At 42.0% G+C, this 576,716-nt stretch overlaps 1 protein-coding gene and 1 long non-coding RNA gene across 2 annotated transcripts; one reads left to right on the forward strand and one right to left on the reverse strand.

The window, feature by feature from the left end:
• Positions 1 to 26,022: 26,022 nt before the first annotated feature.
• On the forward strand, positions 26,023 to 161,027 carry LOC126480955 (dnaJ homolog subfamily B member 12). Its single transcript, XM_050104386.1, has 9 exons — positions 26,023 to 26,257; positions 51,703 to 51,780; positions 83,369 to 83,447; positions 86,131 to 86,276; positions 89,576 to 89,713; positions 98,783 to 98,907; positions 112,655 to 112,770; positions 149,861 to 150,024; positions 159,883 to 161,027. Exons 1-9 carry the CDS (start codon positions 26,125 to 26,127, stop codon positions 159,996 to 159,998), a joined length of 1,095 nt encoding a protein of 364 aa, XP_049960343.1. The 5' UTR covers positions 26,023 to 26,124; the 3' UTR covers positions 159,999 to 161,027.
• On the reverse strand, positions 119,779 to 302,675 carry LOC126480965 (uncharacterized). The gene is made up of 3 exons (XR_007587491.1): positions 302,617 to 302,675; positions 125,556 to 125,626; positions 119,779 to 119,877 (listed from the first exon to the last, which is right to left on the reverse strand). It is a non-coding gene; the product is annotated as an uncharacterized LOC126480965 (long non-coding RNA).
• Between the last annotated feature and the right edge of the window lie 274,041 nt (positions 302,676 to 576,716).

Below are 576,716 nucleotides of genomic sequence, written 5' to 3' on the forward strand. Positions count from 1 at the left end.
AAATACGCCAACAGAAAACGATAGTCAGTTCAGATAACAAAATAAAGGCAATATGAGATATAGTGAAGGACGAGACTAATAGAACTAGAGATGAAGAGGAGCGTATAGCATTAAAATTAAATGACAAACGGGTAACAGATGCAGACAGTGTCGCTGAACTTTTCAATGAACATGTAATAACTGTTACTTATAAGATGGGATTGTCATGTTTAGTAGATGCTGCTGTGGAATATCTCAGACCAGTGAGTCCAATTAATTATAATAATATGAGTATGACCCTCAAAACACCGGTTGAAATGATGTCCACCATAAAATTTTTAATATAAAAAAATTGTAGTGGCTACATATCAACAAAGTTGATTGAACACTGTGTCTCTGAGTTTACTAAACACTTTAAGTTATTTGTGTAACCAGTCTTTTCTGTATGCAACATTTTCTGAATGGTTGAAATATGCTGAAGTTAAGCTGTTGTATAAGAAAGGAGATAACGAAATACCATCAACTGTCCAATTTCACTTCTGGCCACATTCTCAAATATGCAAGTCACAATTCGGATTTTTAAAGGGTTCTGATGTTGAGAAGGCTATGTATACATACGTGAGAGTCTACTTAATTCATTAGGCAATGAATTACAGGCTACTAGTATATTTTGTAACCTGTCAAAGGCATTTGACAATTAGAATGTTATGGTGTAGCAGAAAATGCTGCAAAATAGTTCAAATATTATATCTCTGAGATAAAATATCGTTGACAATGGGATAGAGACATGAATTAAGCTATCAGGCATCATTCAGCTGGGAATCAATAACCTGTGGTGTCCCCCATGGTTTCATCTGAGAGCCCTTACTTTTTCTTGTGTATGTCAATGACCTTTCATCAGTAACATTACCAGATGACAAGTTTGTTTTGTTTGCAGATGATACAAACATTGCAATAAACTAAGAACAGCCTTACAAAGCTCGTCTACTAAAATTTTCATGGGTATTAATAAAAGGTTCCTAGCTATTTCTCTAAATCTTGTGTAGCATCGCAAGTTGTTCTGAGCGAACATTTGTTTCAGGATAGCTTGCTGTTGTGCGTTCAATTAATGACACAAGAATTAGAAATTTCAGAGAAAATCTTCAGCAGTTAGACTGGGATGAGGTGTACAAGGAACCCAATGCTAATTTAAATATAACTTATTTCATGATGCACTTGTAAGAGAATTTGAAAACTGTTTCTCCAAGAAAGTAGTTAAATCTAATTATAAGGAACCATGCAAGAAACCTTGGCTTACTAAAGGAATACAAATATCTTGTAACCACAAAACAGAACTGTATCTAACAACAAGAAAGAGTAATGAGCCAGAAACAGCCAAATATTATAAAAAATACTGTGCTACATTAAGTGGGATTCGTAGCCACATACGTAATAGCTTTCTCAAGCAGGGTATTTTCCCAGATAGATTGAAGTGTGCCTTTGTTAAACCACTGCATAAAAAAGGGGATATGTCTGATGACAACAGCTATCACCCAATCTCTCTTCTGACTGCCTTATCCAAAATTCTTGAAAAAGTAATGTATTGTAGAGTACCTTCACACCTTTGTAAAAATAAAGTTTTAACAAAATGTCAGTTTGGTTTCCAGAAGGGTTTTTCAACGGAAAATGCTATATATACTTTCACTAATGAAATATTAAATGCTCTGAGTAACCAGAAGTCACCCGTTGGGATTTTTTGTGATCTATCAAAGGCTTTTGATTGTGTAAGTCATGGAATACTTCCAGTATGTGGTATGAATGGGACAGTTTTCCAATGGTTTAATCATACCCAACTGGAAGAGTGCAGAAAGTTGAAATAAACAGTTCACATAATATGCAAAAAACTGGTGATTTCTCAAACTGGGGAACAATCATGAATGGGGTGTCGCAAGGTTCAGTCTTGGGTCCTCTGCTGTTCTTAATATATATTAATGACTTGCATTCTATATTCACGAAGATGCAAAGCTGGTACTTTTTGCCGATGATACAAGTATAGCTATCACTCCCAACAGGCAAGAATTAACTGGTGAAATTGTATACAATGTTTTTCAGTTCTCTGCGAATGGGCTCTCATTAAACATTGACAAAACACAGTATATACAGTTCCACACAGTAAATGGAATGACACCATTAATAAATATAGACTTCGATCAGAAGTCGGTAGCTAAGGTAGAATATTTATAATTTCTAGGTGTATGCATTGATGAGGGGTTGAACTGGAAAAAACACACTGAGAATCTGCTGAAACGTTTGAGTTCAACTACTTATGCTATTAGGGTCATTGCAAATTTTGGCAATATACATCTGAGTAAACTAGCTTACCATGCCTATTTTCATTTTCTGCTTTCGTATGGCACCATATTCAGGTATAACTCATCATTGAGTAAAATAGTGTTCATTGCACAAAAGCGTGTTATCAGAATAATTGCTGGAGCTCATCCAAGATCATCCTGCAGGCACTTATTTAAAGAGCTAGAAATCTTCACTGTAGCCTCACAATATATATATTCACTTATGAAATTTGTTATTAACAATCTGAATGAATTCAAAAGTAATAGCAGTGTACATGGCTACAACGCTAGAAGAAAGGATGATCTTCACTACTCAAGGTTAAATGTAATTTTGTCTCAGAAGGGGGTAAATTATGCTGCCACAAAAGTCTTTGGTCACTTACCTAATATCATGAAAAGTCTGACAGATAGCCATATAGCATTTAAAAGGAAATTAAAAGAATTTCTTAATGTCAACTCCTTCTACTCATTAGATGAATTTTTGGATATAGTAAGTGGGTAATTAGCCCAACCCCACAAAAAATTAAAAATATTAAGTGTCATGAAATATTTTATGTAATGTAATATCTTGTATAGACACCTTTTATTAACCTGACACATTCCACATCATTAGGAAGTGTCTCATCTATGGGACAAGTAATAATCTAATCTATGTAACTTTGGGGGCTGAAATCTAGCGGCCTACCTGGGATACACACATGCATCTGTTACTGCCTGCTGTGGGAAAGCTGTTCTATGTCTCTTACTGAATGTGTACATTCACCACCTATAAGAATCTAAATGAAGGATAGTAGTTTTTGTGTTATCACTTTCAAAATTTGTATACTGCACTTTGTTATTAATAGAATGCTGATGTGAAAATCTCAGCAGTCATATTTTTCGAGATAGAAAAATCTACTTTAAAGTTAGAAAAACTACACTTAAGAAAGGAAGTTCACCTGGAACATTTATGATTTGTTTTTGGTTGTCAATTGAAATATTCACCTGAAGTATCAGGGTAAAGAATTATTTCACTGAAATTTAATTTTAAAAAATTCAAATACCCTACAATTTTCATAGTATGAAATCTAGAGTAACTTTAGAAAAAATTAATAAAATGAGTATTTATTTTATTATGTGTTATGTGAGCCTGTGAGTCAATGAGAGTGTATATGCGGGACATTCATCAAATTTCAATATTGTATTATATACTGTCTTAAGTAATGTGCAAGAGTTACACAAGCGTGTCGTGGGCAAGTGATCCTAGGGGATTTACCCACTTTGCTTATGACGTATGCCTAGGTGTGACTGCTATAGTAACAGAGCAGCCAGAAAGCCAGCTGCAGTAAAATCTGTATCTAAAGAATATTTTCAGAATTATTGTCTTTTCATTTTCATTTATTAAACATTACTATTGTATTTGCATGTCACATGGACGCAAATGCGTCTCTGTATAAGGGATGGTGCAGACCGATTTTGGGGCGAGTATGATCACGAGCGAGTATTCTGATTGGCAGTTAGTATGATCGGCCAATCATAATTGAGATGGTTCCCGATCGTTATCTGATAGATATACTGGGAGTGAGGCTGGAAGAAGGAAGTTGCTCGCTAGCCTTGACCGCGGACGTTCATTTTACTAGTGCCAGTAAAAATACTGTGTAAGATGAAGAATTACTTAGTGTTTGAGTTATTGGTGAGCTAAGTCAATAGCAGTTGTTGTTGAGGACTGCTTGACGAAATTTCAGAGGTTTTGACTAAATCTGTTGGACAGATATTCGTGAGTGAAATATTGGCCTTCATAGAATCCGTGTGGCATGTTTCATTATTCAACTACTGAGCAGTTTCTTTTTTAGAAATCCACAAGAAGGGCCGAATGTAATAATTCATATTAGTGGTGAAATTAATGATTGTGAAAACATTGATAATTTGGGTCGGGTTTGGACAGATTTCGGGCTGATTTGCATGTGAAACGCGTGTATAAATCGTGACCTGGAAGGAAATAGCCAATAGTTTAAATGTGGACTGAATAGTACCTTTTCTTTGGTTATCAAGGACAAAATAAACATTATTGTATGGAAATTTCGGAAATTATTTTCCAGAAGCCAATCCATTTTCTTACTGCCCCATCAAATTGGATGACAGTATTTCTACGGAACCTTCTTTCATAACTAGAGTTGTGTGGCCTCAGTAATTGTAGATATTAGGCTGTGTTTTTTATCAACGCTGCTTTTACATCATCTTGTAAGTATCCACGTTGCCGAGTGAAGGGACATTGACCAGACGCCGTTCTGAGGTAGGTGAATTTTAATGTTTAGCCTGCACAGTGATAATGACGAATAGACACGAGAAATTAAACCCCGACCTGCCGCACTTGGGAAAAATTACTGTATGCAATTTAGAACTTGTAAAAGGTTTCCTGCCAGTATAAGCCTAAAATACGACGACAAGCAGTTAGAAGAAGTTGATAACGTTAAATTTTTGGTATTACAGCTCGATAGTAATTTTAACTGGGGGGAGAAAACCACAGAACTGCTAAAGCGCCAAAACAAATCTCTATTTGCAATGTGAATGTTGCCAAACATAGGTGACATTAAAATAAAAAACTAGAGTACTAAGTTTACTTTCATTCCATAAAGTCATATGAAACTATTTTCTGGGTAACTCATGAAGCCCAAAAAGGTGAAATATGATTTATTTGTGGTGTGAACTTAAGAACGTCCTGCACAGAGCTGTTTAAGGAACTGCAGATACTAATTACTGCTTCCCAATATATTTATTGCTTAGTAAAATTTATCATTAATATATATATATATATATATATATATATATATATATATATATATATATATATATTTAAATCAACATCTCATTTCATGGAATCAATGCTATAAATAACTAGTACTTTTACAAAGTTTTAAAGTCATTTACTTCAATTCAGAAAGGTGTCTACTATTAAGCAATACACATTGTCAATAACAAGTGGAGGACACATTCAAAACTTAAGAGAACAAGTTAATGAGAAAGATGAAATAATTAAAGAAATACAACCAGATGTAGATACAAATTATTATGCAAATTAAATTATTCGATGATGTGTGTGAATATGATTATAATGTCATTACAATACAAAGAAGAAATTTACAGACAATTATATGGTATTATAGGTAGACATCCAAGTTGTGATGAAATGTTAAGACTTGATTTAAGGCCTAGCTCAATAAATTTATACCAAAGAATGAAAGCAAATTTAAGGATTGTTTGTCATCTAAACTATTTTAATATTATGGATGACTGAACGCAAGAACAATTGATTAATGATGTAAATTTTCTTCATCAGACTCAGCTTTTATGAAATTATTTAACCATTTTTTACCCAAGTATTATATGTGTTAACAAATCCTCACCATTTAACATATACTTTATTATCATCTTTTTAAAAAAAATTTCAAGTAGATACACATCATTATCCTTCGTTTTCGTAGTTGATACTCATAAAAACTTCGTTTAAGTTCTTTCTCGTTTAAATCTTCCTGTTTATATGTCATTGGATTAGAATGAATAACATCTTGGATTTCAAAAATTTCTGTCAACAAATTGGCTGTATATTTTTTTCAAAAAGTCGTTGAAGCCTTCTGATTCTAACTTCATTTCTTTTTTAAATTTATTTTTATCTTTAGCTACAACAACTGTTGTTTTATAATTCTTTTCATTAACTTCTATTGCTATAATTTTTACCACATAATGGTTTGCCTTATTATATTTGTCAAGTTATTTCGTAACTAATTCAACTGATTTATAATTTCCTTGAGTTGCAAATTCCTTCCACATCTTTTATTTAAGTGTTCTCTAAATTTTTCAACAACAATCACTTTTAAGTCTGTAAAAGTTGAATGATGATTAATGTATCTTTTCATCAATTCTTGAATGTCTTTATTATGAAACTCATTACCATTATCTGTTTCTAAATTATTAGGATCACTGCCTTCTCTATACGGTTTTTCAAAAGTATTAACAATTTTCTTAAGTTCTTTATCTTTAACTGCAATAATTCAAGAAAATTTTGAAAAAAAAAACAAAACATTTAATAAATATTGATATCCATTATTTATTTTAGAAATTTCTTTCAATTTTCAAGAGTCCATACTTAGATAAATTACAGTTTTTCTTTTCAAATTTTTTCTCTTAGGTTCGTGTAATTCATTAATAATTTCTTCACGAATATTTAGGCTTTCACCTACAATATTTCTGTAACGAATTTACTTTTCTTCATTTTACATACTGTGCAAAGACCTTCAACTCTGTCCTCCATTTCTAGTTGTTACTCTGTGAGGATCATGTATTTCAGTAAACTTTGTACACTTCAAAGAGTAGATATTGTTTTCTGTTTATGTATAATAAAAATTAATAAGACTTAAATTATTTCACTAAAAATAACATACTTTTCATCAATTGGACCAGTTTCAAATTCCTTCTTTAGACTTACAGTTAGAAAATTTGATTTTTGTACAATTATTGATTGATTATTATTATTTAGTTTATATAGTTTAGCAGATATAGTTACTGTGATATCAAAATCGTCAAATTCCAAATCTCTATTTGTATTCTTAGCATCAACATTTATTCTTTTAAGCCTGAAATCATATTCAAATTGTGTAATTTTTGTTTGACTTGAGTCATAAAAGTAAATTCAATTATTTACACTATTTACACTGCATACGCTATATCTTCTAGTCTATTACACCTATCTGAAGTAAATGTAAAGTCTGTATGCATGATTTTCATTTTTTCCTCAAGACTTGTTATAGTGTTAATATTATCATGCAGAATCTGTGATACTTTTTCATTAAAATGTTTTTCATTAACATAATTATTGAATTATGTTAGAATACTTCTATATAAAGGTTTTGTAATGTATTCTTTTTCTATGTATAGTTTAGGAATAGCATCATAATCACATGCTGAATCATTTGTATTTGTAATTCTTCTACCTTTAAAATCAATATATCCTTTAGTCACTTTAAAAAAGAAAGGTAATTCTTTATGGAATTGTTTAATTAAACTTTCTATTTTTTGATCAATTTTTGCTTCTTTTGAGTTTTAGCCTGTGCCTTATAACCAAAAATGACCATTTATAAAAATCAAAATATCATTGAACTTATTTTTCATATATAATAGTTTTAAAACAAACAGGCAGAAATGTCTACATATTACTGCATCAAAATTCTGAATTCGTGGTACATTGTAATTCAACTCACTTTAACCTAGATATTTAACAAATTCTTTTGGACAATTTCTGCCAAATAATTCAAATACAATTTTTTAATTATTATTCATATAATCCAGAAAGTACCAGGATGCTCAGATGTATCTACATTTGCTATGCCACTTCTAAGGTTTTTGGCTCAAACCACAAGAAAATATTTAATTTTTAATTCTTTAACTAATTCTTCTATGTCAAAATGTCATAATGGTTTATTATATAATCTAATTCTTTTTTGGATTTTTTACTGCTTTCCCTTTCTCTCCATTGCTAGATTCTGTCTTGTCTGTTCTTCTAATTCTGTATCAGCTTTTTTCTTGTGTATTACTTTAGTTGCTACTGCTGGAGAACCACTAGCAAGTGAACTAATCGTTGCTAGGCAGCTAATAGTAATCGAAGAAATCCACCTTCATGCTGTGTTAATCCTTTACCTTCTTTTCTTTTCGTTAGATATTCGGTAATCTTTTTCACAACAGGAATACCTAATGTAACAAATAAGTCTCCATGAGTTTTTTTATTGATTTGGTCATTATCCAGTAAAAGTTTATTTGACTTTGCTTTAGTTTTGCCACTTGGTAGCAAAGTATAATCAATTGAAAAGTTATTCATATATATATAATTTATAAAGATTAAAAATTTTTATACTTATTTTATACATAACTCCACAAAACCCTCATTCAATAGCTTTTCCTTAGTATGACATATTCTCATTCACAGTTAATTTCAAATTTTTTCATTTTCGCCATTCTCTGTCTTGCATATGTCTTTCCTTGAGGAAACAACAACAGGTGTTATAGTTTCGGTTCCAAAATTCTCAATTCCTATATTTCTCATAGAAGCTGAAATTGGTATTTGATTTTCTTTCCTAGCATCATCTTGATGATTGTCATTGTTAGACATAATTTTGTTGTTGTACTTCTGTTATATGTGTTATTGTCAATGCTCTTTATAATCTTATATATTGTAGCACATATTACCTTTATGTAAAACAATAATTTATATTAGAATAAAATATCAATTTTATAATCCCCAATCATTTCCATCAAAATCTAAAACCAATCATAATTTCCGTTTTTCATACATTGTTCCTCTAACTGCAGTAGCTGCAGTTTTCTCTTTTAAACTAGCACCTGAAATGCACATTCTTTCTTTCACAGCATATTGAACTTCTTTATTAGCTTGGTGTCTAGCTTCTAAATATTTATGATCACTGTAGGTAGTGTCATATTGTTTGCATGTTTCATCTAGTGGATTGCCTCTGGGTCAAGGGTGAGTTTCCGTCGCAGTGGCGGGAAAGCATCGTTATCCCCGTTTTGAAACCTGGTAAGAACCCTTTGGAGGTGGACAGCTACCGCCCCATTAGCCTCACCAACGTTCTTTGCAAGTTGCTCAAACGGATGATGAGCCGGCGGTTGAGTTGGGTACTCGACTCACAGGGCCTCATGGCTCCGCCTCAGGGTGGGTTCGGTAAAGGCCACTCTGCCGCCGACAATCTGGTGAGCCTGGAGTCCGCCATCTGTACGGCCTTTGCCCGCCGTCAGCATCTGGTCGCTGTCTTTTTCGACATGTGAAGGCATACAATACAACATGGCGCCATCACATCCTCTCTGCACTTCATGATTGGGGTCTTCGGGGTCTGCTGCCGATTTTTATACGCAATTTTCTGAAGCATCGTACCTTCCGCATGCAAGTCACGGCCTCTCATAGTTCCTCCCGAGTTCAGGAGAACGGGGTACCACAGGGATCTGTTTTAAGTGTCTGCTTATTTTTAATAGCAATTAACGGGCTCGCTGTGGCGGTGGGAACGTCTGTCTCAGCGTTCTTGTATGCTGACGACTTCTGCCTTTACTATAGCTCTCATGGCATTGCAGCTGCTGAACGTCAGCTGCAGGGCGCTATTCACAAGGCGCAGTCTTCGGCTGTAGCGCACGTCCATCTCCCAGAATGTCGGCCCTGGGCCGGTTGTACGATCGCGGTCCATGTCAGAGAGCTTCTCTCCAGGCTTGGGGTTTTCCCTGTTTCACCTCCTTTCTGGGCCCCTCTGCATACACCCCCATGGTGTGTGCCTCGCCCTTGCCTTCGGGTCGAATTGGCACAGGGCCCCAAGGACTCGTCCCTCCACAGGCCTTTCGCCGCCGCTTTTATTCCATCCTAGCCACGTATCAGGGCTCTGGTGTTGTATACACTGACAGTTCGATGGTTGCTGGTCGGGTTTGTTATGCTGTAACTCTAGGGGACCATTACGTAGAACCATCTTTGCCGGCTGGCTGCAGCGTTTTCACTGCTGAGCTGGTCGCCATTTTTCGTGCCCTAGAGTGTATCCACTCCTGCTCAGGTGAGCCCTTCGTTATCTGTATCGACTCCCTGAGCAGTCTACTACGAGCTATCGTCCACTGTTTCCCTCGCTCTCGTCTGGTGATGGCTATCCAGGAGTCCCTGCATACTCTTGCCCGTTGCGGCCGCTCTGTGGTCTTTGTGTGGGCCCCCGGTCATGTCGGTATCCCGGGCAATGAACATGTTGACTGCCTGGCCAAACAGGACACCAGTGAACCAACCCTGGACTTTGGCCGCCCGGAGAATGATTTGCGAGCAGTCCTACGCCACGTAGTTTTCGCGCTATGGGACGCTGAATGGCGCGGTCTGACCATCCCTGACAAACTTCGTGCCGTCAAGGAGGCGACGACTGTGTGGCGGTCATCCCTATGAGCCACTCACAGGGACTCAGTAGTCCTTTGCCGGCTCCGCATTGGCCACACCCGCTTGACACACAGCTTTATAATGTACTCGATTTTATTATGTTTTGGTTACTCTCAGAATATAATACACCTAACTGATATAATACATCTGCATAGTTAGATAAATCAGCCTCGTCTATAGTAATCTATTTTTCAGTTAAAAGATCCGTTATTCCATCCATTCCTTCTGAGTTTCAACACTTCTGCTGGTCACTAAACACCCCAGACATTGCAACGTACTGTTCAGAAGAGACCTCCACCTTCTTATACTCTTACGTGTTTATGGACAGACCTGCGGGATTCATATTCAGTTCCCTCCAGCGCTAATTGAGACATTAGTTGAGTCCATGCCATACCATGTTGCGATACTACTACGTGCTCAGGGGCGCCCTACACGTTATTAGGCAGGTGTACCAGTTTCTTTGGCTCTTCACTGTCTGTCTTCTTAACTTTCTGTATTTTGTCATGTAACTTATTCCACCTCCTTGACTGTTTCGTATTTATTCAACACGTACTGTATTGCTGCTTAGGCTAATGTATAATCATATTTTTAACTATTCTAAGATCTACTATCATAAGATTTACTATCATACTGTTTAATTGTTTTATGTCATCAGATTTTAGTAAATATTGATATTGGTGATAAATAATCATTTTTCCAACTTCTCCAATTTCTTCAGTAGTTTTCAAATCATTATCACCTAAATCTTCAGTTCCTAATTTAACTTGTTGGATAGCATCAATAACAGGTTAATCCTCTGTTTTATATCTTTCAAATTCTGTTCTTCTTTGTTTTTTTGCTAAAGCTTCAATCCTTTTAACTATTCACCATCTTTTCTTTCATGTAGGGTTTTTAACGACTTTTGGGTCATATTTTGTCAACATTTAATAACATACAAAAATATTTTATTTTATGTTTTAAAATTTATGTTCATGTTTAACATTATGTTTAACAGTTTAACATTTATATTTACATAGCTATAAAAGACTTTATTTTATCTGTATATTTTCCATCATTACTTTTTCTTGTCATACCTATTGTAAAACATCTAAGCTCTTCCTCACTCCAACTTCCACTATACATTTGATTAAAACCATCAAATTTTAAATCACTACCAACAAACTCAAGGAAAATATGGATTAATTTTGTATGACCTTGTGTAAAGATATTTATGAAATTAAGACTAACAGCTTTGGCATATTCGAACATGCTGAGCTAAATAAGAATACTCTATTCCTTTGTGTCTGTGTCTAGTAAAATTCCCTCTAACTACATCCTGATTTTCAAGAAAGAAATCTAATTCTGCAAGTGGATTATCTAGACTTTCATACTATGGTATAATATCGTCGTTCTTTTTGATAAAAGTAACAATATTCTCTTTATTTTTGTCTTGAACTTTTTTAGACATTTTCATAAATTCTTGATGCTTTTGTTGATCTAAACTTTTAGAATAAACATATAAATGATTGATTTCTTTTGTTTGTACAACCTGGAGCTAAAATATAATTCTCAATCATTAATGTTCTTTTCCACAACCACTTGGTCCTCTTATTTATCGACTTGGGTTAGGTAATAGTTAACCATATGTATTGTTTGATTTATTCATAAATGCTTAGTTTTGTTTCACAGTCCTTTTTCATTTAATTAGCCAGAATTATTGAATATTAAATGAGTAAATTATTTTGGTTTTGTTCATTCCTCAGCTTTCAAAAAAAAGATTAATTGTACCTGTGAGATATGGGTATAATCATGATACACTAGTTGTTATTTATACATTTTGTACTTCAAATATAATATCAAAAGATTTTAGACTGTGTTGTGGCAGAGAAACAACAGAAATTCGTGATGGTCAGTATAATTTGAAAATCTCAGAAAAAATTATTCATAAAATAAAACCTGATATACATATTAGATTAGAAGAACATGTAATTGAGTGTATTGTGACTGGTGTTAAGTTGTATATTGATACAAAAGGTAGCATTGGTAGTGTGTTAGGATTTAGTAACCAAATTATTCCAACTAATGAAAAGTTCCTAAAATTCCACCATTTGAGTTAGTTAACATTAATTTTAATTTAGTGGACGCACTGAATTAAAGCAAAGTGTGCACTTTGATCACAAAACTAATATTAATGCTTTATTTAAGCCTAATATGTAATTTGGTGCACCTACAATTTATGAACCACATCACCCTTCATACATTCCACTTAATGATAAAATTCATATCTCAGAAATAACTATAACTGATGAAAATGATAATTTGATTGACTTCAATGGTGGCAGTGTTACACTTACTTAAGAAAGGCATTAGACTTTAAATCTGATTAACTGAAATTTTATTCCTAGTAAATTAACAAGATTGAAAGCACATGTATTAAGCATTTCCTGTGAATGAGAGAAGCAAAAGTAACCTTCATAATCCTAACTAGTATATACTGATTAATATTCATATTGATGATTGTTAGGCTCATCTTAATAATGTTTGGTTGAACATGAGTTTTAATTTGTGCCTGCTAATGTAACAAATTATCCAACCTATGATGGTAAATCTAATAAAATATTAACAGTTTAACAAAATAATAATTGATAATTATGTAGCAAAACTATTTTACTTTGTGCCCACAAAGAAAGGAAATTATGTTGTATCTAGAATTGAACACCTTTTTATTTCATAATCACTTTTGTTGTATTTGACTTCATCTCTTGCTGATAAAATAAGCATGGAAGCCCATATACTTAACAACAATAAAATAAAGATCAAGAAAAATTAAGGTCACACTGGAAGCTTGATTTTTTAAAGATTATAATGAATTTGTGTAGGAGGGTTATCTAACTGTAAGTTTTAATTCTAGTTCAACAGCAAATGACTCTATTCTTAGATGGCCTGATAATAATAATGCAGCCGGCTGGTGTGGCCTAGTGGTTCTAGGCACTTCAGTCTGGAACTGCGTGACTGCTACAGTCGCAGGTTCGAATCCTGCCTCACGCATGGACGTGTGTGATGTCCTTAGGTTAGTTAGGTTTAAGTAGTTCTGAGTTCTGGTGGACTGATGACCTCAGATGTTAAGTCCCATAGTGCTCAGAGCCAATAACAATACAGGAGTTGAAATATAAGCTACACTTCCAAGTGAAGGAAAAAATGTAGGAGAAAATTCGTATGTGTGTTGTCAACTACGGAACTAATAATCAGCTTGAACAACAAGGAATTATTTTGAAAAATCCTAAAGTACCGATATCTTCCTATGAATTTCAGGGTGCAGAAGTAGCTGGATTAAGCACTAAGAAAAAATTTGTGCTAGGTGTCATTTATTACTATAATTCAATGAAATCTGATTTTCCATATTTTATGTTCAATGTGTTTCAAACTAATAAAAAAGTAACCAACTGATTGATCACTGTGTGATTATGTTATGTTACATACACTTATATTTGAGTAATGGAAGGAGTGAAATATTTCCTCAAGAAATATGAAATTTAGATCTGCTAAATAATTGTTTGAAAACTTATGATTCTGTTTGTGACTTCATAGCAAAGTATCCGATCTATCTACTTAACACGGCACATAGAAGAAAGTGTGGTAACTGCAAAAGAAACGAAAATGAAACTTTTTGTGCTACTTTCAGCGGTAAAATACTGAATGATGCACTAGCCTATATAATTATGTATGGAATGCAAGATCTCATATATGATGCATATAACTGAATATTAACTGAGAATTTTTAAATATGTATCTCATTATCTTTATTTATGTGTTTTGGGCTCAGCAGTATAGTAATATTTAGGTCTTGCCTGCCTGAAATCACTGACTCAACTGAATGAGACAGCATCTGCAAATATCTGATATAGGTATTAGTGCCTCCTATTATTATCAAGCTATGCCTACCTGTTTTTGTTCTGCCTTATCTCTGTCTTGCCCACACAGTTATTTCCACCACAGTCGCACAGTAGGAAGCAGTTGCTGAAACCTGTCATAGATGGTACTGCCTGTAGATGATGGTTTTTAACATTTTTTGGTTATTTGTTAACAGATTTTAGTGATTTACACTTCTAATTTCGCTCTTTAAGAGATTTACTGTCCTATCTAAATTATTAAACCGAATTTCGATATTTTTTACGAATTAGAATTGGATATGAGAAATATCACATATTTCAAAAGTTTCGAAAGTATTGACAACTGACACCACATTTTAAACTTTTTTGCTTATTTATTACTCGATCATTGAACTATCGTTTTCAATGAGCTTTGTGTAGATTGAGCAGCCCTTGCTGAATGCTGTAACAAATGGACTCAGCAGCCAATTCTGTTCTATTTGGGATCAACATCCATTGCAGCAGATCATCAAGAAAGTGACGTTCACAACTGCCAACATCTGTTCTTTCCTTTACAACTGGGGTATATTTACCAAGATGCACCAATAAGATGGGTGGACTATGGTTGCAGCCAAAGCTGCAGCACAACAGCGATGCAGGTGTCAGCAGAAAAAGCAACCAATCACATCAAGAAAACCCCTCTGTGTTTCTCCAACAGGCCTAGAGTCTTTTTAGTTTGAACTAAATTTATTTTTATTCACCAAAGCAGTTTATTTTGGCATGTTACTGCTCACTTTTTAAATACTAAGAATTTCATCAAAATGTATTAAGAATGATTCAAAACTCATGAAAATTCTATAAAACTATGATTTTCCATATTAAGGAATATAAGGACTAGGAAACTGTTGGCAAGTTTTATGCTCTAAAAAGCATTAGAGACAGTTAAATTTCCCCTCTGTTACCCTACATAAAATAAATATTCCAATATTCAATTATGCATAATACAGGACAGAAAAACTGTACTAATAAATTTCCAAAGCTGTCAAAATAGGGTCTTACATACCCTTATGTCATCATTAACGATCAGTCCAATATAAACAAAGTGGGAGCAAATTGTCTTGGCATTTGAGCAGAAAGTGAACTAGAAAGGTATAAAGTATGAATAAATCAGTTCCAAGCTGAGCATAAGCTGTTATATTTTAAAGATTCCAAAAATATGCAACAATGAGCACATCTAATAAGTTATTACTATGCATATTTCAATGCATGTATAAAATACGGATCTATATTGTAGAAAAATTCATCAGCAGTTCACATCACCTTCAGAATCCAAAAGAGAGGTGTTATAGTTATTACAGGGAGCAGAGCCAGACTGTCAAGTAAACCATCGTTTGAAACAGTAAAAATGCTAGCAAAAACATACATGCATTTTATGAAAATACTAAAGTATATTAAAAGGAAAAACATACTAAATGGGAACAAAACAGTCTAGCAAGTTTTAAAAGTATTTAAAATTATATTAGCTATAAGTTCTTTTGAAAGATCTGTTAGAGAATATTTGCAGGGTCACTACCTCTGTTTAGTGAAATTCAGTATTTATAGTTTGTAACATATTCATCTTAACATGCCTATTTTTGTTAGTGAACACTAGACAAATTCACATCTTATACTACACACTGCATGTTACCAGTGTGCTGAATAAATATGTGAACGAATAGGAAAAGTAATAGCAAACATTTCAAAATGTCGACGTTCATTTGCTTAACCCATAAGTCCCAAATTAATTTTTTTTAAATTGAATTTTTTATGCCTTAATTATAATGTAGATAGTATATGAACCACAATAAGTACAAAAATAGCTAAAGAATATTTATACATGCTGATATAATGGCCGTCCTCAAAATAGGACACTGGTATCTAACAGTATCGTATAGCATACTAAACTGTATTCTAGTCTCAACTATTTATTTCTTATGAAATGGTACAATCCACTTCACACACAGTGTTACACGGAATTTAACACAATATGTTTTAGGTTTCCCGTTGCATTTAGCTCTTACACATCTTCTTTGCTTGCTTCTTTTGTCAATCATATGACCAATTCCATCAAACCTGATGTCTGGTATCACTCTCAACTGACTTGATGGGTATTCCATTGGACGTCCAATATTCGGTCTTCCAGTGTCCAATTTCAGGTATGTAACTGTAACGGCACATCTGAAATCCAGTAAATCCTGTTCATTTTTCCCATGTACTAGTCTGTAGTAGAGTCAGGCATTTACGAGGGCCATTTCCAGCAAACGACCCAGTACCATTTTTTCCCTCTTATTACCGACGCATATTTTCCAACTAACCAGTTATGGTGGTCAACACCTTCCATGTACGCGTTATACGACTTCAAAACAGCAGGTTGTTGCACTTGTGTCTTCTTACTTGCTTGTCTACTGTACCGCATAGCTGCTCCCAAAGGTTCAGCTTGGTCAAAATTTGTATCAATTGTAACGCATCTGTTGTCGAGCCATTGAACAAAAAGACTTCACCATTGCAGTCGAACTGGTAGTCATAGTTTCCTCGAACTGCATTTTTCAGTTCGTTGCTGCTCAGTAGTGGACAGTCACTGACTCGATTCTCTCTGACAGTCCCAGTTGTTCGAAAACCCAAATTTCTCAGATGAATCAGAAGATCTCTACTAGTGAAGAAATTGTCAAAGTACACACAATGATTCTCAGGTTTTTCAATGCAGTCCAACATGTTTAGGACTACTCTTGATCCCAATAGTAGGTCATCCCTTGCAGTATCTTCTGGATCCTTTCCACAGTATAAATCAAATTTGAGACAGTAGCCACTTGCTCCACAAAGAGATCACAACGTATAGCCAAATCTAATAGGCTTGCCTCGGATAAACTGTCCATCTGGAACTGTATTATTTACTAATGGGTACGATATTCATAAATATACTTACATAATACACTGTAAAATTCAAAGTAACTACATATCCTGTAATTTATATATAAAAGAGGGGTCGTTACTTACCTCAGCAACGAAATCTGTAAAATTACCACGTTCTAAAAAGAAAATACATCAGCAGTAGCAGAGTTTCATATTGGAATGTGCAGCAACACAAATAACTGAAATGATAACACCAAGTCCCAGTGTCCTATTTCGAGTACACCAAATTTTATAACAATGGTAAACAATGAATATAACTCCAATTGAGCTAACAATGGAAGTAGATTAACAGACAAATTGTTGACTGTAAATAATCGCAAAAAGATCTTTTCCACATATTACAAATATTACTAAATTGTCAATAAAGTAAATACCAGTAGTAACGAAAAGTGTGCCTTAGTATTCAATAATCAATTAATGGTAGGATTTATTGCTTTTAATTTCCTCTAAGCATACATTTGTTATAAAAAGCATCAACAAATGATGTAGAACAGTAATAGATGCACATTAATAATTTATTGTGTATTTATAAATAAATATGTGCTCTGTCCTTAAAATAGGACACTGGTACTTAATGGGTTAAGAAAATGTATACTTACAAACACATCAAACAATATTTAAAATGCAACACATTGAAGCTTTTTCCTTTATCCATTGCTTTTTTCGTCTTTCTGACTATTAAATGATGAAAAAAGCCAACTACCTTTTTCTCTCCCAATAGAGCTGACTTTTTCAATGTTACAAAAGTTTTTTAATAACAGTTGTATCTCAATTTGTGTTTTTCTTTATGTATAATGTAGGCTTTATCCAAATATGTGAAACCTAAATTATTTTTTGTTTTAGATGTTTGGCCTCTTCTGTGGAAGAACACTAATAAGAAAACACCAAACGTTCACTGGATGATTGAAAAGTGTCACAATAACAAAGCAAACAATGAAATATGGATTAAGAAGGCACAAAAGCCAAAAATGCACTAGATTAGTGGCAATAATTGGTTAACTTCCAAGACTTCTTGACGTTGAACATGACATCCCATTCCATCCTGTTGAAGGTCTGCACGAATGACATTATTTGAAATGCAGTATGGAAGGTTCTGATGTTTCATTTCGTAAATTACAGTGAAAACTGACGTTTCCTTGTAAGTCTTCCCAGTTTCCACATCAGTTTCACCATCCATGGCACTACAAAGAGACCAGTGTGATCTTTTATGAGGGTGATGAAAGACAGGTTGAATACATAGGTACTTTCTCTGATTTAAGTATTTGATTGTGTTGGTCTTGCAGTACTTTTGCCTAAATTGGAACTTTCTGGGTCTAGTGTGTTACAGTGTTCTATTCTGGGTTGGTTTTGTGTGTGTGTATATATATATATATACATGGAAAAGGAAATGTTCCCTTTCTCGTGGGCCTTGCAGTACTTTTGGCTAAATTGGAACTTTCTGGGTCTAGTGTGTTGCAGTGTTCTATTCTGGGTTGGTTTTGTGTGTATATATATATATATATATATATATATATATATATATATATATACATGGAAAAGGAAATGTTTCCTTTCTCACCATTGTCCAGCCAAAATTGCTAACTACAGAAGCTTGCAATTTGGCGAGGGTGTTGAACTTGTATCGCAAGCATCGTTTGAGAAGGGATTTTTCGAAATTCCTCTGAAACAGTGGCTGATAACTGCAAGGCTAATAAGTTGCTATGGAATTAGCAGTGCACAAGAGAGTGGAATGGCCATCACGCACTCACCACTACCATTGACTAAATAGAGTATGGAATAAATATCATAATAAAGAAGTGCCAAAGTGGCCTGCCCACCGAAATCCAGGTAAATCACGTGATTATTCGTCATAGCAACGCTCGTTTAAGCCAAGAAAATAAGAAAATAAAATCACTGCATGTCTAAGAAGTTGCTATGGAATTAGCAGTGCACAAGGCCATCTGCTCGCCTCGTGGTCGCATGTTCTAGCACAAAGTACCATGAATCCATTTCGCGAAGTTACAATCTAGAAACTTAAATCCACACTTGGATCAGAAGAAAAAGTCTAAAGAAGAGATGCTGAAGGCGATACTGCAACTTTGAGCACAAGAATCTGATATCTCCCATAGCTGACCTCGCACTTGTAATGCACAAAGTCTCACGCCAAGTACGACATTACACACGAATTACCGAATTTAAGAAACAAAATTTATGAGAAACGAAAAGAAAATAGTGCTCTCTCACTAACGAATGCCTATTGCTCTGCCGCACGGGGTAGCCACGTGGTCTATGGCGACTTGTCACGGTCTGTGCAACTCCCCCCGTCAGATGTTCGAGTCCTCCATCGTGCATGGGTGTGTGTGTTGTTCACAGCGTAAGTTAGTTTAAGTTAGATTAAGTAGTGTGTAGGCTTAGTGACCGATGAGATTAGCAGTTTGGTCCCATAGGATCTTACCAGAAATTTCCAAATTTCCTAGTGCTCTAAGTGCATTATAACTAACTAAATTGGCATTCATTGGGTAAATCCACGTTTACCGACATCAGCAACGCGACCTCAGGCCTCCACCAGAGAGCAGGAGCAGAACAGAACTGACCAAGGCTCAACATCTCCAAAAGATACATGGGAGCGTTGGATCGCGAGAATTGGCGCGCTCCTGAGCCGGCCAATCAGAAGCCACGGGATTGCCTCGAAACACGATGCCGCTATGGCTAGCTGCCCAAACACCGAAAACATGGCTCCTGATTAGTCAGAAGACGGCCAGAGTTTCGTCAGGGAGGCTACTTCGCAGTGTTAAAAGTGAGTGAGAAGTTAAGCTTCAGAGTTGGTCACAGCTTGTGAGATCAGGATGGGGGATAACTTTGGCCACTGCATAGCATTCAAACTTGTCTCAGATGCTCCTTACAGCAACAATCAATGAAGGAAAAGGGGAAGCCATCATGGCCACTCTAGGGAGACTGCTAAATTGCTTTCACAAATAACGAAAAATTTCCTGTGCCAATCCTCTCTCACTGACTCACTGACCAGCGTATTATTACTATAGAAAATTTCTAGCCATATTGGCACTCCACTGCAATTGTAAAAGGATGAAAAGACTGCAAAACTAATAAAGTATGAAAGGCGTGCAGAGCGAGTGAAACTGAAATGCATATGTTTCAAACTTCTAAAGCCTTTTTAAAGCTAGATCTATGAAAATTGGTATTCGCCTTCTCAGTTAAAAGTAAAAATATGTGTTTCAGTGTTTTTGGAAATTCAACCACTGCCAGGGTGAAATAGGGAATGAAATGTTTCATGAAAATATTTTATTATGAAAGTATTTTTAAACCTAAAACTATGGAAATTTGTATTTGGCTTTTCAGTTAGAAACATAAAAAGTGTTTCGATGTTTTTCAAAATTCAACACTAAGGGGGTGAAATACAGGATGAAATTATTGTGAAAATATTTGATCTCAGTTAAAAATAATGAAACATGTGTTACGGCATGAAAGTTTATAGCAAATATCTCCATAATAACTGAAAAGGGAGACATTATTTATTGTTTTGGTCCACAACACTGTCTCCCAAAATATGGAAAGCAAAGAGAAGATAAGTAGAAGAGATTACTTTCACAGTGTTGAAGGTGGAGAAGAGCTCGTAGTTCTTAAAGGCCCGTCGACACACGACAATCTGTCTGCACAAATTTGTTCACACATGACATTGGCACAGACAGATCGTTGCATGTCAAGAGATTTCTGCAGAATTGAGATGTACACAAACCTGAAAGTTAGGACCGGAGGTGTGGCAAAATTGATCAAATCTGTAGGTCAAATCACATCTGTATAAGGAAGTGTGTGGACACAAATCGCCAGAGATCGGGGATGTGAAATGTGTTTGTGCCATGTATTTGATTAGCCAAAGTTTCTTGTCTATGTGTACACAGTGAATTCAAATGGCAAATATAAGGCAATACTCCAGAGAGTTCATTGCTGAATTTATCGAAATGGATAGGAGTCATACATGTTTGTGAAACAGGGAATAGAGCTGTAGAGATAAGAAAGTAGCTACTTGTAATTCTTTAATAGAGAAATTACGTGTACTTCACCCTATGCCAAACTAGGAAATGATAAAAAGAAATTAACTTGTTGTGGAGAGTTTGCCACAAAGATCCAAGCACAGGAAGTACCAAAATCTATTTGATCTGTTGCCAGTGTACTTTCTTGTCAGTACCACACTATGCCATGATCTTGTGTGAAAGTGTAGCAAAAAGAATTAGGCCCTATTTATTCTAAAGAAGAGTACAGTCAGAATATTGATATCAGCTGATGATGGAAGATCTCGAAACAGTGCCCTCAGGTACAGATAATTACATCTTTTTTTACTTCCTAACATAATACATGGTTCATAGCAAGAATGATTCAGAGGTGAACTGTAGAATTCAGTGCTCTAGTACTTTCCAGATAAACTATGACTACCTGCCTAGAGCTCAGAATGGTGTTTTACATTTGGGTGCAAAAGTCCTTGACAGGTTGCCGCTAGACATCAGACAGGTAATTGAAGATTCAGACTCGGAAAGAAACTACGCTATAAGTCATTGTCCATGTATATAACATTTATGAATACACTGTATTTCAAACTGTAAAAACATTGTCTGCAGCCCATCACAGTTAAGGTGCAGTACTTTACTCGTCTTCCTGAGACCATCCTCCAAGACAGCGTAAGTAGCTTTGCAATTACTGGGCATGATATCATTTGTTTTGAAACTGCAGTAGAAAATTCCAGATCCTTACAGCTCATTTTTAATGCCAGGAATCTTAACGTCACTGTCAACTGCTCATGCGGGGTAATTGCTGTCTGGATAGAGGTATTTTTGAGTATAAAGAATGATAATTAAACATTTCCAAATTCATTTGCAAATAATTACATGAGTCGTCGGGTTTACCCTGCAATTCATGAAGTAAATTTATGTGTAAAACCTGCCTTTGAATAAGCAGGCACTCTCTAGTCCATTTTGATCTGTCTTTCTCTTTCTTGCAGTTTGTTTGCAATTTCTTTTTTCCTTTCTTTTTTTTGCAACATAAGTTGCGAATACTGACTGTAACAGAATTTCTTCACTTTCCAAATAAATGAAATAAACTACAAGGCTACGAAAGTACACTCACTAGTCGCTAAGGTTTCTTATCTACACAGACAGATGATAGGTCAGGAGATGATAGGAACTTGCGTCGTACAAGCGCACCACATTTCAGTGATCTACTGCATGCACAGACATTTGTGCATATATCTGTGCAAACTAAACCTTTTTGCTTTGTGCAATGATTCATTTTACAAAACTGAATACTAACTATTCCTCCTGATACACCCTTTGTATCGATGATCTGCAACTCAACATGACAGATAAACAACACTGTTTTCTTTGCAGATGACAAAATTGTTTTTTGAATAATGTTGAGTGTAATATAAATCATGATTCTACAGGGTTGTTGATAAAATCAGCACTTAACATTCAGAGAACCAGTTAATTTTTAACTGAAACAGAACACAATGTATGTCGTTTCTCTCACTATAAGCAATAATGTATTGTTCCATAGTTGTCAATTAGCCAATGAATTAGGCTATTTTAAATTCTTAGGACTGAAGGTAGATGCAATGCTTTCTTGGAAATTTCATGTTCAATATCTTAAGCAGAAACTGATTGCTACTTTCTTCATTATAAGAGTAATCTTCATCGTCTCAGACACTGCAACACAAAGGCTTTTTTAATTTGGTTGTTTTCATACATTTATCTCCTATGGTGTTATATTTGGGGCAACTCTAGACACTTGCCAAGAATATTTTTATCCCAGAAAAAGGCCATCAGACTGACCTATGGTGTCGGTTTGGGAACTGTGTGTAGGCCTTTGTTCTAGTGTCTTGGATTTATAAGTCTGCCAACCCTTACATAAAGGCTATTCATTTCCGAAATTTATAGTTGATTATAGTGACTCATTGCCGGCCTAAGTGGCCGTGCGGTTCTAGGCGCTGCAGTCTGGAACCGCGAGACCGTTATGGTCACAGGTTCGAATCCTGCCTCTGGCATGGATGTGTGTGATGTCCTTAGGTTAGTTAGGTTTAACTAGTTCTAAGTTCTACGCGACTAATGACCTCAGAAGTTGAGTCCCATAGTGCTCAGAGCTATTTTTGAACTGACTCATTCAGAACACACTTCAATAATCATTCAGTGAACAATATACAGGCTGACGGTACGCATTTGGTTATCCTCTCTGTAAGACAGACTCACACTTGACTCAATGAAGTGGCTGGAATTTTAAAACATTCCAGCATGCATTTCAAATGGGGGCAACACAGAGTCAATGGAATGGAACAGGACATCAAGTTTCAGGTTTCTCATGAAGAAAAGTTTGAATCTGACGACGGTGCCTTTTTTAGGGGGGGGGGCTGAGGGGGGGATGCTGTCGTCATCTGCTAACATCGGAATTTAAACGATTTTCTCCACACTCATTCTGTTTATAATAGTAGATGTCGTAATTTGCGCCTTCCTGAGATTTATTTAATTATTTCGCTTTGATTTCACGACACATTGCGAATCCTCAATGACTCTGCTACAGGGTATCACGCGCAATCTGCGACTGGATTGAACATGCCTTACTGGGGAGCTCACAGTATGTTATACCGGGTAAAGGGTAATCAACATCTAGAAGTAACTTCAGGAATGCTCCAGAAAAGTGTGTTGGGACTTTTGCTGTTCATGTTGTATATTAATGACTCTGCAGTCAATAGTAATTGTAACTTCAAACTTTTCGCAAATAATGCAGCTATCTCTAATAAATATTCATTCAGATTCTGATAAGATTTCAAAGTGATGCAAAGATTAGCAACTTGCTTCAAATGTTTAGAAATGGAACATTGTGAGCTTCACAGGACGAAAGAACGTAGTATCCTATGTCTGTAACATCAATGAATCACTTTGGAATTGGTCAACTCATAAAAATACCTGGATGTAATCCTTTCTGGGGATATAAAAGAGAATGATAACATAGGTACAGTCGTAGGTGGGAGACTTCAGTTTGTTATTACAATACTAGGGAAATGCTATCCCTACAAAGAAGATTACGTACTAATCACTCATATGACCCATTCTAGAATATTTTTCAAGTGTGCATGATGCATACGACTAATGGGGGACATTGAATGTGTACAGAAAAGGACAGCATGAATGGTCAAAGGTTTGTTTGATCCTTCAGAGAGTGTCATGGAGAGGCTAAAAGAACTGACAAATCACAGTCCTGATGATAGATGTAAACTATTCTGAGACAGCCTACTTACAAAATTACAAGAGCCAGTTTTAATTATGGACTCCACAAATATACTACAAGCCCTTACTGATAGCTCTTACAGGGATTGTGAGGACAAGATTAGATCAAGCACAGTGTGCACAGAGGCCTTCAGACTCATTCTTCCCATTTTCCCATATTCCATGGAAAGGGAAAATCCCTAATAACTGGTAAAATGGGTTTATCCTCTACAATGCACTTTAATATGGTTTGCACAGTATGGGTGTAGGTGTAGACGACTTCAACAATTTTTACACTGTGAGTGTTCTTTCACAAGAGATGCCAGATATCTGTAAGTGAAAAATGATTTAGATTTTATAATACTTAATGAACAGAGCAGATGTCTACACTGTGTATAAACAAGAACATAAATGGATTAGGCAACGTCCTTAAATTACTCTTTTTAAAAGGTAAAGTGGGCTGTATTAAAGGAGAAAAATACGTTTGTCTCTTACATTATTTGCTGCTTAGGGAAAACAAACAAAATGGATAAGCTAAACAGATTCTATGCATTCATTTATAAATATGTTTGATGTATATATATATATATATATATATATATATATATATATATATATATATGCTAGGTAATAAATGATGATGTTTTGATATTTTGTTTCTGTGCTCAGGAGTTCACCGCTCAAGAACATCCATTACGATGTTTACTTAATTCTGATACTTTACTCCAATCGTTTGTGTCATGGATGGTATTTCACTTCTGCTGAGCAATAATGAACCAGGCGAACTGATTTAATGTTGACTTTCCATTTATGGGAAGACTCCATCATTTGACCGTGATGTCGCCTGACCTTCCATTACATTTTGTTGTCGTATAGTGGGAATCAGTCTTGAGCATTTTTCAGAAATGTGTGTGCTCTTCAGCAGATTTTATTTTCAGTAATCTTTCAGCAGAGCTGGAAAAACTGAGTGGTAAGTCCCAAATATGCAAAGTCAGGATGACATGTTGCTTTGTGGTACACTCCTCCTGTTCTGTACACCGAGCGAAGTAGCACAGTGGTTAGCACTCTGGAATCCCATTCGGCAGGACGACGGTTCAAACCCGCGTCTGGTCATCCTGCTTTAGGTGTTCCATGATACCGTATCCCTTAACAGCTTGAGGCAAATTCCGGGACACGTCCGATTTCCGTGCCTATCTTCCCTAATCCGAGGATGTGCTCTGTCTCTAATGACCTCACTGTCGACGGATAGTTAAACACTAATCTCCCCCTCTATCCTCTGTTTTGTACAGGAGCTCCTCGCAGTAATTCAGAATTTTTCTCTGATGTTTTATTTATTGGTATACTTTATCACCATTATTTAATCGTGATTTATTAATTCTTTTGTTTATAAAATTTCTAATAAGCTTTCTGTAAAATTTGAAGTGTAGTGACTCATTCCATGACCAGGTAGCTTCGTCTAGCATGATTTGACGGACATAACTATTAATTCGTAGGATAGCGTGTTAACTATTTGATTTCCTTAAAACTCATTCATTTATTTGAAAGCAGTTGAGAACTTGAAATTTTATGCGTCATGATCCTTCGACTCCTGTGTTTTTTTACGTGTCTGATAGTAATAAAATAGCTTTGCTATGGATTCAAGTTTTGTAGTTAAGAGATAGTGACAGAACATTATCTGAAACTTGTGTCGTGGAATTTTCGATGACATCGAAAAGTATTAGAATCAACGATATTATATGTTTTCCTAGAACTTAAACACCTCTGAGTGTGCTGGTAATGGGGGAGTAATTGTAAAGTCTGTATTTTGTTATTATTGTTGTTGAACTGTTTCAACCATGGATGGGAATAAGGATGAAGCAGAAAGGTGTATCGAGTATGCAGTTAAGTTTCTTGCGGAGGGCAGACTTGATAAAGCCGAAAAGTTTCTTCAGAAAGCTGAGAGGTTATACCCAACTCAAAAAGCCAAAGGTGAGACGTGTTATGTTTTATATGTTTGAAGTAGGCGAAGTTAATGATTCATAAGTGCCGTGCGTCCGTATGAATATACATTATTGGTGTTGATATGAACGCGCGGTGCGTTTTGTTTTTTGGATTAACCTATACTCTGGTGGTAAGCTTGACGTCTGCTTGCATCATTCCTACTTAGTTCTTAAAAGTAAGTTATGCAGAGAGATATAGCAGCTTTCCTAATTACTTCATTGTACTACACAAATTTATGTGGGTGTAGGCCTCTTGGACATAATTTTGGACGTCTTGTGTGTCGGTGTTTTTTCTTTTCCCAGATAGCCTAATTTGTAGCACTCGTGCTTTTTGGACGATTGTGACAGCTGTCAGAATTTGAGAGCTGGAGCGTTACATGTTCGTGTTAATATTTAAACCATAAACTTTCGTGCGTGAACTTTTGAGTGATTATTTCACGTTTGTCATCACTTGTATTTGTGAAAGTGCCAATGTAAGTCTTTGTTCGCAGTCCACTTTAAACTGAGACAAATCAGTTTGGGGTAGGGGCGAGGTAGGGAATATGGGCAGGTTCTGTATTTCCATAGTCTCTCTCCCCACCCATTTTTTATCTAAAGTGCTTGTGTTGCTTGATTTGGAGGTGGAAAAAGTTTAGTGAGGTGAAGATGTTGAAGCCTGCTCATTAGGCAGTATATGTTACAACTAATAGTCAATTCGTTCACTTTTTCGGAAATAATGTCTGTAAGTCAGCCAAAATAATTTTTGTTTTACTTTAGAGGGACTGAAGTGATTCCTGTGTAAAATATATTGTTGAAGTAAATACTATCGAAGCTTTCAAAATCTTCTCACAGCTCCATACAACATATTTCCTTTGTATCATTGTGGATCTAATAACTTTCTGTTGTACTGGATGCATCCAGAATTAATGGACTTCACTGTTATGTGGCTGCATTGTTCAATACAGTGATGAAAAGGGGTTGAAGTGTGGTATTGGAGCCCCCCCCCCATTCATAGATTGATCTGTAGGGTAGTATGGAGACAATTTGGTTAGAAATTGGTGAAGCTAACAATATGAAAGGCCAATAAAGGTTGTGGTAACAAATTTGCCTGTTATACTTTTATCAAAATTACTTGGTAATTGACACATTGCACCTGGGGGGCGGAGGCTAGGGGCATTGTTGCCATTGTGCATCCAGCTGTGCTTCACAAGGTGCTGCATGTACCCTAAAAACAGGCAACACAGTGAGCACGTGGTGCTCGAGGAAGATCTGTGATTGCATGGAGACTGTCCCCTACCATTTGACTCACTGAAATGACAGTGCAAAGTAATTTTAATCTGAGTGTAGTACACCCTAATGTTTATGTCTGTGCAATTTGGAAAAATGCTAGAAGGGTCCTATGCCTAACTTTTACCGGAAAAGCAGCATGAATAAATTTAGCGTTTTGCTGTTCTGGTCATAAGAACACTATGAAAGCCTTTCATGTGGTTTAATAAGACATTATTTTGCAATATAGCCTTAGTTACTCATGGGTTACAGTATGCTATGCAGTAAATGAGATACTGTGTTATTTATCTTTGTATGTAGACCATAGTACTACTAGGACTATATGCCAATGAAAATATGGAATAGTGCAGCTATAGCTAGCAGTAGAAGAATAGATGCTACAAAATGTTATTGGTTGAAGATTCCTAGTGCCATAGTTTACAACAATATACTTATATTGTAGAGAAAGCAATTATTTTTAGGCTTGCAAAAGGTGTATTTATGATTCCATCATCCTGGTTAATTGTCCATTGGCCATTGTTTGTCTATAATAACTAAATAAATAAATAAAAATTTAATGGGAACACTAGCCTCATGAAATCATTTTCACTTATGGTCTTACAGCCTGCAGTGGTAGTATGTAGCATGGCTCTGTATGGGAAAGCAATAGAAGACCACCTCTACTAGTGAGTTTTAAGTGCTTATTAGGAAATAGTCTTGTCTTCAGTTTACGCTGTTAAGTTTCATTACACTATGGTTGAGTGCCATTTCATCTGTTTCATTTTGCAACTTAATAATTTTGTTGTGAACTGAAAAAGAGTAAGTCATATTGTATATTTTTCCGTACAGGATGCTTTTGAACTACTGATATTCATTGTATGGACCTTGTCTAGGGCAAAGTTGATGACCATATAGTGCTGTGTTTTTTGTCACTGATATGAAATGTGCACCCCTAGACTTTCCTGACAGGTTGGCAGCCTGGGCAATTTTTCTGCAGTCCCAATTTTCATCTCCATATGAATTGCTGGAAAACAAAGAGAAAAGCAATGATTTGACTAGAAGATTTGCAACAAGAAATCTTTTTTCCATGCAGCTACTTTCCTGTCTACCTCGCAAATGGAGTTTCCCCTATGGAGTATCCCCTGATCTGTTCTACAAATGTACTTCACGTGTAATAAAAGCCTACTTACAGAATTACAAGAATTACAGTAAGGTGAAGAATTTAGGAAGCCTCTGCCTGTTGCTGCATAATGATTGCAGTATAATTTTAAACTAATCCCAGTGTCAGAGGCATCTAAGCAGTCATTCTTCTCATATGCCGTATACAAATGCAATCCAAAGAAACCCAAATAAAGTATATTATGTGAAGTATCCTTCCTCAATACACTCCATTGGCTTGTACAGTTCGGCGTAGAAAATACGAGGTTTGGAGCAAGAGTCATTGCATTTAGTTTTTTCTTGTTGATACCAAACCAGGTTGTAAATGAGGTCGACAGAACCATCCGATCCCACCTGTCGGCTTTGACCCGTGACGTAAGGCTGTTGTGGTGTGTGACGTCTCGGCGGCGCGGAATTTAGTTTGCGAGAGTGACGTGTTTGTAGGTGTCGTTTTGATGCGATCGGTGGTGCTCTCTGGTGGTGTTAGGTGATGTTTTCGGTTTAGTTTGCGAGTGTGGCGTCATGTGTGAATTTTGGTAAATTGTTTTTTTTATGTCTTTGGTAGGTATGGATATGACTGACAGGGTCAACAGTTTTCGGTTGTCAGCTATGATGGGGGACAGTGCGTTGTGTCTAATAAAATTTCTTCAACTATTCAGATTTTTGGATGAAGTCGCGAAGTGTTCAGTATGTCGTGAAGAAATGAGGCTTACTGAAAGTTCCGGCGTCTCGGACCAGGGATGGCTGTATGTGAAGATGCTGTAAGGATAACAGGTCAAGGGAAGTGTTCGATCCCAATGTGTGGCTGTGAATGTTGGTATTGGTGTCGGGAGATGTTTTTGAGCTATATAGGTCAAGGGAAGTGTTCGATCCCAATTTATGGGATCGGGAGCTGCTGTTGAGCTATATAGGTCAAGGGAAGAGTCAGATTCCAGATGATATTGTGTTTAATGGTATAAGGGGAGTTTTGTGATGTCGGTTTTTTTCGTCGTTTTGCGTGGTTTTGTACAGGGGCGGGTGTCTAAATTTGTTTATATTTAGTTTGTCCCCACTCAAGAAACCACTATTTCCCGCACTTGTCCCGTTAGTGTCATTAGGCTTTTTGTGGAGCATATGTGTGTTTGTTTTTCGATGTATTTTCGTCCTCATAATGTGTATGTAACGACTTTGTATGCCCCATATTGGAATCGTGGTTTATGGTCGTTTCCGCCATATTTGTGACGTCATGGGTCAAAGCAGATGGGCGGGATCGGGCGCTTCCGTATTTCCGGAAAATGTGACATATATAGATGAGTGTATGGTGGGAACTATATGTGTGGACACTGAAGATCATGCAAACATCTTACCTCTATATTTAGTATGGTAGTGTGCAGGACAATATGGGTTTATGGTTCAAAGTGATTGCAGCCCAGGGCACACACGGACGACGTGACAAGACTGGACGTAAAGGCCCTTGCAATGTTCACCCTGTGGTGTCAACAATGGGGAGGCATTGAATACCATCTGCATCACCATTTGGCGCACCATGTTTGAATTGGATCACCTGTTGTTGCATGGCATTGGCAATGTCCTCTCATGCTGCAAACTGCTTACCATGAAATGGTTCCTTTACCTTTTGTACGAGATCAGAGATACAAGGCACATCCTTAGTGTCGCAGTTACAACTGTACTTACTGCCTTATGTGGTTTTGTGCTGCCAAGCAGTATGATTGCACTACCCATAAGATCCGGACATTTCTCCTGAATGCCACAGTGTACCTGTCTCACCAGGAAGCCCTGCTCACTGTTCTAATATGTGGCACACAATGACATCCTTGACGTCATATGTGATAACCATCTGTTTCGCAAGGGGAAGGATATTGATGGTACTTGTGCTGCCATGTTGATCTGGCGTGTCACCACTCTGTGAACTGACGTTTGAGCTCTGGTTTGTATGCTCCACATATATGTATTAAATTAAAAGTAATGTATTATGGTTTTGGCTTAGAGCATATGTTATCCGTACAGCTTTTTGAACCTCCCCCATTACATGCAAATGTTGCATGATCGTGTAATGATCACAGTTGCCAGTTCTCGAGTACTCTGATGTGGATTATTGTGTTTAAATGGCCTTCATCAAATCATGAAAGTCTTCCTGAACATGGAGAGTCACTGTTGTCAAACTGATCCTCCTTAAAATGAGGAAACCATTTTCTTGCCGTGCTGTGTCCAGTGGCACTATCTCCATTCAGGGTGCAAATATTTCTGGCTTCCTCCGCTGCTGACACCCCTCAATTGAACTCAAACAGAAGAATATTGTTGGAAGTGTCCAGATTTCTCCACTTTGCACTCCATTTTCTAGTGCCGACAGCTCCACTCACAACCTGCAAATGACAGCATGTAAACTCAAATAGCAATAGTGAACTACAAATAAAAAGTGACAGTTGATAAATAAATCCATAGCAACCAGAATACCAACATCCCCCCTGCGGGTCCGGGGTAAGAATAGGCCCGAGGTATTCCTGCCTGTCGTAAGAGGCGACTAAAAGGAGTTTCAACCGTTTCGGCCTTCTATGTGATGGTCCCCCTTGGGGTTTGACCTTCATTTTTCAAAATTCTACAGAAGTACGAGCCTTTTGGGGAAGGACACCTTACATGGTGTACCACTGGTCCTAAGTGCACTAAGACCTTGGCACTCAGCATTGCACCGGCGTTGTCACCATACCCATTATTCCTCAAATTGGGCCTAAACGCCTGATGGGTTGTCCAAGTTACGCCCATAGTGCATCTCCATCTGCACCAGCGATCATGATGGACTTTCCATGGCACCAGAAATCCAGCACGGTAGCCAGCCCGTTGTGGTGGGGTCGTCATGTACCCTCTAGGTTGTAGCCCCCTGACAACACAGGGATCGTACTGCCGATACCTGAGCTGCACCCTCCCCACGTTGGCCAAGGAGTAGATGCCCGTCTCCTTGGGGCATCAGGACTCCCGGCAATGGTCATCCTGCCAGGTGGCCCTTGCTGCGGCTGGGTGGCGCCCGTGGGGAGAGCCCCTGGTCGGAGTGGGTGGTATCGGGGCGGACGTTTCGCACATGAAACGTCAACACGTATCAGGTCGCTCTGCGGCCGAGTCTTCCAAAAGAAAAGGTACCGTTTCTAGTTCTGGTTCTCCTGCCCTTTCCCCCTTGGCCACTCCATGGGAGGAGGGACAGGCCCGCCGGCTTGGGGCGAAGTACTTCCCCCGCTATTTGGTCTGTTCTCGAACAGATGGGGGGACGTTCGCCACCTCCAAGCCCATGTTCTTTGTTCAGCACATTGAGGACGTCTTCGGGGAAATCGAGGCTCTCAGCAAGATGCGATCAGGGTCCGTTCTTATCAAGACCACCTCTGCCACACAATCGGCGGCACTCCAGGCGTGCGACCGCCTAGGGGACATCCCAGTCTCCATTGTCCCACATCTGGCACTAAATAGGACGCAGGGGGTTATTTTTCATCGTGACCTCCTGCTACAATCTGATGAGGAGCTCAGGGCCAACCTGGAGCGCCGCGGCGTGCATTTCGTCCGGCGAGTCCAGCGCGGCCCCAAAGACCGTCGCATCGACACCGGGGCCTTTATCCTCGCCTTCGAGGGGGACGTTCTCCCGGAGAAGGTAAAGGTGATGTGCTACCGGTGCGACGTGCGACCTTACGTCCCGCCTCCTATGTGCTGTTTTAGGTGTTTGCGCTTTGGGCACATGTCGTCCCGGTGTGAGGCTGAGCCCCTTTGTGGCGACTGTGGACGTCCTCTTCGTGAGGAACATACTTGCACCCCACCACCTCGGTGCCCTAATTGTCCTGGCGTCCACTCGCCTAGGTCCCCAGACTGCCCCGCCTATCAGAAGGAGAAAAAGATACAAGAAATCAAAACTTTGGATCGGCTCTCTTATTCTGAGGCCAGGAAGAAGTATGACCGCCTTCATCCCGTGTCACTGGCCACTTCGTTTGCCTCAGTTGTGTCCACTCCTTCCGCTGTATCCTCACCTCTATCCTGTCCCCCCTCCGCCTCCTCTGCCCATCAGGGGGCTCTGCCTCCGCCTCCCAAATCCCTCCCTTCCAACTCCTCCTCCCCCGCGGCCCCCACCCCCCCCTGCCCCAGGGGCCACCCTTCCTCCTCCTCCTCCCCCCACGCCACCTGAGAAGCGATCCTCTTCTCAGGCGTCCATTGGGGAAACGTTCCGGACCCCAGCTTCCGAGGTGCGGCGTTCCAAAACGGACCCCGCGCGTGAGGACCTTCTTCGGGTCCAGCCCACCATCCCTGTGCCTCCTCGGCCTTCCAAGAAGGCCTCCAAGAAGAAGTCTCTATCCCCCTCTCCACCCCGGCGCGTTTCATCTGACGCTTCATCCGTGAGTCGCTGCTCCCGGCCGTCCTCAGTTTCGCCGGGACGCTCTGCTGCCAGGCGTTCCGCCGGCCTTTTGTCGGCAAACGATGCGGCCCCTCCTACACAATCAGGGACAGCGGCCACAGCTGGCGACGAGTCGATGGAACCGGATCCGCCTGCCGTCAGTTGTAGCGTTGTTGCCTCGCAACCTGGCCCTCCGCGGCCATCGAGGTGACCAGCTCTTCCCTGTCTCGTTCCCCCAACTTTTTGACTAGCAATGGCGTTGTTTCATTGGAACATAAGAGGTATTCGATCTAATCGGGAGGAATTACAACTGCTCCTCCGCCTGCACTGTCCGCTCGTCCTTGGTCTCCAGGAAACCAAGTTGCGCCCGACTGACCGTATTGCCTTTTCCCACTATACCTCGGAGCGGTATGACCTCGCCCCTGTGGACGGTGTCCCAGCTCATGGTGGGGTCATGTTGCTCGTTCGGGACGATGTCTATTACCATCCCATCCCATTGACCACCCCACTCCAAGCAATAGCTATCCGCATTACTCTTTCTGCTTTTACTTTTTCAGTTTGTACCGTCTACACTCCACCGTCATCTGCTGTTAGTCGGGCTGACATGATGCACCTGATCGATCAGCTTCCCCCGCCGTTCTTATTGTTTGGCGACTTCAATGCCCATCATCCCCTTTGGGGCTCTCCTGCATCCTGTCAAAGAGGCTCACTCTTGGCGGATGTCTTCAACCATCTCAATCTTGTCTGCCTCAATACCGGCGCCCCGACTTTCCTCTCGGACTCTACTCATACCTACTCCCACTTGGACCTCTCGATCTGTTCTACCACTCTAGCCCGTCGGTTCGAGTGGTATGTCCTTTCTGACACCTATTCGAGCGACCACTTCCCCTGTGTCGTTCGTCTCCTGCACCACACCCCATCCCCACGTCCTTCGCGCTGGAACATACTGAAAGCTGACTGGGGACTTTACTCCTCCCTGGCGACCTTTCCGGACCACGATTTTCCCAGTTGTGACAGTCAGGTCGAATACCTCACGGCTGTTATTATCCATGCTGCCGAACGTTCCATACCTCGTACTACTTCTTCTTCACGTCGCGTTTCCGTCCCCTGGTGGAACGAGGCTTGTCGGGACGCTATCCGTGCTCGACGACGTGCTTTACGCACCTTTCGCCGCCATCCTACGTTGGCGAATTGTATTGAATACAAACGACTCCGAGCGCAATGCCGTAGAGTCATCAAAGACAGCAAAAAAGCTTGCTGGGCCTCTTTCACGAGCTCCTTTACCAGTTTTACTCCCTCTTCCGTTGTTTGGGGTAGCCTGCGCCGGCTGTCGGGCATTAAGGCCCACTCCTCAGTACCTGGCCTGACCTCAGGTAATGAGGTCCTTGTTGATCCTGTGGCTGTCTCCAACGCCTTTGGCCGCTTTTTCGCGGAGGTTTCAAGCTCCGCCCATTACCATCCTGCCTTCCTTCCCAGGAAAGAGGCAGACGAGGCTCGGCGACCTTCCTTCCACTCGCTGAATCTGGAAACTTACAATGCCCCCTTTACTATGCGGGAACTCGAACGTGCGCTTGCACTGTCCCGGTCCTCTGCTCCGGGGCCGGATGCCATTCACGTTCAGATGCTGGCACACCTTTCTCCGGCGGGCAAAAGCTTCCTTCTTCGTACCTACAATCGCGTCTGGACCGAAGGTCAGGTCCCCATGCGTTGGCGTGACGCCGTTGTTGTTCCTATACCCAAACCTGGGAAGGATAGACACCTTCCTTCTAGTTACCGCCCCATTTCTCTTACAAGCTGTGTCTGTAAGGTGATGGAGCGCATGGTTAATGCTCGGTTAGTTTGGATTCTTGAATCTCGACGACTACTTACTAATGTCCAATGCGGCTTTCGTCGCCGCCGCTCCGCTGTTGACCACTTTGTGACCTTGTCGACATTCATCATGAACAACTTTTTGCGAAGGCGCCAAACGGTAGCCGTGTTCTTCGACTTGGAGAAGGCGTATGATACCTGTTGGAGAGGAGGTATCCTCCGCACTATGCACAAGTGGGGCCTACGCGGTCGTCTGCCCCTTTTTATTGATTCCTTTTTAACGGATCGAAAGTTTAGGGTACGTGTGGGTTCCGTATTGTCCGACGTCTTCCTCCAGGAGAACGGAGTGCCTCAGGGCTCCGTCTTGAGCGTAGCCCTTTTTGCCATCGCGATCAATCCGATTATGGATTGCATTCCACCTAATGTCTCAGGCTCTCTCTTTGTCGATGACTTCGCGATCTACTGCAGTGCCCAGAGAACATGCCTCCTGGAGCGCTGCCTCCAGCGTTGTCTAGACAGCCTCTACTCATGGAGCGTGGCAAATGGCTTCCGGTTCTCTGAAGAGAAGACGGTTTGTATCAACTTTTGGCGATATAAAGCGTTCCTTCCGCCATCCTTACATCTCGGTCCCGTTGTTCTCCCATTCGTGGACACAACTAAGTTTCTAGGGCTCACGTTGGACCGGAAACTGTGTTGGTCTCCACATGTCTCTTATTTGGCGGCCCGTTGTACACGTTCCCTTAATGTCCTCAGAGTTCTTAGCGGTTCATCTTGGGGAGCGGATCGCACTGTCCTGCTTCGCTTGTATCGGTCCATAGTCCGATCGAAGCTGGATTATGGGAGCTTCGTCTACTCGTCCGCTCGGCCATCCCTCTTACGCCGGCTCAACTCCATCCACCATCGGGGGATACGTCTTGCGACCGGAGCCTTCTACACTAGTCCTGTCGAGAGTCTTTACGCTGAAGCTGCCGAGTTACCATTGACCTACCGGCGCGACATACTGCTGTGTCGGTATGCCTGCCGGCTGTTGTCTATGCCCGAACACCCCTCTTACAAGTCCTTCTTCGCAGATTCTCTCGACCGTCAGTACGGGTTGTATGTGTCTGCCCTGCTGCCCCCCGGCGTCCGCTTCCGTCGCCTGCTTCGACAATTGGATTTTGCCCTCCCTACCACCTTCAGAGAGGGTGAGAGCCCGACACCACCTTGGCTCCAGGCTCCGGTTCGTATTTATCTCGACCTCAGCTCACTCCCGAAGGAGGGTACTCCGGCTGCAGTGTATTGCTCACGGTTTGTCGAACTTCGTGCTCGACTTGCTGGTCACACCTTTATTTACACCGATGGCTCCAAAACTGACGATGGTGTCGGCTGTGCCTTTGTCGTCGGGACCGCCACCTTTAAATACCGGCTCCTTGACCAATGTTCCAGCTTTACGGTCGAGCTTTTTGCTCTCCATCAGGCCATTCAGTATGCCCGCCGCCACCGCCATTCATCGTATGTACTCTGCACTGACTCACTCAGTGCTCTCCAGAGCCTTGGGGCTCCCTATCCGATCCATCCCTTGATTCAACGAATACAGCAGTCCCTCCATTCTTTCGCTGATAATGGCGGCTCTGTCAGCTTTCTGTGGGTCCCCGGACATGTAGGAGTGCCTGGGAATGAGGCTGCGGATGCTGCAGCCAAGGCTGCAGTCCTCCAGCCTCGGCCAGCCTCCCATTGTGTCCCGTCATCTGACGTTTGTGGGGATGTATGTAAGAGGCTTGTGTCCTTGTGGTGGGATGCTTGGTCATCCCTCCAAGGAAACAAGCTCCAGGCAGTAAAACCGCTCCCAACTGCTTGGACAACTTCCTCCCGACCATCTCGGCGCGAGGAGGTCCTTCTGACCAGGTTGCGGATTGGGCATTGCCGGTTTAGCCACCGCTACCTGCTCTCTGGTGACCCAGCCCCGCAGTGCCCTTGTGGTCAGGCATTAACGGTGCGCCATGTTTTATTGTCGTGTCCCCGTTTTAGTCAATTTCGTGTTGTCCTGTCCCTGCCATCTACCTTACCGGATGTTTTAGCTGATGACGCTCGAGCAGCTGCTCGTCTTCTGCGTTTTATAACTTTAACTGGCTTGACCAAAGACATTTAACCTTTTTACTTATTTCATCTGCATCTTTGTCAGGTCCTTTTGATGTGCCCCCATCCCCTTGAGTTTTAGCAGGTTCCTTGTGCTCTAACACCAGTGACTGGGCGCTAATGACCTCAGCAGTTGAGCGCCCTTAAACCCTACCCAAAAAAAAAAAAAAAAAAAAAAAAAGAATACCAACATGAAAAACAAAAACACTATGAACTTATGCACAAACCCATTGTCTTCACCTGTATGTGTTGTGCATTTTCTTTTGGGAAATCTCTCGGATTACCTGTTCTCAGTATTGGGACATTGTCACAGCTTGTCTCAGCTTTATTCTATATTACTTGAAAATTCTGCTATTGACTCCCTAATAATGAGGATAAAGGGACTAATAATCAAATTTGAGTCCTTTAGGAACCATATTGATCATCATTTATCCAGGCTCACTAGGAAGGCAAGGCAAGCAGTTAGATGTGGTGTTACAGTATTTGTTGAATTGAGTTGTTATAGTATTTGTTGCTTAGTAGCGACTATCACTGGTGAGTTTGCTGACCTTTAGTCTTAGTAATTCCAATAAGTTTTTGGGCCTGTCAAGTATCTTTGACAAATCTTTTGTGATATCAGGGACTATGGTCCAACTTTTATAAAGATATCATTAATACACTATCAAAAATTTTAATAAAAATGTCAGTTCTTTTAAAGTGTAATTCTGGTGTTTTGTACATTTTTCGTTGCTGGATTGGCCACTTAAAATGTTCCCATCTGGATTTGTTATGCTTAAAAATGTTGACCAGGCATGGCATATTGTGGTTACAACCTAACAATGAGACTATTTGGCAGAGGCCATACTTTTCTTACTGACATTCATAAATATCTAAGGTAAAATGTTACTGATTTGGCAGTGAAAAACTTCATTTTGGTGAGTGAAAATGCATGTAGTGTTCTTTAGGTCAGAAAACCCTGTTTAACATTTGTCCAGTGAACTTGTTCGTATTCTGGAGTTCAATTTCAGAAATCCTGAAAAATATCCATTTATGGCTGCTGTAACAACATTGGAATGAAAATGGTTTCCAGCCACAAATTTCTTTAGATATGCTAGTGTGGATGTGGGATAACACCGTACTTCGTGAAAAGGGGATATGTTCCAACAAATCATGATTAAAATACCGTTTTCAAGATGTGATTCTTAATGATTTCCTTTACCATTAAAGTTGCTATGACATGTTGGGAACCCATGTTTAGTCACAGTGACAGATTGGTAGACAAAATCAGTTGGATTATTTATAAAGTGGTGCAGAATGTAGCTCTAAGAAATCATTTATGAACTTACTTTTTTTGAATAAATAGAATACATATCTTGCAAGGTGGTATCTGAGTTAATTCTAAGTGTAACTTCTGTTGTACTCTTTTCTGATGTTACTGTGGAACAGCTGTTTCATAAATATCTTGTTTCAGATGGAGTGATAAATAAAGTTGCAATAGCATGGAGAGTTTTGGTTTACATGTCTAGATTTTGTTGTCATTGAGTATAGGGTTGCAGGTCACAGAATATTATGTAAATAAATTATGAAATTCATTGATATGAAAACACTGGAATAATTTCAAGCAGCTAAAATTATATTCCTAGGTTGACTTCATTATTCTTCTCAGCTGTTTGCATTGTCTGAAAATGCCCAGAACATCTTGATATAATTTTGAGGGAGCACTGCTCATAATACGACATACTAGTTTCTTGGATTTAACTTTTCTCTTTAGTCTTCAATTTTTGTCAGTGGTATAGACCGAACTCGGATGGAGTAAGTTCTCATGACCTCAGCAAGGGAAGTGTCCAGGCGTCTCAGAGTATACCAAAGCGATGTTGTTTGGACATGGAGGAGATACAAAGAGACAGGAACTATCGAGGACATGCCTCGCTGAGTTTGCCCAAGGGCTACTACTGCAGTGGATGGCTGCTACGTACAGATTATGTCTTGGAGGAACCCTGACAGCAACGCCACCGTATTGAGTAATTCATTTTGTGCAGCTACAGGACGTCGTGTTAAGACTCAACTGTGTGCAATAGGCTGCATGGTCTGCAACTTCACTTCCAACGTCCATACATCTTTACAACCACGACACCAAGCAGTGCAGTGCAGATGGGCCCAACAACATGCCAAATGGACCGCTCAGTATTGGCATCACATTCTCTTCACTGATGAGTGTTGAATATGCCTTCAACCAGGCAATCATCAGACGTGTTTGGAGGCAACCTAGTCAGGCTGAATTCCTTAGACACACCATCCAGCAAGTGCAGCAAGGTGGAGGTTCCCTGCCTGTTTTGGGGTGACATTATGTGGGGCCGACGTATGCCGCTGGTGGTCATGGAAGGCACTGTAACGGCTGTACGATACGTGAACACCATCCTCAGACTGATAGAGCAACCATATCAGCAGCATATTGGCAAGGCATTCGTCTTCATGGACGACAATTTTCGCCCCCATTGTGCATGTCTCGTGAATAACTTCCTTCAGGATAATGACATTGTTTGACTAGAATGGCAAGCTTGTTCTTCAGGCATGAACCCTATCAAACATGCCTGGGCTAGATTCAAAAAGGCTGTTTATGGGTGATGTGACCCACCAACCACTCTGAGGGATCTACACTGAATTGCCGTTGAGTGGGACAATCTTGACCAACAGTACCTTGATGAACTTGTGGATAGTATGCCACGACGAATGGAGACAGGCATCAATGAAAGAGGGTGAGCTACTGGGTATTGAAGGTACCGGTGTGTACAGGAATCTGGACCACTACCTCTGAAGGTCTCGCCGTATGGTGGTACAACATGCAATGTGTGGTTTTCATTAGCAATAGAAAGGGCAGAAATGATATTTATGTTGATCTCTATTGCAATTTTGTGTACGGGTTCCGGAACTCTCAGAACCGAGGTGATGCAGAACTTTTTTTGGTGTGTGTACAACACTTAGAACTGAACTACAAACGCCAACATATATCCAGAATAGAACTGAACTCTTTGCTCGAGAGTGCTGCTATTTATACACACACTGAATATTTCAGAATGCTTCTGTTTACATGAGCATGACATATTTCAGAATATACAGACATTACAAACATGAGATATTTCTAGAAGCTTTCAGAAACAACAGACACTAAATAACAAATAATTTTTGTTGGCCAGTTTGAACTAGTGACCTGCAGCAAACCAGCCAGTGATGCTAACCACTACACTGTGCTGCGTACATCAGAGCTCGTGGCAGGGTCCACCATTCCCCCTGAATGGCCCTGTGTTGGTTTATTTGGTATTCATCTGACATTGTAATTTGTGCGAGAAGGTGTGTAAAAGGTTCAAAGTAGCCACTTCGTGTGTTATGCTGCATGCTATATGTTAAATTTTCAAGAAATGTGCTTGTGAGAGTAAAGTAGTCTGCTGGAACTTGTGGATTTCAGTATGGTTGCAAAGTTTGTTTGCTAATAGGTATACTGGTAAAAAAAAAAAAGGCAAGAAAATTCCACAGGATAGAAACTAAAATCTGAGACACCCCAAGCACCTGTAGCTAACTGATGGATTGCACATAGAGAACATAACAGCACAGACCAGCACAACATGCTACAATCTCCTACTATGGTGATATTGATTTAAGAGTTTCCTCAGACTGTTGCAAGTGTTGGGGGTCAGGAAGAGGAAAAGTGTGCAGCAGTTAAGAGGGATAAGATGTGTGGTACAAGGAAGGAGTTAGAGGATAATGGGAGGTGTGAATAAGGGAAAACGGGTGGCCCGCAAAGGGCGTAATAATGTGAACTCAAAAGCTGCTGTTCATGAACCAGACATAAAGTAAAAGATTGGGTTTGAGAAGAGTGGTGTGGGAATTGATATAGGAGGAAAAGTTGAGGAAGGTAGTGTGAATAAACAATATGCCAGATGAACATTTCTCACATTCATAGTTATGAGGTGATGGTGCTGAGGCCTCAAATGGCTTGGATACTGAAGCATCTCTTAAAATAATTGGTGTTCTGCTCTGCAGAATGGTTTGTAGAGTTTGCCATAGTTTTGTAGTGGCTATTCTTGTATGTAGATAGCTGTTCGTTTCACACTTTCATTGCTGCCCAGCTGGTGTAGAATACATCTGCATAATATGTGGCCATGTGGTCCAACCATCTACAGGATAGAAATTGAATGGAAGTGGACTGTGATGGTTGGTGGTGGTGGTGGTGGTGGTCATCCTCAGAGAAATTGTCCGTGTGGTGTGTTACTTGGAGAGAGATTTCCTTAGTGATTGTCTAACATGTTGCATGAATTGAGCTTGGGGGGGGGGGGGGGGGGGCGAAGAAAACTACTATTATACAGTCTCAAATTTGGAAAACGACTTTTAAAACAAAGTTGGACATAAGAATAAGGAAGAGTTTTTCATTTTGCAAAGAAAGAAAGAAATAAAACTTGACATGAAATCTCCCATTTGCTTTTCATTGTACAAGGTGCATTCAAGTTCTAAGGCCTCTGATTTTTTTTCTAATTAACTACTCACCCGAAATCGATGAAACTGGCGTTACTTCTCGATGTAATCGCCCTGCAGACGTACACATTTTTCACAACGATGACGCCATGATTCCATGGCAGCGGCGAAGGCTTCTTTAGGAGTCTTTTTTGACCACCGGAAAATTGCTGAGGCAATAGCAGCATGGCTGGTGAACGTGCGGCCACGGAGAGTGTCTTTCATTGTTGGAAAAAGCCAAAAGTCACTAGGAGCCAGGCCAGGTGAGTAGGCAGCATGAGGAATCACTTCAAAGTTGTTATCACGAAGAAACTGTTGCGTAACGTTAGCTCGATGTGCGGGTGTGTTGTCTTGCTGAAACAGCACACGTGCAGCCCTTCCTGGACGTTTGTGTTGCAGTGCAGGAAGGAATTTGTTCTTCAAAACATTTTCGTAGGATGCATCTGTTACCGTAGTGCCCTTTGGAACGCAATGGGTAGGGATTACGCCGTCGCTGTCCCAGAACATGGACACCATCATTTTTTCAGCACTGGCAGTTACCCGAAATTTTTTTGGTGGCGGTGAATCTGTGTGCTTCCATTGAGCTGACTGGCGCTTTGTTTCTGGATTGAAAAATGGCATCCACGTCTCATCCATAGGTCACAACCGATGAAAAGAAAGTCCCATTCATGCTGTCGTTGCGCGTCAACATTGCTTGGCAACATGCCACACGGGCAGCCATGTGGTCGTCCGTCAGCATTCGTGGCACCCACCTGGATGACACTTTTCGCATTTTCAGGTCGTCATGCAGGATTGTGTGCACAGAACCCACAGAAATGCCAACTCTGGAGGCGATCTGTTCAACAGTCATTCGGCGATCCCCCAAAACAATTCTCTCCACTTTCTCGATCATGTCGCCAGACCGGCTTGTGCGAGCCCGAGGTTGTTTCGGTTTGTTGTCACACGATGTTCTGCCTTCATTAAACTGTCGCACCCACGAACGCACTTTCAACACATCCATAACTCCATCACCACATGTCTCCTTCAACTGTCGATGAATTTCAATTGGTTTCACACCACGCAAATTCAGAAAACGAATGATTGCACGCTGTTCAAGTAAGGAAAACGTCGCCATTTTAAGTATTTAAAACAGTTCTCATTCTCTCCGCTGGCGGTAAAATTACATCTGCCGTACGGTGTTGCCATCTCTGGGACGTATTGACAATGAACGCGGCCTCATTTTAAAACAATGCGAATGTTTCTATCTCTTTCCAGTCTGGAGAAAAAATATCGGAGGCCTTAGAACTTGAATGCACCTCGTAACTGAAGGTTGTTTGATCTGTCACGTTTCATTTCTTGTGAAATCAGTGTTTAGCTAATGCTAACTTTGATTTGCTGATGATGATAGAGCTGTTTTTACCTTTAAAGTATGTGTGCATGTACATGCTAATGGGTAAGTGAATGTTTAACTTACAGACGTCCTAAATAGTGTAGCAGTTACGTTACTTGAAACTTTTCACTTAGCAGTTCTAGCTTTTAGGTGAGGATGACAGCAACTTTAAACAGTTGGAGACAGATAATTATCACAGGAAAATTCTAGAGATTATGCTAAATGTATGGAATAGTGCCAGATATATCAGAAGTTGACGAGCAGCCAATCACAACCATAAGGAGAACATACACATCTACTTACATACTTCACAGACCACCTTTCCTACTCGCATTTAGAATAAGAGAAAATTGACTGTTTGTATGCCTCTGCACCGGTCCTGATTTCTCTTGTTTTATCTTCATAGTCCTTATGCGATATGTATGTTGATGGCAGTAGAATTGTTCTGCAGCTGCTTCAAATGTCAGATCTCTAAATTTTCTCACGAGTGTTTTGTGAAAGGAATGTCTTCTTCCCTCTAGGAATTCACAGACTGCAGTGGGGCACTGTATCAAATGATTTTTGGAAACCTAGGAATACAGAATCTATCTGTTGCCCTTCATCCGTAGTTCACAGTAGATCATGTGGGGAAAAAGGCAATCTGAGTTTCACACGATCAGTACTTTCTAAAGGCGTGCTGATTCGTGAACCTAAGCTTTTCGGTCTCTAGCAAATTTTTTATATTCGAACACAGTCTGTGTTCTAGAATTCTGTGGCAAATCAATGTTAAGAATATTGGTCTGTAATTTTGTGGGTCCATTCTTTTACCCTTCTTATGTACAGAAGTCACTTTTCCAGTTGCTTGGGACTTTGTACTGAGTGAGAGATTTGCGATAAATGCAAGCTGAGTAAGGGGCTGAAGTCTTGGAGTACTCTCAGGAAAACCAAATTGGAATTCTATCTGGAGCTGATGATTTATTTTTTTAAACTCTTTCTGGTGCTTATCTATACTAGGGATGCTTGTTATTATTTCCATCCTAAGGGAGTTTGTGCGATGGTCAAACTGCTATTAGATTAGATTGACTTTCATTCCAATTGATCCATAGTGAGGAGGTCCTCCAGGATGTGGAACATGTCAGAAAAACAATAATACATGACAAATATTTACAACTGGAACAAATAAGCTCATGTACCTTCCACAGTTCCCAAGTGGCTGATCGTCATTTTTTTTAATGAATACTATATGAAAGAATCATTTTACAAACACTAATGCACTGAATTTAAAACGAAAAGGTTTTTTTTATTTATGAGGTGATAAACATGCAATAGAACTGCTAGAATACTTATTTACACACATTACTGCACTGAAATTGTGCAGAAGTGTGTGTGTGTGTGTGTGTGTGTGTGTGTGTGTGTGTGTGTGTAAAAGTAAAAATCTGTTGGTTCTACTGAGAAATTCATCAATGGAGTAGAAGGAGTTGGCCACCAATAAATCCTTTAGGCTTCTCTTAAATGGAATTTCATTGGTTATTAAGCTTTTTATGGCTGCTGGCAAGTTATTGAAAATGTGTGTTCCTGAATAATGCACACCTTGTTGTACAAGACTAAGTGACTTTAAATCCTTGTGAAGATTATTCTTATTTCTAGTATTTATTCCATGAATTGAGCTGTTGGTTTGAAAAAGTGATATATTTTTAATGACAAATTTCATTAAGGAATAAATAAACTCCTGGAAATGGAAAAAAGAACACATTGACACCGGTGTGTCAGACCCACCATACTTGCTCCGGACACTGAGAGAGGGCTGTACAAGCAATGATCACACGCACGGCACAGCGGACACACCAGGAACCGCGGTGTTGGCCGTCAAATGGCGCTAGCTGCGCAGCATTTGTGCACCGCCGCCGTCAGTGTCAGCCAGTTTGCCGTGGCATACGGAGCTCCATCGCAGTCTTTAACACTGGTAGCATGCCGCGACAGCGTGGACGTGAACCGTATGTGCAGTTGACGGACTTTGAGCGAGGGCGTATAGTGGGCATGCGGGAGGCCGGGTGGACGTACCGCCGAATTGCTCAACACGTGGGGCGTGAGGTCTCCACAGTACATCGATGTTGTCGCCAGTGGTCGGCGGAAGGTGCACGTGCCCGTCAACCTGGGACCAGACCGCAGCGACGCACGGATGCACGCCAAGACCGTAGGATCCTACGCAGTGCCGTAGGGGACCGCACCGCCACTTCCCAGCAAATTAGGGACACTGTTGCTCCTGGGGTATCGGCGAGGACCATTCGCAACCGTCTCCATGAAGCTGGGTTACGGTCCCGCACACCGTTAGGCCGTCTTCCGCTCACGCCCCAACATCGTGCAGCCCGCCTCCAGTGGTGTCGCGACAGGCGTGAATGGAGGGACGAATGGAGACGTGTCGTCTTCAGCGATGAGAGTCGCTTCTGCCTTGGTGCCAATGATGGTCGTATGCGTGTTTGGCGCCGTGCAGGTGAGCGCCACAATCAGGACTGCATACGACCGAGGCACACAGGGCCAACACCCGGCATCATGGTGTGGGGAGCGATCTCCTACCCTGGCCGTACACCACTGGTGATCGTCGAGGGGACACTGAATAGTGCACGGTACATCCAAACCGTCATCGAACCCATCGTTCTACCATTCCTAGACCGGCAAGGGAACTTGCTGTTCCAACAGGACAATGCACATCCGCATGTATCCCGTGCCACCCAACGTGCTCTAGAAGGTGTAAGTCAACTACCCTGGCCAGCAAGATCTCCGGATCTGTCCCCCATTGAGCATGTTTGGGACTGGATGAAGCGTCGTCTCACGCGGTCTGCACGTCCAGCATGAACGCTGGTCCAACTGAGGCGCCAGGTGGAAATGGCATGGCAAGCCGTTCCACAGGACTACATCCAGCATCTCTACGATCGTCTCCATGGGAGAATAGCAGCCTGCATTGCTGCGAAAGGTGGATATACACTGTACTAGTGCCGACATTGTGCATGCCCTGTTGCCTGTGTCTATGTGCCTGTGGTTCTGTCAGTGTGATCATGTGATGTATCTGACCCCAGGAATGTGTCAATAAAGTTTCCCCTTCCTGGGACAATGAATTCACAGTGTTCTTATTTCAATTTCCAGGAGTGTATATTGGGAAGCAGAAGTTAGTATCGCTAGTTCCCTAAACAGGCTTCTGCAGGATGTTCTTGAGTTCACACCACATATAACTCTTACTGCATGTTTTTGTGCCTGGAAAACTTTAGCTTGGTATGATGAATTACCCCAAAAAATAATCCCATATGACATTATGGAATGAAAGTAAGTGTAATATGCCAGCTTTTTCATTTTTATATCTCATTTGTCTGACACAATTCGCATTGCAAATAGAAATTTGCTAAGACGCTTCAGCAGTTCTGTGGTGTGCTCCTCCCAGTTGAATTTATTATCAAGCTGTAATCCCAAGAACTTAACACTGTCCACTTCTTCTATCTGCTTGTCATTGTATTTTAGGCATATACTCATGGGACACTCCTTACGAGTTCTGAACTGAATGTAGTGTGTTTTTTCAAAGTTTAGTGACAAAGAATTGTATAGGAACCAGTGATTAATGTCAACAAATATTTTATTAGCCGATCTTTTTAAGACTACACTTGAGTTGCTATTTTTTGCAATGTTTGTATCATTGGCAAACAAAACGAACTTTGCCTCTGGTAATGTTACTGATGAAAGGTCATTCGTATACACAAGAAAAAGTAAGGGCCCTAAAATGGAACCTTGTGGGAACCCACATGTAATTAGTTCCCAGTTGGATGATGCCTGATAGCATAATACATGTCTCTTTCCTAATAAGACCCTTTGTTTCCTGCCAGAGATATAAGATTTGAACCATTTTGCAGCATTTCCTGTTACACTACAATTTTGTAATTTACTTGAATGGATATTGTGATTTACACACTCAAATGCCTTTGACAGATGACAAAATATACCAGTTGCTTGCAGTTTTTTCTCTAATGAATTAAGCACATTTTCACTGTAAGTGTAGATAGCCTTCTCAATATGAGAACCCTTTACAAATCCGAACTGCAACTTTGAAAGTATGTTATTTGAGATAAGATGGTTATAAAGCTGATTGTACATTACTTTTTCTAAAAATTTTGAGAATTCTGGCAAAAGTGAAATTGGACAGAAATTTGATGCTATTTCTTTATCTCCTTTCTTAAACAGTGGCTTATCTTCAGCATATTTCAGTCATTTAGGAAATATTCCACTGATTAACGAACTGGTTACACAGATAGCTTAATATGTTACTTAACTGAGAATTACATTCCTTAATTAACTTCGTTGATATTTCATCACACCTACTAGATGTTTTTGATTTTAAAGATTTCATGATGGACATTATTTCTGCTGGGGTAGTGAGGGTAAACTTCATATTATGGAAGTTACTTGAAATGTCTGGTCTGAGGTATTCCATAGCAGCAGCTACAGAACCTGAAAACCCCATCTTTTAAATAACAGTTATAAAATGTTTGTTGAAAAGTTCTGCAACACTATACACTTGTCACCAATGTATCATTTACTCTTAATGCTATTTGTCCCTCTTCATGTCTGGTTCTACCAGTCTCCTCCTTCACTATGTCCCATATTGTCTTTATTTTGTTATCTGATAGGACTATCTTTTCCTTGTAATATATTTGCTTTGATGTTCGTATTACAGTCTTTAATATTTTGCAGTATTTCTTGTAATGTGCTATAGCATCAACACCAGAACTGTTTCGGATTGACAGATACAGTTTTCTTTTTGTTTTACAAGATACCCCTATTCCTTGAGTAATCCATGGCTTCTTTGTAGACTTTACTCTAACCTTGGTTAATTTTGGGGGAAAACAGTGTTCAAATAAGGTAAGCACTTTATTAGCAAAAGTATTATATTTTTCATTCATGCCATGAGTACTGTAAACATCAGTCCAGTTAATGTCTCTGAGAAGTGTCCTAAAATAATCAATTTTTGGCTTATTGATTACCCTCTTGAGCTCAGAGTTAACAGATTTTATATACTGTTCAGTATTAACATTTAACAGAAGTAACTGCATGTCATGGTCTGAGAGGTCGTTGACTGTTGGTTTTGTAATATAATTTTGTTCATTGGACTTTTCTATGAAGATATTATCAATGGCTGTTTGTGAGCAATTGGCTACCCTAGTGGGGAACTTAACAGTGGGAATTAAGTTGAATGATAGTGTTACTAACTCAAATACGTTCTTATTGGGAGAGTCTTTAGGAAATCTACATTGAAATCACTAGCAACCCCTATTTCTTTGTTTTTGGTTGTTAAATGGACCAGTACAGCTTCAAGGTGGTTTATGAACAGATTAAAGTTACCTGCAGGTGCTTGAATACACTTAATATTATGAAGGATTTTTTGTGAAATTCTTATTCTGTTGCACATGCTTCCATATGATGTTCTAAGCAAAATTTATGAATGTATATGTTCTTAAATTTATGACAGTTCCTGATGAATGTGGCAACTCCTCCTTTCTCCATTTCTGCTCTACAAAAGTGAGATGCTGAACTAAACCCTGTAACACACAAAAGTTCTATACCAGTGGTCACATGATCGTCAGAGAGGCAGATTATGTCAGCTGGGTTTGAGGACTCTAATTAATCTATGCAGATAATTAATTCATTAATTTTATTTCTCAGCCCTCAAATATTTTGATGCAATAAAGATAGCTGACACTTAATATTGACCGAGTTAAAATTGGGTAGAGTTAAAATATCTGCTGGTTGTTGAAAATTCTTAACCAATAGCTGTTTATGCTGATGTAATAAGCTAGAATTATGTTTTTTGGTTTCTTTCTCAAACTGAAGGTTTGTCTCAGTCCTAAATTTTCTTAAAATTTGGTTTCTTCCTGTCCTTTCTACCCTAAAAAGGGTCTTTTCTGAACCCTATAACCACTGGTATTTTATCCCTGATGACAGTGCCTCCACCCTTCAACTTTCCTGTTGTTTTCCCAGCCAGTTTACCCTTTCCTTTCCTGTTGAGGTGAAGGCCATGCCTAGTATAATCCCACCTATTGAGAGAATCAACAGGAACCACACCAATGTGTGACCCTGCACCCGACATAAGCAGCCGTTCCAACTCCTGATTAACTCTCGTGACAGAAGAGTTCAAATGAGGTCGGTCATGGTGCCCAAGAACAAAGTCAACACTAGTATGCTTCGATGCCCATGCATTCTTTGCCGGATCACACTCTGTACTGTACCCAGGGTCTTTGTTAGTACTATTACCTGACCCACTCTCTGTAACCACAGTGCCTTGCCTAGTGAAATCTTTGCAAAGTGGTCCTAAATCCTCTGTCACCTGCTCCAGACCAGCACTAGGTTTAAAAAAAATTGGTGACCTAGTATTCTAATCCTAGTTCATCCTGCAAAAGTTGGCCAACATCTCTTCCATGGGAACTACCTGACAACAACACTTTCTTTCTCTTTTTACCATATGACTAGTCATTCTGCGTGAATCATTTCTAAAATTTGGTCTTACCTTTTTAAATTACCACACTAGACTGGTCGAATGACTGGATAGAAGACTTTGATCCACTTGGTGATTTTACGTAGGACCAGAATTTTCTCAGGTTCTGGGCAAGATCTTTTGTTGAGGTACGATGGTGGACGTTATGGTATGCGTCATACATTGATCTTTTTACACGTGCACGGATTTGTGCTACCTTTTGACTATTGTAATTTGTGTGTTCTTTTTTGAACAGTGTGTGCAACAGTCTCTGCTACCTCAGCGTTCTCCAGATTTTGTTATTAAACCATGGTGGATCTTTTCTTTCCGTACTCAGCACGTACTTCTCCAGAGTATGATTTACAAACACTTTAAACCTTCCCCATAAGTCCTCTACATTTGTTACATTGGAACAAAATGTCCCTTCATTGTCTGAGTGGAATGCTAGCAACTGCTTATCTGCTCTTTCTAGCAAAAATGTGCTCCTAATCTTCTTTATGGATTTATTAACTTTAGTAACCATTGTTGCTATGATAATGAACTCTAATCCTTGTCTCTGTACTGACACTGTCGATAAGGTCAGGTCTGTTGGTAGCTACAAGGTCTTTTATATTTCCATTGTTTGTAGGCTTTTGAACTGTATGCTCAAGAAAGTTTTCGGAAAACATGTTCGGTACTATTTCACAAGACTTGTCTATCCATACCTCCTACAATGACTACATAGACATCTCAGTCATACTCCATGGTTTAATTATTTCCAACTAAATTGCATGCTCAAGGTATTTCCACACTTACTGAGCATGAACTTTCTTTGAGTGATTCTTAAACTGTTACAGTGGAAGCAGATGGGCGGTGAAAATAGCCAGCAATGGTGAAAATATCCAACAATAAACTTGAGGCAAGTAAAACTGTCTTTTCTTGCTGCAACTGTAATTTATTTTTCCCAGATGAAATTCGCCTTCCTCTTACTCTTAACGCATCTCAGTGGGATCTAGAACGATACAGTTTTGTTATTTTTGGATTATCACACAGTTCATGCCACATTTTTTATGTAAATAAATACTTACTTACAGTTTGTTGGCATCTGCATTTCCTCTCATTTAGTTAGAGGTCGCACTAGCACTTTATTTCAGTATCCTGACCAGATGAGAGGAAACACAGATGCCAACAAACTTTAAGTAAGTACCTATTTACACAAAAAATGTGATGTGAACTGTTTGATAATCTAAAAATAACAAAACTGTAGCATCCTAGATCCCACTGAAGATATGTTAGATTGAGAAAACGGCAAACACATCTGGGAAAAACAAATTAGTTGCAGTAAGAAACAGTGGTTTTATTTACAAAACAAATAGTTCTGTGTTTGCTGCAGAGGATGGTCATGCAAACAAACTTGTTGATGCAAGTACTCTGGTACTGCGCAGCTGCTTCCTTTGTGTAGTGCACCTTTAACCCATAAAGGGGAGTCCTACAATTCTCATCAAATAGGAGCTATATGAAAGGAGTAAACATTCTGATACTTGAATGATAGTCGTTAAACTTTTTCTGCATTATTCATGAAATATAGTATGTCTGAATTGCATTTCTTAATGGATTAGTCTCACACATGTTAATGTTGTGGGTGTCTTATAGCCTTCCCTTATTTTTGCTAGGGGAAGATGGTTGTAGCGGTGAGAGTGATATGTTGTGAATGTCTGATCGGATGTAATGCATTTGTGTGCTATTGATGTCTAACTGTTGAAAATAAAGTGATTTTGAGTAGCTAATGAAGGACTCGTAGTTTTCTTGGAAAGAAAGTTTGAAGAAAGTGAAGTGTGTAAAATGTTCACACAATTTTTTAAACAGTGGAAAATCCAGAGTGGAATAATGACAATATTATGAAAGGGAAATGTTGAGTTGCAGGTACACACAATAAAAAGACTGCTAAATAAGTAAGCTTTCGACCAAAAAGCCTTCTTCCAAAGTAGACAGCGCACACCAACATGCACGGGTGGGAGCGCGCATGCGCTCTCTCTCTCTCTCTCTCTCTCTCTCTCTCTCTCTCTCTCTCTCTCTCTCTCTCTCCCTCCCTCTCTCCCCCCTCTCTCCCCCCCCCCCCCTCTGCAAACTTCTGGGTGCATTAGAAGATCTTTTACTCAGTTTTAATCTGGTGGGTATTTTGAAAGTGCGTTACTTACCTATTACTGTGGTGCCTAATGTTAAGCTAATGAAATCACTGGGCTATAAATTAATCTGTCCTGGAGTTCACAGCTGAGCAGAACTACACATTTGAGGAGTGTTATTTAATTTGTTCTCTATTTGAAAACAAAATTGTTGTGATGTTGTTAAAGTGAATCTTTCTAGTTGCATTGCACATTATCTTAGTTTCTTAATGCTGTTCTCTTTGTTGTTTCTGCACAGATTTATTACAGCAGATCAATGCGACACCATCAAATTCCCATGAACAAGAAGAAGCTCCCAGAAAACGCAAGAATACAGGTAATTATGAGCTTTCATTTCTTATTTTATAAATTATATGTTAACTGATTGATGGTGAATTCATCTTGTGGAGTAGGCCACATGAATCAAAAGGTGTTTTTGCCAATTTTGATTCATGTAAGGATCATTTTTAGGCCTGAAGGACTGCTACTGTGGAAAACAGTTTGCCGGTTGGTATTGTATTAATTGACAACCCGCTTTTTACAGTGGCTGCCCTTTGTAGCTGCCATTCGTGTTTGAAGATTATCCAGATGAGAATCAAATGTGGTAAAAAATTTAAAAAATGTAATCAAGACAGGGTGCTCTTTTAAAAGCACATCAGTGTCCTGGTGATCTCTCAACGTTGTCACAAATGAGATCATCTGATGAAATTAAGGTAGAGAAGCTGATACCTCAGTTGTATTAATTACTATTCATGTTATAGTTTGACTTCAAAATATGCCTTTAGGAGACAGTCGTCTTTAAAACTACACAAGGCAGTGTTTTACAGTGACTGAACATGTGCACCATGAACCTTTGAATTAACAACTTTTAAACACTTCACAGGATTTCAAGAAATGATATCTCAGATGATAGCATTGCACTATAGGTATCCATCCCTGACAGCTGTGTATGTGTATTTATTTTAACTCTTGATTTATTACATTTTTATATCTTTTCATTGTGCAAATGCCTGTCAGAAAATTGCAGTCTCCACAACAACGCAGCAAATGAATGCAGCATAAATATCATGTATCTTGTCATACTTGTGTATTTATTTAATGACTACATTACTATTTTTGCCAGATATTTCTTTAACTACTGAGGTTGTGGTAGACTGGAAAGATAAGGCACAGGAGATTTATTTTTGTACAAGGTTGGGAAGATAATTACAGTCTGTGAAGGTGCCAGGGAAACCTTCGGTATATTTCGAGAGGGACTGCTCGTCACTGGAGATGCGATGACCATGGGCAGCTAGGCTGTATGGATGGGACTTCTTGGTGTGGAACGGGTGGCAGCTGTCAAAGTGGAGGTATTTCATGTGGTTAGTAGGTTTGATACGGGCAGAGATACTGATGCAGCCATCTTTCAGGAGGAGGTCAACACTGTTGGATTGATTAGGGCCAGGTGAAGCAAATAGGGGAGAAGCTGTTGAGGTTCTGGAGGAATGTGAATAGGGTGTCCTCATCCTCGATTCAGATCTCAAAGATGTGATAAATGAATCTGGACCAGGTGAGGGGTTTAGGATTCTGGGTGTTCAGGAAGGATTCCTGTAGATGGCCCATGAATAGGTTTGCATAGAATGGAGCCGTGTGGGTGCTCATAGCCATACCCCGGCATTACCTACAAGGTAATGCCTTCAAAAGAGAAGTAATTGTGGGTGAGGATATACTTGGTCATGGTGACTAGGAAGGTGGTTGGTTTCTAATTCATCGGGCGATGGGAAAGGCAGTGATTAACGGCGGTAAGGCAATGGGCATTAGAGATGTTAGTGTAAAGGGAGGTGGCATCAATAGGGACGAGTAGTGCACCATTTGGTAAAGGGACAGGAACTGTGGATAGTCGGTGGAGGTAATGGTTGGTATTTTTATATATAATGGAAGGTTCTGGGTAATAGGCTGAAGGCACTGGTCTACGAGGGCAAAGATTCTCTCAGTAGGCACAAGTAACCAGCACAGCATCTGTAGTGTTGAGCTGTCCCTCTCAAAATATGCCGAGATTCTCACTAAGGCCTTAACAGATTGTTATTATCCTCACAAGCTCGTACAAAAACAAATCTCCCACACATTATCTTTCCAGTCTCCCACAACCACCCAAAGTCTCACCATCCGGTCACAGAGGTGCAGTCCTCTCGTAACTCAGTACCATCCAGGACTGGAGCAACTGTATTACATTCTCCGCCAGTGTTTCATGTACCTCATGTGCCCTGAGATGAGGAATGTCCTGCCTACTATCCTTACCACCCCTCTCACAACGGTATTCCGCCCTCCACCGAACCTACACAATGTCCTCGTCCATCCCTACACAACCCCTACTCCCAACCCCTACCCTCACGGTTAATATACCTGTAATAGACCTGGATGCAAGACCTGTCCCATACATCCTCCCACCACCACCTACTCCAGTTCAGTCACAAACATCACCTGTCCCATAAAAGGCAGGGCTGCCTGTGAGACAGCAGGGCTACCTGTCATGTAATCTTCAAGCTAAGCTGCAATCATTCTGCTGCATTCTATGTGGGTATGACAACCAACAAGCTGTTGGCCATCAACAAATTGTGGCCAAGAAACAAGTGGACCAACCTGTTGCTGAGCACACTGCCCAACACAACATACTCCATTTCAATGATTGCTTCTCAGCCTGTGCCGTATGGACCCTTCCCACCAACACCAGCTTTTCTACGTTGCACAGATGGGAACTCTCCCTGCAATATATCTTACGTTCCCGTATCCCTCCTGGCCTCAAACTGCGTTAGTCATTTTTCTCACTCATCCAGCCCCTTCCCTGTTCCCATTCCAGCATTACACAGCCCTCATTCCACCAATGCACACAGTCTTTTTACTTCTCTCCTTTTCCGCAACACTCTCCCCTCTCCCCTGCCCTCTGTGTACCTTCCAACTGCACATAGCTGCCCTACCCTCTCTCCACCTCATGGTTGTACTTCACTGTAACCCATCCCTACCACACTATCCCTCCCCCTCCCACCCCCAGCATCCTCCTTACCCCCACCCAGTTGCCACTCTGCTGCTGTTGCTCGCTGTGTGGCTTTAGTGCCAGAGGCTGTGTGTGTGTGTGTGTGTGTGTGTGTGTGTGTGTGTGTGTGTGTGTGTGTGTGTAAAGCTGGTATTGTGACAGTCTTTTTATTGTGCCTATCTGTGTCTCAGCATCTCCGCTACGTGGTAAGTAGCAACTTTTATTTTCACAATATTGTTACAAACCTTTATTTATATTTATTGTTCATGGTCTGATGTGAGTTAGACTGAATGTTTATAACATTTATTTATTTAAATATTGTTATACTATATTAGTTTAGTGCAGGAAGTGGTCAGGTTGAGTCAAATCTTGTGGTGAGGATGACCTTCAGTGAATGGAAAAGCAGGCGGCAGCAAATGCCACTGGAATCAGGTGGAGATAACTTTTTCTTTTCAAGTCGTCCATTCAGGTGAGCCTTATACATTAGTTCTTGAAGAATGCAGACCTGCTGGTGATATAGTGCACTTATTCAATCGTATGGGTGATTGATTCTGGGCAGCAAATGGATGCTACAATACTCTATAGACAGATACCTAGTTGGCATCCAAGTCAGTTGGTAAAGATTCTAACAAAAAATAACCAGAGTAAAAGAAAAGTACTCACAAAACCTATGTGAGTACAAGATGACACACTGTGTGTCTTTAATAAACCACAGTTCAGTGTACTGTAAACTGATCTCATGAACACTTGAATTAGTTAAGATTGTTGACAGAAGAAAGAAAATTGTTAATATGCTCAGAAGGTACATTTTAAACATTCAACTGTTTTTTATTCAGAGGATAAATTAAAGTGTTTTCCTTTTAGTGATGTAGTATTTTTTGATAACGATTGCAGTTACCTTCCAGTTTTGAACTGCTGGTTCTTCATTTAATGTCCAGAATAATGTTGCAGTTCCTCTTATCAAGGACTTCTTCTCCACTTCAGCTGTACCTGTGTTGGAGATCATAAAACTCTTATATATTTTAACTTCCTATCAATTAATAGACAGAGATCCATATTAAATCTGATTACATTGCTCCTTAAGATACAAAAATATAACACTTCATAAGATCTGAATTCGTACATAAATGACATTACGTGCACTGTAACAACATCCGTATTTAACAGTTCAGTTCCAATCTGATAGACAGGATCCGAAATCCTCTCAAAGTTATCGAAGGTGTGCCTTGCTTCTCCAAGCTGGGACATGTCTGCGTGGAGTCAGTATCCCATCAGCAGGTGCCAGAAAGCAAACTGCCATCACCCATCTTACCACCTTGAAGATGCCATCCACAAAGTCAAATGCACAAAAGTTTAATGTGGTGTCAGTGTTAGCCTTTACCTCTTATTCTCATCCTTTTTAGCAGACACACTCCCTTCAAACTATATTTGCAATGGCAGTAAGTCTATAAGCCTTCAATTTCTCAAACTATTAGTTTGTGCGCCTGATATGCAAAAACAGAAGGTCCTTATTTTTCCATTTAGTCTGAAAGAAATCCTGCACCATCATCTTTGACTTCAAAAATCTTTTGAAAACCAAAACATAGAGACCTAAAACATGCCACAGGATTAACTTCCAAGTGACTCTTTAGTTTTAAACCAGAAAGGTTTTGAATGTCTTCTAAAATTATTACTGCTTGCAGATAAGTCATCTTTCTAGCACATGCTATCCTTTAAAAATGTTACCATCCTTGAAGTTTTCATATTGCACATTGCTGATTATTGTTTCTTGGGCTGTGTCAAAGAGACATCAAACTATCATAAGCAATCTCGTCAATTAAAGAGTACCCATCTTGTGCATTTAGAGTAAAATGGACTGCTTCCAGGCTTGCTGTTAATACAAGAACCCACTTATAAGTTCTACATATAGCCAGTCAGCATTTAAATACTGACCATACATCCCAGATAGATATACTTATAGAATATCTTCTGTGGAAGATTATTAGTTTATATGTACATAATAATGTTTTCTTTCTTTTGAAATTAAACCTAGATAATGCCACCTAACACCAAATGTTGCAGATTGAGAGTTAGTATTTCTACATACTGGTACATATTGGCAAATAGGCATATGAGTGTTTTATACGATTGTGTAATCTAGGATATAGCTGTGAGGATTATTTGATAAGACTGGTAAATTTCTGTGAGGTGGTGGTGGGGAAAAGGGGGGGGGTACTTAAATGATATCGTTTATACGTATGATTCGTGTAGTCATACCGTGTCAGGCAGTTAACTGCTGATAACCATCTGGAGTAGTCATTGTAGCTACTAATGTGGAATATAGAAACAGTTTTGTGCTATTGTAAAGTTGTTTCATTTGAAGTGCTGGACTGCTGCACAGCTTAAAACTTGAGTGAATGGAGCTTGTGGGGACAGAGTAACAGCTCTGGAAACAATTTATTTTTCAATTTAACAGGGCAAAGTGGCTATAGAAATACTGAACACCAAAAACTCTGTGACAGACCAACAATCTACTTTCTGTATAATACAGCATGGCATTTGATGTTAAGAAGTGGTCCCTATCTTGCACACAGACAGCTCTTGAAGGACAGGCTGTTCCTGAAACAAACAGGCACTCGTATTTACATGAAACAGAGATGATACATGAAGGTAACAATGGCTTAAATTGTTTTATATAATTGAAACAAGAATTGTCTTCCTGTGAGCCGAACCGTGTTATTTGCTATCTAGTGTTGCTACATATGCAGCCAAAATACCAAATAAGTTACAGTTGTTGGTGATAGAGTTTATTGGTTTTAACTCCATGATGGATTTTACCACAGTTTACTCTAGAAGTTTCAATTAAGATTCAGTATAGTTCGGTTATATCTTGTTAACAAAGCATTCAATTTCTATTTGTTGTCTTCATTCTTTCATACGAATGTTTGCATCTTGTTGCCAAATGCGATAAAAGTTGGGGACTTTGTGCTCGTGTATTAGGTTGTTCCACTGTTTGAAAGGTATTGAATAGCATATTACCAACCCTTCTGGTGGATCATTATGGTCTTTAGTAATCAAGTGAAATATGTCTGGCACCATTAAAACAGCAAGGTAATAAATTTAAGCAAAAATCATAACTGCTGTTGTGTTCTAATTAGAAACATCCAAGTACATCCTGTTACACATATTTAGAACAATGGAAAAGAAAGAAAGATGTTAAAACAATACAAAAATTGGTAAGCGATGCATGGGGCTTAGACACCATTACCGTACAAGTAAACTTACAGACAGACTGTTTGGCTTAGTTAGTAGAAAATATTTGCCATGCTGTTATAGACCTAGACAAAGACATGTTTTTCTTTGCTAGGAAGGATACATGTTGTTGTCAATTTTAATTGTTTACAGTACAGAATCCTCCATTTAGCACTGGACCTCAGTGAGTATATAAGTAGTTGGAATATTTTGCTCCTTATGCTTTCGGACCTCAGTAAAAACACTGCAGAATGGCAAAGCACTTTTAAAGGAATGCTATTTATTTTTCAGTTGCAGAAATGATGAGCTAGTTTGAAAAACTTATTGTCATAATGGGCATACAATCAGCTGCTTGAGTTCAAATGTGCTTTCACCTTTTCATTGTTCCCAAACCTTAAACATCTAAGGTTTGGATCCAGTAATGTGGTCAGTGCCATGTTTTACACTATACACTGCTGTTTATCAACAGGGTCGCAAGACAGATTATCATGAAAACAATATGCCGCATGCAGTGCTTTAATCTTGTGAATCACCCTAATTATGAAAGTTTGTCCAAGACATCATTTCAGCTATCAGCAGTTGGAAAGGTGAAATGGAGAGAAAATGTGGTACCAACTTCCAATCAGTAGCATTCAGTGTTTTCACAGTGTTTTGGAAAGGTTCGCTGGGAACAGTGATACTCTTTCTATAGTCATAAATAAAAGAAAACATTATGAAAGTGTTGTTTTATCATGTTTCCACCTCCTGAATGAAATTGTGCTATGGCTGGCCCGCTGCAAACAATATGTTCTTCTTTGTCAAGCTTCTTGATTAAAAAGATCATGCAGATATCTCTTATTTTGTGTAGTTTAGAAACATAGAGTATACTGTAACTTGTTTGATCACTTCACAACAAGATATAGGGAACTAAGTGCAACATGTTAAATCCTGAACTCCAGTAATGCACTTGGCAACAGCTTTCATGTTAGCAGCACTCTCAGTTACAATATTTGCAACATTAGCATTTAGATACCATTCTTTTATAGTTTCAACAACTGATGCTGAATTTAGAGGTGTTTGAGCTTTCATGGAATGTGCAGGTTTCAGCGACAGTGGCACATATCACGTATGAAATGGCGTTTCACAGAAAAATGTGATTTAGTGTTCTGAGATGTCCACGTTATAGTCGTTAAAGGTCCATACTAAGCAGCAGGTTACCTTAACTTCAATATCCTTTCTATTGCACTCATATACATTTTCTGTCAATGGTCTCACTGGAACTTTGAAACTAGTATCCTTGACTGCTGATAATGACGGGTACTATGTAGTTGCTATTCTAACACTTTATCAGTTTTTGTCTGCATCAGTGTTGCTTAGAACAAGAATGACATACTTGGCAAAAAAGAATTGGAGTTTTTCAACAAGATACCTGTAGAAATTTGTGAATGAAAGGTGTCACAAAAAAATGAAAAGTGTCACAATGAATATGATCTATTATGATAATAGCTGAAATAACTGTTTAATTTGACATAATATTCAGCCTTGGTGCCTCTTGTTGGCCTTGAATATTTGTGCTAAGTGAGATAACAGTATTATGAATTTTCACTATGTGCATTTCACTAGTATTTTCTGGAAGTAGAGTAGTCCTAAGCCCATGACCTTTATCTACCTGATATTGATAATGTATGCAAAATTCACACAAATGATGGGTACCAAATGATAATTAAATAAAAACTGTAGCTCCATAATAAGAAAATGTGCTTTCACAGTACTGGTGTACTGAACTAGCTGTAGTGTCATGTGCTAGAAAGAAAATCATACAATTAGAGAACATAGATATCAGAATGATGAATTTGTTGAGATGGTATTTCTGAATGAATGTGAAATAAATTAAGGAATAGCATTATTTTCGTACTACGAGAACTCTTTTTGCAAATTAGAACAAACACAGAGGAGTGTCTGCTTTGTAGGTTGGTGATAGGCTTTAATACTACAAAAGAATGTTTGAACATAGTGTTTAGTCATGTTTGCAGATAATATTTTAAGGGAGGCCCTTTTTTCAATAAAAACAAAACTAGTAAAGATGCAGTAACCTATTTTTTATTTCACTCTTCACTCCTTAGACAATTTTTCTTTATGATTTCCTCTGTTATTTAAACATTTATCAACAGATTCTACTAATTTTGTTATGCCCACATTGAGGACATCAGCTGCAGATGAATACAACCAATATGCAGTTGCTTTTTTCACTTCTTCATTGGAGTTAAAACTGCTGACCAGTGAGAAACTCCCGTGAGGCAGCAGTACAGTTGGTGATCGCTCAGTGCAAGGTGCAGGTTGAAGGGTATGTGATCCATTTGTTCACATCCAAAGCATGTTACTAACCATTATGTTTAATCAGCAGAACATAAATTGTCGTGCAGCGACAAAACTCCAAATGACACAAGAAAACATTCTTATTCTGTATAGTGTGCCTAAGGTCATACAGAAAGCACCTGAATTTGTTCTCCCTTGTGGTATAGACTATATAGAAAATCAGTGCTGTGCCAAAACACAATTGCCATTATCTTGTGTGGTGAAATTACCTCATCACATTTCCTTTTGTTGGAGAATTTGTGTGTCACCATTCGATTGATGGCTGCTTTGTTTCTGTTGTTAGGCCAGACACCAAGGTCTCATCCCTTGTGACAGTATGGTCCAGAAGTTCACCTCATTCATTTCTGTTTCTGTTGGGTCAGAAATTTTCAGAGCACTGCCCATTCTCCCAATCTGCCTTGAGAAAGTAGCTTAGTTAGCCAAGAGAAAGTAGCTTAGTTAGCCAAGTCAGACACAGTTTGCTAAACTGCAAGTTTTGAAAAATGATTCTCTAAAGCACTGATACCGAAAATGTGGAAATCATGAATCATTCGTCTCCATTAATTTTTTTGCCTCAGTTGTGTGTACATATCAGTTTTTGATTACAGAAAGGTGTCTGTCATGTTTTAATCATGAACATAGTCTAGCATGTCCTTAATTACTTAAATGTTTATGTACTGTACTGTCACTTTTTGTTTTGAGGCTGTATGTCTCATGTCTGGCAGTAGCTGTCCTCACTCTCAAAAACTAAATCATACTTCTTATTTCACAGTTGCTGAGCAGTTCAAATGCTTCAAACATTTCTCTCACAGTACAAACAGTATAAAGTGATAAATCAACTGCAAATTGGGTCTGCTTTGAGTAAGGAAAGCTGGGAGCAAGTGCACAAAATGTACACAACTGCGCCAAGTTTGTTCCTGTTTACAAAATACCCATCACAGTTGAAACAGCAGTCAGAACAATGCAAAGTACAATGAATGTGTGTGTGCTAAAGAAAATAAAGATGATTTTGTCAGTTGGTTATCACTGGGTTTAGGGACTCTCAGGGTATAATCCTTGTAGATCACATGAAGAACAAAACTGGGAACTGCTACGCCTTATAGTTCAATCATTTGAAAAATGGGCTAACTGTAAAGGTGACATTTAACTGGGACACAACACTGTCTCACGCTAAAGCATTCACAATGCAGAAGTACATGGAATGTGCACTGTTTTTCAGACGTAGTGCCAGACACCATGTTGCTATATTTTACAGTATTGCAAGACTATTATGTGTACAGTATGAAAAAATTACCTACTGAACCAAATGTTTAAGCCCATATTGAACTGTTAAAGATTTTTGACAAATCATTTTTAAAAGTTAAGGCCACATTCTGCCTTCTACACACATCAAAAAAGTTTTGTGTCACCTGGATTCCGAGAATTCCAGAACCTGTACAGAAAATTGGAAGAGAGATCAACATAAACATCACTTCTGCCCTTTTTATTGCTCATGAAAACCACACATTGCATGTCGTACCACCATACAGCGAGACCTTCAGAGGTGGTGGTCCAGATTGCTGTACACACAAGTACCTCTAATGCCCTGTAGCACATCCTCTTGTATTGATGCATGCCTGTATTTGTCATGGTGTACTATCCACAAGTTCATCAAGGCACTGTTGGCCTAGATTGTCCCAGTCCTCAATGGCGATCAGATGTAGATCCCTCAGAATGGTTGGTGGATCACATCATCCATAAACAGCCCTTTTCAATCTGTTACAAGTGTGTTCGATAGGGTTCACGAAAAACATGCTGGCCACTGTAGTAGGGCGACGTCATTATCCTGAAGGAAGTCATTCACAAGATGTGCATGATGGGTGGCAAATTGTCGATGAAGACCAATGCCTTGCCAATATGATGCCGATACGATTGCACTATCGGTCGGAGGATGGCATTCACTTATCGTACAGCCATTACGGCACCTTCCATGACCACCAGCAGCGTACGATAGCCCCACATAAAGCCACCCCAAAACAGATGGGAACCTCCACCTTGCTGCACTAGGTGGACGGCGTGTCTAAGGCATTCAGCCTGACCGGGTTGCCTCCAGACAGGTCTCGGACGATTGTCTGGTTTAAGGATACGCAACACCCATCAGTGAAGAGAATTTGGTGCCAATCCTGAGTGGTCCATTTGGCATCTGTGCCCCCTGCATGGTGTTGTGGTTGCAAAGATGGACCTCACCATGGACGTCGGGAGTGAAGTTTAGCATCATGCAGCCTATTGCGCACAGTTTGAGTCATAACATGACGTCCTGCGGATGCACAAGAAGAATTATTCAACATGGTGGCGTTGCTGTCAGGGTTCCTCAGAACCATAATTCGTAGGTAGCTGTCACCCACTCCTGTCTCTCTGTATCTCCTCCATGTCCGAACAACATTGCTTTGGTTCACTCAGAGACACCTGGACTCTTCCCTTGTTGTGAGCCCTTCCTGGCAAAAAGTAACAATGCGGATGCGATTGAACCACGGTATTGACCATCTTGGCATGGTTGAACTACAGACAACACGAGCTGTGTACCACCTCCTTGGTGGAATGAGTGGAACTGATGGGTTGTCAGACCCCCTCTGTCTAATAGGTGCTGCTCATGCATGGTTGTTTACATCTTTGGGCGGGTTTAGTGACATCTCTGAACAGTCAAAGGAACTGTGTCTGTGATACAATATCGACAGTCAACGTCTATCTTCAGGATTTCTGGGAACAAGGGTGATGTAAAACTTTTTTTGATATGTGTACATATACCTTTCACAAAAGTACCATAGTACACAATTAAAGGTTTTATAAAACATCTTTTGTAAGTGATGATCTAAAATGTAAATTTTATCTTAGCCATGGGGAAAAGTGCCTTTTGTTCTCTAAAAGGGTTTACCTAATGTTTTCCAAACTTATCAAATAATTATATTAAACATTTGCAAAAGTAACTGCTCAGTTGCTCTTGAAATTTGGAAGAGACTGTGTGCAAAGACATTTTAAGGGGAATTACTACTATGTATTATTCCTAAGATTACTAACTTGAAATAGATGCCTTGGGAAAAATGTTGCTATTAGTGGGAAGGTACGTCAGACATGTCTACCCCATGACCTGTCATGATTATTTTGGCATAGCATGTTGAAGTTCCTCTGTGCAGATTGCACTGTACGTAATAAGATTAAGTCTGCTGGCTACTGTGTATAAATACCAGTTGTTAGAAAATCTTCACATTTTCGTGTGAAAACGCGCAGGTTCGAAGGTTAAGCCTTATTTGATGCAACAGTTATATCCAGTGATATTTATAAGAGGAAACCTCATAGTAAAATTGCCTAATTCTGTATAAAAATCTTAAATGTGTAAATGGTTTCATCACTGCATAAGTATAAAGACCAGGATCAAAGTTTATTACTTGGCATCTAAGAAAAGCATTATTAATCACATGGAATTTGAGATGAGAAAGAGCAACTTAAAAAGTGTTTACTGTTAGGTGTCCAGAGTTCAAATGAAAATGTCCAGAGTACAAATATATTTTCATTTGGACAAAAATGGAATTTCATTGTTGTGTTAAATACTCTGGAAAACAATCTAAACCGGACTCATAGAAAATTTTGAAGTTATGTATCAGGTCTTCACTCCATTGTATAAAAACTGTCAGATAATCTTTGCAAACTGTTCATTGAGGTATTGCCTTGGAGGAATATATTATCTCTAGAGGGTATAGAACAGCTTATTAGCTACTTAAAAAGATGACTGAAACTTGACTTTTTATCTGATGATCCAGTTGTGTGTTGCTCATAACCATCCAGAAGACATTTTTAGTGTGAAGAATATCCCTCATGTTCTACTTAAGGCATTATTGAGATACCCCCCAGGGGGTCCACAACTCTTTTGTGGATATGTGCGTGGCGAGCATGGGGCCCCGAGCTATTGCAGCCTTCTTTCTCTCGAGGGCTGCATTTCCTTCCCCTTCCCCTCCTTGCTCCTTTCCCCTCGCCCTCTCCTCTCCCTCTCTTGGTGTCCTTGCTTGTGTTGGCCCCCTCTATCCTCCTGGTTCTGTTTGTTTTACAATTCGGCTTTGTTGCATAATCATCTCCTCCTTTTGGCATTCCCTGGTCCCCCTCTGGGGTTTGACCTCCATTACAACATTTCTCCTCCGTAGTGTGAGCCATTTGGGGAAGAGCACCTTACCTAGTGTCTCCGACGTGCGCCCTCCTAGTACATTCCACCTTTTCTTTCACGCCATTGTCTGATGCTAGGGTGCATAGCCAGCACGATAGCCAGCCCATGTGGTGGGGTCGCTATGTACCCTTTTGGTTGAGCCCCCTGAACACGCAGGGATCACACTTCTGATACCTGAGCTGTGACCTCATGCATGCCTTGGAGTGGTTGCTCGTCATCCTGGAGCATCGGACTCCCGGCAATGGCCGCCATGCCAGACGGCCCTTGCTGCGGCTGGGTGGCGCCCGTGAGGAGAGCCCCTGATCGGAGTGGGTGGTATCAGGTCGGACGCTATGCAAATGAAACGCATACGGGTCTAGAACTCTGGCCATTCTTCTGCGGCCGTCTCTCTGCATGGAACTGATTCTTCAAGTGCTGCTTCTCTTGCCCCTTCGGCCTTCCCTTCCATGGGTACCCCCTGGGAAGAGGGTCAGGCCCGTCGGCTAGGGCGAAACCTTTCCCCCGTTATCTAGTTTGCACCAGGACTGATGGAGATACTTTCACCAATAACAAACCTTTATTCTTTGTGGAACACATTGAAGACAAGTTTGGCGAAGTGGACTCCCTGAGCAAGATGCGGTCGGGTTCGTTGCAGATCAAAACTGCTTCAGCTGCCCAATCTGCGACCCTTCGTGCCTGTACCCATCTTGGCAAAATTCCTGTGTCCATTACCCCCCCCCCCCCCACCAGTTTCTAAATATGGTTCAAGGTGTGATTTTTCACAGGGACCTCATCCTTCAAACTGATGAGGAACTTCGGGACAATCTTGGACGGCGGGGTGTTCACTTTGTTCGGCGTGTTCAGAAGGGTCCTAAAGACAATCGCATTGATACTGGTGCCTTTATCCTGGCCTTTGAAGCAGATACCCTCCCTGAGAAAGTTAAGATTATGGTTTATCGATGTGATGTGAATCCGTACATCCCACCTCCTATGAGGTGTTTTAAGTGCTTGCGTTTTGGACACGTCTTCCCACTGTTCACAGGCCCCTCTCTGTGGTGACTGTGGATGTCCACTCCATGAGAGGAGTCCCTGTGTTCCCCCTCCTGTGTGTGTAAATTGTCAGATTGCCCAGTATATAAGAAGGAAAAGAAGATACAGGAGTATAAGTCCCTCAATCGTTTAACCTACACAGAGGCCTGTAAGAAGTATACACGTCTTCACCCCTTCCTCCCCCTTCCTTACCCCCATCCCGGACCCCTCTCCTCCCCCCCTCCCCTGAGGTTCCCACACCTTCTCCTCTGGGCACTGCGCTCCCCCTCCCCAGCTGGAGAAGTGTCCCACTCCTTCGGCGTCTGCCGGTCAAGGGCGCCTCTCCCGGGATGCCCCTTCCCAGCACCTTCCAGGCCAAAGGTCTGCTGCCACGCGACGACTGCGAGAGCCGCAGTCTGTCGGCCCCCAGGTCGCCCAGTCTCTTTCTGTTCCTGATCTTGCTGCAGCTGGCTCCTTTATGCCACACAGCCCTCCTCGACCTCAGCCTGAAAAGAAGAAGAAACATAAGTCCCGGGACAAAGAGCCTCTGGTGTCACCGGAGGTCCCATCCCCGAATTCACAACCGGATTCTGACCTGTTGTTCATGGATGCCGCCCACTCCTTGTCGGTGACGGGTGGGGACCCGGTGGTATGACTGGCTTTAGCGTGTTCAGCCCCCATTTACATCATCGTTCTGTGGTTCTCCAATGGAATTGTAATGGATACTATCGTCACCTTCTGGAATTGAAATCCCTTCTTTCGTCTTACTCTGCAGCTTGTGTGGTTCTCCAGGAATCTCATTTTACTGATGCTCACTAACAGACCCTCCATGGGTTCCGTGTTTTCTGCCGAAATCGGGTCGGACCCCTGCGGGCTTCTGGTGGTGTTTGTACGTTGGTCCGTACAGATATTGCTAGCACGTGGAAGTGGTTGCTGTTAGGGTCCACCTAGACTCAGAGGTCACGGTTTGCAATCTTTATCTCCCTCCTGAGAGGACTCTTACACCTGCTGCCTTAACTGCCCTTCTTCAGCAACTTCCTCCTCCCTTCCTCCTCCTTGGGGATTTTAATGCTCATCATCCCTTGTGGGGCAGTGTCTTTCCATCTAGACGAGGTCTTCTCATAGACCAGTTTATTGCAGACGATGACTTATGCCTTCTTAATGATGGCTCCCCTACTCATTTCAGTGCCGGTCATGGTACCTTTTCTGCCATTGATCTCTCTCTTTCTTCTCCCTCTCTCCTCCCTTCATTACACTGGTCGCCACACAACGACCTTTGTGATAGTGACCATTTCCCGTTGATTATCTCGCTCCCTTCCCGCTCCCCGATGGACAGGTTACCTCGTTGGTCTTTCCAACGCGCCGATTGGCCTCTATACACTGCATAGGTTGTGTTTTCTCCCTCTTTGTCGGCTTGTATTGATGACGTCCTACGTGACGTGTCTGACGTGATTGTTCGCACTGCTAGCCTTGCTGTCCCGCACTCATCTGGACCATTTCGTCGCCGGCAAGTCCCATGGTGGAGTACGGCCATTGCCATTGCCATCCGTGATCGCTGTCGAGCTTTGCAACACTTTAAGAGGTACCCATCCGTAGCCAGCCTTACTACCTTTAAACGCCTCCGCGCTAAAGCCCGTTATTTAATCACACAGAGCAAGTGGATATGTTGGGAACAATTTGTTTCTTCCCTTGGTTCTACTGTCCCTCTGTCACGGGTATGGGCTACACTTGGCTCTCTCCAAGGTTGCCATTGGCAGTCCACCCTGCCAGGCCTTCACCTCCCAGATGGCCTTTGTATGGACCCATTAGTTCTTGCAGAACATCTTGCGACCCATTTTGCAGTGGCATCAGCATCAGCCTCCTATCCAGCTGCTTTCCTTCACCAGAAACAGAGGGCTGAAGCTTCCACCTTATGTTTTACCCCTTGTGAGTCAGAATCTTACAACAAACCTTTTACTTCATGGGAATTTCTTTCTGCTCTATCTTCTTCTCATGATACGGCCCCTGGCCCAGATTCCATTCATAACCAACTGCTTCAACATCTCAGTGCTCCACAACGGCAACATCTTCTTCGGGTGTTTAACCGTATCTGGCTCCAGAGTGACTTCCCTTCTCAGTGGATGGATAGCATTGTGGTTCCTGTCCTTAAGCCTGGTAAGAACCCCCTGTCTGTTGACAGCTATCGGCCAATTAGTTTGACCAATGTTGTTTGTAAGTTACTTGAACGGATGGTAGCCCGTCGGCTCAATTGGGTCCTCGAATCTCGTGATCTATTGTCCCCTTACCAGTGTGGCTTTCGAGAGGGACGGTCTCCAATCGATCATTTACTTTCTCTTGGAATCCGCAGTTTGGCAGGCTTTTTCCCAGCGCCGCCATTTGGTTGCAGTGTTTTTTGACCTTCGCAAGGCCTATGACACGGCTTGGCGCCATCAAATCTTAACTTACCCTTCATCAGTGGGGTCTTCGGGGCCCACTCCCGATTTTTATCCGCCAGTTCCTGTTCCATCGGTCATTCAGAGTTCGAGTTGGTACTGTTTTTAGTTCTCCACAGACCCAGGAGACGGGCATCCCACAGGGTTCTGTCTTGAGTGTCCTTCTTTTCCTCATTGTTATCGATGGACTTGTGGCCTCTGTCGGTCCTTTGGTCACCCCTGCCCTGTATGTGGATGATTTCTGCATTTGGGTTAGTTCCTCTTTGATGGCATCTGCAGAACGGCAGCTCCAGGGAGCTATACGGCATGCCTCTGCATGGACCCTCTCACACGGGTTTCAATTCTCTCCTTCAAAATCGCGAGTGGTCCACTTCTGTCGCCGTACTACGATCCACCCTGATCCAGAGCTCTATCTCGATGCACAACGATTGCCTGTGGTCTCACAGTTTCGTTTCCTGGGTCTTCTTTTCGACAACAAGCTCACTTGGCTGCCCCATATCAGACTTCTGAAGGTAGGATGTCTCCGTAAACTCAATGTCCTTCGCTTCCTTGCCCACTCCTCTTGGGGTGCAGGCCGTTCCCTCCTTCTCTGTCTTTATCGTGCTCTAGTTCTGTCTCGCTTGGACTATCGTTGTCAAGTTTATGGTTCAGCTGCTCCTTCCACACTGCACGTGCTGGATCCAGTCCACCATCGTGGTATCCGTTTGGCCACCGGTGCCTTCCCTACTAGCCCTGTTGATAGTCTCCTGGTTGAAGCTGGGATCCCCCCCCCCCCCTCCCCCCCTTTCTGTTCGGCGGTCCCAGCTTCTGGTGTCTTATGCACTCGCTATCCGTTCCTCTCCCACTCATCCTTCATATTCTATCCTGTTCCCAGACCATGGACGTCGCCCACCAGACTCCCGCCCTCGGGCGGGTTTACCGGTTGGGCTCCGCCTCACGTCTCTTTGCCATGATTTTCAGCTTCCTTCTTTGTCCTGTCTTCCTCGCTCCCTCCCTTCCACCCCCCTTGGTTAGTTCCTTGGCCTCGAATTTGGATGGATCTCTGCCGAGGTCTGAAAGATTCCGTTCCTTTTTCTGCCAAATTTTATGGGAGTTTCGGGATGCTGTTGTTTTTTACACTGATGGCTCTAAATCTGCTGATCATATGGGGTATGCTTTCACGTCCTCTGCTGGAACGGAAAATCATCTGCTGCCACCTACATGTGGGGTGTTTACTGCGGAATTGATGGCAATTTCCCAGGCCCCAGGCCCTTACCTTTATTAAACAGTCCCAACACAACCGCGTTTTGTTATGTATGGACTTGATGAGTGGCCTTCTTGCTATTGACCGGTGTTTTTCGCGCCGTCCCTAGGTCTCTGCCATCCATGACCATCTTGCTGATATTCACCGTGCTGCTTGTTCCACTGACTTCCTTTGGGTCCCTGGCCATGTGGGTATCCCGGGTAATGAGCTCGCTGATCGTTTGGCTGGGGTAGCAGTCACTTACCCCCCGTTTTCTGTAACCCCTCCTGCAGTGGATTTACGGCTTCACATCAAATCCCACTTCGCACAGTCATGGGCCAATTCTTGGGAGGCTACTCCCCTGTCTAATAAACTTCGTGCGATTAAGGTGACACCAGGCCTGTGGCGTTCTTCCTTTCGCCTCTCCCGAAAGGACTCGACCACACTGTGTCGTCTCCGCATTGGCCATACCAGGCTGACCCATGGTTTTCTTTTGCGTGATGAGCCACCCCCACTTTGTGGTTGTGGAGCCTTCCAGTCAGTAGCCCACATTTTGGTTGACTGCCCCCTTCTTTTGGCTCTGCGTGCTAAGTACAGACTCCCCCACACTTTACCTTTGATGTTGGTTGACGATTCCCGGATGGTCTCTCTGGTTCTCGGTTTCCTCCGGGAAAGTTGTTTTTATTCTCAGTTTTAAGGTTTTTAATCTCTCTCTGGTGTTGGGGCAGGGCGGTGAGTGTTTGGGTGTCTCCCACTGTAAGCCGTGTTTGGAGATTCCCGACTCACCTCCCTGACCGAGATCCTCTTTTCTTCCCCTTTTACTCTGTTTTTACCCCTTTTTTTTAGTCTTCTTTTCCCATACGTACTTCTACATTCTAGCGGTTGCACCTTTTAAGTCACAGGTGGTCTTGCCTATGCTGCTTCAGCATAGCGTTGGGTTCGTTCTCTTGCTGACTTCCCTCATTTTGTTTTTACCATTGACAACATGACTGCCCTTTTACGTTTTTAGCCTTTTCCATTTTATTGTTCCGACTTTCCTGAGATGTCATATTAGCGGAATGGACCACATTTGAAACAAGGGACTGATGACCTTGCTGTTTAGTCCATTAAACCCCAAACAACCAACCATTATTGAGATATGTTTAGCAACCCAGTTTGAGTCTTTAACACATCCTAATGTTTTATTTGTCAGTGATCAACTGCTAGTGAATCTGACCAAAGTGTATCTTTCATATTATTTACTATGACTAATATTTTTAAAATTCATCTGTCCACAGTGCTATAATCAATATAAACTCAATTATTAATGCTGCTTGATCTACAATATTTACTTTGAAACACAAAAATCTCAATAATGCCTACAGTTTTCAATTCAGACAAGTGTGACTTAATAGGTTGTTTGCACTTCACTAAAAATTGTTGTTATTAAAGTGACCACCTCTAACAGTGGGGATTAAGGAGTGTGGTCATTGTAATATTCCAGATGTATTTAACAATATATTCATACAGCAGTGGAAAGTTCTGGTTGGATAAAAATAATTCAGGAGTAAAGATCTCTCTCTCTCTCTCTCTCTCTCTCTCTCTCTCTCTCTCTCTCTCTCTCACTGCATGGAATGGGAATACAACAAAGGCACCAGTGGGTGAGTTTATGTGGCACATGATGACTGTGATGTGGAGTAGTAGTTTGAGATGGGGTGACAGAAAAGAGGAAGGGGAGACTGCAGGCAAGAGGGCAGTGTGAGTGGGATTAGGGTTCTGGGTCAACATTGAGGTCGGCTGGTGGCAGTGGATTTTGAGCCCAGGAGGATTATGCAAATGAAGGATATATTGTAATGACAACCCTCATCTGCATAGTCCGGAGAATCCAGTGTTGGGAAAGGATCCAGGCAGTAGGCAATGTGAAGCAGCCTTTGAAATAAGCCTGTTCTGCTCAGCAGCATGTGCTGCTACTGGATGGTCCTCATTTCTGGACACGATGATAAATAATTGATGCTCTTAATTTGTTGTAGTCCAGAAAGATACTGGCTGATGAGGACCACTGCCCAAACCTCACCTTCTGCCTCAACCCAACCCAACCTTCACCCTGCCCCAGGACTCTGACATCGCTCATCTTGCACCAGTCCTCTCCTCGCCAAAGTGTCCCCTTCCTTTATTGTGCCGCCTCCTCTCAATCTACTCCCTCCCCATCATTATTGTGTGCGGCAAGAACTCCCCACTGGTGCCTGTGTCACATTCTTATCCAGTGCACCAGCTGCCTCTCTCCCAGCCTTCAGATCTCCTTTTCCAACCCTCCTTTCTGCTCCTGGCCTCATTTCTTCCCATGACATAACACCACATCCTGGTAATGCTGCAGAACTACAGTTACAGTACAATGTATTCAGTTTGCACAGTATAGTTGTAGGGGTGCATGTGTGTTTTTGGTTGTACTCTTAACTTTTAAAAGGATTCAGCCAAAAGCTAGCAAAATTTTAATTTTTGTTTATGTGCCTTTGGAAGATACAGTATGTAATAGATTAATTTGGCAGTGGAGGTAAAGAAGTAATTGAGTATATATTTTCTGTACTTGTGTATGACTGGGCACATAATTTTGGAGGATATTGAAAATGGCTGAAACTCTTGAAATAATTCATATCAAATAAAACTATCATGGGATACACAAGTACATGATCACTAGAAACTGTAACGTGTTTTTTTTATTATCCGATTGTCAAAGAATTAATAAACACACATTGTAATAAAAAATGAAGTGGCTGTAATCAATGAATTATAGGGCAGAAAAAATACTGAAATATATTAAGCCAAAGAGGAAACTAAGCTCATTCAAGAATTAGTAAAATAAAATCAAAATATGCCGTGCACCTTTACTATAGCTGGAGTGGGAGGGAGTTAGTGTCTGTTCCGAAGTTTTCAGACTGACATCACTTTGACAAGGTCCTCCAACAACCCACCCAAGAAAGGCTTGACCCTTCATGCAATCAAGCATACATACAGTATAGTCCATCATGGAAGTTGAAACAAATTTTATCGTGGGAAAAATAAGTAACAGGCTCAATAATAGATTCAAAGATCAATAATCTACAAATGATTCTCAAAGTCAATAAAGGTAAAACTGTGAAGATTGAGGGAATTTGGTGTATAGTTATGTTAATAGCTGACCTAATAACGTCCTCAGTGAACAAACATACCTTAGAAACCAGAGGTTTTGTACAAAAGAATGCCTACATACCACGAAGTTTAAATAAAAACAAATAGTGAAGTCTCTTAGTCTAATTGTATTTGGTGTGGAAGGTAGTTGATTGGTTACTTAGTCTATAACGTGCAGCTGTATATATTGGACACTACTACTGCATAATACTTGATTACATATGTTGACATTAATTATATTCGTAAGTCTCACTAACTACATCAATGAAAACATATACCAACAGCTGCCTGTAGATAAAGACATTGTATTGAAAGCATAAGATTACTCTATTGTTTTTTCAGCTTACAATGTTCATTTTCTTTTATAATTTCTACATTCAGTTTATAAAAGTCACCAGAAATAGGCAAAACTGTTCTTGTCAGGGATCAAATTGGAACCGCTCACTCACTGGGGTGAGCTAGCTCCTTTTTATGACCCACCACTCGCTAATCACTTACCAAAATAAAAGAAAGGAAGGTATCTTGCTTTTTAATTTGAGGTTAACATCTGTGTATTTTTATCTTACTCTAACCTATTTTCAAAGAACAAAGAAATGGGATCAATAATTTTAAGTTTCTGCTCCTGTAGCCTGAGTTTTCCGAAAGTCCTAAATTTTGTCTTCAGAATTAGCTGTATCACAACAAAATTGTGAATATTCTACCATACATTGAAGAGCCAAAAAAAAAAAAAAAAAAAAGCTACACCTGCCTCATACTGTGTAGGGCGCCCCGCGATCACTTAGATGTGCCGCAACACTATGTGGGATGGACTTGACTAATGTCTGAAGTATCGCTGGAGGGAATTGATATCATGAATCCGGCAGGGCTGCCCATAAACCTGTAAGCAGAGGTGGAGATCTCTTCTGAACAGCATGTTGCAAGGCATCCCAGTTGTGGTCAATAATGTTCATGTCTGGTAGTTTGGTGGCCAGTGGAAGTGTTTAAACTCAGAAGAGTGTTCCTGGAGCCACTCTGTAGCAATTCTGGATGTGATGGGATGTTGCATTGTCCTGCTGGTATTGCCAAAATCCGTCGGAATGCACAATGGGCATGAATGGGTGCAGGTGATCAGACAGGATGCTTATGTACATGTCATCTGTTAGTTGTATCTAGACACATCAGGGGTTCCATATCACTCCAACTGCACACACCCCACACAATTACATGTCTCCACCAGCTAGAACAATCCCAGGGTCCATGGATTCATGAGCTTGCCTCCATACCCTTACAAGTCCATCCACTTGATACAATTTGAAATGAGACTCGTCCGACCAGGCAACATGTTTCCAGTCATCATCAGTCCAATGTTGGTGTTGACGGGCCCAGGTGAGGCAGCCATCAAGGGTATATGAGTGGGCCTCTGGCTCTGAAAGCCCATATAGATGTTTTGTTGAATGGTTTGCACGCTGACACTTGTCGATGGCCCAGCATTGAAATCTGCAACAATCTGCAGAAGGGTTGCACTTCAATCACGTTGAATGATTCTCTCCAGTTGTCGTTGGTCCCATACTTGCAGGATCTTTTTCCGACTGCAGAGATGTTGGAGATTTGACATTTTACTGGACTCCTGATATTCATGGTGCACTCATCCACACTTTGAAACTTCGTAGATGCCGTGTCCCATCACTCATGCACCGACTACAACTTCACATTCAGACTCACTTAAATCTTGATAACCTGCCATTGTAGCAGCAGTAACCGATCTAACAACTGCTCCAGACACTTGTTCTTCTATATAGGCATTGCCGACTGCGATGCCAAGTTCTGCCTGTTTACATATCTCTGTGTTTGAATATGCATGCCTATACCAGTGTATTTCGGTTGTGCATTTGGGATGTTAACAATACTTGGGCCAATTTTTCAGCTGACAACCTTATAAACATCTGCAAGTTGAGTCACTTGCAAGATTTTTAAATAATTTCACATAGTAGTGTGTGGTAAGCCTGTTTACTTCACAGTATTGTCTGAAGTTGTTTAAAAAATCTTGCAAGCAATTCACTTTGGGCTGTAAGGTTATCAGCTGAAATACTGGAACAAGAATTAGTAATCTCACTGATGGTCACCCAAAAGATGATGGAGTACTTGGTTCACTTGGAAAACTTCAAGAATTACAAAATTCTGAATATTTCTATCAAGTTGGAAAATAAAATAAACACCTTATTTTCTCACATTTCATGTTTTTTGAAAACAAAATATATAATAAAAACCAGAATGTAATTGAAATTAAATTTTCTGATGCCGGAAATTATCTACAATTGTTCATAATAAATGTGATAATATACACTACGTGATCAAAAGTATCCGGACACCTGGCTGAAAATGACTTAAAAGTTCGTGGCACTCTCCATCATTAATGCTGGAATTCAGTATGGTGTTGGCCCACACTTAACCTTGATGACAGTTTCCACTCTCATAGACATACATTCAATCTGGTACTGGAAGGTTTCTTGGGGAATGACAGCCCATTCTTCACGGAGTGCTGCACTGAGGAGAGGTATCAATGTCGGTTGGTGAGGCCTGACATGAAGTCACTGTTCAAAAACATCCCAAAGGTGTTATATAGGATTCAGATCAGGGCTCTGTGCAGGCCAGTCCATTACGGGGAAGTTGTTGTCATGTAACCACTCCATCACAGGCCATGCATTATTAGAGGTGCTCGATCATGTTGAAAGATACAATTGCCATCCCCGAATTGCACTCCAACCATGGGAAGCAAGAAGGTGCTTAAAACATCAATGTAGGCCTGTGCTGTGATAATGCCACACAAAACAACACAGGGTGCAAGCCCCCTCCATGAAAAACACGACCACACCATAACACTATCACCTCCGAATTTGGCTGTTGACACTACACACGATGGCAGATGACGTTCACCAGGCATTCGCCATACCCACACCCTGCCATCGGATCGCCACATTGTGTACCATGATTTGTCACTCCAAACTACGTTTTTCTGCTGTTAAATGGTCCAATGTTACACTTCTTCCATCAAGTGACGTGTCGTTTGACATTTACTGGCATGCTGTGTGGCTTATGAGCAGCTGCTCAACCATGAAATCCAAGTTTTTTCACCTCTCGCCTAAGTGTCATAGTACTTTGCAGTGGATCTTGATGCAGTTTGGAATTACTGTGTGATTGTCTGGATAGATGTCTCTTCATCTGTCTGTAGTCTGTCAGTCAACAGACGAGGTCGGCCTGTACACTTTTGTGCTGTACGTGTTCCTTAACGTTTCCACTTCACTATCACATCGGAAACAGTTGACCTAGGGATGTTTAGAAGTGTGGAAATCTTGCATACAGACACATGGCACAAGTGACACCCAATCACCTGACCATGTTCGAAGTTCGTGATTTCCGCGGAGCACCCCATTCTGCTCTCTCACAATGTCTAATGACTACTGAGGTTGCTGATATGGAGTACCTGCAGGAAGTGGCAGCACAATGCACGTAATGTGAAAAATGTATGTTTTTGGAGGTGTTCGGATACTTTTGATCACATAGTGTATTGTCTCCGGTGTGAATTTGCACTCAGCAGCAGTGTGCACTGATTCTAAATTTCCTGGTAGATTTTTTTATTGTATGCTGGACTTAAGGTTGGAGATGAGGTTCTGGTAGGAACAAAGCTGTATGACAGGTCATGAGCCGTACTCGTATAGTTTAGTTTGTAGAACACTTCCTGTGAAAGCAAATGTTCAACATATGAGTTGTGGCCAGGCACACAGTTTTACTCAGCCAGGAATTTTCAAAATTATATGGTTGACAATTGCTGGAGATCACAGCTCGTGGCTTTCGTCAAGCTGATTGATGGTATCACCAAACTCTGCCCAAATGGAAGATTTCCCGCTTGTTACGGTGGTATTGGTTGATGATTAGTATTTCTTTTAACTTCCTTGCATTTCAAAAAGTTCGTTGAAGGCCAATACTGTTTTTGAAAAATAAAACTGCTCTTTTGACCTTATCAGTAGTTTTCCATTTTGACTTTGTGTAAGTGTCTTTCAATTGTGCCTGCCTGCAACTTAACTTTTGAGTCTTCTCAGATATATAATGTGCCTTCAGTGAGTGCACAGAATCCAATATTATTTATAGTTGTCCACTCATAAGTGCGGTTGCAGAGGTCATTTCATTTTCTATCTTATCAAATAACTGGACATTAGAGTGTGATATTATTTCTAAACTTGTAAATTATAATTTGAGCAAACCATATTTACGAACTTTTTAAACTTTGTGTATCCATCATAATTTTGTTTAACAACTTTATAACATTAATAGATAACATGAACAGATTTGCTTGTGGATTGTTGCGAACAAAAATCGGTTGGGGGTGAGGGTCTCACAAAAGAAAATAAATCAGGATCTAGTTGGAACCAAGTGGCAACAATAGGCTGGATACAGATTGAGACTCACTCCGAACTCCAGGAAGAAGAAATTGGAAGCAGACCTTAGTGAGAGTGATTCACGAGAAACAGTTTCATGAATGGGTGCACAAGACTTGTCAGTTGATTGTAGTCTTGATCAACTTCGTGACCCACACGTTTCCAGATGTAGTGTTTGATGCTTAGACATCGGATGTCACTTCAGGTTTGATAAGCAGCCAGAAGAACAGGAAGTTGGCAATAACACGATTTTCCTATTTTTTGTTTAATTTGCTAAAATGATACGTATACCACTTAATTCTTCTATGCAAAATCTGTGTGGCTGACTTATGTCCTGCAGCATTGAAAAATGTTATGTGAAAACATTAAAATACCTATTATGGAAGTGCATTTTTTAAATACCTAACATGATAATGTATCTACTCATAGTGTGTGCTATACTCTATACATGCAGTAATATGTATGTAAAATTCATAATGTAATATACATATTGTTGTTATAATAATGAACAAAGCTCATGGGGAGCCGAATTAGACTGGAGAGCACTCAAGTCAAGACAGTATCAAGTTGAACTGCAAACTGAATCAGTGAATGAGCCAAGAGCACTGAGTGCATGGTCACTCCCACATCTATACTCTGCAAACCACGGTGAAGTGCATGGCAGAGGGTACATTCCATTGTACCAGTAATTAGGGTTTCTTCCGATTCCACTCGTATGGAGTGTGTGAGGAATGATTATTTGCATGCCTCTGTGCTTGCTGTAATTATTCTCATCTTACCCTCATGACCCTCTGTTAGTGGTACGTGAGGGGGGGGGGGGGTTTGTAGTAAGATGTAGGACCACATGTGAGGTGTGGCAATAAAGAAACTGGACTGGTTGTTGTGTGCATGTTTCTGGCCTCATCTATGACAAAGAGAAGAGTGGAGGAATAACCTTGGGACTCTCCCTGACACACACACAAAATTTCACACCGCTGTGGTTGTTAATCTGGCTGTGAGCCTTCTTAGAAACGGGTTGTGTATCTGAGCTCCATCAGAATTATGCTTTGTTCTAAAGTGGAACAATGTGTTAACATATAATTCATCACAAAAATTGGAAAATCTGCAACAGAAACTTACAATGTGTGGAAACAAGTTTGATGATTAGTGTCTTATCTCATACACAAGTTTTTGAGTGGATTAAGAGCTTAGAGGACAGAAGGGAAGACAATCCTAAATCAGACCATCCCTGCTCTGAGAATGTGGTGAGTCAGCAGAATTGTTTGAGAAGACCACCGCCTGAGCATTCAAGCAATTTCAGAACTTGCCTGCGTCAATAAGGAAACAGACAGATTTTGCACAATGATATGGGTATGACAAAAGTTTGTGCTAAAGTAGTGCCAATAGAATCCTCACAAACGAGCAAAAGCACAATCGAATGGACTACTGTGTTGACACTCTTGAAAATGATACTTAAACCTCAGCAAAGTAACTATGTGTGATGGAACATGGATATTCCAGTACGATCCAGAGAGCACATGAGCAAATCAGAATTCAGAACAATGATAATAGTGTTCCTTGATATCTGAGGGGTTAACTACATTGTGTTCTCGTATTATGACGTTCTTAGATAATACAAATCTCCTTCATCATAACCAACATGGATTCCGCAAACAGAGATCATGTGAAACTCAGCTCGCCCTATTTGCCCAAGAAATTCACAGTGCCGTAGACACTGGCGAGCAGATTGATGCCGTATTCCTGGACTTCAGGAAGGCATTTGATACGGTTCCGCACTTACGTCTAGTGAAAAAAATACGAGCTTACGGAATATCGGACCAGGTTTGTGATTGGATTCAGGATTTCCTAGAAGAAAGAACACAACATGTCATTCTTAACGGTTCAAAATCTGCAGATGTAGAGGTAATTTCGGGAGTACCGCAGGGAAGCGTGATAGGACCTTTATTGTTTACAATATACATAAATGACTTAGTTGACAACATCGGTAGCTCCGTGAGGCTATTTGCAGATGACACGGTTGTCTACAAGAAAGTAGCAACATCAGAAGACTCGTACGTACTCCAGGAGGACCTGCAGAGGATTAATGCATGGTGCGACAGCTGGCAGCTTTCCCTAAACGTAGATAAATGTAATATAATGCGCATACATAGGGGCAGAAATCCATTCCAGTACGATTATGCCATAGGTGGTAAATCATTGGAAGCGGTAACGACCGTAAAATACTTAGGAGTTACTATCCGGAGCGATCTGAAGTGGAATGATCACATAAAACAAATAGTGGGAAAAGAAGGCGCCAGGTTGAGATTCATAGGAAGAATTCTAAGAAAATGTGACTCATCGACGAAAGAAGTAGCTTACAAAACGCTTGTTCGTCCGATTCTTGAGTATTGCTCATCAGTGTGGGACCTTACCAGGTTGGATTAATAGAAGAGATAGACATGATCCAGTGAAAAGCAGCGCGATTCGTCATGGGGACATTTAGTCAGCACGAGAGCGTTACGGAGATGCTGAACAAGCTCCAGTGGCGGACACTTCAAGAAAGGCGTTACTCAATACGGAGAGGTTTATTATCGAAATTACGAGAGAGCACATTCCGGGAAGAGATGGGCAACATATTACTACCGCCCACATATATCTCGCGTAATGATCACAACGAAAAGATCCGAGAAATTAGAGCAAATACGGAGACTTACAAGCAGTCGTTCTTCCCACGCACAATTCGTGAATGGAACAGGGAAGGGGGGATCAGATAGTGGTACAATAAGTACCCTCCGCCACACACCGCAAGGTGGCTCGCGGAGTATAGATGTAGATGTAGATGGGGTGCCTGAAGATCAGACTGTCAGTCAAGCTAATTATGTAACTGTTCTGGAAACCCTCCGTGAACATGTGCAATGAAGCAGACCAGATATGTGGAAGAATTGCTCATGGATTCTTCATCAGGACAAAGTGCCAGCTTATAATGCAGTGTCCGTGAAAAGGTTTTTGGTGAAAAACAACATTCCAATGATGAAACATCCATTGTATTTGCCTGATCTGGCACCATGTGACTTCTTTCTCTTCCCAAAACTGAAGTCTGCACTCTAAGGAACCAGGTTGAATCCTTGGATACAGTGAAGGAAAAAGCGATGAGCCTCCTCAACAGCATAACACAAAAAAACTTGCAGCACTGCTTCCAACAATGGAAAATTCGCATGGAGCAATGCAGGGATTGGGGAGGGAACTGCATTGAAGGGGACAACATTTCAGTTGTGTAAGTTTTTTTTCAGTAAGATGTTAGAGTATGTGTCTGGTCTTTATTTCCACACCTGTACATATGCATCATCATAGTGTATTTTCCGCAACATGGTCTTTGCCTTACTGACTATTTCAGCATGCTGTGTGGGATACTGTTGCAGCAGCCTGCCTTTCAATCTTGTTTGCAGTCACTGATGTCACTCGAGACACATTTCTGACCTGAAGAGCTATCACTACATATTTCCAAGTCACCAGCCGTTCACTCAATAGAAGAAGGTAGCTCTTTAATTGGACCGAGTGTGGTAACACAGTGGTTAGCACAGTGGACTCTCATTTGGGAGGACGGCGGTTCAAACCCGTGTCCAGCTGTCCTGATTTAGATTTTCCACAGTTTCCCTAAATCGCTTAAGGCAAATGCCAGGCTGGTTCCTACCCAAGGACACGGCCGCTTTCCTTCTGCATCTGTCCCTAATCCAAGCTTGTGCTCTGTCTCAATGAATCAGTTCAGGAGCGGACTGCCTATATCTACTTTCTAATACTAAGTTCATCAGCAGTCATCTGTGTCTAAGGATAGTGTAATGCTTGTCTTTAAAAAAGAATAATGTTACACTATCCATATCTACATCTATACTCTGCAAACCACAGTGAAGTGCATGGCAGTGGGTACATCCCGTTGTAACAGTAATTAGGGTATCTTCCCATTCCATTCATGTATGGAGTGCAGGAGGGATGATTGAAAGAATGCCTCTGTGCTATTGTAATCTTACCCTCATGACCCCTATGTGAATGATGTTTAAGGGGTTGTTGTGCATTCCTAGAGTCATAATTTAAAGTTGGTTCTTGAAATTTTGTTAGTGGACTTTCTCGAGATAGTTTACACCTGTGTTAGAGAGTCTGCCTGTTAAGTTTCTTTCGTATCTCTGCGAGACACTTCCACAAATCTAACAAACCCCATGACCAGTCATGCTGACCTTATCTGTAATATTCCCTGTTAGTCCTTTTTGGTACGGGTCCCACACACTTAAGCAATATTCCACAACTGGTTGCATGAGTGATTTGTAACCAATCTTGTTTGTAGACTGATTGCACTTCCCCAGTGTTTTACCAATAAACCAAAGTCTGCCACCTGTTGTACCCATGACTGATCATATGTGATCATTCCATTTCTTGTCCTTACGAAGTGTTACACCCTGGTATTTATATGAGTTGGCTGATTCAAGAAGTGGTTTATTGATTTCATAGTCATAGGATGCTACATTCTTTTGTTTTGTGAAGTGCACAGTTTTACATTTTTGATCATTTAAGGAAAGTTGCCAGTCTTTGAACGACTGAAACCTTATTAAAATCTGATTTGAAAAAATATATATATGTGTGTGTGTGTGTGTGTGTGTGTGTGTGTGTGTGTGTGTGTGTGTGTGTGTGTGTGTGTGCGCGCGCGCGCACGAGTGTATACCTGTCCTTTTTTCCCCTTAAGGTAAGTCTTTCCGCTCCCGGGATTGGAATGACTCCTTACCCTCTCCCTTAAAACCCACATCCTTTCGTCTTTCCCTCTCCTTCCCTCTTTCCTGATGAAGCACCGTTGGTTGCGAAAGCTAGAATTTTGTGTGTATGTTTGCGTTTGTTTGTGTGTCTGTCGACCTGCCAGCACTTTCGTTTGGTAAGTCAAATCATCTTTGTTTTTAGATATTTTTCCCACGTGGAATGTTTCCCTCATATATATATAATCTTCTTTTTCACAGTACTGCATTATAGCAAAAAGCCGGGTACTGTTAATATTGTCTGCAATGTCATTAATATACAGCATGAACAATATGGGGCCTAACACACTTCCCTGGGGCACATCCAAAGTACTTTCAGAAGCCAGAGTGAGTCTCAATCCGTATCCAGCCTAGTGTCATCATTTGGCTCCCCAGTGGATCCTGATTTATTTTCTTTTGTGAGACCTTCACACCCAACCGATGAGTCTCCATCCAAGACAACATCCAGCGGTCTCTGTATCAAAAAGTCCAATCCAGTTACAAATTTCACTTGATAATCCATATGATTGTACTTTTGACAATAAGTAAAGTGATTTTCAGAAATCGAGAAATACTTCATCTGCTTGACTGTCTGGCACCAAGGATTTTGATATGTCATATGAGAAGTTATGTGCAGTTTACAATGTTTATTTTATTGCATATGAGGCTACATATTTATTGCATCAACATGTGTATGATATGTATTTGTTCACCTTAGCCGACAAGTTCTGATATGTTATACTAGTCTTTAAGATTTTAATTCTGTTGGCTCATTACACACTGATGAAGTAATAGCATACAATTGTGCTTTTGTGATTGTGTACATATTACACAAACATGAATGCTATTTTTTTAATTATCTGTTTCTCCAGTAAGTGGCAACTTAATAAATGTCTTTGTTTCCTCTTATCTGTAATATAACAGTGCAGCATGTCTGTTGTTTATGTGCTATTGGTATCGATATTTGTTGATACTTGTTTCATCATATTTTAAGTATTTTTGATTTGTGCTATCAATCAGTCATTATTTTGACAATGTGTGACAACCCACAGTCACATAATAACTTGATTCTGTTCACTATGCATGCCATAAATTAGCTGACACATTGTGCCCATATGCTGTAATTGATGTTCCACTTTCTGTTCATGGTATTTCATTCCCTCAATTACATGTTGCTCAGAGGTTATTTGTCGGAGATTAGGTTAGTCTTCTGCACTTATGTTCTTGCCATAAGGGCTCATCACCCTAAATGATACAACTATCGATTCCTGACAAGCACCACTCCATGAGTGCTTTGAACATACGCTACTACCCTATTTGTGTTGTATTATTTTTTATGTTTACAAACTTAAAATATACATTTGTTTGATTTATCAGATATTTCTATAAATTTCAAGGTTTATAAGATGAATTTACCGTTTTCATTGTTTGTGTACTTAGTTATTTAAGTTCATGTTCGTAACAAGTTCATTCGCTTATAGATGTGTGAGAATGTGAGAGACCTAGAACAAGTCCATTAATTAAATATGGTCATACTTCTTCATAAAAATGATTGAAATCTAGTGTTTGTTCTTGAGTGAAATAATTTTTCCTCCTAGCTTGTAAAATCAGTAAATTTTATATTAAGAGATAACACATACCACAAAGTGAAGGGTGGTAGTCATTCAGATTTTACTTTCATGAGACAGTGATGGATCAAAGTTGTTTCAGATTTAGGAAAATGCCTATGATGGAAGGTAAGATACCAGGGCAGCACAAGTTGCGATACAGGCTAAAATAATTTGTCACTGCTTGAGATTTTGAGGTTTAGCAGCAGTGTGTTGCTGAACATTGTTTTCTTGACAGGATGATGTTATGACTTAACAATGTTAATAAGCAATTCTTTACTAACTTGTACTTACATTAATTTTTGTTTAAACTAATAACATTTGCAATCAGAATTGGATACTGAAGCATTCTAAGAACAGTTTTACTGTAAGACTAAGTTCCTTCTAAATTTTGAAAGAGTTGAGAGTTTAGAGTTGTGATTGTATTTTTAACCTGAAAGCAATAATTTTGTTCTTGTAGTTTGCAAGCTTACAGAAATAGAAATAAATAAAGATTTTTATAGTATTTGAGAAAGAATATATGAAATCCCACCTATCTTTTGTAGTGAACACCTATTAATTTGCTATTATTTTTTACAGGTTCCAAGAAAGAGGAATCTAAACCAAGTCAACAAGAAGGAGGAGATTACAACAAAGAGCAAATGGAAGCTGTTAAAAGGTAACTAATTTGTAGTTAAGTTGTTCGAGCATATGATTCTGTAGTTCCTATCTGAAAGTGTAACTTGGGCATACACTCAAGCAGGCTTGATAAAAGTGGTTAGAGCTGGATGCAGAGTAAAACGAATTAAATACATTTGAAGCGAAGTGTTTAATTCTGCACTATTGGCTAGTTTCAACTATTCGCTGCATTTCAAGTGCACGTTTTCATCTTCTAGCAGGTATCGCATTATGCCAAAATAAAGAACCAAACATGAGATAACACAGTACTGGTACTCCAAGAAAATTTGCATCCCAAAAACCACATTTAATAGCTTAGTATCAGGTCGAGGCCTACTTAATTGAGAATTTGGACATACGAATGTGAACTTTAAATGTGTACATTTTAGTATGGTTCACGAAATTCCAATGTCTTGTTTCTTTTATGACATAATGTAAGATTTTCAACTGTTTTACACATATGTACATACAGGCCTCCTAAGTCATCGTAGCTATGCAAGCGCTGTGACGCTTGTTGGCGCTCTCCGGCAACTCCTGAAAGGAACAAGTTTCTAACAGGTCACGGTAAAATATTGCGAGTGGTGGTTTGAAAAGCATTATGTTCAAAGTAAATTGAACTATGAACTACGTGCGAGATGGTAAGATGAATTTCTTATATCACAGAGCGTTTGACTCTCATTTAAAAACCAGCTGATGAAAAGTCATTTAGAAGAATTTCGAGCCCAGAAGATCAGACATTTATGTCATTAGTAAAAATTTTACTGGCTCATTTGTGTGATATATCTTAAAGTGTAATACGCGCATAAAAGACCAACATTATATGTGAAAGCTTAGCTTCTCTTGCATTGTATTAACCTTAGACACCAATATTATATGTGAAAGCTTTCCTTTTCTTGTAGCAACACTATGTATATTAATTTAAACTGTTAACTGTTGCTGTTTGTGTGTTCGTGCTACTTAACAGTGATGTTGCCATTGGCTGACTACATCATGTGTCATAAGCTCTGAATATCCATTGTCATCGGCTGGCGAGACCACGTGACATGACCTATGAGTGGCTTACAAAAGCGCATCGCAATCTCTATTTCAGTGCTTCAGAAAGTAACATGAGGTGTTTAGTGGAATTCGAATTTGTACTTTTGTGATACGAAAATATTCAGTGTACATGTTGCTCCACATCGAGATCTTTCCAAAACACGTTTTCTTCCCCGAGTTTCATTTTCTAATGTGCCGAGAAATTCTATGCCCGCGTATAAAACCATAACCATTCAAAGCCTTGGTAAGTTATACAGTTCAGAGAGAAAATATACTGTCAGTTTAACAGAGAAAAAGTGCGTTTTCACCCAGGAGAAAGTCTATTTTTAACCGGGAAATCTGGGAATTTTTTTTTCTTGTCTGCATATACACCCTGATTTATGAATATAGAGAACAACAGCGGTCCTGTCACACTTCCCTGGGGCATTCCTGACTATACCCTTGTCCCTGATGAACACTCGCCATCAAGGACAACTTACTGGGTCTTCAAGCCACTCTCTTACCTGTGAACTTGTTCCATATGCTCGTACCTTCGTTAACAGCCTGCAATGGGGCAACTTTTCAAATGCTTTCTGGAAATGTAGAAATACGGAATCTGCCTGTTACCCTTCAACCATTGTGTGCAGTATATCATGTGAGAAAAAGGCAGACTCAGTTTTGCACCAGCTATGCCTTCTAAAACCTGTTGAATTGTGGACATAAACTTCTCAGTATCAAGAAATTTTATTGTATTTGAACTGAGACTATGTTAAAGGATGCTGCAGCAAACCTAAGTTACGGATATTGGTCCATAATTTTGTGGGTCCATTCTTTTACCCTTCTTAAATGTACTGGAGTTGCCTGTGCCTTTTTCCAGTTGCTTGGTACTTCATGCGGGGCGAGAGATTTATGATAAATGCAAGGTAGGTAAGAGGCCAGTGCTCTAGACTACTCTTGGTAAAATTGAACTGGGATTCCATCCAGACCTAATGATTTATTTGTTTTCAAATCCTTAAGTTGTTTCTCTACGCCAGGGATGCTTATTATCATGTCGCCCATATGGGTGTCTGTCCAATGGTCAAATGACAGTACAGGGTTTTTGAAGCAGCTTTTGATGTATCTCGAAAGATATGTTTGCAGTCAGTGTGTATCTTCAATTTGTATTTATGATGATATATGGTCTCTGATTGTGAAAACCGTTAAAATCTGACTTCTCAGTGAACAATAGAGAAGTGTTTTGAAGATTACCAAGGGAAAGGGGGTGGGGTGAGGCAGGGGAGAGGATGACAAATAAATTGATGGGAAAGGTGGCTAGGACGTGTAGCTAAGGGAATAAATATTAGATAGGGGCGTGCAAATTCTTTGCTGGATTCCATGGCTAACTAATGAAAGCTGGGTGGACAACATTAGAAAAAATGGAGGAACTGCTGGGGTGTATATTGCTGAATGCATGGTAAGTCTAGATGAGGTTTGTATCCAGGTGTGCATGCAAAATGAGATATTATTATGCTGAATTACGAAAAAAAAGTTCATGACATTTAACAGGTATGTGGTACAGTGACTGCAGCTCTTTCATATGTGGTTGTGTTTAATCGTGTTATATTGTTTTCATACATTGTTTTTGTCAGTCGAGCTGAATATATTGTATAGTCATTTTCCTTTTTTTATAGGGTTAAAAAATGTAAAGATTATTACGAAATTTTGGGTGTGTCGAAGGATGCTACTGACAGTGAAATTAAAAAGGCATATAAGAAGCTAGCCTTGTTGCTTCATCCAGATAAAAATAAATGTCCTGGTGCCAATGAAGCTTTTAAAGGTTAGTACTTTTGGTAAAAACTTCAGTGCATTTGTAACTACAATGATTGCATCCCATTTATTGTTGTGTTTAGATGTAACAAACTTTCTTAATGTGAAATGGAGACAGTCGCCTCTCCCGCCTCCCCCCTCTCCCCCCCCCCCCCCCGCCTCCCCCTCTCCCCCCCGCCTCCCCCTCTCCCCCCGCCTCCCCCTCTCCCCCCCGCCTCCCCCTCTCCCCCCCGCCTCCCCCTCTCCCCCCCCGCCTCCCCCTCTCCCCCCCCGCCTCCCCCTCTCCCCCCCCCGCCTCCCCCTCTCCCCCCCCCCCGCCTCCCCCTCTCCCCCCCCCCCGCCTCCCCCTCTCCCCCCCCCGCCTCCCCCCCTCCCCCCCCCCGCCTCCCCCTCTCCCCCCCGCCTCCCCCTCTCCCCCCCCCCGCCTCCCCCTCTCCCTCCCCCCGCCTCCCCCCCCCCCACACTGTATGCAGTCCGGCGATAGTGGCCAGAAACAGTGGAGATATGATTCGCTGTTCAAGTTAATAAGCCATCATACTGTGTATTGGTGACAAGTCTGTTTTTCTCCTACAACTGACACTATAAGACTTAATGGAAATAAGGTTTGATTCTGCAAAAATCAGATATTTATAAATTTCCTTTATAGTGTTAGAGGGTTCGGGGACTTTTGGATTTCATTTTTGTGTAGCAGCTACAGAAGCTAATGTGTAAAAGCAGTTCTACTTTACCATGTCTGCTGAGTAAAAACATGACTGTGGTAATTAACAAATTTGTTACCAAATAATGTGGTAACAGTGATCACCGCTGCATATTGGAGATATTGCCATTTGCCCATAGAAAAGTAATACAGTAGAAGCCTGATATACTGTAGTCCAGCTTGAAAAAAATTGCATTACAGTCTGCATGTAGCCTTTCTGCATTATAATTAACTGCTGCAACCTCCAAGCTCTCTAAACAATAACTGAAACTCATGGATGTGATTAAACTAAAACTTTGGTTTGTTTTATCAACACATCAGGATTGTTGCTGTACAGAATCTTTGATTCCATGGTTAACATAATGATGCAGTAATGAATTGGCTATGCAGTGGTGCTTGGCAATAATCGAAATGAGCACAACCATCATGTGGATCATAAATTATTCATTCATTTTGTAGATTTCGGTGTGCTTTTAAAGATGCTACAGAAACAGAAACGATGTTGTGTGTATAATAAACTAACAATTATTGACCGTGTGAAGAATGGTGAAACTAAAACTAGTTTATCATAGGAGTGTGGTGTGCCACTTTCCTGTCAGTTATTAAAGCTTCTTCTGAAACATTTCACTTTGATTTACATGAGAATAAAGATTTTATAGCTTCCGACAAATAGTTTCCAAGATAGAAATGTTGCTATGGAATTTGCCAAATGACCATTGAAGGAGAAGCAAGGTCTTGCGTAAGTGAATTTGCTTCACAGTTTCCTGCAATTCTACACAAGGTAAAGGTAAATGAAAATTTAAGTGATTTAAAAGTGTATAATTATGATGAAAGGGCTTTTTATTATTGATTGCTTTCAGCCAGAACTCTTGACACAAAAAATCAGGAAATAAATTGGGTAGTCATAAATTGAAATCTCTTTGTGTGGGTAAAAGCAAAAGTCAGAGATGTTTCAACCATGTAAACCAGACATTACAATCCACTTAAAGGCATTCAGTGAATGCTTGGATGACAAGTGACATTTTCACCAATTGGTTCTGTCAGTGAGAAAGCACCTACGGTCACTTAAACTGAGAGAAGCAGCTCTACTCATCATTGACCACTGTCCAGTTCATTCACCTGCTGATGTGTTGCAATCTGAAGATGGACAAATAAAAACTTTGTTTTTGTTAAAAAATGTGATGGCATTAATTCAGCTGCTGGATCAGGCATCATAAAAGCATTTAAGGCTCATTGTTGCTGCGAACTGCTCATTTGAGTAGTAAATCTGAAGAGAGTTACATATTCAGCAGGCCTGGCATGGCAGAGCATTGATCCAACTGCTATTAGGAATTGCTGGAACAAGTGTTCCATTGAAGAAACTGCAACACACGGATACTGTAGTGGTGTAGATTCCAACAGCAGTGGCATCCAGTGTACGTGTGATGCCCAATATTGGTCTTTGCAACTTGAACAGCTGCGTAGTCATTGACAATGAAGAGCCAATTTTGGAGACCACAGATGACAGTGACATTACCGGTGCTGTTTGAAATACGAGTAGCGAAGCAGTTGAGAATGAGGATGATGAAGCTGAAGACGAAAGTATAGTTGATGATCCCTGTACACTTGAAATATTGGATGAAGTGATCATGTGGATGGAGTGACAAAGTGAACAAAACCAAACTGAGTTGTTGTACCTGATGAGCATAAAACAATACAGTTTAATGAAACTGCATGAAATGGCCCGACAAAGAAAACTAACTGCCATCTGTAAAGCAATAAAAGAATGACGTATTGTAACTTCCAGGCAATGTTGTAAATTGTTGTACTGTATTTGATAGAATGTACGTTGTATATGACATGAAACTCATGTTATTGTTTGATCGATGTTTGACTGAAATTTGTCTAATTGCTTTACACTATTTGGTAAGTTTCTGTAGTGTTTTGCTTCTAATGATCCTTAAATTCAAGTACAGTTTAGTACAGGTGTAATTTGTCATTACACAACTCTCTCAGATACCATGGGTACACTATAACACGGGAGTAAAGAAAGCATGTTCCTCGACAGTCACATTATATCGAGCGTGTACTGTGCTATCTGTTACATTTGTTTGGAAACAAGGCATATAGATGGTCATTGTTATTTAAGCGAGAATGTAGATGAATGATAGTGAATACTTTATTTTTCTCTCCTTTTATGTACTGTGTTTTTTAATGTTGACATTAATGTTATGAAAATATTTTCAAATTTTTAAAAGTTGTCATGCTTTTAAAACTTCCATTTTATGCTTTTTACTGTAGCTTCATTACAACAGTTGTTCCCCATCCTTCCCTCATTCTGACCACTAAGTTTCATTGGAAAGAGAATGAACTTCTGTTAAAAGTTTGATTTGTGTTTTTTTCCAAAATAAGAACAATCTAAATTGCAGTGTTTAATTGACTGAAGAATGAATCTTATCATTGAGCCAGTGTTGAATTTTGAGCTTCCTTCTTCTTGGTAATTTTGTGAGTACAACTGTTTGGAAAGGCAAATAATTAATAAGTGTGCTCCTGTTGAAGAGTATTTGACATTGTGTAGATTCCAATTTCTGTAAACAGATATAGTAAGCTAATTCCAAAAATTGACTTTATAGCTGTGGGAAATGCTGTAGCAATTCTAACAGACCCAGAGAAACGAAAACAGTATGATTTATATGGGTCAGAAGAAGAGAGGTTGCAACAGTCCAACAGGCATAGTCATCGTGAATACAATTACACAAGAGGATTTGAAGGTACAGTAGAAAAGTCTGTGATTGTTTCGTGAGTCAGTATGCATGTAATAAATTCCTCAAACCCATGGGGTCATGTACCTGGCTTTCGCCATGACTTGCAGCTGAATTTGTTGTAGAATTTCTTTTGTTCATCAGTATGTTAATGAAGTAATGTTTTGAGGTTCAGTTCTATGGGCCACTTAAGCAGGTTTTAAAAAATCTAGAGGTGGTAAATATAATAATTATAGCTAATGTAATAAGTAATTTAAAGGTCAGTTTTCACTTGGATGACTGTGTGGTTTTTGTAAACAGTTGGGATGCCAGTAAGTAGGTAATTTGATACCATTTTCATTCATATTTGATAGTAATATTTTTACGGGTGGGGAGGGGGGCATTGGAGGGGGGGGGGGGGAGAGAGAGAGAGAGAGAGAGAGAGAGAGAGAGAGAGAGAGAGAGAGAGAGAGTTGGTAGTGTGTTCACTATTTACTCTTTTGAGTCATTCATTAGCTCTACCAATAAAGCAAATGTCATTCGTTATTTGCTAGTCAGATTTGTAAATGTGTTTGTTCTACTGAAAATACCTAATAGACTAAAACATTTTCATTACTGACAACACTCATCATACACACAGTTGAAAATATCTACACTGTCTATGTCAACTCTTTCCTTGTGCAGATACCACCTATAACAAAATTAAAATAGCCTTACGAGTCCTGAATATGGATTTCTACTGATTCTTACAGCTCTTGTACAGGGCAGATTCTTTTCCGCTGATTCTTCTACACCTTCTCCAGATCACATTTTGGCCAAAAAGTTCCTGTTCCTGTTTCAGTTTTAGTGTAGAAAATTCAGGCCGCCTACCTCAATAGGCTTGTGAAGCCCATCCCCTTCACTCTGAGAATAGATACCAGTTCATTAAATGAAAAGTGGCATTGAAGAAACATCAGCTTGGCCTGGAGACAGTAGCTACAATATCAGATTGTATCCACTTATGTAAAAGTTTTGAAGTTCACTTAATTCTGCTTTGTTGCCTTGTAAAGAAATTTAAATGGCTGTCAAGTGTGCAATTAACTGCCGTAAGACTATTATCATTACAAGTTCATTACTACCCGCGGCTATCCATGATATACTTCATTAGACCCTTCAGTAGTCTTCTTTAAAAGAAGTGCTAGCTGTACGAGGTGCATTCATGTTCTAAGGCCTCCGATATTTTTTCTCCGTACTGGAAAGAGATAGAAACATGCGCATTGTTTTAAAATGAGGCCGCGTTCATTGCCAATACGTCCCAGAGATGGCAGCACCGTACGGCAGATGGAATTTTACCGCCAGCGGCAAGAATGAGAACTGTTTTAAATACTTTAAATGGCGACGTTTTCCTTACTTGAACAGCGTGCAATCATTCGTTTTCTGAATTTGCGTGGTGTGAAACCAATTGAAATTCATCGACAGTTGAAGGAGACATGTGGTGATGGAGTGACGGATGTGTCGAAAGTGGGTTCGTGGGTGCGACAGTTTAATGAAGGCAGAACATCGTGTGACAACAAACCGAAACAACCTCGGGCTCGCACAAGCCGGTCTGGCGACATGATCGAGAAAGTGGAGAGAATTGTTTTGGGGGATCGCCGAATGACTGTTGAACAGATCGCCTCCAGAGTTGGCATTTCTGTGGGTTCTGTGCACACAATCCTGCATGACGACCTGAAAATGCGAAAAGTGTCATCCAGGTGGGTGCCACGAATGCTGACGGACGACCACATGGCTGCCCGTGTGGCATGTTGCCAAGCAATGTTGACGCGCAACGACAGCATGAATGGGACTTTCTTTTCATCGGTTGTGACCTATGGATGAGACGTGGATGCCATTTTTCAATCCAGAAACAAAGCGCCAGTCAGCTCAATGGAAGCACACAGATTCACCGCCACCAAAAAAATTTCGGGTAACTGCCAGTGCTGAAAAAATGATGGTGTCCATGTTCTGGGACAGCGACGGCGTAATCCCTACCCATTGCGTTCCAAAGGGCACTACGGTAACAGATGCATCCTACGAAAATGTTTTGAAGAACAAATTCCTTCCTGCACTGCAACACAAACGTCCAGGAAGGGCTGCACGTGTGCTGTTTCAGCAAGACAACACACCCGCACATCGAGCTAACGTTACGCAACAGTTTCTTCGTGATAACAACTTTGAAGTGATTCCTCATGCTGCCTACTCACCTGGCCTGGCTCCTAGTGACTTTTGGCTTTTTCCAACAATGAAAGACACTCTCCGTGGCCGCACATTCACCAGCTGTAGCCTCAGCGATTTTCCAGTGGTCAAAACATACTCCTAAAGAAGCCTTCGCCAATTTGTGTGTTGTAGTTCCTCCTGCTCATTAAGAAGCCTACCAAGTGACTCAATTCACTGAACTGCAGCAGGAAGTCCCACTTTATTATCCATTTCATAGTGATTGACTCCCAGCTTTGAGTTCATATTCTGGTCACATTGCACTGTGAACATCGATATGTTATACCTTGCTGAAATCGTGGAAATGTCTCGTTCTTTAGTATATAACTATTACATCTTAGTTGAAATGGGGGTGACATACGCACTAATATTTCAGAGAAACCGAGCTTTTTCTAGCTTTTTTTTGGCGAGTGTCAACTTTAAGGGTGCATAAAAATCGGACTGTAATTAGGAGAAAAATTTTCTTTGCTTAGTTTAGCTATAACCTTGTCCTGTTAAATACAGATTTTTGTAATTTTCTGATAACTCATTTCATCATTATAATGTGAGAGAAGGCACTGGTGTCCAGCGTGAACTCTTAATGGTTACATCACTAATGAATACTCCTCATGTTTGTTAGTTAAGAATTTGTAAAGCATTTGTGTTAGTAGCTGCAATATATCCAAGGCTGTGGTGGAGTGTAGTTGTCACACCAGCGTGCCACCATTGTGTGGCCATAAGCACTTTTTTTGTCACTGAAGAATGGCAACTTCGTAGTCACATTCCAGTACAGTTTTGGTGTGTTCAAATTTCTTCTTCTTCTTCTTCAAGTAGAGGGAAGTAATATGGGAAAGTGCAAATAAATGTTTAGTATGCAAGCAGCTGACAATAAATGAACATTTGTATAACACATGTGGACAGTAAATGGGGAAGTTGATTAGCTCAAATAACTTTTGTAGTAAAGAATGATGACTGAAATAAAACCCACCTTAACCACTTTTGGCTGAGGTCTCGCTGCTGCTATTGCAGTCATCTACTTAGATCAGCAACAATTCTATTGCTATGGCAAGATTGTGGGTGTAATTGTTTTCAAGTTTGTGTACATGACACTCTGAATTTATTGAGACACATTGGGGAACACTTTCCATAGTGGAGCGACGCAACTGTAACATAATATTTATTTTAAAATTTTTGTTCTCCTTTGCTACCTTGTTCTTGACAAATGCGTAAATAAGTTCAATGGTGTTCAATTTGAAGTGCACTACAGGCAACCAGTGAAGTTTAATTTCCTTGTCCATTATTGCAAAATACTTTCCAAAAGGTATTCTTGGACCCTGAAGTGCAGTTGCGCGTGTTCCAGTAGGCCAGTTTTAATAAATTTCTCATATGATGTGGCATTAGATGGAAGCTCTACATTATTGTTTTTCATCCATTCAATAATGGACTCCATTCTCCATTTCTTAAATGGATTTCATGGTACTGGGTTGATCTTGTGGCACAACATGACATGGACTCGACTAATGTCTGAAGTAGTGCTGAAGGGAATTGACACCATGAATCCCGCAGCGCTGACCCTAAATCCATAAGAGAACTAGGGGTTGGAGATCTCTTATGAAGAGCATGTTGCCAGTCATCCCATATATGCTCAATAATGTTCATATCTGGGAGTTTGGTGGCCAGCAGAAGACTGTTCCTGGAGCCACTTCGTAGCAATGCTGGACATGTGGGATGTTGCATTGTCCTGTTGCAACTGCCCAAGTCCATTGAAATGCTCAAAGGACACGAATGGAAGCAGGAGAGAAAGCTTACGTACGTGTCACCTGTCAGTCACATCTTGACTAATCAGGGGTCCCATATCGCTCCCAACCGCGCATGCCTCACATCATGACACAGCCTCCACCAGCTTGAACAGCTCCCTGCTGATATGCAGGATCCATTGATTCATGAGGTTGTCTCCATACCCATACACGTTCATCAACTTGATACAATTTTAAATGAGACTCGTCCGACCAGGCACCATGTTTCCAGTCAACAACAGTCCAATGTCTGTGATGACGGGTCCAGGCGAGGTGTAAAGCTTTGTGTCGTGCAGTCGTCAAGGTTACATGAGTGGTCCTTAGGGTCCGAAAGCCCAGTCAATGATGTTTCATTAAATGTTTTGCATGCTGACACATGTTGATGGTTCAGCATTGAAATCCACAACAATTTGCGGAAGGGGGGCACTTCTGTCACATTGAACGTTTTTCTTCAATTGTCATTAGTCCCATACTTGAAGGATCTTTTTCTGCCTGCATTGATGTAAGTGATTTGTGTTTTACTGGAATCCTGATATTTACAGTTCACTTATGAAATGGTCGTACGGGGATATATCCATTTCATCGCTACCTTGGAGATGCTGTGTCCCATCGCTCGTGCTCCAACTATAACACCATGTTCAAGCTCACTTAAATCTTGGTAACCTGCTATTGTAGCAGCAGTAACTGATCTAACAACTGCTCCAAATACTTGTTGTCTTATATAGGTGTTGCTGATTGCAGTGCTATATTTTGCCTGTTTACATATCTCTGATGTGAATACACATGCCTATACCAGTTTCTTTGGCACTTCAGTGCAAAAGAATTGCAGATCTGTCTGGTAATTTTTTGAGAATGCTCCTAAAACACTCTTTGTAGTTTGTGGCATTCATTCCAGAATGATAATCTGCACCTCTTTTGTGTCCAATAAAACATAAGCCAGCGTTTTGCATGAACACAATTTTGTTCCCGATGTGGCACATTATAACGCTTTTTTCAGAACCAGACGTTGTTTTGAATTCCTCCTTTCCAGTCACTCGAATCTTTAACACTTCCTCTTTGATAATCGTATTCATTTTCTGATGCATAAGGCATACTTTGTTCCTGCCAGCCAAACTTCCTGGAATGATTTGCACCACGCAACTCTCATCATTGTAATAAACAGTCCATCCCGTGTTGCCCAAGTGTCTTATTTCCCACAAGAACTTTGCTCTTTTTTTCCTACTATTCAGTTATTTTCCATCAGCACAGGTCTTGCGTTGACCTTTTGCATCTGAAGCCCAGTTTTCAAATAGTTGTTTCACTCATATCAAGAAAGTCTTCCACTTCATTCTTCAATGCTTCCAACATGGCTGCTACTGTTGGAAATTGCTTTCCCACATCGAAGTCTTGGATTTTTCTTCTTGTGACTCCCTGTGTATACCCATCCAGTATAAACTTCTGTCGGCTGCCAGAACACACACTCTCTCTCTCTCTCTCTCTCTCTCTCTCTCTCTCTTTTTCTTTTGTGATACAAGATATGAAGTTCTTCTATAATCTCTCAAAATTTGCTTCACTGAACTTTCACTAATATTGAGACATTCAGAAGTTCTCTTTGCTGGCTGTAATATGGAAATGCTCGCGCCCTGTTCTTATTTGTCCTCGAAGGAACTGTGTGTTCTGATCACCATAGACTTAACACAACTCTGTAAATGATGCATGATGGCACACACATACAAGGCAATTAGTTACGTTACGTGCACTGTCTCACATAGATAGACAACAACAGATGGGAGCACAGTTGTGTCCAATCTGATGTGAAGATGGAATGTAAACACTGCAACAGTGAACAGTGAACAATGAAGTGGGAATACTGTTCAGAGGTCGGGCAACATAGCACATGTGAGCATGTGGCACAAAGAAACACAAAAGCCAATAAACTAAAAATGTAGATTTACATGCATAAAAATATAACAGCTGTGAAGGGCAACAGAGCTTGCATTTAAACATTATTTTGTTAATATGTATCACCATCAGGAAAATTGCAAAAATATACACCCACCACTATTAGGACAAAAAGACTAATCGGAAAGTGATGACAATTCATCTGGAAGTTTAATGTGGTGCATAGAAAATTATTCTCCTAATTGTGGTCTGTCTTCTGTGGCTCCTGTAATTTGACACTTGCCAAGAAAGGTTGAAAAAGCACCCTTTCTCTTAAATATTACCATGTATGCTGCCCCCTTTTCAACTAAAATGTAATATTCATACACCAAATAAAAGTAGTCATTTCCACGATTCCAGCAGGGTTTAACACATGCGGTGTGACCAGAATATGAGCTCAAAGTAAGGTTCAGTAATTATGAAATGGATAATAAGTGCAGGAAATGCTTAATTCTCATTGGCTGCTGATCTAAAATGGCCAATCAGAAAAGCTTCTGCTTCCAGATACCCACATTAATCCCTAACTTGTCCAATAGGATTACACGAATTGAATATGAAAGAACTTTCAGTGTATGGAACCAAATTCATATGAAAATAAAACAGTTCAAATTATCCCCAGAACTAAAATGATAATTCATTTGACTGCTAACTTACATTATGACTGCTTTTATACAAAAGCACACACATTGCCCTATGTCACACTACTCAAGATTGCAAAAGATTTTTCCTGCACCTAGTTTTCCATAGTTTTCAATAAAATAAAATGTCCACACTTCATGTATTCCATCCACACACTTCATCACTCTTTCCAAAACACTTACAAAACAAAACGTAATTAAATAATAATTTTGAAATAATTACTTACATGGCTGCGAAGTATTATAGTCAAAACAAAGAAAATTTTAGATGAGTAATTTCTATGAACAAACATTTTAGTTATAGTTTTAGATGATTATAAGAAAATACATTACAGTCCTTTACATTGTTTTGCAGTACAATAAAAGCTGTTAATGTATATCTTCAAAAGTATTGTACATATGAGGGTAAGTCAATTATTATCCACAAAGTGGTTATATATTTTATTGTAATCAAATAGAAAACCTATAAGAACGTCATTTTTCGACATAGTCTCCTTGCGTTTCAATGCGCTTAGCCATCATTGTACAAGCTTCCTGATGCCCTCGTAATAGAAGGTTCTCAGTTGAGCTGTTGAGCCAGGAATGCAGCACTTCTTTCACTGCTTTATCAGAGGCAAATCGATGGCCCCTTAAGGCCTGTTTGAGTGGACCAAACAAGTGATAGTCATAAGGGGACTATATGGAGGATGATCCAGTACTTCAAATTTGAGTTTCTGGAGTGTTTCAGCAGTGTGGGTAACAGTATGCGGACAGGCATTGTCACACAACAACACAACACCTTTTGACAGCAATCCTCGCCATTTGCTGTTTATTGTTGTGCCCCTTTCCCGATAATGTTCCAGTACTGGGCCTTGTGCATCCCAAAAACCCTAAGCATCAGTTTTGCTGCAGACAGTTGGGCCTTGAACTTTTTCTTGCACGGCGAGTTTGGATGTTTCCATTCCATACTCCGCCGTTTACTCTCTGGCTCGTAGTGATGGATCCATGCTTCGTCACCAGTAATGATCCTATCTAAGAAGTTGTCCACTTCGTTACCATAGTGATCCAAATGTTTTTTGCAGATGTCCAAGCGTGTTTGTGTATGCAACTGTGGGAGTTGTTTTGGGACTCATTTTGCACTAACTTTATGAAACCCAAGTCTGTTGTAGATGATTTCGTAGGCAGAACCATGACTGATTTGTAGATGATGTGCCACTTTGTCAATAGTTAATCGCCTGTCTAAGAGAATCATTTCATGGGAACGCTCGATGGTTTTTTCATTTGTGGCGGTAAATGGTTGCCCGGCTCCTTCATCATGCGTAACACTTGTGTGACCATTTCACAATTTTTCAATCCATTCATAGACACTCTGTTGTGGGAAAACACTGTTCCCGCACCGCACCGAAAGTCTTCGATGAATTTTGACCCCTGATATGCCTTCCAACCACAGGAAAAGGATCACTGAACGTTGCTCTTCTTTGGTGCAAATAGACAGCAGAGCAGCCACTATTAACACCAAGGCAGCAATAACAAAACTAACCTAGCAGCTTGAAAATTGCAAAGATTTAACAACGAATAAAAAAGTATGCATCATCAATGTAAAATGACAGTGCTACTGAAATAACAGAAATATAACTAAATTGCAGAAAATAATTGACTTACCCTTGTAATAACAACAGATTTTAACAGCACAGTTTTAGTAGCAACACAAGACTGTATGTGAAGTATGAGATAAATCGGAAAAAATTAGCAATGTTTCCTGTCAGATTCATAGTGTGTGAATAGATGTTTTGGTCAGATACCAGGCTCCTTCACTGCCCGTGTGCATGCACGCTAGAGTGGATGGGGTGGGGGAGAGGGAGAGAGAGAGAGAGAGAGAGAGAGAGAGAGAGAGAGAGAGGGAGAGAGAGAGAGAGAGTTTGGGTACTCACTGCAAGGAATGATAACTTGGAATAGTCTGCTGAGTCACATTCTGTCAATAAAATAAATTAGAAACAGTATTTCATGCATATCTTCATCAGCCATGTATTGTGGTTAGCCACATGTAAGATAAATCAGAGCATCTAGAAATAGATAGCATAAGCAAAGAAAACTTGCAGTTCGTTAACTAAACAACCTCTAGCCTTTAGCTCATACTTTCCCATCACTTCTTCCTATGCCACATCATCTGTCTAGTGCCCATTCCACCAACCAACAGTGATAGAAAACAAGTAGTAAAGAAAACTGTCTAAAAGATGGAAATAAACGAGACAGGCACAGGTAGTTGTGAAAAAAAGCCAAAGTTGCATCAAAGACACAAGGGGTTGGGTTAGTAGATGTTTTTTGTTTTTAACTCTTGATACTTAGAAAGTTGATTATGTTATGTGTAAGCTTTTTCATGGATGCCAACATTAACTATGTTATATGCAGTACAGTTGTATTTTGGGTGTATGTTAAATACTCTTCCATAATAAAAAATGAGGCAGTGAAATAATTAACACAGTGATGAATCGACACTTGATTTAGGAAACTACCGTTGCAGAGTTATATGTTATGTTTTTTGTTTATTTTTTTAGCTGATATCACTGCAGATGAACTTTTCAACATGTTTTTTGGCACTGGATTCCCTAGTCAGAATGTGTACATGAGGAGAGGTGGGAGATGGCAACGTGCCACAGAAGCCCAGACTCAAAACAGAGAGGTAAGATAATCATAATGTGTTATGAGTTTGTGAAGGATGTGCTTTTGTGACAGTGTAACATGCATGTTGCACTATGAGCATTTTACAGTGAGAAAATCTCATGGTTTGTTAAATTCTGAATGTCTCTTATGAATCTTTTTCCTTCATCCAAACAATGCTTAGCCAATCAGCATAATCTCTGCCAGTAGCTGTAACTCAGAACAAATTCCAAACTTGCAAAATCAATGTTACTAGAAAAAGACACACTTGTAAAAAATCGGATCTTATTGAGTGAGCAACATACAATAATGGAGTTAGTTCTCTGGTTTCGCATTATTTTGCAGATTTTGGGTCTTCTTAACTTAGTGTTGTTACATATACCCATCAATTTATGCAGAGAGGGCATTACATGCTCATTTACAATTGTGTAATACCATAAAATCATTACAAACAGAACTTGATAATACATACAAACTGAAGGAAAATAAGCTTTAGCATTACAGCATTAGCGATCCGTACTAACAGAACCACAGTTATAGCTCTGCCACGCAAGTTGAAACCCTCTATTTCCTTTTGTGTGGCATAATGATGATGTGACCTCAGCAGTACTTAAGCACAGACTGCTTGCGTGTCTTGTATATTACTTCTTTGTTCTTCTTAACTTCATGTTGAGTTAAAAAAAGCGATAAGTGCTTTGTAGTCAAAGACAAACTGCCTTGTCATTATTAATCTCTGTTCTAGAGTACTTCTGTAATCTATACATCTAAGCAGTTTTACACTCGCTCTGCCTGCTTTCCAAGTGACCTGAGGGATTTGCAATTACTGTGTCCATATTTCAAAATAATTTCCATTTACATGCTTTAACACTTCTGCAATTTTGAATTTCCTGAATTTTAAATGCTATGTCCAGGAGAAACTGTGCCATATAAGTAGCAAAACATGAATTTTATGGGAGAGACCAAAAACTGTTTGTAATGTGTTGAAAGTTTCACAGCAGTGCAATATTTGAAGCACTGAAATGCCGTTCTAGATCCTATGAAAGCATTCAACAAAGAAAACGATTTGCCTGAAGACCTAATTATGTCCAGTAAGCAATACACTTTTGACAAACACTATGTAACTAACATAATCTGTCGCAAATACTGAGACCATATTTCAAGCACACATTATGTTATAATACTCCTGACACTGTTTCTGTGGGTGGTCGTGTTGTTGTCATCGTCGACCCCCCCCCTCCCCCTCCAAGGAAAAAGTTGCGTACTAATTATCACTCATTCATGACAACAATTTGAGACAAAGGTGACACTGCTGAGACAGCAACCCCCAAGAAAAGATTTATTGCTAAGGGATGCTGTCACAATAACCATGAATGTTCTTACAGAGAACAGCTATAATTATAACTATCCTGTTTGCATTTCTTAATACCTTCAAAGAATTTATCTAGGCTGCCTTTGGATCTTTTACCATTCTTCATTGACTATGCGCTTGTAAAGAATCGCATCCAGATGGTTCTGTATCTTTTTCGTGTTCATGACAGTTGACTAATTTTGAGAGTTCTTCCAGGGCTAATTCAGTCACAGAGCCACAAACTTTATTGTGCATAGTTTGTGAAAAAGAGTAGGGGACGGACTTAATAAATACGTGACCTCTTTTTTCTTTTTTTTTTTTTTTCACTTCTTTAGACATCATGCCGTATTGGAGGAAGTGCAATTTCGCATTGTTTAAGATTGCACTCAGTCTAGTTGTGGACAGTGTCAGATTCCAATCTGAGTGGCCTGTCTTCAGACACTTGTGCACAATCACGTATTAACCTCTGGTTCCATCTGAGTGGGCTTTCTTCAAACACTTCTGCACAATCAGTTACTAATCTTGGAAGAGAATTTGCTAATATTACATTCCAGTTCTCATATATGCAGCTGTCAGAATAGAAAATGACATGCACCTCTATTGTTGTGGAAAGGGTATCCATAGTACATGAGATAAAACTTGTTGTAACCAATTAACGTAGTCTCATTGAAGCAGCCACCCAATGAATTACTCCTTAGATTGCACATTTATGAACAGCCAATTTTGTTTTACTACTAACTGCCTTTGCTTGTAATTGTGAAGCCAATTTTGTGGCCTGTAATTCCATTTTGTGGCATGAGCATAGCTTCCACTGGTTATCTTTATCATCTTCTTTTTGCAGTCTTACCTTCTTTTTCAATTCTGTGTGCTGCTTCCAGAAACCTTCAATCCAGTTCCCAAACCTGTAAATGCAACAAAAGATGCATTGCTGTTTGTTAGGTGCAGTAAGCTACATCTACATCTACATCTACATTGATACTCCGCAAGCCACCCAACGGTGTGTGGCGGAGGGCACTTTACGTGCCACTGTCATTACCTCCCTTTCCTGTTCCAGTCGCGTATGGTTCGCGGGAAGAACGACTGTCTGAAAGCCTCCGTGCGCGCTCTAATCTCTCTAATTTTACATTCGTGATCTCCTCGGGAAGTATAAGTAGGGGGAAGCAATATATTCGATACCTCATCCAGAAACGCACCCTCTCGAAACCTGGCGAGCAAGCTACACCGCGATGCAGAGCGCCTCTCTTGCAGAGTCTGCCACTTGAGTTTATTAAACATCTCCGTAACGCTATCACGGTTACCAAATAACCCAGTGACGAAACGCGCCGCTCTTCTTTGGATCTTCTCTATCTCCTCCGTCAAACCGACCTGGTACGGATCCCACACTGATGAGCAATACTCAAGTATAGGTCGAACGAGTGTTTTGTAAGCCACCTCCTTTGTTGATGGACTACATTTTCTAAGCACTCTCCCAATGAATCTCAACCTGGTACCCGCCTTACCAACAATTAGTTTTATATGATCATTCCACTTCAAATCGTTCCGTACGCATACTCCCAGATATTTTACAGAAGTAACTGCTACCAGTGTTTGTTCCGCTATCATATAATCATACAATAAAGGATCCTTCTTTCTATGTATTCGGAATACATTACATTTGTCTATGTTAAGGGTCAGTTGCCACTCCCTGCACCAAGTGCCTATCCGCTGCAGATCTTCCTGCATTTCGCTTCAATTTTCTAATGCTGCAACTTCTCTGTATACTACAGCATCATCCGCGAAAAGCCGCATGGAACTTCCGACACTATCTACTAAGTCATTTATATATATTGTGAAAAGCAATGGTCCCATAACACTCCCCTGTGGCACGCCAGAGGTTACTTTAACGTCTGTAGACGTCTCTCCATTGATAACAACATGCTGTGTTCTGTTTGCTAAAAATTCTTCAATCCTGGTCTGATATTCCGTAGGCTCTTACTTTGTTTATCAGGCGACAGTGCGGAACTGTATCGAACGCCTTCCGGAAGTCAAGAAAAATAGCATTTACCTGGGAGCCTGTATCTAATATTTTCTGGGTCTCATGAACAAATAAGGCGAGTTGGGTCTCACACGATCGCTGTTTCCGGAATCCATGTTGATTCCTACATAGTAGATTCTGGGTTTCCAGAAATGACATGATACGCGAGCAAAAAACATGTTCTAAAATTCTACAAGAGATCGACGTAAGAGATATAGGTCTATAGTTTTGCGCATCTGCTCGACGACCCTTCTTGAAGACTGGGACTATCTGTGCTCTTTTCCAATCATTTGGAACCCTCCGTTCCTCTAGAGACTTGCGGTACACGGCTGTTAGAAGGGGGGCAAGTTCTTTCGCGTACTCTGTGTAGAATCGAATTGGTATTCCGTCAGGTCCAGTGGACTTTCCTCTATTGAGTGATTCCAGTTGCTTTTCTATTCCTTGGACACTTATTTCGATGTCAGCCATTTTTTCGTTTGTGCGAGGATTTAGAGAAGGAACTGCAGTGCGGTCTTCCTCTGTGAAACAGCTTTGGAAAAAGGTGTTTAGTATTTCAGCTTTACGCGTGTCATCCTCTGTTTCAATGCCATCATCATCCCGTAGTGTCTGGATATGCTGTTTCGAGCCACTTACTGATTTAACGTAAGACCAGAACTTCCTAGGATTTTCTGTCAAGTCGGTACATAGAATTTTACTTTCGAATTCAATGAACGCTTCACGCATAGCCCCCCTTACGCTAACTTTGACATCGTTTAGCTTCTGTTTGTCTGAGAGGTTTTGGCTGCGTTTAAACTTGGAGTGGAGCTCTCTTTGCTTTCGCAGTAGTTTCCTAACTTTGTTGTTGTACCACGGTGGGTTTTTCCCGTCCCTCACAGTTTTACTCGGCACGTACCTGTCTAAAACGCATTTTACGATTGCCTTGAACTTTTTCCATAAACACTCAACATTGTCAGTGTCGGAACAGAAATTTTCGTTTTGATCTGTTAGGTAGTCTGAAATCTGCCTTCTATTACTCTTGCTAAACAGATAAACCTTCCTCCCTTTTTTTATATTCCTATTAACTTCCATATTCAGGGATGCTGCAACGGCCTTATGATCACTGATTCCCTGTTCTGTACATACAGATTCGAAAAGTTCGGGTCTGTTTGTTATCAGTAGGTCCAAAATGTTATCTCCACGAGTCGGTTCTCTGTTTAATTGCTCGAGGTAATTTTCGGATAGTGCACTCAGTATAATGTCACTCGATGCTCTGTCCCTACCACCCGTCCTAAACATCTGAGTGTCCCAGTCTATATCTGGTAAATTGAAATCTCCACCTAAGACTATAACATGCTGAGAAAATTTATGTGAAATGTATTCCAAATTTTCTCTCAGTTGTTCTGCCACTAATGCTGCTGAGTCGGGAGGTCGGTAAAAGGAGCCAATTATTAACCTAGTTCGGTTGTTTAGTGTAACCTCCACCCATAATAATTCACAGGAACTATCCACTTCTACTTCACTACAGGATAAACTACTACTAACAGCGATGAACACTCCACCACCGGTTGCATGCAATCTATCCTTTCTAAACACCGTCTGTACCTTTGTAAAAATTTCGGCAGAATTTATCTCTGGCTTAAGCCAGCTTTCTGTACCTATAACGATTTCAGCTTCGGTGCTTTCTATCAGCGCTTGAAGTTCCGGTACTTTACCAACGCAGCTTCGACAGTTGACAATTACAATACCGATTGCTGCTTGGTCCCCGCATGTCCTGACTTTGCCCCGCACCCGTTGAGGCTGTTGCCCTTTCTGTACTTGCCCAAGGCCATCTAACCTAAAAAACCGCCCAGCCCACGCCACACAACCCCTGCTACCCGTGTAGCCGCTTGTTGCGTGTAGTGGACTCCTGACCTATCCAGCGGAACCCGAAACCCCACCACCCTATGGCGCAAGTCGAGGAATCTGCAGCCCACACGGTCGCAGAACCGTCTCAGCCTCTGATTCAGTCCCTCCACTCGGCTCTGTACCAAAGGTCCGCAGTCAGTCCTGTCGACGATGCTGCAGATGGTGAGCTCTGCTTTCATCCCGCTAGCGAGACTGGCAGTCTTCACCAAATCAGATAGCCGCCGGAAGCCAGAGAGGATTTCCTCCGATCCATAGCGACACACATCATTGGTGCCGACATGAGCGACCACCTGCAGATGGGTGCACCCTGTACCCTTCATGGCATCCGGAAGGACCCTTTCCACATCTGGAATGACTCCCCCGGGTATGCACACGGAGTGCACATAGGTTTTCTTCCCCTCTCTTGCTGCCATTTCCCTAAGGGGCCCCATTACGCGCCTGACGTTGGAGCTCCCAACTACCAGTAAGCCCACCCTCTGCGACTGCCCGGATCTTGCAGACTGAGGGGCAACCTCTGGAACAGGACAAGCAGCCATGTCAGGCCGAAGATCAGTATCAGCCTGAGACAGAGCCTGAAACCGGTTCGTCAGACAAACTGGAGAGGCTTTCCGTTCAGCCCTCCGGAATGTCTTTCGCCCCCTGCCACACCTTGAAACGACCTCCCACTCTACCACAGGTGAGGGATCAGCCTCAATGCGGGCAGTATCCCGGGCAACCACAGTCGTAGTCCGATCAGGGGATGTGTGGGACGAGCTGGCCGTCCCCGACAAACCCCCATCCCGACCCCCACAGTGATGCCCATTGGCAACAGCCTCAAGCTGTGTGACCGAAGCCAACACTGCCTGAAGCTGGGAGCGAAGGGATGCCAACTCAGCCTGCATCCGAACACAGCAGTTGCAGTCCCTATCCATGCTAAAAACTGTTTTGCTAAGAACGTCTGAACTAATCTACAGAGAGCGCAAACAAATCGACAACATTTAAACGGTTATTAAAATACAAGATTGCCTAGTAAATGCAGTAATGCTGCTACTTGCGCACTGCTGACACTGCTCGGCGGCGGAAGGAGACTAAGCGAAATTACACTATTCAGGTACTAAAACACGATGCTACACTCTCAAATACTATAATACGCTCGAAATTTATGAATTAAACAATGCAAGAACCAAAAACACGCAAAGAAATTAAGAATTAAACTATGTAACAAATGAGTGAGCTAGGAGTATACGACTTGCTGCTCAGCTGCTTATCCAACGGCGGCGGCTGAGATGAGATTCTCTGATAGTAAAGTTCTGCTCTGACTTATGGGTGAAACATTTTCAGCATTTCATTTTTCTTTGTAGAGCATGTAAAGGTGTAGTTTAGGTTGTCTAGTAGACGTAACAATTGGCTTCGAGGATGATTTCCTGGTGTAATGTCATGGCAGTTTTGGAAGGCTGTCCAAGACATCTTTCCTGCAGGTTTTCTCATGATTTTTATTCATTTGTCTTGATATTTCTGAATCAGCTGTCATCCCCTGTGGGCATAGTCCATATCAATTCAGGCACGCTAGGAAAAAATCTTACATTCATAGTCTCGGATGTTACTTAATTTAGCATATGTTAAAATGAAGGACTAAGTAAGAATACTTATTTTTTTGTTTTCTCTAAAAAAAATTTCTGCTCTGAGATACAGCCCTCAAAGACACTGCACATACCATTTGGAAGATGCGAATTACGGAAAAAAATTTTAAATGCTGTGTCTCTGGAACAGTGTGTGTGTGTGTGTGTGTGTGTGTGTGTGTGTGTGTGTGTGTGTGTGTATATATATATATATATATATATATATATATATATATATATAATGGAAGGAAACATTCCACGTGGGAAAAATTATATATAAAAACTAAGATCAGGTGACTTACCGAACAAAAGCGCTGGCAGGTCGATAGATACACAAACAAACACAAACATACACACAAAATTCAAGCTTTCGCAACAAACTGTTGCCTCATCAACACTGCTTGTGTCTGTATGTGTGGATGGATATGTGCGTGTGTGCTAGTGTATACCTGTCCTTTTTTCCCCCTAAGGTAAGTCTTTCCGCTCCCGGGATTGGAATGACTCCTTACCCTCTCCCTTAAAACCCACTTCCTTTCGTCTTCCCCTCTCCTTCCCTCTTTCCTGATGAGGCAACAGTTTGTTGCGAAAGCTTGAATTTTGTGTGTATGTTTGTGTTTGTTTGTGTATCTATCGACCTGCCAGCGCTTTTGTTCGGTAAGTCACCTCATCTTTGTTTATATATATATATATATATATATATAATGGAAGGAAACATTCCACGTGGGAAAAATTATATATAAAAACAAAGATGAGGTGACTTACCGAACAAAAGCGCTGGCAGGTCGATAGACACACAAACAAACACAAACATACACACAAAATTCAAGCTTTCGCAACAAACTGTTGCCTCATCAGGAAAGAGGGAAGGAGAGGGGAAGACGAAAGGAAGTGGGTTTTAAGGGAGAGGGTAAGGAGTCATTCCAATCCCGGGAGCGGAAAGACTTACCTTAGGGGGAAAAAAGGACAGGTATACACTCGCACACATGCACATATCCATCCACACATACAGACACAAGCAGACCTTGTGTCTTGTGCTTGTGTCTGTATGTGTGGATGGATATGTGCATGTGTGCGAGTGTATACCTGTCCTTTTTTCCCCCTAAGGTAAGTCTTTCCGCTCCCGGGATTGGAATGACTCCTTACCCTCTCCCTTAAAACCCACTTCCTTTCGTCTTCCCCTCTCCTTCCCTCTTTCCTGATGAGGCAACAGTTTGTTGCGAAAGCTTGAATTTTGTGTGTATGTTTGTGTTTGTTTGTGTGTCTATCGACCTGCCAGCGCTTTTGTTCGGTAAGTCACCTCATCTTTGTTTTTTAATATATATATGCCACTGGCCTTCAAAAGTGAAGAAGTTGTGGGTCAGGATGAAGCTGAAGATTCAACCAAACAGCCCTCGTCAAGGCCAGACATACCAGCAATTAAAGGGAACAGCCATGGGTACCAGGATGGCCCCCTCGTACGCCAAGCTATTCATGGGTCGCTTAGAGGAAGCCTTCTTGGTTACCCAGGCCTGCCAACCCAAAGTTTGGTACAGATTTATTGATGACATCTTCATGATCTGGACTCACAGTGAAGAACAACTCCAGAATTTCTTCTCCAACCTCAACTCATTTGGTTCCATCAGATTCACCTGGTCCTACTCCAAATCCCATGCCACTTTCCTTGACGTTGACCTCCACCTGTCCAATGGCCAGCTTCACACGTCCGTCCACATCAATCCCACCAACAAGCAACAGTACCTCCATTATGACAGCTGCCACCCATTCCACATCAAACGGTCCCTTCCCTACAGCCTAGGTCTTCGTGGCAAATGAATCTGCTCCAGTCCGGAATCCCTGAACCTTTACACCAACAACCGGACAACAGCTTTTGCATCCCGCAACTACTCTCCCGACCTGGTACAGAAGCAAATAACCAGAGCCAGTTCCTCATCCTCTCAAACCCAGAAACTCCCACAGAAGAACCACAAAAGTGCCCCACTTGTGACAGGATTCTTTCCGGGACTGGATCAGACTCTGAATGTGGCTCTCCAGCAGGGATACGACTTCCTCAAATCCTGCCCTAAAATGAGATCCATCCTTCATGAAATCCTCCCCACTCCACCAAGAGTGTCTTTCCGCCGTCCACCTAACCTTCGTAACCTCTTAGTTCATCCCTATGAAATCCCCAAACCTTCTTCCCTACCCTCTGGCTTCTATCCTTGTAACCGCCCCCCGTGTAAAGCCTGTCCCATGCACCCTCCCACCACTACCTACTCCAGTCCTGTAACCCGGAAGGTGTACACGATCAAAGGCAGAGCCATGTGTGATAGCACCCACGTGATTTACCAACTGACCTGCCTACACTGTGACACATTCTATGTGGGAATGACCAGCAACAAACTGTCCATTCGCATGAATGGACACAGGCAGACAGTGTTTGTTGGTAATGAGGATCACCCTGTGGCTAAACATGCCTTGGTGCACGTCCAGCACATCTTGGCACAGTGTTACACCGTCCGGGTTATCTGGATACTTCCCACTAACACCAACCTATCTGAACTCCGGAGATGGGAACTTGCTCTTCAATATATCCTCTCTTCCCGTTATCCACCAGGCCTCAATCTCCGCTAATTTCAAGTTGCCGCCACTCATACCTCGCCTGTCATTCAACAACATCTTTGCCTCTGCACTTCCGCCTCGACTGACATCTCTGCCCAAACTCTTTGCCTTTTAATATGTCTGCTTGTGTCTGTATATGTGTGGATGGATATGTGTGTGTGTGTGTGTGCGCGCGCGAGTGTATACCCATCCTTTTTTCCCCCTAAGGTAAGTCTTTCCGCTCCCGGGATTGGAATGACTCCTTACCCTCTCCTTTAAAACCCACATCCTTTCCTTCCCTCTTTCCTGATGAAGCCACCATGGGTTGCGAAAGCTTGAATTTTGTGTTTGTGTCTATCAGCATACCAACGCTTTCGTTTGGTAAGTTACACCATCTTTGTATATATATATATATATATATATATATATATATATATATATAATTGGAAAGATACTTGCTTTATGGTTACAAAGAAATCCTCCATTTTGACTTATCTGTCAAAGTTCTTTTACTATAGCATTCTGAACTTTTTTATACTTTATGGATTTTTTTTCTTCAAAAATGCTAATTCATAAAATTTTGGTTTTTTTCTGTTAATTAGTTCCAAAAGTATAGTTCTACATTCCCTGAAAAGGAGAGCTTCCACTTTTAGGTTGAACAGGTTTTATAAACAATTGAAATTTTTGCCATACACAAAACCTGTTTTATTACCACATAATCATATAACACGCTCATAAAAAATCAAAACCTAGCCTTACTTAACTTAATTTTAGTTTTGAAAGATGAGTAAGAGACTCAGTTTTCAAGTATTTTAAATGGTTCTAAAATGCATGTGAAGGGTCCAAACACTCAAAGGTTTCAATTTATACATCTGTACATTCTGTTTTGCATTTAAATTAGCCAGTCAATGAACTTAAAATGTGTTCCACTACTTCAGTATCTTCCTTTGATATAGAGTGATGCCTTCCTGTTAAACCAATAGGAACTGGAGCACTTAAAATCTTCAAAACATTGTGAACAGGAACTGAGCACTGATTGCATTGTTGCTGTCCTTCAGCTGGAAACCCATATCCAGCAGCTGGTCCATGTGGTAGCATAATGTTCACTAAAATTTTGTTTAACTCATAACTGGTGTCTATAACCTCTGCAATCCACCAGTCACAGTCATAAACACACGCCACAAACATCCCCCTTCTCAGGTTGTGAATCTGAATATTATCCTGCTGTTTCTGAGGTGTTGGCTGAACGAACGAAATGTCTTCTTTCTTGCTTTTTAAAGTGCGTGCAGTTTGAGCTCGCCCATCATTTTGAGTTCCAAAATGTGTCTTCTGAATTCCTTTCATAGGAGTAATTTGTTTCGACCATTCTTCTTTTTCCTGCTTGCAGGCCCCCGTGGGCCGGGGGGGTAAGAATAGGCCCGAGGTATTCCTGCCTGTCGTAAGAGGTGACTAAAAGGAGTCTCACACCTTTTTGCCTTTGTGATGGTCCCCTGCAGGCCTTGACCTGCATTTTTCTAAATTTTCCCGAAGAGCAAGCCAATTGGGGAAGGGGTGCCTTACATGGTGCATCGGGTCCATTGTGCATTGAGATCTTTAGCCCCCATTCTCATCGTGGCATTGCAGTCCTACGCATCCTCCATCTCTTGAGCGAGGAAACCTACCTGGGTGCATTTCCCTCCTCCCACTATGCAATGTCATTTTCTATGCTGACGAGGACCATGGAATTCTTTGCACCTCATATTCAGCGCGGTAGCCAGTCTGTTGTGGTGGGGCCGTCATGTACCCTGTTGGCTGTAGCCTGCTGACAACACAGGGATTGCTTTGCCTTTGCGTGCACCATTAACTCCCCACGTATGCCATGAAGTAGATGCCCATCTCCCTGGGGCATCGGGACTCCCGGCAATGGCCATCCTGCCAGGTGGCCCTTGCTGAGGCTGGGTGGTGCCCATGGGGAGGGTCCCTTATCGGAGTGGGTGGCATCAGGGCGGATGACACGCCATGAAACATAGTACGTCGTCTCTTGCTGGTAGCCCACTGCCAGCAGTCTCTAAACAGGCAAAGTCTAACTTCAATGCTAAGAAACGTGACCCCAAATTGTTCCCCTCCCTCGCCACACCATGGGAGGAATGCCAGGCTAAGGATGGCAGTGAAGCTTATTCACCCCGGTACCTCGTATGTACGAGAGTTTATGGGGAATCTTTCATGTCCATGAAGCCTCAGTTTTTTGTGGAGAATTTGGAGGACAAGTTTGGGAAAGTGGAGGGCTTGTTCAAAATGCGCTCTGGTTCAATCTTGATTAAAACAGCATACTGTGCCCAGTCAGGAGCATTTTCCCGGGAATGCGGTCCCCTGACCTCCGCGGCTATAAGGGATACTACAGGAACTGTAGCGACTGTAATCAAGTGTCATTTGGTGTTTGCGTTTATCCTGCTGCCCAAGAAACTTCTGATGATGAACTGGTCCCATGTGCATTGTTATCGGTTGCTTCTGGAATCCGTGAAATGACTTTATTGGTACAGAAAGGAAAAATGCCTGCTTTTCTGACACCAGATATTACATTTGATTTGGACATGATAGCTATATTTTCAAAGTTTTTTTCAGCAACCTAGGAAATTTGGATTCTGGCACCACTCCTGTATTCTTCCTTTTTCAATCATCTAGCACATTTCTCCAAGCAAGTTTTAAAGGTCTAAAAAAAAGGCCACATAAAGTGGCTGACACAGATGAGTAGAATTAGGTGGTTGAATCACAGATTTAATGACCTGTTCCTGGTGCACTTTAATCACATTATTTGACAGATGACTCGAGAGATTGTCACCTATAATCACTTTAGGTCCCTCTAATTGCCAGGCATAAGGCAAGACAATTTGAACAAACCATGATTCAAACATTGCTAGGTCAAACCAACCACTTTGATTCCTATTATAACCTGAACCAGTTATGCCCCCTTCGGTCCAAGCATAGTAGAGGTTTTTTGCCCTATAAATTATGTATGGCGGGAGGATTGAGCCGTCGGCAGCTGCTCCTATCATCACACTGATACTTGACGTAGAACTATCCAGTGTCCTTTCAGGATGTCTTGTGCCTCAGTTCACTATTACTTTCACTTGTCCAAGATTGTGACAAAAGTTTGTCTTGTCATAGTTTATAATGTTGGAGGGAGGGACACCACTCAAGGTCACTTCAAGGTTTTTAAAATAATCGGTCGCTGTTTCTCGGGTAACTCCTGCCTTTGCCTCTTAATATTTTCACTTACTCTTATCATTAGTTCTTTATTGCTTTTCAGAAAATATTACCCAACTCATGTCCAGTTCGAATGTCACTAAGTCTTTTTTCAATCCTCCTGCTCGATTGGGATATGCCTGTACAATGTACCTAATATCATTATTCCTCAAAGGAAACCCCAATTTTCACACAACACAATAATCTTTTCCTCACTATTGGTTAATGCTGGTTGGCCGCCTATTTTGTATTTGCACCTTTCCTTGAGTTTGTCATTTAATGTGGTATACAGGACTGCCTATTGCTCTGAAGCTTTCCCGATGCTCAATTTTCCTGATGTGTTTAGAAGAAATTCTGGTTTATAGTTAGATTTCTGTGTTGGTCCCAGAACCTTTTGGTATACTCACATGATCGGATTCACCCTACAAAAACGCATTTTTGTAATTAGGCCTGCTTAGTGACTAAGCAGTATTAGCAATGAACAAAAAAACGAAACTGTGTCAGTGAAGACATTCATATGCAAGCAATAGTATTGCAGCTTACCAGTTACACTTTAGAAATTGCACGCACCAGCAGAAGTTTTCGCACTGTTGTGTTGGCTACAAAAGAATTATACACCTACTGACAATGCGATTTGCTGGTTGCACGCACTCCAACATGCCATTGTTGTAATAGGTTAGTCAAGGATTCACAACAATGATCAGCTGCAATGTAATTGTTAAAATGCTGTGCTAAGTTATCCAAACGTGGAAGAACCTGTAAATGATCGGATTGACACCACCTGATCAGATTCATCTCATTTCACAGTACATAATTAAGTTTGTACAGAACCCTGAGACTGAGAGTCCTATTGTCCCTTGTCCAATTTTTTCTGTGTGTTCGATTTGCGTGTTATTTCTCAGCTTAATTTTATTTGAAAAGATTTAAAAATTAGTAATGGCAGGTGTGTCGATAGTCATTAATGCTAAAGGACAAAAGAATTGAAAATGAACAAAAATTCATTTACGGTATTGTTTCTTCAACAGTAATGTAATTTGAATGTCTTGTCTTAAGAACAATAATTTTGTAATTAATAGTTTTGTTGCATTTCTTGATTTATTAATATTTTGTGCATCTTTTTTTTCAGCAAGCAAATGGCTACACTGTATTCCTGCAGATGCTGCCAATACTCCTTCTCATTGTTCTTTCTATGATGAGTAGTTTTTTCATATCGGACCCTATTTACAGTCTACATGCAAATTCGTAAGTAATGAATTTTCAAGACATATTCAATATGTTAAATTCCAAAGGTTAGCACTGTATATCATTATGGAATGTTTTGTAAACACACACACACACACACACACACACACACACACACACACACAATTGCTGAAAATGGTTTTACTATAGTATGGGTAGCCAGGTAACTTGTGTGGAAGTTGAGAGAGAGAGAGAGAGAGGGGGGGGGGGAGGGGGGGGGCAAAAATAGAGCTATGAGGGCGGGGCACAGGTTGTGCTTGGGTAGCTCAGTTGGTAGTACATTTGCCTGTTAATGGCAGATCCCAGGTTAGAGTCCCACTCCAGTGCACAAATTTAATGTGCCAGAAAGGTTCATTGGCACAAATTCTGCTTCAGAGTGAACATTGATTTAGAAATGTTATTGTAATGCTGTAAATGACTTATCATGGATGTTTGCTTAAAACGGCAAGCAGTGATAAAATCCCTTATTGTGGGCAACCCATCTGAGTGGGTTGCAATAAAGCTGGTTTGGGAATCTTGAGGCTTTTCTATCCAAGATAGAAATATTGTCCATACAGTGCAATAGTTCCCAACAATACCTCCTCAGTGACACGGGTTTCGACAATTTCCAGAGAACAATGAATTATGTTCTTTGTTGTTCACAGGTAAAGTAAGTATTTTGTGAGTTGCTGAAAGTGTGCACTTTGTACAAGAGTTTTTGCACTACAGATATCTTGAGTTTTGACATTAAGCAATAAAAACTGGAAAACTTGATAACTGCCAGTATTGTAAGTTTGTTTGAGTTTGAAGTTTTTACTGTACTTTTTGACATTGACAAAATGTTGGTTGTTCATGTTTGCACTCGAAACAGACCTGTTTCTTGTGGTAAAATTGTTCTCTATAAATATTTCTTTTCATTTATATTTATTTTCACAATTCTTGATGTATTTTTTCTTCAGTTTGAAAAAAAGTTTGTGATGCTGGACACAAAACAATAGTGTGGCCACAAAGAACAAGAGTTTGTGTGTCCACAAAGTAAACAACAAACATAGATAGAGTACAATAAGCAGTAGAACACAATCTGAGGACAGGCACCTACTGCACTGTCCTTACACACAGGAGAGCTCTGGTGGATGATGCAGTAGGTACCGTGCCATGTGCACAAGTCGCTGGCAGTCCCTGGTGGTGAAACAAGGCCTAATGTTGGAGGCGTTGTGCTACTTTTCCGGTCAATGAAATGAAAGGATTCAACAACAAAGCCAAGGTTTTGTGGCCCATAATGAGGTGGAACTTAGTCACATAAAAGAATACATGAAACTTTTTGAGAATGTAGACGGTGGCAAGCTTTTCTTTTCCAAATTGGGAGTAATAGAGTTGAGCATTTTCTGATGCGTAAGCTATTGGATGTTTGGAACCATCCTTATAGCAATGTGCAAGAATGGCCCTGAGGCTATACTGAGAGGTATCTGTAGCCGAGACCATGTGGTGGCTAGGATGGAAGGTAGCCAAATAAGTGGAACAGAATTTACATTTAAAATGACAAATGTATGCTTGCAGGTCTGCATCCACCAGAAAGGAACATCCTTGTAGAGCAATCTGTGAAGAGGATGGGCTAATGTGGCTCCACCTGAAATGAATTTGTGGTGGTAGGAAATTTTACCTAAAAATGGAGTTTTTTGACACTGGAAGGGTGAGACAGTTTTGACAGTGGTGGCATGATTATGTAAAGGCTTTACACCATTTTTACTGTAAAACCTCAGACTCCAAATACACGATGGATGGTTGGAAAAAGTGTGACTTGACCAAGTTGCACTTCAACCCTGCAGTATGTAAGACCGTGAACGAGGAGCATAAGTTGCTTCAATGCATTTCCATTGATGAACCCGTCGTGATGATGTCAACAAAATAGTTGATACAGCCCAGAAATTGTGTCAGTGGCTAAACTGGACTTTGAAAAAACTTGGACTGTGGAAAAATCGGGACTTTGTACGGGTGCTGATGACCGCACAGTTGAGCGCCCCATAAACCAAATATCATCATCAGCCCAGGACGGACAGTGTCAGTTGTTCCAGAAAACGCTGAAATATTGCAGGGGTGCTAGCCAGACCAAATGGTGGGTGCTGATATTGGTATAACCTGAAATGTGTGTTAATCACAAGGAGCCTTTTTGAATCCTCACCCAATGGAACCATCCAATTTTTGAGACACTCTGGCCCCTACCAAGTTTGGCCAGTGACTCATCCTGACAGAGCAAAGGGTAGATGTCAATGATAGACTGAGTGTTAACAGAAATTTTAGTTGCTGCAGATGCAAAGCTTACCATTCTGTTCTTTAGCAGTCACGAGGGACAATAAACCACTCACTGGATGTAATAAGCTGTATCATCCCCAACTATGTCAGCTTGTCCAATTCTGATTTCACTTGATTGTGCAAAGACACTGGAATAAAGTGTGTAAAAAGTGCTGTTGCGCTGTAGGTTTAATTAGTGGCACAACTTAACCTATTGAAAAGAGATGAGAACTATGTACACAGACCTGATCGGAAATAAGGTGCACTGTATCTGCAGTGGGAAAACCAAAAGGACTAGAAGCATACAGACCAAATAAATAGTCGGCCTCAGCATCATCCACTACCAGAAAAGTCAAGAAATGAACCACAGATTTGTACACAGTGGATGCCGTAAATTGCCCCAAAACTGGGATATGCTGTTTGTTGGTACAAAAAACGTTGTGTAACTGGAGACGTGCTGGAGATCCCAAGTCCGCATAAGTTTGTGAGTTCAGCAATGCTACACCTACACCTGTGTAGTCTGAGCACATTGCCTATCACTTGCACTTCAATAAACAGTTTGTTATTATTTGTCAGCTCTGGAGACAGATTTAACATGCATGTGTCTGTCTGCAGGAGAGGGCTGGAAATGACACAGACACTGTATGTCTTTTTTTTCCTACAGTTGTTGCAAGTTGCCCAGCACTTGGGTCCCTATCATGTTTCACAAAACAGTATGAGCCAGATGGGAGAGCTGAGCACATGTCATGTCCAGTGCGGCATGGAGGCTGTGTTCGTAAGCTGCCATGTTGTCCTACCCTGAGAACTGATGCCTGACTACTAGCAAGAGGAGCCACTGTGGTGACGTCACACCAGGCCTCAAATTGATCACCAGCAGCACAAGATATCTCGAAAGATTGAGGAGTATTTGACACTTCAGCCAAAGATGGATTCTCACACTTCAATGCATGTTGATGCACCTCCTTATCATGAGCCAACTGAACGGTGTCATGGACCATAGTATCAGTGTAGGAATCATGATGAGCATCAGTGACAAACTGACATTTGCGACTGGGACCATGGCATTTGACTGCCAAAGCCCGGTAGGGCTTGTGGTGCTGTTTATAACAATGATTGAACATGACACATACTGCAGTGGGACACATTGCGTATGGTGATAATTGGACAACAATTCACACATTTCATCAAGCACAGGTTCCTGGAGTTTGGGTAACTGGTACAACAACTAGTAAATCTGAGGGGAAATCCAGTAAAGGATCAAAGCATAACCCATGTTAACATTAGTGACACCAAAATAGAGGAAGTATTGCCAAAGCCTTTCCTCATAAGTCTCTCAGGCTTTGACCACGATGTCATAAACGGGAAAAGGTGGCAAGTACACTGACAGCATAGAAGACTGCATAATCAGTGTGGCCAACAAATTTATAATAAAACTGTAAGAGCTTGCTGCTGCTTGTTGAGAGATTTGAGCACTGCCTCCATGGACATAACTAGTGGAACAGCCAAATAGATCAAGCACGTGGAAGTGAACAGTCATTGCCAGTTGTGTCTTAATGATAGAAACGAACAATAGTGCAGTCACAAAGGCCAAGAGTTTATTTACCCACATTCAAGTAAACAACAAACATAAACAGTGCAATAAGCAATAGAACACAATCTGAAGATGGGGAGCTGCCGCACTGTCCTTCTTTAGAAGAGAGCTGTGGTAGATGACACGGTGGATGCCATGCTTTGTGCACAAGTCATGGTTTCCCTCTAGTGGCTGGCCCAAGCAGATGGTGTTGGCGGAGTACTTGAGTGTAGTGCTCCAAACGCTTTGTGCCACACCCCATATCCAGGTATGATGTACAGGGTTATAGCCGTTGGTGTAAAGTGAGGTGTTGCTTGTTGGCTCAAAAACTTGGGTTTTCATCCTCAGTCCCTACGAGGACTATTATTGGTATGTAATTTGCACTACAGATCTAACAGACTATTCATGTCAGAAATAAAGCTACATTGTGATTTGAAATCTGTGTTAAACTGTATGCCCAATTCCTTTTTCCTCCTTTAGTTAAAATTATCCAAATGTTTTAGTTCACCTTCCACAAGACAAAAGTGTACAACCCATGACCCTGTCTATCTAATACAAAACTTTGGTTCCAAACCAACAATTGTGCTGGTTATATATGCGGTAATATACTGTTGCGAGAGGAGTATAATGCTAGTCATTTCAGGGTATGATGAAATGTAGTTTCAGGGTGTAATGGAGGGTTGTCGAAACCTTGGCGGGTATATATTTCAGCTTTCTCACTTAGGATGCTGTTTTATAAAGAGGAGAGTGCTTTTTGTGCTGATTAGTTGGGTTAGTTGGTGTGATTGGTGTATTAGGAGTTTGGGAATTATGTCATAGGTGAGCTATTTGTTGTCAGAGGTGAGCTATTTGTAAACAAGATTGTGGGTTAAGTAGTGTATGTCTGTGAAGGCATGCTCAATCCCCAACCTCCCACACTCCTAATACTCAAACCTCACCAGCCAACTGCAAAGGTTCTCCCATTCACTACAACATACAATCCCCTGTACGCACTTAATTTTTGTTTAAAGTTGTTGACTGATTCAGGGAATTGAGGCACAGATAGTTCAGAGAAGTGTGATTCAAATCCTTGTATGGCTATTCTGACTTAGGTTTTCTATGGTCTTCCTAAAAGATGTTTGCCAATTAGAGTGCCTTAATGAGGTCAAAACTAAATTCTGATTGTATTGTGGGAAATGGCAAAGCACCTCAGACTGCGCGGCTCCTAAAGTATGTAAATTTCATTAAAGCCCAATAGTTAGTCACAGAAATAAATTTTAATGTCTGTCTCACAAACCATATGTGAAATGTCACAAATAATTCGACATCCTGACTGCATTTTGGAGCCTTGCAAACTATTTAAGTATTGGCTTACAACCAAATTCTATCAGCAAAACAACAAAAAAATTATTATAAATCACAGGTTGACATTCTCAGACTACTACTTGTGAAACGTTAAGAGGTGAAACTGACATGGCTGACTCCCATCCAAAAATCCATCACCTGACAAGAATTGGGCCCCACTGAGTGATAAACTGTGGGAGATCAAGAGCTTGGCAAAGCTTGGCTTTAAATACCCTCACACTGCACTAAACTCCAGTGAACCACCAAAATTTGCAGAAATTGGCCACTATTTAAATTTATTATGATTTTAGCTATTGTTAACGTGATCAGAGGAGCCAGTCATTTTTTGACCTCACGAGTTGGTCTGAGTGGTTCTTAATGACTCAGTAAAATATTTATTTTACAGACACATGCTCATTACTTTAAATGAAAGAAATGTTACTAAACAAATATAACTAAATATTCTCTCCTTATATTTATTGCTGTTATGGACACTGGTCAATGGGTTCTCAAAAATTAAATATATTTTTCCGTATTTAAATGACGTGCATCTTAATTGATGACTGAATGAATAATTGCTCAATTAACTACAAAATACATTTTAAGTTTGAAAATACGATATGCTGGGGAGAAGATTACGCAGGGGTACATTTTTAATTCTGCCTTTGATGGGATAGGTGATGCTCATGACCGAACTGGGGTATGTGCTGGTGGGACGATGTATGGAACAGGTCTTGCATCTGTCTATTACAGTGATATGAGCCATGAGGCAAGGGTTGGGAGCAGGGGTTGTGTAGGGATGGCTGAGGATATTGTGTAGGTTTGATGGGTGGCAGAATACCAATGTGGGAGGGGTGGGAAGGATAGTGGGTAGGGCATTCTTCATTTTAGGGCACAATGAGAAGTAGTCTAAACCCTGGTGGAGAATGTAATTGAGTTGCTCCAGGCCTGGATGGTACTGAGTCACAAGTGAAATTCTCCTCTGTGGACGGATGTTGGGACTTTGGGAGGTGGTTGGTGACTGGGGAGATGAGGCATGGGAGATCTGTTTTTATACAAGGTCAGGAGGGTAATTACGGTCTTTGAAGGCCTCAGTGAGACCCTTGGTATATTTTGTGAGGGACCACTGCTCACTACAGATGAGGCAGTCATTGGTGGTAGGCTGTATGGAAGAGACTTCTTGGTATTGAGTGGGTGGCTTCCGTCGAAGTGGAGGTATTGCTGGTGGTTGGTAGGTGTGTTATGGACACAGCGGAGGTCAACATCGAGGAAGGTGGCTTGTTGGGTTGAGTAGGGCCAGGTGAAGCAATTGGGGGGGGAGGGGGGGGAGGCAGAACCACTCTAAAATTGCATCACTATAATAGCCCCACTAACACTTCAATGCTTGTTCATGATATTTTGACAGAATAAAGACTGATACGTTGCCTTAGTCACTGTATTCACTAGATGTGGCCCCTGTGTTCTGAAAAGAACCATGAAGGGACATAGTTTCACCACTAACGATAAGATAAAAATAGAATTGCTGAAGGGTCTGAACACCATAACAAAAAGTGAGTTCCAAAAGTGCTTCCAACATTGGAAAAAGCACTGGCACAAGTGTATTGTTTCTGATGGGGATTACTTTCAAGGGGACTAAGGTCATGTTCTTCAATAAATGAAGATTCTTTAAGAAAAACAAAAAATCCAGTCATTTTTTGATCACAACTTGTAAAATAGAACAAAAATAAAATTCTCAGTATAACTTCTTTGTAAAATTGTAGAACGGTTTTTTAATTATTTTAACTCCATTGTACATAGATTTACATTTATTTAATTCTTTTAACAATGTGCAAACAAATCATTTTTCACTTCCAATACCATATTTGTGGCCTGATTAATATTACGCATGGTGCTCTGATTCACATACTGTACTGGACACTCATCGCACTTCTTATCTTGCACACCAACTGAAATTTCCGAACTAGACTTAAGGAACACATAAATGCATTTAGGTACATACAATGCTCACAATAAACATCCCATAGCTACTCACATCAGCAACACAGGACATGCTTTTGACAACATAGATGATAACCTAATAATACTGTATAAACTAAACAAAGGTCACAGAATGAATCTCTTTGAAGAACTGGAAATTTTTATTCACAAAAGAAAACACGGGCAGAACATACTCATTGACTAAACTGAGACAGACAGAGTGAATTTTTTTGGAAGCTTCTAAAGTGTACTGGATGGTACACTATAAATTTTGTTAATCCATGCTGTAGTGATCTGACCTGTGTGTGTAATTGCCTATTAGCTTACATAGTATGTCCAGTTCAAATGACACACTAGAGCACTGAAAGTGTTTTTTGCTGGTCAATATAGTAAATATTTAAGTAATTTCAAATCTCATTGGAAAGTTGGTTTTTCCATCCTGCAATAAAAGCTCATATTATGTTCAAATTCACTGTAAAAATGTAGGACATTGCTTGCTGTCCCATGGTGTAAAAATGTCAAAAAGAAGTAGAAGAGAAATGTTTTGAGAAATTCTTAGAGAGATCCAGTATGACAAATTGCATAAACAACACATAGGCTTAATGGTTCATATATAAGATAGGCCTACATGGTGGGAAGACAGAAAAGGGGTAAAATGTTCACCAATTAGTGAACATTTTGGTTTTCAATAATAAAATATGGAACAAATGCTTAACAGGTGTATGATATTTCTTTGCAGAAGAGACACTGTTTCCAACAAATTCAAAAATTCTAATGTGAAAAATATAAAATCCATTACCTTGAATAGACTGGTTAATGCTGGGCATGTGCACAAATAGTTTGATCTGATGATAGTGATTAGAGCGAGATTTTTCTTGCTGGTTTTCCACAAGAAATAAAGAATCTGACAAGAGAAGGTAGATGATAAATTTTGCCTATATATGTAGCAATATTGACTTTTTGGAAGATGCTCATTTGATTATCAGATCTAAGAAAAAACTTAATTTGTTATGGAGACATGAATGGTGAAGTGTTTAAAACTAGTTTAGTGATGACAATGCCAAAACTGGAGTCCTCCAGCATTGTAGTTATGAACAATCCTTCATATTGTAGTGTCAGTATTGAATCCAGACAATTAATAGTTTCTACTCCAACAGGTGAGTGGCACTTAAAATTACAAATTTTGTTTTCCATTCCAGTGTGGAGCCTCATTTGACATGATTTTTTGTAGCTCTCACATGCTTCACTCTTGAATCTGACTGTACTAAGCATCAATGCTACATAGACTGCCATCTAGGGAAGCCTGTGTTAGCTTGGTATTGAACTGTTGTATGGAGAGAGATGTTGTAATTATTATATTCAAGTTAATAGAAGTGGAATGACTAGTTCTTCATGTACAGCCCTTGCAGGGGAAGAGATCATAGAGCTTTTAGAGGAATCTCTGAAGTGAAAATGAGACTGACCTTGATTTTGATGATGACAGTGATTAATTTGTAAACAACTTGAGTAAAAATCATTCTGTAAGTAGTGAAAATGTTCATGTTTCTTTTGATTCAGCAGAAGATTCACGCCCGAAACAAAGAGGTATACCACGATAAAAGTACAGAAAATGACACCACTTTCACAGTGTGACACACAGTGGGACTGGGGAAATGCTGCCACAAAAGAAAAGAAATGCTTCAATGGTGTGCTACAGAATATGGCATTATTAAAGTATAAAACCCACAGGACTATTTGTCAAGAGAATAATTACAATCACCTGCTTTCTTTTCAGGCAGTTACGGTCATAGACACTTTATGTGAACTTTCTGGGCACTTCGTGTTTCTAATCCAAATCCAGAGAGTGCTACACATGTCAGCACTCATATTTGGTCACATCTTCAGCAAAGTGAAAAATGTGTTGGATTACTTGTCTGACAAATTTCTCTAAAATTGTAGAGGATACGAGTGGTTAACTGCTGATGAATCTACAGCATTGTTCAAGGATCGTGGGTCGCTCAGAATGCACAATCCGCAAAAACCAACAAAATGAGGACAGAATTTATGTACTTTCAGATTCATTAAATGGTCATATTTGGGTTTTGATACCCTATTTTGTTGTTATAACAACAGAGTCAGTGACTCATTCAGACTTGAATTTATCTGAGAATAGTTCATCCATTGTAGAAATGCAACAGAACAGTCAGAGTATTATTTTTACACAGACCATTTTTATACAAACACACATTGAACAATTCAGGCCAATTCCAAGAACCTCCCAGCTGCAATTAGAAAGGATTTCTGCATCTAAAGCAGCATGAAATAAAATGCTTCTGCAATAACAAAATGACATTTCAGCCATTGCAGCATAAATGAATTGTTCTCTTGCTTTCCACAAAAGTAAATAGCCCAGTGTCATTTATAGAAAGGGGAAACAGGAAGGAAAGGGAAGAAATAATGAAATCAAATGTGAATATTGATTATACTTTGAAAATGGGCAGAGTTCATTGATCTCGCCATTCTATTTATGGTTACAATTATTGAAAATTCTCATGTGGTGGTGAAAACTGCACTTCATGTTATTGGAGGTTACACTTGTAAACTGCTATTTGGCTGTCTCACAAAGTTTTCTATGAAAGTGTTAAGAGACTTGGTTCGTGAAGAAAGAAGACGAGGATGTTGTTCAACTTCTGATGACAAGGAATACTTAAATGGAAGATTGCGAATTATCAAGAGACTTCTGGGGAACAAGAATAAAGGTTGCGCAGTGTGTTTGGGCTGAAAAAAAAAAAGAAAGGTGGTGGGTATGAAACTGTGTATTACTGTGAAACATGCACACGAAATACAGTTCTCCACCCTGAAGAGTTTTTCAGAAAATCATGTGATGAAAGGTTTTTTACTGTAATGCTTATGCTCTTATATTTGAAGCAAAGTACACTTTTTGTTTCAGTTTATTCACTAATTGTAGGACAGTGGCTCCATTGTTTCCCAAAGAGTGCGCTTGCTGCCCAGGCAGCGGTGTTTTATTTGAGCACACAGAGAAGCTCTGTGTGTGCATTATAGAGTGCAAAAGGTTAGAATCCTGGAGGAAGCAAGACATTATAATATTTTAGATAGAAAAGGAAGCCATTGTTGATCACTATACAATTAAGCTTGATTACCTTAAACAATTTCAAGTGCCTGTTGTACATAAATGCATTGTTGATGAAATAGCAAAAGCTTAAGGTATCATAATCATTAGGTTACTGCCATATCACTGCGACTTGAAGCTTACATAGTTTATTTGTAGTCAAATATAATATTGTATTGTATTGTTAGAGACAAGTGACTTCCAAGCTATCACGTGTACTCAAATTAACATCTAAAGCTCTGTTTTCTGTCGATACCAAACACTCTTGGGATGCAGAGTGGCATTTCGTATAAGAAAATGGCATTTGGATGGCTTCATGAATGCAGATGCTGATAAGCTCATCAGTGTAGCAGATGAAAGATCCAATTGTGAATGAGATCCCTAGAATTGTGTAATGGAAGGAGTTGATTATAAGATGAATGTCTGTTTTTACTGCCTTCATTGGTCTTTGATTATACAGTGAAATCTCCACATTATGTTGTCACAGTTTCTGGGTAATACCTTGTGAAGTATTCTATCGAGCAGTATTGTTTGTATTGGAGTTTTATCATATATTAATTCTTCGTATACCCACACTCGGATAGACTGGAGGATGCGAGCTGTTACAGTGTTTTTATTTCAGTATGAATGAGTCCTCCAGCTGTTTTTAAATACAGCTGAAGGATTCTTTCACATGCAAATAAAAGCAAGGTATATTACTTGATCATTTTTGCAAATTGCACTAAATGGCATTCGAAGTTGAATTGTTTGCCCATTGGTAGTTGTTTGTAAAAACAACATATATGTGGAATACAATGTGTGTGTTTTTTTTTCCAGCTGCTAGTATGTATTTAAGCTGCAGCAAAGTATTCTTCTGATGCAGAGCACAGTGGCTATTGAACAGGGCAGTGCAGTTACCAGTTAAATGGACCAGTAAGACGATGTACAGGGTGGTCCAAAAGTCCGGAAACACCCTGATAAAATCCAAATGGAGTAGCAAACAAGGAAACAGAGTCCCTACACACGAGGAACGGGAAGGGGGAAGCTTTGTAGGGTATGCTACCAACATGGCGGCCATCTTGAAAGCCGCCATCTTGGATTCAACTCCAAAATTTCAAATGGGAATGTGCTCATGTGACATACCAAACAGATAGAGAATTTCACCAGAAAAACAATGCCGTTGTTATTTTAAACATAGCTTTATTCATTCTCGGGTTATAGCCAATTACTTGCGGCAGCAGTGGGACGCTCGGCAGCGTGAGTATTACGTACTGAGAAGTCATAAAATGGAATCTGAAACGGTGCAAAGTGACTATCCCATGCCTGATATGTTACATGTGTTTAACTGTTCGGTATCATTCACTCGTGCTGACGTTTTAATCAACGGTTATCTGAGGTTATTGGATGAAGTGTTTCCCTTGTTGTTAACGGAGGACGGGACATTTCCAGAATTCTTTCATCATGTTGAGCCCCACCACATTATGGGCACAATGTGCAAGCGTACCTGGATGTGCAGTTCCCTCAAAAGTAGATTGGTCACAGGGAGTGGCTTTCACATTCACCAGATTTGACTCCGTTGGATTTTTATCTTTGGGGTCATGTCAAAGCAATGGTCTATTCTGTGAAAATACGGGATTTGCATCATCTAAAGCAGCACATTGTTGATGCGTGTGGTCAAATTCAGCCAGATGTGTTGGTCAAATTTCATCAGGACTGGGTTCGGAAGATAGCATTAACAAGCCAACATAATGGACAACATATCGAGCAATTCCTATGACTGTTGATGATCTCTCGGGAATGTGTAACTTCGGTGTAATGTCTCTTCGGCACATAACACACGTGCTGCAGAGCGTCCCACCGCTGCCACATGTAACTGGCTATAACCTAAGAATGAATAACGCTATGTCTAAAATAACAACGGCATTGTTTTTCTGGTGAAATTCTCTATCTGTTTGATATGTCACATGACCATATTCCCATTTGAAATTTTGGAGTTGAATCCAAGATGGCGGCTTTCAAGATGGCCACCATGTTGGTGGAATAGCCTATAAAGTTTCCCCCTTCCCGGTCCTTGAGTGTAGGGACTCTGCTTCCTTGTTTGCTACTCCATTTGAATTTTATGAGGGTGTTTCCGGACTTTTGGACCACCCTGTAGGTGTTGTGAGGCTGCATCAACAAACCCTTATCATACATGACTGAACTCGACAAGCCATTGTTTACATTCTATGGGATAAATAATTTAGTGATGTACCAACAAACATGAAGGGGAATAGAAAAGTGTTGACTTCTTTGTTAAACTGAAGGTGAACATAGTATAGTGAGATTTAATGCATTCATACTGTGATCAGCCAGCTTGAATTATCTTTCTTATCATAACCGGGTAACTGTCAAGTTATAGCGTGCATGAGAGTGCGTGTGCGCGCGCGCACCCACACACACACACACACACACACACACACACACACACACACACACACTCACACACAGTATTTGTCAATTATTATCTAGTTAGTAAGATGAACCACTTTTGTATCTTAGGAAAAACTGGCTGTCATGTACCTTTCAGATGAAATAAATTTCGTTTCCATTGTGCTGGGTCACTAGCTTTATCCATGACTTTAGCTGGATACCTGAAAACATACCATATAGTCACACACTAAGAAAAAATCTGAAATCAAAGTGTTAAAAAATTGTCTCACAGGCCAAATTGGCACTTGACATATGCAACTGTGTTACGTGTTCCAGCAATACCAAAACAAAATTTGATTGATTTCAATGGTTTCTTCATATTGAAGTGGAAACATTTTCCTTGCTCTAATGCTGTGTTCTTCCCAATCCTGATATTTGGCTGTTAAGATATGTTTAAATGGGATATTAAAAATTGCATATTGCTGACAATATAGCCTAGCAAAGCTGCCTGTCAGCATAGCCACCCATACAAATTACAGACACCTGCATGGCAACGTTACGAGCCACTGTTGCCCAACAATATTTGTGACAATATGTTTGCGGGCTAGAAGTTTTCCATGGGCCACACTATGGCCAAGGAGTGGACCAAAATGAGCGAGTCAGAGGTAGTGTGGCTCTCCTGCATTTGAATTCGACAAGGCAAAAGAATAAAAAGAGAAATCTGGCTTATTCTTTTTCAAGTAAGTGAACTGCTTCCGAAACTTCAACTCAGGAACTGTTGCTGAACACATACCATTTCAGGAATGCTGAAACATGATCTTGAAAATGTTATTTAAAAGCAATTCATCCAATAACTGGTAGGAACAATGCAAATATGGAGAACTATGTACCAATTAAAAGCAGACTGTTGATCACCTTCAGGCTGCCTGGTGATCCATACAGTAGCATTTAAAGTGTAGCCCTTCATCTCATAGATATGCCCTCTTTGTACCAGACATTCACAATGCATTGGTGGAAGAACTCAATTAATCGTTAAATTAATTTTAAATAACAATCACATGGTTACGTTAATATTTTATTGTGAATCACCCTTGTGATATAACTATGAATTTCAGAAAAGCATTACATTTACAATCATAGTTGTGGGACATATAAAGTAATGTATGTAAAAAGTATAAAAGTAAAAAAATAAAAATAAAACAGGAATTACTAGTAGGCGAGCTGCTGCCCATGAACTTGGAAACACACATGGTGGAGCTTCATAAGTGCTTAGAAGTCTTAAAACAACCTATGTAGAATAAAATCAGGTATCACTATTCCAGATCTTCTATGACAGTAGCACTGAGGTTGTCCATTTTCACATTTTGGTATTTATGTATTATTTTCTGTATTTTATAGCTCTGGATGTAGACTTAGGCTTCACGTTTATGGATTAAATGTTATCTTATTTGCTGACTTGCACATTCCTTTAAACATCAGACAAATAGCTTCTATCTCTGTAAGCATTCTGTCTGTCAAATTGAAGCGAAATAATGTTTCAGTGCTCAGATTTATGCGACTTTTGACTGCAGTGCAGTTGGTTGGAGAAGGAGGACACAAGGCTGAGTGTGAGAGGGAAGCATCTATAGACAAGGACAGAAATGAATATCGCATGGCAATGCAAAACGGAAAATGGAAAGATCAAATCTTCTAAGTCACACGTCACACATTTGTCAGGAGGATCAAAAAGCGATGTATCTCTTTTTGTAAAAAACTTATTTCTATCCAAAAAATGAGAAAATAGTCAAATACCACAGAATTATGCTTCTCTCCTCATCAGTGCATTGAGAAAAATTAGAAAGTCAGTAATATATTAATAATGTTCTAGGTGCCATACCAGGAATCTGAGTCATGCAGTTATCTTTAATGAAGTAGTGTGTGAGAGAGACTCCATAAATATGCTGTCAGATCATTATAAGGGGTCAAAGTGGTGCAAGTTTTAGCAGCTTGCTTTAAATATTGAGAAATATAAAATTGTGCACAAAATGAAAAAAATGTAGTATCCTGTGGCTGTAACATCACTGAGTCACAGTTGGAATCGGCCAATTCGTACAAATACCGGGCTATAACAGCTTGTAGGGGTATGAAATGAAATAATCACACAGTCTCAGTCATGGGTAAAGTAGGGGGTACACTTCAGTTTATTGATAAAATACTGTGGAAATGCAGTCAGTTAACAAAGTTGATTGTTTACAAATCACTTATTGTATCCATCATAGGATACTGCCCAAATGAGTGGGACCTGTATCAAATAGTACTAATTGGATATTGAATGTGTACGGAGAAAGGCAGCATGAATGTTTACATGTTTGTTTGATCCATGGGAGAGTCACAGTGATATAAATTATTCTGAGAAAGTGTACTTACAAAGTTTCAAGAAACGGCTTTGAATGATGACTCTAGGAATATACTTACGATACCATCGCTCCCGTAGGGATAGGAGGGATAAGATTAGATTCATTACAACGTGCATAGGGACACTTAAACCGTCATGCTTCCTGATCTTCACATGTCAGTGGAATGGGACAACCCTCTGCCATGCACTTCACGGTGGTTTGCAAAGTATAGATCTCTATGTAGACACTAACAGCCAATAATACAGTTTTTGCTCCAAGTGCCATTAACCCTGAGACATTACATTTCTTTGTGTTATCACAATTACAGAAATACAGCAGTAATATTTTAACTGGTAGAACTGTACTAAAAAAAATAGCCTACCTTGAAAATTTTTTCGAAAGGGGGACTAAAATAAAACTCAGTGTAAAAATCCTGTCAGTATTGGCTTCTGTTTATTATACAACTCTATTCTGGGAGCGCCCATTGGAAAGTTCACTGTGGAACTCCGTGCTGTTGAGGTAGAAATGGCTATATTATCAACAGCTCTTTCTGTTTTGCAACTGTTAAACAGGTTCGGTCTTTTAGACAAAGTAGAGCATAGCATATGTCAGCTGTGGTCTTCCCTCTTTTGAATACATTGACATTTTTCCATTCTTCTATTTCAAAGGAAGAATTTTTAATAGCTGCTTAGGATGGATGAGTTTGAGACCCTTTGATCAGTAGTACAGGGTGATTCAAAAAGAATACCACAACTTTAAAAATGTGTATTTAATGAAAGAAACATAATATAACCTTCTGTTATACATCATTACAAAGAGTATTTAAAAAGGTTTTTTTTTTCACTCAAAAACAAGTTCAGAGATGTTCAATATGGCCCCCTCCAGACACACGAGCAATATCAACCCGATACTCCAACTCGTTCCACACTCTCTGTAGCATATCAGGCGTAACAGTTTGGATAGCTGCTGTTATTTCCCGTTTCAAATCATCAATGGTGCTGGGAGAGGTGGCCGAAACACCATATCCTTAGCATACCCCCAATAAGAAAAAATCGCAGGGGGTAAGATCAGGGCTTCTTGGAGGCCAGTGATGAAGTGCTCTGTCACGGGCTGCCTGGCGGCCGATCCATCGCCTCGGGTAGTTGAGGTTCAGGTAGTTATGGACAGATAAGTGCCAATGTGGTGGCACTCCATCCTGCTGAAATATGAATTGTTGTGCTACTTGTTCGAGCTGAGGGAACAGCCAATTCTCTAACATCTCCAGATACTGTAGTCCAGTTGCAGTAGCACCTTCGAAGAAAAAGGGACCAAAAACTTTATTGGCTGAAATGGCACAGAAAACGTTCACCTTAGGCGAGTCACGTTCATACTGAGTTGTTTTCCGCAGATTCTCAGTGCCCCATATACAGACATTGTGACGGTTGACTTTCCCGTTAGTGTGGAAAGTTGCTTCATCACTAAACACAATCTTTGAAATGAAAGATTCATCTGTTTCCATTTGAGCAAGGATAAAATCACAGAAATCGATTCTTTTAATCTCATCAGCTGCAGACAGTGCTTGAACCAATTTCAGACGATAAGGTTTCATAACTAACCTTTTTCGTAGGACTCTCCATACAGTTGATTGTGGAATTTGCAGCTCTCTGCTAGCTCTGCGAGTCGATTTTCCTGGGCTGCGAACAAATGCTTGCTGGATGCGTGCTACATTTTCATCACTCGTTCTCGGCCGTCCAGAACTTTTCTCTTTGCACAAACACCCATTCTCTGTAAACTGTTTATACCAACGTTTAATACACCACCTATCAGGAGGTTTAACACCATACTTCGTTCGAAATGCACGCTGAACAACTGTCGTCGATTCACTTCTGCCGTACTCAATAACACAAAAAGCTTTCTGTTGACCGGTCGCCATCTTGGCATCAACTGACGCTGACGCCTAGTCAACAGCGCCTCAAGTGAACAAATGTACAACTAAATGAAACTTTATAGCTCCCTTAATTCGCCGACAGATAGTGCTTAGCTCTGCCTTTTGTCGTTGCAGAGTTTTAAATTCCTAAAGTTGTGGTATTCTTTTTGAATCACCCTGTATTTTGGGGGGGTCTTACAGTTGTGCATTGACAACAATATTTCAGCTGCATCTTTTAAGTCAAAGACGTCAGTTGTTGGCGTTGGATTTACAAGGAGTAGGTTTATTGCTTTAGCTTTCACAACATTTTTGAGACATGCATTTTGTCTGTGCACTTCCGTAACTTTTTTACTATTTTTGGAAACCAAATTATCTCATTCCATTCCAAAGATGTTTCATTGATACAAACAAAAGCTTGTGTGCGCTCTGCTTAACACCAAACTGTGCGTCAACTAAATGGAGTAGATCTTGACTCATGGCACTTAAAGTTCCAGAGGGAATTACGGCTTGGCACAAAGGACGTGTGTCATCTAGTAATGAGTGTTTGAAAAACACTGAAAACGTGTTTTTTTTTTTTTTTTTTTTTTTTTTTTTTTTTTTTTTTTTGGGGGGGGCGGGGGGGGGGGGGAAAGAAGAAGGCTCTGAGAACATTTGACATTTCCATACTTCAGTGGTTCTACACCTTGGTGAACTACACTGGCAGTATGCCGTCAACTGCCTGCAAAAGCCTTATCCATCAGAAATAATGGCTGGCCATACCACAGTATTCTCTTATATTGTAACCACACTGTAGCCATGTTGATGCCAACACTACTGTTGCCCCACATTGCCGTAAAATATGGCCTGTATAAAAGCACCTTTAATCTCCTTCAAGGTAGTAGAATATAGGTTAAGGATAAACAAAACTCAGTCCTATCTTACACTAGTTGTAACATACTGTTCTCTCATTACATTACATTTTTATTAGTGACGTTGTTTTTTGTTATATTTTGTGTTGTTATTTGTCCTTCCTTTTTTGTTTCTCCCAAAACACTGAACATCATAATCCATCTTTCACTGTGGGAGATATCTTTTAAATCCACAGATATTATTAAGGCATCCTGAATTTTCTTTTCCCTCCTCCTATTGCCAAGTGCAAAATATTGTCTACTGTTTTACTGTTACCTTTCCTGTAACTGAAGTTATTTTAACCCAGCGTATTTTTAATCTTATTCTTCTAAAAGTTATGCCTTTTATCAGTTTACAATGTTGAAATAACAGCCTGACCATTTGGTAGTTTTAACATATGCATGCTTATTTTTCTTTAATACTTTGCTTGTCTGGTAATCTGATGGGAAGTACCTCGTTTTGTAGATTTTGTTCATGCTAGATCAAGAAACAAAGCCATTTATATTTAAGAATCACACAAGCATAATGAAAAATTAGAAAATCAACCAACTTCATTGGTACTGATCCTTTGTGTGATTCCCAGATTGATAATGGCTGCACGGTATATGGATCTGCTGGTTATTGTATGTATAAAAGTACTGGATGCACTCCATCATGACAGAATTAGACAGGTCAGATACATTTTAAAGTCCTGTTACTAGAATCAAAATTGAACCCAGGAGGAGGAGGAGGAGCAGGAGGAGGAGGAGATCAGTAAATTTACCTAGTGGAGAACGTGATTATCAAAGATGCTATTCTCCTGCTTCAAAATCAGTAGCTATGCAGAATGTTGCTACAAGCCTTGACATAATTGGAATCAAAGAAAATAAGTACTACTGGCATACATAGCAGTTATGAAATATTATCTGGAGTGATGAACTGTGGTACATTGTGCCATGTACTTGCAAGATGTCATCTTATCGTTCAGTCACGAATAAATGGGGGGTACCGAACGAGGTGGTGCAGTGGTTAGCACACTGGACTCTCATTCTGGCGGAAGACGTTTCAAACCAGTGTCTGGCCATCCTGATTTAGGTTTTCCGGGATTTCCCTAAATCCCTTTGAAAGGGCATGGCCGACTTCCTTCCCCATCCTTCCCTAATCCGATGGGACCGATAACCTAGCTGTTTGGTCCTCTCCACCTAATCAATCAACCAACCAATGGGAATAAAAGCTGCTGTTTCTCGAAGCTACAACAGCTTGACTGTTATATACCTTCTCTGGTCTCAGTGATGTGACAAAGTGATTGTGACTCTACTTCATGTACGGCACCATTCACTTCCTTTTCCTTTAAATTGTGCGTCTCTTTATGATGCTTGCAGTAGACGTGTTAAAGCATGGCACATTTTGCTGCAGTGAATTTTAGGTTTTGACAGGAAGAAAGTTGTTCATTTAAATCAATAAATATACTGTTTTAATTAAAGTCATAAATGCAGTTCTTGTTGAAAAATGTGGTATGCTGCAGGATGACTTGCCCTTGTGCGTGTATGCAAAGACATCCTTTAGGTCACTTCATGGGTCTTTCTTTTCTTAATCAATTGAAATTTTTGGCAGCTTTTAACTGAAGCCCGGATGGAGCAAGGGGGACATGAAGAGCAGACTAGCACTGGCAAAAAGGGCATTCTTGCCCAAGAGAAATCTACTAATACCAAATATAAACCTTCATTTGAGGAAGAAATTTCTGAGAATGTGTGTTTGGAGCACAGCATTGTATGTAGTGAAACATGGATGATGGGAAAACCAGAACAGAAGAGAATCAAAGTATTTGAGATGTGGTGCTACAGAAGCATGTTGAAAATTAGGTGCACTCATAAAAGGAATGAGGAGGTTCTCTGCAGAATTGGCATGGAAAGGAACATGTGGAAAACACTCACAAGCAAAACGGATAAAATGGTAGGACATCTATTTAGACATCACGGAATAACTTCCATGGACTGGAGGGACCTGTGGAGGGTAAAATCTTTAGAGGAAGACAGAGATTGGAATACACACAGCACATAATTAAGTTGCAAGTCCTACTCTGACTGAGATGAAGAGTTTGGCACAGGAGAGGAATTCGTGGCAGACCGCCATCGAACCAGTCAAAAAACTGATGATAAAAAAATTGGTCAGATTTCGGTGATGACATCTTGCCACATAGCTCTTACATTTACGAGTAAAATCTTTACGTGTGACAGTTGCAGAAAGAAGCTGCCATGTTTGGACATACCCATTATCATGCTGTAAATGAAGTTGCCTGATTTTTTTGGTGTATCAACACAGACTGTCCAATTTGTCAACGAGGAATGGTCTACCACTTGCAGCAGTGTAACACGGTACAAGAACACCGGTTGTAAATAGATCCTGACAGAGACTGGAAACTAGTGTCACATATTGTCATGAGCATCGGTTTCAAACCCAACAGGAACTGCTACTGGCAATAAATTTAGGTCTTTCTCCACTAACTTATGAACAAAGATTGTGATGGGAACTGCATGAAATGGACACCTGAAGAGGTATCTCACAAGATGCCTTTCTCACAACGTCACATAAAGCGTCACATTTTCAACAGACCAGCCAGCATTGAAATTTGGCTGTAGCTGAATGTAACCATGCTTTGTGGTTGAATGAGTCAAGATTTTGCCTATTTTCAAATGATGAGTGCACCGACTACACAGTGACACGTTTAATCGCTATGCGTAGTGTGTATGGTTCAGGCTGTAGGTGGTTTTGTGACATTTTGGGGTCTTATTCATAACATGACTTGGGCCAGGGTGTTTATTTTAACATTTTTGGTGACAGTCGTAGCATTTCTTTTACATCAACGGGACAAGTATTGTATGACACCCCCCCCCCCCTCCCCCATCTTCCCAGATGAGAACAGTGGTGCTCATTGAGCTCCAAGCATATGTTGCTCGTTTGATGAACAATCTGGCACACTATTGTAGTTCGTCTGACCTACTAAAGTGCCCACTATTATTCCCATCGAAAACTGCATTTGGAAGAGCGGGCGTAATGCAGCAATCACCATTCCCTGAGTTCAATAGCTCTATGGGTCCTGATCAACAATGAGTGACTTTAGCTGAATATGGCAAATCAAGGCTGCATGTTGCCCATACTGCTACCCTGACCTGCGCGCACTCTGGATCTCTCAATACTATAGCAAAGGCAATTAGCAATAGTTTTTATTTGCTCTTGAAATTTAATAATACTTGAATAATTGTTGGGACTTCTTAATTATTTACAAATTAATTTTATTTATTATTTTGGATATACTGAAGATAAGTTTTCAGCGTATGCTGAGAGGTGTTAAATTAATTTATACATATTCATGAGAGTCATTGTGTTTTAAATACCTAAACTCTCATGTATCTGACCATACTGCACAAATTAAAATGTGAATCTCTTGAAATTTAAAAGTATGTTTTGTCACATTGTATATGTGGTGTTTTTGTTAGCAGTTACTAAAACACAAACACACACACACACACACACACACACACACACACACACACACACACTCCGAAGGCTTTGAGTTGCTCACTTGCTGGAAAGTCAGTTATAGTGTATTGGAACAACTTGGTGATGCATGTCTTAAGATCACAATGCTATGTGGAGAGAATCATAGGATTTCTCACTCTTTATAAAAAATAGTAGATATTTGGGGCATGTAATATGCTGCGATCATTATAGACTTCAGCACAGAGAAATCATTCTTAAATTTAAATGGTATTGAAGTTTTGCAAATTTGCACACATATTTGCAATGTGATATGAAAAAACTGTATTAAAAAAATTGAATGTATTGTGATCCCAGTTGAGTTACTTTCCTGTTTTAAGGACTTTTAGCTTTGACAGTTGTTGAATTTATGCTTGCAGTATTTTTCTTTTGTAAATAATTCATCATATTATTGACTAAGTAAAAAAAAATTACCAAACTGAGTATTGTTTTTGGAAGAGTCCTCAGAAATATTGAAATGTGGGAGAGTAAAAATGATCATCCTGTTTTCAAAGCAAAATGTAGCACACATGAATGACACGAAAAAAATGATGAATCAAAGACACATTTCATGTTTGTTTTTGGTCTGAGTTCCTGGATTAGCCTACCTAATGGAAGAATAAAATTATTATTAAAGGTCATTTGTTAAAGTGTGAAGTACCTTTAATGAGAAATTCTAAGTAGAAATCGTCTGCAATTAGAGAGATGGGTAAAAGGACAAAAGCCATCAGTTTTATATATGGTTTTTGAGTAAAGGAGGGATTGTATACTTTTGCCCACATGTAGTGTAATCACTTCCTTACCACTGTCTCATCAACATAGCATGTTAAAGTTCTTTTCTTTCTTTTATTATTATGGTGGAATCAGTTGCCTTAATAGTGGTGAAATGTTTTCCTTGGTGACTATAATCAAACTGACAAAATTTTCTCAAATTTTTAGTTGTATGAAATGCCCTTGAGCCATAAGTAGCTAAAATGTATTCTTCTCTTTTCAGATAGCTGTCTTGTGCTCCTCAGTCATTCTGCTTGTATTATAGTCATCAAGATGTTTGAGAAGTAAAGATTTCATAAGTACCCACTGATGGTCAGATTTGTTGCTAGTCACCCTGTTTATATTGATGAAATATTTTGAAAGTGAAAATTGGTTTATTTCAAGTAACCTCCCTTCTCCACTCACAAATGAAAAATCAGAGATTTGAGCAATCCTTTGAACTTACTTCTGTCTTGCAATGTGTTTCTCCAGAAATGTCTGGCTACATGACCAACAAGTGCTGTGTTGTAAAAGATGACTGGGTTCATTCATTCATTCATGCACCATTATCTGTAAGTCCCACCAAGAAGGAGAACTCACAGGGCTGTTATTTAAAGCTGCTAGTAGTTGTCCCGAGTCTCTTTTGTAGCAGTTAGAAACTGTCTTCCTACTTCAATCTAGAATGATATCACGAAACAGATGGACAAATGTTAAAATTGCCTGTTCTGTTTATTTTGATCCATCTTAACCTCTTCTTCCTTTCTGGTGTGAGCTCCTAATATGAAGATGAGTGTCTGTAAACTGCATGCTTTTATGAGCCATTAACAGGAAATGCTGTACTGTCATTTAAAAGATTGTTGCATTGTATTGTAAAAGATCATAATACAGAAAGTTAATGTAACTATGAAAACGGGTCATTCCTTGTCAAGTGACACAATCTGGAAGATACTACAAGGTCAGCCATCTTGAATTTTTATTAAATGTTCTTAGAACCTCCATGAACTTGTGCTCCAACTTGTATGGGTACTATCACCATCTTTACAAGGACCTGTTTCTCCAGAACTGCAGATGGGTGAACAACCTATGACATACTAGAACTAGGGTCTTGCGAATTTATATGCAGAATACAGAATAACAGAAATGAAACTTCTTGGTGGGTTAAAACTGTGTACCACACTGATGCTCGAATTTGGGATCTTTTGCCTTTTGCGGGCAAGTGCTCTTCTGACTGAGCTACCCAAGCACGACTTGCAACCCATCTTCACAGCTTTACTTCTGCCAGTACCTCATCTCTTCCAAACTTTGCAGAAGCTCTCTTGTGAAACTTGCAAGACTAGCACCCCTGGAAGGAAGGATATTGCAGAGACGTGGCTTAACCAGATGGAAATTTTCGCACTGCAGCAGAATGTGCATTGGTATGAAACTTGTTGGCAGATTAAAACTGTGTACTGGACTGAGAATCAAACTTGGGACCTTTGCATTTCAGATGCCATCAGTGGTGCTTGGTAGCTCAGTTGGTTGAGAACTTGCCCATAAAAGACAAAGGTCCCAAGTTAAATATAAATGGGGGTCAGAAAATTATGCTGAAAAATTTATCATAAGGAATTTAAAAAATAGTTATTGAATAAAAGGCACTGGAAACGTGATCATTTAAAAGTGCATTGTCTAGCCATGTATTAGAAAATTAATAAATTATGAACTTTCCTGCATCTGTATTTATCAGCCTTTGAAGTTACCAAAAATATCTTTTTGGCATCATATATCCTAAAATTGACCTCTGATTTTAAAGTAGTTAAGGTGCAAAGGTAACATTATAAAAGGGGCCACAGCTTGGTATCCGTACTGTTACTTTCGAAGCCTAACTACTGGTATCTAATGGGTTCACAGTCTAGTTCCTGAAATTTTTTTCTGGTATCTGTAACAGTTACTAATGGCAAATTCTATTGTCACCCATGTCAGTGTTGCTCTTGGAGATCAAAGTATCGTAATAACATGTTGCTCTAGAATTCAGCAAACATCTCTTTAGCGGGCCAGATGATGCTTGAGCAGCTCCATGAAGTCACATAAAATTTATTAGTGCATCTTTGACTTCATTAGAAACATGCTGAGAATTTCCGATCTGTAATATCCAGTTTGTAAGTTGCTTTGGCATGCTGGTCAAAGTTAGTTACAAAGTATACATAATCATTTGATATCCTATTAATCTGAAGTATTGTTTCTTGATGCACAAAACAGTGTTGATTTCTTGCATCAGAAACTGTAAATCCATTTTCAAAGAACTTTACATGACTGAACTTTTTCTTTTTCAATATCTTTTTTGATAAAAATAAATTCAATACCACATATATATTTTCCTTGCTATAATCAAATAAATCACTGTGTTGGAGCTAGGTTTTCTGTTGGGCCATAAAGACTAGCTTCCGCCACTAAAAGTTTAACAGTACTTCCAATTCTATCACAGAGTGATGTGTTGTGGTTCGTTGAAAAAAAAAAAAATGCAATAGCAGGTTATGAAATAGCTGATACTTTTTAATCCTTCATTGAGCCCTTGTAGTAAAAGACAAATGGGTGCAGTGTCTCTTGGTTATTTACTTGGTGAAATCCTGGAACTGCATCTTGAACAATTAGAATAGGTTTCAGCAAAGTCTACCAATATAATCAACTCGCACAGCTTGAGATCTTTAGTCACTTGCAAGTGCTTGCTATGAGGCTTAACAATATAGTGCAGGTTAGAGAGATCGAAAATTTGGTATTAGTTCTTCAGTAGATTCTTCCAGTGTTTAAAGTGTGTCCGCTTCAGTGTAAATCCATTGTTTAAATTGAATTGTATCTTCAGGGTCAATATTTAAAATTTAGATGCATCATCCAGAAAATTTTTCAGTCTCTCTTTGCCTGGAAATTATTACAGCAATGAAGCGTACAATCTTTTGATTCCAAACTACAATTTTTCTAAGCCACACCAAGTTATTATCTTCTTTCACTAGGCTGTCTGTCTACACTTGTTTTACAATCTGATGTATTGTACACGCAGAAAACGAGTGTAAACCTGCTACATCCGCAGGCGAACACACATTTGGACGTAGTTCACAAAACATAAGTAACAAACATTTCTTTGAAATTGCTCAGTAGCAAGTACTTTTGCTTCTGAACTTCTTAGTCGTCTATTCGGATGGAAACAATCTATTTTGCTTGGACAAATTCGACTAGATCTTGATTGTAAAAAAAAAAATTTATAACCTTTTTGCCATAGATTTTGTAGAAGCTTCTTTTGTAGAAGCTTCTTTCCATGTTTGCTTTTTGATAGGCCGTTATTCCTTTTTCCATTTTCAGCTCCTTTATTTCTTTCACCATTCTTTCTGAAACAGAAAATTCTTCCGTATTCTGTTTAATGGGTTACATTTGTGGAATTAAGATCAAAATGATTTTTTTCCCTTGATGATTGTATATTTTCAGCTTCTCATTTCTTTGACTACTTGACTGCAATCTGAGCAGTTCAGACATTTTGTTACTGTAGGCTTTCCCAGCGTAAACTGTTGTTGAAGGTTTCTCGAGTCTCCAGCCGGGTGGTAGCATTGATATAGCACGACGTTTCAGGAAGTCTCATTCTACCCATCTTCTGGCAAAGATGGGTAGTATGACACTTCCCGAAACGTTGCGATGTATCAACTCTACCACCCAGTTGGAGACCCAAGAAACCTTCAACAACAGTTCAGACATTGTTTAATTGGTGTATATTGCTCCAGATCACAAGGATCATGTCCACCAACTGTTGCAATTTACTTAATAGCTGTGTCTTCAAACTGATGCATCTTTTGCTTTGCATAGTCTCTCTCTCTCTCTCTCTCTCTCTCTCTCTCTCCTCTCTCTCTCTCTCTCTCTCTCTCTCTCTCTCCCCCCCCCCCCCCCCCCCCCTCTCTCTCCCTTTTGAACTATTACAGGGCTATTACAAATGATTGAAGCGATTTCATAAATTCACTGTAGCTCCATTCATTGACATATGGTCACGACACACTACAGATACGTAGAAAAACTCATAAAGTTTGGTTCGGCTGAAGCCGCACTTCAGGTTTCTGCCGCTAGGGCGCTCGAGAGCGCAGTGAGACAAAATGGCGACAGGAGCCGAGAAAGCGTATGTCGTGCTTGAAATGCACTCACATCAGTCAGTCATAACAGTGCAACGACACTTCAGGACGAAGTTCAACAAAGATCCACCAACTGCTAACTCCATTCGGCGATGGTATGCGCAGTTTAAAGCTTCTGGATGCCTCTGTAAGGGGAAATCAACGGGTCGGCCTGCAGTGAGCGAAGAAACGGTGGAACGCGTGCGGGCAAGTTTCACGCGTAGCCCGCGGAAGTCGACGAATAAAGCAAGCAGGGAGCTAAACGTACCACAGCCGACGGTTTGAAAAATCTTACGGAAAAGGCTAAAGCAGAAGCCTTACGGTTTACAATTGCTACAAGCCCTGACACCCGATGACAAAGTCAAACGCTTTGAATTTTCGGCGTGGTTGCAACAGCTCATGGAAGAGGATGCGTTCAGTGTGAAACTTGTTTTCAGTGATGAAGCAACATTTTTTCTTAATGGTGAAGTGAACAGACACAATGTGCGAATCTGGGCGGTAGAGAATCCTCACGCATTCGTGCAGCAAATTCGCAATTCACCAAAAGTTAATGTGTTTTGTGCAATCTCACGGTTTAAAGTTTACAGCCCCTTTTTCTTCTGTGAGTAAAACGTTACAGGACATGTGTATCTGGACATGCTGGAAAATTGGCTCATGCCACAACTGGAGACCGACAGCGCCGACTTCATCTTTCAACAGGATGATGCTCCACTGCACTTCCATCATGATGTTTGGCATTTCTTAAACAGGAGATTGGAAAACCGATGGATCGGTCGTGGTGGAGATCATGATCAGCAATTCATGTCATGGCCTCCACGCTCTCCCGACTTAACCCCATGCGATTTCTTTCTGTGGGGTTATGTGAAAGATTCAGTGTTTAAACCTCCTCTACCAAGAAACGTGCCAGAACTGTGAGCTCGCATCAACGATGCTTTCGAACTCATTGATGGGGACATGCTGCGCCGAGCGTGGGAGGAACTTGATTATCGGCTTGATGTCTGCCGAATCACTAAAGGGGCACATATCGAACATTTGTGAATGCCTAAAAAAACGTTTTGAGTTTTTGTATGTGTATGCAAAGCATTGTGAAAATATCTCAAATAATAAAGTTATTGTAGAGCTGTGAAATCGCTTCAATCATTTGTAATAACCCTGTAGTTGAAGTTTCAACAGTGACATTCCAACAGCTTAGAAGCTTGTATGCAGATCATCGTCTGCATCTAAGTGAGATGGAATTAAACTACGTAGAATTTCAAGGAAAAACATCTTTTCTGCACTAAACTTTGCCAGTTTGTGGGCTGAGTGTATATCAAACTTTGTCATGCATTTTAAGTGAACAGCCATTTCCAAATCAGTTACATGCAGATATTTTTGTATTTTACACTTCGTTTTGCCAAAAGGGCTACATCATAATCTTCATAAAAATTAATACCTGTAAAAGGACCTCATGTAAGCAAGAATCATCCAAGCATAAACTACTTTGATTGAGCAAAGAAAGATTCCTCTCTAGCTTTTAATCCTTTACTGACTTTTTACACAACTAAATGTTCAGACACTCTGTGACCAAATCGGTACTGAAACAGAGGATGACAGACTAAAGGCCGAAATACTTTCTTTTTCCAAAGCTGTTTTACAGAGGAAGACTGCACTGTAATTCCTTCTCTAGATTGTCGCACGGATAACAAATTGGTAGATATCGAAATAGATGACAGAGGGATAGAAAAACAATTAAAATTGCTCAAAAGAGGAAAGGCCGCTGGACCTGATGGAATACCAGTTCGATTTTACACAGAGTATGCGAAGGAACTTGCCCCCTTCTTGCTGCGGTGTACCATAGGTCTCTAGAAGAGCGTAGCGTTCCAAAGGATTGGAAAAGGGCACAGGTGATCCCCATTTTCAGGAAGGGATGTCAAACAGATGTGCAGAACTAAAGACCTGCATCTCTAATGTCGATCAGTTGTAGAATTTTGGAACATGCATTATGTTAGCGTATAATGACTTTTCTGGAGACTAGAAATCTACTCTGTACGAATCAGCATGGGTTTCGAAAAAGACGATTGTGTGAAACCCAGCTCACGCATTCGTCCACAAGACTCAGAGGGCCATAGACACAGATTCCCAGGTAGATGCCCTGTTTCTTGATTTCCGCAAGTCGTTTGATACAGTTCCCCACAGCCGTTTAATGGACTATCAGACTATCAGACCAATTGTTGTGATTGGATTGAAGAGTTCCTAGATAACAGAATGCAGCATGTCATTCTCAGTGGAGAGAAGTCTTCCGAAGTAAGAGTAATTTCAGGTGTGCCGCAGGGGAGTGTCATAGGACCGTTGCTATTCACAATATATATATAAATGACCTTGTGGATAACATCGGAAGTTCACTGAGGCTTTTTGCGGATGATGATGTAGTATATCGAGAGGTTGTAACAATGGAAAATTGTACTGAAATGCAGGAGGATCTGCAACGAATTGATGCATGGTGCACGGAATGGCAGTTGAATCTCAATGTAGACAAGCGTAATGTGCTGCGAATACATAGAAAGAAAGATCCTTTATCATTTAGCTACAAGGTAGCAGGTCAGCAGCTGGAAGCAGTTAATTCCCTAAATTGTCTGGGAGTAGGCATTAGGAGTGATTTAAAATGGAATGACCATATAAAATTAATCGTCATTAAAGCAGATGCCAGACTGAGATTCATTGGAAGAATCCTAAGGAACTGCAGTCCGAAAACAAAGGAAGTAGGTTAATACACTTGTTCGCCCACTGCTTGAATACTGCTCACCGGTGTGGGACCAGTACCAGATACGGTTTATAGAAGAGAGAGAGAGAGAGAGAGAGAGAAGATCCAACAGAGAGCAGTGCGCTTCGTTACAGGATCATTTAGTAATTGCGAAAGCATTACGGAGATGATAGATAAACTCCAGTGGAAGACTCTGCAAGAGAGACGCTCAGTAGCTCGGTACGGGCTTTTGTTGAAGTTTCGAGAACGTACCTTCACTGAGGAGTCAAGCAGTATACTGCTCCTTCCTACGTATATCTCGCGAAGAGACCATGAGGATAAAATCAGAGAGATTAGAGCCCACACAGAGGCATACCGACGATCTTTCTTTCCACGAACAATACAAGACTGGAATAGAAGGGAGAACTGATAGAGATACTCAGGGTACCCTCCGCCACACACCGTCAGGTGGCTTGCGGAGTATGGATGTAGATGTAGAAATAGCATAAAGAACTGCTAACACTTCTGAAGCTGCAAAGGTCTAATTGATCTTCTTTCACCTCTTTATCTTTAATTCACTGATGATAAACAGTGGTAAGTTTAAAGTTGCTATGATGCAGAACAGTAACATATCTTGGAATGCTGAACTCATTGTTTAGTATAATTCAGTATAACATGGAATCTATACAATAACAGTACTTCAAACACAGGTACAAAATGTTGAGACAGCAAAATTTGTTTCGAAATTTTGGCTTTCGAACAAAAACAGCAGTGAATGCAGTTTGCACAGTAGTTATGAGATGAAGTTATCAGTGATGCAGAGCTACTGAAATGCGTCATAACAGGTGATGAAACATGGGTTTACAGATATGTAATTCGAACTAAGTGGAAGCATCCTAGATTGCCAAGGTGGAAAAAAACTTAATAAGTGCACTCAAATGTGGAGGTTATGCTTACTGTTTTCTTAGATTATAATGTCAGAGTGCACCTTGAGTTCTTGCCACAAGATCAGTCAATCAATGACTAAAACTACTAAAAAGTTCAACACATTTTCCATAGTGCTGTAAAATAAATAAATAAATAAGTAAATAAAATCAAACTAAATGTGTGATGAAACAGGTAAAAAGCTTTTGTATCATGACAACACACCTGCTCACACTTTGTAGCTTTTATGTCAAATTTTGACCAACAAAAATACTGTAGATTTTTGATGTTCCCAAAAACCTTAAAGGGCCATTGTATTACAGGAACAAAAGGGATTACAAACATATTACTAAGAGCTAAAAGCTATTCCAGAGGTAGAGTTCCAGAAGTCTTTCAGGGATTGGAGAAAGAACTGCCATAAGTGGATAGTATCTAATGGGGACTATTTGAAGGTGATAACATGGATGTAGACAAATAAATAAGTGAACGCCCCATACATTGTGGCCAGTACCAGCAACACCACCCCAAATGCTACAGTTGTTCAGTGCTGTCATAATTAAGTCTTCCACTCCAATTAGTTTGTTTCCAGTCTTTCCTAGTAATTCCTAATATTCCCTCTCCCCCTTCACAGCTGAAGACCATGTCACACTGCCATAAATAAAGTCTGGCAATACTCACTGTTTATAAACCTTTTTGGATACAACAAAACATTCTATTGTACCAAAAGCAGTCCAGGCAATTTTAATTTTCTGTATTCTTTTTTCTGTCAATCCAGTGAGTGTCTTTAACTTATAAACAAACAAGATGGTTCCTGACTTAATTGTCAACACACACAGTGTTCTTTGTAATGTCAATTATACATTTTCTATGTTAAGAAGGTATGTAGTAGTGATCAACCTGATTGTCAGTTTGAACACCAGTGTTTTTTTAAATATAGTGTACTGTTGCCTCCATCTGACTTATGAACTGATTTATTCACCCAGTTACAGAGGGAGCTACAGTTTCATGTTACTTCAAACCATGGTGCAAATTGGCATTTTTCACATTAGCAAACATTACCAGAGGTGGAAGAAACAATATATGACACAAATCCTAGGACTGACTGGGGATTGAATCCGAGGGCTTTGTATCCATTGTCTGACACTTCCCCACTGAACCACAAACCCTTTTTTATCTTATTATTGACTTTAAGGCCTACTTCCATACATGCACTGTTATGTTTTGCGTTTGTTTTTTATGTTTTCCTGCACTAGAGACAAATTGTACAATGTGGTCAGCAAAGTGAAAGTGCAAAATTGTTAAGGCTTTCGTGGCCACTTGTTGACAAACTCCCTATTGACTTCTGTCTCGGGTTCTTCGGCCGACGTTCATCTAATGATTTTTCTGACGTTTCGCCAGCCACTCGTGCTGGTGAAACGTCAGAAAAATCATTAGATGAACGTCGGCCGAAGAACCCGAGACAGAAGCCAATAGGCAGTTTGTCAAAGTGAAAGTGGTTCATATTAATGCCATTGACATTTATTTCTTATATATCTTTTACACTTTAAATGCCTGAAAACTTCCATTTTGACTGTTGGCACTACATTGAGGTGACAGAAGTCAAGGTATACCTCCTGATATTGTGTTGGACCTCCTTTTGCCTGGCATAGCACAGCAACTCAAACTGGCATGGGCTCAACAAGTCATTGGGAGTCCACTGTCTGTACAGCTGTCTGTAATAGCAAAAGTGTTGCCGGTGCAAGATTTTGTGCACAAACTGGCCCTCTCAATTATGTCCCATAAACGTGTGATGTAATTCAGTTTGGGTGATCTGGGTGGCCATATCATTTGCTTCAATTGTCCAGAATGTTCTTCAGACCAGTTGTGAGCAATTGTGGCCCGGTGACATGGCGCATTTTCATCCATAACATTAAATCCATGAATGCTGCAAATGGTCTCCAAGGAGCCTAACATAACCATTTCCAGTCAATGATAGGTTTAGTTGGACCAGAGGACTCAGTCCATTCTATGTAAACACAACCCACAGTTATGGAGCCACGACCAGTTTGCACAGTGCCTTGTTGACAGCCTGGGTCCATAGCTTCATGGGGTCTGTGCCCCACTCAAACCCTACCATCAGCTCTTACCAACTGAAATCAGGGCACATCTGACCAGGCCATGGTTTTCCAGTCATCTAGAGTCCAACCAATATAGTCACAAGCCCAGGAGAGATGCTGCAGGCCGTGTTGTGCTTTTAGCAAAGGCACTTGCATTGGTCATAGCTGCTATAGCCCATGAATGCCAAATTTTGCTGCACTATCTTAATGGATAAGTTTGTTGTACGTCCCACATTGATTTCTGCAAATATTTCACGCAGTGTTGCTTGTCTGTTAGCGCTGATAATACTACACAAACACCGTTGCTCTCGCTCATTGTCTGTGGCGAGAGATAATGCTTGAAATTTGGTTTTCTTGGTACACTCTTGACACTGTGTATCTCGGGATATTGAATTCCCTAATGATTTCCAATGGAATTTCCCACGTATCTAGCTCCAACTCCCATTCTGTCTTCAAAGTCTGTTAATTCCCATTGTGCGCCCATAATCACATCGGAAACCTTTTCACATGAATCCCCAGAGTATAAATGCAACTCAACCAATCCACTACCCTTTTTATACTTTGTGCATATGATAACACTACTGCCATCTGTGTATATATGTGCATATCACTATCCCATGATTTTTGTCAACTCAGTGTAATTTTGGCAGTACAGAATCCGTTGTCCAATTCAAAATTTCTCACTATCGTGGTGAAGTCCAGTGGAAGCTGCAGCATTTAAATGTATTTTCTTAAGTATATTAACATAGGTTGGATCAGTGCCTTGTAACAAGCGCTGTTGAACTGGAGTTAAAGGTTTGCTCAAAATGCATGAATTCTAGACAAACCAGTAATACATACACATGGTTCTGCTCTATACATAATGGATACATACAGTATATATGCCACTGAGTGATCCAGAACATTATGACCATCTGCTTAACAGTGTTGGCCCATCTATGGAACACTGTGCAGTGTCTATTATGTGTCTGAGATGGATTTGACAAGCTCTTCACAGGTTTCTGGAGGTAGGCGGCTCCAGATGTCCACACACAGGTCATGCAGTTCCTATAAATTAGAGGCCAGTGGTATGCAGGTGCTGGCGAAATTGGTGGCCAAACTGTCAGTGTAATTTCACTATTGTACTCACCACATCACTGTAGCACAGTTATGGCTTTGTGACATGGATAGTTACTCTGCTAGAAGATAACCTCACTATTGGGAAAGACATCATGCACGAAACAATGCAGGTGGTCTGCAATAATGTTCATGTGTCTCACTGCTTTCATGACGACTTGAGCCACTATCGTAGGTCTCATGGAAACCCAGGTGAATGTCACCCATAGCCTGATACTACCCCCTGCTGACCTTTGTCAACCTGGCATAGCCAGAAATGTGATTCATCTTAGCAGATGACACATTAGGACACATTAGCTTCCCATGGATATTTCCGACTGACTCTATAACACCTGTAGGTCTGACCCGTGCGTTAATGGACCAGTTATCCGGCATCCTCAACTGGCCGCATATGTGAATTTCCTCGACAGGCCATGTTCATGAAGTTCATAAGTTTCCCTGTGATTTTCACGTAACAGCAAGTTACAGTTGCTACCAGTATGATGGAGTGGACCAATGACAGCCTTGAAAAAATTGAGTAGTTGTACCATGAAAGACCTTGTTTGTGGAAAATGACCCATGAACATTACACGAACAAGAGTATAAAAAAAAAATAGGGTGTACAAAGAAATTGTTAGACGATGTGGAGCAAAGTGCAATAAAAAAAACTAAGCTAAAAAATTTGAGACAAAAGTTTCAAAAAAGTCCTCGTACAAGTGGAGGCCTCTGAAAGAAATGGAAGAAGGAAGGGATGAATTGTATCAACAAATAAAAGTTCAGTATAAAATATATTTTTCTTGATTTCACATTTATAAAATGCTAATCATTTTTGATAGCTCAAGCAGTCACCTTTAGATTATTAAAAGTTTGTTACAATGAGTAACTCATAACATGTAGTACAAACATGTACTTTTAATGACGCTAATTGTGTGTTTGTACTACATTTGCCAAGTTAACCAAAATTTAATGCTGTGAAGATGACAGTATGAGCAATCAAAACAGGTCATGAGTTTGCGATTGTGTGATCAAGATAAATAAAATTTATACTGAAAATCAAGATTGTGTACTCCACAACCTTGACCACGTCAAGTTTACTATAACAATAAAAAGTTGCTTGTACTATGTCCATTGTTTTATGAGTATTAAGAGTTACTTTACTTTACAAAGTATTAAGAATGCCCTCTTCCTAAAGTATCAGAGCTTCATGATTCTCAGGGGATTGCTGATAACTCAGAAAGCCAACTTTTGTCTTGGTGAAATGCATTCACAAATTACTGTGTCTTTTTTTCTGTAGCATTAGGCCCACAATTTCCAAAAATAAAAACATAACATTTAAATAGAATTAGCTGTACCAGACGCTATGCCTGAACTAGTGTGTGCTAACAAGAGTGAATTGTACTCACCTAGAAGTGCATGAACCTTGCCATGGAGGTATTGAATAGAATTGGGGAGAAGAGGAGCTTGTGGCACAACTTGACTAGAAGAAGGGATCAGTTGGTAGGACATGTTCTGAGACATCGAGGGATCACCAATTTAGTATTGGAGGGCAGTGTGGAGGATAAAAATCGTAGAGGGAGACCAAGAGATGAATACACTAAGCAAATCCAGAAGGATGTAGGCTGCAGTAGGTACTGGGAGATGAAGAAGCTTGCACAGGATAGAGTAGCATGGAGAGCTGCATCAAACCAGTCTCAGGACTGAAGACGACGACGACAACAACAAAAGTGCATTGACATTATACGAACTGATTTTTAATTAGTCCTCGTAGTTGTCAGGTTCAGTATCTCAGAGACTCTGAATAATATCTTTATGGCTGGGCATGTTGCCTTGCAGCAGTCCATTTTTTCACCCATTTTGTGCGATTTTCCTTTTGAGAGATGTGAGTACATAGTGTATAAACTGCTCCCCAGTTTTCTTTCTCCTATCATCCATAACTACTTCTTGATGATACAGATGGGTTTTAAAGTCTGATAACATGCTGCAATCAAATAATGCCATAAAGACGCAACACTGTACAATATACATTCAGCTAGACGCAGTCAGAACTACTGAAATCCATCGCCTGTGGCATCTAGCATATTGAGCATGCACTCCTGTTCTGGATGTACAGATAAACAACAAAACTCCAATTAACCCCACACTTGGAAGGACCCAGCCTACGGTCAGATTGAAGAGATTTGATCTGGTGGGCAGAGCCTGCATGTTAGTGGATAATGAAAAGCCTGAGATCAACAGGCCAAATCTGTCTGCAGAACTGGTCCACCTCAAAAAGCCACTAGTGTGTGGCCAACTATTCCCATTGATTCACTGTGCAATCTCAATGATCCTGTGACTACTGCAGTTATAACCGGCAATGTCATTGGGTCAACATGAGATCATTTAGGGGTCATTTGCTGTGAAGTTCTATGTTTATGTGCTTCAAACCAAGTGTGCCTACATCAGCATTGTACTTTGTCATCAGAGCTGCCATAAGGCACCAGTTATACTGCTTTACAAAATGGGCAAACCTCTGATCTTCCTGTTCAGTGATAAGGCATGGATGTCAATCACATTGTCCTATACTTGGAGTTTCGGCATCCTTCAACTGTTGTCCACAGACGCTCAATATTGTAGCATGCTGACCAGTTTCGTTATTCCCAAGATGCTCCTTCCCAGATGCCAGGCTATAACAATCTGCCATTTGTAAAAGTGGTGTATGTCCATGGATTTCCCTGTTGTGACCCATATCAGTTACATACTGTAACTGATTATTGTAAAAGTTAAAAATTTGAATCGGTTTTAACCAGTTACAGTTGAAGTGGCATTTGAAGCAAATGTGCAAGTTGCTTTTTTCCATGTTTGTTCACATATGGGCTTGCACATTTCTGTATACAGATTTTCTTTGTAGGCCTCTCTTCCCTTGCCCAATGAAAATCAGATAAACATATTTTTACCATTTGTTTATTATTTTTGAGCTTGGTAATGTAGTTTTTCATGTTTACTTTTTCAGTTAAATATCTATGAATGACTTCACCAGTTCCTCTTGCATGCTTGGCACCATACGTCCGTACAAATAGTTACACCCCTTATTATGTACTTGCATCTACTGTTATCTGCTTTGCATTTCTTCGTGTTGTCACATTTTTGACTTCATATAATACATGCCTTACATGTATACTGAAAAACATAATTAATATAGTGTTTGGCAAATGCATCCTGAAGGCCTTATGAAAAACACCAGGCTCATTGGTGAATGTGTACTGGGAAAATATTTGTTAACGTTTAGTTTTTGTACTAATTTTAATACTGAATCAAAGATTTTATAACTGCAGTGAATTTTGTTTTGGGAGAGAGGATGGATTGGTAAGGGGGCAGGAGGTAATGTAGCATGTTTCTGGATTTACTATGGTACAAGTTCTATATCTCTTTAATTATATCTTTTATATTTGTGTGGTTTCTGTCCAGAAATTCTGAGAGAATAGTGGATGTCACTAGCTGATGTTTCAAGTGTTTTTTGAACTTGGGAATATATTGTCAAATCAAGAGACTGAATTAATAATAATAATGATAATGATACTACTAATAATAATAATGATACTACTAATAATAATAGGACTGTTTGAAATAGTGGACTGTTTCTAAAAAGTGGTCTCTGTGTTGGCATCTTCTTTAGATAGGAAAACAGGGAGTATACCACATGATAATGTGAATTAAATGCTCCTGGTGGAGTATTGTCTTGAGTTGAGTTGGAATGTGAAGGTCTTGGACCGTTGTTTTGCGTTCTCTCTATTGGTTCAAATGGCTCTGAGCACTATGGGACTTAACATCTGTGGTCATCAGTCCCCTAGAACTTAGAACTACTTAAACCTAACTAACCTAAGGACATCACACACATCCATGCCCGAGGCAGGATTCGAACCTGCGACCGTAGCAGTCGCGCGGTGTTCTCTATTGTTTATACTTCTAAATATAATGTGAAGTGCATAAACAGCAATGTTCACTAGGTGTCAATTTCTCATGTTTTCATTAATACATTACTTGACATGAATTGTTATAATTCTGGTAGCTGATAACTGTTTCTTTCAGAAAGTTTCCTGTCCAGAGGACAACATTGAATTTAAAGGTGCCCTATTTTGTGAAGGAAAATTTCCACACAGAATATCAGGGCAGCCTCCGAAGGCTAGAAATGTCAGTTGAAGAGGAATATATTAACAACCTGCGGCATGCATGTCACAGGGAAAAGAATTACAGTAAGTTACCTTTTGAGCTCTTTTGTAAGATCTTTTATTGTCAAACTTTACCTTCTTTTTTTTCTCTACTCCCATAGATTATACTTATGGTAGGCCTATTTATGAAAAAAAAAAAAAAAAAAAAAATAAAACCAGACCCATGTGAGTATTTTCATGTCGGTAGACTGACCCGCAACTTGAAGCTCTCTCCTTTGTTGAGATTAGAATGCTGTTTATTAACAATAGAAATGGATGTAGTCATAATTGAACTCTTCATCACATTGATTACCAATTCTTAAAATTTTTTTTAACTAAAAGATAATGAGAATAATTACTCAGATAGGGATGTGACCCGCTCGCTTTGTCTGTTTGAGACATTCAAGGGAATGCAGAGTTACATAATGTTTTTTGGTGTCTAGCTATATTTTCAGAAGGTTTTTTTTTTTTTTATTCTGCCCCCCACCCTTCCTGTTTCTACTTCTCTTGTGGGAATGGGTTTCTGTATTTTTGACTGCAGACTGTAATTTTTCTTGTAGAAGGATGGCCTGTATTACATACCTTATTCTACCACTTGTGTAGACTTGAATTTTTTTTCATACCTCAAGTTTGGTTATACTGTAGTAAGTTTATATGCATGTTATTATCTTGTCATTTCGCCCTTGAGACCATGTCTGCTACATAATGTGTCTCACATTTTTTTCTCAGGTTCTGCTTGTATGTCGCATTTGCTAGTGGTTTTACAACTTGAAATATGTTTATCTAGATCTGGAATTATTTTCTCCCCTAGTTTAATAGGCCCTGTCTATGAATTATCTTTGTAACAAAAAATTCGTAGCTACCTCTGTTGTTTACATTGCCATTTTGCATGCCTCTAAATGGTGTGTATGTAGACAGTTAGCTACAGTTTAAGGCGCCCTGTATGTCTCCTCTCCTCTCCTATCCTATCCTCTCCTCTCCTCTCCTGCAACCGTTTTTAGTGGTATAGCTGCAAACCAACTGTGGGATTGTAGATAGCGCTCTTTCACCATCTAACCAAACACTTTTCTGCTTGCCCCCATGGAAAAACGCATAGATTTTATATTGCTCTTCTGGCAATAAATAAATAAATAAAAAATGTGTAGTAAGTCAGGTACTTTACTGTGATGAATAAAGTAAGTAGAGGATAACATTCTCTGCAGTGATTGATTGTGTTCTGGGAACTGCTGTTGTAAAAATTACTGTTGCAAGAGTTACTTATTGGAGTTTGTTTGAAAGGTATTCTTAGTTAGTCTTGCATAAGTGGGTTGCAGCATTTTGTCATTATCATAGATAACTGAATTCTTGCTCTGCCACACCAACAGATCTTCATTAAGCCTAAACTTCAAGAGAAACTTGCATTAAAATACTTTCTGGTGATTGGTTGTAGAATCTTCTGTAGCCCCATGATGTTATAAGACTGATTTTGTATTATTGCCGCGTTACAATTGTTGTGAGTTAAAACTTGTACTTTGAAGTTCACACGTAACATCAGACCCCAATCTTCCTTAATAATTTAAAAGTAGGTGTTGAGACTGTACAGTGTCAGTCAGATATTCCTGTTTTATATTTCTCGTTTGTTGAAAAACATAACTTGTGTTGTCATCTTCTTTAAGACCTTAGATCCTGTACTGACTCGAACCTGGCTTTTTCTGTCTGCTCTTCATTGAATATTTCTACTCATAATTAGTGATTACACGTACCTTTCTTCCTGTCTTCCGTCGTCCAGATGGTTACTCAGCTAAATCTACCTAGCTGTCAGAAATTATTTTACCATATGTTTTGAATTACTTTTTATTTTAAATCTGTAACATCCAGGACAATAGCAAGCAATTCTGCTGCTACCTGCCACTAAGGTGGTCACCTCAAATGTGGAAGTTACATTCAAAAAGACTCATGGAACCACATTTTCAAAGTAACAGAAGTCACTAAAATAAGTCTTTGAGATAATTATTGAAGAAAATATTGTTTAAAGAATGTTAGTTAATTATTGGAGAATGAATTCCAATATTATTGGTGCAAGGACCTGTCTAGCAAATTTGTATTACAGAAGGAACTGAAAATTGTCTGCTCTTACTATTGAAGCAGAGTTTGTGTCGTCATAATTGCAGCAGGTTATCCCCATGTAGAAACTTGTAGTTGTGTCAAGATTTAGTATACACTATCAGACAAAGAAAAACACGCAGGATACATAGTTGGTTGTGAATGTAACTTCGTATACGAACATGCCATCGGTCGGTATGTAAATGATTAGACTTGCAGTTGTCTGTGACTGGTAGAATAGCCACCAGGTTGCATTAACGTTCTTTGTGTTAAGCGGTGTTTCCAGCCTGACAGGGTATATAAGGGAAGCGAACAGCATCAGATGTGGTGTGATCATTTACAAAGGGCACGGTGATGTTTGTACTCATATGGGACAGCATTGTCGACACCTTGCAGTTTTTGAAAGGGGATTCATTGTGAGTCTCCATTTGACCAACTGGTCGAATTGTGGAATATATACTTCTGTGAGACATTCGGGTGTGACGATGGCCCAATGTTGGACTGCATGGGAACAAGCATATTCATCGTCAAAGTTCCGGTTTACTACACTTTACCACAGCAGGGGAGGGATTAATTGTATTGTGCACCAGCCACACTGTAGCCACTTCACATTTGATCTGAGAACAAGTAATGCTCTCCCTGCAACATTCTTTGTTATCCCACACCACTGGTCAGAGACTAACAGCAGCCAGACTAGGGAATTACCATTCTGTGCGTAGGTTTCTGTTAACACAACACCACACCACACATGGCTGTATTTAAGGTGGTGCCATAACTGGGAAACGTGGATTACTGATGAATGGCATCCCATTGTGTTCAGAGATGAATAACGGCTCTGCACTACCCTGGATGAAAATAGCGGCAGTCTGGAGAGAGGTACTATTATTTCAGTGTTTTGGAGAGGCATATTGGTGTTACTTCTGGCATTTCGGTGTGGGTAGTAGTCGGGTCTGACTTCAGGTCATGACTGATAGTGATTGAGGAAATCTTACTGCACCAAAGTACGTCACAGACATTCTGTGCTACCTCTCATTGTTTTCAAAAGGACAATGGTTGTTCACACATGGCACGTGTGTCTTTGAACTGTCTTTGTGACATTGAGTTACTTCTGTAGTTACAGAGATCTCCAGACCTGTCCCCAGTAGAATGTATTGTATCAGATCAAATATCAACTCAATACCCCAGTGCCAGTCTCCAGGTTATCAAGGACCAGTTACAACAGTGTGGGCCAGTTTGCCTATGCAGAGGATCCAACAACTGCAACGTCATACTGGTAAATAGGCTCATACTACCAAGTTCTTTGTAAATTTTACTTGATTTTGTAATCTATGAAATAACATCACATACTCTCTTAGTGTGTGAAGTTCCATTTCATGTCGTCTTCTCCTGAGTGCTTCACTTTTCATGTCAGACAATGTATTTATTCTTGTCATGTGTGTAAACTGGAAAAAAGAAGAAATGTGTGTTGTACATTATTTTGTACAACTGAATCAAATTAAAACTTACACTGAGGTACAAGACAGAAAATTTTGTTAACACAAAGTATGCTTGCATTATGGCAGATTTGTTCTATGAGCCTGATTTTGTATACAGCCATGTCTAATTTGTAATGTAATACTTTTATTTGATTATTACATTGAGATGAAGACATGGGAGAGCATTGTCTAGTGATTTCCAGACTTTGCTGCAAACATAGTGCACGAAAAGGTAAGAGATCTTAACAAGAGGAATGAGGGTATTGTATACCACTATTGTGAAATTTGCTTTGGTTTTACATTTTATTGTGTCATATGGAAATATGGTGCAAAAAAGATACTCTGTGAGAAACTAGTTTATTGTGCATGCTATTTTTGGTGCTTGTGAGTGGGGTGCGTGTGGATTTGGGGGAGGGGGGGGGGGATCATTGGCAATATTTCTACTGCAACATCACACAAGGGCATCTACAGCTACTGTGGCTAACATGTCAAACAGTGGCCTTGCTGCTTTTCTTTTTGATTGCTTTTTTTCCGTAAGAGCCCAGCCCAGCTAAACAAGGCATACATAGGCATTGCCACAAGTTTTACTATTCTCACTGACATACCATCACCCATATAAAGGAAGATGGCATAAAACCCTTCATGATACAAATCATCCTGCAGTTAATAAACTTAGATTCAGTGATGGTGTGACTATTGTGATGTTGAAGACCAAAGGGCCAGTGATGAACTGCACTGAAAGTGTTTCATTGCAGAAATATTGTACTGCTACATTAAATTAAGAACTACAAAGTATTTTTGAGACCTGAGGGTAAGGAGTTAAATATGCAACAAATCTTTATTATTGAGACCTACTGAGCCTTTCTTCATATTGTCCACATTCACTCTGCTACTCCACTACATTGGTTCCCATTCACTCGTGCTTTGCTCCAAGTCATAGCTGTAACACGTCCTTGGATCCATACGCTTCCTGTATAAACAAAGATGTAGCATAGTGGTTCCACATCCATCATGCGCTCTTAAGGCCTATTTGCCCATTCCATTATACCCTTGTTTAATTGTTGCTCCACTTTCTCTGTGCAGCCTGTTCTCCTACTTTTCATTAATTTTTCTGTTTAGTTTACAGCAAAGTATATAGCACACAAATGCAGGTTATCCATGACTAGTACTTTGTTGTTGTTAATTACCTGCTCTCTCTCTCTCTCTCTCTCTCTCTCTCTCTCTCTCTCTCTCTCTCTCTCTCTCTCTCGTGTGTGTGTGTGTGGGGGGGGGGGGGGGGGGGCGGTGTTATATACAGGGTGACTCAGAGGGAATGTTGAAGGAATGTCACATAATTTTTTAGGTGATCCTAGATGTGAAAATAAACCAAAACAGTCCTACGAACATTAGTCTGATTTTTGATTGTTAAGGAACTGGAGCGAGTTGAAGACTACATGCATCCATAATTGGTTATGAAGACAGGGTGTGACGTTCCCCTGCTTTATTTCATGGTTGATTGTCCTCAGTGTCGACATACTGCGTTGTTACACTGGCTGAAAAATGGGGTTTGTAATTTTGACACTGACTACTGTAAATAATGTAGCTGACAGGTGAACAGTTGCATTTCACACTTCTTTACTTTCACTTTTCACAACCCCACAATAATACACAATTATGTGGAAAGTTCACGACTGTTTATCTTTCGATAATCCTCATCAGTAGGTTGAAGGCAAACATCCACATACAGCTACAATAATTTACTGTTGAATATTTATGAGCAGTAAAAAACATAACTACGTAATTCACAGTTCCTTTTGAATTATCAGGTATTATGGAACAGACACTGTCATTATTTTAACACAAGACCTAATTGTGTTACACTTATTTTGCAGTTAAGTTGACTCAACACAGGTTTCTTGTCTGAAACTGGGGCGTGGACTGACTGTCTCGGGCAAAAATTTGGGCCCTTATATATCCTCACACTAATAGGTTCTTAAACCGTGTCATTTGCCACAGTTTCTGTTTTTCCCATGGTTGAGTTTTGTTTGGAGTTTCCGCGCTTTCCTAGAGGGCGTTGCAGAGCCTCCGCGAGTGCGCTGCTAGCGCGTCCGGTGGGAGGAGGCGGTGTGTTACGTGCCGAGGGCGGACAAGGCAGTTAGAGATGTGTGTTTGGACCTGCATGTTGGTTCTGGAGTGGAACACTCGGTCCCTCTATGCTAAGTCTGTATGGGACCAAAAAACCCGGGGCGTGAGGGCATAAGTGGCTGTAATTCCTGTGGACAACGTTGGTTTCCGTTCATGGGATGTGGAAGCTATGAAGTCTGTCGGCGGCTGCCAATAACGTCCAGAAGGTGGTGTTGTCACTGAAAGTAAGATTTTTTTCGTCTAGTTTGTGCAACGGTCATCGTCTGGCCGGACCGATATCCCAATTTTGTGGGGGCTATTAATAACTATGTGGCAACATTTCTCTGCTTTGAGTTTGTGATCGGAAATTGCCTCTCGTGTGTGTTACTGCCCCCTTGCTGACTCACTTATGGTGCATGTCATTAAAAAAGAAAGAAAAAATTTTTGGCTGTGGATCTTCTGCAAGCCGTTGTTTTCCCATGGATGGTGTAGGTCACTGTTTGGATAAGCACGTCGTAAAATGTTTAAATAACCTTGTACTGTCTGGCAGAGAGAGAGAGTGAACTGTAGCCAATTAATTTTGTGGATGTCTGAATTGTGAGATTATGTTAATGTTCGCTAATATCTGTTGTGTTTTAGTACGTAGGCATATTTAACTTTAGTCACTGTTATTGTGTACATATTCTTGTGTTAAAGAGTTTGGTTCCCGTGGCATTTAAGTGCTCTATTTAATTATATTGAAGGTAGTGCTAGAGTTTCTATTTGGTAATCCTCCTAGCCACGACTGATGTCGGTTGCTCGGTCTGTCTGAAATGTTGGATCTATTTGGTAGAGACCGTTGCTGACTTGCTCTCCTCAGTCCCGAATTCCCGTATTGATACTACGGCGGTAGTTCTGCCGGAATCTCATTTGCAGAAGTTATCAATTCTTGTGAGCACAAATAAAGCTACTTTGCCTATGTAATTTTCGTCCGCTGGCCAGCAAGCTTTGGGTAATGATTAAAAATTGTCAGCTGGTCTTCGTCCAACTCAGTGGTTCATGTTAGGTGAGTTCCATTTCCAGTTTGGGTAAATGTTTCCTCCTCCTGGTGCAGTCATCCTCTTTCCCGAGCCACGCAGGGGTAAGAGTTGCCCGAGCGTCTGTTGCTGCTCAGGAGAATGAAGTAAGGGGTTAATTATCTACTCCACCGCTATGCCCAAGAAAGCCGAATTAAAGTAGTTCTGGATAACCTAAGTATTTTACACTACTAAGATTGTTCTATGTTTGGAGAAATTGCTGTTAAGTAAAATTTAGCCTTCTGTGTTGGTAGACCGGTGTATTCGACAATCCAACATTGTTATAGAACTGAAAGACTTGGTTTTGATGCATTTGCTGAGACGTGACTTAATTATTTGCTATTGATATAATTGCTGTAAATAAATTTTCTTTAATCTGTGGTTATAATTCTTAATGATTGATTGTCCTTAACAGTGTCACATTTAATGTATGTCTGACTGCCCCATGTATCACCTACTAACTTCATTCAGAGACTGAAAAGGTGATCCTTGCTCTAGTCTATGGGACTTTATTAACCGTTGATCTTTATCATTTATGGTCTTAAATATATGTCTGTTAAAAGGAGTAATTATAGATTCCTATTGTTTATTAAGTAAGTCTTAAGTTATATATCAAATATTACGAGTGCAAATACTCTCTCATTGTTACAATTGCTTGCTCTGTGATTTGCACTGAAGGGTGTGACAATAAATTCAAAATCTAAAGTGAAGTGTTGGGGCGAATTAATCCTTTCCCGTATCATTACTTTTAAAGATAACTGATTGTTTGCGACTTGTTATTGAAATTAGTTGGGAGAATAGTTTATTGATTGACCCTGTAGAAAAGTATATCAGTACTGACACTATACATTGTTTGATGTTTAATTTACAGAAATTGCGATTATAACTTAACTCATTCAGTCGACTGAATACATAGAAAACTTCCTTCTTTTTAACAGTTTCTTCTACTGCAAGAGTTAGGCCGAATTATTTATTTAAATCGTGAAATTAACAGATACCATTCCACAAACAAGACTTTTGACAAAACTGTTAATTACTTTGGAATTAATTAAGGGCTGGCTTTGCTAACATGTTTTTGAATAGAGCCAAACAGATCCTTTAAGAATACTATTAGTTGTTCCTTGCAAATGTTTATAATTAGTACAGAATTTATATTTGTTTATATGTTAACAATAGAATTTAAGTTATGAAACAATTACTAATTTCACCCTATAACAAAAGATACTAACAAGGAATAGTCTAAATAAATTAGAAAATCAATTACGTACATAAAACTAAGCACAAAATTAGATCTGGGGTTATATTCTTTAAAACTGAGGGCCAATCTTTCTCTTTTATGAAAATGCAGATTTTACTGACGTTTGTTAATGGTAAGTAGTCAGACATGAAAAAAAAAAAAAAAAAATTTAAGGAGGCAGATGACAAAACAAGAGGGGAAGTAAAAATATCCCAGCTTTCTTCATCACAAGATGTGATTATTGCTTACTGAAACACTGTGGTGGACAGTTTAATGGTGGAACAGATGACCGATCCGTCCTACAAGTGTCCAAAACGTTGGAGGGTGTGTTGTGTTGCACATCAAACATCATCTTGGCAGGCTTTAACGCAGGCAACAGTACCGGTGATGTGAGTAACAAGTTCTTCACGTGTATCCACCTTCATAGTGTACACATCCCCCTTTAACCAGCCCCATAAATAGAACGGGGTTATGTCAGGTAATTCAGCAAGATAGTTAATGGTTCAGACACAGCCCATCCACTGTTGAGAAAATGTGTTATTCAGATACTGGGACACTGTGGTGCAGTGAATCGGTGATCCAATCATGCTGCAGGTACACTTGTAGTCATTGGAGTGTCACATCTTCCAACAGTGCAGGTAGGTCTTCTATTAGGAAATGTGCATATGCTGCAGCTTGTTTCCCTAGTGTCATGTGGGTTCTTCATCATGAGAATTGCAGGCGTTCACGATACCATTGCATATAAATGTAGCCTCATCTGTAAATGAAGTTTATTGCATGACGTCTCTGTGTACAACCAACCATTCTCAAAGTTGTTGTTTGCTTATTGAGTCATCTGGATGCAGATGTTGCATGGCTGCACATGGAATGGGTACAAGCCCATAGAATGTAATGTACACCCACCCGCGTTTGTGAAATATCGAGCTGACGGCAAGTGTGCCATGTACTGGTGGAAGGACTCTGTTGTACCTTTGCAATTAATGTCTTCGCTTTCCTCAACTGACTGGACAGCCTCATGTTCTGATTTTATGGGTACACTGGGTAGTATTATGGATTCACATAAGGTTTGAAAAACCATGGGAAATTCCCTGGCACACGGGGTTCGTCGACAGGGAAACATCTCTGGTATTCTGTCACAGCCGCGTGGGCACTGCCATGATAGTGCCTGTACACAAACATGTCTGCATATTCTGCGTGAGTGAATGTATGCAGCATATTGGTATTAACAGAAAAAAGATTTTGCTCAATGAAACAACACTTAAGCATAACATGCACAATCTCACAACTGCTCACTGATCCAACCCATTATTACACAGTGGGTATGATTTCATTGTTGCATCTGTCCGATGTCACAGTGCTGTCATTTGTTGGAGAACCCCCACACCTCTTGCAGGATGGTTCAATCACCTGTCACACCATTATTAAGGCCAATACAGTACCTACGCAGTATTTCGGTAAGTAATATTCACACTGAATGAGATTTTCACTCTGCAGCAGAGTGTGCGCTGATATGAAACTTCCTGGCAGATTAAAACTGTGTGCCGGACCAAGACTCGAACTCGGGACCTTTGCCTTTCGGTGGCAAGGGCTCACAGAGCTACCCAAGCACGACTCACGGCCCGTCCTCATAGCTTTACTTCTGCCAGTACCTCGTCTCCTACCTTCCAAACTTTACAGAAGCTCTCCTGCGAACCTTGCAGAACTAGCACTCCTGAAAGAAAGGATATTGCGGAGACATGGCTTTGCCACAGCCTGGGGATTGTTTCCAGTTTTAATCTGCCAGGAAGTTTCAATATTCACACTTGTCTTCATATTTATGGACTTCTTCAGTTTATTTTCACATGTAGAATCACTCTGTAAACAGGTGTGCGTGTTTTCTTAACTAACAGTTTTTTGGTTTTCAGGAAACTTATTTAGGATTCTTAAGTTTCATTAATTGCATTTTTTCCAGGGGATACGATGATCTGGAAGGCACGGAATTTTGGGGACAGGGACTTATTTCATAGAGCTCAAAATATTCCTACGCCTCATTGTAACAAACTTCAGGAACTTCATGCATATCACTGATCGCGTTTTCCTTCAATTCCTCCGACTGTTTGCAGACTGCTGTGACTCAGAGAAGAAAATCACCAAAACAAGAGAACCTATTTTAATTTATAAAGGTTGTTTTTGTCGCTTGTATATTTGTGAATATATTGTACAGAAGAAAGTGTATAGTACATACAAAGATAGTTTGTTAGCCTGTGATTTAATCTATGTCACTGGTTAAGACTTTATTTCTTAAAGAATGTTCCCTCTATGGAATGGACTTGCAATTGCATCACAAAAAGCACCGTTCAGATAAAGAATGACTAGTCACTTTTCAAATTGAATATTGCTGAGTTTACTTACCCTTTTTGAGAACACAAAAATGAAGAGGCAATTTTTATATATTTGTATGTATTCTTTGTATATGTAATGCATTTTTCAGAAGTGGTTTGTTTTGTGTGTATTGTGAAATATCTTTAAGAGTTTCTGTTTCAATTTAGAAAAACGAAATTCCTGTTTAGGTGGTTAAAATTTTTTAAAGACTCAGAACCATAAAAGAAATTGTTGGCATTCCAGTTTCATGTCAGCATTAGTGTATGCTAATCAAACAGGCTGCAAAATAATAATCTGTGATGACAGTATCATGCAGAATAATTTGCAGTACTGGAAATACAATTCTGACATGTGATAAGCAAGGTTTAAAGTCGTCATACATGAGTTATGCCTATTTGAGAGATCTGGTGTAGAACTGTTATATGGTGTGATATAGTACTCTTCTAAATGAAGACCAGTGTTCCTTCCATTTTTGGATTTCTTAGCTTTCTCTGTTCTGCAAGGAAACTACTCTAAGTTCATTGTAAAGAATTTTATAAAATCATTGTTTTAGTTGATTTTCATTGCAAAAACATTGTATTGCGCATTCCAAAATTGTGACAAAAGACAACATACATGTGCATGACCAGCACAGAATTTGTGGTCTAGTGAAGCTTTTAGTATTTAGGCAGTATTTTATTGAGTGTCACAGGGCATGATTTACCATTAAATTAAATATTTATTGTTGATGATGAATTTTAGTTGCTTTTATTGATGCTTCATGATGATGTGCAAGTTCTCAAAAAGAATAGGATAGAAAAAGATTGTCGAATAAAAGCATAGCATCTGCTAGTTGCAGAAAGGGAAGGTAAGTTTTTCTAATTTTGTACTAGTTGAGTTAACTTTTGTTTTAGGAACTGTCTTGTTTTTCTCTTTCTTGAAACGCTAAACATATTTGTTTCCATTGCTTTCATTTTGTAATTACTTTTGTTATCTGTTAAGACGTTAATTTGCAGCATAATGGTGTACTGAAATTCTTTTTGACAGTAATGATAAGAAATTTGATGTGTTTGGCCTCGCTGTGCTGCCAGTGAAGTAAAGTCTACAGAACATACAAGACATGCTCGTAGCAAAGGAGAATGTACTTCTGCTTTTTGTGTGGTCAGCACAGATCATTACTCACATTGGCACCAACACTTCCTTTCAGATGTGATCTGAGATAATTATTTGTTCTTTCTGGAGACTGGCTGAAGTGAAGACATTCTGTGAGTTAATTAAATACTCCCGAAGAGGGGCAGCAGCCTTTCCAGTAGTTGCAGGAGCGACAGTCTGGATGATTGACTGTTCTGGCCTTGTAACACTAACCAAAACGGCCTTGCTGTGCTGGTACTGTGAACGGCTGAAAGCAAGGGGAAACTACAGCCGTAATTTTTCCCGAGGGCATGCAGCTTTACTGTTTGGTTAAATGATGATGGCGTCCTCTTGGGTAAAATATTCCAGAGGTAAAATAGTCCCCCTTTCGGATCTCCGGGTGGGGACTACTCGAGAGGACGTCATTATCAGGAGAAAGAAAACTGGCATTCTACGGATCGGAGCGTGGAATGTCAGATCCCTTAATCGGGCAGGTAGGTTAGAAAATTTAAAAAGGGAAATGGATAGGTTAAAGTTGGATATAGTGGGAATTAGTGAAGTTCGGTGGCAGGAGGAACAAGACTTTTGGTCCGGCGAATACAGGGTTATAAATACAAAATCAAATAGGGGTAATGCAGGAGTAGGTTTAATAATGAATTAAAAAATAGGAGTGCAGGTAAGCTACTACAAACAGCATAGTGAATGCATTATTGTGGCCAAGATAGACATGAAGCCCACGCCTACTACAGTAGTACAAGTTTATATGCCAACTAGCTCTGCAGATGAGGAAGAAATTGAAGAAATGTATGATGAAATAAAAGAACTTATTCAGATAGTGAAGGGAGACGAAAATTTAATAGTTATGGCTGACTGGAATTCGGTAGTAGGAAAAGGGAGAGAAGGAAACATAGTAGGTGAATATGGATTGGGGGGAAGAAATGAAAGAGCATGCCACGTGGTAGAATTTTGCACAGAGCATAACTTAATCATAGCTAACACTTGGTTCAAGAATCGTAAAAGAAGGCTGTATACATGGAAGAAGCCTGGAGATACTGACAGGTTTCAGATGGATTATATAATGGTAAGACAGAGATTAAGGAACCAGGTATAAATTGTAAGACATTTCCAGGGGCAGATGTGGACTCTGACCACAATCTATTGGTTATGAATTGTAGATTAAAACTGAAGAAACTGCAAAAAGGTGGGAATTTAAGGAGATGGGACCTGGATAAACTGACTAAACAAGAGGTTGTACAGAGTTTCAGGGAGAGCATAAGGGAACAATTGACAGGAATGGGGGAAAGAAATACAGTAGAAGAAGAATGGGTAGCTTTGAGGAATGAAGTAGTGAAGACAGCAGAGGATCAAGTAGGTAAAAAGACGAGGGCTAGTAGAAATCCTTGTGTAACAGAAGAAATATTGAATTTAATTGATGAAAGGAGAAAATATAAAAATGCGGTAAATGAAGCAGGCACAAGGGAATACAAACGTCTCAAAAATGAGATTGACAGGAAGTGCAAAATGGCTAAGCAGGGATGGCTAGAGGACAAATGTAAGGATGTAGAGGCTTATCTCACTAGAGGTAAGATAGATACTGCCTACAGGAAAATTAAAGAGACCTTTGGAGAAAAGAGAACCACTTGCATGAATATCAAGATCTCAGATGGAAACCCAGTTCTAAGCAAAGAAGGGAAAGCAGAAAGGTGGAAGGAGTATATAGAGGGTCTATACAAGGGCGATGTACTTGAGGACAATATTATGGAAATGGAAGAGGATGTAGATGAAGATGAAATGGGAGATATGATACTGCGTGAAGAGTTTGACAGAGCACTGAAAGACCTAAGTCGAAACAAGGCCCCAGGAGTAGACAACATTTCATTAGAACTGCTGACAGCCTTGGGAGAGCCATTCCTGACAAAACTCTACCACCTGGTGAGCAAGATGTACGAGACAGGCGAAATACCCACAGACTTCAAGAAGAATATAGTAATTCCAATCCCAAAGAAAGCAGGTGTTGACAGATGTGAAAATTAATGAACTATCAGTTTAATAAGTCACGGCTGCAAAATATTAACGCGAATTCTTTACAGACGAATGGTAAAACTAGTAGAAGCCGACCTCGGGGAAGATCAGTTTGGATTCCGTAGAAATATTGGAACACGTGAGGCAATACTGACCCTACGACATATCTTATAAAATAGATTAAGGAAAGGCAAACCTACGTTTCTAGCATTTGTAGACTTAGAGAAAGCTTTTGACAATGTTGACTGGAATACTCTCGTTCAAATTCTGAGGGTGGCAGGGGTAAAAACAGGGAAGGAAAGGCTATTTTCAATTTGTACAGAAACCAAATGGCAGTTATTAGAGTCGAGGGACATGAAAGGGAAGCAGTGGTTGGGAAGGGAGTGAGACAGGGTTGTAGCCTTTCCCCGATGTTATTCAATCTGTATATTGAGCAAGTAGTGAAGGAAACAAAAGAAAAATTCGGAGTAGGTATTAAAATCCATGGAGAAGAAATAAAAACTTTGAGGTTCGCCGATGACATTGTAATTCTGTCAGAGACAGCAAAGGACTTGGAAGAGCAGTTGAATGGAATGGATAGTGTCTTGAAAGGAGGATATAAGATGAACATCAACAAAAGCAAAACGAGGATAATGGAATGAAGCCGAATTAAGTCGGGTGATGCTGAGGGAATTAGATTAGGAAATGAGACACTGAAAGTAGTAAAGGAGTTTTGCTATTTGGGGAGCTAACTAACTGATGATGGTCGAAGGAGAAAGGATATCAAATGTAGACTGGTAATGGTAAGGAAAGCGTTTCTGAAGAAGAGAAATTTGTTAACATCGAGTATAGATTTAAGTGTCAGGAAGTCGTTTCTGAAAGTATATGTATGGAGTGTAGCCATGTATGGAAGTGAAACGTGGATGGATGATAACTAGTTTGGACAAGAAGAGAATAGAAGCTTTTGAAATGTGGTGCTACAGAAGAATGCTGAGGATTAGATGGGTAGATCACATAACTGTGGAGGAGGTACTGAATAGAATTGGGGAAAAGAGGAATTTGTGGCACAACTTGACTAGGAGAGGGGATCGGTTGGTAGGACGAGTTCTGAGGCATCAAGGGATCACCAATTTAGTATTTGAGGGCAACGTGGAGGGTAAAAATCGTAGAGGGAGACCAAGAGATGAATACACTAAGCAGATTCAGAGGGATGTAGGTTGCAGTAGGTACTGGGAGATGAAGAAGCTTGCACAGGATAGAGTAGCATGGAGACCTGCATCAAACCAGTCTCAGGACTGAAGACCACAACAACAACAACAATAATTAAATGCTTGAAACATGTACAATTTTATATTATGAGGCACAGAAGTCATTGTTGGAGAGTAGAAAACCTTGGTAACACAATACTGTGATACTACTCAGTTTCAGTGTAGCAGAAGTTTTTGCATGATAATAACAGTGATCATTGCATTTGTAAAGAATATTGGAATAGGGGCTAGACTTGTAAAAGAATGAAAATCCATAAGCGTGTGATCATTGCATCACCAAATCAGTCAGTTCCAACATGTTTAACAAACTGAAACATAAATATAAGCTTTGGAAATTATTAGCAGTTAGGGTCTTCACAGTACTAATGAATAAAAACATGTTTAAGCTTAAGTAGATTATTATTTCATGTTAAATTACAAAACACAGTAGATAGATGACCTTGGAACATGGCGGGCGGTCGGAACAAAAAGATGGTGAGAAGACGACTTGTCGTATTTCCTTTTTTACGATAACATAATATGATCGAAACTCAGAAATATAAATTCTGTTTTAAACTTAGTAGTTCTATCTCCCACATAGCGAAACTTACGGATCTGTTACAATGCCCCCTTCAATGGTGAAGAAAATGTCTCTCATAGATATGGAATCGCAATTGAATTTCACTGTCATGGCATTGAGGTGTAACATTTGATCATGGTACATCGCTTAAAGTTTGTACAAGAATGTGAGATGCCATGACTTGGTGTTAAAGTCTAGAATTACAGCTGCGCTCATTTGTGCGGAGTCGACAGGAAACCTGAGGAAATTGTGAAGGGTCCTTCAGTAAACACTTTACAGAGTTAGATATGTTATAGTTCATGAAAAATGAAATGTAAATGTCCTGACAGGGTTGTGGATACGTATCAGAATTGAAAAGTATAAATAGAAATACGAAAACACATCTGGTAAGGAGTACGAGCATATTCTCATGGAAAAAAGTTCAGTCACAACAGAAATCGACTCTGTACACATGTCGACTCCCTGTGATCCCTACATGATTGAGTGGAAGTCAAATGATAATGTAGAACTATTTTCTGTCTCTTCAGTTTACATAAAGTGCAGCACTAAATGAGGCTGCAGACAGGCTCTCTGATGGGTGAGAACAGTACACGGAATTGATTCCAGACTTTGAGTTTCCAATATATCCATTATTTGCACCATCATTGAGCCTCATATAGGTATGAAGCCACGTACTATAGTTTTCATGATCATTCTATCCAAATTGCATGCAAGTGGATCATCAGGAAGAGGGGAAGCCTTAGGATTTTTTAGTACGTAGGTATATGAGACACAGGTATTTTAGTAAAAATTCAAACAACACACAAATGTGTCAGCAGTATGAACATGTACATGTGGAAAACTGTCGAAGAAATATGGAAAAGACATGAAATTGGTAAAATTCGAGGAAAACTTGGTATAATATGAAATACGTAAAATGGCAAAAACATAGGAAAATTATAGAAATTGAATAAGTATACATGAAAATGGAGACAAAAAGCCATGAAATGAATACTAACTGAAATCAATAAAATTGCATCTTCTAGAGGAGAGTTGACAGATTCTGCATACACTCACCTTAATAGTGGAAAGAGGAGGCATTCTAGAGATGTGTTGTCAAGGTGAAACGGCCATATTATCCCACACATGGGCAATACAATCTTAACATCGGACCATGACTTCTGCATGCAAGATGAAAGTTAGCAGGGGCGGTGATAAACTCTGATAAGACTGTTACATTTCCTCTGGCTACTGATCGTGGTGGTTATTTGCTCATACGATGTTGCTGTCGCTTCATATGCATTTTCACCTGCCAATGATGGTTTTCTAGGACTGCTGTGAACATATCGTAATTTCCGAAGTGTAATCGGGTGTGAATTTCATGAACAGCAGCTGTCATACACCTCCAGAAACCTACATAGCGTTTGTGTTACAAAGAATCAAGTTTTACTTTGGTGTGCAAGGTAGTTGTTTCATCACCTCACAGTTTGTCACCATAGTTTATTGGAGATGCATGTCATGTGCTGGAAATATAATTCTTACATTGGAGTATCAACAGCGTTGGGTTACATACAACTAATAGGTCGGAAACTGCACACTTTGCATGTTTAAGTGCAGTGCCTTAAAAGTGCATGTGTTTATGTTCTAAGATCTTTCCTTTCCCATGTCTCATAAGTCTGTATCCGTGGAGATAAACTTCTTCCAATAGTATGACGCCTGTTGGGGAAGCATTCTCGTAGATTAATGCTGCTTTATGGGCACATCATCATGCCACACAGCACATTAAATGCATGTCTGCCAACTGTCATGATGAATAATGTTCCATCTTTGACTGCGCGTTGTGCACTGTACACAGTAACACACCCCATCTTGGACACATCGCAAATTGTGTGTGCAATGGACAACTGACACCACGGATATTGGTGTGTGTGTGTGTGTGTGTGTGTGTGTGTGTCTTTTGTCTTTTTGGTGTTTATCACCTGTTGCCTGTTCCAGTTGGCAGGATCATTGCGAGAGTGAGGAAGAAATGCATGCGCCATTGTAATACAAGCATTGAGACTGGCAGTCATTGCTTTGAACAGTTACTATGTGCTGTGTTGTTGTTAAATGGTGTACACTGTGTATATCCAAAACACAATAAATATGTACTTCTGACCATTAGTTCCCTATCTCAAAATAATCGGTTGTGGACTCAGTTTTGATTTGACCCAAAAGGTTTGAGACGCCTTGTAGGCCTGTATACAGTGTGTTTGTTTTAATTTGAGACACCAAAATGTCTCTAAAACTGCACTTAGTACAAAAAGAAGTTCTAGAAGAAAAGTTAATATTATTAAAGAAGGCATCTGTTTGTGCTGCAACTGATCACCTCCTACGTGGGTGGGGTCAACTCTGTATTTTTAAATGGTAACCTCACATTTTTATTGTGAATTCGGATTTTATGCAAGAAAATACATGTGGTTTACTCAAACCACTTTCTCCATTTGTAGTAGATGGTGCTGTAATCGACAAATGTCAAGTGTGCGTGCATTTGCCATTAAGAACTGACTCATTTGATTCTACATTTCATTTATGGTGTAAATGTAAACCTAAAGGTTGTTCTAAAGGTTGATATTTATGTTCGAAATTTATTTTATTGTTGAAAATTTAATTGTACAGTACAGTATAGTCAGTCATTTCAATGACAGTTACATGCTATGTTTCACTTGAACCAGGAACAATGATGTGGATATGATAGTTTATTGTTCCCATTGGAATGCTTGGTTTCAATGAGTCCCCTTGCTTCTTAATACTGCTTAATACTGAGGTGCTCGATTTCAGTGAGCATGTGGGTGTTTACACAATATGTGTGTATCAGTGTAAGGTGCACCTGTTGCTGTCACTTCTGGACATTATCTTATTACAATGGTTGTGGTTTTTACTCTGTAAATAGCCACATAGTGCTCAGTCTGAGAGTTTCGGTGACTGGATGGAAACACACTGAAATGAAGTCACCCTAATGGCAGGGTTGAGGGCAGCCACCGAAATCGAGCATTCCAATGGTTTGGGGACGCGCCACAAACAACACCATAGGGAATGGAAAACTAAGTTACCATACAAGTAGTTTATTTGCTGAAGATGTGAGTGTGTAGCCACATATTTTGTACTGTACGTAAGTATCAACTGTTAGAACACAAAAGGTTACGTTTGCATTGTATGTGGAGTGTAAAATCAAATGTGCTGGAGCCTAATTGCAAAAACACATTTGATACTTGTTTATTACAATGCCATCTACCACGAATTTAAAACAGTAGTTCAAGTAAATTGTGTGAGTAATTTTGCACGGAATCCGACAGTAAAAGTGGGGGAATCCCCATTTAGAAATATGAAGTTGATGCCAAACATGCGGGAGGGGTGGTTAGGAGTTGGTCAGTTGTACCACAGGCGCATTTCCCCTTTACTAACGTTAACTCTCCACTTAGAACTTTTTTCCGTATGATGCACCGTTTTCGAGCTATTTAGCTGTCTCAAGTTAAAATCCTTGCAGGACACGATGGCCGATGCGCCGTGACCAATTTTTGTCCAAAGCGCTGGGCGAGCTCATTACTTTGCTTGGAACTGGAGACCGACGCTTGTCTGCCACTTTTCAGCCGGTCGGTGATGACAGACTCGAGGCGCACGCCACACAATCTTTCTCACTTTTATTTTACAGAAACTATTTGGTAAAAAAATTTCATTTTGTTTCACTTGTAGCTTTATATGTCATGTTCAATATGACGTGCCCATCATTTCGTTAATGGTCATAGTTGTGATATTTAAGGAAATAAGATGCTCGAAATTCGAAAAAGTTTTCAGTGAAAAATAGGGGTCGCTATGATTTTGCTTTTGGTGTACACCAAAATCACATAATATATTGCAGCATATTAAATTTAGCTAACATATCGAATTTTTCTGTAGACTTGGGTGGAGGTCTGTATCTGTCACCAGTCTCAAGAAAACTGATCTGACGTAGCACACTCAATTGCGATCACGCCGTGCCAGCGATGAAGCCAGAGTGAAATTCCACATTCCTCATATTTCATAAACGGTTTGAAGTATCGAAATGAGTCTTTAGCAAATAATAGGACACAGAGAGGAGAGTATTTTGCTGTATGGTTACTATGCAAAACATTATCTACCGTGTTGCTCCGCTAACTACAGACTTTTCCGATGAAAGAATGTAATTTTTAAGGGTCGTCGATAGCTGGTGAAACAAAAAATGCTATGGGTTTTTTAACAATACAAGTGAAGACCTTTATTTTTGTACCAAGGACGCGCTTTTTCGTAAGATACTGACATTACTTTTCCTCACTTAATAAACCATTGTGTCAGAATTCTCTAGCAGTTGCATCTGCACAACGTGTTAGTGAGATGAGACTGTAAACTCTGCTGTGTTTTGGCAAAAGAAGCAGATTTTTATATGGCAACTCAAAATTCGCATTCGTGACACTTCTCTGAAAGTTACGAATGGTTAACAAGCCAGGCGAAAATTATTCGCTACATTTTTAGCGAAATTCTTTTTAGATACTAACCAAAGCGGAGGTGACTGATCTTTTTGAATGATAAATATGCACTTTTGGGCGTGGAGGGCCCGTCTTATTATTTGCAAAGAAAAAAAAAGTGTGAGTAGTCTTCAGTTTAGAACGGCACTTCTCCAGCTTCGTGCATTGCACGTGTTCGCAGCCCTACAACTACCACTCTTCCCAGCGCGCTCGTTGAATAACGTGCGTGAATGTTCTACAACACAACTTGGGAATGGCTTATTTTGCATCTGTCTGCGTTCCTAACTAACGAGTTGTGCAACTTAGTAAAGACGGAGGAACAGCCCGTTGGAGAATTTTATCTGCTTCCAGATGAAAAACTGTGTAAACAAAGAATGATTTTGTGAGCAAACAATGTAAAAAGATGAAACTCCGACAAAGAATTCAACGAATGCAGAATATAGCATTGGGGGAAATATTTTTTAATAAAATCCATTGATGCTATGATGAATCAAGACGAATGTGTAAACTTCTCAAAAAAATTTCAAATTTTCACCGTATGTTGGCTCAAAAAACCTTCTGATCGATATAATAGAAACAGAAATGTTAACTGGAAAAGAAAAAGGCAAAGAAGTATTTGCACCAGGATTTAATTAATTTGAATCAATTTACCGTTCAGCTTTAAAAAGCTTTAGTCTCTGGTACTAGCATATAGTACGACTATGTATATAGCACAAGAGCAAATATCCATTGTTGCAGAAGGAATTTAAAAACATTGTATTTCTTGCACAGGCAACTATACATAGTATGTTTGCAAGTTGGACAGCCACAAAACTTATTCGTCTTTGACATAAAGCAAAACCCCTAAGGTAGTTTATAACAGGATACTCTGAATAAATTAAAAGCAACCAAAGCAAAGCTCAATTTTCTGGCCCAGATGGGCCAACTTGTAGTGGCCAAATGCCTTGTAATCCTCTGATGAAGGCATATCAAGATGCAGTATGGAGGGGCATGAGGTCAGAACGCTGCTTTCTCATCCACTGGCTGGTTTCTTGACCTCGGATTCGCTGCTTCTCACTCAAGTATCTCCTCAGTTTGGCATTGTGAGTCAGAGAACACTGTTCCAGTCCTCCCACCACAGAAAAAAATCCTTGATTGCACTGAGAATCGAACCTTAGGTCATTTGCATAGTAGCCAGACATTCTCACCATTGAGCTATGTCTTCAGACATGAATAAGGTAAATGGGGCAGTGAAATGAAAACCGAATACCAGCTACAACTGGACCATTGAATGGTTCCATTCAAAAGTAATCACTACACACGTTAAAGACATTTATCCTACAGGGAGATGAGACGATTAATGCCTGTTTCGAAGAACGCGTTCGACCGCTGATGGATCCATAAAAACGCCCACTAGTGCAGTTGCTTGTCCGACTCAGACAGACATCCATGCATGTCTTTCTTGAGGTTGCCAAAGCTGTGGAAATCACACGGTCAAAGATATCCTGTACAGAGGGTGTTACATTATTTCCCAATCGATTAGATATATCATAGCCTTCGTCCGACTGGCAGTGTGGAGGTGAGCATTGCCAAGCAACACGATGATTCAGTCTGACGGTCCAAGGGCAAGTGCCAAACTCAACAATGGAAACATCTCTCATCTCCCCCATTGAAGAAATCCAAAGTTCTTCACCCAAGTTCCTGTAAGGTCATGATGACCTATGACCGCAGGTCCCTGCTTGCTGCTCATTGAATTCGTTGAGTTTGGAACCACAATCAGTGCACAGTTCTGAGAAGATACTTTGCAGAAACTGTGAGGCGCCGTAAAGTCAAAATGCCCAGGAATGCTTTCGCATGGACTCATCCTGTTGCACAACAATGCCCACCCCACACTGCCAATTGGACGAAGGCTACGTTCCATCAGTTTGTTTGGGAAACACTGCAACATCCTGCATACAGCCCGGATCTTTCATCGTGTGATTTTCACTCCTTGGGCGACCCAAAGAAAGACACGCGCGTGTGTCGGTTTCAGTAATACGAGTAAGTGCAAGAGTGGTTGCAGTTGTGGATCCATTAGCAGCCAACCACGTTCTATGGTTCTGTGAAACAGGAATTGATCATCTCATCTCCCAGTGTTGGATGAAGTTTTAACTCATGTGGTGATTACTTTTGAATGGAACCATTCCATGGTCCCCTTGTAGGGGGTGTTTGGTTTTCATTTGACTGCCCCTCATAGATGCAGCATAAATGAGATGATTTACTGCACATTCTTTTTCCAGTTCAGAAAACACGGAAAAAAGGACCAAACGAAGTGGGTCATTACAGTAAAATGCAACACAATCCACCTCCCATTTTCTTACAGTCATTAACTAGCGGGTAACACATCCTACAGAGAAACAGGCTCCTTTTAGACTTATTAAATGTTGATAAAAAAAAAATAGCTTATGAACTGACAACTGTCCTGGCGCCTTCACAACTTTTGATATTTGACATTTTTGATTCTATTCGGTTAATGACATAAATGTTTGCAGGTTTGCCTCATTTGAGGCAGTATAAAATAAGAGAGGAAAATTCCTTTCTGTAGTCACTACCAGATGTTATTGCAATATTCAGCCGTTGAGTTTGTTTGTTGTCTAGAAAACCACCCGTGACATTTAATGAGTCACTCAACGAAAATCAGGAACAGCACATTTCTGCAATAGCAGTAACACTTGAAATTTAAAGTTTTCAACCTTCACATACCCTATACCATTTGCAGGTAATCTGAATAGGCATTCTTCATCTAAATTCAGTTTATAGCTCATTCTGATCTTTGAATAACCAAAATGCTGTCTTGGAAATACATCTCGGTCAGATACCACAAAACCACAGATATTATCTTTGACTTTCCACAAGTATCACAAGTTAAAAGACTTTTTCAAACACGCGGTGTCTGCATTAAACATACACACATCAAACCAAATTTTGTATCAGTCTGGTTCACAGAACTGAAGGTAGACGTTGACTGTGGATATTGTATCATAGACACAGACCCTTGGACTGTTCAGAGATGACACTAAACCCACCCAAAGATGTAAACAACCATGCATGAGCAGCGCTTATTAGACGGAGGGGTCCGACAGCCGATCAGTTCCAGACATTCCACCAAGAAGGAAGTACACGGCTCGTGTTGTCTGTAGTTCATCCATGCCTAGACAGTCAATTCCACCGTTCGATTGCGTCCGCATTATTACTTTGTGCCAGGAAGGGCCCTCAGCAAGGGAAGTATCCAGGGGAACTGCCGATAACATGCCTCGGTCAGGCCGCCCAAGGGCTACTACTGCAGTGGATGACCCCTACCTATGGATTACGGCTCAGAGGAACCCTTACAGCAACGCTAGGCCAAGGACTACTACTGCAGTGAATACGGATGAACCCTGACAGCAACGCCACCATGTTGAATAATGCTTTTCGTGCAGCCAAAGGAAGTCGTGTTACGACTCAAACTGCGCACAATAGGCTACATGATGCGCAACTTCACTCCCGACGTCCATGACGAAGCCCGTCTTTGCAACCACGACACCATGCAGCGTGGTATAGGTGGGCCCAACAACATGCCGATTGGACCACTCAGGATTGGCATCACGTTCTCTTCACCGACGAGTGTCGCATGTGCCTTCAACCAGACAATCTTCGGAGACGTGTTTGGAGGCAACACGGTCAGGCTGAACGCCTTAGACACTCTGTCCAGCGAGTGCAGCAAGGTGGAGGTTCCCTGCTGTTTTGGGGTGGCATTATGTGGGGCCGTCGTACGCCGCGGTGGTCATGGAAGGCGCCGTAACGGCTGTACGATACGTGAATGTCATCCTCAGACCGATGGTGCAACCGCATTGGCAGCATATTGGCGAGGCATTCGTCTTCTTGGATGACAATTCGCGCCCCCATCGTGCACATGTTGTGAATGACTTCATCCGGGATAACGACAGTGCTCGACTAGAGTGGCCAGCATATTCTCCAGATGTGAGCCCTATCAAACATGCCTCGGATAGATTGAAAAGGGCTGTTTATGGACGACGTGACCCTCAACCACTCTGAGGGATCTACGCCGAATCGCCATTGAGCAATGGGACAATCGTGACCTATAGTGCCTTGATGTACTTGTGGATAGTATGCCACGACGAATACAGGCATGTATCAACGGAAGAGGGTGTGCTACTGGGTATTAGAGGTACCGGTGTGTACAGCAATCTGGACCACAATCTATAAAGGTCTCGCTGTATGGTGATATAACATGCAATTCGCGGTTGTCATCAGCAATAAAAAGGGCGGTAATAATGTTTATTTTGATTTCTATTCCAATTTTCTGTAGAGGTTCCGGAAATCTCGGAACCGAGGTGATGCAAAACCTTTTTTGATACGTGTAGAAGAGAATAGGCAGATTTAGACAGCTGATTCTTGTCAATTCCATCACATGATTGATCAATCTATAGTCTGGGGGTTGTAATGCCGCGATATGTTGCGGTATATGCCACCTTTTCTCCCATTGAAAATGCATTTCGGCAAATCATGATCGTTTTGTACAAGCACCGAAAGAGAAATAATATAATAAAGTAACTTTGCATTATTGTACGAATGTACTCTACATACTTGTACCAATCGTTTCCATCTTGTAGAAATGAATTTCTTCGCTCACTGCGTAAATATCCACTCACTAATCGAGCGTAAATGTACCTAGTTGTCACAGCGACGCATGTGCTCTCGATGTATGTCGCCTTTGAACTGACGTAATCCGACAGGTATCTAAGGTAGGGACGTATCCTTTTACGGCGAGATTCACCAATCCTTTCCCTACCCAACCCACCCGTCCAAATTCCCAGAATCGAAAATTCATTTTTCTGGGTAGTGACCCCACTGTGCGATGTCGTCCGTAAAACGTTACACCTACGGACGTGCAACTACAGTTTCGTCACAAAATTAAGCCTGAGAGACCGCGACGGAAGGCATTCGCGGAGAGAATTCTGGCAAAAATGGATGAAAACGAGGCATTCCTCGATTTCATCTGTTTCTGCATGAGGCTACACTCTGTTCCACACTTAACAGCATGGCAAACATGCACAGCTGCCGTTGCCGCGTAAGGTGAACTGAACCCCCCCCCCTCCCCCCACCCCCACCCATGTAGATGATGGTGCGGATTGTTGAAGACAGGGATATAGTCTCAGTCTTCTTCGCTGGGCCTACAGTTAGTGCAAAAATGTATGTAGATATGTCGGAGCTATATGTGTGCCACAACTCCCTCGTGAGGTGATATTTCAGCAAGACGGTGCACCATGCCATTTTGCGAATACTGCGAGGGATTTCTTCTCTGATGAGTTCCCAGATCGCTAGATTGAAAGAGGTAGTCCACCGATAGCTTGGCATCCTAGAAGCCCAGGCATTACGTCGCTTGATTTTTTTTGTTTTGTTTTGTTTTTTGTTTTGTGGGGATGAAGAGTCAAGCATACCAGACATGAGTTCGTGATCTTCCAGATCTGCACCACCGCATTCGAGCAGTTATTCCAAATGTTACGCCTGCAATGCTGCAGAACACTTGGAGAGAAATGGAATACAGATTTGATGTCTGTTGCGCCACTAATGGCGCGCATATGGAGGCTTATTAGATGTGTAAAAAACTTTGTGAATTACCGTACTTGTGAAAATATACCATCAATAAATAGCACAAAAAGTTCTGAGTTTATTACATTTTGTATTATTGTATGTTTAACCCGGACACCCTTTGTATGTTGGGGTTGGGCTGTTCGGGGGAGGAGACCAAACAGCGAGGTTATCCGTCTCAGCGGATTAGGGAAGGACGGGGAAGGAATTCGGCTGTGCGCTTTCATAGGAACCATCCCGGCATTTGTCTGGAGCGATTTAGGGAAATCATGGAAAACCTAAATCAAGATGGCCGGACGCGGGATTGAACCGTCGTCCTCCCGAGTTTGTATGTAGCCGGTTGATTATAATTCTCGCAACAGTCACAAATGAAATAATCTTTCTTGTACACAATCAGAAAGTGTGCATAATCTCATGATAATTATTTTCACAAACATGTCGTCTGGCTTTGTTTTCACCAGATTACACTGGTTTGCCGCAAAATATTGATCAGGTGCGAGGTAGGACTGGCGCCCTGAGGGTTCAGCGCAAACGTAATTATGCATACGGGGAGTTCATCCATTCCAGGAATTGAGAATCTCGATCATTTCTGGCTGTTCTCGACATTGATACTGGCAAGATATCGGTTCAAGGGATTCCAAGATTTTCGATAATGTTTTAATTTCAGTAATCTAAATGTGACATAAACATGCAAGTGGCAGGTGGCCATTATTAAAATTATCGTTAGTTCCGGGTCGCGATGTTAAAATTCAAACATCAGGCAAGGAACGATTTTATAGCTCATATTACGCGTTTCGTAATTTATCCATAATCAGATATCTAGGAGCGATTACTGCACGCAGATATGGCGTTTCAAGTATATTGAGGCACAGAACCCTAAAAACTAACAAAACACTTTGTATTTTCATTGAACACAAATATTATTGTAATATAATGTTAAATTAATTATTCACAATAGCATGCGTTGTATAGGCGACAAAGTTCTCGGTGATACTCCGCAACATCTGTATCGTACAGTCTTGTATGAACCAGCACTGCAAAGCTCCGCATCAATCGAGAAAAGACGGTGCCACATATTTATGTGAATATATTGAAATATTGTCAACGTAAAAACACTGAAATATAAATATTTACCTGATGTCACTCACAGGCGGAAAAGACAGCCGCATTACCGGCAGTATCTGTAGTACGACACGCAATACAATACCTAAGAAGGTATTTGCATACAGCGCATCCGTTTTGAGTCATGAGATTTATAATTAAATACAACAGATTAACTGACTATGTATATTTCACCACGAAAATTATCCCACACCTGAATTAAATCACAAGGCAAGCCAAAGTATCTCCGTATGCGTGAGCAAAATTCTATAAAACTTGTCCAGGGAACAAAAAGGATCCAGTGTTAGTATAAAGACTCTTATTACATTTTGTTTACCATTTTTCCTTCTTTTTTGGGTGTACATTCTTCTATGCGGGAAAGGACGGTAAGGGCGTACTGTCTCCCAGTAGGGTATTGTTGACCCGCGTACGTCGTTATCACGCTACCGCTAAGGTAATGTTTTGGCCAGGAGGGAAATCGCTAACAATGCAAACGAACAAAATATTCGGTTTCTTGAAACACTGTGCGTTTTCGTGTATGGCTTGGCGCCCTCCCCTTGACTCCCTCCATATTTTCAGCATCTTTTCGGCCAGAAGACTATGCACCGATGGGAAGGCGAGTGGCTAGAAATGATGGACAACAGGCGGAGTCGGTTGAACCAACCGTTGAGTCGTGGCGTTCTTCCTTACGGTCGCAGAGAAGGGGTGAAGATACACTAATCTGTCTCTGTGTTGTCCTTTGACTCATGGACGTCAACACTGCCGAGAAGAGCCAGATGTCTGTGCTGCGTGTAGCGTGCACGTGTCAGTACGTCACATTTTAACGAAGTGTATTTTATATTCTGCCGAGACAGCACCAGTATAGGCAAGTGAGAACTTCCAGAATGAGATCTTCACCATGCAGTGAAGTGTGCGCTTTCTGGCAGATTAAAACTGTGTGCTGGACCTGTACCTTTAGCAGGTAAATGAGAACTTGCTCTCTGTTTCAGCTCAAGGCGAGACGAATAAGGTACACATCTTAAATATGATTTGTCTTGAATCTAACGTACAATTTTAGGTTGAAAACTTCCGTTTCGTGATCAACCATCTACAAATATTAATGCAGTTCTAAATGTCATAAGAATTGACGAAGTCCAAAGTGTTGGTGCGCGCGCACGCTCGCCTTTACTTGTGCCTGTGTGCGTGTGTGTGTGCGTGTGTGTGTGTGTGTGTGTGTTTTTTAGGGAAATATTTTACTTTCTTATTAATAAAAACTTCTACATTTGTATAGTTATTTTAAACGGTTCTGTCTCAGTCACATCATCGTCATGGAGTTCTCCTTTAGTCATAGTCTCAAGGAGTTTGGCCCTGCAGACGAGAGGTAATGTGAGGTCGAATCTCGGCGGTGGTCTGATAAATGAACGTTAGTGATTCAGCGGAAGTAGCAGTGTCCGGAAAAGGCAGTTGTCCAGGCTGGAGGCCAGGTCTATTACACAGTTTCAGTTTAGCACTGATGTTCAGTTCGTTACACGGTATGACAACAGAAAAAGATCGTTTCAGTGACGATATTGGCATGCAATACCCTCTACCGAATCGCTTTTTTGCAAAGTTAGCCGAAAAGAAAGACCTGAAACCGATAAAATTGAGCAAAGTTCTAAGTCCCGACGGAGTGTCACCCAAATTCTATAGATGATGTGCAGCTGAGCAGTTCTTTTAACCATAGTATACCGGAGATCCCTCAATCCAAAAACTGTCTCCAGTAAATGGAAAAAAGAACAGGTCACATTCATCTACAAGAAGAGTAGCAGAAGTAATAAGTTAGCTGGTATTTGTTGCTCATCTGATTCATGGTTCGGCTGGCGATAGAAGCACAGCACTGCTGATTGTACCTGTGTGGGTGAAAGTAGAACTGCAGTTACACTGATACACACGTCCGTCTCTTGCAGAATCTTGACAAGGTGTCTCGATAAGAATTGCCTTCTCCATGCCAACCGATTTGATTCGATCAAACGAAACTCAACCTGCACTTCCCTCAGATGACTTCCTGAAAACTGTGGCTCACGGCAAAGAGGTAGATGTAGTTTTCTTGACTTCCAAAAGTATTTGACTCGATGTCACACCAACGCTTTTTAACTAAAGTGCTATTGTATGGAGTATCAAACAAAATTTGTGAAAGGACTGATGATTTCTAGTGAGGAACGATAGAGCATGTCATCTCGGATGGAGAGTCATTGAAAGACGTCAAAGTAACTTCGAGAGTTCTCCAGGAACGTGAGATGGGATTTTTGCTTTTTATGTTGTATATTAATCATCTGGCAGAAAAAAGGTGATATGTTAGTAACATTAAATACATTTTTGTGTACAAAAATTAATGAATTTAAAATTTGACTACGCCTTCATGAATGTTACCTACCTTTACTAGGGATATGGAAAGCCACACATCGGTCGAATACTGAGGCAGAAGAGCCACATCTTCCGAGCCGGTGGATGCCTACCTAACCGTGTTCTTCGTTACCAACCTGCTGGGAGACGCCCAAGGGGACGACCGAGGACGCGATGGAAGAATCGGGTACTGGCAATACTCAAGCAAGCGGAGCCGACAGCGGTAGAAGATGAGGCTGGGGACAGACAGCGATGGGCGCGGTCATCTGCAATAAATGTCTCCTATGATGAGATTGCGACTGACTGATTTTTTTTTCTTTTTGTAATGTTTGCCTTTGCAAATTTTATAGTGTACAGTTTGTTGTATTCTTTTTATATTGTGGTTTGAATACTCTCTTTTAGCCTGCTGTAGGCCTTAAAGGCCCGTAAATGCAATAAATGATGATGATGATGATTGATCGATCCCTTGTAACATTACGGGTGGGGAGATTCAAAGAAGAATTAAAATGCTAAAGAGATGATAGCATGTCTAAAACATAAATATGAGAGTGAATTTCTGCAGTAATGGATAACTTGTATATTTATACGAATAGTTCATATCGTAAGTAGCTATAAGAATTTTGGAGGGTTCATTTGTTTATGTGGGTGTATCTACATATGCACATAGGTCAAAATACGACATCTGGAAGTTGGAGTTGCTCATGTGGATTATGTTTATTAAAGCATGATTTGTATATTCATTGTCACGTTCATTAATGAGGATAAATTAGGGACATGAATTTTTTAAAGTTAAATGGTACAGTGAAGTGTGTGGAAGACTATATGATTCTGCAGATGTTAGAATTTTATATGTATATAATTTATTTGTTACCGTAATAATCCTTTACTGAGAGCAAAGCCCAGTGGACATGGCGATGATGCAGGAAAGAGATCACATAGTCTAGTGAGAAGTCATGGGTCTGCTCGTCTGAGCAATAAGGTAGTTGGGATTTATTGCGTATATGATTCACGGTTTGGTTGGCGATAGAAGCACAGCACTGCTTGTTGTATCTGTGTGGGTGAAAATGGAACTGCAATTGCACTGCTGCAAGAAACTGGCCATCTCCACTTGAAGGAACCAATGGACGACACAGTATCCCAGTGACGACAGTGCTTCATCATAAGAGCGCAGTACACATACAGGGAGAAAGGTGGGCCTAACTGAAATTCATGACTGCAATCTCACAAGTAAGTTAGTGACACGTTAGTGCATGAAGTCGCTGAAGCAAGCCGTATTTCAACAGTACATATTAACAAAGTTATTAACAGTTTTGTGTAAAATTGTTTATAATAACAGTAACAAATGCTACAGGCTCGCTATATGTGGGTACGACACACAGTTGGATAGGTTTTGACGTCTGGTATAAAATCGCCATATTTATCTTATTATTGAGGAGGTATACTATTTATTGTAAATAATGTATTAATATCTACGAACATGATATGAAACAAAGAGTTCTCTACAGATACATTATAGATTAGCATCAGCATGAATGATTCGTCCTGTTATACCAATTTGTTTATGTTTCCTTAATAAGAATTTTATTAAGTTGATGTTTGCAAGATTACTGTTTGAGTAGTATAACACAGCAGCAGAAGGATGTGTAAAGAGATGAGACTAATTAACTTTTGTCATGTCGTTTATGACGTATAAAATATAAATCAAAGTTGTTCGCTCTGCGATGTTTAGCGTGTAATAATGTAATATCCGCCTGTAAATTGTCTAAATGTGTATATAATGTATGTTCTAAAGATGTAAAGATCGTAAAATGTGCACTCGTTAGAATGGTGGTCTAGCTCCAACATACTCATTTGACTACAGTCGTTGGCTATGTAACAGAGATTTTAAATCCGAATATGTTTCGTGCTCTTGTTATGTTCGTGTCTTGCTGAGTAAAGTTTTTTGGTATGGTTTGCGCGGCTGGCGAGCCGCTTGGATTTGTGTTGTGCTCCTGTTTGGGGCTTAGGAATTTTTCTATTAGTGACTGAACTTTTGCCGTGGTGAACAAGTTGGTGTATATCTGTATGCATGCGACGACATGCTTACGAATCTGTTCCAAAACGCCACGCATAACAACGGGGTTTTACGGTACTCTTACCTCGAGTTCTGTTGGGTGATAAAAAGTGTTAGCATCAAGTGTTTAGGATACCCTCGGGCTAGGACCATTTGTTTACCGAACTGAAGGATCGTCTTACTGCCATTATCCTATAATGCAGGGTCAAAGTACGAATAATACACGATGCCTCCTGCTTGGGCACATGGAGAAAATCAGTTGGTTCTTTTTGCATTTGATGTGATCTGCGGTGGGCTTGATGGGACTTATAGAGACACCATTAGTTCATCGGTGCTCCTCGGAAAACCCAAAAAAGGTGTTTTTACTTTATTCTTGGAGCCACCAGCGGACCAAAACACAGTCGAGGATTCCAAGATAGCTGTGCACAGCTTCCTAAGATTCAGGAAATTTTCTTGATATCTATATGCCTTTATCAGATATAGAGGGTGAAAGTTACCCTAAACGTACACTTACAATATGCACTAAAAATTAAGTAAATTGATTGATGACGGGTACAATCCTGATAAACCTCTGATTTAATTAAACTGACAGGTATACTCATGAATGAAGCAGGATTTTTTCAAAACATGTTTTCGCCGTCAGTGGCAGACGAAACCCGAGTCGCGGATTCCAAGACGACTACGCACGGCAAATGGCTGAAATTTTTACGATATATACCGAAGATACCGATCTCGAACAACTTTGAAAATTTTCTACATATCTTTATCCGTTTCCAAGATACAGAGGCTCAAAATTAGACTACTTGTACAGTGCGATCCATGTAAACCTGATCTACTTCAATGAGTCATAGAATTTGAACCAGTAATGGAACACATTTGCAATTTCGGGAGATGATAATAAATGATTCGGAGATTACATACATACATACGAACTCCTCACAACAAATGTTGGAAATGTACTTCACCAGCAACGATGCGCAGCTATACTCGTTTCGCGTCGTTCCGTGAAGCGAATCCTCGCCGGTGTTGCTTATTTCGTGTGTAATGGCCTCCCAGAGTGTCTCCGTTATCAGCAGAAGTGTTCTGCAAGGTTCGCAGGAGAGCTTCTGTGAAGTTTGGAAGGTAGGAGACGAGGGAGGTACTGGCGGAATTAAAGCTGTGAGGAGGGATCGTGAGTCGTGCTTGGGTAGTTCAGTTGGTGCAGCACTTGCCCGCGAAAGGCAAAGGTCCCGAGTTCGAGTCTCGGTCCGGCACACAGTTTTAATCTGCCGGGAAGTTTCATATCAGCGCGCACTACCCTACAGAGTGAAAATTCCATTCTGGAATGAGATATTTGTTTGACAGACAGACCAATTGAAGGAAAATGTTTGTTCCTTAGATAACTAATAACAATTTTCACATACATTAATTTGATCTTTGTTGATCCATTATGGACTGTGGGACTACGGCTGGCATGTACACTACTGGCCATTAAAATTGGACAAATATATTATACTAGAACTGACATGTCATTGTATTTTTACGCAATTTGGGTGCATAGATCCTGAGAAATCAGTACCCAGAACAACCACCTCTGGCCGTAATAACGGCCTTGATACGCCTGGACATTGAGTCAAACAGAGCTTGGATGGCGTGTACAGGTACAGCTGCCTACGCAGCTTCAACACGATACCACAGTTCATCAAGAGTAGTGACTGGCGTATTGCCACGAGCCAGTTGCTCGGCCACCATTGACCAGACGTTTTCAATTGGTGAGAGATCTGGAGAATGTGCTGGCCAGGACAGCAGTCGAACATTTTTTGTATCCAGAAAGGCCCGTTCAGGACCTGCAACATGCGGTCGTGCATTATCCTGCTGAAATGTAGGATTTCGCAGGGATCGAATGAAGGGTAGAGCCACGGGTCGTAACACATCTAAAATGTAACGCCCACTGTTCAAAGTGCCGGCAATGCGAACAAGAGGTGACCGAGACGTGTAACCAATGACACCCCATACCATCACGCCGAGTGATACGACAGTATGGTGATGACGAATACACGCTTCCAATGTGCGTTCACCGCGATGTCGCCAAACACGGATGCGACCATCATGATTCTGTAAACAGAACCTGGATTCATCCGAAAAAACGACGTTTAGCCATTCGTGCACCAAGGTTCGTCGTTGAGTACACCATCCTAGGCGCTCCTGTCTGTGATGCAGTGTCAAGGGTAACCGCAGCCATGGTCTCCGAGCTGATATTCCATACTGTTGCAAACGTCGTCGAACTGTTGGTGCAGAAGGTTGTTGTCTTGCAAACGTCCCCATCTGTTGACTCAGCGATCGAGACGTGGCTGCACGATCCGTTACAGCCATGCGGATAGGTTGCCTGTCATCCCGACTGCTAGTGATACGAGGCCGTTGGGGTCCAGCATGGCGTTCCGCATTGCCCTCCTGAACCCACCGATTCCATATTCTGCTAACAGTCATTGGATCTCGACCAACGCGAGCACCAATGTCGCGAAACGATAAACTGCAATCGCGATAGGCTACAATCCGACCTTTATCAAAGTCGGAAACGTGATGGTACGCATTTCTCCGCCTTACACGAGGCATCACAACAACGTTTCACCAGGCAACGCCGGTCAACTGCTGTTTGTGTATGAGAAATCGGTTGGAAACTTTCCTCATGTCTGCACGTTGTAGGTGTCACCACCGGCGCCAACCTTGTGTGAATGCTCTGAAAAGCTGATCATTTGCATATCACAGCATCTTCTTCCTGTTGGTTAAATTTCTCGTTTGTAGCACGTCACCTTCGTGGTGTAGCAATTTTAATGGCCAGTAGTGTATTTCTTGATGTAATAATTTACCAACAGCCGTATGTATTGTAGAAATTTAGTCTGTGTCGCCTGGCCACCAAGAGCTGTTGCATAGCGATTTTGATTCACGGATCCAGTTATATGGCTGCTTCCGTGTATAGCGATTTTACGACTATGATGTGTGGGGCGTGAAGATGGCATCAATGTAATGCCGAAACTAATAGCACATAAGAAGTTCATAAAACAAGTTTCTACAATACATTCGGCTGTTGGTAAATGATTGCATCAAGAAATGTATTAATTTGATCTCTTTGTTTTAATTCTGTCACAAATTACGCAACTGTCTGGAAAGTATGTAATTTTAGTAAAGAGAATTTCGCAATTTCTAGAGTCTTCTTATGTTGTACAGTCTTCTTTCACGATAATCAGTGTTTAATTTTTCAAGAGCGATTTTCTTTAAAGTAAAACACACATCAACCATTCTACACGTAGCCACAGATAAATGAAAAGAGAGAAAAAAAAGGAAATAAAGTAGGTGCTGCGTTTGCTGATTTCAATTTGCTTTCTAGAACGACAGTACATCAGACACAAAGTAGCAAACTGAGCAACAGGTATGTTACTTTCCACTTTGCATCCTTGTGCGCAAGGTGTACGAAGTCAGAATTTTCGGATGTTGTACTAAATAAGCAGATTCATTTACAGTGAACACTGAACATAACATTAAACAGTTACTCTTTTCCGTGTCAAGCAGTATTTTATTTTGTGGATATTTCAACTTTCATAACGTAATTCAGGATCGAGTGCCAGTTAAATAATTCTCACTGGGGTCTTTTGTAATTTCTTTTGGCATTTACTCAGATTAATTTATATTATTTCAAATTCAGCATTTCATTAAGATTTAAGTTTTGTTTCACCACATTGCTCACATGCACAACTCAGCGCCAACCAGTTGTCAGTATAGCACAGCAGTTGGATACGATATCTGAAGCACACGTTACACGAGGAGAAAGTTTTTGAAAAAAGAGTATTCAATATTTCATATATAGATAAACTGCATAGAAAGCTTACACAGTGAGAAGAGAGAGGAGCACTATGGGAGTGAATGAATGAGATAGTAGCAGTAATAGGGCAGTAGAGGGACAGTGACAGTGAGAGGAACAGAAGTAGTAGTAGGGCATAACGAAGGCGACTGTGGCTGTGAGACAGGAGACAGTGACAGTTGCCACAAAGAGATAATGACAAGGGTTGGGCGGAATGAGTGAGTGAGAATGGAAATTGGGAGGGGATGGGCAATTGGGAGTGGATGGGCGTGAGAGACTTGCAGCGATGGACTAATTGGTGTGAGAGAGTTACAGATAGAGCAGCTTGTGGGACTGAGTGGTTGGTTGCATGTTAAAAAGAGCGCGAATATCTTCGCATGCCAATATTTTTCTAAAAATTTTTAAAAGTGCTGAGGAGCGTCTAATGAGTCATCTGGTGCCCCACTTTTCGGAGTCTTTTAATAAGGGGAGCATATTCGCCTTTTTAGTGCTCTGATAGGAGCGTTTTTCCGCTGATATACTCTTGGATGAACTTATTGAGCTTTAGGAATGTAAGTTGGTTAGAGTGATTTGCGTGCACTGTACAACGCCTTTAACTGTTCTGCTATTGCTTTATTGCGTTTAAATTTCAGTCTTTGTAAGGCGATTTGAAGCAACTTTGTGATTGATCTGGATATACTGATGATGAACTTTAATCTCGTGGTTACGCTACATCGTTATCATGAAGGATTATTCCTTTATTTATTATTCTATCTATTTACTTATGCTGCTTTACAAAATTTTCAATGACTCTCTGCTAAGTGTGCCTTATAGGTAACCGATGCTGCTGTAAGGGCTTAAAGCAGCAGTGCATGGCCAAATCCTTAACGTGCAGAAGAGTCAAATTTAAGGTCGTGTAATCACTTTCTGGTGGTTAAGTAGCAACAAATTGAACCCAACTGGTGAATAATTTGATAATAATTATCAGTTACGAAATGCAGAGTGTGAAGTGTCACCAGCCTGCCAAAAACTAAAAATTAAAGAGTGAAATTATAATAAAATTGTTTTTTTATCTACAAATGGCAATTCCAATTCACAATGCAAAATTCTTCTTGAACAAAGGTGCAAATGAAAAGTTCAGTCTCACACTCGCGGCTTAACATATGAATTATTCCTAGCGTTTGGCACACTATACCCTAAATTCTTCAGAATCTGACTTCCTGAATGTCTCTCTACAAAATAGACAGTCTGCATCACCCTTTTCAGGAACTTTTCCCAACAGGTTCTTCCTAGAAATGTCATCTTAATTTCTTTTCATTTTTGAGAACAATCTTCATTTTCTACAGTGAATAGTCGTCTGTTTTGTTGATCTATTTGGCATATTGCTGGTAACTGGATGATGCTACTGCCCTTTGCTTTCAGCAGTAGCTCTCTGAGTTGATGGCTTCTTCTGTAGTTTCCATTCACTTTGTCTCTTGTTTGTGGAATACTTTATCTGATGGTCTTTTTGTTGTGTCTATCTGCGACTCAGCATCTTCGCTGTATTGTGAGTGCAGCTATCGTTTTCGTGATACTGTCATATTCCAGCCTGAATTTCCCATTGTTTGATTTTTACTTAGTTTTTATAGAACAAACTAGGGCAGTTGCTGAAAGTGCTTTCCGCCCTATGTTTGATGTCTTCTCTTCTTGCACTTGGGAATGGAGGGGTGTATTACGGCTTGACATAGTCTACATGTGTTAAGGATCTTACTGCTTACTATAGCGCTCTCCTCTTGTCCCCCTCCTCACAATCGCCCTTCTTCGAGTCATATCCCTTTTCAATTCCAGGAGGATGTAGATCATCACCTTCATTATCACAAGGGCCTCACCGCTCTCAGCAACTTGTTCTGCTTCATGTTCAGCTGCCATGAAATCAGCTTCAATGAAAACACATCTGCTTGGTGGATAAAAGTCGGCACATTTGAATCCACAGACCGCTATTACATCACTTCCAACTCTACGGTAAGCCTGTCAGAACATCTCAACAATATCATAGGTATCCATACTTCCTGTTCTTAGGTCTTGTCTAATCTCTTCACTAGAGGAACCCAAAAAACTTACATCGAGAGCCTGTTGCTTTTTGGTAGCATGAGGTGCAAGCAAAGGATGGTCTCATTATTATCTTTTGTTTTCGGTATGGTGTCTATGTTCCTGACATGAACATAATGCCCGTCTAGTATGAGGAATCTGAGGACGCAGCTGTAGCTTTTGTACATTCCATGAAGTGACTAAGCCATTCAGCGAGTGGATACGACTGTACCGAGACTGAAGAATGTCTCTTTCCAGCAGCCCCAGGAGATGCCCTCTTCATCATTCCGTCTGTTCAGTCGGTGCGTGGGGAAACCATCATTAGAAGCACGAAGTCATGCATGCGATGATCATCACCAGACGTCTCCTCCCTGCAGGAGTGAGAGCCCCTATCTGTTTTCTTCTCTTCATGTCAATTACACGTGGAATTTTTATTTGCACTACACTAAGGCCAGGCTCGTCAGTACTGAAAATCTCGTCAGAAGCACAACAACGTTAAGTGCATTCTCCATTCAGAAGTAAAAGAAGTTCGCCAGACCATATGATAAAACCGATACCTAGAGCATGTGACGTTCCTTCAAGCTTTCTTATTGAAAGTTGCTTCTTGAGTATGTTTGTGAAGCAAACGGACCAAACTCTTCCATTCATATCTGCACTGAATGGACCACAGATACCATTTCTTACGCCAACTGGTAAGCCATTCACCACATTACGTAATTACGAGTGAGTCTATAAAACTTCTTTCCCACGTACAGGCAGTATTCAACAAGGTCATTTTCAGTTTCTTGGGGAAGAGCAAGTTTTCTAACTAATTTTCCATTTGTTACACGGTTTTGATCTACAACCTTTCTAGCCACAGTTCCAAACAATTTAGCTTTTGTCACATTGAAACATCTTTCTGCTTCATTTAGGGGCTTTAGTTTTATGTCTGACAGCCATTCTTGCTTTAACCACATCGTTGGGTCACAATTTCTGTCTCTGCTTCCTGGTGTACTGACACCTACGAAACAAACGTGTGACTTTTCAGGTTTTCCCGGCGGATCTGTTTCTAATGGGAGGTTAACCAGAGAAACTTATTTCCAGAAGAGTAACTGTAAAGTGGAACTCAGTTTTTGATATTACCACCAGGCGCCATTTTCAGAACTATCCACTTACACTTTCCAAAACAGTTTCAAGTAAGTAAAATTATCATTTGTATGCTTAACTCTAGTACTAAATTATGAAGTACAAACAGTATGTTGATTTGTAAATAAAGGTAGCAGAAAAAATATCTGAATCTTTGTTTGTAGGATCTTTTGGAGGTTGGTGTACAAGTGTGTCTGTTCTCAGCACTACCTACTGATGTCTCCTGTCTCTAGTGAACAAACAGAACATTATAGTTCTGATAGTAAAGCTGCCATCAAATGGCATAAGTCGACTGAAAATAGTATTTTACTGCATATTGCAGCCATGTTTCATATAGCCACCATCTGCCATCTTAATTGTAAACTCAGGATTTTCTAAGATGATAAAATTTCTAAAATGAAGTACTATGAGCTGGAACCTTGGTAAAATATCAAAGCGGTGCAAAGAGTGACAGCTTACTTTAAATGTTCATAAATATAAAATGTACTTCACAAAACAGAAAAAGCCTTGTATCCTAAGACTACAACATTAATTAATTACAACTGAAATCAGTCAGCTCATACATACATACATAAATACTTGTTCCATAGATCATGAATATGACATTTCATAAGGATGTGGAACGTGTCACTTTAACATGATTTCGTTACACAAAATGGCTAATTAAATTTTTACAGTTACTAATTCATAACTAAAAATTCATCTATTGAGTAGAAGGAGATGTCATTCAGAAAATCTTTTAATTTGTTTTCAAATTTTAGTTGACTATCTGTCAGACTTTTAATGCTATTTGGCAAATGATCGAAGATTTTTATGGCAGTATAATTCTCCCGTTTCTGTGCCAAAGTCCGATTTAACCCAGAATAGTGAAGATCATCCTTTCTTCTAGTGTTGCAGCTATGCAATCCGCTGTTATTTTTGAATTGGTGTGGGTTATTAATAACAAATTTCATAAGTGAATATATGTATTGGGAACGTACTGTGAATATCACGAGTTCTTTAATAAATGTCTGCAAGGTGATCTTGGGTGGGCTCCAGTTATTATTCTGATTACACGCTTTTATGCAATTAATGCTTTTTCTCTTAATGATGAATTACCTGAAAATATTGTAACGATCTTTAAAAAACGAAATAATAAACTTTACAATTATGCTGAATGAATGTCTGATCTGTGGTATGAGTACTGAATTCGAATTTTCGTGTTGCATGTTGTAAGTCTTTTGTCTTTTAGTCTTTTGTCTTTTAGTTACATATTATTCATATGTGCACTCTTTTCTTAGCTATGGCATTCTTTTTTGGGTAACAAATGCGCAAAATATGAACACAAATTTCAAACTCCAGAAAGAGCCATAAGAATAATAACAAAAAATACTAGTCTAGCTCATTGTAAAGATTGTTCAAAACACTGGGGATTTTAACTGATCCATGTGAATACATTTACCAGTCACTTGTACACATCAAAAATAACTTTGGTAATTACTGCACAAACAGCTCTGTCCATGACCATGCAACAAGAGATAGACTCAACTTACATTTAAGAAGAAAAGATAAACATAAAACTCAAAACAGCATTTTCTACTAAGGAATAAAACTGTACAATAAATTACCAAAAGAGATTAAGGAAATTGTAAAAATACACTTATTTAAAAAGGCAGCTTAAAGTACCCATTATGCAATACATTTTATACATTGAAGGATTACTTAGCTAAAACAGAGTAGGGGTTTGATAAAAAATGTTATACAAATAAATAAATAATAATAATAATAATGATTATAAAACATCAAACATTCCACATAACACCTTCACTTCGTGCTTTTTTCCTTTCTAGAAATACTTACCCCCAAGCTACGCATAGCACAATACTAACACCTCTTCCTATCTCTGAGCTCAACATCTCACTAGTTATGGAGGGATGCTGACTCAGTTTTTCAGGATAGCAAATGGGAAGTTTCAGTACAGAAAATGGCCCAGAGATCACCAATGTGTGTGTGTGTGTGTGTGTGTGTGTGTGTGTGTGTGTGTGTGTGTGTGTTTGTGTGTGTGCACATCCATGTGTGTGTGTGTAGTGAGTGAAGTGTTATGAAACAATTCGTGTATAGTGTATGCAGTGACTGATAGTGAGATATGAGTGAACAGTGTGGCATTACAATATATAATAATTTATTTGTAAAAAAAGTATTGTATACCAGGAGTAAATCTATTGATTGTCTCTGACTAGAAGTCTGTAAATATATGTGTATACCAATTAGCTTATTTTAAATTGTTCTAAATTTGTAAATACTTTGACATGTCCCATATCCTAGTAAAAAGAGATCTACAGATCTACTACTACTACTACTACTAAGTGCAAGTGGTGTGCTTACCCTGTGTTATTGTTAGCAAAACTTTACACGAATTGATTGGGCAATGCAACTCCAAATACCGCTAAAGAAATACAGCCCCTTAGGCACTGAATCATCAGGCCCTGTTCAGAACTTATAACCTTGGTCCCTGTGCACATAACAAATAAATTAAATTGTGTTACCTCTAAAGCAGTAACGGTGGAATGCGATTTATTCTGGTCTCTCGCAAAAAAAAAAAAAAAATATAAATATGCTAGGTACAGGCTAAACGATGTGCAATGCTGGCAATCATACTTTGAAATGCACATGAAATTGTTTTGGCTGATAAATGAAAACATTTATGAAAATCAAACTTCTTTAAAAGATATATGACCTGGGCAGGGTGGTGGTACTGATTACGGGAATTACCAACCCTGAGTTTTTTTTAGCAAAATTATATTGCAAGTTAAGTTTGGCTTTTCAAAAACATCTGACAATTGAAGTTACATTACTCACAAATGATTCATAAACAATGAGATTTAAACAGCAATTATTATCTAAACTCATTAAACCAGTACAAATGCAAATCATCAAATTGCATACAGCTCTGTTATCAAATCTTAGAATAATTACAAAAGTGAAATATCTCGTACATTCTGGGATTACTCAGCAATCATAAATTATCAGCCAACTGATATATACTAATGTGCTGACAAAAACAAAAATCACAATTATTTAACATCTTTACCTTGCTTGCATGAAGACTTCTGCTTCCAAGTTCAATGATATTGACATACCTATAGTCTGGGAGACGAGTCTTTGGTATTGACAGCTCGGTAGCGTCTTTTCGTTGCCTAGCGACCGCAGGCAGGCAGCCAATGACGGCCTGACTGAGCGGGTAGCAAGGGCCACGTTGCCGCTCTGAAACCCGGTCGCGCGCGCTTATGAAACTTGCCAGTGTCTCGCGTGCAGGCGGTGCGGTCGTTCGTCGTTTGTCTGAAGTTGAATTCGCAGTTTATTTCGTTTTTGTTGTTTTTAGTGTTTCTTTGTTTATGTTTCGTTGTAGACAATGTCTAGTGCGGCGGGTAATGCCAGCCCAACACAAGAATTGAAACGGAGGAAGAAAAGTGTGCTACACACCCAGGCCCGTGAATTCGTGTGCTCTGTGAGGGATTACTTTGAGAAAGAAAAGGACAAAGGTGGGCCCTTAATTCCTGTTGTTCAGGTTGTGAACAGAACTGCAGCAGCATTGAAAATAAGTAAGAACACTGTTGTAAGGATAGGGAAAGAACAGTATAGTGTAGATTGTGACGAGAGTGGCACAACAAAGCTGCACACACCAGGAAAGAAGCGACCGAGAAATAAGCAGGTGACAGCTTTGGACGATTTTCAGAAAGACGCTATACGCCGTCATATATACAGCTATTATAAGAGAAGGGAACAGCCCACTCTATCTAAATTACAGGTGTCGCTTCAGAAAGACGATCTTTTTAAAGGGAGCAAATTTTCACTGCGTACAGTGTTGAAAGACATAGGCTTCAGCTATTCACTGTTTAACGGACGCAAAATATTAATGGAAAGGACAGATGTAGTTGCATGGCGGTGCAGATTTCTGCGCAGGATCATGGGTGTGGAATTCGAAAGTATAGTGTGGTTAGATGAAACTTGGGTCAATGCCAGCCATTCTTTACGTAGAGGCTGGAATGATGGAACGCCCGAGGGGACAATGGCAGTGCCTGTTGGCAAGGGAGGGCGTATTATTGTCTTACATGCAGGAACATCGAAAGGTTTTGTGCCAAACTGCTTGAAAATGTTTCGGTCAAAAAAGACGGGAGATTACCATGAAGAAATGAACAGTGTAGTATTTCAAGAATGGTTCGAGACATCGCTTATGACGAATCTGACAAGTCCATCAGTGATTTTTATGGACAATGCGCCTTATCATTCCGTTGTTCACGATAAGGCACCAACCTTGGCAACAAAAAAAGACGATATCATTCAGTGGTTGAAACGGCGAAAAGTAGATTTCAGAGAAGATTTAAGGAAGGCGGAACTGCTCGAAATTGTGGCACAAAAGAAACCCCAATTTCCAACATATGTAATTGACGAGATTGCTAAAAGGCACGGGCATGAAATCGTTCGGCTTCCTCCACACCACTGTCACTTCAATGCAATTGAAGGAGTGTGGGCGCAGATAAAAAATTACATTGCTGCAAACAATAAAAAATTCACGATCTCTGAAGTGGAAACTCTCCTTCCAGCAGCTATCAATAAAGTGACAAGCGAGGCGTGGGCTGAAATTGTAAACAGCACTGGAAGTGCCATCAGAGAGGCGGCCAAATCCGAAGGGGTTGTGGAAGAATGCATCGAAAATTTAATTATACATCTGGGAGAGAGCAGTGATAGTTCGAGTAGTGCTGAGGAAGACAACGTCAAATCAGATTCTGACAGTGATGTGAGTGGTGTTTTTCCATTACAGTAACTACAACGTATTCAGGAATGTAAGGAGGGAGTTTGCTGTCGATCTACAACCAGATCATCATATTGTGAGTACTTTCTTCAGATTATAACTCTTAATACACTGTCCAATTATTCTGTAGCTTGTAGTAGAACAAATTAATAATGCTAATACTTAACAATGGAAACCAAAACTGCTAATGTTCAACAACTTGCGAAAATAGTTTTCATTTCAGTTGTGAAGTTTAACAAATAACTTTATTATGTTTCAGCATCTTAGATACTTGTACTAAATAGCTCTTATCAGTTTTCGAGTTAATATATTTCAAGCATCAACTTCAAATAAATTCACGCGTACCAGTACGACTTGTATTTTGTCTCGCTTTTATTTCTGCTGCTAGAGAATGCGTGTAGCAGACAGGGCGCCGCGTGCTGTGAGCCACGTTCGGCAACAGCGCCGTCTGCCCGCCGGAACTGTCAGTACCAATCACTCGTCCGTCTCACGGACTATAAATTAATATAACACTTGGTGGCTTCACACTGCATACCACAAAAACTGTCTACTCCATTGTCTATCTCTCACAGACAGCTGCCTACAACTGTGCGCCCAGCGCTCTCTTACTCCAACACTACAATCTCAGACCAGAAGCAGTACCTTTGGCTTTGCAGTCACGCACAGTCAACGATCCGCATTATCGAGCCTTTTAAAGACATTAATCGTTTATACTATACTAGTTTTATTTTAATTTATTAATAATCTTATCTTATTCTGACGCCCTATACAAGTGTGCCCCAGTAGACTCCTTTCAATATGATACCATATGAAAGCAATGAATGAAAATAGCTATAGTAGGCTAATTTAATGATACATCTATCACAAAATTTTGCAATAATCCTAATAGCAAAAGCAGCTGAACCTAACCGTTTCAGCAGATCAGCTGTGTGTTTCTTCCAATTCAATTTCTTATCAATGCACACACCCAGGAGTTCTGAATATTCTGCCTTAGCAACAGACTTCTGTTTGTAGTCTGTACAGGATTGTACATACTGTGTTTTCTCAAAATTTAGTGAGAGTCCATTTTCAGAGAACCACTTTATAATTTCCTGAAAGACATTATTTACAATTTTCTCGGCTGATTCTTGTTTGTTGGGTGTGATTGCTATACTCGTATTATCAGCAAAAAGAACCAGCTTTATTCATGAATATAGAGTGGCAAGTCTTTAATATATATTAAGAACAATAAGGCATCCAAGACTGAATGAACCCTGTGAGACATCATTCTTGAGTTAGAGGACTCTGCTGATTTTTGCAGGCTATCTTTAAATTTCAACCTTCTGCATTCTTCCAGTTAAATATGAATTAAGGCATCTGATTTCATGATTCGCACAATCAAAAGCCTTTGAGAGATTATAAAATATCCCAATGGGTGATGGTCAGTTATTCAGTGCATTTAACATTTGATCAGTGGAAGCATATATAGCATTTTCTGCTGAAAAGCCTTTCTGAAAACCAAATTGACATTTTGTTATACTTCATTTTTAAAAATATGTGATGCTACTCTTGAATACATTACTTTTTTGAAGAATTTTGGATGAAGCTATCATAAATGCGATTAGGCGGTAATTGTTAGCATCAGACCTATTCCCTGTTTCATGCAATCGTTTAACAATAGCATATTTCAGTCTATCTGGAAAAATGCCCTGTTTCAGTGAGCTACTACATATGTGGCTGAGAATCGTACTTATTTGTTGGGAACAACCTTTTAGCACTTTGTTGGAAATGCCATCAATACCAAGTGCACTTTACTTTTGTGTGAGTTTATATTTTCCTAATTGCAGTAGAAGAGATGGGTTGAATTTCAAATTTATCAAATTGCATAGGTGTTGCCTCTTCCATACATGTCTTGCATTTCCCAATGAGTAGCTGGATCCTATTTTCTCTATAACTCATAAAAAATGATTATTAAAAATGTTTTCTACTTCTGACTTTTTGTTAACAAACTTTTCATTGCGTTTGATAGAAATACAGTCTTCCTGTGTTCTCAGTTGCCCTGTTTCCCTTTTAACAATATTCCAAATTGTTTTAATTTTATTATCTGATGTGCTAATCTCAGACATAATGCACATACTCCTAGAGTTTTTAATAACTTTTCTTAATACAGTCCCGTAGTTTGTATAATTTTTCACTGTTTCTTCATCATTACTCCTCCCAGCTATAAGATACAAATCCATTTTCTGTTTACTAGATATTTTTATCCCTTTAGTCAGCCATGGCTTTTTAGATGATTTCTTACATTCATATTTAACTGTTTTCTTGGGGAAACTGTTTTCAAATATACTCACAAAGGTACCATGAAATAGGTTAAATTTTAAATTAGCATCATTTTCCCTGTACACCTCATCCCAGTCTAACTGTTGCAAGCTTTCCTTAAAATTTTCAATTGTTAAATCATTATTGAATGCACTATTTTGGAGGACTGTTATGCATTACTGTATGGAGCTATGTCATATACTGTAACTAGCTGTGCATCATGACAGACAGACTGTTCTTACGAATACCTGGTAAGAATTTATAGGGATATGAAATGGACTGATCACAGTGGCACGTCGTAGGTAAAGCAAGTGACAGACTGCGGTTCATTGGTAGGATTATGGGAAATTATAGGCAATCTACAAAGGGGATTACTTAAAAATACTCGTACGATCCATTGCAGAACGCTTCTGAAGTGTACAGAACCAATACCAGACAGAAAAACTGACTGGGGATATTAATGTATACAAAGAAGGGCAGCACAAATTTTAACCAGTTTGTCTAAGTGAAGCTGAAAGACATGAACTGACAGACGCTTGAAGGTAGACCTCAACTATCCCGTGAAAGCCTATTTAGAAAATTTCAAGATTTAATATTAAATATTAGGAATCTAGGCGTATACTACAAGCCCCTATGTAACGCTTCCATATTGCCGAGACAAGACTAGTTATACCGCGCACTGTGGCGTTTAAGCAAACATTTCTGGTTTGCAGAGTACAGATGTAAAAGCGACTCGGCAGAATTTGAAAGCACATTCTATAGCTAGAAAATGAAGTGTATCCGGATGGTTGAAATGGATAGGCACAGTCTTAGATCACACTATTTTATAGTGTCACAAATGTTCAATAGGTATACGTTTATTTCGGTACGTTCATTTCGTCTTAACGACATTGCTAAACTTAAATATTTGTATAGGAGTTACGTGACCAAGAGGGAATAATAAATGCAAAGAAATGTGTTAATATTTCTTCCAAATGTAGTGTTTACACACAAGTTGAAATTCACAGACGTGAGCTACACTGTTGATGAGTTGTCTAATAATATTATTTCCAGAGAAGTCTTGAAGCTGGTGAAGAGATACTCTCTGCAACGTAAGTGCTACGTATGAACACCTCTAAAAGTGACCACCAAAGTTGTAGCTGCGTTCATCTTAACAACAAATTGGCCAATGCAAAGCTCTATGTCAACTTTAATGGTCAAGTCCTCGACCACCAAGACTTCCCAGAATATCTAGGAGTAGCTCTTGACAGGACCGTGTCATACAAGAAACACATAGGAAACGCCGCAGCAGTAACATCGCGCAATAACATCATACTACACTACGATTTTCTTCCTTAGGACTCGTCTACTCTGTTGCTGAACACTGTGCTCGAGTGTAACTTGGTAGGTCACATGTGAGAAAAATCGATGTTCAGCTAAACAAAGCAACGAAGACAATAACAGGCTGCATCAGACCCAGCCCTATTCACTGGTTATCAACTCCAAGCCACATTGCAAAAAAATGGTTCAAATGGCTCTGAGCAGTATGGGACTCAACTGCTGAGGTCATTAGTCCCCTAGAACTTAGAACTAGTTAAACCTAACTAACCTAAGGACATCACAAACATCCATGCCCGAGGCAGGATTCGAACCTGCGACCGTAGCGGTCTTGCGGTTCCAGACTGCAGCGCCTTTAAAAGCCACATTGCACATCCAGATCTTCGAAGAGACATGAAAAATTAATTGAAATTCTTCAGCTCCCTTTCCACTCTCATGTGTCTGTACTTAAAATGAGCCGATTAAAATCTACGCAGTCACCTGTCATATTCGCAGAATCGCTACGAGCAGTGGATTTCAAAATGAGCAGAAAGTGTTCAGAAACGTGGAAAAGTGTTGCACATGAGACATATCAGTCCCTCAAAAGACTGGCACAAGACCAGCCGGCATGGAATGACATGCTTGGAAAACAAGTAACAGGATTCATACAGACCATACCATCTGTGCAGAAACCTTCCACGGATGGGGAAAGGATACATCTCCCTAATGTGACTGTGCCAGTGAACATCAGACCACAAACACATTGCAACAAGCAGTAGCAGATGAGCTTACCCTGGATTTCTTTAAAGTAAGAGAGGCAGCCCTTGAATGGATTGAAAATTTAGATATTAATTTGTAGATTTAGCCGCTTGGTTCTATTCATTTTTTAAAATGATACAATTCATCGATCTAAATTTCAGTTCAGTTTGTACTGCGATCTATTAAATAAATAATAATTTCCAAGAGATTCTACTCCTTCTAACATTTTGTCTTTGCATCCGTTACTAAACTTGGCGGTATAGTATAACGTGCGAATGCGGAGCTTGACAGTTCAGAAATACGAGCAGTGCGATGTGGGAATGGACGGGAGCATTCCAGTCAGACGGGTCGGTGATCCCGATGCTAATGAAGCCAGTTAAGTGGATTACATTGTTCCACGAGCCTATCTGCTGCGATATGGTGTCCAAATGCAGTGCCGACGCGTTAAATCTTCTGCAGAATTAGCTTATCGACAGCAATATAAACCCGTACAATAGAGCCGGGTGTCGAATTTTACGACCCTAACAACACCCGTTTGGAACGCATTTTCACTGTTGGTGTGTGGCGGAGGGCCGTACGGCGCTTTCCGACTGTTGCACGTGGAAGATAGGCGGCTCTCCGCGGTAGCGAGGGAGAGAGAATTTTAGCTGTCGCCATCAGCCAGAGAGGAGAACCGACCGAGCGACAGGCAGTCCAAATGTCGCCCGATATTTGCAGTGCTTTAGGCAGTGATCCAACCGTTATCCGTTCTATCCCTTCTGCAGGCGGTGTGACGTGTGTGTGGAGCTTCTGACTGCAGGAAGCACGCACCGTCGAGTTGCGGATAGCAATCCATGGAAGTGCGCGAGAGTGGCTCCACTGAGAGAACACTGTGCTCCAAGATGGAGTGACCACCTGTATATACCCACCCAGTTTTATTTGTTTATTTATTCATTCAATGAGAACTACTGACACTATCACTCGAACTCTTATATAAAATTCCTTATTCGATATTTACGCAGTTCTCACCTGTAATACGTTGTTTACTGATCTTAATATTAATAAATACTGTAGCAACTTTGCATGATATACTGTCAAATAGCATTGCTTGATGAAAGATGCTCCACACAAAAAAAGAACTCGTATAGTATGGTACACAACATAACTCAATGACATGCACAATGAGGTGAACGGAAATGACACTTTTATTCAATGAAAATAATTACAGTCATTTCACCGCGATTATGATGCCCTCCTGGACACCAAAAAAGGTTGTGCGACAATCACAGATAGCAATGTGCGCTCTCCAACGTGCTCCCATGCTGGCCACAACATTTGTACGCAGTTATTGTGGTAGGCGTTATATTCCCCGTCCAGGGTGATTGAGAACTGCTGGAGTGTTGATGCATGTGTGCGAAGTGCCGGGGTGGAGAAGAGTTTGTACCTCTTTAATTCTGACGAATTTTGCATGAGAACGAGACATGCACTCGACCACCTCCTTACCTACCACATAATTAATTATGCGCACAACGGTAACGAAGGGAAATGATGGTGGACCCTGCTAGCTGGTAAAATAAGGAGTGCACACTCACAATAATTTAATAAAAAGTTGTAATCTACTCAGAGAAAAAAAAAGATAACTTTATCATAATAAACAACAGGAAATGGGATTCTGAATATACCTACGAAATGATATGCGGCTTAAATATTACAATGAAATTTATTATACATCGGAACATAATGGCAGATGATTATCGACACAAACAGTAGGTTAAAGGATAGGGTATTCTGAACTATTATGCGAATGAGTTGGCTCGAGAACAAGGGCTCCTACTCTCTGTGATGCAATAGCTTGACGATAATGACTGGAGGTCCTAATCAATCAAATATTACTCTCTCGACTATATCGCGATTAGTAGTGAGACCTCACATGGGATCACGTGGAGAAACAAGAAAGGTGGACTTGTGGCAAAGCGAGTGCACCTGCTGATGAGGACTTCAGTATAAAATTGATAGGTCCTACAATGCCGGAGCCGCAAAATACTTTACCAGTCCTGAAATTTGTAGCAGGTCGTCGGTAGGCAGCAACTCTGTTTCGACCCCTGGCCTCGAAGGCTGTCCGAGAATTATAAGTTCTGCCGAAAAAAATTCGACTAAGTCGCAAGACCGTCGGACTCTGACGAAGATTAGATCCAGAATCCCCTGCGCCCGCGCAACATTGCTCAACTCCCTACTCTCCTCGGAAAACCGCGAATCAGCATTCAGTGCTGATTCCAAAATTCCCCCAGACTGTCTCAGAACATCATTCGCGCCAATAGAGACCGTTCCCTCCAATTTCGAGCAGGGCTTTATGACGTCAACTAGCCTCAGTTTAAGTTGACCAATCATGCCTCTGCTATTCAGCTGAGGGCACTGAACTTGCCGTTTGACCAGTTACGAAAACAACATGCCTAGACCACTGGCCATCCAGCGCCAGACAGTCGCACCCAGCAGGGCACGGTCCACAAGTATTCTCAGAACTAAGAGGACAATGCAGTCAGTCGGTGCCAGGAGTCTTCACTCTGGACGCACTGGAACGGTAAACAAATAAACTGCAGCAACAGACAGATGTCTCGCAGGTCGTTTCGTCCTGTATACAATAGGCGAAACTCGACCGACGTCAGTCGTTCCGCCAGGCGCTTAAGCCCATTGCACGAACCCCTCAGAATTTGGGGAAGTGTAGCCCCCAACCGGAAATGCAGTGTGCTGCGTCCTCCGATGCTCGCCTCGCACAGACCACACAGGGAAGTAACCCAACATGCATAGGAATTAAGTGAAAAGTATTTTTGAGCTCTCAGTACAAATACTCTCATTACAATAACCTTATTCGGACTGTTACCACCGTACAGTGACATAGAACATTAATAAAATTGATGAAAATGAGAGGCGACGTGCAAAAGAGGGCATGGAATCTCTCAGAGGATCTGCCAAAATACGTCTCTCCAACACATCTCCTATGTTCTCGATGGGATTTAAGTCGGGGAAACGGGCGAAACAGCCCAAACGCTGAATATCCTTTCACTTTAAGAGCTACTCCACCTGGGCTGTTCGATGCGGTCACACGTTGTCATCCATAAAAACGAAGTCAGCCCCGAATGCTTTCTTTCTTGTCTTAGTCAACTTGTGGTGGTACGCTGGTCATAATTCTAGACTCAGGAACCTTGTAGGATTTTGTTGTTGATGACAGGTGCGATCAGGCTGTCAATTTGTGCCATTACGAGGCTCGAATACTCTCTGTAGCCAGCCAGACGGTAAGCCATCCATGTGGGCTAGCTCTCAAGCGAGAACTGTGTTAAGCATAGGTTGTAATTTTCTAAAATTCCTTCCCATTTTTAAATTGTTTTTATACCACTTTAGCTTCCCAAAATTATCTAAGGAACTTGGTATTTGTAAAGATATAAACACTTATGGTAAAATGGTCTTTGTTGGAGGGGAGTGGATGTAATAACCCCATAAGCCATCCTCCCCCACCCTCTCCCAGCTGGATAACCACCCTCTGGTAGGAATGGCAGGAACCGATACCGGTATTTTAGGTCTAAACAACCGGTACTTTCTGTATTTGTTTGGTCTCAGTTATAACAAGCATTTTTAATTTTTTAATAGTAACCAGTTAAAAAACAGAAACATCTATTAGCTATAGCAGCAGTGCTAAAATTTATGGTTTTTAAATAAATGTTTTTTAAAATCGAGTAATTTTTGTACTTAAAATTTCCATTGGTTTGAAATATTGTGTTGTAATACAAAATGGGGTCCGCCCCTGGTAGCCGAGTGGTCAGATTTTCTCCGCTCAGGGTCTCGGTGTTGTGTCGTCCTAATCATCATCGTTTCATCCCCATCGACGCGCAAATCGCCGAAGTGGCGTCAAATCGAAAGACTTGCACCAGGCGAACGACCTACCCGACGGGAGGCCCTAGTCGGCATTTACATTTAGGGCTTCCTGTCGGGTTGACCGTTCGCCGGGTGCAAGTCTTTCAGTTTGACGCCACTTCGGCGACTTGCGCGTTGTGGATGAAAATGATGATGATTAGGACAACACAACACCCTGTCCCTGAGCGGAGAAAATCTCCGACCCAGCCGGGAATGTCTCATTTTGTTCGTTTTCGTCCGTTGTATCTGCTCGTGGCGGACGTTGCAAGACACCTGTTTCAGTTCGTCGTTGATCCATTAACTCAGTTTTTTATCTCAGAGGGCAGCTAACCCTCTGACCGAACACGCGGAGTTACTGTGCCGACATAACAGACGCTTTTTTTCACGGGGGAGCACGTTGCCACGGAGCCAGCGAAGAGGTATGCCACTCAGCTACCAGGGGCGGACACAGGAGGCCCTAGTCACAAGACATTTTTATTTATTAGAAAATGGTGAAAACGATTAGTACTATTTTAATAACAATGTCGACAATAACGGGAAACAAACACGCGGCAAAAGAATTGGTACAGCGTTGGTGAGACACTGATGTACCAGTTACCGTGTGGCGTGCCCTGTTAGGTGGTTCTCGTGTCTGGTCTGTATGGTTGTCTGTATGGTTGTTTCTCACCATGGTCGTCGGACATCAGTTGTATTAGAAAATGGTACCATCCCTAGTTCGGAAGTATGTTACGAAGTGCGGTGTCGATGAAGTACAATACTCGATTTGCCTTAGAAGGTTACAAATGAGGTTACAAAAACAAACATGCGACATTATAAGATGAAAAATTTAAAACTTAACAATTCATTGATATGAAACTTCCTGGCAGATTAGAACTGTGTGCCCGACCGAGACTCGAACTCGGGACCTTAGCCTTTCGCGGGCAAGTGCTCTACCATCTGAGCTAACAAAGCACGACTCACGCCCGGTACTCACAGCTTTGCTTCTGCCAGTACCTCGTCTCCTACCTTCCAAACTTTACAGAAGCTCTCCTGCTCCGCTGCAGAGTGAAAATCTCATTCTGAATTCATTGATAGTATACAAAAAAAATTAAAAAAATAGAAAGTAGCTGATCTGCTGCCTGTGTCTACATAATATGCCTTTATCCGCTTGTAGCCCTTGAAAATTGATTTATTAACGCAAAAAATAAAGTTCTCGAACCTCTGTTTTTCCCCTTTAGCAGCGACCAGTCGTAATGTCCAAATAGTGGCATGATCCTAGATAACATGATTTTTGAACAGAGTTTCCAAAAATTTGTAAGAATAGGACACTAATAGTGATTTTTATAGTATTCAATCACTTACTACTTCACGAGGAAAAGCAGCAAACTATGGACCCACTAAGTTTTCTTTTATTTGCCTACTTATTTTAATGTTTTGATTCTGCGTATCTTGAAACCAGGGGTGTCAAAATTTTTCAAATCTTTGGTCTGTTTGTGCGTTAATTAAGGGAAATAATAGGGATAAAAAGCCGAAAATCGGTCATTTCAGAAACCGGTTATTTTGAGCGGTTTTAACAGTCAGGTTAAAGTGGAGATGTAAATACCGATATAGCCTCCTCCAGTGCGCACGATGACCAACCTAGTATGCTAGTGGTATGCGCATGCCTGGAAGTTGAAACGTCACAGTACAGAATCCTGGTCGGCCCACTGATATTTTCAGTCTGCCTTTAACCTAACCTCCACGTCTCAACGGTGTATAGATTCATCACGAACGACAAGTGATTCGCATTCCACGTTAAACTAAGGGGCCACTTTTCTCGGTAGTATTGCTGGGGTATATTAGGGACACGTAAGTCACCGAAATGGTGTCCATTTAAGTGGGGACGTTGATGGAAAACACACATAATTTCAAAAATGCGCCAAATCCACAGTTTTGGAGATACGGCAATGAAATTTTGTACCATGCTTTACATGAAAGTACCACATTTACATACAAAATCCTTTGATTATATATATTCAACTTTTTTAATGAAATTTGACGTTTTATTTTCAAAAAATAATGTATGTTCCTTTTTCTCAGAAAGTATTCAAGAGATTTCTACAAAAATTTCTCTGTTTCATCTCTTTATATGTTGTAAGGTTTTCGGAATAGGTCAAATAGGAGAATTTTCATATTTTTTTAGTTATACGAGGGTTATTCCAAAAGTAAGGTCCGATTGATTGCCAAATTGAAACCACAGTGAACATCAGAAATGTTTTACTTGTAACAATTAGCTACACCTTTCAGCTACTTCTCTACGTAGTCGCCGTTCTGACTTAGACTTTTGTCATAGCGTTGTACCAACTTTTCAATAGCCTCATCATAGAAGGCAGCCGCCAGTGCTTTCCGCCAATTCTCCACGCTGGCCTACACCTCGTTGTCTGTGTCAAAATGTTGTCTTCAAAGACAGCGGTTCATGTGACCAGAGATGCGGCTGAGAATTGTCGTGAAGACGAAACAGCACGACAGTTATGTAATGTTGGCTGCATAGCTTCAGGCGAAATTTCTCACCAGGCCCTCGTACTTGGCGGCAGACACTGTTTTCTAGACATCTTTACGCACTCACTGCGAGCTCAGAAATGAGAAGAGCGACGTGATGCTAACTGGGGTTATACTAGAGACACTACCCAACACATCTGTGCAAAGCTTTATCGGATTTTCATAGTCGTTTCCATTTCGCGACCGATCGGACCTTACTTTTGGAATAACCCTCGTAATTCCACAAGTACAATTTTAAATTCATGCAAAATTCCAAGCACTTTGCCCCATATCTCAGCTTGCAGTCACAATTTCAAAATTTTCTCTAGAGACAACGTTTATTAGGTTTACAGAAATGTGTGTACAAAATTTCATAATTCTAGCATTCATAGAATCTGAGTAAAAGGTACATAAACTTTAAAAAACAAACTTTTCAGGAAACGCAATTTAAATCTCAGCCTAACTTTTTTTCTTAAGTCACTTCTTCAGAAGGCACCACATTTGTACTCTGGGTCGTCTTTCCCTTCAAGGCTTCTCTTCTGGTTTCTTGTTGTCTGTCTTCTTCCCTTTACCAGGTCTCCAACTGACTTTTCAGCTGCAGAGACGCGCTGTAAATCTGTTTTTCTCAGGATGAGTAAAATTTTCTATCTTCAAGCCCATTCTTTCTAACACCTTCACCCTCCCGACGTTCCCATCATTAAATACAATAACTGCTGCTGACAACTGTAGCAGATGCGTCGTTTCCATATGAGTGAATTTAGAGACTCATTTGGATTTTGGGTTTTGCCATGAACACACTTTTTGAGAAGTGCAGGATCGGCCAAAGAAGATCTATAAAACCAAAGAGTATGTATCACGGCTTTTTAGATGTATCCCGCACACGTTTGGTTGAAAGTAATGCACAGAATCATTGATCACTGAGCTGGTATTGAAGTGCTGCTTCAATACGAGGACGTGGCAGGGAGGCCGCGTCACACTTTTAATTAATTTTCAGGCACTTCGGGTGCGATTTCTACATTGAAACTTTGGGAACTTATTGTCCATGAGTTGTACTAACAAATAAAAAAAAATCGATAATTGACATTTTTGGTCAATTTCATCAACGTCTCCCCTTAAAAGGCTTGCATCAGGTCGTTGAATCACACGACGTTGTTATTACCGTATGTGTCACATGAACTGGGTAGATTAACTTGACGGACTCAGATCGCAATAGATCCCGGGAGCCACGTTGTGTGCGGTACTACTCACAGCCGTTGACGCATTACAACGTCCGCACCGTAATGAGGTTGTTACGGATGGGTTGCTTCGTCACATGGGTACCAACGTATCGCACACAGGGAGGGACTATGGCCAAATTCGTTAACTGTATTGTTGCGTTCGCCTAACGAGGCAGATCAGTGCCCTTGACGTTTACTGTAGGTTGGTTGGTTGGTTGGTTGGTTGATTTGGGGGAGGGACCTAACAGTGAGGTCATCGGTCCGATCGGATTAGGGAAGGAAGTCGGCCGTGCCCTTTCAAAGGAACCATCCCGGCATTTGCGTGAAACGATTTAGGGAAATCACGGAAAACCTAAATCAGGATGGCCGGAGGCGGGTTTGAATTGTCGTCCTTCCGAATGCGAGTTCAGTACGCCACACTCTAGGCTAATGCTATACGAGGGCGTGATTTCAACTTTGTGGTAAAATTCTATCGATTCTCCACTCTTTTTGTCAATCTAAGGTTTATTACAAGCACTCTATCTGTATGTAACCGACTGCTTCGCACTAGAGGCTCGTTGTTCTTCATAACCTAAAGTTTCATGTAATAAAAATTGGTGTTCATGTAGCACAAGATAACTGGTACTTTTTGGTACGTACAGCAGCTCCGTGAACCGGATTCACCTGTCATCGAGGATATACAGTTAATTTTATTTTGTAACTATGGCGCTTTTATATAAATTTGTAAGGTAAATAGCTGTATCATGTTCGCCCATTTTGTTAATTTCAGAGCTGCTAACCTGAAGATGGTTACTTTTGACTGAAACCGGTTACCGACATTATGCTGTTGAGTACGATCACTGTCGTTCCATTATGACTTCAAAAATTACAGCGTAAAATGACTTGAAAATATCGATCCTTTCGAACCGGTCTCTTACTTATATTACCCGTATTTACTTTATCAACTTTCGTCGTGTGGTTGAAGTTTTGGCTTTCCTGTTTACAAGTTACCCCAGACAGTACTATCGTTTGATGGAAGTCAGAACCACCTCTTATTTTCAATAAAATAATAAGTTTTGCGATTGTTAGCTTCCAAGAATTTACTCCACGAAGCGAGAGTACTACTCAGCTCACTTTTTGACAATTTCTTTAACGGCACTCTATAGCATCTGAGAGATCTACACCTACGTACACATATACACGACTACCCTACAATTCACACTTAAGTGTTTAGTAGAGGGTTCATCGAACCCCTTTCACACTATTCCACTGCCATTCCACCATTTATCAGCGCGCGAGGAAGCGAACTCTTAAACCTAACCGTGCGACCTTTGATTTCTCTTATTTTATTACAATGATAATTTCTCTCTATGCAGATGGGTGTCAACAAAATATTTCCGCTTTCGGAAGCGATTTACATTTCGTGAAAAGACCTCGACGCAACGAAAAACACCTTTTATTGCCCAGGAGACCTCATCCGTGGAGATTCAGCCGACGGGTTGCAAGTCTTATTCAGGGAACGGCAAATTGGCCGACTTGCGCGTCGGTGATGACGAAAGGATGATGGGGACAACACAACGCCCAGCCCACAAGAAAATCTCCAACCCGATCAGGAATAGAACCTGGGACCACTTTTTTTATCCCGTTTTGTTCCATATTGTTCGTTGAATTTATTCGGGGCGGACTTCAGGTGACACCCGTTTAGGCTCTTCGTTGATCTGTTCAGTCAACTTTTTTTATTTTATTTTTTACCGAACACGCTGAGCCACCATGCCGGCTCACTCAGCTAAGCAGGTTGGTTGGTCGGTTTTGGGGAAGGAGACCAGACAGCATGGTCATCGGTCTCATCGGATTAGGGAAGGATTGGGAAGGAAGTCGGCCGTGCCCTTTCAGAGGAACCATCCCGGCATTTGCCTGAAGGGATTTAGGGAAATCACGGAAAACCTAAATCAGGATGGCCGGACGCGGGATTGAACCGTCGTCCTCCCGAATGCGAGTCCAGTGTCTAACCACTGCGCCACCCCGTTCGGTAGCTAAGCAGGAAGGATCGGGTACTGCACCGCAATATTCAATCAGGAGACGGAGTGGCATAGTGTAGGTAGTCTCTTTAGTAGGCCAGTTGCATCTTCCACGTGTTCTGCCAATAAAACGCATTCTTCGGTTTGCCTTCCCCTACAGGCGATGTATGACGTCGAAACCTAGACAGAGGTAACGCGTTTAATCAAAAAGACGACATTTTAACTAATATTAATCGGCAACTTTCAAAATACTTCGCCTTAGAAAAACCCAATTAAGATCTGTAATGAATCGTTTAACATGTTTACCAATCACATTTCGTTCAATTTTTATTTTGGCGTTTTTGAAGTGATATTTATATTGTATGTTTTTAGCCTTTCTATGACCATGCCAACACGGTTCAGTCACGTATTATCAGCAAGTGCTGTATGCGACTATACCGGTAATCTATGAGGGTCCCTAATTCTGTTTCAATGCACTGGATTTTGCTTCAAATTTGCCATCAGTATCATTTGAAATTGTATAAACGGCAATCTGATTCAAAAGGGTCTTTGTAATTCTGGTGCTTGGCTTGGTTGTGTACCGTCACCCGGAAAAATTTTGTTAAGTGTGTGTCCCATGTGAAGAAAGAAAACCTGCATGTTAATCTAAGAACGCCGATTATCCACACTTGTCAATAAATCTGAAACTATAGCAAGTGAAAGAAAGCTGAAATTTGGTTAATAATGCACATGGAAAAATAAATGTAATTATGTATTATCTACTTATTGTAATAGTCCAAAGAGGGTGAATTCTATAAAATCTGTGACAATGAACTATGTCTCTGATGCTAAAATGTCTTACTTTTGCTTTTGTTCTGGAAGCGAAAAGCTAGAGACGTATTTTCTTTTCGCAATGCATGTATTAAACGTAATTGTGTGTTCCTCTATTTCGTCTCTCTTCATGTGAGATAGTTAAGAAGATAACAATATAAGAAATCTGATATGGAGACTCTTTTGGCCATCTGCCTTTCGTTTGTCGTTATGGTGCACAGGCAGCCATTACGTAGAAGTTGCAAACATTGATTATTTACGAGCCTCATCCGACAATATAAGTATAGGAAATAAGTGTAAACAGTTTTCCTTAAAGCAGGATGATTACAATTTGCCGGACAATATTGAGATATCAGATTACATTAAAAGGTGAAATTAATTTTTACTAAGTTACGTAAAAGCATTTAATCGTTAAAACCAGGTCAGAAAAGGATATTAATATCATCATTGCTACAATATAGCTAGGTAGGTGGCTGTGTCGCCTCTCTCCGTCATATTGTTTTACACCGCGCAATATTTATTTTTGTTCTTGACGATTTACGTATATGGTATATGCTGGGAGCACAACTGTATTGAGAACCAAACTTTCGCAAAGCACTTATTAGTCTGTTTTGCCTACATAGTGCATATCATTGCTGTCAGAGTGTAAAATTAGCCGTTCATACGAATGTTCGAAGACCCATACGAAGAGTTACCGACACACTTAAATAACGGAGAGAGGGATATATAGCTGACGCCATAGGAGTAATGTCACAGGCCATTATAATGAAAGAAGCTGACTTAGCTGAAGGCAGGCAGATTTGTCAGCTAGTTTCGGTAATTGCTAGTAATGTGACAGGAGAAACGGCTATTGGTTTGGGCTAACAGTTTCATCTGACACACTGTGTGTATTCGTCTCTGAGTAAGAGTGTGGTAGCAACGCTCATGAGGCTCGTACTGAAGTGGAGAAGGGAGAACGTACTTCCACCCGAATCTTCTTGGGAAGTAGTATCAAACTAAAGTGTTTTTCATAAAACTTGATGCTAGCACGAAACTCTATAGCAGTTAAATGGAGACGCCATATTGGATTTACGTAGTTCGTTGTTTTCGTAGTATAACTTGTATGTTATGGTAGTATACCGTTACAAGGCAATGGCGCATTGAAAATTTGTCACAAACGCGTCACTCTTGGTATGATCTGTTGTAATTAAATGACAGTTAATGACTTATCGATGGTTAAAGCTTTCACGACACCGTAAGATGAAAGACAATCTCAGAAGTTGAGTGAACTGATTGTAGCATAGTGTGCTAGAAAAAAACAAGGAAGCAACGTTCGCATTATCCTATATTCAAATTTTTTTTCACCTTCGCATTTATAAAATACAGGGTGTCCACAAATTATATTTGCAACTCAAGACTTTAACAACGTTAAGTCTAAACTAGATATTAACAAATAGATTTCAGCATGTGATAAATCATAAAGACATTTTTCCTCCCAGGTGGCGCAATTTTGACGCAAAATTGAACTTGACGCAATGCATTTGAACATTTCACCGTGAAAATCTTGAATCGCACGTGGAGTGAAATGGAATTCCGTCTAGTATTATCCTTGCTGCTAAGGGTGCACATACTGTTGTGTGTGAATGAGGAAATAAAACATTATGAGTTATCTTATCACGTATCGAAAACTATTTGTTAACATGTAGTATAGTTTTAAAAGCATTAAAGTCTTAAGTTATAAAGATAAATTATGGACACCCTGTATTCTGTGACTTTCTTACTAATCTGATAATATTATTTTCAGCAGTATTCGATGTTATTTACAAATAAGAGCACACTCTCTCAGGAGTTAGTTTGTTCGATTTTCTGTCTTAAGGTAACGGAGAATTAAATTGCTACGAACAAATTCCAGAATGAATTTTCACTGCAGCGGAGTGGTCGCTGATTTGAAACTTTCTGGCAGATTAAAACTGTGTGTGGGACCGCTGCCTTTCTCGGGCACGTGTTTTATAGACTGAGCCATCCAAGTATCCAAGCATGATTCAAAACCCATCTCCCTTCCTTAGTGCTCTACTTTCGCCAATACGTCATCTCCTACCTTCCAAACTAGACAGAAGTTCTCCTGCGTATCTAGAGTCTAGTACTCCTGGAAGAAAGGACACATGGCTTAGCCACAGCCTGTGGGGGATTGTTTCCAAAATGCATTTTTACTCTGCAGGTTCGAGACCTGGTCCAGCACACAGTTCTAATCTGCCAGGAAGTTTCATGTGTCCTTATCATTACCAACCATACAACATATAAATGTAAGGAATATAATCCACAGCTACGCTGTTCGGGAGTCAAGCTACCATCGTATGGCAGTCTGCCTTCAACCCTCCATACACACGTAGACAGCCAGATGATGGGAGTATAACTCCCGAAATCTGTTGCTTTGAATTACATTCCTCACATTTGTGTGTTGTACGCTAAATAACAGTAGGGTAATGATTATCTTCACAACCGCTCCTCGCTCCTCTAATCCATGAGATGGATAATATTAGAGTTTCATTTGTATTCTTGCATGTCGTAAATATTTGGGTGCTTTTTCCGAAAAGCTGCGATTTCCGAGAATGTTTGTATTCTTGCTTGTCACGAAAATTTATCTGCATATTTCTGAATATGTCGCAATTTCCGATACTGAGGTTAAGACAGGAACTAAAAGCACAGCTTAAATTGCTGCGAGTGAAACGAGCAGCCAAGAGATATACATTCCTGCTGGTTAAAAATATTTTGCTGTTTATTTCCCTATATGTTGCGACTTTCGAGGGTGTCGTTAGTGAGAACTCACAGCTTAAATTCCTGCGAGTGAAAGGAGTAGCAATGACAGTTGTATTCTTGCTTATCGCAAATAATATCAAGGGAAGTAGCTAGTTTCATCTGAATCTCGATGCGACCAAACTCGACACGCATGTTTTTATTTTGTGCTACAGGTTAATAATAGTAAACAAATGGTTCAAATGGCTCTGAGCACTATGGGACTTAACATCTGAGGTCATAAGTCCCCTAGAACTTAGAACTACTTAAACCTAACTAACCTAAGGGCATTGCACACATCCATGCCCGAGGAAAGATTCGAACCTGTGACCGTAGCGGTCGCGCGGTTCCTGACTGAAGCGCCTAGAACCGCTCGGCCACATCGGCCGGCAATAGTAAACAATACAAGACTTTCTGTTGTACTGAAATCATTCAAATCACCTTCGAAACCGTATGAAGCTGCGAGCCTGAAACTGCAGACAAAACAGCTCTAAAAAATAAGTGTATCCACGGAGTCTTGGATTTGAGAATGTACTGATGGGGGCTCGAAGTATATGCCAAAACGCAAACATAGATTTCAACGGGTTACGTATGTGTATCAGAGAGGGAATTACTATCCACCGTCACACGTAACAACTAAATACCTTGTCTGTTATAATTGCCTGAGAATCGCTTGTCTAGTAATAGCAGTAATGGTGGTTGTTCTTGTTTTATTCGTCCGTGCATCGCTCTTACAAAGATGTTCCTCATGTCTTGACATCACAGTTTGAGAACAACAAAAATAGCATAATTCATTTATACAGGCGTTTACATACTTCCAAGTCTAATTTAACAAGGAAGGACGTGAAGTGATTTAAGGAAAACACATAAAACCTAAATCAGGATGGCTGGCTGAAGTCTGGGAACTTCACATACTCCTGAATACAAGGCCAGCACTGTTTTAAAACCGCGCGGGATTAGCCGAGAGGTCTCAGGCGCTGCAGTCATAGACAGTGCTGCTAGTCCCGGCGGATGTTCGAATCCTGTGTGTGTGTTTGTCCTTAGGATAATTTAGGTTAAGTAGTGTGTAAGCTTAGGGACTGATGACCTTAGCAGTTAAGTCCCACAAGATTTCACACACATTTGAACTGTTTTAAAAAAACAGTGCTACCTCATTAGATTTATTTCTAGTGTCCAATACTATTTTGCAAAGAACTTATTCAGCAATGAAGAAAGGTAGTGCTACACTGTTCATTCATTTCTTCCTATCAGACACTGCAACATTACTCATACTATACACATGTTATTTCATAACGTAACACTATAAAGCCATCAGCTAACATCAGGACCATTGCTACAATGTTTGATTTCTGTTCTGTGTACTGTAGCTTCCCGTTTACTACCTTAAGAAACTGAGTCAACATCCACCTATAATGAGTGAAATGAACTCAGAAAAAGAATTAGGTGTTACTAGTATTCCATACATTAAATAAATTTGGGAGCATAGCTTTCAAATGAAGAAAAGTAAGAATAAAAGGAAACATAATCTACAGTGCTAAACTTTTCACGAAACCTCTACGCTGTGTTATGTAAGTAATCTCTCACTGTACAAAATGTGTTGCTTAACAGGTACTTTTTAACTACCATTCTAAATAAGTTCATTTTATTATCTTTAATGCCATTGGGTAATTTGTTGTACAGTTTAATTTCTTGGTAGGGAATTCTGGTTCGACTTTATTGGTAAATGTGAGGTCGGTCTAGATCTTGTTCCATGGTCATGGGCTGTGCTGTTTGTGCAGTGATAATCATTATTATTTTTGCTATACATAACTAAATTTTCAGTAGAAAAAAAAAGACTGGGTTGCAAAGATAGCAGAAGCTTTATTGGTGCGTTTCACCATTTTGAAGCATATTCAGAATTTGTTTAGGTAACGTATTTAAGTAGCCAAAACTTTCGGTTTTTCCTTCTGAAAATATATCACAGTTGCCGCACCATGGCCACGGAGTGGGAGGATTTGTATGACAGGCAAACCTACTCAGAGTAATTAAAATCCCCCAATGTTTTGAACAGATGTTTAGAATGAGCTCGATTATTATTTTTGGTTGTTCTGTAGCATGAAAACTGTGTTCAAGCTTTGTGTATTTGTTCCCCAGAAAAGAATTCCATAGCTAAGAACTGATTGTAAATGTGAATGCTGATGAAATTCTGTTGCAGATATCTGTTTGTACAAATCTTTAACATAATGCAGCGCTTCAGCAACCGTGAACTGTTCAGACAATAAGAAATTCAGTCTTCAGTTGCAAGATAATTTTTTTTTTAGTTTACCTAGGTTTCGATGCCAATAATGATATCTTCTCCAGAACCTATAAATTAACCCATACAGACATATATTAAACATTGAAATACATCATCAATCTAATTATTTCATAATAATGAAAATCGTGATACTTACAAATATTAAATTGTTTTGAGGGCCAAACGTGGGCCAGTCACAGAATAAAACTAATACAGAATAAAGACGCATAATCATAAGATTATCTCTGTCAATACTAAAAACAATATCAAAAAGACAAATGGAGCTATGCCGGGCCAGGAATAAGGGTCACACGTAAGGCTGGTATTACAGTATCAAATTTCTTTGTCCAATATCTTTGTCAAAGAAATTTGATGATGTAATATGGAACTTTGTCAAATGTCGTCAAATATTTGATCAAATCTAGGACCTCACTGTAGATTTGATCAAAGAAGTCACTTGTCTTCTGTTCACTGCAATGTGACATGTTACCAGGTGGAGCGCTAGCATCTCTGCAGCGTTCTGTCATCTGTAGTGTTTTTATAAACATAGCCGGTAAATACATTTGGTGTGTGCCAAAACTACAAAATTAATAGAGATGTATGAAGCTGATGAGGCGCTTTACAACGTGAGGCACCCTGAATACAAAAATAGATTAAGAAGATTGGAGACATGACCTGACCTAACCTAACCTAACTCTCTCCTGTAGCAAGGAATTGGAGTGTTACAGTGAGCCTGTCTTCTGCAGATATAGCAGTTCTTAAGTGAGTATTGTGCTTTGTGATATGAGGATACACTTCACTGAGCACATACAGAAATGTATGCTCATCCATTCTTAAGTAATTGATGTACGACTTGACGTCCTCCATCATAAGCACCTGAAACAAGTTTAGTTGAATGCTTTTATGTTGTCGTCGTAAAACCCACGGCTTCACCCAGGTACATTTACTTTTTTCCCCCCGCTTCTCTTCCACATGTGCACACAGTGCAATTGTGGTACATGTGGTACATGCAAATGCTTCGGTTAATAACAAATTGTTGTTGTCAGCCATCTTGAACTTTGACGAAAAATATGAAGACAGTGTAATACCCCTTTTTAGCGCCACATCGAAGATCTTTGTCAAATATATTTGACGAATATTTGATCACATCTTTGATCATATCTTTGACAAAGAAATTTGATACTGTAATACCAGCCTAAGCAACAAGGAAACTAGGCATCGCGAGCAGTTCCGTGGCGAGGTTCGGCCAGCGGCCAAGAGTATGAGCGAGCGCTAGAGACAGGCTGTCTCAAAATTACTTAGCGCAACGTAAATTGTAAACAAAATGTGACAGGAAACAGTCCTGCAAATGGACAAACGCCTACCTACGGTACAGTACATTAAACAATTTTCCTAAGATCTAGCTACTAAGTCAGGGCAAGAAAATTTACATTTAAATATTGTAATAAGAGGGCGAAGCCCCACTACAGTAACTAATAAATCTGTATGAGAGACACAGGCGGGCGAAACATGAAATATCTTGAACATAAAACAGGCAAATTAAGAAACACCTTTGCAACTGGTGTCATTACCAGTATAATACAAAATATATGGAGAGACAACGTACAAACGCACTATAATAAAGGGACAAAGCAGATAGGACACAGCATCGGCCATTCGAAGCGGACCGTGGGTCAACTCCACTGGAGTAAATGTTGAAATCCTTCGAAATAATTTCTATTTTTTAGTTGCAGCTCATCATTAAGTAAATTTTCTCTACCAATAATAAGATGCTTAAAAATTTGTAGTTCAAGGGTGTCTAACTTACATCCTTTGACTTCATTATGCAAAAGTTCTGCATCTTTTAGAGGCTTGGGAGCATGGGCCACTTGGACAAGATGTTCAGCAAATGTAGATCCTCGTGTTCCACCACCGCTTTTAGTCGGCAGATGCTCTTTAAACCTAACAGACAGGGCCCTTCCTGTCTGGCCAATGTAATAACAGGGACATTCAGCACAAGTGATCTAATATACACCTGACAGGGATGATTTGCCGGCCGATGTGGCCGAGCGGTTCTAGGCGCTTCAGTCTGGAACCGCGCGACCGCTACGGCCGCAGGTTCGAATCCTGCCTCGGGCATGGATGTGTGTGATGTCCTTAGGTTAGTTAGGTTTAACTAGTTCTAAGTCTAGGGGGCTGATGACCTCAGATGTTAACTCCCATAGAGCTCAGAGCCATTAGAACCATTTGAAGGGATGATTTATCAGCACCTAATGAACTAAGTTCTTTTTAAGGTTGTTGGTGGTAGAATAAGAAACTTTACACCCTAGGTTTTTTAATAAACGACCTACCTTGTAGGATACGTTACCTATAAAGGGAACTGATATGTATTTCGTTGCCTGGTCTTGATTGTGCGTACCTGACCTGGAAAGGGTGGTAGTCTTCCTTCGTGTTTTTTTATTAAACAACTGTCTCACTATACTGGAATTATATCCATTATTCTGAGCGATGTTTTCGAGGATCTTTAATTCGTTCTGTAAATTGTCTGGCGAAAGCGGAATGGAAAGGGCTCGATGGATACTCGAGTGAAAGGCCATTTTTTGGGCCTGACGATGGGTGGAATCAGCTGGGATGACGTTGTCGGAATAGGTTGCTTTTCGAAAAATGTTGAAATCTATTTTGTTGCCAATAATGGATAGAGTCAGATTGAGATAGTCTAAGGTCCTATCAGCTGTCTCATTTTCTTGCGTGAAGCTGATTTTTGCATGGAGGTTATTGACAGTGGTAAATAACAGTTCTAGGCCTTCATGGGAACCTTCAAACACAAACAGCAAGTCATCTACATAGCTCGCATATAAAATTAAATTACTTGCCAGGTCCGGATAATTCCGAAAAAACATCTACTCCTTTGAGTTTATAAAAATCTCTGACATGATACCAGCTAACGGGCTGCCCATATCTATTTGTAGTCACGCTACTTCAGCTAATAATCAATATTCATGGCTAGAAATATTGTGTTTGCAGCATTTCAGTATTTGTTCGAGACTATTGTTAGCGCTGCTTAGAATACATGCAGCCAAAACGACAGTAAGAGGCTTACTAAAACGAAGGGAAGAAACAGTTATATATAAATCACATTTGCAGTGGTGATCATTATGAAACTGTGCACTTGCTGTCGTGAGCGGCGACGCATTTCTCTTACTGACGACATTTGTTTGTCACTTGCGTGCCAAATGTGTATTATGTAATTTCATTCTGATAGAACAATTTTGAACGCAATATTGTACTCTTCTCTTAAACGTGAATTATTTCTGCTTGCCGAATGTTAGCTCTGTGAACTCTAAATCAACTGCTAGTGTCATCACTGTCAGTTTATGGCGAGTTGATGTTACTGGCGCACTTCCATCCCCTACTACAAATGACGCTACTGTAACACGCGAAGCGTTGCTGTTCATCCGAATCTACTAAACCGTTCTAGAAATGCTATCTGATTTTTATTGCTGATTACAGCAACTATTGTTTCATATGTGTACGTTTACGAATGAAGTTGCAAGCAATCTTCCTTTTCATAAAGATAATTCAGATCAAATGCAGCAATTATGTACATGTATGGCGAAATTAACAACAACTAATTAAAGCTGTGATGACCAAGAAACATATGGTAACTTGTACACTTAAAGATAAAAAGCGTGACTGCGAAATTCTTGATTTTTCATTCAAGCATGGCTCTGAGCACTATGGGACTTAACATCTATGGTCATCTGTCCCCTAGAACTTAGAACTACTTAAACCTAACTAACCTAAGGACATCACACACATCCATGCCCGAGGCAGGATTCGAACCTGCGACCGTAGCAGTCGCGCGGCTCCGGACTGAGCACCTAGAACCGCTAGACCACCGCGGCCGGCATTCAAGCATGAATTTTGCCACTAGATAGCAATGTTAGCAATTTTGTTTTACATCTGTGACTGAGATCCTGAGATAACGTGACAACACTGCCGATGGCTTCAGCAATCACAACCTCCCTCCCCCCCCCCCCCCCCCCCCCTTCTCCACGCCACTCCACCACATCAAGACATCTCCTCTTCAGCACGTGGACTCTCCGGGAGAAACAAATTTCAGTTTAGAAAACGAGGTAGGTCGTCCCAAACAATGGATATGTGCGTCATGCGTGGTAAACGTAAAGCCCTCATTAACGCGAAGGCTGGTTTCAACACCCAGTGCTTTAGTACACGTCGTCCTTTTAGAGATAATGTGCTGTTGCCTTTCTCCGACAACTGAAATGATTTAACAAGCCCGTTATAGGGAACGGGGGGGGGGGGGGGGGGGGGCTACAGTTGGACATGGATTCTGAACCACGATAAAACTCGACATTGTTTCACATTAACAAAACTTACCAACTGGGAACGAAACGAAAAATGACAGGCAGAAGTCCTAGGACTAATCAGGGCCCGAACCGGAAACCTTCCAGTTCATAGTCTTGAACTTTTCCGACGGACATGAGATGTTTTCAGGAATTCATAAATCTGTTATTAGTACACTGCTGCCCACCAAAATTGCATCATCATTGGTCTCGCCTGTGCCTCGCGGATTTATTTCAGAGACAACTCACCGGTGACTTGTAGTATGTACAAAAGAGAGCAGCTTGAATGTCGCAGGGTTATTTAACTTACAGAAGATTGTCAAATGCTGAAACTCGTGTCACCGAAACATACTTGGAAATCTCCGAGAACGGACTTTCAAACTGAAATCTGTGAACATTTTTCGCTTCCATGAGACCGTCATCATAATGTTACAATATTGATGTGTTGTTGTTTACATTAGTTCCTTTGCGATGTGTTCCGAACCACTGATGTTCATCATTAGGCTTCAAAGGTAGAAAAAAATGGTTCAAATGGCTCTGAGCACTATGGGACTTAACTTCTGAGGTCATCAGTCCCCTAGAACTTAGAACTACTTAAACCTAACGAACCTAAGGACATCACACACATCCATGCCCGAGGCAGGATTCGAACCTGCGACCGTAGCGGTCGCGCGGCTCCAGATTGTATCGCCTAGAACCGCATGGCCACTCCAGCCGGCTCAAGGGCGACAAAACTATTAAATGTAAACTACAAGACACGAACCTCGTAACTGATCGTGGGAAATTTACAAAAGTCTAATTACGACACAGTCACTGGAAATCGATACCGCCTTGTTGCAAATAGCTACAGTCGAGATAACTAACATTCCGTTAACATGTATAAAGCACATATCCTCATTCCGCACTTATCCTATATTCCAGTCACGAATGGGAAGGAAATGCATTTCACAGCGGTTTTCGCAATTTGTTTCTAAGAGAAAATGTTTTCCCAAAATTAGATCTACTACAACGGCTGGTGCGAACTATTTTCATCTCGTGCAATAACAGTCGGTTCTGCTGTACGAAAGATCGGTCTGCAACCACACTTTGTCAGCTGTGCGCCACGTGATAGGCGGCGCCGTGCAGTGGCGCCGTGCAGCGAGTGAATCTGTAAGCAGCGGGATGGGCACTGGTGGCTGCGCGCGTCATGTTGCGCGACTCGGCCGCAGTGCCAGGCTAACAGCGAGCGGCAGTAGGTACCGCGCAGGCGCAACTCACCCGCGACCTGCTACGGTGGCGACTACGCCACCTCCTGCCACCACCTGGAATCCTGCTACGTGGAGCGACGGTGGTCCGCTCTTGCGCGCTGTGATTGACAGCTTTCTGCAGCCAGAGGCACCAGAGGCGGCCGCCAACGATGCTGCTCTCTCTCAGTCCGGTCTTTCCTGCTAGCACGGCGTTCGTTGCTCTTCCAGTTTACTAGTCTCGCGCTTCCTTCACTTGCATCCCACAACATTCCTGATGTTGGCAGCCACTGACAGCTTCTATTATTATTATTGTTATTAAATATTATGTATCCTTACTAATTATTCTAGTAAGAAAGAAAATGTATGTCGATACGTAGCACAGGCTAGCGTTTTTCAAAGAGGTTGAAATTTTCGTTACCATTGTTCCAAGTTAAAAAAGTATCTCGTGTATGAAAGTATACCGTAGAACCTGATCGTCGGTTTCTATTAGCTCTCAGTACCCCTAATTTTTGAGAACGTCAAAGTAAATTGAATGTGGGACAGTCGTGATTTTGTGGTAAGTTACCGGTAAAACAACCGGTTTTTTTTTGTCCCCCTTATTTTATTTTATTTGAATCACACAGCATGAAAATACCTTTTGTAAGAGATTACCGTTATACACTGCAGGAAAAAATGAATGATAAAGAATTATTCCTAGCGGGTGTGTTCCTCGCAGTTTTAGGGTACTGCAAATACCGGTTTCTTTCTCAGCACGTCCAAGTGTTCACAACTGCGACGCACCTTTGATGAGCACAGTTTAGAATAAAGTAAAAAAAAAAAAAAAAAAAAAAATTAGGAAAAGCCGTATAAGTGTCTGGGGGAACTACACAGCTTAGATGAGAATCGGTTTGACGATTGCTGTTTCTAAAATAAGAAAGGCAAACAATACATTCAAGAAGTAAAGAAAAAAGAAAATATAGGAGTTACGAGAGCGACAAACAGAAAAGGTGCGCATTTGGTTACAGATATTTCTGAAAGAATAAAAATAACGGGACCATTATATGTTGAACTCAAAGTTAAGAGAAAGGCAGTACAAGGAAGCGATAAAGTCTGGTGGCCAGTACAGAGGAAACTAGAAGGTCTACGATTTATTCATGTTTAATCACCTTTGTCGCAATTTTTCTGCTTATATAGATAAAGCCTGTTTCAGATAACGTACGAGTCCAACAGTAATGAATGCTGATTGCATCAGCACACAGTACGGAAAGCTGTGTGGAAATTAGCTATGTCACTCTACAGCTCAGGCTAATCTTAGAAATAAACTATTATTATTCAAGAAAATTTATTTATACCCAAATCCGATAACGTCAAATTAAATACTAACTGCAGGGAGGAAATTTGATGAAGAACACAATATGTAACTGGTATGGTGTAAAAGGCCGCTGGTACGATGAAAAGTTGATAACGAGATGGCGCCAGTCTGAAAGTTTTTTTAAAAAAAATTAAAACTAACAAATTATTCATTTCCAAAAAAATTATTGAACTGTGTGTTCAGATCTACCGAAAACGTCAACTGTCAGAGTTTCTGCTTTTGTAGAGCACTTTCTAATAAAATAAATCTTTAATTCCTTTAGTCCAGTATTAACGTAGTATGTATTCTGAATTAAGTGGTAGTAACTAAGTACAACGCTTCACATGTATTTCAGAAGTAAATGATATCAGCAGTTTAACAATCAGAATCACTGCTGCGCTGTAATTAGTATCAGTTTAACTGTAGCTAATAAATCAAATCTGTCTAGTCGAAAAATAGCTCTCGCACGCACACACACACACACACACACACACACACACACACACACACATACACACACGCGCGCGCGATTGACATGGTCTTACAGGGATTACTACGTAATGAGAAGCATTTGAGCTGCTGCTCACATATTTATAAAGCCGAAAATCTGAATGTCGAAACCGGTTGTTTCTCTGGTGGCTAAGTATAACTTAGTATAAATATATCTCTATGATATATAACACGAAATCATGAAAGACAATACACTTCTATGTTACACTTCTTATCTTGCGTATTCAGTTATGATTTGTACAAGAATTCGCCTCAGTTAATACAGTGAAACAAACATACAAATTAACAATAAAATTTCGAGTATTTCTTCGTTGATCTATATCACAAATAGTGACCTTTCATGTCACATTAGTGCGTCTTAGCAAGGGCACGAACAGAATGCAGGATGATGACGTTCCGGTGTTGTTATTGTTGTGATCTTCAATGCGGATGCTAGTACGATGCAGCTCTCCATGCTAGTCCCTTGTGTGCAAGCCTCTTCATCTCTCCATCACTACCGCAACCTACACCCAACACCCTGGATGTGTGTATAAATAATTTTACTATATAATAATTTTTAAATTATAATATATAATTGAAGCTTCTTTCTCTTCATGCTGTTCATGTTCTTCTTCATCAAGAGCCTGTATTCCAGATAAAAACATTCAGAAAAACTTCCTAACACTTAAATTCACATTTGATATTAACGAATTTCTCTTTTTCAGAAAGTAAGTTCTTACTATTGCCAGGCTGCATCCTCTCTATAATGGCAATTATGTTATTATGCTGCCCATACAGCAAAATTAATTTACTACTTCTAGTGTCTCCTTCCCTAACCGAATTCCCTCGGCATGGCCTTATTTAATTCGACTACATTCAAAGAGATGTCGTGTGGCTAGTGTCTCCCGTCGCGTTGACCGGTGGTCTGGCGTAAGTCCTTTTAAGTGACACTACTTAAGCGACTTGTTTGTCGATGAAGATTATGTGTTGATGGTGGCAACACAACACCCAGTCCGCGAGCGTAGAAAATCTTCGACTCAGCCGGGAATCGAACTCGGGCCTCTCGTGTGGCATTCTACTGCACTGACCGCTTAGCTATGGAAGCGGACTTCCATTTGCTCTTCCGTTTCCTTTGCCGTCTTTGACAGAATTGCAATGTCGTCAGCAAAATTCTTTCTTTTTTTTTGTTTCTTCTTCCTGAACTTTAATTCACTTCCCAAATTTCTCCTTGTTTTCCTTTGCTCGTTACAGTTTAAATAACATCATGGAGAGGCTGCAATCCTGTCTCACTCCCATCTCAACTAATGCTTCCCCTTCACGTAATTCCACTCTTATAACTACAAGTCGTAGATAATCTTTCGATCCTCGTATGCCGGCCAGAGCGGCCGTGCGGTTCTAGGCGCTACAGTCTGGAGTGGAGCGACCTCTACGGTCGCAGCTTCGAATCCTGCCTCGGGCATGGATGTGTGTAATGTCCTTAGGTTAGTTAGGTTTAATTAGTTCTAAGTTCTAGGCGACTGATGACCTCAGAAATTATGTCGCTTAGTGCTCAGAGCCATTTTTGATCCTCGTATTTTGTCACTTATACCTTCCAAGAGTATATTCCAGCCAACACTATCAAAAGCTTTCTCTAAATCCACAACTGCTGTCAACATAGGCTTGATATTCTTCGACCTATCTTCTATCAAGGAAACATGACCAATTGACCTCATATTTTAATGATAAAAAAAACACACTTGGAAGATACCAGTTCCATCAATTGATCTGGTGTCAAAATTTCGGCCATAATTGTGACAATACGCAGTTATGACCTTCTGAATACATGGCTTTTAAATTTTCGCTTGCGTCGGTTGTCACTCGCTCCGCCTCACTGCAGCCTTTAATACCAGAGAGCGAAGTGCTGTATTCTTTTTTCTTTTCTTTTCCTACTGCCTTTATCCCGCATTGCGCGCAGGGTCGGCAGGGTTAAGTATGGATTTGGCATGGTGAATTTTAAGAGGTGGCCAGACGCCCTTCCTGCCGCCACCCCATACCCCCTGGGACTGAATTAGTGTACACCAACTGTCTGCATCTAGTGTCAATCGTGAAATAGTGTGAATGTGTTGCAAATGTCTGCGAGTCGTGTAATTGAGGCGGGACGTGGGGACCAGCCTGGCATTCACCTAGGAGGATGTGGAAAACCGCCTAAAAACCACATCCAGGCTGGCTGGCGCACCAGCCGTCGTCGTTAATCCACCGGGCGGATTCGATCCGGGGCCGGCGCGCCTACCCGAGTCCAGGAAGTAGCGCGTAAGCGCTCTTTTTTTATTTTTTATTTTTATTTTTATTCATTTATTTATTTGCGCTCTCGGCTATCCTGGCGGGTCAGCGAAGTGCTGTATTGGTCGACCACAATACTATTGCACCTGGGACTGTTGGCTTATGGTGGGTCAGCGCGTAATCGGGGTTGATAGCATATGAACAACTGACCTGAAAGTGTGATGCGTATTCCTTGGTCACCACTGTGCTTGTTTACTGTAGCATTACCACGTGTTTACCATGACGGCCAAGTGCAATAATATCATAGTTGAGTAGCGCAGTGGATTGGGTAAGACGTTCGTGTTCATAACATCGGTGACCCAGTAAGCGATACTGCTGCGCCTGCAGGAGCAGCATGGTATGACGGCCAAATTACAATGTTTAAACGTCAAAGAACTAGTGATCCCAAGAGTTATGACTGGTAAGCATCATCATATGTGGCTATTCGACAAACTTTTATACAAGGCAAACGACGTTCATGGGGCTTTCTTTGTACTGTTATTTATACCTTTCAGTATCGTTGCAGCAATCAAACACAACTTCGCGAATGAAGAGGTGGTAAGATATAGAGCAATGAAGTGGGCTGATCTTCGATGAGTCTTTACTTGAGGATGACGGTGACGATAACAAGGCTGCTCTTCTCCAACCACATTCCTCGAACAACTTCATTGGTGTTAACGGGGCAGGGATGTAAAATCGAAGAATTGAGTTACGATGAAGTCTTCTGTGAAGCTGTAATACTGTTGCATACCATTTGCCCCTGTCCCTAACGGAGGGATATATGAAACGAGCTGTCGCCTTTTGAAGAAGTGGAAAGAAGGAAAAATCTGTGTTTCAGGACCGTCAGGAGGAACTTTAAGTTATTAAAACGCGGAGCAGGAAACACTGCAGTTTCTGTGTTCCCGATACCACCAAGTGGAGTAAGATACTGACAACCGCTGGACATATTTGGCCTCGACGTATTAAAGTCTGTTGTCGCAGGCACAACAACTCGGCATGACTTGTGAAACTATGTCTGTAATTATTTTTGTCATTTAAACACTGACCTACAGAATTATCCCTGATAAAGACAACACAAACTTAACCTACCCATTTATTACCCACAATATACAAGCCCTACGCAATCTGACTGCTATACAGTGACAATTTTACTTCGAATAATTAACACAAAAGAATGACCCTGAATTGCAAGAAATCCTAACAATAATAAAATTCCAAAAAATATGAAATTAAAGAAATATGAAACTATCTCCAACCCTGTCAATTGCCTAAAGTCATTTCAATCACGGATTTCATTTTTTAATAAGTCACTTACCTCACAGAAAATCTTCATACCGCCAGAGGTTCGAGTCCGCCCTCGGGCGTGACGTGTGTGTTGTTCTTAGCATAAGTTAATTTAAGTAGTGTGTAAGTCTAGGGACCGATGACCTCAGCAGTTTGGTCCTTTAGGCATTCACACACATTTGAACATCTGAAAATCTTCGTAACACGACCTATAGCAATTACAGTAAGCAGGAACTACAGCCAGCTAAATAAAAAGATTCTGACTACTATAGACTAACTACCAGGAGGCAAATGGTTAGCGAAAGAAAGATTTTGTTGTAGAGCAAACAAAGTATTTTGAAACTTTTACCTCATTCATATGACAACCAGTTCCAAAAATTATATAGTTGTCAATAATTCCACAATCCAAATAATACCAACAACATCCATTCTCATTTTACATTTCCTTGAGTCTCACTTTACAATGCGTGTCCTACCAACACAGAGTCTCCACTAAGAAAAAACATGTCCTTAACTTCTCTATCCACTCGCTAACAGCTAGTCCGTCCAACCACAGACTCTCTTGCCGAGGGCGCAGAGCTCTGTCAGCGATATTAACACAGTCTATAGCGCTGCCAACACACAAACAGGCTACTTACATTTGTTACTGGATTGGTTACACCAGTGACCTACCAGATCATTGGTAACGGATTTTGTTCACTGAAACTAGGCCAGAGATCCCCTCGCTTGAATATTTTGTGTAAAAATTTACAAATGCAGTGTAAATTGTGTCATTAAATAGTTACCATAGCGCTATTTAACTATTAATATCGATTTTGTGCGTATTTTGTTTAGATTGTAAGGCTGACACTGTTAAAATACATTTCCAGGAATTCCGCTGTTCTCCACCGTAATTGGAATGATTAAATTGTAAATCTAAAGTCATTAACTTGATTTCACAACAATTCTTAATTTGCTTAGGTTTATTAATGCAGAATACTAATACGAAAATATTGTTGAAATCATATTGGACGTATATGCGCGTGAGATTGACGTATTACGTATTTGTATTACAGCCCTTCTTCGCGGTATCCTGAGGGACATTGTGCCAAATTCTGTCCATTTGGTGCATTAGATCGTCAAAACCCCGAGCTGCTGGAGGGTGCAGCTCTTAATGCCCTAGACGTTCTCAATTGGGGAGATATCTGGCGACCTTGCTGGCCACGTTAGGGTTTGGTAAACACAACGCCAAGCGGTAGAAACTCTCGCCGTATTCGGGCGGGCATTTTATTGCTGAAATGTAAGCCCAGGATGGCTTGCCGTGACGGGCAACAAACCGGGTCGCAGAATATCGCAGACGTACCGCTGTGCTGTAAGGGTGCTGCGGATAACAAATGAATGAAATGACACCCCAGATCATCACTAATGGTGGTTGGGCCGTATGGAGGGTGACAGTGAGGTTGGTATCCCACCGCCGTCCTGGACGCCTCCAGAGACGTCTTCGGCCTGGAATCTCTTTGATTGGAGTAGAATTGACTTCAGTGATGAGCCTCACTTTGAACTGAGCCCCAATGACTAGTGATGGCTGCAGTTTCCGCTTGCATTTAGCTGTTCACAGTACTAGTATAGAAAGGCCATGTTGGCTAGTTTTACAAGTCCAGAGCAGTCAGTCATATAGATCGTTGCACCTGTAACTACTGAAAAGCCTGCTGCCTTTCTTCAGAAACCACATGTTTGTCTGACTTCTTCATCGACACCCCTCCGTTGTCGTCTCACCAGCAGTATGGCTATCTGTACCGTGGAGACACACAAGCCACCGCATCTTGGCAAGGTCCGTGGTTCATGGGGGAGAATAGGCTTTACGCCATCAAACAATATACAGGGTGGTCCATTGATCGTGACCGGGCCAAATATCTCACGAAATAAGCGTCAAACGAAAAAACTGCAAAGAACGAAACTTGTCTAGCTTGAAGGGGGAAACCAGATGGCGCTATGGTTGGCCCCCTAGGTGGCGCTGCCATAGGTCAAACGGGTGTCAACTGCATTTTTTAAATAGGAACCACCATTTTTATTACATATTCGTGTAGTACGTAAAGAATCATGAATGTTTTAGTTGGGCCACTTTTTTCGCTTTGTGATAGATGGCACTGTAATAGTCACAAACATGTGGCTCACGATTTTAGACGAACAGTTGGTAACAGGCAGGTTTTTTTAAATTAAAATACAGAACGTAGTACGTTTGAACATTTTACTTCGGTTGTTCCAATGTGATACATGTACCTCTGCGAACTTACCATTTCTGAGAACGCATGCTGTTACAGCGTGATTACATGTAAATACCACATTAATGCAATAAATGCTCAAAATTATGTCCGTCAGCCTCACTGCATTTGGCAATACATGTGACGACATTCCTCTCAAGAGCGAGTAGCTCACCTTTCGCAATGTTCGCACATGCATTGACAATGCGCTGATGCATGTTGTCAGGCGTTGTCGGTGGATCACGATAACAACTATCCTTCAACTTTCCCCACAGAAAGAAATCCGGGGATGTCAGATCCGGTGAACCTGCGGGCCATGGTATGACGCTTCGACGACCAATCCACCAGTCATGAAATATGCTATTCACTACCGCTTCAACCGCACGCGAACTAGGTGCTGGACATCCATCACGTTGGAAGTACATCGCCATTCTGTCATGCAGCGAAACATCTTGTAGTAACATCGGTAGAACATTACGTAGCAAATCAGCACACATTGCACCATTTCGATTACCATCGATAAAATGGGGGCCAATTATCCTTCCTCCCATAATGCCGCACCAGACATTAACCCGCCAAGGATGCTGATGTTCCACTTGTCGCAGCCATCGTGGATTTTCCGTTGCCCAATAGTGCATATTATGCCGGTTTACGTTACCGCTGTTGGTGAATGACGCTTCATCGCTAAATAGAACGCGTGCAAAAAATCGTCCCGCAGTTTCTCTTGTGCCCAGTGGCAGAACTGTACGCGACGTTCAAAGTCGTCACCATGCAATTCCTGGTGCATAGAAATATGGCACGGGTGCAATCCATGTTGATGTAGCATTCTCAACACCGACGTTGTGCGGATTAGCCGCGACAGCAGCTAAAACACCTACTTGGGCATCATCATTTGTAGCAGGTCGTGGTTGACGTTTCACATGTGGCTGAACACTTCCTGTTTCCTTAAATAACGTAACTATCCGGCGAACGGTCCGGACACTGGGATGATGTCGTCCAGGATACCCAGCAGCATACATAGCACACGCCCGTTGGGCATTTTGTTCACAATAGCCATACATCAACACGACATCGACCTTTCCCTGAATCGCTAAACGGTCCATTTTAACGCGGGTGATGTATCACGAAGCAAATACCGTCCGCACTGGCGGAATGTTACGTGATACCACGTATTTATACGTTTGTGACTATTACAGCGCCATCTATCAAAAAGCGAAAAAAGTGGTCCAACTAAAACATTAATATTTCTTTACGTACTACACGAATATTTAATAAAAATGGGGGTTCCTATTTTTTTAAAAACGCAGTTGATATTCGTTTGACCTATGGCAGCGCCATCTAGCGGGCCTACCATAGCGCCATCTGTTTTCCCCCTTCAAGGTAGACAAGTTTCGTTCTTTGTAGTTAGTTTTTTCGTTTGACGCTCATTTCGTGAGATATTTAGCCCGGTCACCATCAATGGACCACCCTGTATACTGCAACGTAACTGCCTATGAGCTCCACAGAAGGTGAAGGGTACTCTTCTTGCAGGGACTCTCTGACTCTCTCAGCACAGGCTTAGAGTACTGCGAGCAGTGGCAGGAACTCTTAGACCATGCAAAGCGCTTCCTGAGCGACACTGGTCGGCATACAGAGCTAGGCGTTCTATGCATTGACACATCTGTATTCGAAGATACTCGTTCAAGACATGGCGGTCAGTCGTCGCCGTCGCATGCATGGAGGAAAAAAAATTGCGTAACCGTTAAGGACGGCGTACATTTCCAAAACCGATACAAACGAAACCATTGAGATACTCGTATGTGCGTCCAGCGAAGTCTTCCACAAATTCGGTGTCTGGGTGACTGCATTGTACCAGGGCATCCCTATCACAGATCTTTAGTGGTTGTCAAATAACTTCTGTTCCTCACCACATCAGAACAGGTGTTATGTCATTTCCTAGGGTAAAGGGGTACTCATCGGCAAAGCAGCCGGTGCTCCATTGATCTGCAGTCTAGTGCATACGAGTATGCTGACGTGCCAGCTAGAATCTCAGTACCGACCTGTGTGCACTATAACATTAAGCGCAGGATGTAGGATTAAAGATCAACCAGTCCAGAACCCAAGTAGTATAGTTTGGTCTTTTAGACTCTTAGCCGGAATTATCGGGAATTCCTATCACCTTTAACCCTAAATGGAACAGATAGCAACCTGTCTCCTTCAGCAAAGAGCTTAGGAGTAATAATAGATAAAAATCTAAATCGGGCTGGGAACATAACTGCAGTATGTAAGAAGGTATCAGCATCTCTCCATGCCCTACAAAAATATAAAGAGCTGTTCCGTTTTTGTCTGAAAAATAAACTTGTACACACTTAAATTTCCAATTATTGTTTACAGCGATGTTATTCGCCAAAGCCTTTCTCAGCAAAGGTAAAAAAAAAATGGTTCAAATGGCTCTGAGCACTATGGGACTCAACTGCTGTGGTCATAAGTCCCCTAGAACTTAGAACTACTTATACCTAACTAACCTAAGGACAGCACACAACACCCAGCCATCACGAGGTAGAGAAAATCCCTGACCCCGCCGGGAATCGAACCCGGGAACCCGGGCGTGGGAAGCGAGAACGCTACCGCACGACCACGAGATGGGGGCAGCAAAGGTCACGGCGCCTGGAATTGGTTATGAATGCCTGTGTTCGTTCGAATCTTTGATCATATGTGACCATCATACGCACAACTATCCTGGCTACGCGCAGAGAAGCGCAGAGATTTCCATACACTACATCTTCTGTACTATGTTATCAATGAACACTTCCCCTCATATGTCTCCTCGATCTTAACCCACTTGTCTGAACAGCACTGCCAGCCGGCGGTGCCGAGCGGTTCTGGGCGCTACAGTCTGGAACCGCGCGACCGCTACGGTCGCAGGTTCGAATCCTGCCTCGGGCATGGATGTGTGTGATGTCCTTAGGTTAGTTAGGTTTAAGTAGTTTTAAGTTCTATGGGACTGATGACCTCAGATGTTAAGTCCCATAGCGCTCAGAGCCATTTTTTTGAACAGCACCGCAGAAACACCCGTTCCCACTCCATCGTTCAGCCACTTTCTCGAAGTCCTTCTCAGTAGCGGGATCCGACTCTGGAATAACCTCCCGCAGTTCGTTAGAGCACTGAATAACATTTCCAGCTTTAGAAGGCAATTACTGACATATCTGCTAAAGCAACAATAATGATGACCGTTGTCCCCGTACACACTCGTTGCCCTTGTACATTTTTCTTTCCAACCACATCTCCCTCTTTTCCCAGTATCCTTAGCTGGTGCAGTCTCCTTAAATCTCCTTTTCCAAAATCACTATATCGGAAAACATCTATTTTGTACATCTGTGAATTCTTTTTACGTCTGCCACTGTCATTACTTTTATTATTGTCATTATTGCTATCATTACTATTGTCACTATAAGCAGCAGGAGCTGCAGTAGTACAAATGTTGCCAGTATTAATTTTATTAGTTCATAGTCAGTATTATTTCTCGTATTGTCCGCCCCCGGTAGCTGAGTGGTTTCAGTTCGCCGGCGGACGGTGTAGAGGTAGGACGTAGTGTGGTGTGCGCTGCGCCGTCTGTGCTTCCGCGTGGTAAGTCTCGCGCTTGCTGCGGCTTAAAACTCTGTTTATAGAACGCTTCGAGAAGTAATGAGTAGCATGCAGTGATGGCTCAACCAAGTCGAAAAGATACGTTGAAACTTACCTTTGATCCTCGATATGCCAGACCCAAGTCGTTTGAAGTAGAAAATTGGTTAGAAGAAGATGTGAAGCTCTCCTTTAATGATGTAATTGGGATCCACCTGTCGATTGTAGCTTGTGTCGAGTTTGTTAAAATGCGTAATTCCGAGTTGTGCGAGAAAATATTTGAGTCTTCCCGAGGTGTCATGAAATTTAAGACTCAGATGGAAACGTTGGTGAAGTCACCGTTGCACATGCTGGTTTTGGCATTCGCACAATTCGAATCTTCGAGTTGCCTTTTGAGATTACAACAGACCAAATTAATACGATAATTTCACCCTTCGGGAAAGTGCTCAGCAACTTTGCCGAGAAATGGTCAAGCGAGCATAAATTCCCAGTACTAAATGGCGTACGGCAGCTTCGAGTAGAGTTACAAAAGCACATCCCGTCGTACATCAATGTCTGCGGTTATAGAGGGATTGTAATTTATGACGACCAACCGCGAACCTGTGCCGCCTGTAACAAGCCTGGGCACGTTCGCGCAGGATGTATACAGCGGCGCGTTGCACAGCTGCCGGCTGGCGAGGCCGCCAGGCCACCTGCGATGACAACACTGCCGTGGCACGCGAACGGCCGACTGCTTCCTCAGCCCCTGAACCGTGTGCAAATACAAATTCTCCAGACACTGAAATTCCCATGGACGTCAGTGCCGTCATAGCTGACGACCTACAAGAGTCCCGCCAATCTACGAAAACAGTTCAAGTTCCACCGAAACAGGCACCTGCAGCTGTAAAGGCAGCAGATCCGCCGGAAGTTCAAGACCGACACACCTTGCAGGAAAGCGACACTAACTTAGATACTGAAGAAAGTCCGTCGAGAGGCAATTCTCCAAAGAAAAATAAGAAACGCCGGCTGGCGCGCGAAGGTGCAGAGGAGACAGCTCCCACACTCCGACAAAAAGCGAAGGAAATAGGTAGTACCTTAAGCCAACAGATCTACAGCAACACGAAAGCGACACCAGTTTCTGAGGAGCGTTCCCCTTCTGCGCTGGAAAAACGAGACGTCCAAGGAAAGCCAACAAAGAAGGCATCCACCCACCCCCCAGAAACGAGTCACTCTCATGAAGCTTCACTCGTCCCACCCACGACGACAACCTCAACCAGCTGGGCAGACGAAAGTGACCACAACAATGCCGACGAAGAAATGACAGAAGTTTCAGAAACTAAGACAGACTGTAAGCTAGCCCCACAGGTGGCTGATTTCTTCAACGAAGACGTCTCTGTGAACGAACATTCTAAAGAACAAGGACACACCACTGAAACATTTGCTACCGGCGAATATTATTAAAATGAGTTTTAAAGCTGACGCTTGCGAGACAAAACGAAATAATGTTTTTTAAAGTTTGATCAAGTAGAACGAAGAATGTCTGACATACAAGCATACAAAATTGCGACAGTAAACCTTAATAAGATTCATAGTTCCTTTAAACTACAGAACTTAAAAGATTTTATATATGCTTCTGACAGTGACATTATACTTTCACAAGAAGTGACAGACATTGAGCTTGGTAACGTAGCTCCTGCTGACGTCAGTGCACCTCTAAATGTCCAACACATACCCAACGGACTAAACCACTTGAAATACTTTTTCGTAGAATACAGCTACATACAGGCAAGGATACTCGAAAAAGACGTCATGGAAGTAAAAGAACTTTACAACAACTTGATGAAAGACAAACCCAGAAACAACGTAGAACAAAAGTATCCTTGTTATAACTGGGAAACAATATGGAAAAATATTCACTGCCGGAACCTGCCAACGTATGTCAAATCAACCTGGTACTTTGCTGTAAACAGAAAAATTACGACGAACTCTAAACTTCACTCTATTCAATTGGCCGAGTCACCGCTGTGTACATTATGTAATATACCAGATACCGAAGAGCATAGATTGCTGTGTGACAGGGTAAAAGAAATATAGCTCTACATAAGACAAAAGATAGCGAGCGTCAGCAGAACCACGCCCAATGCCGTTACGACAGCTGAATTTTTAAACCCTGGCGGTATTCCTTACCCTAAAACAAAACGAAACGCAATTAACTGATTGAAAGGCCAAACGATGCATTACATCCTAACAAAAGAATCAAGCAATAGGGAGGACTTCTGGGTATACCTTACAACTGAGCACCACAAGTTGATGTGTACTAAAAATACCAAGAAAATTACGCAAATTTTTTAACTAAAACAATACTGTAACCAATAAAAATGCGTAATGTACATTACACATCCAAACATTTCGTATATTAGACGAATGATTTCTGGTTAAAGTTTGTACTTCACGTGGCAGGAGGAGGATTTCCAACAGAAAGTAATCCGAGAAGATCATCAGTATAGACCAGTTAAGCCTATGTGAATCTATTACTTTGTTTTGCGGGAAGCACAGTGATGAAACTGGTATATACCCTTTATTTAGTTTCTGTCTTTCTTTCCTTTTCTTTTCACAGGAAGACTCATATGTTAATTATGTGTAAAATCAAGCAGAACAAGCCTACTTTACTTCATTACCTTCTGAAGAAGAAAATTTTACTTATCAGCAATAATGAGTTTACTTCTTTCCGTTTTTCCACGCACGAAGAACGAAATTTATAGATGTAGTTACATTTACATAACAATTCTGTGACTGCCTTCTCAATGGAATTTACATTTATTTTTATTCAAGCCACGTTGCAAACAAAGGCAGCAGAAGGGGCATACTTCGTTTGTCGTTCAGAAGAAGCGTGTTTCCACATCATCAAGTTACATTCATTCTTTAAAGGCGGAGAAGCCGGGCCGAGAAGGCAACACTTGGCGAGCGTAAAGGACAGGTTGAAGGGGAGGAAGGAGACCCCCCCCCCCCCCAAAAAAAAAGTAGTGCACTGTGGACGAAGCGTCGCGGGTTCGAATACATTCCCTGCTACATTTTTTAAACGCAATTCTGCTGTCTGCTGAGGTTGTCGGTCTGGTGGGGCTTTGAACATGGTTCCCTTCACTTCTCAGCACAGAGTGGTTGCGTGTGGAGGGAAGGGGGGGGGGGGGGCGGCTGCTGCGTCGTTTTATTCTTTTCGGGTTTGATGCACGGCCGGGCAGTGGATGCATCTCGAAACTTTTGTGTTATGTATGGGGAGAGCGCATCGTACATTAAAAAAAAAGTGGTCAGCGCGACAGACTGTCAATCCTAAGGGCCCGGGTTCGATTCCCGGCTGGGTCGGAGATTTTCTCCGTTCAGGGACTGGGTGCTGTGTTGTCCTAATCATCATCATTTCATCCCTATCGACGCATAAGTCGCCGAAGTGGCGTCAAATCGAAAGACTTGCACCCGGCGAACGGTCTACCCGACGGGAGGCCCTAGTCACACAACATTTAGTTTTTTTATTTCTCGTGCTGTCACTACAGACACTCAAATGATTTAATACTGTTTGTCTTACTGAAATAGTTGTTTCTTAGGTAGCTATGATGTAAAAAGGATACTGTACCGTATGTGTGAAACACTGGTCCGATGTAAGAGAGGGCGTGGTCCCCTAATCAGATCGGGTTAAGTAAATAAATAAAACACACACTCACGCCAAGGGACACCACAAAGCTGCGTCCTCCGCTTCGCAACGCAGCGATGCTGGTTCTTTACAGCATGCTAACTGGTGAGATGGAAGCGTGGTTGAAATGTGTCGTGATAAAGCAAGCGTTATAATTTGTATTACATAAATAACAGAATCCAGAAATATATGTTCTTTTTTCTATATACGGCTGAATTGATAACTTTAGGAGGACACTGAGCGGAACAGTTAAAGAAAGAAAAAAGAAAAATACTGGGCGATAAAAGAAGTGGTGGAAGATAGATCCAAATACCTAGGGAAGAACTGTACCACAGACTGAGAATCACTATCAGAAGAAATCAGACTGCAAAGGCAACATTTGCAGTGCTTGTGATCAGAGTGAACATGGACGGAAGGACGAAAAGTGTTTTTATTTATTTATTTATTTACACGTCAAGTTCCGTAGGACCAAATTGAGGAGCAAATCTCCAAGGTCATGGAACGTGTCAGTACATGAAAATACAACATAAAAGTAATGACAGATAAAGTAAAATGTTTATGAACCCGAAAAAATCAAGCCATAAGTTTAAGTAAACGTAATAAACAATACAACAAGAATTAGCTTAATTTTTCAAGGAACTCCTCGGCAGAATAGAAGGAGCGACCCACGAGGAAAGTCTTCAGTTTCGATTTGAAAGTGCTTGGATTACTGCTAAGGTTTGTGTGCAAGACAATGGCAGAAGAGGAAAGTCAGGAATCAAGAGAGTTGTTGAACTCAGGGAGGACTGGTTGGAGATGGGAATCAAAGCGGAGGAGAAAAAAAATACTGAACTACACAACGGTCGACATTCCAGAGAGAAATGGAGGAGAGAAATACAAGAAAAGGAGCAGACAACAGAAGAACGCGAAAGAAGAATGGAGAGACTGAAGAAGTTCTGAGACGAGAGGAGAAAAATGATGACTAACTGAAACCCTCAGCTGCTGACAGGTGTCGTTGATATACCTCAGCGTGTTCGGTGAGAGGGTTAGCTACCCTCTGTAATAAAAAAAAGCTGAGTTAATCGATCAACAACGAACTTTAACGGATGTCTTACGACGTCTGCCCCGAGCAGATGCAACGAACAAAAAGCGAACAAAAATGAGATTTAAAAAAAAAAGAAAGAAAAAGATGGATAGAGCGTCTGCCATGTAAGCAGGAGATCCCGGGTTCGAGTCCCGGTCGGGGCACACATTTTCAGCTGTCCACATCGAGGTATATCAACAACACCTGTCGGCAGCTGAGAGTTTCAGTTAGTCATCATTTATTCCGATTATAATTGTGTTAAGGGGATATCTATCAACTTCGAAAGAAACAATAAGTTTACTTTTACCTATCACCGTTTATTTATATCCTCATCGCGTTTCAAAGGTTTAAACTGCGTCATCAGGTGGATTTATGTGTATTAATGGGACATGTGTGTGTTGTGTTACGACTTCGGTTTAACCTGTAGCACTGTATAGAGGAGAAACTAAACACTATTTCAGGACATGATTTGGGGAGGTTTTTGACTAAAAACAAAACGTAAATATACATGTTAAAATAAAATAACTTAAATAGAACACTTCCATTGCTCACAGGCGTCATTCTAAAAAAAAATGGTTCAAATGGCTCTGAGCACTATGGGACTCAACTGCTGAGGTCATTAGTCCCCTAGAACTTAGAACTAGTTAAACCTAACTAACCTAAGGACATCACAAACATCCATGCCCGAGGCAGGATTCGAACCTGCGACCGTAGCGGTCTTGCGGTTCCAGACTGCAGCGCCTTTAACCGCACGGCCACTTCGGCCGGCCGGCGTCATTCTCTTTTGTAATACATCACATATGAACTGTCATATTTCGTAACCAAAGAAAGCATCTGGAACTACCAGATGCAAAGAACATGTAGCAAAAACAGAAACATTATTTCGAAGTACGAAGAACATATAGCAAAAAAAAAACTATTATTTCAGAGTAAGTTTTCAAGCGTTGTTGAGATTCTTGGTTGAGCTAACGAAAATATACGTCAGAGTAAATATTTCGGGTGACATACAAATCCTTTTCTGTTAAATTTATGTAGTTTAACTTTCGTACTCATTTATGTAGTCAGGTGACAGGTTGCAAACGTCAAGTGGAATAATTATGTTGCAAACAGTGGTAAAATTATACACAAATAGCAATTTTGTCTAAGATTCAGAGATAGAAGATGAAAGGATTACGAGAAAGAGAGCTAAGTTTGGGATATTCTAAAGTTGTGAGTTTGTTTAACATACATCTGTTATGTTAACGATGTAAATGCCCAAGTAATACACGGATACCGAGTTTGAAGAGCTGCAGAAAGATATACTCTTAATAATATAAATAGAGGTAAGTGATATCAGGCTGACATGGAATACAAACTGTTGGTTTTATTTGGGTGGATTTATTGAATTTTGTGAGTTAGGTAAGTTATTTTTCATGTCAAAAATATAAAGGAAAAATGCAGTTAACTTACTTCATGAAAATTATGAAGGGGAGAATGGAGTCGCAGAGAGAGAGAAAGAGAGACGGAGAGAGAGATTCAGATACACAGTGTGAAAAGAGTGGTTAAAGGAGAGCAACGATTTTCAGAGCAAGGGGTTATTAAGATTATAACTTTGGAAATTTTTCGTAAGGTTCTATGGAACCAAACTGCTGAGGTCATCGGTCCCTAGGATTACGCACTACTGAAACTAACTTACGCTAAGGACAACGCACACACCCATGCGGAGGGAGGACTCGAACCTCCGACGGGCGGACGCGCGAACCGTGACAAAACGCCCTAAACCACGCGTCTACCCATACACGGCCTAACATTATAACTGTTACATGTTATAACTAGGCAAAGTTCGGAGTAATACATTGGTTATATTTCAGAAGTATGCAGATAGACGTTTTTTATTTTAGTAATTGATATACATGTAGTTCCAAGCAGACAGGGGTACAAGCTGTTGGTTTGTTGGTGTATTTGTAAATGAGACCGTTCCCTTGTTCGTTTGGGAAATGTCATGGTAACATAGCTAATTATTTACGGTAAATATGAATCTAACGACTTCACTGAATAGTATAATTAAACTAAGACTGAATGCAAAAAACAGCTTCTACTTGTTTCAGAATAAAACGCTTCTTGCAAAGTTTATAAAGCTGCTGGAAACTGCTAGCGACGGCTTATTTTGGTAGCGATAAAGGTGTCAGAAATGGACGCAGTCAGCCGTGCACTGACTACCCTACATCAGATCTAACTTACAGTATAAGATTTTACCCCTGTGGTAATGGTCTGAAAAAAAAGGATTAATCTCGAACACTGCTGTGGATAAGAGCATCAACGGCTTTCATACGTATTGCTTTCTGCTCAGTAACGAATTTGGGTGGCCCAAGCCGAAAACAGATCTTCCGCTTATCCTTCCATGTAACTATAGCTTTCGCGCTGTCCGCTCCAACGGTAATTCGTCCAACATCGCATCGGTCTAAGCGACAGTTGCTTGTGCTCGCTGTTACCTGTTGCTATTGTTGTTGACGGCTGACTTGAACCTGTCACAGCGACAACGGTTTCCTCACTGCCCTGAACATGTCTGAAGGAGTCGTCAACACATTTTCTGAACACGGTTTCTGTTCCGTACACTTGCAGCAACATGGGTTGCGTTGTCGACGCATTTTGTAGAATTGCGTCACAGAACTTGATGTTTGTAAAAGTGACTTGCATTTTATAAAAATCATGTGGCGCTGTGATTAGCTATTGGACTTGTAGTTCAAATTCTCGTTCAACCATCCAGATTTAGATCCGACATTTTGCCAACAATGGAAGACTGCTACATGACATATACGAGGGGTATTCAGTAAGTAATGCCACACTTCCTTTTCTCGGACAATTTCGGTTGAAAAAATGCAGATATTGTGGAATATTCCCGCTTCAGCCACTGTAGTTTCATGAAGTAGTGGCGCTACACATAGCCTTCAAAATGGTGTCTGTAATGGAGGTGCGTGTCAAACAGAAATATGCTACTGAGTTTCTTTTGGCAGAAAACCAGGGCATCGCAGATATTCATAGGCACTCGTAGACTGTCTACGGAGACAGTGCATGGTGAGTCGCTGGGCGAGGGGTGTGTCAACAAGGTCGCGCAAACCTGCCCTACATTCCATACGCCGGCCGGCCGTACACAGCTATGATTGCTGCTGTGTCGGAACGTGCGGACACTCTCATTCGAGACGATCAACGGATCACAATCAAACACCTCGCTGCTAAACTGGACGTCTCTCTTGGTAGTGCTGACACACTCGTCCACCAGGAGACCATAAAGAGCAACGAAGGGCCATCTGTGCGGAATCGCTTGCAAGTTACGAGGCTGATCGTGACAATTTTTTGCCGAAGATCTTCACAGGCAATGAAAATGGACTCATCACTTAGAACCGGAAACAAAACGGCAATCTGTGTAATGGTGCCACAGCACTCTTTCGAAGAAAAAGTTGAGTAGCACCCTCAGCCGGTAAAGTCATGGCGACGGTCTTCTGGGACTATAAAGACGTTATTCTGTTTGATGTCCTCGCTCATGGTGCAACGATCAACTTGGAAGTCTTGTGCTAGGTAAAGTCGTGGCGACGGCCTTCTGGGACTATAAAGACGTTATTCTGTTTGATGTCCTCGCTCATGGTGCAAGGATCAACTTGGAAGTCTTGTGCTAGGTAAAGTCGTGGCGACGGCCTTCTGGGACTATAAAGACGTTATTCTGTTTGATGTCCTCGCTCATGGTGCAACGATCAACTTGGAAGTCTTGTGCTACCCACAGGAAATGGAGGAAATGACTTCAGAGTGTTTGTCCTCACAAAAATGCATACGAACTTCTCTTTCTCCATGTCAACAGGGGGCCTCACATAAGTCTGCACACCGAGAGGAGCTCACAGAACTTCATTGAACTGTTCTTCCTCATCCACCCTACAGTACGTATCTCCCACCATTCGACTGTCCGCCCCTGGTAGCTGAGTGCTCAGCGCGACGGAATGTCGTACCTAACGGCCCGGGTTCGATTCCCGGCTGACTCGAAGATTTTCTCCGGTCAGGGGCTGGGTATTGTGTTGTCTTAGTTTCTAGCTGTAACGTACTCTAATCTCTTCTAGTTAAGTTAGTTTTCAGGATGGTAGATGTTAAAGGCGTGGTGAGCGACGGCCAGCGTCTTGAGGGTCATTCCAAGACCCGGGCCGCCGCCCACAACCAGGTGACGGGCAATATTATACCTATCCCTTCTCTATTCAGTTCTCTCACTTCCTTCATTCTAAATATTTAATTTCGTTTTGTATATTAATACCTTACTTGATTTTGTATTGGTTATAAGTATTTCTAATGCTGCACAAAAAAATATATATATCAAATGGACCTAAACAAATAGAGCCTGCCTCCACGTGGCGGGACACGGGCAACGGTGTGAGTGGGGACGGGAGCCGGGGTGGTCTTACTTTGTCACTCCGGACCCCGGACCCAGTCACAGCGGCTAAGTGGCAACATACGACTCACCATAAGAAATTAGACGGTGGGTCATAAAATATAAGCAGCTAGTGAAAAAAAAGTGTCATCATAATCATTTCATCCCCATCAACACTCCAGTTTCCAGAGTGGCGTCAACTCGAAAGACTTGCACCGGGCGAACGGTCTACCCGATGAGAGGCCCTAACCACGCGGCATTTCCACTTTTACCATTCGACTTCTAGTTGTTTGGCCCAATGAAGAATGAAATACATGGATGATGGGGAGGTTACTGATGCAGCAACACGTTTGCCCCGACGTCGACTAGTAGAGTGGTACCATGCGGGCATACGGGCCCTCGCCGTAAGGTGGCGTAAGGCCGTCACATTGAACCGAGATTATGTCGAAAAGCAGAGTTATGTAGCCAAAAGAGCGGAGAATAAGGTGTACTGGAATCTTAAATAAAACCAACCTACTTTCAGAAAGAAAGTGTTGCATTACTTATTGAACGCTCCTCGTACGGCACAGTGGGCAGAAATGGGTTAAATCGATTAGCGAGTGTCGGGATGGTTCTTTTGATGGGGCACTGTTGATTTCCTTCTCTATCCTTCCTCCAATCGGAGCTTGCGCGTTATCTGTAATAATCTCGTCGTGTTCGAGATGTTAAACCCTTGTCTTCTTTGCTTTTCGTTTTCAATCGGTCTCTTCGTTACTGAGCGATCGCAGACAGCAAACGGTAGAAGGTAGGTATGCCAGCTCTGTAAATAAGCATTAAAGATTGAAGTATTACATCGGATATGTTTGGGCAACGATTAGGGCGTAGTGCGTGCTTGTATTTGTTTCATGAGAGCTGGTGGGTTCTGATTAAAAGTGACCATCGGAATTACAGCCCTTTCTCCCTTGCAGCCATATTCACTTGTACTATAACATCCACAGTGTAAAGCCCAGTCGGTCTAGGAAAATTCATCAGTCGCCAAACACTAAAAAAAAAAGTTTCCTTTTGTTTCAAAAATTGTATTGTTTGGAGTCACATATTGCATACATTGGTTAGTAAGCTTCCTTAAGAGATGGATGTATGCTATTTATTGAGTCACACGCATTACTGAGCTGTATAATTTATTTACCATATATTCGAAGAAATGAGTCAGTTATAATTATGTTTTCTAGTAATTCAGTTTAACGTCTTTCTGTGATACTTGGACGCATTATTACTGGTACTTAAACGTGTAATAAATACGCGCCAGTTAACAAATAACATTAATTCAAGCTGAAGATGGTTATGGCTAGTTATTTTCAGCTACAAACAAGTTAAGGCCAGCCAAGTGTTGGGAAGCATCATATAATAATCTACAAAAGAGTGCGATCATCGTTTAGCTGTAAGCAGAGACAGGATTCATCTGGAAAGACCAGGAGTTATACCGCTCCCATGCCCACTGATGTGGTTGGGGGCAACACTATCAGAATGCCTGTCTGTGCTGCTGCAACGCTGACCGTTGTACTCGCAGTCCATGTTGCCTCAAAAGGAAGGAAGGAGGATTATGATTTAACAACCCGTCGACATAAAGATGACAGCACAAGGTTGGAATTTTTCAAGGATGGCGAAGGAAATCGGCCGTGCCATTTCAAAGGAACCATCCTGCTATCTGTCCGGAGCTATTTAGGGAAATCACGGAAAACGTAAACCTGGATGGCCGAACGCGTATTTGTGCCGTCGCCTTCCCGAATACGAGTCCAGTGTGCTAACCACTGCGCCACTACATTCGGTGTGTTGCTGCAGACGTTGTCGCAAAGTCTGTGCGGATACTTGTCTTACTGCAAAGAAGCCCATTTGCTGTTTGCTGAGTGAAGGTACGTGACATGCACATGCGATCCTACACGGCCAGCGAACAATACGTCTGCCCTCTCGAATGCTAATCGCGTAGCGCCGTTGAGATCATGAATGTGTTGACTACGGCTCGCCTGTACCTATCGATTTCATAATAGCATTATAGTCGTGGGTTTCCGACCAAAGTGAACAACAATGTCTGGTAAGTACACACCTCAGTTTCGATAGTCCACGATTCTGCCACTGTCGGATTCCGACACTTGCTTGTGAACGTTTCTGCTTCTTACGCGAGGCATAACATGATCGTTTCAGAGACGACCGGCATTGAAATGCGATTTGTGCTGTTGCATTTAAATGATCATCATTTGCGTATCCAGTAATGTTGTAAGTTTCGCGCTAGTGTAATATTTGTTGCATGCCTTGAATTATAGTTGCCAGTGGTGTATTTATACACCCTTACACTTGGAGGACTTTTCTGTCGAAACATCAAACAGACATGTATACGCTGTTCCCTTTTCCTGGTAATAAAGACATGTAAAAAGTAAATTCGAATATCGGCAGTGACGCTTGGTTTTAATATGAGTGAGGTGTGTCGAAAAAAAGTAAAAAATAGACGTAGCTTAGAGCACATTATTTTTATTTAAGATGTATTTGATAACATTATGAGTGGAACACAACAAAAGTATATTCGTTTGGAAATAAATTACTATTGCGCTGTGAATTTAAAATTTGTGGCACGTCGTTCATCCTACCAGCCCAGCCAACCACGGCCCATGGCTGCGTTGCCATGGTGCTAGTCTGGCCAGAGGATGTGGTCAGTGGCGTTTGAGCCGCAGCTAGCGCTGCTCCGATGTGAGCAAGACACAGTAAGGCAGTCACCTGCTCCACTTTGGAAACATCTGCCGGAGGTCACCACACTGGCAACAGTAGTGTAGCCGGGAAGCCTGTGGCGTGTCGCCCGCTGTCAAGTCTTGGTACCATGGCCGAGGTTGGTGGTAGAAGCGGGCTGGTCCAACAGATGTGAGCAGCGGAGCTGGAGACGTTTCAGGGGCAACTTCAGCCTCCACGAGGAGCTGTGGTGCTGGCGGGTGACGTGTCTGCACGGCTGGTACAGGGCAATGGTTCGATTCGTTAAGATGGGGCGTGACATGCTGTTGGAGGGAGAGTGGGTCGATTGGTGGCCATCAGCCAAAGAAGTCAGCTGGGACCTGGCGTGGCGTGGAGTTGGGCCGCATACACTGAATCGTAAACAGGCAGAATACGACGCTGCGGTCGGCAACGTCTGTATAAGACGACAAGTGACTAGTGCAGTTGTTAGATCGGTTACTGCAGCTACAATGCCAGGATATCAAGATTTAAGTGAGTATGAACCTGGTGTTATAGTCGGCGCACGAGCGAAGGGATAGAGCATCTCCAAGGTAGCGATGAAGCGGCGTTTTTCTCGTACGACCATTTCACGAGTGTACCTTGAATATCAGGAATCCGGCGAAACATCAAATCTCCGACATCGCTGCAGCCGGAGAAAGATCCTGCAAGAACGGGACCAACGAAGTTTGAAGAGAATTCCGAAAATTGCTGTAGATTTCAGTGCTGGGCCATCAACGAGTGTCAGCGCGCGAACCATTCAACGAAACATTATCAATATGGGCTTTTGGAGCCATAGGCCCACTCGTGTACTCTTGGTGCACGACACAAAACTTTACGCCTCGTCTGAGCCCGTCAACAACGACATTGGTCTGTTTATGACTGGAAACATGTTGCCTGCCTGGACGAATCTCGTTTCAGATTGCATCGAGCGGATGGACGTGGTACGAGATCGAGACAACCTCATGAATCCGTGGATCTTGCATGTCAGCAGTGGACGCTCTGTAATGGTGTGAGGCGTCTGCAGTTGGAGTGATATGGGACCCCTGATACGTCTAGATACGACACCGACAGGTGACACGTACGTAAGAACCCTGTCTGATGAGCTGCATCCATTCATGTCCATTGTGCATTCCGAAGGAATTGGGCAATTCCAGCAGAATTGCTATAGATTGGCTCCAGGAACACTCTTCTGAGTTAAACACTTCCCGTGGCCACTAAACTCTCCGGACATGAACATTATTGAGCATATCTGGGATGCCTTCCAACGTGCTGTTCAGAAGAGATCTCCACCCCCTCTTACTCTTACGGATTTATGAACAGCCCTGCAGGATTCATGGCGTCAATTCCCTCTAGTTCTACTTCAGACATTAGTTGAGTCCATGCCACCTTTTGTTGCAGCACTTATACGTGCTCGCTGGTGCCCTATACGATATTAGGCAGGTGTACCAGTTTCTTTGGCTCTTCAGTGTATAAATAACCAACGGTCGACGCGGGGTGTGATCGAACGGTTGTGGACACCACAGACCAGGAAGGCGGTCGGTTTCCTTCCCGAGTCTCGAGAGAGGACGGCGACTCCAACAACAGACACAAATGAGTGTGTTTGGGTACTACAGTGGAGTTTGGGCACTACGAATGTGCTTTAGTGGCGTTCAGTGATTCTCTATCAGTTGACGTGATCAAGTTCAGCATTCTGAGCACCAAGTACAGTGTATAGTGAAGAGAGAGAGTATATGCGCTTTGAGCGCAACGATTCATTACTATCATACATTGTATTGAAGGGCCGTTGCCACAATATAGTGTATCTGTAAGCTGTTTCCTTAAAAGCTGCTGGCCACTGTTAACGTTTCTTGAAACGAGAATTCTGTGAGTTATTTATCTTATTACGCTGGGGAGTATAGTCAATATTGTATATACATTTAAGTGCAAGACATTTTGTAATTACTGTTTTTCATCGCTTAACCAGATTTGTAGCAGTGTCAACTATAGTAGTAGTAGTAGTAATAATAGTAGCAATAATGAGATGCTAGTGGATGTACTCGCTAGCGAAGTCAGAGATAGATATGATTAATTTGATATATAATATGAAGAGGACGCCAGACCGTAAATGTGGCGGTTCATTTCCGTCACCTGTGCCTGCGGTCTGAATTCCCGTTCAGCGTGTCCAGCGCGGCGCGCGCGCGATGCTGGAGTAACGTGGCGACTGCTCAAGTACTGCGAGGGCGTTTCCCGGACTGGACGAGCACCACTGCACTTCTGTCGGCAGAAGTGTTTTTCCTGTGGATCGATCAACTTCGCCGTATCGCTCGAACGAGAACGACGATGGGGCCACTCCTGGCTATGCGTCGGATTCCTATGGCAGCTGGGCCCGTGTGTTAAGCGCACAGGGTACTTGTCATTGAGAAGCTACTGCATCGTGTATCGAGAGAAGGTTGTTCTTTCATGGCTTGGAAACAGTTTCACCGTAACATTCTGACTTACGGGCATAGTGTTGAGTCAGAAGGTCAATGTATTACCTCCCATGTTTTGTGATTTACGAGCAAGTGAAGTTAGAAAATTCTGTAAGCCAACTGGTGAAGCCGGTGTTAGTGGCTGATATTTAATGCTCAGCTTAAGAAAGCTTTATTTGTTCATTAAAGCGTCTCGTGTTTTCTCATTTAAAGGCATCTTTCATTTCTTGTATGTTTTCTGTTATACTGCCCAATTGTAATATCTATGGACCAAGATTGCGAACACTTTGATCTGTAATTTTTCTCTCGTTTGCCTGCCCTCTATGTGCCACTAGGGCCTGTATGTAATATTAGGTAGGGGTCTTTAAATTATCTGTGATGTTCTGGTGGCCTACTTGCTCCAGAACTAGAGCTGGGCAACTGAGTTATCATTATTGTTTAATATTCTGTTATAACATTTTGTGGAAGTATTTATTTTTTTAATAAATGTTTTGGTAAAATAAGCCCAAACCCTCTTCACTCAAAGCCTACACTACATGACACAAAGCTAGTTCTTATTTATTGGTCTCTTAAATCAGAAAGGCCAAGGATGCTCACTTTCAGAAATTGACTTTGTGTCTTGCAGAGAGATGAATGACTAATTGAGGATTTTCAGTATATAAAAAAAAATACGGAAAAGAAAAGTAAGCTTTGAGTTAGTCAGTTTCCAAGATCACTTAAATCGGTAAATCGGTGACTGCACCATTTCTCGATAGACGTAAGTACGAGTGTTTCATATCGAGATTTATAGTGGTTGGTGTGAATGTGTGGCTGCATCATTAGTCAGACCAGTGCAAAACGTAACAAGTGTACATTTTACAAGGTAGCTTAAGAGACGACAAGTCACTCTCTCACTTATTTTCATATTCAGTATTATTCTTTCAGCAGGAACAGGGGTGCAAAAGAGAAAGTAGGTCGCCCGGGCGGGGCGTTTCTACAGTGTCGCAGTGTCGTAAACCCCCATTGTGCATAGAGCTGGCGTCCATAAGAATCTGTAGTGCTCATCTTCGTCTTGGACGGACGCTAAAGATGGATGTCTTACGTGGTGTCGTCCCTCTGCCTAATGAGTGTTTTGGGAAGCCTCAGGCCTAAGTAAGAATTTTAGGATGGACACAACATTTATGGCAGCTCTGAAATGGTCTATGTTGGGACACGAAACCACTTCTCTTAGTTTAGCCGAGGCCTCTGGTCGGACATGCTGTAAAGTTCGGCCACTCAAGATAATTATCTCTGTGATAAATGTGTTGTTCACTTCAGGCCTAAACGAAAACTATCAACACACGCTGTCGAAAGTGGCCATGGGAAACAGAATCGAGGAGCGTAACGTCTTTTCCACCCTGCGTGGAAATTTACAGGTCAGTGGTTAGCTGCTTCTCCAGCAGAGAAAAGAATTTTATTAACTTCGCTTATGATTGTTCCAGAGGTTGACCAGACGAGCTAGAGGGGAGATGTGGTGCTCGTGGAACCTTGTGATTGACTTAAAATTACGTGGCAGTGGTTACGTTGGTGTACTTTTTGAGTTTTGATGGAAAGGTGACTAGTGGAGAATAACTCCTCGGATTCAGACTGCGGTCTGGAGGGGAAATTCTGATCTGGACTCTTGTTATGAGTGGGTTGCGCTTCGGACACTCCTCCTGAGCATGACTTTGCACTGGCATTGATCTTTGGTGAAGACGTAACTGGACCAACAGTTTGGACCTCAATCATCTCGTACAACTCACTGTGCCGAGGACAATCTTATTCATATCGGGTCTGCCGCCTTGGCGTTTGATCACCTTGCGCACACTGCTGTATAAGTGAGTCAAATTGGTCCATGGTATGACTGGCGCATGGGAGAGTCACACGCTGGAATCTGGCGAGATTTCAGGACTCCATTAGAGAGTAATTGGTATCCGTCTGACAGGTCGCCTGCCCGAGACTTTACAATCACAGTCTTGCCACTTGTTCTCAGGTGCACCAACGTAGTATAGCTTCTGTGTAGAATAAACCCATTAAAGGCTATTCAGCGTTAGACAGTTTCAGATTGCGTTATCCATGCTTTGAGCCCGGGTAAATAGATTACACAGATAAACCTTAGTCTTTGCCAACCACACGCAACCCAGGGGAGTGTTAATTGTGTGTTGCTTATATTTGTGTTCATGCTTTATTTGTCATCTCGCTTAAATTGTGTTGTTTGTCCTATTTTATGATTAATAAAGTTTTGCCATTTTTATAACAGATTAAAACTCCTGTTGGCGTACATTAATCACCCATCACTAATTGTGTACACTAATGACTGGGCAAACATTTTATTAATTTTTCTAGCATTAAATTTTTATTTAAGATTCTGATGAAAGTGATAACCTCCAATGCAAGCTAGCAATGGCGACCACTGTCAGATGGTAGATTTAATTTAGCAGATGCATGGCCTGGTAGACTAGTGGTAGGCTTACATGTTAAGGCGGCTGCTGTCAGGGTGTAAAAACTTGCAGTCGCATGTAATCTTTTAAATCAAACCGCAAGACGAGTGTAGCCTTGCAACCTTTAACGTTTTGCCTTGTGCAACATACGAAACAAGTTCTTTGCAAACAGATATAACATTTTCCTTTAGCCTCCATGCTGACTGAATACGGCGTCTGGAAATAATAATTTCATGGAGGAAAATAATATTTTTATTCATCTCTTTTATCTCTTATTTTTCCACTGAGCTTTATTTATTTGCGTAAAATTTACGTGTGATCAATTTCAGAGCCAGATGACAACAACGACACAGGAATTGATCTAAATACGCAATCTTGTGCCTTTCCCTGATAGAGAGCATAACGAAATTGTTTGTAAGTATGAACAAGTCCTAAAACGCACCAATTGACCGACACAACAAAATTCAGTATCAAAAGTTTAAGGACACTGCTACTTGACACATACACTGATGAGACACAGCGTTATGACCACTGCCAACGTGGGACTGAATGCCTCCTCGTGGTATCAAAGGTACTCTTGTTATGAGTAGTAATAACAGGAGCGATTCGAGAAGTCGCTGGAGGGCAGGGGGATCTAATGAAGGGAAATTGGGAAAATGAAATTTCACTTAACAAAAGGAGAGTTGGGGTCCTCCACCGACAAACTGGTAAAATTTGGTTTTGGTTCAAATGGCTCTGAGCACTATGGGACTCAACTGCTGAGGTCATTAGTCCCCTAGAACTTAGAACTAGTTAAACCTAACTAACCTAAGGACATCACAAACATCCATGCCCGAGGCAGGATTCGAACCTGCGACCGTAGCGGTCTTGCGGTTCCAGACTACAGCGCCTTTAACCGCACGGCCACTTCGGCCGGCCAATTTGGTTTTGCTGAAAGTTGTTTTTGGTAACTGTTTTGGAGTTGAGGGTAAAAAAATGTATATTAATAAATAATAAGACGCCCATTTTTTAAGTTAAATGATATTTATTGGATTAGATAGTAAGCTATTTGCCGCTCTTATTCTTTTGTTAAAATGTGTTTGAAATACATTGCAAACTATATTGCTACATAATTATAAAAAAAAGATTGAATCTGTTGGAGTAACATAGTCGCTAATTTCTGATATCATTTTATCCAGTGTAATATGATACTCCATTCTGGGGGCTATAGCCCCCATAGCCCCCCCTTGTCAACGCCCCTGGGTTTATTATCTCTAATTGAATGGCAGCGAGGACGCCGATTCATTGCCATGATAGCAGTCCCTTAAGCCAGCGTGGCATGTGCAAGGCGATGGGTTATGTAAAACCAGCAGCTTGGTAGTCGTGGAAACAGAAGAGCACATTTGGCAAATATATTCTTTATTTATTAAGGGAAATATAAATGGGAGCACAAATTGCAGTCACAGTAGACAGCGATCCTGCCACAGTCAAAATCTGACACATACTGGTAGATGTTTCTCCTGTTTACATGCGACATAACATGCTCTTCTCGTAAACAAGTAATGTTCAAATGAGATTTCTGAATGAGAACCCCAGTGTGTAATATCTCATTGTATATGGAATGTAGATGGCGTTACTAGCACCTACAATTGTGTGGTTTCAATCTACTTCAGAGTGCACGTGCTATTAATCTTTGATAAATAAACTTGTCCAATCAATGCTACCTGAATATTTTTTGTGCTAGCGTTGGTAGTCATATCAGCTTCTGCTAATCTGGATCCACGTAGGTCTCCTCCAGAGAGGTCACCGCCTATTTTTTCCTTTTCTTGTACATTAGCTTTACTGATGTCGGTGTTGATGGGACAAATTCTGATCTACTTTCTTTTCTGTAATGGAAGGAAGGAAGGTTGACATCACTGTAGTCGAAAACTCATATTTGGAAGAGGATTGCTTTATGAAACCTGTGTACCCAGCGAACACTAAAACTTTACCAGGTACTATACGAATACCTTGCTACATTGCCTCATTTTCAGGGTTTTCACCTCAGTGGATAGAAACAGAGCCCTTATAGGACCACTTTGTTGTCCGTCCGTCCGTCCAACTATTAAATCAAATGGCTCTAAGCGCTATGGGACTTAACATCTGAGCCGGCCAGAGTGGCCGAGCGGCCCTAGGCGCTACAGTCTGGAACCGTGCGACCGCTACGGTCGCAGGTTCGAATCCTGCCTCGGGGATGGATGTGTGTGATGTCCTTAGGTTAAGGTATGGCTATTGATGGCACATATTTTGAAACTGGCAAACTTACTCATTAAAACTTGCAGATGACTGTTTAAAGAGTGTCCCAGAAATAAAGGTGTCACAGAAATAATGCGTCAAATTTCTAGAGGTTGTAGAGGGTTTCTTGAGAAACAAACGGAAGACAGGAATCCGTGTCCGGAAACGTCATCCAATGACGCTACAGAGCGTCGAAGTCATAGGCGCTGGCACATGCCATTAGGACACCCCTTCCGGCAGCAAACGTGACTTTGTACACTGACGGACCATAGGAGGAACGTCTCGCATTGTTGTTTGTTATTCAATGACCACGACTGAATGTCACGATCGCCAGCGGAGCCAGCTGTTGCTCAGAAAAGCCCTGGATCCTATGAATATGATGCTCTTGTGCCTTAGTGGATGACTGTTTCAGACAAGGGTTTTAATCTGCACTTTTTTTTTTCTCCTATGTATCGAAAAATGTTGGAGATTTAGAGGGTTCCAGGAGAAAGTGAACTGTGTCCGAAACTGTCATCTACAGAGCCAAAAGAGCATCGCGTTCATAGGAGACAAGGCTCTCCTCCGCAGCAGCAGCTAGCTCCATCTTCTCCACAGGCGATCGTGGCAATCAGTCGTGATCACTGAAGAACAGACAACATTACCAGACGTCCCGCCTGTGTTTCGCCAGGGGACAAAGTCGCGTTTGTTGCTGAACGGGTGGACTAGTGGCAGGCACAGGTCGGGGTAGCCGCGCGGTCTAATGCGCTTTGTCACCGTCCGTGCGGTTTCCCTCGTCGGAGGTTCGAGCCCTCCCTCGGGCATGGGTGTGTGTGTTGTCATTAGTGTAAGTTAGATGAAGTTAGATTAAGTAGTGTGTAAGCTTAGGGATCGATGACCTCAGCAGTTTGCTCCCACAAGACCTCGCCACAAATTTCCAATTGCAGGCACAGGCTCCTACAACTTCGACGCTCTGTAGCGTCGTTGGATGACGTTTCTGCACACGGGTTACTCTCCTCGATTTGTTCTCAAGATCCCCTCTACAATCACTCGAAGTCCATCGCAACATTTCTGTGACCCCCTGTATACAGGGTGGTCCATTGAAAGTGACTGGGCCAAATATCTCACGAAATAAGCATCAAACGAAAAAACTACAAAGGACGAAACTCGTCTAGCTTGAAGGGGGAAACCAAATGGCGCTATGGTTGGCCCGCTGGATGGCGCTGCCATAGGTCAAACGGATATAAACTGCGTTTTTTAAATAGGAACCCCCATTTTTTATTACATATTCGTGTAGTACGTAAAGAAATATCAATGTTTTAGTTGGACCACTTTTTTCGCTTTGTAATAGATGGCGCAGTAATAGTCACAAACGTAAAGTACGTGGTATCACGTAACATTCCGCCAGTGCGGACGGTAAATGCTGCGTGATACATTACCCGTGTTAAAATGGACCGTTTACCAATTGCGGAAAAGGTCGATATCGTGTTGATGTATGGCAACTGCAATTAAAATGCCCAACGGGCGTGTGCTATGTATGCTGCTCGGTATCCTGGACGACATCATCCAAGTGTCCGGACCGCCGGCCGGGGTGGCTGAGCGGTTCTAGGCGCTACAGTCTGGAACCGCGCGACCGCTACGGTCGCAGATTCGAATCCTGCCTCTGGCATGGATATGTGTGATGTCCTTAGGTTAGTTAGTTTAAAGTAGTTCTAAGTTCTAGGGGACTGATGACCTCAGAAGTTTAGTCCCATAGTTCTCAGAGCCATTTGAACCACTTGTCCGGACCGTTCGCCGGATAGTTACGATATTTAAGGAAACAGGAAGTGTTCAGCCCCTTGTGAAACGTCAACCACGACCTGCAACAAATGATGTTGCCCAAGTAGGTGTTTCAGCTGCTGTCGCGGCTAATCCGCACATCAGTAGCAGACGAATTGAACGAGAATCGGGAATCTAAAAAACGTCGGTGTTGAGAATGCTACATCAACATCGATTGCACCCGTACCTTATTTCTATGCACCAGGAATTGCACGGCGACGACTTTGAACGTCGTGTACAGTTGTGCCACTGGACACAAGACAAATTACGGGACGATGACAGATTTTTTGCACGCGTTCTATTTAGCGACGAAGCGTCAGCACTATTGGGCAAAGGAAAATCCACGATAGCTACGACAAGTGGAACATCAGCGGCCTTGGCGGGTTAATGTATAGTGCGGCATTATGGGATTAAGGATAACTGGCTTCCATTTTATCGATGGCAATCTAAATGGTGCAATGTATGCTGATTTCCTACGTAATGTTGTACCGATGTTACTACAAGATGTTTCGCTGCATGACAGAATGGCGATGTACTTCCAACATGATGGATGTCCGGCACATACCTCGCGTGCGGTTGAAGCGGTGTTGAATAGCATATATCATGACAGGTGGATTGGTCGTCGAAGCACCATACGATGGCCCGCACGTTCACCGGATCTGACGTCCCCGGATTTCTTTCTGTGGGGAAAGTTGAAGGATATTTGCTATCGTGATCCACCGACAACGCCTGACAACATGCATCAGCGCATTGTCAATGCATGTGCGAACATCACGGAAGGCGAACTACTCGCTATTGAGAGGAATGTCGTTACACGTATTGTCAAATGCATTTAGGTTGACGGACATAATTTTGAGCATTTATTGCATTAATGTGGTATTTACAGGTAATCACGTTGTAACAGCATGCGCTCTCAGAAATGGTAAGTTCACAAAGGTACATGTATCACATTGGAACAACCGAAATAAAATGTTCAGACGTACGTACGTTCTGTATTTTAATTTGAAAAACCTACCTGTTTTCAACTGTTCGTCTAAAATTGTGAGCCATATGTTTGTGACTGTTACAGCGCCATCTATCACAAAGCGAAAAAAGTGGCCCAACTAAAACATTCACATTTCTTTACGTACTACACGAATATGTAATAAAGTGGGGGTTCCCATTTAAAAAAAACGCAGTTGATATCCATTTGACCTATGGCATGCCATCTAGCGGGCCAACCATAGCGCCATCTGGTTTCCCCGTCAAGCTAGACAGGTTCTGTTATTTGTATTTTTTTCGTTTGATGCTTTTTGATGATATTTGGCCCGGTCACGATGAATGGACCACCTTGTATATGTTTTTATGTTTGTATGGGACCCTCGGGGCCAGAATCCTACACGCACTTGTCCATTTTTTTGATAGATTAGTATTCATTTCACTTACAATTTGAGAATTCTCGCTCACCGTTAAATGTAAGGAAGTGTGTAAAGTACTGAATCACTAGGAAAGAAAATGGGACTTAAGTGCTAAGGTCATCAGTTCCTAAGCTTACACACTATTTAACCTACATTATCCGAAGGACAAACACACATACCCATGCCCGAGGGAGGACCCGAACCTCCGCCGGGACGAGCCGCACAGCCCATGACTGCAGAGCCCCAGACCCCAAGACCCCGTCTTGAATAGAACGGTAGTCAAAAGGAGGGCGAGAAAGCAGATGTATACTTAACAATCCATCAACAGCACGCTCAAGTCGTGAGGATCAGAGAAGCTTTGGAGCGGAAAGGTATCGAGACAGGATCGCGCGGAAGATTCGTCGGGGCGGTTAAGTCCTCTATCGACGTTTAATGTCATTTTCGCCCGCCAACTGCGTTCGCCTACCTCCCGATACGCGGGCTGCGGCTGCATGTTTAATCGTGTCGCCGGCTCAGCAGCCTGCGGTAGATTAACAGGGCGCCGCCTAGCGTTCATTTCCGTGCGTCGTTAGGAACCACCGCCGCCTCCGCGGGCTGCAGCTGGGCGCTATCGCCGCCGGCACTCGGCAGTTCTTAGGCCTGGCCCGAGGAGCGGAAGCGGAGCACGCCGGATTAAGCTCCCTCCACCTAACTGCCGTTAACGGCGCGACGCACAATGACTCCCGCGCGATAAAGGCGCCGTGTTCGCAGTTAACGGGCCTGCAGCCGGGCGCCGCGTAGACGTGCTCACGCGTCACCGGGACTGTTCTACGTCTACGTCTGTACTCTGCACTTCGCCTTTTGGTATGTGGCGGGGATTGCTCCTGACGGCACTGCACTTTTCCTCCTGTTCCCCTGTTACGTTACACTGAGGTGACAAAAGTCGTGGGATAGCGATATGCACACGTACAAATGGCGGTAGTACCGAGTACACAGGGTGTAAAAGGAGAGTGCATTGGCGGAGCCGTCAATTATACTCACGTGATTCATGTGGAAACGTTTCCGTCGTGATTATGGCCAGACGACGGGAACGAACAGACTTTGAACGCTGAATGGTAGTTGGAGCTAGACGCATGGAACATTCAATTTCGGAAATCGTTAGGGAATACGATATTGCGCTAGCCATAGTGTCAAGAGTGAACCGAAAATACCAGATCTGAAGCATTACCTCTAACCACGTGCGAAGGATTTTTTACGTGCGTGCGTGCGATGCACCAATTGCGACGGATTATACGTTGCTGCTGCAATGCAATTTCCTCTATAATTTTTGTTCACCTACCTCTTTACAGCGGTAGATCTTCGCACGTGAACTCCTGACTGCAGCCACTTACGAGATCACAGAAAAGCAGTGTTGAGGAAACTGTAACCTCATAGCTACATGCCGGAGGCCGCTATAAGTAAAATTTGCTGAAAATTGTCTATGTACTTTAAAGAAATGATTCATAAAGGGGATGTCACTCGTACTTTAAACATGAAGTTCAAATTTAAACCTCCAATAGATCTTTATTGCCGTTAAGCAAGATCATCAGCCCACATTTACGAAAATTACTAAAGTTTCTGCTCACAGATATCACCATGCCTAAAACAGCCAGAACTTTTACCTTCCCAAATTCCGAAACCAATTACTTGTAACACAGTCAATGATCGGCCAATTACTTCTGCACACGATATTCAGTGGTTGTCTTTAGTCAAAGATTATGCTCGCCATAAAATACTCAGTAAGAATATACTCAGTACCGCCACGCTATATAATTCAAAGTTCACTCGCGATTTTCGTTGGAACGAAATATCCCAACACTCTATAGTTTTCATGAACAGTTTCTTGTCACTACCAGATACCATTAACACTGGACCATAACGCGGAAGTCATCCCAAGACTTCATCTTACACATAATGCGAAAAGTCACATCCAGCATAAATGCCTCCAATCAAAGCTAGCTCGCGACTCCCTCTCACTCTCCTACACCCAAAACTATATCTCCTCGCTAGGCGGCCAACCGTCTCGCTTCTCATTGGCTGTCAGCACTTACGACCAATGAGAACTCACTTCTAGGGCGCGGCTCACGCCAAAATCTAGCAAGCACCAACCACTTCTCTAGGCTCATTGACGTCATCAAATTAAGTAACACAAAACTCTCTAATTAAATAAACAAAACAAAATGAACGATAAGCTTTACTCTATACCTGGAAATTTATTATGTAGTCGCGAATGTTCTGGCTGTCTTATACATAAGCATACATACTTAGGCATCCGACATTCACTAGTAGGGGAACCACTAGTGGATTCGTTCCCACGTTACAGAGTTGGAACACTTGCCAGTTCCTGTAGAGAATTACATGAATGATTTTTAATAATGCCGAACGTCCCACATACTCTCATGCACGCATTCTCATTCATACGCACCCTAACACACAATACACATATTTACTTAGAATTCTTGAAATTATTATTATAGAAAAGTCACAAAGGTTTTCTGAAACTAAAAACTTCCCAAATTTATATATGAACACTGAAAGTATTATCAGATCATCGTACATAGTCACTGAAGGTGAACTATTACATCACTGTATTTATTTAAATTCTTGACTGTCGGAAAATTACGTTTTTTTTTTTTTGAATTTTACTAGCTTCCAAAATACAACTATTTTTGATCTCAGACTTTGACATATTGTTTGTTTTCACAACAGAAGGATGTACATCAAATATGAAGTTCCTCAGGTTATTCCTTTATTAGTTATTAATATTTTTAGTTTCGTATAATGTAAGTGGCCTGCCAGCTCTACTCCACTGCCTTCACACGCGCAGCTGCAACAGATGGTCGTGACATCAGTCTGCACGACACAACTCGTCCGTTACTGACCGTATAATACTCTACTGGCTTACATTGCAGCCCACATACATTCTGAAGTAAAGCTTTTAATAGACAAACGGGCGATCGCGCACTAGTTGCGACGCCACACATGGACGGTGCAGCGGCCGACAGCCTTCACTTAAAGATAGAGAGCAGCGGCGTTTGCATTGAAATTGGGAATTTGTCGTAAGGACTATGGGACCAAACTGCTGAGGTCATCGGTCCTTAGGCTTACGCACTACTTAATCTAATTTAAACTAACTTATGCTAAGGACAGCCGGCCAGTGTGGTCGAGCGATTCTAGGCGCATTAGTCTGGAACCGCGCGACCACTACTGTCGCTGGTTCGAATCCTGCCTCGGGCACGGATGTGTGTGATGTTCTTAGGTTAGTTAGGTTTAAGTAGTTTTCTAGGGGACTGATGACCTCAGATGTTAAGTCCCATAGTGCTCAGAGCCATTTGAACCATTTGAGCTAAGGACAACACACACACCCATGCCCAAGGGAGGACTCGAACCTCCGATGGGAAGAGCTTCATGAACCTTGACAAGACACCTTACACCGCACAGCTACCCCCGCGGCGTTTGCGTAGAGATTTTAGAGCTAACAGACAAACAATACTGCGTGAAACTACAGACATCAATATGGGACGAAATGATAATTAAATCAAGACCCTAAGCTATAGACAGGTGTTGATATACATCAGCGGGGACAATTGAAAATGTGTGCCCTGACTGGGACTCGAACCCGGGATCTCCTGCTTACATGGCAGACACACTATCCATCCGAGCCACCGAGGGCACAGAGGTTGGTGCGACCGCAGGGATTTATCCCTTGCACGCTCCCCGTGAGACCCACATTCCCAACTTAATTTCCACACACTACAGTCATAGTGTCCCTGCCCATTACACTCATTACTCGTGGCAAGCAATATTACCGAGTCCCGTAAGAGTTCAGGCAATGCGTGTGCATCCAGCACAGAAGAAGAAGGTCAATGGCCGGTTAGCCTTAACTATATGAAGATGGTATCTGTTCGTTCGGGACTTGGTAAGATTGTCTGCCATGAGTAATGAGTATAATGGGCAAGGGCACTACGAATGTAGTGTGTGGACATTAAGTTGGAAATGCGGGTCTCACGGGGAGCGTGCAAGGGATAAATATCTGCTGTCGCGCTATCCTCTGTGCCCTCGGGGGCTCAGATGGTAGCCCGCACGGTAACTCAGCGTGTTTGGTCAGGGGGTTAGCTGCCCTCTGTAATAAAAAAAACTGAGTTAACGGATCAGCGACAAATTGCGAATTGAAACGGTCGTCTTGCGACGTCCGCCCCGAGTAGATACAACGATCAAAAACGAGCAAAATGAGATTAAAAAAAAAAAAGAAAAAAAGGATGGATTGAGCTCCTGCCATGTAAACAGGAGATCCCGGGTTCAAGTCCTGGTCGGGGCACACATTTTCAACTGTTCCCGTCGATGTATATCAACGCCTGTCGACAGCTTAGGGTCTTGATTTAATTATCAATTCATTCTAAGAGAACTGCACAGTCAACGACGATACCATCTTTATATCAATGTGGAACGTACGACGAACGTATCTTTTAGTACAGTGTGGCGTAATTTGGCGTAAATTGGTAATGGCAGCAGATGCGACTTGAGTGCCTTTGCTAAAGAGCATGACATCTCCTGCAGCGCCTCTCCGGGGCTCGTGGCCATGTTGGTTGGGCCCTAAACGACTGGAAAAGCGTAGCCTAGTCAGATGAGTCCTGATTTCAGTTGGTAACAGCTGATGCTAGGGTTCGAGTGTGGCACAGACCCCACGAAGCCAAGTTGTCAACGAGACGTTGTGCAAGCTGGTGATGGCTCCATAATGTTGTGAGCTGTGTTTAATGGAATGGACTATGTCTCTACTTGGAGACTATTTGCTGCCATTCATGGACGTAATGTTCCCTGCCAACGACAGATTTTTTATGGATGACAATGCAACATGTCACCGGACCACAATTGTTCGCGATTAGTTTGAAGAATATTCTGGACAATGATTTGGCCACCCAAACGGCCCACATGTATCCCATTGAATATTTATGGGACATAACCGAGAGATCAGATCGTGCACAAAATCTTCCATCGACTACACTTTCGCAATTATGAACTGTTATGCAGGCAGCATGGCTCAATATTTCTGCGGGTGATTTCCAACGACTTGTTGAGTCGGGGTGCTGCAGTACGCCGGGAAAAGGAGGTCTGACATAGTATTAGGAGGTATCCCATGAATTTTGTCACCTCTCACTGAGTGAGGTGGCGCACAATGGACTCGCATTCGGGAGGATGACGGTTCAAACCCACGTCCGGCCATTTGGATTTAGGTTTTCCGCAATTTCCCTAAATCGCTTCAGGCAAATACCTGGATGGTTCCTTTGAAAGGCACGGCCGACTTACTTCCCCATCGTTCCCTAACTTGGTGGAACTTGATGGTTGGTCCCCTCCCCCAAATCAACCAACCAACTAACCAACCATTGTCACCCCAATGTACGTGGTGTGTGACAAGAACGATTGGCGGTAAACCACCGTATGAGCTCTAATTCCCCTGATGTTCTCCCTGGGTCACTAACCTTCTCAAAGCAGTCCCCTCCAGTTGTAATAAGCCATTCCCAAGCTTTTTTTCATTTTTGGAAAGCCTCTTGGAACGCACTTTGTGGGATGGTGTGCTGGTCTGTTGTTGCATTGTCCTGAATCTCCTCCGTGATTTAGAAACAATGTTTTTTCAACGTGGTTTTAAATTTAGGAAAGAGCAGAAGCCACAATACAAGTCTAATGTTTTGCTGGATAGTACGGACAAGGAGGGACGGTTGAGGCGGCGCATTGTCATGATGCTCGGTCACAACCAACGAACAACACCTTGCTCTTTGACAGACTCTATGCGATTTTTCTGGATAAAGAGATCCTTTGTCCACTCACTGCAACAACTGCCTTAGCAATCGAATGCCTCTGTATACGTTTTGCCAAATGTTTAGAAACTTTCACTCACACACGTCGTTTTTCAAACTTTTTCATTGTCATTTCCTCACTAACCGGACGAACATCTTGTGCATGAATCACATCAGCGACTGCAGCTCGGCAACTGGCGGTCACAGTGAAACGTGGGTAACGATAGTGTGCTGTCTAAACTTATCACAAAGTGTGCTTAGAAGCCGCAACGCGCTCCCTCTGCCGACTGAGACGGTATTTCAAAAGTCCGGTCTTCATTTGAACAGCCCTCTTAAGTTGCCCGATACTTTTTGCAATGTATGCTCTCCGAATTTCAACACAAGCGGAAGGAGTAGAAGAAACGGTTAACGATGAATATGGGTTTTTTACTAGGAATGAGAGAGGAGAAAGACTAATCGAATTCTGCAATAAATTTCAGTTAGTACAGCGAACACTCTATTCAAGAATCACAAGAGGAGGAGGTTGTAATGGTACTTGAATTACGTAACCATTACTGCACCTCACCTGAACCTCTCGATACCAGTAATATTCTACTGTGTTTCTGTAAAGTAGTTGACATATTTCTGAGACAACATTCAGATTTGATTTCATTAATGTAGAAGTACTTTGATTCATCAAATGGTTCAAATGGCTCTGAGCACTATGGGACTCAACTGCTGAGGTCATTAGTCCCCTAGAACTTAGAACTAGTTAAACCTAACTAACCTAAGGACATCACGAACATCCATGCCCGAGGCAGGATTCGAACCTGCGACCGTAGCGGTCTTGCGGTTCCAGACTGCAGCGCCTTTAACCGCACGGCCACTTCGGCCGGCTTTGATTCATCGATATGTTTATATTGCAACGATATTATTCTTGTGTGCATTCTTTCTTTTGTCACTATGATCTTTGACGTACTTGTAACTCTGAGTTTTGGGCGCGTAAGCGATTATTAGTTAGTTAGAGAGTCGGACCTTGAAAAAGGTCAAGTCTTGGACGTCACGTTGAAAAGACGTATATTGTAGTCAGCTTATAAAATGTGAACTTTAACAGTGAGGAAGATGTTTTCAAGTATGTTTTGTATTGTGAAGTGATGTTTTGTGTGTTACGTGATATTGCAACAAAAGCAATAAAAAGGCAGTGTAACTTAAATTTGGAGTGCTGATTATTTTTTTTTTATATCACCATTGTGCTAACTTTGAAAGGTTTAATCTTCAAGAATGGTTTGTGAAGCGCATCTATAAAACTTTTGAATATAGCAGAATAAAACGCAGGCCTCTTTGGATCCGAGCTTGGAATCACCACCACCTAGATTTTCGACGATTGAGCCATGATTTTACAACGAGACCAGCGTGGAAAACACGAAAAGATGAGTGCCTAGTTTATTCATTATTACATGAAATGAGTTTATTAACTGTGCTCTAATGACACCTGCCACATAATAACTTTGTTGTTGCCCAAAAATGCAGTATTTAGCAGCGTGAGCAACACCACAATCATTATTAAATTTTGACCTTTTTTGTGGTAGGTTTGTTAGAAGGTACTCCTACCAAAGGCCAAAGATTCCAGTCTGATTACTCCACGGTTGTATTGTAAGCCGTACCCAAGAGCAGTTATAAGCTCATGTCACAACTTAATAATGATGAAGAACAGAGTGATTTTAAGAGACTAGTTAAGAAGAATCAGTGTGCGAAGAAGTGGGATACGGAGTACTAAGGAATGAACAGATAAGCTTGAAGTTCTATGAGCTATAAATACTACGATAATGAATAGCTCAGTAGGCAGTCCAAATGGTTCAAATGGCTCTGAGCACTATGAGACTTACCATCTGAGGTCATGAGTCGCCTAGACTTAGAACTACTTAAACCTAACTAACCTAAGGATATCACACACATCCATGCCCGAGGCAGGATTCGGACTTGCGACCATAGCGGTCGCGCAGTAGGCAGTCCAGTTGAAGAGGAATGGACATCTCTAAAATGAGGGAATCACAGAAGCTGAAAAGAAAAACGTAGGTAGAAGGAAGGTAACCACGAACAGACCATGGGTAACAGAAGAAATGTTTCAGCTGATCGACGAAAAAAGATAAACAAAAATGTAAGAGTACAATGGGAATTCCACGATTAAATTCAGAAGAGAGAGTGGATAGGTAGAAAGAGCAGACTGAACGCCTCTATGAAGGGGACGCCTTGTCTGAGGACGTGATAGAAGAAGAAACAGGCGTCGACAGTGGCAAGAAGGGGACAAGCATTAGAATTTAAAAGAGCTTTGGAAGACTTATGATCGTATAAGGCAGAAGCGATGGATGACCTTCCATCAGAAGTTCTAAAGTCATAGTGGGAAGTGGCAACAAAACGAGTTCTCACGTTAGTGTGTAGAAATGAGAACAGCGAGAAACATAACATTAGGGTTGATGGTCACAAAATAGATGAAGTTAAGGAATTCTACTACCTAGGCAACAAAATAACCGACGACGGATGCAGCAAGGAGGACATCAAAAGCATGCTAGCACTGGAAAAAAGGGTATTCCTGGCCGAGAGAAGTCTACTAGCATCAAACGTAGACCCTAATTTGAGGAAGGAATTTCTCAAAATGTATGTTTGGAGCTCAGCATTGTATGGTAGTTATGGTAGTGAAATGTGGTTTGTGGGAAAACTGGAATAGAAGAGAATCGAAGCATTTGAGATTTAGTGCTACAGGAGAACGTCGAAAATTAGGTGGACTGGCAAGGTAAGGAATCAGAAGTTCTCCTCAGAATCGGCGAAGAAAGACATCAAGGAATAATTTCCATGGTACTAGAGGGAGCTGTAGAAGGCAGAAATTGTAAAGGAAGACAGATCTTGGAATACGTCCAGCAAATAACTGGGAACGTAGGTTGTAATTGCTACTCTGAGATGAAAAGCTCGGCACGGGAAAGAATTTCGCGGCGGGCTGCATTTTTTTTTTTTTTTTTTTTTTTTTTTTTTTTTTTTTTTTTTTAGAGCAAGTGGGCTTACGATGTACTGAATGCCCCAGAGAGTCATCATTCTTCCGTCTAACCAGAACATCCAAGGCAGACAACCGTCTTTCTGTATGATCGGATGTCGTTAGGAATGGAGCTTAGGTGATACAAAAACTCCACTAATTTATTTTCTCCACGAGGGCGCGCTATGGCAGTATCGTCCATGTACGTCCAACATATAGTTGGTTTGTCACGTACACATATGTGCGACACATTTCACCGCTGTCGAGGGTAATTCGATAGTTGTACTATATCAGGAGAGTATCTTCCAACCTTCTGTCCAGCCCTACAGTCAATATTGCACGAGCCGAACCGCGCATGTCTCTTGAGCAAGTTCCTCCAGGAGACAGGAATCACCGAATTGTATGTCTTACAATATTAGCAGACATGAACCCGACTGGGCGTGCTGGCAACAGCTGAAACTCGCAGTGCGCCGTTGCATGAATTCTTGAGTTCTGCTAACACACTGGACGACTTACACATGGTCGCCAAAGCGTGGGACTTGCTGGAGCAGGCTTGACAGCGTGTCGAAGAGGCAACAATATATACGGTGGTGCAACATGAACTAGTGTCTAGTTACCTTGCAACACGATACTGATTGTTAACCTGCAAACATGTGCGCTTTCCAACAGTCATTTTTATTCTATGGTCAAATAATTTTTTTTTAATTTCAGGTACTTATTCTTTCTTTCTTTGTGCCCCTTGAATCTGGTACCTCTTAAGTTCGCCGTTAAGTTGATGCTGCAAAATATTTTTTGAGCAGTTATTTTAAAACTGAATCAGTATACTACAATAAACGCACCAGATTAACGAACATCAGTCGCAAACGAAAGGAGATCTTTCTCGGAACAGCGGTGGCGAGTTATTATGTCGGGCGCTCGTACTGGACTGAAAATTACTATTCTCGTGCAAAACACATACAGACTAACCGTTTCAATATTAATTTGAAAAAAGCAAGAACATTAACAGTAACCGTTTCGTCGTGAAATCTTCTTGTATCCGATAACGCTACAAGGCTCTAGGTTCAAAAACTTACTGTAACGTTACACCTACAGTTCGCTATTTTTTGGCGTGTTACCAACCAATGTAAAAAAAAAACCACCCAAAATGAGAACATTTCAAGTGTACCTTTGTATCTGATCATTGCCTGCCTGACTGCAAAATAATATGTATAAAACTCATGCGAACCATACTGTCTGTGTCAAATAAATTGTGTAGGCAGAAGGAAGTTGGGATGGTGGTTGGATGTATGTACTGTAGTATTGCGCTCAGCATTAAGTCCGTTTGGAAAGTTTACGAGCTCCCACGAACATACATATGTATCTTCCAAAATCTAGAATTTCTACAGAAATAGCACTCTTTTTAACACTGTTATTTTATCCAGAGATGTATGTCGACAACTTCTCTTCATGTTGCGTAATTCTACTGTAATGTTGCGCTACCGAGGAATTTCAAGGGAAAGAACTTCCTGCGATTTTATTTTTTTTCTCATTGCAGCTCAGTATAGACGTACGAATGACACAGGCTTTGGTTAAAATTCTAGGATGGCTGAGGTAAGTGTCACCACCATAAAATTATTTCAAACGAATGCACTAGCGCAACACGTTGTTTCCCCTTGTGTGTCGATCTCCCGTCTATACTCCTCGACGCACTCTTCTTTGGACATGGCAGCTTGTGAAGTCACTGTAACTGTGTAACGACCATATGTCTCTTAATTCAACTTATATTCTATGTGATCTACACTAATTTCTTGGTTCAGCCCATCATAACAGAAACGGATTTCCTCAAGACTGGTGGTTCTACATACATGCAAATCACAATTATAATAAATAGACTGAACCGAGTTGAGAGGACGAGATAAATGCTGAAAATATGAAACACGAAATTCACAGTAAAATTAGCAAATGTAATATTATTGTTATGAAGAGTCTCAAAATCTTGGAAAGGTGTTGCAGAGAAATAAACCAAGGCAATAATATCGTCACTATTCCGTAAATTAGTGAATTCTAAGACGTTAGTGGACTTTTGAGCCACCTTGTATTTACAAGCTGGTCAGCAGTCTGAAAGGCTTGTTAAGGTGTTACAGCGCAGGTTGTGCTGAGAAATAATTGTTCACAAAAAATTCTGTACATTGCGCCGTTTCCGAGTCAATCAGCATTGAAGTTAGCCAATCAGGCCGCTGAGCGCAGCAGTTTCTCTCATAGCGTACATGACAGCGCACGAGACTGCTCGGGTTCGATCGTTACTATCGTCCCACGTCCAATTTCTGTATCGCTCTCTTCCTCGGTTTTAGGAAACCAAACAAAGAACACGTTATGCGACACAGTCTCTGCTGCTACGCTCGCAGGTTCGCATCCTGCCTCGGGCACGGGTATGTGTGATGTCCTTAGGTTAGTTAGGTTTAAGTAGTTCTAAATGTAGGGGACTGATGACCTCAGATGTTAAGTCCCATAGTGCTCAGAGCCATTTGAACCATTTGACACGGTCTCTGGCGGGCTACTTGAATTTGCGCACGCAACAGCCCGATTGAATAACTTCAATGGTAATTAACTCGGAAACGGTGCGATGTATCGGATTTTTTTGTGAACAATTATTTCTCAGCACAACCTACCCTCCAACACCATTAGAAGCTTTTCAGAATGACCACCTTGTATATACTGGGTATCCAAAAGTCCGTTAACATTTGAAAATTCAATACTTCACGGAAAAATGTAGGTAGAGAGGTAAATATTGACACACATACTTGAAACGACATAGGTGTTTACTGACACGAAAAAGTGCACAAGATTAACAACAGATAGCACTTCATATGAAAGAAAAGCAATAATTTGCATAACAATAACTTACTAGCAAAGATGATGTTCTTGATAACGAAGACCAGCAGGTCGGCCGTCATTCATGAACAATATCATAGTTGAGGGACAGTCTTGTGAACAGCACTGTACAGCATGTCAATAGGTATGGTGAGAAATTTCGGTCGGATGTTGTTCTTTTAGCATCCCTAATGACGTCGGATGATTGTGGTAGACATACGACTTTAGATAACCACACAAAAAATTACACGGATTAAGGTCTGGGGATTTGGGAGGCCAAGCTTGAAAGGACGTGGCAGCTCAGCTCGCGATTCTCACCGAACTATGTGCACAAGAGATCTTTCACACGTATAACAATATGGGATGGAGCACCAACGGTCATAAAAATCGTATCTTCCGGCAAGTGTTTATCGGTCAGGCTAGGGATGATCTGACTCCCTTTCTTACTACAGCTTGATTTGTACACGATTCTCATGCGGCGTTACTGACGTGTTGCGGTCCAGCGCCATCTGTTGGCCAGTTTTTGCACTCGTTTTTGATTTCAAGACAACCCCGTCATTTCATGCAATTGTGTCAATTTTCACCTCTCCACCAACGTCATTCCGTGAATTAGTGCATTTTTCAAAAGTTAAAAAAATGTAATTTGATATGCGGGGAACGAATATGTAACCAAATATTTTCAAGTAAGGAACTGATATATTCTTACTGATGTTTCAATTAGTTAATATTAATTTAGATATCGTCTTCGAAACTATGTAGCTGAATCGCTTGGAAAGAGATGAAAAATCAGAAATTGCTTTCCTATCAGGATTGGAGTGATTAGCTCACGGAAACGATTCACCACAAATATCTCACAGCGAATAAAATGTAAATCTGACGTTTGATAAATGTTAGTAACCTTAGACTTAATTTCTAAAAAAGAAACCGTAAGGGAAAACTTGAATCTCATGATGATAAGTGATAAACAGAAATATTGTGAAGTTATGAAAAGGTACAAAAAATTTCAAGCCTGAAGTTAATGTCATGCTGCATCAGAAACAACTTTTAACACGTGCTAATTTAGGTTATAGGAATTTAGGTTCTAGAAACAAAGTATTAAAAAGGGCGTGACAGGGATGTAGTCTTTCGCCCCTACTGTTCAATCTAACAGAGAGAAACTTAACATCACGACTAGCGATCACGAAATAGATGAAGTTAAGGGATTCTGCTACCTAGGTTGCAAAATAAGTCCTGAGGGACGGAGCAAGGAGGACATAAAAAGCAGAGTAGCACTGGCAAATATAGCATTCCTGGCCATTGAAGTCTACTAGTATCTAACATAGGCCTTAATTTGAGAAAGAAATTTCTAAGGTTGTATGTTTGGAGCTCAGGAAGTGTATAGTAGTGAAACATGGACTGAGGGAAAACCGGAATAAAGACAATCGAAGCATTTGAGATTTGGTGCTACAGAAGAACGTTGAAAATTAGGTGGACTGATAAGGTGCCACAGAAGAACGTTGAAAATTAGGTGGACTGATAAGGTAAGGAATCAGAAAGTTCTCCGCAGAATCGGCGAAGAAAGGGATATGTAGTAAATACTGACAAGAAGAAGGGACAGTATGATAGGGCATCTGTTAAGACATCAGAGAATAACTTCCATGGTACTAGGTGGAGCTGTAAAAAACTTTAGAGGAATACAGAAATTGGAATACATCCAGCAAATAGTACAGGATGCAGGTTGCAAGTACTTCACTGAGACGAAAAGGTTGGTACAGTCGTAAGACTGATGATACACCCCCCCCCCCCCCCCAAAAAAAAGGAACAAAAAGCTTTCAGTCGTTACAAGCGATCATACGTCCATCGAGTGCTTCCAGTATAGATCTTCGTGTGTTAAAGAACAGCGAATTTTTTAAAGTCTTCTTTAACTTTATGTATTTGGCCTTTGACACTACTGCACCATACAATCGTCGAATTTTATTAAAAAAGGTTCGAATTGCGAAAGATATTAATATGTCTTCTCCGAACATATCCACGTTACTTTCACAATTACGTACTTGATAAGTATAGCCGCCTCCAGGAGGGAAGGTTATCGAAGGTGGAACGAAACCTCCTGAAAGCGACTAAGGAGTTGCCGGGATTTTAACATCCAGGCAAGGTGGCTGTTGACCATTCGCTCCAAGGTCTTTCCCATGCAACTAGTGAGGGCAACACTACGGTAGCTACTCGGGCTCGTGCGGTCTTTCCCAGGCTTTAAAAAAGGAATTAAAACTGCCTCACGCCACGAGTCAGGAAAGTGACCTGACGCCCAAATGGCATTAAAAAGTGCGAGGAGGATTTCTTTGTTGCGCCTTGTGAGGTGCCCTAGCATACTGTAATGGATCCTGTCGTGACCAGGGGATGTGTCACGAGCTGCAGACAATGCAGAATCCAGCTCCCACATAGAAAATGGGCAGTTGTAAACTTCATGAGAGGTAGACTGGAAGTCCAGATTACACCTCTCAGTGACGGCTCTATGGCGCTGGAAACCCGGATCCTGACTGGTTGTTGCAGTAACCATGGAAATATACGCTACCATAGTCTAGGTAATGTCTCGCGGATCCTTGTGGAGACTGCTGTTATTCATTACAGAAGCCATGGGGCACCTCCCTCCTCTCCCAGAAATTCTCCCGATGGGCTCCCACGCAATGGAACTTTTGGTGGAACGATTAATGGTGTTCAGAAACTGTTGCCACGACCTCTTCTTGCTCTCTCGAATAATGCGGCGACATTTTGCCCTCGCCACCCGAAAGGCTGCAAGCTTTCCTACGCCGTCATCACCTTCTAGGTGTATTTTTTGACACCGAGAAGGCGTACGATACCACTTGGAGGCGTCTCATCCTGAAGCAGCTTCACGGATGCGGTTTTCATGGTTGTCTTCCTCTTTTTATTCAGTCTTTCCTCTCGCCACGATATTTTAGATAGCGAATTGGTGACGTCCTGTCTACCGCTTTGAGCAGGAGAACGGTGTCCCTCAGGGTAGCGTTTTGTGTGACTGTCTTTGCCATCGCTATTAATAGCATTACCTCCATAGTGAAGAGTTCTGTCCAGTGTTGCTTGTTTGTGGATGACTTCTCTTTGTTTTGCTCTTCTTCAAAACTTGCAATGACAACGCGTTGGTTGCAACTTACTCTTAGATGCTTGGATGACTGGACGCAGAAGAGTGGTTTTAAGTTTTCCACCGAGAAGTCCGTGTGTGTTCTTTTTCATCGTTCCCGTTCGATTTTAACCTTTCCTGAGTTGAGGATGAGGGACATTATCCTTACTTTTAAAGACACGGTGAGATTTCTGGGGCTCATTTTTGACTCGAAGCTTACGATGTTACCTCATCTTAAAGACCTGAAACGACGGTCACTTAAGGCTTTAAGTATTTTAAAATGTCTTAGCCACAGTACATGGGGAGCCGACAGGACTTGTCTGCTCCAGTTTTACAGGGCGTTTGTGCGATCTCGGCTCGATTATGGGTGCACGGTGTATGGGTCTGCGAGGCCTTCTTACTTAAAGATGTTGGACGTTGTGCACCATGAAGGGCCTCGGTTGGCCACTGGGGCATTCAGAACTAGCCCCATACCAAGCCTCCGTGCATAGGCTGGTGAACCGCCACTTCATATGCGGCGGCGGCTACTTACGGTGCGCCAGGGGTATAAAACTTTGTCCACACCATACACACCTGCATACCATACCGTTGCTCAGCTTCCTCTGGCACGGCTATTTCATAACCGGCAACGAGCGGCGCGGCCATATGGGATTCGCGCACAGGATTGCCTCTCTGCGATGGATATGGCTGGTCTTCATGTTTTCCGTCGCGGTTGGAGCAGACTTCCACCTTGGCTCCTCCGGAGACCCAGACTTATTTCCGATTTGACTAATTTTAAGAAACATAGTGCACCAGATTCTACATTCCAATCTCAGTTTTTTAACATTTTAGATGCGCGTCACTGTTTTACCACCGTTTACACTGATGGCTCCAAACAGGAGAATTTCCTTGGCTGTTCTGTAGTGTTCCCTGATCATGTTATCCGGATTCGCCTCCCTGATGAATATACCGTTTTCGCAGCGGACCTCCACGCGATTCTGAAAGCACTGGAGCGGATGAATCGTGTTCGGGGCAATCCATTTCTCCTCTGCTCCGATTCTCTTAGTGCCTTACAGTCATTTCAGAATCTGTACCCAACTGAGGAGATGGTCCAGCTGATATGTGACCAACTGCACTTGTTCCAACGGCGGGGTAAGGAGGTGTCCTTCTGCTGGTTGCCTGGTCATGTAGGAATATGGGGCAATGAACAGGCCGATCGGGCTGCCAAGGAAGCCTGCAGAGAGCAGGATGTGCTCCAGTGTCCTATTCCCTTGCAGTCTGTCGTTTCTGCACTCCACAAGAAGTGCATGGAGTTGTGGGAGGAAGAATGGCTGGCGGTGACGGCCAATAAACTGCGGTTGGTGAAGTCAACAACTCGGCCATGGCGTTCCTCCTGCCTGTTGCTCAGGCGGGAAGAAGTGACCCTCACGCGTCTTCGGATCGGGCACTGTCCTCTCCCACATAGCCTTCTATTACGGCGGGAGGATGCCTCGTTTTGTGATGCTTGTGGTGTGCACATCTCTGTCCGCCACATTTCAACAGGCTGCATTTTATACCGTGATGCAAGGGCAGAAGCACAAATTGATGGGGATCTGCCCTGTGTTTTAGCTAATGATGAGACGTGTATGTATAGGGTTTTAAAGTTTTGTATTGTGTCTGGAATCTGGCCTAAACTTTTAGGCTGGAGGTTTTAGTGTATTGCAACGTGGCTGGCTCCTCCCTTTTCCCTTGCGGTCAGCCATCCACTTTCATCTGTAATATTGTTTTAGCTCCCTCTACCACTTTCTTCCTGTGTTGTTCATGTCTTACTGCTGGCGGTATGCTTCGTCCCACGCTTCGGTGTGGCACATATTTTTCCAAGATTGTTACCTGTGTTTTACGTTCTCTTTTATCTCACTGTTCTGAGTCTTTTCTTGACACCCGTCTCAATCTGTTACTGCCGTCGTGCGTCCATACAACCCTCTCCATCCATCCATCCATCCACCCATCCATCCATCCATCCATCATCATACTTTATAAGGAATTGAAATAGTTTGAAACGGATGATGCAAATTGCACAAGGCCTCGATAATAATCAGATTGCAATTATTTAAGAAAAATATTACATTTATCACTGCGAGAAAAAGAGAAAAATATTTTTGGACAATTTGTGCCGCAAGGCACTGAATATTAATTGGAAAGGGTAATTCAAATTTTGTTAAACTCATGTACAGATTCTCCCCGTCTCATGTATTTCCTGCATTTAAAAAACAATTAGTTAACACATGCCACTTCTTACACGCTGCAGTTGCAAGTACTTATAGTAGGATCACTTAATGTCGAGCGTGGGACATGTTGTGGGAAGGTGCCATAGTTTTATCCCATACATACGCCTGATGCGATGTCTCGTCGACGAGCTGGTAGGTTATAATGCCGGAGCCGCAGGTGAGTGTCTGGTAGGACATGGAAGCGTAATATTGACCTTTTTATTTATTTGATGTCTCTCAGGTTTCCTTCCAAGTATTTAATATGGGCCTGTACACGTTGCAACAGATCTGTAAACGGCATCTTGATGCTCAGAGGTTACTCGGATACAATAGCCTCCCTTACCAAATAATCCCGTATTTCACTGTCGTAGAGTCCTACACATGCCTTTGTGCAGACTAAATGGTTCAAATGGCTCTGAGCACTATGGGACTTAACATCTGAGGTCATCAGTCCCCTAGAACTTAGAACTACTTAAACCTAACTAACCTAAGGACATCACACACAGCCATGCCCGAGGCAGGATTCGAACCTGCGACCGTAGCGATCGCGCGGTTCCAGACTGAAGCGCCTAGAACCGCTTGGCCACTGTATTTATTTTTTCTGGAGAGCTCTATGCACTGAGACCGTACTTATATATTGATCACGTATTTATTGGTACATTTTGACCACTTTTGCTGTTCAGATTCTTGCATCTGATATTATCAAGATTCTTTCATCTACTGGGGTACAAGCATGCTGCAGTGCCTTCAGTATGGTAATGTGTTTCGTCTTGTAACTGGAAGTTCAAGAGGAAGTTTAAATTTTTCTTAGCGCCACTTTGTGGATCAGTGGAGCAGCGAATTCATCCACTTCATAGGAGTTATATCACTGCAGCATCTAATTTGAAGTAATTTGTTAACAACGCTGATGTACCGTGATTTATGTAGCTTATTATTATTTCTTAATACTCTCTGTTTGAAATATTTCCCAATGTTAAAGTATCTGAAATAACGAGATTGACTAACACATAATGAATCTTAGGCGATTTTTCTGCAAATTCCACTGGAACCAAATAATCTTGCCGCAAATCGTACGAAAGAGGTATAGGAAAGCTTTTGAGCATGTAACATAAAACAGGGATCAGTCGCCATGCTCTTAATTACAGAGACTGCATGGAAATTTGAACATTCTGGCAACTGTGTATTGAGCCTACCCAGGAACGTCTCCGCCTGTCGATGTCAGAGAAGGCTTTCTGTGAATCCTGTGTGGCTGGTGATCTCTGACCAAGGAGGAAGTCGATGCACCGTCGCTTGGCGCTCAGTGTCGGCAAGAGCCTTTCTGGGGTCGAGAACGTGAAGACTGAAGAGAAGGCCTACTCAGCGGGTCGGCGAGTTCAGCTAGTCTGTGTACTGCAGTCACGGAGGTGCGACCACTGAGCAGTACCGAACTATAGGCAATGAGTACAGTTTGTCTGTCTGTTTCCTTTCTCGCTGCCGTGAATAGAGTACGGTGCCCTGGTGGAAAGGCCGTGACGTTCCGATAAAATTGGATGCGGAATTGACAGGATTACGCCAGTGTTGTTCTCAGCTGTCCTCGCAAAAGGTTGAATAGCCGCCACGTCGGTGATCATCAGTGAGCAAGTTGTTGTCTCTTCACCATTCGTTGTGTACTTGTAAAGGCTGTTTACTCTGTTTCCCTCTTTATTGACGTGGGACGGTGCAGCGTGGTGATAGGTACAGGGTGACAATTACTACATGAAATAAAATCGTCATAACTTGTGAACGGTTTGCGTCAGGACGCTCAAACTGCGCGGGACATGATGGGAATTGTATAGTTTGGTTTAGCGTCGAAAGCCATTTTCATTTGGATGGGTTCGTCGATAAGCAAAATTGGCGCATTTGGGGAACATTTCGCGATCGAGAAGTCTCTTCACCCTCAACGGGTGACTGTGTGGTGTGCAATGTCCAGTTACGGAACAATCGGTGCGATATTCCTTGGTGGGACGGTGACTACCGAACGGTACGTGAAGGTTTTGGAATATGATTTCATCCCCATTATCCAAAGTGATCCTGGTTTCGACGAGGTTTGGTTCATGCAAGACAGAGCTCGACCCCATTGAAGCAGGAGAGTGTTTGGTGTCCTGGAGGAGCACTCTGGGGACCGCATTCTGGCTTTGGGACACCCAGAGGGAACTGGCATGGGTCTCGAGTGCTCGCCATGTTCTCCGGATCTGAACACATGCGACTCCCTTTTGTAGAGCTATATAAAAGACAGGGTGTACAGCAATAACCCAAAAACCACCGCAGAGCTGAGAACAGCCACTCAGGAGGTCATCGACAGCATCGATGTTCTGACACTTCAGCGGGTCATGCAGAATTTTGATATTCGTCTGCGCCACATCATCGCCAATGATCGCAGGCATATCGAACATGTCATAACCTAATTCGAATATCTGTAGTGACGTTTACGCGTTGTATAAAGTGTGTGCACGCCGTAGTTTGTAACTAATTTACGTTTTTTTTCCATATAGTTCAATAACTGTCACCCTGTACATCAGTGTGCTTCATCAGTATTTGAGCGGCGTTGTTTGGCAGACATTGTGTTTGATCAGTGAGTGACGTTGTTTTGGCAGACATTGTGGTTGATTGGTGTACGAGCGACGTTGTTACTAGCTGTAATGATAGTATACTACGGTGTTGTCCTTTTTAGTTGTGTTTCTTCCGTCATATTTGTGCCATAGACCGGGCCAGTGTAACGATGCCTCCTAGCATGAGCCCGTGTTTTGTTTAACTGTATGTGTTAAAAGTGTATTTGTGTGTAGTATAAGTGGAGGGCTTGTTTCTAGTTGGTCGGTTGTTTGAAATTAGTATTTACGTCCGCTTTTTTTTATTGATTACGTATGTTAGAGCTACACAGGGTGCCTCTTATTAATGTTTAAAAACCCCAGAAAAGTCGTAGATGACGCTGAGACAAGTTATTTAATGTTTGGATGACAAATGTTGGACATGTGACATCACCAGATGAAGTCCCTCTCTGCTCGTGAACCGGTTAAGCCTATCGGTCTATCGCACCTGATCATCCCTAAACAAGTCAAGTATTCACGTCGGTGTGGCTACGGGTCTACATGCGCGGCTTTAGCGTTATGAGCTTAGAGTCCGAGTGTTTCTTCTGGCAGGTGGTATTTATTTGCACTGCGTCAGACAATTATGTGTTTACATTGAGGTAAGATTTATTATTACATTTACCGCTCTGACGGCCTCGGCTGGTTTATTGGTAAGTGCAGTACTACAAAAAACTTACTCTACTACGTCACAAGTAAATTAGTGTGAGCTTCCGAAATGCATTGTTACCAGTTTTTTGACTAAATGAAGTCTGCAAATTTAAAAAAAAAACGGACCAGAAGGAAAGGAACAAAAAATAAGGACAGCTTTTGCTTGGTACACCGACTTTTACGTTTAAAAAATATCACATGTACAAAAGGTGTGTGAAATTTGCAGCGTTCGCTCAGTGTGCGCTGTGTAGTACTGCATCCTACCGGCGAGGGTAGGATCGACAAGCCCAGCCACTGCACATGCGGCGAGGTATGTCATCTGGTGACGTCACATATTCAATATTTGTCACCCAGTTTTGCCCGCCGGTGTGGCCGAGAGGTTCTAGGCGCTTCAGTCTCGAACTGAAGCTACGGTCGCAGGTTCGAATCCTGCCTCGGGCATGGATGTGTGTGATGTCCTTAGATTAGTTGTGTTTAAGTAGTTCTAAGTCTAGGGGACTGATGACCTCAGATGTTAAGTCTCATAGTGCTTAGAGCCATTTGAATCATTTTTTCGCCCAATTTTGTTGTATTTGCCAACATTTTAGGACCCATGTGTCTTAAATTATTTGTCTCAGGGACATCTACGTTCGCTTCGGGGTTTTTTAAATGTTGGCAAGGATCATCCTTTATGAATATTGAAACCATTTGATTGTTTATAATAATTACTGTGCTGATAACTCTGAGGCGTTGTAACGGATGATTCGATATGTGTAAGCTATTGATGTAAGGCTGTCACTACTTAACTGTGTTACGGCTTAGTGCGCTAGTTGCGCTAAAGCTATGTCAAGGGTTCGGTATATGTGAAGCCAGCTGATGTATGCTGGCTATGCATGTTTTTAGAGTTGTGTGTTGAACAATGGTTTTAAAAGAAATCGAGTACTAAAATGGATTTAGTGATTCACAAGAATAAAGATATGCCCTCCCTATTGGCAAATGTGATGAAATGCTGACGGCCATTAAACTGTGTTATCATCGAAGATTATGAAATTGCTCTTACCATGAACTGTAACACGATGATTGTGTATCAATAAGTCAATAAATGACTTGAATAACGTCCAGTGAAGCCAGCAGCGCGCTCGACTCCCCTCAGCCACACTCACTACCAGCACGGTATCGCAAAATTATTCGCCCTGTCGATTAACATGTTGTCAGCGGGCATCCTTCTGACACGGAAGACATTTTAATAACAGTCTAATACTCCCGGCTACCTTGCCGTACCCGCGACTGAAATGGATCCAAAGATATATTGCATAACTCCTTCTTTTACGACACAAATAATTTGCATATGCTGATGAAAGTTTCACAAATTTGCATACAGATGGAGTGAAAGTTCTCCACGGTGGAAATTTTTAGAAGTAGGTTGGAAACTTCGTCAATTAAACCGGCGTTTGTTTGTAGTTCCAGAACTCAAGAATAAAAGCTGGCGATGCGGTTGGCTGAAGCAATGAACATACCTGCGCTTCAGGACCTCGACAAAACAAATCGATATTCGACTTGACAACCGACAAACAAAATTCAAAATTGGCTTACTTAGAACAGACGAACTGGTTTAGTTTTTCAAGCTGCCACGCACTTTTCTTTCGTTTCCACTACTGACAGAATTGACGTGACAGCTTTGAAGATCGTCTGTGCGTTAATATCCACCATAACTCTGCACGAGAAGACGACACACGTCTGTATTAATTCAATAATAATTAAAAAATCGTGTTGAGTTTGTGTGAGTAAACAATTATGTGCAAAATAATCGTTAAATTTTTGGAAGCAACGTGGGCTAAGGGGATGCAAAGTGATTGTTAGTAGTAAGTGCGGACGATATTTTTTTTTTTTTGTCTTCAATTGATCTGATAAGATAAGGGGCATGACATCCTGTCCTATATCTAACGAGATTTTCTTCTCTATTTAGTTTCACACAAAGCAGAATATACAAAATATAAAATGACGGGAGACAAGACAAGGATTCCTTCAATTCGTACTGCGCCTCTGTAGCTGAGATAACGAACGCACGCTATTGCTACGGCGATCAACTAGGAGCCAACCGGTTTGAATTCTGGTGGTGGAAGGAATTTTCACCTCGAGCTCGGCTGGTTCTTTTTTTCTTCACTTCATGTACGAATATTGGAAAAGTTCTGTTACGGTACGCCGCCTCTCGTATAGATCTGCTGCAATTCGTCTTCCAGTCCACTTATAATTGAAACATTTTACAGGGAGTCTTTCTATATGTTACTTCTATTTTCTCCTATTTTCTTCTATATTTTCGTCTAGGTTACACACTACCCTTCAGAAGTTTGAAAACATCTTGCTGTATATTTCAACGGAGCAAGATGGGAGTGATCTATGTTACTAGTTAGAATTGAGATTTGTGTGACCATAAAAGATTGATAATGACACAGTATTGTGTAGTTAATTATTACATACACAAACTTACTGGGACATATTGGTATTGGTATTGCTAAATTTTATATAAACTGTCTTTACCTGTTCAAGCAGTAAAACTATGTAGAGGTACGTCGTTCACAGTTCTGTTCAGTTGTAGTTTCGTTTGTATACAGCTAGTACACGCAGAAAAAGTAACTGGAAAAGGCCCAAAAATGTAAGATTCCTTGTGACTCACGGGTAAAGATAACCAAATTACACCAAGAGGGCAATAGTGTCCGACAAATATCAAAGAAATTAAAGATTTCCATCGGCGGAGTTGTCAAGACCAAACACCGGCATCGAGATAGTCTCCTGCGTGATCTTCCTCCGGACAGGAGCACTCAGCAAAATATCGGAACGCCAGGAAAAGTATTTGGTAGTGACCGCTAAACGTAACAGATTCAAAACTGTACGTGATAACTGACTGCTGAACTAAACACAGTAAGGGATACAACAATGAGTGAGTCAACAGCGAGACGACGCCTGGCAGAAAACAACTCCCAGGGTTATGTAGCAGCAAGGAAAATAATGTTGTACCCTGTTAACAAGAAGAAAAGGCACACCAGCATTGCGCAACAGAGGACTGGCAAAGAGTCTCATTCACTGATGAATACAAATTCGAAATATTTGGAAGTAAAGGCCGTCAATTCGTACGCTGTTTACCCAATGAACGCTTGAATCCTCATTGCGTAATTCCAACCTTAAGCACGGGAGGGGTTCTGTAATGATACGGGGATCTTTTAGAAGGAATAAAGTCGGAGATCTGCTGAAAGTAGAGGCAAGAATGAACCAAAAGAATTATCATGCCAATATGGGATTGTGGGTCCGCATTGATGCAAAACACGGTTGTTATTTATTTATTTATATATTCACCAAAATAGTTTCAGCGACAAATATCGCCATCATCAGGGGATGTTTTGATTCAAAGAACCCACTGATGATGGCGACATTCGTCGCTGATACTAGTTTGGGGGAATAAATAAAGTTAGTTAGTTACATTCATGTTCCATGGATCATTTTGCGTGCTAAATCATCGTCATGTGGAACGAGTCATTTTACTTTCATATTGCAAATTAATTTGTGCATCTATTTGTACTCTAAACGTCACCATGTTATTGTTTTTTCCCCCAAAATAAGAAAAAGATATACAGATTGAGTTAGAAATTCGTAGCCACCACCTTTTACACATTGCAAACATAGCAATTCTTCTACGGAATAGTTGGAGTTTTCAAATTTCACCTTTCTGTCTATTAGACAGCGTTGTGCGCCCCTTTCTGTGCTAAAAACAACCTTAATGTTGAGCAATAAATGTCATTTTTTCTTCTAGTATAGTAATTATGTTCCTTTTGAACTGTAGTGGATTATTTACAACAACTTCTTGAGGGAATAAATCTACTCTGAAGCGGTAGACAGAATACCCAACTTCTTAAACAGATGTCTACAAGATGATCGCGGGTGAGCACCACATATTACTCTTACAGCGCGTTTTTGGGCAATGAAGACCTTTCTTAAAGATGAGTTACCCCAGAATATTATTCCATATGACATTACTGAATAAAAATAAGCAAAATATGTCAACTTACTGATTTCTCTCTCCCCAAAACTTGCTATGATTCTAAGTGCAAATGTGGCTGAACCAATCTGTTTTAGCAGTTCCAAAAGGTGATTTTTCCAATTTAAAATCTCGTCAGTATGGACACCTAAGATTTTGAACTTTCCTCCCTTTGTATTATTTCATCACCAAGTGTTGCACTTAACACTGGTGCAGTACCTCTAGAGGTGAAGAGCTGAATGTGACGTGTCTTTGTGAAATTCAGGGTGAGAGCATTTGCAGAAAAGCAGTAAATGATACTTTTGAAAACTCTGTTCATCATTTCTTCCATTTCTGTATGTATACTGGGAGTGACTAGAATACTGGTGTCATCTGCAAAAAGACCTAATTCTGCTTATTATGCATTATACGGTAGATCATTTACATATATCTGAAACAATAGTGGACCTAAGATTGAGCCTTGCAGAACCCCCATACATGATTTCTCCCAGTCAGAATTATGTCCCTGGGTTCTCTTGGTTGAATTACTACTAAGTACAGCTTCCTGCATTCTTTTGGTCTGATAGGATTTGATCCATTGGATCCCATTAAATTTCAGTTTATCTGGTAGTAAAAGTGTTTTGCATCAAGGTGGACCCACAATCTCATATTGTTGTTTTAGTATGCAAACACGGACCAAATGGAAGAGTTTCAAGATAAAATTATTTATTATCATGCCATTCTCTAGCAGCATGTCAAGACATCCGGCTTGTGTCTGATTAGAAATGGGTTTGTCTTATAGCATGACAACGACCCGAAACATACATCCTGCTTGTGTCAGAACTATGTGAAGTCTCTAGACGTTCTGAAAATTTTGAAAAACATGGAATGGACTCCTCAGTCCCCTGATTGTAGCCCAATCGAGCTACTATAGGATGAGTTGACAGGAGGATCCGAAAAGGTTCTGCAGAAAGAAGGGAGACTAATCCCAACTGAATCCCTGGCAAAATTGACCCATCGCTTGCTGAGAGTAAGCAAGGCAGTGATTAAAGCAAAGGGTAGTTATTTTCAAGAACCTAAGATTTAGTAGTTGCATTTACCTATGTATTGTATGAGCTTAATAAACATTTACAAAATAACAAAATGCACTTTAGTAATGTATTTCCTTTCCACTGTGCATAATCACCTGGTGTTTCCAAACTGATGCAGGGTAGTGTATATTCCTAAATATTTCCTTATAGCTTCGTTCCTTTGGCGATCTTCTCTTGTACATCCTTCCACCCTTGTTGGAAACAACAAGCAAAAGCCTTTGTCCGTAAATCATCACCTGTTTAGAAAGTACCGTTCGTCCTTGTCCTTTTCTTACATCAAATCCTGCGTACTATGGATGAGGGGCAACAGGTAGATTTTCCTAGATTTCCAGAAAGCGTTGGACACATTTTCCCAGTGCAGACTTTTAATGAATGTGAGGGCATATGGATAGGTTCCCAGATATGTGAGTGACTCGAAGACTTTTCAAGTAATAGAACCTAGTACATGGTCCTCGCTGGAGACAGTTAATCAGAGAGAATTGTCAAGAGTGTCCCAGGGAAGTTTGATATGGCCGCTCTTATTATCTATTCACACAAATCTAACGCACGGTGTGAACAACCATCTGCGGTTGTTTGCCGATGATGCTATGATGTACGAGAAAGTGTTGTCGTTGAATGACTGTAGGAGGATCCAAGATGACTTAGACAAAATTTCCAGTTCCAGAGTGTTGTAAACATGGAAAAATGTAAGTTAATGCAGATGAGTAAGAAAAACAATCCCGTAATGTTCTAACACAGCATTAATTGTGCGCTGTTTGACACAGTCACTCCTATTAAATATCTAAGCGCAACGTTGCAAACCGATATGAAATGGAACGAGCATTTAAGGACGCTAGTAGGAAAGGAGGATGGTCGACTTTGGTTTATGGGAGAATTTTAGGAAAGTTCGGTCCAGTTGCACAGAAGACTGTGTGTAGATCACTAGTGCGACCCAGTCTGGAGTATTGCTCGACTGTTTGGGATCCCCACTTGGTGGGATTAACAGAGAACATCGAAGCAATTCAGAAGTGGGTGCTAGATTTGTTGCAGGTACGTTCGATCAATACGCAAATATCACCGAGATGCTTCGAAAACTCAAAAGTGAATCCCTGGAGGGAAGACGGCTTTCTTTTCGCGGAACACTTTTGAGAAAATGTAGAGAACAGGCACTTGAAGCTGACTGCAGAACTATTATACTGCCGCCAAGGATCAAGAAAACAAGAGAAATTAAGGCTCTTACGGACGCAGACAGACAGTCGTTTTTCCCTGGCTCTGTTTGAGAATAAAACAGGAGATGAAGTAAACAGCTGTGGTAAGGGGACCCTCCACCACACCGTGCAAGGTGGCGGGCGCGGCAGTCAGCATACTGGACTCACATTCTGGAGGAGGACGGTTCAAACCCGCGTCCGGCCATCCTGATTTAGGTTGTCCATGAGATCTCTAAATACCGGGGTGTTTCCTTAGAAACGGCAGTGCCGACGTCCTTTCCAGTCCGTCCCTAATCCGATGGAACGTGTTTGGTCCCCTCCCCCCAACCACCCAAACAACCCTCCACCGTGCATCATATGGAGGCTTGTGGAGTATGTATGTAGGTGTAGACATGGTAATTTAGAATTATTTATGAAACAGTTTGAACCGTTAGTCTTTAACTTTCGAACAGAATGAGGCAGTATTAAGGAAAGACTGACATTTTTTGTTTTAGGATGCACGTATTTTAAAGCTGTACTACATCCCCTTGCCATTTAAAAAACCGAAGTTCCCTTTTAGCGTCCCAATATCAAACGTAGTAATAATATTTTTTGCAAATGAAGTGCGGCAGACAAAAAACCATAAAAAAGTCGTGTATCTATGAAATGTGTTAAGACAGAGTTCTATGCGAACAATTAGGAAAGTTAATAGTTTAAAAACAGACAACAATAATTTATTTGAAAAGCAAACGTTATCATTGTATACTGCTGATCCAGATCTGTAAGGTAATGTAATATAATTTATTGAGCTGATGCAAGATAGTTAATAATATAAAACGTCAGTTGAGTTTCATTTATAGAAGTGATAAACCTGTGTCAACTAATCCCACTTTTCGGAACTGTAGTATTGTCTGCAGCGGAGCGAAAACAGCATCACCGCAGCCTGCCGCCATTTCGCAGCACATTTAATATTTACAATATTTACGTTATTGCTTTACAGGCTGATCACTATCGGCACACATTGTTTAATAATTTTCACTATCAAAGCTGGAGTCCTGGACCAGGTAGTTTTAATGACAAATTCGTCGATCATTTTAAGGTATTGTGTGGAATTAGGTCCTGGCCCGTACTACGTCTTATGGACGACGACAGAGTCAACAATATAATTGACATACCACACTGAAAAGCAAAATGACAGTGAAAAACGTATTCATCTTCATGAATAATTACCAGGGTGCACTTGGTTGTGTTTTAAAAGTGTTCGTAAAATATCGGTCGTATGTGGCTAGAAGTTGCATAGCTTGCTAGATCGTTGCTACAATTTTATCAGTTATAGCAATATTACGCACATATAGACAAATTCACTGAAACAATAATATTTGATTAACATAATAATAATATTTTCAAGGAATATACAAACAAAATTTAAGCAGTGTACAGGCACATTAAATCATCACACCATTTACAAGAGAAGCACACACACACACACACACACATACACACACACACACACACACACACACACACACACACACTTTTGAGTTCTCGAAGCATCTCAGTGATACTTGCGTGTTGATCGAACCTACCTGCAACAAATCTAGCACCCCACCTTTGAACTGCTTCGATGTCTTCCGTTAATCCCAAACAGTCGAGCAACACTCCAGACTGGGTTGCACTAGTGTTCTGCACGCAGTCTTCTGTACAACTGGACCGAACTTTCCTAAAATTCTCCCATGAACCAAAGTCGACCCTTCGCCTTTCCTACTAGCGTCCTTAAGTGCTCGTTCCATTTCATATCGGTTTGCAACGTTACGCTTAGATATTTAATAGCTGTGACCGTGTCAAACAGCACACAATTAATGCTGTGTTAGTACATTACGGGATTGTTTTTCCTACTCATCTGCATTAACTTGCATTTTTCTACGTTTAGAACACGCTGACATTCATTACACCAACTGGAAATTTTGTCTAAGTCATCATGGATCCTCCTACAGTCACTCTATGACGACACTTTCTCCATTTTTGTGAAGTGACGTGACAGCTGCATCTTTTTGTCTCAGAAAATACCACTAAAAATACCTAAGGGAAGGAGGGTCGATAAAATTTCAACAGGACTTGTTTATGTTTGCAAGTTCGTTGGTAATTCATACCATTTGCAGTTCCATTTGTTATTATACTGTCACACACATATTGATACCTCATTCATGTTTATGCTTGTAATTGCCATTCATGTATTTGATCTTGAAATACCGTAGTTGAAATCTGTATAATGGCAGGGTTTCTACGAAATAATAGTGCAATGCCTGAAGCGTACATCTATAGAATTTATTACGAAAATAGTGAAACATATGAGACATAAACAATCATGAGGAAACTACGGTTTTTTTTCATAAAGCGAACAACAAAATAAGGCGTTTGCATTTCGTCGATGGAAGCTGGTATAAAGGCACTCACCGTTAGTACTTTACACATTCTCCGTTCTTGCTAATTACCTCAAAAATTTTCTCCGGCGTTGATTTTGTTAGGGTTTGTAGTTTTTGCAGTGAAATTGTCGCTCACTCTGGTCGCATCGCTCTTTTCAGCAAGCACACGGCCTCAAATTGTGGTCCGTTGCAATAAATACGCCTTGCAAATTTTTCCCAAAGATTTTCTACGGTGTTCAATTCCTGGCTGTAGGCATGACAGGGCAAGACATCGATACCTTTGTTTTTAAACCAGCTTTTGGTTGTAGCAGAAAGATGCATATTTGCATTATGTTGTTGAAACATTTGAGTTTCGTTACCTAGGTCCTCATACATTCTAATCAGTTCTGCCTTTAACATCTTGGTATACACGTCAGAGTTCATTCTAGTGTTGAGCCAAGCAATGCACGATTTACCGTTAGTAGAGAAGGCTGCCCAAATTATAACACTCTCACCACAAAATTTCTGCTCATTCTTACATGCTGGTCTGTTCTCCAATCATGCCAAGTATACTGAAATCCATTCAACCTCATCACTAAAGATCACTTTATCCTGTTCTGTAATACTGACATATGTTTTTCAGCAAACTCCAGTTTACCCTGTTTATGTTTGGGTGTTGGAGCAGGCTGCTGCAGTCGTTTTTTGAATACATGATGTCTTTCATGTGACAAAATTTGTCGTATGCATCTGGCAGTTACTGGCAACTGTAAATCAGCAGCAAGCTGAGAAGAATAACGATTTTTGATGCTTGCTGTTGGCGAAAGTAGCCGTTTCGATGCCTCAGATAATTTTATACTTTGCCCATATTTCCCATTTTGTCCATATTGTGCACCCAATCTAACGAAATTATCAGTCCCTGTACTTGAATGGTTCAACTTCTTGTCTATTTGAGGATCATAGCTTCCCATTTCCTAGTATGAATCGATTTTTGCTTTTTCGCGACATGATAACTGTTTTCCGCATGGCTTTGTCACAATCGTGGTTTATCCGCACGACACACACTGTCACATATGATGTCTATTTCCTATTTGTAGTAAACGCACGTACGCACAGAGCCTACTGCCTTGATACTGACTTTCACCCTCTACCACTTGAATCATTAATGTCTTCTTATATACTGTATTACTGACGTCAAATGCGATACCATTTGACTGCATATGTCGGTATACTGGATCTCATACTATTGCATATACACTGTACACAACTGATCTACGAACAATGTTAATTTTACTACAACTGACAATGCCTTTATACTGATTTCCGCTACAGTATACGAGTATATTTTATATTGTACTGTTGTTTGTCATTTTCCGGTGCATAAATGTAAAAGTATTAACATCTAAGAGTTATGTAACAGAGATTGTAAAGTTTATAGGAAAATGAGCTCATCCTGAATGGGCAGTTGCTTTTTGAATGTCAAATGTTGCCATGTGCAACTAAATTGGAGAACCGCCAGTTAAGAAAACGCGCTGATATGGGAGCGTGTGCTCGTACAGGCCGTACAAAACAAAGCGATGCCAATGGGCGGACGCACCGTCAGCTGTTGTGTACGAGGCGAGAGACAGCGATCGAGCAATGGAATTTGATGCTCCTGAAAAGTATCTCTTATTATGGCCTCAGGTGGATGGAGGACTATAAGTACAGACTTCTGGAAGAGTAGGTCCATACAATGATGGCCAGAAGAACATATGATTTATACCTGTGCGATCCAACATTGCACAACACAGGGAAAAGAACAAAATATTCACTAAATACCTCGAAAGAGCCGAGATATTTGCTCCACACCACTATAGCAAAAGGCTGAATTTGTAACTGCGTGATAATCAATTTTAATTCATGAAGTGATTTTTTAAAACATAATGTTAAAAAATTGGTGTGTTTTACTATTTTGAAGACTGTCATTTTCATGTAAAAGAGAAAAGTATTTATTTTTAAATAGAAGTAAAGTTAAAAGTCATTTACTGCTGCTTCACAGCGTTGAAGGGGAAAATGATTGTAAAGTCTTTTCATTTAGTAGCGTTGCAGTCACTTCAACATACTTAAGGCAGACTGCCATGTTCATTTCTTTGAATAGTTTAAAACTTGCTCTGGAAGAATAATTTTATCCCCATGTGCATTGCAGCGCTTGCTAAGTTGTCGAAAAGTGCATCTGTAGTGATTTTTTCTTGTTAAAATATTAATCTAATAACTGTTTCACTGAAAGTACGTGTCAAAAGTCGATGCTTTTAAATAGTATTTTGCAAAGATAGTCACTACAGTATAAATTCAAACTGTAGGTACTGGTTTTGGTCTCAACACGTGTGAACCTTACTGCAATGAAACTACAGAACGCGAGGAGAAAAAACTTGAGATTTGTAGAAAAAGGGAAAACAGAATACAACAGATGGACAGTCTACATCTTTTAGTCAATGTTCTGATGACAAAATGTTTAGTGATCAGAGACTTGACTTAAACAAAGAATAGGTTTTCCATTAGTTTATGCTATTTTCTGATAGATGACGGTTAGGATGCATTGACCCCTTGTCATAAAAAGTGCAGTGTTATGTTAATTTGTTAGTACCTGCATAAATTGAATACATAGAATAGGTTACATTTTAAAGCCTCTTTCCCGTCCTATCGGATTTATCTGAGTGAATAAAATTGAAAATAACAATGTTATCGATGCCGTTGCTAGAACAAGAACATATTTAACTGATGACCTGTATATTATTTACTAATGGGGTGATAAATGAGAATAAGTTGATCTCTGGACCTTTTCAGACACCAAATCAGGAATTTGATGAAAAGTACAGGATCGTTCCTATCATTAATGCTGACAGAAGGGAAATTTTGCACAGTTGTTGGTCATTAAAAAGTAGAGGATTAATACCTCTATAAATGGGGTATGCTCACATTAGCTTAATTTCCTTACCCTTCTATAATACTGAATTAAGGTACATTACATAAGTTAGTCATTGAAAGTTAACTACTTTCTTGTTTTACACAGCTAGTGAATTCTTAAATGATTATGAACTGAGAATAGTAAATGAAACAGTTCAGAGACACTGTGAAAATTAAATTTCTATGTCTCTTATATATCTTGGCGACAATAATATACATTTAAACCGGGTTAGTGTCAGGCTATAGTTAGAGAAAACTTTAATACATCACTTTAATACTTTCCCATTTAACATTTCACTAAAGTAAAGAAGATAAAATGAAGGGGACAACTGCACAGTCTTCCCTGTTCTTCGGCTGTTTTTTTTTTTTTTTTTTTTTTTTTTTTTTTTTGCAGTTTTAGCTGTTCACATGGTGACAACTGGTTCTCTAATTGCTTTTCTACAACTTTTATTGTGCAATAATGTATGAAGAATTACTAATTATTCGTTTAATTGAATCTTATACTGCGAGTAAAACTAAACCATGTGATATACAGTACATGCTTTCAGTGCGATAAATATTTCAGTCTCATATTTCCCGTTCAATCATTTGAAAACGATGCTTTCAATAATATGTCTCATTTCGCTTACACAGTATTTACAACGATGTGCACACATGCAGCTGGGAAGCGTTTAGCTAAACATGATGAGAGATGAAATGGAGACTGGGTCAATACCAGGTTATTTGGAATCAGGTCGTGCCTTTGTGGAGTGTCGATATTCGGTATTTATTAATTGAAAAACTTATGCATGACACATGACACAATAGCGAAACCTTTCATAAAAACGCATTCACTTTTGGCTGCATGTGCATCGCAACCCACAGGTACAGAGAGAGATTTTCAGATTTTAAAGAGTTGCGGTTAAACAACGAGCTACTGTTCTTTCCCGCTAGCTTTTAGCATTAAAACCGACAAGTGAAAGTGTATTTGTTACGAAATAAGCCAGTGAAAACTCTAGTGGCTTTCGTAACTCCCGATCTCAGGCGGATGTGACTGGAAGGGACGTGTGGAAGGACAGAAATACATTTTCTCGCTGTCAGTTCAGTGTGGCATTGATAACAATCTACTACTTCTACCGAAAATGTTTTTGAGAGTACACAAGAGAAAATTATGTCATAAAATATAAAGTCTAGAACTAATTTTAATAGTATTTAAAGTTATTTCGAGGGCTGAAGCTTTATATGGTGATACTTTCATGTGGTAAACATGTTGTGGAAGGATTCCGCTTTGAGAAAAACGCTATTTTTTCCTCGGATACATGTTTTGGTGAAATTTCACAATCATAGGCGTGTTCTCTTTATTTCTTTTTTAATGAGACGTGCTATCTGTTGTTCATGTTGCCAGCTGTCACCTGGAGTGCAACAGACATTTCAATGCAGTTTTCTATCTGCAGTTTTTGTGATTTCAAAGTTGGCAACACTGTACTCAAACACGCACTGTATCACTGTTAACGAAGCGTTAAATTGTTCCGTGGCCGAGGCCACTAACGCACGCTATGTGGTGGCGCCCGACCTGGGGATAAGCCGGTTAGTACCTCGTGTTGAAAAAATGTTCGCAATTGTATTTGGCCGGCAAGGGGAGGAACGGTGGTGGCTAAAGTTCGTATTCACCAGACTTCCTGGTTCAAATACCAAACACGTCCGCAGTGTCTCATGAAGTGAGCGTATGTGACAATGTTGATAGTGAACCGTCCGCCGGATGGGGAGGTTAAGCTTGACGGCCTCCTTCTTGTCACTCATAAGGAGTAGGTTATGTGCCGGTACCGTGTTTCACTCTCTCTCTCTTCTCTCGTCGTCATCATCATCATCATCATCATCGGCTCTGAGGACACCGACAATGTTGAGTGTTTATGGAAAAAATTCAAGGCAATCGTAAAATGCGTTTTAGACAGGTACATGCGAGTAAAACTGTGAGGGACGGGAAAAACCCACCGTGGTACAACAACAAAGTTAGGAAACTACTGCGAAAGCAAAGAGAGCTTCACTCTAAGTTTAAACGCAGCCAAAACCTCTCAGACAAACAGAAGCTAAACGATGTCAAAGTTAGCGTAAGGAGGGCTATGTGTGAAGCGTTCAGTGAATTCGAAAGTAAAATTCTATGTACCGACTTGACAGAAAATCCTAGGAAGTTCTGGTCTTACGTTAAACCAGTAAGTGGCTCGAAACAGCATATCCAGACACTCCGGGATGATGATGGCATTGAAACAGAGGATGACACGCGTAAAGCTGAAATACTGAACACCTTTTTCCAAAGCTGTTTCACAGAGGAAGACCGCACTGCAGTTCCTTCTCTAAATCCTCGCACAAACGAAAAAATGGCTGACATCGAAATAAGTGTCCAAGGAATAGAAAAGCAACTGGAATCACTCAACAGAGGAAAGTCCACTTGACCTGACGGGATGAAACGTCCCCTTTTTGAAGAATTATACAAGACTGTGCTTTAACTGACACACAATATTTTTTAGCGCAACGCAATCTGACTTTCAATAATCCCTACAAAAGAATGGCCCTGTCTAATATTAACCTATACGTTTCACAAATCACTTACCTCACAAAAATCTTCGTTACTCGAACTACTGCAATACAGCGAGCGCCACTACCGCCAGCTAAATAAAAGATTCAAACTAAGGAAGGCACTAACTACTGATAGGCATAGTTAGCAAATGAAAGATTTTAATAGAGAACAAACACTGTATTTACCTTAATAGTCATATTATATATAGCAGTTCATGACAGTCTTACAAATTTCAAAACTCCGCCATCTCTCTCCCCACATCCATCACTGCCGGCGGCTCACCTCCAACTGCGCAACGCTACGCACTGTTAACATCCAGCTGCCGCTGCCCAACACTACAATGGCAGACAACAATGCAAACTAGCCACAGACTGCACACAGCACAGCCAGTGATTTTCATACAGAGCGCTACGTAACGTTGCCAATAGGAAAACATAAACAGCCTACTTACAGTGATACCAATTCGATTCTACACAGAGTACGCGAAAGAACTTGCCCCCCTTCTAACAGCCGTGTGCCGCAAGTCTCTAGAGGAACGGAAGGTTCCAAATGATTGGAAAAGAGCACAGGTAGTCCCAGTCTTCAAGAAGGGTCGTCGAGCAGATGCGCAAAACTATAGACCTATATCTCTGACGTCAATCTGTTGTAGAATTTTAGAACATGTTTTTTGCTCGAGTATCATGTCGTTTTTGGAACCCCAGAATCTACTATGTAGGAATCAACATGGATTCCGGAAACAGCGATCGTGTGAGACCCCACTCGCTTTATTTGTTCATGAGACCCAGAAAATATTAGATACAGGCTCCCATGTATATGCTATTTTTCTTGACTTCCGGAAGGCGTTCGATACAGTTCCGCACTGTCGCCTGATAAAGTAAGAGCCTATGGAATATCAGACTGGCTGTGTGGCTGGATTGAAGAGTTTTTAGCAAACAGAACACAGCATGTTGTTATCAATGGAGAGACGTCTACAGACGTTAAAGTAACCTCTGGCGTGCCACAGGGGAGTGTTATGGGACCTTTGCTTTTCACAATATATATAAATGACGAAGTAGATAGTGTCGGAAGTCCCATGCGGCTTTTCGCGGATGATGCTGTAGTATACAGAGAAGTTGCAGCATTAGAAAATTGTAGCGGAATGCAGGAAGATCTGGAGCGGATAGGCACTTGGTGCAGGGAGTGGCAACTGACCCTTACATAGACAAATGTAATGTATTGCGAATACATAGAAAGAAGGATCCTTTATTGTATGATTATATGATAGCGGAACAAACACTGGTAGCAGTTACTTCTGTAAAATATCTGGGAGTATGCGTGCGGAACGATTTGAAGTGGAACGATCGTATCAAATTAATTGTTGGTAAGGCGGGTACCAGGTTGAGATTCATTGGGAGAGTCCTTAGAAAATGTAGTCCATCAACAAAGGAGGTGGCTTACAAAACACTCGTTCGACCTATACTTGAGTATTGCTCATCAGAATGTTCTCTCTTCCCGTTCGCCTGTCCGATTTTTACCAGGTTATAGCGTTGTTCTTTGTTCGAACTTCACATTCATTATTTTACTGCGGCACTCGTTGCGGTCTTCGAGATTTTCTATGTTGATCTATTTCAAGTCCCTCTGGATCTCCTTTAGCGACTCCGTGCTGTATTTACTATTTGTTATGATGTTTGTTGTTGTGGTCTTCAGTCCTGAGACTGGTTTGATGCAGCTCTCCATGCTACTCTATCCTGTGCAAGCTTTTTCATCTCCCAGTACCTACTGCAACCTACATCCTTCTGAATCTGCTTAGTGTATTCATCTCTTGGTCTCCCTCTACGATTTTTACCCTCCACGCTACCCTCCAATACTAACTTGGTGATCCCTTGATCCCTCAGAACATGTCCTACCAACCGATCCCTTCTTCTGGTCAAGTTGTGCCACAAACTTCTCTTCTCCCCAATCCTATTCAATACTTCCTCATTAGTTATGTGATCTACCCATCTAATCTTCAGCATTCTTCTGTAGCACCACATTTCGAAAGCTTCTATTCTCTTCTTGTCCAAACTATTTATCGTCCATGTTTCACTTCCATACATGGCTACACTCCATACGAATACTTTCAGAAATGACTTCCTGACACTTAAATCAATACTGGATGTTAACAAATTTCTCTTCTTCAGAAACGCTTTACTTGCCATTGCCAGCCTACATTTTATATCCTCTCTACTTCGACCATCATCAGTTATTTTGCTCCCCAAATAGCAAAACTCCTTTACTACTTTAAGTGCCTCATTTCCTAATCTAATTCCCTCAGCATCACCCGACTTAATTAGACTACATTCCATTATCCTTGTTTTGCTTTTGTTGATGTTCATCTTATATCCTCCTTTCAAGACACTGTCCATTCCATTCAACTGCTCTTCCAAGTCCTTTGCTGTCTCTGACAGAATTACAATGTCATCGGCGAACCTCAAAGTTTTTATTTCTTCTCCATGAATTTTAATACCTACTCCGAATTTTTCTTTTGTTTCCTTTACTGCTTACTCAATATACAGATTGAACAACATCGGGGAGAGGCTACAACCCTGTCTTACTCCCTTCCCAACCACTGCTTCCCTTTCATGTCCCTCGACTCTTATAACTGCCATCTGGTTTCTGTATAAATTGTAAATAGCCTTTCGCTCCCTGTATTTTACCCCTGCCACCTTTAGAATTTTAAAGAGAGTATACCAGTCAACATTGTCAAAAGCTTTCTCTAAGTCTACAAATGCTAGAAACGTAGGTTTGCCTTTCCTTAATCTTTCTTCTAAGATAAGTCGTAAGATCAGTATTGCCTCACGTGTTCCAGTGTTTCTACGGAATCCAAACTGATCTTCCCCGAGGTTGGCTTCTACTAGTTTTTCCATTCGTCTGTAAAGAATTCGTGTTAGTATTTTGCAGCTGTGACTTATTAAGCTGATAGTTCAGTAATTTTCACATCTGTCAACACCTGCTTTCTTTGGAATTGGAATTATTATATTCTTCTTGAAGTCTGAGGGTGTTTCGCCTGTTTCATACATCTTGCTCACCAGATGGTAGAGTTTTGTCAGGACTGGCTCTCCCACGGCCGTCAGTAGTTCCAATGGAATGTTGTCTACTCCGGGGGCCTTGTTTCGACTCAGGTCTTTCAGTGCTCTGTCAAACTCTTCACGCAGTATCATATCTCCCATTTCATCTTCATCTACATCCTCTTCCATTTCCATAATATTGTCCTCAAGTACATCGCCCTTGTATAGACCCTCTATATACTCCTTCCACCTTTCTGCTTTCCCTTCTTTGCTTAGAACTGGGTTTCCATCTGAGCTCTTGATATTCATACAAGTCGTTCTCTTATCTCCAAAGGTCTCTTTAATTTTCCTATAGGCGGTATCTATCTTACCCCTAGTGAGATAGGCCTCTACATCCTTACATTTGTCCTCTAGCCATCCCTGCTTAGCCATTTTGCACTTCCTGTCGATCTCATTTTTGAGACGTTTGTATTCCTTTTTGCCTGTTTCACTTACTGCATTTTTATATTTTCTCCTTTCATCAAGTAAATTCAATATTTCTTCTGTTACCCAAGGATTTCTACTAGCCCTCGTCTTTTTACCTACTTGATCCTCTGCTGCCTTCACTACTTCATCCCTCAAAGCTACCCATTCTTCTTCTACTGTATTTATTTCCCCCATCCCTGTCAATTGCTCCCTTATGCTCTCCCTGAATCTCTGTACAACCTCTGGTTCTTTTAGTTTATCCAGGTCCCATCTCCTTAAATTCCCACCTTTTTGCAGTTTCTTCAGTTTTAATCTACAGGTCATAACCAATAGATTGTGGTCAGAGTCCACATCTGCCCCTGGAAATGTCTTACAATTTAAAACCTGGTTCCTAAATCTCTGTCTTACCATTATATAATCTATCTGATACCTTTTAGTATCTCCAGGGTTCTTCCATGTATACAACCTTCTTTCATGATTCTTAAACCAAGTGTTAGTTATGATTATGTTGTGCTCTGTGCAAAATTCGACCAGGCGGCTTCCTCTTTCATTTCTGTCCCCCAATCCATATTCACCTACTATGTTTCCTTCTCTCCCATTTCCTACACTCGAATTCCAGTCACCCATGACTATTAAATTTTCGTCTCCCTTCACAATCTGAATAATTTCTTTTATTTCATCATACATTTCTTCAATTTCTTCGTCATCTGCAGAGCTAGTTGGCATATAAACTTGTACTACTGTAGTAGGCGTGGGCTTCGTGTCTATCTTGGCCACAATAATGCGTTCACTATGCTGTTTGTAGTAGCTTACCCGCATTCCTATTTTCCTATTCATTATTAAACCTACTCCTGCATTACCCCTATTTGATTTTGTGTTTATAACCCTGTAGTCACCTGACCAGAAGTCTTGTTCCTCCTGCCACCGAACTTCACTAATTCCCACTATATCTAACTTCAACCTATCCATTTCACTTTTTAAATTTTCTAACCTACCTGCCCGATTAAGGGATCTGACATTCCACGCTCCGATCCGTAGAACGCCAGTTTTCTTTTTCCTGATAACGACATCCTCTTGAGTAGTCCCCGCCCGGAGATCCGAATGGGGGACTATTTTACCTCCGGAATATTTTACCCAAGAGGACGCCATCATCATGTAATCATACAGTAAAGCTGCATGCCCTCGGGAAAAATTACGGCTGTAGTTTCCCCTTGCTTTCAGCCGTTCGCAGTACCAGCACAGCAAGGCCGTTTTGGTTATTGTTACAAGGCCAGATCAGTCAATCATCCAGACTGTTGCCCTTGCAACTACTGAAAAGGCTGCTGCCCCTCTTCAGGAACCACACGTTTGTCTGGCCTCTCAACAGATACCCCTCCGTTGTGGTTGCACCTACGGTACGGCTATCTGTATCGCTGAGGCACGCAAGCCTCCCCACCAACGGCAAGGTCCATGGTTCATGGGGGGGATTTGTTATGATATTTGAGTAGTTTCTTTGCTATTCTGGCGTTTCCTGATTTCTTCGGTTATTGTGTTGGTCTTTTGATAGAGTTCGTTCTGAGATCTCTTCATCCATATGCCGATTTTGTTGATTGCTCCGTAAATCTTCCTAAGAATTCTTCGTTCCTGTTTTTCTATTTCCATAATTTTGGAGTGACTGCTAATTACCATTGTTTCAAGTGTGTATGTTGCTTCTGGAAGAATCACAGTTTTGTAATGTCTCAGTTTAGTGTCTGTCGAAATGCATTTCTTGTTGTAATAGGCCCATGTTAATTTATATGCCTTTTTGCGGCTTGTTGATCCTTTGTTCATTGGAGAGTCTGTTTAGCTCTGAAGACTATTGTTTCGCCAAGATATTTCAGGTGGCACTTGTGTGATGTTCCCGTGTTTCATGATTAGCGGGGACTTATTTTCTGACCGTCTTTCTATATACTATGTTATTTCATACGAAATTTGCAATCCAGTTTTCTGTGAAATTTCGTGCAGTTTTTCAACTGCGTGATCGCTTCTGTCTTGTTGTTTGTGATAATCGCAATATAGTCCGCGAAGGCAAAACATTTTACTTTAGTACGGTTTTATTTTCTGATACCGATTTGGGCACCTTTCACATGAGGTTCCCATTCTCTGATGATCTTTTTTAGAACAATATTGAAAAGAATCGGAGATAGTCCGTCCCCCAGCCGTACTCCCGTTCTAATTTAAAAGGGTTCCGATGTCTCACCCATGAATTTCATTGTGGAAGTCGTTCTTGTTAAGTGTCTGTTCTGTGATTTTCCGGGTCTTTCGGTCAATCCCGAAGTTTTCCATGGTTTTAAAGAGGGTTTCGCGGTCTGTTGAGTCATAAGCGTTCCTGTAATCGATGAATGTAATTACTTTATTCCTGCATTTTCTCATTTATAGTATCGGCTTTAGGTTCCAGATCTGTTCCGCACTTGATCACTCTTTTCTGAATCCGGCCTGATATTTACCAAGTAGTGGTTTCGCCTGGGATTCTATTTTGTTTAGAAGCGCTTTGGAAAGGATTTTGTTCGCCACTGGGAGTTGGGAGATTCCTCTGTAGTTGCTGGTGTCCTTTTGTCAGCCTTTTTATGTAACGGGTTGATCAGAGCGCGTTTCCAGTCTTCTGGTATTTCCTCCGTCTCCCATATGTCTGAGATTAGGTGATGAAGCTTGCATGTCAGTGTGGAACCGTTCAGTTTACAGAGATCTGCGATAATCCCATCTTCTCCAGGTGCTTTGTTGTTCTTGAGCTGCTTGGTTATCGCCGTAATTTCTGTGAGATCTGGGGCTTTTGAGTCCGTGTGTATGAATACCGGGTGTGTGAATTCAAGTTTCTCCTGCGGTGGTTTACAGTTAAAAAGGGAGCGGAAATTCTAGGCTAATATTTTCCAGTTGTTGAGTTGGTTTCTAACGAGCCGTCTGGTCTTTTGAATCAAAGACTGTGTGCTTGGTGTCCCTGTAGGTTTCCTCTAAACGACTTGTAGAAATTTCTCGTATTAATTTTGTTGAAATCCTGTCGGATTTTGTGGAGTCTGTGGTTGTCGTATCCTCGTTTTTCTTTTCGAATCACCTTTGCAGTCTGTTTTCGAGTTCTAAGAGAGTTGTTCCACTTTTCCTCGGTTTTGTGGCTGTTCTTTTTTTTTAGGCTGTTATTCGGTTTTTTATTGCCTGATCGCCGACTGTGTTCCACCAGCGGTGTTTTCTGGTGCAAAAGGGGTTATCCTAGTTTCATGGATTCCTGAATTTTCCTTTTTAGTTTCTTCCAGTCTGTCGATTTTTTCTGATTAATTTGTTTGATGATTTGTGCTTTGTTGAGTTTCGGGTATTGCGGATCTGGCTTCATGTTTTTGGGTGGATATTTTTTCCTTCTATTGGGCTGAAAATTTGTCTTTTAGTAGGAGGTGATGGTCTAATTTAAAAGTGCCTTTACGAAGTCTGACGTTTAGAATTTCTTTCGTATTTTCCTTGGAAATCGCGACGTGATCAATTTCGTATTCGCCCTATCTCAGGTTGGGCGATCTCCACGTAGTTAGCATGTGTGTAGGTTTTTGAAATTGGGTGCTCATAACTTTAAGTCCAAAGTTCCTGCGGAAGTTAATTATTTTCTCGCCGTTCTTGTTGGTACGTTTGTGTTTGGTTTAAGGGCCTGGTACATCTCTGAATGTTCTCTCTTTTCCTACCTGTGCGTTAAAATCGCCCAATAGGATTTTCACATGGTGCCTTGGTATTTTGTTGGTTTCTTCTTTTTCTCAGAAATTATCTCCGGCTTCAGGATCGGTTTTGTTATGTTAATTTGAAGAGCATGTACATTGATTAGTGTGTGAGCTTTATTAGCTGATTTTATTGACGGCAAAGTGGTTCTTTCATTGGGAGAGGTGAAGTCGATCACTGAGTTGAGTACGGCGAATCCGGTTCCCAGGAGTGGTTCAAATGGTTAAAATGGCTCTGAGCACTATGGGACTTGACTTCTGAGGTCATCAGTCCCCCAGAACTTAGAACTACTTAAACCTAACTAACCTAAGGACATCACACACATCCATGCCCGAGGCAGGATTCGAACCTGCGACCGTAGCGGTCGCGCGGTTCCAGACTGAAGCGCCTAGAACCGCTCGGCCACTCCAGCCGGCCCCAGGAGTGGTAGTTTGTCTCTAACTTTTATGGCAGTTTTGCCCTTGTAGATTCTGAATTTCTCTTTGTTGAAGTGTCCTTCGTCGGTAAATCTGGTCTCTCGTAGTGCGGTGATTTTCATGTCAAATTTTTCAAGGGTGTTGCTGAGGTCTTTAATTTGCCTGTTTTGGTAAGAGTTTACATTAATGGTGCCAATAAAATTGTTATGATTAGTCTTGAGAGTGTTAAGAGTTCTTGAGGAGCTCCTATTCTTTCCCGCATGGGGTCCCTGGTCCCCCATAATCCGATGATCAAGTGAGTCCAGTCTATCGACTGGTGCCTGGGGCAGTGATTCAACGATTGTCTTTTCCAACATGCGTTCAAGTTGAATTTCAGTTTCTCGACTGAGATCACATGTGTACGACTCGATTTTTGAGTTCGAGAAGACTTTAGTGCAGCCGCCTCGGCTAGACCAGTGGCCGTCGGATCCCAAACAGACGCCAGTGGACTTGTGACGTCTGTTAGTTTTTGGTCCGCCCTGGGTATTTCATTCCCCCAGTACCACCTATATCTAGGAGGCTTTCCCGATGCTCCACCCGGGGAGGCGCTCGATAGGGTACTAATAACCCTACATGAAGCTTCAGTTTGATATAAAAACTTTATCTATGTGACTCCATGAAGCTACCTCTAATAGTTTTCAAGCTGTAAATAGTCTTCAAGGGTTTGCCGCCGGATGAAGTTGTGCAAATTCCACACTATTTCGTCGGAGCAACTGTCCGACATCTTCAGGTGGTTCAACATTGCTGGTGGCTAGGTACGACTAACGGTATTAGTACATCGACGCCCTGTATATAGAACATGAACTCGAAGATCGCCCTGGCGCGGAAATCACGCATGTGCAATGATTTGCAGATAGATGGTGCCTTACTAAAACGCCCTCTGCCGGAAATCGCCCTCCTGCGCATGCGCTGTACCCTATGTTTGCTAACCGTGGTGGGTGACTTCGTATCTTCATTCTGCTCCATATATTAAACTCGCTTGGGCCAGAATGCATTACGTATTTGTCTCTCAGAATAACCGTTTTGTCCGAACACTATCTTCAAATGTTGTATTTCTCGACAGGCTTTCAGGATCGGATACCATATGCGTTCTATGAACTAACGTACTAGTGCACTACCGCATTGTGCAGGTGATGGCAGCTTGCGGCCTGCAGATATAGATCTGTATGCGTTGGCTTGCGGTAGACGCTGTGTCTTAAGGTTTCATCTGCTTTCCTTCGTACCAAAACAGCAAGAAAAGTGTAGTGACCCTTTTGAAATATTAAGGACAATACATATGAAATGACTAAAAAAAAAAAAAAGAGACTGTAATAATATTAAATGGACAGGAACGCCAAATTCATTATGAAAATTTATCAAATTAATTTCAAGGAAATATTATATCGATCCCAATGTAAAAAAAAGACATATGTAATGGATGAAATCGTAGTGTATAAAGTATAAACGCAATCATTATGATCTTTGTTCTTATATATAAACTGAAGAAAAGACAATGAATTTTTCTTCTGCTGTTAGTCTGCTGTCTGTAAGGTACGATCGCTATTGTATTGGAGAGATTACGTATAGCGATAGCATTTGTTCTGCTTGTTCTCTTGTTTAGCGATTAATTAGAGTGTATCCTATGCTTGGTGAATATATATACTAATAAATCAATATATCAAATAATAAATTACAGTAGAGAGACGTAATAAAAGGCAAAGTATCATTTTTTTCCACTTCCATTGTGAAGTTTATATTCGGATGGAGCGAATTTAAATGCTGAAGAAACGTAGGTGGCCACATCACAAATGTATCATCCAGATACCGCAGAAAACAAGAGCGTTTGAGAGTCGCTGACAGTAGTGCTTTTTCTTCAAAGTCCTCCATAAAACAACTGGCCGCCACAGGAGACAAAGGGCTTCCCATGGTGACACCGTCCACTTCTTCAAAATATTGGAAATAAGAAGTGTGTTGAAGTAAGCACGTGCTTAAATAATGCCACTATGTGCTGAAACTTGTTGCTAATGGGCTCTAAAGCGTCTTTCAAGGGCACCTTTGTAAATAAAGACACAACATCGATACTTCCTAACAGATCCGACGATTGCAGTCTAAGAGTTTTCAGGCGACCTACGAAATTCAGAGTTTCGAATATGATGGTCGCAGTTTCCTACGAGAGGTTCCGATAGTGATGTCAGGTATTTGGCAACAAAATAAATAGGTGCTCCTATGTAACTTACAATGGGACGGAGAGGCTCCGAGAAATATTGTGGGATTTGCATAACGTCATCTGGCGGCAAACCACCGAAGACTATTTGCAATATATCCGCCGGGCAAGCTTGAAGAGTCACAGTTTTCAAATTATTTACTATAAATTAAATGTGGAATGAAAACGTCCTTATTCATAATAGATTAACTATCATTTTTGTTAATAGAAAGCTATAATTACAGCACTCGATTACATTCACTAACTAATACAGCTGTACCAAGTTTCAAGACTTTAGCGTAAATAATAATCATTACAATGGATCTTAAAGAGGCAGCTCAGAGATCATGTTGCACTGTCGGTTCCGTTCTAAAAATTCTAGCACCAAAGCTTAAATGCAGTCGAGCTAAACCGAACTTAAACTATATAAAAATTTAGAAGACTGTAAATTGGTAAACGACAGATTTATGGATTAATACGTGTCTGAGGAAGGAGACATTTAGATGATAGCAGATGTTCCGTTAAGCGGTCCACTGCGTCCACATATGTTGCATCGGCCAAGAAACTGAACTGTGAAAGTGATCGGAACAAAACAGGGAACTCGATAGGCACTAAAAGGATACCAAATTGGAATACGCTGAAACTAGTGCGAGAACAGTGTTAAAATTTGTTTGTGAGTCAAGGTTATTTAAAGTATTCGTTAATGGCTTCTAACAGGCAATTAAAAACGGAATGTAATGATAAGGATGACGTGAAGATTAAGATAGAACCCGTCTCTGAAGATGAATCCTCAGAATTAGAAATTGAAATTAACAGACAAAGTTCTGTCAAAGTAATAAATCCAAAATCTGAAGGTGATTTGTCCAAAGTAGAGTCGGAGGTAAATTTCAGTTTTACTGCGAAGTTAGAACCAATTTCTGATGATGAGGTAATTGAAGATGAAGTCAAAAAAGACAAATTAAAATTAATATATTTATCAAATAATGAAACTGAGTTAAATATGTCTGAAATTCAACCAGAGAATGACAGAAACTCCTTTAAAACAGGTCGAAATGCAAAGTGGCAAGGCAGAGGCACGAAATTGGACGCGATTACTGTTTTCTAAACTTTAACCGGATCATAAATAACTGAACACTAAGATGGAATTCAATAGTAAACAATTAAGTAGTAAGACTGAGTCTAGTAATAAAGGACTGATTAGTAAGACTGAGTAGTAGTAAACAACTAAACCATAATAGTGAAGAACTAAAGGATGTAACGACCTCAAAACTTAATAGCTTAAATTTTAAAATTGATTCTAACCACCTTGATTTGCAAGTCAAATTAAGGCAAGAACTAACTAAATCCCATAGTATTTGCGAAGCTGAAATTGGTGAAGTTCGCAAAGATTTCAAAAACGCAGATGCCCTTAAGGGAGGGAGGTTGTCAGAAGGAATAGGAAATGAATCCAAAACTTGCTCTAATAGATTTGTGGAACTAAATAGTAAAGTAAATGCTTATCTAAAGGATGTTACGAAAGTGAAATCTGACTGTACGAAATTATGTGAGGATGTTGGTAAAAATATTCTAATAGAGTGGAGGCAGTAGAACTGCAAGTAGAGGAACTAAATACTAGTATTACTAACACAGAAAATAGAGTGACCTCTAGTAGCTCGTACTACCGTATAGCAAGCTGCTTTAGTTGACGCCGCTTTCATCGGGTGTCGTCAGTTTTTAAGTTTTGATCCAGACAAACAAATTCAGCCTTTAGGATTCTGAAATGATTTTGAGGATGTTTGGTAAATGCATGGTCAGAACGTGAGAAATTTTCTTTCGTAAGAAATCATGTCAGGAGATGCTTTGCGATGATCAGCTACGTAGTGATTAGATGAAAACTCTTCCTGAATTTAAACCTGTATTTATTAATGATTACCGGTCATAGAACAAACAAAACGATGTTATGAGAGAATTGTGGAGTGGTAAAAAGTTTACTCCAGGTCGTGAATCTGTTAAAGAGTATCCCAGAACGTGGGTTTCACGGTTGTCACATCTCACAGAAAAGATGAAATAGGAAATAATGATCATGGGACTAGAAGGTAAGCTGCGTTGGTGCTGACAAGAGAATCATTTCCGCATCTAGGGATAATATGGACAGGTTCACTGAGCCAGTGGAAAGACTAGCTGCTGTTTAGGAGCAGGTACTGAACATAGGTTCTCTAACAGCCCTGTAAACAACAGAAATAATGACAGTGGAAACGTGAATGTTGGACGTATAGAGGTTCAGAATACACAATATAATTATCATGGTCAAGACCGTAGTAAAGGAAGAGGAGGTAGACACATACCGCGCTTTCGCAGTAAATACTATGATGAAGGGAGGAATATGTCATGTACTGCTGAGACAAGACAGAAAGACGAATGCTGTCTGATCTGATTCTGAACCGAATTATCGCAACAGGTAATGTGTGGGAAACAAAGTCCCATCTATGATGAAACTGGCGCTCAACAGGCGGAAACTATAACACAGCCAGTAACGGAAGCACACACCACAGTCAGTCAGCACACACAAACCGATAATAGGGATGATTGAATAGAAACAGACAGTACCGGTGATGTGCTAAACCACTGATTATATAGTTGAATGTATTTTGAACACATCATAAAAATGGGTCAAGAAGGAACAAGAAAACGCTACGGATATTGGGGAGGAAAAATTAACTGATTTGAATCAGACGGGGACAAAGATGAAATAAAGGCTTGTATCTTCGACAGTAATGGCAATCTGAAGACTACAGTTTCGGTAGAGGAAGTAGAGTCAGCTTTGCAAGGTTTTAAGGAGGAAGAGTTGTTAGATGCAGGAGGTAGCAATAGTAATGAGGTCAGGGAACCTATTAGCTGTATTGGCTTGCTACAAACTGTAAAAGCTGGCGACAATATTATAGATAGCAATGTTGCACAGGGACACAGTTGCTCAGAGGTAGAGAGTAGTTTAGCTGAAGTGCAGTAAACGAAAGTAGAGGAGGTCGTCAAGTGCTTTGATTTAAAATTGGTGGACAGGTTGGAAAAGGCAGCTGCAAATGTACTCGTAAATCTTGATGAGCCCACGAATTTAAGAGCTAATGTACTTGCAGCTGGACAAAATAGCTTTAGCTCGAAACAGATTAAAAAGGATTTGTTAGAAGACTTTTATGAGGAACATGTTCAAACTAGAATACTCACCCTATTATAAAAACTAGCATCTCAGCAGTAACAGTGCGCCGCCTTCTTGATAGTGGCAGTGAAGCAAGTGCTTTGTTCCAAGCACTCTCTGATTCAATTCCTAATAAGAATGACCTAACTGTCATGGAAGTAGGCGGTTTAAGAGCAATACAAGCTACTGGAAAAGTCTTAAGGCTTGTACAGCACGAAGCTTCGATACTGATTGGTATGGGTAACATAATACTAGAGCATCAATTTTTAATTGTGCGTGGTGTAAGTGTTGAAATGTTAACAGATACAGATCTTTTAACGAAATATCAAGGAAACACTGGCTTTGATTAGAACCACTTAGTATTAACTTTACCAGATTCTCGGGTTATTCAAGAGCCTTTCATTGGAAATTATTTAGGTATTTACATCTGCATCTACATCCATACTCCGCAAGCCACCCGACGGTGTGTGGCGGAGGGTACCTTGAGTACCTCTATCGGTTCTCCCTTCTATTCCAGTCTCGTATTGTTCGTGGAAAGAAGGATTGTCGGTATGCCTCTTTGTGGGCTCTAATCTCTCTGATTTTATCCTCATGGTATCTTCGCGAGATATACGTAGGAGGGAGCAATATACTGCTTGACTCTTCGGTGAAGGTATGTTCTCGAAACTTCAACAAAAGCCCGTACCGAGCTACTGAGCGTCTCTCCTGCAGAGTCTTCCACTGGAGTTTATCTATTATCTCCGTAACGCTTTCGCGATTACTAAATGATCCTGTAACGAAGCGCGCTGCTCTCCGTTGGATCTTCTCTATCTCTTCTATCAACCCTATCTGGTACGGGTCCCACACTGCTGAGCAGTATTCAAGCAGCGGGCGAACAAGCGTACCGTAACCTACGTCCTTTGTTTTCGGATTGCATTTCCTTAGGATTCTTCCAATGAATCTCAGTGTGGCATCTGCTTTACCGACGATCAACTTTATATGATCATTCCATTTTAAATCACTCCTAATTCGTACTCCCAGATAATTTATGGCATTACTGCTTCCAGTTGCTGACCTACTATATTGTAGCTAAATGATAAGGGATCTTTCTTCCTATGTATTCGCAGCACATTACACTTTTCTACATTGAGATTCAATTGCCATTCCCTGCACCATGCGTCAATTCGCTGCAAATCCCCCTGCATTTCAGTACAATTTTCCATTGTTACAACCAATAATACTAAAGCCTGGGAACTGCCTATTGCCCGCATCTCGTGGTCGTGCGGTAGCGTTCTCGCTTCCCACGCCCGGGTTCCCGGGTTCGATTCCCGGCGGGGTCAGGGATTTTCTCTGCCTCGTGATGGCTGGGTGTTGTGTGCTGTCCTTAGGTTAGTTAGGTTTAAGTAGTTCTAAGTTCTAGTGGACTGATGACCATAGATGTTAAGTCCCATAGTGCTCAGAGCCATTTGAACCATTTTTTGAACTGCCTATTAGAGTAACGAGGAATAAGGGAAACTTGTAGGAGGATACTAAATTTGGTAATAATGTACAAGATATTAACACTCAAAAGAACTACATCCTCGAAGAAATAGAGGCTAAGGGGCTATCAGTAGATCAAAGTTCAGATAAAGGAGCTTTGAACAGAAAAAGAAGTCATGACGCAAAAACTTCCCCCACTAGCTAGTGTTTGTCAAAACTGAAGAAAAATCTAAGAAAATTCATTGGGAACAAAGAAGTTTATGCATGTTCATCATGGACCATCCAGGATAATTCATAAGCCTCATGCAAATGCATACCGATAGGAAGACCCGAAAAGTAAGAGAGAACTTGATCTATCATTGCAGATCTGAAACATTTAAAAGTAACAGTAACTACGTTCTGTAGGGAGCCTGCCATACTTTGGTGGATACCCAGTTTGGCGTACTGTGCGGTCCCAGTTGGATGAAACTTTATTCGCTTTCAAGTTCCATTCTCTTCTTCCGTGCGATCTGTAGCAGGTAAGGAATATATGTCTTCGTGTTGTACACATGCTGTTAGTTTGTCATGTCTTCCTAGTGAGTAAGGATGATACTAAAAATGACTATACCCGAATGATGACTTATAAGAGAACATGAGAGTAAATTCTAAATTTTAAAATAACAATGGGCAACCATGAGCAGCAATGGTAGAAAAATAATGGCTTAAGTTAACAAATAATAAATAATATTCAGAAAAAGAACTAGTAACAACAAAGTACAGACACTTTACGATCAGAAAAGTAATTTGAAGCTGCAAATCTCTAATATCTGAAGGAATAAACTGTGCGCAAATCAATAATTTTCATCTTGAAAGTAGGGCAGTCTATAAGTAAGAGAGCGTAATAATATGGTGCTACTAGAGGCAAGCCAAAGCGTTTGATGTTAATTAAAGCAAGTGTGTGAAAATGGTGTGAAGATCACACCAAAAATATATGTAAATAATGAGGTCAGTAGGCTGACAAAGATAAAAATGTGAAAGAAGCGTCAGAATGTGTAGGAAAATGAAATATGTGGATAAATGAAAATAGGGAGATACAGGAGAAATGAAATCAGTAGGCTGATGTATATGGGTAAAATGGTGGAGAATTGGTGTACAATTCTGTCATGTCTCGTAAGAAGGGTTGAGAAACGCGTAATCTTGCTTAAGGCAGATGGCCAGTTAACAGATAAATACTGATACACATAGACACTTACATAGATAAATGAAAGTGTCAAGAAACACAGATTGTAGAGTATTATTATGTTGTAATAAAAACGCCTGTTTAATGGTGTATGTAACAAGGCAAAGTAACTATTGTCGAACAAATGACTTCTTTAGTGTACTAATCCGTATGATGACTGAGTCATATGAAGATAGAACTTACAAAGGCTACTCGATTTTCTAAGTAAAGGAATATCTAAGGTAATGAAGTAAATTGCAAAATAGCACAAAATGTGACTATTTAAGAACATATGTTGACTTTCAGAGCATAATAGCTATGGTTGAAAAAGAATTTCAAAGTTCGTGATTCAGACTTAACAATGAGGTATCTTGCAAAAGCAAAATAGAACAACTTCATTCTATGAAGCAGCGATCGCCAATAATCATTTTGAAAAAGTTAGTAACAGTTTTCCAAACAATAAAAACGGAAAAATTCTTACTGATAACTTCTCAACTGTTTATTTAAATTATAGAAGGAAAATAGAAGATGGACTGTGTTTTGTCGTCTCTTAGAGTTATTAACGGAAGGGAGCCTACAAGCTTCTGGAAAAAGAAGCAAGGACATCTACCACAGTGACTCCTCCCCTTTCCCTTTTGTAACAGAGCATCGTGAAGAAAGCCATACACAGTGACTCCCCACCCTCTGCCTTAATTCTGTTAGTGAACATGGTTTATAAGGACACACACAACAATGCCTACAGTTGTGATCAAATGAGTGAGCACTGAAAAGCGAAATGTGTGTTTCTCTTTCAGGTAAAGCATTGAAATTCTAAACTACAAATTTAATTTTCTAGTAGTCGTATATATATATATATATATATATATATATATATATATATATATAAGATTTTTGGAAATTATATACATAAAATAACATAATGGTTAATTTTGTGGGTGTAGTATTAAGGAAAATTAAGCTGAAATCTGTTTATTTTAAAGAGTCAGCTACAGTAACATACTTGTTTCTAATTTTTAATTGTGTTCAAAAATGATTTTTTCACGAAAATAGATAGAGGGTGATTGGCTAAACAATCGCTGTGTCTTTGTAAGAGGGAAAGAGGCGAGCGAGTGTGCTGGGACTTACCACAGTTGACTACTATCCATACCACATCACCATAACACGCCTCTGCTTGGCATACAAAGGTTTGCACCATAACCTAGAATGAAATAAAAAATAAAAATAACTCTTCCAAACTTTGTCAGTGTATGCATCAGTATACTAATGTTAACCTTGCGAAGTCTAAGAATTCTGTAATGAATGTGTTTTGCTAGAAATATTACTTTAAGAAAAAATAATGGGTGCTAAATAATGAATCGAGAAAGCTAAAAATTGTTCAGAATGTACAAATGTACGTCACAATCAAAAGTTACAAGCCCCAACTTGATCTGGACAATATTTTAGTCAAATTTGGCGTTTTTACGAAAAAATTAAAGGCGCTGAATATTATACCCAGAAAGATGAAAATTTGTATGTAGCCTCAGTTTGATATCAAATCTTTCACTGTGTGATTGCATGAAGCTAACTAATAGTTTTCCAGTTATTTACTAAAAATTAAATTTGGGATGAAAATATCTCAATCCATAATAGATTAAGTATTATTTATATTTATTAATAGAATGTTCTAATTGGATTAATTAAATAATACAGCTGTACCAAGTTTCACGACTTTAGTGTGAATAACAATCATTACAATGAGTCTTAAAGAGACAGTTTTAGTGGTCATATTCTATTTTCAATACCATTCTAAGCATTCTAACTGGCAAAGTTTAAATGCAGTCGAGTTAAAACTTTTTCCTTAGTTAAAGCAAACTTAACTTTAATTATATAAAAATTAAGAAGACTGTAAACTGTTAAATGACAGAATTATTAATTAATACGTGTCTGGGAAAAGGGTAATTTAGGTGCTGCTATCTGTACCTACAGCAGTTGATAGCAGATGATAGCAGATGTTTTGTTCGGCTGTCCGCTGCGCCCATATTACGAGGGCTATTCGGAAAGTAAGTCCCGATCAGTCGCGAAACGGAAAATTACTGTGAAAATCGATGAAGCATTGCACCGATGTTTTGGGCAATGTCTCAGGTATGCCTGTCGATCGCGTCACGTCGCTCTTTCCTGTGCTGTTAAGATACTTAGAAGATAATGTCTCCCGCCATGTAAGAGGGCCTGGGTGAGAAATTTCGCCTGAAGCTGTGCTGCCCCATAACATAACTGTCATACTTTTCCTTGTTCAACACATTTCTCAGCAGCATTCTGGAGTGGCAATGAAGATGCTCCAGCAGAGTTTTCGATGAGAAGTGTTTGATCACTCATAATACAGCCCGTAAATGGCTCTCTCTGGTTTTCATGTCTCCTCACGTGAACCGCTGGCTGTGATGAAAACATGTTGGCATAGACGGCGAGCGGCAGACCAGCGTAGAGAACTGGGGAAGAGCACAGGAGGCTGCCTTGTATGACGAGGGTATTGGGAAGTTGGTTCAATGCTACAACAAATACCTATGTCGGAACGGCGACAGAGCTGGGTGTTGTAGCTAACTGTTGCTGATGAAACATTTTTGATTTTCACAGTGGTTTCCATTTTGCGGCCGATCTGAACTTATTTTCCAAATACCTCTCGTACATGCAGCAAGAGAGGCAGTGAGAATAGACACTTCGCGCCGAGATACCAACCTGCGCGCGTCAGACAAAACGCCAGCGTACGTTGTGCCTCAGATTACGTCACAGCCGGATGGTTCCAAAAGGGTTGTCTATAAGAGTAGCAAGTGAACTTGCGAGGATTATACACCGTCCTCGACCGCTTAGATTTTGGAAGTAACCGTTGTGCGCCGCCCGTGATGTTGCCAAAACTGCGTGGAAAGGGGAGAGATATTTTCATCTTTTAAGACGACCAATTAACTTTTGGTGATTAGAGTACGGGCGGTAGACTATTTTGTCTGGAACTTCCGTAGAGGTAGCCTCTGAACTGCTATAGTGCTGTTTCCAGTAGGGACAATAATATTATTATCAGGAATATTATTATACAAGGTGGCCCATTGATCGTGACCGGGCCAAATATCTCACGAAATAAGGGACAAACGAAAAAACTACAAAGAACGAAACCAGATGGCGCTTTGGTTGGTCCGCTAGATGGCACTGCGATAGGTCAAACGGATATCAACTGCGTTTTTTAAATAGGAACGCCCATTTTTTAACACATATTCGTGTAGTACTTAAAGAAATATGAATGTTTTAGTTGGACCACTTTTTTCGCTTTGTGATAGATGGCGCTGTAATACTCACAAACATATGGTTCACAATTTTAGACGAAGAGTTGGTAACAGTTAGGTTTTTTAAATTAAAATACAGAACGTAGTTACGTTTGTAACATTTTATTTCCGTTGTTCCAATGTGATACATGTGCCTTTGTGAACTTATAATTTCTGAGAATGCATGCTGTTACAGCGTGATTACCTGTAAATACCACATTAATGCAATAAATGCTCGTAATGATGTCCATCAACGTCAATAATTTGGCAATACGTGTAACCACATTCCTCTCAACAGCGAGTAGTTCGCCTTCCGTAATGTTCGCACATGCATTGACAATGTGCTGACGCATGTTGTCAGGCGTTGTCGGTGGATCACGATAATAACTATCCTTCAACTTTCCCCGCAGAAAGAAATCCGGGGATGTCAGATCCGGTGAACCTGCGGGCCATGGTATGGTGCTTCGACGACCAATCCACCAGTCATGAAATATGCTATTCACTACCGCTTGCCGGCCGAAGTGGCCGTGTGGTTAAAGGCGCTGCAGTCTGGAACCGCAAGACCACTACGGTCGCAGGTTCGAATCCTGCCTCGGGCATGGATGTTTGTGATGTCCTTAGGTTAGTTAGCTTTAACTAGGGGACTAATGACCTCAGCAGTTGAGTCCCATAGTGCTCAGAGCCATTTTTGAACTACCGCTTCAACCGCACGCGAGCTATGTGCTGGACATCCATCATGTTGGAAGTACATCGCCATTCTGTCATGCAGTGAAACATCTTGTAGTAACATCGGTTGAACATTACGTAGGAAATGAGAATACGCTGCACCATTTAGATTGCCATCGATAAAATAGGGGCCAATTATCGTTTCTCTCATAATGCCGCACTGTACATTAACCGGTCAAGGTCGCTGATGTTCCATTTGTCGCAGCCATCGTGGATTTTCCGTTGCCCAATAGTGCGTATTATGCCGGTTTGCGTTACCGCTGTTGGTGAATGACGCTTCGTCGCTAAATAAACGCGTGCAAAAAATCTGTCATCGTTCCGTAATTTCTTTTGTGCCCAGTGGCAGAGCTGTACACGGCATTTAAAGTCGTCGCCATGCAATTCCCGGTGCATAGAAATATGGTACAGGTGTAATCGATGTTGATGTAGCATTCTCAACACCGACGTTTTTGAGATTCCCGATTTTCGCGCGCTTTGTCTGCTACTGTTGTGCGGATTAGCCGCGACAGCAGCTAAAACACCTACTTGGGCATCATGATTTGTAGCTGGTCGTGGTTGACGTTTCACATGTGGCTGAACACTTCCTGTTTCCTTAAATAACGTAACTATCCGGCGAACGGTCCGGACACTGGGATGATGTCGTCCAGGATACCCAGCAGCATACATAGCACACGCCCGTTGGGCATTTTGTTCACAATAGCCATGCATCAACACGACATCGACCTTTCCCTGAATCGCTAAACGGTCCATTTTAACGCGGGTGATGTATCACGAAGCAAATACCGTCCGCACTGGGGGAATGTTACGTGATACCACGTACTAATACGTTTGTGACTATTACAGCGCTATCTATCACAAAGCGAAAAAAGTGGTCCAACTAAAACATTCATATTTCCTTACGTACTACAAGAATATGTGATAAAAGTGGGCGTTCCTATTAAAAAAAACGCATTTGATATCCGTTTGATCTATGGCAGCGACATCGAGCGGGCCAACCATAACGCCATCTCGTTTCCCCCTTCAAGCTAGACAAGTTTCGTCCTTTGTAGTTTTTTCGTTTGACGCTTATTTCTTGAGATATTTGGCCCGGTCACTATCAATGGAGCACCCTGTATTTTGTGTGTGTGGACTAACTGAATATATCAATTAATATATAAATAAATAACAAATAGGAACATCATCTTTCAGTGAGTACAATGAATAATGTGGACTTGCAGACTGGAAAATATGGTTAGTATGTTCTCCGTCGCTTTTTGACTGACGGCAAAAATAGTTTTCAGGCGCTTGTAAAAGGCGGGATAAGATTGCTTATAAATTTTCTCGCCGCCCAACAACTCCACATTTTTCATTGTTTTAGTCCGATTTAAAAAGATGTGTTACATTACATAGTTATTTTTATTTAAATAATTATATTTTTGCACACCTGTTACTGCAGTGTGTGAAATTACTCCATTGCCGCTCTGCGTTCATGCTCACTGATATGTTACATCGGACATGAAAATCAAAATAAGTAGATGTACTGAATTAACCCAATAGCGAGAAAGGTGTGACGCCATGTGAAGGGGGTGGCCGAGCGGTTCTAGGCGCTACAGTCTGGAAACGCGCGACCGCTACGGTCGCATGTTCGAATCCTGCCTCGGGCATGGATGTGTGTGATGTCCTTAGGTTAGTTAGGTTTAAGTAGTACTAAGTCTAGGGTACTGATGACCTCAGTGCTCAGAGCCATTTGAATCATTTGAGCCATGTGAAGCAGAAAGTAATCTCAAAAGGAACTAGTTCGGTTGTACATGACAGATGCAGAACAGTCTTGATAGACCATCTTGAGCTCTGTCATGCTCAAAGTTCCGTATTCACACACACACACATACACACACACACACACATACACACACACACACACACACACACACACATACACACACACACACACACATACACACACACACACACATACACACACGGGCGCGCGCGCGCGCGCCCACGAGCGCGCAGTTGTGGAACCGTTCCTCACAGTCCTTTAAATACAGCAGCTGCCCTGCTCACTGTCTAGAACCAATAGTCAGCTGAGGGTTTCGGTGTGCTCCTGCACAAGAACAAGATGTCCATAATAACTTTGGTTTGCGCGGGAACCGACAGACCTGACGTGTCCGGGCCACAGAGTACAAGGGCAGAGACATCCAAAAACCTTTCGAAAAGATCGACAGCAGAAGAACAGATTCAAAGAGGAATGCAAGTGAGCTGGAACATATCAACGAATATTTTAAAAGTTTCATAATAGGAGATAAAAATATCAGAGACCCGCCTATCCAGTGACCTCAGCCAGGAAACTGCGGAAGAGACCTTTGAAAGGGAGGCAGAAGAATCTGAAAGAGTTGATACATGCTGAATACGACGTTATTTGCCTGCTGACTTGGATTACCTACTTAGATTAAACAGATAGCGACTGAGCTACGTTTACATTGAGATACGCAACACTTCCGTCTGCACTATAATGCAGCTGAGTGCCAAACGATTCTCTCTGCCGCATCTGCCATTAACAGTTAGCCTGAGTGTCCAGTTTCATTGTCTTGGACGTGCTCCCTCTGTTGAAATGACGCCTGTGGTCTAGGAATAGTGTTTTGGACTATAAATAAAAATTCAGTGTTGTCCATTAGGGAAAGAAGGTAATGACTTGTGTATTTAAAGTAATACTTGGTGATATGGTCGAGTGCCCCCAGTTATTTCTGTATAAATAAAAGCTTCCACGGTCCTCGATTAAATACAAGTCACTGCTTAAATTTTGATCAATGGCGACCTAAGACTTCCAGTATAACGAGTCACTCTCATTCTTCCTGGTGGAAAAGGACGGAGGATCCGACAAGATTTAAGGGCAAGCTCTTGCCCCTGGGGTTTGAATCTGCCCCTGAAATGAGGAAAAATAAGCAATGATGTACGACATGAAGATGCAGAAGGCAATGGAAACCACTGTATTAGATACACATAATGTTTACTCACAGGACGTGTGTTCTGTAATTGAAACAGTTGGCAAAAGATTTCGGATTAACCTCCATGTGGATCTCCAGGGGGTAACTAGGTAACTACAGAGGGGGAGGTAACCATTGAAAAAAACTGAATAACCAACAAAAGGGTTTATGTTTTATCATACAGAAAGAAGAATTCCGTCTTTTGCAACTGAATTCATTTGTGCCTAGCGCGTATGTTTTCCCTATTCAAGCTAGGCATATTCAGTGGTCTATAATACAAATAACATTATTTAATTATACATACGACGGGAGTTTGAAAAGTCCGTGCAAAGTCCGAGAGATGGCACCACCGGTGCGTATCGAGGTCATGTTTAATTAGTAGCATCTCTGGAAAGAACGCACACCAAGTTGCAGCCATATTGGTCTATTTCTTTGTGTTTGGCATTCGTGTGAATCAAGGAAGTCGAGTCATTGTCAAAAAATGGACGAAAAAGAATTTCGTGTGTTGATTAAACATTACTTTATGAAAGGCAAAACGCCTCAGGAGACTAAAGAGAAGCTTGATAAACATTATGGTGACCATGCACCTTCGATTAGAACAGTTTGTAAGTGGTTTCAAAATTTTCGGAGTGGCGATATGGGGACAAGTGATGCTGAACGTTCTGTACGCCCTGTGGAGGTTACGACTCAAGAAATCATTGATAAAATGCATGATATGGTGATGGATGACAGAAGAGTTAACTTGTGTGAGATTGCTAGTGCTGTGGACATCTAGAATGAACGGGTACATAATATTTTGCATAAAGATTTGGATATGAGAAAGCTATCCGCTAAGGCAGGTTCGGCGATTGCTCACGTTTGGCCAAAAACGGAATCGTGTGAAGTGTTGCAAGAATGGTTTGCAGCTCTTCAGGAAGAATCCGCAGGACTTTAAGCGTCGTTTCACCACTGTGGTTGAAACATGGATACATTTTAATATACTCCTGAAATCAAACAACGATCTTAACAATAGGTTACCAAGGGAGAATCTGCAACAAAAAAGGCGAAGACTGTTCCATCGGCCGGAAAGGTTATGGCGACTGTCTTTTGGGATTCGCAAGGGATAATCCTCATCTACTATCGGGGAAAGGGTAAAACTATTACAGGTGCATATTATTCATCGTTATTGGACCGTTTGAAAACCGAGCTGCAAGAAAAACGCCGAACCTCAAAAAAGTCCTTTTCCATCTCCACAATGCACCAGCATACACCTCATCAGTTGTGGTTGCAAAATGAATGGAAATAGGATTCCAACTCGTTTCACATCCTCCGTATTCTCCAGACTACTATTCGTTCCCCAGTTTGAAGAAATGGCTGGCGGGACAAAGATTTTATTCAAACGAGGAGGTGATTGCAGCAACTAATAGCAATTTTGCAGACTTGGACAATTCCTGTTATTCGGAAGGGATCAACAAATTAGAAGAGCGTTCGACGAAGTGTTTAAGTCTAAAAGGAGACTATGTCGAAAAATAAAAAAGGTTTACTCCAAACACGTAAGTAGTTCTTATTTTGGCACAGACTTTTCAAACGCCCCCCGTATTTTGATGTGAAATTTGTAGTGATTCTTTGGTAACTAATTTTAAATCTAGCTATTTCTGTTTATAAATATATGGATGTGTGTTCCTTCTATTAATTTCATATCCTATACATACATCCTACTGTTGTTCTGTTTCTGTTAAATGCACACTGTACGGGTTTCTTCCAATAAATACGTGGTAGAGCTGACTGAGGAATCGTAGGAGCTGTAGAAGGACAGAGTGGACCGGGGTGCTGAGGTAGGGATGAGGGATGGCTGTGTGTGGGGCAATGTTATGTACGTGTAATTTTTTTTGGATTCTCACATACTCAGCGCAAAGAACATATAACGCCACTGAAGAATAAATGTACCCATTCCACATCTAATAAAAGAAAATCAGCACTACACTAGGACAAAAACAGACATGGCATTCTTATGCCATAAAAACAAAAGAAAGTGAATCCTCACTCTACAAGAAGAATATTTTGTGCAGCACGCCATAAATAAAAACGAAAATAATCTCAATGACCAAAATAGGAGTAACAGGTGACCAATATCCGAAGTAATTTACTCTTTACCATAAAAATAAAAAAAAAAAGAAATGACACTATTTCTGGGACTTCAGGAAAGTATTTGTATGGAGTGTAACCATGTATGGAAGTGAAACGTGGACGATAAACCGTTTAAACAAGAAGAGAATAGCAGCTTTCGAAATGTGGTGCTACAGAAGAATGCTGAAGATTATATGGGTAGATAACATAACTAATGAGGAGGTGTTGAACAGAACTGGGGAGAAGAGAAATTTGTAGCACAACTTGACTAGAAGAAGGAATCGGTTGGTAGGACATATTATGAGGCATCAAGGGATCACCAATTTAGTATTGGAGAGCAGCGTGGAGGGTAAAAATCGTAGAGGGAGACCAACAGATGAATACACTAAGCAGGTTGCAGTAGGTACTGGGAGATGAAGAAGCTTGCACAGGATAGAGAAGCATGGAGAGCTGCGTCAAACCAGTCTCTGGACTTAAGATCACAATAACAACAACGAAAGTAATGAAGAGCGGCAGAAATGACAAACTTAAGAGACAAAAGAGACAACGTGAAGTAAATCTGCAATCTTGAAAGCAAAATAACACAAGGTGGATGAAGCAGGACATAAAAAACAAACTTGCACAGACAGAGGATATTTGTAGCGAAAAGAACTCAACTAGTAACAAACATAGGATTTAATTTGAGGAAGAAATTTCTGAGAATTGATGTATGGAGCACAGCGTTGTATGGTAGTGAATAATGGACTGTAGGAAAGCGGACAAAAAGAGAACTGAAGCGATTCAGTAGTGGTGCTATAGGAGAATGCTGACCTTCAGACCAATCGACACAGATCAGTGGAACAAATCTGTCCGCCATAAATCAGATTCACACCTCCAAATCCAGTTCGGCGACCTGTACTGCGTATGGATCGAAGCAAATATATTCGTATCTCATGTGGCTTAATGATAACGGTGCGGAGAAAGCTGAGGGTTACATTTGCTCAGGAGTGTCATGAGTCGAACGCAAACGATTCGTTACACGTCATCTTCTTCGATGAATCACGTATTCGTCTTCAGGGAGTCGGTGGATGTTGCTTTTCGCTGCATCGTCTCCAGAGCTAAACGCCCTTCAGGTAACACAGATAGTTAATATATATTCCTTCGAAAAACCGGCACCTTTGGAACTTAACACTGTGACATGCACGTTAGTGAAGGTCAGAAGCCCTTACTAGCACTACACTGCACTTCGCAAGATCCCATGCTCATTCTGTGGAGCTCCCAAATTTATAGTCGAACCCAAAGTACCGGAACAAAACTGCCGAAGTGCTTTGGTAAGTTTGCGGGCTGGGGATTTTGCATTATATCAATGCAAATTAAGATATGCGCTTAGAATAATGAGGAATTCTAACAAAATGCACTTAGATGTTGCGGATCATCTCTTAATGGAATGAAGTCATCACATCGCACTTCACCTGCAGAGGGTAGAGCCAGTGGGGTTCACTCAACCTTGACTTTCAGACCACGATACCTGATGCATTACTGCTGTGGAAGATGACTGAAACGTCCTCACATGCAAACGTACAATTTCACTACTTTACATCTTAACCAGAAAGATTCTGATATCTACGTATTAAGGTCCCATCAATATTTATATGCTGCCGACATGGATGTCATCTTTGTTCAAGAAGCCAACTATAGCAAACAGTCTAGAATGCAGCTGTGAATACTGGGCCAGCCACATGCACCATAAACGTGCTAAAGCAGGTAATCTAAAGTATTTCACAGGTCTTACTCTCCTCAGGTCGGGTATTACCACTCGGTTACGTGAATCTAATAAATATTGACATCTTTGTGTGTACTGGTAATTCATAACTACAGACAGTCAAACCCCAGAATGGGTGTGTACCTCCAGAATCCCCTCCAGCCCTGGGATCAGATCTAGAGGTCCTAGCCTCAGGATCCAGTGAAGGCAGTTTTATCTATTATCACAGGTTGCCTAGACGCAGGAGCAGGGCGATGACATAACAATTCGACATATCGAAAACCAAGATGGTTTTACTGGGAAATTCAAAAACGCAAGATAGTGCAGATGGGCAATTTAAAAATTTTACCAGCCATTAAAATGGAACAGTCAGTCAGATCCTAATATTCTATCAGGCTTTGAAATGAAATATCCAATCAGTATTTTGCCATGTTCAAAAGCATCTGAACAATCTAGTTTGCATAGGTCGTTGCTACGTTCTAAACTATCCAAATGTCCCAGTAGAAAGAGCTACCCCAGAACCACCATCCTGGCATATGCTCAGAAGTATCCTTATGAGCTGAATTGTGTAAAGAAAGCAGCCAGCTAACTGTGGCAGCTGGAGACAAAAAGATCAGCATTATCCTTTGTCAGCAGCTTTGTCAGGTGTGTGTCACACTGATTTCGTACATTTTACGTAACATCTGCATGATTATGTATGTCAGCGTGCAGTTCAGCCCTTACTGTGAAAGCTATAATGTGATGTTGGCAACACATGAAGAGATGGAATATTCTATATATTACGCAAGTTATTAGTCAAAAACACATCTTAGTTCAGCTAAACTGATACCAAAGTCAGCCATACATTTTAGAGTCTCGCATGCTAGAGTATTAACCTTATGATACAGTGTAAAACGTTTGCTATCTTCTGCTGACAATGCTAACTTATACTACTGCACTGTGGAGACTACATCGCATATCATACATCGTCATCTTATAGCAAAATTGTAACAAATTGCCCAATGTATTGCTACGTTATAACAAAAATGTAGCAAATTAGCCCATACATCGTCATTTTACAACATTCTAGGAAATTGTTCCATAAATCACTATGTCAGGACAAAACTGTTACAGCCCGCATCTCGTGGTCTTGCGGTAGCGTTCTCACTTCCCACTCCCGGGTTCCCGGGTTCGATTCCCGGCGGGGTCAGGGATTTTCTCTGCCTCGTGATGGCTGGGTGTTGTGTGCTGTCCTTAGGTTAGTTAGGTTTAAGTAGTTCTAAGTTCTAGATGACTGATGACCATAGATGTTAAGTCCCATACTGCTTAGAGCCATTTGAACCATTTTTTTGAAAACTGTTACAAATTATTCTGTACCTCATTATTATTACATAAAATTGTAACAAGTAGCTCAAAAATCTGAAAGACATTTAAATTCTGCAGAGAAACAGAACAACAAATCACATTTTCCAGTCACTTAGAATGAAACCATTGTCAGCATTGAGGTCCTCTAAGCATAATTTACTTCTGTCTTCAGATGGCATTAAAATTTTAGACGTTGTTTAGGCCCTAAATCTTTATTGATCAAGCATATTATCATATCCATGTTTCAAGCTTGATATGTCATTTTCTGATAAAAATATACAAACATCGTGCTCCTGAAACACTCAGCACTATTCTGGTCTTCTGAAACAGTTATCGTGTTGGAAGATTTCATCTCCACTGGCAAAGACATCAGTAATTTTCACTACAGTAGGCACCGTGGAAACCCAATAAACTTTTACCATATAGCCTTCAGCACCCCTCAGCAACCTCCATCTGTGGCAAAATGTATGTTTCAATGAGCTGTTCTCCTGGACGATGACTTATCTGGGAATGACAACTTATCTGGAAATGACAATCGAAATACTGTACCAGAAAATGTGGTTCATCGGATCAGGCAACACATTTCCATACTCCGCCGTCCAGTTTCGATAATCCCGTGCCCACTGTTGTTATAACTAATCAGAAACATGACGCTGTTCTGCCTTACACAAAGAGGCACACGCTGGTTCGGTTGGTGAATTGTCTTGCGTAGGTCCTTGGCATAGCTGGATGCTCAACATGTTTCACTGGAAGATCTTTGGTATGTGGCAGCCAATCAGATGTCTTACTGTAAGAACTCGCTTTGAACATGGCCTCGCGCGATGCAGTTATTTGTGAGTTTGCTACTTGTGCTTGTTTTGGCTCTACTGGGCTACTCAGTCGTAGATTGCTGTTTCAAATCAGGGGACTGATGACCTCAGATATTAAGTCCCATAGTGCTTAGAGCCATGTTGCTGTTTCAAATGACCTTGCTGTAACTCTGTTGGTGAGATCACTATATGCCACTGGCTTAAGCAACACATTCCACATGTAATCGACCACACTGACGTAGGATGAAATTGTTTTTTCGACGTTGTGGTTAGGCACGGTAAATCTTTTGGTCTTACTTGGCACTCTGATTGAAAATGGAACTTTGTTCTCCTTGGGCAGCTTTGAGTCACGTGTCTATGTGGACTGGAATTTCCGGACATTCTATAATTATCCACATTCATGCTAGATACTAAAACCTGTTGCCATTTAGTAAGAAGTCTGTTCGATTCTTTCATATCATTATTGGACGTGACATGCAAAACGATTTATTTATTTTGTGCACATTCTGAATTTCTTATTGGTTGATGAAGTTCAGTGTACGTCTGGTTACTCTGTAAAAGTGGCGTTTTTCTAACAGAGCAAGTTATTAACAAATCTGGTGTTGATGTGCGAGATATTAGTAAATCTTTCTTGCCTTCTTTTTCGAAATCATGTGCTTATGCAATCTGTTGTTTTGCAACATGCTACACGATGAATCCATGCTCTGTTTAACAGCACTGCATTTCAGAACGCCACTCGTATTATTGCACGTTACGTGATTTTTTAAACATTTCTGTGTAAGTACTTGTGCACCAGGCTGATGGTAAACGCAACAGAACTGCCAACATACTCTGCAAATCACCTCTCACGAAATGCTCAGAGAAAAGTATTTAAGCAACGTTTAGAGTTGTTTCAGATTATGCGAAATGCATGAAGCGAGGAAGATCGTCTGTAATGCTGAAGCGTTACTTTCATTTAGCTTCATTTCATTTTTTTCAAGTAATATAAGTTTTGATACCGATAACTGTGATATCAACAACCATTTCGCACTTTTCATTGACATACTTCGCCTGGCGAAGGAAAAGTAGGACTCTCTTTATTACTATGTTTTATTACTTTCCCTTTTCTCGTTTTCTCCTTTTCTCTTTCTCCCTCCTTGTATGAGTGGTCGTATGACAGAAAGTACAAGTTGAATTTAGCGGGATTTGCCTAATCCTAATGAATCTAATTGCACCCCAGAATTTAAACAATTGCCACTATTATTGAATTAACAGTTGCAACAGCGTTCAATGGATCTACGCCAATCCCAAAAAGAGGGTAAGTGTTGCCTCATGATAACTCGCCCCATTAATGTTACCATTGCGCAAGTAATTAATTTGTTCAACAAATTTTTAAAGGTCGATGTTGATCTCTGTGCATAATAATTTCTCGGGTGTTTGCCTAGAAAAACTGATGCCGAGTTCTTAACTATGAGATAAAACGTGTAGCGAGACTAGGAACGTGCCTGTAAATAAAATATCATTGAGTTATTTGTATAGAGGAATCCAGGCGGTAATCTTACAACGCTATCTTCATTGCACCAAGTTTAACAATCTTTGCACTCCCTGAATTGCACTTATTCCTTTTGTAGTACTAACTAATCACTTTTTCAGGAACTCGTGAGTCTCTTTTCGATTGCACTTGCGAAGGTTAGTTGTTGTTGCCACATATATTAAAGGCAGATGCGTTTCCAGCGGGGCTTTGCTGGAGAGACGGGTGTAATCAGTTACATGTAATTCATAATTTATGGTTTGGGTAGTTGTTATAAACAAAGCTGATATTAGCTCTCAGTGCCGTTGGGTCACCACGAATACATGTAGGGGTCGTCTGCTGTGGAGCTCCACGTTCAACTACGTATTCTGATTGGTGTGCTCCGGAACACTGGTGTCTGCTAAAGCAGATCCGGCTGGGCTTGCAGCCTATTTTGCTTTGCAGAGAGGGCGAGCATCCGTCTTCCAGGCTCTGTGACGAGGCGCGGATATCTGACAGCTTAGCCACGCTACTCGTGCTTTCACCGTCCTTCAACCACTTTCCACAGATGCTCACGGCAATAGCACGCGAACAGCCGACCACGTTCGCTGTTTACCAGGCACCAGCCTATGACACTTGGCTCTTTCTCAGAGTCAATCATGTCAGTGGATTTCTTAATTTGCCGCCGTCACGGCCACTATGATGATTCCCCATTTGTATTTGTTCCTCTTACGCAATGCTCTACCACAGGGATCTGTTTTAGCCCCATCACTATTCAATTTATACACTAATGATTTTCCAACCACAATATCAGCTAAATTCATCTATGCTGATGACATCGCACTGGTAGCACAGAGCAGTAATTTCGAAGATGGTGAACGAATTCTTACGGAGGATCTGGAGAAGACGTCAACTTTCTTTGAGACCTGGAGATTGATCCCAAACACATAAAAAACTGAAGTCTCTTGTTTCCATCTAGCGAATTGTGCTGTGAACTACAAACCAAGAGTTCTGGTCAATGGACAAACGTTGAGGTACAATCCTTTTCCAAAATATCTCAGAATCACTCTTGATAGAACCCTGAGCTACAAAGAGCACATCACCAAGCTTTCTCATAAAGTTGCTGCAAGGAACAACATACTACATAAGCTCAGTGGTACCACCTGGGGAACCTGTGCCGACGGTCTACGTTTAACTGGCATCAGTCTTGTGTACTCTGCTGCCGAGTACTGTGCATCTGTCTGGTTGGAAAGTGTACATGTGAAGAAGGTAGACACAAAACTTAACGATACAATGCGCTGCATTATTGGTTCCATCAAATCAACCCCATGCCACTGGTTACCTATACTGAGTCACATCCCTCCACATCACTTAAGGCGGAAACAAGCTCTACTGAGGGAGGCCAAGAAAATCTCTGCATCACCCTCTCTACCACTGCACCAGGGATTCTGTCAACCGCCACAGCAACGATTGCGATCAAGAAGACCAGCAAGTGTTACTGCAGGACAATTCATCGCGGATGGTTTTGATCTAAATGAAATCTGGAAGCATGAATGGTCAACAAAAACGATGGGAACAAGAGCCCATCACCTTGATTCCACAAAGAAGCCAAAAGGTTTCGACCTACCGAGGAACCTCAGGTGCCGCCTCACCGGGTTAAGGACTGGACATGGTTGTTGTAGCCACTTCAGGTACAAATGGGGCTGGAACAGTTCACCAATGTGTGAATGTAATCAAGAAGAGCAGACAACTGAACACCTAGTCCAACGCTGTCCACTTCATTCATACCCTGGAATTCCCGACGACTTGTTCACTCTCACACCCAGCTTAATTAATTGGTTGAAAACCACGGACTTTAAGGTTTAATCTTGTCTTATATCATATGTATATTGTATAAAAGCACTTGCCTTGAATCAACTGAGTATTGTATAAAATCACCATACGATTAAATAAACACAATTCCCTTATCGCATCACGTGTCCGAAACGCCACCAGTTGGGGTTACGTCTCACGGTGGACGGTGGTCCAGTGTACCGTTTCATATATATAATACGTGAAAGGGTAGTCAGGAAATAGCTTATCAGTGTATTTGTTACATGAAAGGACAACTAGGAAACAATTAGTGCATTACCTCTCCCTGCAAATGAAACTCAGTAAGTTAGCTGTGGAAGACGTGTATTAAGTCTGGTCTATCTTTCTGTGATGTACGCATCTAAAATTACTGCTGTCATAGTTTCAGGATCGCTGGGCTACTTTACACCAGACTGTGCGTAAAGAATCTTTTGAACAGCTTTGTACGTTTTCATTATACATCGTTTTCAGTATTTTTAAGGGGTTTCCTTGATAGTACCTGTGCCCGATCTCGTTAGTATTCGTAAAATAAATCGTGCGTTAAGCGGCATATGTAGTTCATGCTGGTAAAGTAAAGAGTGGCTGCGTTACCCTGTTTCGTAGAGTGTGAATCTTCAGATCTTGCTTCCTAAGTCACATCGATATTGGAAAATTTAAGTATACAGAAATCCCATTCATCAGTTTCATTCATTGTCCATCATCCCTAGTCTAATAAGGTACAGTAATTAAAGGAATAAAAATTATTTGCACCATATCGTAAGGTGCTTTCATTTGCCGGCTGTTTTTGAATCATTTACAAATAGAAGAGAATGTAAAAGAGAATGCCCTTTAATATTTTAGCCTAGACGTACGTAGGGAGCAGAGCAATTCTGCGCTTTGAAAAGCACGCACTGTTTAATCCATCTCCGCTGCATATTTATCTGAAATGATAAATGTCCAACGAGCACAATTAAAATTTATTTAAGCATCTAGAATGGAATGCATCATGCGTTCTCAGTGAAATAACTTCAAACAATTTTTAATATTCAGCTGCAGTTTCTGGATTGTTGTTTTGTACATCGTGTGTATTTCCATCTACTTTTGAAGCTCCACTGACACAATAATTTAAAAGAAACGCACTCTGTTTTTGCGACTTTGAACAAAATTGTAATTATAATCTCTTTAATATTACACGCTTATGCTTCAATTTATTTATAGCGCGAGAATTGCTATAACAGTGATGTAAAGAAAGCAATTGATTTGTTCGAATCTTTTTTTATTTCACCTTCTTCAGCGTTAGATTTTGTTTACTATCAGAAAACGTAATTCACATTCAGACGGGACTTCAGAAAGATGTGGTTAAATTGGAGACTTAGTTGTCAGTTATATTGAATTAATGAAAAACCGCTCCATTTGCTGTTGAGAACGATGATCAGCACATGGAGAGACTAATAACTGGACTGGCCCTTATTTTCACGCTGTCCTCGGTGTCGTGACGTCACATTACTTCAGAATTCAGCAAGGATCCTGTTTCGGAGGGATAATGCTCCAGAGGCCGTAGTGCACTTGTCTAGCCAACAGTTAGGGTGAGCAAGCTATCTAATCTCAGTCTGTGTGGAATTATTTACTTCGACCCTTTTCTCAAACCGGAGAAACGGAAATTACACACGGCGTGCATAATTCAATGCGCGTAGAGAACGAGATGTATTTCAGGTCTTCGTTACTAGCGCAGAACGTTCGACATGCACACAGCACCCAATTCTCTTTGTGAGAGCAATTATTTATTCAGCAACAGAACTTCTGTCCTATACTCGTTTGGTTGTGCTTTGTGTAAAATCGTCGTTTGGTTTGTTCTGCTGGTCAGTGCTTTATTTACGACAAATGTCAGTCACCAGTGGTCGTCGTAAAGTATGAAACTCTGAACACATTTTCTTTTCTAAATTACATGTCGCTTGCAGCAGATCTGTTACAGAATATACGGTCAAGGCATCTAATTTGCAAAAATAACCCTGGAAAACCTTTAACATTCATTGAGACTACCTTATTAAATCATGCCTGTGCAACACAACTGTTTATTTGTGAACATCATAGCGACAATCTAATTCCAACGTTTAGAAAATGTACTAAGAATTAAAATGTGTTTACCATAAAATACTGCAATGACTGAAACACATTCATTGTAAGTATTTTAAAGAGAATCCTGCTGACCCTTATTGCAATATACGAATTACAGATGATTGGGTTAAGTGGTGAAGGGTACTTCAGTTTGTGGAACATTGTAAATAAACATTAAGTTGAGTCATCTATGCAAAACAGAAAGGAGAATGAGAACAAAGGCGATTTGAATAGCAGGTAGGTATCATCCATGATTGGCTGCGAGTAATGTTTCCACAAAAATATAAAATGCGTATTACAGCCCTTATGGTTATAACCATGGATGTGTCCGATTGTTCGGAACTTACGATGTCCAAGAATAACGATCTGATATCCTTACGTTTCTACTGTGGAAAGTGGTCGCCATTGTATACGATAAATACATAGCTAAGCAGCTTTTCTAGCATTGATGTACTGGTTTTCCGTCATAACCGACTGCGAGAAAGGCAATGCGGCAATTCTCGACAATTCGTCTCCTATGTAGATGGTGCGATTTCTGTAAGCTGTCACGTGTTGGTAGTCCTGTCTAGCAGTTCGTTTAACAAAAGTGAGTAGCCTATACCATAATTTCCATACGTAAGCAAATTAATTAGTTCAAGCGATTTAGTTGAAACTTTGGACATTTGTTGTCGTTTCCTCCCTTCACCCAACATTCTTAATGACCATAAACAAAAAAAAAACAAACAAAAAAATCTACCTCTTCAAGTTTGTGGATTTAATCTGGAATGTTGATGCTTTCTACATTGTCAGCTATGTGTTGCATGCTAACGAATGAGACAACCGAAAAATTAGTTTATACGCAAGATGGAAAGCCCCAAAGCACTGGGTAACCCAAAGCATATGAAAAAACTTATTCACATATATCGCAATGATGAAGAAATCCTGTTTCTATTTATTGCCTGCATATATAAATATCTGCTTCGTTTGTGTGTTTCGACGTCAGACAATTTCAAAACGCGTGCTGGGCGTTAGCCAGTGTAATAATAAGTGGTGCAGTCACAATGTAGTCTCTGTCTATATTAGACGTCACCGTGCAATAACTACTCACAGATGGCAGGTTGCAGCACTTACAGTGGAGGGTGTAAAAAAAGTGTGCCGCGGGGAAGCGGAAAACAGTGCAGTGGTCGTCGTCATGCGGAAACTGAACGATTTGGTTGACGATCAAAAGGGCATGATTATTGGATTTCGGCCCAAGGGTGGAAGCATTTCCAAAACGGCTAAGTTTGTAAACTGTTAATGTGCCACCGTGGTTAAAGTATACTCTGCATGTCAAAATGGCGCTATCTGAAACTGGTGCGAGGCAGCTGTGATGCACCACGAGTCGTAGATAACATGGGTGAGCGACGGCTGCGGTGATGAGTAGGGGGCGAACAGAAGTGCAACTGTTCAGTAGCTGACGGCCAGGATGAGCCAAGCGGCTACCAACAGTGTCACCTCAATGAGCGTTCAGTGCACTTTGTTGCGTACGGGTCTCCGCAGCCTGGTTCGTGCACCCATGCTGTCTGCTGTTCGTCGGCGACGAAAGCTGAAATTTGCACGACAGTACGGCAAATGGACGGCCACTGGGTGGTGACAAGTGGCCTTTGCAGATGGATCATGTTTTATGCTCCATCAGACAGATGGTCGTTGGCATGTAGGGCGTGAAACATCTTGCAAAAACCGTCAGAAGGCTCCCTGCCGAAGGAGGGAGCATTTATGATATCTTGCGAACCATGGATGAAGGGTATCAGACGGATGTCATATTCCTTGACTTCCGGAAAGCGTTTGACTCGGTGCCCCACTGCAGACTCCTAACTAAGATACGAGTATATGGGATTGGTTCCCAAGTATGTGAGTGGCTCGAAGACTTCTTAAGTAATAGAACCCAGTGCGTTGTCCTCGATGGTGAGTGTTCATCGGAGGTGAGGGTATCATCTGGAGTGCCCCAGGGAAGTGCGGTAGGTCTGCTGTTTTCTATCTACATAAATGATCTTTTGGATAGGGTGGGTAGCAACGTACGGCTGTTTGCTGATGATGCTGTGGTGTACGGGAAGGTGTCATCGTTGAGTGACTGTAGGAGGATACAAGATGACTTGGTTAGGATTTGTGATTGGTGTAAAGAATGGCAGCTAACTCTAAATATAGATAAATGTAAATTAATGCAGATGAATAGGAAAAAGAATCCTGTCATGTTTGAATACTCCACTAGTAGTGTAGCGCTTGACACAGACACGTCGATTAAGTATTTGGGCGTAATATTACAGGGCGATATGAAGTGGGACAAGCATGTAATGACAGTTGTGGGGAAGGCGGATAGTCGTCTTCGGTTCATTGGTAGAATTTTGGGAAGATGTGGTTCATCTGTAAAGGAGACCGCTTATAAAACACTAATACGACCTATTTTTGAGTACTGCTTGAGCGTTTGGGATCCCTACCAGGTCAGATTGAGGGAGGACATAGAAGCAATTCAGAGGCGGGCTGCTAGAATTGTTACTGGTAGGTTTGATCATCACGTGAGTGTTACGGAAATGCTTCAGGAACTCGGATGGGAGTCTCTAGAGGAAAGGAGGCGTTTTTTCGTGAATCGCTACTGAGGAAATTTAGAGAACCAGCATTTGAGGCTGACTGTAGTACAATTTTACTGCCGCCAACTTACATTTCGCGGAAAGACCACAAAGATAAGGTAAGAGAGATTAGGGCTCGTGCAGAGACATGTAGGTAGTCGTTTTTCCCTCGTTCTGTTTGGGAGTGGAACAGGGACAGAAGATGCTAGTTGTGGTACGAGGTACCCTCCGCCACGCACCGTATGGTTGATTGCGGAGTATGTATGTAGATATGTAGATGTAGATAGTCTGCCGAATTTTTCGTGACATTCCTGGAAGATCTCGCCATTCTGGAGCCCACGATGAATCAACGCAAGTATTTATCTATCCTTGGGGACCATGACAACCCCTGCATGGATTTTTTTTCTTCTGCACAATAGCCTCTCCTAGCAGGACAGTGCAACGTGTCACACAGCTCGCATTGTAAGTGTGTGGTTCAAAGAGCACGAAGCTGAGTTTACCGTACTCCACGAATTAAATCACAGTCTCGATAGGGCTGTTTACGCCGTCGATTGTCAGCAGAGAATCCTGGCACCTCTAGTCACGGAACCGGAATCGGCATGGCTCCACAACCCTATCTTTAATTTCCAGAACCTCACTGACGCTCTTTGGATTGTTTGGAGGTGTAGACCAGACTGCGAGATCATCGGTCTCATCGGATTAGGGAAGGATGGGGAAGGAAGTCGGCCGTGCCCTTCCAAAGGAACCAGACCGGTACTCGACTGGAGCGATTTAGGGAAATCGCGGAAAACCTAAATCAGGATGGCCGGACGCGGGATTGAACCGTCGTCCTCCCGAATGCGAGTCCAGTGGGCTAGCCACTGCGCCACCTCGCTGGGTACTGACTCTGCAAGTCTCAGCAGTCCGCGCTGCAAAAGGTGGTTATTCCGGCTGTTGACAGGTGGTCACGTTAACGTCACTGGACAGTGTGAAATTTGCTCGTGTAGCAGTCAAAATTCATTTGTCATCTGCGATATTCGTTTCTTATAATGTGTCGCAATGAAAATGCAACATTTTAATGGAATTTCTAAAGAATAGTAAAATTTCCTCTGGAATAGAGATGTTTCACTCTCAATGTCGCTGGTGAAATAGCCTAGTGAATGCCTGATGGGAAATTTACAACTCGTATCAAGTGATTACTTTTTTTGTTGTATATTTCAGAAGGCACTGTCTTCCTGAGAAACTCTGAAGGCAGTGATACTGAAACAGCTGTTCTATCCGTTGTAACACTATATCGCACGTATTACAAAAATAACAGTAAGGGAGCCGGCTGGAATGGTCGAGCGGTTCTACTCGCTACAGTCTGGAGCCGCACGACCGCTACTGTCGCAGGTTCGAATCCTGCCTCTGACATGGATGTGTGTGATGTCCTTAGGTTAGTTAGGTTTAAGTAATTCTAAGTTCTAGGGGACTGATGACCTCAGCAGTTATGTCCCATAGTGCTCAGAGCCATTTGAACCATTTTTTGAACAGTAAAGGAAAGGGCAATGTAGCTTTGAAAGTTTAGATTAAGAGGACGTTTCTGAAAACAGTTTTGCTAGAATTTGTAACGCATAAATTTCTGAGGAATTACATGATAAAGTAACGGTAGAGCCTTATTTCTTGTTTGACAGTATATTGCTCTGTCCATCTTTCTTTAAGATGAAGAAATACCTCTGTGCTTAACACTCATAATATTTAATACACTTGTCTCGGTATGTTGGTATCTACCTGTTTTCCGTTGATAAACTCCCTGGAGACGGGTCGGATAAGAAACTGAAACATGTTTGAAAACCATTCAGTTTCACGCTTTTCTTTTTTGGAACATTTTTGAACATTCACATATGATGAAAGATCTGAAACCGCAGCTGACATCGACCACAGTGAAGAAGTGATTAAGACACTCGATTTCATTTAGGGAAAAAAAACGGGGCTGACGAAGTGCTTTCATAATTTGGGATTTATGGGGTGTCCTTAAAATAACCGAGGTGAATGGCATTTCTCAATACCAGCATCGATCCCTCTCCAGTCATCGTCCACTACAAGCTTGTACTCCATTCGTGATTACCTTGTTGTCGATGGGATATCAAACTCTTATCTTGCTCTTTGCTAAAGTTTGTCCATCTGTGTATTCCACGACCTAAAATTGAATGTTTCTTTCGGACACGTGTCGTTGCACTTCTGCGTGTTCTTGCATAAAGTTGGCTTCCACAACATCCCTAGAATATTTCACCAGTTTCAAACATGTTTTGAGCATGACTGACAAAAAAGGATACCTGCTTAAGTAACTTATGGGAATGAAACTGGGTACCGTCTTAGACAGTTGCCAATATTTCGACAGGTGCAGACCCTGACATTTTCAAGGCACAAATGAAAAGTGATATCGCCTCGCATAACGACTTAAACCCTCGGAGGACGGAGCTGTGTGATCTAGGAAACGAGAGAAGACGTCGTAAACAACTAAGGCCTCCACAGAACCAAAGATAAAAAAACGACCACATGTTATCTTACACGGTGTTGAAAAAACACACTTCGCGCAGTGTTTCTTCAGAATACTGTCAGTCCTGCTGGAAATCTTACCTGTGGAGGCTGAGAGAGCTGTAGACTTAGGCGCCAATAGTTATTCTCATCCCTCACCCGATTCACGATTGCTCGATAGCGCAACGCGCGTCTAATATGCCTCTCACTCTACTCATTCTCGTAAAAGTTAACGTTAAGGTAGGCTAACGTAACTGACAAAATAACAGTGTACAAGATAACATGGGCCCTTCATGCTGACAACTGCCAGCCTAAAGACAAAGCTCAGTGTTCCTTGGCTCTGGCTTAACGTAAACGAGATGTTCCAACGTGCCGTAATCCTTCCTCCTTACCAAATAAGGAAAATCCTTTTCCACGCCCACAGCAGCGAAAATTCGGAGGGATTGAATTCAGATGTTCTGTCTACAGCTTCCTTGCGTAACACTTGTTTCCTCTGGTTCACGGTCTGGGACGCGTACAATTTCCCCCGGGTCCGAGAAATCCTAATGCGCAACTGCATGGGTGTGCAAAGTCGATTTATGCTCTCGGTACCGAAAGCTATGCTACCGGAAACAGATAAGAGTAAGATACAGCCTGTGGGAAGCTACAGTGTTTAAAGCAACAGGGCGTTGAGGACATTGCATCTGTTTTCGAGCTTTCTCGAGAACGTTAGCTGTTTCAGGTGAGAGCGCCATCGCGCATGTGCAGACGTGACTTGTCTCCAAGTTCATTCCAGTCTTAATTACAAATCTTTTTACGTTAAAACAGTCCAGGACGTCTTCACTGCTTTTCTCAGGTAGTCTTTCCAAGTCTCCATAAACGACGTGGTAAAAGTGCTATAATATTTCGATCGATAGATTTGTGTGAAAGACCTTTTTTTTATTATGAAACTAAATAACTCAGGATTACGTGGCTGCTTGAGTGAAAAACTCCATGAAACTGGCTACTTCTGTTCGTACGCCGACAGTATGTAGCACACGTCAAAAATAATTAATAAATACTGAAAACTTGTTTTGTTTCTCATCTATTGTTGAGATGTGTGAGATGTAAAACAAAGTCGTATGCAGTACGACTGTACTGCCATTAAATGCGGCGAGTTCGCTGTTTTCCTCTCCTCTCCCTCCGCGCGCACAGACAGCGCAGGGACAGACCTGAAACGAGGCGGCGCGCTTTCACACTCGGGCCCGGACATAACCCGCGAGCCGAAATCTTGACCGTCGCTGGTGTAGGAGGTATCTGAGGCTGGCCTGCTTGTGGACTGTTAGGTGGTTTGCCCTGTTATGAATAAATGTGTTGGTTGATGTAGGTTTTCAGTATACTGAGAGTCGGTGCTCGTGATTTTTGTTTGCTATTGTGATGTCTAGGTAATTAATTTTTGTCTGTTTTAGTTTCAAGCGTAAGTGTATTTTTGGGTGAACAGTACTGATGTCCCTGTGTAACTATAGTATCCGATCATGTGTTTCGTCTATCAAGCAACGTATGTGACTAACATAGCGGTTCCAATATTTTACTTTGTACTGGTTTGATTTTATTATTCCTTCGAAAATTTTGTTTTCCAACTTATTAAGGAAGATGTTGGCCAGTAGGCCATATATTGGTGTCGTCACGGGAAGGCCTTCCTGTTGGGTGTAGAATTCATCTTTAATTCTGAAACAAAACTATGTCTTATTTGTGATAATATCAGTACAGAAACACAGCAGTTGGTTTTTAACTAGCAGAACTGTAGTCAAAAAGTAGCACTTCCAACGCACTTTAAATTTTGTAACTCCATAGTGAATCACAACCTGGCACAGGGACTATGCGCCATCTACTAACGCTTGTTTGAAAGACTTTCTCCATGGTTTGGCTCCTGGATGGAGCATGCAATGGAGTACGGAGAACACAATAGTCCTGAGGAAATGGCACTTAGAAAGTTTTCCATTTCTGCTCTTTGAATTTCGGGATGGTCCACTATCTCCTACTCGTAAATGCAGCCTACAAACATTTAAAACACTGAAATACACTCAATAAATTTATAAACGGAGTTTTGTAGAAAATTGGCATGGTGGCATTGGTGAGCCAACAGCTTTGTGATAGTACAGTGTTTATTCGTATAAAAACAAGAGAAACCAGCCTGCGGAAAGCTATTAGAAGCAAACAGCGTCGTTAGCGGTTTCCTCGGGTCGCTGCTCACATATAAAGTTATGTTACACTGTACAGGTAATGCAGGACTCTCGATGTAACACAAAACTAATCCAGTTCTCATCTTAGGAAGTTGTTTACATTATTACAATTCATTATTAGTTTCACCTACAACCAAACAGTCATTTTATTTTACATCTCCTTACAGTGCACCGTCATCCCAAGAAACATTCACCACAACTATAATGTAAATTCAAATGTGAAGAGCAGGCTGAAAATGTCGGTTCAAGGCCGGTAACCAGTCTGTTTATTACTAATAAGCAACATTATTAATAATTACTGGTTGCTGTTTTTTAATTTATTGAATGAATTAATCTGTAAATTTATGCAGTTCTTAGATGGTGGTGTCCGAGTTTTCTTTCCATCTTAAGGTGAACGTCGTTGTTGTGACAACAAAGGCTCCCGAACATAGTAACAAATACATAATGCCGGATCAGCAGTTGCCCATAGTTTGCTAAGCTCAAAAAGAGGAATAATAAAATGGAAAAACACAGACTGAGTCATGCTACGATTAATTTCTCTGTTTATACAGACCTGACGTACAAGCTTGAGCGGTGCCAGTGGTCGTCTTGAAACGAATTTTTTATTTCATTTTTCATCCTCAGGTACCAGCTTCGTGACAAGTTATCAGATCATGTCTTTAAAAGGAAATAAAAAGCAGGATAGTGAAATATTACGGAATTAAATTACAAAATAAAGCTAACTTCTATGCCTGAACTTGAATACGTCACGTCGTAGCTCGTCAAAGTACAAATGAACAGGACAGACGAGGCACTCACAATCTAAACAAATCAGTTTTAAATCTCAACTATAAGATTAAAAGATTCACGATATAAAACTATGAGACGTGTATAAAGTGAAGAGTGATAAAGAATTACGTAGCTAATAGGCAAGCTAGACGCGCTCTAGAAATGGCTGAAGAGACACCTGCGTGCAGACGTGATGCACGGGTGGCAAACTTCATGGGCGGTCGCTAAACAACCAGTAGGAAGGAACTGTTAAATCAGTTACCTATAGGTAAGTGCTGACCAGCAGAAGAAGGGACCCTAAGAAAAGAGAAACAAAAAGGTAAGAGAAACAAAAAGGTAAGAAAGAAGTAAAAGAAACAGTCATAACAGACGAGAAAAGTACTTCAAAAACGGCTTTGTTACGGTAATCACTTTCTTTATGTTACCCTGATGTACGAGACGCCCACGACGAGGAAAACTTAACCTGGTAGACCTTCGTAGCAGCATTTTTCTTGCACTTAAAGAGTGTAGGCCAGTGTTCCATCTTATTTGAAAATGTGGGAAAGCCTCTACCGTCAAATCACATAGGTCAAAATCGTAGGTAAACTCCGTTTGTTCATTGCGGTTATGGAAATGAAAATGAGCGTATCGCAGCGTTGGCCGGGAGGCCCCATCCGCGGAAGTTCGGCCGCCAAGTGCAAGTCTTATCTCAGTCGACGCCACATTGGGCGACTTGCTCGCCGGTGATGAGGATGAAATGATAATGAGGACAACACAACACACAGTCCCCGAGCGGAGAAAACCTCGAACCCGGGCCTGCTTGCATGGGAGGCGAGCACGTTACCACCCAGCTAAGCAGGCGGACGGTGCGGCGATGAAACTGCAAATATACGACTGGGAGAGGATATGGACCGGGTGCAAGTAAGGGCAGGTGTGATGATCGTAGGTTTCTGGTAATCACCTTTCTTTCTGTATTTGACTGCACGCTGTTGTGAAACACACTGATTCAAAAATGACATATCGCCTCGAGCTGCTGGTAAAATTCTTTAGTTACAAAACCAGTTTCGATCGACTGACCAGCAGCAGGTTCACAAAGTATTCAGGGCTTAATGTTACACGAAATAAAAAATGATTACGGCCAAAAGATATAAACCATGAATTAGCCACTGTTATCATATCTCAGTATAAATTGCATCGTGAACCTATTAAAAAACTGCGGTAGGTACTGTACTCACTCATGTTATAACTGTAATAACGTAATTACAGTTATAATATGAATGAGTACACTGCTTACCACTGCTTTTTATAGGCTGACGATGCAATTTATATTACGGAATGATAACAGTGGCTAATTTATGGTTTCTATCGTTTGACGATAGTTATTTTTTACTTCGCCTAACGTGAAGCCGTGAATTCTTTTATGAACATTATAATGGTTAGTCGACCGAAACTGGTTGTGTAAATAAAGAATTTTACCAGCAGCTGAATGCGACAATATAACATTTTTCAAGTATATACGAGGAGTGAGGCACTACCTCCTGAAAACATCCTGATATTAAAACCGTATGCCGGACCGGGACTCGAACGTGTATCTAGCCTTCCCCAGGCAGACAAATCTCTCACCAAGTACTATGCAGGAGAATGAGGTAATGGCGGAAGTAAAGCTGTGAGGACGGGTCGTCAGTCGTGCTTGGATAGCTCAGATGGTAGAGCACTTGTCCGCGAAAGGTAAAGGTCCCGAGTTCTAGCGCAGCACACAGTTTTAATCTGCCAGCAAGTTTCATATTATGCACGACTTTAAAGCATCGATTCCGCCACTGCATCACCTTTACTTTCCAATCTACGGAACATTCCCCACATTCCTTCCTAGAGTAACATTCCTGAGAGAAGGGTAGTCTGGAAAGTAAACGAGAGGTATGAGTGGAATGAAAGTTGCGAATATGGGACGTGGGTTATGTGCGAATAGCTCAGTCCTAAGAGCATTTTGCACGAAATACAAGGACCCGGTTGCCATGAGCGAAAGGGATATGAATCGCTGTCTTCTCGAACGGGAGTCCACTGTAGTTTGTTTGGTCTGTTGCAGTGTCACAGAAATTCCGAGAAGTCTGATCCAGCAAGGCATTTTAACTTCCAGATAGCAGTACAATAACAGTTTTTCAGCGAACTATCTAAAAATACAAGGGATAATCATAAAGTATTAACTACAACCTCAACAATAATTACATAATGTTGTTTGTTAGTTTGTGCGGGTATATGTGTGCAGTCCTGGTACACTGAAATTCCTTCGCAGCGGTACCGTAGGACGCCGTTCAAGGAGACGTAACAAAACTGCGTTTCCCTTTGATACAGCGCAGTACCGTGCAGTAATTCGTTTTCTGTATTTGAAGGGAAACGGTGCTGATACAGTTTATACTGAGCTGGTCGAAGTGAATGGCAACAATGCACCACCAAATGGCACAGTGGTCAGATGGTGCAGCTTCCTCCAGCGTGGCCGAACAAGTCTAAATTACAAATAGGCTTGCCATATCTGTATGAAGAACTGGGAATCAAGGGAGAAGTGCAGCCCCTGGTGATCGACGATACGTTTATTAGTCGGGTAACCCATCCCACACTGTGGGCATTGTACAGTCAAGTACATTTAAAATACTAAGACTGCAATCCACTCCGGATGTTCTAATTATCATTCCTGCATTCCTTTTTCCTTCATAAATTCAACAACAGCGAGATTTAAATAAAAAAATCGTTCCAGGCATGCCCCTTAACAAATGCACTTGCAGTAATACATGAAATCTCTGTACTCTTCATTCATTTCCACTGAAAACTTTTGCAACAGAAAATGGCACTGTGCGACTTCAGGAATATTACTAATCGTACCACCAGTTTTTTCAAGTGCCCCATGCCCGCGAATTTAGCGCAATGTACAGACAACGAATCCCGTTTGTCGATCGTTGTAATTAATTTTGAGCCATTTCATTATGATCTAAAAGTTCAAAGTCATTCTGCATGGCCGGCCGGAATGGCCGTGCGGTTCTAGGCGCTACAGTGTGGAACCGAGCGACCGCTACGGTCGCAGGTTCGAATCCTGCCTCGGGCATGGATGTCTGTGATGTTCTTATGTTAGTTAGGTTTAATTAGTTCTAAGTTCTAGGCGACTGATGACCTCAGCAGTTAAGTCGCATAGTGCTCAGAGCCATTTGAACAATTTTTTTCATTCTGCATGGTACTATAATGTCGTTCCGTAGCAAATAAGCAGTATCCGTCACTTATGCGAACTAACGATTATCATCCCTCTCCTCTGTCACTCCCACTCATTTCAAAGGATTGTAACGATAGGTCGCCGGACTGTCTCTTTTTGTGCAAACAGCGATGCGACCTGTAACGTCCTTCATACCACGAACAAATAGCGGTTCTGTGGAACTCAGAGAGTTGTGCCGACAGCAAAATGTCGCACCGCAATGCTAAACGATATCTGGCGCTGTTCCGTGGCTTCTGAGAAGGACCCAGCAAATCAGAGAGAGGCCGGGCCTCGGCCCGCACACGCTGCACTCGTGAAGTCTGGCAGGCCCTGTCCTGCACAGACTGAACAGAATTCCAGTGGACAAATATACTTACACACAACTAAACGTAATCAGACTGCCACAGAAAATGGGTAAAAGATGAACACCGTTGACAAACTAAACCACAAAATAAAAACACACTGACTCCATATACAGACAACAGTGTCACAGTATCGCACGCCTCTAACAACCACACAACAGAGAACACACAAGGCGAACAAGATGAATAAGCCGCACACAACAAGAAAAGATGACACACCCTGACATTCGACAGCAAAAGGACACACTGAATAGGAAAAATTGTGAGAAACAAGATGTAAGTGTGACATATACAACATGCAACACACTGCAGAGAAGATTAAAAATACCCAACAAAGCAGATATATGCTGGGTAACCAACAACGTCTCTTATTCTTGTACATCAGACAGACATCTAGAAATTTGTGGATAAGATACTCAGAACATTTAATAGCACCGAAAGGTGACAGCATACATTCCACATCTCTGCAGATGTGGAATTAAAAACAACATTAAAAACAACCACCACCACAGTGGCATACAAAAAGAACCCAAATCCTAAAACACAGTACTTATCTGTACCATTTCTTAACAAAAGAAAATTACCACATCCACAAAGCTAACAGGCAGGGCAAAAAAAAAAAGTCATCAATGATCAAACAGCACTGTGCAGCAAAACACTATTCAACGCTCTAAACGAACTGTCAGACAACACACAAATACACACACACAAATACAAACACACACACACACACACACACACACACACACACACACACACAAATACAAATACACACACACACAAATACAAACACACACACACACACACACAAATACAAACACACACACACAAATACAAACACACACACACACACACACACACACACACACACAAATACACACACACACAGATAAATACACAAAATATACACACAAATAAATACACACACACACACACACACACACACACACACACACACACACACACACAAACGAAACAGATTCAAAATTCGTTGACGTCGAACCAAAACAAGACGATAAACAAACGACAGTCAGAAGCTCATCAGAAACCTAAATTTGTGCAATGTGAATAGTGTACCAAGCAACAGCAACATAGCAAGACACAATGTTCACAAATGAGCAGGAGAAAACGTGCACACACACTGTCAAAATAAGAAACATAATCCATGAATAACAAACTACACCAAAACGCCATCCATACCTAAGAGCCATAAAATTTCTACCGACCTCCACAGGTCAGCCCAATAACACGAAAACAAAAACACGTTTGGCGCAAAAATACAGACCAACCACAGTTCAGGACTATAAAAACGCTACAACAGTAAGGTCAAACACGAGCATATGCCACCATTTTTACTTGAAAATATGTTTTAAGGGATTGATTATAAATACAAATTCACTGCAACGAATATCCTAACGTCCGACATGTTTGCAAATGACGTAGTGTACTAATTTAGACCTGTGGCTGATTTCGGTTGGCAGCAAAAGGACACTCACAATGTAAAGTAAAAGGTAAAGCGTATGTATAATTTAAATAATAAAATCCGGTACAATGTATTTCCTAACCTAAACATAATCGGTATGTATGTATTTCAGAATAGTGAAAGAAAAAAAACTCACTGAGGATGCCGCAACTGTGGTGATACTTGTTTGGGTGTCAAGGCAAAACAATAATGTGTACTCGCAAAAGTCGGACCCATCCCTAATTCATTATGAAGAAGTAGTGCCTTTGTACAAGGAGTGATTACAAAGTTTCCTTTCAAAGACTGTACAGTCCAGAGTCTGTATGACAATAAGATAAAATTGTCGTGAGCACTGGGGCACTCATCCCATCGACGCACCAGACTGAAGATACCCGTTTGGCAAAACATCATGTCCCGCTGCTTGAAGAAGTCCGTAGCTGCTTGCTGCACATCCTCGTCCGACAGGAATTGTCGACCTTTCAAGGACTTTTTAACGAACCGAAAGCGTGATAATCGCATAGGGTGAGATCGGCACTGTGATTATGGTGCTCGAGTGTCTTCCACTTACTATCCGTAATGGATGAGGCTGTCCTTCCAGATCACGCGGCTTCTTGTGTCGAATCTCGACCAGCGCTGAACTTTGAGCACCATACCACAATGGTGGTTTTCGACAGACATGCTACCCCACAAACACCCTTCATACTCCGATGGATGTCTGGCCGTGTGACCAAGACGAGAATGACGGCATGTGGGCCCTGTGTGGACGCATTTGGTCCAATATCGCCATAGTTCACATTTCCGCATTTACCGCCCACGCCTTAGAAAGGCACAACTTAGTTACGTGTTCCATTGATCACCCTCACGGTAACCGTTATGATTTGAAACGTCTCAAGTGCATACAAAATGCATACATCAATCAAGGCTTCTTTTTTGGCTTAAAATTTTTGTTACCTACCCCATTCTCTTAATGGCACAAAATGCATATATTATACCTATAGATTTATTTATTCTATTCAAGAATTCATCTATAGTATTGAAGTAATTGTCAAGGAGATATGATATCAATTTATTTTTGAAACTGTTACTGCTTTCTGTCGGACATTTTATTTCATCTGGTGATTTATCGAAAAGATTTACATTAGCATATTTTACCACTTTGTGTGCCAAAGATAGGTTAAGTAGAGGATAATGTAAGTCTTTCTTTCTTCTGATGTTATAATAATGAGTGTCGCTGTTGTTTTTAAACTGCTCCATGTTGTTAAGAGCAAATTTCATTACTGAGTAAAATTATACTGTGGGGCTGTTGCAAGAATTCCTAACCTTTTAAACAGATGCCTACAAAGTGTGCGCCTATAAGCTCCAAACATTATTCTAACCACTTTCTTTTGAGCAGTGTATACTTTTTGCCTAAGTGCTGAGTTTCCTCAAAATGTATTATGTATGCCAACAGAGAGTGAAGATATGCAAAGTATGTTACTTACTAATTTCTATATCCTCAAAATTGGTAATTATTCTCATTGCAAAAATTGCTGAACATAGATCAAAAATATGATTTTTACAATTAAGATTCTTATCTATATGTACACCCAAAAACTTAGTATGCTCTACCCTGGCTATTGACTTCTGTTGCTGTGTTATGTTTATTGAAGGAACTGTACCCCCTGCAGCAGAAAATTGGATGTATTGAGTGTTTTCAAAGTTCAGAGCAAGTCCATTCACAGAAAATCAATCAATAATTTTTTCAAAGACATTATTTGTATAATTTTTTATTGGAGTTCCTTTTACTGATTAATAATGATGTATCATCAGCAAACAATGTTAGTTTAGGTTCTTGTTTCAGATAAGAAAAGAGGTCATTCACTTATATCAAGAACAGAAGGGGACCCATGATCGAACCCTGTGAAACACCTAATGTACTTTTACCCCAGTTAAATGAACTAGCAAACTTCCTTTAATCAATTAAACCATATAAATAAACTTTTTGCTTACTGTTCTGCAGATATGACTTAAACCACTCACATGCTGTTGCATTTATACCATAGAATTGTAATTTCTGTAACAATGTCGTGATTCACACAACCAAATACATAGAAAATTCCTGTTGGTGAGATTTTACTATTTAAATACTCTATTATGAGGACAGCGAAGTTGTATATTGCTGTCTCAGTGGAAACGCATATTTGAAATCCGAACTGTGAGTTACTAAGTATCCCATTACTGTTGAGGCGGCTAACCACTTTTGAGTACGTTACGTTCTCAAATATTTTTGAAAATGATGTAAGCAAGGATACTGGCCAGTAATTATTGACTTCTGTGGTGTCCGCTTTTCTGTAGAGAGGCTGCGAAAGTACCTTGAGTTAGTGAGGCATTCATTACATATGTGACTCAGAACATCAGCTGTAATTTTCCACATGGTTTTAATATCTTGTAAGAGATGTCATCTATGCCACCAGAACTTTTATTTTTCAAAGATTTAATGATTTCCCTTATTTCACAAGAGATTGTTAGGTGAAAATTACTCCAAAATTTCTCATAACTGACACTTCCATGTACTGCTTGGCTTTTTCTTTTGAGCTATTCTCACCAATATTTTCACCTACACTTAAGACATGGTTGTTAAATACTGCTTGTGTACTGTTTGTTAAGATGGCTTCTTTCTCTTTAATAGTAGTACTAACTACCCCAGTGGTTACTTTTCCTGTCTCCCTTCTAGCAACATTCCATATTGATTTGATTTTATTGCCCAAGTTGTTAATTTCATCTCTAAGATACATATTTCTTGATTTTCTGACAACTTTTCTCAGTTTGTTGCAGTAATTTTTATAGTGTATAATTACTTCTGGATCTTTACTAATTCTTGCACTGACATACAGTTTTCTTTTTCTTTCTGAAGGCACTTTAATACTTTTAGTAATCCAAGGTTTCTTTGAAAACTTGTTTGGTGTTACATTTAGTAATGTTTTTGGGCAACAGTATTCAAAAAGGGATATATATTTAGACAGAAATATGTTGCATTTAACATTAGCATTTGGCTTGTTATATTTATCAAATATCTCCTTACTTAACATTTCTTAAACTTTCTCTGAAGTGCTCTATAGATACTGGGTTGAGCAACCTTGCGCTTTTACTTAATGGTTTCTGAACTGTACACCCCGCTAGGTTTTGTAAGTTAATTGTGCATCATGGTATGATGATCCATTTGTCTCAGAGAGAGCATATGGTGGTTTTACATCCTCTTGCTGTACAAATCATGTGTAGGGAAACTGATAACTGATTCTATGTTATATGTCATTAAAAACACTTCTAGTTCACTTTTCCTATCGGAATTGCTTAGAAAGTTTACATTGAAATCACCACACATTAATAACTTCTTCTTTTAGTCTGAGAGATGGCATAAGAGGGAGTTTTTTATGAATAGCTTCCAATCTCCTAATGAGGACCTGTACACTGTTGCTGATATCAACGCTACATTATCTGGCTGTAGCTCACATGCACAAACTTCAAAGTGCTAATCGACGCAAAATTTGGCTACTTTTACAGTTTTGTATTTATACCCTTGTCTTGTGTAAATGACAACTCCTCCTTTATCCGTGCTAGATCTGCAATTGTAAGATGCTAAGTTAAGCCCATTTATACAGACACTTACCATCCCAACAATTACATTGTGTTCAGACAGATAAAGTATATCAATCTCATTCTTATTTTTGACATCATCTAAACACACTAACAGCTCATCAACTTTACTTTTTATTCCCCTGATATTTTGATGAAGTAAATTGATGCTACCCTTAGCTTTATCCGTATGTATTGTACATGAGGATTCCTTTAATTCTATTTTTCTTGACTGTTGTCTGTCTGGACTTTGGCTTTAACCTAAAAAAACCTGTTTGTTTGCTCCCATTAACCACAGGGATCATCCCTTGTGTCACTGTGCCTCCACCCCCTCCCCCCACCTCCCCTACAGTATCTGGTAATAGAGAAGCTAAATTATCTTTCCCCTTCCTACTTAGGTGCAGACCATGTGTAATTCATGACCACCTACCAATTGCATCGACTGGAAAAACTTTTATGTGAGGTTTTGTCGGTGTCTGGAACATCCTGTGGTATTTGTGCCATACTAATCCCTTGTGTACAAGTCTGTGCTTACAGATCCGGATCGGAGTCGCGCTACGTTGCATATATGCTTCAGCAACGACCTCAAATGCAAACTTTTTGATCACCCTCTTGTATTAATGGAACTTTCAACAAAAACTTTCGTCCCGCTATTTTGTCGAAAGCTGACATTTTTCAGTCCATTATTGTGTACAAAATAAAAGTTGATTCTTGAAATGAAGAAAACAGCAACCAGCCACTGTTAAAAATGCTATTTATTTACACAAATAGCGCCATAACAGGTTTCGAATCGATAAGTTGTTCTTCGTGGTTATACGTGTTATATTTGTTCACATTACTTGTTGGCTCCTTTTTTCAACAACAAATGGAAACAAAAATGTAATATAAACATGAATAGCAATCTGAAGATGAACCTGTCGGTTTGAAACCCCCTAACGGCGCCATTTGTGTAAACAAATATAATTAGTAACAGTGGCTGGTTGCTATTTTCTTCTTTGCAAGAATAAACTAGTAATAAAATTTCTTATTGGCATTTAGAAAGAGTCAGTTTCCTGGTATGGCACTTAGAACGTTCTTAGCAAGGTATTTATTTTCTAATTTATCTAATTTTTATTTTTTTGCAGGGATGCACCGAGCAGCATAATTCTATGGCATCAGAATACCTTCTCATTTTTTGATCACAAATCGCTTATGTACCAATAAAGAGACATTGCTTTTTGACAAATGTCAAAGTTGGCGCTTACAACATTTTCCATTTACATTTTCCATTTGATTGAACAGCATATGGGAAAAGGAATAAAAACGGCATTTATGATGACTAGTGTATCAAACCATTGGTCGGTTAACTCTGTAAGCGGAATCGATAGGGCTTTGTCTCACTTCCCAGTTTCGCGAGCAGGCGCTCAGCGTGCTATGCTATTGGAACAGTTTTATATCTGGGCTGGCTCAGGTTCAGCGCTCCTGTCAAAACAGCAGGTTGAGAATAAAGGGAATATATGGCCAAAGCAGTACAGAGCCGAGAAGAACCTTGTTACCACTGGAACGACACGTCGGGTCGCCGAAGGAAGTGCCCGGCGTGTGCGACGTTCGGGGACGTACTACTCTGTGGAGAATACACGACGGTATTCCATGTCGCCGAAAATTTTTTTCCCTCTCGCCTTTCTCAGGGTGACGGATTGCGGTATTAGCCAAGATGAGCAGCACCGGTGGTAAACGAATAGACTCTCCCGGCGAGGAGAAGAAATGGAAGAACGGAAAATACCCGCCATCGCCTTCGGCATGCAGATTCCGGTCGATAGGGTAAGGTGACTAGCGGAGGGGTGACTGGGTAGAGGTGGAGGGAGCTGGGGAGGCTGCTGAGGCTGCTACGTGACGATGCAGAATATCGGGTCGTCGCGGTGAGGCAGCTGCCGTCAGCGTCCTGGAGCTGCTGTCCGGCTGGAAATGCTCACTGTGTCAGGATATCAATTTATTAATTTGAAGTTGGACTTTCGTTAACTCTGTGCTACAGTTTCAGTCACATAGTCATATGGCACAATTTTGCATACAACCGAGGCTGAGTAACTCACAGCAAGGATGTCCATTACTACCCAATTTAATTCATGTTCGTCTATTTTTATAAACGTACGTCCCCCCCCCCCCCCTCCCCGGCCATGAACCATAGACCTTGCCGTTGGTGGGGAGGTTTGCGTGCCTCAGCAATACAGATGGGTGCAACAACAACGGAGGGGTATCTATTGAGAGGCCACACAAACGTGTGGTTCCTGAAGAGGGGCAGCAGCCTTTTCAGTAGTTGCAGGGGCAACAGTCTGGATGATTGACTGATCTGGCCTTGTAACACTAAACAAAGAGGCCTTGCTGTGCTGGTATTGCGAACGGTTGAAAGCAAGGGGAAACTACAGCCGTAATTTTTCCCGAGGGCATGCAGCTTTACTGTATGGATAAATGATGGCGTCCTCTTGGGTAAAATATTCCGGAGGTAAAATAGTACCCCATTCGGATTTCCGGGCGGGGACTACTCAAGAGGACGTCGTTATCAGGAGAAAGAAAACTGGCGTTCTACGGATCGGAGGGTGGAATGTCAGATCCCTCAATCGGGCTGGTAGGTTAGAAAATTTAAAAAGGGAAATGGATAAGTTAAAGTTAGATATAGTGGGAATTAGTGAAGTTCGGTGGCAGGAGGAACAAGACTTTTGGTCAGGTGAATACAGGGCTATAAATACAAAATCAAATAGGGGTAATGCAGGAGTAGGTTTAATAATGAATAAAAAAATAGGAGTGCGGGTAAGCTACTACAAACAGAATAGTGAATGCCTTATTGTGGCCAAGATAGACACGAAGCCCACGCCTACTACAGTAGTACAAGTTTATATGCCAACTAGCTCTGCAGACGAAGAAATTGAAGAAATGTATGATGAGATAAAAGAAATTGTTCAGATATTGAAGGGAGACAAAATTTAATAGTCATGGGCGACTGGAATTCGATAGTGGGAAAAGGAAGAGAAGGAAACATAGTAGGCGAATATGGATTGGGGATAAGAAATTAAAGAGGAAGCTGCCTGGTAGAATTTTGCACAGAGAATAACTTAATCATAGCTAACACTTGGTTCAAGAATCATAAAAGAAGGTTGTATACATGGAAGAAGCCTGGAGGTTTCAGATAGATTATATAATGGTAAGACAGAGATTTAGGAACCAGGTTTTAAATTGTAAGACATTTCCAGGGGCAGATGTGGACTGACCACAATCTACTGGTTATGAACTGTAGATTAAAACTGAAGCAACTGTAAAAAGGTGGGAATTTAAGGAGATGGGATCTGGATAAACTGACTGAACCAGAGGTTGTACAGAGTTTCAGGGAGAGCTAAGGGAACAATCGACAGGAATGGGGGAAAGAAATACAATAGAAGAAGAATGGGTAAATTTGAGGGATGAAGTTGCGAGGGCAGTAGAGGTAAAAAGACGGGGGTAACAGAAGAAATATTGAATTTAATTGATGAAAGGAGAAAATATAAAAATGCAGTAAACGAAGCAGGCAAAAAGGAATACAAACGTCTCAAAAATGAGATCGACAGGAAGTGCAAAATGGCTAAGCAGACATGGCTAGAGGACATATGTAAGGATGTAGAGGCTTATCTCACTAAGGGTAAGATAGATACTGCCTACAGGAAAATTAAAGAGACCTTTGGAGAAAAGAGAACACTTGTATGAATATCAAGAGCTCAGATGGATACCCAGTTCTAAGAAAAGAAGGGAAAGCAGAAAGGTGAGCCGCACGGGATTAGCCGAGCGGTCTAGGACGCTGCAGTCATGGACAGTGCGGCTAGTCCCGGCGGAGCTTCGAGTCCTCCCTCGGGCATGGGTGTGTGTGTTTGTTCTTGGGATGTGAAAATTACCGAACTGTTAGCTTAATAAGTCACGGCTGCAAAATACTAACGCGAATCTTTACAGACGAATGGAAAAATTGGTAGAAGCCACCTCGGGGAAGATCAGTTTGGATTCCATAGAAAGATTGGAACACGTGAGGCAATACTGACCCTACGACTTATCTTATAAGCTAGATTAAGAAAAGGCAAACCTACGTTTGTAGCATTTGTGAACTTAAAGAAAGCTTTTGACAATGTTGACTGGAATACGCTCTTTCAAATTCTAAAGATGGCAGGGGTAAAATACAGGGAGCGAAGGGCTATTTACAATTTGTACAGAAACCAAATGGCAGTTATAAGAGTCGAGGAACATGAAAGGGAAACAGTGGTTAGGAGGGGAGTGAGACAGTGTGTGTAGCCTATCCCCGACGTTACTCAATCTGTATATTGAAGAAGCACTAAAGGAAACAAAACAAAAATTCGGAATAGGTATTAAAATCCATGGAGAAGGAATAAAAACTTTGAGGTTCGCCGATGACATTGATGACATTGTAATTCTGTCAGAGACAGCAAAGGACTTGGAAGAGCAGCTGAACGGAATGGACAGTGTCTTGAAAGGAGGATATAAGATGAACATCAACAAAAGAAAATGAGGATATTGGAATGTAGTCGAATTAAGTCGGGTGATACTGGGGGAATTAGATTAGGAAATGAGACGCTTAAAGTAGTAAATGAGTTTTGCTATTTGGGGAGCAAAATAACTGATGATGGTCGAAGTAGAGAGGATATAAAATGTAGACTGGCAATGGCAAGGAAAGCGTTTCTGAAGAAGAAAAATTTGTTAACATCGAGTATGGATTTAAGTGTCAGGAAGTCGTTTCTGAAAGTATTTGTATGAAGTGTAGCCATGTATGGAAGTGAAACATGGACAATAAATAGTTTGGACAAGAAGAGAATAGAAGCTTTCGAAATGTGGTGCTACAGAAGAATGCTGAAGATTAGATGAGTAGATCACATAACTAATGAGGAGGTATTGAATAGAATTAGGGAGAAGAGGAGTTGGTGGCACAACGTGACTAGAAGAAGGGATCGGTTGTTAGGACATGTTCTGAGGCATCAAGGGATCACCAATTTAGTATTGGAAGGCAGCGAGGAGGGTAAAACTCGTAGATGGAGACCAAGAGATGAATACACTAAGCAGATTCAGAAGGATGTAGGCTGCAGTACGTACTAGGAGATGAAGCAACTTGCACAGGATAGAGTAACATGGAGAGCTGCATCAAACCAATCTCAGGACTGAAGACCACAACAACAACAACAACAACAACAACAACAACGTTCCCACACTAATGGAAGTACTCGTGGAATGGTTCATTTTGCAGACGATCTTTAACAGAGTCTGTTCGTATTTGTAATAGTATCGCGGGACTACGAACGTTAAAAAACCTAGCATTCAAACAATTTCTGTACCAATTTCTTCAGGTAAAATTAGCACCTAAATTCAATGTTCTCAGTTATTTGTGTATATATTTCTATATACATCTTCTACAAATTTTGGCCTTCTACCGCTACCCCAATACCATGGAAGTTATTCCCCGATGTCTTAACACACGTTCTCACACAACCTCGTCGTTTATCGTCTCGTAAGTCCACTTCGAAGACAACTAACGAAGTGCTCGGATAAAAAGGGTGTAAGGCAGGGATACAGTCTTTGGTCCCTACTGTTTACACGTCGAAGAAGCAATGACGGAAATAAAAGAATGGGTCAAGAGTGGTATTACAATTGAGGGTGAGAGGATATCAGTAATAACACTGACTGATGTTATTGTTAATCTCAGTGAATGTGAAGAAGAATTACAGGATCCGTCGGATGGAATGAAAACTATAATGAGTTTAGAATGTGGATTGATAGTGAATAACAAGAACACAAAGTTAATGAGATATAGCAAATTTGAGAATAGCGAGAAACTTAACATCAAACTTAGGGTTCACGAAGCAGACGAAGTTAAGGAATTCCGCTACCTTAGAAGCAAAATTGCCCATGACGGACGGAGCAGGGAGGAAGCAAAAAACATACTAGCAGAGACAAAAAGGGCATTTCTGGCCAAGAGCAGTCCACTGGTATGAAACATCACCCATAATTTGAAATTACCCATAATTTGAAATTTCTGAGTTGTACATTTGAAACACAGCATTGTATAGTGGTGAATCGTGAACAGTGGAAAAGCCGGTACAGAGGAGAATCGAAGCGTTTGAGATACGGTGCTACAGAAAAATGTTGACAATCAGGTGGACTGATAGGGAATGAGCAGGTTCTCCGCAAAATCGGCGAAGGAAGGAACACACTGCACACGCTGACACGAAGAAGGGACAGGATGATATGATATGTGTGAAGACTTCAAAGAAGCACCTCCATAATACTACAGGGAACTAAAGAGGGTAAAAACGGTAGAGAGAGATTTGAATACATCCAACAAATAATTGACGACTTATGTTACAAGTGTTGCTGTGAGATGCAGAGGTTAGCAACGGAGGGGAATTCACGGCGGGCAGCCTCAAACCAGTCAGAAGACTGACGACTTCGAAAAAATGAAAGAAAAGAAAGCCCACTTAGTTTTGAGCACGTTTAAGGAGTGTCACATCTCCAATTCTGGGGCTTCCTTCCATACCGGATTTTGCAGGGACCGTGATTCACTATTGTGAATTCCTATAAACAAGTAATAGAACAGCTCAAAAATTCTAATATCTAGGTTGTACTTTTTTTTGTCATCTGTCCTGACTGGTTTGATGTGGTCCGCGATAACTTTCTCTCCTGTGCCAAACTCTTCTTCTCAGTGTAGCACTTCACCCTTCGTCTTCCATTACTTGTTGGATGTATCCCAATCTCTATCTTCCACTACAGTTTTCAATCTTTTCAGCTCTATCTAGTACCTTGGATACGCCATTGAGACAGTGGTCATAATATTTTGACTCATCAGAATCTGTCGTGTAATCTCTGTTAGCGATATTACATATAAATGAATAGGTTTCAGCCTCAGCATCAAGAAACTACCTGATTTTATTCGAATAATAGTGTAACCTCTGCAGATTCAGTATGACACTTCCTGGTTTATACTGTCTATACTCGGCGGATACATGAAAGTGAAAGTAGGCCGCATTCTGTCGAAGTAATTCGTCTAATTTCACTATCAGCAGAACTCGTGGGAAGTGGGGTGTTTCCACGCTTACGATCTTCCTTCTCTTGGTTCACCGCACAGAATATTCGTTCATTTTGCGACTAAGAGGCTTCATTTATAAGAAACAGCTCCAAGAAATCTTTATAATGCGAATATCGTAAATACTTGTATGTGTAAAAAAGGAACATACATTTGAATTTCCTGTACGCATTATTTAGGTCAGGTGCCCCTCCAAAGAGAAGCGATGGGGATTATTTCCGGTCTTTCGGAAGATATTTGCAATATCGTTTTTATCATCCCTAGATGGAGTCATTTCATAGAAGTACTGCTCTTCACGTGTTTTATGCAAAATCGTCAATTTTGTGCAGAAATCGTCAATTTATTCTCGTTATAAGCGTTTTTTTGAAAGTGGCCATTCGATAGCATGACACCAATTTATGCTACTGTTATTTTCCGTCTGTCAATGGCTGTTTTTAGTGTCTCAGATTCACCGGTTTCGGGCAGTGACGACAATCTTCATATCGTTTCTCGTAGTTACTGAGTAACCAGTACTAACAGAACACTATCAGTTTGGCGGTCATATAATATTATATATGAAAATACAGTGAAAGTGATAGTGTTCCGTTAACACTGGTTACTCTGTAACTACGAGAAATGACCTGAATATAGGTGACACTGCTCGAAATTGGTTTACAGGAATTTCAAATTTATGTCCATTTTTTCACACATATCAATTTGAGATAAGGACAGCGATCGATAGACGGAATACATGTGTGCTTTCTACAAATGTGGATATCGAATAACTTCCCTACCGACAAGTATGACGAGTTTTGAATAGTCAACTGCAAAACACTGTTTAGTGACACACTCCAGCACGTATAATAGTGGCTATTTATAGACATTTGTTTGGTACATCTCCCTCGCTTGACTTGCACAGTGTTCTGTGTCGGTAGTTGTTGCTAGCGTACTGAGTTTTCCTGTTAACACATAAGTAACCAAATATCGCACTACACTAATTTGGGACTTCTCTATTGTAAGGGCAGATGAAATTACATTTTGAAAATAACTGCAATTGTGACGAGATTTAAATCATCGTTTTCCGTTGTTACAAAGTGCTCCATGAAACACGCAATAAACAGTGTAATATTTAGGCTGATTCCATCTACGTAGAGAAAAAGCGAAGTTGCAAGTATCAGCCGAAACAATGGAGAAAATCCATCCGACAACTCTTAGGAGACACCCGGTGCAGATGCCATGGTTTGTGAAATCAATCGTGGCTCTCCAGGTCCGATCTTTTGCAGTGGCACAGTTATCGTGATGTGAGAACCACTGCGTCTACGTTTCCAGCCTATAGGAGATACCGTCGAGTACCATTGAGATTTCTAAGCCGGATTAGGAGGCTTGGCTGACTAGCCTGCTACTAAGGGGACTGCTTGCAAAAAGCAGGAAGTATAGGTTTGAGTGCCGGATACGGCATAGATTTTCAGTTGTTATTCATATAGGCAGTTTTACCACAATCAGTGGCATTTTTATTTTTTACGTATCTTTTCTGTCCATATTTACAGACTGTTCAGTGACGTTCATGTGGTCTGTTTCAGTCCAGTTTACATATTCACCAAACAGAAAAAAAACTATTATGAATTGTTCCCTACTAAGCGTGACACCCAATACTGTATGAGTTTACAGAGTCCAGCTGTGACTCACTGCTATTTTATGCATTGGATACCATGTTTCCTCGGTTTGTGAAGTGCATAATTTCATATTTTTGAATATTTAAAGCAAATTGATAACCGTATAACCATTTTGAAATCTTAGGAAGATCTGACTGATACAACATGACAGCAACGGTGCCAACACTCCTCTCTGAGGCACACCCTAAGTTTCTATACCTGTCGTCGACTGTCCAAGCAAGATAACATGCAGCATCATCCCTACTAAGAAGTTTTCAATCCAGTCACATATTTCGTTCGCTATCCCACATGACCGTACTTTTATAATAAATGTGACTTTTATAACAGATACACTTACGCCACTCCTGGTTGCCTCAGCTCCATGCCAGTGTTCATCAGTCTCAGTGTCTGCCTAACAATCCATAACCAGACGTTTTCACTGAGCGAGAGATTCGGAGAAATGCTGGTCAGGGCAACAGTCGAACAGCCGCTGGATAGAGGTGGGTCCAGACAACACAAGCAACATGCAGCCCTACTTAATATAGTTGAAAGATAACGTCACGGAATACAGGAAACAGCCATAGGGGTTAACTCACCATAAATGTAACGGATGCTGAACAAATTATCGGTTTCATGACCATGTAGTGTAACCAGTGGCGCTCCATGTCATCAACATGGTGCTGGGCTCACATGAGGATGACGAATTGCATCTTTCAGCGTTTGTTCTCCATGGAGCCTCCGCACACAGATATATTCATTATGGTGCTGTACGCAAAACAGCGGAAAATGTTCATTATGGTGCTGTCCGCAAAACAGCGGAAAGTCTGAAAAGGTGCCGCGCTACAACTGGTGTGTCCTGTGTTGTTATTCGGCGCGCCATCCCCTGCTGCCGCATCGAGTATCACCGTGGTGACAGTCCATGGTGCCCCAGACTGGTGAGAATGGTGTAAAGATGTCCATTTCTTGACCCGAGGTACGTGATGTGCTGAGTGAAAAATCAAATGGCTCTAAGCACTATGGGACTTAACATCTGAGGTCATCAGGCCCCTAGAAATTAGAACTACTTAAACCTGACTAACCTAAGGACATCACACACATCCATGCCCGAGGCAGGATTCGAACTTGCGACCGAAGCAGCAGCACGGTTCCGGACTGAAGCGCATAGAACCGCTCGGCCACAGCGGCCGGCTTGTGCTGTGTGATCTCGTGTGGTTGGGTGAACATTGCGTCTACCTTCTCGGACGCTAGTCGCGTGGAACTATCCTGTATGTCTGAATATCCCTCCTCGTTACACGATGGACAACACGATCTCACAAACAGCCAATACTGAAATGAGATTTCTAAATGAGAAGCTTGCTGTGTAATTTTTCTTGTATATAAGGGGGATGTTCAATAAGAAATGTAACATATTTTTGTGACAGGAGGTTGATTTTATTCAGGATTCCAGTACACCATATTATCCCCACCCTTTTGGCTACAAATCACTTTTTTTTCAACATAATCTCCGTTCACCTTAGAGGGGAGGGGGCTGTATGCCTGCATGGTACCACTCTATTGATCGGTGTCTTGCTACATCAATAACCTCCCCCCATATCCACATACTTCTTCCTGCGGAGTGCAGCCTTCGTTGGGCCAAACAACTGGAAGTCGGAAGCTGCGAGATCTAGGCTGTAGGGTAGGAGGAAGAACAGTTCAATGATGTTTTGTGAGCTGCTCTCGAGTGGGCAGACTTTTGTGAGGCCTTCCGCTGTCATAGAGAAGGAGAAATCCATTGGCATCTCTGTGGCGACGAAGACACTGAATTTCCTGAGGGTAGCACAATACACTTCAAAGATGATCGCTGCGCCATGATGGAGGACATCAAACAAAATAACCCCTTCAGAGTCACAGAAGACCGTCGCCGTAACCTCACAGGTTAAGGGTGCGGCTTTAAACTTTTTCTTCGGAGGAAAAGCGGTGTTATGCCCCTCCATGGATTACCGTTTTGTATCCGGCTCGAAGTGATGAGCCCATGTGTCATCGCCTGTGAAGATGTTCGACAGCAAATTGTCACGATAAGCGTCGTGATGCGGGAGCAGTTCCGCACAGATGGTCCTTCGTTGCTCTTTATGGTCTTCTGTTAGGCGGGCAAACATCTTTGAGCACCCCAACCGGTGAACGAGTGTGCCAGCACTACCAACAGAAACGTCCAATTGTGCACCGAGGTTTTTGATTGTGTTCCGTCGATCACCTAGCACAAGAGTGTCAGCATGTTCCAACATTACAGTAGTCACGGCTGTGTGCGACCGGCCGGCACGCGAGGGAACGGACAGATCTGCGCTACCTTGTTCCGATCATGACAGAGCCTCGCTCAACGACTCACCGTGCTTTTGTTCACTGCCAAATATCCGTAGACATTCTGCAAGCGCCTATGAATATATGTGATGCTCTGGTTTTCCGACAAAAGAAGTTCTTTGCTTGGAACGCACCTCCGTTACAGACGCCATTTTGAAGGCTACATATAGCACCGACAACTACCGGAGCTTCATGAAACTGAAGTGGGAATATTCCACGATGTTCCACAACAAGTTTCGCATTTTTTTGAACTGAAACTGGCAGAAATAAATGTGCTGCAGTACTTACTGAAAGTTTAATAGCCAGCAGTGTACTACGCCTCTGTCAGCTGGATGTGCAGTTCGAACAACTGTTTCATCACCTCCACTGAAATGCTTGGTCGTCCCCAACGTGTAACCCAGCAGTCTTCTCCAAAGAAAGTTTCCAGCTGCCATTCGCAGAACTGTAGTCGTTATCCCTTTTATGTAGAGGAAGAGCCGGATGAAACGTTTTGCGGAGAGACGGTGCAAGCACTTTCTGAAAGAGTCTTCCGAAGGAGACGGAGTCTATTGAAGGCGCCACAGATTCCGCGTCGTTTCGAGGAGTGGTCGCCATTAATCAAGGCCTGCACCAGGGGCGCCGGCGGGCCCCGATATAAATTAACTCGCCGCAGCCCGTCAGTCTGATCGCTCTGCTGTCGCTGCCGCTGCCGCGGGTGCATTTCCGTCTCGTTCCAGAGTTCTCGGAAGAGAAGTTGGAAATGGAGTCGATATACCTGTCAAAAGGTTCGTCACGAGCGAGATTTATAACAGCAGACCTCCGTTTTCAATTTTTTTTATGTAAGCGAAATCCCGAAAGCTCGTTCCATTCCCCCCTCCACCATACGCACACACACTTACTAAGTGGCTTTACTAATGGTACGAGTGAAATTTATGGGGTAAATTACGCGTCAGGCTAGAGTTGACTGACACGGGAAAGTGAAGTGATTAGTTTTGGGAGAGAGCACTCCAGCAGGTAGTCGTAATTAACTTCGGTGCCGAGAGAAAAGTGATTAACACGCAGAAAAAAACATTTCAACCCATATTTTCAGTGTTGCATTAACTCCTAATCAATATTGCAAGGTGATTCACAGATTACGGCTTTGGCACCACAAAAGGAGAATTTCGTGTGTTTCGTTGTCTGCTTTTAGAGCTTATGGAACAGGATAGCCATAAAAGACTTTGAAGAACTCAGTGATTGGATTCTTTACAGGGGAACAAAGCAATGTAGCACCACATTACAATCATAAGATAGTAAGGCAATTTATGGTAAACATTTTGACTTTTCCGATACTGCTTTTGACCACAAAAATATTAATAATTCTTTCATGGTACCACTAATCGAAAACGAGATCGATAAAACTTTGGAGACAGACAGGAAAAATTAACGCATAGCATTTTTTTTCTCTTTTGGGTTCTGTGCAGTGGTCGTTCATTAACAAACAAAATGAAGTAGATATGTATACCGCCAGCTCACATTGCTATTTTATTTTCTCACTCTCGTGTTGCATGTTGTATCAAAAGTTGTGGAACTGATCTGGCGAAACAACCTGGCGCGTTGTGTCAGTAGAATGTACTATATGTGCTAGAAATGATCTTCCACTATTACTGTATTTCAAATAAACTGCGATCACGGAAAATGACAGGAAAAGTATGAAAGAGTACTGAGCCTACAGTATTTACTCACTAAACAAATATTTACATTCTTCCTCCCTCCTACATTTACTGTGGTCTCAAACATTTAACTGCAATGTCGCCCCAGAGGGGGGACAACTGGTTGTTTGTCGGAAGCTGGTGTCATAATCTACTGTAGGCCCTTGGAATCCCATCTGGCTGGCTTGCACTGCCTAAATGTGCCAGAGGTACTTGCTGCAGGCTATAACTTGGATAATGTTTGTTTCAACGGATTACGCCGTGACGATGCGACATTTTTGAATGACATCTTCCCTGTTTTGTAAGTTTCCAGTCGCTATGCATTCTATATTTGATGTTTTGAAAAAAAAAAAGGAAAAGAAAGAGAACCCAGGTGAATGGGATGTAAAAGCCATACAGTATACAGGGTATCGAAATATATTTATTCTTTATAATTGGCGCTTTAGAAAATACATGGTGGCTTTCACCTTTCTCAAGTCGATTTCACCTAGATTTGCTGATCTAACAATCAGACATTACTTTCTAGTTAAAACAGTGCATTTGACTTTTCCAGAAACTCACGTCATTACGAAAAATGGTGTCTATAAAGCATATATGTAGTCTGATTTTCTGAGACGTAATCATTGGACCACTTATCGAAGCGGCTGTCGATGATCGACTCGTATGGTTAATCACGTAAATATGTCTGGTGAAAGCTCAACTCGAACGAGATACAAATACAGCACTGAAATTAATACACAATGATGTGAAAATAAACACCAAATAGTAACTAGCAAAGACGAATACCTTAAAAGAGACCATCAAATTGAATTTTTAGAACCAGAAACGCAATACAAGATCATGTGGAACACCCCCCCCCCCCCCTCGCCACCCCTCCCGGTATGTTGAGACTTATGAAAGATGCGCATGTAACGCTAAGCATCTGTAAAAAAAAACTTCTAAAATTGTGCGGAACTTATATCTCCGTTTGAGTTTTGTAATGCGTACCTTGACCATTGCTGTATTTCTGTGTGTGACTGTATCGAAATTGTCAGATTCAGAACAGGACTGTCAGTCACTTGGTGATTTGTTTAATGCTGTGCCAATGTCTCTCTGTGATCTGAGGATGGGCGACACCAACAATCTTAAAATTACAAACAGCGATCTACAGATTTGAAAGTCTTATTTTTGCAATTTTTAATTGATTTGAAAATTCTTTACTTCAAGGTTTAGAAATTGAACGGAAAGGACAGTGTCTTGAAGGGAGGATATAAGATGAACATCAACAAAAGCAAAACGAGGATAATGGAATGTAGTCGAATTAAGTCGGGTGATGCTGAGGGAATTAGATTAGGAAATGAGACACTTAAAGTAGTAAAGGAGTTTTGCTATTTGGGGAGCAAAATAACTGATTATGGTCGAAGTAGAGAGGATATAAAATGTAGACTGGCAATGGCAAGGAAAGCGTTTCTGAAGAAGAGAAAATTGTTAACATCGAGTATAGATTTAAGTGTTAGGAAGTCGTTTCTGAAAGTATTTGTATGAAGTGTAGCCATGTATTGAAGGAAGTGAAACATGGACGATAAATAGTTTGGACAAGAATAGAATAGAAGCTTTCGAAATGTGATGCTGCAGAAGAATGCTGAAGATTAGATGGGTAGATCACATAACTAATGAGGAGGTATTGAATAGAATTAGGGAGAAGAGGAGTTTGTGGCACAACTTGACAAGAAGAAGGGACCGGTTGGTAGGACATGTTATGAGGCATTGAGGGATGACAAATTTAGCATTGGAGGGCAGCGTGGAGGGTAAAAATTGTAGATGGAGACCAAGAGATGAATACACTAAGCAGATTCAGAAGGATGTAGGTTGCAGTAAGTACTGGGAGATGAAGAAGCTTGCACAGGATAGGGTAGCATGGAGAGCTGCATCAAACCAGTCTCAGGACTGAAGACCACAACAACAACAACAACCACAACAACAAGGTTTAGAAAGGATATGACTCCAACCCTGTCCTCTCGAAAGACAGGCATTGTGCAGTGGTTACGGCAGCACAAAGTTACTGTTGAAAGCGCACAGGGCGAGGCTGCGGTTAGGTTAGGACGGAAGTGTATCTTAAATTCATTGCTACAGTCCTTGTGATCCACCTACTGCTCTCTCTGGCGAGTACTTAAAACTTGCTTTCGACACAGCGTCTTCCCTTGCCTTCACACCTCACGAAGGGCGCCGCTAACATTCTCCGGGAAACGCAAAAGTAAAGGTACTACTGAAGTGACGCGATGCACTTCGGTCACACGCATTTGAAAATCCATGCTGCAACGCTGTACAGCCACCTGACATAATCAAATAATAAGTAGTAATGTAGGAGGACGAAGGAGATGACGGTAGATAATAAAACTTAGATCATCACCACAAACCACCGACCTTGCTGCGGTGTTGTGGCTAGTGTGTTTCGAAAACGGAAATGGTGATATGTGACTTGAATCTGGAAATATAGTGCGCTGCCGAACATGTTAGCACACATTTTATTTCAAATCTGAGGCAGAAAAAAATTGTTTGGAAGTATCGTTAGGCCTATGCTTCTGAGGTTGACCTTTGCAGAATCACGTATCCTTTCATCCGTTACTCTTATTTTATCATTATCTGTCGATCTGTATTTGACCAGTTCTTCAGATGGCTACAGAGATTGATGCTCCTCCTACCTCTCCTTCCACAGAACAAGAAAGATGGAAGTCGCGGGTGCTAGAACAAAGGAAGGAAGTTGGAGTTCAACGTTATAGAGACGATTGGAATCGACAAAGGTAGGGAAAGAAATCGGACGTGTTCTTTTCAAAGAAGCTATCTTAGCATTTGCCTTAGCACATTCAGAGAAACTGTTGGAGACCAAATATGAATAGGTAGACGGAGATTCTGGTATTCGAAACAAGATTTTAGATGTCGACAACGCTATCGATAACATCTGTTGCACTGCTACTCAGAAATACCAGTATCCAGCACATTTCGGAAAATTTAGTGAATGCCAGTGTTTGTTGTTAAAAAGTTAATAGGTTAAGTCAATGGAAAGAGAACATCACAGAGTAAAAAAGTAACTAAGCAGTATCAAGTTACACACATCACGATAACGTGGCACCAGCAACTCCATAGATTTTTTGAGGCCCACACTTGTGTAATCTGCTGGCTTCTTTGACAGTTCAGTGTCTTTGAGCGAATAAACAACTACGGAATACATGCACCGTAACTAAGGCACCGGGTGGTTATAAATAAAGTGTAGCTATTCACATAGGACCAGTGTGTGACGTAATTATCGTATGGCAGCGAAACGTAGTGGACATTCGGTTCACGCTGAAAAAAAAGTTCCAATTTTGGCCACCAGGTGCAAATCTGGAGCTTTGAGTGCAAGAAAGACGTATAAAAATGTTTCCATATGGATTAGGAACGGGACGTGGGCAGGAAACGACAAACAAATGAGAAATGCACGATGTTGATTTTCATTATTAACCGTAGTTTACACAATTCCTTAAATATGAGCACCAGAAACGTTGACGACATACTGCATCCGTAAAACGACGTGATCAACGGTTGCTCGCAGCAGTTCCAGTGGAATCTGAGCAACGTGTCCTGTATACTGGCCTTCACATAAGATAGAAACCGAATATATCCATAGTAAACGCATTATTTGAGCTATTCCCAGACCCAAAGTCAGCTGGATTCGGGTGATCTTGTAGGCCATGCATTTGGAGAACCTCTGGAGATAACGTCTTTCGTGGAAGGTAGCATTAAGCAGATCTTTCATTGGGCGAGGGACATGAGGTGTTGCCCGATCTTGCATGAAAACAGTCGGTTCACACAGCTGCGCTCATCCAAAGCAGTAATCACATACTGTACTGATCGTCGGTAAAGCAGATGCCAGACTGAGATTCATTGGAAAAATCCTAAGGAAATGCAATCCGAAAACAAAGGAAGTAGGTTACAGTACGCTTGTTCGCCCACTGCTTGAATACTGCTCAGCAGTTGGGATCCGTATCAGATAGGGTTGATAGAAGACATAGAGAAGATCCAACGGAGAGCAGCGCGCTTCGTTACAGGATCATTTAGTAATCGCGAAAGCGTTACGGAGATGATAGATAAACTCCAGTGGAAGGAAGTAGGTTACAGTACGCTTGTTCGCCCACTGCTTGAATACTGCTCAGCAGTTGGGATCCGTATCAGATAGGGTTGATAGAAGACATAGAGAAGATCCAACGGAGAGCAGCGCGCTTCGTTACAGGATCATTTAGTAATCGCGAAAGCGTTACGGAGATGATAGATAAACTCCAGTGGAAGACTCTGCGGGAGAGACGCTCAGTAGCTCGGTACGGGCTTTTGTTAAAGTTTCGTGAACATACCTTCACCGAAGAGTCAAGCAGTATATTGCTCCCTCCTACGTATATCTCGCGAAGAGACCATGAGGATAAAATCAGAGAGATTGGAGCCCACACAGAAGCATACCGACAATCCTTCTTTCCACGAACAATACGAGACTGGAATAGAAGGGAGAACCGATAGAGGTACTCAGGGTACCCTCCGCCACACACCGTCAGGTTGCTTGCGGAGTATGGATGTAGATGTCGCGATAACATGTAGACATCAGGTTGCACCTGACAGGCCCTCTCAGTGGATTCAAAAGTGGTTTACCACTACCCCAAATCTGTGTTCTTACGCGCACTGCAGTGCAAAAACGTGCCTCGTCACTCCGTGGAATATTGCTCGGCCACTTATCATTAACTTCTATCCCTGCCAGAAAGCGAAGAGCAAATTGAGAACGTTACTAAGTATCATGAGATTTCGATTACTGTAAAGTCTGGATCTTGTACGGGTACCAGTGTAAAATAGACCTCAGAACTTTCCTTACTATTGAGAGTGGGAAGGACTGTTGTGACACTGCTCTAGCGCTAGCGCTACCCGGGGCCCGTGCTGCATGGTCACTTACAGCAACAACAACCTGTCAGTAATTTCTACCGGCATAAGACACCTTCCTCTTCCAGGTGCCACACGAAGTTCATCCGTGTTTTCGAATTTCATTATCGTCTTCTTTAAACCATTTTATGACATAGGCCTTCTCTTCGGACCTTTCAGTCGGCGATACTCTCTCAATGCAGCTGTACAATTGAAACAGTTGCAGTAACAGCTTACGGCCTCCCTTCGCCGCGCGGGATTAGCCGAGCGGTCTAGGGCGCTGCAGTCATGGACTGTGCGGCTGGTCCCGGCGGAGGTCCGAGTCCTCCCTCGGGCATGGGTGCCTGTGTTTGTCCTTAGGATAATTTAGTTTAATTAGTGTGTAAGCTTAGGGACTGATGACCTTAGCAGTTAAGTCCCATAAGATTTCACACACATTTGAATGTTTTGAACGGCCTCCCTTCTCGATAGCCATATTGTACACTCACGTTATGGCTTGTCAGATGATAGCGTGGATTTCATACCGTCATACAAATAGGGCACAGCGTCAGATTTGCACCCGGTGGCCACAATTAGATTAAATTTTTTCTCCAGAGTATATCGGTTCAGCATTAACGTATTAGAATATCTACCAAGGTTCGATAATTATAGCCCACATTGTACCTTCGTGAGCAGCTGCAATTTCTTTATAACCACCAGGTACTATGAAAGTTGCTGGATATTTTATGCGATAATCTCTGAAGCGGAATAAGAAATAACACTCCCTTGAAATATTAAAACCTAGAGGCACGTTTGTGAATTCAGGAATAAGTGTTGCTGAAAGAAACAGAGGAAATATTGCCACAGCAGAATGATAGAGGCGAACTGCGAACAGTATTGCGGATGGCTTGAGTTCCTTCTCGTGTCTGGTTCCAACATGACGCAGCTCCAGCTCAACCTTAGACGTTCCCTCAGAGATGAACAGGAAGAAAACGGCGTGATTCGTTGTCTCATTCATTGGTTTTACTTCATTTGAATTCTTCTTGTAGGTTCGCATGTAATACCTTATACGTGAGACACCTCTTTTTGAATGAAGAGCAACCAAATCAACTATCAAGTAAGACAAGGGTGAACGGTGAAATCAGCTTTGTCGCTGCTTTCGTCAGAAGTGACTTAGGGAGGTGACGGGTGTTGTAAGCATGAATACTAGGGCTTGATGCAGATTGTATATAGCGACACTCATCTTAAATCTTCAGTATCCAGCTGCAGTATAATTCCCTATAAACACTGTTGGCGATACATATTTTGATTCTACCTACAAGCTCTCATTTTTAAATGTACCGCAGCTGTTAGCCCGTAACGCACTTCACAGTCGTTCTCCGTAGCCGTGTGCAGCAGCTGTGCAACTGCAGCATAGTCGAGAATTCAGAGCCAGGAGCCTTTTCTCTCGCGGGCCGCTCAGCCGAGATCAAGGCGCTGGTAATTTTGCAGAGTGCGCTGAGAACGATCCATTTACGAAGGCCATAAGCTCAACAGGCTGCGAGAACGCAGATCCCAGGGAGGAAGCAGAAATGTTTATTTCATGACTCAGCCAGAGCAATACAAGTTTCCATTTTGCGAAGCAGGGAGACCTCAGAGTACTCCCTCATCTGACTTTGGTATGTAGTTCAGCGCGTGCAGGCAATCTATGTTTGCAGCTAAGTTGCTGAGGCCAAAAAACTGAACAATTTTGTTTGAAAAGTATCTAATTTAGGCTTTCATTAGACCGAGGCGGTTGTTTGGTGGGCGAAATTTACCATTATGCTGCCGTGGGGGCAACAGAACGGGGGCGATGCGGTTTCAGTAGGTGGCCTACACCAGAGGTAAATATGTCCCGGCGCCACCAGAGCTTGCAGACTTGTGCACGCAGCAGAGAAATAACTAGTGCAGTCCATCAGAATCATACATCGTCTCACAAAGACATGACTCCTTACTACAGTGAGCCACGTCACACAAGTCACAGAGAAAGCGGATGACATTTTCAAAGGAGTTGTAGTCCAGCATTCGAAAATGGAATCAGCTCCAGTTAAATAGGGTCGGTTTTCCTGCGACACGTTACGCTCTGCCTATTGTAATACTTGACAAACTACACTTTGAGCCTAAACTAATTATTCTACAGCTGTAACTCCCGAAAAACTGTCACATTACGTACTCCGTATCTCTGTTCGAAGATGATATAGGTTTAACAACATTGCTGTATAGGCATGCTCAAATGCATTGCACATGTGTAAATATTACAGTTCTTTTTTTATGCAACTGTAGATACTTCACTGGTTGACATGTTGCACTACTGACGCGTTCTTTGCTGTTTCCATGATTTGAAGAGAACTAAAGGCTCACACAACAGACTGTTATATCCGTTCACAAAAATACAATGGTGTGCAAAACTTTAAGACGACAGTAACTTTCACATGATGCGTCACTACCAAGTAACATTGCTCTTTGAAACCTGAACGATGCATAGAAACAACTGCTACAGTACAGTTCGGGAGGTAACTGAAAGAAATACGCAACGAGACGAACAGAAATGACACTTTTATTCAAAGACAATAATTACACTGCAGTCACCGCGATTTATGATCGTCCCCTGGACATTAAAAAAATGTGAGGCATGGTTCTTAACAGAGCATGAGATCACCGCAGCCTGCAACGCATGTTCGGCAAAGTGCTGTCAATACTGGAGAGAAGTTCTTGTGGTAGGGTGTTCTGTTCCTCTATCAGTACGTTTGGCAAGTGCTGGATGGGCGATGGTGCGTGCTATAATACGTCTCTCCAACGATTTTCACACGCGCTCGATGGGATTTAAGTCGGGGGAGATCCTCCACCAGCGCTGTTCGATGCGCTCGCGAATAACAGAGCCGAAGGTAGCCCTGAAAAGACACAAAGGAAGGACTGCAGTGACGCAATAACGTTGGCCGGTGAGTGCACCGTGTTCAAAGATTTGGATATCAGTGAGCCCACACAAAATTATACCTCCCCACATCATAACACATGGACCAACAAAGCGATCATGTTCGACAATGCTAGCGATCCCTCATAGAGCAAGAGGTGGGAAAATGTAGTGCCCCAGGAACATTGCCCGTGTATTGTGGTGGTGATATTTTCTTTCCTGCACTGCTGACGTCGGTCATCATGTCTACAAGCGCTTCTTCATCATGTTGTGCTGCGGAGTGCGCTCACTCCAGCAGCTGGCCTGGCCGCTTCAAGGTTGGAAGAAAAGAGGCCCAACTGCCAAGGTCACAGGCAGTCCGTTGATAGTGTTCTTAGTTGACCGTGGGGATTTCATAAAGTTCCCAAACAGGAAAATCACGGCGCAGGATCCCGGACTTGGCTAAGCTGGTACCCAGTGTCACGATTCATGAGAATTCTGTGAAACATTCTGCAAATTCTGGAGCAAGCAGGTAAGTCGTCTATGATGTTCTCATATTGCGGCTTCGTACGCCGATACTGAGCGACCAGTGCCAAGAGCGTGACGCCAAGGTTTGCAGACACTGTTGACTGTGGTTTGAGTTTGGCGTAGATGGTGGGAAGGCGCACTACTCGTGATGTGTTGGATGTATTGGCTACAGTTTCATACTTGGGAACTTCCCGGTACCAACTGCAGGTCTGCGTGTATTCTCCTTCTGGTGATGAATGTCATCTGGATCTTAGCGGCATTAAACACCAGCCTTCATTTGGTGGTCCAGAGAAAAGGCACATTTCAAGACTGTTGTCTATGCCATGGCAGTTTAGCATTTCCTATCAATGAAAAATGGTTCAAATGGCTCTAATCAATATGGGACTTAACAACTGAGGTCATCAGTTCCCTAGACTTAGAACTACTTAAACCTAACTAACCTAAGGACATCACACACATCCATGCCCGAGGCAGGATTCGAACCCGCGACCGTAGCAGCAGCGCGGTTCCGGGCTGAAGCGCCTAGAACCGCTCGGTCACAGCTGCCGGCTTCCTATGAATGAAAACGGGGCAGTATGCAGAACATCTTTACATCAGAAATGTTGAGGTTGAACAGATGGTGATGAAAAATGTACCACTGCAGTACTCTGGGTCTGATTTTGACTCAACACTTTGTCCCCAGAACACACTGGGAATGTTCTTTTCTGGAGGTCACTACCAAGTGACAGCGGATGTGGGTCACAGGTACCCCTCTTGTACAGGAGACTTTGGAAATCCAGAATGAAATTTTCACTCTGCAGCGGAGTGTGAGCTGATATGAAACTTCCTGGCTGATTAAAACTGTGTGCCCGACCGAGACTCGAACTCGGGACCTTTGCCTTTCGCGGGCAAGTGCTCTACCATCTGAGCTACCGAAGCACGACTCACGCCCGGTGCTCACAGCATTACTTCTGCCAGTATCTCGTCTCCTACCTTCCAAACTTTACAGAAGCTCTCCTGCGAACCTTCACTCTGCAGCGGAGTGCGCGCTGATGTGAAACTTCCTGGCAGATTAAAACTGTGTGCCCGACCGAGACTCGAACTCGGGACCTTTGCCTTTCGCGGGCAAGTGCTCTACCATCTGAGCTACCGAAGCACGACTCACGCCCGGTGCTCACAGCATTACTTCTGCCAGTATCTCGTCTCCAACCTACCAAACTTTACAGAAGCTCTCCTGCGAACCTTGCAGAACTAGCACTCCTGGAAGAAAGGATACTGCGGAGACATGGCTTAGCCACAGCTTGGGGGATGTTTCCAGAATGAAATTTTCACTCTGCAGCGGAGTGTGCGCTGATTTGAAACTTCCTGGCAGATTAAAACTGTATGCACGACCGAGACTCGAACTCGGGACCTTTGCCTTTCGCGGGCAAGAGCTTCTGTAAAGTTTGGAAGGGAGGAGACGAGATACTGGCAGAAGTAATGCTGTGAGCACCGGGCGTGAGTCGTGCTTCGGTAGCTCAGATGGTAGAGCACTTGCCCGCGAAAGGCAAAGGTCCCGAGTTCGAGTCTCGGTCGGGCACACAGTTTTAATCTGCCAGGAAGTTTCAGACTTTTGAAATGTTCTCCTGAAGCTATTACACCAATCACATGCTCCACCAATCGTAGCAGTTGGAGTGATACAGCATGTTCCATCCAGATCTTGAACTGCTTAGCCTCTGCAAGGAACTGTGACAGCAGCCTTGCATAGGTATTTTTGATCACCTTCCATTGCGTGAGGAGGATGGCTCTGAGCACTATGGGACTTAACATCTATGGTCATCAGTCCCCGAGAACTTAGAACTACTTAAACCTAACTAACCTAAGGACAACACACAACACCCAGCCATCACGAGGCAGAGAAAATCCCTGACCCCGCCGGGAATCGAACCCGGGAACCCGGGCGTGGGAAGCGAGAACGCTACCGCACGACCACGAGATGCGGGCTGCGTGAGGAGGAAATTGATTGTCTGGTAGCTGTATGCTAGTCGACAATCCTTGGGACACCCTTCAGTGGTCAGCACATCTATGTCAGGCAGTTGTCTAAGACGTCACCCAGCTGCATTAAAGTTAAGTATGTGTGGCGGCAGTTGTGAAAAGTTCATCGATTTCTGCACCGAATTTGAGATGGCGGCACCAGCCTTTACAAGCGATTGGTGCTTAAAGTGGGGAAGCACGTTCACAACGCCTGCGACATGTAAATCCGGCGTCTTGTGGACCGTATTGACCAAGGCAAGATGGTAGAAGGGATTACTAAGCAGATATTTTTCTTCCTGAGGTGGCAGCAAAACTGGTGTCGGGCTCCATGCGTCTGGCAGATGTTGCGTTCTTAGAGACACAATAGCCACGGTAATACCAGTCGTGCTTCAGCGCACAGCGGGTGCGCTGTGGTTCCTCTTTTTTGAATATCATGTAATTACTGCTGTGGAGTGCCCAACACATTTGTCACGGTGGACTGGCGTCCAGCAGTTCTGGTGATATGGCTCTGGTCTTAACAGCATGTTGTGATGCCATTATTGGCACACAGGTTCTCAACTTTCGCCCAGATGGGTGTCACAGCATCCAGATGCAGCATATTCTTGTTTTACACGTTTTCGAGAGCAACAAAGAAATAATGCTCTTCCAGTTGGCCACTGAAACCTGTCCTGAACGTAAGGTAAACCAGCTACCACAAGAAGTTCCACGATCTAGAAATTCCGTGGTAGGTGCAAAGGGATTTTGCACCCTTTGTAAGCAGTCGACATATGTATTGGTCGCGTCACTACAGATAACAACTGCATATATCGAGAAAAGGAAGATTACAGTTTAACGTCTCGACGACGACGACAAGATCACTAGGGATGGAGCACAAGCTCGTATTAGAAAAGGAAGGGAAAGGTAATAGGCAGTGCTCTTCTGAAACGAACCACACCAGCATTTGCCTGGAGCGATTTAGGGAAATCACAGAAAATCTAAATCTGGACGGGGATCCTCCCGAATAAGAGTGCAGTGTGCTAACCACTGCGCTATCTCGTTCCATGCATGTTTCAAAACTGAGCACAATAGTCTCCTGCACAGAATCAGTCCAAGGTTCTGTGAGAATGTGGACGTCAGATTTGGCAATGGATATGCCTACAAATGGCGCAGCCATCCCATCGCCTTTTCCCTCTGCTCTTAGACATGTTGGCACCATGCAAGACTCCTGTACAGAGTGACACCCAGAAACTTGTTTGATTGTGCTTCCCCACTGCTCTACCTGCAAGTGTGTAGGATCTGTGTATCTCACTATGACGAATGCTCGACTCTTCGTTGCAGTGAAGGCCAAGCTACATTTCGTCGTCCAAGGCGCCAGGTTGTCCTAGGCAGTCTGGAGTCTGCTTTGGATGTGGTGAATGCTTATTCTGCACGTCTTTTGGCCGTACACAGCGAGCTGCGCGACATGGCGGCAGATCTGCACAGAAAGGCGCTGAGTACCGACTGTTCCGGTATTCCTGACAGCATGCGACGGCACTTTGAGGACAGTCCATCCTACACCCTTACATGGAAGATTCTTGCTTCCAGGTGCACCTACCTTCACAGCGTGCTTCCGACGAGGCCAGAAGACGCCATCTTCCTTGTGCTGCAACAAAGTGGCGAATGGGGTTCGCCGGCCGTTGTGGCCGAGCGGTTCTAGGTGCTTCAGTCTGGAACCGCGTGACCGCTAGGGTCGCAGGTTCGAATCCTGCCTCGGGCATGGATGTGTGTGATGTCCTTAGGTTGGTTAGGTTTAAGTAGTTCTAAGTTCTAGAGGACTGATGGCCTCAGATATTAAGTCCCATAGTGCTCAGCGACATTTGAACCATTTTTTTGAATGGGGTCCCTTCTCGTCCTTTACTCCGACTTTCTGGGACTTGCGCAACCTCGATGCATAGCTGACAGGTGGTTTTCGTCATCTGGTCCCAGTCGCGTCAGTGGGCACTACCGTGAGGTGACGTTCAGTTCCATTTCGTCCTTCCCAGCTGCCTGACTGCTTGGAGGCAGGTAGTCAAAGCTAACGTATGCGTTTTGCATCAAGGCGTCGCAACATGTATTTGTGTTAAATGGCGGACTTGTGGCTGGCGTTCCCTTTTAAACAATCAGGTGTGGCAGTCAGTGGAGCAAGCTCACATGACCGGACACGCCCGGGTTAGGTGTGTGCGAGGTTGCAGTCTCGCCCGCTATACGTCGCTGGCCACTAATTTTGGTGTGAGAAGCGTCTTGCAGAAAGCTGCCAGGGTATATTTCTTAGCGGTGCCTGAAAGTCAAGAGCGACACTTTCGTTAGTAGAGCGCAAGCGCCAGAATGAGAAAGAGGCTGCAGAGTAGGAGCACCGCGCGATGGACACACTTCCTGATTAGCATCACTCATTCGAAAGTGGCATACCGCCGGTGGCAGAAAAGTTTGTATTATCTTCAGCATAAAGTATTTTACGTTCGGAAAATTTGAAGGGAAGTTGATCCGCAGTAGGACTATTACTTTGTCGTTGACCATCGGCATTATTTCGGCTTAGACATCAATTTCAATTAGCCTCTGCAAATTTCTACACCGTACCGGTAGTCGCATCTATGTGGGCTCACAAACGAAAACATAATTGTTTTCCAACGTTCACAAGAAACAACCAACTCCATAAATGTTGTAATTCTTTAAGTTTTCCCGGTAAAATGGAAATGTCGTGTGGCTATGGCCTCCCGTCGGGTCGACCGTTCGCCTGGTGCAGGTCTTTCGATTTGACGCCACTTCGGCGACCTGCGCGTCGATGGGGATGAAATGATGATGATTAGGACAACACAACACCCAGTCCCTGAGCGGATCTGTTGACATCTTGATGTGTCGGGTGTACTGCCGGATTCAGCGTCGTCCAAGCACAATATCTTCATCAGATGCTATCTGAGACTGCTAATCGAGTGGAACGGGTCGCCTCCATGGTCGGACGTAGGTGTTCCGTCTGTAGCCCATTCTCACTAGAAGAGTTCTGAGGTTCCGTCTTTGGTCCGGCATGCCTGACAGCGAGCTGTTCTCGGTACGGTGCTTTTGGTGCTCTGTCTGGGGTTCTTCATAATACCACTTTGCGTATTTAGCAAATCCAGTGCACGATCCCTGACAGTATCACGATTCATAAAGTTTTCCGACACATTAGTGTGTTCTGACTCAACGCTGTGTCAGAATCCACGTTTTATCATAGTTCACGACACGATTAAGTTGCCTGTCTCTGTTGGATGTGCTTCTTATATTTTCTGCATCTGGTGTCCTCTGTCCTAGTTGTCTGACCGAGTGTTCGAGACGCCTCATTGGAATGGCATATTATAAATTCCTGGTTTGCGCAGACCAAGGTTGTTTTTGACATTTCCCAGTAGTCCTTTTATTTCGGTAGGTTGGCAAAACACACATGATATGCTTCTTGAGAATCCTGCTAATCTTGGCAGGCCCGTAGGCCTTGCTTCATGTTGCTCTTTTTCTCAGTCGTGAGGCAGAGTGGCTATTTGAAAGGCCTTCTGAATCCATTTGATTATCCATTTTTACAGAAGACTGAGTATACATGTTCTATTTTTGTTGCCTAACTATCTTGGTGTGACAAGGTGTAAACCCTTGGGATCATTGGCTTTAAAATTCCATGCTTCAGTACTGGTTGATGAAAGCTGATAGCTTGCTTGTATAAATCAGTGTGTGTAGATTAGCGATACACACTGTGGTCCAGCGATCCATCTGCTCTCCTTTTCACAAGTACATCCAGAAATGGCAGCTGGCCATCTTTCTCCACTTCCACGGTGAACTTACAGGTATGTTTGGGTGACGTGTGTTAAGATGTGAGCTTCTCCCTGGTTTGTGGCCAGAAACGAAGGTATCATCCACGTACCTGAGGAAGCATGTGGGTTTTTATCTAGACATCTCTAAAGCATCATTTTCAGATTTATCCATGAACAGACTGGCAATCACTGGAGATGGGGGCTACCCATGGCCACTCCTTCTGTCTGCTCGTGATATTGTTGGCTCCCATACAGAAATGTGATATAGTCAGTACATGCCTGATCATTTTCATTAGAGCATTGTCAAATTTCTCTTCAATCAGTTCCAGTGAGTCTTTCAGTGGTAATATGTAAACAGGGAGACCACATCAAAACTAACCATTATGTCAGATTCCATTATGTGTAGTTGCCTGAGACATTGCTAGAACTATTTAGAGTTGTGGATGTGGTGCATACACTTCCCAACATGTGGACACAGCAGTTCCTTTAAGCACTTACCTTCCGTGTACATTGATACGCCAGTGTTGCTCACAATCGTGTGCAATGCCACACCCTCTTTGCGTACTTTCGGCAGCCTGTATAGTCTAGGAGGAACTGGCCCTCTAGAGTGTTCTTATTTGATGTCCAAGTCAGGCACACCTGTTGCATTCAAGAAGATCTGGCCTTATTGTCCACTTTGTATGTAGGGTCATATTTCAGAAGTTTATGCTGGATCCCCCAGAAGTTGATAAAATTCCTTATTATAATAAGTCTGATGTATAACGACTATGAAGTTCTCTTTGTCTGCTGGCAAAACCACATTGCTGCTGTCTTCCCAGAGCTTCTTGAGTGCCACTCGGTCTGGAAATGTTCGATGTAGGTTTCATGGTGGTGGTCGTTCGGTAGGCCATCTGGCGGATTTTTTCTCCCACATTAGGTGGAAGCGTGTTGGAGACTTGCTCCTCTACGCTGATGTAGCTTGAACTGGGCACATATCTAGGGGTAGGCGCAAGTTTGAGGCTTTTGCTGAGTGCCGTCAAAGTGGAATCATCAAACTGCTTGCCACGTAAGTAATGACAGTACGAATATCGTCCATCTGCTGAGCTTTCTTACTCATATTGTCAAACTTCGCAAGTGCCACACTTAGGCATTCTTCCTGAAGCGCTTTGCTAAAGACCAAGATGCACAAATTTAAAATTCGTTTGTTCCAGACACAGTCTCTACGTGCCGAGGAGACTGCCTTGTACAAGTGGAAGTATACGAGCTCCGTGGCCACCAAAACTAGTCTGTGGAGCATATCTGGATCCTTTCCCGCAAAAGTGCCACGCTTCCCCGACGTTTTATCGTGTTCGCTTTGGAGCTGAGGTGATGCTTGACCCTGGCGACAACCTATACTAAGTCTCCATCTCAATATCTCAGCAAAAAGCTGAGAGACCTCAGCATTCTCCGTTTCCATCGTTGAAAGCTATCCATTTTCTTGATATTTTGGAACAGTGATATAGTAACTCTACTTCTTAGTAGCCGTGATTATGTATTAAGATCGAAGTAAGTTTTTTCCTGGTTTATACATTTTCATTAATGAAATTTTAAACATTTTTATTCGCTGAGGTCCAGCAACCTTGCGTTAACTTAATTACAGGATGCATGTATAGCTGCCTCGGTTGCACAAAATTATTGTCAAATTGACCATGGTTTCGACAACACTAAGGCGGTTTTCATCAGAATAAAAATTACATAGGATTACCTAGAAAATATAATGGCATGGCTCAAAAATATACTATACTTAATAGGATTAGTTCCATAAAATGTACAAACAGTGTACTTTCATATAATCACACCATGGGTGAAAAACATCTGAGCAAAAATGCTCTCGTCAAATAGAAATTCTGTAGAAGTTGTCCTTTCCTCATATTCTGTTCCTTTCAAAGGAACCATCCCGGCATTTGCCTGGAGCGATTTAGGAAAATCACGGAAAACCTAAATCAGGATGGCTGGACGCGGGATTGAACCGTCGTCCTCCCGAACGCGAGTCAAGTGTGCTAGCCACTGCGCCACCTCGCTCGGTGGATCTATCCTGCCAAGAAGGTGTGGCGCGAGGCGGTGGCGTCTTATGGTCTGGGGTCCATTATAACCGTGTAGAATGGACCCCCTAACTGTTCTTTTGAGCTGTTCAGTGACCATCTCCACCATTTTTGGCCTTCCAACACCCTGAGGGTTCTGCGGTGATACAGGATGATAACGCGCCGCCATATAGCTGCCACGTCGCCCGGGTGTGGTTCCAAGAACATGCAAGGAATGTCTAAAGACTGGGATGGCCATCCCGGAGCCCAGATTTGAGCCCCATCGAACATATCTGGGATGTTATGGAACGCAGGCTCGTGCCAGGGATCCTACAGCCACTAACAGACCAGAATTGAGTGCCGCTCTGCAAAAGATTTGGTGTCACCTACTACCAGAGGAGTGTCTGGAACTTATAGACTCACTTTCTCACTGCAGCCTACAGGGCCAAAGGAGGCCACACGAAATATTTGGTGCCTGCCGGTGACATTTGTTAAGTTGGTGTACGGCCAGTGGTGTATGTAGACAACACAGAAAGACGAACCGCCGAAGAGACGTGACAGACTGGCAAAAAGGAGCTATCGCATTTGGGCGTGCCCATGACCACTCAGTTCGCGTATCAACGAATACTGACGAACATGTCTACAAGGAATGGTGCACCGCTTCACAGTCCAGTAACACAAAATAAGAATAGTAGTCGTAAAAAACCCCTATCCATAGGGACCCGAGACGAATATCACGACATGTGAATGTGTTGGAATGTGTGTCTGGTATTTCTGCCTGGAAGTCCCATATTGGGGAATTCAACCACCTGGTGCACTTTTTATTTGATGGCACTTCGGTGACTTGCACATCGATGACGAAACTCAAACATTCCCAAGTGGAGAAAATCCTCAATCCTCAATCCATCAGTTTCAAAGCCGAGAGAAACATCAGGGTCAATGAATGCAAGTCCATCTCAACCAGTTTCAGAGCGAAAACTGTGGACGCATCAACATGCAATAGAAGTACTGATTTGGGTATTTCGCAGAAGGCAATTGCTCAGAGCAGCACATAAAGCTGCACGTATTCAATGGTCGAAACCACATAGGAGCTGACAGTAGGCGACTACAGTCGTGTATCGTGCTCTAACGAGTTGCCGTATTGACCCTTTTCAAATGATGTAAGGGGTCAATTACCTGATAGCTCAATGACCAATTTAACCCGCAATGAGTGAAGGTGAGAGGTGATCTTGTGATTATTTTGGCGGTGTGTTATAGTACCATGATTAGAGCTTGCTCATACTGTTGCCGTGAACGTGAGCCCGAATGCATATTTCACTGTCCTCGGTCACCAAGTGTTGATCTTTCTTCTACATCTTCATGATTATGCTGTGGACACTTTAGTCTTCCAAGATGACAACAGCCAAGTTGCAAGAACACTCAGGTACGATATCGCACCTCGACCAGCTCTCTAAATCGCCCGATCTTAATCCCATACAAAATATCTGCTACTCTCTGGAACCGTGAGCGAAACGTAGTAACGAAAATGCTCACAACTTGGCAGTTCTGCGGTACTTGACCAACAATGATTGGCTTCAGCTGCATTTACAATACCTAAAGAAACTTGTGGACTCTATTCCATTCCCAGCTGAAACAGTTATCAGCGCTAGACACAGTGTTTTTTGATGGCGAATAATTATTTATCCTGTGTTCTTATTTTAACTGTTTGTTCAGAGTCATTGTTTGTCATATTGGGAGCATTAGTTTTCATTTGTAAAATTAGTAATCATAAAAACTTTGCCTGGTAGTAGCATACAAAAAGTACGGTAATGGTTTATATATAGTTTTGTGAGGCGGAGATTGAGGTCTAGCGTGACATTTGCGTAATCGTGAGTGCGAGACCTCGTAACAACCACACTGGATCTGGGCGCTGCTGAAGACCAATTTCCGTTAATGCAGTGCGGCGTTTCGATTTTGGTCTGGCCTTCCTCGTTATGTCGTCAGCTGCCGCGCTGTGTCTAAGGCTGTGCCAATAGGCTAAGGTAGTCATCCAATAATTTGCACAAAATAAAATTGTCAGCTCTGCTGGAACTCCGAAAACAGAACAAATTTTCACTTTGCAATGCAATTTGTGCTGATTTGAAAGTACCTAGCAAATTTAAAGCTGTGTGTCACACCCGTCCTCACAGCTTTACTTGCACTAGTACATTGTCTCCTGCCTCCCAAACTTCACAGAGGATCTCATGCACACCTTGTGGGAATGAGAGAAAGTATACTGCACAGACATGTTCCTAGATGTTTCCAGAATGAATTATCACCCAGCAGCGGAGTGTGCGCCGGTTTGAAACTTCCTGGCAGATTATAGCTGTGTGTCGGACTGGGAATTTCGCCTTTCGCGGACAAGTACTCTACCAACTCAACCATCCAAGCACGACTAACTACCCGCCCACACAGCTTTACTTCCGCAAGTGCACTTCCGCAAATACCTATCTCCTACCTTCCAAACTTGGATGGCTAAGTCGGCAGAGTTCTTATCTGCGAAGGCTAAAGCTCGCAGTTTTGTGTCTCGGCTGGAAGCTTCAAATCAGCGCACACACAACCGCACAGTGAAAATTCATTCTGGTAGCAATCCTCTAGGCTGTGGCTAAGCGACATCTCCTCAATATCCTGTCTTCCAGGGGTGTTAGTGCTGCAACGTATGCAGGAGAATTTTGTGAAGTTTGGAAGGTCGGAGATGAGATACTGGCTGAAGTACAGCCTAGAGGGCGGGTAGCTTGTCGTTCTTGGATGGCTCAGTCGGTGGAGGACTTGTCCGCCAAAGGCAGAGGTCCCAGGTTCGAGTACCTGATCCAGCACACAGCTAATCGGCCAGGAAGTTTCGTATCATTAATCCTTTATCGATAATCCTGGTGAATGTAACGTTTGTGATGGGATTAACTGTTCAGTGCACGAAACCTAATTGTTAAAATATTGTGCAAGGAGATTTTACGTCTAGAAAATGCCTCATTTGACTGCGCAGAACGTAAGGACCTTCAATATCCCACTGTCCCACTGTACAGTGGGTACGGCTATAGGCGCTGAAGACTGGTGCGTTTGGTTACAGATGGTACGGAGCAAATGAGTGACGCAGAACAGGGGCGACTATCCGCACGATTCGGCAGGCAACTGTGCGTATCGGTTCTAAACTGGCCGGCGCCGATGCGGACGAGGTTTTGATAAATTAAAAAACATGGGGGGATGGGAGAATAACAACGGGATTGCTGTGGTCTGTGCGGCAGATTTATAAATCCGCAGCGAGTATTAATTAAAACAGGTCGCAGGAGAGCACGCGCTCGGCGTCCGCATTAATTCCTCCAGCCGGGCGGACCGAGTCGCCGGTTGCTGTAGATTAGTGCTACCATACGCCACACGCCTCACGCGCCGTTTGACGAGCAGCAATTTCCTAAACCAACAAACTGAAGGAATAAAGGTGGAGTGTTTCGCTTTGGAATATATGAAAACCTACTAAAGGGTAAATAATCATGTCACCACTCTTTTAAAATTCCGTTTCAGGTAGAATTTCTTGCTACAAAATTATTGACATCTTGAATGGATTTATCCAGATTTAGTTTTAGTCTTCACCAATTTTTAAGTACTTATTGGAATTCTTTTATCCAGCACGAACATACCAACTAGTATGGTCGCTATATCGAGTGCAATTCGGAATGATTGACTCAATTAGCAGTTTAGGACGTCGTTCCGTTTTTGGTTACGGTGAATTTTTATAATCCCGCCTCCACCCATCACCTCGACTATGGTTCACATGGCTCAGAGCACTATGGGACTTAACTTCTGAGGTCATCAGTCCCCTAAAACTTAGAACTACTTAATCCTAACTAACCTAAGGACATCACACACATCCATGCCCGAGGCAGGATTCGAACCTGCGACCGTAGCGGTCGCGCGGTTCCAGACTGAAGCGCCTAGAACCGCTCGGCCACCCTAGCCGGCTCACTTCGACTACGTGAGAACGTGTCGTTCCGCCTCCGGTCTGCGTTCCTCTGCTGTGATGTCGCTTAGGCTGAACACGTTTACCCATAAATCGATCGTTGTCCAAAACAACCTCAGAGGCTCAGGAGAATGGAAAACAAGAGTAGCCTCACTTACAATTTCTCTTTTGTTCGACTGTTTCACCACTTTATAAAAGAAAAAATATTTCTTGTAATCTCTCGAATCAATAATTTTAGACACAATCCAAAGTTCTGCTGCTACTCAATTGATCTGCCTTAATTTTAACTTCAGCGGGACGTATCGCACAAAACTTCGTTCCGCTGTTTAGAAGCGGCAGTTGGGCTAAGTATACACTGATAAGCCGAAACATTATGACCACTGCCCACTGCAAAGTTGGATGCCTCCTGGTGGGGTTACGGGCACATGAGGCAGTAAGAAAGGTACACTACTGGCCATTAAAATTGGTACACCACGAAGATGACGTGCTACAGACGCGAAATTTAACCGACAGGAAGAAGATGCTGTGATATGCAAGTGATTAGCTTTTCAGAGCATTCACACAAGGTTGGCGCCGGTAGCGACACCTAGAACGTGCTGACATGAGGAAAGTTTCCAACCGACTTCTCATACACAAACAGCAGTTGATCGTCGTTGCCTGGTGAAACGTTGTTGTGATGCCTCGTGCAACGAGGAGAAATGCGTACCTTCACGTTTCCGACTTTGATAAAGGTCGGATTGTAGCCTATCGCGGTTGCAGTTTATCGTATCGCGACATTGCTGCTCGCGTTGGTCGAGATCCAATGCCTGTTAGCAGAATATGGAATAGGTGGGTTCAGGAGGGTAATACGGAACGCCTTGCTGTATCCCAACGGCCTCGTATCACTAGCAGTCGAGATGATAGGCATCTTATCCGCATGGCTGTAACGGATCGTGCAGCCACGTCTCGATCCCTGAGTCAACAGATGAGGACGTTTGCAAGACAACAACAATCTGCACGAACAGTTCGACGACGTTTGCAGCAGCATGGACTATCAGCTCGGAGACCATGGCTGCGGTTACCCTTGACGCTGCATCACAGACAGGAGCGCCTGCTATGGTGTACTCAACGACGAATCTGGGTGCACGAATGGCAAAACGTCATTTTTTCGGATAAATCCAGGTTCTGTTTACAGCATCATGATGGTTGCATCCGTGTTTGCGACATCGCGGTGAACGCACATTGGAAGCGTGTATTCGTTATTGCCATACTGGTATATCACCCGGCGTGATGGTATGCGGTGCCATTGGTTACACGTCTCGGTCACCTCTTGTTCGCGTTGACGGTAGTTTGAACAGTGGAGGTTACATTTAAGATGTGTTACGACCCGTGGCTCTACCCTTCATTTGATCCCTGGGAAACCTTACATTTCATCAGGATAATGCACGGCCGCATGTTGCAGGTCCTGTACGAGCCTTTCTGGATACAGAAAATGTTCGACTGCTGCCCTGACCAGCACACTCTCCAGATCTCTCACCAACTGAAAATGTCTGGTCAATGGTGGCCGAGCAACTTGCTAGTCACAATACGCCAGTCACTACTCTTGATGAACTGTGGTGTCGTGTTGAAGCTGCATGGGCAGCTGTACCTGTACACGCCATCCAAGCTCTGTTTGACTCAATGCCCAGGCGTCTCAAGGCCGTTATTACGGCCAGAGGTTGTTGTTCTGGGAACTGATTTCTCAGGATCTATGCACCCAAATTGCGTGAAAATATAATCACATGTTAGTTCTAGTATAATATATTTGTCCAATGAATACCCGTTTATCATCTGCATTTTTTCTTGGTGTAGCAATTTTAATGGCCAGTAGTGTTTGTAAGCCGAGCAGAGACGGATGGGGGATTACCCTAGCGTAGATGTACGCTGCAAATGGAGAAATCCATTGGGATAAGCGATTTTGAGAAGGGGAGATTATTACTACGCAGAGCCTGTGAACGAGGATGTTCACGAACTACTGTTGCGAGCTTCTACGGAAAGTGATAGAAGGGCAGTGGAACTACCGCTAGGCGCTAGTGGTTGGATGTCCACAAGTTTTCACAGAACGTGTGGTTTGGAGGCCTCTCTGCTCTGTAAATTGGGATATATGGCGATCAGTGGCACCCCTGGCGAAAGATCACAATGCCGGTGGACGCACGTGTGTTTCGGAGCGAACCATTCAGCGTACATTGTTGAAGAAGGGCCTCCGAAGCATACGACCCCTGCGTGTTCACGTGTTGGCCCAACGACATCGTCAATCACTATTGAAGTGGGCTCGAGATAATCTGGATTGGAGCGTGGCTCACTGGAAACGTGTCGGCTCCTGGGATGAATCCCATTTTTGCTAGATGTTTGCAGATGATGCTGTCATTTACCGTCTAATGTAGTCATCAGATGATGAAAACGACTTGCAAAATGATTTAGATAATATATCTGTATGGTGCGAGAAGTGGCAATTGAAAGTGTGAAGTTATTCAAACAAATGGTTCGAATGGTTCTGAGCACTATGGGACTTAACTTCTTAGAAGTTCCCCTAGAACTTAGAACTACTTAAACCTAACTAACTTAAGGACATCACACACATCCATGCCCGAGGCAGGATTCGAACCTGCGACCGTAGCGGTCGCGCGGTTCCAGACTGTAGCGCCTAGAATCGCTCGGCCAACCCGGCTGGCCGTGAAGTTATTCACATGAGTATTAAAAGATCTCAGCTAAATTTCGATTACGCGATAAGTCACACAAATCTGAGGGCTGTAAATTCAGCTAAATACTTAGGGACTACAATTACAAATTACCTAAATTGGAACGATCACATAGATAATATTGTGGGTAGAGCAAACCAAAGACTGCGATTCATTGGCAGCACACTTAGAAGGTGCAACAGGTCTACTAAAGAGACTGCTTGCACCATGCTTGTCCTCCCTATTCTGGAGTGTTGCTGTGCGGCGTGGCATCCGATTCAGGTGGGACTGTCGGATGACATCGAAAAAGTACAAAGAAGGGCAGCTCGTTTTGTATTATCGTGAAATATTGGAGATAGTGTTACAGCCATGAAACGTGAATTGGAGTGGCAATCATTAAAACAAAGGCGTTTTTCGTTGCGGCGGGATCTTCTCATGAAATTTCAATCACCAATTTTCTCCTCCGATTGCGAAAACATTCTGTTGGCACCCACCTACATAGGGAGAAATGATCATTACGATAAAATAAGAGAAATCAGGGCTCGCACAGAAAAATATAAGTGCTCGTTTTTACCGCGTGCTGTTCGAGAGTGGAACGGTAGTGAGACAGTTTGAAGGTGGTTCATTGAACCCTCTGACAGGCACTTTATTGTGAATAGCAGACTAATCACGTAGATGTAGATAGATGTAGATGTAGACAGCAGGCTGAAGGTCGTCTCCACAAACGCCGTCATCCAGGTGAATGGGTGCTCGCCACGGACGCAAGCTGGTGGCAGCAGTATTGCGCTCTGATAGACGTTCTCTTGCAGGAACCTATGGTAGCAATCGAAGACACTATGTCAGCCGCGGACCAGCTGCATCCCTTCATGATTAATGTCTTCCCTGTCGACGATGCCATCTTTCAGCAGTATAACTGTCCTTGTCTAGGAGCCATAATCGTGCTGCAGTGCTTCGAGTAGCGTGATAGTGAAATCACGTTAGTATCTTTACCGCCAAATTCGCCTAATGTGAATCAGATGGTTCCCATTGGGTCGCTATCGAGCGCCGTGACCGCGTACAGAAATCAGTGGCCAATTATTTATAGGAATTATACTACTTGTGCGTAGATACTTGGAGCCACATAGCTCCACAAATCTACCAACGAACTTTACAATCGTACAATCGATGATACGTAGAATCGGTGATATATTGCGTTTACAAAGATGGCCTAACAAATTAATAAGCAGGTGGTCATAATGTTTTGGCTCGTCACTGTATATGGGACGTTTTAACTGCAATAAGTAATCATGATAATACTTGTAAAGCAAAACAGCTTCGAATAAAAATAAAATTAGGTATATATTTCCCGTGCCTGTGCCATCCTGCGACTGTGACATGATGATACCTCCATTACTTACGCTTATTTGGGACAGTATTTGTCCAGTGAGACGGAAAAGTCTTCAGTGCCTCTATATCTGATGTCACACATTCTTTATTTTAATTATTTTACTCACAGTTGTTAACAGGAATTCAGCTTTCGTTTCTCAGTTACGATACTTCATCCGATGTAGTAAACTATGGTAAAATTGTAGCCGTGCGTAACCCAAAGACCTTTCGTTATGGACAAATAAAAGATGAATTTCATAGATACACATGTAGACTAAATGGTTAATTCTCACAGTTCATATGGCCACCCACAGATGTTCTATGTGGGTTCCTTAATTGTGACACGGCTAATGTCTATCTGATACTACATTTCCCGCCACACTGCCAACGTAGTCCGATGAATGGAGTAAGCCGAGCCGACTCTCCGGTGCCATAGCTGCTGTGAGTCCTGCGCCAATGGCCAATGGGGGGACGGCTTGGGGTCACTCTACCAAACTTGGTTTGAACAACTATTGTTGATGATGTTTTTGAGTACTGTGCGACACAATACCTCTTTTCTATGCCATCATTTTAAATACTAACGCCAGCAATAAACAACAAGGACGACTTTCTATTTTTTGTTTCATTGTTGCCAAACTAAACTGTGATAGTTAACTTTTCAGTCTATATGGGTATTTTTAAAATAAAGTCATTACTGTAGCTACTGGAATACTTCCTTTTTGTTCCATTTATTTTGACTCACACTGTAATATCACCCAAAAGGAAACGGGGGGAAAAAGAGTGCATTTAAGATAAGTTTAAGCTCCAAGCATGCAGTAAGTTTTCAGTCATACCAATCCATGGAGGTCGTACAGGTTTTCTAAATCATCCGCCTATCATAAATTGTTAATACATACTAACCGTATACTTTCTTTTTAAGACATACCGGAAGCTTACTTTCCAAAAGCCTAAGCACTCATGGTCATTTATACTCTCAATGTTCATTACCTTCCCGTCTGCTCGTTGGTTTACCATGTTCCAAATAAAGAAATTCATCAAGCGTTTGTATGACTTTTGTTAATTCGTACTATATTTTTCGATATGTAGGATATACGTTATTTTACTCTTAATGCAACTGATTTCCTGGCCTTCTTTAAAATTTTTTCTGTTAGATTCTTCCATTCGTTACTGAAGTTTATCTATGTTGGAAGTTAACAGTGCAATACCATCAGCGAAACGAGGGTGAATTTGAGGTACTCCATCAACATACATTGCTCCCTCGTTTTTTTCCAGCCTGAACATCTGAAAACTTACTCTAGGGCTTATGGAGACGGTTTTGGGGTTATGCAATAAGCATGAGTGTCTCATATTTCATTTCTCAATCTCTCATTGTCCTGATGAAGTTTAGTGGAAGCTGTATTATAGACATAAATGATCTTCAATGTAGTAACAAACGTTGGATAAGCGCCCTATTTTTGATAGGCTAGCAGAAGGGATTGCCTTGAAAACATGTTAAAAGGTTTATTTAAAATTTATATATCCGAGAATAAATGGCCATTTATATCCATAATGTAATTCTGTAATTTCATTCACAATTTCTAAATGGTCCATTGTGATATATTCAAATCTAGTGTCAAATTGCTTCTTCATCTCATCAAAATCTATGTTTTTCCCTGTGCCATTAGTGACAAGTTTAGTAAATAGTCTAATACTAACTTGCTCTTTGCCTCATCAAAATCTATGTTTGTTTCCTGCGCCTTTCCTGTACCGTTGGTGGTAAGTTTACTGAATAAATATACTGCCAAAAATATAGTCACCCCCAGAGAACTCACGCTAATACCGTCTCCAGCCTTGATATTGGCTTCAATTTGGTGCGTAATGTGATTATCCTATGCCGACTCTAAATTGAATTGATCGATACTGGTTTCTATATTCATGCGTCCTATATCACCTCTCGTCGTATTACGCTATTATTGGTTTTAGCAGTGGAGGATGGTTTATTAACATGTTTTCAGTTATTACTATTCCTTCACTGTTTTGAAAGTTAATGAGAATATACGGGATTTTTGTTGTGAAAACGTCACTGTCGTACTTTGTTTCGTCTAGTTCAAATAAAAATAAATAAAGTCGTATATTCTGGAAGGTGAAAATAATTCATATTCTGATGGATTAGTGGGGAACCGATTAACACTGCAAAAAATTAGTTCCACTGAAGAAGTGCATCCTTTGAAAAAGGGTATAATCGCGAATCGTCGGTCAGCTCTACATGCTTCCAATCAGCTACTGTATTCAGGGTTATTAGACTCACTGAAGATGTGCATCTGTGTGTGCCGCAGTCAGCAACGGGGGTACCCCAGTGTCCAATGCATGCGGTTCCCTTCGTAATGTTCGTTCCGAAACAAGTTGCGATTGACCTGCATTCAGTGACAGCTGTCGGGTTTGGAACCGACTGTTACTGACAAGGCGGGAAATTCGTCTCTGGTCCCTGACGTTTTGGCACTTTTATGACGACCGTTATTGTGGAGTATTATGGTGGTCCAAGAGATACGCTGTTCCTCGCACACACATTGGACAGTCCACATTGATAGACCAACAAATCGGGCAACTTTATTCACTGTGGTCATCGACACGTGCAAACATGAAGAATTCTTTCTGCGATATTGTCACGTCCACCGTTCTCATTGCTCTGATTTTATACACTACGTGATCAAAAGTATCCGGACACCTGGCTGAAAATGATTTACAAGTTCGTGGCGCCCTCCATCGGCAATGGTAGAATTAAAATATGGTGTTGGCCCACCCTTAGCTTTGATGACATCTTACACTCTCGCAGGCATACGTTCAACCAAGTGCTGGAAGGTTTCTTGGGGAATGACAGCTCATTCTTCACGGAGTGCTGCACTGAGGAGAGGTATCGATATCGGTCGGCGAGGCCTGGCATGAAGTAGGCGTTCCAAAACAACCCAAAAGTGTTCTACAGGATTCAGGTCGGGACTCTGTGCAGGCCAGTCCTTTACAGGTATATTATTGTCGTGTAACCACTCTGCAATCGCCATCCCAGAATTGCTCTTCAACAATGGGAAGGAAGAAGGTGGTTAAATCATCAAAATAGGGGCCTGTTCTGCGATAGTGGCGCGAAAAACAACAAGGGGTGCAAGCCTCTTCCATGCAAAACACGACCACACCACCGCTTCCCAATTTCACTGTTGGCACTACACACGCTGGCAGATGACGTTCATCGGGCATAACGCCATACCCACACCCTGCCATCGGTTCGACACATTTTGTACCGTGATTCGTCCCTCCACTCAACCTTTTTCCACTATTCAATCGTCCGACGTTTACGCTCCTTACACCAAGCGAGGCGTCGCTTGGCGTTTACCGGCGTGCTGTGTGACTTATAAGCAGCCGCTCGACAATAAAATCAAAGTTTTCTGAACTCCCGCCTAACTGTCATAGTACTTGCAGTGGATCCTGATGCAGTTTGGAATTCCTGTGTGATGGTGTGGACAGATGTCTGCCTATTACACATTACGACCCTCTACAACTGTCGGTGGAATCTGTCAGCCAATAGACGAGGTCGGCCTGTACGCTTTTGTGCTGTACGTGTCTCTTCACGTTTCCACTTCACTATCACATCCGAAACAATGGACCTAGGAATATTTAGGAGTGTGGAAATCAGGCTTACAGACGTATGACACAAGTGACACACAATCACCTGACCACGTTCGAAGTCCGTGAGTTCCGCGGAGCACCCCATTCTGCTCCCTCACGATGTCTAATGACTACTGAGGTCGACGAAATGGAGTACCTGGCAGTAGGTGGCAGCACAATGCACCTAATATGAAAAACGTATGTTGTTGGGGGTGTCCGGATACTTTTTATCACATAGAGTGTAACCGACTGACTCTCTCTCTCTCTCTCTCTCTCTCTCTCTCTCTCTCTGCCTCTCTCTCTTTTCCTCTCTCTCTCTCTCTTTCTCTCTCTGTCACACACACACACACACACACACACACACACACACACACACCTTTTCATTGCGATGGCTTACAGCAGCGGTGGAGAGTCACAAGACCGGCTGGTACGAATTCGGCCCCACCTAAAGCGCTCCAAAGTGACCTGTGAGCTCTTTTTAAAAGGTGACCAATATAATTGTCCGGTGTACTTGTCCTGTACATTATGAAGAGGAGTCTGAAATGCCTACAGTTGTTTATGTACTATTGCCTACTTTCGTGAAGTGGAATTACTGTAGCTTGTTCCAGTTTTCGGGAATTGTGTTTTTCACAAACATTCTGTGACAAATTTTGCAAGCACCATATCCATTAGCCCATTTAATTTATTTTCAAACACCATCGTCTCTAGGCGTCTGCCTTTCTTCATAGCTCGACTGGCTTGGTACACTTTGTCCAGTTTTACATCCGGAATGTCATTCTTTCAATTATTAAATATTTGCGTGTTTGAACTACACAAAAATTTAAAGGAATGTTCGAACGCATGTACAGTTTAATCTTTCTTCGTTATTTAACTAATCTGCCTGCTTGACTGATGAAAAGTTGTGTCAAGGCATCATACTTTTCTGTTTTGGTTTATTCACACTAATTATTTTAAGTCGTTTCTCTTGTAACATTTTCACTGCATCCTCTAACATCCTCTCTAATAAGTAATCAAATATTTTCCTTTAATTCAACATACTGCATTATGTTTCTGCTAAATTTTGCTCGAAACTATCGCCTTCTTTATAACCGGTACATATGCGACAACGTAAGCTACCAGTACGTTATGAAACATTGCGCATATAGACGGAATCTTTTCGGGGCTTCTACCTCGGATTCCGTTGGTGATAGAAAGGTAACGTCAAGTGTTTTGGATAGTTCTTGGGATAGGGACCGTTTGTACAGCCAACAGAAGGATCGTCATAACGTAACTATCCTATAGTACACGGTCATATTTTGAATATTACACACTTCCTTCAGCTTAGGGAAATGGAACAAATCGATTGGTTCGTGTTATATTACATGTGGTCTACGGTGCGCTTTAAGGGATTTATGGAGACACCATTTACTTCTTGGGCATTTTTCGCCGTTTCTTCGCTTTCAGCAGAGGATATCTAAATAACTAACAGCAGCAAATTACTCAGATTTTAACGGTATTTTCCGTACGCATTGATCTAGAAGTAATATGTTACCGTTTTGATAAACATTTATCCGTTAACTTGAAAGACTTCGAAAACATGGTCTTTGGGTACCACAACCGAATCGCGGACTGCAAGAGGGCTTTGCATAGCAAATGGTCGTAATTTTTACGAAAGTTTTTCAAGACATCGATCTCGAACAGCCTTGAAAGTTTTCTTGATATCTTTATCCACTTCCGCACTACATAACTTCAAAGTTACCCTACTTGTGCATGTAATATACATACGTAAAATTTGGTGTGAGGTGAAAACGTAGTTTATAAAGTGACGTAGCACCGAGAAAAATGCTGTCAAGTGTCTCTGTTATCATAAGAATGGTTCTGGGAACCCTGTATTGTAGTACCGCAGAAGGGCTTTTTTCCGCTAACGGGGCAACTTCCCCTAAGCAGAACGATCTATATTTTGAAAAATGCTTGTTGCACTCTTTCTTTATGTGCATTAGAAAATTATTAAAATACAAGAGAGAGAGTTTTTCTGATTTGGATGAACATTTAAGATGTTTCTGTACTTTAAACAATACAAAAGAATAAGCACTTCATATTGTATGATAATATCTCAATGTTATGACAGTAAAATAATACAGCGTACTTTAGTAGAACAACTATGATCACATTCTCTAAAGTTCTAAAAATTGTAGCCAGAGAAGATCTTTCTGTAGGCTAGGGGCTTCAAAATTTTGATTAAGCTTAACCTCCTGTTATTGGGAAATGAAAGTTTAAACGTCGCTGTGTGATTTACTGGGTGCTTAATGACAAAATTAATTAGTGAAGTTCTGTTTTTATGGACAACTGAATCTTCCTGTTCGTCATTGTATTTCCTATCCACGTGTTATCTTCAAGCATCACCGAGTTGTATCTGTTTCTCATTCCCATCATTTAATAGTATTTTACTTCATAATCTGCACGATGACAGTCTCGCTAGCCTATATTTCTTCAGCTGCCGCCATGATAGTGTTGTCTAGTCTTCAAAGTAAACACTCCAAAAACGAATTCACGGAATTCACATATTGATGGCTCCAGTTATGCAAGTATCGATATATCTGATTGTTGTAGAAATAGTATACATCCAATCAGCTGAAAATTGGAAGGTTCATTAAAATCCCTTTACCATGGTTTCAGAATTTATAGAAGTGTCTTCTTCAGTAGGAAATATGCACAACTGGATTATATGTTGTGGCAGAGGTACGTTAACGCCGACCGGTGTGGCCGTGCGGTTCTAGGCGCTTCAGCCTGGAACCGCGTGACCGCTACGGTCGCAGGTTCGAATACTGCCTCGGGCATGGATGTGTGTGATGTCCTTAGGTTAGTTAGGTTTAAGTAGTTCTACGTTCTAGGGGACTGATGACCACAGATGTTAAGTTCCATAGTGCTCAGAGCCATTTGAACCATTTTTAGAGGTACGTTAAAATATAGGCGAAACATGTAATCCACGACATGTAATCCACAACATGTAATCCAGTTGTCCATGTTTCCTTCTGAAGAAGATGTATTTATAAACGCTGAAACCGTGGTAAAGGGATTTTAATAAATCTTTCAATTTGCAACTGGCTGGCTGTTTATTGTTTCTACAAGAAGGTTTCATTTGCTGCTCCAGCCATATACAAATAATTAAAATATCTGATTGTGTATACAAGGAGCGCATAGGGACCTGAAAATGGCGTTAATGAGATGCTGAAAAAAATGAAATAAACAAACTTCTGAAGACATGCGGCTGCCTGGCGATTTTTCTTTGGTAAATAGTAGAAATGTGCCGCTGTAATTTTGACTGTGTCGTGTGGAAACGGCAGTCACTTACTGTGGCGTCACTTTTGTAGCACATGAAAACCCGGTCTTAATTCATGCGAGCAGATCTTCCTTATACGTCCACGTTTCCTAAGAATCATCTGTATCAATGTATGCACAACACGTATTTATGTAGTTCCACCGCAATGTTAGTCGATATCTCTGGCCGTGCAGCAATTGTGAACATTCAAGAGTGGTATTTGGAGACTAGAAGTGATTTTTTTCTTCTTGATTTTCTAAAAAAGTAAAGCCAATGCGCACTAAACATGCTGCAGGTTTGCACTGAATGTGATGGATCGTAGGAGATAGGGAGATATCATCCTACATTTGGTTAGTTCGCGTCTCTGATAGTTAATGTTAGGTCAGAGAAAGGAAACGCAACACAAGTAACGATCTAATAGTTATTACGCATTCACAAAGTCTCTCCGGCTTGACAGAACTTTCAAAATTAAATTGAACATATAAGCAAAAATATTTATTATCTGCGAATAACAGGATTTGCATGTGCAGGGAACTTGGCCGAAATGTAACGTATTTCCAGCTCCGAAATATAACAGTCGTATCGAAGCCAAGAGCTGCATACCGGACGACTGTAGTGAATGGAAAATGTACTTACGCACGGCGCATCCTCTCAGTCTCGAATTCCTGGCGGGCTTCTGTGCTCTGCGTTCTGTACTTCGCTCGGAGGAAAGTCTCAAGCAGCTATTCAATTCTCTGCATCAGATCCGGAAAGAGCTACGGCGGAGGGAAGCCTGAAATAAATTGCAGAAGGCAATCATATTGGCTCTGCTGGATCGACCTCGCATCTGTAACAGTTGCTCCCGAAGTCTGTCTTTCGTAGCTCTTTCCTCACTTCTTCGAAAGCGGAGAGTGTGTCGGGTCTCACTGTTTTAGCTCACAGAGCATTTCTTTCGGAAGCAAACGGATTTTACGGCTACAGCTTTTTTTTTTAAGTTTCTGTATATCGTGGCTGCGTTATATTCTGATTTCATTGAAGTCTCTGAAGCTGGCGCGTAGCACACCTACTGCAAAGATATTAGAAAATGACGTATGATGTCGAATCAAGTAGTCTGCTACAGGGTTTATTCATTTTTCCCCGGGTAGTACCATACGTACAGAGATACTCTTTGATATTTTCAAAGGTACCATTTTTTTCTTTATATTATTTTTATTTCTAGGGATCAGCACCTCAGTCGGTAAAAAAGGAACCCTTCTAGGATCACTTTGTTGTCTCTCTGTCTGTCCAACTATTCAGCACGCTTTTTCGCAGAAACAGGCAGACGATCGTGTGAAACCCAGCTGGCGCTATTCGTCCACGAGACTCAGAGGGTCAGAGACACGGGTTCCCAGGTAGATGCCGTGTTTCTTGACTTCCACAAGGCGTTTGATACAGTTCCCCACAGTCGTTTAATGAACAACGTAAGAGCATATGGACTATCAGACCAATTGTGTGATTGGTTTGAAGAGTTCCTACATAACAGAATGCAGCATGTCATTCTCTATGGAGAGAAGTCTTCCGAAGTAAGAGTGATTTCAGGTGTGCCGCAGGGGAGTGACGTAGGACCGTTGATATTCACAATATATATAAATGACCTTGTGGATAATACCGGAAGTTCACTGAGGCTATTTTCGGATGATGCTGTAGTATATCGAGAGGTTGTAACAATGGAAAATTGTACTGAAATACAGGAGGATCTGCAACGAATTGACGCGTGGTGCTGGGGAAGGCAATTGAATCTCAATGTAGACAAGTGAAATGTGCTGCGAATACACAGAAAGAAAGATCCTTTATCATTTAGCTACAATATAGCAGGTCAGCAACTGGAAGCAGTTAATTCCAAAATTATCAAAAAATGTTCAAATGTGTGTGAAATCTTATGGGACTTAACTGCTAAGGTCATCAATCCCTAAGCTTACACACTACTTAACCTAAATTATCCTAAGGACAAACACACACACCCATGCCCAAGGGAGGACTCGAACCTCCGCCGGTACCAGCCGCACAGTCCGTGATGCAGCGCCAAAGACCGCTTGGCTAATCCCGCGCAGCATATATTATCTGGGAGTAGGTATTGAGAGTGATCTAAAATGGAATGACCATATAAAATTAATCGTCGGTAAATCAGATGCCAGACTGAGATTCATTGGAAGAATCCTAAGGAAGTGCAGTCCGAAAACAAAGGAAGTAGGTTACAATACACTTGTTCGCCCACTGCTTGAATGTTGCTCACCGGTGTGGGATCCGTACCAGATAGGGTTGATAGAAGAGATAGAGAAAATCCAACGGAGAGCAACGCGCTTCGTTACAGGATCATTTAGTAATCGCGAAAGCGTTACGGAGATGATGTATAGACTCCAGTGGAAGACTCTGCAAGAGAGACGCTCAGTAACTCGGTACGGGCTTTTGTTGAAGTTTCGAGAACACACCTTCACCAAGGAGTCAAGCAGTATATTGCTCCCTCCTACGTATATCTTGCGAAGAGACCATGAGGATAAAACCAGAGAGATTAGAGCCCACACAGAGGCATACCGACAATCTCTCGTCGAAAAATACGAGACTGGAATAGAAGGGAGAACCGATGAAGGTACTCAAGGTACCCTCCGCCAGACACCGTCAGGTGGCTTGTGGAGTATAGATGTAGATAAAGTTGAAATTTATGGCACATATTAACACCAAAGGTTGCTTCACGATGTAAAAGATCAAGGCACTTGAAAGGTACATGTTTTCATACTCGCAAACTCACTCGTCAAAATCTATAGGGTACTTCTCTTTCACGTAGAATCATCAAATTCGGCAAGAAGAAAGATTTAACAGTACAAGTAAAAGAAAAAAAACAAAAAATGTTAATTAGTAATTATATTATCGAAAAAAATATTTCAAATTGGTTCAAATGGCTCTGAACACTCATTTAGTAATCGCGAAAGCGTTACGGAGATGATATATAGACTCCAGTGGAAGACTCTGCAAGAGAGACGCTCAGTAACTCGGTACGGGCTTTTGTTGAAGTTTCGAGAACACACCTTCACCAAGGAGTCAAGCAGTATATTGCTCCCTCCTACGTATATCTTGCGAAGAGACCATGAGGATAAAACCAGAGAGATTAGAGCCCACACAGAGGCATACCGACAATCTCTCGTCGAAAAATACGAGACTGGAATAGAAGGGAGAACCGATGAAGGTACTCAAGGTACCCTCCGCCAGACACCGTCAGGTGGCTTGTGGAGTATAGATGTAGATGTAGATGTAGATAAAGTTGAAATTTATGGCACATATTAACACCAAAGGTTGCTTCACGATGTAAAAGATCAAGGCACTTGAAAGGTACATGTTTTCATACTCGCAAACTCACTCGTCAAAATCTATAGGGTACTTCTCTTTCACGTAGAATCATCAAATTCGGCAAGAAGAAAGATTTAACAGTACAAGTAAAAGAAAAAAAACAAAAAATGTTAATTAGTAATTATATTATCGAAAAAAATATTTCAAATTGGTTCAAATGGCTCTGAACACTTTCGGACTTAACATCTGAGGTCATCAGTCTCCTAGAACTTAGAACTACTTAAACCTAACTAACCTAAGGACATCACACACATCCATGCCCGAGGCAGGATTCGAACCTGCGACCGTAGCGGTCGTGCGGTTCCAGACTGTAGCGGCTAGAAAAAATATTTCTTTTGTTATTTGTTATGAGACTTCAAACTAGAAAATAAAACATTCTCGAAAGTACTGGAATCCTTGGAACCGATATCTTGCTGATATCAATGTCGATAACAAGCGAAAATCGTCGAAATCCTCGGTTCCTGGAATGGATGAACTGTCTGTACACATTACTAAGTTTATATGGAGCACTCAGTGCGAGTCCTACTCGCATCTTGCCAAATTTTTCCTTTCAATTTCAAAGGTCGGTAAGTTTTGTTAGCTGGGGCGATGACATCGTTTCTATATGGTATAACGTTACGTAAGGAAGTTGATGTTCTTCTTTATGTAGAAAATCAGTTGTCAGACATACACTGCTGATCCAAAACATTCTGTCCACTACACTCCGCGAGACGGAATGCCACCTGGTGGCGTTACGGACACGTGTCGCTCTGAGGAAATTAGGTAAGCGGAGCAGAGACAAATGGCGAATCAGTCTTGCCACGATACGGTCCGCAAACGGGGAAATTCACTGACGTAACTTTGACGAAAAACTCATTGTTATGGGGTCTGGAAACGAGCATCTCGGTAAACGCCGAAGCTGGTCGACTGTTAGCGTGCTACTGTCCTGAACATTTATGGAAATTGGTTAGATGGCGATGAAATAACGCGCAGGTACTGGCCTCCCACGCCTCATCACAGAACACGGATATCGGATGCTTGCACGCTCTGTAAACCGGGATAAGTTGCGACCAGTAGTCGATCTGGCGATAAAGTACAATGTCCGTGCAGGCACAACTGTTTCGGAGCACATGGTTCAGCGTGCATTGTTGAACATGGTGCTCCGCAACTGATTACCCCCACGTGTTCCCATGTTGACGCAACGACATCGTCAGCCATTATTGTAGTGGACACGCAATCATCCAGATTGGACCATGGATCAATAGAAACATGTCACTTAGTCGGATGAATCACGTTTCTTGTTACACAAGTCTGATGGCGGTTTCCGGATAATAAGTCATCCAGGCAAACAAACGTTCGAAATATACACCATGACAAGATAGGAGGCCGGTGTGACCAGTATTATGGTATGGGGGGACATTCAAATGAGTCAAAGGCACATGACATGAACATTGTTGCGGACTACTTGCGTGCCTTCATGCTTGATGTCTTCCCGGACATCGATTGCATCTTGCAGCAGGATAACTGTTCGTATCACAGGGCCAGAATTTTCCTACAGTGGTTTGGAGTGCCTGTGAGTGCGTGGGTTTTATTTTGTCAAGTTGCACAATGGATTGATCAAACAAGTACCCTTTGGCTCCTGCAAGAAACAATTTCCACCTCACACTACTACACAAATCAGACAGAAGCTCCTAATGTACCAACAAGAACAGCTTGAAAAACATTCAGCAACAAATATCTTCTGGAGTCGTTCGTTGTAAGGAAACCACACAAAAATATTCTATATTATTATGTAACAAGTAGAATACTTGGGTACTGGAGTATTGCTAGTTAGTGTAAGAAAAACATTAAACGAACGAAAAATATTATTTATTGCAAAAAAATTCTGAGAAATCGAGTGAAAATTTTTCTTAAAAATTAATGAACTTCCGGGTTCTTTTTGGAACAGTAGATTGCCTCTTATGCATAGGAATGCTATTATTTTACAATGCGTGGAAAGGTTGTTTCCTCCCTTTTCTTTAAGAATGTTATTTACTCAGCAGAATGGCTGAGAGCCGCGCCTACACAACTTGAATAACTTTTCTAGGTACGGTCAACGCTGTCGCATGAGAAATGTGATGGAGTGTACTGTTAGGGAGGACAGATGGGGTTCGCGTACGCTGTAGCACACAATACCGTGAGCTGTGACGACTACAGCCTACATCGCTCGCTGCTGACAAATAACACATCTATCTCTTTCTATCTGGACTGACCTTCGCCAATCAAACTCTCCCTACACCTTGATGAAGTCAAGGACTCCTATTTGCCCCTAGTCTAACTGCTGGCGTAATACAGCGGTCAGATAACCAGTCCACCGTGATGCCACTCAGTATTCGCTGGCAGACACTTAACTAGTAGTCTGTCAGTGTTCAGACCACACAATAAGTGTGGCAGCCAACACAGTGAACAATGCTTAATCACGAGTGACTCAATATAGAGTATCACTCTGATTTGCTAATGACAGAGGTGCTCTCCCAGTGAAGTACCGAGGACAGACTTTGTTCCTCGCTCTTTGCATACACGTACGAGTGCATTCGCTCTCGTTACGTGTTCCCGCTTCCAGAGTGATAACGGAATGGCCCCTTTTTCTGGAAAAATTGCAAGGGTATATCATTCGCTGTCTTCCCTCACTCCTCTGGCTCTTTGCGTCAGAAATATTCCGCCAATCAGCGTTGATCTTTTAAACGGGAGAATGACGTTTCGTTTAAGTCGACCAATGTGGAAATGTGTAGCATCTCTGTTAGGCGTATACTGTCCTCCTGTGAGATCTCCGTAACTATGTAGTCAGTCCATCAAAAAATGCGTCTTCTGGGTGCTCCCACAGAATGTAGCGGAATTTCCTTTTAAGTCTAACATGGGGTCGTTATCCCTTCGCTCTGGCAAAAGATGCCCTCTCTCTGGGCGGTCGCTCCGGCCAAAATAGGTGTGTGTTTTCTCACCCCTCTGAAGGGACGGGCCTCCCAGCGGGCTGGTTGCCTCTTTAGATCGAAAATTCCTGTGGCCTTCATGTTGTGTACGCCAGCGTCGGTGCACACTTGCACACTTGCGATTTACTTATTAGATTTGCATATAGTTTACATGAATTCATACAAAATTGACTCTACCTTATCGAGTTTGGGTTCGAATGAAGCGTCTTGATGTGCAGAATACGATTGTGAGGACGGAATATGTAAGAAATGAAGGTCAGGAGACCATGCCACCTTACAAACCTATGATTGATGTCTTGGCAACATAAAGCTTTGGCTCATGGGAGTATGTATGAATGCCAGACTCGTACGTCTTCGACGGTTGCTGAGAGCAATGACCTGAGATGTCTGTCTTCATGCACATCCATACTCTGCAAGTCATAGTGCATGTCGGAGGATACATGGTGTACAATGGTTATTTTCGCCTGTTCCATTCGCACATGTTACACGGAAAGAAAGATTTCCTGCTGCCTAGTGTATGCGTCCCATTATCCTAATTTTACTGCTGTGGTGACTAAATCATGTGTAAGTTGGGGGAAGTAACATGTTTTTTACTACTAGTGGAACACGGGCTGCCGGTGTTTAGAAGGTAAGATTCTACCGGTGCAGAACTCATTTTTTGTAGGGTGTGCCATTAGTTTGTTGAATACTTCTATGAAGCTTCTGTGTTGCCTATACAAATCTGTGCTTAAGTGCTCCTCTTTTTATTGCATATTCTTCACCTGTTTCTTTCTGTATCGAGGAACAATACTCAATAATTACTGCAACAGCCTTGACTCTCTTGTAACTAAATAGAACACTGAGGTGACAAAAGTCATGGGCTAGCTCCTAATATTGTATCGGACCTACTTTTGTCTGGTGTGAAGCAGCAGCTGGACGTGGCATGGACTCATAAAGTCCCCTGCTGAGGTATTGAGCCATACTGCCTCTACAGCACCCCACAAGTGTGAAAGTGTTGCCTGTGCAGGATTTTATGCACAAACTGACCTTTAGATTACGTCTCATAAATGGTAGATGGCATTCATGTCGGGTGCTCGAATGAGAATCTTGTTTGCCTGGTGACACAGCGCATCGTCATTAATGGAAATTCCATCATTGTCTAAGAACATGAAACCCATAAATGGCTGCAAATGGTCTCCAAGTAGCCAAAACCAACCATTTACAGGCTATAATCAGTTCATTTGGACCAGAGGAGCCAGTCCATGCCATGTAAACACAGCCCACATCATTATGCAGCCACCATAGCTTGCACAGTGTCTTGTTGACAACTTGGGTACATGGTTCCGTGGGGTCTACATCACACACTAAACCTACCACCAGCTCTTAGCAACTGAAATCGGGCCTCCCATTACGAGGCCACTATTTTCCAGTCCTTTAGCGTCCATCCGATATGGTCACGAGCCCAGGAGAGGCACTGCAGGCAATGTCGAGCTGTTAGCAAAGCCACTCCCGTCGATCGTCTGCTGCCATAGCCAATTAACGCCAAACTTCGCCGCACTGTCCTAACGGATAAGCACATCATACATCCTACATTGATTCCTGCCGTTATTTCATGTAGTGTTGCTGGTCTTTCTACGTAAATGGCACTGCTCTCGGTCGTTAAGTGGAGACCGTCGGCCACTGCGTTGTCCGTGGTGAGAGGTAATGCCTGAAACGTGATATTCTCGGCACGCTCTTGACACTGTGTATCTCGGAATACTGAATTCCCCAACGATTTCCGAAATGGAATGTCCCATGCGTCTAGCTCCAACTATCATTCGGTTAATTCCCGCGGTGTGGCCATAATCACGTCGAAAACTTTTTCACACGAATCACTTGAGTACAAATCACAGCTCCACCTATGTACTCCCTTTTATACGTTGTGCACGCGATACTATCGCCATCTGTTAATGTGCTTATCGTTGTCCCATGACTGTTGTTACCTCAGTGTGTACGCAGAATCTCTATATTTAACCCCTAATGGGTTAAGTATTACGTCATTATTTAATTTCTTTGCTTTAAATTTTAAGATTTTGTAGTATTATGTATTGATGTGTTGAATAATGCCAGAGAGTCTAGCAATGCTCGTCAACTCCACTGGCTATATGCTATGTCTCGCAAATACGATGATTGATTAGGATGTGTGTTATATTCAGCCAAGGATAAGGGAGAGTTCCGGGGTGAGTTATCACTACACTGTAGCTGTCATGGGTATGATTTATCTGCCTGACACACGCAGCCTACATGCGTGCCTCTATTTGCGTGTGGGTCAAAACAGCCGCACGGCGACTAGGCGCAATGCTCACAGATATAAATGCTCCTTTAGCCCAACGACGGGACAAAAATCTTTGGAGTCTATGGGGTAAACTAGTTAGATTTCTTAGAAATGCGAAACTGAACGGGAAAGTGAAAGGGAAACATTTGATGAGAATATCGTTGGAGCATAGAACAACACTGTGGGATCATATAAACATGTACGATGGTGCCTGTGTGATTTCGAAAGCCTCGACGATGGCTAAGACCTTGAGTAATGAAGAATCGGTTAGTTCAGAAAGTCTTCTACCCACTTTGCTCTAAGATCAGGTAATCAAATTCCTGATTAAAGAGTGAACAAATCACTCTTGACATTCCGGGCTTTCCTACTGCAATTGTACCTGCGGTTGAAGTCTTAGAGGTTATTGTAACAAACAAGATACGATTCCACAGGCAAGTTTTGGCTCTGAAGAACCGTTTTAGCGAAATGCTATGGCACGACCCACCTCGCGATAGCAGAAATAAAGCGGAAACATAAATGTCAGTAGACGCTAAATCACAGATCACTTGGATGATCGAATTGAAATAATTTTCTAAGAAGGTGAAAAATCTTGGGATGCACCCAAGGTAGATGTCTTTCGTTCTATTGTAAGTCATCCGTTCTTACAGCTGTCTTCAAATCTCTCATTCTTGTCCAATACAATTTTATTGTAAAGCCCTTTCTGAAAATTTAAATTCGTTTTCGGTTCTTGGTTTCTACCAAATGCAAGTTAAACGACAGCGGCAATAAACGCTGAAGTACTGTTTACATGCCTGTTCACATGAAAGCCGGCCGCGGTGGTCTAGTGGTTCTAGGCGCGCAGTCCGGAACCGCGGGACTGCTACGGTCGCAGGTTCGAATCCTGCCTCGGGCATGGATGTGTGTGATGTCCTTAGGTTAGTTAGGTTTAAGTAGTTCTAAGTTCTAGGGCACTGATGACCACAGAAGTTCAGTCCCATAGTGTTCAGAGCCATTTGTTCACACGAAATTGTCTTTTATGATCATATCTGTTGTTCCCGTTTGAAGTTCAGCTGCAATACTGATTCGTACGTCGCAGTGTCCCGTTGAAGGCAGTAGGATTAACCCACTAAATTACAGGCTCATATTATTAACGTCGATATGCTGCAGAATTTTGTAAAAGATATTTTGTGTTAGTATGAACTGCCTCGAAGAGAACCGTCAGTGGACGCATAGTCAACTCGGATTTAGAAAACATCATTGTGCGTGTGAAATATTACTGGACTTGACTGCTAAGGTCATCAGTCCCTAAGCTTACACACTACTTAACCTAACTTAGTCTAAGGACAAACACACACACCCATGCCCGAGGGAGGACTCGAACCTCCGCCGGGACCAGCCACACAGTCCATGACTGTAGCGCCAAAGACCGCTCGGCTAGTCCCGCGCGGCAGAAAACATCATTCTTCTGAAATATAAGTAGCTCTGTAATGACGCGAAACGCCGAGTGCTATCGACAATGGATTAGAAATTGATTGCGTATTTCTAGATTTCCAGAAGGCTTTTGACACAGTATCTCACAAAAGGCTTGTAACCTAATTGCTTGATACAGAACATCGTCTCAATTATGCGACGGATTTCGTGGTTTCCTGTCAGAGATGTCACAGTTCACAATAACTGACGGAATATCATCGAATAAAAAGGAAGTGATTTATGGCGTTCCCTAAGGTAGTGTTATAGGCCCTCTGTTGTTCTTTATCTATACAGGGTGGTCCATTGATAATGACCGAGCCAAATATCTCACGGTAATAAGCATCAAACGAAAAAACTACAAAGAACGAAACTCGTCTAGATTGAAGGGGGAAACCAGATGGCGCTATGGTTGGCCCGCTAGATGGCGCTGTCATAGGTCAAACGGATATCAACTGCGCTTTTTAAAATAGGAACCCCCATTTTTTATTACATATTCTTGTAGTACATAAAGAAATATGAATGTTTTAGTTGGACCACTTTTTCCGCTTTGTGATGGATGGAGCTGTAATAGTCACAAACGTATAAGTACGTGGTATCCAGTGCGGACGGTATTTGCTTCGTGATATATTACCCGTGTTAAAATGGACCGTTTACCAATTGCGGAAAAGGTCGATATCGTGTTGATGTATGGCTATTGTGATCAAAATGCCCAACGGGCGTGTGCTATGAGTGAGTGCTGCTCGGTATCCTGGACGACCTCATCCAAGTGTCCGGACCGTTCCGCGGATAGTTACGTTATTTAAGGAAACAGGAAGTGTTCAGCCACATGTGAAACGTCAACCACGATCTGCAACAAATGATGATGCCCAAGCAGGTGTTTTAGCTGCTGTCGCGGCTAATCCACACATCAGTAGCAGACAAAGTGTGCGAGAATCGGGAATCTCAAAAACGTCATGCGTTTTCAGAAATGATAAGTTCACAAAGGTACTTGTATGACACTGGAACAACCGAAATAAAATGTTCAAACGTACCTACGTTCTGTATTTCAATTTTAAAAACCTACCTGTTACCAACTGTTCGTCTAAAACTGTGAGCCATATATTTGTGACTATTACAGCACCATCTATCACAAAGCGAAAAAAGTGCTCCAACTACAACATTCATATTTATTTACGTACTACACGAATATGTAACAAAAAATGGGGGTTCTATTTTAAAAAATCAAATGGCTCTGAGCACTATGGGACTTAACTTCTGAGGTCATCAGTCCCCTAGAACTTAGAACTACTTAAACCTAACTAACCTAAGGACATCACACACATCCATGCCCGAGGCAGGATTCAAACCTGCGACCGTAGCGGTCGCACGATTCCAGACTGTAGCGCCTAGAACCACTCGGCCAATCCGGCCGGCGGGGTTCCGATTAAAAAAAAACTGCAATTGATATCCGTTTGACCTATGGCAGCGCCAACTAGCGGGCCAACCATAGCGCCACCTGGTTTCCCCCCTTCAAGCTAGACAAGTTTCGTTCTTTGTAGTTTTTTCTTTTGACGCTTATTTCGTGAGATATTTGGCCCGGTTACGGTCAATGGACCAACGTGTATAAACGATTTAGAACGCAATATGAGCAGCCGCCTTAGATTATTTGCAGATTATGCTGTCGTTTATCGTCTAGTAAAGTCATAAGATAAAAACAAATTGCAAAACGAATGAGAAAAGATCTCTGTATGGTACAAAAATTGGCAATTGTCTGTAACAAATCAAAAGTGTGAGGCCACCCACTTGGGTACTAAAAGGAATCGGTTAAACTTACACGATAAATCAGTCAAAATGAAAGGCCGTAAATTCAACTAAACACCTAGGAATTACAATTACAAACGACTTAAATTGGAAATAACACACAGAAAATGTTGTGGGGAACGCGAACCAAAGACTGCTTTTTATTGGCAGAACACTTAGAAGATGCTACAGATCTGCTAAAGAGACTGCCTACACTACGGTTGTCCGTCCTCTTTTAGAATACTGTTGCGCGGTATGGGACCCTTACCAGATAGGATTAATGGATTACATAGAGAAAGTTCAGAGAAGAGCAGTATGTTTTGTACCATTGAGAAATGGAGAGGAGAGAGTCACGCACATGATCCAGGACTTTGGGTGGACATCAATAAAACAGAGGCGTTTCTCGTTGCTGTGGGATCTTCTCACGGAATTTCAATCACTAACTTTCTTCTCTGAATGAGAAAACATTTTTTTGATGCCAACCTACATAGGGTAAACGATCATCATAATAAAATAAGGGAAATCAGAGCGTGCACAGAAAGATATAGATGTTCGTTTTTTCCGAGCGCTGTTCGAGAGTGGAATAGTAGGGAATTATTGTGAAGGTGGTCCGATGAACCCTCTGCTAGGCACTTAAGTGTGATTTGCAGAGTAGCCATGTAGATGCAGATGAATTCTCTAGCGACAGTGGTGACTGGGTGACAGTTCTTCCTAGAACAGAAAACGAGAGGGAGAATTTTCTATTAATGTATTAAAACAATGCACATACTGGTGTACTCTTCGGCCATAATTGTCTACTGAAGTGAATGTAACCTTCTGTTACATCTCCTCTACATCTACACTTCGCAAGCCATCTATTATTGTTGGGCGGAGGGTAGTTTGTGTACCATGTCACTTTCCTCGTTTCTTGTTCCAGTCACGAATGGTCTGCGGGAAGAACGGTTGTTGGTAAGTCACCGTGTGAACTCTAACGTAAATTTAAATTCATGGTCTTTTCGCGAGATATTGACTGAGCAACAAAATTAAAGGATCACTGTTTTGAAACACCATAAACGTCTCCCATTCCGACGCATAAGTTAGAAATTTGGCTCAAAGGTGCCTACTATCTTCCTCTGTAATGGTGTAAAAGCGTGGCGCGCGGTGACGTCACTCTAGTGCTCGGCCGCGTTTCAAACAGCGAGATGTCGACACACACACAAAAGAGGCCAAAACCCAGAAGTTTATGTCAGCTGTTAGGTGGCAGCAAATTTCAACACAATTATGCCCAATTCCACAGTGGACGGGTCACACAACTGGAACATCGTCGCAGTCCCTTTTACCCACATTTCACGCTTCTTTTTGACACCTCTGCGATGGAAGTTGGAACCGGGAAGCGCAGAGTTGAAATCACGCAGTTTTCTTGAAGGTAGTAAAGGAAAATATTTTAGACACCCTGCTGCTCAGAATCGATGAAAACGCCTCAGGTGTGGCAGGAAGTGCGTTAATGAAACCACCCCTTCCCTTGGGCAGCTGACTGGAACATTTTTCGGGCGAAAACGATAGTTCGCAATGCAACGAGCAACAGAACGACGTTCTTGACTACTTCCACTACCTGGGCGTTTCCATGCTGCTCTAGGGATGTGGGGCTGTAACGCCGTTGAACGTGATCTGACCCCTTTGGTGTGCAGTGCGATGACAAGTTTTTCTCCGGTATACAGTGTGGAACCACTGCGACCGTTCAAAACCACTCTACGTAATTTGAAGGTGATCCGAAGCAGAAAAGCCTTTTTATGCTTTTGAGTCCCATATTCTTCACTTCCACCTCTGGCGTGATCACAGTGGGCAGGGTGGCGGGGTACAGCATTAAAGTGCAAGTGAATAAAACGGAAAAGTGTCCCTCTACGACCTCCTAGTTCGGCAACAGCCTCGATGCCACCCACGTACATTTATTGAGCTCGTTACAAGTGTACCCGTCGGAAACTTCCAAACACGTTCCACTCGGCTGCTGCTCTAGCGCCTGAAGCTAAACAAACCCCACGTAAGGGGTGTCGAAGGGGTTTCCTAACCCTCAGGCGCTAGAGCAACTGGGAGGTTGAATGTATGTCGATGTATGTGCGAATCAACGCCCCAACGGAAGGGGTGGTTTGATTGACGACCTTTATGCCATCACCTGATGCCTTTTCATGTCTCTGGAATGTTTTCCTTGGCCACCCATAAGAAAACCGCGTTATTTAAACGTTGGATGACGCGATTCTGACCTCTGTCGCAGGGGCATCGAAAGGAGTGGTGAGAGATGTTGGACGACGTTCCCATCGTATGACACGTTCACGGTGGCGTTGGGCAGATTTATGGTGAAATTTGGTGCCTTTTTCTCACATGTGTCGACACCTTACTGTCTGAAGGGTCACCGAGGCCGTCATTGACGTCGCAGGGCACCACACTTTTGCACCATTACACAGGAAGATTGTAGGCACCTTTGAGCAAAATTTCAAACTTATGCATTGGAGTGGGAGAAAAAACGACGATTCGACAAAGTAATCATTTAATTCTGTCACGCTGTGTGTATAGGGAGAAGCAATATATGGATTGACTCGTACAAGAACATATGCTCTCAGATTTTTTGGCAGTAAGACACACAATGATGCAGAACGCCTCTCTCGGAGCGTCTGCCACTACTTTTCCTCTATCAGTCCTATATAGTAAGGATCCCAGACGGAGGCGCAATATTCAAATATCTCAGTATTCAAATATTGATCGAACTGGGGTTTTGCAAGTTACCTTCTTCGTGGATGAACTGCACTTCCAGAGTATTCTTCTGATAAATCTCAGTCTGGCATCTGCCTTACCTGCTATTAGTTTTATGTTGTCGTTCCGCTTAAAATAGCTTTCTCCGTATGCTGCCGGATAAAGTGGGAGGAATACTCAGACAAATTAAAATATACTGAGGTATTACAATGCTGGTAAAATTGAATGAGAGTCAAGTTTTCCGCGTTAACTGTTTAGTGTAGTCGCCCAGAGACTGGACATTCGGTTTCGTATGATGCAGGTACATACTCAGATGTATTTAAGGTCGAATGTCGCGTGTTATCTGAATGGCTTGGAATGCGTGTTCTAAGGTGCAATGACTGTCGAGACTACCAACGGAAGTCAGACTTAATAAAGCTATTCGTCGTTGATAATTTACGTTCGGAGTGCACCAGACATTCATGTGGTAATGCGAAACCGTCTACACTGTTGAACATCTCAATACTGAGATGGCGTCGAAGGCTACACCAGCGTATACCACCCCCATTCTGACAACATCTGATGTCTCCTCGTTTCAACACATCAATATATTTTAATTTGTTTGAGTGTTCCTTTCAGAGTGGCCGAGAGGTTCTAGGTGCTACAGTCAGGAACCGCGCGACCGCTACGGTCGCAGGTTCGAATCCTGTCTCGGGCATGGATGTGTGTGATGCCCTTATGTTAGTTAGGTTTAAGTAGTTCTAAGTTCTAGGGGACTGATGAACTCAGAAGTTAAGTCCCATAGTGCTCTGAGCCATTTGAACCAACCATTTGAGTGTTCCTTTCAGTACGTATAATATGTTTAGCTGTGGATATCCTACTAATAAGATTGTTTGCAATTAATGGAAGTGACTGCCTTTGTTGATTCTTCTGCAATTATGTAATCAAACAGTAATGGTTCTTTCTATTTAAGCTCAGTATGTTAGCTTTATTTATGCGGAGGTTCAACCGCCGGTCCCCGCATGAAGCTTCGATCGTCTGTGTGTCTTTCTGCGTTTCGTTACGACTTTCTAGCAGTGCGACTTCTCTGTGTGACTGCGTCGTGTTAATTCGTCATGGTAGGATTCTGAGCAATTGGTGTGATTTGTATGTTAGTCCCACTAATTTCTTTTAATAGCTAAAGATTCTCATCATTCAAAAACTAAAGGCTGATGAACGGACAATGGAGAGATGTATCTTAGGAGTTACTGGCAGAGAAGGGAAAGAAACGAAAGGACCATGGAAGGCGTAATTTGTCATGTAACATAAGTGGGACACGCAGGATCTGTAGCTAGGAGCATGGGTGGTAGATGGGCCAAACGAGATCAGAGTGATACGAAATTACCAAGATGATGACAGCGAGTAGATGACATTAGAAAACGTGCCAGAGCAATATTATTTTATTTGACTGAAGAGCATATTGCATGCAGCAGCTCGAGCTCCAACTGAATAAAATGCTTCTCAGATTGCAAGCAATCCAAGTAAATTATCTACAATATACAATGAACCACAATATTTCTTTAAATTGTCTGCTGTCTACAATGTAGCAGAGCGGTTCTTCAAAATGTGTCACTGTAAGCAATCTTTGCTTGGCATACAGTCTATGTTAAGTTGGTCAGACAACCTAGGAAGCATTTCTGGCAGTGAAAATCGGGCTCCACCCTCCCGCAGTACACATATCTCCATCATTCCCACAATGACTAAACTATTGTCTGTCATCGTCGTGGAATGCACAGCCCGATTTTTGGTATTTCCATACTGTCCAACGTCTCTGAGGCGGTAGGGAAAGTTACGAACTATGCGCTTTTGTCTTCACAACGAAGGGGTCGAGCCTTAAGTTATCCTACAAGTCTACAAACTAGTTAGTCGTCGTACTTGGAGGGTCCTGATTGGAGATGCGAAATCCATCTGAAGCCATTCATTGGTGATTAGACCCTGCAGAGCCACCAGTTCGCCAGGATGTAGAAGAGACAGCACGTGGACACGGAGCACATAGTAGTTGATGTTTACAGTAACTTGAGTGAATGGAGGCAATTTTTTATGAGAAAAATACCCTCAGAAGATTGCAGAACCACTTTCGACCACTACAACCTTCACAGACTGTGGATTAATCGCCTCATGGGACCGTCGCCGCACTCGACTCTTTGCATAATTTCAAAATATGTAAAATCGCGATCCAGTCCAGGGAGCCACGATCCAGTTTGTGTGTCGTTAGGTCGACTGAAGATGTGTCACATTATGTACCACTCTGAGCAATCGCCTTTTGCGACGTGACTAAGTCCAAATGCCCGTTGCATGTAGTTCACTCGGAAAATGTTTGAGATAGATCTGCGTTCACTGACAGCTGCAGTTGTTGTCTGGGTTTAAACGGATTATCAATGAAGAAGCGTGACTCTTGTCTCTGGTCCATGTCGGCTAGGATCTTTTTACGACCATTTTTCTTACGCTGTTTTACATAGCTAGTGGTATACCATTCCCTGTAGACATGTTGGACAGTCCACGTTGACAAGCTAACAAATTAGGCAACTTCATTCATGATATGGTCAAGGACATTTCCAAGCACGATAGTTCCTTTCTTGCCATTCCGTCACGCCTCTACGTCGGCCCATGTTACTGAGCCGATTCCATAAAACAGACTGGCACATTCATACCACTTCACTGGCATGTTTTACCTCTGCAAGATTTACAGTGCCCCAAAGCGGGCAATGTGCTTATTACTGACACACAACATTCTGATTCCAATACAACACTGATTGATTCCTCACGAAGGAACGTATGTCATGGAATACACAACTGATAAAGTCATAGATTATTGTCAGAGTGTCTATAATCGTAAATATCAACCCATAATATCCTCCCCATACTGATGAACGTCTAGAGGAACGACCAGTTGAACGGTACGTAAGATTATGGACCCTTCAGAAATTCGTAATGTTACAGATGGTATCTTCTCCTCTCTTGCCTCACGAAGATCTATCTGCCTCTTCCCCCCAAGTGACATGGACGAACACTCTCCTTTAGAAGGTCGGCATCAACGACCTGGAGTCTTCATGAATCTGTCATTGGCTAATGAGCTTCATGGAAGTTTTTGCATAGCATCAGGTACTCTTTCTTCCACCTGTTCCATAACTGTTCTAACATCTTTTGTTGTCACTGAAACTCCTTGGACAAATCCTTTCTAACTGGTGGTTCTTGACCTGTGGGTAGCGTTGTGAGTCGCTCCTGAACAAGGAAATGTGCAGGCGTCAGTGACTGATTCCTCTTCCCCTTGCGTAATTGGTTTAGAATTTAGTGTTGCTTCTATACTATCCAGCTCATATCGATACCTTCATCCAACTAAAATCTTTCTGCGGCAGCGTTTGGCAGATGCCACCATCTGTTCCTAGAATCCTTCCCACCAAGCCGCGTATGGGACGATGAACTTCAATGTGGTAGGTTGCAGGACGAGGCACTTGTGCCTCTTGCTTGCCATGAGAACCTACCAGAGCATCTTCAGCTCTGTGTGCACGGAATGGAAGGTAGTAGCGCTGTCAGCGTTGATCGTTGTGAGTACGTCTCGTCTGCCCACAAAATATTGTAGGGCTTGTAGATATCCACGTATGACGTATCTGAGCATAGTTTGAGATGAAGGACTCGTGTTGTTGGGCACGTTAATAGAGCAACATATGCCTTCTTCGTTACATGTCCCTGTCTGACGTATAATAGGCCAGTAAAAGTCAATACCTGTGACTTCAAATGGTTTCAATGGTGAGAGTCGTTCAGCTGGTAATGGAGCCTCGGTTTTTTTGAACAAAGTGAGCTTTCACCATCTTGCAAAGTAGGCAGCGATTTAGAACATGTTTAACTGGCTGTCGAGCTCTAAGAATCCAGAATTATGTTCGTAGTTCAGATAACACTATGTTTACCTGAAGGTGATGCAGGCGAACATGAGTTTGTTGGATAAGTAAAAGGGTGAAATGATGCTGTACATCGAGAAGAATTGGATGGTGTTGGTCTCTGCGTAATTTCGCGAACGGCAGACGTCCACCATAATCCAAAAACGGGTTGAAAAGAGCTATTAATATTATTTAGGCATATTATTATGTAGAGCATGCAGTTCGATCGCAAAACTTGAATCCAGTAAGCGCGTGCGTCGTCCAAGTCTGATGCCGTCAGTTCCCCGGATGTCCGAGTTTCTTTCATTAATTTCCGTTTATAGGGAACTGCCCATCCTGTGACTCTTAACAGTTTGTAGTAGTTACTACACCGCGTAGCTTCTAAAACTGGGAGTGGTGCTTTTACAATGAAGACTTGATCTGTTTACTTGTTCTTTTCTGGCGAGGAATGATCTTTTGTCTGTATAAATTGTGGTCACTGTGTTACATTCTTTGTTAACCAAGCAGGCCGTTGGAGACATATAGTAGCGTGCTGATGTTTGTCTGCTGTGGTACCTCTGGATATCAAATCAGCTGGCTTTTCCTCAGCAGGGCAGTGTCTCCACTGTGATGGATTCGTTAGGCTTAGTATTTCTGTAACACGGTTTGACAGAAAGGTGTTCCATCGATTTGGGTCATGTTGTATCCATCCTAAGGCTATAATTCAGTCAGTCCACAATGTAGCACGACTTACGCCGTAGCTCGTGGCCTTACGGGATAACAAAATAATCTTGATCCAAGAAGTGTTACTAGAAGTTCCAGCCGTAGAAGAGTTATCCTCTTCCTCGGAACTAGTGTGTTTTTACTACAGTCTAAACGGACTGAAGTCATGTTTGTAGTGGCACGTCGTACATAAAGAACTACTCGGCAGGCCTTTTCCGACGTGTCAGAAAATACATGGATTTCTGGTTCAGTGTCTTCAGAAACACCAATCCATTGGGCCATGTTTATGTGCAAACATGACGGGAAATTTGATACCGGCATTTGGCAGCGTTTGCCAAGATTGCGAGGTAAGAGTTCGTGCCGTTCAATTCCTCTTGACCAAATTTCCTGGATAATTATCATTGGTGTGAGGGACGCAGTTGACAATAGACCAAGCTGGTCGTAGAATCTGCCAGTGCTTCGAAGTACTTCTTGCTTAGTGGCAGGACATTCTATAGTATTGCCGATGGCACTGTTGTGAACACAAAGTGCGTCAGCCCCCGTGTTCCAACGGCCTTTTAGTACCTCCGTATCTGTAGTGTTTACGATATCTTCTGATTGTCCTATTTTAATGAGTTGCCTTGAATTTGTGGCTCGCTTCGCGACTGCTAGACTGATTTGTCCCATGACTTACGTAAGCTCGTAATGCAAGTTAATCACTACATTGTCATCCTTAGTATCTCCTACAAAATCATCCATATATATGCTATCTTCAACAAGTAAAGCGAATCGAGGAAAATTTATTTTGTGCATTGTACCAAGTTCATTCAGCATGGTTCCAAGAAGAAACGGGCTGCAGGTAAGACCAAAAGGTAGCTGGGTGAAGCGGTATGTAATCCTTTCGTCAGATGTAGTATAGTTGCCTTGATGATCTATGATTACTATGACTACTTTATACCAGAAAAAAACCTAGTGAGATCTCTGTCTTTCCTGTGAAGAACTAACTTAAGAATTGCTTATTTGATATCGGCAATTAAGGCTACTGGGTACAGACAGAGTCTCAGTAATATTGGAAGAATGTCAGCGAGTAAATTAGGACTCATATCTGAAAAGTCTTCTTCTTGAGCGGTGGGCCGTAGAATACAATCCTCCATCTGACGCTACGTAACTTCTCTTTCTTTACTTCTTCATATGGCAAATAAAATGGCATTCAATGTCTGTCCAGAAGTGATGATTTCCAGACGTCTCTTTTTGATGTGGGCTATTTGCGCCTTGTATTTTGTTTCAGGTTGCCGTCGTTCGTAAATTTCTTCTCCAATGCAATAAATCTTTCCTTTCCTTGCTGAAGATTATTAGGCACCACAATTCAGTTTTCTAGAGAAAGACACCACTGTTCTTTTGTCTTCGATGCAGTAGGATATTGAGAAGTGTTGCAATAAAGCCAATTCCTTCGGATTCGGAGTTCTTGTTAGGTCTTCTGCGTTCCCCATTGTTTCTAAATTCCAGAAATGTCGTAGAATATCGTCTGTTGTTGTCGCTGTTTCTAAGCTAATGTAGTCTGCCATCACAACGTTTGCCGTGGTGCTTGATTTGATCCCGCTAGGAATTCAACCCTAGAATGGTAGGTACATTACAATGGATGATGTCAGTCGAACCTGAGAGGAATCTTTAACAATTTTCCAATAGTAACTTGCTCCGGTAAGGATCTCGGTGGGAAGATCTTCTGCTTCATCCTTTGGGTCCGCTGACTGAAGTCTCCAGTGCGCACTTGTTTCGTTATATCGGACAGTACAGTTGGGTGGGCAGCAAATGAGTATGTGCTTTCAAATGGAGTCACAGAGGTCGCGGAATTTGTCAAGATACCGGTTAATGTAAATACTACGACTCCACGATGCGTTGAAGTTGCGGATGGCGTTTCAAAGGCACTGACGAGTAGGTCACGATGTTCTGTAGTTCTCAAACCTAGCTTGTCAGTAAGGAACATCGAAATGAAGCTTGGCTGACTACCGCTATGCAGGAAGAAGCGAGTACGTCTGCTTAATCCTCCGGATCCACATCTCGAGTTGTTTGAAGATAAGCAAAACCTGTTGAAGTTACTACGGCAATAGTGCTAACTTGCTGAGAAGATGAAATGTAGAGAGCAGTGTCAGTACAGATAGCTTTGTGATGACATTTCTTCCACCTAGAACACGAGACCTCGCTAATCTTGCTGCAGTTTTTAGCATTATGACCTCAGTTAAGACGTATAAAACAACGATTATCTTGCTTTAATGTATCGATACGTTGTTGGCTATCAGTTATTATGTTGTAGTTATGTGCCCAAAGAGTGTGACCTTCGCAAACTACACAGTACGATTGTATTTTTGCTTGCTTTGAATTTATATGAAATGCTGGTGCAGTGTAAGTGAAATTAGGTGACGACAGACATTCTACGAATCTGTCGTGCAGTAAGACCACCATGAACTTCTACCAAAATGTTCAGTAACTTCAGTACATCTCCTTCCGATACAAAGGTTCTTCTAGCATGAATAGCCCATTTCTGACACATTTCAGCAGGAAATGCTGGCAGAATTTTCGGACTAAGAACTTAACAGTATGTTACGGGACGTTTTCCTAGGGCACAGTGGGCAGTGAGTGAATGCGACGATTACATTCCAGGCATGTGCTGTTCAGCGTTTCAGGTATCGCTCACTGTACAGGCTTTAGAGCACTCCGAGGACACACAGCATCCAAATAATCGACGTTAGCCTGTATAATGCGATTACTACCATCGTGCCAATTCAATAAAATTTTCTTTGTTTCATCGTATGTGTTAACTGTTATAGGTATACCATTTACTAACAACTTCGGTTCGCTTGACAGATTCCGCTAGAGGAAAACATGTTTGTCTAACGTAGAAAGCGATGGCTCTTTATCAATGTTCGATTAGAATTATTCCCGAAAGCGGGACCACATTTCAACATCTTCACAGAATGGCTCAAGCTTAATTGCTGGTAGCTTCACGGAGTGGAGTAGAGTGGGCTGTGTGGACACTGTAGGTGTTAATCTTAAGGCTGAAAGCTTGTTTTTGTCACCTTCAGCATAGCGCGTTTAATTTTGTCTTTTATACATTCCACACAACTCAGCACGTCTGCTTCAGATTCATCACCACAGAGAAAACTATGAATAGCGTCACATACTGAAACGAGCGTCTCTGAAGTGTCTTAAAGACGTTCCCTGTAGTGTTCAAAATCTTCGAACGGGCTTTCTGCAGTAAGTTCACCAAAGCCGTACAAAACCACTTGGCATTAATCCTCTTCCTAGCTCGCTTTCCTTTGAAATTTGCTAACTGTTTTTCTGATTGGTCCGGCTGGCTCTGAGCTCTATGGGACTTAACTGCTGAGGTCATCAGTCCCCTAGAACTTAGAACTACTTAAACCTAACTAACCTAAGCACATCACACACATCCATGCCCGAGGCAGGATTCGAACCTGCGACCGTAGCAGTCGCGCGGTTCCGGACTGAGCGCCTGAACCGCTAGACCACCGCGGCCGGCTGATTGGTCCGGCATTATGTCGTACTAAAAAAGGGTATTTGAAAATTATTTAAGAGTGCACTTGTGAATAGCTTAGACGTCTGAGAAAGAACGTATGCGCAAGAGCAAAACGAAATAAACATTTTTTTTTTTTTTTTTTTTACCAAATTAGCTACTCTGGGCGAAAGTTTCAGACTTGCAATACAAAGAATGTCCCCGACATTGATTTATTTCAAACAAAGGAACGTACATCATGGAATATACAAGGCTTCAAGTCAAGGATAATCAATACTGTAAGTGTGTCTCTAATTACAAACAAAATGGTTCAAATGGTTCTGAGCACTATGGGAGTTAACATCTGAGGTCATCAGTCCCCTAGACTTAGAACTACTTAAACCTAACTAACCTAAGGACATTACACACATCCATGTCCGAGGCAGGATTCGAACCTGCGACCGTAGCGGTCGTGCGGTTCCAGACTGAACCGCCTAGAACCGCTCTGCCACATCGGCCGGCAATTACAAACATAACGTGCAACAGTGTTCTGCTAACGGGATGACATATATTCTGTTCAGAGACCCTAAGAGAGTGCATATGAAAGTATCATGTTTCTCGTCTTAAAAACCTGTATAGACGTCTGGGACGCTACTCCAGTACGGATGTTGTTAGTATGACAGAGGACGAGTATGCAGCCAGCGTGGGACTGGTGAAAGAGACTGCTGGTGCCTCATCTCGGGACTCCTGCTGGCCAACACTTGTGGCTGTGCTGGCCGTGGAGGAGGAGGGGGAGGGAGGGGTGAGGTGCTAGCACCTGTTCCCGTACATTGATCCCACCAGTCGAACGTAGCCGCAGTGATGCATTGGACTCTGTGCATTAGGCTGATTCATTTTGCAAACACGCACCTTATAAGTCATCGCCGCCGTCGCGTGTTCCCGCGAATTTATCGCTCGCCACGGCGCTGGACAGGAATATATCGCTCCCTATTTCATGTCTCCGTCGTATCAAAATTAATGGCTATGTCCTGTTCCGCGATACATCACCGCAGTGTTGGAGCACTGAGCGTAAGAATCCTCGCAGTCGTTGCAACTGCCTGCCGCTAACTCCAGGCCCAGTGCTGGAAAAGATCTATGGGATCGACTAATGTGTCGCGCAGTCCGCGGTAGTGATTTCGCTGATGACAGAACAACAGCTGAGCTCTCCGCAACGAGAGTGCGGAACAATCACTTCGGTCAACAGGTGGCAGTGAAACACTTTCCATCATGCACTGCAAAATACGACTGTAATGTCCACCGCCATTTAGAAAGTATACGGTCTGGTCAGCTGCCCGTGCAGTGTAATGAATTGGTTAAAAGATTATTGTATTTTGTTTAACTACAGTGGAAATTGGGTCTTAGTGGAAAATTTGTTTAGATGTATGGTCTTTGAACGGGACAACAAAGTTAAAGTGGGTACTAAGTTTGACAGTTAAATCTTGGAAGACAGTCTCCCTTTTATTTCGACCTTCACAATAATTAATATTTCCCAGTTTACTTAATTTCCCAGATGCTACTCCAGGCGGGTGTAAAATACACGTGCGCAACGGAAAATATTTAACACTAAAATGATGATTTGGCCCTGTCTGACTACCCCCTGAAGCAGATCTTAGGATCTCATACTTCTCTTTAACATATAAATTACAATCTCAACATAAATGAATGATTAAGGCAACTAATACTACTAAATGATAAACGTTGTGTCTTATTATACATTTATTGTAGATTATAAACCAACCCTTTACATTATAATTGTCTATATTTCCTGACTAAAAATTGCTGATTAATTGCCCAACTCTGCCCCTTTTTATGGCCACGCGATCTAACATAAATAACGCAAAATGACTGACATCATCTACGTACCAGCCAATAGAAGACACTACTTTCAAAGATGATCTACGGTGGTGTGGAACCTCAGTGGAAGTAAACTAGCGTGATCACAGCTGTTTAGCTTTATAGCCCTAACAAGCCGAAGCAATTAGCAAAAAAATGTTCAAATATGTGTGAAATCTAATGGGACTTAACTAATGGTTCAAATGACTCTGAGCACTATGGGACTCAACTGCTGAGGTCATTAGTCCCCTAGAACTTAGAACTAGTTAAACCTAACTAACCTAAGGACATCACAAACATCCATGCCCGAGGCAGGATTCGAACCTGCGACCGTAGCGGTCTTGCGGTTCCAGACTGCAACGCCTTTAACCGCACGGCCACTTCGGCCTGCCGGGACTTAACTGCTAAGGTTATCAGTCCCTAAGCTTATACACTACTTAACCTAAATTATCCTAAGGACAGACACACACACCCATGCCCGAGGGAGGACTCGAACCTCCGCCGGGACCCGCCGCACAGTCCATGACTGCAGCGCCCGAGACCGCTCGGCTAATCCCGCGCGGCAGCAATTAGCAATATCACCATATCTACTGTGTCCGGTTCGTCGGAGTGATGGTTCTCGTACACGTCTGCGTCGATAGAAGAACTCCAGCCACAAAATAAAACTTCAAACACTAGAACGGCAGAAGGCGGTCCTCTGACTAATACACTCTAATACTGTCTTTTCTCTCTGTCTTCTACAGACGGAAACGCGAACTTCCAGCCACGAGCACGGAGTTCAAATACCATCTCAACGTAAGTATAGGCAGAAGAAGTGCTCTCAATCACTGAACGCTGCGTACCCAACGACGACTTCCAACCCGGAGGCAAAGTCCAGAATCGTGGAAGTTCGCAACAGTACAGTGCCTACCGGTCTAACTATAAACTCTCCTGAGTGCAAAGACAGCAAGTCCGCCTGTACCAACAAAGCTGAGCTCGGTTAATCCCGCGCGGTCTGAGGTGCTACGGTCATGGACTGTGCGGCTGGTCTCGGCGGAGGTTCGAGTCCTCCCTCGGGCATGGGTGTGTGTGTTTGTTCTTAGGATAATTTAGATTAAGTAGAGTGTAAGCTTAGGGACTGGTGACCTTAGCAGTTAAGTCCCACAAGATTTCATACACATTTGAACATTTTGAACAAAGCTGATACTGAGCGACCGTCACACACGGGCGCTCAAAACAGAAGACTCTTCCTCTCCACTGCTCGCTTCCCAGCAAGAATCGGCTCCCCGCCCTCGTAACTGCAGAAGGCGAATCATATCCTCGAAACTCCTGAATTTTCTCCCTCTCAACAGATTCTTCCGAACGCCGACCAACCATATTTTAGTCTTTTGTCTTCCAATGCGGAAAGTTTGCGAGGGAATACCTATGCCCGTATAATGGTAGACTTCTGAGTAAAAATCCTTCGAAATAACCCAGCCTGCGTGATTTCCGAAGTGACGTCTCCTCTTTCCTCTCAGCTGCGTCCAAGATTTGCAGAGTTCCCGGTTATCCTTCTGGTCCACTTACAATACCGGCCAGCTGCGACTCTATTGTGCTCCAGCGCTCAGGTGCTTCTACTTCCTGTGTCAGGCAGGACCATCAACTGTGCGGTCCTTCCACCCAGGGCTTGAGTACCGCCTGCCGTTTCATCTCCACTGGCGTTCCAACCTCTAATAGTATAGGCAATCATTCTTTACGTCGTTTTGATAATAAAGACATTCCATCATCTTTCATGCAAAAGCATTAACAATTATTTACAAAGCGTACGTGACATTGTCAGTCTCTTTAAATATTCATATACACGATGTACAGCCTATCAAACGATACCTAATTGTGGTTGTAGATAATGGCAAAGTATGTAGATGAGTGCTTGTAAGGTTCCATTTCTATACTGCTGTACAAGGTTTTTGTTGAAGTGAATATTTTTTGCGTCTGGGCTCCACAGTTTCATTATATGGTAGGAGTGAGATCGTTGTACACCTACAAAGGAGCTGTTTAGTTATTTTTATTCTTCCGTTACTGGTGTCTATCTTGGATCATTATCAAACGATGAATATAGAGAAACGTAACAGTTCACAGCGTACCTATGGTGTTATCATTTGTAATGATATACAGGGGGTAAGGAGTAGGTAGCATAAAATAGCGAGTAGCTGTATACAACATGCTACTGAAAGCTCTTTCGAGCCAGACAGGTGACCAGACAAGCTGTTGGTTGTAAGGTGTGCAGCCCCGTGCACGTTCCATCAGAAACAGAACAGCAGACATCCAGCCTTGGCAGTTCCATTCTCACGCTAAGAAATGCATGGTAAAGTTATCCACATTTATTCGAGCCTCCACAGTAAACAATATCGGCCTACCAGTACAGCAACAGAAAGGGAAGCAATAGTATAGACAACGAGTAGCATAACTTTGCGCCGAAAGTAAAATGAGCGATACTCGCTGTATTCGAGTTCCTTTTACCAAACCCACACATTGAGTTCGCCATCCGAGGAAAAGTAAATAAACGAAGAAAATGACCAAAGCATATATTTTTATATTTTATATGCATATATTTTTATATGCTTTGGTCATTTTCTTCGTTTATTTATTTTACTTCGGATGGCGAACTCAATGCGTAGGTTTGGTAAAAGGAACTCGAATACAGCGAGTATAGCTCATTTTACTTTCGGCGCAAAGTTATGCTACTCGTTGTCTATACTATTGCTTCCCTTTCTGTTGCTGTACTGGTAGGCCGATATTGTTTACTGTGGAGGCTCGAATAAATGTGGATAACTTTACAATGCATTTCCTAGCGTGACACTGGAACTGCCAAGGCTGGATGTCTGCTGTTCTGTTTCTGATGGAACGTGCACGGGGCTGCACACCTTACAACCAACAGCTTGTCTGGTCACCTGTCTGGCTCGAAAGAGCTTTCAGTAGCATGTTGTATACAGCTACTCGCTATTTTATGCTACCTACTCCTTACCCCCTGTATATCATTACATATGACAACACCGTAGGTAACTGATCTTTCATCTCCTCTATCTCGCTCTTTCCCTTTATTGTCTTCATTTTCATCATTTATCTTGGTTTATTATTCCTAACATGTCCATAGCCCTACCTGCTTTTGCTCTCATCTGTCTCTAGCTGTTTGCAGTCATCGGACACAATGTTCCACCTGCATATTGCAATGTCTACCAAGTTCAGTTGTTAGTACACTGTCCAGAACGCAGCAATCATGGACTGTAGCGGTTGTACAATGGATACTGGGTAGAAGAGTGTTAACATGGCGGTATTTTGCTGTTTACCGGAATTAATACTTGGAAGAATGTTTGTGTTAGGTTAAAAGTTTGAGTTGAACCCGATACACTTCCTTTTGCGGACATTGCTGTAAGAACTACTTGTCTGAATGTTTTTCAATCTTACATGTGGATGTAAAATTGAATGTGACGAAGGTACAACAAAGTGGAAGCTTTCTAGTGTGACAAGAAGTATCCTTCGAAGAAAGTACCCGAATTCGTGGTCATCATGGTTTAATACAAGCAGCGGTGCAATAACCGCAACACATCGTCGCTTCTTTATGATCAGGACACAAAAATTATGAGGGAGCGAAACTGTTAACGTATGGTGTAATCTGTGACCTAAAGTCATGTATGTACGTCCGAAGCAGTAGTTAGAACGTCTACAAAAGTAGTGGATCAGGTGCACAAAACTACACTTTAATGATCCTCTCGTGAATATTACACTACTGGCCATTAAAATTGCTACACCACGAAGATGACGTGCTACAGACGCGAAATTTAACCGATAGGAAGAAGATGCTGTGATATGCAAATGATTAGCTTTACAGAGCATTTAAACAAGGTTGGCGCCGGTGGCGACACCTACAACGTGCTGACATGAGGAAAGTTTCCAACCGATTTCTCATACACAAACAGCCGTTGACTGGCGTTGCCTGGTGAAACGATGTTGTGATGCCTCGTGTAGGGAGGAGAAATGCGTACCATCACGTTTCCGACTTTGATAAAGGTCGGATTGTAGCCTATCGCGATTGTGGTCTATCGCATCGCGACATTGCTGCTCGTGTTGGTCGAGATCCAATGCCTGTTAGCAGAATATGGAATAGGTGGGTTCAGGAGGGTAATACGGAACCCCGTGCTGGACCCCAACGGCCTCGTATCACTAGCAGTCGGGATGACAGGCAACCTATCCGCATGGCTGTAACGGATCGTGCAGCCACGTCTCGATCCCTGAGTCAACAGATGGGGACGTTTGCAAGACAACAACCATCTGCACGAACAGTTCGACGACGTTTGCAGCAGCATGGGCTATCAGCTCGGAGACCATGGCTGCGATTAGCCTTGACGCTGCATCACAGACAGGAGCGCCTGTGATGGTGTACTCAACAACGAACCTGGGTCCACGAATGGCAAAACGTCATTTTTTCGGATGAATTCAGGTTCTGTTTACAGCATCATGATGGTCGCATCTGTGTTTGGTGACTTCGCGGTGAACACACATTGGAAGCGTGTATTCGTCATTGCCATACTGGCATATCACCCGGCGTGATGGTATGGGGTGCCATTGGTTACACGTCTCGGTCACCTCTTGTTCGCATTGACGGCACTTTGAACAGTGGTCGTTACATTTCAGACGTGTTGCGACCCCTGGCTCTACCCTCCATTCGATCCCTGCGAAACCCTACATTTCAGCAGGATAATGCACGACGCATTTTGCGGGTCCTGTACGGGCCTTTCTGGATACAGAAAATGTTCGACTGCTGCCCTAGCTGGCACATTCTCCAGACCTCTCACCAATTGAAAGCGTCTGGTCAATAGTGGCCGAGCAACTGGCTCGTCACAATACGCCAGTCACTACTCTTGGTGAACTGTGGTCTCGTGTTGAAGCTGCATGGGCAGCTGTACCTGTACACGCCATCCAAGCTCTGTTTGACTCAATGCCCAGGCATATCAAGGCCGTTATTACGACCAGAGGTGATTGTTCTGGGTACTGATTTCTCAGGATTTATGCACCCAAATGGCGTGAAAATGTAATCACATGTCAGTATAATGTATTTTTCCAATGAATACCCGTTTATCATCTGCATTTCTTCTTGGTGTAGCAATTTTAATGGCCAGTAGTGTAATAAAAGTTGCGATAACCAAACATCAGAATTAATCGTGATGTACAAACAGAGCAAAGTATAAACCTAGAGTTTCGAAGTTACCTTATTATTTAACTTCATTATTTGTTGTTTAATATTTGCCTCTCTGCTATTTGTTACACATTATCATTTAGTTCCTCAAAACTGCTTTAAATTTGTAAATTTACGGCACTGAGGTGAATAGTTCGGCCTTGTTTGTGTTTTAGTGCCAAATTGGAAGCGGAGGGATGTGGCAAGAATACAGGCAAAAAGTGTCCTAGTTTCAAAAGGCCTTTCTGTTTAGGATACTGAAAATCATCAATGTGACGTAGAACTACAACTCTGTCTAGTAGTTTTGAAGTGGGATTACGGTAAGTATTGTCCAGAGTTGCAGATATATTTGGACAAATTCTGTGATACAACGCTTCTGCAGCTGCGACTAAAAATTACGAGTAGAGCTGCACAGGGTATGGGGGATGTTTGTGCTGCTGTTGCGGCGTTTGAGTGGCACAACGTCCGGAAGCTTACTCCATTCTGAGCTCTGTGTTGACAGAGGCGTAAACATCGAGCTAGTTTCCATGGAAAGTGATTTTTTTACATAGAGATCTACTTTTCTGACTTGAAATTACTGTAGTGTCATTAAGAAAACCGTTCAAGTGATTTTGTTAGCGTAAGCAGGCAGAGCTTTTGGAATCAAAGACCTTAGTAAAAACCTTTTTTTTTTTTTTTTTTTTTTGCCAAATCAACAGAGACCTTGAAGATTCCACACTTTCAGGAGCAATTCAGTTTAGTTAGTTGTATGTGCAGTTGCGAGCTTCTGTCGTCAGTGTTTGAATTTTGTGAAATGACATTAGGTGCACGTGTTTGTTAAAGCTGTTAGCGCTGTTGTTCATGATAATGTGTTAATTAAGATCGAAAATTAAAGCATATAAAAATCAGAATGACCTGTGAGGACGGGTCGTGAGTTGTGCTCGTGTAGCTCAGTTGCTAGAGTACTTGTCTGCGAAAGGCAAAGGTCCAGAGCTCGAGTGTGGGACCGGCACACAGTTTTAATCTGCCAGGAAGTTTCATATCAGCGCACACTCCGCTGCAGAGTGAAAATTTCGTTGTGGAAACATCCCCCAAGGCTGTGGCTAAGCCATGTCTCCGCAATATCCTTTCTTCCAGGAGTGCTAGTTCTGCAAGTTTCCGCCGGCCGGAGTGGCCGAGCGGTTCTAGGCGCTACAGTCTGGAGCTGCGCGTCCGCTGCGGTCGCATGTTCGAATCCTGCCTCGGGCATGGATGTGTGTGATGTCCTTAGGTTAGTTAGATTTAAGTAGTTCTAAGTTCTAGGGGACTGATGACCTCAGAAGTTAAGTCCCATAGTGCTCAGAGCCATTTTGCAAGTTTCGCAGAAAAGCTTCTGTGAAGTTTGGAAGGTAGGAGACGAGGTAATGGTGGAATCAAAGCTGTGAGGACGGGTCGTGAGTCGTGCTTGGGTAGCTCAGCAGGTAGAGGAGTTGCCTGCGAAACGCAGAGGTCCCGACTTTGAGACTCGGTCCGGCACACTGTTTTAATCTGGCACGACGTTTCGTATAAAAATCATATTTGAATGATTGTGACAGAAATCTGCCACTGCAATATGAGTGCAATAGTGCAGGCTGCAGAAATGTAAGTAGCGGAAGTGTGTAAAGAAACTACAGCGCTGCAGTTAAGTGCATAAGGCTGAGTGTGATCCTTTCCAATCACTGTCGAAGAGAATACTCCTCCACTCCGGTAATTGCGCGAAAGGAACATCTGGAGCAAACTGGACAGTAAAAGGATCTTTATCACTCCGAATAAACAGACACCACGCTCTCATGTAATTGATTCACCAGAGGACAGTTAATCCACCACCGTCAATGCGGATGCACAAGTACTTCGACCTCTTGCGGGAATCTCTAAGAAGCAAGAATGGAGGACATGGATGGGGACTGTGAATAGGTGGCGCTACGTGGGAATGTCGGGCTGCCGAGATAGTCCGCGGAATTGAGATGAACACTGTGTTGGTTTGGCGCTGTAGTCAACGCAGCAAGACCCGGTCCGGCACACATTTTCAATCGTCGCTGCTGATTCCGCATAACGTCTCGATGCAGCTCACGTCAACAGTTTCTTCCCTTTCATTCCTTTTCTCCCCTCTCCACCTCCAATTTACATAAAAGCATATTACTTGCATTTAGTTCTTCTCAGCTCTACTACAGCTTTTAATTTTTGGGGAAGATTTTTCACTAGATTCTGATTTATTTCCAATTCCACCTTGTTATCACAAGGTGAGTAGTGTTATATTATCGAAAACGTTTTCATAAACATATAAATAATCAAGTCGTTCCATAGAATAAAACTGACGGGCCTGGTTTTATCAAGGGGTCAAAGCCAAGACCGGGAACATTGCTACAGAGTGTAACGTTTACCACTATACACTCCGGTAATCATTATTCAACGTATGTTTTCTGCAGGTGGTGCCTCACAGCTCGTAATTATTTAAAGAAGGCCCTATTTAGACGTTACGTTTTGAAGTGGCAGATAATTCCCGCTAGTCCTACACTCCGTGCTTAGATGTTTTCAGACGCACCAGGTGAGTGACCTCCATTGAGCCGTCAACTAGTGTAGGCCAGTCCATTCAGTTACTATGTAAAACTGTACCGTGGACATAACGATATTCTTATGTATTAATACTACATGTTGATTACATCTGCGTCGACATCATACACCGAAAGCCACCTAATGGTGTGTAGTGGAGTGTACTTCTGGTACCATTATCTGGTCCCACGTACTCGGTTCTAACCGCGAATGGCGCGTGGCAAGAATGATTGCCGGTAAACCTTTGTATTGGCTCTGACTTGCAACTATGGTAGAGAGAATCCTTTAAGAAATGTGGGATTGAGCTGTTACGGTAGATACATAATTGAAATTGAATATAATTCAACATATTTCTTTTTGAAGTATTATACAAATACAAGAAATTACTGTCTATTTGCTAATACTTTTAGTAGCATGTAAAGTTCTATGTACTGACTTGGCAGAAAATCCTAAGAAATTTTGGTCTTATGTCAAAGCGGTAGGTGGATCAAAACAAAATGTCCAGACGCTCTGTGACCAAAATGGTACTGAAACAGAGGATGACAGACTAAAGTCCGAAATACTAAATGTCTTTTTCCAAAGCTGTTTCACAGAGGAAGACTGCACTGTAGTTCCTTCTCTAGATTGTCACACAGATGACAAAATGGTAGATATCGAAATAGACGACAGAGGGATAGAGAAACAATTAAAATCGCTCAAAAGAGGAAAGGCCGCTGGACCTGATGGGATACCAGTTCGATTTTACAAAGAGTACGCGAAGGAACTTGCCCCCCCCCCCCCCCCCTTCATCCTTGCAGCGATGTACCGTAGGTCTCTAGAAGAGCGTAGCGTTCCAGAGGATTGGAAAAGGGCACAGGTCATCCCCGTTTCCAAGAAGGGACGTCTAACAGATGTACAGAACTATAGACCTATATCTCTAACGTCGATCAGTTGTGGAATTGTGGAACACTTATTATGTTAGAGTATAATGACTTTTCTGGAGACTAGAAATCTACTCTGTAGGAATCAGCATGGGTTTCTAAAAAGACGGTCGTGTGATACCCAGCTCGCGCTATTCGTCCACGAGACTCAGAGGGCCATAGACACGGGTTCACAGGCAGATGGCGTGTTTCTTGACTTCCGCAAGGCGTTCGATACAGTTCCCCACAGTCGTTTAATGAACAAAGTAAGAGCATATGGACTACCAGACCAATTGTGTGATTGGATTGAAGAGTTCCTGGATAACAGAACGCGGCATGTCATTCTCAATGGAGAGAAGTCTTCCGAAGTAAGAGTGATTTCAGGTGTGCCGCAGGGGAGTGTCATAGGACCGTTGCTATTCACAATATACATAAATGACCTTGTGGATGACATCGGAAGTTCACTGAGGCTTTTTGCAGATGATGCTGTGGTGTATCGAGAGGTTCCAACAATGGAAAATTGTACTGAAATGCAAGAGGGTCTGCAGCGAATTGACGCATGGTGCAGGGAATGGCAATTCAATCTCAATGTAGAAAAGTGTAATGTGCTGCGAATACATAGAAAGATAGATCCCTTATCATTTAGCTACAAAATAGCAGGTCAGCAACTGGAAGCAGTTAATTCCATAAATTATCTGGGAGTACGCATTAGGAGTGATTTAAAATGGAATGATCATATAAAGTTGATTGTCGGTAAAGCAGATACCAGACTGAGATTCATTGGAAGAATCCTAAGGAAATGCAATCCGAAAACAAAGGAAGTAGGTTACAGTACGCTTGTTCGCCCACTGCTTGAATACTGCTCAGCAGTGTGGGATGCATACCAGATAGGGTTGATAGAAGAGATAGGGAAGATCCAACGGAGTGCAGCGCACTTCGTTACAGGTTCACTTAGTAATCGCGAAAGTGTTACGGAGATGATAGATAAACTCCAGTGGAAGACTCTGCAGGAGAGACGCTCAGTAGCTCGGTACGGGCTTTTGTTAAAGTTTCGAGAACATACCTTCGCCGAAGAGTCAAGCAGTATATTGCTCCCTCCTACGTATATCTCGCGAAGAGACCATGAGCATAAAATCAGAGAGATTACAGCCCACACAGAAGCATACCGACAATCCTTCTTTCCACGAACAATACGAGACTGGAATAGAAGGGAGAACCGGTAGAGGTACTCAGGGTACACTCCGCCACACACCGTCAGGTGGCTTGCAGAGTATGGATGTAGATGTAGATGTAATTATGGAGTACTTCTAGTTGAATATATTAACAATACTAAAAGAAATCTATAATACAAGGGAAAAACTGTCTATCAATACATTTCCGTAAATCTCATGCAGAAAATGTACTTATTTGTACTTCAATTATGTCAATGCAGACGTTTCTTGTAATACTTTAACATTACCCTTCATGCTAAGTGATGCTGTATATATACAGATTTGTTTGACATGGACCAAAATATATACGTAAGACAGTCAACTTAATTGCCCATCACATCACAAACATTAATAGTTCACAAATAACTTTGAAACAGGTGTCTGAAGAATTGAAAAGATACAGGTTACTAATTACAGCTAGAAACTTTCTCCTTACTAAACCGTAACGTCTTTGCCCCGAGTTGTTGACATAAACTGGCTGTCCAGTTTGTCAGTATGCAGAGTGCACTCCACAGAGCAGTGGGCAACACAGGAATGTTCAGTGCGCTACGATTGCTAAATGTATAAATATATTTTACTCTTGGTAGAAGGAAACAATGTGCAAGTGTTTGATATCCAACAATTTCATGTTAAGTTACGAAAATTCCGTTCCATTATTTTGCATTATATATTTAATTTTCAGTTTTATTGAATGACTTTTTATAATTTTATTTTTACTATTGACGCCACAGTAAGAGTGATTCCATAAGAGCTGCTGTAACAGTTTTTTGAAGATGTATCGGATTTCGTACGACAGTTTCGTGGGCACCACAGATCATTTGTCGGGTGTCAACTGGGTAGGAGCATACCTCTAGTAAGCACAGTACCAAATTCTGAAGCCCTATAGAATGAGGAACGACCACAAAAATGCAAATTATTGGAAAACAAGGATACTGTTGCAAAATGGAAAACGTCTCATTTAAATGAATGTTAGTAAGGGTGGACCAATTAAGCAAGGAACATAGATATGGTAGCGGGTGGAGGGATCTTCGAGCTGTGAATGGAAACTAATGGACACTTTAACAAATAGACGTCTTGTTTTTGAACATGAAAGTTTCAACTCTGACATTTTAAAGGGAACCATTAACAATCGGAATGCAACTCAAAGTATAACCTTGGCACAGGCGGGTGCTGGGGATAAAACACAAGGTACTTTAATAATTCGCGGACACGGCCAGTGGCTGCGAAAGTTGGTAGTTAAAAGTAGTAAGTGCACAAAAAGAGAGGAGCGAACACCACGAGGTTCCCAAGAATGTGCATTCCGAGCAGCAAGCTGGATGCTTGACTTTCTGTTTCTCAAGGGAGCGAATTAACTTCACAACTGAACGACATTCGCAGCAGCGATGATGGCTCGTCTTATCGAAACACAGATAAGGCGAATAAAGTAGCCGGTGGCAATAATGGCTGGAGAACATGAATTCCATAATATTTTTGTACTTAGTGCTTAAGTACAGACATCCCTCCAGCGGCAGGAAGGCTCATCTGCTCAGTTCTCTCTTCTGTCCTAATCTGGAGTCTTTGCTCTACAAAGCCTAAAGTGAAGTGTTTACAACAGTCCGAAGAGAAGTGTGTCCTTCAAGAGCCATCTGGAACTCGGCTGTGTTGCAGCCACGAATGGAAATCGTCGCTCAATGGCAGTGGAGATTCCGACTTCCAGTGAGTGAAAAATACGTAACAGTGTTAAACAGTCTCCTATTCCTTTCTGTCTCATTATACTTCAGCCAGGTGCATAAAGGCAGACAGCCGGCCCAGGGGGCTTCTCCCACTCAATGAAATGATTCTCAAATTAACAAATGGGAAACTCTGTAACTAGGCACAGGGCGAAAGTTCTGGCTTTACAGTAAAATACAGAATGACTTAATGAGAAAGCTGTATTCTGAAAGTTTAAACTGAACGTTATTCTGAGGCGTTGTAACGAACATTCACGCACCCTGGAGGAAACCACACCTGCCTAGAGATCTCTTATCTGCCTAAAAGGCTTCGGCGAGGCTTCCGTGTTCCTTTCGACAGAAAAACACGTATTTAGCAACTCTCCTGGACAATGAGCTGTGGGGACGAGAAGGCCTGCCTCCCTACCTGTGGCCAGGCGCCTGCCAAACCACAACAATTTTATAGCGGCAAATTCCTCCTAAAAGGACACTACTCTCGTGTATCCAAATTGTAAGCTGTCAGGCCTTCTAAATCTCCACCAACTACATAGCAAAAGCAGGAGAACAAACAGTGAAACGAATAATAGTCACTGGCAATGCTAATTCAGATTACAAAGCAGTGTAACTGAACGACTACTTGATCAAGAGAATTTGCGTACTATCCTCTGAAATATATTAGTGGACAGTTTCAGAGAAAAATGCCCACGTTACACATTGCGTTAATGGACGGACAAATGTATGTAATGTATAATCCCCGTTGCCGGGTGATGATGATGATTTCGATCGAAACTGGCAAGAAATATCTTCCTTTGCATCAGCACTACTTTCTGTACAGCACAGTTCGTTGGACACCCACCAGGCCCATGCATGTCGCTGAGTGCCTTATGCCCCAAGAAACCTCCTGACACTAGTCCATAGATCAATGAAGTATCGGAGCAGATTTACGACTGGGTTCAGGACCTCCTTGCAGATAGAACTCAAAACGTCGCTCTTAACGGAACAAAATCGACAGATGTAAAGGTAATTTCCGGAGTACCCCAAGGAAATGCGATAAGACCATTACTGCCTACAGTATACTGGGTGATTATCGTTAAAGTAAAACTTTCAGATGCTGTAGAAATAACACTACTGGTCAGAATGACGTCAAATTGCAACGGAATATTATCGGAGAAGGGGAAAAACGTATGGAAGAAGAAAACTAAATAGTTACAAAATGTAGCAATTTGTGGCGCTGTAAGCATCATAATTTAATAGTGGTCGACTACAAATGACAAATGAATTAGGCAACAATGCCTAAGGTGTACGTTTGATGTTAAACAAACTGTACTACTCAGTGTGTATGGGGCTACAGGTGTGATACTGTTAGTTACGTAAGCCCATCCACCACGGCAAGGTCATATCACATTAGAAGGGAAAAATCGATTTTTAACTGTCCCGAGGCCAAAAACCGCATAAAGAGCATCAATCACATCGGTATTTAATTGTCCTGAGGCTAAAAACCGCATAAAGAGCATCAATCAAAATCAGATCGAATTATTAATTCCCGTGTGCCTGGCACAAAACATGATCAATATGCTATCCACCGTTTTCTGCACCGAGTTGAAATCGAGAAACAGCATGTTCCACAAATGATCGAAGTGTTTCCGGGGTCATGTTGAGAATATGTTGCGCAATGCGTGCCATCAATGCAGCTAAGTTTGCAATCGAAACACTGAACACAACATCTTTCAGATAGCCCCACAGCCAGATGTCACACGGATTAAGATCAGGTGATCGGGACGGCCAGGATGTAGGGAATGGCGGCTGATAATTCCAGCATTTCCGAAAAGGCCCTTCAGTAGCTGATTAACTGGATCTGCAATGTGCAGAGGTGCTCCATCTTGCATAAAAGTTCTGTTGGAGAGCTGGAATGTCGTGGTTGGGCAAGAGACACTCATAGCGCTTACCAGTGACGGTACAGGTAACAGGATCAGAAGCACCTGTGTCTTTGAAAAAATATGGCCCTATGATAAATGATGCCGTAAACCCGCTCCACACAGTGATCTTTCCAGGATGAAGTGGTTCTGGTTGATTTGCGTGTGGATTTTCCGTTGCCCATATTGGACAATTCTGTGTATTGACATATCTTGTTAGATGGAAGTGGGCTTCATCTGTCCACAAAATCTTCCACGGCCAATTGTTGTCCACTTCCATGCGAGCAAGAAATTCTAAAGCAAAGGTCTCTCTTGCTGCAAGTCACCAGGAAGCAACTCGTGCACAAGGGTAACTTTGAACGGATAGCAAAGAAAGATGTTTCGTAGGATTTTACGCACCATGTTCACGGGTATGTCCAATGTTCGGGCAATTCTCCGTGCACTGTACGTTTGCACGCCACCACTCGTCTCCTCCTGCATTACTGTGGCCACTGCTTCCACTGACGTTGAATCAATTAGTTTCCTCCCTCGACCAGGTTGCACTCCAAAAGAACCTGTCTTTTCGAATTTCCGAATCATTTTCCCCAGACCTACGGCAGTCATCGGACCAACGCCTTTTTTCAAACCCTTCAGTGTCCGGAACTTCTACAGAGTGACGTGTGCACGGTCATCATTCTTGTAATACAGCTTTACAAGCAGAGCGCGATCCTGCATTGAGACAATCATGGCGAACGTCGAAGACGCGAAAGGAGGAAAAGCCGTGTATCCGCTGTGTTTATACCAACATCACTGGGTCTTGCGCATGACTGGTGCTTTCATTTACGTGTTCTGACACGTACAACACCATCTATCGATCAATTTTCACACTATTTTTTTTCTTCTGCCATACGTTTTTACCATTCTCCGATAATATTCCGTTGCAATTTGACGTCATTCTGACGATTGGTGTTATTTCTACAGCGTCTTGAAAGTTTAACTTTAATTATGATCACCCTGTATATAAATGATGTAGCAGAAAATATCGGATGCTCTTTAAGGCTGTTCGCCGATGTTGTTGTTGTCTATAACAAGGTAGCAACGCCAGAAGGTAGTAACGATTTACAGAATGACTTCCAGAGAATTGATGAATGGTGCAATATCTGGCAGATGGCCTTGAAGGTAATTAAATGTAAGATATTTCTCATACATAGGTAAAGAAATCCACTACTTACAGCTTCACTATTGACGACAAACCGCTGGAAAAAGAATCTAACGTAAAATATCTTGGAGTAACTATCCAGAGCGACCTTAAGTGAAATGACCGCCTAAAGCAAATAGTGGTTAAAGCAGATGCCAGACTCAGATTTATAAGAAGAATTTTACGAAAATGCAACTCATCTACAAAGGAAGAGACTTACAGGGCACTTGTTCGATCGATTCTTGGGTACTGTTTCGTCACGAGATCGTTTAGTCGGCGTGAGAGCGTTACGGAGATGCTCGACAAATTAAATTGGCAGACGTTACAAGAGACACGTTGTGTTTTATGGAGAGATTCGCTATTGGAATTTCAGGAGAACGGTTTCCGGGAAGAGTCGGAAAACATATTGCTTCCCCCCCCCCCCCCCCCCCATATACGTCTCGCGTAATGACCACGAGCCGAAAATTCGAGAAATTAGAGGTAATACAGAGGCTTACCGGCAATCGTTCTTCCCACGCGCTATTCGCGAGTCGGAAGGTGTTGGAGGGCTCAGTTAGCGACACAAAATGCCCTCTGCCACACGCTATTACATGCCTTGCGACTATGATGTAGATGTAGATTGGCGGCTCCTGCGTCACCTATATGTGATATAAAAATAAATAGCTAACATACAGAGGGGTCCAAAAAAATGTATCCACTGTTTAAAAGTCCATAACTGGCAAACTAATTGACGGAGTAGTCTCATCTTTGGTAGTGTAATAGTTTGTAGTTCCGGCAATAACCACACAAGCATTGTACTGCGTTCTTTTGTTTTGTCAGATGACAGTCGCCAGATAGTCAGTGTTTTGTTCTTAGTTGCACCTAGTTACTCGAGTAAACATGGGTGGTGCGAGGCTTACATTCGATGAAAGGAAGTCAGTTTTGAAGTGCTATTTTAAGTACTAAAACATTAATGAGGTTAACGGCAATGGTGAAATGATTATCATACAGAGCCACTGACACGTTTAACGATTCGTCGCATTTGAGACAAATTTGAAGCCGAAGACTGTGTTAAAGATGTACACAAACAACGATCTGGACGACCTGTAACAGTAACAAGTCCAGCTAATTCTCGTCGTGTGTTACAACAATTCAGTCGCTCACCACAGAAGTCTGTGAGATAGTGTGCCCATGAAACTAGAGTGAGTCGCTCAAGTGTTCGGCAAATTTTGAAGACAGCAAAGTGGAAGTGCTACATCCCACGAATGCTACAAGAAATGAACGAGGACGACCCAGATCGTAGAATGGAGTACTGAGAGTGGTTTACTAACATGGTGCGCAACGATGAAGAGTTTGCAGAGATGATTGTGTGGTCTGATGAGGCACAGTTCAAACTCAATGGTACAGTAAATTGCCACAGTTGCATCTACTGGGCCGCCGAAAATCCGAACGTACATGTAAACAAAGCCGTGAATTTGCTAGAAGTAAATGTGTGGTGTGGGTGGTCTTACCGGGGCTTGATTCGGCCATTCTTCTTTGACGGCACAGTTACCGGTGAGGTGTACCTTCAGAAGCTTCAGACATCCGTTTTACCTGCCATCCTAGACTTGTATGGAGACGGAAGAGTTTACTTTCAACAAGATGGTGCCCCAGCCCACTACCAAAATCGTGTTAGGGCGTATCTCGACGAAAATCTACCAGGAAGATGGATAGGCCATAGAGGTGCTGTGGAGTATCCACCACGTTCCCCAGACCTAACTCGTCTGGACTTTTACCTGTGGGGAATACTAAAGGACGTCGTTTATCGGCAGAAGTCACGCACATTGGATGGACTTCGAGAATCCTTCGTACATTCATGTGCAAATATCCAACAGAACACGTTGCAGTCAGTAGTTCGTGCTGCAGTTCGGCGGCATCGTTTGTGTGTGGATGTTAATGGTGACCATTTCCAACACCTACAGTGATATCTTTAAGTTAGACTTTAAGCTACACTTTCACCAAAATTGAGACAACTCCGTCAATTAGTTTGCAAGTTATGGACTTTTAAACAGTGGATACAATATTTTGGACCCCTCTGTAGTTTCAACATTTTCAGTCCACAATGCCATATAGGATTACATTTAGGGTAGCTCATCAAGCAATGACACAGCTGTCTGTGTGAAAAAGCGTCTAATATAAATTAAACTGATGCGCAGAGCTGCCAAGTAACACAGTTCGATCGGACTTGGACCATACATAGAAAGAAATTTTACGGTGAAGTACAGAAGGTTGGGTTGGTGTTGTTTGGGGGGAGATCAAACAGCGAGGTCATCGGTCTCATGGGATTAGGGAAGGGCGGGGAAGGAAGTCGGCCGTGCCCTTTCAAAGGAACCATCCCGGTATTTGCCTGGAGCGATTTAAGGAAATCACGGAAAACCTAAATCAGGATGGCCGGACGCGGGATTGAACCATCGTCCTCCCGAATGCGAGCCCAGTGTGCTAACCACTGTGCCACATCGCTCTGTACAGAAGGTAATAAAGAAATTCGCAATGAGACGAACAGATATGCCATTTTTGCTCAAAGTGAAGAATTGCTCTGGAGTCACTGCGGGTAAATGCGGTCCCCTCAACATTACAAAACGCGGGTCATGGTATTTAATACGATGTGTGTTTTCCAAGCCTGGCAATGAAGCATGCCCCGCATGCGGCCACTAGATTGGTAAGGAGTTCTTCTGGTAGTATGTTCCATTCACTCACCAGCAAGTTGGGGCAGTTGCTGGATGGTCGTTCGCACATGTGGATGGGCGACAGTGCGTCTCCTGAGCGCACGCCCAGTGGAATGAACCTCCACCTACGCTGTTAGATGTGGTCGCGCATCGCATGGTGTAATAGTGTATGCCAAACTGTAATTTGGGTGCGACGAACTGATATTGTAGTGAACGCCATATACAGACTGCGAGAATTGACGTTCCGTGCTACGAACGCATCTCTGTGCCTTATCGAATCAAAGAATTTGTTTTAAGAACTCTTTGTGAAGGAAATAGAGAGATAGTACTTGGGAGAGGAGGACGCCATTACGGTATACAGTAAATGTGCAAATAGTTTTTTTTGCACAAAATAGAATCCGATAACTAGCATCAAGTATTCAAGGTGTGTATATCTCCATATCGAAATTAGTTAATTATCACGGTACAGATATTACGAGACGTAAATCGCTCGGAGGTGAAGTTTGGAAGGATAGTGCGAACCTGCATTTTCAAAGAAAAAAAAATGTTCAAATGTGTGTGAAATCTTATGGGACTTAACTGCTAAGGTCATCAGTCCCTAAGCTTACACACTACTTAACCTAAATTATCCTAAGGACAAACACACGCATGCCCAAGGGAGGACTCGAACCTCCGCCGGGACCAGCCGCACAGTCCGTGACTGCAGTGTCACAGACCGCTCGGCTAACCCTGCGTGGCACTTCATTTTCCACGGTCAGAATTCGTGGAGAGATTATCTCCCAATTAATGAACCTTAACTTGTTAAATTGTTGGACCTATCATCCAGACACATCAACCAACATAGAACGCAGTTGTGCCGAACAATCTGTGTAGCGAGCAAAGGTTTCAGAGATTTCAAAAATGGTTCAAATGGCTCTGAGCACTATGGGACTTAACTTCTGAGGTCATCAGTAGCCTAGAACTTAGAACTAATTAAACCTAACTAACCTAAGGACATCACACACATCCATGCCCGAGGCAGGATTCGAACCTGCGACCCTAGCGGTCGCTCGGCTCCAGACTGTAGCGCCCAGAACCGCACGGCCACTCTGGCCGGCCCAGAGATTTCAGGTGGAGCAGAGAACGACGAGGAATTTCCGCGAGATCGCCGCTGTGGAATACATGTCTTGCTCTCCTGTAGTATTTAAAACGAAATATTTATATTTTCCAGGTTTTCAGGAGAGTAAAGATAAAGGGAAGTAAGGAAATAAGCAAAACGAACTAAAACCAATAACCAAACCAATAATTAAAATAAAAGCACACATAAAGAATATTTCTTTATAATAATAAATAAATAAATAAATAATAGTTTTAATTAACTAACCAATAATAATAATATATTTGAGCTGGTGCGTTTCTGACGCCAGTTTCCATCGTTTGTCATTTTGATCTTTGAGTCGACTTCCATGCTTATTTGTTTTCTTCACATCTTTGGTGGCGGGATTTAACGGCAGCGCGTGCGCTCTGCCAGAGGGGTGTGGGGGGTGGGGTGTGTGGGTATCAGCCGTGTGAAGTGGAGTGTCGTCAGGCATCACGAAGGAGGGTGGCCAGCCGCTACGACGTGTTTAATCATGCAAGGCAAATCCATTGCCCATGGTGATGGGGTCTTCCTAGAGGTTGGAAGGACAAGTTTCTTCGATTCTGTTTCAAGCTACACAGGCCGAATGAATTAGAGTCGTCGAGTTGCTTCGGTGGATTGTGTGCATCTTAACTGAATATTACAGTGTACTAACACCATTAGGGACTTCTAGTTGTCTATCAGTCAATTCGGTGTCGTGACTTGATACCTAGACGGCAGTAAGAAAGTGTAGCTACGCCCTACAAACAGACACACAGTATGGCTAAATACGTAGCTAGAAGTGCAACAAGTAGTGCGTAAGTTGGTGTCTGGCGTTCCAAGCCGCGCCGGAATATTTCTCCCATTCTACCTTGTAGTTCATTATTCGAGTCTGGCTTTTAAATGAACGCCAAGATAATTGTGTGTCTTTTTAACTTCGAGGCTATTACTTTGTTGATGGTTTTAAGCAATTGATTCATTAAATTTTAAGGGCTGTGACTGGCCAAGAAACTCACGGAGGTTAATTGTGCTTGCATTTAGTTGTGACGTATGCCATTGGAAGTTATTGATAACCTGCTCTCTAGATAAGAATGTGTATCTCATGCCTCTGAATATTGTCTGCTGCTGATGTGTTTTATGTTGCAGATCATTGGCACTGGTTGACGCGAGCAAACCGGGAGCCGAGTATCCCCGCCCCCCTTGCATATCTGGTTATGTTGTTACTGTTTTGTGATTCCATCCTTCCGGTGAGGAGTTATGGTGTCTGAAGTTTAAATTGCAGTGCAACGTTGAATACATTTCTATTTCATTTTCTGTCCCGTGGATCTCTTGTATTGGTTAAAATCGTTTGGTGTGCGCGCGTATCTGATTCATACACAGAATTGAAGCGGCCTCATTTTAGGGGCTATTTGTCATATTGTCATGTTCTAGTAGCAATGGTTTTATGCATATTTTTCATTAATCAACTTGGTTAACCAAACTAAAAGAAAGTTGTTTGGTGAAATTAATGCACCTCCATAGTCGTAGAAGTGGTTCTTGTTTTTATTAATAAAGCTCTTATGAATATTGTTTTATTTAAGGAAACTTGGCTAGCCAGATGTTGCAAGATGGTTTTGGACTTAATGTATTTTCTTTGCGGTTGGAAGTAACTAGAGTTCTGATAGGAATCGTGTGGACGTTAGTTTCATCTAAGTAATGAAATTTATCTGAGTTAGTTCACATAGTCACATTCAATTTTTCAGGTTTTATGGACATTTTTCTAATTAAAGAAATTTGCTTGTGTCATTTGTTACAGTTATGTGACTTTATAAGGCAATCGCCTTTGTATTATTGTTATGATTGGGATTTGATAAAAGCTTTATGGTTGTAATAAAGAAATATGTGGCAACTACAACGGATTACTCCTGTGATTTCGGTGTGTCCTTGAGATCCGCATACCAATATTTAAATTGTTATCGATAAAAATGAAGCCAGGGTCGAATGCACCCTTGAAAGACGCACACAGGGAAGGAGCACATTGTCACAATAACGTTGACCGATGAGTGTCCTGTGTCAAATATTTGTACGTTATGCCTCCCCACACCATAACATATTACGTGTTCCACGCCGCGCTATATGAGGATGTATCCAGATCACTGCTCAGACTGAATCTGCTCTTATATGAGAACAGGAAGTGAACCCAATTCTCGTTGGTCCGGTTCCTTTGCTCTTGGTGGTACCGTCAGAAACGGTGCCGCCGATGTGCGCTTTCAATGGAACACAATGTACTGATCGTCGGCGAAGGAAAGCACCCCTACGCAGTCGCCGTGCCTCTGTGGAGCTTGAGACCGCCGCGTGCCTTGTAGTTCCGTTAAATGTCACTGCACTTGCACGTGGGTCTCTTCTCGCCTGTCGAACAATGTAGCGGTCATCCGCTGCTGTAGTTGACCGTGGTCGACCACCTACTGTCTTTCGGGCAGCTTAGCCTGTTATTCAGAACCCAGTCCATGCACGTGAAACAATGTTGTGAGCAATATCAAAGTTTTGGGCTAAACTCGTCACATTTCATCCTTCTTGCAGTACCTTCCCCGCGTGAAGTCATCGAAATGCTGTCCACGGACCATATTATAACGAAGAACACCACAACATTGTACCTTAACTGCTCACTGATTGACACAAAGTGTCTCGTCCCATTATTTGAGCTGCCCCGTGTTGCGGGCGCAGCCCCACATGGCTAAGCCCCACATGGCGCTCACCCCACACCATATGACGTGCATGACTTGGAGACCTCTGGCAACTTGCTCGCACACTTTCATTCGTTTCTACCTAGCAGTTAACATATTATTCTACTTTATTTATCTCGTATTGAAGTTTCACAGAACTCTCTGTAGTATATTTGTACCAGAATGATATTTTCACTCTGCAGCGGAGTGTGCGCTGATATGAAACTTCCTGGCAAATTAAAACTATGTGCCGGACAGAGACTCGAACTCTGGACCTTTGCCTTTCGTGGGCAAGTTTCAGATCAGGGCACATTCCGCTGCAGAGTGAAAATCACATTCTGGGAACATCCCCCAGGCTGTGGCTAAGCCATGTCTCCACAATATCCTTTCTTTCAGGAGTGCTAGTTCTGCAAGGTTCGCAGGAGAGCTTCTGTAAAGTTTGGAAGGTAGGAGACGAGGTATTGGCAGAAGTAAAGCTGTGAGGACGGGGCGTAAGTCGTGCTTGGGTAGCTCAGTTGGTAGAGAACTTGCCTGTGAAAGGCAAAGATCCCGAGTTCGAGTCTTGGTCCGGCACACAGTTTTAATCTGCCATGAAGTTTCAAATCAGCGCACACTCCGCTGCAGAGTGAAAATCTCATTCTGAAAACATCCCCCAGGCTGTGGCTAAGCCATGTCTCCGCAATATCCTTTCTTTCAGGAGTGCTAGTTCTCAAGGTTCGCAGGAGAGCTTCTGTAAAGTTTGGAATGTAGGAAACGAGGTACTGGTAGAAGTAAAGTTGTGAGGACGGGTCGTGAGTCGTGCTTGGGTAGCTCAGTTGGTAGAGCACTTGCCCGCGACAGGCAAAGGTCCCGAGTTCGAGTCTTGGTCCGGCACACAGTTTTAATCTGCCAGGAAGTTTCACATCAGTATATTTGTGGTCTGAACTCAAAAACGTCCTGCAGGCGTCTGTTCTAAGCACAGGGGATAATTTTGAGCCAGCGGCTTTACCGCAGTGGTAACACAGCTTCCAATCAGATCACCGAGTTGAGCACTGTCGGGCTTGGCTAGCACTTGGGTGACCGTCTCCGGGTCTGCCAAGAGTTGTTGGTAAACTGCATGTACTCAGCCCTTGTGAGGCCAATTGAAGAGCTACTTGAATGAGAATTAGCGGCTTCGGCCACGAAAACTGACCACAGGTGGGGAAGCCGTGTGCTGACCACATGTCCCTCCATATTTGCCTCTGGTGACCCCCTTCGACTGAAGGTGACACGGCGGTCGGTCGGTACCGTTGGGCCTTTTGAGGCCTGTTCGGACAGAGAGTAATAGTTTTTTTGATATTAACGAATTTTGTCATAAATAATACAACTGTTTTTCAAAACAAACTGGAGTGAATACTAACAAGAAGATTAATCACACTTATTAAATATTCTGGGCTACTCTGCTGTCGTTAGACGAATTTCTTGCTGGAACCCAAAGTTTCGTCCCTATCTACGGAGGACATCTGCAAGGGGGTGTTTAGCCTCTTAAAAGGCCCGATGCACACACTTTGTCTCTCTACTGATCGAGCCAGGGTGTGCATAGGACCTTCGAAAATTGTTTTGCGGAGATGAGGACGAAACGTTCAGTTTCAAGAACGAACTCATCCGACGACGGCGTAGCAGCCAGGAATATTTAATAAGTGTGATCTTTATGGTCGTTAAAGTTATATTGTACGATAAGAATAATCTTAAAATTATAGGTCATTCACGAACACACATTTTCAATAACTTGCCAGTAGCCATAAAACGTTTAGCTGCCAGTAAGGTTCGGTTTGAGATGAGCATAAAGGATTTATTGATGGCCAACTCGTTCTACTCCACCAACAGATCTGCATCTACATCTACATTTATACTCCGCAAGCCACCCAACGGTGTGTGGAGCCAACTGCTGTGTATTTTATTGATAGTAATAAATAACTTAAATCTTAAGTAAAAGCTGACTTCTGCAGTTCTTCATTGGAGCAACGTGATCTATGTGAATCTTACAAACTGATTTAATGTTTGATGAAGCGTGGTTACAACAGCCCAAGAAATATCTTCTGCTCCTCACTGTATTATAAATTTTAATATTTTGTGAGAAGTTTGTTATTACCACTTAAACGGAAACATGTTTATGATTTATCTGTTTCTATGAGGAACGTTTCACTGTGAAACGAATATTAGCTTTTTGCTGTAAATACATATTGTGTGTTCTTGTTTGATTATACACTATGTGATCAAAAGTATCCGGACACCCCCAAAGACATGCGTTTTTCATATTACTTGCATTGTGCTGCCATCTACTGCCATTTACTCCATATCAGAGACCTCAGCAGTCATCAGACATCGTGAGAGAGCATAATGGGACGCTCAGTAGAACTCACGGACTTCGAACGTGGTCAGGTGATTGGGCGTCATTTGTGTCACACGGTCTGTACGCGAGATCTCCACGCTCCAAAAGCTCTCTAGGCCCACTGTTTCCGATGTGACAGTGAAGTGGAAAGGTGAAGGGACACGAACAGCACAAAAGCGTACAGGCCGACCCCGTCTGTTGACTGACACAGACTGCCGACAGTTGAAGAGGAACGTAATGTTTAATAGGCAGACATCAATCCAGACCATTACACAGGAATTCCAAACTGCTTCAGGATCCACTGCAAGTACTGTGACAGTTAGGCGGGAGGTGAGAAAACTTGGATTACATGGTCGACCGGCTGCTCATAAGACACACACCACTCCCGTAAATGCCAAACGACGCCTCGCTTGGTATAAGGAACGTAAACATTGGACGATTGAACAGTGGAAAAATGTTGGGTGGAGTGACGAATCACGGCACACAACGTGGCGATCCGACGGCAGGGTGTGGGTATGGCGAACTTCATCTGCCAGCGTGTGTAGTGCCATTAGTAAAATTCGGAGGCTGCGGTGTTATGGTGTGATCGTGTTTTTCATGGACAGTGCTTGCACCCGTTGTTGTTTTGCGTGGCACTATCACAGAACAGGCCTACATTGATGTTTTAAACATCTTCTTGCTTCCCACTGTTGAAGAGCAATTCGGGGATGGAGGTTGCATGTTTCAACGCGCTCTAGCACCTGTTCATAATGCACGGTCTGTGATGGAGTGGTTACATGACAATAACATCCCTGTAATGGACTGGCCTGCACGGAGCCCTGACCTGAATCCTATAGAACACCTCTGGTATGTTTTGAAACGCCGACTTCGTGCCAGGCCTCACCGACCGACATCGATACCTCTCCTCAGTGCAGCACTCCGTGAAGAATGGGCTGCCATTCCCCAAGAAACGTTCCAGCACCTTATTGAACGTATGCCTGCGAAATGGTTCAAATGGCTCTGAGCACTATGGGACTTAACATCAGTGGTCATCAGTCCCCTAGAACTGAGAATTACTTAAACCTAACTAACCTAAGGACATCACACACATCCATACCCGAGGCAGGATTCGAACCTGCGACCGTAGCAGTCGCGCAGCTCCGGACTGAGCGCCTAGAACCGCGAGACCACCGCGGCCGGCGTATGCCTGCGAGAGTGGAAGCTGTCATAAAGGCTAAGGATGAGCCAACACCATACTGAATTCCAGTATTACCGATGGAGGGCGCCAGTAACTTGTAAGTTATTTTCAGCCAGGTGTCCGGATACGTTTGATCACATAGTGTATATTCCACACGTACCTGATGATATCGTCAGTATGCATCGATGGAACAAAAAGTATATCTCATCTCTAATCTAATCGATTCTAACGACATTGCGCGTTCGATCTTGTGATCAGTGGTTTATTTTAGAAACGAGTCCTATCGCCAGATGAAAGTCCATTCCGGGTCTGAGCAGCCGCGGAGGTCCTCAGCAGCAGACTATACTTGAGCCTGATATCTGGTTCGAACGGAGCCCATTACAGTTCGGTGGCCCCTATTCGTTAACTCTTAGGCCAGTCATGGCGATGATTGTGTACATCTTAGATAACGTCAAGTTCACAATTAGCGCTTAACATTGCACATGAGTATGCGTGACTGCGGTGAAATCCTCACGGACCTTTTCAGCCGTTCCTCGTTAGAACTTACTCGATTATCTTCCTGACTCGTTCTCGCGGAGAATGCTCTTGTTGCCTTGCAGCCCTGCGGCTGGATGTTCAGACGGATACCGCATCGTCAAACAGAGCGCATTAAGTGAAATGTGAGGGGACGTGTGATCGTATTGTGACACGGAACGGCATCCGGTCACAGAAATGTAATAATGCTAATTCCATGAGAGGGCGGGAGGGGAAGAAGAGACTATCCAAAACCGGGCGAACAACGCCAGAAAGAGGCGGACAGAAAGACCGAATTTTGTGGGATATAATTTGTATATGTGATGTTGAACAGCTATAGTAAAGGTTAGGAACTGCATCATGCAATACACAGCTGAACTAATTTTTATTTTGACAGTCGATTTCGGTAACAGTCTTACCATCCTTGGACCATTTAAGACGTATATACGCAGCATTGTTTTTTCACAAAAAAATTTATTTAACAGTTCATTATGAACCGTATTTAGGTTTTCTGGGCCTCCGTCAGATAACTTATTACTAAACAGGTAGTCCACAAACATCAGCGAGAATTCATAGCTGTGCAAAGATTTTTTCAAAGATATGTGACATTTTAAGACACAAAAATACTAGAAAAAGCTCTGAACAAATGTCTTAGGCAATGAAGGAAAGAGTGGCAATGGGTCGCTAAATCTGTCATTTTACGACAGCAGATCTAGATTTCAGTTATTACATAGCCAACTTCAGTGCTAAAAGTTACAAAACAGGAGACTCAGGAACAAATTAAGATAGCTGACACCGTATCGGAAGTGTGAACATGAGTATGACACAGCTGTATACCATATAACAACAGATGACATTAGTCCAAAGTATCACAATATTGTATATTATGTAACACTTCGGACTAACGTCACATGTTGTTGTATGGTATGTAAGCGTGCGGTACTTATGTTCACTCTTCTGGTACGGTGTAAACTATTTTAATTTGTCCCTGAGTGTCCTACTTTCTAATTTTTAGCGATGACGGTGACTATGTAATAGCTGAAATCTGGATCTGCTGTAATAAAACGACGGATTTCACCATCGAATGCTGGCTGTTCTTTTCTCCATTGTCTATATCCAACGATCGATGCGTACAACGGGATCAACGATCGCTGCATACAACGGGATCACATGAATTCCAATCTGATTAAAATAAATCTTACATTAATCTGTACTCGAAGATTAAAAGTATAGGAGTGTACACTTTGTATGGACAAAGTGATGAATTTGATGGACAGGCCGAAATATGGGTGTGGAACAGTTACAGCAAGCGTATTAGCATATTACCTAATAGTGAGAAATATATTAACTGGCTTCTGCCACTTTAGTAAGAGTGAATAATGAAACAGTGTTTGTTCATTAAGGACCAGTTCAATATTCTTTGATTGGTGTTTGTTAATAGCCAGAATTTCGAGTAATGGAAGTTTTCTGCCTTTAGTCCCTCTATGGAGAACATCACATTTGATGTCATTCTTACGATATTCACTCAGAGCATGTTCAGCAAAGATGGAATCTTTTTTTTTCAGTCTCCAACTCCTAATCGCCTTAACTGTTGAACAGAATGTGGGCAACTGTATTCCTAATATAAAATGCTAGAGCTTATTTCCTGGATTTTAGTTTGGTGGCAAGTATTGTGAAGTCCTACCTACAAACAGCATGGGGGCCCGTTTGTTATCCTAAGAAAGTACTAAATGACACTGTCTAGAAGTAGTTAATGTGGAACGGCAGCAGGACTGATCACAGGTTTGTTTCCCAGCGGGGAGAGCTCCGAGGAAATAATGAGAAACGTCAAACATCAAGTGATAGACGGTTAGATGGGGACGCCAACGACGCCACGCAAGCCTACACGCAAAGTTTCAAGAACCAGTAGTAGGGGGAAAGGAATATACTGTAGCCCCGTATGTGTTGCTGTCTCAGAGGCTGTGAATACAAGATTAGACTAATTATCGGAACACGGGGAGGAGTTTAAACTGACAGCCCTCCTATGTTCCCATTTACGAATGGAACAGGAAGGAACAATAACACGTTTTACAGTGGGAAATGACCTCCGTCGTAAAATTTGCAGTGGCTCGCAGCGAACGGATGTCGATACAGACCCTTCTTACCGGAACAGAAACAAGATTGTCTCGCTTATTTGTTTTGCATGATGGGACCCTGCCCACACGGATATATACGAAACCCAATTCAATAATCCGATTGACCTTATGAAGCCGTAGTTAACGTCATGGTTAGCTGCTGGCGTATTATTTTCTTCCCCTCGTAACTTACTCTCAAACGGCATGAAACAGTGGGAGAAGCATTCTTAGCAATGGTTCAATTTAAGCAGCCCTGTTGTAGGCCAAAATTAAATTAGCTATTCCTGCAGAAATGAAAGCGAAACGCCGGTGGAAGTGTCAGGGCACCGCCGAGAAGAGTCTGGGGCGTTCCAGAAAATATTGTCAGTAGCACTCAGAATTTTCAGGAAAAAGAGCAATTCCTTTGGCACTCTACTGTTGCACGTCACTTGCTTTCCTCAAAATACTTGTGGTCTGTCTAAAATGTTTCCTCGAGGAGAAATGGTATTATTTCAGAGACTTACACACAGCGGAAAATTAAATGTTTCGCTCAAGTACACTTCACTCCTAAAGGTACCAAGGATTACTCTTCTGATACGAATTCTTGCTTCTTACAGACGAAGAAACGTAGTAAAGAGATGTGGACGAGTGGCAGAGAGAAAGTACAGTTAAATGTCGTATTTGATGTAGTTTATCTTGTTTGAAGGAGCCTACTTTAGGGTGTAAAGTGTAACCGATGTTGAGATCATTAGAGGCGGAGAGGGATTAAATACTGTTGTTTTAAGGGGAGGGGGGTTGGGAGGTGGAGAATAGGCTGCCGAAGGAATTCAGATTTATCTTTTCGGAAGGATTCTTCCTTGTATTTCCATTAAGTGATTTACGGAAATTCACCTAAACGGGGATCTGAACTGTCGTCCTCCCAAATGTGAGTGCAGTCTTGGCGTGACCTCAAATGGTTCAAATGGCTCTAATCACTATGTGACTTAACATCTGAGGTCATCAGTCCCCTAGAACTTAGAACTACTGAAACCTAACTAACCTAAGGACAACACACACATCCATGCCCGAGGCAGGATTCGAATCTGCGACCGTAGCAGCAGCGCGGTTCCGGACTGAAGCGCCCAGAACCCCTCGGCCACAGCGACCGGCGGCGTGACCCAACCCTGAGACATGTTTGAGGAGTCTCACAGACAGATAACGCAGTTCCAACTATGAAATTGCCCATGAAATATTGGATCTGTTCGAAATACAACAATAATTCGGCGTAAAATAACTTGTCTTTGAAAAGTCGGAAAAATATGATGCTATACATTTCTTCCTATGATAGTTTGATAATAGTTATTTCCCAGGCGTATCCGATAGTGAAACATAACGCGAAACCTTTTTTCTGCCAACGCCGTTCAGAGTCCACACTGTTCTCACCGTTGAGTCTTTGTGCAGGTGTAAAGCAAACTACTTTATTTCCGGAAAATATTTTGGGCCACTTGTCGAATAACAGCTCGCATTGTACCACTCCACTACAAGGCCAGCCCAGCCAATACACGGATAATCAACTGACACTCTTCGATCTTTATAAGATTTTATAAAATGCTCTATGTAAAGAAGTTAGTGTGAAAAACTGCAAAAGAAAGGATCGGTATAGTCAACCACAGATGTCCTTTCGGCAAACGTGTGCAACTGGTAATAAAAATTTAGACGGCTGTGCGACACGTTTGTCAATGCATAGCCGTCCTCTTTAGTTATATACTTTAACTAGTTTGCAACATTTCGAACACTGTGCAAATCAAACACTGCATTATTACCATATGTTCGAATAAATCTGGCGCGCAACAAATTCATATACAATGGCTGATTGACCTTAACATAAGCATGAATGTGCTACCGTCATTTAAATGAAAATCCTCCTCTGCCGAGCAGTACCCCTCAGCATCAAAATTCCACTGCAGCCACTGAAGCGTCTTTACTCTCCACTAGCTAACAGTGAACTGTGAACGCAAAGTTAACACCAGGACTCACTCTCTTATCTGTATACTGTATTGGTATACAGTATACACTGTATACTCTAGTTCTACTAGGCATCGCGCGCGCTATTGCTCTCGGACCGGAAGTTGATAAGGTCCCAGCAGCGGAAGTTGCTAATAGATAAGGAAGTGCTATACACGTAATGTATCTGGAAAGATGGCACCAGTCATCGGGCAGCCGCACTTGCAGCAGCACTGAACGACTTGCAGGGATGCCGCGTTATTGTAGGAGGAAAAGCCGTTCGCGCCTGACAGTGTTTGAAGCTGTTGATAATATTGCTATTAGTATGAAGAACAGTGTAGGTGCGCAAGTGATTTTGCATGGCCCTTCAGTGTTTTGTGGATGTGTACTGACTTTTACGCAGACGCTAGTGGACATGGTAATGGTTGGGTTACTGTGGCTGTAGTACGTGGTGGTAAAATAGAGATTGTAGCAGGACTGGAGACATTTAACAATCGAGAAATTATTGTTTATGGGACATTTCAGATTTGTGAGGTGTACAGCAGAGATAGGGGTACATCTTATTATGCGTCCACAATGCCTTTGGTTCTTAGAACGAGGAATCATCGCAGAATAAAAGAGTCTGTGACTGTATGGGTTAAAGGAGCTCTTAATTGCAGCAAGGTTAAAGTCGTATATACTGTATTTGTATGCAATTATTTTTATCAGATTTAGATACAATCACAACTACACGTTTTTAATTATGACTGGTTTCGACCATAAACTGGCCCCCTTCACAGACCTTAAATTCTCAACGAGCAGATGGCAAAAAGAGTGTTTAGACACACGTTTGAATAACATAACAACTCTCGAGCTCAACTTGCTGGTTAAGACGCGCTTTCTGAAAAGCGTTTTTCTGTGAATATGCCTAAATAAGTTAAAATAATTTTATAATTAATGTCAACCACGTTTCCAACTACATAAAGTAATTTTTGTGCAAATAGAGCGATTCGTCATTTATATGCAGTGTTGTATACATTTTTAAATCGTAAGCATTTAGTCATATACATTTTATATTTAGTGTCGTATGCATCTTGGAATGCGCAATGGATTCCAACCATGTTCGAAGGTGGTTTAATTAGACAGATGATAGACCACTGCAACAGAAGGAAGTAATAAGTTTGGGTGAACACCGAAACGCTATCCGTCCCCGTTGAAAAAATAAAAGCTTTAAATGTTGCGCACTTTGGAAGATAAACTTCCTGATATTCACAATTGTTACAAAAGGAAGAATCAACCAAAGAAACCAAAACATTGGTCCTATTGGTGGTACAATGCAAATGATTTCTTACTACTGAACAACATTTTTTCAGTAGGTTAATTCATTACTGTATTTTGAAGTGAAAATAGCCTGTTCTTTTGGGCCAACTATAGCATGGTAGGGAATTTTCAAAAGCAAAACTCATATAAAATAAGATTAAAGGTTTGAGGATTTTTACAAATAAATCGAGATAAACAGGATCTCTTGGAACAATAACACACAATAAGTTTATGCAACCACTTCATTACCATCAATTTTCAGTGCACTTTACATATAGTTAAGAATTGCTGAACGATTGTAGAAGGAGCTCATAGATGTAAAGCAAGATGATGTCCGTGTAAGGGACTGAACGTGAAAATTTTACTAAACTTTTTGAATTTCAAGTTAACATAAAAGAAAGATCTTTTGAAATGTTAACAACATCACACGTTATGTCAGATTTTTATATTGCACTTCACAGTTTCACATCAACTGAATAAAGTGGGACGCAAAATATTTGCTATTAAGCATAAAGTACCAGTAGGTACTGGGAGATGAAGAAACTTGCACAGGATAGGGTAGCATGGAGAGCTGCATCAAACCAGTTTCAGGACTGAAGACCACAACAACAACAAACATAAAGTTCGCCGGCCGGTGTGGCCGAGCGGTTTTAGGCGCTTCAGTCTGGAACCGCGCGACTGCTACGGTCGCAGGTTCGAATCCTGCCTCGGGCATGGATGTGTGTGATGTTCTTAGGATAGTTAGGTTTAAGTAGTTCTAAGTTCTACGGGACTGATGACCTTAGAAGTTAAGTCCCATAGTGCTCAGAGCCATTTTGAACATAAAGTTCCCTTAGTACAGATCATGGGATCAGTGGTCAGGCCTTTTAAAACACAGAAAGCGTGAAAACCAGAAACCATGTCACTGCTTTAAACCTTAAATTACAATTCATAAAAGACTATGACCCCGGCTTTCAAAGTCCACAGACTTCATCTCTTGAAGAGGAACTATACGTGAGCAAACGCGATCTAACTTCATTTTAGATTTCATTGTGGCAGGGAACTTCCTCTTAGCGCAACGAAATACTTAAAGAGGGATTTAACGTACGCTAAACCCAAACAAACAGAAAATTTAATCTTTACAACAGTTCTCATACAGCCGGTCATTATATGTACTGTATATGTGAATTATATCGTATAGGTGCAACTCGTGAAATGCAAATGTGTTTGAACTCTGTATCCTACACCACAAAATACACAAAAAAGATCTGGGCTAATGTGATAGCAAAATATAGAAGTCCACGTCAATGAAACCGTATGCAATGAAGTTCACTGCAACACGAACTTACCTGAATACCTAAAATTCGTTTAAAAATAAGAAAGTACCATCGCTGCTGAAGCTACTTTACTCTATATCTGCTTGAAATATAGTGTAAGAAATGCATAGTTCATCTATATCTACATCTACATACATAGTCTGCAAGCCATCTTAAGGAGCATAGCGGAGGGTATCTTGTACCGCTACTATTCGTTCCCTTCTTTTCCCACTCGCAAATGGAGCGAGAGGATAGTGATTGTTTATATGCCTCCGTACAAGCTCTAATTTCTCTTGTCTTATCTTCGTTGTCCTTACGCGAATTATTCGTTGACGACAATAGATTTATTCTGCAGGCTACCACATATACTGGTTCTCTAAATTTTATCAAATGAACGTTTCTCTGCTGGGATTCCCATTTGAGTTCACTAAGAATCTACGTAATATTTGCACGCTGATCGAACTTACTGGTAACAAATGTAGGAGATCGTTACCGAATTGCTTAGATGTTTCCCTTTGAACCGACCTGGTGGGGATTCCAGACACTCGAGCATTACTTAAAAGCCGGCCGGAGTGGCCGTGCGGTTCTAGGCGCTACAGTCTGGAGCCGCGTGACCGCTACGGTCGCAGGTTCGAATCCTGCCTCGGGCATGGATGTGTGTGATGTCCTTAGGTTAGTTAGGTTTAATTAGTTCTAAGTTCTAGGCGACTGATGACCTCAGAAGTTAAGTCGCATAGTGCTCAGAGCCATTTAAACCAGTACTTAAAAATGGATCGCACTAGTATTCTGCACGCGTTCTCCTTTGTAGAAGAGCTACATTTTCCTATAATTCTCTCAGTAAACCGAAGACCATTCGCCTTCCCTATCACCGTTTTGCAACAACACTCGCAGGTGTTTACCCGAAGTGACTGTGTCAAGCAGCGCACTAATAACTCTGTATTCGAACGATACGTGATAGTTTTTCCTACTCATCTGCGTTTTTCTACAATCAGGGCAAGCTTAAATTTGTCACAGCTATCAGAAATTATGTCGAACTCGGCTTGTGTTCTACGGTCGCTTAACGGCGACACCTTGTTGAACACCAAAGTGTCATTAGTAAACAGCCGCGAACGGCTGCTCACCCTGTCCATCAGATCGGTTACGTGCACAGAGAATAAAGCGGTCTCATCACACTTCCATCAGGAAGTCCTGACGATAGCCGTGTCTCTGATGAACACTCGCCGTCGACGACAACGTACAGCGGTCTATTACTCAAGAAGTCTTCGAGCGCACTTACAAATGCGTACGCTCGAACCCCAGTAAACAGTCTGCAATGGGGCACCGTGTCGAACACTTTCTGGAAATCCAGGAATATGGAAAGTGTGTGATGCCCTCCATCCATGCTATGCGCTAGAAAAGGGCAAGCTGAGTTTCGCACGAACTATGCTTTTTAAATTTCTGCTGATTTATGTACAGAAGCATTTCGTCTTAGGGAAATTTGTTATGTACCAACTCAGAAAATCTTCAAGAATTCTGCAAGATATTGGCCTGTAATTGGGCGGGTTCTTTCTTTTAGCCTTCTCATATACTGCAGCTCTTTCAAATTCTAAAGGTGGCAGGGGTAAAATACAGGGAGCGAAAGGCTATTTACAATTTGAACAGAAACCAGATGGCCGTTATAAGAGTTGAGGGGCATGAAAGGGAAGCAGTGGTTGGAAAGGGAGTGAGACAGGGTTGTAGCCTCTCCCCGATGCTATTCAATCTGTATATTGAGCAAGCAGTAAAGGAAACAAAAGTAAAGTTCGGAGTAGGTATTAAAATCCGTGGAGAAGAAATAAAAACCTTTGAGGTTCGCCGATGACATTGTAATTCTGTCAGAGACGACAAAGGACTTGGAAGAGCAGTTGAATGGAATGGACAGTGTCTTGATAGGAGAGTATAAGATGAACATCAACAAAAGCAAAACGAGGGTAATGGAATGTAGTCGAATTAAGTCAGGTGATTCTGAGGGAATTAGATTAGGAAATGAGACACTTAAAGTAGTAAAGGAGTTTTACTATTTGGGGAGCAAAATAACTGATGAGGGTCGAAGTAGAGAGGATATAAAATGTAGACTGGCAATGACAAGGAAAGCGTTTCTGAAGAAGGGAAATTTGTTAAAATCGAGTATTGATTTAAGTGTCGGGAAGTCGTTTCTGAAAGTATTTGTATGGAGTGTAGCCATGTATGGAAGTGAAACATGGACGATTAATAGTTTAGACAAGAAGAGAATAGAAGCTTTCGAAATGTAGTGCTACAGGAGAATGCTGAAGATTAGATGGGTAGATCACATAACTAATGAGGAGGTATTGAATAGAATTGGGGAAGAGTTTGTGGCACAACTTGACTAGAAGAAAGGATCGGTTGGTAGTACATATTCTGAGGCATCAAGGAATCACAAATTTAGTACTGGAGGGCAGCGTGGAGGGTAAAAATCATAGAGGGAGACCAAGAAGTGAATATACTAAGCAGATTCAGAAGGATGTAGGCTGCGGTAAGTACTGGGAAAATGGTTCAAATGGCTCTGAGCACTATGGGACTCAACTTCTGAGGTCATTAGTCCCCTAGAACTTAGAACTAGTTAAACCTAACTAACCTAAGGACATCACAAACATCCATGCCCGAGGCAGGATTCGAACCTGCGACCGTAGCGGTCTTGCGGTTCCAGACTGCAGCGCCTTTAACCGCACGGCCACTTCGGCCGGCTAAGTACTGGGAGATGAAGAAGCTTGCACAGGATAGAGTAGCATGGAGAGCTGCATCAAACCAGTCTCAGGACTGAAGACCACAACAACATACTGGAGACACCCGCTCTTTTAACCAGTTGTCTGGAACTTTGAGCTGGACGAGAGGTTCGCGCCAAACACTGCAAGCTAAGTAAAGGGCCGATGTCGCATATTACTCCCTGTAAAAGCGATCTGTTGTTCCATCCGGACCTGGCGACTTATTTCTCTTCAACTCTTTCAGCTACTTCTCTACGTCCTCCACCCTAAAGGCTGTGAAACGGTCAAACGACGGTATGTTTGTACGCTCGCCTACGTGAATGATTTCTTAACACTGTATTTAAAACTTCAGCTTTCTTCTCGCTGTCTTATATTGCCACACTATACTGCTCAACGTATGCCCGTGGAGAAGCCTTCGACAGCTTAGCGCGTCCGAGTACGTGTCTCTTAACTTATTTGTCATTTATGCTATCAGAAATTTTTATTTGTTTTATGATTAATTAACATAATGCAATGCGCTTCGAGCATATTCTGCCCATATGGATGTATAAATGCCTATAGATGGACGGAAAGTGTTCGTAACGTACAACCCTTACTACACATACTGCGCCATCAACACTTTCTCCTTCAATGACTTTCCAGGAGCTTGGAGACAGGAAACATCATTACACTTGGAGATACAAACATTATTGTCCGAATGGATGAGGTAGGTGTGAATCCAGCCTGCGTTTTGGTCAGCAGAAAGGGCACAAATATTTGTAGAATGAAGGCATGTATCGTAGACTGCTCTCACACATATCAGTAAAATGAACTTATTGATTCGATGCAAGCTGTTTCGAGGTCTGCAAATGCTCGTATTCAGGAAATTTGATAAGATATTTTTTTTAAATTAGATTGTATCGTTAAGGTGTAACAGTATGATACATAGGCTAACGTATCAATGAGAGTACTTGTTACCTACACTCTGTACGGAAGCTATTCGTGTCTTCTGGCACACTATTATATGACTAGTTACGGTTAATAACAAGATGTGTGGTTTGAGAATACGGATGTCAGCGCGGTTCTGGTAACCACTGCAGCAAAACTTGTATGTTCATGAAACTGAGACGGACAAAAAATCAGTTTTCCTCAACAGAACAACAGGAGTGCAGACGCTGTAGAAACTACATGTAAGTCGTGATAATGTTGAAGTTATTTAGGAGAAGAAATGTCTTAGCGAGTTTCTTAGGAAGTTTCTATTAACATGGGAACGGAGGGCTTAATGCAACAGTCACGAAATTTACTCTTAAATAATTCGACTGGCAACACGAGCTAGCCAGTCAGATGTTTCGCCGCATTCACAGAATACTTTGTAAAACGCTAGGTGACAGCTTTTCCTAGTGTGTAACACACTGATTCAAGGCTTCACGAGATACGCTTCACTGCTAAGCCTCATTAGATTTGCGCTCTACCGGAAGTGCGGTTCGGTAGTTTTCGTACAGCACATGAATGATGTAGGAAATGGTAGGATTACGGTAGTATTAGTAGAACAGCTAGGAAAGGAAACATAAATGCAAGCCTACGTCCTCTCTTTTTGTTGTGGTTTGTCTGATTGTTCGTTTTGCACATAATTCGAAGCACGTATCATTCAGTGTTAGACCACTGCGTATTTTGTGTCCTTGTAGAACAAAACTTAAATTTTATAAGTAATAAGCATAAGTTCATCACGTAACTTCTGCGCTTTCATGCAGCCAAAGCAGTTACTTTTGATGCAAGTACAGTTTACACGCACAAACATAAAAAATACACTGAAGAGCCAAAGAAACTGGTACACCTTCCTAATATCGTGTAGGGCGCCCGCGAGCGCGCAGAAGTGCCCCAACAAGACGTAGCATGGACTCGATTAATGTCTGAAGTAGTGCTGGAGAGAACTGACACATGAATTCTGCAGGGCTGTCCATAAATCCGTAAGAGTACGAGGGGGTGGAGATCTTTTCGGAACAGCTCAATAATGTTCATGTCTGGGGAGTTTGGTGGCCAGCGGAAGTGTTTAAACTCGGAAGAGTGTTCCTGGAGCCACTCTGCAACAATTCTGGATGTGTGGGGTGTCGCATTGTCCTGCTGGAATTCTCAAGTCCGTCGGAATGCACAATGGGCATGAATGGCAGACAGGATGCTTACGTACGTGTCACATATCAGAGTCGTATCTAGATGTGTCAGGGGTCCCATATCACTCAAACTGCACACGCCTCACACCACTACAGAGTCTCCACCAGCTTGAACAGTCCCCTGCTGACATACAGTGTCCATGGATTCATGAGGTTTTCTCCATACCCGTACACGTCCATCAGCTCGATACAATTTGAAACGAGACTGGTTCAACCAGGCAACATGTTTTCCGGCATCAACAGTCCAATGTTGGTGCTGACGGGGCGTAAAGCATTGTGGCAAGGCGTAAAGCATTGTGTCGTGCAGTCATCAAGGGTACACGAGTGGGCCTTCGGCTCCGAAAGCCCATATCTCGTTGAATGGTTCCCACGCTGACACTTGTTGATGGCCCATACTGACAGAAGGGTTGCACTTCTGACACGTTCAGTAGTTCGTTGGTTCAGCTCTTGCAGGATCTTTTTACGGCCGCAGTAACGTTGGAGATTTGATGTTTTACCGGATATTAACGGTACACACGTGAAATGGTCGCATGGGAAAATCCGCAATTCATCGCTACCTCAGAGATGCTGTGTCCCATCGCTCGTTCGCCGACTAACACCCCGTTCGAACTCACTTAAATATTGATAATCTGTCACTGTTGCAGCAGTAACCGATCTAACAACTGCGCTAGACATTTGTTGTTCAAATGGCTCTGAGTACTAACGGACTAACTTAGAACTATTTAAACGTAAATAACCTAAGGACATCACACGCATCCATGCCTGAAGCAGGATTCGAACCTGCGACCGTAGCGGTCGCTCGGTTCCCGACCGATGCGCCTAGAACCACTAGGCCACCCCGGCCGGAAAACAGAATATTGTTTGAAAATGTTAGCATTGATATACGTCGTGAAGCACCGATAATCTTCACTTAAGAAATATATTCAATCGTTACAAGTAACTCATAACCTCATTTCGGAAAGCTAAATAATCACTAGATTGAAAAAAAAGTGGGGTCCACTTTGGTCACTAACGCCGATATACTCTCTTTCTTGCTGTCACTTCCTGCTAAAGTACTAACCTGCCTAGCAGCTTTCGTGTCCAGACCGTAATCTAACCAACAGCTTTTTTTTCCTACTGGCAAGTATCATTAACCCAAAATATTTGGTTAATAGCAATGAACACGATAGAATTACTATTGAAAATAAAGGACAGGTAAGGAACTAATATTAAAACGAGAATCATAGTAGTTTGAAATAAATGGAAATATTGAAATTTTCACATAAATTTTCCAACAAGTTCACAGACAAATGTAATCGTACGGAAATAGGTACAAAAATTGCGTAAGTGATTCAAAATGAACACAGAATCAATCCGAAGGTCATAGCCGTTAATCGGCCACAAAAAAAGAAAAACAAGGACACTAGCTTATCAGGAGAGCGAGATAATAATGACACAATGCCTGTGCGCCATTTAGCTCTAGATGAACGACAAACCACGTGCTTAGCTATGATCGTACCTTCAAGTTATCATAGATACCTTTGCGAAACGAACTATTGTAACTGTATAGCAATGAGATAATTAAAGTCACCTGATGTTGATGCAGTTTCAAACAGAATTCTGAACAGTTGTTTTGACTTTGAAGCTTTTAGTGATATATATAACGCATCACTAACAGTAGCATTTTTTCCAGAGAAATTAAAATATTTCTTTGATAAACTTCTTCATAAGAAAGATGATGGAAACTGTCTAAACATACTGACGGAAAAAAATCGGAACACTAAAAAATAATTAATGTAGAGTAATGAAGTTTTGGGAATACATTTGTCTAGGTAACATTGTTACGGGAGTAACATTGATAGAAAGCAGCTTAATGAAAGCGTGAGATAAGCCATTGCAAATGTTAAATGCTGGTACATTAATATCCGGTGTAGCCGCCAGAATGTTGAAAGCAATGATGCAAACGTGCATGCATTGTGTTGTACAGGATCCGGATGTCAGTTTGTACGATGGAGTTCCATGCCTGTTGCACTATAGGGGCGGTTAATGATGACGTTGAGTTGTCGCCCAATGATATCCCATATGCTCTCAATTAGAGACGGATCTGGTGATCGAGCAGGCCAAGGCAACATGTTGTCATGGCATTATCCTATTGGACAACACCCTCTGAAATGCTGTTCATGAATGGCAGCACAAAAGGTCCAATCATCAGACTCACGTACATACACTCCTGGAAATTGAAATAAGAACACCGTGAATTCATTGTCCCAGGAAGGGGAAACTTTATAGACACATTCCTGGGGTCAGATACATCACATGATCACACTGACAGAACCACAGGCACATAGACACAGGCAACAGAGCATGCACAATGTCGGCACTAGTACAGTGTATATCCACCTTTCGCAGCAATGCAGGCTGCTATTCTCCCATGGAGACGATCGTAGAGATGCTGGATGTAGTCCTGTGGAACGGCTTGCCATGCCATTTCCACCTGGCGCCTCAGTTGGACCAGCGTTCGTGCTGGACGTGCAGACCGCGTGAGACGACGCTTCATCCAGTCCCAAACATGCTCAATGGGGGACAGATCCGGAGATCTTGCTGGCCAGGGTAGTTGACTTACACCTTCTAGAGCACGTTGGGTGGCACGGGATACATGCGGACGTGCATTGTCCTGTTGGAACAGCAAGTTCCCTTGCCGGTCTAGGAATGGTAGAACGATGGGTTCGATGACGGTTTGGATGTACCGTGCACTATTCAGTGTCCCCTCGACGATCACCAGTGGTGTACGGCCAGTGTAGGAGATCGCTCCCCACACCATGATGCCGGGTGTTGGCCCTGTGTGCCTCGGTCGTATGCAGTCCTGATTGTGGCGCTCACCTGCACGGCGCCAAACACTCATACGACCATCATTGGCACCAAGGCAGAAGCGACTCTCATCGCTGAAGACGACACGTCTCCATTCGTCCCTCCATTCACGCCTGTCGCGACACCACTGGAGGCGGGCTGCACGATGTTGGGGCGTGAGCGGAAGACGGCCTAACGGTGTGCGGGACCGTAGCCCAGCTTCATGGAGACGGTTGCGAATGGTCCTCGCCGATACCCCAGGAGCAACAGTGTCCCTAATTTGCTGGGAAGTGGCGGTGCGGTCCCCTACGGCACTGCGTAGGATCCTACGGTCTTGGCGTGCATCCGTGCGTCGCTGCGGTCCGGTCCCAGGTCGACGGGCATGTGCACCTTCCGCCGACCACTGGCGACAACATCGATGTACTGTGGAGACCTTACGCCCCACGTGTTGAGCAATTCGGCGGTACGTCCACCCGGCCTCCCGCATGCCCAATATACGCCCTCGCTCAAAGTCCGTCAACTGCACATACGGTTCACGTCCACGCTGTCGCGGCATGCTACCAGTGTTAAAGACTGCGATGGAGTTCCGTATGCCACGGCAAACTGGCTGACACTGACGGCGGCGGTGCACAAATGCTGCGCAGCTAGCGCCATTCGACGGCCAACACCGCGGTTCCTGGTGTGTCCGCTGTGCCGTGCGTGTGATCATTGCTTGTACAACCCTCTCGCAGTGTCCGGAGCAAGTATGGTGGGTCTGACACACCGGTGTCAATGTGTTCTTTTTTCCATTTCCAGGAGTGTATTTGCAGTCATGGTATGTGGGTTAACCACGAGAGTGCTCATCCTGGCATACGAAATAGCACCAAAGACTATAACTCCAGTTGTAGGCCCACTGTGTCTTGCACGCAGACAGGTTGATTGCAGGCCCTCGTGTGACCTCTTTCTAACCAACACACGGCCATCACTGGCAGAGAGGCAGTACCAGCTTTCATCAGAAAACACAAGAGACATTCACCTTGCTCTCTAATGAGTCCTCGTTTGACACCACTTAAGTCGCTATTGGCGGTGGTTTGGGTTCAGCGGAATGTACGCTACAGGACGTCTGGGTCGGAGCTGTCCTTAAAGTGACCGATTTGTAACAGCTCAGTGCGTCACCTTGGTGCCAACTGCAACTCAAATCGCTGCTGCATTTTCAATAGGATGCGCAAGAAGTCTCACGCCAAGCTCGAAGGTCTTTCCCCTCGGTAGTGCCACGTAGGCGTCCGGAGCCGGGTCTTCTTACGACCGTGCATTCTTGTGACCACCGCTGCGAACAATCACGTACAGTGACTACATTCTTGTTATGCCTTTCTGCAATATCGAGGAAGGACTATCCAGTCTCTCGTATCCCTACTGCAAGACCTCGTTCGAACTCAGTGTGGTGATGATAATGGCGCCTTTGTCGCCTTAAAGGTTTTCTTGAGTAACATCAATTCATCACGTCCAATCTCAAATGTAACTAGCCTTCACGCCTGTTACAGCGTGTATTTGAAGTAAACCTGATCTGCACCCTCATAGTGGCGCTACTAGCGCCACTCGTATACAACTGGCACCAAATTTGAGTCGATTTAGAACACGCCTACCAACTCCCGTTTATGTTGCACAACTCCTCCTTGGTGTCGCTATCTATTTCCGTCAGTGTAATTACGTCTAATTTCCTCACTCTCACTTGTTTCTACAATGAACCAGAAAGTGACTCGCTGTCAAAAGTTCTGTCTTAATTTATAAGTAATTCTGAGTATAAGATTAATTCTAATGAAGATTTGGATGAGGCTGTGTAACTTTCTTTCATAATGAATAAAATAACTTTACGATTACGTTGATCTCTGAACTGTGGAATGGATACAAAACTCGAATTATCGTGTAACGTGTTGTAACTGCAAGTGGTGTGCTTACTCTGTGTTATTGTTAGCAAAAACATTATATGAACTGATTGTTGGGCAATGCAACTCCCAATACTAGTAAAGAAATGCAGTTACTGCAAAAACACGTTCAGCCCCTTAGGCGCTGAATCCTCTGGCCCTGTTCAAAAATGATAACCTTGGTCCCTGTGCACATAACAATAAATTAAATTGTATTACCGGTAAAGCAGCAACGGTGGAACGCGATATATTCTGGTCCCTCATAAGAAAAATATATAAATATGCTAGCTACAGGCTCATCAGTGTGCAATGCTGGCCATAATACGTGAAATGCACATGAAATTCATTCAGCTGATAAACGAGAACACTTATGAAAAATCCAACTTCTTTGAAAAACATATGACCCGGACAGGGAGGCAGTACTGAGTGTGGTGAATTACTAACACTGAGTTCTTTAGAAAAATTATATAGCAAATTAAGTTTGTCTTTTGAAAAACATCTGAATTTGAAGGTACATTACTCACAATTGATTCACAATTAACGAGATTTAAACATCATGTATTATTTAACCTCATTAAAAAATTTAAATCATCAAATTACATATAGTTCTGTTGACAAATCTTGGAAGCATTACAAAATATGGAATATCTAACTAGCCTTTTTATCAAAACAGTCTTCTTACATTCTGGGGTTACTCAACAACTACAAATTATCAGCCCACTGATCTATTATAACGCGCTGGCAAAAACAAAAATCATTATTATTTAACATTTTGCATGAAGACTTCTGCTTCCAAGTTCAACAATAGTGACATATGTAAATTAATCCAACACTTGGTGGCTTCACACAGCACACCACAAGAACTGCCTACTCCATCGTCTTTCCCTCACAGACAGCTACCTACAACTTTGCGCCCGGCGCTCTCTTACTCCGACACTATCATTTTAGACCAGAAACAGTATCTTTGACTCTGCGGTCGCACAGTCAGCGATCGGCTTTATAATGACTATCAAAGACATGCATCTTTTATAATATCATAGTTTCAGTTTAAAATGGTTCAAAAGGCTCTGAGCACTATGGGACTTAACAGCTATGGTCATCAGTCCCCTAGAACTTAGAACTACTTAAACCTAACTAACCTAAGGACAGCACACAACACCCAGTCATCACGAGGCAGAGGAAACCCTGACCCCGCCGGGAATCGAACCCGGGAGTTTCAGTTTAGTTTACATTAATATTCACTATCATTTCCGGGTGCGACACACAATTGTGTCCCAGTAGACTCCTTTCAAGGATCTTAACATTACCATAAATGTACCAAATGTAGTAGAATGGAATGCAAAATGGTTCACAGGAAGACACTTTGCAGCGCATGCTAAGCTCAATACTGTCAAAAAGCTTCCCGAAGCTAGCTGCAAGTCTTGCCCAGAGAAATCGTATTCAGATTAAGAATAGTACCAGGAAAGCAACCGCTTCCGTGTCCAAGATCACTAACGCATCCCTGTGTAGCGCCACTCGTTTCGGAGGTAGCCACTTCGAACTTTGGAGTCTGGAGAAAATTCTATCCCTAACATTGAGTAAAAGAAGAGAAGAGAAGAGAGGTGGAGGCGGACTGTTTCTAATCACAGGATTTGCATCGTTGTCCTGAGTTTAATTACTAACATCTCCTCAGTGTTACGTTGCTGATGGTGCCTGTCTCTCAGATGGGAACGTTAAGTTGGGCGGCCCTCTTGCTAGGGCGTCGAAGGAAGGCAACAGCTAACCCCCATCACTAGGATATTACCCAGGACGGGAATGCCGAATTCCAGATACTGGCCTCAACGCTCATTTCCAGAGCGTGACATCGAGAAAATAAGAAAAGAAGGCCACAGGTGATACTTGGAACTGTTGCAATAAATAACCATGCCAACGCTAGTTAAATTCTGCTCCCAGCAACTTACGAACGGAAAATGGAAAATTAAGTGTGGTGTCACCGCCAGACACCACACTTGCTAGGTGGTAGCTTTAAATCGGCCGCGGTCCAGTTGTACATGTCGGACCCGCGTGTCGCCACTATCAGTGATTGCAGAACGAGCGCCGCCACACGGCAGGTCTAGAGAGACTTACTAGCACTGGCCCCTGTTGTACAGCCGCCGTTGCTAGGAAAGGTTCACTGAGAATTACGCTCTCATTTGCCGAGACGATAGTTACCATAGCCTTCAGCTAAGTCAATTGCTACGACCTAGCAAGGCGCCATCACCAAGTTATATTGAGATGATAATACTGTATCAACAAGACCAATGTTCACCAATTGTGGGTTAAAATTAAGTATTCCAGAAGCTACGTGCTTTTCTTTATAGCATTCATTACGTATCCTGTTTCAGACCTCACGCCAGCCTGCGTGAGCTTATAGCGTGCATTTCGGCACTTCTGCCGACACTTCAAAAAAGTGGTTCAAATGGCTCTGAGCACTATGGGACTTAACAGCTGTGGTCATCAGTCCCCTAGAACTTAGAACTACTTAAACCTAACTAACCTAAGGACATCACACACATCCATGCCCGAAGCAGGATTCGAACTTGCGACCGTAGCAGTCGCGCGGTTCCGGACTGCGCGCCTAGAACCACGAGACCACCGCGGCCGGCGCCGACACTTCATTAAGTTTCGTGTATCATTCAGCAAATCTGATCAACATAAACACTTCTTTTGAAGTCTCAAATGGTTCAAATGGTTCTGAGCACTATGCGACTTAACTTATGAGGTCATCAGTCGCCTAGAACTTAGAACTAATTAAACCTAACTAACCTAAGGACATCACACACATCCATGTCCGAGGCAGGATTCGAACCTGCGAGCTTAGCGGTCACGCGGTTCCAGACTGAAGCGCCTTTAACCGCACGGCCACACCGGCCGGCTTTTTGAAGTCTCCAACAGTCCAAGAGAATATAAAGGGTGGGAGTGTCTTAACATTTGGAAATTCAATACTTATCGGAATAATGGAGGTAGAGAGGTAAAAAACACAAGTCCTTGAAATGACATTGTATTTTATTGAAACAAAAAATTGCACAAAATGACCAACAGATGCCGTTTCATATGATACGTAAGCATTAATTAGCATAACAACGTATTTTTATCAAAAGTATTTGTAGTCGAGAGACAATGTTGTGAACAGGATATCAATAGATATAGTGAGAAATTGCTGTCGGATGTTGTCTTTTAGCATCCGTAATGAGATCGGACGCTGGCGGTAAACTTGCGACTTCAGAAGACCCCACAACCAATAATCACGCGGATTTGGGTCTGGGGACCTGGAGGCCAAGCGTGTCGAAGTGGCAACTCAGCACGCGATTCTCACCAGACGATGTGCGGAAGATCTTTCACACTTGCCATATGGGGAGGGGCTCCATCCTTCATAAAAGTCATACCTTCGAACAGGTGTTTATCAGCTAGGCTAGAAATGATGCGTACCTCGCACTCATCACGCTGACAGTTAAAAAATCAACATTCTACATTTCTCCGAAAAAAAAAGGTTCGATCACGATTGATGTGGTAAAGCTACACCATACCGTGACTTTATTGTCATGAAATGGGGTTTCCACGATAGTTCTAGGATTTTTAGTGGTCCAAGTTCTGCAGGTAAGGGTGTTGCAAGACCCAAGAGTTGAAATGGGCTTCGTCGGTTCACAACACATTTGACAAGCAACCTTCCCCATCCCCCATTTCTTGAAGTGCCTACGCCGCAGATGCACTCCGCGTCACGAAACCGCTGGCTAACACATTTCGATGACCCAGGATATTGTACGGATGGTATTGGAGGGTACGCCATTGTGCTCTCCTAACAGTTGCGCGTGGAATGGCGGTGCGACGCGACATCCCGAGCGCTGACGTCACCAAGCGGAGATAAACCCGCTAGATTCTCCATTTCTTCCTGAACTGTCCGAGCAGCAGTAGCACTTGTGTCTGGTCGCCACCATGGAGCCATTCGTCTAAACAACCCGTGGCTCGAAAGTCGTGATCATTTTCTTCATAGCGACGCTTATCACAGCGTCAATACTCTTCTTGTAGAGATAGAATCGTAAGGCTACAGTAGCGGATTCTCCACGCCGATAGTAAAGCTCCACTAACAGTACTTTTTCCGGTAAAGTCAACATGCCGCGACTGCTGGCGCATCTGACTCCCTCTCTCACTACAGTTCGTTTCATACATGATTCTCGTACGAGGAACTGACGTGTCGCTGTCCAACGCCATCTATTGACCGGTCTTTGCACTAGTTTCTGGTTTCAATAAAACTTCATGTCATTTCAGGCACCGAGCGAGGTGGCGCAGTGGTTAGCATACTGGACTCGTATTCGGGAGGACGACGGTTCAATCCTGTCTCCGGCCATCCTGATTTAGGTTTTCCGTGATTTTCCTAAATCGATTCAGGCAAATGCCGGGATGGTTCCTTTGAAAGGGCACGGCCGATTTCCTTCCCTAACCCGAGCTTGCGCTCCGTCTCTAATGACCTCGTTGTCGACGGGACGTTAAACACTAACCACCACCACCACCACCTCATTTCAGGCATCTGCGTCAAGTTTTATCTCTCTAGCTACATTATTCCGTGTATAAGTGCATTTTCAGATGTTAACGGACTTTTGCGTCACCCTGTATATAGTATTTTGAGTATGTTGGCGAATTCTTACAACAGAAAACGACATACATTTCTAGTTTGACTGTCATTAGTTTCGATGTAGGAATGAAAGATATTTTAAACCCATTTTTTTCATTGTTTTCCGTTAGACACATGAATAGTTACTTCATACATCCTGTTCTGATAGCGAACTGCTGTTCTAAAAACAAAACACGCCACGGCTCCAGTTGAAAAAAAAAAGCATCATGTCCTTATTTCTGGGGTATTACAGATTACGGAAACTTGTTGCTCACTATCATATGAGTCCATTGTGTCTGTTGGTCTAGACAAAAGGAGAGAAGCGATACCCCGAAAGAATGTAAGAATATTTGTAATGACTGATTTGTCGGTTTGTGTTGCTCAACGTTGTCTTTGCTTTATTTAATACCTTCCTTTCGACACAGATTACATAGTAGTGACCAACAAACCTGTTTTACCCCTTTTAATGCCTGCTGGTCTTTCTCTTTTTTTTCAAAAATGGCTCTGTGCACTATGGGATTTAATATCTGAGGTCATCAATCCCCTAGAACTTAGAACTACTTAAACCTAACTAACCTAAGGACATCACACACATAGATGCCAGAGGCAGGATTTGAACCTGTGACCGTAGCGGTCGCGCGGTTCCAGACTGAAGCGCCTAGAATCGCTCGGCCACACCGGCCGGCCTTTTTTTCACCTGTTATCACTACCACGCAGTTTTTGTCGGTGCTGTGGGATACTCGTTTGTAATTAATTATCAGTGTTCTCTACGAAGGACAGTCAAATAAATACTAGCCACTGGACAAAGAATGTGACATATAATCTCAAAAATTATGCCCTTAACTGCTAGGAATGACAGTCTCACCTACTGGAAGTTGACTGAAGGTCGATGAAGGCACCATTTTATCTAGCCATACACAACACCATTGTGATTTAAACGAATCCAGAAACTGAAAAGTCACAAGTGATTGTAGTCCCTTGCTCGAGGAACTCTACTAACTTTGTAGTTTTACACTCTAGAGAGGATACTCATTTTACTAACATTTTTATTGCCTAATAGTCTCCCTAGAGTCTCCTTTACTAATTAAAATTGTGTCACAAAGTTTTTCATAGTACCGTTGCGTAGAATTCAGAGCTACAGTGATTCTTCGGGTCATTCATGTGCCAGGTACTCGTACTGCATGTACTATTTTATTATTACCTTGACTATTCCGTCGGTTCTTGGTAGAATACATTATACATTATGAATGAAAACACACACGATACTGATGTAATATTCTACAATATTTGTTATCTATTTCACAAACCGGTTTCGGCTGTTACGTCATCATCAGCTTCAAAGGTAAATATGTGGTGCAGTGGAATTTTGTAACATCAAAGTTTTAAACTAGTACATCTACTCAGTATCTCGTTTCAAAAGACGAAAAATGTTAATGTTAGATTTAGAAATTAAACGAGTGGAATTATTTTAATGAAAATGCCATGTAAATTTATTTAACTTGAGATAAAATACTTAACACCTTAACTAATGAACACTATAACAAATTACAACAACCGTTGACAGACGAAAAGAAATTGAACTGTAAAGTTTGGTGATATGTTACAAGGGTGTGACTGGACAAAATAATCTTGTCTTTAACCGGCCATGACTTACAACAGATGAGATATGCTCGTGAGATTACACAAAATAAAATTTCTTTAACAGGATAACACAAATTATAATAACCAAAATAAAGGAGAAACGGGGGATAGAAGTAAGAGGGGTAATCTATAACATGGTTTAGATGGGATTATGAGTAGCGTCTGTAAATAGAAGAGGCGAGTGAGGGAACTGTGTCTGGCCATTAAGTACTAAGTTTGGGCAGATGGACATATGTTTATTAATTTCCATAATTACAAGACAGTCCATCTTCCTTCCAGGCTCAACATTTATTACTGAAAGAAATGCAACGGCTAATCTCACTTGCAGCATAAGAAAGTGGCATTGGTTCGTGGTGGTGCTAGCTCCGTTTTCTACACGGTAATTCAACAACTAGCAACAGTTTCACAATAAACGTCATCCTCAGCGACCTATTCTCTCTTGTTGGATCTGTTATATAATGATGATAACTGGTCGGTCTGTGGGCCTCCTACCTGAATTAACCATCCACAGAGCAGAGAAAGTTCTTGATAGATTAAAACTGTGTTTCGGACCTGGAATCAAACTCGGGCACGAAACAGCTGAGAATATCAAGTAGCTGCTTACAACCTGTCGAAGCATTTGCACAAGGAAGTCAGAGTTTAAACTATATCAGAAAGCTGCGTGGCCGATTTAATACTTTGCATCAGGAATTGTCTAAAATTTGCAATCAGCAGCACTGAAGTCTCGGCACAAACTTATGATTTTACCGGAAAGAGAGGCTCCATGGGAAGGGAGGTGAAATATTTATAGTAGCATACAAGAATCTTGAATCAACTGAGGCAGAAATCGAATATGTATAGATAAAAAATGAGCATGAGTCATCCACGGACAAAAAAAAGGAAGTAGAATTAAACCTCCCGAGTATGTCCCGTATCATTCACATCTATTTGTAGCAGTATTCTGGAACATAATCTGAGGAGTTTATAACCTTCCTGAAAATAATAATTTTCTCTATGACAGTCAACAAGGGTTCCGAAAATATAGATTATGCGAAACTTAACTCACGCTCTTCACAAATGGAGCGGTTCTAGGCGTAACAGTCTGGAACAGCGCGACCGCTACGGTCGTAGATTCGAATCCTGCCTTGGGCATGGATGTGTGTGACGTCCTTAGGTTAGTTAGGTTTAAGTAGCTAAGTTCTAGGGGACTGTTACCCTCAGCAGTTAAGTCACATAGTGCTGAGAGCCATTTGAACCATCTGAATCTTCACACATGATATCCTCAATGACATGGGAGAGATTAGTTCCATTTTTCAGACTTTCGAAAAGCTTTTGATTCAATGCTACATCTACAGCTTCTAAAGCGAATACGTTCATATTGTGCCGGCCGAAGTGGCCGTGCGGTTAAACGCGCTGCAGTTTGGAACCGCAAGCACGCTACGGTCGCAGGTTCGAATCCTGCCTCGGGCATGGATGTTTGTGATGTCCTTAGGTTAGTTAGGTTTAACTAGTTCTAAGTTCTAGGGGACTAATGACCTCAGCAGTTGAGTCCCATAGTGCTCAGAGCCATTTGAACCATTTTTTTTTCGTTCCTATTGTCTGCAACTGGGTCGAAAATTCAACGATATTTAGTTTCCGGTATGCAAACTGGTGCGAAGAGTCGTCTACGGACCTGAAGTCATATCTGGTGTGCCACAGGTGAGTGCAACAGAGCTGTCACTATTCATCATGTACAGTCGTGCACAAAAGTATCCGAACGACCTGAATTGCATTTCGCCTGATTCGCATGCAACCCACATAACGTAGCTGTCTAGCAGGTCCTCTAATCGCTCCTTGGTACAGTCGTTTGACTATTGAAAATGGCTCCAACAAGTCACCACTAGAAAACTCGGCTCTGTATCGTAATAATTCAAAATGTAAAGTAATACCACGATACTAAAAATATCAGGGAACACCTTGTCACAGATAAGACTCTCCTTAAGGCTTGTAAGCTCACATTTATTGCAATAAATGACATACCTGAAATGTTACCACTCTCATTATTACGTCAGATAGGTAATGTACGTAGTAAGTTCGTCGTATTCATGATTTCCACTTCAAAGTAACATACCGTACTTGTTATTTAACACAAAATGATATTAAAAATTTAAGTTATTCACGAGCAGCTAGTTGAGAATATGTATGAACTTCAAATGACACGACGAACCGTCTCGTTCTGCATTTGGATTAAAACCCAGGTCATGCAGACTAAGATTTCGTGACTGACGGAAACTAACAGTCATTCCTGGCTAGGCATACAGAGAGTGATATACCTCGATTTTAGACAGTATCAGTTAGCAAATATCAGCTTTAAATTACATAACGTAAACATTTTTAACGGACGCGAATTCCTACCCAGCATCTATTGTCCCTGTTAACGGACTACGAGAGATGTTAAATATTACTTCTTCACAAGTAACTTACTTCAAATGCCGTGATGTAAAGCTTTGTGTTGGACAGGGATTCGAACCCAGAACCTAATCGGATTGTTATCGAAGCACAATCAACTGTGACATATCGGATTTTCTCGGCAGTAGCTAGATGTTTTAACTGAAATGACGAGGAGAAACATTAATTTTTTCCTTCTCAGGACTCCAACCCGGAACCTATCGCTGTTATATATTAGAGAAAACAAACCTTAAATATGGGTTTGTTACATCAGCAGCGACTTGTGAGCATGTTTGAACTAGAAATAATATGACGAAGAGTTCAATGCTGAATGGGAATCGAACCCCACACATACCGTTGTTGACTACACACAAAGAGACGTCAGCTACAGAATTTTTCTCCACCATCAGCTCGGAATAACATCCTACAACTTAGAGTGATCTCTCAAATAGTTCTGTGTCTCACTGGGAGTAAAACGTCGGATATCGTTAATGTTGACAACGAATCAAAATGCATTAAAAATCAAAATTATTATCCATCAGCAGATAGGTATTCCCATGCTAGAGCTTGATAATACATAATGAAAACTTTAGTGCCGGGGCAGCATTCGAACCCATTCACGCGCAATATGTGGAGATGTTGAGGAATCTGCAGTTTTGAACAAACAACAAATTGTAGTCGAGCTGTATTGCCACGAAGGGATCAAATTCTGCGTTAAGGGCGGTCTGAGTTGCATTCCAAGATCAGAACCAATTTTATCGACGTACAGAAGCTCAAATAAAAGATGGAATAAGGATCCTGTGACCCTACATAGCGCTTGTTTCGTCACTATAAATAAATAACTAATATAAGAAAGGTTACTGGTGACAGAGTTCCCACATTTCGCCACTTCTGACTTTATTGTGGTGCAACCTAACGACTACTTGGTAGAGAAGGAATATCATGTTTAATGTGAATTTCAGACCACAATGCCGTTATACCTTCTTCACTTGGCGTAGCCAGAAGAGAATAGAATCTGTCTCTCCCTATTAAAAATGATCAGCAGAAGTTGGAATCGAACCCAAGCCACCATCTTGGGAACCTATCATCAATCCCACAGACCACCAAATCATCTTCTGTACGATTCATTTTTCTTTCATAACACCGTTGCTGAACACTCGATGAGAGTTCTGACACACAGGCTCCCTTTAGTGGTTTACAGCATGTTCAGTGCATTCATTTACTTGGTTGACCGAATCGCCATGAACTAGCTGCCTCGGCTACCCATGTAACTGCCACCTACACAGAACTGCCAACAGTGTAAGATGCAGAAATTTAAAGAGAAAGTGATCCTTTCCATTTGAGCTACTCTATCGCGCTATCTGTTTGTTGAAAACGTCGTGCGGTGCAAAATAAAAGCTGTAACTGTCTGTCTCTCAGAAGTCTAGATCCGGCCATATGCATTATCTCACAGCACTGTGGAATTCTGAAGTTCTGAAAGAACTATTGTCGACTTCTGGAGGTGCTGTAGGCAGATAACAGCTAGTAGCGTCACGGTAAGTGTCGCGCACTGTAGATAAAAAGTCACGGGTTCTATTTCATTCGCTGCTATGTTTTTACAACGCAATTCTGCTGTCTGCTGAAGTTACCTATTTAATGAAACTTAGAACATAATTACTTTCACTTCTCAACACAAAATAGCCGCATGTGGAAAAAGGGCTAACTTATGCGACATTTTGTTCTTTTCAGGTTTATTAGACGGCCAGGCAGCAGATGCATCTCGAAGCTTTTGTATTATGTATGGGGAGAGCGCCTCGTGCCAAAATAGTCAGAAAAGTATTTTCTACATTAGCTGTCGTCTGGTAGTGGCATTTTATTCTTCTTCAAACCTTGTTTGACAGCTTTAACTCAGAACAAGTTTTCTACATGCATGTAATCAATAAACTGCATGTGTAATGTCAGACTGTTATAGATAACATCAGAGAATTCGCGTATATCGTTGATGATTGTTTTAATAACACTAAAAGAAACCTTACGAAAATTGTGCACTGTATTAAAAGAAATGAAATAAAACTACCCTCGATAACCTTACGACGAAAGTCTGTTTTGATAAAACTGAGTATCTGTACACAAGCGTGCCTAAGGAAGTCATTCACGGACGTTTTCGTGCCTCGCCGATAGTCGAGCACACCTAACAAATAAAAATACAGTCCATCCACTCGATACAATCTCAAACGAGATTCGTCCGACCAGACAACATGTTTCCAGTCATCAAAAGTCAAACGTTGGTGTTGAAGGGCCCAGGCGAGGAGTAAAACGTTGTGTCGTACGGTCATCAAGGGTACACACGTGGGTCTTCGGCTCCGAAAGCTCATATCGATGATGTTTCGTCTAATGGTTCCCACACCGACACTTGTTGATGGCCCAGCATTGAAATTTGCAGCAGTGTGCGGAAGGGTTGCGCTTCTGTCACGTTGAACGATTCTCTTCAGTCGTCGTTGGTCTCGTTCTTGCAGGATATTTTTCCGGCCGCAGCGATGTCGGAGATTTGATGTTTTACCGGATTTCTGATATTCACGGTACACTCGTGAAACGGTCGTATAGGAAAATCCCTACTTCATCGCTACCTCGGAGATCCTGTGTCCCATCGCCCGTGCGTCGACTATAACGCCACGTTAAAACTCACATCTTCATAACCTGCCATTGTAGTAGCAGTAACCGATCTAACAACTGCGCCAGACACTTTTTGTCTTATATAGGCGTTGCCCACGGCAGCGCCGTATTCTGCCTTTTTGCAAATCTTTGTATTTGGATATGAAGGCCTATACCAGTCTCTTTGGCGCTTCAGTGTATATCAGGCTGGACTAACTCAGGACAAGAAACCTACAAGGTAAGGATGTTGCAAATGATCACAAACTTGTGTGACTGGCGACAAATTGTAACAGAGATGTTAAGGACTCTAACTTAGCAGACACTCCTTGAACTACGCCCGCACATCTCGCGAGAAGCTGCTTAGAAAACTTTACACGTTAACAACTGCAACATTCATCATCGTTTGAGTTACCCGTTCCATAGAGATAGTGATATAAAATTAGGCCAATACCAGTTTGCACAAAGGAGTACGAACAATCATTGTTCCCATGCTCCATTCGACAGCAAGACAGGACGAAACTTTACTACCTGGTACGACAAAAACTGCCCTCCGTCACGTACTTCACAATGAGTCGCACAGTATAGATGCAGCGGTGTCTCAGAAAAGTAACAAATGACTTTTTTAGTAGTCAGTGTCAGCGTAAGATTGATATTACGGCACACGATAATTTTAGCATAATACAAACAGTCTACTGGACCTAAAGAAACAACCGGAGAATGAATAAAAAGTTCATATTGTAAGAGCACTCGCGAAGCATCCTCTAATGCTGCAAGGGCTTGCAGCTACAAACGGCATGTTGAAACTTTCTAGCAGTTCGCAGACAGCCACTTTTCCGCAGATTAAAGTTCGAAATAGGGCACGTAATTGCTTTCTGTGATTAGGAAACTCGCGAACAAAACGACTAAAGCAAAGAAGGAGGCTCCCCATTTTCGGGCCGAATGAATCGCGGAACTCTGGGAGCCGTAAATGCTGCACCGCCGGCAACGGTCCGCGCCTTCACCGGTGCTCCGGGGCTCGTCGGCTCCACCTGCGCTGCACTGCTCCGTAGAACGCTGTACTGCGAAAGGAACTCGAATGGTGTGGGCACGCCAACTCTGCGTTCCTCAGCGTCACATATCTCAGCGTTTTGAGTATGCACGTTCAACAGAAGCATCTTTCTCCTTACGTGAACTTGCATTACGTATAACTAAAAACGAAGTGCTCTGAGTAAAAAAGGGTGTAAGGCAGGAATGTAGTTTTTCGGCCCTATATCTCAGAAGCAATGACGGAAATAAAAGAAGGGTTCAAGAGTGTATTTAAAATTCAAGGTGAAAGGATATAGATTCGCTGATGGTATTACTGTCCTTAGTGAAAGTGAAGTGGAGTTATAGGATGTGTTGAATGGAATGTTCAGTCTGAGGAGTACAGAATACGGATAGAGTGTAAATCGAAGAAAGACGAAAGTAATGAGAAATAGCAGAAATGAGAACAGCGAGGAACTTAACATAGCAATTGGGGATCACGAATTAGATGAACATAAGGAATTCTGCTACCATAGGCAGCAAAATAACCCGTGATGAATGGAGCAAGGATTTGAGGAAGAAATTTCTGAGAATGTTCGTTTGGAGCACAGCACTGTATTGAGGTGAAACATGGACTGCGGGAAAACCAGAACAGAAGAGAATCGAAGCGTTTGAGATATGGTGCTACAAACGAATGTTGAAAATAGGTGAGCTGATAATGTAAGGAATGAGGATATTCTACGCAGTATCGCAGAGGAAAGGAATGTGTGGAAAACACTGTCGAGGACCATGGTACTAGAGAGAGATGTAGAGGGTAAAAACTGTAGAGGGAAACAGAAATCGGAATACATCCAGCAAATAATCGAGGAACCAAGGAGTAGGGTGCAAGTGGTACTGTGAATGGAAAGGTTGGCAAAGGAGAGAAATTCGTGGCGGGCTGCATCGAACCAGTTAGAAGACAGAGGACTCAAAAATTTAAAAAAAATAAAGAAAGCTTGCAGTAACTCTACAGAGATTTCTCTAACGCGACATGTCGTGTGTCTGCATATCTGTGTTATAAACAACTGCTCTTATTACAGAGAAAAGTCACTGAGCGTCTTCTTATTATATAAAGAGCGGCTACAACCATTGACTTTCACTTTCAGTTTTTACGAATAAAAAAATTACGATTTCCATCATTCCAATAATTTCTCAGTCCGAATTGCCATATATCAAATACACTCCTGCTCTGTTGGAGTTATATGCGAAAAGCTTTCGGATCGTACATAAATGAGAGGGTGAATTGGTAATGGTTCAAATGGCTCTAAGCACTATGGCACTTAACATTTGAGGTCATCAATCCCCTAGACTGAGAACTACTTAAACCTAACTAACCTAAGGACATTACGCACATCCATGCCCGAGGCAGGATGCGAACCTGCGGCCGTAGCGGTCGCGCGGTTCCAGACTGTAGCGCCTAGAACCGCTCGGCCACTCCGGCCGGCTATCATGAAGTCTAGTAACTCCCTGTAGTGTTCAGACTAACTGTAGGGTTACCAGTTCACTGCTTGCTAACCTTATTTTCCTTATCTATATTTGGTCCCAACGTTCTTCACAACGCTGCAGTATTGCCGCGTTTCATTTATGTAATGCATAACTCGAACACGACGGCAATTCGAATACAGAGTGCAGTTCCACAACTCCACAGTTGCATTTCTTGCTTGCTTCTGGCAGCATGCATATGAGGAAACAGTAGTACTCAAATACAAGTCCATAATGCGCTCTAACCACGATTAATAAAAACGGAAGTCACCTATTCTTTGCAAAACGTATTTTTCTCCAAAAGTTCCCTCTCCCTGCTGCCAATTTCTTATATCCGTATCACAATTATTATACTCATTCCTCTCATGTCTCATTAACTGCCATTGTTTCGATTAAAACTGCTGTAGTTGTAATTTCCCCTGTACTGTTTCCTAACACTCTAAGTTCAACATATCTTGGTCTGTAACACAGGCATTATCCACGCTCTCAATGAAACTGAGAAACTCTTTCACAGAATCATTATGATTATACAAAAGTTTCCGTTGCAAAGATTATTCTTACATTCAGATAGGAAATCTACTACTTAATATTTATTTTCTTCGCTGGCGGGTTTGTTATTGAACCCTTCCCCCCCTCCCCCCTCCAAAAAAAACACCGTCCGTACAGGCCTTGATGGTCCAACAGTATAGACGGGCTGCCGTGTCATCCTCAGCCTGTAGGCGTCGCGGTATGCGGGTACGGAAGGGTCGTTGTCAGTTTTCGTGACCGGTACCCCTTTCCCCATAGGATATCACACTACTGAATTACAGCACCTTGCTGCTACATTATTGATAGTCTCTTTCAAACATTTATTTACCCTTCTAATACATTCTTGATACTCCTTATCCCATTATTACATTCAGAAATCTGTACTTTTATGGACCTCAATTCTACATTTGTTAAAGCTTCCACTTTAGCTACTGACCCCCTTTGTTCCTGATCAACCCTATGATGAACTCCCTCCACCTATCTGACATTTGCTAACAATTTCTATGAATTTGGCTTCCAAGTGATCATATTTTTCATTTACTTCGCTTATTTTTCCCTATAGCTTAGATTTTCATCCCTCAGTGCGCCTAACAAGCGTCGATTCCATAATGGTACCTCATTCACATTTTATTTCCCGAGTTTTAGACTCCATATTTCAAAAGCTTGATTTGGTCTCCCTGAAGTTCGACTCCATTCTACCTCTATCTGTTTTTGCTTCCTCCATGAGCCAATTAAAAGGATTAATCCAACTTAATTCCCCATCAGCCATTCATTTTCCTCGTTGAAATCTCGCCTTTGCATTCTGGCAATGCCGACACTACCTGTGCCCTCAGATCCACAGTCACTTGGCGAGCTTTTAATCTCGTCAGCCATGGCTCACGACCAGAACACAAATTGTCATGCACTGTGGCTGTGCTTTAGATTTCTTGTTCACCGCCTCTGCTGCTCTGGATCTGGTGCAATGTTTTGCCAAAGTCGACGCTGTGCCGTGTCGACATTGGTGTCGCTTGCGGCTCGCGAATTCACCTTCGGCGGGCATAGGGTTCGCGTCCGATGCCTACGGAGGACGCAGCTATTCGCTGGGAGGAGTCTCGCTGGCGCACGCGAGGAGTGCAGCGAGGCGAGGAAGACGGTGAGAGGGTGTGCCTCGATCTCAGTTACAGTTGCGCTTTGGACGAAGTCGGACCGTTCATGGTTGCAGTGTGGATTATGTGCCCGAGCTGGGATTATGTCCAAGGGGATAGGCAATGCCTCCTAGGATGCTAAGTGTTTCTGAGATTGGAGATTGGCATTGATCGCCGTGTCATAGTAAACCACTTATAGTGCTCATCGTGCTTCCAGCGAAGTGGTCTTGTGGATTACTGTGGAACTGACTACCTTTCAACATTAACTCAAGTTTGTTACAGGTGGCATTTTATTGCACTGTGTTGTTCGACAAGCACCAAAGCAGATGTGTATGCGAGCGTTATTGTTGGCGGGAGAAGCAAGAACCAAGAGGAAAGCTTAACGTCACATGGAAGAATTGCTTTATTCCAGTAATAGTTGTAGTAAACTGTTCTTATATACATGTAACTTGCAAGATTTCTTTTTGTTCAGTTTTAATGATAATGTTTCTCTTGAAGAACAGATTTTAATTCACCAAAAGTATACGCTATTCTGTGTTTTATGTAGTCCTCTCAATGGTATCACTCAACGGACGTGCAGAGCCGGTGGCTCCAGCGCAGGGGAGCTGTTCCTCTGACACGTATTATATTGTTATTACGTTTGATTATACAGACTTGTATAAATTTTGTTATTGCCACTTGGCGATCTTTCATAAAACACCATTAAATGCTTAATAATTACATTAAATTTCAGCCTCCAGTTGCATAAGAAAAGAAACTTTACCTAGGTTTCGGCTATAATAATGTAGCTTCTTCAGAAATGTCACAATATAAAATTAAAACATGCCAGATATTGGCCTTGTCAGACTTAAAATGTTAATTTTATATTTTGACATTTCTGAAGAAGGCTACATTGTTACAGCCGAAACCTAGGTAAAGTTTCTTTGCTTATGCAACTGGAGGCTGAAAATTAATATAATTACATTTTACAGTTGCTGACTCTGCTGCACCATGCTAAAAATAATACTTATTAGTTAGAATACTTTCTTATTTAACACTTGCGTATGTTGGGGGGCCTGAGGGCTGCGTGTCTATTGTGTAATACAGGTGCGTTTACGTTGTCTTATTCTAAAATTTTGGCTAACTTTTGTTAATGAATGATTTCAGACATTATTGCATACGGAATTTTATCAATTTTTGGAGTGTGTTTTTTAAATAAATCTCCCGTAACGGTCAATCAGTCGTTCCGCTTCTTGACTTCCACCTTCCTGTTACAACACCTGGGATCACTGTAAGCGGTGTGGAGGCGGTGAGGCGCATACGTGCTGCAGTGCAGAGACACTGCAACGTGAAGTCACAGAGGCGTACACACGATGGCACAGAGGTGCTGCAGCGTGGAGACGCTGCAGTGCTGACACGCGGCGGCGTAGACAGGGTGTCCGAAAATTCCCGTTGCAGACTTCTAGGAGGGGAGTGAGTACATAATATTTTGAATGGGAACCCACGTCCGGAAACATCATCCAACGACGCTACACAACGTCAAAGTTATAGGCCCAGGCGCCTGTAAATGTATGTATATGCAGGGTGCTTCCGTGATGTGGTCGCAAACTTCCAGGGAGGATGCAGGCGGATAAATGTATGAATTTGAGGTAAGGGTCCCACTTTCGGAAACGAACGAATCGAAAGTTACAAGCGAAAATCATTCTGATACCTCTGACAGTGGAATACATGTACTTATACTGTTGTTCCTAAAAATGTAGGGTGTGCAACTTTCAGAGGCGGTAGTATGGCCCAAACCAAGAAAAAATGTGCAGTAAACATTGCCTCTAAAATACATACTTGAGGTGCTATGAGCACTTGTTTATCTTCGTTAGTATGAAACACATATTCTGTATTAAACAAAAGCTCATAGCTCTTAAGGTATACATTTTAGAGTCCATGTTTACTAGAGATTTCTTCCTTGTTTTTGTGCATACTGTCACCTCGAAAAGTTTCCTACGGTGTAATCGTAGCAACAACAGTACCAGCACGGGTATTTCGCTTTCAGACGGGCGCTAATAACAGCGGAGTTGAGCGCCCCACAAACCAAACATCATCATCATCATCATCATCATCATCACTATCAGAAGCATCAGAACGGTTTCCGCTTATAAGATTCGACTCGAGAGTTTCCGGACCAGGGTCCCATACCTCTAATTGATACATTTATTCTTCTTCATCATTCTTGGAAGTTTATATCATCATCACAGATTCACCCTTACATACGAGGGTTGGAACTTAAATAGTGGCAACTACTTATTCACAACCGATACAAAAGAGTTACATGTTTGCACCTGTTACTGCCTTTAAAAGCAGTCGCCAGCGTTGTGTAGAATCCGTTGCCAGCGATATGGAAGACGTAATATACCGCTAGCAGAGCCTGTTCTGCTGATGGTGCGAATGGAGCGGTCTGAAATTACGGTGATTCTCGTGTACGACTGTGATGGTCTTATGCTAAAGCATTCCGTTCCTCCACGGCAGACCGTCCATGCACAGTATTACTGTTCGTTTTTGGAGAATCACCTGCGACCAGCTTTGCGAAAGAAGCGGCGACGCTTTCTGCGCAACCCACCCACCATTTTGCACGACAATGAGCGGGCGCATACAACGCAAGCTGTGGCTGCTCTGTCCGGTCGATGGGACTGGGAAGTACTGTACCATCCACCATACTCCCCAGACTTAAGTCCTTGTGACTTTGATTTGATTCCGAAGATGAAGGAACCACTTCGTGGCATTCGCTTCAGAACCATTCCAGAGATTGGACAGACAGTAGACCACACCATTCGCACCATCAACAGAACAGGCTCTGCTAACGGTATAATATTCCCACCTTCCACATCGCTGACAACGGATTCTACACAACGCTGGTGACTACTTTGAAGGACAGTAACAGGTGCAAACATGTAACTCTTTTGTATCTGTTGTGAAAAAATAGTTTCCACCATTTAAGTTCCAACCCTCGTACATACATTTATAGGCGCCAGTGCTTATAGCTTTCACACTCCGTAGCGTCATTGGCTGACGTTTTCTGATACGGATTCCTGTTCAAAATATAATATAATCACTCCCCTCTACAAATCCTAATAGTTTATAACGGGAATATGCAAGGATCCTGTAGACACAGCGACGCTGACACGCTCCAGCACAAAGACTGTGGTGCAGAAGCGCTGTGGCATGAAAACGCTACGGCGTCGAGATGAAGAGGCGCATAGACTCTGCAGCACATACTCGGCTGCGCGTGGAAACTACAGTGCAGTGACTGTGGCTCAGATGGGCTGCGGCATAGAAACACTGATGTGCAGAAGCATTGGCACATAGCCGTGGTGGTTCTGTGATGCTGTGCCGCGGAGACTGCATCGCACAAGTGCTGCAGAATGGAGACGCTGTGGTGTGGAAACGCGGTGGTCTGTATGCGCAGTGGTGCGTAGACGCAGTAGCACAGAGATGCTGTGATATGGAGACCGCAATATGTATGTGCTGTGTCTTGGAGAGGCTGCTGTGTGGACTGTTGCTGCACTGACGACGGGGTGGAAATGCTGTGGTTTTGTGTGGACTTTTCGCGCTGCTACATCAAAGAAATGCTCCCACACCTAACGACAGCAATTCTATTCCTGATGCTGCTACTGCTACTACTACTACTGCAGTACCTAAAGCTCAGAGCCCCCATACTACTAGTCTACAGCTAAGACCTCAAAATGTTTGCTGGAACACCTGCTCATGAAATAAATTTTAGACAGAACTGCAAATGCAGTGGATCAGGCAACACAACAGCAACTTCACTGCAGCTCGGGCAACAATAATGTAAAGTTAATCCCTAGTTAACACGGATTCGTTGCTACTTAACCAGCAGAGGGCGAGTGCACGACCTTAGATTTTAACCTTGCTCGTCTGATCAAGATGGGTTTGGTCATGTGCTGTTGCTTTTTAAGTCCTTATGGAAGGATGGACTATTCAAGAAGCACCTTAATTGGCAATGACAAATGCTGAAAAATTAAATAAGTAAATACATGAATAGTGATCATTAAAAGGAAAACATTAAAAAAATATTTCATTGAATAATAATGTGGGCTACAATTGAAGGTTTTTCTTGGTGACGTGTATATTTAGATAATCACACACAAGCTTCAATCCGAGTGGTGGCCTCATGTACATTGTTAACTCATCACAACTGAATCAAAATACGACTGAATGATTAACTCGTAGTGCAAGCACAGCATTTAGTAGTCAGCAGCAAGTGCGGACTAAATGCTTAAGAAGGGCAACGAAATAACAAAAAAATTCTCCCTCATTAATAACAAGTCTTCAAGCATTAACAAATTTTACTGCCGTCGGAATTATTTAATCACTAGTAACCGGCCTGTGACTCTACGTTCACCAGAATTTAGATTTCCAAAATTACTCTAAGTTCTGGGCTGGTGGACATTGAAACATCTCTGTCCGAACTACGACAGTTAAACCCAAGCGGCACTGTGACCGCATAGTGCCTTCCAAACACCTTACCAGGTCAGCTACACGCTGACAAAATATCCCAATCTCTGGCTTGTGTGCCTATTTAAAACATTGGTCAACTTACCACTACCTGACTCAATGCAGCTACTTACAGCCTGACCACCATTTGTGAAATTCGACATATTATAACATTAGTAAATTTCAGATGCGTGTAGCAATTGCCCTTTTTTAATTAGCTATCTCACATTACGTTATTAAATTATAAACATAACAATAATAACTGGTTTCATATAATTTAATGTGCTGAAAATGGATTTTCAGTATAACTAGTCAACATAGCGACTTTAAACACCTTGGTACCCAGTCCTACATTAATCAAATGACTCTCTGGTCCTGCCGACTAAGCAGGACCAGCCATACCTCTGAGGATGTCCAACGTAGTATTTAACGAAACGTTAGGAACAGAAGAATTCCATGGACTACGGCCATATAACCCGGAAGAATTATCAACAATAGTATCATCCGGTCGCGAAAGCCTTCATTGTATGACTCTCTGTAATGCCCCAGCTTACTCCGCGCTGATTTACGCCGGGGTGCACGGTGAAACAGTGGTAGTATTGACAGGCCTTTTAAAGCAGCCGTGTGCAGCAATCCAGCCATCCTCACGGCCGCACTGTGTGCTTGCAAAAATAGCCAATTGCGGAATGCGCCAGTGATGTTCGTTGTACTGGGTCCCAGGCGGCAGCTCTCGCAGTGCTGAACAGTCCACCAGTAGGCGACGCCATGCGTGCCGCCAACGGTGAGGAACAAGGGGGGCAGACGCGCTCAGGTATTCCTGACTCTTGATATCTATGCAACCGCCCCCCCCCCTCCCTACCGCTTGCTCGTGGTCCCCATCTCGTGCGCTTGCATGCAGCAGCTGACACCAGATGTCTGTTGCTGAGCAGCAATGCCGCAGTCACCTCCCCCCCCCCCCCTCCCCCCACCCTTACGTACGACAAGGATGATGGCCGATGACGTCAAGGTGGCTAGGAGGCTGCGAGGGCGCATCCCCAACAGTGGGAACGTAGGCAGCTTGCAGTCCCTCAGTGGGCGGATGCCGGTCTCACCACAGCTCCAAGTATCGAGGGAGTTACCCAAGTTCCGCGGCCGCTACGCCAGAACTCGATGAATCAATCGGCGGCGGTTAGTCAGCCGATCTTCATTACCGAGGGTGGGTCACGGTGACTCTGAACCTCAAAAGCCTGCCATCCTCTCTGGTTCAAGACGTAGACTGAATGGCGGCACGACCGACTGCTTTGAACCTCAAAGTTCTAATATTTATAATCTTATAACAACACGTCTGGAGTAGTACACTCGAGGGGAACGAGTAAGTTTGATTCCTGTTGCTTGTCCTGTCAGTTTTTTCTAGCTCTCCCTGTCCCAAGCACGGGTTGCTAGGCCTGGTTAAGTTTGCAACATGCGGGTTTCTCGGTAGCTTCAAGTGCTCGAGGTACAAAATATTACTTCACTCTTGGTCACACCGTGATAGCTGTTCCACGCGCTCAATCACTGACCAGTGTCGCAAACTCCTGTCTGACAGGAGTATTTTGTAGTAATGTCAACAATAACGTCCAGTGACTTACCTTATTAGCACATCAGCTGGGCTGGCGTCTACTGCCCTGGCGCGGTAGGAATGAAACTTAAAAACTTCACTCTCAATAGGAAAACATATGGACTGATTGGATACGGCAATGCTGGCGATAACCAATAGTGTACACTTTGAGAACTCATCGTGTTGGCCCTCCTTTTCGGATAAAATATAGCCGGCCGTAGTGGCTGAGCGGTTCTAGGCGCTAGAGTCTGGAACCAAGCGACCGCTACGGTCGCAGGTTCGAATCCTGCCTCGGGCATGGATGTGTGTGATTTCCTTAGGTTGGTTAGGTTTAAGTAGTTCTAAGTTCTAGGGGACTGATGACCTCAGTAGTTAAGTCCCATAGTGCTCAGAGCCATTTTTTCGGATCAAATATAATTTATAAGTGTTTACTGTTTTGTTTAACTATTTTAGATACTTATTCACCACTTACCTGTCACAGTTTGTCGTCTGCATATGTTGCATGTCTGTATCAGTCATTATTGACATTAAGAACAATTTCAGTGCTGCATGTTGATAACTTTGTTAATAATAATTTTATACACATGGTAATAATTTTAGTGAGCTCGTGTCACTACTGCGCATCACGCGCTGTCTTCAGATAATACATAGGATTTTTGTAAGCATTTTTGGTAATTTACGTGAATATATTAGGTTCAGTTAGCACATTCATTGGCATTGCAATCTTACTTGCTCACCGACATGCCGCTGCGGCACCTTTTCTCCCCTTCCACTCGGGATTTCCAAGTTTTTCGAATTCTTCCATAGGAGTCTGACCGTCCTTCCTGGAGCCCAGCTTGGCTTTCCTGGCCCGGCCAAACTACGGAAATTTTCCAGCACGTGGTAATTCATCCGAATACCCTAAATGTACTCGCCGTAATTAGCAGACATGCCGCTCTCATTGTTGCATCTGGACTCGTATTCATAAGGATTTTGTTTCAAATCCCCTTCTGACTTTCCAGACTTAGGTTTTCCTCGTTTTCCATAAATCGCTTGGGGCGAATATCAGCATGGTTTCTGCGAAAAGGCGGGATCCTCTCCCAATCGAATTTGGGTTCCACCTCTAATGACATTGTTGTCGATGCGACGTTAAAGCCTAGTCTTCCTCCCCTCCATTTGTGTTAGAGCTTCAAATGTTCATTCGTCGTGAGCAAGGACTTTACTAATTCTAATTTCATAGCCTGTGATCAACTATATCTCCTTACCTGCAGCCTGTAGCATGCAGGTCTTTCCTTGAGAGTATCATCGGTAGGGCAGATTCACAGAACTCGTAGCACTGTGCCCTGAGCTGCTACAGCCGCAGCAGATAGCCTCAGAGGCGCACCGTGCTCCCGCAGTCTCGCCGGGCCCAGCTGCCGCTGGCTGGAAGCCCAGTACAGACAGCGGCGCGCTCCCCGCTGCAGTGAGGTGGGCAGCCCCAAGTTGGGGGATTACGCTGTCACGCAAGCTCAGCCCAGCCTGCCAGGCGCACAAGGCCTGCCGTGCCTGGCTGGTTCTGCAGCTTAGGGAAACCAACAGTCGTGAGTACACAAAACAAGCCCAAAGCCCATTTTGTCCAAAGATTACATGCTACAAGCGGTTTACAAAAATAAAATTTTGGAGATAGTGTCGTGAAACTGCTTTCCCTACTATGCGAACAAACAGTTCCGCTATACGCAGAAGTGCCAAAAGTCATGGGATAGCGATATACACGTATACAGATTACGGTAGTACTGGGTACGCAAGGTATAAACTACACTACTGGCCATTAAAATTGCTACACCAAGAAGAAATGCAGATGATAAACGGGTATTCATTGGACAAATATATTATACTAGAACTGACATGTGATTACATTTTCACGCAATTTGGGTGCATAGATCCTGAGAAATCAGTACCCAGAACAACCACCCCTGGCCGTAATAACAGCCTTGATACGCCTGGGCATTGAGTCAAACAGATCTTGGATGGCGTGTACAGGTACAGCTGCCCATGCAGCTTCAACACGATACCACAGATCATAAAGAGTAGTGACTGACGTATTGTGACGAGTCAGTTGCTCGGCCACCATTGACCAGACGTTTTCAATTGGTGAGAGATCTGGAGAATGTGCTGGCCAGGGTAGCAGTCGAACATTTTCTGTATACAGAAAGGCCCGTACAGGACCTGCAACATGCGGTCGTGCATTAGCCTGCTGAAACGTTGGGTTTCGCAGGGATCGAATGAAGGGTGGAGCCACGGGTCGTAACACATCTGAAATGTAACGTCCACTGTTCAAAGTGCCGTCAATGCGAACAAGAGGTGACCGAGACGTGTAGCCAATGGCACCCCATACCATCACGTCGGGTGATACGCCAGTATTGCGATGACGAATACACGCTTCCAATGTGCGTTCACCGCGATGTCGCCAAACTCGGATGCGACCATCACGATGCTGTAAACAGAACCTGGATTCATCCGAAAAAATGACGTTATGCCATTTGTGCACCCAGGTTCGTCGTTGAGTACACCATCGCAGGCGCTCCTGGCTGTGATGCAGTGTCAAGATTAACCGCAGCCATCGTCCATGCTGCTGCAGACGTCGTCGAACTGTTCGTGCAGATGGTTGTTGTCTTGCAAACGTCTCCATCTGTTGATTCAAGGATCGAGACGTGTATGCACGAACTGTTACAGCCGTGCGGTTAAGATGCCTGTCATCTAGAGTGCTAGTGATACGAGGCCGTTGGGATCCAGCACGACGTTCCGTATTACCCTCCTGAACCCACCGATTCCATATTCTGCTAACAGTCATTGGATCTCGAGCAACGCGAGCAGCAATGTCGCGATACGGTAAACCGCAATCGCGATAGGCTACAATCTGACCTTTTCCAAAGTCGGAAACGTGATGGTACGCATTTCTCCTCCTAACACGAGGCATCAGAACAACGTTTCACCAGGCAACGCCAGTCAACGGCTGTTTGTGTATGAGAAATCGGTTGGAAACTTTCCTCATGTCAGCACGTTGTAGGTGTCGCCACCGGCTTCAACCTTGTGTGAATGCTCTGAAAAGTTAATCATTTGCATATCACAGCATCCTTTTCCTGTCGGTTAAATTTTGCCTCTGCAGCACGTCATCTTCGTGGTGTAGCAATTTTAATGGCCAGTAGTGTAGCAGTGCATTGGAGGAGCTGTATTTGTACTCAGGTGATTTATGTGGAACGGTTTCCGACTTCATTATGGCCGCACGGGGGAAATTAACCGACTCTGCACGCGGAATGGTAGTCGGAGCTACACACGTGACACTCCATTTCCGAAATCGTTAAGGAATTCAATATTCTGAGATCCACAATGTCAAGAGTGTGCCGAGAATACCAAATTTGAGCCATTACCTCTCACTACAGATAACGCATTGACTGACGGCCTTCACTTAACGACCGAGAACAGTGGCGTGTGCGTTATGTTGTCAGTAGCAACAGACAAGCAACACTGCGTAAATTAACCGGAGAAATCAAAGTGGAACTTACGGCGAACGTATCCGTTAGGACAGTGCGACGAAATTAGCATTACTGTGCTACGGCAGCTGATGACCGAAACGAGTGCCTGCAGCGCCTCTTCAAGGCTCATGACCATAACGGTTGGATCCTAGACGACTGGAGATCCTTGGCCTGGTGAAATGAGTCCCGACTTCACTTGTTAAGGGCTTCCAGTGGCCTAGACCCCACGAAGCCATGGACCCAAGTTGTCAACAAGATTCTGGGCAAGCTGCTGGTGGATCTATAATGGTGTGGGCTGTGTTTACAAGGAATAGATCCTCTGGTCCAAATGGTTATGTTCACCTACTTGGAGACTATTTGCAGCCACTCCCATGAAATGCGCCATGGCACCGGCCCGTAATTGTTCGCGACTGGTTGGAAGAACATTCTGGACAGTTCGAGAGAGTGATTTGGCCTCTCAGATTGTCCGACACGAATCCCATCGAACAGTTACGAGGCATAATCGAGAGGTCAGTTCGTGCACAAATTCTCCACTTGCAACACTTTCGCAATTGTGGACGGCTATAGCGGCAGCATGGCTCAATATTTCTGCAGGGGCTTCCAGCGACTTGGTGAGTCCACACCAGGTCGAGTTGCTGCAACACGCTGGGCAAAAGAAGGTCCGAAATGATAACAAGAGGCATCCCATGACTTTTTTCACCTCCTTGTAATATGTATCAACCTGAGCTTAGATTGCTGGGATGTGTTCATTTGCCCCCCCCCCCCTTTCTTGTTAACGTTGATGCAGTTACTCGGGAGCGAGATGGCGTCATGGCTAAGACTCTACAGTGACATCTGGGACAAAGTATTATCAAATTCCATTCTAGCTCTTCAGATTAAAATTTTTTGTGCTTCTGTTATGATCGAAAAGTCTGTGCGTCACCTTTAGGGGTTGCAAGTAGTCAACATCTACAGCGGTTTCACAAAAATGTCAATACACAGCGAGAAATGCATGCTTGAACATAAATGCAGGTGCTAGATAAGCCTACAGTTTGCACTGTTGTATCTGAGCAGAAATGGTATCTATGCAACGTACTAAATACGTTGCCGTTTCAGTCGTGGTTAGAACAATGTTCTGACCATAGTGGTATGTTGCATTTAAGTGCAATCGAACGTTGGCTAGCGGTTGGTGTTCCAGTGATAGGTGCTTCCATAACCAAGGTAGACGAAGCATTTGCTGATTCAAGAGGCACTGCTTACATAGAAAGCGGAAAAACAACATCCGCTAAGTCACAACGCGAACGAAAATATATGTTGTGTTATCGTGACCTACAGTCATTGAAGAGGACTGTGACAAAAAAATAAGAGGGTGACAGTTGCAGAAGTCTCTGCAGAACTGAAGGTCGTACTCGCGTGCCCTGTCAGCACCAAACTAAAATGAAGGGAGCTCCATGAGCTGGGAATTTCAGAGAGACCTGTAATTCCAAAACCACACATCAGTGGTACAAATGCGCGTAACATGAAGACATGGTGCCGTAACCAGAAAGTCTGGACGAGGAGCAATGGAAAAATTTTTTCGGATGAGTCTTGTTTCAAAATTGTTCTCTACTTGTCGCCGAGTTTACGTTGCATGAGCGAAATATTTCGGGAGTTCGATGATGATTTGGGCAGCCGTATCATGATTGTCCACTGGATGCCATGGCTACTATGCAAGGGCTCATTACTGCTAAGGATTCTGTGACCGTTTTGGCTGATCAAGTCCCCCCCCCCCCCCCCCCAATGCCGCAGTGTTTGTTCCCCAATATGATTCTGTGTTTCAAGATGAAAGGGCCGCTATCTCCACAGGGTTTGTAATGAGGTTATGTGATGACGAGGGTCGAGGATGAGTTGTCGTATCTTCCCTGGTCACCACAATCATCAGATCACGATATGATTGAGTATTTGTGATCTGATTTGGAGAGAAGATTCGTGGTCACTATTCACCTCTATTACCTGTACTTCGCACTATTTTGGAGGAAGAATGGGGCAAGACTGCCTTGCAAACCATACAGAATGTGTATGTACTCATTACTAGACGAGCTGGAAGCTGTCTGTAATGCTAACATGTTTCCTACATCGTATTAGGAGCGACGATGGGCTGCGTCTCCACATTTTTGTTCACCTTCTGCATATCTTCTCGTTAATACTGCTACAGTCATTCGCGTCCGAGATCTCGCCAAGGCACAGACACTACAATGACGTTCGGAACAAAGTATTATAAATTCTCTCCGGGCCCTTCAAATTCAAGTTTTTTCTGCTTTTGTTGTGACGGAACGTCTGTGCACCACCTGCAGGGCTTGTGCGTGGTCAACAGGTATGTCCTGCGAGATTGACTCCGAAAACTGAGGCGGATGAGTGTCCAATGGTAGGGACATCTGTTTCGACATGGCTAACTGAGGGAAACTTTGGGAAATAGAAACTTCAAGGAACCAAAACTGCAGTTCACGAGGTATGTATCTTCTGTCGTAACGCATGCAACTGGTGCTTACAGAGGTCAAGTCCTACGAGAGGTATAAAGCCAACTACGGAGACGCGAGATGCGATAATGTAAAGTCGTACATCACTGATCGAAAGTCGACTGTCACAGGTTCGACGTTACTGTGACTGATGCTGAGAGAAATGGCTGTTAAAAGAAAGAGGGGTGAAAGGCCGTCAATTCCGCATGATGGATTTCCGAGAAGTGTTCCCGTCTTCCTTGGTGTGCCATCACTAAATAGGACCCATTGCCCTTGTTGGTGTAAATAATATCAATAATGGTTGCCTGTACGCCATTTGATGGGGGGCACGTTGTTGTTTCTTTTTTGCCGGAGTAGGGAGCACTTGTTTGAATGCCTTAGTTCAGAGTTCCCAATCTTTGAACACTGATGGGTTATACTCACACGAGTGGAAGTTAGCAACCACGAGCGCACAACAGGCCTGATGAACTTGTGTCATAGGTAACCTCGACGTGACCAGCAGATAACAGTTTTCTTCAGCGGCTCCACCTGGGAAGTTCCAGGAATGAAACTAACTGGTCCCACAGAAAGACTGTTGCCGTCTCTACTATATGTTCGCCTGTATGAGTTTGCGTATCTGGTTTCGAATCTCGGCTGTTGTCGCAGATCACGACACTTTTGCTAAATCGTCAATGGCCTCCCTGGATATACTAGACTCGTTTTCAACTGAAGAGGAGGAGATCAGTGTTTAACATCCTGTCGACAACGAGGTCGTGAGAGACGGAGCACAAGCTCGGATTAGAGAAGGGTAGGGAAGGAAGTAGACTGTGCCCTTTCAAAGGAACAACCCTGGCATTAGCCTGAAGCGATTTAGGGAAATCACGGAAATTTCCAACTGAGCTAGAACTCGCATCTAATGATTATGCATTGGCGAACATTTTTTGTAACGTCCCAGACGGGACATCATCATCAGATATTAATGACTTGCTAACATGGAAGGTGTATAGTTCTTGGCATTGCAGTCTTACAATAGTCAGATGACTGTGTAATGCCCCGGCCTATTACGGACCGCTAGGCGTCAAAATGAGTGAGAGAAATGGCGAGGGAGAATGCAGATTTATGATGGGACACACAGTCAAACAGTGGCAGTATTGAGAGGTTTTTATTCAAGCAGCCTTATCAGCACTCCGGCCGTCCTTACGGCCGCACTGTGTGCTTGCAAACGCAGCCAGCAGCGGAATGCGCTAACGCCCCGGTCTGCTTTGACGTAAGAAAGATCTAGAAAGAGGGCGAAAGTGCAAATCATGCCGTCCAAGTGCGATCTCGTCTTTTAAAAAAGAATTCAGCAGTTACTTTGAAAAGGAAGAGGCACCAGAGTGCTGATTAGTATGATCTAACTGCATCAGGGGAGGGGCAACATTCTGTGACGAATCCGGAGGGATATGTTTATGCTGCGAGAAGTCGGGCGTTTCTAGAAAGGGATGGGTATAAAAGGTTGTAGCACCGTTGAGTAGCATCTGAAATAACAATGGGAGTGGAAGAATCGGCTTCAACCAGTAAAAAATATAAATTAAAATAGATTAGTGTAAAAACTTGTTAACTACATTTTCCATCCGGTACTGAAAGGCGCTGAACGCAATAGTTTTAAAATAGACATTTGGCTTGATAGAACTAAATACATAAAAGGACCCATCAGAATAATATAAATCCCAGGGAGAAACCTGCTGGAAACGAGAGATCTGTTGTGAATCCACCATAGCTTGGTTAGAGATTTGGTTCTGGGCAATGATATAGAGAGAATGGTATCAATACCTGGCCCGCCACCACTGTTCGAAGTATGGCCATCGCCCGCAGACGAGTGACCGCTGAAAACAACAAAAACAAAAAACATCGATACTAATGAAACGAACACAGCAATGTGAACGCAATACTTAAATTGTGCTCTACGAGGGAAATGTATAGCAAAAAAATGTAAAAATGAAGAGTCCTGTGACACGTAGGTACAGAAAACATATGTCGAAAGAGTCGAAAACACAGTAAGTACATAAAATGCCTTGCAACAGCTGAAAAAAATTAACTGCTTTTGAATCTTCCACAGAAAAAGAATGTAAAATACTGTAATTTTTATATCACTGATGATGTTTTCGCTCAAATGGCTCTGGGCACTATACGACTTAACTTCTGAGGTCATCAGTCGCCTAGAACTTAGAACTAATTAAACCTAACTAACCTAAGGACATCACACACATCCATGCCCGAGGCAGGATTCGAACCTGCGACCGTAGCGGTCGCTAAGTTCCAGACTGTAGCGCCTAGAACCGCACGGCCACTCCGTCCGGCTGATGATGTTTTACCATTAGAGAAATACATGTGGTTATAGTAAGTTGTGCATACTGCATCAAAATTAACGATGTATTTTTAAAGAAGTTAAGAGCATCATGGATGCACAAACGAAGAATTTAATATTATATGTGATACACGACGCCGACTTATTTCTTGATAAGTATGTTTAAAATTCCGTTAAAAGGAAGCGAACGATATTTGGAAAGCGGTTTACGATACGCAAAAGATCTAGGCACCGTTAAGCACCCTTTCACTGGCAACTGGAAATTCCATACTAACCTAAACTTCCTCGATTGTGTACGCAAGTGGTTAAGAAACAAATTGTGGCTCTTTCACGAATACTCAGGAGTCTACAATTTTCTGAGGATGCGGTAAACCACATTGGCTTCGTCGCGGTCATTTTCACTGACTTTTCACGCACATTTTCCTATGCAACTGTGTTTTTTGGCATAAAAATTTCCCTTGTCCTTATGAGACATGTTCCTTACGAGATACATTTTCCGTACTCAAATCTTTGTGGGACTGTAAACACTGCCGTTATTGATTTCCAAGTCCTTCCAATTGAATCTACGAGTCAGCTAAAGATTTTCTTCCAGAATTTGTCGAGGTGGGTCGACGTTTTCGATCGCTATGTCTTATTGCAGTGCACACGAATGAGATGTAGTTTCCTTTCCTTTAAGCGCACGTTTGAATGAGCAGTAAACACACCGAAACTTCCTGCCAGTTAAAACTGGATACCGGACGAGGTCTTGATCCAGGGACCTTTGCCTTTCCCGGGCTATTGCCCTACTGACTCCGCTATCAAAACACTATTCACGACCAGTCCTCGCAGTTTAAATTTTATCAGTAAACACATTTCCTACTCGCGACTTCTGTTTAGTCCACTTGTAGCACTTTCATATCTGACAGCGCCGTCGTTTTTCACACATTATGACAAAACTTGATTTTTTGTGTGTTAAGTGTGACTTTTCGCATTCTCTACCGGCCTCAGAACGGTAATTTGCTTCAACGTCGTTCGGTAGATGCTACTTGGGACTTCTCGACATTTGGCTTGGCAGACGATATTAACAGCAAGGTCAAATGTTTTGCAGATGTAGTTATCTATCTCTAATAAAGTACTATTTGAAAAAAGCTGCACGAGTATTCAGCGACATCCTCTTAATGTTATAAAATATGCAAACATTGGGAGCTTGCTTTAAATCAGAAATACAAAATACTACACTTTAGAAAAAGCTAAAACGTAGTATCCATTGACTGCAAACATCAATGAGTCACTAATGGAATAAGTCAATTCATACAAATGGTTGAGTGTAACAAATTGTAAAATTATAGCGGAATGACCACGTAGGCTCATCGTAGGTGACACAGGCGGAAGATTACTTTTCATTGGAAGGGTTCTAGACTACTGCGGAAGTGTGTCGAATCCATACCAAGTATGACTAATAAGGGATACTGCACGTATACAGAGGAGGACAACACGAATGGTCATAATTTTGTCTGACACACGGGAGAGCATCACTCTAAGAATCTGATCTGGCAGACCCTTGAAGAAAGATGCCTATGATCTCACAAAAAGCCTACTTACGAAGTTTCACGAAGCTGTATTGAAGAATCGAGGAAAGTACTAGAATCCCCACGTACAGCTAACGTAGCGATCGCGAAGACGTGACTAGACTATTGACAGTACGCACGGAAGTTTTGAAGCAGTCATAATTCCCTCGTTCCATACGTGAGTAGAATAGCAAGAAATCTTAATACGCGGTACGATGGGAACCACCCTCTGCCATGAACTTTGCTATGGCTTGCAGAATTTAGAAGTTAGCGCAGATTTGTCCGTGTGTGTGCGCATGAGCGCATTTTTAGAACATGTTGGCAGTTAGATTTTCTTTTGTTTTTTGTCAGTCTTGTGAGTGCTTTGCTGAGGATCGTCACCTCCTGGATCAACATCTTCAGCTCAGCGTAGCACGTGTACCAGCGTCCTAGATTATTTACTGGATACGTTCCAATCTCTGTCTTCGCCTACTGTTTTGTTCTCTAGGGTAGTATCATGTTAGTCCCTGATGTGCTGATCAGTGTTCTGCCATCCCCTACCTGTTTCTAGTCAGTGTCCTCCACATACCCCTTAACTAGCTGACTCTGTGGAGAACCTCGTAATATTCTATCATTCTACTTAATTTTGTCACTCAGTAACACTACATCTCAAACACTTCGATTCTCTTCTTTCCGCAGTCCACGATACACTTCCAAAAATTGCTGTGCCCCAGACGTATATTCTGATAAATTCCTCCGTCCTGCCTATAGGTGGTTCTTACATGCTCTCCAAGCCATTATAAGATGAATGGTGGAGAGTACAATGTACTATTGTTAATCTTTTCCTTTCGTGTTCCACTCGCAAATGGAGTGAAAATTATGTTTGGTTAATGGTTGGTTTGTGGGGTGCTCAACTGCGCGGTCATCAGCGCCCGTACAAAGTCTCAATTTTTACCCAGTCCAACTTTAACGCAATCGAATCTAGCCACCGCCACGAATGATGAAGATGATGATGATGATGATGATGAAATGATGAGGACAATACAAACACTCTGTCTCTGCGCATAAAAAATCCCCATCCTGGCGGGGAATCGAAATCGGGGCCCCGTGATCCAACAAATGGAGTGAGGGAAACGACTGTCTATATGCTTTCACACGCCCCCTACTTTCGCATGTCCTGTCTTAATCGTCCTTCTGAGAAATGTATGTTTGTGGCAGTAGGATCGTTCTGCAGCCTGTCGCAAACGTCGACGCTCTAAATTTTCTCAAAAATTTTCGTGAAAAGTTCTCGAGGCATTTCCTATTACCACATGTTGTTGAAACTTAACGGTAACAAATTTAGCAGCACGCCTCTGAACTGATTGTATATCTTCCCCTAATCCGACTTGGGGGGGGGGGGGGGGGAATGTCCCAATCATGCAAAGGTAATCTGCGCGTGGTCAGCTACACTTCTCTAGAATACTCTTAAAAAATCGAAGCTGACTAATCGCCTTCCTTAAAACCGACTTTAGTATTCGGTTTTTTTTTTTCCATGTCGCTTTGCAACGTTACGCTTTCGTACTTAATCGACGTGACTGTTTCAAGCAGCACAACTGTAATACTGTATTCGAACATTACAGGACACTTCTCTCTACTCCATTAACTTACGTTTTTCCACATTTAGAGCAAGCTGCCATTCATCATAAGATGGGGAGTTCTATCCAAGCCCTGCTGTACTTTCATACAGTCACTGAAAGATGACATTTTCCTGCAGACTGCAGCGTCATCAGTGAACAGTCGCGCACTGCTGCCGCCTATCTGTCGGATGGTTTACGTCCAAGGGATGAAACTCTTACTTGTGGCAACTATTTATTTTCAATTTATACTAGACAGATACATTTCAAAGTTTTACTCTCCTTCAGAGTAGTCACCAGCATTGTGCATAAGACGTTGACAGCGATGTGGAAGTCGTTGGGTATTCTTAGCAGCGCCAATCGTTTGAGAAAGCGAGTGGGTCGGTGTATTGCCCGACGAATCTCTAAGTTCTGAAACGAAAGCAATGAAGTGCTTCCTTCAATTTAGGAGTGAAGCTGAACTCACAAGGGCCTAAGTCCGGGGAGTGTGGTGGGTGGCAAAGCACTTCCCAGCCCCATCGATGGAACAAGTCAGTCACAACCTGCGTCTTATGTTCCCGAGCAATGTCCTGGAAAATGATGGTCTGGTCCTGCAGAAAATGTCGGCACTCCTTTATGGAACACAGCCTGCTGCCAGCTTATGGCGCAAGTTGTGAATGATTTCTTCGGCTTATGGGGCTGGGAAGTGCTGTGCTACCCACACATATTCAACGGAGCACTTTATGCTATTCGCTTCAGAAATGTTACGATATTCGTCGGACAATCCACCGCTTCACTCGGAGTATCAACATGAGCGGCGCAGCTAACAGTATCCTATGAGATCCACATCGCTGGCGATGGGTTATGCGCAATGATAGTGAGTACTTTGAACGAGAGTAAAACTTCGAAACGTATCTATTTTGTGTATGTTGTGAATAAATGGTTAATAATCTCCTCATATAGAGAACAAGAGTGCTCATATTACACATCTCTAGGACAGTCCTGACCATCCTTTAGATCAAAATGGAACTGGTCTAAGACTGAAGTGGAATTGAGCCTTTCTAATAACCATGAAAATGTCAAAACCGCGAGTTAGATCCGCGTATCGGATGCTGTGAGATGTGAGGATCACATTCATTACGTCAGAATGTGTGTTAAAAGAATGTGTTTAGTGACCAGCTGAATGCAACAAAAAATGGCGCTCACGATAAAACAGCGCCTCTTAAATATCGAGTGTTATGCGAATTACAGGTAGTGGAAAACGTCTAATATACCGGGCAGGTGGTTAAGACTGGAGGTGTTTTGGAAAAACCTCCAGCAAAGACTGAAATGAAAAGCTTAGTGGAAAAATGGGGCGAAAAGGGCTCTGCAGCGAATAAAAATCGTAACTATGCGAAAAGAGTTTGAACACCCGAAAACAATGCTCGAGAGATGATAAATCCGGCGGAATCTCAACGCTGTTTGTACGTACAAATGGGAATCAAGATGTCGTCGTGTCGACACATTACCAGAAAGGACCTGCCTCTGTGTCTTCCTAAATTTACTGCTGTGCATGGGTTCAAGCATCTAGTTGAAATTTGTATCGAGTTCTGCCAGCGATTTCTGAATGAAGTGGGATCGGTACTTTTTGATCCTCAGTTCTTATTTCTTGAAATAAGGCCTGGTTCATCCTGCCATGGCATGTGAATTCACAGAATACTCGTCGCTGTGCATAAGAAAAATCTTGTCAGTGCTTTGAAGAGCTGTTGCATAATTTCAATATTGGCGTTTGGTGAGCAGTGTCCGGCATCCGGATCGTTACACGATTGTTTTACCAAACTGTTAGTGCTAACCAGTATGACCAGAAACTGTGATGCATACGTTACAGATATTTTTAGCAAGACGGAGCAATATCAAACACCGCCTTAGTTCCTTGGTTAGTTATATGTTCCATAGCTCATTTGAACAACTCTTTTATTGAGATAATATGAAACGAGTTAGTTTACGGGACTAGTGATAACATCAATGAACACAATCATTTTATTCCTTCTCATGCATTTACACATAAAAGCAAGTTTTTGTAAGTAATAGTAGTAGAAATTCGTCAGTGGAAATAGAATACAAGGAATTGTCCACGAGAAATGATTTTGAATTAGATTTAAACTTTATTCGCTACCTGTCAGACATTTTACACTACTGGCCGTTAAAGTTAATACACCAAGAACAAATGCAGACGATTAAACGGGTATTCATTGGACAAATATATTACACTAGAACTGGCATGTAATAACATTTTCACGCAATTTGGGTACATAGATCCTGAGAAATCAGTACTCAGAACAACCAACTCTGGCCGTTCAAATCAAATTGCTCTGAGCACTATGGGACTTAAGGTCTGAGGTCATCAGTCCCCTAGAACTTCGAACTACTTAAACCTAGCTAACCTAAGGACATCACAAACATCCATGCCCGAGGCAGGAATCGAACCTGCGACCGTAGCGGTCGCGCGGTTCCAGACCGTAGCGGCTAGAACCGCTCTGCCACCCCGGCCGGCAACTCTGGCCGTAATAACGGCTTTGATACCCCTGGGCATTGAGTCAAACACAGTTTGGATGGCGTTTACAGGTACAGCTGACCATGCAGCTTCAGCACGATACCACAGTTCATCAAGAGTGGTGACTGGCGTATCGTGACGAGCCAGTTGCTCGGGCACCATTGACCAGACGTTTTCAATTGGTGAGAGACCTGGAGAATGTGCTGGCCAGGGCAGCAGTCGAACATTTTCTGTATCCAGAAAGGCCCGTACAGGACCTGCAACATGCGGTCGTGCATTATCCTGCTGAAATGTAAGGTTTCGCAGGGATCGAATGAAGGGTAGAGCCACGGGTCGTAACACATCTGAACTGTAACGTCCACTGTTCAAAGTGCCGTCAATGCGAACAAGAGGTGACCGAGACGTGTAACCAATGGCACCCCATACCATCACGCCGGGTGACACTCCAGTATGGCGATGACGAATACATTCTTCCAATGGGCGTTCACCGCGATGTCGCCAAACACGGATGCGACCATCATGATGCTGTAAACAGAATCTGGAACCATCCGAAAAAAATGACATTTTGCCATTCGTGCACCCAGGTTCGTCGTTGAGTACACCATCGCAGGCGCTCCTGCCTGTGATGCAGTGTCAAGATTAACCGCAGCCATGGTCTCGGCAGGTAGTTCATGCTGCTGCAAATGTCGTCGAACTGTTCGTGCAGATGGTTGTTGTCTTGCAAACGTCTCCATCTGTTGACTCAGCGTGGCTGCACGATCCGTTACAGCCATGCGGATAAGATGCCTGTCATCTCGAATGCTAGTGATACGAGGGCGTTGGGATCCAGCACGGCGTTCCGTATTACCCTCCTGAACTCACTGTATCCATATTCTGCTAACAAGCATTGGATCTCGAGCAACGCGAGCAGCAATGTTGCGATACGATAAATCGCAATCGTGATAGGCTACAATCCGACCTTTATCAAAGTCGGAAACGTAATGGTACGCATTTCTCCTCCTTACACGAGGCATCAGAAAAACGTTTCTCCAGGCATCGCCGGTCAACTGCTGTTTGTGTATGAGAAATCGGTTGAAAACTTTCCTCATGTCAGCACGTTGTAGGTGTCGCCACCGGCGCCAACCTTGTGTGAATGCTCTGAAAAGTTAATCATTTGCATATCACAGCATGTTCTTCCTGTCAGTTAAATTTCGTGTCTGTAGCATGTCATCTTCGTGGTGTAGCAATTTTAATGGCCAGTAGTGTATGTTATTGGGAAAATGATCAACAATTTTTACTGCCGTGTATGGAGCTCCTCTGTGGGTCACTGACAGCTTTAGCAATGGGTAATAAAGGTTATTTTTCCCTCTTGTGTTGCAGTTATGTACACCACTGTTCTTCTATTATTTGTGACGAACTGCATTATCGAAAATATGTATTGTGACGGCGCGGTTTAAGTGCCCAGCTCCTTGAAGAGGTACCTGTACATCGCTAGTGGATGAACACCATATAACCATATATTATTCTTACTCCTTGACTACCTTGTTACTGTAGTCTCCTGGCCATCTTGATCGCTTGATTTCTCTCCCTGTGGCTTTTACCTGTGGGGCAAATAGAAAGGACAACTGTACTTAATTAATCCTCACACCCTGGAAGATATGTAGCAAGATACTGAAAACGCTATTGCCGCTGTCCCTCAGGAAGAATTGCCACACGAGCACACGGTACGATAAAACGAGTACGGCGCTGCGTCGACATCAACGGTAGTTATTTTCAGCATGTTATATGACCTTAATTAACAAAGGTGAATCCCGCGTCTGTTTTATTATAAATAAAGACTGGTGTACAAAACTTAAGGACGAAAGTTACTTCCGCACAACGTGCCAGCCGGCCGCGGTGACCGAGCGTTTCTAGGCACTTCAGTCCGGAACCGCGCGACTGCCACGGTCGCAGGTTCGAATCCTGCCTCGGGCATGGATGTGTGTGATGTCCTTAGGTTAGTTAGGTCTAAGTAGTTCTACGTCCTAGGGGACTGATGACCTCAGATGTTAAGTCCCATAGCCGGCCGGTGTGGCCGTGCGGTTAAAGGCGCTTCAGTGTGGAACCGCGTGACCGCTACGGTCGCAGGTTCGAATCCTGCCTCGGGCATGGATGTGTGTAATGTCCTTAGGTTAGTTCGGTTTAAGTAGTTCTAAGTTCTAGGGGACTTATGACCACAGATGTTAAGTCCCATAGTGGTCAGAGCCATTTGAACCATTTGAACAACGTGGCACTGCCAACAAACATAGCTCTATGGAACTTGTAGCATACAAAGAAAGGGCTCCTACTGTATAGTATAGAAGGTATCAGAAAGAAATACGCTATGAGACGAACGGAAATAACACTTTTATTCAAAGACAATAATTACACTGAAGTCACCGCGGTTCATGATGGACTTCTGGACATTACAAAAGGAAAATGGTTCAAATGGCTCTAAGCACTATGGAACTTAACATCTGAGGTCATCAGTCCCCTAGACTTAGAACTACTTAAACCTGACCAACCGAAGGACATCATACACATCCATGCCCGAGGCAGGATTCGAACCTGCGTCCGTTGACAAAAGGCGAGATATCGTTTGTAATATCTGTGGTCACCATGGACGGCAATGCATGCTCTACAAGCTGCTAGCGTGCTGGTGATAAGGTTGGTGAGATCTTGTAGTAGGGCTTTGCATTTCTTCGCAATGCGGATGACAACCGCTCTATGGTCATTGGTGCGTGTAGACGCGCTGCAACACGTCTCTCTTGGAACGAAAGGACTTTCAGAGAGTGGTCGGGTCTGCCCCTTCCCCTGACTTACACTGAGGTGACCAAAGTCATGGGATTGTGATGTGCACGTATACAGATGGCTCTAGTATCGTGTACGCAAGGTATAAAAGGGCAATGCATCGGCAGAGCTGTCATTTGTACACAGGTGATTCATGTGAACAGCTTTCTGACGTAATTATGTCCTCACGAGTGGAATTAACAGACTCTGAGCGCGGAGTGGTAGTTAGAGCTAGACGCATGGGATATCCAATTTCAGAAATCGTTAAGGAATTCAATATTCCGAGATCCACAATGGCGAGTGTGCTGATAGTACCAAATTTCAGGCACTATCTGTCAATACGGACATCACATTGGGCGACAGCCTCACGTAACGACAGACAGCAGCTCCGTTTGCGTACAGCTGTCAGTGCTAACAGTGTCGATTTCAGTTGGTAAGAGCTGGAGGCAGGGTTCGAGTGTGCCGCAAACCCCACGTAGCCTTACGCACCCACGTTATCGAGAAGACACTGTGCAAGCTGGTGGTGGCTCCATTATGGTGTGGACTGGGTCATCTGGTCCAACTGAACCGATAATTCACTGGAAATGGTTATGTTCAGCTTCTTGGAGACCATTTGAGCCATTCATGGACTTCGTGTTCCCAAAGAGCAATGGCATTTTTGTGGACGACGATGCGCCATGTCACCGGGACACAACTGATTGCGATTGGTTTGAAGAACGTTCTGGGCAGTTCGTACGAATGATTTGGCCACCCAAACCGCCCAATATGAATACCATAGAACACTTATGTGATATAATTTAGAGGTTAGTTCGTGCACAGAATCCTGTACTGGCAAACCTTCGCAATTGCGGACAGCTATTGGGGGAGCATTGCTCAATGTTTATGCAGGGGACCTCCAACGACTTGTTGAGTGCCTGACATATCGAGATGCTGCAAACTGAGGTCCGACATGATATTAGGAGGTATCCCGTGACTTTCGCCACATCACTTTAAATCCCATCGAGCGCGTGTGCGAGGCTTTGGGTAGAAGTGTTGAGCACGTCCACATGCACAAACGACCATCAACTGCGCGGGTGGTGGAATGGTGGCCTTTACCAGAAGAGCTCCTTACCGAACCCGTGGCCAGCGTGAAAGCACTTTGCAGAGCGTGCATTACCGTCCGTAGTCATCACACACAGTATCAGGAATCATGTCGCTTCTTTCGTAATGTCCATAACTCGTGGTGACAGTGTAATTGTTGTCTTTGAATAAAAGTGTAGTTTCTGTTCGTCTCATTGTGTATTTCTTCCAGTTAGCATTTGTACCATAGTGTAACAGTTCTCTCTCCATTTGCTCAAAGTTTCATCGAGCTATGTTATTTGGCAGTGAGACATAATGTGTCAGTCACTTTGTCCTTAAGTTATTTGCGCCAGTGTATTTCGGGCCAGTTCTACACTCATGCTCATAAATTAAGGATAATGCTGATACATGGTGAAACAACGCTCTGGTGGGCGGTTTGCGACTTTAAATCACCTCGTGGTATGACCATGCGGTGCATTTGACCTGCGGTCGTCGCACGGTGGTGCTGGCAGCAGTCCACATACGCAGTGGTGTGTTGGTGCATGTCAGAGTAGGTTTTCTGACGTACTGCTGATGAATGTGTGTTGAAAATAGCTCAGAGAACAAGCATTGATGACGTTATGAGGGGTAGAATACAAGGGCGACTGGAGGCTGGTCAAACACAGCATGTCGTGGTAGACCTCCGTGAGCCACAGAGTGTGATCTCAAGATTATGGCAACGATTCCGGCCGACAGGAGACGTGTCCAGGCGCTACAGTACGGGACGTCCACAGTGTACAACACCACAAGAAGACCGATACTCGCATTCGGGAGGACGACGGTTCAATCCCGCGTCCGGCCATCCTGATTTAGGTTTTCCGTGATTTACCTAAATCACTCCAGGCAAATGCCGGGATGGTTCCTCTGAAAGGGCACGGCCGCCTTCCTTCCCCATCCTTCCCTAATCCGATGAGACCGATGACCACGCTGTCTGGTCTCCTTCCTCAAACCAACCAAGCAACCAAGACCGATATCTCACCATCAGTGCCCGCAGACGGCCACGGAATACTGCAGGTAGTCTTGCTCGGGACCTTAGCGCAGCTGCTGGAACAGTTGTCTCCAGACACACGATCTACAGACGACTGAACAGACATGGTTTATTCGCCCGGAGACCTGCAAGGCGCTTTCAACTGACCCCTGGTCATAAGAGAGCCCATAAAGCCTGGTGTCAAGAACGCAGTGCATGGTCATTGGAACAGTGGTCCTAGGTTTGTTCACCGACGAGTCCAGGTACAGTCTAAACAGTGATTCTCGTCGGGTTTTCATTTGGCGTGAGCCAGGAACCAGATACCAACCCCCTAATGTCCTTGAAAGGGGCCTGTATGGAGGTCGTGGTTTGATGGTGTGGGGTGGGATTATGATTGGTGCACGTACACCCCTGCATGTCATTGACAGAGGAACTGTAACAGGTCAGGTGTATCGGGACGTCATTTTGCACCAGTATGTCCGCCTTTTCAGGGATGCAGTGGGTCCCAACTTCCTCCTGATGGATGATAACGCACGGCCCCGCCGAGTTGTCATCATGGAGGAGTACCTTGAAACAGAAGGTATCAGGCAAATGGAGTGGCCTGCCTGTTCTCCAGACCTAAACCCCATCGAGCACGTCTGGGATGCTCTCGGTCGACGTATCGCTGCACATCTTCAAACCCCTACGACACTCAAGGAGTTCCGACAGCCAATGGTGCAAAATGGGAGGCTATACCCCAGCAGCTGCTCGACCACCTGATCCAGAGTATGCCAACCCGTTTTGCGGCCTGTGTACGTGTGCATGGTGATCATCTCCCATATTGATGTCGGGGGACGTGCGCAGGAAACAGTGGCGTTTTGTAGCACATGTGTTTCGGGACGGTTTTCTCAATTTATCTCTAATACTGTGGGCTTACAGATCTGTGTCGTGTGTGTTCCCTATGTGCCTATGCTATTAGTGCCAGTTCTGTGTAGTGCCACGTTGTGTGGCACCACATTCTGCAATTATCCTTAATTTATGAGCGTGAGTGTATTTTGCCCATCCTGTTGCAGTCTCCTTTTACTTCTTATTGATTTTTTTTTTAATGGAACAGCCCAGCTGCTACAACTCAGGCAGGCTTGACGTTAGAAGGGAGAAGCAAGTCAGGATGGTCCTAAACGCAGTGGCTCTCGCAGACAGGCGGCTGAATGGTGGCCGGCGGCGCCGACGGCGCATGGGCGGCGCGGAGCAGCCTCCAGCGTGCAGCTCGGCATCCAGGAGCCGCGCGGTCCGTGAAACAACGCGGCTGCGGCTGCGGCTGCGGCTGCGGCTGTGCTGCTCTGCGGCGGAACGAGTCCGTCCGCAGCTCTCCTCCTGCCCCACTCTCCCTGCCACTGCTCCTGCTCCTGTTCTAGAGGCTCCAAGTCCTCGACGCAAACTTGGACCGTAGCGCAGTTTGCTCGGCTTCTCAGCGACCAACTTCCTCCAGGTCCGCGCGTCATTTCGCGCTTCTCTTGCATAGCTATCGACGCTTTTGCGTCCACGTAGCCGAGTGGTACTACAACCTGCTGAAGTTGCAGCGCAGTAGGGTCCGAAACTCGCGCAGTGGATAGTCTCGCGCTTGATAATTAGGAAGTTAAGTGCAGCTTTAGCATAGCCATCATAAGCGAGGTTGAAACGCTTAGTGTCTCTTTATTACTTTTCATTGCTTTCTATAGAAACAACTCGTACTTTACGTGGAGCGGTGTCTTGTGAAGAGACGGTGATGGATTTGAACTGAAGCGACTAAATATTCAGTATGCGCAATTTATCACGATTTTCTGAAGGAGCCATCAGCCCTCAAAATGTACCGAACAGGCACGAAAATTACGCATAAATTAACAGAAATCAGACTGTTAAAGAAAAAGGAATAGTTTTCAAAAGAACAAGATAAAATTTCAGCAACAGCTATACAGTGCAAGAGATGGATGAGGCTCAGTCCCTAACAGTGACCACGTCTTTTATCAGCACCACAAAACGAAGTGAATATGCTCAACAAGCTTTTCCAACAGGCGAAAACGAAACCCTTAAATTTTACACAACTCGTTTCAGAACAAAATTATTGCTTCGATGACAATAATAACCATCTCACCGAACCCTGTACTGCATCGATCATCGGTAAGAAAAGTATAGTCCCAAAGATAAAACGAACATAAAAGTCACGAATCTCGAGTGGTAGTGGAGCGAAAAGTAAATGGAAATATTGACATCAACACAGGAAGTCACCAATTTAAGGTATACAGAAAAGACACATGCGCTGGTTCCTATATATCAGTTTCTTCAGTGCACCCTACCTCCCACAAATACGTTACTTTTCACTTCATGATCCAGTGTTCGCTGCCAGTGCAAATGACCATCACGAGGTCTGAACAAGAATTACATACAATCAGAACAAAAGTTCTGAACAATGGTTACCAACCTACTCTCATTGACAGTATTGATACATATTATAAAAACGTGTGTGTGTGTGTGTGTGTGTGTGTGTGTGTGTGTGTGTGTGTGTGTGTGTGTATACGTGTGTTTGTTTGTACGCTCCATATCTCCTCCTAAGTCACTAGACGATTTCAACCAAACTTGGCACACGTATCTTTTACTGTCAGGCAACAATCGCTGTGGGAGTAAGAACCACCTATTTGTCTTAGTTCAGGAGATAGGACGTCGCGAAGAATGAGACGCGTGAAAAAATGTCGCATCTTGCATGACGTTTAAATGTATTACTTCTACACTACTAACTGTATTCGCAATAAATTTCACAGGTAGTATCCATATATGCCGCTAAATGCACCTACAAAAGTATCTCATGCTACTGGACATAGTTCAGGAGATACGACGTTATAAGCACTGAGATGGGAGAAAAACTGCCGCATTGCGCATCACCTTTAAATTTATTACCTCTTTTCCACATGACCGATTTCGGTTCCTCTAGAACCATCTTCAGATCCGCAATTTCGGTTACAGGAGTAACCCGTCCACGCCTAACAATCTTCACATGCTGCGCCACATTTGAATGTGATTCCTGTTACAGAAATTGCAGATCTGAAGATGGTTCTAGAGGAACCGAAACCGGTCATGTGAATAAACATTTTGCAATCAAGACGGATTATAATTAACATTATATAGAAAGTGATTGCGGTATCTCTGCAGACATTATGTCTGTTTTTTCTAACTTCTTCTCCATCAGCCAACGGCCTTGCCGCAGTGATCACACCGGTTGCCTTCAGATCACAGAAGTTCAGCGCTGTCGGCCTGGGCTAGCTCTTGGATGGGTGACCGTCGGGTCTGTCAAGCGCTGTTGGTAAGCGGGGTGCACTCAGCCCTTGCGAGCCAACTGAGAAGCTACCTGGTTGGGACATAGCGTCTCCGATCATGAAAACTGTCAACGGCCGGGAGATCGTTGTGCTGACCACATGCCCGTCCATAACCGCATCCAGTAACGCCTGTCAGCTAACGACGACAGGACAGTCGGTCGGTACAGCTGCGGCTTCTCAGGCCCGTTCGGACTGAGAGTTGTGGTTTTTGTTAACTCTGTTCGCAACACGTTTTGCAGACAGTCTCCACATACGTCGCTGAATATTGTCATTGTGAAAGGTCACGAGATAAGACGTCATAAAAATTAAGATACTTGAAAAAACCACCACACCATGCATGAAGTTTTAATACATTTATTCATTACTACGAAGATACTCCTACAGTCGAGTTAACTTAAGGAAATACCTGATGTTTGGCCGCGCTTTTGACAGCTTTCAACTGCTAAGCGCTTTCGGCTGTAGGGGAAAACAGCAGCCGTCTACAGAGCAATGAAGAGGCATTGCCATAGAGACGTTTACGAAATCGCGTTGTAGACAAGTGAAGCAGCTGTAACCTGCGTACAAAAACTGCCAAGGACCATGTTTATTAATTAGGGTACTGTACTTACACATTTGTACATTATGCATATTTCTTTGTGTGACTGTTTCACAATTTCAAAGATGTTTCCACGAACACATCGAAATGACATTTTCTAGGTGCCGGTACTTCGCTACAAACCCAATTCATTTTTTTGTTTTTGTTTCTTATAGAAAGTGGCAACAGGAATATCCGGCCAATACAGGGTTTTTCGACAAGTTGCTAATAATAAGATAGAACAAAGAAACAAAAGCACTAGTACATTTCACCAACAGTGCTCCAGACGATTCCCAGAAAAAGATGTGTATTACAAAATAGGTAATATTCTGAAGAAAAAGAAATATTCAATGACCTGCGATACCATACAGGCAATAGGTAAAATCCACAAAGACAAGCAGTCCCCCCTGAAGAGTTGTGGTGTCTATAAGGTTAGTACTATGTTGGCTAAGCGTGTAGATGATCTAACATTTTGCGTGGTGTCTGTTTGTTCTAAGTCGTGTCTCCCTACCACTTTCGCGCAACGACGCTCTGAGCGTGTTCTTTACGAAATTGACTAGTTTGAACCTGGGACCTGTTGCTGGTAAGGAGACGCCAGACCACACATGACATGTAGAGTTCAGAAGAGTTCAGTGAGACTAGCGATGATATAGTCAAATACTTAATGATTTCAGCGTCAGCTCCACTGCACTCCCTGTAAAAGAATCTTAATACTAACTAAATTTAGTGGAAGCGGTTCAAGGCTTTCCTATTTTTAGTTAGATGGTAAAATGACGTCGAAAAAGCAGTTAAGTTTGCCACTGGAATTTTTATTCTACTCACAAAACATTGTTTATAAATTGTACTGTTGATAAAAGGAAATATTTTAATACGGGATGATAAAACCAAATGCATTCAACAAAAATGTGAACGAATATTCCCTGAATGGGTTTCCAAGTTCTATAATGGATCGAAGGATGACCTATGCCATACCACATCTATAATCTAGGTTTAAATTGAGTTTCATAAAAGAGAAAACTATCAAGAATGGTCTACAGTGACCCTCAATTATTTTTAATTACTTATTTAACTTGTCGTAAATTACAGTGGCTGATGTGGTTTCTCAATAATTATATAACAGAAAAATCATCGCGTTTCAGATTTTAACTTCAAGTAGCAAATGTGAATACCACGAAGTTTAATTGACGATCGACACTAGTATTTCGTAAAAAGGGGATGTAACAGATGAGACTTCTGCAGTTCTGAGCGAAGCAACTCCCTCGAACTTATCCTTACTACTGTCTACCGAAGTTGGTTTAAGAAAATGGTATCTGGCTGTGTTTTCAACTGACCAATCAGCGTCTCAATGTTAACCTTAAGCTCCGTCTACAAAAATTCTGTCTATCCAATGAGGAACGTTATACTTTTCGTGGTGGGGCAATGTTTTTAATGTTTGCTACTTAACAGAGACGCGTATAGTCTCACGCTAAAACTTGCAGCTGGTGTGGCCCTTTTAGTGTTATCGTAAGATCTATACTGTTCTTCTGGAGGGCTCTATCTTTTAACATGGGCTGGGAGACCTCTTGGCGGTCGGCCGAAGATGCGGGTGTCCCATTGTCCCGCTCTTATCGTAGGGCCTTCTAGCCTACATGACATGCATTTAGACGTTCTTGTGTTAGTCTGTGGTATTCCATTTGCTCACTCGTTGGTCGTATTACTTTGGTTAATTTAATGTCAGGATTTATTCGGAGCTATGTGACATATTGTCGAATTTGCTATCATCTCAGGATTTTCATGGAAGGTGTTGGATTTGCCTGACACCTTACAATGAGTGTGCACCAGATGAATAGAAGACCGCAGATTTGGAAGCGGCGAAAGACTCCTCCTTAGCGCAGTGTTATCTGGAATGCAGGCAATTATTTAGTAGATGTAGAAATACTGCAGTCTGGGCACAGTGAGCAGGCACTGTCTGTGATTGAATTACTGGGGATCAAGAGGCTAGAACCATGCTGAACAGATACCGAATGATCAGCGTTTTGTTACTCTTCACTTCTTGATACTGCTAATCCTTACTGATTACCCACTGCCATTTTGTTGAGTTGTAACCGAGTGTAAATCGATCTGCACGTGTTTTACTTAGAGGGAAGAAGAGACACACAGTAATCAGTCGCAATACCATTAGTTTTTGTTACTCTTTCAAATCTAGGTTTCGGCTATAAATAGCCATCTTCAGAGCAATGAGTTACAATCCAATAATCTATGACTATGAATGTGATATTTAGTGTATTTAGTATTAGTACTTTATTTCTTTGGTGATGGTAAATTATGTGCTGTTGACAGTGTTACCACAATGCACAGGAAAATCTTTGTCAGTAATGCTACATAATGGGCTATTAACCAGAAACCTAGGTTGAAAAAATGAGTGACTTAATAGCAAATAAGTGTCTTTTTTATGTAATTGTGTTTCTTCAAGTACCAGTAGTGATATCAACAGAACATCGAAAGGTGAATGATTTTCACCACAAGGTATCCTCAAGTGAGCCACGTGTGATATTGAACCATATCAAGGTCGATAGTTTCATTAACATAAGGGCAGCTGTTGGAAAATGACCAACAACAATTAGTGATCAAGAATCTTCATAAAAAAACAAGGGAATACATGAACTAGTGACTAACTTGAGTGCGTTGGTTACTTGCCAACTCGAACGTTGTTTAACTGCACGCTGCATCCGACCTCAAGGGAAAAAGTAGAATGCACCTGGCCGGCGTGGGCTTCAGATCACTAAAAGATTTTACCGCGACCGTAGTTGACAGTGACGTAACACGATCTAGCCCAGAGAGAGTGAGAGTGAGTGTGTGTGTGTGTGTGTGTGTGTGTGTGTGTGTGTGTGTGAGAGAGAGAGAGAGAGAGAGAGAGAGAGAGAGAGAGAGAGAGAGAAAGTACGACGTTATTAAATTTAAAATTTGATTATGTAGGGCGTTTGAGTGATGGAGAAAGAAATGAAACACATTCCTTTCAAGGTCTCATTAAAAGGTGCTTCGTGCTACGATGTTTTCCCCCTTGTTTTTCTCTCATTTTTCTACGATATAGTTGATGACTTCAGACTGAGTGCTGCTTTACCGAATATCCAGTTACAGTATCTCAGATGAATCGGATATGCGGTATCGGTTCTATCCACCGGCCACACTTTGTAATACGCGCACCGGCAGCTACGCCGCCGCATTTCCTACAGCCATCACCTCGGCACGAAGCCGCTGGCACATAGATTACGCCGCTGCCAATGAGATGCATGTATCCCCTCCCCGGGGCTCCAGCAGCCTGTGTACTTAAGTTCGAACAGTCATGCACTGACCTCATTTTGTATGTTTGCCAGTTTGTATGTTTTCCAGTCACTTTGGACTTTGCGCTGTATGAGAGATTCACGATAAATACAAGCTAAGTGAGAGACCAATGCTGTCAAGTACTCTGTGTTAAGACTGACTGGGGATTCCATCTGGGATAGTGGCCAGAGCTCGACATCTTCTGAATAGACATTGTACTGAAGAGTGACAGAATTATAAATATTTTGTATCTGTATATATTTCTGCATCCAAATCTACTGTTAGCAACTGACGCTGCAACTTTAGCAACAAACTTATGTATCATTTATACTATTTGGTATTAAATGTAGAATTAATTAATATCTGAATTCTTTGATCAAGATCAGCATTTGTTGCTCGCTCCCGTATCCACTAAAGAACCACACAGCGTGCAAAGGAAGTCACCACAGGACCAGTAAATGATCGCTGTAGCGTTGAATATATACACTGAAAAGCCAAAGAAATTGGTACTACACCGACTTAATATCATGTAGTGTTCCCGCGACCACGAAGAAGTGTCGCAACACGACATGGCATGGACTCGACTAATATCTGAAGTAGTGCTGGAGGGAAATGGGACCATGAATCCCGCATGGTTGTTCATAAATCCATAAGAGTACCAGGGGGTGGGGATCTCTTCTGAACAGCACGTTGCAAGGCATTCCAGATATGCTCAATAATGTTCACGTCTGGGGAGTTTTGTGGCCAGCGGAGTGTTCATGGGGCCACTCTGTAGCAATTCTGGGCGACTGGGGTATCGCATTGTCTTTTCTGGAACTGTTCAAGTCCGTCGGAGTGCACAATGGACATGAATGGATGCAGGTGATCAGACAGGTTGCTTGCGTACGTGTGCACATGTGACCTGTCGGAGTCGTATCTAGACGTATCAGCGATCCCGTATAACTCCAACTGCACACGCCCCACACCATTAAAGAGCCTCCACCAGCTTGAACAGTCCCGTGATAACATGCAGTGTCCATGGATTCATGAGGTTGTCTCCATACCCGTATACGTCCATCCGCTCGATACAATTTAAAACGAGTCATCAATAGTACAATGTCGATGTTGACGGGCCCAGGCGAGGCGTAGAGCTTTGGGCCGTGCAGTCATTAAGGGTACACAAGTGGGCCTTCGGCTCCGAAAGCCCATATAGACGTTGTTTCGTTGAATGGTTCACACGCCGACACTTGTTGATGGCGCCGAGTGGGGTAGCCGCGTGGTCTTGTGCGCCTTGTCACGGTTCGGGCGGCTGCCCCCGTCGGCGGTTCGAGTCCTCCCTCGGCCATGGGCGTGTGTGTGTGGGTTGTCCTTAGCGTAAGTTAAAGTTAGATTAAGTAGTGTGTAAGCTTAGGGATCGATGACCTCAGCAGTTTGGTCCGATAAGATCTTACCACAAATTTCCAAACTTGTTGACGGTCCAGCATCAAATCTACAGCAAACTGCGGAGGGGTTGCCCTTCTGTCACGTTGAACGATTCTCTTCAGTCGTCGTTGGTCCTTTCTTGCAGGATCTTTTTCCGGCTGTAACGATGTCGGAGATATGATGTTTTACCGGATTCTTGATATTCACGGTACGCTCGTACGGGGATATCCCCGCTTCATCGCTACCTCGGCGATGCTGTGTCCCAACGCTCGTGCGCCGACGCCACATTCAAACTGACTTACATCTTGATCCGAGACATTGTAGCAGCAGTAACCGATCTAACGACTGCGCCAGACACTTGTCGTCTTATATAATGTTGCCGATAGTAGCACCGTATTCTGCCTGTTTACATATCTCTGTATTTGAATACGCATGCCTAAACCAGTTTCTTTGGCGCTTCAGTGTATTTTATCCAGAGTGTACCTGGACGACCTGTCAGTGTTATAGGAGGAGTCACAAATTATCATCTGCTGATAAGAAAGTTTCGTGTAGTTCAGAATGGTATCCGTGGTACATTACCTTTCGTGAACATTATTTTCTCATTAGCTGCGTGAGGTTACTGTCCTGCCCACGATACCATTACTGCTCCGAACAGCTGTCGTCCAAATGTCTTTTCTGCGATGAAATATTTATTTGTTACTTCCGTACGAGTGCGACCTACTGCAAGAGCGCAAGTATGAACCGCCAGTTAACTGTTTCATAATAGAGGCACATTCTAATAATAACACAAGTACGCACTAACGAAGAATATGGAAGTTCAGTGTATGTTTATAACTTCTGACTTGTCTTATCAAAATATGGCTTTGAGCACTATGGGACTTAACATCTTAGGTCATCAGTCCCCTGGAACTTAGAACTACTTAAACCTAACTAACCTAAGGACATCACACACATCCATGCCCGAGGCAGGATTCGAACCTGCGACCGTAGCAGCCCCGCGGTTCCGGACTGCAGCGCTAGAACCGCACGGCCACCGCGGCCGCCTGACTTGTCTTATCGGATAGTACCGACGCTATTACTATTTCAGATAGAACAGACATCAGTTTTTTGTCTGCTGCATTCCACAATGCACTCCGTCGTAGCTCAAATGGTTCAAATGGCTCTGAGCACTATGGGACTTAACGTCTGAGGTCATCAGTCCCCTAGAACTTAGAACTACTTAAACCTAACTAACCTAAGGACATCAGACACATCCATGCCCGAGGCAGGATTCGAACCTGTCACCGTAGCGGTCGCGCGGTTACAGACTGAAGCGCCTAGAACCGCTCGGCCACGGCGCCCGACTACGTCGTTAACCAATTTCGGTTCCTCGGGCGCTGCGGAGAGCGTTGTCGGGTAATCCGCCTCTTGCGTTGACCGAGGGCTCCCTGGTTGTGAGGATGATTCCCCTGGTCCGAGTGACGAGTGCAACCAAATGCCGACCCACGTCAACACGGTTCTTGTTCCTTGGTTGGCCCAAAATGGTGTTTGGAAGCCGTGTTTCGTCCCGTCTTTGCTTGATCGGGTAGGTGTTGCTTGATTTACAGTCGATAAGGCGAGTCTACAGTACCAAAGTTCATTTTCCTAATGTATGAAGCAGGAGCTAGTTTTGCAGAAGTTTGAAATTCAGATGACACGACGAAGTGTTTTGTTATGGATATGAATTGATATCTGGTCATTACACTCATTCCTAACTAAACACAAGCAAACGTTAAATACACAATTCCACAGTTTCATACCATCAGCGAGATTTTCACATATTTACACTTGAAAATGCACGATGAAAGCTTCCGTTATCGGGACTCGAACACAACACTTAAAACCGTTGCAAAGGGATAAAGTAATGTGAAATCTCCTAATGTAGTACCTCGTTGAGATGGAGTCTTCCACACTGATTCAGTCACCGCCGATCAGTATCAGCAGAGTCAAATGGTTCAAATGGCTCTGAGCACTATGGGACTTAACATCTGAGGTCATCAGTCCCCTAGAACTTAGAACTACCTAAACCTAACTAACCTAAGGACATCACACACATTCATGCTCGAGGCAGGATTCGAACCTGCGACCGCACCGGTTGCGCGGTTCCATACTTAAGCGCCTAGAACCGCTCGGCCACACCGGCCGGCTCAGCAGAGTCGACGTACAGCGAAGATCCTCAATAACATGTTCCGCCGTCGAGCCTTCTTGAACCCACGCACTTTTAGAGATTTACCTCATGTCAGTTCTATAACAGTTGGGGCATAAAGTCCATGTCCCGTCAAGAAGTGTGTCACACCTCTTGAGGGATTCATTGCCTCATCTCTCAGTCTCCATATTACACTGGGGTGACAAAAGTCTTGGGATACCTCCTAATAACTAGTCGAACTTCCTTTTCCCTGGCGTAGTTCAGCAGCTTGACGTGGTAGGGACTCAACAAATCGTTGGAAGTCCCCTGCAGAAATATTGAGCCATGCTGCCTCTATAGCCGTCCAAATTGTTAAAGTGTTGCCGGTGCAACATTTTGTGCACTTCTTGATTATATCCCATAAATGTTAGATTATATTCATGTCAGGCGAACTGGATGTCGAATCATTCGCTCGACCTGTCCAGAATGTTTTACAAAACAATCGTGAACAATTGTGGACGTGGGACATAGCGCATTGATATTTTACAAAACTCTATCATTGTTGTGAACATGAACTCTGCACACGGTCTCCAAGTAACCGAAAACAACAGTTTCCATACAACGATCGGTTCAGTTAGACAAAAGGACACGTCCATTCCATGTACACACATCCCGCACCGTTATGGAGCCGTCACCAGCGTGCACATTGCCTTGTTGACAACTTGGGTCCATGGCTTCGTGGGGCCTACGCCACACGAACGCTACCACCAGTACCTACTAACTGAAATCGGGACTCATCCGACCAGGTCACGGTTACCCAGTTGTCTAGAGTCCAACGGATATGGTCACGACACCACGAAAGGCGCTGCTGGTGATATGCTGTTAACAAAGGTACTCGTGTCGGCCGTCTGCTGCCATAGCTCGAAACGCCAGATTTCGCCACACTGTTGTAATGGATACGTTCGTCGTACGTCCCACATCATTGATTTGTGTGGTTATTTGCCTCAGTATTGCGTGTCTGTTAGCTCTGACAGCCCTTCGCAAACACCGTTCTCTCACTTGTCCAGTGAAGGTCGTCGGTCAGTTCGTTGTCCGTGGCGAGAGGTAATAAGTGAAATTTGATACTATCGGTACACCATCGATGCTGGTAATCTCGGAATATTGAATTCCTTAACGATTTTTGAAATGGAATGTCCCATGCGTCTAGCTCCAACTACCATTCCGTGTTCAAAATCTGTTAATTCTCGTCGTGCGGCCATAATGACTTCGGATAGCTTTTCAGATGAATCACCTGAGTGCAAATAGCAGTTCCACCAATGCACTGCCGTTTTATATTTTGTGTACGCGATATTACCGCCACCTGTATATGTGCACATCGTTATCTTCCCGCTTGTAGCATGCATTCCATTAAATTCTTCACTTCGTGTTATTTTTCTTCCTTTAGTCAATACGCAGCCCCTTTTCACGTATTTGGAAATCGAGTGTACATATCCCAAGTGTTACCTGCAACACCTCAACCGACAGTCCCAGACATTCCCGTCAACCAAAGTAGCATTCCTGTTAACTACCCTTGATGGCACTAGGAGCAGAAATCTGTTTGTACAAGCAGTCGCACAGTACGTCTACTCGCAGTGAGGATACCGTTATTGTTTGCATTGGTAGTTTGCAACCATAATTACCTAGACATTTTCCAGAATGAGATTTTCACTCTGCAGCGGAGTGTGCGCTGATATGAAACTTCCTGGCAGATTAAAACTGTGTGCCCGACCGAGACTCGGGACCTTTGCCTTTCGCGGGCAAGTGCTCTACCAACTGAGCTACCGAAGCACGACAGGTACGACTCGCGTACTCTTGTTCTGTTGTTGCTACGGATGTACATTTTAATTTTGTTTGTCGTAACTGAAAGACGCCTTTTTCCATCCATATATAAAAAAAAAGGTTGGCAGAGGAAAAAAATAATAAAAAAATAAAACAAAAAAATACAAAAAAATAAAAATAAAATATAAAACAGTAAAAAAAAAGTTGATAGAGCACTTGCCCGCGAAAGGCAAAGGTCCCGAGTTCGAGTCTCGGTCGGGCACACAGTTTTAATCTTCCTAGACATTTTGTTGATCACGTTTCTGTCTCCCTTGCTCTTTTCTTCAGTATATGCACTACAGTTCCGTCATTCGTCCAAAAAGAGGCCAAGGTATCTGGTAACGCTCTTTACGGACCTGTTTCTTAATTTCATGATCGAGTCTCTTAAAAGATTTCCTTTTAAAATACTTATGTGGTCTTTCCAGGTGCATATATCAGAAGTAGCATATCCTAGAAGACTGAACCACTTGTGCATTGCGGGATTTCAAATAATAAATGTGACCCTCAACTACGTACCCTCAGACTCAGAGTGGAAATATTAAAAGTTTTGGCTGGTTTCGTTGTCTAGGGGCTGGGATACGTAGTTGCCGGATTGGATTGTTTGAGGGAGGAGACCAGACAGCGAGGTCATCGGTCTCATCGGATTAGGGAAGGACGGGGAAGGAAGCTGGCCGTGCCCTTTCAAAGGAACCATCCCGGCATTTGCCCGGAGCGATTTAGGGAAATCACGGAAAACCTAAATCAGGATGGCCGGACATGGGATTGAGCCGTCGTCCTCCCGAATGCGAGTCCAGTTTGCTAGCCCCTGCGCCACCTCGCTCGGTCGTAGTTGCCGCATTATAAGCCAAATACTACTGAGTCTACGGTATACAATATGAATATACATATTACTCAAATGGTCGAAGGTTCCTATCACTCGGAAACTTGAAGAAATGGGGCATCACAAAAGGCGGAGACACATTGTGTGAGTTTGGAGATGAACAAACTACAAGCCATCTCCTTAGGTGTCGTCTCTGCCCATACTCTTGTACAGGACTGGAACTAGCCTTGGCTTATAGCAACGCATTCAGTGTTGCCAAATACTGGACACAACTAATGTAAATCTGTTTATTATGTAAAAATTGATTTCTTACTCTGTGCGTATTATGTAAATATTGATTTCTTACTATTGTGTGTATTATGTAAATATTGATTTCTTATTCTTTTGCCTCTGTGTTCATTTTATTACGTTCATATGTCTTTGGATTACTCATGTATATTTTTAAATCAGCACAGTCTGTGACCTGGTACTTCTGACACGAATAAACAATAAATAATAAAATTCGGAAATTGCGAATTTTGAATGTAACATAGAAATTTATAAATGAAAGGTTGCAATTAAACAAAATCAGCATGTGCCATTTTAACGACTTTAAATGATGAGTACGATAGCAGAAGTACCTTTAAGAATGCCATTTATTACTGTAAAACATTTATTGGTGTCGATTGTCCAGAAATTAAATAAAATATATGTTGAATAACAGGGAAAAAATAGATTCCTACTTCACGTAATTAGTTACGAGCAACAAAATAGCTCGTGAGATATTCACTTCTAAATGCATAGTACGACTTCACTGCAGAAGCCATGGAAATCTCACAAGTGCACAAGTCGGCACTACGAAATATTTCTATCTCCCACGACCACGCGCTAACTGCTCAACACTCTCCAAGTATTTCCTGCGACCGTCCATCGCGCCTTCCCGTCCAGCTTTCCGCCGTGTCCTCTGCGACCCGATGCTCCTCCCCCACTTCCATACAGTCTCTCCGTTGACTTCGGTAGTCGTCTACCATAGTAACGACCGCTGTGATCGGCTAGAGTGTTCCCGCCATGTCTCCAAGCCAATGCACACTCACAAACATATTGAAATACATACGAAATACTGGATTTACATTTAAAAAAACTTGAAATTAAATAAATATTCCTAGGGCTGGACCATAAACACACTCTAACACACATTATTAAATACATCAACAAATTAAATAAACATATATCAAAGGAATAGAAGCAAAAGTAGGCCAGTAGTCTAATATCTCTGCGCCTTCTAAAACACAGTAAATATTTGACCAATTTCTTCATGAGTAGTATATATCGGATATAAACAAAGACATAGACGAATAAATATATATTTATAAGCATGCTGCTACCGTTTTTTCGTGTAACTGGAGTACCTGTGGCCTGATGCGATCAATAGTAATCGACCACTTTGACCTCCAATAACTCATGTACTACTCAAATTACATGCCTGTAATTCAGATCAATTTAAGTTTACACTTGTGGGGCGGCGGATGAGTTTGTTAAATAGTAAATCTACTGTTGTATCCTTGTTTGAATGTTGTAACATTTCCCGGCCGATGCACCATATGTGGGGCGGCGGATGAGTTTGTAACAATAATTTACTAAAATCTGATTGCTGGATAAATGCTTGCAAGTTGAATCAGTTTCAGGCTTTTAGAATGTTGTTAATTCTGTCTTTCGCCGTTCTCAACACTGGCTCTCTATTTACTTCTTGGCACCAAGAAAGTGATTTAATAAAACATGGAGCCAGTATTTAGAGATCCTAGTGCCCACTTCAATTGAGATACCATTATAGCTGCAGCTTATAGCTCTGAGGAATTAGGAGATTGTCCGGGATTTCTAATCAAAAACGGTTTTCCAAAATAGTTGAATATATTCTGAAATTCACTGATAAAAAACACAAGTATCCCTACAACCTAACTAACAGAGCAGTTCAGAGTCTAATGCGCTGATGCAACTATAAATGTCCGAATTAAATGTTAGAAAGAATGCTCGCCATAATTTGATGAAAATATTTCATCAAACGCCACGCTAAATTTTTGGTAGAATGTCTGTCCCGCGACGGCACGTGAAAATACGACAATACGCAAACTGAAGCTAGATAATGAAAATCATTCCAGAATTAACACTTCACATGAAATGTTTTCATGGTTCCGCATATCTCTAGTAACTTAATACGGCACCCGAGGCTGTTTGTAGCAGATACACTGATGCGACGCGACTACCGACACAGATGGCGTGTCATTCAGCGTCTGGAGAGAACTGGGGCCTTGCTTCCTCGCGTAGCGTCCTTATATATAAAGCTGCGGTGCGGACGGCGAAGGGAACGCCTGATCTTTTCGGCTCTCTCGACTAGCCGCTGGGCTAGTAACGCACCACTTCAAGTTACATAATAATTTATAGCTTCTTTTGCTTATGGCCGATGAAGCTTTTAATTTAAACGTGCATTCAGCACGCAGGTAAGTATTGATAATAAAATTTTGACGTGGCTAAGTTAAATACTTTGGGCGAGAGAATTAATTAAATTACACTGCACGCAGTAGATGAGCTCTGAACTGCCTCTTTTGAGATCCGCTATCGCTATAATTTTATAGGTATTAAAAAGAAACTTTACACATCTTCATAATCATAGCGGACCTCCAACCTATTTAAATCTAAACATCCTAGCCTTATTTATTAGCCTACTTAATCTATCTTGCTTCCTTCAGTTTTGAGATGAAAACCACAAAGTCATGAATTTCCACTAAAGTCTTAATTTGTGAAATCCAAAGTACTGTTATTATTAAATCATTATGAAAGATGAACCTAAATATAAATTTTGAAGTCTCTAGCTCTTTTCTGTTGCGCCAATGATTTTTTCAGAAAAACGCCCAAATTTCGAAAATGACTGAAGTTATCGAACTGATATTTAACACACCTTAATTTAGTATTATTTCTGACATGCTAGAAAAGTTTTAGGTTCTTTGCTTGATTTTTAAAGTATTGCGCAACATTTATGACGTCAGAGCTAGTTACAGCAGACTGGCTGGCACACAATGGAAACTGATGTGAATTTACTACAGCGTGAGTAGGCTGCTTCCCTACACACTAATACTTTCTAAAGACATGTCGATCGACAAAATCGAATTAACCATTTAAATTCTGGAATTCGTTGCTGGGTGTTACTTGTATAATTTAGTCAGAAACTAAACTTTGAGCTAATATGGATATTGAAAATCTGATTACACCATCAGAATCATCCTGCAAATAATGGTAATGTACATGTTTCTTTGTAAGGTATCATGATTCCTCTGGCTATTATCAATTTCTTCATGAACTGTGAAATGTGTGCCACTATGGTTTCAGAAAGTCCGCCATCTTTGGCACTCCCAGCATACAAATCTCCTTCATCGACACAAAGCACAGTGCTCGACACAGCATCAACATGGAATTTCCAGCCATGCAGTCGGCGTGGACCACGTGCTGGGCGACCCCACTTGCTCCGGCTAATGTTCAGCACCAGGCGGTTGCTGGCGAGCCCCGGCTTGCCGAGCGGCCCGTGCGGCCTCGCCAACGCCAAACTTAGAATATTTTCAGAGCGCCACAAATCGCCCGTTACCTCACAGGATTCTTGTGGGCAACGTTTTGAAATTTCTTTTGTTAGAATCTCTCCTGGACACGACAGAGTTGTTCTCTGTTTTTGCAATACTTCTTGCAACACTTGTATAGTGTTTGAGGGCTGTCCAAGCTTCTCAGGTGATCAAACAATCCGGCATTACCTACCTTCGTGGCTATAATATAATTATACTGACAGTTTGTAAGCCCTATTGGGTTATTTACAGTGTTTTATGTTGACTTCCCACTTCTGAACCCATACTGTTGGGAATTCATTACCTTAAGAATGCTTTTGTCCTGTGGTCTACCGCATAGCAACTTCTCCTGCACTTTCTCTAAGGTATAGAGAAGTAAGTTGGTCTGTAGACTTTGGCTGGGAGAATATTGTCTTCATCATTTTTCAAAATGACGCCTGATTTCTTCCAAATTACTGGTATTCTTCTCTGCAATAAACATTCGTTACAGAGCTGGCTCAAATATAAATCAATATGTGTATGAAGGGCATGTAGAACTTCAACAGGGATGCCGTCAGAAGTCTGCGAGTTATTTATTTCTAGTTTCGGGACTCATTTGGTCACCTACTCTTCTGAAAACGGAAGAACTATCTTCACTGTACACTTCACTACCTTTTTCTCGCGGTTCTCTGTGTTCATCAAATTCATCCTCAATGTCGTCTAGAGAGAGAGAGAATCCATCAGTAATTACTGTGCAAATTGCCGCCAGTTTTCTGCCATGTTGCCATCTTCAGGTTTTGTGGGAGCTTCTGTCTTTCGACAGACGATTTTATACGGTACACTCCATGCGTCAAGATGTAGATTCTGTGCCAAGAATCGCTTCCAGCCCTCTCTTCTAAGCTTCCGCAGGCGGTCTTTAAATTGCTGCCTCAGGTTCCGCAATCTGGGAGTGCTTTTTTCTGCAGTGCGGCGGTGGAATCCTCTTGTTCTTTTAACTTTTGTTCTTAGTCTTTTGAGAATCTCGTTCCATGGTGCTTGTGAATTCCAGTCTGTTTATTTTATGGCTGGTATTGCACCTTTCTCGGCCGTTCGCATTGCAGGGAGGAACTGTTGAAGTTTTGCCTCCACGTTTTCATCTACTGGTGTTCGTTCTTCCCACGCGCTATACGAGAATGGAATAATAGAGAATTGTGAAGGTGGTTCGATGAAAGGTGGTTCGATGAAAGGTGGTTCGATGAACCCTCTGCTAGGCGTTTAAATGTGATTTGCAGAGTATCCATGTAGATGTACTGCCATCGTGTCCAGACAGCCGAAAATACTCCTCAGATGATTGAAAACTGCTTTCCTTATCGTGTTTTTAACGTACATGATGCATCGTCCTCTCTGAGTTCATTTCTACAGGGTCAACTGTAAAGATTATGTCCGCCTGCTTAGCTCGGTGGTACCGTGCTTGCCTCCCATGCAGGCGGGCCCGGGTTCGATTCCCGCCGGATTGGAGATTTTCTCCGCTCGAGGCTGAGCGTTGTGCTGTCCCCATCATCATTTCATCCTCATCACCGGCGCAAATCGCCCAGTGTGGCATTGAATGAAATAAGATATGCTCTTGACGGCAAACTTCCTCAGATGGCGCTTCCCAGCTATCGATGTCATACGCTCATTTCATTTGATTTTTTTGTAACGATTATAACATTGTGGTCATCGTGGTGAGACCTGTTTCAACACTCCAGCTTCTGGTCTTCCCGACTGCAGGTTCGTAAACTGTTGTGGCGTTGATATTTGATTGCAAAAAGGTTCAAATGGCTCTGAGCACTATGGGACTTAACATCTGGGGTCATCAGTGGCCTAGAACTTAGAACTACTTAAACCTAACTAATCTAAAGACATCACACACAGCCACGCCCGAGGCAGGATTCGAATCTGCGACCGTAGCGGTCGCGCGGTTCCAGACTCAAGCGCCTAGAACCGCTCGGCCACGCCGGCCGGCTATTTGATTGCACGCCAATCCTTCATACATATGGAGGAAATTTCCACTTCCGTTTGTCACTACTATGTTTAATTCCTCTGTGGCTTCCTGTAGGATTTTGCCTATTTCATCCTGCATTGGACTAAACGATAATGGTAACTTAGTGTTCGGGTTCATTGTATAGATTGGTGGATTCTATTGACCACGGTGCAATATGGGCACCTTTCCTGATGTCAAATGCTATTAAACCAAGCGATGTAACGAACTACATGTACAGCTTCTTAGTATAATATGCTATATTTCTTAGGGGAAAAACTTTAAACTATGTAGTAAGACATCCTACAAACTGGGTTATTAGGTAGGAATTTCGATGAAAATTGAATAAAACCCACAGCATGAGGCAAAGAAAACTTTATAAATTTTCCTTTCTGCTCTTTTGTTCATATTGTGTGCCTCAGCGCCGATAGCAGGTCTGATGGGGCAAGGTGGAGTGCGTTTACACATCCTTGCGGATTTGTTGTGAGTTCAGTATTGTCCTTGGTATTTTTTCCCTTCTGCTGCTTAGTACTTTATCTACTCTTTCATTGTCCTGTTTACTCTCAGTTAAAATCGTACAACGCCGTGTACTCTGTCCCAGTTTTTGTGTTGTGCTTGTGCAGACTCAGGAATTTAAGTTGCATCGGAATCTCTTCTGCTGACATGTTCACGATATCACATTATATCTTATTGTACCTTACTGTAACCTTTCTGAATGTGCAACGTACGTTTCCAGTTTTGATAACTGATTTGATGACTGAAAGGATAAGTGTCTGTGTGAGTGAATCGAGAGCGATAGTACGAACGGGAGGAACATATGCACAACCTTTCCCCATAAGAATACAGTTAAGGCAGGGAAATGCGCCGTCATGTACACTGTGTTCTCACACTGGAGAAAGTTATAAGGAAGAGCAAAGTTGAATGGTGTAATGGCCTACGAATCCGAGGTGGTAGGCTTCAGACATTTACTTATGCAGACGTCATAGCGTTAGTGAGCGAGAGCGAACACGATCTTGAAAAGATATGCGAAAGCATCGCTATAACAGCAAGCAGAGCAGGACTACCCACCAATAAACAAAAACCAGAGTATATGCAGGTAGGCAGAACTAAATACGCTCAAGACAACATTACAATTGACGAAGAGAAGTTAAAGTATATTGATGAGAGCAAGTACCTGCGGAGTTGCTACAACTTTTATAATCAGCTACCCATAGACGTAAATAAAAGAATTTCTACTGGCTGCAGATTTCTGTATCCCATCAGAGGTACTTTTAACTCTAAAGCCATACACTATGTGATCAAAAGTATCCGGAGACCTAGCTGAAAATGATTTACAAGTTCGTGGCGCCCTCCGTTGGTAATATTGGAATTCATTATGGTGTTGGCTCCCCCTTAGCCTTGATGACAGCTTCCACTCTGGCAGGCATGATTTCAGTAAGGTGCTAGAAGGTTTCTTGGGGAATGGCAGCCCATTCTTCACTTAGTGCTGCACTTAGGAGAGGTATCTATGTCGGTCGGTGAGGCCTGGCACGAAGTCGCTGTTCGAAACATCCCAAAGGTGTTCTATGGGATTCAGGTCAGGACTCTGTATATACTAGTCCATTACAGGGATGTTATTGTCGTGTAACCACTCCGCCACCGGCCGAGTATTATAAACTAGTGATCGATCGTGTTGAAAGATGAAATCGCCATCCCTGAATTGCTCTTCAACAGTGGGAAGCAAGAAGGTGCTTAAAATATGAATGTAGGCCTGCGCTGTGGTAGTTCCACGCAAATAACAAGGTGTGTAAGCCCCCTCCATGAAACACGGGACCACACCATTACACCACAACCTCCGAATTTTACTTTTGGTACTACACACGCTGGCAGATGACGTTCACTGGGCATTCATCATACCCACACTATGCCATCGAATCGCCACATTGTGTACCTTAATTTGTCACTCCACACAATGTTTTTCTTCTGTTCAGTCGTCCTATGTTTACGCTCCTTACACCAAGCGAGGCTTCGTTTGGCATCTACCGGCGTGCTGTGTGGCTTATAAGGAGCCACTCGACCATGAAATCTAAGTTTGCTCACCTGCCGCCTAACTGTCACAGTACTTGCAGTGGATCCTGATGTAGATTGGAATTCCTGTGTGATGGTCTGGATGGATGTCTACCTATTACACCTTACGACCCTCCACAACTGTCGGCGGTCTCTGTCAGTCAACAGACGAGGTCGGCCTGTATACATTTGTGCTGCACGTGTCCCTTCACGCTTTGTTTTCTTGGGTTGTTTCGGGAAGGAGACCAGACAAGGAGGTCATCGGTCTCATCGGATTAGGGAAGGACAGGGAAGGAAGTCGGCAGTGCCCTTTCAAGGGAACCATCCCGGCACTTGCTTGGAGCGATTTAGGGAAATCACAGAAAACCTAAATCAGGATGGTCGGACGCGGGATTGAACCGTCGTCCTCCCGAATGCGAGTCCAGTGTGTCCCTTCACGTTTCCACTTCCCTATCACATCGGAAACAGTGGACCTAGGGATGTTTGGGAGTGTGGAAATCTGGTGTACAGACGTATGACACAAGTGATACCCAATCACCAGACCACGTTATAAGTCTGTGAGTTCCACGGAGTGCCCCATTCTGCTCTCTTTTAGCTTAGATTAGATTTACTTTCATTCCAATTGATCCGTAGTGAGGAGGTCCTCCAGGATGTGGAACATGTCAGAAAAACAACAATACATGACAAATATTTACAACTAAAACAAATAAACTAATGTACCATTCCACAGGTCCCAAGTGGAATGATCGTCATTTTTTAATGAACACTAAGAGTCATTTTACAAATACTAATGCACTGAATTTAAAATAAAAAAGTTTTTTATTTATTTATAAGGTAATAAACATGTAATACAACTACTGTAATACTTATTTACAATGAACACATTACTGCACTGAAATGGTGCAGAAGTTAGATTATACTTACACACACACACACACACACACACACACACACACACACACACACACACACAGACCCACAAATTTTCAATGAACACATTACTGCACTGAAATTGTGCAGAAGTTATGTTGTACTTATCTACAAATCAGTTGGTTTTACTAAGAAATTCATCAATGGAGTAGAAGGAGTTGGCCACCAATAAATCCTTTAGGCTTCTCTTAAACTGAATTTCATTGGTTGTTAAGCTTTTTATGGCTGCTGGCAAGTTATTGAAAATGTGTGTTCCTGAATAATGCACACCTTTTTGTACAAGACTAAGTGACTTTAAATCCTTGTGAAGATTATTCTTATTTCTAGTATTGATTCCATGAATTGCGCTGTTGGTTTGAAAAAGTGATTTATTTTTAATGACAAATTTCATTAAGGAATAAATATATTGGGAAGCAGTAGTTAGTATCCCTAGTTCCCTAAACAGGCTTCTGCAGGATGTTCTTGAGTTCACACCACATATAACTCTTACTGCACGTTTTTGTGCCTGGAAAACTTTAGCTTGGCTTGATGAATTACCCCAAAAAATAATCCCATATGACATTATGGAATGAAAGTAAGCATAGTATGCCAGCTTTTTCATTTTTATATCCCCTATGTCTCACAAAATTCGCATTGCAAACAGAGATTTGTTAAGACGCTTCAGCAGTTCTGTGGTGTGCTCCTCCCAGTTGAATTTATTATCAAGCTGTAATCCCAAGAATTTAACGCTGTCCACTCCTTCTATCTTCTTGTCATCATATGTTAGACATATACTCTTGGGACACCCCTTACAAGTTCTGAACTGCATGTAGTGTGTTTTTTCAAAGTTTAGTGACAAAGAATTGGCTAGGAACCAGTGATTAATGTCCACAAATATTTTATTGGTTGATATTTCTAAGATTACACTTGGTTTGCTATTTATTGCAATGTTTGTATCATCGGCAAACAAAATAAACTTGGCATCTGGTAATGTTACTGACGAAAGGTCATTGATATACACAAGAAAAAGTAAGGGCCCCAAAATGGAACCTTGTGGGACCCCACATGTAATTAGTTCCCAGTTGGATGATGCCTGATAGTTTGATACATGTCTCTTTCCTAATAACACCCTTTGTTTCCTGCCAGAGATATAAGATTTGAACCGTTTTGCAGCATTTCCTGTTGCACTATAATATTCTAGTTTACTTAAGAGGATATTGTGATTTACACAGTCAAATGCCTTTGACAGATCACAAAATATACCAGTTGCCTGCAATTTTTTGTCTAATGAATTAAGCACAATTTCACTGTAAGTGTAGATAGCCTTCTCAATATCAGAACCATTTAGAAATCCAAACTGTGATTTTGACAGTATGTTATTTGAGATTATTGGTTATAAAGACGACTGTACACTACTTTTTCGAAAATTTTTGAGAATGCTGGCAACAGTGAAATTGGACGGAAATTTGATGCTATTTCTTTATCTCCCTTCTTAAACAGTGGCTTGACTTCAGCACATTTCAGCCATTCAGGAAATATTCCACTGATAAACGACTGGTTACACAGATAGCTTAACATGTTACTTAGCTCAGAATCACATTCTTTAATTAACTTTGTTGATATTTCATCATACCCACTGGATGTTTTTGATTTTAAAGATTTTATGATGGACATTATTTCTGTTGGGGTAGTGAGGGTCAAATTCATATCATGGAAGTTACTTGAAATGTCTGGTCTAAGGTAATCTATAGCAGCATCTACCGAACCTGACAACCCCATCTTTTCAGTAACAGTTATAAAATGTTTGTTAAAAAGTTCTGCAACACTATACACATCTGTCACCAATGTATCATTTACTCTTAATGCTATTTGTTCCTCTTCATGTCTGGTTCTACCGGTCTCCTCCTTCACTATATCCCATATTGTCTTTATTTTGTTATCTGATATGACTATCTTTTCCTTGTAATATATTTGCTTTGACATCCGTATTACAGTCTTTAATATTTTGCAGTATTTCTTATAATGTGCTATAGCATCAACATTGGAAATGTTTTGGATTGACAGATACAGTTTTCTTTTTGTTTTACAAGATACCCCTATTCCTCGAGTAATCCATGGCATCTTTGTAGACTTTGCTCTAACCTTGGTAAGTTTTGGGGGAAAACAGTGTTCGAATAAGGTAAGCACTTTATTAGCAAAAATGTTATATTTTTCATTCATGCCATGAGCACTGTAAACATCAGTCCAGTGAATGTCTCTGAGGAGTGTCCTAAAATAATCAATTTTTGGCTTACTGCTTACCCTCTTGAGCTCAGATTTAACAGATTTTATATCCTGTTCAGTAATAACATTTAACAGAAGGAACTGCATGTCATGGTCTGAGAGGCCATTGACTATTGGTTTTGTAATATAATTTTGTTCATTGGACTTTTCCATAAAGATACTATCAATGGCTGTTTGTGAGCAAGTGGCTATCCTAGTGGGGAACTTTACAGTGGGAATTAAGTTGAATGATAGTGTTACTAACTCAAATAAGTTCTTATTGGGAGAGTCTTTAAGGAAATCTACATTGAAATCACCAGAAACCACTATTTCTTTGTTTTTGGTTGTTAAATGGGCCAGTACAGCTTCAAGGTGGTTTACTAACAGATTAAAGTTACCTGCAGGTGCTCGATATACACTTAATATTATGAAGGATTTTTTGTGAAATTCTAATTCTGTTGCACATGCTTCCATATGCTGTTCTAGGCAAAATTTATGAATTTTTATGTTCTCTTACGATGTCTAATGACTACAATGTCGCTGATGTGGAGTACCTGGAAGTATGTGGCAGCACAATGCATCTCATATGAACAGCGTATGTTATTTGGGGTGTCCGGATACTTTTGATTTCATAGTGTAGCGCATCCTGCGAAAATGAAGATCTACGGTAACGTTATATATACCATTGTCCTCTGTGTTTCAGCAAGCTGGACACTATCTAAAAGGGAGCTAGAAAAGTTTCTAATGTTTGAAAGAAAAGCGATGAGAAGAATCTGGGACCCGGTGAGAGAGGGAGATATTTTGGAAGCAAGAAGGAATTACGAAAATTATGAGATCATAACCCGACCCGGAGTTTTACAGTATCAAAAGAGCCTACAAATCCAAATGGCATGTCACATAATCCGCACACCAGGGAACCAACTTTCTAAGCAAGCTTTCATTGTCCTCATTACAACAAAACGATCCCTGGATAGGACAAGACACAAATGGGAAGAAGTCGTAAAGAAGGATGTAGAACTTCGAATGAAGACCATTGGGAGGAAACTACAACAAATAGAATTCAATGGCGTGCCGAGTGATCATTAACCCAGCGGGTGATCTACAGTGCCTGCATCCGCTGGATAAGTAAGTAACTTATATCGCTTCCACTCATATTCATGGCTCCGTTGTGAATGACTTTCCTCCGTCTGAGTAGCACCACAACTAGTACAACAATTTTTTTAATTATTATTTTCTGTTAGAAATTTCGCGGCCTCTCTGTACCTCGCTTACTCTTGGAAGGAAATTTCTGCCGCCTACACTTTCTGCAAGTTTTCTTCTCGTCTAGTAGTGCTCTGTTAGCAGATATTACTGGTATTTTACCTATAATACGAGGCCTGTTCAGAAAGTAAGCTCCGATTGATTGCCAAATTGAAACCACAGTGAACATCAGAAATGTTTTACTTGTAACAATTAGCTACACCTTTCAGCTACTTCACTACGTAGTCGCCGTTCTGACTTAGACTTTTGTCATAGCGTTGTACCAACTTTTCAATAGCCTCATCATAGAAGGCAGCCGCCAGTGCTTTCCACCAATTCTCCACGCTGGCCTACACCTCGTTGTCTGTGTCAAAATGTTGTCTTCAAAGACAGCGGTTCATGTGACCAGAGATGAAACTCAGGGGGAGACAATTGCGGACTGTATTGTGGGTAATCTCACATTTCCATTTGAAAACGATGCAGGAGCATCTTCATTGCCCCTGCAGAATGCGGCTGAGAATTGTCTTGAAGAAGAAACAGCACGACAGTTATGTAATGTTAGCTGCATAGCTTCAGGCGAAATTTCTCACCAGGCCCTCGTACTTGGCGGCAGACACTATTTTCTAGACATCTTTACGCACTCACTGCGAGCTCAGAAATGAGAAGAGCGACGTGATGCTAACTGGGGTTATACTAGAGACACTACCCAACACATCTGTGCAAAGCTTTATCGGATTTTCATAGTCGTTTCCATTTCGCGACCGATCGGAGCTTACTTTCTGAACGCCCCTCGTAGATACGTAGGGTAAGTCTGTCCAGTACCATCTGATGTGTTGGGCAGTCATTTCGATCTGCGTTACACGACCGCAGAACAGAGAGTACATAGACCGGAAAGTCGTCTGCCATCCATGCTCCAAATTTCAGTGTGCATGCGAAAAGTCTGCCACGGAGGGTCTGTGTCTGTAGTCAAAGGAGAACGGATACGTTTTGTATACACTCCTGGAAATGGAAATAAGAACACCGTGAATTCATTGTCCCAGGAAGGGGAAACTCGATTGACACATTCCTGGGGTCAGATACATCACATGATCACACTGACAGAACCACAGGCACATAGACACAGGCAACAGAGCATGCACAATGTCGGCACTAGTAAAGTGTATATCCACCTTTCGCAGCAATGCAGGCTGCTATTCTCCCATGGAGACGATCGTAGAGATGCTGGATGTAGTCCTGTGGAACGGCTTGCCATGCCATTTCCACCTGGCGCCTCAGTTGGACCAGCGTTCGTGCTGGACGTGCAGACCGCGTGAGACGACGCTTCATCCAGTCCCAAACATGCTCAATGGGGGACAGATCCGGAGATCTTGCTGGCCAGGGTAGTTGACTTACACCTTCTAGAGCACGTTGGGTGGCACGGGATACATGCGGACGTGCATTGTCCTGTTGGAACACCAAGTTCCCTTGCCGGTCTAGGAATGGTAGAACGATGGGTTCGATGACGGTTTGGATGTACCGTGCACTATTCAGTGTCCCCTCGACGATCACCAGTGGTGTACGGCCAGTGTAGGAGATCGCTCCCCACACCATGATGCCGGGTGTTGGCCCTGTGTGCCTCGGTCGTATGCAGTCCTGATTGTGGCGCTCACCTGCACGGCGCCAAACACGCATACGACCATCATTGGCACCAAGGCAGAAGCGACTCTCATCGCTGAAGACGACACGTCTCCATTCGTCCCTCCATTCACGCCTGGCGCGACACCACTGGAGGCGGGCTGCACGATGTTGGGGCGTGAGCGGAAGACGGCCTAACGGTGTGCGGGACCGTAGCCCAGCTTCATGGAGACGGTTGCGAATGGTCCTCGCCGATACCCCAGGAGCAACAGTGTCCCTAATTTGCTGGGAAGTGGCGGTGCGGTCCCCTACGGCACTGCGTAGGATCCTACGGTCTTGGCGTGCATCCGTGCGTCGCTGCGGTCCGGTCCCAGGTCGACGGGCACGTGCACCTTCCGCCGACCACTGGCGACAACATCGATGTACTGTGGAGACCTCACGCCCCACGTGTTGAGCAATTCGGCGGTACGTCAACCCGGCCTCCCGCATGCCCACTATACGCCCTCGCTCAAAGTCCGTCAACTGCACATACGGTTCAAGTCCACGCTGTCGCGGCATGCTACCAGTGTTAAAGACTGCGATGGAGCTCCGTATGCCACGGCAAACTGGCTGACACTGACGGCGGCGGTGCTCAAATGCTGCGCAGCTAGCGCCATTCGACGGCCAACACCGCGGTTCCTGATGTGTCCGCTGTGCCGTGCGTGTGATCATTGCTTGTACAGCCCTCTCGCAGTGTCCGGAGCAAGTATGGTGGGTCTGACACACCGGTGTCAATGTGTTCTTTTTTCCATTTCCAGGAGTGTTTTTTATTATTTACGCATTTTAGTTGCTGACCTACCTACAGGTTAACAGCTGTTTGATGTACTTTTTAAAGATAGAAATAAACTGGTTGACAATTTCTAAGAAACAACTTACATTTGCTGTGAAACAACTGCCAGTTGTTAGCGAACAGTCGACAATTTCTACGGATGAGTGCTAGTTAAATGCAATGTAGAGGGCGGAATGCAACGAACTCTTTCCACGAACGCTCTGTATGCATTCGACCGTTCATGCGGTACGGTGTTTCACGAAGGTTGTTGCGGAACCGGTTAGTGGTACGGCAAGATGTCTGCAAGACATCATTTGAGTGCTTACGATCATGGTGGAGCAGGTGGACGGCTCAAAGCAATGGGTGTGGCCAAAAGTATCAACGTGCGATTAATGAAGCCCGGAGAAAATTGAAACGGTATGCGAAAGCATGCCGCTGATCGTCGACAAACCACCTCGCCCCAAGAGGATCGATACGAAGCCCTAATGGCAAAAACGAACAGTCGTCTCACCCTTCGGCAGAAAGCTGCAGGCGTTGAAACCGCTAGGGTACACGTGCTTCTGACAGAAACATTTTGCGGTGATTAAATCAGGCTGGTTTCTATGCATCCCACTTCGACCACGCCATCGTCGAGAAGGAGTTCGTTGGGGTAAGAAGCGGGCTGGGTGGGGCAGAGGTAGTGGTACAGAGTGATGGACGAATTCAGCTTCACTGTGGCACGTCATTCTGGCCAACAGTTAGTGCCGAGACAGAGAGAAACACGTTACTTATCACAGCATATTAACGTACGACATCGACATGGCCTAGGTGTTATGGTGTCGGAGGCATTATGTACCATAGCCGAACACCGCTGCTTATCTTTACGGGGAATTGCAGGGAGATCATTCTGGATCATGACCGTCTGTTTAGGGAGATGCAGTAGGTCCCGAATTTCTGTTTATGGGCGACAATGTCCACCCACGCAGGACCGCTGAGGTATCGAAACACTGGAAAGTGAAGATATTGAACGTATGGAATGGCCTACATACTCCCCAGACTTTTTTTCAACCTGTGTCCTCAGTTATTATCTGTATGTTTTCCGGTCTGTATCTTCCCAACAGCTTTTACCCTCTACAGTTCTTTCTAGTGCCAAGGAAGTTATTCCCTAATGTTTTAACAAATGTCCTATCATACCGTCCCTTCTCGTTTCCATATATTTCTTTTCTTGCCGTTCTGCGTAGAATCTCCTCATCGCTTACCTTACCAGTACAGCGTGAATAACAAACGCAATATGTCCATTAGTGCCCGAGGGGGCACATTCCTTACTGAGCGAGCGATATGGACGTTATATTGGGAGTTTGACCTGTGTCATACATGAACATTATTTATGACTGTAATCTTGCTTTTCTGTGTGGTGAAACATGTACCAATTTGTTCCTTAACAAGTGTCAGCAGTGTACAAAAGGAACAGTAGTAAGAGAAAATATCACACAGGGGAGTAACGAGTGGTTCCCACAAAGCGTCTAATAGCAGCATGTCATAAAAGTGAGTTTTCCGATTTTATTGCTGTAAACAGTAAAAATTCATTAAACTGTAAAAAATACTTTATGTAAATGAAGCAAAGCTGTATCAACTCCATGAGTTAGTTTTTCGTTACAGATTTTCCCTTTTCCTCCAAAAAATCAAAAACGACTTGTATCGCATTTGCACATCTCCTTCAGTACTATGTGTAATACATCTCATTCGATTCTGAGGAAAATAATTGGTGCATAAATTTGATTTCTTTCGTATCTTACAGCTTCATATCACAGATCGATGGTGAAGTGTGTATTTTTTCGATATTGGTCATAGCTACTGGGCGACTTAGTTTCCAAGTAATCCCCAGGACAAAATTTGAAGGGTTTTCAGTGAAAAACGTGGTCACTGACTGCTTTACTTCTGGTTCATTTTAAGTGGTACGTTACTCATTATTAAGTGTAGCTAATATATCGAAATTGTTTTTAAAACTGGAAGAAAGGCTACATCTCGCTACACCCTGAAGAAAATAGAAGTCGAAGTTTTTTGTTTGAATGCACTACCTGACAGCACCAAGTGATAGTAGCCTGCAGTTCCGTCGTGAAGAGTTCGTGTTAGTAGACGCGCATTTCTCAAATTAGTGGTCGTGACCTATTGCAGTACTTACTTCTGGAAGAAAATGATGAAGTAAAAGACATTGCACACAAATAGTCACATAACGGAACAGCTGAAACGCATGTCACATTTAGGAGAAAGCTTGACAAAAGTTTCTTCGCGACACTTACCAATCGTCGTCTACAGAGGGGCGCACTAAACATCGGCCCCGAGTACAGACTGCTCGCCAGTTACGCACGGATTGTTGCCCGCCACCAGCAGATACAACAAGAAATAGTAAACATGTAATAATAAAGAAAAAAATAAGCTATTGCGAAGCTCTGTATGTACTGAATTCATGTCAATTGGCGGGCGACAACGAGACATCTAGTGCTCGAGACCGGTTTTCCGTGTGCCACCCAGTATTACGCGAATATGACTCATATTACGCAGTATGTTAGTGTGAACTTATATGTCTGGGCCTGATTCAGAACATTTGTATAATTAAATATCTATAAACTAAATCCGTGTAATTAAATTTTAATGCAGCATACTGTCTTCATTTAAAGTAAAGCCTATGCGATACTTTCAGGTTGAAAACATGGTTGAAAACTACAGCACTGAGACAAACGCTAAAAACCCGTATTACAAAAAAAAAGCTTCATTGTCATCAGAAGCTAAAAACAGTGGCAGTTTACAGCTCGTCAGTGTGAACAGCAATCAATTTAAAAGTTTATCTAGCTTATGTGATAAGTTTTTAACTAAAGATTTATCACCAATTGTTTCATTTCGTAAAAGTTTACTTAGTGAGATTAGGACTACTTCCATAAATTGTATTCGTAGTTGCGAAAACGAACAACCATCGGCTCTACAAGGTAATTACGACGACGCCATAACCTTTTGAGTCATTGGAGTCATTGCTTAGGGGGGTTTGGAGGCAAAGTGAGCAGCGTCCGCACGCGAGGCCTGATCACCATGTCCCGTTCTCTACAGCAGAACCAAGAAGTGTGGAGTGCATAGGGTCAAAAAGGGCCAAAAGTACCACCACAAATGTGTTGTAAAAGGTCGTGCTATGGCATGCCACATAATGCAAGTGAAGGCCAGTCGTCGTCGACTACCAAACAGGAAAAAAGTCAAAAGAGGTCGTCCCGTTACGACATGAGGACTTTCTATGATGCTCTTCGCTGCGGAGTTGTCGATGCATGTGTCTTGTTGTATCAGTGTGGTTGAGGTTGGTAGTTCAGTCTTCACAATAAAAAGGGGCTGGTGTTTCAACTTCTCCTATCATGGATAATCCAGCTGCGATGTGGGTTATGGAACGTACTCCGAAGAAAATTTGAAAAGTATTGTTGGTACTTAGGTTTCCGTAAGTTCGCACAGTGTGATTCGTTTAAGTAGTGCCCAACCTAGAGGACTGTTTTCCCAGTGTCACCAAACAAGTAGTGGACGGCGTGACCGCGTATCCACGTCACAGAAGTTGTTTTTGCTCTCGGAAAATACATCTCATCCGAGAAAAGAGGATCGAGCGGGGTGGCGCAGTGGTAGCACACTGGACTCGCATTCGGGAGGACGACGGTTCAATCCCGTGTCCGGCCATCCTGTTTTAGGTTTCCCGTGATTTCCCTAAATCGTTTCAGGCAAACGCCGGGATGGTTCCTTTGAAATGGCACGGACGATTTCCTTCCCCATCCTTCCCTTTTCCGTGCTTGTGCTCCGTCTCTAATGACCTCGCTATCGACGGGACGTTAAACACTAAAGCCGGCCGGGGTGGGCGAGCGGCACTAGGCGCTACAGTCTGGAACCGCGCTACCGCTACGGTCGCAGCTTCGAATCCTGCCTCGGGCATGGATGTGTGTGCTGGCCTTAGGTTATTTAGGTTTAAGTAGTTCTAAGTTCTAGGGAACTGATGACTTCAGAAGTTAAGTCCCATAGTGTTCAGAGCCATTTGAACCATTTTTGTTAAACACTAATCTCCTTCTCCTCCTCCTCCGGGAAATGAGGCGACTGTGCTGTTATCCGGTCGGGTGTCACGTGTGTGAGGAAAGCTAAGATCTGGCACACCGAAACCTGGCACAAAATCCAAAGAGATTCTGGTCGTATGTGACGTACGTTAGCGGCAAGAAACAATCAATGCCTTCTCTGAGCAATAGCAATGGAGATATTACCGAAGAAAGTGCTTCCAAAGCAGAGTTACTAAACATAGCCTTCCGAAATGCCTTCACAAAAGACGACGAAGTAAATATTCCAGAATTCGAATAGAGAACAGCTGCCAACATGAGTAACGTAGAAGTAAATATCCTTGGAGTAGTGAAGCAACTTAAATCACTTAATAAAAGCAAGTCTTCTGGTCCAGACAGTATACCAATTTGGTTCCTTTCGGAGTATGCTGATGCATTATCTCCATACTTAACAATCCTATACAACTGTTCGCTCGACGAAACATCCGCACCAAAAGACTGGAAAGTTGCACAGGTTACACCAATATTCAAGGAAGGTAATAGGAGTAATCCACTAAATAACAGGCCCATATCGTTAACGTCGTATGCAGCAGCATTTTGGAACATATGTTGTGTTCGGACATTATGAATTACCTCGAAGGAAACGGTCTATTGACACACAGTCAACATGGATTTAGAAAACATCGTTCCTGCGAAACAAAACTAGCTCTTTATTCACATGATGTGCTGAGTGCTATTGACAAGGGATTTCAGATCGATTCCGTATTTCTAGATTTCCGGGAGGCTTTTGACACTGTACCACACAAGCGGATCGTAGTGTAATTGCGTGCTTATGGAATATCGTCTCAGTTGTGTGACTGGATTCGTGATTTCCTGTCAGAGAGGTCACAGTTCGTAGTAATTGACGGAAAGTCATCGAGTAAAAGAGAAGGGATTGTAGGCGTTTCCCAAGCTAGTGTTAAAGGCCCTTTGCTATTCCGTATCTATATAAACGATTTGGGAGACAATCTGAGCAGCCGTCTTCGGTTGTTTGCAGATGACGCTGTCGTTTATCGACTAATAAAGTCATCAGAAGATCAAAACAAACTGCAAAACGATTTAGAAAAGATATCTGAATGATACTAAAAGTAGGTGACCCTAAATAACGAAAAGTGTGAGGTCATCCACATGAGTGTTAAAAGGAACTCGCTAAACATCGGTTACGCGATAAATCAGTCAAATCTAAAGGCCGTAAATTCAACTAAATATCTAGGTATTACAATTGCGAACAACTTAAATTGGAAGGAACATATAGAATATGTTGTGGGGACGGCTAACTAAAGACTGCGTTTTATTGGCAGGACACTTAGAAAATGTAACAGACCTACTCTAAGGAGACTGCCTACACTACGCTTGTTCGTCCTCTTTTAGAATACTGCTGCGCGGTGTGGGATTCTTACCAGATAGGACTGACAGAGTACATCGAAAAAGTTCAAAGAAGGGCAGCACGTTTTGTATTATTGCGAAATATGGGAGAGAGTGCCACAGAAATGATACAGGATTTGGGCTGGACATCGTTAAAAGACACAGGTTTTTCATTGCGACGGAATCATCTCACGAAATTCCAATCACCAACTTTCTCCTCCGAATGCGAAAATATTTTGTTGGCACCGACCTACATAGGGAGGAATGAAACACCACGATAAAATAAGGGAAATCAGAGCTCGTATGGAAAGATATAGTAGTTCATTGTTTCCGCGCGCTATACGAGATTGGAATAATACAGAATTGTGAAGGTGGTTCGATGAATGCCAGCCACTTAAATGTGATTTGCAGAGTATCCATGTAGATGTAGATGTAGATTCACCGATCCGCAGGCAAGGCGACGATTGTCAGTGTCAATCGCTCCGCGGGTGACAATCCGCGAGGTAGATTTGATGTAGGCGAGACTAGCCTTCCAGCTTCACGCTACAGTTACTTTCGAACCGGATAAAATGTCCATATCAAGAGTGGTGGCGCTCACCGACTAACAAGGAACACGCAGCTCTATATGGGGGTATTTCCTTTCAACCCCATTCGATATTCAACTCAGTTGAAGATCGTTGTTTATCGCCCTCGACAATGAACCGCTCTGGCTATTCGTGCACAACACACGGCCGGACTCAAACTTCCATGTGTAGTCGTTCCTGGGTCACAAACTGTACTCGCACGCTCATTATGTAATTCCCTTAGAGGGGAGGACATTTCAATTGAAAGTCGCTGCTGACGTTGCTTGTAACACGTTTAATGATGTAAGGATCAGACAAAAAAATTTGCAGCAAATAAACAAAATATCAAATGATAAAAACGATAGTGCAGTGCCTGCGTTTTTAAGAAGAATGACGGAACGTTCCTTCGGACACGCGTGCCTGCAGGCATCGTAAATTACTTCTGTTTCGTAAGATTGTTCATTTTACGCTAAACGGCTATCGTTTCGAGTTTACTTTGAAAGTTGGGCGTCAATGATTCTCCTGTGTGCATACATAGACTTTAAGTCTGAGATATTTTCGCTTGTAGCAGCGAGTGAACAGCTGTCGAGGAGAGTCGCTTGAAGAGGTCGGACGCAGCGAGCGATGGAGAGAAGGCGGACGACATGAGAGGTCGCATCCTGCCGTGATCGCGCCAGTAGCGCCGGAGGAGACTTTGTGTTAACTGAGGATTTTTTGGTAATTTGCATTTTTGGTGCATGTATTTGCTGGTTGCTTGCGCACTGGAGGGATTTTGTTGGATTTTTGTATGCATACACTGAGAGTAATGTTGGTATCTTTGTTGTGGCCAGAAACGTGTTTATCGAGTATAGACATTATGGAATAATTAAAAGTCTGTGTAAAATTTCCCAGTGTTTAAACAATGTATTGCAAATGTAATGGACTATAGAATTTATTGCTTTCTTTCTTTTTTTTTTTACACCGTTTAAAGGCTAGTTGACCAAACCCCTCCCGATCATTCAATTTATATGTATAAAAATATGGCAGTAATTGTTGCAATTAGTCTATGCATTGTACTCTGCATGGATCGCAGTACTGCTTTTACAATATTTTATCATGTTGCTGATCACGCAGTTGCAGCGGCAAGACGAGGTATGCTGTCTGTTGCGTACAGGAGCATTGCAGAACAGTTGTCAGGAGACGTTAGAGAACTTTCTAAAAACTCGCAGTGGTAGCTAAGTGTCGATTTCCTTATAATTGCTAGGAGGAGTAATTTCTTTTTGTTCTCAATCGGAATTCCATTATTGTCAGCGTTCAACTTCACATATTTCCGTACGTCTTTTAAAATATTTATGAATACCGTAAACCGAGGTTACTTTGCACTTCAGGGGTAACTTTGCACCAATTTTAGAAATTGTAAGACTCTAGTGGTGTCTGAGGGAACTAAATCCATTTGTTTTTTCCTTTTCTTTGATTGATGGCATGCAAATGCTTTATGTTAGCTGTAATCACCGACAATGAGCATCTTTATGCACCTTCATTGTTGGAGTTAGTGAATACGTGTATCTAGTGAGTGTGATGTAAGAGAAGTTAGTTATCTTCAATCACAATCAGCGTACATTAGAAGTAGGTAAAATTCACATCAAACTACTTCTTATTTATTTATTCACAGTGTCTGGTATAGTTTGTTAATCTAACGTCAAAGTATTTCCTGTCAGAGAACAATATGGTCACCAAGACAGATTTGAGGCTAATATGGGGTTACTTTCCACCAGTTATTGTAATTAGATTATGTTATCGGCATTTGATTTTATGTTATTAAATTATGTCATTAGCATTAGAGAAATATCCTAATATACTAAATTGTATTATTTAAATTATGTGAATTATTTAGATTTGTTTTCTGTTTCTCATTTCAGTCATGCCAAGGGTATGCAAACGCTGCTTAGGTTCCAGACCGTATAATAACTATTCACAAGAAAAAATGGAAGTGTGTCTTGAATCAGTGACAAGTGGAAAAATGACCCAGAGAGCCGCTGAAGCTTATTTCAAAATTTCCAGGCTGACAATTATAAACTGAAGAGCAAACATTCCAAGAAGCCAGGAAAACCAACATGTTTTTTCATCTCAAGCAGAAAAAACATTTGTTGACTGTGTTATAAAATTGAGTAATTTTGGGTTCGCCATCGATGAATTCGACCTGAAGCATATTGTTAATTATTATTGGCAAGCCAGGGGAAGGTGTATAACCCAGTTCAAGAACAACTTGCCTAGTAATGATTGGATTAAATCTTTTATGAAACGGCATCAGTGCTTGTCTGCCCGCTTTGCTGCAAATATAAAGGACCACAAGAGCTGGAAACAGTGAACAAGTTCTGCAAGGTTATATAAGAAACTTGAACGAAGTTGTGAAAAACGTTTCAAAATAGAACATCTGGAAGTGTGATGAGACGAACTTGAGTGATGATGCTGGTCAAAAGAAAGTGCTTACCAAGAGGGGAATGAAATATCCAGAGACAATACGAAACTCGTCAAAAACTAGCACTTCCTTGATGTACTGTGGCAATGCAGCTGGAGAACTTCTTCCTCCTTACTTTGTACATAAGCTGCCCATACGTGCAGTGCATGGACTGAAAATGGACCGATAGGTGCCAGGAACAACACAGCAAGTGGTCGGTTTGACTCTTAAATTTGTTGATTGGTTCCAGTCTATGTTGATTCCAAGACTTAAACAGTTAGAGGGGAAGAAAGTGGTGATAGGAGATAATTTGTCCTCCCACATCACGCGAGATGTGCTAAGTTTATCCACGCAAAATTAAATCTATTTTGTGTGCCTGCCCCCAATAGCATTCTTCTTACACAGCCCTTAGACGTTACTTTGTTTGGACCGTTGAAGAGAATGTGCATGGACTGAAAATGGACCGATAGGTGCCAGGAACATCACAGCAAGTGGTCGGTTTGACTCTTAAATTTGTTGATTGGTTCCAGTCTATGTTGATTCCAAGACTGAACCAAGCAGCCATGTTTAAAGTACTAAGTACAAAACTAGAAATCTTTAAGTTCACAAAAATGAAAAAAAAAAACATTTCGGTAAACTGCAGTTTTATAGAAAATTCAGGAACGGCTGAATGACACAGCTTGTAGAAAGCGATATAACATGAAATACAGCCAATAAACCATTTAAAAGTGAAAAATTATGAGTTAACTTAGATGGAAAAAACATTACGGTAAACTGCAGTTTACGTAAATGTTTTTTTTCCATCTAAGTTAACTCATAGTTTTTCATTCATTAAATGGTTTATTGGCTGTATTTCATGTTATATCGCTTCTGCAAGCTGTGTCATTCAGCCCTTCCTGTATTTTCTATAATGACGCTTTTATGCTTCAAACTGTACAGCTAAGCTCTGATGCAGACAAAATGTTACTTTATCTGTCGCTGTTGAACAAAATATTACTTTTTACATTATATACTGAACAATATTCATTATAATTTTCATCTGTCTACACTTGAATGTTAAGCAACCAAGTTGTACCTGCGGCTACTAGATGGTGCTCTCGATGCAGTGTCATGTTCACCTGCCCGCACTTAACGCGGGTGCCTCAGTCTGTTGCAACCTGTGGCTGTACAGGTATGAGCAGCCCATATTGGCTCGCGTTCACGCATTCTTTTTTTTATTTATTTTGTGTCTAAAGCCCTTCTGCCCTATTAATTATTTTATATGTGACATGTAAGTACTGCCTCTGTCTTTTATTGTAAGTCAGTACTTACTTTTCACCTTAAAAATGTCTTTTCCTATAACTTTGTAACTATGTTATAGGCCATTTTAATTGTTTTAATTCTGATGAAGGCACTCTTAGAAGTGTTGAAACCTGTCAATAAGACTAAAAATAATTGTGACCGAGGGCTCATTTGTTTCAATTTTAATTTAGAAACGGTCACTGAGCCAAGCAGCCATGTTTCAAACTTTACTGTTAAATGAGCTGCCACCAATGCACAGTAGTGGTGTTCACCGCACTATTCGAAAAATGCAGGCAAACTGGCTCTCTCTTGATCGCAATGGCAACGGCAGGAAGCCCTCATGTGAAGTTGCTAGCTGTGATTGGAAGAACAAAGTTCCAAGGCGCGTAGTGTCAACTAAATGTTATTAGAGTGTGTCAGAGTGCATATTTGAGAAGAGGAAGATGGTGTCACAGAATGGGCAATATACAGCAAGGAAAAAAGAGGGTGGTTCCTTTGATTTGTATGAAGTCAAGCGTTGCGCTCGACACCACATCCAAACGAATCTGAAACTACAGTAACTTTATTGTCAAAAATTTGCTTCCGAACAAAATGATAGTTGTAGTAAGAAGTTTTGGATGAAATTTATATGTAAACCTCCAGGAGGATTTAGGAACATGATTAATCAGTCATATTTTTGAAAATTAAATTTGTTTACTATTTATAATGTATTAAAAATGGTGCAAAGTTACCCATAGGATGGGGGTACTTTGCACCGACATAACTTTGGTATTTCTTTATGAGGGATGGTGCATTATTTGACTGTCTGAGTCATACATTACACCATAAACACAATAAGTAGTCAACGTATTATGTTTGAGTTGCAGAAAAACAACAGCAAAGGATCAAATATCGCTTTATTTTTCAAATAAAAATGTCTTTGTTTGAGAAATACAAAAATAATGTTTAAACTGACACAGTAAGAAAGATATGGTCAACTTATTTGGTTTCATAACGTAAATATCTATGTAAACAATTAGACACATCATTTCCTATCAATTTCTGGGACAGAATGAAAGCCTCTCCTAGATATTTGTATGGGAGGATTAATTCCTCCGAGTACGTCCTCCCATTAGTAATCCATAATATCATCCAATCCTGACCATTCCCATGATTCTTGCGTTGCCTTGATAACTACAAGGTCTTTTTTAACTTTCATCATCTGCCCAGGAAATATTTCAGCTTCGTACTGGAAGACAACAAATTTCCCACAAATCCTCTTGACAGTTTTCCAAACTTACTTTTCATTCGCATCACCATCAAAATTGATTTCACAGTCGGAAGATTGTTGACATGCAAGATCTCTGTCAGTAACTTCAGAATCAGAGTCGACTATTGTCTTCTTCCTACGCTTCTTATTGGTTTTAGAAATGTTAGAGGCTGATGGTGATGGCTAAATTGCAGTAGATGTGTCGGAAGTAGAACAACTACTTGCATAGGCAATGCTGTTACCTGCTTCTACTTGTACTCGCTTCCTGGCCCGTTTTGGCCCTCCACCTGTCCTAACTATCTTTCGTTTCTCTTCTAGGTATTTATTGAAATTCGATTCAACGTCCTCTGAATCGAAACTTGATGTTGGTATTTGTGGTAATAGGGGTGCTACAGTTATTGGGTACATTTCACACTTTAAGATATCAGATTTGCAGGAGCATTTTCTGTTACGACCTCGTGCAGTTCCTTCAAAAGTGTTGGAAAATCTTGTTTTTGAAGCACAGTATTTTTTATTCCATTTGAGCTGTATTTGTATTGGGATAAAATACATCTCCACTTTCTCTTCAACGGTCCAAACAAAGTAACATCTAAGGGCTGTGTAAGAAGAATGCTATTGGGGGCAGGCACACAAAATAGATTTAATTTTGCGTGGATAAACTTAGCACATCTCGCGTGATGTGGGAGGACAAATTATCTCCTATCACCACTTTCTTCCCCTCTAACTGTTTAAGTCTTGGAATCAACATAGACTGGAACCAATCAACAAATTTAAGAGTCAAACCGACCACTTGCTGTGTTGTTCCTGGCACCTATCGGTCCATTTTCAGTCCATGCACTGCACGTATGGGCAGCTTATGTACAAAGTAAGGAGGAAGAAGTTCTCCAGCTGCATTGCCACAGTACATCAAGGAAGTGCTAGTTTTTGACGAGTTTCGTATTGTCTCTGGATATTTCATTCCCCTCTTGGTAAGCACTTTCTTTTGACCAGCATCATCACTCAAGTTCGTCTCATCACACTTCCAGATGTTCTATTTTGAAACGTTTTTCACAACTTCGTTCAAGTTTCTTATATAACCTTGCAGAACTTGTTCACTGTTTCCAGCTCTTGTGGTCCTTTATATTTGCAGCAAAGCGGGCAGACAAGCACTGATGCCGTTTCATAAAAGATTTAATCCAATCATTACTAGGCAAGTTGTTCTTGAACTGGGTTATACACCTTCCCCTGGCTTGCCAATAATAATTAACAATATGCTTCAGGTCGAATTCATCGATGGCGAACCCAAAATTACTCAATTTTATAACACAGTCAACAAATGTTTTTTCTGCTTGAGATGAAAAAACATGTTGGTTTTCCTGGCTTCTTGGAATGTTTGCTCTTCAGTTTATAATTGTCAGCCTGGAAATTTTGAAATAAGCTTCAGCGGCTCTCTGGGTCATTTTTCCACTTGTCACTGATTCAAGACACACTTCCATTTTTTCTTGTGAATAGTTATTATACGGTCTGGAACCTAAGCAGCGTTTGCATACCCTTGGCATGACTGAAATGAGAAACAGAAAACAAATCTAAATAATTCACATAATTTAAATAATACAATTTAGTATATTAGGATATTTCTCTAATGCTAATGACATAATTTAATAACATAAAATCAAATGCCGATAACATAATCTAATTACAATAACTGGTGGAAAGTAACCCCATATTAGCCTCAAATCTGTCTTGGTGACCATATTGTTCTCTGACAGGAAATACTTTGACGTTAGATTAACAAACTATACCAGACACTGTGAATAAATAAATAAGAAGTAGTTTGATGTGAATTTTACCTACTTCTAATGTACGCTGATTGTGATTGAAGATAACTAACTTCTCTTACATCACACTCACTAGATACACGTATTCACTAACTCCAACAATGAAGGTGCATAAAGATGCTCATTGTCGGTGATTACAGCTAACATAAAGCATTTGCATGCCATCAATCAAAGAAAAGGAAAAAACAAATGGATTTAGTTCCCTCAGACACCACTAGAGTCTTACAATTTCTAAAATTGGTGCAAAGTTACCCCTGAAGTGCAAAGTAACCTCGGTTTACGGTATTCATAAATATTTTAAAAGACGTACGGAAATATGTGAAGTTGAACGCTGACAATAATGGAATTCCGATTGAGAACAAAAAGAAATTACTCCTCCTAGCAATTATAAGGAAATCGACACTTAGCTACCACTGCGAGTTTTTAGAAAGTTCTCTAACGTCTCCTGACAACTGTTCTGCAATGCTCCTGTACGCAACAGACAGCATACCTCGTCTTGCCGCTGCAACTGCGTGATCAGCAACATGATAAAATATTGTAAAAGCAGTACTGCGATCCATGCAGAGTACAATGCATAGACTAATTGCAACAATTACTGCCATATTTTTATACATATAAATTGAATGATCGGGAGGGGTTTGGTCAACTAGCCTTTAAACGGTGTAAAAAAGAAAGAAAGCAATAAATTCTATAGTCCATTACATTTGCAATACATTGTTTAAACACTGGGAAATTTTACACAGACTTTTAATTATTCCATAATGTCTATACTCGATAAACACGTTTCTGGCCACAACAAAGATACCAACATTACTCTCAGTGTATGCATACAAAAATCCAACAAAATCCCTCCAGTGCGCAAGCAACCAGCAAATACATGCACCAAAAATGCAAATTACCAAAAAATCCTCAGTTAACACAAAGTCTCCTCCGGCGCTACTGGCGCGATCACGGCAGGATGCGACCTCTCATGTCGTCCGCCTTCTCTCCATCGCTCGCTGCGTCCGACCTCTTCAAGCGACTCTCCTCGACAGCTGTTCACTCGCTGCTACAAGCGAAAATATCTCAGACTTAAAGTCTATGTATGCACACAGGAGAATCATTGACGCCCAACTTTCGAAGTAAACTCGAAACGATAGCCGTTTAGCGTAAAATGAACAATCTTACGAAACAGAAGTAATTTACGATGCATGCAGGCACGCGTGTCCGAAGGAACGTTCCGTCATTCTTCTTAAAAACGCAGGCACTGCACTATCGTTTTTATCATTTGATATTTTGTTTATTTGCTGCAAATTTTTTTGTCTGATCCTTACATCATTAAACGTGTTACAAGCAACGTCAGCAGCGACTTTCAATTGAAATGTCCTCCCCTCTAAGGGAATTACATAATGAGCGTGCGAGTACAGTTTGTGACCCAGGAACGACGACACATGGAAGTTTGAGTCCGGCCGTGTGTTGTGCACGAATAGCCAAAGCGGTTCATTGTCGAGGGCGATAAACAACGATCTTCAACTGAGTTGAATATCGAATGGGGTTGAAAGGAAATACCCCCATATAGAGCTGCGTGTTCCTTGTTAGTCGGTGAGCGCCACCACTCTTGATATGGACATTTTATCCGGTTCGAAAGTAACTGTAGCGTGAAGCTGGAAGGCTAGTCTCGCCTACATCAAATCTACCTCGCGGATTGTCACCCGCGGAGCGATTGACACTGACGATCGTCGCCTTGCCTGCGGATCGGTGAATCTACATCTACATCTACATGGATACTCTGCAAATCACATTTAAGTGGCTGGCATTCATCGAACCACCTTCACAATTCTGTATTATTCCAATCTCGTATAGCGCGCGGAAACAATGAACTACTATATCTTTCCATACGAGCTCTGATTTCCCTTATTTTATCGTGGTGTTTCATTCCTCCCTATGTAGGTCGGTGCCAACAAAATATTTTCGCATTCGGAGGAGAAAGTTGGTGATTGGAATTTCGTGAGATGATTCCGTCGCAATGAAAAACCTGTGTCTTTTAACGATGTCCAGCCCAAATCCTGTATCATTTCTGTGGCACTCTCTCCCATATTTCGCAATAATACAAAACGTGCTGCCCTTCTTTGAACTTTTTCGATGTACTCTGTCAGTCCCATCTGGTAAGAATCCCACACCGCGCAGCAGTATTCTAAAAGAGGACGAACAAGCGTAGTATAGGCAGTCTCCTTAGAGTAGGTCTGTTACATTTTCTAAGTGTCCTGCGAATAAAACGCAGTATTTGGTGTCGAGCGCAACGCTTGACTTCATACAAATCAAAGGAACCACCCTCTTTTTTCCTTGCTGTATATTGCCCATTCTGTGACACCATCTTCCTCTTCTCAAATATGCACTCTGACACACTCTAATAACATTTAGTTGACACTACGCGCCTTGAAACTTTGTTCTTCCAATCACAGCTAGCAACGTCACAAGAGGGCTTCCTGCCGTTGCCATTGCGATCAAGAGACAGCCAGTTTGCCTGCATTTTTCGAATAGTGCGGTGAACACCACTACTGTGCATTGCTGGCAGCTCATTTAACGGTAAAGTTTTAAACATGGCTGCTTGGTTCAGTGACCGTTTCTAAATGAAAATTGGAACAAATGAGCCCTCGGTCCCAATTATTTTTAGTCTTATTGACAGGTTTCAACACTTCTAAGAGTGCCTTCATCAGAATTAAAACAATTAAAATGGCCTATAACATAGTTACAAAGTTATAGGAAAAGACATTTTTAAGGTGAAAAGTAAGTACTGACTTACAATAAAAGACAGAGGCAGTACTTGCATGTCACATGTAAAATAATTAATAGGGCAGAAGGGCTTTAGACACAAAATATATAAAAAAGGAATGCGTGAAGGCGAGCCACTATGGGCTGCTCATACCTGTACAGCCACAGGTTGCAACAGACTGAGGCACCCGCGTTAAGTGCGGGCAGGTGAACATGACACTGCATCGAGAGCACCATCTAGCAGCCGCAGGTACAACTTGGTTACTTAACATTCAAGTGTAGACAGATGAAAATTATAATGAATATTGTTCAGTATATAATGTAAAAAGTAATATTTTGTTCAACAGCGACAGATAAAGTAACATTTTGTCTGCATCAGAGCTTAGCTGTACAGTTTGAAGCATAAAAGCGTCATTATAGAAAATACAGGAAGGGCTGAATGACACAGCTTGCAGAAGCGATATAACATGAAATACAGCCAATAAACCATTTAATGAATGAAAAACTATGAGTTAACTTAGATGGAAAAAAAACATTTACGTAAACTGCAGTTTACCGTAATGTTTTTTCCATCTAAGTTAACTCATAATTTTTCACTTTTAAATGGTTTATTGGCTGTATTTCATGTTATATCGCTTTCTACAAGCTGTGTCATTCAGCCGTTCCTGAATTTTCTATAAAACTGCAGTTTACCGAAATGTTTTTTTTTCATTTTTGTGAACTTAGTTTTGTACTTAGTATAATACCCGCAACAGTTGTAAAAGCAACTTATTTTGTTATGCGTTTTATAATGTTCCTTGTTGGAAAGAGCGGCACAAGAGACACCGAGTAGTCTGCCTCATTCTTTTATTCATTATACTAACAGCAGAAGAAATTATGGTAATTTACGAAGAGGAGGATAATGTTATGGAAGCGGCGATGGGGATAGCGAAGACGGTATTGTTGATCACTTGTTTGGAAATCATCTTAGAGGTATGGCAGAGGTAGCTGTACCTACTTTCTTTGAAGGAAAGTATAAGAATAGCAGGAAATGAAGAAGTAAACGTGCGCACGCCGTCAACTAATTCAATGCAACTAATGTGTGACAAAATATCTGATACTAAAAGAACAAATATATATCGTGAAGTATCACGTAAAGCAAATGAAGTCGTTTCTGGAATGAGACCGATATTTCTACCTATACCGAAATATACTGACTTCGTCCCAGATTCCTACTTATTGACATGTCTCCTATTCAGGTTCACTAGCTATTTCCCGACAACGAAATGATTCAGTCAATAACTGATAAAAGTATGAATTATGTTCAGCAAAATGAAGATATGAATTTCAACAGGATCTTAAAGCAGTGCAACAAATATTTTTAATAGCTGGTCATACTAAGGTACACAAGGGGGCACGTATTGCACACAGAAAATAGGTAATATTGCTACCAACTCCGTTGCAATTTGTTCAGGTTATTGCTTTTTTTTTAAAAAATACGTTTTCTAACAACAGGTTGATATTAAGACGAATAAAGCAAAACAGAAATCGTCAGAAACAAGCTGAACAGGAAATGACATTACTAAGAACAGGCTTGCGATTCGGTTCCATTTCTGACCACAGTTCCAAAAGCTGAGCTAGCTCATAATTCATTTGGATAATGATTATACCCAAATTTACGTATATACAGTATCTTAATATGTTAGTTTCTAAACAGTGTAGGTACTTATTATATATTTCTGAAGAAACAAAAACAAAGCTCTACTATAATATGGGTTAACCGATGTGTTGCTGGCTGTGGCGTCCCGTAACAAACGTGAAACAACAATTAGTTTTAATCTGTGTTACAAATCGAATGACCAGACATTACGTCATACTTCTAAAAATACTGCAATCGACAAAATCAGATAATATATTTACACTGGAATTATTTATAAAATTTGTGTCACTTCAGTAATCTATTATTCTGGTAAAGTCTGATATCTGTGTTGTCGTATCCTAGACTTTACTATTTTTTTCTTAATTAAAAACATTCGACATCACACACTACTCTCGTACTTTTAATTATCTCGAACGATGTGTTTCTCTAGCGGACCACTGAGCGAACAGTGTTTGAACGCAAGTATTGATATAAATCTTAGCTTCGATGAAATTTCTGCTCTAAAACGAAAACACTGTATGTCTTGTAACTGGTGTATTTTCTGCGCCACTTGCCGAAACCTTGTGCGGAGTAAATAACCGGTCGTCTCTGAGATATTATTTCTCTGGCAGACAAAGGCTCTCCGGAAGGGACTTTGTTTGTTGTCGAGAAGAAATATGGAAGTCCGTGCGCGCCCTCTGTCTACGCCATTTCCAGGCAGCTACGTTCGCGAGAGAACGCGTGTCGGCCTGTGGCCAAAGAAAAACGACTGTGGCGCACACAGAGCACACCCGCTGCTCCAGCGCCCATTATATTTATTTGTGCTACCCGCCGCCTGAGCGCGCACCATTACCGTCAAATGAAACTGCAGTGACGGGTTAAAGTTTTGTTATTTAATTTTTAGGAGAAATAGACGGACAAGTCTCTGTAATTACGTGACGGAAGCTGCAATATTTATGGATAGTTTATAGCCCATTAACTACACTGACAGAAATGGAAAGTGTTACGCTATGAATATTTATGAAGCCTTATGGAGATGTTCCTCGCACAATGGGTATTAAATGAATAAACTTTCATTCTGTTCGGAACTGATGTCTACCGACGTCAGTATGATGTGTGACCCCCACAGTCACGAATACATTCTTAAATTCGTTGCCCCACAGAAACAAAAAGTCCCTAAATCTCATCCTGAGAAATGTCTTGTCGCGCCTGAAACGAATTTTACCGAATACAGGCGAATATTCAGCAGCTCTACAGCAGTTACCAAATGAGTCTTATTGTCATATTCCTCCTCCTTAATAGCATATTTACGTCGACTGGCTCACAGTGACCATGTTGAAGGCGTTCACGTGATCATTACGTAAACACCTATGGCGTCACAAGCCCTGCCTCCCTTATCAGTGACTTCATCACTCATCAGTGAAATCATCATTCTGATCAGCAACATCAGCAAACCACGGCTTTGCCATCCCTATCCTCTCCACCTCCCCTCCCTCCTCCGCTTTCCAACGATTCACGGTGTAGTATTCAAAATGAAACACTTAATCAAAAATGCAAGGTGCTGGAATCAACCCAATTGTTTTAGAGGGAAATTAAAAATCCAGTCCCCCTCCCTGCCCTTCCACTCCAGCCAACAAGTGTGTAGTTTTCAAATGATGTATAAAAATGGCGTCATATTTGCAGTAAAAAATTATGTAAACCTCCACTTGCAAGTCAAATGAATTCATTATATTTCAGAAAGTCAAAGATATACATTACTTCTGTGAAAGTCAAAGATGTTAACATACTGAAAGGCTTTTTGACCATCTTCTGCCGGCTGCGGTGGCTGAGCGGCTCTATGCTCTTCAGTCCGGAAGCAAGCGACTACTACGGTCGCAGATTCGAATCCTGCCTCGGGCATGGATTTGTGTGATGTCCTTAGGTTAATTAGGTTTAAGTAGTTCTAAGTTCTAGGGGACTGATTACCTCAGGTGTTCAGTCCCATAGTGCTCAAAGCCATTTGAACCATTTTGACCATCAGCTGTTTATATCTGAACATAATATCTACTGGTTTCGTTTGTGGTCCATCTTCACAGGATATGAGGTAAAAACAGATCAGGTGAATACATAAACTATTTTCTTTTCTGGCTGACAGAAAATCTAAAACGTCATAATAGGTTTAAACAACAAAACACAGCATATTCCACATAAGTCTACTAGATACCTTGTTGATAGAGCCATAACCTCACCTCTACTTGACTGCTTCATCACTGTAAATGTGAAGTCCTTGAAGGTGTTCCTTACGTTTTGGAAACAGATGGATGTAGCAACAGTCAACGCAGATATTTGGAACCTGGTTGTCAAGGAAGGCAGAATTTAATTACGATTGTGGACGGGGCCATAATCAGTTATATTGGCTCCCTTTTGCAATTACACAAATTTATTTTAAAACGGTAATTCCAGACTCAGCAATAAATAAAGATATCACACATTATTGATGAAGGAGTAAATAACTGTGCTATTAAGAGTACTTTCAGTACTTTACGCTTTACTAAGACCGCCTCTAGTAGCTGAGTGGTCAGCGCGACAGAATTTCAATCCTAAGGGCCTGGGTTCGATTCCTGGCTGGGTCGGAGTTTTCTGCGCTCAGGGACTGGGTGTCGTGTTGTCCTTATCATCATCATCATTTCATCCCCATCGACGCGCAAGTAGCCGAAGTGGCGTCAAATCGAAAGACTTGCACCCAACGAACGGTCTACCGGACGGAAGGCCCTAGTCACACGACATTGGCATTTACACTTTACCAAATGAGCATAAAATACAGACACAGAAAATAATGTTTTAAAAACAAGCCAGTGTAATCTCAATTAGAATTTTAAGGCAAGTAACCACAGTCACGGCTGAAGGCCGTTAACGCGAAGAACGGCAATTATAAAAAAAATTAACAAACATACTGTAAAACAGCAATGCAATAATAAAGGTTAATTTAAAAAGGCAGGCAACTGATCAACAAACGGATGAGGCAAAATGATGATGAGCTTGCTAGCACAACCATTTAAACCAGCTGCAACGCCAAGAATGGCAATTATATAAAAAAATTTAAAAAATATACTGTAAAGCAGAAAATACAACAGCAAAGGTTAATTTAAAAGGACAAGCAACTGGTCACCAAACAGGTGAGACAAAATGATGGTAAACTTGGTAGCACAATCATTTAAACCTGATGTAACGCCAAGAATGGGAATTATGTAAAAAAAATTAGAAACATACAATAAAACAGCAAATACAATAATAAAACACAAGGGCCAATCACAGACGGTGCACCAGGGATCGACCTCTCAGTAGGTCCGGCAAAAAACACTTTCGCTGCAGTCGTGGACTGTGCGGCTGGTCCCGGCGGAGGTTCGAGTCCTCCCTCGGGCATGGGTGTGTGTGTTTGTTCTTAGGATAATTTAGGTTAAGTAGTGTGTAAGCTTATGGACTGATGACCTTAGCAGTTAAGTCCCATAAGATTTCACACACACACACACACACACACACACACACACACACACACAAACACTTTCGCAAGCGATGAGATAAGCAGCCAAGAGCTGCATTCACTTCACAAGATGGTAAGTCAGACTAGTGGCAGTCTAACGAATGACTAATGATAATCTTGCTGAGGCTACCTGACGTCCAATAAACCAAACGCAAATGTGTAAAAATACACCAAAGCCAGAACCGGCGGTCTGGTCTCCGCCTGCAGAATACTGTCCTTAGAGCGCCCGAACGAGAAAGGAATCACTACCACCAGAGTGGAAGAATCGCCAACCTACCTACATTCAAAAAAGCTGTCAGAACAACACGCCTCACCGGACAGCAGCGGCAAGGCGTGGAAACGTACACTGCCTTTACATACACTAACCCCCAGGGCAGGTAACTGGGACGTTAGCGGCCACGAGGCAGGAAAAATACCGCTGGTTGAACTTAACAAATAGTAACAAACTGAAAGCAATAAATAGTAATTAGAACTCCAGGAAAGCTAATCACATCCACCTTCCCCAAGCACTCCACTCGCTGCTCTTCGCCTCGGCAACACTACGAGCAGCAACACGAACCCAAGTCACTGGAGAATCACAAGATCCCGCAATTGTGGAGGTTTCTCTACTTGAATCCAAATGCACTCAACTTAAAGCTTGCAGGACCCAGTTTATGACAAGGTCGTGCACCCTCGTGACCACAGGTCTTCGATCCGGCAGTCCATGCGTGACACCAGCGGTTCTGGCGTGTTCCTCACACTGCTCGGAATTGGCTTCTCTTGAGTCCCCAACCGAACTTAATACTGACACGACCTGGAAGAACAACGACATGGCCCCAAAGATAGGACCACAGTTACTACATATCGATACCCGCCGCTGCTGCCACTAGCGAACAGGCAACGCTCGCGAAATCAAATGGCGCCAGTCAACACGAGAAGAAGATAAACAACCGCAACCATGTCCGGCCTCCAACAGAGGACTGAAACCTACCAACGCGAGCTGCAGCACGGCTCCATATTAGGGTTCAAATGTGAACACCTGATGGGTCAAATGCGTTTTTTTTTCAATTACTTAACGGCTGTTAAATTTCAGAAAACAAAATCACTAACTATATACTTGCCGTATGTAGTAAATGCATGTAATATCAAAATGATATGCACAAATGGTGCCAATATCAAAAATTTGCATTAATTACGTACAAAAAGAAAATCGTTCAAATGGCTCTGAGCACTATGGTACTTAACATCTGAGGCCAGGAGTCCCCTATACTTAGAACTACTTAAACCTAACTAACCTAAGGACAACACACACATCCATGCCCGAGGCAGGATTCGAACCTGCGACCGTAGCGGTCGCGCGGTTCCAGACTGAAGCGCCTAGAACCGCTTGGCCACTCCGGCAGGCAATTACGTAAAATTGTATACACATACATCACTCGGGCATAATATTAAAATAATACGTAAAAATGGCGACACGTTTAAACATCTGCATTGCTTATACGAGAGCGTGATGAAAAGCAATGTCTGTGATTTTTTTATGTGAAAATACTTTGCTTTTTAAATAATACAAAACGTTATTAATTTTCTGTACCTTTATTCTTCTTGTCTACACATTTATTTCTGAACGTAGTCACCCTGGCGATGAACGTATTTCTCCCAATGAGAGACCAATTTGTTGATACCGTCACTGTAGAACATTTTACTTTGTTTGACAGTCACCCAACCTCACCTCTGCTTGCACCGCTTCATCACTATGAAAGTGAAGTCCTTGAAGGTTTTATTTTATTTTTGGAAGCAGATGAAAATCAGCAGGGACCAGGCCACAACAGCGTGGAGGATGACGGATGGCAGTGAACCCGAGGCGTTGGACTGTGAAAGATGTCGCGGTACTCGTGAGCTGACTGGGATTGTCACGCTGAAGAAGATGGTGGACGAACTCTCCGAATTTCAGACACTACTAAAGGATGATATTTTTCACACACCGACAAATTTACGTTACAAACCGACATATTACACACTACAATTCGGAGCCCCCTAGTGGCAGAGGGGTGCAAATATATAGATACGAAGAATAAAGTTGTAAAATGTTAATATCGTTTGTTTTATTTACAAACCTTTAACTGTTTTCACATTAAAAATTCGGAGGTATTACTTTTCAGCATGCCCTCGTATTTGCATCTGAGTTAGATACGTATCTCTGTACATCATAAATCAAATTCTGTAATAAACATCTATTTACGTAATTTTTTATGTAACTATCTTGATCGCAAAGTATTTTTTGAACAAGAGGGCCAGTTTCGGCTATGCAGTAGCCATCCTCAGACACTTATTCAACTGCACTGCAAAAAAATTATAAACATATAAAAATAACACATATGGGACAAAACCTGTGTTATTTTTATATGTTATGACTTCTTGCAGTGCAGCTGCATGAGAGATTTTGAAGGTGGCTATTGCATAGCCGAAACCGGTAATCTATTCCAAAAAACTGCGGGATCAAGACAGTTAAGAAATTGTGAAAAATAAGATCGCTCTGCACATGGTCATTTTATGTCAGATTTTACTCAAGCCTCTATTTATTCGTATATGATGTGCTACTCTGCTCTCCCTCCAAACGGTTCGCCTCCCTTTACAAGTCTCCAAAAGATCATTCATTAAAGCATTCAAAATCTTAAAGACGTTGTTGCTGTCAGATAGATTTTCAGAAAAGAAAAGATTGTTCCGTCGTGTAATGGAATAATCGCAATATGTGAACTGTGTAGCGGTGGTGAGTCCATGTTGATGCCTACTGGACTATTCAGGAAATAGGTTTTCTAAATTTCTTGAATTGATAAAGTTTGCTACTGACTTGTGCGGCACTGCACCTGCAGTGAGCGAGAAACACAAGAAAAGATATGACTGATTTCCCACCTCCTTTCTGAGAGGTCATTATGCTTAAGTAAGTCCATGCTGTACGGTAAAAAGAGGTAGTTTAAAAGATTATAATAGTCGCCTTAATAAGATAATTATATCCTTCTTAAATAGCGAAGTTCGTAAGACGAAAGACAATACACTTCTTTTACAGTAGCGCGTAAGATATACAGGGTGTTACAAAAAGGTACGGCCAAACTTTCAGGAAACATTCCTCACACACAAAGAAAGAAAATATGTTATATGGACATATGTCCGGAAACGCTTACTTTCCATGTTAGAGCTCATTTTATTACTTCTCTTCAAATCACATTAATCAAGGAATGGAAACACACAGCAACAGATCGTACTAGCGTGACTTGAAACACTTTGTTACAGGAAATGTTCAAAATGTCCTCCGTTAGCGAGGATATATGCATCCACCCTCCGTCGTATGGAATCTCTGATGAGCTGATTCAGCCCTGGAGAATGGCGTATTGTATCACACCCGTCCACAATACGAGCACGAAGAGTCTCTACATTTGGTACCGGGGTTGCGTAGACGAGAGCTTTCAAATGCCCCCATAAATGAAAGTCAAGAGGGTTGAGGTCAGGAGAGCGTGGAGGCCATGGAATTGGTCCGCCTCTACCAATCCATCGGTCACCGAATCTGTTGTTGAGAAGCGTACGAACACTTCGACTGAAATGTGCAGGAGCTCCATCGTGCATGAACCACATGTTGTGTCGTACATGTAAAGGCACATGTTCTAGCAGCACAGGTAGAGTATCCCGTATGAAATCATGATAACGTGCTCCATTGAGCGTAGGTGCACGAAACTAAAATGAGCTCTATCATGGAAATTAAGCGTTTCCGGACACATGTCCACATAACATCTTTTCTTTATTTGTGTGTGAGGCATGTTTCCTGAAAGTTTGGCCGCACCTTTTTGTAACACCCTGTATATTAACAGGCATAAAAGTACTTCTTCCTTGGGAGTTAGCGGTCACCATCTGTTAGGAACAGCTTAGGAACGTTTTCCACAAACACAAAATAGCGGTATTCACGTGACTCGAGTGGCGTCACAGCGGAAGACATCTGAAACCGGTGAGGTTCAAATGGTTCAAAATGGCTCTGAGCACTATGAGACTTAACATCTATGGTCATCAGTCCCCTAGAACGTAGAACTACTTAAACCTAACTAACCTAAGGACATCACACAACACCAGTCATCACGAGGCAAGGTTCAAATGGCTCAGAGCACTATGGGACTTAACTTCTGAGGTCATCAGTCTCCTAGAACTTAGAACTACTTAAACCTAACTAACCTAAGGACATCATACACATCCATGCCCGAGGCAGGATTCGAACCTGCGACCGTAGCGTTCACCCGGTTCCAGACTGAAGCGCCTAGAACCGCTCGGCCATCCCGGCCGGCAAACCCGTGAGGTTGGCTGCACGCTGACCTTTATCAAAAGGCAATTTGTTCTTTTTCATCCTGGACGCACGTCGATACCATGTCGAACATCATTAGCTTGTTCTCAATTACGGTTTGCTGCAGTTCATCAGCAAGTTTAATGGAGGTGGCTCCTCCATTACCGCATATTGTCCACGGCGCACGCACTGCCTCCGACAACTAGGAACGCAGCGCTGCAGTTACGGGGAGGAGATCATCGTTACACTAAAGGAGCAATTTTCATATTTTATACGATGACCTTTTACGACCTGACCTTTCTCGATACTATGCAGGGGAGTGCCATGAGCTCCACTTCTGACATTTGAGGCCTTCTGAGCTCTGCGTGAGGTACTTGTGTCCACCCCCCCCCCCCCCCCCCCTCTCAGCGGAAATTTCTAAGTGTAGGTATCGGTAAGACTGACAATGGAAGCCATACAGGGTGTAACGGGTACAAGCGCAGATATTTTTTTATGTGGTACCTTAATATGTACACACACCAGTATGTTATTTATTTAGTCTTCATAATTTCATCCTATTATCTAAAAAGCTAAAATATGTCATACAAATCACATTTCCTTGGATAGTTACAAGTTATGTATTAATAATTTCTTTTTGATACTTAATTTTTCTAAAAAACAAGAGAGCTTAAAAAATCTATAACTACTTCCACTACTAGAAAACTACACTACTGGCCACTAAAATTGCTACACCACGAAGATGACGTGCTACAGACGCGAAATTTAACGGTTCGGTAGTAACCGTGCCAACAAGGAATTTCGCACTGATTATTCCGTGACTAGACACTGCAGGGGACCGATGACCACAGAAGTTAAGTCCCATAGTGCTCAGAGCCATTTGAACCATTTTTTTGACACTGCACACTACACAGTCACATGTTGCGGGTTAAGAGACTTCTCGATCGCGAAATGCGGATTCTCAGTGTAATGCCACTTCCTCGGACGAGAAATAAAAAATCAAAAATTAGCTCCCAATATCCCAAAGATTTCCCCCCAAGTCCCAGAGAACTGAATAAGCGAACCAAGTTCCATTTATCACTATTATTAGGACAATAACAAGTAATTAAATCAGGAATCTAAGACGTGACAATTTAGCAATCTACGAAAGAAAGATTAAATTTCAGTAAAATTAAAATCAAAATCATAATAAATCGCAAAATTAGCATAAATTAACATTCGCAAAGTAGAACCAACGATCCCAAAGAATACTCCGTCTGAGTACTCTTCGGGAATCGTGAGTAATGACTAAGTATAATTCAATGCATTGTCACTAAGTTACGAGAGTTAGCCGAAGCAGGTCATATATTTGAATGCTCGTACATGTAGGCGCGTTTAGATTGTTTTTGAGATTAAATAGTTGCGATCTATTATGACGCAGTAATACGATCTTCTGACTTTAAATATCACGGCATTAGAATTCGAACGGAGGACTTTTACATACTAGAATAAAGTGAACTTTTAACTAGATAATTGAACTAAACATTACTTAGACAGTGATTTAGGCAACGAACACTGATAGACAATTTTCATTCATAATAGCCAGTGGTTTATGGAACTTCAGTGATAGGTCCGAAGCATATAATTTAAATCCCCCCAGCACCTGGGAAAGTTTTCTTCTCAAGGCTCGATTTGGAAGTGACTGATTGGCATGAAACTCCAGAGTAATAATTACTCGCAGCGATAATATTTGACTGTAGCGCTCGGCGCTTGTGTAGAATCTTTGACTCAAATAACAAGCCCACTGTTACGATTTCTTAGATACTTGAAATTACGACCAGCTTGTAGGAAAATGTTGTGGATGTGACTGTATTGGTTTTATCATTAATATTTCATCATTAATCAGTTAAGCATCGATTACGAACGATTAATTACAGTTCTTGGTGAAGTAAATATCTCACGCACGTCGACATTTCGGTACAGCACTGTTATTTTGTGTAACGTCATCTTCGTAACTTGATAACGATCTCAACACTCTACCGACTGTCGCCGAGCTTTATCCGAGGCCAAGTACAAATCAAACCAAATCATCAAGAAGAGCCGTTATATCAGTCCCACAAATGCGTCAATTTTGCTTATTGACGAACCCATACAAATGAAAGTGGACTTCGTCGCTAGACCAAACCATATTCACATCAAAGTCCTGTTCGTCAATTCTGTGCACAATAGTGTTGGCGAAACACAACCGCTGTTACATGGTCCTGGGGCTTAATGGCTGATAGGTCTGAATTTTGTGTGGGAAGAGATGCAGGTCTTAACAACAGTTTGATACAGTGGCTCCCAGTTGACTCCCACCCAATGTGCAGCTCGTCTGATCTATTTCCTGGGGCTGGTTTTAAATCACAGCGCGTGTCTTCTCGATGTTTTCAGGCGTTTTCACCCTTTTTCGACGACCGACTTTGCCAACACTGTCATCACGAACACTACCCTTTCTCTCAAACTTTCGAATCAAATTCTTGATTGTTAGCACACTTGAACCGGTTGTCTTTAACTTGAACTCGGTCGCAAACTTCGTTTGAACCTCAGCTGGGCTATTATTGCTCACGAAGTAGGCGTTCACGAGCACTATACGCCCAAGCACGATGTACAGTGACATTTTCACGTGCAAATAGCCGACAACAAGAAGTCGCGGGCTCATGAGCATACAAATTCCCACCGTGTCCCGCGGCCAACCGTGCAATTTGAACGTCCTAACGCAAACCGTTCAGAAGTTATGACGATTATGTGGCATATAGCTCAATAACTGTTACCCTGTACTTGACCTCGAGGAAAATTTAAAAAAAATTATTTTAATTTATTTTTAGATAGATAAATGGGAATTGTTCAAGTCTGTAGAAGATCTCGCGGTGCTTGCTTTCCAGTACGCTTTTCGGAGTTTATCACATGCTGAAGGTATGGCTGTAGTACTTAGTAACAGTACATTTTAACAACTCGCTCTTACGCTTCTCAAAAAAAAAAAGTGTTCAAAATGTTCAAATGTGTGTGAAATCTTATGGGACTTAACCACTAAGGTAATCAGTCCCTAAGCTTACACACAACCTAAATTATCATAACGACAAACACACTCCCATGCCCGAGGGAGGACTCGGAACCTCCGGCGGGATCAGCCGCACAGTCCATGACTGCAGCGCCTTAAGACCGCTCGGCTAATCCCGCGCGGCGCTCTTATGCTTAATCCAAATTCTATATTTCAGCAACTAAGCTTGGTGACAACATGTTGGGTGAATTGAACATTTACAAAGCATTTGCACAAGACTAATATTGTCTCTTTGTAATCAGATTTTCTGATGTTGTTGTTGTTGTGGTCCTCAGTCCTGTGACTGGCCTGATGCAGCTCTCCATGCTACTCTATCCTGTGCAAGCTTCTTCATCTCCAAGTACCTACTGCAGCCTACATCCTTCTGAATCTGCTTAGTGTATTCATCTCTTGGTCTCCCTCTACGATTTTTACCCTCCACGCTGCCCTCCAGTACTAAATTGGTGATCCCTCGATGTCTCAGAACATGTCCTACCAACCGATCCCTTCTTCTAGTCAAGTTGTGCCACAAGCTCCTCTTCTCCCCAGTTATATTCAATACCTCTTCATTAGTTATATGATCTACCCATGTAATCTTCAGCATTCTTCTGTAGCACCACATTTCGAAAGCTTCTATCCTCTTCTTTTCTAATCTGTCTATCGTCCACGTTTCACTTCCATACACGGCTACACTCCATACAAATACTTTCAGAAACGACTTCCTGACACTTAAATCTGTACTCGATGTTAACAAATTTCTCTTCTTCAGAAACGCTTTCATTGCCATTGCCAGTCTACATTTTATGTCCTCTCTACTTTGACCATCATCAGCTATTATGCTCTCCAAATAGCAAAACTCCTTTACTACTTTTAAGTGTCTCATTTCCTAATCTAATTCCCTCAGCATCACCCGACTTAATTCTACTACATACCATTATTCTTATTTGGGTTTTGTTGATGTTTATCTTACACCCTTCTTTCAAGACACTGTCCGTTCCGTTCAACTGCTCTTCCAAGTCCTTTGCTGTCTCTGGCAGAATTACAATGTCATCGGCGAACCTCAAAGTTTTTATTTCTTCTCCATGGATTTTAATACCTACTCCGAACTTTTCTTTTGTTTCCTTTATTGCTTGCTCAATATACAGATTGCATAACATCGGGGATAGGCTACAACCCTGTCTCACTCCCTTCCCAACCACTGCCTCCCTTTCATACCCCTCGACTCTTATAACTGACATCTGCTTTCTGTACAAATTGTAAATAGCCTTTCGCTCCATTTATTTTACCCCTGCCACCTTCAGAATTTGAAAGAGAGTATTACAATCAACATTGTCAAAAGCTTTCTCTAAGCTTTCCTTTTATAAGCGAATGGAAAGGAGCAATAGAAAGAAAATTACTTCGGCCATTGTGAAAGGCGCATGATAAACCTACTCCTGCTTTCCAGTCTGCAGTTGAAAACTAAATATTTGAAAAAAAAAGCACACACACACACACACACACACACACACACACACACACACGTTTTGTTTTTGTCCCCGACAACGTTATTCCAGCAATAATAAATTAAAAGTACTCTGATGGAAAATAATCGCAACACCAAGAATGAGTTATGCGACATAAATGAAAGTTGATACGTTTTGTTCTGCATCTGTCTATTCAGATTTCGCACCAGTCGCAAAAGAGTGGCTCTAGTAGTTTCACGATGAGGATAAAAATCAGGTTTGCTTATATACACGCTGTAGCGAATCAGGTTTGCTTATATACACGCTGTAACGCTAGTGAGCGTTAGTTATCTTTGAGACTGGACACGGTGAGTTGATGTCGGTCACGATTGCCTTGAAGATGACAACGACACCATTATCAGCATCTCACTGAGTTGGTTCAAATGACTCTGAGCACTATGGGACTTAACTTCTGAGTTCATAAGTCCCCTAGAACTTAGAACTACTTAAACCTAACTAACCTAAGGACATCACACACATCCATGCCCGTGGCAGGATTCGAACCTGCGACGTAGCGGTCGCGCGGTTCCAGACTGTAGCGCCTAGAACCGCTCGGCCACCCCGGCCGGCCATTTAACTGTGTTTAAATGAGGTCGTGAAATGGGGCTACGGGAAGCTGGAAGTTCCTTCTGTGATAGTGCAGAAAGACTTGGCAGGAAATTAGCTACGACACATGACTGCTGGCCGCGGTTGTCATCGAAATGTACGGTCGCAATAAGAGAGGCTACGGACGGCCGACATCATGTTCGGCGTATGGCTCTGGCGCATTGTACTGCATCCGCTGCAACAATTTGACTGCAGTAGCAGTTGGCACCACAATGACAACGAACTGTTACAAATCGGTTAATTCAAGGGCAGTTCCGATACAGATGCTCTGTAGCGTGCACTGACGCTAACCACGCCCCCCCCCCCCCCCCAACCCCATTTGTGACTTCAGTGCAAAGCGAGAGTTCATTGAAGGGTACGGTGGAGGTCTGTTGCGTTTTCTAATGAAAGCTGGTACTGCCTTTTTGCCAATGATGGCCATGTGTTGGTTAGAAGGGGTCTGCAACCAACCTGTCTGCGTGCTAGACACACTGGACTTACACCAAGAGTTATGGTCCGAGCCGAAATTTCATATGGCAGCAGAACTGCTCTCGTGTTTATGACACGCATCCTGAATACAAAATTGTACGTCAGTCTAGTGATTTGACTGGTTGTGCCACCATTCATAAACAGCATTCCAGGGGGTGTTTTCCAGAAGGACAACGTTCGCCCACATACCACTGTTGTAGCCCACCATGCAGTGCAGTGCGTCGACATGTTATCATTGTCTGCTCGATGATGTGACCTGTCTACAATCGAGCGGTCTTTGGATAGCGTCTCTGATTAGTAATCCTCCTTTCGAAACCCACCATAGTTTTAAGTTTGATCAATAATCAGCATTGGCGGCCGAAGACCGGCATAAGAAGCCACCCTCATTCTGCCAACGGTCTTGTCAAAGAGGGAGGAGGAGCGGACATAGGTTCAGGGCACTCTCTTGTCTTAGGGGTGGGAAACTGCCCCTAAAGGCGGTAGTATCAGCAATGGTCAACGGCATGAGGATGCAGAAGGCAATGAAAAACACAGCATTAAGGACACACAGCGCGTATCCATTGGACATGTGGCCTGCAATTGAAAAGAACGTGCCATGGTGATCTCTCCATTGGCAAAAGATTCCGGTATAGTTGAAACGTCCCCTTAGAAAAATTATAAATGACTGTGCTTAAACTGACACACAATATTTTTAGCGCAATACAATCTGACTTTCAAAAATCCCTACAAAATAATGGCCCTGACTAACAATAACCTATACCTTTCATGAATCACTTACCTCACAAAAATCTTCGTTACTCAAACTACTGCAATACAGCGTGCGCCGATACTGCCAGCTGAATAAAAGATTCTAACTACTGAAGGCACTAACTACTGATAGGCATAGTTAGCAAATGAAAGATTTTGATAGAGAACAAATAATGTATTTACCTTAATAGTGTTCGAAAGTCATAATATATATATCAGTTCATGATATCCAGTCTTACAAATTTACTCTTTCTGGCTGACGCAGGTCCAGATCGTCCGCTCTTAAAATTCTGGCATCTCTCCCCTCACATCTACCGCTGCTGGCGGCTCACCTCCAACTGCGCAACGCTATGCGCTGTTCACATCGAACTGCCCAACACTACAACATTCCAACAATGGAAACCAGCCACAGACTGCACACAGCGCAGCCAGTGATTTTCATACAGAGCGCTACATGGCGTTACCAATATAAAAACCTAAACAGCCTACTTACATAGTCCACCATTTGGATCTCCGGAAGGGGACTGTCAAAGGGGAGGTGAACGTGAGAAAAACATTTAATAACCAACGAAAGGATAACGTTCTACGAGTCGAGGATGTCCGAAGCTTGAACGTGGTAGGGAAACTATAAAATCTGAAAAGGGAAATGCGAAGGCTCAATCTAGATGTAGTAGGGGTCAGTGAAGTGAAATGGAAAGAAGACAAAGATTTCTGATCATGGTAATGTCAATAGCGGCAGATGATGGTATAACGGGAGTAGGATTCGTTACGAATAGGAATGTAGGGCAGAGAGCGTGTTATTATGAACAATTGAGTGACAGGATTGTTCTTATCAGATCGACAGCAAATCAACAACTTCAACGACAGTTCGGGTATACATGCTGACGTATCAAGCTGATGAAATAGAGAAAGTATATGAGGATATTGAAAGGGTAATACAGTACATAAAGGGAGAAAAAAATCTAATAGTCATGGGCGACTGGAATGCAGTTGTAGGGGAAGGAGCAGAAGAAAAGGGTACAGGAGAACGTGGGCTTGGGACAAGGAATGAGAGAGGAGAGAGACTAATGGAGTTCTGCAATAAATTTCAGTTAGTAATAGCCAATATTCTGCTCAAGAATCACAAGAGGAGGAGTTACACTTATAACAGGGCGGATAATATGGGAAGATTTCAGTGAGATTACATCATAGTCAGACAGAGATTCGTAAATCAGATACTGGATTGTAAGCCGTACCCAGAAGCAGAGATAGACTCAGATCAACATGATGTAGGGATGACGAGTAGGCAATACGCAAAGAAGTGGGATACGGAAATACTAAGGAATGACGAGATGATGTTCTCGAAGGCTATAGATACAGCAATAAGAAATAGCTCAACAGGCAGAACAGTTGAAGAGGAATGGACCTCTCTAAAATAGGCAATCATAGAAGCAGGAAAGAAAACTGTCGGTACAAAGAAAGAATTTGCGAAGAAACCGTGGGTAGCAGAAGAAATACTTCAGTTGATAGGCGAAAGAAGGAGAATACAGAAATGCAAGTTGCTGAGGAATAAAATATACACGAAGTGCAGGGAAAGTAAGGGGGAAAGGGTGCATGAAAAAAGTGAAGAAATCGAAGAAGAAATTATTGTCGGAAGGACCGACTCAGGATATAGTGAAGTAAAAACAACCTTTGGTGAAACTAAAAGCAAGGGTGGTAACATTAAGAGTGCAACGGGAATTCCCCTGTTAAATGGAGAGGAGATAGCGTATAGGTTCAGAGAGTACATCGAAGGCCTCTATGAGGGGGAATTTTGGTCTGATGTGACAGAAAAAGAAACAGGAGTCGGTTCAGATAGGATAGGGGATCCAGTATTAGAATCAGAATTTAAGAGAGCTTTGGAGGGATAGATAACATTCCATCAGAATTTCTAAAATCATTAGGGGAAGTGGCAACAAAATAACTATTCACGCTGGAATGAAGAATGTATGAGTCTGGCGACTTAACATCTGACTTTCGGAAAAATATCATCCACACAATTCCGGAGACTATAAGAGCCGACAAGTGCGACAATTATCGCACAATTAGCTCATGCATCTAAGTTTCTGACGAGAATAATATACAGAAGATTGGAAGAGAAAATTGAGGATGTTTTAGATGATCAGTTTGGCCTTAGGAAAGATAAATGCAACAGAGAGGCATTTCTGACGTTACGGCTGATAACGGACGAAGACTAAAGATAAATCGAGACACGTTAACATCAATGTTTGACCTGGGAAAAGCGTTCAACAACGTAAAATGATGCAATATATTCGAAATTCTGAGAAAAATAGTTATAAGCAATAGGGAAGAGACGGGTAATAAATATTACGTACACTAGCCAAGAGGGAATAATAAGAGTGGACGACCAAGAACGAGGTGCTCGAATTAAAAAAGTTGTAAGGAGGGGGTGTACTCTTTCTCCCCTACTGTTCAGTCTGTACATCGAAGCAACAATGATGGAAATAAAAGAAAGATTGAGGACTGGAATTAAAATTTAAGGAGAAAGATATCAATGAGACGATTCGCTGATGATATTACTATCCTGAGTGAAACTGAAGAAGAATTACATGATCTGCTGAATGGAATGAAGTCTAACGGGTACAGAATATTGACTGAAAATAAATCGAAGAAAGACGAAAGTAATGAGAAGAAGCAGGAATGAGAACAGCGAGAAACATAAAATCAGGATTGATGGTCACAAAGAAGAAGAAGTTAAAGAATTCTACTACCAAGGTTGCAAAGTAACGAAAGATGGATCGAACAAGCTGGACATCAAAAGCAGACTAGTACTGGCAAGAAGGACATTCTTACTACACTACTGGCCATTAAATTTGCTACACCACGAAGATGACGTGCCACAGACGTGAAATTTAACCGACAGGAAGAAGATGCTGTGATATGCAAAGGATTACCTTTTCAGAGCATTCACACAAGGTTGGCGCCTGTGGCGACACCAACAACGTGCTGACATGAGGAAAGTTTCCAACTGATTTCTCACACACAAACAGCAGTTGACCGGCGTTACCTGGTGAAACGTTGTTGTGATGCCTCGTGTAAGGAGGAGAAATGCGTACCATCACGTTTCCGACTTTGATAAAGGTCGGATTGTAGCCTATCGCAATTGCGGTTTATCGTATCGCGACTTTGCTGCTCGCGTTGGTCGAGATCCAATGACTGTTAGCAGAATATGGAATCGGTGGGTTCAGGAGGGTAATGTGGAACGCCGGCCTCGTATCACTAGCAGTCGAGATGCCAGACATCTTATCCGCATGGCTGTAACGGATCGTGCAGCCACGTCTCGATCCCTTAGTCAACAGATGGGGACGTTTGCAAGACAACAACCATCTGCACGAACAGTTCGACGACGTTTGCAGCAGCATGGACTATCAGCTCAGAGACCATGGCTGCGGTTACCCTTGACGTTGCATCACAGACAGGAGCGCCTGCGATGGTGTACTCAACGACGAACCTGGGTGCACGAATGGCAAAACGTATTTTTTCGAATGAATCCAGGTTCTGTTTGCAGTAAAATGATGGTCGCATTCGTGTTTGGCGACATCGCGGTGAACGCACATTGGAAGCGTGTATTCGTCATCACCATACTAGCGTGATGATATGGGGTGCCATTGGTTACACGTCTCGATCACCTCTTGTTCGCAATGACGGCACTTTGAACAGTGAACGTTACATTTCAGATGTTTTACGACCCGTGGCTCTACCCTTCATTCGATCCCCGCGAAACCCTACATTTCAGCAGCATAGTGCACGACCGCATGTTGCAGGTCCTGTACGGGTCTTTCTGGATACAGAAAATGTTCGATTGCTGTCCTGGCCAGAACATTCTCCAGATCTCTCACTGAAAACGTCTAGTCAATGGTGGCCGAGCAACTGGCTCGTCACAATACGTCACTCACTACTCTTGATGAACTGTGGTATCGCGTTGAAGCTTCATGGGCAGCTGTACCTGTACACGCCCTCCAAGCTCTGTTTCACTCAATGCCCAGGCGTATCAAGGCCGTTATTACGGCCAGAGGTGGTTGTTCTGGGTACTGATTTCTCAGGATCTATGCACCCCAATTGCGTGAAAATGTAATCACGTCTCAGTTCTAGTATAATATATTTGTCCAATGAATACCCGTTTATCATCTGTATTTCTTCTTGGTGTAGCAATTTTAATGGCCAGTAGTGTACTATCAAACATAGGCCTTAATATGAGTAAGAAATTTCTGGGATGTACGTTTGGAGCACAGCATTTTATGTTAGTGAAACATAGATTTTGGGAAAACTGGAGCAGCAGAGAAGCGAATCATTTGAGATGTAGTGATACAGACGAATGTTGAAAATGAGGTGGACTGATACGGTAAGGAATGAGGACGTTTTGCGCAGAATCGGAGAGGAAAGGGATATGTGGAAAACACTGACGATGATAGGACATCTGTTAAGACAGCAGGGAATAACTTCCATGTACTAGAGGGAGCCTTAGAGGGCAAAAACTGTGGCGGAATACGTTCAGCAAATAATTGAGGACGTAAGTTGCAAGTGATACTCTGAGATGATGAGGTTGGCACGGGAGAAGAATTCGTGGCGGGCCGTATCAAAAGAAAGAAACGAGATGAGACGACAACTCCAGTGTCACCCCTATCCACCATTAACCGTCTCTGTATTGATCGACCAAGTGCAGCAGGCATGGAAATCCATCCCACAATCTGACATCCGGCACTGTACAATACAATCCATTCTTGGATTCAACATTCAGGCGGTTACACCGGTTATTAATGTATCAGAATTTCACACTTGCAGTGGCTTATCTCGTGCTTACATTCGCCTGTCGTCCTGCAATGTTAGTCTCTTAAATTTGTTACCTAGACATATGTGTTCTCGAAATTTAATTTTTCTACTTTAAATATTGGTTAGTGGTGCAATTTTTTTCCGTCACTGTACTTCCGGTACCCCGGTCCCGACCACGGTTTTCGGGAGGTTTCCTTTGGTTGTAAGGAAACGCCGAAACTGAGGACCATGTCGTACTTATTCTCAATTGGGAATTCTGTCCCACTGCTAGACCTCCTGGTAAACTTCAGTAGGATCCCACCCGCACAGCAATACTCCAGGATAGGGTGGACACGCGTAGTGTAAGCAGTCTCTTTAGTAGACCTCTTGCACCTTCTAAGTGTTCTGCTAATGAATCGCAGTCTTTGGTTTGCTCTACCCACAACATTATCTATGTGATCGTTCCAATTTAGGTTATCTGTAATTGTAATCCCAAAGCGTTTGGTTGAATTTACAGTCTTCAGATTTGTGTGACTTTTCGCGTAATCGAAATTAAGCGGTTTTCTTTTAGTACTCATGTGAATAATTTCACACTTTTCTTTGTTCAGGGTCAATTGCCACTTTGCGCACCATACAGATATCTTATCTAAATTATTTTGCAGTTCGTTTTGGTCATCTGACGACTTTACAAGACGGTAAATGAAAGCATCATCTGCAAACAATCTAAGACGGCTACTTAGATTGTCTCCTACGTCGTTAATGTAGATCAGCAACAATAGAGGGCCTATAATGCTTCCTTTGGGAAGTATTCTTGTCCAGATCGTCCCAGAAATTAAAGAAATGTAGTTCTAATCTCTTGGTTTCGATTAAAGATGTCTGGATGTTTCTTTTGGTTTTAAGGCATATACTGGAAGCAGTAAACCCTTGCTAAATATTTCCATTTGGGAATCCACATACCAAGGTCCCAGCTTACTAGATTTGTCTGAGAAGAGCCGAGTTCTACAAAAGGCTAGATATCAAATCACCAACCATAGCCACTCATTCAATGGACAAAACTAAAAGGAAGGACTGGTCTTCGATAGTAATTGTTTGTACAACAACTAAAGACATCTATTACAAGTATTGGCACGTGGGTCTCTATTCGTGCCACATTCTCCAACCATATTCATGGTATATGGTATATTAATGCCTCTGAGTGCGTCGGTCAACAAAACACAATTACGACCAACTTCTTCGTATCACGTACACAATACGAAGGAGCGGGCTCCACAGCTTCCCCGCTTCACTTCAAATTTTGTTCCGAGCGAAGTCACAGAACTTGTATCTCCAAGCTGCCCATGTCGCCAAAACGCCCAACCAATTCCACACCACAACATATAACGGTGATCAGTCTCGTTCGGCAGCCGTTGACACTCGTCTCCCAGCGAATGTCACGAGATCTCGAGGGTTACCCGTCGAAGACTAACAACAAAATCGCTTCGCCCCCCAACCCGGAAGATAAGACACGCGAAAAGCAAAGATAGCTTAGCTCAACCACAATCGATCTCAACCATACAGGAACAAAATAACACTGGCACCAGCTCTCTAAGGCTCAAGTATGATTCTCCGTCAATGGCCCAACCCTTACAGATTAACAGCACTAGTGCTTATATGCTTATCCCCTAATTTATAATAGGTAGATAGCTCTTATACCGTTATTTATTTTTTACCGAGCGAGGTGGCGCAGTGGTTAGCACACTGGACTCGCATTCGGGAGGACGACGGTTCAACCCCGTCTCCGGCCGTCCTGATTTAGGTTTTCCGTGATTTCCCTAAATCGCTTCAGGTAAATGCCGGGATGGTTCCTTTGAAAGGGCACGGCCGATTTCCTTCCCCATTCTTCCCTCACCCGAGCTTGCGCTCCGTCTCTAATGACCTCGTTGTCGACGGGACGTTAAACAATAATCTCCTCCTCCTCCGTCATTTATTTTAACACTGCTAGGCTCGGAGTTTGGCTGTAGGAGCTTAAATTGTTAATCAGACCACGTCTCAGTAATTTCATGTTTCGTGTGTTTGTTTTTCTTTTTCTAAATAAGAAACCAGCGTAACTTTGACACTTCAAAGGAAGCCCTATCTCTCCGGGTAAACTGTGTAACGTCAGACTTTGTGTCAGGCTGGAAAACGATCAAAGCCATTTCCGTACTGACACGATTATCACACATCACTCGACAGACTAGCTCCTGCTTTCTGACTGCTCCTTAGAGTTGCTAATATATTAAACGAAACCCATTTTAGTTTAACATGCAAGAGTATGACTTGGGCGGTTTGAGAATTAACAGTAATTACTAGAGAAGTTTAACCGCTTCCATAATAAATAAACAAGATGCGAGTCCTGTTGCTAGAATAAATTTTCTGCATCGATATTTGTTCTTCAAGAAAAGGAGAGGGAGCTATTGCACTTCCTGATCACCAGATTGTGCGCTAATGTCCTGGGGTTTCGGAAACTTAGCAACTACTTACAAGTTACAATTGGCGGCGAAGCCATTATTTACGTGCAGTCTCACGGTGCTGCAAACAATGGAGAATGTGGAAGTGATGTTCCACCACTAATTCGTTGTAATTTGAAGATAGATGCTCAAGACACGGTTGTGCATTTGAAATAGTGTAGTTCATTAATGTATCATGACCACTTGCTATTTTTTCGTGCCACGGCATTTCCTTTTAGGAAAGAACAGCAGTTAACAATAATTCAACTGGGAACATACTAATTAGTTCCAGACGCCACTGAAAACAAAAGATATATTAAATTTTTTACGAATGTGGCCTATATCGCATAATTGGGATAACGGACCGCCCTCTGAGTAATTCTGGAGTCATCTTATCGGCTCTTGGTAACTCGAGTCTTCAATTTCTTTTTCGTTTTTTAAGTAGCAGTACGAAAAAGTAATTTTTTCACCTCACTCACTGATACATTTCAGACACAGCACTTACTATTATACCCCTTTATTTCTAATTTTCCTGAAATTGCGTGTACTTCCTTTTTAGTCAGTTTGTGTCTGCGTAAACGCTTTTTATTTTCTTGATTGTGTTTCACAAGTCTTTCGCTGAAAAATAGTCCTTGATTTTTGTTAAATCTATCGTGTGTTAGTCTTTTGATATTTAAACTACTGTTCATCATTAGGCTACTATACAAACTACAAGACTACAAAAATTTCTACGTTTTGCAAACTATCCATTTCGGAATAAAATAACGCGATTGCCAATAATACACTCCTGGAAATTGAAATAAGAACACCGTGAATTCATTGTCCCAGGAAGGGGAAACTTTATTGACACATTCCTGGGGTCAGATACATCACATGATCACACTGACAGAACCACAGGCACATAGACACAGGCAACAGAGCATGCACAATGTCGGCACTAGTACAGTGTATATCCACCTTTCGCAGCAATGCAGGCTGCTATTCTCCCATGGAGACGATCGTAGAGATGCTGGATGTAGTCCTGTGGAACGGCTTGCCATGCCATTTCCACCTGGCGCCTCAGTTGGACCAGCGTTCGTGCTGGACGTGCAGACCGCGTGAGACGACGCTTCATCCAGTCCCAAACATGCTCAATGGGGGACAGATCCGGAGATCTTGCTGGCCAGGGTAGTTGACTTACACCTTCTAGAGCACGTTGGGTGGCACGGGATACATGCGGACGTGCATTGTCCTGTTGGAACAGCAAGTTCTCTTGCCGGTCTAGGAATAGTAGAACGATGGGTTCGATGACGGTTTGGGTGTACCGTGCACTATTCAGTGTCCCCTCGACGATCACCAGTGGTGTACGGCCAGTGTAGGAGATCGCTCCCCACACCATGATGCCGGGTGTTGGCCCTGTGTGCCTCGGTCGTATGCAGTCCTGATTGTGGCGCTCACCTGCACGGCGCCAAACACGCATACGACCATCACTGGCACCAAGGCAGAAGCGACTCTCATCGCTGAAGACGACACGTCTCCATTCGTCCCTCCATTCACGCCTGTCGCGACACCACTGGAGGCGTGCTGCACGATGTTGGGACGTGAGCGGAAGACGGCCTAACGGTGTGCGGGACCGTAGCCCAGCTTCATGGAGACGGTTGCGAATGGTCCTCGCCGATACCCCAGGAGCAACAGTGTCCCTAATTTGCTGGGAAGTGGCGGTGCGGTCCCCTACGGCACTGCGTAGGATCCTACGGTCTTGGCGTGCATCCGTGCGTCGCTGCGGTCCGGTCCCAGGTCGACGGGCACGTGCACCTTCCGCCGACCACTGGCGACAACATCGATGTACTGTGGAGACCTCGCGCCCCACGTGTTGAGCAATTCGGCGGTACATCCACCCGGCCTCCCGCATGCCCACTATACGCCCTCGCTCAAAGTCCGTCAGCTGCACATACGGTAGCGTCCTCGCTTCCCACGCCCGGGTTCCCGGGTTCGATTCCCGGCGGGGTCAGGGATTTTCTCTGCCTCGTGATGACTGGGTGTTGTGTGATGTCCTTAGGTTAGTTAGGTTTAAGTAGTTGTAAGTTCTAAGGGACTGATGACCTTAGATGTTAAGTCCCATAGTGCTCAGAGCCATTTGAACCATTTTTTGCACATACGGTTCACGTCCACGCTGTCGCGGCATGCTACCAGTGTTAAAGACTGCGATGGAGCTCCGTATGCCACGGCAAACTGGCTGACACTGACGGCGGCGGTGCACAAATGCTGCACAGCTAGCGCCATTCGACGGCCAACACCGCGGGTCCTGGTGTGTCCGCTGTGCCGTGCGTGTGATCATTGCTTGTATAGCCCTCTCGCAGTGTCCGGAGCAAGTATGGTGGGTCTGACACACCGGTGTCAATGTGTTCTTTTTTCCATTTCCAGGAGTGTATGTTGCACAGATAATTTTGGGATTGTCAGTGCAGCAACAAGTTTTGAGCATTTTTATGTCAGTATTGATTGTATATTTTTTACAGATGTAGAACGTCTCAGCGGCACGTCTTCTGTATGAATATCAAATAGTCTCCGCGTATTTGATACGTAGTTTTTATTTGCAGTACAGTACACAAGTAAGTAGCTTATATGGACAGGCTCCCATAAAAACATTTTATGGGAGGCGCAGTGGCTACTCTTAGCAAAAGCGATTGAATGTAGTGAGTGCAAAACATGGCAAAAAAGTCTATCTACATTTTCTCAACTCCGCTTTTGCTTCTTCAGTGTGCAGTCGAAGAACATCTTCATCAGGGCATTGACTGCGATGTCAACAGCCCAGAAATGCGCATCTAGTATCTGTCGTCCGTTAAACACTATGTGATCAAAAGTACCCGGACACCCCCAAAAACATACGTGTTTCATATTAGGTAAATTGTGCTGCCATCTACTGCCAAGTGCTCCATCTTAGCGACCTTAGTAGTCATTAGACATAGTGAGAGCACAATGGGGCGCTCCGCGGAACTCACAGACTTCGAAAGTGGTCAGGTGACTGGGTGTCACTTGTGTCATACGCAAGATTTCCACACTCCTAAATATCCCTAGGTCCACTGTTTCCGATGTGATAGTGAAGTGGAAACGTGAAGGGACACGTACAGCACAAAAGCATACTGACAGAGACCGCCGACAGTTGAAGACGGTCGTAATGTGTAATAGGTAGACATCTATCCACACCAGCACACAGGAATTTCAGACTGCATCAGGATCCACTGCAAGTACTATGACAGTTAGGCGGGAGGTGAGAAAACTCGGATTTCATGGTCGAGCGGCTGCTCATAAGCCACAAATCACGCCGGGAAATGCCAAACGACGCCTCGCTTGGTGTAAGGAGCGTAAACATTGGACGATTAAACAGTGGGAAAACGTTGTGTGGAGTGAAGCATCACGGTACACAGTGTGGCGATCCGATGTCAGGGTGAGGGTATGGCGAATGCCCGGTGAACGTCGTCTGCCAGCGTGTGTAGTGCCAACAGTAAAATTCGGAGGCGGTGGTGCTTTGGTGTGGTCGTCTTTTTCATGGAGGGGGCTTGCACCCCTTGTTGTTTTGTGTGGCACTATCACAGTACAGGCCTACATTTATGTTTTAAGCACCTTCCTGCTTCCCACTGTTGAAGAGCAATTCGCGGATGGCGACTGCATCTTTTATCACGATCGAGCACCTGTTCATAATGCACGGCCTGTGGCGGAGTGGTTGCACGACAATAACATCCCTGTAATGGACCGGCCTGCACAGAGTCCTGACCTGAATCCTGTAGAACACCTTCGGGTTGTTTTTTGGAACGGCGACTTCGTGCCGGGTCTCACCGACTGGCATCGAGACCTCTCCTCAGTGCAGCACTCGGTGAAGAACGGGCTGCCATTCCCCAAGGAACCTTCCAGCACCTGACTGAACGTACGCCTGCGAAATTGGAAGCTGTCATCAAGGCTAAGGATGGGCCAACACCATATTGAATTCCAGCATTACCGATGGAGAGAGCTATGAACTTGTAAGTCATTGTGAGTCAGGAGTCCGGATACTTTTGATCACATAGTGTATGTAATGCAGACGATAGGAATCGGCAAAATTCCTGGGGGGAGTACATTCTTAATATCCCAATTTACAGGGGATGGGACAGAAATGTGATGACATGTAGGTATGCCTCTTGCGAGCTAACATCACAAAGATGTTCGGGCTCACATGCAGTTCCTCTTCGTCGAAATGTCTTGGCTTAAACTCGTCTAGGGATTGAACCGCACGTATCGCATTGTACGCCCTAAATTAGGCACTCGTGACCCTTTGGTTAAATTGTGTGGCTGATGGCAAGTTTGCGAAATACAAAGTTAATATAACATATAATAACAGTAATAATAATATCGGGAACTGAATTAACGACCCATAAATGATGTTGGCCACACAGTTGCTTTTTGGTTAGAATAATGTTCATTCAGAAAGCATACTAACAGCGAAAGTGGTCGTATTTAGAGTTACTGTTACACTCGAACGCAAATCCATCTGACACAGTTCGATCATTCACAATCTCAAAGCAAAATGCAAGTTATCTACTCGAAAAGTTAGAGTTCACACCAGGTGCGCGGCTGCTCACTGCTCAGAGACTAAGTCCTGCGATACCACACAAGGCGAAATTTTCGAAGTCGTTTCACTTTCTAGCTGCCTAAAGACCGACTGTCCGCTTTTGTGTCTGCATCCGAACTGTCCCTTTGGAGTCTCCAGCCGAACTGTCCGCCTTCGCCTCTGCACCAGCAACCCCCCTCTGCCCGTCCCCGGCCGCGTTTCCCGCGCGCTGAATATCCTCGCTCAACTGACTAGGGCAGTTCCCTTTTCTGAAACCGTCCATCTGATTGGCTACAGCTTATTCTACATTTTAACATATTTAAATAATCAAAGCTTGACCACTTTCAAGTTATAAATAAAGTAACAATAATATCCATTACATAATAAACGTTAAATCCTTTTACATAAAACCAATACAATTTCCTTCTTAGCTTTGAATACCACGACCAGTAGGCTTGCACCAATGTGCTTTCTGATAAATAAATAAAGAACAAAAGTAAATATTATGCACTAAACAAATATTCTGTTACCTAATAATTCTATAAGGTGTCATGCTGTCATCGTTCAATTTGTTTTGTGTGGGGGAAATGATGATCGGATGCTTAACCGTAAATACAGATAATTTAAATTTACTGTATCTTTTGAACAAATAAAGTTACAGAGTCGATATTTACAATGTTTGTCATTTTAATGATGCGCTTCTATGTGAAATGTCGATCGTTAAGATGGACCAAAGCGTTCAGATTTTAGCTTTCCGGTCTTTGTTACAAAAACTTGTTAATTTCACTTTAATAGTAAATCCTAAACTATTATAGATGTGATGAATATTCAAATTTTATTGGAATCACCATGAAAATTTATGAAGGATGGTAGATTAAAATAACTGTGGCTTAGTTCCCTGAATTACTACAGAATTAAAGTAGTTTTCATAAATGTTTCTCTTTATAGCCGATCCTACGTCCTCCATATTTAACACTGCTGCGACTCCTTGGCCACAAACGGCTTATACTGGGTTTCCCTATGACGTATGTTCTCATCTGTTTCACTCGCTCACTACAGCGCTTAGGCCTCAAGAGACAATAGACGCCTATGAATTTGCCCGTCTCGTGGTGAATCTGCGTCCTTTGTGGCACGCGGTCCTGGACGGCAGGGTTCGTTTCATAATTCCTGTGGGCTGACTCTTTCGCCCGTATAAGAGTGCAATGTTCGTTAAATCACACTCTTTAATTTCAACCAGCGTTGGCACATACAGTCCTGGAAATGGAAAAAAGAACACATTGACACCGGTGTGTCAGACCCACCATACTTGCTCCGGACACTGCGAGAGGGCTGTACAAGCAATGATCACACGCACGGCACAGCGGACACACCAGGAACCGCGGTGTTGGCCGTCGAATGGCGCTAGCTGCGCAGCATTTGTGCACCGCCGCCGTCAGTGTCAGCCAGTTTGCCGTGGCATACGGAGCTCCATCGCAGTCTTTAACACTGGTAGCATGCCGCGACAGCGTGGACGTGAACCGTATGTGCAGTTGACGGACTTGGAGCGAGGGCGTATAGTGGGCATGCGGGAGGCCGGGTGGACGTACCGCCGAATTGCTCAACACGTGGGGCGTGAGGTCTCCACAGTACATCGATGTTGTCGCCAGTGGTCGGCGGAAGGTGCACGTGCCCGTCGACCTGGGACCGGACCGCAGCGACGCACGGATGCACGCCAAGACCGTAAGATCCTACGCAGTGCCGTAGGGGACCGCACCGCCACTTCCCAGCAAATTAGGGACACTGTTGCTCCTGGGGTATCGGCGAGGACCATTCGCAACCGTCTCCATGAAGCTGGGCTACGGTCCCGCGCACCGTTAGGCCGTCTTCCGCTCACGCCCCAACATCGTGCAGCCCGCCTCCAGTGGTGTCGCGACAGGCGTGAATGGAGGGACGAATGGAGACGTGTCGTCTTCAGCGATGAGAGTCGCTTCTGCCTTGGTGCCAATGATGGTCGTATGCGTGTTTGGCGCCGTGCAGGTGAGCACCACAATCAGGACTGCATACGACCGAGGCACACAGGGCCAACACCCGGCATCATGGTGTGGGGAGCGATCTCCTACACTGGCCGTACACCACTGGTGATCGTCGAGGGGACACTGAATAGTGCACGGTACATCCAAACCGTCATCGAACCCATCGTTCTACCATTCCTAGACCGGCAAGGGAACTTGCTGTTCCAACAGGACAATGCACGTCCGCATGTATCCCGTGCCACCCAAAGTGCTCTAGAAGGTGTAAGTTAACTACCCTGGCCAGCAAGATCTCCGGATCTGTCCCCCATTGAGCATGTTTGGGACTGGATGAAGCGTCATCTCACGCGGTCTGCACGAACGCTGGTCCAACTGAGGCGCCAGGTGGAAATGGCATGGCAAGCCGTTCCACAGGACTACATCCAGCATCTCTACGATCGTCTCCATGGAAGAATAGCAGCCTGCATTGCTGCGAAAGGTGGATATACACTGTACTAGTGCCGACATTGTGCATGCTCTGTTGCCTGTGTCTATGTGCCTGTGGTTCTGTCAGTGTGATCATGTGATGTATCTGACCCCAGGAATGTGTCAATAAAGTTTCCCCTTCCTGGGACAATGAATTCACGGTGTTCTTATTTCAATTTCCAGGAGTGTATATGAGTTACTATCCCGGAAATGTAACGATGGGATAACACACACTAAACAATAGGACACAGGTGTGTAGGGTGTAAGAAATGATTGAAAATCAATGAAATTATTATGAAATTCGTAGCTCTGAGCTTTGCCTGGGTATTTAGTGATTGACCGAATAACACTTAACCCCAAGGGGTGGTGCTGGTGGTAAGAAGGGCTAACGTGTAAACTACTATCGGGAACGCTTGGAGCAATTTCAACCAGACTAGCTGTATACAGGGTGTTACAAAAAGGTACGGCCAAACTTTCAGGAAACATTCCTCACATACAAAGAAAGAAAATACGTTATGTGGACATGTTAGAGCTGATTTTATTACTTCTCTTCAAATCACATTAATCATAGAATGGAAACACACAGCAACAGAACGTACCAGCGTGACTTCAAACACTTTGTTACAGGAAATGTTCAAAATGTCCTCCGTTAGCGAGGAGACACGCATCCACCCTCCGTCGCATGGAATCCCTGATGCGCTGACGCAGCCCTGGAGAATGGCGTATTGTATCACACCCGTCCACAATACGAGCACGAAGAGTCTCTAGATTTGGTACCGGGGTTGCGTAGACAAGAGCTTTCAAATGCCCCCATAAATGAAAGTCAAGAGGGTTGAGGTCAGGAGAGCGTGGAGGCCATGGAATTGGTCCGCCTCTACCAATCCATCGGTCACCGAATCTGTTGTTGAGAAGCGTACGAACACTTCGACTGAAATGTGCAGGAGCTCCATCGTGCATGAACCATATGTTGTGTCGTAAATGTAAAGGCACATATTGTAGCAGCACAGGTAGAGTATCCCGTATGAAATCATGATAACGTGCTCCATTGAGCGTAGGTGCACGAAACTAAAATGAGCTCTAATACGGAAATTAAGCGGTTCCGGACACATGTCCACATAACATCTTTTCTTTATTTGTGTGTGAGGAATGTTTCCTGAAAGTTCGGCCGTACCTTTTTGTAACACCCTGTATACAACCTACTATTTGGAAAATCTGTTGTTCGATCAAAACATCTTGTGGGGCGAGGTGCGAATGTAAAAGGCGTGATATGTAAAAATAACTGAACACGAATGGTATTAATGCGAAATACATAGCCTTCCGGTTTTCCGGGGTGATTGGTGTTGTTGTTGTTGTAAGAAGAGGTACAGTGCAAAGTACAACTGTCTAATACCTGGAGGAATTTCAATAAATCTAAGTACAATGTCGAAGAAGGCGATCTATAATCGGTGCGGAAATTGTAATTTAAGGGAATAGAACAGGTTAGAAATTTTTTGTGCCTAATTCCTTTCTTGCCTCAAAAGTTTCTTAGAGAGTCAGTATTTAAGATTCATTCATATAAAGTGTGGCATGAGTATTAAAATATGTTAAAACTGCGATTTACTACATGGAGCTCTGGTGCATCCGAGCGCTCGAATGCAGCCGATGTAATACTACAATAGTTGCCGACGGAACAGGGGACCTATTAGTTTCAAATAGTATTACAGAGGGCATTAGTACAACTAAAATATTACTCTCAACAAGATTTCGCTTTGTAACATCATTCGTTTATGGTAAACAGTCTGGAACCATATGCTTTCCTAGCATCTGCCTAACTGGTCATTTCACTTGCTTTTTTACGCGAAGAAAAACGTGAATGCCTGCAAATGACAAACATATTTATACGGATAGAAAAGGTTCGAAAAGTAATCCCAGTCGTGCAAGAACGCTTCGACTGGTAAACGGAAGCCAGTTAAGCGATTTAATTCCTTCAAAATGAGAGTGTTTTGATATCGTGAAAAAAAAGGCCTGTTGTACGGTGCAAGCACTGACGATTAAAAGTTTGTTCAGTTTTAATATTAAAAATCACAAACTGAAACTTTAAACTCTTATTTTTTTAAAACTACGTCTTTCGAATTGGCGGGAGCTATAACTGAAGTAATATACATGCAATTACATAGTACTTTTTTTAAGTTGTGAGTCAGCGTTTTTTCTAATTTAGTACGTTGGACTTTTGCGGTATATTTTAATTTCAATTTTTGGTACATGTTTTTATAACGACTTTTTTTCGACAAAACTGACTTTTATTTCAGAATGCTTCCACTTAAAAATAATTTTTTGAAAATATCGTTATGCTCTACGTTAGACAATATCATCTCTTTCTGAGCAGTTACTGAAATTTTGTTCTAAGTTGAAAATTGTGGCCTTCATAGCTTCTTCACAACCGCTCTCACCCTCCACGTAGGCCTTATGTCGGTGTCGTGTAGTGCCCTCTGGGAACAAGTCTTTTATTCAAGAAAAGTACACAATGCAATCTTAACAGTGTACTGTAAAGATATAAAGCCAGTTTCTAATTGGTTTGTCATTTTATTAAAAAATAAATCTTGAATATCGGTTCTGAAAGCGAGCGTCACCTAAGTCTGCCCCCTCAGTCTGAGCTAGGGGTAAGTAAGCAACCAGACAACGCCGAGCAACCAGCACGTCGCCTTTAAAATAAAGTTTATAATAATGTCCTTGAATGCTGTATCTGCAACACACTGCGTGCCTCGAACTCCGTGTATTGTACATTGGGAAACGTCAGTTGTAAAGGACCCATCGTCTCTGTTGTCACTCAGCCTAAATCTGATTTTTAGCGTGTTTTTTCGGGTATTTGCTAGGGTATTACTTTTTGTTTCGTTTTTCCATAGCGGCATTTATTTCGGAAAATCGGTGATTAAATTTTAAACGTAGCTGGCTAAAGCCGCGGGGCGCTCCGCCGGGCCGGCAAATCGCCGCCCGGCTGCGCCCGTTAGCGGTCGGCTCGGGTAATGCGCGCCAGATGAACGTTCGATCCCTCCGCTCAATAAAACAGCGCCGGATATACAGCATTAGCGAGCAATTAACAGCGCCGCGGACTCGTTGCGGTCGCCGTTAATGGACTCTGCGCACTGCTTATCATCGCTGACCCGTTACCGGGGCGCTCCCGCGACACTCGTCTCTTCCGTACGCACGACTGCCCGAATGTTTATTTACATTTTACAGAATATTTAACAAACATCGTGCTAGCGATTCGGGATTAAATGAGCACGGCCCTGGAATGCGTAGGGCTAATCCGGGTTACGCCGCTTAGTAAAGTAGTGTCCGTATACACCAAACCAAATCAGCTCACGGACCCAGTACAGAAGTGGGAATCACTGTATTTATATCGATTCTAGTCCATCAGAGTCTTGCCGGTCAAAATATTAGCCAGCCCCTTGACTGAGCGTCCGTCTACGTAGTTTGGCTGTCGGACTCTCTTGTGTCGCCAGTCAATGTGCTCCCCGTTGCCCCGTTACTTTCCTACAATCGGCCCACTTTGTCGAACTCAGCTTTCTGATACGCGCACCACGAGCGAGAGACTTTTAAAAGTCGTTTTCGTAACGCACCTCTCGCAATATGTTGGAGAATCTCTTTCCAGATGTCCGTTAGACAACTGTGTGGATGATGAGAGCTACGGTTGTTGTTGTGGTCTTCAGTCCTGAGACTGGTTGGATGCCCCTCTCCATGCTACTCTATCCTGTGCAAGCTTCTTCATCTCCCAGTACCTACTGCAGCCTACATCCTTCTGAATCTGTTTAGTGTATTCATCTGTTGGTCTCCCTCTACGATTTTTACCCTCCACGCTGCCCTCCAATACTAAATTAATGATCCCTTGATGCCTCAGAACATGTCCTACCAACCGATCCCTTCTTCTAGTCAAGTTGTGCCACAAACTTCTCTTCTCCTAAATCCTATTCAATACCCCCTCATTCGTTATGTGATCAACCCATCTAATCGCAGGAGAGCTTCTGTAAAGTTTGGAAGGTAGGAGACGAGGTACTGGCAGAAGTAGAGCTGTGAGGACGGGCCGTGAGTCGTGCTTGGGTAGCTCAGTTGGTAGAGCACTTGCCCGCGAAAGGCAAAGGTCCCGAGTTCGAGTCTCGGTCGGGCACAAAGTTTTAATCTGCCAGGAGGTTTCAGCCAATCTAATCTTCAGCATTCTTCTGTAGCACCACATTTCGAAAGCTTCTATTCTCTTCTTGTCTAAACTATTTATCGTCCACGTTTCACTTCTATACATGGCTGCACTCCATACAGATACTTTCAGAAAAGACTTCCTGACACTTAAATCTATACTCCATGTTAACAAATTTCTCTTCTTCAGAAGCGCTTACCTTGCCATTGCCAGTGTATCCTCTCTACTTCGACCATCATCAGTTATTTTGCTCCCCAAATAGCAAGACTCCTTTACTACTTTAAGTGTCTCATTTCCTAATCTAATACCCTCAGCATCACCCGATTTAATTCGACTACATTCTATTATCCTCGTTTTGCTTTTGTTGATGTTCATCTTATATCCTCCTTTCAGGACACTGTCCATTCCGTTCAGCTGCTCTTCCAGATCCTTTGCTGTCTCTGACAGAACTACGATGTCATCTGCGAACCTCAAAGTTTTAATTTCTTCTCCATGGATTTTAATTCCTACTCCGAATTTTTCTTTTGTTTCCTTTCCTGCTTGCTCAATATAGAGACTGAATAACATCGGGGAGAGGCTACAACCCTGTCTCACTCCCTTCTCAACCACTGCTCCCCTTTCATGCTCCTCAACTATTATAACTGCCATCTGGTTTCTGCACAAATTGTAAATAGTATTTCGCTCCCTATATTTTACCCCTGCCACATTCAGAATTTGAAAGAGAGTATTCCAGTAAACATTGTCAAAATCTTTCTCCGAGTCTATAGATGCCAGAAACGTAGGTTTGCCTTTCCTTAGTCTATTTTCTAAGACAAGTCGTAGGGTCAGTATTACCTCACGTGTTCCAAGATTTCTACGGAATCTACTACAGACGAGAAATACCCATTTGCGAGCTTCGCTGGGTCGAGAAAACCATTTGTGACGTGTTACGGTTTCTCTCTATGCGCGAGATCGGGAAAAACATACTGGTTGCACTGGGTGATCACAATAATTTTAGTTCAAAGTCAGTTATGTAGTAAAACTAGATGGCTCGAGACCCCACGTGCTTCTGCTCGAAAAGAAAGAAAGAAAAAAAAACTATTATCACCCAAGCACCTTCATAGCATGCATCCCCTTGGGGTTCCGTAAAATGTGCTTGGACTTATTAACTAAATTGGCTACGTTAGGTCTGAGGGTGCAAGCCACATCCACTGCACTACCCCCAGTAATTTTAAATTAATGTCAGGTTTATAGAAACAAATGTTAGCAGGCAGGAATAATTTTTAGTGAACACAACACAGTTTTAACTAAATGAAGTTTGTTTTAACTTGTTCAGGACAGATTTGACTGAAATACTTTTCTTGATTTGACCTCACATATTTACCGAGTTAGTTCAACAGCGCTACTCAGATATTAATCACAATCATTAATGTTTCTTTTAAAATAGCTGAAACCCCAAGATGAACAAGGTTCGGCGTGGAGAATACTTCTCGAAAAATAATAATAAACCAAACACAATCCGAAGTCAAACCGTAAGCTGAAATCACTACGTCCCACAGCGCTTGTTCAGAGTGAGTTAAAGTTCTACACGACTTAGCGGTACGAAAATATTGTAAGTTCAACTCGTGCGCGAAATTTTCACAAGTCTCACAAACGCACCACAGAGAATTCTTCAAAGTCCAGCAGCACCCAACTGCTGAAAATTACAAGTTCCACGCGACTTTGCGGTCCGAAAATATTCTAAGTCTAGTTCGTGCACGGACTTTTGCCAGTCACACGTGCTACCTCTTTCAATTCAACCGAATGACTGCTCCCACTACAGAAAATGGCCGCCCTTAAAAGCCCTCGGTTTGGACACTCTGAAGTCAAATCAAGTTTGTTTGCACATAAAATTCACTTTTACACTTAATATAGGTACAATAAAACGCATGTAACACTTCTATTCAGACGGAAATTTTCCGCTGAATTCAGTTTCATCATCAGAATTTCTGTACGGGATCTTATTCTCATATTATTAAAATTTATGTGTTCTTCACATAGAACTTTTCATTATTTAAAATACTTTCAAAGGGTAAATAACTGATATTATTATTGTATTACCTATTTCTTCATGTCTACTTTTCCGTACTGCCACTATCTTTATAGCGCAACAGCATTCTGGCTCCTCATATGAATTTTTAAAACATGTAAAAAAAGTTACGTAGATATCTTAATACTACTCATTCAGACCTTTCATTTGACACCTCCAAGATGTCCAATTTACAGTCTTACTTAGTTATTAAAATATTCAATTTATTATGATTCAATTTCTGTGAGTTTATTTTCAGAAATTTCTGGCGGCAGGAGAATGCAGTTTAATTGCAGTAAGCATTTGAAACTTCTATTAACGTCTTTTTATTCACCAGGAAGCATATGAAATGGCTATCAAGTCCGTATTTAATAATGCAAATACTCTATCATCCCAAATTCACTGTTTATCCAACATATGTCACACATAGAAGCAGCCAGAATTCATGCAAGTCCGACCCGGTTAAATTTAGGACCTAACAGTCACGAGTTGAACATTCTGTCGGTTCAGTGGTCTTCTATGTCGGAAGTGCTCGCCAAAGTATGCCATCAAGAACACGGAATATGCCACGCGGAATTGTCTCTACGGCCAAAAGATAACACGCTTATAAAACTTCAGCTAACTCATTCAGAAACATCAAACTATCCTCAAAATGTTCGTAACTTACGCCGCCTCAGTCACGGCACGTTTTAAACGCAATGAACTCACTAGTTCTTCATTTTACATATTACTTTCACGGAGACATGTAACATGGTGTTACTCGGAAGCAGGTTAGCGAGCGATTCTCTCGATGCTCCTCTCCTCGCTGCCTGTCTATCTTTGCACGGGAACCGCTTAATTCTGATTGGCAACTGATATGAATGACCAATCAGAATGATCCTTCCAGATCATTCTCGTGGCAAAACTTGCCTTAGCCAACCATTAATCAGATAGTCATTTACGTCATTACAATTTCAATTTCTAATATATTGTTTAATAAAATAAAACGAAACGCAATATATTCTTTAAATTAATATAGAAATTATTTCGCTTCAGACGTTTATTCTGGCTGCTCTCTTACAACAGCAAGCACACATCGACATACGTCATTAGCATCGTGGTTGCAACAAAATTTTCCAACGGTTCAGTTTTATAAGGTTTTACATAAAATGATGTCAAATTTTAACGTATGTCCCACATACACTCTCTCATTCATTCCCATGTATTCACACAACAAAATAATAAGCAAATAACAATTTCGAATCATTTTTGTACTACGTAACGCAGAGTAATTAAAGTCTTGCAAAGAAAATTCCAGTTAAGTGATTTTATTTACTGTGAACTTTGTTATGACTTCAGATGATAATAAAAGACATTTGATTATTGTTCCTAACTGAGTTTTGAAACATAAGTGTTAGTTTTAGGACATTTAAGTAATTTTCTCACTCTCCGCAACTATAATAGATAAAGATCTCAAAATTTTGACAGGATCCCCTCCTTAATAATGAAGGATTGCGTACCAAGTTTGAACAAAATTGGATGATAATTACTACGGTTTATTTACATTTGTAGGGGATATGAATTTGCGTACCGACTGATTGTTACTGAGATAGTTCTCACGACTGGTAGCGTCAGCTGCACTGTGAGTCAGAGAGAAGAATAAACGTCGTATCTTCTTCAGCCTCTCCCAATCGTCGTTGTGGGCTGCACGGAGACATCGCTAATGTCTGTGGTATCGACACGCATTGCCGATTTTGTTGTGGCGCCGTGATCTTTGGATGATACCGTACTAAGTTAGGGCAAATGCTGACAGCTCTAGTGTGAAGAAGCAGAAAACACATTGCATGGAAGTAAGAATGTGAATTAATGATTCTTCAATGTATTTGTGTAGGAATGTCGAGCACCAATATTTGCACACATACGTCACCTGTTGACCACTCATGAAACTGTTCTCTGCCACAGGCTGCTCAATTTTTAGTGTAATGTGCATGGACCACATCCACTCGTTCTATTTGTTCACCTCCACTCCTGGTCACACAGGTGGTTCAACGAATATTCTATGAATTGATTTTTATGTGTTTGACAAGCCACAGTGGTGGTGTTTCCTATAAGTGGAAAAATGTTCTCATTGCATGTATGCATGTTAATAAGAATTTTCCGACAGTATGTAGACAAATGCTTATCACAGATATGTGGGTTTGTACACAGTGATAAATTCTTTTTGTAATGGCTTTACTTTTGGTAGACTATAGGTCCGATGATGGCAGCAAGATTCTGTCGAAGCTCGTCATTGTGAAATAAAATAAAATACCAAGCGATCATGGCCACTGAAGATTTTCCTATTCACATACTTAAGGAAGTGTCACATCCAAACGCTTACCGTTTTGCCGTCTAATTTTCACTGAATGAGTATTGGAGCTTCTTCTGAGTGAGTCATTATTATCAACAACAAATGCCCCTTACTGCTTGTACACATATAAATTCGAGTTTACAAATCTGAAAAATATAAGATCTGGCATATAAACTTTCTTACCACATGCTGTGGTAGTATGGATTTTTTATGTTTTGCATTGCAGTGTTACCAAGTCATGTTTGCTGAAGTTTCGGTGTCATTGATGGGATTTTATTTTATTGCAATTAAACATCAGGAAAAATACTCTTTACTATTTATATACACATACAAATTCTATTCTTTAAAGAAGTATTAACAAGTTTGATGAACAGATAGGTTTTTGAACGGTATGTTTTTTTGTTAGCACATAGATTTCTAGTGTTTTTGTTTTACCTGCTGTGATTTCTCTGTTTTTTCATGTTTTGCGTTACAGTAATGCAAAACATAAAAAAACAGAAAAACCAGAACGTGTGGCAATAAAGCAAACATACAAAATGTTGTCTGTTTGTCAAATTAACGAATAATTTGTTCAAGTCTCGAATTTAAATATGTACAAGCAGTAAAAAGCATTTTTTCTATTGTTTAATAGAATGAACATAAGAGCTCACTGGTGAAGTTGAAACTTCAGCGAAACACTTCTGGGTAACAAAAGAAAAGAGAAGAAACTGTTAAGTGTTAAGAATTGCATTATGCAATACACAGGCGTAACGATATATTTTATTTGACTCCATCGATTTAGGACTAGGATCAGACGTTATCGGGTCCAGAAACCATCTCAGTGACGTATTTGCATAATTTGAATAACAGTTATCAGATGTACATTGTTCCATCATTGATATGAGCTGTAAACGTAACATTATGTCAATTTAACCTTATAGACGTATTTGTGCGGTATACTCTACATCTACATCTACATTTCGCAAGCCACCCAACGGAGTGTGGCAGAGAGCACTTTATGTGCTGCTGTCATTACCTCCCTTTCCTGTTCCAGTCGCGTATTGTTCGCGAGAAGAACGGCTGCCGGAAAGCCTCCGTGCGCGCTCGAATCTCTCTAATTTTACATTCGTGATCTCCTCGGGAGGTATAAATAGGGGGAAGCAATATATTCGATACCTCATCCAGAAATGCACCTTCCCGAAACCTGGCGAGCAAGCTACACCGCGATGCAGAGCGCCTCTCTTGCAGTCCGTCACTTGAGTTTGCTAAACATCTCCGTAACGATATCATGCTTGCCAAATAACCCTATGACGAAACGCTCCGCTTCTTTGGATCTTCTCTATCTCCTCTGTCAACCGAACCTGGTACAGATCCCACACTGATGAGCGGTACTCAAGCATAGGTCGAACGAGTGTTTTGTGAGCCAACTCCTTTGTTGCTGGATTTTCTAAGGACTCTCCCAATGAATCTCAACCTGGTACCCGCCTTACCAACAATTAATTTTATATGATCGTTCCACTTCAAATCGTTCCGCACGCATACTCCCAGATATTTTACAGAAGTAACTGCTACCAGTCTTTGTTCCGCTATCATATAATCATACAATAAAGGATCCTTCTTTCTATGTATTCGCAATACATTACATTTGTCTATGTTAAGGGTGAGTTGCCACTTCCTGCACCAAGTGCCTATCCGCTGCAGATCTTCCTGCATTTCGCTGCAATTTTCTAATGCTGCAACTTCTCTGTATACTACAGCATCATCCGCGAAAGCCGCATGGAACTTCCGACACTATCTAGTAGGTAATATATATACACTACTGGCCATTAAAATTGCTACACCAAGAAGAAATGTAGACGATAAACAGGCATTCATTGGACAAATATATTATACTAGAACTGACATGTGATTAAATTTTCACGCGATTTGGGTGCATAGATCCTGAGAAATCAGTACCCAGAACAACCACCTCTGGCCGTAATAACGGCCTTGATACGCCTGGGCAATGAGTCAAACACAGCTTGGATGGCGTGTATAGGTACAGCCGCCCATGCAGCTTCAACACGATACCACAGTTCATCAAGTGTAGTGACTGGCGTATTGTGACGAGCCAGTTGCTCGGCCACCATCGACCAGACGTTTTCAACTGGTGACAGATCTGGAGAATGAGCTGGGCAGGGCAGCAGTCAAACATTTTCTGTATCCAGAAAGGCCCGTACAGGACCTGCAACATGCGGTCGTGCATTATCTTGCTGAAATGTAGGGTTTCGCAGGGATCGAATGAAGGGTAGGGCCACGGGTCGTAACACATCTGAAATGTAACGTCCACTGTTCAAAGTGCCGTCAATGCGAAGAAGATGTGACCGAGACGTGTAACCAATTGCACCCCATATCATCACGCCAGGTTATACGCCAGTATGGGGATGACGAATACACGCTTCCAATGTGCGTTCACCGCGATGTCGCCAAACACGTATGCGACCGTTTTGATGCTCTAAACAGCACGTGGATTCATCCGAAAAAATTACGTTTTGCCATTCGTGCACCCAGGTTCGTCGTTAAGTACACCATCACCGGCGCTCCTGTCTGTCATGCATCGTCAAGGGTAACCGTAGCCACGGTCTCCGAGCTGATAGTCCGTGCTGCTGCAAACGTCGTCGAACTATTCGTGTAGATGGTTGTTGTCTTGCAAACGTCCCCATCTGTTGACTCAGAGATCGAGACGTGGCTGCACGATCCATTACAGCCAAGAGGATAACATGCCTGCCATCTCGACTGCTAGTGATACGAGGCCGTCAGGATCCAGCACGGCGTTCAGTATTACCCTCCTGAACCCACCGATTCCATATTCTGCTAACAGTCATTGGATCTCGACCAACGCGAGCAGCAATATCTCGATGCGATAAACCGCAATAGCGATAGGCTGCAATCCGACCTTTATCAAAGTGTGAAACGTGATGGTACGCATTTCTCCTCCTTACACGAGGTATCACAACAACGCTTCACCAGGCAACGCCGGTCAACTGCTGTTTGTGTATGAGAAATCGATTGGAAACTTTCCTCGTGTGAGCACGTGGTAGGTGTCGCCACCGGCCCCAACCTTGTGTGAATGATCTGAAAAGCTTATCATTTGCGTATCACAGCATCTTCTTCCTGTCGGTTAAATTTCGCGTCTGTAGCACGTCATCTTCGTGGTGTAGAAATTTTAATGGCCAGTAGTGTATATTGCGAAAGGCAGTGGCCCCATAGCACTCCCCTGCGGCACGCCAGAGGTTACTTTAACGTCTGTAGACGTCTCTCCATTGACAACCATATGCCGTGTTCTGTTTGCTATAAACTGTTCAATCCAGCCACACAGCTGGTTTGATATTTCGTAGGCTCTTACTTTGTTTATCAGGCGATAGTGCGGAACTGTATCGAACGCCTTCCGGTAGTCAAGGAAAATGGCATCTACCTGGGAGCCTGTATTTAATATTTTCTGGGTCTCATGAACAAATAAAGCGAGTTGAGTCTCACACGATCGCTGTTTCCGGAATCCGTGTTGATTCCTACAGAGTAGAGTCTGGGTTTCCAGAAATGACATGACACGCGAGCAAAAAACATGTTCTAAAATTCTACAACAGATCGATTTCAGAGATATAGGCCTATAGTTTTGCGCATCTGCTCGACGACCCTTCTTGAAGACTGGGACTACCTGTGCTCTTTTCCAATCATTTGGAACCTTCCGTTCCTCTAGAGACTTGCGGTACACGGCTATTAGAAGGGGGTCAAGTTCTTTCGCGTACTCTGTGTAGAGTCGAATTGGTATCCCGTCAGGTCCAGTGGACTTTCCTCTGTTGAGTGATTTCAGTTGCTTTTCTATTCCTTGGACACTTATTTCGATGTCAGCCATTTTTTCGTTTGTGCGAGGATTCAGACAAGGAACTGCAGTGCGGTCTTCCTTTGTGAGACAGCTTTGGAAAAAGGTGTTTAGTATTTCAGCTTTACGTGTGTCATCCTCTGTTTCAATGCCATCATCATCCTAGAGAGTCTGTATATGCTGTTTCGAGCCACTTACTGATTTAACGTTAGACCAGAACTTCCTAGGATTTTCTGTCAAGTCGGTACATAGAATTTTACTTTCGAATTCCGTTCCTCACAGTTTTACTCTGCACGTACCTGTCTAAAACGCATTTTACGATTACCTTGAACTTTTTCCATAAACACTCAACTTTGTCAGTGTCGGAACAGAAATTTTCGTTTTGATCTGTTAGGTTCAGGAATTCTGCAACGGCCTTTTGATCACTGATTCCCCGTTCTGCGCTTACAGAGTCGATAGGTTCGGGTCTGTTCGTTATCAGTAGGTCCAAGATTTTATCTCCACGAGTCGGTTCTCTGTTTAATTGCTGGAGGTAATTTTCGGATAGTGCACTTAGTATAATGTCACTCGATGCTCATTCGGGAGGACGACGGTTCAATCTCGCGTCCGGCCATCCTGATTTAGGTTTTCCGTAATTTCCCTAAATCGCTCCAGGCAAATGTCGGGATGGTTCCTTTGAAAGGACATGGCCGACTTCCTTCCCCATCCTTCCCTAATCCGATGAGACCGATGACCTCGCTGTCTGTTCTCCTTCCCCAAACAACCCAACAACCCCACTCGATGCCCTGTCCCTACCACCCGTCCTAAACATCTGAGTGTCCCAGTCTATATCTGCTAAATTGAAGTCTCCACCTGAGAAAATTTATGTGAAATGTATTCCAGATTTTCTCTCAGTTGTTCTGCCACTAATGCTGCTGAGTCGGGAGGTCAGTAAAAGGAGCCAATTATTAACCTAGCTCGGTTGTTGAGTGTAACCTCTACCCATAATAATTCACAGGAACTATCCACTTCTACTTCACTACAGGATAAACTACGCCACCACCGGTTGCATGCAATCTATCCTTTCTAAACACCGTCTGTGCCTTAGTAAAAATTTCGGAAGTATTTATCTCTGGCTTCAGCCAGCTGTCCGTACCTATAACGATTTCAGCTTCGGTACTTTCTATCAGCGCTTGAAGTTCCGGTACTTTACAACCGCAGCTTCGACAGTTTGCAATTACAATACCGATTGCTGCTTGGTCCCCGCATGTCCTGACTCTGCCCCGCACCCTTTGAAGCTGTTGCCCTTTTTGTACTTGCCCGAGGCCATCTAACTTAAAAAACCGCCTAGTCCACGCCACACAACCCTTGCTACCCGTGTAGCCGCCTGCTGGCGGAACCCGAAACCCCACCACCCTATGGCGCAAGTCGAGGAATCTGCAGCCCACACGGTCGCAGAACCGTCTCAGCCTCTGATTCAGACCCTCCACTCGGCTCTGTACCAAAGGTCCGCAGTCAGTCCTGTCAACGATGCTACAGATGGTGAGCTCTGCTTTCATCCCGCTAGCGAGACTGGCAGTCTTCACCAAATCAGATAGCCGCCGGAAGCTAGAGAGGATTTCCTCTGATCCATAGCGACACACATCATTGTTGCCGACATGAGCGACCACCTGCAGATGGGTGCACCCTGTACCCCTCATGCACTGTACGATGCCCCACCCACTTCTATAGTTATATGGATCAGTTTTCGCTTATAAATGACCATGGTTGGCAATCGGACTAGTAATTATAATGGGAGGACACCCGCGTGCATTAAGACCTCAGTATTGTTTTCACTAATCGCTCTAAGCACTGCAGAGTTAAGCTCTTACCACACAATCATTAATTTTGAATAACTGAAACCGACATAGTAATTTGACAAGCAAACAAGTGGGAGGAGAGCACACCATATAAGTCATAACTACTTTGAAATAACGACGTACACTATATATGAACAGTATGGATCGTACACATGTATTACTTTCGTTAATTCGGCGAAAGATACTTTCATCAGCACAGTATAAATGTATTTTAAACTTGAGACACTTTTTTATGTAAAATAATAGTGAAATGTTGAGTGAAAAGATCCTGTTAAGCCTTGAAGATGCATAGCTCCTGTGGTGGTATTACTTGCAATTTTTGTAATAAATAAACATGTTTCTTTAATCTTATCTGTGCACAGAATCGACCAGTGACTGAACATGAGTTTTTACTCTGATGTTTCCTGATAATTTTGAACATGAAGAATTTTTGAGCTGATAGTACTTCAGTGCAACTTAACATTAACGCTTACCTGGACTTTTGTTGAAACATAGTTTGTCACACGCCACGAGTCAGTAAAATCGTATGTTCTGAACACGACAGTAATAATCTTTTTTGTATTGATGAAAATGTGCACAATGCCTATTGTTGTCTTCCTCTGCAACTGCTTTTATTATGCTTGTCAATGTAATAAGATTGCTGGTACTTCGTACACAATCTGATACTTTGCTTAAATTGGCAATAATAATAAAAACACTTTATGTAGGCCTACGTGTAACTAGTTTATGATCTGAAAATGTTGGTGATTACATATCACTGTATTTGGAAAGAGCACACTAAAAATCTACTGAAATAGCGACACTCTGATAAAGCTTGTTGCTTTTAAACAATTGACTTGTATTACTTAACTTGCACAAGCGGACGACGAATCACGGCTTTTACAGTATGTCCGTCACTATGAAAAACAGAATATAGTGAACTTCACCATAGAAATAAATACTTCAGTCCTTTTGTGGTGTTGAGCAACATATTGCAGCCTCTGACTATACTTTGCTGCCAATGGATGGTGTAGCAGCTTTTACACACTGGCTTCCAAGTCGTAACTCTCATCGTAATATTTGGCCAGTACAGTGGGTAATGCTGCAAAATAATGTCTGTCTCATTTAAAGCAAACAACGACTTCCCACTGGCCGTCGTAATAACATTTCCACTTCTGATTGGTTGACTAACAGCTGCTTAATACAGTAGAAATATGTGTAGCAATAATTTCCCGTCCACCCGAGGCCGTTTAACAGTGATTGTGCTTATTTTAATCACCACACAATACAGTACCTGGGCATCGTACCACACGCTACTTCGCAGCCACTCCGACTCACAAAGAGGACTGTTGTGGAACTTTCTGTCGAAACGTTCCTACCGCCTTACCCTTCCACGAGGTAGTCCCTTTAGATTTTAACTGAAGCCTAAAGCCATGGCTCGTTATAGCTTTAATTACCTAGGTTCATAATACTTTTAACGCTAGGATCTACTTAAAAATATGTAGAGATCAATAAAAAAACATTATTTACAGGTATTCATTTAAAACACATTTACAGATTATTGGGTGTATACTTCGCAGGCTGGTGGCAGCACCTTACAGCGGCGAGCTTCCTTACCTTAGATGACACATGCACCCTCGGCTCTCTATCATATCACTGGTTGCTTTATACAGGTTCTTACAACTGTCCTGCTACTATCAAATGTCCAAATGTGTGTGAATTCCTAAGGGACCAAACTGCTGAGGTCATCGATCCCTCGACTTACATACTATTTAAACTAACTTATGCTAAGAACAACACTCACACCCACTCCCGAGGGAGGACTCGAACCTCCGGACAGAGGGTCGGCCACTCCGCGCGGCTGTCCGGCTACTGATCGTATTTTTTAAATTATGATAGAGAATTACGAACTAACTTCTACGAAATGTAATCGAATAGCTCCTACATTGTGTGACCTATACTTGTGTCGTTACAGCTGGAATGATGGAATAACATATATCTGATAAATGTTATTCCAATTATGCAAATACATAGCTGAGATGGTTTGGACCCGATAACTGTCTGATCCTAGAAGGAAATCGGCCGTGTCTAATAAAATATACGCTACTGGCCATTAAAATTACTACACCAAGAAGAAATGCAATGATAAGTGGGTATTCATTGGACAAATATATTATACTAGAACTGACATGTGATTACATTTTCACGAAATTTGGGTGCATAGATCAAGAACAACCATCTCTGGCCGTAATAACGGCCTTGATGCGCCTGGGCGTTGAGTCAAACAGAGCTTGGATGGCGTGTACAGGTACAGCTGCCCATGCAGCTTCAACACAATACA

The sequence above is a fragment of the Schistocerca serialis genome, chromosome 1, assembly GCF_023864345.2.
Source record: "Schistocerca serialis cubense isolate TAMUIC-IGC-003099 chromosome 1, iqSchSeri2.2, whole genome shotgun sequence".
In the NCBI taxonomy this organism is placed as follows: domain Eukaryota; kingdom Metazoa; phylum Arthropoda; class Insecta; order Orthoptera; family Acrididae; genus Schistocerca; species Schistocerca serialis.

Excerpts from the sequence above, each read along its gene's own strand:
- LOC126480955 (XM_050104386.1), top strand. The coding sequence starts at position 26,125 with ATGGATGGGAATAAGGATGAAGCAGAAAGGTGTATCGAGTATGCAGTT. Across the intron at positions 86,277-89,575 it reads TGCCAATGAAGCTTTTAAAG|CTGTGGGAAATGCTGTAGCA; the intron begins GTTAGTACTTTT and ends TTGACTTTATAG. Across the intron at positions 89,714-98,782 it reads TTACACAAGAGGATTTGAAG|CTGATATCACTGCAGATGAA; the intron begins GTACAGTAGAAA and ends TTATTTTTTTAG.